Source organism: Mus musculus, chromosome 11 (genome assembly GCF_000001635.26).
Source record: "Mus musculus strain C57BL/6J chromosome 11, GRCm38.p6 C57BL/6J".
NCBI lineage: Eukaryota > Metazoa > Chordata > Mammalia > Rodentia > Muridae > Mus > Mus musculus.
Window position 1 is genome coordinate 21,452,791 of NC_000077.6, and position 576,716 is coordinate 22,029,506.

Genomic DNA, 576,716 nt, shown 5'->3' on the forward strand with positions numbered 1-576,716 from the left:
GAAAAAGGGGGAACAAGATCGGGTATTGGGAGGGGAAATATGAGTGAAGCCCTGAGGATTAGCATTATGAACGGGAACAGGTAACCTTGGGAGGTGTGTGTGTGTGTGTGTGTGTGTGTGTGTGTGTGTGTAGCCTCTAGAATGTGCCAGAGATCTGGGAGATGAGAGACTCTCAGGACTCAAAGGGAGGGACCTTAGATGAAATGCCCAATGGTAGGGAGAGGGAACTTGTAGAGTCCATCTCCAGTAGAAAGACAGGGCATCAAGTAGAGGGATGGGGTTGCCATCCCATGGTCAAAAACTCTGACCCAGAATTGTTCCTGTCTAAAAGAACTGCAGGGACAAAAGTGGAGAAGAGACTGAGGGAACGGAGGTTCAGTGACCAACCCAAATTGGGATCCATCTCAAGGAGAGGTTCCAAGGCCTGACACTATTACTGATGCTATGGTATCTTACAGACAGGAGCCTAACATGACTGCCCTTCAAGAGGCCCAACAGATTGAGACAGATGCAGATACACCCAATAAATGCACTGAAATCAGAGGAAAGCCTGGAAGAAGTTGTGGAGGAGGGTGACCCCATAGGAAGACCAGCAGTCTCAAGTTACCTGGACCCCTGAGAGCTATCAGACACTGAGCCACCAACTAGGTAGCATACACTAGCTGGTACGAGACCCCCAACACATATACAGCAGAGGACTGTCTGGTCTAGCCTCAGTGAGAGAAGATGCACCTAACCCTGGACTTGAGACTCCAGGGCGTGGGGAGACCTGGCAGGGTGGGAGTGGGGATATCCTCTTGGAGATGGGGGTGGTGGTGGTAGTGGTGGGTGCAGGAGAGGAATGGGATGAGGAACTATCAGAGGGTGGACTGGGAGGGGGATAATGACTGAACTGTAAAAAAAAAAAAAAAAGATTAAAGATAATTAAAAAACAAAAATCTTCACACCGAATTTCAAGTGTTTGCTTCTTAGATTTTTATCAGAGTATTTATTCTACATAAACTAATTTAGCAAGTCAACTTTGTCATTTAGTCAATTTAACATGAATATGAAAGTGACTCACAGAATGACAGGAAGGTTTCTAGCATGACAAGTACATCACTCTTTAATAATAGCACATGAGTTTTGTTGCTCTTTGGAGCCATCTTCTGGTCAGTGGTGGATTACAGATAATGTAAGTTTTCCCCATGAATTTTTTTTTCCATTTTTTATTAGGTATTTAGCTCATTTACATTTCCAATGCTATACCAACAGTCCCCCATACCCACCCACCCCCACTCCCCTACCCACCCACTCCCCCTTTTTGGCCCTGGCGTTCCCCTGTTCTGGGGCATATAAAGTTTGCGTGTCCAATGGGCCTCTCTTTCCAGTGATGGCCGACTAGGCCATCTTTTGATACATATGCAGCTAGAGTCAAGAGCTCCGGGGTACTGGTTAGTTCCTAATGTTCCACCTATAGGGTTGCAGATCCCTTTAGCTCCTTGGCTACTTTCTCTAGCTCCTCCATTGGGAGCCCTGTGCTCTTTCCATTAGCTGACTGTGAGCATCCACTTCTGTGTTTGCTAGGCCCCGGCATAGTCTCACAAGAGACAGCTACATCTGGGTCCTTTCGATAAAAACTTGCTAGTGTATGCAATGGTGTCAGCGTTTGGATGCTGATTATGGGGTGGATCCCTGGATATGGCAGTCTCTACATGGACCATCCTTTCATCTCAGCTCCAAACTTTGTCTCTGTAACTCCTCCCAAGGGTGTTTTGTTCCCTCTTCTAAGGAGGGGCATAGTGTCCACACTTCAGTCTTCATTTTTCTTGAGTTTCATGTGTTTAGGAAATTGTATCTTATATCTTGGGTATCCTAGGTTTTGGGCTAATATCCACTTATCAGTGAGTACATATTGTGTGAGTTCCTTTGTGAATGTGTTACCTCACTCAGGATGATGCCCTCCAGGTCCATCCATTTGGCTAGGAATTTCATAAATTCATTCTTTTTAATAGCTGAGTAGTACTCCATTGTGTAGATGTACCACATAAAACCAGAGACACTGAAACTTATAGAGGAGAAAGTGGGGAAAAGCCTTGAAGATATGGGCACAGGGGAAAAATTCCTGAACAGAACAGCAATGGCTTGTGCTGTAAGATCGAGAATTGACAAATGGGACCTAATGAAACTCCAAAGTTTCTGCAAGGCAAAAGACACCGTCAATAAGACAAAAAGACCACCAACAGATTGGGAAAGGATCTTTACCTATCCTAAATCAGATAGGGGACTAATATCCAACATATATAAAGAACTCAAGAAGGTGGACTTCAGAAAATCAAATAACCCCATTAAAAAATGGGGCTCAGAACTGAACAAAGAATTCTCACCTGAGGAATACCGAATGGCAGAGAAGCACCTGAAAAAATGTTCAACATCCTTAATCATCAGGGAAATGCAAATCAAAACAACCCTGAGATTCCACCTCACACCAGTCAGAATGGCTAAGATCAAAAATTCAGGTGACAGCAGATGCTGGCGTGGATGTGGAGAAAGAGGAACACTCCTCCATTGTTGGTGGGATTGCAGGCTTGTACAACCACTCTGGAAATCCGTCTGGCGGTTCCTCAGAAAATTGGACATAGTACTACCGGAGGATCCAGCAATACCTCTCCTGGGCATATATCCAGAAGATGCCCCAACTGGTAAGAAGGACACATGCTCCACTATGTTCATAGCAGCCTTATTTATAATAGCCAGAAGCTGGAAAGAACCCAGATGCCCCTCAACAGAGGAATGGATACAGAAAATGTGGTACATCTACACAATGGAGTACTATTCCCCATGAATTTAAAGTTAAGCTTTTTGAACATCATGCACTCCCCATAAGGGGATAGCTAGAAATCAGTAGCCCAAATAATACCTAGAAGCAGTTTCTTCAAGAACAAAATAATGAGGGTCACTTAGAATGATGAAGAAGAGGGTCCTGGGTAGAAATGAGCATGTCCTCTATACTGCAGAATTATTTTAATTGTCTAACAGGTTTTTGTGTACTTCTTCCGGCTAATAGGATAGAAACACATACACATAAGCACACACATGCACTTTTAATAGCATGTACAAACTTAAGTGTATCTATATAGATCAACACCTTTCTTCTTTCAAACATTCATTACAAAAGAGAACTTCCTATCTGATCTCTTCCTATGGCAGCCTCATTACTATCTCTTTACAATAGCAGTGCTCTATTAGGTCAAGATGAACTCCTAGCTTTAAAGATCTCACCTGTATTCATCCTTATTATAACAACTGCCCTTTCTGTTCAGATGTGCATGTGACCACAGCTTGTCAAGGGACCCCCCCCCACACACACACCATTTTCATACTTTCAGATTTCTATCTTTGGGGCTGGAGAGATGGCTCTGTGGTTGAGAGCACTGACTGCTCTTGCAGAGGACCTGAGTTAAATTACCAACAACCACATATTTAATTATACATACATGTTGACTTTCCCAATATGATACACAGTACTTCAATTAGCCCTCCATACCCACAGGTTCTGCACCTGTGTATTAAGATAACTTTGAGTGGAAAATAACATAGGGAAAGGTGCCCATGTCTGTGTTAAACATGTGTTCTATGTTTGCTGTTCTTCCCTAAACAATGCACTATGGACACTGTCAAGAGTACTTAGAGCATGCTGGGTATTGTTGGTGATCTACTATGGGGACACGTGCAAAAAAATGGAGTCAAATGAAGAGAATTCTGAGTGCTTATGAGAAAACTCCAAGAAAACAAGAGCCATGTGACCTCAGTTTTTCCAAAACAAGTAATTGTTCTTGGAATGTGCGTGCACGTGTCTCCCAGGTGTAGCAGATAAGAGTGAGTTAACTGCAGATTATTCATCACACCTGGCCATTGTCATTTGTTTACATGCCAGGCACACGCTTTCCCTCTGAGTGTGCACTTTGATCATGTGACTCCTCTTAACCCATAGAGTATATATTCTCTGATACTCTGAAGAAAGTTGGTGATTGCATGCGACTGTAATCCTCCTCATGCATCAATTCTACTCTCCAGGTCCCACTGCCAACTGGAGGGGTAAATAGTCTACCGGTTATTTAAGTATAAAGAGGGGTATGCTTTTGATTATACAAACAACAAACATTTTATAGAAAGTATTTGAACACACAGATTTTAATATATGTAGGAATGTGCTGTTAGAGATCAAGAAACGGTTGTATATTTTGTATTATTTTCTTGAATTACATGGATTCCCACTCACCCCACCCCCTATCATTGTGGGATGTCTTTATGGAATTTAGTTTGCTTTTTACAACTCTGCAATGGAATAATCACAGGTAAATTTTACCCATTTTCATAATTATCACCTTACAGCTCTCTACTTGGTGTTTTTAACATAGACTGCCGAAATCCACCAATCCTGTTGATTGAAATAGCCTTGTTTTCCTTGGTGTCCTCCACCCTCTCTGGCTTATGTTAACTGCTTCCTCTTCCACAAGGTTCCTGAGGCCTCAGAGGAGGGATTTGATAGAGATATCCTGTTGACTTGGTGTTCCAAGGTCTCTCTTTCTTTGTATAATGTCTGTCTATGGGTCTCTGTTCCCATCTGCTTCAGGAGGAGGCTTCTCTTAAAGATGTCTGATCAAGGCACTGATCTATGAGTGCAGCACATTACTGTCATTAGGAGTCATTTCATTGCTACATACTCTTAGTAAAACTGTAGTAGTTGGTTATATCCTAGATTCCTGGGCTATCTTGTCTCAGGTTTGGATCTTAGCCCTCTCTTAGATGTGTAGTTGGTAAAAATCCCTTCTGTAGGTTATACTGTGCCACACCCACTCCAGTAGAGTCTGTGTGACAAATCCAAAAGCTTGGCCACAGTCCTGAGGCAAAAAGTTTCATGGAAACTGGTCTCCTGAAAGTTCTTTGGCATCCTGTAACATAGATGTGTTTCAGATTTGTCCCTGTGATAGTCGGTGGAGGGTCTTATGTGCTTTCCTTCAGTATTGTTTTATTATAGGTGCCCTCAAGGAATGATTTGACTTATTCAGACAAAATGCCTCCAGTGTTGAAAGAGACATAGTGAAAGAAATCAAGCATTGCAGTTTACTGGATAAGAGTAGAAATCTCAGGGTAAACATAGAGTTCTCATTATAGTCAGGTATGGTAGACTACATTACATATTAGAAGAAAGTTGGTGGGCTCCTCTAACAAATGGAGGTTCCCCAAGGATACTTAAAATAACAGCTAAGTCACTCCCATGTGTAGCAATTTAAAATGATCTAGGAAGAAGGAGGGTGTGGTTTAAGGATGATTTAGAGTATTTCATTATTCATGAAAAGGTTAGCAAGAGTGGAACCTCCCTGGTGCAAGTTTTCACAAGGCTCAGAGGAATAGCATAATTAGGTGCTTACTAAGGGACCCTTGTGACTAGGGTGACAGGTGAGCCTGGCTCCTAGAATAGCTGACTTTAGATAGGGCTGCTTTTATCTCAGATGTAATCACAGCCTGATTCCTGTCAGTCTTTATGTTCTCTGCTTTGTGCATTATGCATTGGATGACTTCAATGTACCTTGGCTGATGTATCACCTAACTTCCTTGTTTTCTTCTGTAATATAAGTCTGATGCTCGCTTTGAGAAATTACATTCAGATCCAACACTCTCTTGTGTTAGTGTCTATTTGTCACTTGCCGACTCCTTGCCCACCTGAGTACTGGGATCCTGATTTCTCCCCTGGGTTGAGGAACTGACCAAGTACAGTCCATGACAATGCTGTGCAGAAGCTTTTCAGTTTTATTCGTGTTGTGTTTATAAAAAGATAAAGAGAGACGGGATATGTTCTATGGAGGTGTGGTGAGGTGTGGGGGAAGGGGGTGCTTGGCGGGCCTATGCTGAGGCACCCCTTGCCCCTGAGGCACCAGTCACAGGACAGTATAGTACAGAATAAAATAGAGTTTATTAAGGGCATAGGGAGGGGAGTTAAGAGGATAGTAGAGGCAGAGAAAAGCAGAGAGAGAGAGAGAGAGTAGAGGAGTAAAGAAGTAGAGTCTGGCCATGAGTATGTGGAGGGGGGGGAGATAATGGAGGACAGAGAGGGAAAAGGAAGAGCAAGGGAGCAAGAGAACAAGAGAGTGAGGAGGGGGCAAGCAGCCCCTTTTATAGTAAGTAGGCATACCTGGATGTTGCCAGGTAACTGTGGGGCCGAGCTTAGACAGAATGCTAACAATGAGATCTCATAATTCATTGTTGATCTTTGTGCCTGTGCTAATGGGTGTTCTCTTCAGAAAGTCTTTTCCTATGCTAATGAGTTCAAGGCTATTTATCACATTTTCTCTTACCAGACTCAATGTATCTTTTTTCTTTTTATTGAAAATAGATTCTTTTCTCATACAGTATATCCTCTCCCTCTAGTTGTCCAAATTCTTCCCTACTCTTCCTCTTCTCTGGACCCACTCCCTTCCTTCTCTTATTAGAAAAGAACGGGCCTCTAAGAGATAACAACCAAACAAGACAAAATAAAATATAATAAGGTACATTAAAGGAAGACTATCACATCAAGGCTGGACAAGGAAACCCAACAGAAGGAAAATCGCCCCAAGAGCAGTCATAAGATTCAGAGACTGGCTTGTTCACAGACTCAGGAGTTCCATAAAAATACTAAGCTAATAGCTATAATATATGCAGACCCATGTTGGCTCTGTGCTTGCTGCTTCAGTCTCTGTGAGTTCATATGCTTAGTTGATTCAGAGGGCTGTGTTCCTGGTGACCTCCATCCCCTCTGGGTCTTACACTTTTGCTGCCTCCTCTTCCATACGGTTCTCTGAGCTCTGAGAGGAGAGGTTTGATGAAGACATCTCATTTAGAGCCGTGTGTTCCAAAGACTCTCTCTCTGCATAATGTCTGGCTTTTTGTCTCTGAATATGTTCCTATCTGCTGCAGAAGGAAGCCTCTCTGATGATGACTGAATAAGGCACTGATCTGAGTAGAGCAGAGTATCATTAAGAGTCATTTTATTGAATACTTTTTTTTTTCTGACCATGAGTGTTTGGCTTTACCTTAGTTCTCTGAGCTATCTAGTATCTGGTTCTTGGTCAACCAAACAGTGTCTGGTATGGGTTCCATCTCATGAAGTAGGCCTTAACTCAAGTCAGACATGTGTTGGCTACTCCCACAAGTTCTGTGCCACCATTGCCTTAACATACCTTGCAGGCAGGACAGAGTGCAGGTCCAAGGTTTTGTGGGTGGGTTGGTTTGGTAGACTGAAGAATATCTTCCCACCCCAAAGACTAGAATGTATGGGTGATGGCTCCATATAGGTAACAGCTCACTTCTCTATGTTTAATGAGTTGTGTGGGTGTTGTCCTTGGCAATTCTCCAACCTACCACACTCACCCCACCTACCACACCCCACTCACCCACCTACCATACCCCACCACACCCATCCCAACATGTGGGAGATAAAACCATGCCATGAAGTTTGGTAAGGTAGAATAAGCCAAGACCCAGAGGCTCAGTAGGCACACACCTGCAGCTTAAGTGATTCCCAGCTCCCTGCCAGACTCCTGACTTGGAACACATGCCATGCTTCTCACATAAAAGAAATGTGTCCTATGGTCACACAGGCATAAAACTGAGTTCTTTATGCTAATAAGGTACATAGAGGCCCGGAGGGCTTAGCCAATAAGCTTCCCTTCCCAGACATCCCTCCCTGTAAAAGGTATTTAATCTCGGGCCCACCTTGAAAAGTTGGGTATGGTACATTATGCATCCATTTTCTGCCATGAACAACCAATAAACTGTTTGGAACCATGGACTATCTGTTTCATCAAGATCCACCGTGAGGATCTGCAAAGCTAAGGACAATCACCCTGTGAGACAAGTCGGAGCTCCCCTTGTTCCCCACCCTGTGGCCCCCCAACTCCAATTTCCCAGACTCCCAGCAGTGCTTGGATGTCCGAAAGTATGAGAACTCCATGGCCCTGGCCTTGATGCAGGCCTGGGGACCTCCGGACCAGCTCTGGCTTTCCCACATCTCAGACTGCGTTTTTCCACCCCAGGAGCTACGTCTCAGCACTTTCGAACAGCCCAGCACCTGTCCCAGTGGTGGTGGGCCAACACCCACTCCCCCACCCATCCCCACCCACTTTCACCCACCCCTGTCAGTTTTTAGAGAGAAACCCATTGTCTGGTAGCAGCCAAGGTTGTTTATATGTTTTTCATGAGACCCCCTTAGTCAACAACTCAATTGAATGCAACCTAGTCCTGGTACTGGAAGCCTTGTTTGGTGAGAAGAGTTGGTCAGTTGGGACTCTGTCTCTCCTATTATTAGGAGATCCATTAGAATCACCTTCATATATTATAGGAATTTGCACTAGGTTGCCAAACCATTTCCTCCTTCAACCCTTCTTCCCCTCCCCTTTCTGTGGTGGTTTGAATATGCTTGGCCCAGGGAGTGGTACTATTAGGAAGTATTGCCTTGTTAGAGTAGGCATGGCCTTGTTAGAGAAAGTGTGTCACTGTGTGGGTGGGCTTTGAGTCTCTCTTCCTAGTCACAAGGGAGACAGTCTTCTCCTGGTTGCTTCCGACACAAGACATAGAACTTTCAGCTCTTCCAGAACCATGTCTGCCTAGAAGCTGCCATGTTCCCACATTGATGATAATGGACTGAACCTCTGAACCTGTAAACTAGCTCCCATAAAATGTTTCCTTTATAAAAGTTGCCTTCATCATGGTGTCTCTTCTAAGCTATAGAAACTCAAAGACACCCTCTGTTGTGCCAGGAAGTGTTCCTGAGCCCCAAAAGATTACCAAGGAGCCAATTCCAATGTAATCGTACTAGGATCTCTTTTTGTTTGTTTGTTTGCTGTTGTTTTAAAATTTTATTTATTTCTGTGTAGAGGGTAAGGTGGGTATAAGCATGCCACAGTCAACAACTAACTCTTAGAAATCAGTTCTTTCCTTCACCTATGGGTTCCATGGATTACATTCAGTAAGTGCTTTTTTCCACTGAGCCATTTTGTCCCCACCACCCCTTTTGGAACCATGGTCTCATATAGCCCAAGGCTGTCCTGGAATTCACCGCATAGCAGAAAGTGACTTGAACTCCTTATCTTCTTATGCCTCTATCTTCCAGGTACTGGGATTAGAAGCTTTCACCCCACCCCCAAACCCCCAAGACTCAATTCATTTGGTGCCCTTTCAATGTCACACTAGAATATTAGCTTCAAATTCACTTAAAAGGAAGCAAATGTAGGAGTTTCGTTTATGTTTGACTTATATGTCCTAAGTGAACAATTAAGAATTTATGAATTATGTTCATCTAGGACACAAAGCCTTATGAAATAGCATTAAATAAGTTATATGAAATTGACGAGTAGTGACTCATTCCCCTTTAGGGCTGCTATACCATTCTGATGACTCTTGTGAAAATCCAGTACCTTTAAAAATAGTCTCAAGTGCTGTAGGTGTGACTGTGTTTTTTTCTTGTGATTGGGTATTTGATTTATTTACATTTCAAATGTTATTCCCTTTCCCGGTTTCCCCTCTGCAAACCCCCTATCCCATTCCCCTTCCCCTTGCTTCTAACCTCTGGATATGGTGTCAACAGGTTCTCCCTCCCCTTTGTGGGGCATTTCAGCTAATGTCATCCCAATGGGGTCCTGGGAAGATCTTACTTTCCTAGCATCTGAGACTTTCTGGTTGCTACCCCCCAGTTCCCCATGCCCCATTACTACAGACCTATGTACAGAAGGTCAATTTACTGACCCTCTGAACATCTCCTCCATCTCCTCCCATACCGGATTCTTCTCTTTTTGTCCTCCCCCTCTTCTTTTCCTCCCAAGTGCCTCCTACCCTCTACTTCCCTTGATTATTGTGTTTCCCCTTCTAAGTAGTACTGAAGCTTCCACTCTATGGTCTTCCTTCCTTTTGAACTTCATGTAGTCTGTGAGTTGTACCGTGGGTATTCCATGCTCTTTGCCTAATACCCACTTATCAGTGAGTTTATAGCATGTGTGTTCTATTGTGACTGAGTTGCCACACTCAGGATGATATTTTCTAGATCCATCCATTTGCCTGCAAATTTCATGAAGGCATTGTTTTTAATAGCTGAGTAGTACTCCATTGTGTAAATATACCACATTTTCTGTATCCATTCCTCTGTTGAGGGACATCTGGATTCTTTCCAGCTTCTGGCTATTATAAATAAGGCTGCTATGAACATAGTGGAGCATGTGTCCTTGTTACATGTTGGAGCATCTTCTGGGTATATAGCTGGGTCCTCAGGTAGTACTATGTCCAATTTTCTTAGGAACCACCAGACTGATTTTCAGAGTAGTTGTACCAGCTTGCAATCCCACCAGCAATGGAGGAATGTTCCTCTTTCTCCACATCATCACCAACATCTACTGTAATCTGAGTTTTTTATCTTAACCATTCTGACTGGTGTGAGGTGGAATCTCAGGGTTGTTTTGATTTGTATTTCCCTGATGACTAAAGATGTTGAATGTTTCTTTAGGTGCTTCTCAGCCATTCAAGTTTCCTCAGTTGAGAATTCTCCGTTTATCTCTATTCCCCATTTTTAATAGGGTTATTTGGTTCTCTGGAGTCTAACTACTTGAGTTATTAATATATTGGATATTAGTCCTCTATTGGATGTAGGTTTAGTAAAGATCTTTTTCCAATCTGTTGGTTGCCATTTCGTCCTATTGACAGTGTCCTTTGCCTTACAGAAACTTTGCAATTTTATGAGGTCCCATTTGTCAATTTTTGATCTTAGAGCATAAGCTATTGGTGTTCTATTCAGGGAAATTTCCCCCTGTGCCCATATGTTCAAGGCTTTCCCACAATTTCTCTTCTATTAGATTCAGTGTATCTGTTTTTTTGTGGAGGTCCTTGATCCACTTGGACTTGAGCTTTATATACGGATGTAAGAATGGATCAATGTGTATTCTTCTACATGTTGATCACCAGTTGAATCAGCACTGTTGTTGAAAATGCTGTCCTTTTTCCACGGGATAGTTTTAGCTCCTTTGTCAAAGATCAAGTGACCATAGGTGTGTGGATTCATTTCTGGGTCTTCAATTTTATTCCATTGATCTACCTGCCTGTCACTGTACCGGTACCATGCAGGTTTTGTTTTATTTTGTTTTGTTTTGTTTTTTTGTCAAAATTGCTCTGTAGTATAGGCTGAAGTCAGGGATGGTGATTCCCCAAGATGTTCTTCTATTGTGAAGAATAGTTTTTGCTATTCTATTTTTTTTGTTTTGTTTTTGTTATTCCAAATGAATTTAAGAATTGCTCTAACTCTATGAAGAATTGAATTGGAATTTTGATGGGGATCGCATTGAATCTGTAGATTGCTTTCGACAAGATGGCCATTTTTACTATATTAATCCTGCCAATCCATGAACATGGAAGATCTTTCTATCTTCTGAGGTCTTCTTTGATTTCTTTCTTCAGAAACTTGAAGTTCTTGTCATACATCTCTTTTACTTGCTTGGTTAAAGTCACACCAAGATATTTTATGTTATTTGTGACTATTGTGAAGGGTGTCATTTCCCTAATTTCTTTCTCAGCCTATTTATCCTTTGAGTATATAAAGGTTACTGATTTTATTTGAGTTAATTTTATATCCAGTCACTTTGCTAAAATTGTTTATCAACTGTAGGAGTTCTCTGGTGGAATTTTTGGGGTCACTTAGTATACTATCATATCATCTGCAAGTAGTGTTATTTTGACTTCTTTCTTTTCAATTTGTATCCACTTGAACTCCTTTTGTTTTCTAATTGATCTAGCTAGGACTTCAAGTACTATAGTAAATAGATAGGAAAAGAGCGTTCACCCTTGTCTAGTCCCTGATTTTAGTGGGATTGCTTCAAGTACCTCTCCATTTAGTTTGAAGTTGGCTACTGGTTTGCTTTATATTGCTTTTACTATGTTTAGGTATGGGCCTTGAATTCCTTATCTTTCCAAGATGTTTACCATGAAGGGATGTTGACTTTTGTCAAATGCTTTTTCAGCATCTAATGATCATGTGGGTTTTTTCTTTGAATTTGTTTATGTAGCAGTTTATGTTGATGGATTTCTATAGATTGAACCATTCCTGCATCCCTGGAATGAAGCCTACTTGAATCATGGTGAATCATCATTTTGTTATGTTCTTGGATTTGGCTTGCGAGAATTTTATTGAGTATTTTTGCATCAATATTCATAAGGGAAATTAGTCTGAAGTTCTCTTTCTTTGTTGGGTCTTTGTGTGGCTTTGGTATCAGTGTAATTGTGGCTTCATAGAACAAATTGGTCACTGTTCCTTCTCTTTCTATTTTTTGAAATAATTTGAAGAGTATTGGTATTAGGTCTTCTTTGAAGGTCTGATAGAATTCTTCACTAAATCCATCTAGTCCTGGGCTTTTTTTGTTGGGAGATTTTTAATGACTGCTTCTGTTTCTTTAGGGGTTATGGGACTGTAGAGATGGTTTATTTGATCCTGATTTAACTTTGGTACCTGGTATCTGTCTAGAAAATTGTCCATTTCATCCAGATTTTCTAGTTTTACTGAGTATAGGCTTTTGTAATAAGATCTGATTTTAAAAAAATTTCCTCAGTTTCTGTTGTTATATCTTCCTTTTCATTTCTATTAGTTAGTTTGGATGCTGTCTCTGTGCCCTCTGGTTATTCTGGCTAAGGGTTTATCTATCTTGTTGAATTTCTCAAAGAAACAGCTCCTAATTTTGTTGATTCTTTATATAGTTCTTTTTTGTTTCTACTTGGTTGATTTCAGGCATCTACTCCTCTTGAATGAACTTCCTTAGTTTTGTTCTAGAACTTTCAGGTGTGTTGTCAAGCTACTGTGTATGCTTTCTCCAGTTTCTTTTTGGAGGTACTTAGAGCTATGAGTTTTTCTCTTAGCACTGCTTTCATTGTATCTCATAAGTCTGGGTATTTGTGCCTTCATTTTCATTAAATTCTAAAAAATTGTTAATTTCTTTATTTCTTCCTTTAGCAAGTTATTATTGAGTAGAGCATTGTTCAGATTCCATGTATATGTGGGCTTTCTTTTGTTTTTGTTGCTATTGAAGACCAGCCTTCTGATCTGACTAGATGAATGGGATTATTTAAATCTTCTTGTATCTGTTGAGGCCAGTTTTATGACCAATTATATTGTCAGTTTTAGAGAAGGTACCAGGAGGTGCTTAGAAGAAGCTATATTATTTTCTTTTAGGATGATATGTTCTATAGATATCTATTAAATCTATTTGGTTCATAACTTCTGCTAGTTTTGCTGTGTCTCTGTTTAGTTTCTATTTCCATGATCTGTCCATTGATGAGAGTTGGGTATTGAAATCTCCCATTATTACTGAGGGAAGTGCAATGTGTGCTTTGAGCTTTAATAAAGCTTCTTTTATGAATGTGGGTGCCCTTGTATTTTGAGCATAGATGTTCATAATCGAGAGTTCATCTTGGTGGATTTTTCCTTTGACCAGTATGAAGTGTCCTTCCTTATCCTTTTTGATTGCTTTTGGTTGAACATCAATTTATTTGATATTAGAATGGCTACTCCAGCTTGTTTCTTGGGACCATTTGCTTGGAAAACTGTTTTTCAGCCTTTTGCTCTGTGGTAGTGTCTGTCTTTGTTACTGAAGTGTGTTTCCTGAATGCAGCAAATTTCTGGGTCCTGTTTACATAGCTAGTCTGTCAGTCTATGTCTTTTTATTGGGGAATTGAGTCCATTGATGTTAAGAGATATTAAGAAATAATGGTTGTTTCTTTTTCTTTTCTTTTCTTTCTTTCTTTCTTTCTTTCTTTCTTTCTTTCTTTCTTTCTTTCTTTTTGGTTAGAGGTGGAATTATGTTTATGTGGCTATCTTCTTTTGGGTTTGTTGAAAGATTATTATTATTGTTGTTGCTTTTTCTATGGTGTAGTTTCCCTCCTTGTATTGTAATTTTCCATCTATTATCCTTTGTAGGACTGGATTTGCGAAAAGATATTTTGTAAATTTGGTTTTGTCCTGGAATATCTTGGTTTCTCCATTTATGATAATTGAGAGTTTTGTTGGGTATAGTAGCTTGGGCTGGTATTTGTGTTCTCTTAGGATCTGTATGACATCTGTCCAGGATCTTCTAGCTTCCATAGTCTCTGGGGAGAAGTCTGGTGTAATTCTGATAGATCCACCTTTATATGTTACTTGATCTTTTTCCCTCACTGCTTTTAATATTCTTTCTTTGTTTTGTATATTTAGTGTTTTGACTGTTATGTGATGGGAGGAATTTATTTCTCCAATCTATTTGGAGTTCTGTAGGCTTCTTGTATGTTTGTGGGCATCTCTTTCTTTAGGTTAGGGAAGTTTTCTTCTATAGTTTTGTTGGAGATATTTACTGGCCCTTTAAGTTGAGAATCTTCACTCTCTCCAATACCTATTATTCTTAGGTTTGGTCTTCTCATTGTGGCCTAAATTTCCTGGATATTTTGGGTTAGGAGATTTTTGCATTTTACATTTTCTTTGCTTGTTGTGTCAATGTTTTCTATGGTATCTTTTGCCCCTGAGATTCTCTCTTCTATCTCTTGTATTTTGTTGGTGATCTTGTATCTATAACTCCTGATCTCTTTTCTAGGATTTTTATCTCCAGAGTTGTCTCCCTTTGTGATTTCTTTATTGTTTCTATTTCTGTTTTTAGATCCTGGATGGTTTTGTTCAATTCCTTTACCTGTTTGGTTGTGTTTGCCTATAATTCTTTAAGGGATTTTTGTTTTCTCTTTAAGGGCTTCTACTTGTTTACCTGTGTTTTCCTGTATCTCTTTAAGGGAGTTAGTTATGTCCTTCTTAAAGTCCTCTAGCATCATCATGAGATGTGATTTTTAAATCAGTCTTGCTTCTCTGGTGTATTGAGGTATCCAGGGCTTGTTGTGGTGGGAGATCTGGGTTCTGATGATGCCAAGTAGCCTTGGTTTCTGTTGCTTATATTCTTGTCCTTGCCTCTCACCATCTGGTTATCTCTGGTGTTAGTTGGTCTTGCTGTTCCTAACTGTAGCTTCCTCCTCCAGTAAGTCTGTGTGTCAGCACTTCTGGAAAACCAGTACTCTCCTGGAGCAATTTGGGTATGTAGAACTGTGGCACAGGATTAGCTCCAGGGGGCAGACAGAAACCAGAATGATGCTGGCCCAGGCTGTTCCTTGGTTTCTGTGTCCTGATGGCTCTGGGCAGCTCCCTCTTGGGCCAGGTATTTGAACAGTAGTGGTGGTCTTACCTGTGCTCTCAGGTGTGTCAGCATTCCTGGGAGACCAGCTCTCTTCCGGTGGGATTTGGGTAAGGAGAACTGTGGCACAGGGTCAGTTCCAGATGCAGATGGAAACCAGAAGGCTAGGCACTCTTTATTACAAGCTTGAGCTTGGTCTCCCTGCCAATCCTGACATCACAAGACAGAAAGTTGGAGCCCTGAGCCTTGTTTCAGGCAAGGGTTTATAGAGGCAAGCAAACAAGCAAGGTTGTTTCTAGTCTGCCACACATTTTATTGTGTGTTGGGTGGCACTGTGGCTTTTAACCTAATTGTCTTATGTTGGGATCCAAATCATAAACTTAACTTCTGTTTTCTTCCTGATTCCTCTGTCATTAGGAAGTAAAGTGCCAGGGGCAGGTGCAGTTTTGTTGGGGAGTTATCTGGAAACTGGTGCTAGACACTGGCTTGTTGGGGAATAACTTGAAAATTGGTGTTAGGTGCTGGCTTATTAGTTAACTTGAGTTCAACCTTAGGTTAGGTTCTCTAAGATGGAGTTTGAACCCAAAAGATCTGGTCTCTCTTTCCCCACTTTCTCTGGTAACTAGAAGGCACAATCATGGGGCTTCCTGGAGCTACTAGGCTTCATTGTCTGGGTTTTAGAGGGACTGATAGTGACTCCTGGTGGCCATAAGCTGAATAGTCCCAAGTTTCTCTTAGTAAGGCCTTCTCTAACTCTGGCCATTGATTTTCTGACTATCTCTGAATAGTCAATATAGAAACATTTTTTTTTTTTGAGGGCTGTACATAGTCTTCCTTTTTGCATTTAGGTCTCTTCTGTTTTTTATTATCTCTGCCAAGGAGCCTAGAGACTCTTGGAGGTGGGAAATGTTGTCTCATAACATAACCAGTATGACTCAGTTAATTTAGGCCTAGATCACCTGAAAGGACTGGACCATCATATTTTAGAGGGAGGTCAGGGTTGTTATCGCCCAGTCCTTGTGGTGTCCCTGGGGTTTGGGTAGGGGCCATAGCAGTGGGAGTTAGGGGAAAGTCCTGAGGCTGAGTTTCCTCCTGCTGGTCAGGGCTGTCTGTCTTCAGCTGCAAATGGGTATGTGGTAGATCCACAGTGCAATCCCATCAACCTTCAGTGCAGGGGTGTGGTCAAGATGAAAGCATAGGGACATTTTAATGAGGCACTAATGACTCCTGACTAGAGGGGAACCTATTTTATAGAGAACAATAATTTTAGGCCAAATGTGTTCATGAGCCCATTGGACATCTTCGAGATTGTCTAGCAATTAGCAGTTCTCGAACTCAGCAATGACTTTTGCTTGTATGTTAAGAACAGTGTGTGTGTGTGTGTGTGTGTGTGTGTGTGTGTGTGTGTGTGTTGGAGGAACAGTGGTATCCTGAACATGATTTCAAAAGGGATGAGTCCCATCTGTTAAGGGGAGTTTCATATCCAGCAGAGAGTGAAGGGGAAGGAGAGTATTTCAGTCCTCGCCAGTCTCTAGGATCAGTTTAGTTAAGGTTGTTTGTTGTGTTTTGTTCATTCTCTCCACTTTTCCTGAACTCTGGGGTCTATATTCACAATAAAGTTTCCAATTAATCTCTAGAATACTGGCTAGTCCCTGAGCTCCCTGGGACAAAAAAAGCTAGTCTATTGTCTGACCCTATCATCTGAGGAAACCCATACCTTGGCAGTATGTCCTCTAAGAGCTTCTTTGTCACTGTGGATGTACTTTCATGCTTGGTGGGGAAAGTCTCAGTCCAACTTGAAAAGGTATGTATAAACACCAGTAAATATTTATATATCTTTGTGAAGTCTGTCTCTCAGTATATGCTGGGGTTTCTGCCTTTGAACTTATTACCTAGGTTCTTCTTATTAGCCACTGTATTAGTTAGCTGGTAGGCTTTACAGTTCCTGACAATTCCAGCTATCTTCTAGTTGGCATCTCTAATCCTTATATCAAATTCTGCATTCTTCAATACCCATGTGGGAGGAGTGGTTGATCTTCCAAAATATGTGTAGTCACATTTCTTCTGGCACAATGGGTTTTCAATATGCTGTTCTCTACCATCTTTTTATTTCTTTGAAACATGGGCAAATTACTAGGTCAGGTTACGTCATCTTTTGAATCCTTAGGGTGGTCAAGGAGTGTAGGATCAATTGGATCCAGGAAAGTCAGGGGCAAGAGAAGTCTGCTTTCTATGGCAGTGTGTCAGGTTGCTTCATCTGCCCTATTGTTGCCTTCTGAAGCTAGGCCCTCCCCTCTCTAGAGTCTTAAGCAGTGGATGATGGCCAGCTTCTTAGGCCCACATAAAGCTCTCAGTAGGGAGAGGATTTCCTCTTTATTTTTGATAGTCATTCCTTCTGCTGTAAGAAGGCCTCTCTCCCTATAAATAGCCCATAGACATGAGCAGTGACAAAGGCATATAGCTTGTCCTGGCTCCCCCACTTATGATCTCAGTGTTTGAGTCTACTGCTGTCCTAGCATATCTCTGTCCATCCTGAATGAAGCTACCTGAAGATCTGGTCTGGTCCCATGTATGTGAGCCAAAATGTCTGAGCAATCATCAGTTGCCCATCGAGGTAACTGAGGTCTGGGTCAGGCCACAGGGTAGGTGGGCTCAGGAGAGTTGGTGTCCGAAAGGTTATCCTAGGGTGATTTAAGAGGAGAGACTGGAAATAAGTAATTCTGACATTGGTGAGCCATCCCTGGGGGCGGGGTTGTTTGAATACCCCTTTGATAGCTTGAGGCTATGGTTATGGTTAAGCTTTGGCCCAGTGACAGTTTGTCATCATCCTTAGCCAGGAGGGCTGTGACTATGATGATGTGCAAAAAGGGTGGCCAGGCTCTGTAAATCTGGTATAATTTCTTTGACAAGTGGGTCATTGGCCTTTGCCAGGGCCTGAGTCTGAGTCAATACCCCTTTTGCTCTCTCAGATCTCTCATCCACGAAGAGATGAAAGGGCTTAGTCACGTCTGGCAACCCCAAGGCCGGTGCAGAAATTAAAGCCTTCTTTAAGGTGTTGAAGACTTTCTGATGTCCCTCTGTCCAGACAAAGCTTTCAGAAGGTCCTCTGGTGGCTTCATATAGTGGATTAGCTATTTCTTTTTTTTTTTTCTTTTTGCAGTTTTTTTAAATTAGGTATTTATTTCATTTACATTTCCAATGCTATCCCAAAATTCCCCCACACGTTCCCCCACTCACTCCCCCACCCACCCACTCCCACTTCTTGGCACTGGTGCTCCCCTGTACTGAGGCATATAAAGTTTGCACGACCAATGGGCCTCTCTTTCCACTGATGGCCGACTAGGCCATCTTTTGATACATATGCAGCTAGAGACACGAGCTCCAGGGGGTACTGGTTAGTTCATATTGTTGTTCCACCTATAGGGTTGCAGATTCCCCCCAGCTCCTTGGGTACTTTCTCTAGCTCCTCCATTGGGGGCCCTGTGATCCATCCAATAGCTGACTGTGAGCATCCACTTCTGTGTTTGCTAGGCCCTGGCATAGTCTCACAAGAGACAGCTATATCTGGGTCCTTTTCAAAATCTTGCTAGTGTATGCAATGGTGTCAGCATTTGGAAGCTGATTATGGGATGGATCCCTGTATATGGCAGTCCATTTTTTCGTCTCAGCTCCAAACTTTGTCTCTGTAACTCCTTCCATGGGTGATTTGTTCCCAATACTAAGAAGGGGGAAAGTGTCCACACTTTGGTCTTCATTATTCTTGAGTTTCATGTGTTTCAAAAATTGTATCTTATTTCTTGGGTATTCTAAGTTTCTGGGCTAATATGCACTTATCAGTGAGTACATATCATGTTAGTTCTTTTGTGATTGGGTTACCTCACTCAGGATGATGCCCTCCAGGTCCATCCATTTGCCTAGGAATTTCATAAATTCATTCTTTTTAATAGCTGAGTAGTACTCCATTGTGTAAATGTACCACATTTTCTGTATCCATTCCTCTGTTGAGGGGCATCTGGGTTCTTTCAAGCTTCTGGCTATTATAAATAAGGCTGCTATGAACATAGTGGAGCATGTTTCTTTCTTACTAGTTGGAACATCTTCTGGATATACCCAGTATACCCAGGAGAGGTATTGCAGGATCCTCCAGTAGTACTATGCCCAATTTTCTGAGGAATTGCCAGACTGATTTCCAGAGTGGTTGTACAAGCTTGCAATCCCACCAACAATGGAGGAGTGTTCCCCTTTCTCCTTTCGGTATTTCTCAGATGAGAATTCTTTGTTTAGCTCTGAGCCCCATTTTTTAATGGGGTTATTTGATTTTCTGGAGTCCACCTTCTTGAGTTCTTTATATATATTGGATATTAGTCCTCTATCTGATTTAGGATAGGTAAAGTTCCTTTCCCAATCTCTTGGTGGCCTTTTTGTCTTATTGACGGTGTCTTTTGCCTTGCAGAAGCTTTGCAATTTTTGAGGTCCCATTTGTCAATTCTCGATCTTACAGAACAAGCCATTGCTGTTCTATTCAGGAATTTTTCCCCTGTGCCCATATCTTCAAGGCTTTTCCCTACTTTCTCCTCTATAAGTTTCAGTGTCTCTGGTTTTATGTGGAGTTCCTTAATCCACTTAGATTTGACGTTAGTACAAGGAGATAGGAATGGATCCATTCGGATTCTTCTACACGATAACCACCAGTTGTGCCAGCACCATTTGTTGAAAATGCTGTCTTTTTTCTACTGGATGGCTTTTGCTCCCTTGTCAAAGATCAAGTGACCATAGGTGTGTGGGTTCATTTCTGGGTCTTCAATTCTGTTCCATTGGTCTACTTTTCTGTTGCTATACCAGTACCATGCAGTTTTTATCACAATTGCTCTGTAGTAAAGCTTTAGGTCAGGCATGGTGATTCCAGCAGAGGTTTTTTTTATCCTTGAGAAGAGTTTTTGCTATCCTAGGTTTTTTGTTATTCCAGATGAATTTGCAGATTGCCTTTTCTAATTCGTTGAAGAATTGAATTGGAATTTTGATGGGGATTGCATTGAATCTGTAGATTGATTTTGGCAAGATAGCCATTTTTACTATATTGATCCTGCCAATCCATGAGCATGGAAGGTCTTTCTATCTTCTGAGCTCTTCTTTAATTTCTTTCTTCAGAGACTTGAAGTTCTTATCATACAGATCTTTCACTTCCTTAGTTAGAGTCATGCCAAGGTATTTTATATTATTTGTGACTATTGAGAAGGGTGTTGTTTCCCTAATTTCTTTCTCAGCCTGTTTATCCTTTGTGTACAGAAAAGCCATTGACTTGTTTGAGTTAATTTTATATCCAGCTACTTCATTGAAGCTGTTTATCAGGTTTAGGAGTTCTCTGGTGGAATTTTTAGGGTCACTTATATATACTATCATATCATCTGCAATAAGTGATATTTTGACTTCTTCCTTTCCAATTTGTATCCCCTTGATCTCCTTTTGTTGTCACATTGCTCTGGCTAGGACTTCAAGTACAATGTTGAATAGGTAGGGAGAAAGTGGGCAGCCTTATCTAGTCCCTGATTTTAGTGGGATTGCTTCCAGCTTCTCACCATTTACTTTGATGTTAGCTACTGGTTTGCTGTAGATTGCTTTTATCATGGTTAGGTATGGGCCTTGAATTCCTGATCCTTCCAAGACTTTTATCATGAATGGGTGTTGGATCTTGTCAAATGCTTTCTCCGCATCTAACGAGATGATCATGTGGTTTTTGTCTTTGAGTTTGTTTATATAGTGGATTACGTTGATGGATTTCCATATATTAAACCATCCCTGAATCCCTGGAATGAAACCTACTTGGTCAGGATGGATGATTGTTTTGATGTATTCTTGGTATCAGATAGCGAGAATTTTATTGAGTATTTTTGCATTTTATTGAGTATTTTTGCATCAATATTCATAAGGGAAATTGGTCTGAAGTTCTCTATCTTTGTTGGATCTTTCTGTGGTTTAGGCATCAGAGTAATTGTGGCTTCATAGAATGAGTTGGGTAGAGTTCCTTCTACTTCTATTTTGTCGAATAGTTTGTGCAGAACTGGAATTAGATCTTCTTTGAAGGTATGGTAGAACTCTGCACTAAACCCATCTGGTCCTGGGCTTTTTTTGGCTGGGAGACTATTAATGACTGCTTCTATTTCTTTAGGGGATATGGGACTGTTTAGATCGTTAACTTGATCCTGATTTAACTTTGGTACCTGGTATCTGTCTAGAAACTTGTCCATTTCATCCAGGTTCTCCAGTTTTGTTGAGTGTAGCCTTTTGTAGAAGGATCTGATGGTGTTTTGGATTTCTTCAGGATCTGTTGTTATGTCTCCCTTTTCATTTCTGATTTTGTTAATTAGGATGCTGTCCCTGTTCCCTCTAGTGAGTCTGGCTAAGGGTTTATCTATCTTGTTGATTTTCTCAAAGAACCAGCTCCTTGTTTGGTTGATTCTTTGAATAGTTCTTCTTGTTTCCACTTGATTGATTTCACCCCTGAGTTTGATTATTTCCTGCCGTCTACTCCTCTTGGGTGAATTTGCTTCCTTTTTTTCTAGAGCTTTTAGGTGTGTTGTCAAGATGCTAGTGTGTGCTCTCTCTAGTTTCTTTTTGGAGGCACTCAGAGCTATGAGTTTTCCTCTTAGGAATGCTTTCATTGTGTCCCATAAGTTTGAGTATGTTGTGGCTTCATTTTCATTAAACTCCAAAAAGTCCTTAATTTCTTTCTTTATTCCTTCCTTGACCAAGGTATCATTGAGAAGAGTGTTGTTCAGTTTCCACGTGAATGTTGGCTTTCTATTATTTATTTTGTTATTGAAGATCAGCCTTAGTCCATGGTGATCTGATAGGATGCATGGGATAATTTCAATATTTTTGTATATGTTGAGGCTTGTTTTGTGACCAATTATGTGGTCAATTTTGGAGAAGGTACCATGAGGTGCTGAGAAGAAGGTATATCCTTTTGTTTTAAGATAAAATGTTCTGTAGATATCTGTTAAATCCATTTGTTTCATAACTTCTGTTAGTTTCACTGTGTCCCTGTTTAGTTTCTGATTACATGATCTGTCCATTGATGAAAGTTGTGTGTTGAAGTCTCCCACTATTATTGTGTGAGGTGCAATGTGTGCTTTGAGCTTTACTAAAGTTTCTTTAATGAATGTGGCTGCCCTTGTATTTGAAGCATAGCTATTCAGAATTGAGAGTTCCTCTTGGAGGATTTTACCTTTGATGAGTATGAAGTGCCCCTCCTTGTCTTTTTTGATGACTTTGGGTTGGAAGTCGATTTTATTAGCTATTAGAATGGCTACTCCAGCTTTTTTCTTCAGAGCATTTGCTTGAAAAATTGTTTTTCAGCCTTTCATTCTGAGGTAGTGTCTGTCTTTTTCCCTGAGATGGGTTTCCTGTAAGCAGCAAAATGTTCGGTTCTGTTTGTGTAGCCAGTCTGTTAGTCTATGTCTTTTAATTGGGGAATTGAGTCCATTGATATTAAGAGATATTAAGGAAAAGTAATTGTTGTTTCCTATTATTTTTGTTGTTAGAGTTGGCATTCTGTTCTTGTGACTGTCCTCTTTTTGGTTTGTGGAAGGATTACTTTCTTGTTTTTTGTAGGGCATGGTTTCCGTCCTTGTGTTTTTTTTTTGTTTGTTTTTTTTTTTTTGTTTTTTTTTTTTTCTGTTATTATCCTTTGAAGGGCTGGATTCGTGGAAAGATAATGTGTGAATTGGTTTTGTCGTGGAATACTTTGGTTTCTCCATCTATGGTAATTGAGAGTTTGGCTGGGTATAGTAGCCTAGGCTGGAATTTGTGTTCTCTTAGTGTCTGTATAACATCTGTCCAGGCTCTTCTGGCTTTCCTAGTCTCTGGTGAAAAGTCTGGTGTAATTCTGATAGGCCTGCCTTTATATGCCTTACTGTTTTTAATATACTATCTTTATTTAGTACATTTGTTGTTCTGATTATTATGGGAGGAATTTCTTTTCCGGTCCAGTCTATTTGGAGCTCTGTAGGCTTCTTATATGTTCATGGGCATCTCTTTCTTTAGGTTTGGGAAGTTCTCTTCTATTATTTTGTTGAAGATATTTGCTGGCCCTTTAAGTTGAAAATCTTCATCTCATCTACTCCTATTATCCTTAGGTTTGGTCTGCTCATTGTGTCCTGGATTTCCTGGATGTTTTTAGTTAGGATTTTTTTGCATTTTGCATTTTCTTTTTTTTTTTTAAAGATTTATTTATTTATTATATGGAAGTACATTGTAGCTGTCTTCAGACACTCCAGAAGAGGGCGTAAGATCTCGTTACAGATGGTTGTGAGCCACCATGTGGTTGCTGGGATTTGAACTCTGGACCTTCGGAAGAGCAGTCGGGTGCTCTTACCCACTGAGCCATCTCACCAGCCCCTGCATTTTGCATTTTCTTTGATTGTTGTGCCGATGTTCTCTATGGAATCTTCTGCACCTGAGATTCTTTCTTCCATCGCTTGCATTCAGTTGCTGATGCTCTTATCTATGGTTCCAGATTTCTTTCCTAGGGTTTCTATCTCCAGTGTTGCCTCACTTTGGGTTTTCTTTATTGTGTCTATTTCCCTTTTTAGGTCTAGTATGGTTTTGTTCATTTCCATCACCTGTTTGGATGCGTTTTCCTATTTTTCTTTAAGAACTTCTACCTGTTTGGTTGTGTTTTACTGTTTTTCTTTAAGGACTTGTAACTCTTTAGCAGTATTCTCCTGTATTTCTTTAAGTGAATTATTAAAGTCCTTCTTGATTTCCTCTACCATCATCATGAGATATGCTTTTAAATCTGGGTCTAGCTTTTCGGGTGTGGTGGTGTGCCCAGGACTGGGTGATGTGGGACTGCTGCGTTCTGGTGATGGTGAGTGGTCTTGGTTTCTGTTAGTAAGATTCTTATGTTTGCCTTTAACTCTCTGGTAGTCTCTGGCTTTAGTTGTTATAGTTGTCTCTGGTTAGAGCTTGTTCCTCCTGTGATTCTGTTAGCCTCTATCAGCAGACCTGGGAGACTAGCTCTCTCCTGAGTTTCAGTGGTCAGAGCACTTTCTGCAGGCAAGCTCTCTTCTTGCAGGGAAGGTGCTCAGATATTTGGCATTCAGACCTGCCTCCTGGCAGAAGTTGTGTTCCACTCACCAGAGGTCCTAAGATCGTGTCCTAGGGTCCTTGGGGGTGTCTGCTGATTCTGTGCCCAAGGTGACCCAGTGCTGGCCCCGACTGGAAGGGACTTGTGACCCTGGTCAGGCCGGGTTTTCTGCTTCCCTAATTAATGCTGTCTCAGGACCTGCACGATTGGATTGGAACAGAAGTTGTGTTCCACTCAGCAGAGGTCCTAAGATTGCATGGGGAGTCCCCTAGGGACCTTGAGGGTGTCTGCCGACTCCGCGCCCAAGGTGACCCGGTGCTGGTGCTGACCGGAAGGGACACCCAACTTCTATAATACTACGTGTTCTCACGGTTGTAATCAAATGCAGACAAGGATCTACTTTAGGAGGAAGTTTTTGTTTAGCTTCAGATTTACAGGAGGCATAATTCAACATAATGGGAGCTACCCATGGTGTGCACATCAGCATAGCTGTGCAGTTGGTTACCTGACATTATCAATCCCACAATTGCTCTGACAAGTTCCTGTCTTTTCTAAGTAACACCAGTGCAATCTTAAGCGTGTTTCTCTACTCAGCTAGGGTAAACTTCCATTCTAGTTGCCATGAACTTCACAGTCAACCAGGTTGTCTTTCTCTCCCCATGGCCTCTTCTCATTTACGTCTAAAAAGCATGGGATCCATGACTTGAAACTTTCTGTGTTTAATAGTGTTATCTTCCTTTAATTTTCATCCTCATGAATTTAATCGCATATCTGAAAATATGTACATGTTCCCTGTTCCAGGAAGACTTTGCATTCCAAACAGGGCCATTCAATCCCCTTATCTGTTACAATTAGTAAAACCTTTCCCTTGATCTATGCTTATTTGGATTTTGCAGTCACCAGCATGAGAGCCCTTGGTATTCTAACATATTTCTTTCAAAATCACCAGTGTAGCTACACACAGGAGCAACCAGTGATTCTCTTTGGTTATTTGTTAATAGACTGTCATGTTGGAATATGTCTAAACTATTTGTGCCTCTTTCAGGACAGATTAACATGGAAAATGCATAAGAAATTATCTACCTATATGAGGAATGATGGAGTCTATTCTAGAGAAATGAACAAGTTTGTACAAATTCCTGTATTCCCCAGGAAGAAGCCCTCCTGCCTACACAGAGAACAGCAAGTTCAGCTTTGCTGCTCTCCTGAGGCTCAAAATAGGCATATACCAAATGCATCTACTTTCCTGTGTTCATTCAGGAGGTAGACACATGGAGGGTTTCCCCAGTGGCTTCTGTCTGCTGGAACAAGCTTGGCCTGGATAGGCTTGTTGCTGTCCTGCCAATAGTACTGTGAACATATGACTAGAAACAGCTTCCTACCAACAGATTTGGAACAATACCCTGTGCCTCCTACCCCACTTACTTTTTCCCATTTGAGACAAAGTAAGATACTCTGACAATGAGTCACTCAGGGATTAAGTTTTCTATTTCTATCTTCAGAAAATTAAAAGCAAGAAGATCTTCTGAGAGCTAGGGCATTTATCTTGTTCCTCCAGAAAACCCAGCCAGTGGCCACATGATATCATGATGGACCCCAAAGTTTCTGACTCAGAAGTTACACTCTTGGGGAGCAGACAGGAGTGCACAGGGGTAGTAGAGGAGCTTGGACAGTGTCCATCCAGCCTCCATGTGCACCAGCAGTTGGGGCATTTATAAGCCCTCTGTGTACAGGTCCTGCTCAGGGGAGAGCTGGTCTCCCAAGAGTGCTGACCACAGGCTTTCAGGAACACAGGAGGGGCAAGCTCATGCCAGAAACTGCAAGACCAACTAAAACCAGAGATAACCAGATGACCAAAGGCAAGCACAAGAACCTTCCAACAGAAACCAAGGCTACATGGCATCATCAGAACACAGTTCTCCCACAACAGCAATTACTTGATACCCCAAAATACCAGAGAAGCAAGATTAGATTTAAAACCACATCTCATGATGCTGATAGAGGACTTTAAGAAGGACATAAATAACTCCCTTAAAGAAATACAGGAGAACAGAAGTAAACAAGTAGAAGCCATTAAAGAGGAAACATAAAAACCCCTTAAAGAATTACAGGAAGGGCTGGTGAGATGGCTCAGTGGGTAAGAGCACCCGACTGCTCTTCCGAAGGTCCAGAGTTCAAATCCCAGCAACCACATGGTGGCTTACAACCATCCGTAACAAGATCTGACTCCCTCTTCTGGTGTGTCTGAAGACAGCTACAGTGTACTTACATATAATAATAAATAAATCTTTAAAAAAAAAAAAGAATTACAGGAAAACACAACCAAACAGTTGAAGGAATTGAACAAAACCATCCAGGATCTTAAAATGGAAGTAGAAACAATAAAGAGATCAGTTCTGGAGATAGAAAACTAGGAAAGAGATCAGCTGTCATAGATGTGAACATTTACAACAAAATACAAGAGGCAGAACAGAGAATCTCATTGCAGAAGATACCATAGGAAACATTGAAGCAACACTCACAGAAATTTGAAAATGCAAAAAACTCCTAACCCAAAATATCCAAGAAATCTAGGACACAATGAGAAGACCAAACCTAAGGATAAAGGTTAGAAGAAAGCATAGATTACCACATTTAAGGGCCAGTTAATATCTTCAACAAAATTATAGATAAAACTTCAACAACCTAAAGAAAGAGATGCCCATGAACCTGCAAGAAACTGACAGAACTCAAATAGATTGGTCCAGAAAAGAAATTTCTCCTGTCACATAACAAGCAAAACTACAAATGCACAAAATTAAGTAAAATTATTAAAAGCAGTAAGAGAAAAAGGTCAAGAAACATATACAGGCAGACCTATCAGAATTATACCAGATTCTTGCCAGAGACTATGAAAGCTAGAAGATCCTGGGAAGATGTCATACGGACCCTAAGAGAACACAAATGCCAGCCTAGACTACTACACCAGGAAAAACTCTCAATTACCATAGGTGGAGAAACAAAAACATTCCATGACAAAAACAAATTTACCCAATGTCTTTACACAAATCCAGCCATGCAAAAGATAATAAAGGGAAAACTCCAACACAAGTACGGATACTATGCCCTAGAAATCACAAGAAACCATCTTCCTTTAAAAAAAACAAAATTATGTTTATAGCTACATAAACATAATTCCAACTCTAACAACAACAATAGAAAAAACAGGAAGTAACAATCACTTTTCCTTAATATGACTCAATTCCCCCAATAAGAAGACATAGACTAACAAGCTGGCTATGTAAGCTGGATCCAACCTTTTGCTGCATACCGGAAACCCACCTCAGTAACAAAGACAGACAGAATAAACAGCTACAAAACAATTTTCCAGGCAAATGGTCCCAAGAAACAGGCTGTAGTAAGACATTCTAATATTGAATAAAATTGGACTTTCAACCTAAATTTATCAAAAAAGATAAGAAGGGGCACACTTCATGCTCAGCCTCAGCAGCAGCGGTCGCCATCTTGGTTCCGGGACTCAGCAGAACTTAGGAAATTAGTCTGAACAGGTTAGAGGGTGCGCCAGAGAACCGGACAGCTTCTGGGACGGGCAGAAGCACAGAGCCGCTGAGGCAGCACCCTTGGCGGGCCGCAGACAGCCGGCCACCGTCCGGACCAGAGGACAGGTGTCCGCCTGGCTTGGGAGGCGGCCTCAGCCTCAGGAGCAGCGGTCGCCATCTTGGTTCCAGGACTCCCTGGAGCTTAGGAATTTAGTCTGCACAGGTGAGAGTCTGCACCACAGAAGCTGACAGCTTCTGGGAACTGCCAAAACAACACAGCTTCTGAGAAAGGCCCTGTTTTGGGCCTTCTTCTTCGACCAGGAGGAGGTCCAAAAACAAGATATCTGCGCACCTTCCCTGTAAGAGAGCTTGCCAGCAGAGAGTGCTCTGAGCACTGAAACTCAGAGGAGAGAATGTCTCCCAGGTCTGCTGAGAGACGGTAACAGAATCACCAGAAGAACAATCTCCAAACAGAGTCAACTATAACTACTAACTCCAGAGATTACCAGATGGCGAAAGGTAAACGTAGGAATCCTACTAACAGGAAGCAAGACCACTCACCATCATCAGAACCCAGCACTCCCACTTCGCCCAGTCCAGGGCACCCCAACACACCCGAAAACCTAGACCTAGATTTAAAAGCATATCTCATGATGATAGTAGAGGACATCAAGAAGGACTTTAATAAATCACTTAAAGAAATACAGGAGAACACTGCTAAAGAGTTACAAGTCCTTAAAGAAAAACAGGAAAACACAATCAAACAGGTAGAAGTCCTTACAGAAAAAGAGGAAAAAACATACAAACAGGTGATGGAAATGAACAAAACCATACTAGACCTAAAAAGGGAAGTAGACACAATAAAGAAAACTCAAAGTGAGGCAACACTGGAGATAGAAACCCTAGGAAAGAAATCTGGAACCATTGATTTGAGCATCAGCAACAGAATACAAGAGATGGAAGAGAGAATCTCAGGTGCAGACGATTCCATAGAGAACATCGGCACAACAATCAAAGAAAATGGAAAATGCAAAAAGATCCTAACTCAAAATATCCAGGAAATCCAGGACACAATGAGAAGACCAAACCTACGGATAATAGGAGTGGATGAGAATGAAGATTTTCAACTCAAAGGACCAGCAAACATCTTCAACAAAATTATTGAAGAAAACTTCCCAAATATAAAGAAAGAGATACCTATGAACATACAAGAAGCCTACAGAACTCCAAATAGACTGGACCAGAAAAGAAATTCCTCCCGACACATAATAATCAGAACAACAAATGCACTAAATAAAGATAGAATACTAAAAGCAGTAAGGGAAAAAGGTCAAGTAACATACAAAGGCAAGCCTATCAGAATTACACCAGATTTTTCACCAGAGACTATGAAAGTCAGAAGAGCGTGGACAGATGTTATACAGACACTAAGAGAACACAAATGCCAGCCCAGGCTACTATACCCAGCCAAACTCTCAATTACCATAGATGGAGAAACCAAAGTATTCCACAACAAAACCAAATTCACACATTATCTCTCCACGAATCCAGCCCTTCAAAGAATAATAACAGAAAAAAACCAATACAAGAATGGGAACAATGCCCTAGAAAAAACAAGAAGGTAATCCCTCAACAAACCTAAAAGAAGACAGCCACAAGAACAGAATGCCAACTTTGACAACAAAAATAACAGGAAGCAACAATTACTTTTTTTAGAAACGGGAGAGAGCACATACTAGCAGCTTGACAACACATCTAAAAGCTCTAGAAAAAAAGGAAGCAAATTCACCCAAGAGGAGTAGACGGCAGGAAATAATCAAACTCAGGGGTGAAATCAATCAAGTGGAAACAAGAAGAACTATTCAAAGAATTAACCAAACGAGGAGTTGGTTCTTTGAGAAAATCAACAAGATAGATAAACCCTAAGCTAGACTCACTAGAGGGCACAGGGACAACATCCTAATTAACAAAATCAGAAATGAAAAGGGAGACATAACAACAGATCCTGAAGAAATCCAAAACACCATCAGATCCTTCTACAAAAGGCTATACTCAACAAAACTGGAAAACCTGGACGACATGGACAAATTTCTGGACAGATACCAGGTACCAAAGTTGAATCAGGATCAAGTTGACCATCTAAACAGTCCCATATCCCCTAAAGAAATAGACGCAGTTATTAATAGTCTCCCAGCCAAAAGAAGCCCAGGACCAGACAGGTTTAGTGCAGAGTTCTATCAGACCTTCAAAGAAGATCTAATTCCAGTTCTACACAAACTATTTCACAAAATAGAAGTAGAAGGTACTCTACCCAACTCATTTTATGAAGCCACTATTACTCTGATACCTAAACCACAGAAAGATCCAACAAAGATAGAGAACTTCAGACCAATTTCTCTTATGAATATCGATGCAAAAATCCTCAATAAAATTCTCGCTAACCGAATCCAAGAACACATTAAAGCAATCATCCATCCTGACCAAGTAGGTTTTATTCCAGGGATGCAGGGATGGTTTAATATACAAAAATCCATCAATGTAATCCATTATATAAACAAACTCAAAGACAAAAACCACATGATCATCTCGTTAGATGCAGAAAAAGCATTTGACAAGATCCAACACCCATTCACGATAAAAGTCTTGGAAAGATCAGGAATTCAAGGCCCATACCTAAACATGATAAAAGCAATCTACAGCAAACCAGTAGCCAATATCAAAGTAAATGGAGAGAAGCTGGAAGCAATCCCACTAAAATCAGGGACTAGACAAGGCTGCCCACTTTCTCCCTACCTTTTCAACATAGTACTTGAAGTATTAGCCAGAGCAATGTGACAACAAAAGGAGATCAAGGGGATACAAATTGGAAAAGAGGAAGTCAAAGTATCACTTTTTGCAGATGATATGATAGTATATATAAGTGACCCTAAAAATTCCACCAGAGAACTCCTAAACCTGATAAACAGTTTCGGTGAAGTAGTTGGATATAAAATAAACTCAAACAAGTCAATGACCTTTCTGTACACAAAGGATAAACAGGCTGAGAAAGAAATTAGGGAAACAACACCCTTCTCAATAGTCACAAATAATATAAAATATCTCAGAGTGACTCTAACTAAGGAAGTGAAAGATCTGTATGATAAAAACTTCAAGTCTCTGAAGAAAGAAATTAAAGAAGATCTCAGAAGATGGAAAGATCTCCCATGCTCATGGATTGGCAGGATCAACATTGTAAAAATGGCTATCTTGCCAAAAGCAATCTACAGATTCAATGCAATCCCTTTCAAAATTCCAACTCAATTCTTCAACGAATTAGAAGGAGCAATTTGCAAATTCATCTGGAATAACAAAAAACCTAGGATAGCAAAAACTCTTCTCAAGGATAAAAGAACCTCTGGTGGAATCACCATGCCTGACCTAAAGCTTTACTACAGAGCAATTGTGATAAAAATTGCATGGTACTGGTATAGAGACAGACAAGTAGACCAATGGAATAGAATTGAAGACCCAGAAATGAACCCACACACCTATGGTCACTTGATCTTCGACAAGGGAGCTAAAACCATCCAGTGGAAGAAAGACAGCATTTTCAACAATTGGTGCTGGCACAACTGGTTGTTATCATGTAGAAGAATGCGAATTGATCCATACTTATCTCCTTGTACTAAGGTCAAATCTAAATGGATCAAGGAACTTCACATAAAACCAGAGACACTGAAACTTATAGAGGAGAAAGTGGGGAAAAGCCTTGAAGATATGGGCACAGGGGAAAAACTCCTGAACAGAACAGCAATGGCTTGTGCTGTAAGATCGAGAATTGACAAATGGGACCTAATGAAACTCCAAAGTTTCTGCAAGGCAAAAGACACCGTCAATAAGACAAAAAGATCACCAACAGATTGGGAAAGGATCTTTACCTATCCTAAATCAGATAGGGGACTAATATCCAACATATATAAAGAACTCAAGAAGGTGGACTTCAGAAAAGCAAATAACCCCATTAAAAATGGGGCTCAGAAATGAACAAAGAATTCTCACCTGAGGAATACCGAATGGCAGAGAAGCACCTGAAAAAATGTTCAACATCCTTAATCATCAGGGAAATGCAAATCAAAACAACCCTGAGATTCCACCTCACACCAGTCAGAATGGCTAAGATCAAAAATTCAGGTGACAGCAGATGCTGGCGAGGATGTGGAGAAAGAGGAACACTCCTCCATTGTTGGTGGGATTGCAGGCTTGTATAACCACTCTGGAAATCAGTCTGGCGGTTCCTTAGAAAATTGGACATAGTACTACCGGGGGATCCAGCAATACCTCTCCTGGGCATATATCCAGAAGATGCCCCAACTGGTAAGAAGGACACATGCTCCACTATGTTCATAGCAGCCTTATTTATAATAGCCAGAAGCTGGAAAGAACCCAGATGCCCCTCAACAGAGGAATGGATACAGAAAATGTGGTACATCTACACAATGGAGTACTACTCAGCTATTAAAAAGAATGAATTTATAAAATTCCTAGCCAAATGGATGGACCTGGAGGGCATCATCCTGAGTGAGGTTACACATTCACAAAGGAACTCACACAATATGTACTTACTGATAAGTGGATATTAGCCCAAAACCTAGGATACCCAAGATATAAGATACAATTTGCTAAACACATGAAACTCAAGAAAAATAAAGACCAAAGTGTGGACACTATGCCCCTCCTTAGAAGTGGGAACAAAACACCCATGGAAGGAGTTACAGAGACAAAGTTTGGAGCTGAGATGAAAGGATGGACCATGTAGAGACTGCCATATCCAGGGATCCACCCCATAATCAGTATCCAAACGCTGACACCATTGCATACACTAGCAAGATTTTATTGAAAGGACCCAGATGTAGCTGTCTCTTGTGAGACTATGCCGGGGCCTAGCAAACACAGAAGTGGATGCTCACAGTCAGCTAATGGATGGATCACAGGGCTCCCAATGGAGGAGCTAGAGAAAGTACCCAAGGAGCTAAAGGGATCTGCAACCCTATAGGTGGAACAACATTATGAACTAACCAGTACCCCGGAGCTCTTGACTCTAGCTGCATATGTATCAAAAGATGGCCTAGTCGGCCATCACTGGAAAGAGAGGCCCATTGGAAATGCAAACTTTATATGCCCCAGTACAGGGGAACGCCAGGGCCCAAAAGGGGGAGTGGGTGGGTAGGGGAGTGGGGGTGGGTGGGTATGGGGGACTTTTGGTATAGCATTGGAAATGTAAATGAGCTAAATACCTAATAAAAAATGGAAAAAAAAAAGAAATCAGAGATCTGCATGCCTGTCTCCTAAGCACTGGGATTAAAGGTGTGGTCCACCACACCTGGATTTAAACTTTTCTTCACCTAGAATTTGAGGTATTCTAGGCTGGCCTTGAACTCAGAGATATGTTTGTCCTTGCCTCCTGGTCTTAAAGGTTTGTACTACCATGCCTGGACCTAAATTTAGCTGGGTAGTCACTACCACCTTGATTCAATTTAATCCTTGAACAAAGAATTCAGCTCCATTTTACTTCCTGATAACCTTTAATGCCATATATTTTACATTTTTCCTTTCTAAGCTTGTTCCACTTGGTCAAAATGTTCTTTATGAAACTTAACCCCAGAACAAAGTCTCTGCTGGGCATTTTGTGGATTTTCTTTGTCAATATAATTAATATAAATCTCTTTGTATTAGCCCCCGATTCTTCACACAAGGACAAAAGTAGCCATGCTCTTCACCAAAATCCAACAACAACAACAACAAACAGTCTCTAGGCTACACATTGAAATTCTCCGTTGAGGGCTGGAGAGATGGCTTAACAGTTAAGAGCAGTGACTGATCCTCCAGAGGTCCTGAGTTCAATTCCCAGGAACCACATGGTGGCTCACAACCATCTGTAATAGGATCTGATGTCCTCTTCTGGTGTGTGTGAAGACAGCACCAGTGTACTCACACATTAAGAAAAATAAATAAATGAAATTCTCCACTGAAACTTCTTGGGCCAGGTCCACACAGTTCAAATAACTCTCAGTAACAAAGTCTTTTATATTCCTACTAGGAATAGTAGGAATAGGATAGCCCATTAAGCCCCACTTAAAGCAATCCACTGCTTTCCAAATCCGAAGTCCCCAAATGCATTCTTCGAAACAAAGCATGGTCAGGCCTATGACAGCAAAACCCCAGTCCCTGGTACCAACTTCTGTCTTAGTTAGAATTTTACTGCTGTGAACAGACACCATGACCAAGGCAAGTCTTATAAGGACAACATTAAATTGGAGCTGGCTTACAGGTTCAGAGGTTCAGTCCATTATCATCAAGGTAGGAACATGGCAGCATCCAGGCAGGCATGATACAGAAGAAGCTGAGAGTTCTTCAACTTCATCTGAAGGCTGTTAGCAGAATACTAGCTTCCAGACAGCTAGGATAAGGGTCTTAAAACCCACATCCACAGTGACACACTTACTCCAACAAGGCCACATCTACTCCAACAGGGCTACACATTCTAATGGCCCACTCTCTGGGCCAAGCATATATATAAACCATAAATCACAGATACCTAGATTTTTATACAGATGTGAGCATGCTATCATGGCAAACCGTTAGGTCATCCTAGATACAAAGCTCCGTGTACACACAGACATACACAGGCACACACACACACACACACACACACACACACACACACACACACTCATTCAGACTAAGTGTCAGTTACTGCTAAATATTCAACCAATGTTCCACACAGACATCTAGATGCTGGTCTAGGTGTCTCCTCCCCTGTAACCAAAATCCTCATACAGTACATGGCTGTGTCTGGTTCTACATTGTATTTTCTCCCAAAATACCACACAAACGGCCAAAGCCACACATACACATACAGAGTTAGGGTTCAGCTCCTGCTAAGCACCCCTGCCCTACAGCCCAAATCCCAATACAAATACAGACCTCAGTATAGAGTCCTGCTTGATAGCCTCTTCGCTAAAGCCAAAGTTCAAAATACAAGGATAGGTATCAAGTCCTACTAGTTAACACCTCAACTATCACTTTCTTCAGGTTTTGAACTCACATCTAGCAGTTGGGATATAAAGATATAAAGAACTAATGGCATTTGACTATCTAGATCTTGGTTCGCCAACTCAATATAGTATTTTCCTCATCCAGCCATTTCCTCAGAGTCATGGATCACAACAAAGAGGTTTAATGTGTTGAGTGCCTGAAACTGGACTTATGATTTTTCAGTTGTTGGAAGGTTATAGGACCCATTTTCTTGAAATAATGATTTGAGAGATGCCACCATACTGTGGGTGACTCCACCCTTACAAGTTCTGTGTGCATGTGTGGATGTGTATGCATATGTGTGTGCATGTGTGCGTTCTCAGGAGTCACAGAACTTATGGAATGTCTCTGAATATTAAGGGAATTTATTGTAATGACTTAACAGCCTCAATTCAACTAGCTCAATAAAGGGCAGCTGTGAATTGGAAGTTCAAAAATCTAGTAGTTGCTCAGTCCTCAAGGTTATTTGTTTCAGCTGGTTTTCTGTAGAAGTAGGATCGAACAGATGTGCTGGCAAGCAAAGGCAAGCAGGGGAAGAGTGAGTCTTCCTTCTTCCATTGTCCTGAAGTAGGTCTCCAGAAGGTATGGCTCAGATTAAAGGTGTGTCTCACCATAACTGGATCTGGAAATTGCATTTTCCCAGGCTGAATTTGAACTCAGAGATCTGCTTGCCTCAATCTCCTGGGATTAAAGGTTTGTACTATCTTGCCAGAGCCTAATCTTTTCATGTCTGCTATGTCTCAAGATCCCCATGTCAGGATCTGGGTCAGAAGCCTATGTCTTTCAGCCTCAAGATCTGGATCATAGGTGTGCCCTCCATTTCTGGATTGTAATTCATTCCAGATGTAATCAAGATGACAACCAGGAATAGTCATCACAATCCACTCCTTGTCAACTTGACACAAATCATATATGATGTCCAAATGAAACAATAACCAGGGCATAAGTACACCTAATATGCAATGACTATCCCTCATACAATCATATGCAAGTGCATTGTAAATTTAGAATAGATCAATGTCCCTTGGTAACATTCTTTTAGTATCTCAACTTAAATACTGATGGAGATTCTCTTAATTGATGTTAAAAAAATTGGAAGAAAGTACAAATATCTATACAAAATAATGTATTCCTGACAAACTAAAACAGAACCTTTCATACCACTTATAACCTTCAATTCTGCAACTGGCCTTAGATAGTACCTTATCTACCCATTCTGTATTTCCTCTACCCTCTGCAAGCACCTCAGCAGGTCTTGGCTCTTTTCCTGGAGGAGTTACATTCCTCTTCCAGTCCTGATGGGTCTGTGCCCTTTGTCATCCTGTTTGGATTAGGCTACTATAGTTTCCCATTGACTTTAATCACAGGTCATGAAAGTACTCAGAGACACCCTAAAGGGTCTCCTGCATCCAGACATAATCCTCCTTACCTCCACTGTGGAGAAGCAATCCTATTTCACCATGGTAATCTGGATCTTTCACCCCTCCTGACACTGTTATTCCTTTCTTAGCCTGTTGGTTTAAAGGCTTTAGAAGCCCAAAATGACCAGGGGGAAGTTTGAGTTTCAGTTCAATGGAATGTTTGTTGTGACTCCTGGTAGAAGCGCCTCCACAAACCTGATCCCTCCTGTTCCCATTCCTAACCCCACTCCTATCCAGTCCCCTCTCTACATTCACCTGTGATGTCTTTTTGGTTTCCCTTTTTGAGTGAGATTGTCTTGTCCCCCATTGGGTCCCCATGTGTTACTTTTGGGGGTCTGTGGATTCTAGCACGGCTATCCTTTACTGTACAAACAATATCCATTTACAAGTGAGTACATACAACTTTTGTCTTTCTGTGTCTGGGCTACCTCACTCAGGATGATCTTTTCTACTTATATCCTTTTGCTGGCAAACTTCATGATGTTCTTTTTTTGGGGGGGGGGGCAGGCCAAACCCTAGTTTATTTTCAGTGTCAGCAACAGCTTAGCCATCAAAAAAATAAACTCTAGCCAGGGCAACAGAAGTCTCTACAGCGAGGCCAAGAGTTCAGCCACCAGGCGGCAAACATCAAGGATGCATAGCGGGCACTGCCGACAGCCTGATGGTGGCGAGGGCCAGGCTTCACTTCTGGGCCGGCTCTTAACCTCTGAGCCATCTCTCCAGCCCTAAAATCAAATGTTTTAATTAGGGTTTTACTGTGTGAACATACACCATAACCAAGGCAACTCTTAGAAGGACGACATTTAATTGGAGCTGGCTTATAGGTTCAGAGGTTCAGTCCATTATCATCAAGATGGGGGCATGGCAATGTACAGGAAGAGCCAAGAGTTCTACATCTTCACCTGAAGGCAGACAGAAGACTGGCTTCCAGGCAGCTAGGACAAGGGTATTAAAACCCACACCCACAGTGACACACCTACTTTAACAGGGCCACATCCACTCCAACAAGGTCACACCTCTTAATAGTGCCACCCCTGGGACAAACATATACAAACATGACATCAAACCTCAGACAAAAACTAAGCATATAAATATAGACATGGAAGTCAACTTAAACTCCTGGAAGCAAACCAGCACACTAGGGAAAAAGCGCACTATACCAAAGCAAAGGTGATTAGAGATTCCAAGTCTACCAGAGCCAATTTTAAGTCCAACTGCTCCGTAACCATCAAGAGCTACTCCAAAATACAAGAAGAGGAAAATGCAGGCAGTGACTATTATCAACTAGTTAGTAGCATTCTTTATAATGCTTTCTGTGATGTCTTCACAAGCAACCAACCAATCATGGCTTGTCAGAATGAATAGTGTTTTTTCTCAGCTTCTGTACCACACCCAGTGTTCTGGTTATTTTTTTCATGGCTGGCACCAAATCCCAGGCCTGAATCAGCTCTGGAAGGAAGGATTTATTTGTGCTCAGGCTTTCATGAGACACAGAAGCCATGGTGTTGTATTTTGTTCTCTGTAGAGATGGGTATTTGGGTGGCTGCTGAAACACATTAGATGATCTCTTTCCCCTAGTGATAAAGTTCTCCTAGCTAAGCTCTACCTCCTTGTATTCCACAAACTCCCATACTAGAAATCAAATGTTCAATATCTGAGATACCTTCAACAAAACCACTGCAATACATTGAATGAGCAATGTCTCCTACAATCTTGGGCATTTGGACACATGTACACTAGTTGTTGGCACAGTTTGGGGAAGAACATTTTATTGTCTAGGCTTGGTGTCAGAAGTCCATTACTGTGGCTGTCCTTGAGATGAAAAAACCTAGGCTTTATTTGGTCGTTCGTCTTCCTAATGACTTTGAGGATATGATGCTCTCAGGTGTCTACTTGTGCCTTCAAGACTCCAGATGGCTAAGGCAGAGACGCAGCAAGGCAGGGGCAACACGGTGCTCAGAGTCCAGCGCAGGCCAGTGTGAGAAGTAGCCAGCAGGCGACTCCACTGCAGCTGCGGTGCATCTGATTTCCGTGCCAGCATGGCCTTGCTGACAGGAGGGAGGCCCAGAGCTTGCTGTTTGCTGGGCAAGCACTCTTCCCAGCTCCAAAGTCAAATTGTTGAAGGTATTTTCTCCAGAAAGTAAACAAAATCGATGCTGGAAGTTCATTTAGGAATCTGAGATGAGGAACTTCTCTAAAATTTGGACATGGCATATCGAGGCATAAGACCCAACAGGACAAATACTGGAAATAAAATATGCCAGTTCAAACTGGTTCCTTCTAGGAGAGTCTGGTGTTGGCAAATCAAGCCTGGTGCTTTGCTTTGTGAAAGACCAATTTCATGAATTTCAAGAGAATACTGCTGGTGTTGCCTTTCTAACCCAAACTGTGTATCGATGACACAACAGTAAATTTTGAAATATGAGATGCAGACGGCCAAGAACTACCGGTATCATAGCTTAGCACCAATGTACTACTGAGAAGCACAAACAGCCAGAGTTGTGTATGATATTACAAATGAGGAATCCTTTGCGAGAGCAAAAAACTGGGTTAAAGAACTTCAAAGGCAAGCAAGTCCTATTATTGTGTTACTTTTGTCAGGAAACAAAGCTAACTTAGCAAATAAAACAGCCATTGACTTCCAGGAAGCACAGTCCTATGCAGATGACAACAGCTTATTATTTATGGAGACATTAGCTAAATTATAAATTATGGTATGTAATATAAAGGTTCCCAAAGAAGCTTTTATCCTAATCTCCAATAGCAATGGTGGAAGAGGTAGGGTCCCTCAGCATATAGCAATGACTTGCTTGCCACTGGCAGCTCAGAGACAAAGGTGCACAGATGTCAAGGCCTCTAGAAGCTGGGAATGAAGGATTGGCAGCAGGCTCACTTCTTAACATGGAGAAACCTGAAGGTCCTTTAACACACGAAATACATGCAAAAACATATATGGACACACATGTACACACTCACACTGTTACACTCACTCACTCAAACGCACACATTCATACAAAAACACAGTAACACACAGACAGGCCCACAAGGAAACACTCATGCATATACACATGATTTTATGATTGACATACCTACTGACACAGAAAATTACTGCATAGTTGATTCTAGAATTTTATCAAGGTCTAAATTTTAAAAATCTTGAAGAAAATACAAATATATTTTAAAAAGTTAATAATGTGACATCAAGAGCATGACTTGATTCAAATTAAAATATTTTGCTCTTCCAAAGCCATTCACGGTTCAATGAAGAGACAAGCCACGTCGTTGGAGAAAGCCTGTGCAGCCAAGTTCACTTCAAGGGAAGCTCCAATGTTAACAATGTTCTTCTAATGGGATGACTTATAAACACACAAGACAAGGATGAGCAGCCAATTGACCTTTCATAAGTTGCCTCAGATGTGATAGATGATTGAGTTTTGGAAAATAGGTCCTTCCTAGATCCATCTCTAATCTAAGGTTGACAACCTATATTTACTTTTTTCTATTGAAAATATATCCTTTCATCACATACTATACCCTGATTATTATGGTTTCTCCTCTCTCTATTGCTCCCAGTCCTTCTCCCCTTCCCCTCACATCTGGATTCATTCCCCTATTTTGTCTCATTAGCAAAGTACAGGTTTTTAAGCAGTAATAAGAAAATATCACCAGGGGCTGGAGAGTTGGTTCACTGGTTAAGAGCACTGACTGTTCTTCCAGAGGTCCAGAGTTCAATCCCCAGCAACCACATGGCGGCTCACAACCATCTATAATGGTATCTGATGCCCTGTGCTGGTGTGTCTGCAGAAAGCTACAGTGTTCTCACATACATACAATAAATCTTTTTTAAAAAAATCTTAAATACATGCCATTCATTTCAAGAAAACTTCTAATTTCTTTTTTTAAAAATCACCAAAAAATATAATATGATTAAAACAAAACTGTCACATCAGAGTTGGACAACACAAACAGAAATGTCAAGAAACTACACAGGTATCAGAGACCCAGTTGTCCACACACTCAGGAATCCTAGAAGAGCATGAACTGAAAGCCATACTACATATGCAGAGGAACTGATGCAGACATGCACAATTCCCTTGCTTTTGACTCAGTGTCTGTGAGTTCATATGAGTTTTGATACTGTTGATTTAGACAGCTTTGATTTCTCAGTGTCCTACATCCCATCTGCCTCTTCAGCTCTTTCGACCTCCTCTTTCATTCTGGTTCCTGAGACCAATGGGGGCATGGGAATTTAGTGAAGACATTCCTCTTAGGGTGAGTGCTCTAATTTTTTTTTCAACTGCTCACAGGTCTTTATTCACTAATGGGGTGGCACTTTCCCAGGCTGCCTCTCATTGAGGGTTCCACCGAGCTCAGTGTCCTCCTGTCAGGGGAAAGGTCCTCATGGCCATGCACCTGGTTTGGAGAAGGACTTCATCCCTTTCTGGAAATTCTGGTGTTTGATGTCAGGAAGAAGATGGGGAGGGACACAGGCCATCCACACTCAGAGCTCCATGATATCCCAGTTGGAGATGCAGAGTAGTAGGGGCTGGAGGTATCCCCCAGCCTCAGCAACCTGAGGGCATCAGGAATCAGGCTTCAGGATAGTACCAGAGATGCAGCTCTGGGCAAGGGCTCCTAAGAGGTGGCAGGGCTTCAGGAAAAGTCACAGGGGGGCTGCAGTAGGGATGGTCATTATGTAGGCTGAGTCAGGAGAAATGGGTAGCCATGTTCTCCTCAATCAGGAACTGCTTGTGGAAATATTCCCTGATGTCCAGGCCACGAATCACCCCAGTGGTGGCCTGTGGTCCTGACTTGGTAGACCTTGCCACAGGGGCTGTTGCAGGATCATTACCGCTCAGGGTTATGCAGCTAGAGGCGTGGGATTCAAGCAGCAGAGGCGGAGCCCTAATTTCTCAGCCATTCAGATGTGTGTAAGGTAAAATCTCAAAATTCTCTTGATTTGCATGACCCTGATGGATATAGATGTTAAACATTTCTGTAAGTGTTTCTTAGACATTCTCCTTTCCTCCTTGGGAATTTACTGTTTATTTCTGTATTCCATTTTTAAGGGTTTTTTTGTTTGTTTGTTTGTTTGGGTTTTTTTTTCCCTCTTTGGGATCTAGTTTCTTGATTTTTCTTTATATTTTACCTATTAGTCTATTGGATGTGTAGTTGGTAAAAAAAAATATCTTTGCCTAGCCTATTGTTTGCTGCTTTGTCAGCATGATGGTGTCTTTCATCTTACAGTAGCCTTTCCATTTCATGAGGTCCTATTTATTAATTGTTTATCTCGCTGCTGCTATCATTTTTATGTAGAGATAGACATTTGACCTGCCAGAGCATTCTCAGTTAACCAACTTTTAAAATACTTCAGTGATCTTCTAAGACTGAGACAAGCTCAGACTGGAGCAAACAGGCTATTCATTTAACTTTTTTTTCCATATTAGTCTCTCATTGTTACATTTGGGTGTTGTCAACCTCCAACTTAAATATGCCCTGGTAATGAAAACACAACTCACATGAGAATGGAATTAACATCAAGTATAATTAGCCACAGAACATCCCACAGCATCTGGGTATCCAAATATCCACATGAAACATTACAGTGGAGGAGAAATCATTTATATCATACTTTATTATTTCTAAAGTACAAAATTAAGAACTTATTTGTTAAAGATATATAACAAAAACCAAAAAACAAGAAACCAAATCAGAACTAGTAGAATATTGTGAAGTATAGTATCCTGTGTCCAGGCTTGCATCACCTGTTGGATGTTCTGAAGAAAGCTTCTTTACAGTTGTTTCTGAGATGGTAGCATTAAAAACTCTGGACCTTCCTCTTTGAGCAACAGAAACACCACTCCTAAATCCATGCTCCCCTCTCAGTCAGATTCAAAGACATGCTAACTCCTTTCCAGAGGCGCTGAAGAAATTTGTGCATTCTATGTAATGATGTGTGTACAGGTAGTGCTGTTCTTAGTGGCCTCAGCCCCACTTCTTGCTCTTCTGTAGACACATCTAAAGAGGTGAGAGTCATAGTAAGCCAGAGATTTTCAGGAGCATTTCACTAGAATGTCATAGGAAAAACCATGGTTATTAAAGGGTGTAAACTAGATCGCTACACAATGCACGTAGGATCATTTCTGAAAATTGACCAATGACTCTTTTTATTCCATTTTCTTCATATTAACTCCCATGTTTGACCCTGTGTATGTACAGTCATGCTTATATGTGTGTAGTCAAGTGTGTGTGTCTATGTCTATATTCAGGTGTATAAGTTCATGTGTGTTCAAAAGCCATTGGGAGTATTTGCTACTGTGTGAGTAGGAGGTCAGTTAAGTGCCTTCCTGAAATTATTTGCAGTATGTTTTTACACACTCTCACCTGGAATGTGGACTGTCAACTAGATTAGACTGTTTGCACAGAGAGCATGAAGGATCTGCTTCCATCTCCATGAAGTTTAGCTTATAGGCACACTGAAGAGCCATACCAAGGTTTAACATGGTTTCTGGGGGTCTAAGGTCAATTCATTATACTTGTTTATTGACCATTTTGTATAGAGAGTTCTTTTTGGCCATAGACAGGGTGTCACTGTGGGCCTGAGGGTAGGTTTCATGGCTAAATTCTCATCTCCTTACATTTTCCATGAACCTATCTATTCTAGTCCTCAAATGGTTCATTGCTCCTAAGTTATAAATCCTCGGTTGTAACTCTGTACAGTAAACAGGAATAAGTAGAGTCATAAAGTAATTTTTCTTTTGCGGCGGATTCAAGAGAACTTACAAAGTAAGGAAAAAAATTACATGTGTGTGTGTGACTGTGTGTGTTAGTTTGGATTTCCATTGCTGTGAAGAGACACCATGACTAAGGCAAATCTTGTAAAGAAAAATATTTAATTTGGGCTGGTTTACAATTTTAGATATTATTCAGATAATATATAGTTCAATATATTACCATCACTGCAGGAAGTACAGTTGTGTGCAGGTAGAAATAGTGAAACCTAGAGTTCTTCATCTTGATGGACATACAGCAGAGAGACTGTGTCTAACATTTGCTGTACCGTGAGCCTGCCTCCACAGTTACACTCTCCATCCAACATGGCTACACCTACTCCAATAAGGTCACACTTCCTAACAGCACCATTCCCTATGGGCCTATTGGGGCCAATTTCATTCAATTTACCACAGTATATATGTGTGCACATTTATATCCTATATATACATGTACACACAGACACACACACACTCATATATGTATTTTGATATGTGCTAGCATCTAAATAAAGGGTCTGCAGGTTGAAGGAGACATGGAATTATCATGAGCAAAGAACCCATAGCTGATAAAGCCTTGGAGTTATTGAGCAAGGTACCATGTCATATTTGGAAGTCATACCTATTATGTATTAAAGGCTGCAATAGGTATATTTCCAGGAACTGAATTTAAACTTAATGGCTAAGGTTATAAAGCTTTTGTTTTCAGAAGGGATGGGCAAGCTACTTATGTACCTCAGTTTCTCTGCATCTTGGTAATTAGACTAATTCATTCCAAACCAATATCCCACAGACTCAAGAACTAGGCTGTGAGAAGTTTCATTTACTGCTTATACTCTTTCCTACAGTCTAGCAATTCAGAGAGAGATCACAACCTAACGATCATGGTACTCTACAGTAGTGCACTATGAAGGTCCACTTTGACCTACAGAGTATTGGAGAGCCATGGCCTGGAGGTCCTGAACACTGAATGTCTCGTGTGTTTGAGAGAGTTTCCCAGGGGCAGAGGGATGATGAGGTTGACTGGCTGTAAGAGTGGTCAGAGTTCCATTTTTACACATGGACTATCCATTGGTGGTTTTGTGTGTTCTGTCAGAGGAATTCTGATGTGTACTTGTCATGTTGTTCATTTTCTGAGATGAATGGTCACTATGTGACACTGACCTTTTGGGGTAGTTGTGAGTTGTCCAACTTGGAAACTGTCATCTATCGGTGTCATCCACAAGAATGCCACAAAAACCAAATGTCCTTTGGACAAGGAAAGGGAGCTCCTTTCTCGGCATGCTGCACGGATCCTGGAGTGTCAATCATGAACATTTTCAGGGATGTACATGGGATAAAAGACATGGGTAAGCCCTCTGTTTTATGAAAAGGCAAGCAGGAGTGTTTTCAACAGTCAGCACCCTAGGAGATGCTACTCCTAGGTCAAGCCAGAAACCTGACACCTAGATGTCACTGGATCAGTAAGCAAGAGGTCTCCAGGATGTAATGGGGTGGACATTAGCCAAAATACCCGAAAAGGGGAGATAGAACCTGTAGAGACCATCTCCATGGGCATGGCCCCCAGGTGAGGGATGGGGCCACCCACCCATCTCAAACATTTTAACCCAGAATTGTTCCTATATAAAGGAAATGCAGAGACAAAAGATGGAGAAGAGACTGAACGAAATGCCATCAAGCGAATTTCACACCTAGAGATCCATCCCACCTACAAACACCAAACCCAGACTCTATTGCTGGTATCAAGAAGTGCTTGCTGACAGGAGCCTGATATAGCTGTCCCCTGAGAGGCTCTGCCAACACCTGACCAATACAGATGCAGAGCCTCACAGCTAACCCTCAGACTGAACCCAGGGACCCCAGTGGAGGAGTTAGGAGAAGGACTGGAGGAGCTGAAGGAGATTGCAATCCCATCGGAAAAACAATATCAACTAACCAGACCACCCTGAGGTCCCAGGAACTAAACCCCAACCAAAGAGTACACATGGGGGGACCCATGCCCCCAGTTACATATGTAGCAGAGGATTGCTTTATCTGGCACCAATGGGATGGGAGGCCCTTGGTCATGTGGAGGCTTGAAACCCCAGTGTTAAGGGGGATATTAGAGAAGTGAGGTGAGAATGGTGAGTGGGGCGGGGTAATATCCTCATAGAGGCAAAGGAGAGGTGGTATGGGACGAGCAGTTTGTGGAGGGGAAACTAGGAAGGTGGACAACATTTGAAATACAAAGGTTGGAGAGAATGCTCAGTGATTAAGAGCACTGGCTGCTCTTCCAGAGGTCCTGAGTTCAAATCCCAGCAACCACATGGTGGCTCACAACCATCTGTATTGGGATCTGATACCCTCTTCTGGTGTGTCTGAAAACAGCTATAGTATACTCATGTAAATAAAATAAATAAATCCTTAAAACTAAAAACAGAAATGTAAATAAATAAAATAACAAAAACAGATAATGGGGTATATTTATGCAGTGGAGTATTACTCAGCAGTTTAAAAGAAGAATGACATCATGAAATTTTCAGGCAAATGCATACACCTAGAAAAAAATCATCTTGAGTGGCATAACCAAGACCAAAAAGATACATATGATATTTATTCATTTATATGCAGATATTAGCCATAAAGGAAATGATAACCAAGCTGCAATCTTTAGACCCTGAGAGGTTAGATTAGGCAGAGACCTAGAAAGGGAACATATGAAACTTAATGGAGGGGGGAAATAAAATAGATTTTACATGTAAAGCAGGGGCAGGTGGGGATGGGAGCAGATGGGGATGAGAGTTCTTGCGGGGGGGGGGGGTCATGAGAATGACTGGTGAAGTCAGGATGAAAGAGAGAGTGCCAAACCCTGGGAGAGAAGATTGGAATTTGGGGATATTTGTTGTGGAAACGAGGTGCAGTGGAAACTTTCTGGAATTTATAAAGGTGATCCTAATGAGGACTTTTAGAAATGGGGACTATGAAGACTCACCTGGCCATCTCTGGTAGGTAGGCATAGCTTCTAGCAGTGGGACTGCATTGCATTCAATTGAGTTGATGGCTGGAAGATCCCATGGAAATTCTCAAACAACCCAGGCTGCTGCCAAGAAAAAAAAAGGTATCCAAGGGGAGCTCCACCTTCTCTGAGGAGAAGACAATGGGGTAGGAGGAGGAGGAATATGTAAAGCTCTGACCAGGAGCAGAGGAAAGAGGGGGGCTGTGATAGAAGTCTAAAGTGAATAAAATAAATAAACTATTGGAAAAAATTAAAAAGAACTGTGACTGGAACTGCCCACTTTCTTTTTCTCTCAGCCATCTGTCAAAGTGTTCTGAATGCCAATTCAAAGATGATTTTGGAATTCTACTGAAATATTTCAGACTTTTTGTTTGTAAATATTATCTATCCAACATCGCAGAGAGATGGTCCAACAGGGTGCCCTCAATTTCACTATTTTCATGTAAGTGATAGCCTGTGACTTTGGGTCCATGGCCACTGCTCTTCTCAGGAGAACAAGTCTAGAGCCACAAAAGGGATACACATTCACATGGCAAGTCTGTGGTGAGATATATTCTTTATCTGCTCAGGCAGGTTTCATAGCCAAAATGCAAAGTATCTAAGGTGGGCAGTGAATCAGGTTTATCTACCCACTGGGTGGCTTTTACAAAGAGATCCACCTATAGAGTCACCTGATATCATTAGCAATTTGAAGTGGTTGTGTGTTGTTGGATGGTAGAACAGAAACATTTCATTGTCTACCACAGCATGTCCTTCTGATGCTATGTGCAGTCTCTGAGCTCTTCTAGAGCTCAGGCATCATATGATAGTCGTTCATGGGAAGTGTAGGTGAAAGATGCTCACCTCAGTCAGCGTCACGAATGCTGAGTGTGCACATCCTCATGTCAGGAATTATCTGGGTACATGTTTCAAGATGTTGCCAGGCATCTACAAGAGAAGGATTATTTTACAATGAAGCTGCCAGAAAGATTCTTTCACCTGCTCAAGTCCTGTTGCCTTTTAGACAAGAGCAGGTTTATTTTAGGTGGAATTCAGTACCTTGTGAAACAGGTATTCATTTTCTCCTTATGTGACCTACCTGAGAACGAACTCAATGGATCTCTTGAGGAATTGCTGTCTGAAGGGATTCTCTAGCCTGGATGCCTGCTGCTGTCCTGTCCCATGAACAGGCTCTAGGAGTCAGGAGGAGAAGCAGTTTCCCAAACACCTGTCTGGGTTGGACACTGTGCATTCCGTACACCATCTTGTTTAACACTTGCCTAGATGAGTCAGAATGCATAGATGGTGAAAATGATCCTCCACCACAGAACTTGTCTAACAGAGCCTGAAGATTTGAGAGGTGAAAGCAGGGTCAGTGAGAGATCTGGACTCTAGTGTAGACACTAAGACTACAAGGGAATACAGTGTGTTTGTGATCATCATATCTGAGTCATATATTTGAAACAGTGCACCAGCCAATCATGCTCTGTCCAAGAGAGCAAGTTACTGAGCATCTATGTGACTCAGATTCTTCTCTTGGAGATGAATATTACTGGCCAATATTTGGGTCAAGTGTGGCTAGCTTCTGGTAAAAAAGCTAGCGTTGACTGCACCTCTCCGGGTGTCTCCATCAGGCAGGCAATGTGGAAAGGAAGGTGCTGAGTCTGTGAGTGTGGCCCTATTAAGCTGACTTCTCTTTTCTTGGGTAACAGGGTAAAGGCAGAAACATGATCCCTCCAGTGGCTGTAACACAAAATGTTCTCAACATGTTTTACTGTCCTCTTGGGCATCAATTCTGCACTGTGAAATTCACATGGTGTAGCCGAACAATCACTTGTCCTGTCTCTCCTGGGATTCCTTGATATGGCTACATTACTCAAGTCTCCTTTTCCTTGGTCCTGCTTTCAGTGAAGTGTATGAGGAATGAAGACCACCTTAGTGGACACTAACTAAGAAGCAGATCAGTTATGGACCAAGGAAAAAAATGACATATACATCTTGGGTGGCTTCTTCAGCGAGGTTGTGGGATCTCTCATCATCATGACTCTGAAACTTAATACAAATGCAGTGGCTGCAGCCAGTGGCAGAATTAATGTCAGGACATAGTTGTAAGTGAAGATCCCGAGCCTCTTTACTTTAAACCCTTCCTCCTTGAATAATTTAGGACAGAGAATCACTTACACTAAGTTATTTCAGGTTTCCTCTTTGTCCATTCCTTCATGGGATTCCTCTCTCTCTCTCTCTCTCTCTCTCTCTCTCTCCCTCCCTCCCTCCCTCCCCTCTCCCCCCTCTCTCTCCTCTCCCCTCCTTTTTTATACTCTATAATTAGTCAATGACCCTTTCTGTAAGAGGGTGAGAAGCTTTCCTGGGCAGACTCAGGGTTCCTGACCAGTAGACCAGTGTGAAGTTAGGCAAAATTTCAAGAGCTTATCTTCTACAATCACTGTTCTAGGCTAAGTAAGCCCTATGAACCCTCCAAAGTGTGGCAGCATATATGTATTCTGTGCATAGTGGTGCCCATTTCCCTCCAGATTGGAGGTACACTCCTGTTAGGAGACAGATATGGTTCTGAGAAAACTGCACACTGAGGCTCCTTAGCACACAGATTAAACTGAGCCAGAATGCGTGGACTATGACTTCTGTGAAGGGAGGGATACAGGACTAAAGGCAGGCTGCAAACACAACAGCAGGGAGGGGACCTAGAGGAAGGAGGGGATGGAGCTGTTCTGTCCTCATGTAGGATCTGATGAGAATGAGAGAAATGAGTATTGCTGTGGTATTTCTCTACAGACTTGGCCACAGATTTGACACATTCATGGGTAGATTGGACATGTTATTGGCTCAAAGTGTCCCATGAAAATGATACTGTGAGAGGCCAGGCCTGGGCCATGTTTCCTTGTTATCTGTGGTTCCCTGTGGAGAAACCCAGGGTAGATGGTTTAACTCTTCCTGTGATGGATAGAGGCCTCTATGCTGGGTAAACGTGCATACTCTTCTCTGGATTTCTTGCAGGACCTTTCTTCATTATGCTCTCTCAGTCCACAGCAGGCAATCCCATGTTTCAAAATATATAAAGCTTATCCCTTCAAAGAAGAAGAATATGTGAAAGGGACCTTGTAAGACAGCAGTTCTCCACACTCCTAATTCCTCAAAAATTACCACAGTTCCTGCTGCCTCCACAAACTCTGCTTCAAATGCCCTGCTGTCCATCTTGAGCTCAACTACTTCATTTTACACAGAAGCAAGAAATTCTGGGGTACTGGCATTTTGAAATCAGATTTTTAAAATTTCATACCCATCCATGGAAAACATTTAATGTGTCTGTTTCAATGGAATAAGACAATCTCAAAAAGAAAAACTTTGTGAAAAACTTATATGAAGCAGATACAGGGAATCAAACACATGCCCAGCCTCAATTATGAAATTTTGACATTTTCAGAAACAGATCCAGATGAATGGCCTATGTGTCACAAGCCTTTCAACAAAGACACAAATGGTTTCTTTTCACTCATATACAAGTTTGGTGGTTAGGAGCCTGAACATCAATGACAAAGCTGTAAGGGCATGGAATAGGACAGTGGTGTCCTTGAGATGTTAAACAGCATTTAGGGATGCAGACAGTTCACCTCTCACATTGCGGAAACGCGAGAGTGTACTGCACAGTGCTTTGGGTGTTTCAGATCCAAGATTCTTGCATCCCTGGCTCCCCATTACCCAGCCAGGATGAACAAGTTTCTGTGGTTTAAATATCAATCCAAAGTAGTTTGAGAAGCAGAAAAGCACTCTGGGACCCATGAAAGCCAGGCTAGAGTATGGATGTCAGCAGATGGTCAGACCATATCTGGGTGTTGAATCAAGAGAACAGGATGCTCTTCTTTGCCTTCGTGACCATGAAGTGAAAACTGCCTTCAACAATATAATACAGGCACCAGTTGTCTCAGTGACCCATCTTAGGTCCTCATGTGTGACCTCTTGGCTCAGATGGAAAAAACTCCATCAATCAGACTGGCTACCCAGTTTAGATTGTCCTGGGTTTTCATGTTGAGGTCACATGACTTGTGCCTGGACTGCAGGTGAGGGATCCACTGAAAGCAGGCAAGGTTATAGAGTCACACTCTGTGGCTTATATTCGAGGATGTGTCACCTAGGGCACACTGGTATCTTTCCACAGAAGTATTCTAGATGAAATTCCCACCTTAAGCTACCTATTCCCATGAGAACATAGACTTTTTTTCTGAAGGTTAGATTTGAGGTTTGCTCCCAGTTCATAATCCACCCTGGATGGAATGGAGGGCAGTGCCTCCAGTTTAATTCTCTCCATGCCAAATGATAAAAGAACAGAACTGGTATGATTCTACATTGAAAAATTAGAAGAATTTATTATTGCTGCTGTCCCCTACTTAAATCAGGCAAGTACCTGTGTACAATCCTAGCACACAGGATACAATGGTGTGTGGAATCTCTGTGAGTTTTAGAGCCACCTATTTTACATAAAGATTTCCAGAACAGAAAAAGAAAGCTATATAGTATGTTCCTGTCTCAAAAAATATAAAAGTTCAGGACAGGAAATTTTCCTATCTCATTTAGAGAATGCAACAGGACCCCCATTCTTTCAATAGCTCTAGCTTCACTGATATGCAACAGAAACACAAGCTGACCCTGTCTGAAGCCACAGAAGTCAAAATTACTCTTGTCCACTATGGTATGGAAAGAGCTTTTTGTGTTGTGGACACAGGACTCACCAGATGATCTGGATTCTAGAAAGTATTAACAGCCAAGATTCCAGTCATATTGCTGGGAAGAATATTGGGCCAATGCTGTCGATATGCCCAAGTGCTTGATAAAAACCCAGGGACAGGTGGTCAGAATGGAAGCTGGCTGCCAAGTACAAAGGAGCAAATAGTTCCTGCCTTACCACATTTCTGCCAGCTCTCATTTTCCAATTCTTGTCAGTAAACAATCAACACTTTCCCTCTGTGTATGGGATACTAGCATAAACCACTTCATGGGTTCCTTTTTTTCCACTATGCTAAGACCAGGTATCAGAGACTCATGTTCTACAACAAATAGATACTATATTCAGCCCTACTTTCAAGTGCATGGTTCCCACAGATTAGGCCTCAGGATTCTCTGTGGAGCTCAGCTGCCATGTCAACCCAGTGATCTGCTACTTACCTGGAATGTGTCCTGGAAAACACCTCACAAAACACATCACTAGGACTCCATACTCCACCAGTGGATGACATTTCCAACACCGTGATCACCAATGGTTTTTCCTAAGCCTGAATTCTTGGTTGGCAATAGATACAATGTAGTTACCTTGGCTGCTGTCTCCTAGAGACAATACCTGGCATCAGGCCTGGCAAGGTCTTCTTAATTTTCCATAGTGGAGCAGAACAATACTAAATGGATGAAAGAGGCTGTGAGGACAAAGACATGGGTACAATATGAATCAAATGATGGAGATGCCACACCTTCCATTTGTTGCCCAGAACAAGAGAGTGCATTTAATGAGGCATCCTCCCACTTTTCTACCTTGACAGTAACCATCAGAGCAGGGCCTCTACACATGGCTTGCCCTGTCCTGTCTACTCATACTGTCTGCAGGGCACATTTGTTCCTGGTCTTCCTTGTTCAAGACCCCTGCCTCAGTCCACACATTCATCCATTTCTCCTTAATCATTGACAGCAAGTACCTCATCACACACTTGATTTCTCTCTCTACAGGTCCACTCATTTCCTCCTTTCCCTATCCCTTCCTCTTACCTCCATTTGTCTATTTCCCAGCTCCAATAGGTCTTTCAGGGTTTCTGCTCTTTTTCCAAAGGACCTTCATAAGATATCTTGGGTGTAATCAAGTGATTAAAGTGGATCAAAGCCTGAGACCTACAGACATGTCTGTTGTTTCCAGGGTTAGCTGTTTTAGATGCTGTGGAAGCCTTTTCCCACAAACGTGACAAAACTGGGGATCTTAAACTTTTATCGAGCCAATGCTGCACGTGACTACTTAGGGAAGTCCAACAAGCAGTGCAGGTGTTTGAGTGAGCTGAACGACTCTACACATGGTAGCTGAGACTATATTTGGAGGAAGAAGGCTATGACCTGTAGCCCTTATATCTTTTTACACAGCACCTCTTATTTCTGCCTTGCATCCCTCTTGTTGCACAGCACAATACACTTTCCCCTCAAAAGAAGGAGAAAGAATCATGAAGGGCCTCTGTTACAGACACTGAACACAGACTTGATCAGTATTGAGGAGGATGGGACTCAACTGACCAACAGGGCTGCCTCTTTTTCCTGCCTCATGATAGCTCAGGAGCAGAGAACAGGATAATGATGTTTCAAGACAGCATCCTGTTTGTATGCCTTGACCCACGCAAGGAACCATCAGTGCAGGCCCTTTTCTTCTTGTGGCTGGCCATGCTAATCTACCTCTCATTCTGTACTCCACAAGAAGTTTGTGAGTGCTCTTGATTGCCCCAGACTTCTGCCTTAGGCCAACACAAGCATCTCTTTCATGCTGATTTAAGGACAGAATCTATTCCTTACTCTACACCCCTCTCATTTCTTTTTACCCACTCCATCCCATTTGCCAATTGTTCCCACGACCCCCTTTCACCTGTCTCCCTCCTTCCAGGGGACTTACATGTTTCTTGAAGTTCTTCCCAAAAGACAGTCAGGAAATAAGATGGAAGGGATAAAGTGACCAAGATGATGAGGCTCCTTATGTCAGAAGACACATCATTTCTGGTTGTGGAGGCATCTGTTTTAGATGCTGTGGGCACTAGTGCTACAGCACACTCAAAGCTGAGGAAGAAGAGCCTCATCAGGTAGATGTTCCTCGTGCCCACCTTTCTGTCCAGCAAGCAGTGATGGGGCTGGAGTAAGATGAAGGAGATGCACACTGACAATTTAGATCAAAGGGCGAAAGAGACACAGAAGCCTGATGCCCTGTATTGGAGGAACACAGCACCATGGAGTTCTGTCCTGGTTTTCTGCTGTGGAGTCTCTCTTCAATAAGGCTGAAATTCTCCTAGTCCATTTCGGTTTCCCCACTTCAAAGCAAAAAGAAATAAGAGAGTGCATCTTTTAGTGACCTTGACAGAGACAGGACTTATTCAGCACTGACCTGGACCTGATCTGCCAAAGCTCTTACCCTCCTTTCTCCTCTGTGAAATTTCCCTCTTTACCCAAACTGTACTTGGTCTCTTCCAACCCACTCTGCCCCATTCTACACTATCTGCTTGTGACTCAAATCTCCCGACATTTAAATGAGGGCAAAGCTGTGGAATTTTGCCATATAATATGCTAGACACCTTGTGATCTTGCCCTATGAGAGGGTCTATCTTGTCATTTGCAATGGATATTAAATAGCATATCCTAACCACACTGAAATTATAAATCTGGGCAGCCAATCCAGCTTGTTTCCTAAGGGACCTCACTATCCTATCTTTTCTTTGGTGCACCTAACACAGGAATTTAGGCTCACCGTGGGGAGGGCACACAGATGCAGCAGCAGCAGCAGCAACAGCAGCAGCACCATAGTGATTTCAGAGCACGGGAAATTCGCTTCCAAACTGTGAGTGACCTAGATCTAGAAGCTGTGGGGCCAACGTGGGCTGATAGTGGAGAGACATGCTCACCAAGCATGCTGTTCGTGGAATCTCTGTTGACTACAATATCCCCTGTAGCACTGTTAGTGACATCAGCTGTCACAGCATCACTTTCCGGCACTGGGTCATCTGAATAGGGCATCCTCTCTGTGCAGGAGCTTTTGGTGTGTATGGGGTAACTTCTGCAACTCTTGCTTCTTCTTTCCACATTCTCATCCTGAAAGTTACTCTTCCTAGCTTCTATACAGGTTGAAAAGGTAGGTTCACTGGATCTCCTCTTCAAGTGGGGAAGGGGGATAAGGGCACCTGAAGGGCTGCTATTTGCCCAGGGCTTCTCCACCTGTTGATGGCTGTCCCCATAGCTCAGCTGGTATTTTAAAATATTAAATGTTGCCATTACTTCATCTTTGAGTCACCTATTTGTTAAGGATGACACAATCTCTTCACAGGTATAGCCAATGGTGCACATTGTGTTCACGATCCTGGGAAGGATTTCTTTTGTGGCAACCAGTCCATGGTCTTGAATGTGGCCCAGCCACGGTCGTTCCACAAGCTGATGTATTGTCATCCTGTGCCAGGTAGGGACCCCAAGTAACCATGCAATGATGATGTGACACGGAAATGACAAGTGGTAAGGAATGGGACACACTGTAGTAGTGATGACCCTGTGCATATCCTCAATGGTGGCTTCTACATATGGAAAGTGCCCTGTGACCAGAACATAGAGGACGATGCCTAAGCTCCACATGTCAACTGCCAGCCCATCATAGGGTTTCCTTGCCAAGATCTCTGGGGCCCTATAGAGTAAGGAGCCACAGGTTTCCTCCAACATCTGCCCTTCTGTGGTTTTAATTGCCATGCCAAAGTCACAAAGCTTTGCATTTCCTGCTGCATCGACCAGAATGCTTTCTAATTTAATATTGCGATGTGCAATGTGTCTTTGGTGGAGGAAGTGAACTGCTGACACGACCTGCTGAAAAACAGGTCTAGCCTCCTCCTCTTTCAGACAGCCCAGTGCCCTGAGGTACTTCTCAAGGTCCTCTCCTGCCACATTCTCCATGATCACATAAGTTGTTGTCAGTGTGTCAATCATGTGAAAAAATCAAACAATGTTCCTGTGTTCTAAAGATTGAAGGAGTTCCAGCTTCGAAGTGATGTCAGCCATGCTGTTGATGTTTTTCTCAAGGACCTTGACAGCCACCCGTATAAGTGTGGGAAGATGGCAGGCAAGCTTTACCTCCCCGAATGAACCACAACCCAGAGATGACAACATCCTGAAATCCTTTTCAAGGATGTTCTCTTCCATGTGGCTGGCCATGATGTTTCGCTCAAGTTCAACCACCTACTCTCATATAGAACCAGGAATATATGAGGCTAGAAATAAAAATTAATGGAATTTTAGAAGGAATTCTCTATCATGAACTCTGAGATCCCCCAAACAACCCAATGATGCTCCCCAAGGATATAGAAACACCGGAAGATCCCAACCACAAACGAGTAGAGGAGGAATTGTAGTAAAGGTCAGAGATGATTTCAGTGAAGGGGGCATGCAAAGGGAAATACTGAGAGTACAGCAATAATTAGCTGGTTATTTTCAAGACCACCATGCAAACTGTTCACATAACTGATCAAGTGAGACCTGATACCGTTTACAGAACAGAAAACAATAAACTGATGTTCTACACATGCTCTACTATGACTACAATCTAGATGATCTTTCAGAGATGCTTCAATTTTTATGCTTCTAGAAATTAGAAAATATAAAAGGAGATTTTAGATATGTGTAAGTTTTGAAATAAGATGAAATAAAACATGTAAACAAGAATCATAAGCAACACGTATGGGATAGCAAAAACCGTAACTTCCATCAAAGCAGAGTCCAGGCCTCATGGATTCCCCAAATGTATAAAGATGTTAGAGAAAAATATGTACCAGACTTTCAGAAATTAACTCATGAAAGAGAAAACAAAGGACTATATTCAAACTCGTCCTTCTTAGTATTACCCTCATCCTACAACCAAATAATTACAATGAACAGAGAAAGCATAAGCTCTCTTCCTTGGTGAACATATATATATATATGAAAATTGTTCATTAGAAAAAAATTGTTCCTGCTTGATACTTCACATCTATTTTAGGAATAGACTACACAGCCCTTCATTTACAATCAAAATGACCTCATCCAGAACGAAAGGACAATATGTAACAAAGAAAATGAACAACAGCATAGCCTATAAGGGGTCTCTGGAGAAGACTACATATTAAACGCTATGACCAGTGAACTCTTGAGGGATGAGGAAAGTCACTGCTAGTAGACATAGTTTGACTTGAAAGAAAGCAGTTCCACAAGCAGAAATGGGTCACATTTTTGTCTCTTGTGGGTAAGGAGGAAGGAGCCTGAGCTTTTAAAAAAGTCATACTATCAGTACAAACACATGGTGGGCAGAAGGAAATGTTCAGGAGATAATGATCAAAGTCCATGATATGCATGCCTTGGGGTTTCTCAGAGATAGAACCACCAATCAAAGAGAGAATATGGGCTGGACCTGGGTGTCTGCCACTCCCAGTACACATATGTAACAAAGGTACAGCTTGGTCTTCATGTGTGTTCCCAACACCTGGAGCAGAATTGGGAGAAGATATATATGAGGGGGTATTTGGGAGGAAAAGTAGGCAGATTGGGATGTAAAGTAAATGATTAAAGTAAAATGGCTAATGTGTAACATACTTAAGTGCAATATAAATTTAGTGCAGTGTATTATACTTATTTTGTAATTATTATTATTACAATTTCAGCATATAATATACCATAATTTATAATCATAAATAGTATAATTATAGTTTCCAATAATAAATTACTTTACACAATGATATAAGTAATTATCATAAATATCATATTGTATAACACATAATATATTAAGAATACTAATACATATCATGTATACCATACATACTGAGGGTAAATAAGCTAGACAGGATTCTAGTATAGTAGTCCTCTGAGAGGCTCCACCTAGCAGCTGACTCAAACAGATGTAGACATCCACAGCAAAACAGTGGATGGAACTTGGGGACTCTTATGGAAGAATGGGGGACAGGAACTCCAAGGGAGTACCAACAGAATCAAGTAACCTGAACCCTTGGGGCTCTCATAGACTGAACCACCAACCAAAGAGCATATGCAGTTGGACCTAGGCCTCACTCACATATGCAGCAAATGTGCAGTTTGATCTTCATGGGGGTCATGAACAACTTGAGTGGGGCTATTCCAAAAACTGTTGCCTGTACATGAGATATATTCTTCTAGCCTGGGGTGCTTTGTCTGGCCTCAGTGGGAGAGAATATATCTAGGACTGCAGAGACTTGATGTAGCAGGGTGGGTGGAACCCTGGGAGACTACACACTCAAAGGAAAAGGGAAGATAGTGGGAGGCAGGATTGTGGGAGGGGGTAACCAGGAGGGGACAGTGAGCAGGAGGTAAAGTGAATAAGTTAAAAATAAAAATATATATGTTTTATACAAGGGAAAAGTAATGAAGAAAATAAGACTAGTGTTTCAAAATAAAAATTGGCTCATAGCCAGGCAGTGTTTTACACACCATTAATCCCAGCACTTGGGAGACAGAACAAGCGGATTTCTGAGTTCAACACCAGCCTGGTCTACAGGGTGAATTCCAGGACAGCCAGGGCTACACAGAGAAACCCTGTCTTGAAAAAAATAATGGGTCATAATTAATAAAGTGATAATATAGGTACAAATTAACCCTCAGAGAAAATCCAACATTATTAATAAAATCTTCTTTTACCTAGTCTGCCATGTTCGGTCACTATCTCTGGAAGGACTGATCCTTTCTGAAGGAAACAGAGAGAGTAAATTTGGGAGACAGAGGAGGTAACAGCACAACTGGGAGGAGTGAGGGAGGTGAGAATGCTGTTAGGATATATTAAATGAGAGAAGAATAAAAAAAGTAAAAATATAAGTGTGTATAAAACATAAACATGAATGTAAACTGAAATAAGTAAGACCAAACATGAATCTGAAGGGCCAAAATAACAAACTGCAAAACAATATTGCAGTCTTAACAACTAGCAGCAAGAATTGGCAAGAATTTCAGTAGTCTGTAATACTGAGGGAAGACACACTTTCAAATTCTTTTCATCATGAGGCAACATCTGGAGTGGAATACCTGTTTCAGGAAAACACATGGAACTAGGGAAGTGTGATTACAAACATGCCAGATCCACAAACACAAGTGTTACACTTTGTCTTTTAGAGGTCATGAGTGGGACTGGACCCTTGTAAAATGAGAAGTACTTATCACATCCAATGGGTGGGGAAGTGAAATAAGGCAGATAAAGAGTATTCAAAGGCAGTATAAGCAGTTATGTGAAGTCAAGATGATTTCCTCATTGTGTACAGTTAATATATACCACCGAAGGTGTAAAATAGACAAGAACAAAGGCAAACAAGACAAGTAAATGAACTTGATAAAAGAAATAACAGTTGAAATGAAGAAAATGAGCAACAGACATAAGTTAAAACACAAACAAATGATGTAAATAAATAAAAAATAAATGACCACCAAATGCCAAAAGTCTAAACTGAAAACCTAGAAAACAAATATAACTCACTATATCCAGATCCAACAAGTTGGGGAAAAGGCCAAGTTTGTGGGAAACAACAGAGTCCAAATGCTCTCCCACCAACAAACTGCCTCTCTGAAGCACAAGAACAAACCCAGCCTAGGCAGCAGCTTGCTATTGTTTGGTATCTAACATTCCTTGCAAAGTCTCATTATGATGTTACATGCAAGAGAACAATGACAGCTCTGCAAAACCCCACAGTATTTTTAAAGTATATTTCCTTTCACATTCTTGTTCCAAACATCTATAATGCTAAGTATTCTCATGGTTGTGATCAAATGCAGACAAGGATCTACTTGTAGGAGGAAGAGTTTGTTTAGCCTCAGATTTACAGGGGGCATAATTCAACATAATGGGAGATACCAATGCCATGCAGATCAGCATAGCTGTGCAGTTGGTTACCTGGCATTTCCAATTCAACAATTGCTATGACATGTCCCTGTCTTTTCTAAGTAACACTAGTGCAATCTTAAGCATTTTTCTCTACTCAGCCAGGGTAAAGTTCCATTCTAATTGCCATGAACCTCACAGTCAACCAGTTTGTATTTCTTTCCCCATGCCCTCTTCTCATTTAAGTCTAAACAGCATGGGATCCATGACTTGAAACTGTCAGTGTTTAATAGTGTTATCCTCCTTCAGTGATCATACTCATGATATTAATGGCATATCTGAAAATATGTACATGTTCCCTGTTCCAGGAAGACTTTGCATTCCAAACAAGGCCCATTCAATCCTCTTATTTGCCACAGTTACTAAAACTTCTCCTTGTTCTCTGCTTACTTGGATTTTGCTGTCACCAGCCTGAGAGCCATTGGTATTCTAACATATTTTCTTCAAAATCATTAGTGTAGCTACACACAGGAGCAACCAGTGATTCTCTTCTGTGATTTTTTTTAAGTCACTGTGATGTTGGAATATGTCTAAACTATTTGTGCCTCTTTCAGGACACATTAGCAAGGAAGATACATAAGAAATTATCTACCTATGTGAGGAAAGACAGAGTACATTCTAGAGAAATGAACAAGTTCGTACAAATTCCTGTATTCCCCATGAAGAAGCCCTCCTCCCTACACAGAGTACTGGTAGTATTGGGGAGTTGAGTCCATTGATATTAAGAGATATTAAGGAAAAGTAATTGTTGCTTCCTATTATTTTTGTTGTTAAAGTTGGCATTCTGTTCTTGTGGCTATCTTCTTTTAGGTTTGTTGAAGGATTACTTTCTTGCTTTTTCTAGGACATGGTTTCCGTCCTTGTATTGTTTTTTTTTTTTTTTTTTTTCTGTTATTATCCTTTGAAGGGCTGGATTCCTGGAAAGATAATGTGTGAATTTGGTTTTGTCATGGAACACTTTGGTTTCTCCATCTACAGTAATTGAAAGTTTGGCTGGGTATAGTAGCCTGGGCTGGCATTTGTGTTCTCTTAGTGTCTGTATAACATCTGTCCAGGATCTCCTGGCTTTCATAGTCTCTGGTGAAAAATCTGGTGTAATTCTGATAGGCCTGCCTTTATATGTTACTTGACCTTTTTCCCTTACTGCTTTTAATATTCTATCTTTATTTAGTACATTTGTTGTTCTGATTATTATGTTTCAGGAGGAATTTCTTTTCTGGTCCAGTCTATTTGGAGCTCTGTAGGCTTCTTGTATGTTCATGGGCATCTCTTTCTTTAGATTTGAGAAGTTTTCTTCTATAATTTTGTTGAAGATATTTGCTGGCCCTTTAAATTGAAAATCTTCATTCTCATCTACTCCTATTATCTGTAGGTTTGGTCTGCTCATTGTGTCCTGGATTTCCTGGATGTTTTGAGTTAGGATCTTTTTGCATTTTCTTTGATTGTTGTGCCGATGTTCTCTATGAAATCTTCTGCACCTGAGATTCTCTCTTCCATCTCTTGTATTCTGTTGCTGATGCTCACAGCAACAGATTTCTTCCCTAGGGTTTCTATCTCCAGCGTTGCCTCACTTTGGGTTTTCTTTATTGTATCTACTTCCCTTTTTAGGTCTAGTATGGTTTTGTTCATTTCCATCACCTGTTTGGATGTGTTTTCCTGTTTTTCTTTAGGGACTTGGAACTCTTTAGTAGTATTCTCCTGTATTTCTTTAAGTGAGTTACTAAAGTCCTTCTTGATGTTTTCTACCATCATCATGAGATATGCCTTTAAATCCAGGTCTAGGTTTTTGGGTGTGTTGGGGTGCCCAGGACTGGCTGAGGTGGGAGTGCTGGGTTCTGATGATGGTAAGTGGTCTTAGTTTCTGTTAGTAAGATTCTTAGGTCTGCCTTTCACCATCTGGTAATCTCTGGAGTCAGTTGTTATAGTTGTCTCTGGTTAGAGCTTGTTCCTCTCATGATTCTGTTATTCTCTACCAGCAGACCTGGGAGACTAGCTCTCTCCTGAGGTTCAGTGGTCAGAGCACTCTCTGCAGGCAGGCTCTCCTCTTTCAGTGAAGATGCACAGATATCTGGCGTTCAGACTTGCCTCCTGGCAGAAGATGAAGGCCTGAAAAAGGACCTGTCCCAGAAGCTGTTAGCTTCTGTAGTCCACACGCTCACCTGTGCAGACTAGTCTCAGCGGGATCCAGGGACCAAGATGGCTCCCTCAGGTACTCCAGCAACTTCCTCCCAGGCTGGGCGGACACCTCTCCTCTGGCAGGGAAGGTGCCCGGATGTCTGGAGCCCGAAAAAGGGACTGTCTCAGAAGGTCTGTGGCTCCCGCCTGTCCCAGAAGCTGTTAGCTTCTGTAGTCTGCACTCTCACCTGTGCAGACTAGTCTAGGTGGAGTCCGGGAACCAAGATGTCTCCCACAATTGCTCTGGCCAGATTAGCTATTTCTGCAAAGCCCACATATCCACATTCTGCAGAATTCAGCAAATTCCAAGAATTCCCTTAACTGGTGGGGAGTCTTGGGTGTTGAAAGGCACAGGAAAGTTTCCTTCCTGGCCTCAGAGAGTCATCTCTGACCTTTCTTTAATATGTACCCTAGATATGTAGCCTGTGGTTGACAGAGTTGGCTTCCTTAGAAGAGGCTGAGTAGCCCAACTTCCTCAGGGCCTCCAAGAGGTCCTGGGTTCCCTTCAGGCACTCTTGTTTGGTCTCAGCTGTCACCAGGAGGCCATTTACATACTACAAAAGAGTCAGGATAGGGTTCTGGGTTCTGTACTCACTCAGGTCATGGAGAGCCTCATCAAAGATGGTAGGCAAGTTTTTAAATCCTTGGGGCAGACGAGTCCAAGTCATCTGTCTGCTATTCCCGTCCTTTGAATTGTGCCATTCAAAGGCAAAGAAGTCTTGGCTCTTGGGTGCCAAGGGTAAGCTGAAGAGAGCATCCTTTAAATCCAGTACCATATACTATTGATGCTGTGGAGGAACAGTACTCAAGAGGAAGTAGGGATTAGGGTCTGTTGGGTGGATATGCATAACCCATTAGATAACTTTCCAACTTTCTGAGGAGCAAGCCATATGGATTTCTATAGTGGCTGTACAAGTTTGCTTTCTCACCAGCAATGGAGGCGTGTTACCCTTGCTCTACTTCTTTACCAGCATGAGCTGTTGCTTGTTTTATTGATCTTAGCTATTCTGACATGTAGCAGAATTTTAGAAGAGCCATTGTATCTGGCATGAATTCCAGAGTAATGGCACATAGGCTTTGACATAGCCTTTTGTTGGTGATTGTTATCTGAGATTTTGTGATTGGTCTTTTGAAAGATTCTGAGAGTCTTTATATAACTTAGTCCTGAGACATAATGGGCAAACCATGAAGTGTCCTATGGCTGAGAATTGCTGAGGTGATAGTTCCTTCAAAACAACTCCTAGATCAGAGATTTTGATATACAGACATTGACTTACTAAACATGCCTTTTGTATAACAATGAAAAGCACTTCTGGGAAGCTGCTAGGTTCGGCAATTGAGAGGCTGGTCCCACAGCTGCTTGAGAAGCTCATCTCATCTTGCAGTGTCTCTCCTTGTTGGTCAGTCATCCCATGGAACCCAGAATGCTGAAACTGACAGGTATAAGATGAAATCTCAAAGCAGGTTTGATTTGCATTTCTCTGAAAGCTTAGGATGCTGAACATTTCTTTAAGTGTTCCTCAGCTATTTTAGTTTCCTTTTTAGAAAAATTTCAGTTTAGATCTGTGCCCCCATTTTTTGGGGGGGGGGTTGGATTATTTGGTTTGTTGATGTCTAGTTTCTGTTTTTTTTTTTTTTTATATACATTTTGGATATTCACCCTCTGTCAGATGTAGAGTTGGTGAAAATCTTTTCCCATTCTTCAGGCTGCAGCTTTGTCTGAATGATGATCATTTTTGCCTTATAGAAACTTTTCAGTTTCTTGAGGTCCCATTTTTTAATTGTTGATTTTAATGTCTGTGTTATTGTTCTGTTCAGGAAGTTGTCTCCTCTGCTGATTGAGTTGAAAGCTATTCACCACTGTCTCTTCTATCAGGTTCAGTGCATCTGATTTAATATTGATGTTTTTAAATCCAGTTCCAGTTGATTTTATGCAGGGTGATGGGTCTATTTGCATTCTTCTACCTGTAGACAGCCAGTTAGACTAGCACTGTTAGTTAAAGGTGCTGTCTTTTATCTACTGTATATTTCTTGCCTTTATTAAAAGTGTTTATAATTAACACTTTTAATAATTAAAGTGTGTGGATTTATGTCTGGGTCTTCAATTCAATTTCATTGATCAATGTTTCTGTTTTTATGTCAATTTGAAGTTGGGAATAATGATACCTTCAGGAGTTATTTTTATTATTCAAGATTGCTTTTTTGCAATCTTGGGCTGTGTGTATGAGTGTTTCCACATAAAACTGAAAACTGTTCTTTCAAAAATTAGCTTAAATTGGTAGGTGTCGCTAGAGGGAACCCATATATTTTCTCCACAACTTTCTCTACGTTCACTCCACAGAAACTGCACATATTTAAAGTTTATAGTTCATTATGTTTTAACATATTTGTGTATCTCTAATTTCATCACTACAAAGGCTCAAAATTTAAATTGCCACACCACCTCCAGTATGATCTGTGTGACAATTTCCACAGACTGAGGTGATTGACCTCAAAAGGGGGAGGCATCCTGGAACCAGTTGTAGAACTCTTCACTGGAGAAAAAATATTGAGCCGTAGTTCTCATGGCAATCTATCTGTTATGTTTTCTCTTATTCCTTTTCTTATTTACATGTTCCTGATAGCCTAGGCCAAGATCTTAAGCAAGAATAATGGGTAAGAAACCATCCCTAGAGATGAGGCCACTAACATGACCTTATCTCCAGGGAAACCAACGCGTTACTTTCTAAATCATTTACAAAACTAATATGATAAAAACTTTCCCAACAATAAAATTTCATATGGCTACATGTGGGTCATCGGAGGTGGATTTTGGTATATGGTAAAGAAAGCCTTAATTAGAAATAATTAAAATAATTTAAATTTATGCATTGAAGATTTATATAAAATCAGGCACTAGATGTTAAATAATAATTGACCATGGGGCTGGAAAGTTAGTTCAGAGGTTAAGAGCACTAACTGTTAAAGATTTATTAACCTGCTCCTGGAAATATGTCACTAGCCTTGGATGACAGCCTCCAAGGAATACATCCTTTTAGAATTGTTATATTTTGATGATTTTTATAATGATGTTACCTGTTCTGTTTGTGATTCACTGAATACATAGTTTCAGAGTTGTAATGCTTGAATAATTTTTGTGCTTTACTATGCCAAATGATTTTTTTTTGGTATTTGTGATTGTTTCACTGGATATAGTTTCTAAGAGATGTAATGTTTGGTTTTTTAGTGTATAAAATCCCCTGCTTGAGAGCTGCAAAATACACTCAGATTAAAACTGCCTATGTGTTTGTTTCTGTTTGTTACCACCAAATCCTTACCCACCTAGCTTCAAGGACCCTCATTCCAGGGACCCCCATACCCAACTGGGGTGGTCCATGGCATTAAATAAACATTTATGAATGTTTACAGTGTTGCATTTCATCATAAGATGAACATCCTAAGATTTTAACCAAAAGTGTTTACACTGGGCCTATCTAGGCCACATTTTGTGGATTTGTGGACTCTATAGGTAGGAAATATAAGAATATTTTATTGTTGACTTCCTTAACTCTCCAGCAGAGAATGCCTATGGGACTTAGAATGGATGGCTGTATTTGTGTGGGATAGGATTAGTGGTGCAGTTCAGTGTGCTCAGTGTGGTCTCATAGTGTTAAGTAGATGAAAGCTATAGGACAGCAGAAGATAAAAATGCTTGGTAGGAGCAAGCTTTGCCTGTAGCAAGATCAAAAAACACTGGCAGCAAGGTGATTAGGCTCTAGAGACTCAGGTCACATGACTAATCTGTTTCCAGTCTGAAGTACGAATCTATTTCCCGTGGGATCACGTGAGAAACGGATTCACCAAAGCCGTGAGGAAATTTGAGAAAATAGCCTATCTTTCAAATTGTGTGAACTGGAAACTTTGGAAAGTCAGTTCTATTAAAGAGCATTTTCCAGAAGTGGACATAGATGAGAGGATGTTTTGATAAGGCAGGCACATAAAGGAATGTTTTTGCTGAAACAGACACAGGTGAAAGAATGTTTTGCTGAAGCAAGCTCATGAAAGGACACATGAAGGATTCTTCACTAATGACAGGCATGTATTGGTTTGCCTTGCATTGCATTGATGAGTTCAATTTCTTGTGACTCCATAGAGAGAAACTCATGAGGTTCCCAAGGACTCTGACCGATTGGCAGAGATATGTGAGCTGATGCAGACTCACGTGGAGTTTTGCTAAGACAGACTCACATGCCGAGGTAAGACTTGTGGTGAGGCAAGACCCGTGGAGGGCACGTGATGTTTGGAGGGAGTGTAAACAGGACTCAATGGACAGTGACAGGGTCTTCCATCGGTCTATTTGCAATGCTTCTTGGTCTCGAGTCTTCACTGATCTTCACTTTGTTGAGAGAGAGGCATGGCAACGAACTTCTCCTAGCATAGTCACTCCGGCTGACTGGTGCTGATTTGGCTGAGGCCTGGCTATACCTACTGGGTCATGCCACCATTGCTTATTCATGTTTGCCATCTTGACAATACTGAACTGAACTGCTGATGTATTTGTGAAGTGTTTGCAAGTGGGTCAGGCTGCTGCTACTGACCTGTGAACTGAACTGCTGATTTCCTGACAACACAGATTGGATTTGCTCTGAAGAACAATTTCTAAACAGGTTCACTTCTGGTGTCCTAATAATCTTTCTTTTCTACTACCTCTGGTGAATGCTGGGCTAGAAAGAAGGTTAAATCATTTAAGAACCCTTATTAAAGTAGGTTTTGAAAAATTTAAGCTTACACTGACGTTTTAAAACCTACAAAAGAACCCACTTCTATTAGAATGTCTCTTAGAAATATGCAACTGTCCCTAGTAATGTCCACTGAAATTACACAGTAGGCATCAAAGTTGGTCTTCTAAAACCTGACTTCCTTCCCACTATACAGCTCAGAAACTGTTTTTATTTGCAATTAGAAGGGTGTCTCCACGCAGAGGAGAGGTTTTGTTTTCAAAAGCCATTTCATTTGCAAGGATCTTTGAAGCATTCTAGCATTCATTTGAATTGCATTAACATCCAAGAAGGATGTTCCTGAAAGCTGTCAGAGTCTAAAATGATGCCTGTGTTTTGGAACAGAGAAGCTTCAGTGTAAATATCTCAACCGTGATTTTCTTAGGATAGCAATCACTAATGGCAATTCCACAGATATCAGCCCCAAACCAGTTGTTGAATTTAAATTGTATTTCTAATGTCTTGGCTTCAAACAAGGGAAATAACACTCTCAAGACCATAAAGTCTTTATACCATTGTGTATGTTGGTAAAGTCCTTTTTCCTGTATGGGGACATATGGCAGGAAAATTCACTACCACATTCTCAAAGAAGTATAAAACATTTAAATGGATATTTAAATGTTAAGAATGGACAATCAGGAGCTGGGCGTGGTGGCGTACTCCTTTAATCCCAGCACTTGGGAGGCAGAGGCAGGCAGATTTCTGAGTTCGAGGCCAGCCTGGTCTACAGAGTCAGTTCCAGGACAGTCAGGGTTATACAGAAAAACCCTGTTTCGAAAAACAAAACAAAACAAAAAGACAATCAGGAGCCAGTGAAGAGGTTAATTGGGTAGAGGCAATTGCTGCTAAACTTAACAACCTGAGTTTGATCCCTGGGATTCATGTGACAGAAAGAGAGAACCAAATCTCTTCATTGCTCTTTGACTTCCACACATGAGCCACGGTACATAAACACACACACACACACACACACACACACACACACACAAAGACAGAGAAAGAGACAGAGACAGAGTTAAATGAAAACAATGTAGTAAAACTTTTTAAATTAAAAAATGGAAAAACACATTACAGATGAATTAAATCCACGTCAACTATAAAATTTTAAAAATCTACTTCCAGTTTCTCCATAATGGTTCAAGAGTCACAAATACAATACCTAAAATAGAAGTAAACTCCTAATATTCCAACATGAAGGCACTCTATACCTTCCTGTGAATGTCATACAGCCTGCTATTTAGATACCTAAGTCACTCTGCACTCCACCTTCCTATGGCAGAGTATTCACCAATCATTTTCTGTTATTAAATGTTATAAATATCGTCTTCAAAATCTTAAAACCCTCAGAGTTCACCCCCAATTCTGCTGTTATTGTTCAACAACAAGGGATTTGATTTCTGCTTTCTTTCAACTCTTCCACCCGTGTCAAAGTGGGAGTCAATCCACATTTACTTCACAACTGTTCTGCTTTCTAACTTTTCCTTCCAGTTATTCATATCTAACCTAAAGGCAATGAAATTACATTAGAGGGTGGTTTTCATAAACTTGAGTAATTTTCAAAATCATATTTCAACTCTGAACTTTGTTCTTAAAGACCCTGGTATCTTCTTTGTTCTCTTGTTTCTTTATAATAAAACTAAAAGTAACTTATATTCCTACACATATCTTTACACCAAGTTTGGAAGAGGGTACAGGGAACTCACAGTTAATGGCTAAATTACTTTTTTTTTTTTTAGTGTCTGACAGTTTCATATTTATCTAATAAATTCTAGTCATTTTCAACCCTACTCCCTCTTCCACCTACATTTTCTGGTGGAACCCACTCAACAAGGGTTCCATCTCTCTCGCTCTCTCTTTTTTTATTAGATATTTTCTTTATTTACATTTCAAATGTTATCCCCTTTCCTAGTTTCCCCTTCAGAAATCCCCTATCTCCACCCCACTCCACCTGCTTCCCGACCCAGCCACTTCCTCTTCCTGGCCCTGTGATTCCCTTATACTGGGGCATAGAACCTTCACAGGACCAAGGGCCTCTCCTCCCATTGATGGCCAAGTAGACCATCCTCTGCTACATATGCAGCTAGAGCCATGAGTCCTACCATGTGTTTTCTTTAACTTGGTAGTTTAGTCCCAGGGAACTCTGGGGGTACTGGTTAGTTCATATTCTTGTTCCTATTAGGGGGCTGCAAACCCCTTCAGCTCCCTGAGTACTTTCTCTAGTTCCTTCATTGGGGACCCTGTACTCCGTCCAATGGATGACTGTGAGCTTCCAGTTCTATATTTGCCAGGCACTGGCAGAGCATCACAGGAGACAGCTATACTAGGCTCCTGTCAGCAAAATCTTGTTGGCATCTGCAATAGTGTCTGGGTTTGGAGGTTGTTTATGGGATGGATGCCCAGGAGAGAAAGTTTCTGGATGGTCATGCCTTCAGTCTCTGCTCCGAACTATGTCTCTGTAACTCCTTCCATGGGTATATTGTTCTGCCTTCTAAGAAGGATCCAAGTGTCCACACTTTGGTATTCCTTCTTCTTGAGTTTCATGTGTTTTGCAAATTGTATCTTGGGTATTTTGAGTTTCTGGGCTAATATCCAATTATCAGTGAATGCATATCATGTGTATTCTTTTGTGATTGGGTTACCTCACTCAGGATGATATCCTCCAGATCCATCCATTTGCCTACGAATTTCATGAATTCATTGTTTTTAATAGCTGAGTGTAAATGTATCACATTTTCTGTATCCATTCCTCTGTTGAAGGACGTCTGGGTTCTATGCAGCTTCTAGGTATTATAAATAAGGCTGCTATGAACATAGTGCAGCATGTGTCCTTATTACAAGTTGGAGCATCTTCTGGGTATAAGCCCAGGAATGGTATTGCTGGATCTTCCAGTAGTACTATGTCCAACTTTTTGAGGAAACACCAAACTGATTTCCAGATTGGTTGTAAGACCTTGCAATCCCATCAGCAATGGAGAAGTGTTCTTTTTCTCCACAACCTCGTCAGCATCTGCTGTAATCTGGGTTTTTTACCTTAGCCATTCTGACTGCTGTGAGGTGGAATCTCAAGGAGGTTTTGACTTGCATTTCCCTGATGACAAAGGATGTTAAACATTTTTTTAGGTGCTTCTCAGTCATTCAGTATTCCTCAGTTGAGAATTCTTTGTTTAGCTCCGTACCCCATTTTTTAATAGGGTTATTTGATTTTCTGGATTCAAACTTCTTGAGTTCTTTATATATATTGGATATTAACCCCCCATTGGATTTAGGACTGGTAAAGATCTTTTCCCAATCTGTTGGTTGCCGTTTTGTCTTATTGTCATTGTCCTTTGCCTTACAGAAGCTTTGCAATTTTATGAGGTCCCATTTGTTGATTCTTGATCTTACAGCATAAGCCATTGGTGTTCTGTTCAGTAATATTTCCCCTTTGAGGCCCCTCCCCACTTTCTCCTTTATAAGTTTTAGTGTCTCTGGTTTTATGTAGAGTTCTTTGATCCATTTAGACTTGAGATTTGTACAAGGAGATAAGAATGGATCAATTCACATTCTTCTACATGATAACCATCAGTTGAGACAGCACCATTTGTTGAAAATGCTGGGTTTTTTTCCACTGGGTAGTTTTAGCTCCTTTGTCAAAGATCAAGTGTAGATTCATTTCTGGGTCTTCAATTCTATTCCACTGAACTACCTGTCTGTTGATGTACCAGTACCATGCAATTTTTAAAATCACAATTGCTCTGTAGAACAGCTTGAGGTCAAGCATGGTGATTCCACCAGAGGTTCTTTTATTGTTGAGAATAGTTTTCGCTATCCTGGGTTTTTTGTTATTCCAGATAAATTTGTAAATCGCCCTTTCTAACTCAGTGAAAAATTGAGTTGGATTTTTGATGGGGATTGCATTGAGTCTGTAGATTGCTTTCAGCAAGATGGCCATTTTCACTATATTAATCCTGCCAATCAATGAGCATGGGAGAACTTTCCATCTTCTGAGATCTTCTTCGATTTCTTTCTTCAGAGACTTGAAGTTCTTATCATACAGATCTTTCACTTCCTTAGTTAGAGTCACGCCAAGGTATTTTATATTATTTGTGAATATTTTGAAGGGTGTTGTTTCCCTAATTTCTTTCTCAACCTGTTTATCCTTTGTGTAGAGAAAGGCCTCTGATTTGTTTGAGTTAATTTTATATCCAGTTACTTCAATGAAGTTATTTATCAGGTTTGGGAGTTCTCTGGTGGAATTTTTGGGGTCACTTATCTATACTATCATATCATCTGCAAAGAGTGATATTTTGACTTCTTCTTTTCCAATTTGTATCCCTTTGATTTCCTTTTATTGTCTAATTGCTGTGGCTAGGACTTCAAGTACTATATTGATTAGGTAGGGAGAAAGGGGGCAGCCTCGTCTAGTCTCTGATTTTAGTGGGATTGCTTCAAGTTTCTCTACATTTAGTTTGAGGTTGACTACTGGTTTGCTGTATACTTACTTTATTAAGTTTAGGTACGGACCTTGAATTCCTAATCTTTCCAAGACTTTCATCATGAATGGGTGTTGGATTTTTATCAAATGCTTTCTCAGCATTTAATGAGATGATCATGTGGTTATTTTTTTTTGAGTTTGTTTATATAGTGGATTACATTGATGGATTTCTGTATAGTGAACCATCCCTGTATCCCTAGGATAAGGCCTACTTGATCATGATGAATGATCATTTTGATGTGTTTTGGGGATCGGTTTGCAAGAATTTTATTGAGTATATTTTCATCGATATTCATAAGGGGAATTAGTTCTCTTTATATGTTGGGTCTTTATGTGCTTTCGGTATCAGAGTAATTGTGGCTTCATAGACTTAATTGGTAGAGTACCTTCTGTTTCTATTTTGTGGAATAGTTTGAGGAGAATTGGAATTAGGTCTTCTTTGAAGGTCTGATAGAACTCTGCATTAAACCCATCTGGTTCTGGGCTTTTTTTTTTTTTTTTGGTTGTGAGACTATTAATGACTGCTTCTATTTCTTTAGGGGATATGGGACTGTTTAGATCTGACTGTCTGATCCTGATTTAACTTTGGTACCTGGTATCTGTCTGGAAAAGTGTCTATTTCACCCAGGTTTTCCAGTTGTTTTGAGTATAGGCTTTTGTAGTAGGATCTGATAATTTTTTGGATTTCCTCAGATTCTGTTATGTCTCCCTTTTCATTTCTGATTTTTGTTAATTAGGATACTGTCTTTTGCCTTCTAGTTATTCTGGCTAAGGGTTTATTTTTCTTGTTGATTTTCTGAAAGAACCAGCTCCTGATTTGGTTGATTCTTTGTATAGTACTTTTGGTTTCCACTTGGTTGATTATAGCCCTGAGTTTGATTGTTTTCTCCTCTTGGGTGAATTTGCTTCCTTTTGTTCTAGAGCTTTTAGGTGTGCTTTCAAGCTGCTAGTGTATGCTCTCTCCAGATTCTTTTTGGAGGCACTCAGAGCTCTGAGTTTTCCTCTTAGGAATGCTATCATTGTGTCCCATAAGTTTGGGTATGTTGTGGCTTGATTTTCATTGAACTCTAAAATGTCTTTTCTTTCTTTCTTCCTTGACTAAGTTATCATTGAGTAGAGTGTAGTTCAGCTTCCACATGTATGTTGGCTTTCTATTATTTATGTTGTTATTAAAGATCAGCCTTAATTGTAGTGATCTGATAGGCTGCATGGGATTATTTCAATATTTTTGTATCTGTTGAGGCCTGTTTTGTGACCAATTTTGGAGAAAGTACCATGAGGTGGTGAGAAGAAGGTATATCCTTTTGTTTTAGGATAAAATGTTCTATAGATATCTGTTAAATCCAGTTGTTTCATAACTTTTTTAGTTTCACTGTGTCTCTGTTTAATTTCTGTCCATTGATGAGAGTGGGATGTTGAAGTCTCCCACTATTATTATGTGTGGTGCAATGTGTGTTTTGGGCTTTACTATAGTTTCTTAAATGAATGTGGATGCCCTTGCATTTGGAGCACAGGTGTTCAGAATTGAGAATTCATCTTGGTAGATTTTACCTTTGATGAGTATGAAGTGCCCCTCCTTGTCTTTTTTATAAGTTTAGGTTGAAAGTTGATTTTATTTGATATTAGAATTGCTACTACAGCTTGTTTCTTGGGACCTTTTCTTTGGAAAATTGTTTTCCAGCTTTTTATTCTGAGGTAGTGTCTGTCTTTGTCCCCGAGGTGGGTTTCCTGTATGCAGCAAAATGTTGGGTCCTGTTTATATAACTAGTCTGTTAGTCTATATCTTTTTTATGGGGGAATTGAGTCCATTGATATTAAGAGATATCAAGGAAAAGTAATTGTTGCCTCCTGTTATTTCTGTTGTTAGAATTGGAATGTTGTTCATGTGGCTATCTTTTTTTAGGTTTGTTGAAGGATTAATTTCATGCTTTTTTCTAGGGAGTAGTTTCCCTCCTTGTGTTGGAGTTTTCCTTTTATTATTCTTTGAACAGCTAGATTTGTGGAAAGATATTATATGAATTTGGTTTTGTCATGGAATACCTTGGTTTCTCTGTCTATGGTGATTGAGAGTTTTGCTGGGTACAGTAGTCTGGGCTGGCATTTGTGTTCTCTTAGGTTCTGTATGACATCTGTCCAGGATCTTCTGGCTTTCATAGTCAGATGGTGAGATGTCTGGTGTAATTCTAATAGGTCTGCCCTAATATCTTATTTGACCTTTCCCCTTACTGCCTTTAATATTCTATCTTTATATAGTGCATTTGGTGTTTTGATTATTTTGTGACTGGAGAAATTTCTTTTCTGGTCCAATCTATTTGGAGTTCTGTAGGCATCTTGTGTGTTCATGGGCATCTCTTTCTTTAGGTTGGGTAAGTTTTCTTCAATAATTTTTTTGAAGATATTTACTGGCTCTATAAGTTGATAATCTTCCTTCTGGTTTATACCTATTATCCTTAGGTTTGGTCTTCTCATTGTGTCCTGGATTTCCTGGATGTTTTGTGTTAGGATCTTTTTTCATTTTGCATTTTCTTTGATTGTTTTGTTTATGTTTTCTATGGAATCTTCTGACCTGAGATTCTTTCTTCCATCTCTTGTATTCTGTTCATGATGCTTGCATCTATGTTTCCTGATTCCTTTCCTAGGATTTCTATCTCCAGTGTTGTCACCATTTGTATTTTCTTTATTGTTTCTACTTCCATTTTCAGATCTTGGATGGTTTTGTTCAATTCCTGCACCTCTTTGGTTGTGTTTTCTTGTAATTCTTTAAGGGATTTTTGTTTTTCCTCTTTAAGTGCTTCTACCTGTTTATCCTTGTTCTCCTGTATTTCTTTAATGGAGTTATTAACGTCCTTCTTAAAATCCTCTAGCATCATGAGATATGATTTTAAATTCAAATTTTGCTTTTCCAGGGTGTTGGGGTATCCAGGACTCTCTGTGGTGGGAGTACTGGGTTCTGATAATGCCAAGTAGTCTTGGTTTCTGTTGGTAACATTCTTACATTTGCCTTTTGCCATCTGGTAATCTGTGGTGTTAGATGTTCTTGCTGTCTCTGGCTTGAGCTTGTTCCTCCTGTTAGTTTGTTAGCCTGTGTTAGCACTCTTAGGAGACCAGCTCTCTCCTGGTAAGATCAGTGCACAGAGGGATGCAGTACAGCCCCACCTCCTGGCTGCAGATGTAGGCCCATAGGAACCTGTCCTAGAAGCTCTGTTGCCTGTGCTCTCCTGAGTGAACTACCCTCAGAGAGACACTGGAGAGAAAATGGTGATCTCACCTGAGTCCTGGGATCAGAGCACTTCCTGGAGGCAAGCTCTCCTCTGGCAGGGAAGCTGCACAGAGGACTGAGGATCAGACCCACCCCCTGGCTGAGGATGAGGGCCAGTAGGGACCATGTCCAAGAAGCTCTGTTGCTTTTGTGGCCCGTGCTTTCTTGCACAGACCTGCCTCAGAGAGACACCAGAGAGAAAGTCCATTTCTTTCTTTCTTTCTTTTTTTTTTTTTTAATGTGTACCTTACTGAGTATAACTAAAGTTTCTTACCCAAACATGACTGGAAACATATTTTCTGTGGTATGGACAACTTATCAGTGGCTATACCATTGAAAAAAAATGTTTCCCTTTCCCCTAACAACTTGTAATTGCCAATATTTCCACAGGGAGAAGTGGGACCTTATGGACCCCTCTCCTACTCATGATGAAATGTTGTTCATGGCTTGTACAAGTGACAATACAAGTAGTGAATTCATGGGTGTGATGGCTCTGTCATGTCCAGGAGACATCTCTTGGGTACATAGTTCCTGATCCCTCTGTAGTGAAAATTTTGGCATTTTTGGTTTCTTTTAAAAACAGAGAAATATAATAGTGTGTTTTAATCCCAGGTGTGGGATATGGGTCTTCTTCAGATTTTCTAAAGCAGCTGACTGTGTTTTGTGTCATGCTCTAGGAGGTGTGTGATTTTTCCAGCAGCAGATAGTTTTTGCAGTTTTGTGTTGTTTGGAATTCTGGGGACTTTTGAGAGGATATACAAATGCTAGGTCCCCAAGAAGCAGGGTTGTTGTTGGATTGTTGATTATTCGTTATTTCACTGTTGTTCACAGTTTGAAAAGTAGTTGTATGCAAAGAGGAAACAAGAAAAAGTAGAAACTTAGTGCAGCCCTAATCTATGGGTAGTTTGCTCACATCATCATTTAGCAAAGGAATAATAGTAGGTTCCCCAAAGAGACTATGTCTTACCAAGCCTTGATCTCTTGACTAGACTTAGAGAACCAAGCCTGAGTTCCCTCATGTGGAAAAGGCCTCAAATCCAACCAGTGTCATCCAAGCCTCCAAACTGGTTGTGCAGCCATTGTACTAGAGCATTTATTATGGTTTGGAGAACTAATAGGTGCTTGGGGCTGTTGATTGATTTTTCTCTTCCAGCAGCCTGCTTAGCATGTTCTATAACTATGAGGACTAGCCAGTAAGGAAGAAGTTTCTAGAAGTTCAGCCCCAGCTTGATTTATCTGTGTCTGATGACTAAAATGTGTGGTGTCTTCAGCAATGGGAGCTTGCCATCCAGTTCTGGTTGGCAACCAGAGGCAATGGCAATAGGCTGTATTATTTGGAGGCCTCCAGGGCCTGCTTGGACAACAACTCTTATAGGGAATCTCACATCTGACACTGAGATTTTCATTTAATAAACCAATAACAGGGTTTCTTTACATGAATATCCCTGGGCCTCCTGAAACTCACTATGTAGACCAAGCTGACCTTGGACTTAGAGATCTTCCAACCTCTGCCTCCTGAGTACTGTGCACTACCATACCCAGAAAAGGTGTGCACTACCATACCCAGAAAAATAAAAAGATATGCATGTATAAATTTTAAATCAAGTTACTCTGCAGATTCTCTTGTCTGTAGTATTCTATGAATGAAAGAAGTTCCAGAAAGCAGCCAGCAGGTTTCTGAGCTGAACTAAAAGGCAAGAAAAGACCCACTGGAAGCATGTTTGATGATGTGGTCAGAGGAGCTGTTCATCTTGGGATGTTTGGTGGGCAGCAAGACTGTACTCTCAACAACATTGGTACCTCTGGTGTTATTTCCAAAAGTAAGAATCTCACAAGGATAAAGCACCCCCAAGAATGTCTTTAGGTCTGTGCTCTCTGAACAAAAAGCACCAGCAACATGGAGCAACAGACAGTTGATGATAACATGCTTAGGAAGTTAGACATACATACTGCTCTGGAGAGATTTCAACACCTTGCTGGAGTTGTTTGCCTCTTCTGGAGGCACTTGCTTATATGCTAGTTTTCTTTCTCTTCCTGGGGGGATAAAAGCTATGCCAGACACCCTTACATAAGCATCAATCTTTATGCACACACACACACACACACTCACATTTACACACACATACACACACTCACATACACATACACATACATACACATGCATACAATATACGTACATACACACATATACTCACTCACACTCACATTCACATACACACACTACACACATAACACAGGTAGGTATATACACAGCATACACTCACACTTAAACACACATACACAGAACACACATACATATACACACTCATACTTACACACTTGCATTTACACAATGCACACAATCATACACACACATATATACACACACATATACACATGCATACACATACAGACACATATACAAATACACTAACATACACACACATACACATATATCCATGCATACACATGCACATAAATTCACATAGTATACCCACTCATACACACACACACACACATACACACACACACACACACACACACACACACTGAGAGTAAAGTTTTACTATTCAATCTGTTTTTAAAAAACCTCCTGTAGTGTAAACTTTCATTACCATTTTTAAAATGAACAAGCTAAGGAGAGGTTCGCCTAAGGCAAATCTGCTATGTGACAGAGCTGGATTTTAAATTCAGGTCTTTTCCTCCTTCTTCATGGCCTCTTTACAGCTTCCTGTCTCAGTAGACATTCCAGAGTAAACACATATGGCTAAAATTCCAGTGATCCACACACGAAAGAGAACATGTGGTATTTGTTTTTTCTGGCCCTGAATTATCTCACTATAATATTTTCTATGCCACAATTTTCTTCAAATTCTATCATTTTTAATTTTTTTTTACAGTTGAATGACATTTATTTGTGTACATGTGCCACATTTTTAGTACCCATTCATCAGTTGATGGACATCTAGGCTGATTCCATGCCTATCTATAGTGAATAGAACAGCAATGAACATGGGAGTGCAAGAATCTCTGCAGTATGATGGAGAGTCCTTTGGGTATATGCCCAGGAGTGGGAGAGCTCACTCATATGGTAGTTTTATTTTTAGTTTTTTTAAAAGGCATGTCAAGATTTATACTTCCATAATGGCTTCTCAATTTAACATACTCACTAAAAATGAATTAGGGCTTCCCTTTTCCTTCTGACATGAGCAAGATGGAGTCTCAAAGTAGCTTCAATCTATATTTCCCTAATGGCCAAGGATATTGGGCACTTTAAAAATGTTAGTCAGTCATATTTTTGCTTTTGAGAACTCTCTCTTCAGCCTCAGAGGTCATTTCTGAATGGGTTGTTAATTTTCTTGATATTTAACTTCTTAAGATTTTATTAGTTGTTTGAGAGTTTCCCACAATGCCTTGTTTTGATCATATTATCTTACCCTCCCCCAATTTTTCCAGAACCACTCCCACTTCCCCTATTCACTCAACACACATCAAGGCCAATTTGTGATTCCCAAATGTTCTTGGATGTGTGGTTTTCTACTGGAAAGCAGCTGATTGACCAGACATTGTCCTCTTAAAGAAAACCATCCCTTCTTTCCCCAGCAGCTAAAAATGGTCAATAGCTTCATGGCTAGGAGTGGGATTTTGTGCCCAGCTCTCATCTCGATGCTGAGGTTTGGTCTCTCTTGGGCTCACACAGGTATTGTTAGTGCCCTCACAACTGCTGTGAGTTCATATTTGCAGCTGCTTTGCTCTGTCCAGAGGACACTGTGTCCTTATAGACCAAACTTTTGCCTCGTACAGTCTTTCTGTCCACTCTTCCACAATGAACTCTGAGCCTTGGGAAGAAGGGATGCTATGTTCCATTTAGACCTGAGAATTCTGCAACCCCTTATTTTCTATACCTTGGTCAGTTGTAGGACTTTGTATTGATCATCATCTACTACAAATACAAGCTTTTCAGATAAGAGTTGAGATGTATTGATCTGAAGAGGGGGTTCTAGAAGGGGTGCAGATGTGGAGCACATGTACTCCAAGTAAGTTGCAAAGGATATATATATATACATATACATATGCATATACTAGTCCTCTATCAGACGTATAGCTGGCAAGGATTTCTGCGCATTCAATGGGGTGTCTTACCACTCAGCTGACTGTTTGTGTACAGAAGTATTTTGATGTCATGATGTCACATTTGCCTATCATTAGCTTTACTTCTTGAGTAAGCACAACTCTACCCAGAAAGTCCTTACCTTTGGGTAGACGCTAAAGTTTACTCCCGAATGGTTTCTTCCACGGTTTCAGATTGTTTACAGAGGTCTGTGGTCTATTTGGAGTTGATTTCCATACAGAGTGAAAGATAAGGATCTAATTAGATTCTATGTATAGATACCAAGTCTTCATAACACTATAGAAAATACTACCTTTTTCTTATTTTATTTTATATTTTTAATTTTTTTATTAGATATTTTCTTCCTTTACATTTCAAATGCTATCCCAAAAGTCCCCTATACCGCCCTGCACCCCCCCAGGTGCCCCCCTCCCCGCCCTGCTCCCAGACCCACTCAATCCCACTTCTTGGTCCTGGCGTTCCCCTGTACTGGGGCATATAAAGTTTGCAATACCAAGGGGCCTCTCTTCCCAATGATGGCCAACTAGGCTATCTTCTGTTACATATGCAGCTAGAGACACAAGCTCTGGGGGTACTGATTAGTTCATATTGTTGTTCCACCTATAGGGTTGCAGACCCCTTCAGCTCCTTGGGTACTTTCTCTAGCTCCTCCATTGGGGGCCCTGTGTTCCATCCTATAGGTGACTGTGAGCATCTATTTTATTTTTTTAAGAATCATTGATTTTATGTATGTGAATACACTGTCGTTCTCTTCAGCCACACCAGAAGAGGGCATTGGAACCCTTTACAAATGGTTGTGAGCCACCATGTGGTTGCTGGAAATTGAACTCAGTACCTCTGGAATAGCAGTCAGTGCTTTTAACCACTGAGCCATCTCTCCATCCTCTTATATTATTTTTTATATACTTGTCAAAATCCAGTATCTGCAGTTGTGTGGATTTATACATGGGTAATTATTCTATGCCATTGGTCTCGATGTTTGTTTTTGTACCAATGTTACCTGTTTTTTTTTTGTTTTTTTTTTATCTCTATGGCACTTAAAATCAGATGTTACAGTATTCTGTTTGCTCAGGATTATTTAGGCTACATGGAGTAGTTCATAATTCCACATAAATTTTAGATTATTTTCCACTTTGTGAAAAGTAGCATTTGAATTTTTATTGGAGTGCATTGAACTGTAGACAGCTTTTGATAGGATGGCCATTTTAACAATATTGATCATGCTGACCCATGAGCATGGGTGTTATTTCTGTTTTCTAGTATCTTCATCAGCTTCTCCCTTCTTAAAGTACTTAATACTGAGCTGTGTATTGTTTGTTTCTATTACTGCCTTGTAACAGACTTGTGGCACGAGAGGGCAACCCATTTGATCCCTGTCTGCTGTTTTCCCTATGTTTAACATGATAGGGTTAAATAAAAAAACCGATTGCCAGGAAATTCTACTCCAGCATTTTAAGATTATATGCTTCCTTCACTGCAGAGTCTTCCCTGGAGGATCCTTTTATCTTGCCAGGCATTATGTTCGGTATCCTTGCACTTAGTAACACACCTTGCTGTTTTGTTTTTATTAAGATGGTATTTTCTACCTGGAAGCTCTATTATCCAATTGTCACTAATTCATGCGCTGCTTGCATGTCAAAGGGTAGGATTCACAAAGCGAGCCTCGGTTGCTTTTCTCAAAGTGCCCACTATCTGCAACATCTCTAGACCTTGTATCATATCTCCTTTCATAGGTAACTTCAGTATCCACCACCAGTGTATATTTATCTTCACAGTATTTGTCATTTTCATATGTGCTCAGGTTAGCAATAGAAAGTTGTAACAGAAGTTGGGTGTAGTGGTATATACCTTTAATTATAGGATTTAGGAGACAGTGGTAGGTAGATTTCTGTGAGCTGAAGGACAACCTGGTCTACATAGCCAGTTCCAGGCCAGCAAGGGCAAACAAACAAACAAACAAACAAACAAACAAACAAACAAAAGTTGTAACAGAGCAGGGCATGGTGGTGCATGCCTTTAATCCCAGCACTCAGGAGACAGAGACAGGCAGATTTCTGAATTTGAGGCCAGCCTGGTCTACAAAGTGAGTTCCAGGACAGCCAGGGCTATACAGAGAAACCCTGTCTCGAAAAACAACAACAACCAAGCCTCTAGCGTTTTTTTAAAATTATTTTTAATTAGATATTTTCTTTATTTATATTTCAAATGTTATCCCCTTTCCTAGTTTCCCCTCTGAAAATGCCCTATCCTCTCCCTTCTCCCCTTGCTCCCCAACCCAACCACTCCTGCTTTCTGGGCCAGGCATTCCCCTATACTGGGGCATAGAACTTTCACAGGACCAAGGGCCTCTTCTCCCATTGATGACCTACTAGGCCATCCTCATCTACATATGCAACTAGAGCCATGAGTCTCTCTTTGTGTATTCTTTGATTGATAGTTTAGTCCCAGGGAGCTCTAGGGTTACTAGTTCATATTGTTGTTCCTCCTAGGGGCCTGCAAACCCCTTCAGCTCCTTGGGTACTTTCTCTACCTTCTTCATTGGGGACCCTGTGCTCTGTCTAATGGATGACTGTGAGCATCCACTTCTGTATTAGTCAGGCACTGGCAGAGCCTCTCAGGAGAGAGCTATATCAGGCTCCTGTCAGCAAAATCTTGTTGGCATCTGCAATAGTGTCTGGGTTTGGAGGTTGTTTATGGGATGGATGCCCAGGAGGGAAAGTTTCTGGATGGTCATGCCTTCAGTCTCTGCTCCAAACTTTGTCTCTGTAACTCCTTCCATGGGTATATTGTTCTGCCTTCTAAGAAGGATCCAAGTGTCCACGCTTTGGTATTCCTTCTTCTTGAGTTTCATGTGTTTTGCAAATTGTATCTTGGATATTCTGAGTTTCTGGGCTAATATCCACTTACCAGTGAGTGCATATCATTTGTGTTTTTTTGTGATTGGATTACCTCACTCAGGATGATATCCTCCAGATCTATCCATTTGCATTTGAATTCCATGAATTCATTGTTTATAATAGCTGAGTAGTACTCCATTGTGTGAATGTACCACATTTTCTGTATTCATTCCTCTGTTGAATGACACCTGGGTTCTTTCCAGCTTCTGGCTATTGTAAATAAGGCTGCTATGGACACAGTGGAGTATGTGTCTTCATTACATGTTGAAGCATTTTATGGGTATATACCCAGGAGTGGCATTGCTGGATCTTTTGATAAAACTATATCCAATTTTCTGAGGAACCGCCAAACAGATTTCCAGAGTGGTTGTACCAGCTTGCAATCCCACCAACTATGGAGGAGTATTCTTCTTTCTCCACATCCTTGCCAGCATCTGCTGTCACCTGAATTTTTGATCTTAGCCATTCTGACTGGTGTGAGGTGGAATCTCAGGGTGGTTTTGATTTGCATTTCTCTGATGATTAAGGATGTTGAACATTTTTTTTAGGTGCTTTTCAGCCATTCAGTATTCCTCAGTTGAGAATTCTTTGTTTAGCTCCGTACCCCATTTTTTAATAGGGTTATTTGATTTTCTGGATTCAAACTTCTTGAGTTCTTTATATATATTGGATATTAGCCACCTATTGGATTTAGGACTGGTAAAGATCTTTTCCCAATCTGTTGGTTGCCATTTTGTCTTATTGTCAGTGTCCTTTGCCTTAAAGAAGCTTTGCAATTTTATGAGGTCCCATTTGTCGATTCTTAATCTTATAGCACAAGCCATTGTTGTCCTGTTCAGGAATATTTTCCCTGTGTCCATATCTTTGAGGCCCCTCCCCACTTTCTCCTCTATAAGTTTCAGTGTCTCTGGTTTTATATAGAGTTCTTTGGTCCACTTAGACTTGAGATTTGTACAAGGAGATAAGAATGGATCAATTCACATTCTTCTACATGATAACCACTACTTGAGCCAGCACCATTTGTTGAAAATGCTATCTTCTTCCACTGGATGGTTTTAGCTCCTTTATCAAAGATGATAGGAATGTGGGCTCATTTCTGGGTCTTCAATTCTATTCCACTGAACTACCTGTCTGTTGATGTACCAGTACCATGCAGTTTTATTAATCACAATTGCTCTGTAGTATAGCTTGAGTTCAGGCATGGTGATTTCACCAGAGGTTCTTTTATCCTTGAGAATAGTTTTTGCTATCTTAGCTTTATTGTTATTCCAGATGAATTTTAAAATTGCCTTTTCTAACTCTGTGAAGAATTGAGTTGGAATTTTGATGGGGATTGCATTGAGTCTGTAGATTGCTTTTGGCAAGATAGCCATCTTTATTATATTAATCCTGCCAATCCATGAGCATGGGAGATCTTTCCATCTTCTGAGATCTTCCATTTCTTTCTTCAGAGACTTGAAGTTCTTATCGTACAGATCTTTCACTTCCTTAGTTAGAGTTACACCAAGGTATTTTATATTATTTGTGAATATTTTGAAGGGTGTTGTTTCCCTAATTTCTTCCTCAACCTGTTTATCCTTTGTGTAGAGAAAAGCAACTGATTTGTTTGAGTTAATTTTGTTTCCAGCTATTTCACTGAAGTTGTTTATCAGGTTTAGGAGTTCTCTGGTGGGATTTTTTGGGTCACTTATGTATACTATCATATCATCTGAGAATAGTGATAATTTTACTTCTTCCTTTCCAATTTGTATCCCTTTGATCTCCTTTTGTTGTCTAATTGCTGTGGCCAGGACTTCAAGTATTATATTGAATAGTTAGGGAGAAAGGGGGCAGCCTTGTCTAGTCCCTGATTTTAGTGGGATTGTTTCAAGTTTCCATTTAGTTTGATGTTGACTACTGGTTTGCTGTATATTGCCTTTATTATGTTTAGGTATGGGCCTTGAATTCCTGATCTTTCCAAAACTTTCATCATGAACGGGTGTTAGATTTTATCAAATGCTTTCTCAGCATCTTATGAGATGACCATGTGATTTTTGTCTTTGAGTTTGTTTATATAGTGGATTACATTGATGGATTTCTGTATAGTGAACCATCACTGTATCCCTGGGATGAGGCCTACTTGATCATGATGGATGATCATTTTCATGTGTTTTTGGATTCGGTTTGCAAGAATTTTATTGAGTATAATTTCATCGATATTCATGAGGGAAATTAGTCTGAAGTTTTCTTTATATGTTGGGTCTTTATGTGCTTTCGGTATCAGAGTAATTGTGGCTTCATAGACGGAATTGGTAGAGTACCTTCTGTTTCTATTTTGTGGAATAGTTTGAGGAGAATTGGAATTAGGTCTTCTTTGAAGGTCTGATAGAACTCTGCATTAAACCCATCTGGTCCTGGGCTTTTTTTTTTTTTTTGGTTGGGAGACTATTAATGACTGCTTCTATTTCTTTAGGGGATATGGGACTGTTTAGATCTGACTGTCTGATCCTGATTTAACTTTGGTACCTGGTATCTGTCTGGAAAAGTGTCTATTTCACCCAGGTTTTCCAGTTGTTTTGAGTATAGGCTTTTGTAGTAGGATCTGATAATTTTTTGGATTTCCTCAGATTCTGTTATGTCTCCCTTTTCATTTCTGATTTTTGTTAATTAGGATACTGTCTTTTGCCTTCTAGTTATTCTGGCTAAGGGTTTATTTTTCTTGTTGATTTTCTCAAAGAACCAGCTTCTGATTTGGTTGATTCTTTGTATAGTACTTTTGGTTTCCACTTGGTTGATTATAGACCTGAGTTTGATTGTTTTCTCCTCTTTCGTGGATTTGCTTCCTTTTTTTCTAGAGCTTTTAGGTGTGCTTTCAAGCTGCTAGTGTATGCTCTTTCCAGATTCTTTTTGGAGGCACTCAGAGCTCTGAGTTTTCCTCTTAGGACTGCTATCATTGTTATGCTTGCATAAGTTTGGGTATGTTGTGGCTTGATTTTCATTAAACTCTAGAAAGTCTTCTCTCTCTCTCTCTCTCTCTCTCTCTCTCTCTCTCTCTCTCTCTCTTTCTTTCTTCCTTGACCAAATTATCATTGAGTAGAGTTTTGTTCAGCTTCCACATGTATGTTGGCTTTCTATTATTTATGTTGTTATTAAAGATCAGTCTTGGTTTGTAGTTTTCTGATAGGATACATGGGATTGTTTTAATATTTTTGCCTCTGTTGAGGCCTGTTTTGTGACTGATTATATGGTCAGTTTTGGAGAAGGTACCATGAGGTTGTGAGGAAAAGGTATATCTTTTTGTTTTAGGATAAAATGTTCTATAGATATCTGTTTTATCCAGTTGTTTCATAACTTTTGTTAGTTTCACTGTGTCTCTGTTTAGTTTCTGTTTCCAGGATCTGTCCTTTTACCAGAGTGGGATGTTGAAGTCTCCCACTATTATTGTGTGTGGTGCCTTGTGTGTTTTGAGCTTTACTAAAGTGATGAGTGTGGATGCCCTTGCATTTGGAGCATTGATGTTCAGAATTGAGAGTTCATCTTGGTACACTTTACCTTTGATGAGCATGAAGTGCCCTTCCTTTTCTTTTTTGATAAGTTTAGGTTGAAACTTGATTTTATTTGATATTAGAATGGCTACTCCAGCTTGTTTCTTGGGACCTTTTCTTTGGAAAATTGTTTTCCAGCCTTTTATTCTGAGGTAGTGTCTGCCTTTGTCCCTGAGGTGGGTTTCCTGTATGCAGCAAAATGTTGGGTTCTGTTTATGTAACCAGTCTGTTAGTCTATGTCTTTTTATGGGGGAATTGAGTCCATTGATATTAAGAGATATTAAGGAAAAGTAATTGTTGCTTCCTGTTATTTCTGTTGTTAGAATTGGAAATTTGGTCATGTGGCTATCTTCTTTTAGGTTTGTTGAAGGATTATTTTTATGCTTTTTCTAGGGTGTAGTTTCCCTCCTTGTGTTGGAGTTTTCCCTTTATTTTACTTTGCAGGTCTGGATTTATGGAAAGATATTGTGTGAATTTGCTTTGTCATGGAATACCTTGGTTTCTCTGTCTATGGTAATTGAGTTTTGCTGGGGTATAGTAGCCTGGGCTGGCATTTGTGTTCTCTTAGGTTCTGTATGACATCTGTCCAGGATCTTCTGGCTTTCATAGTCAGATGGTGAGATGTCTGGTGTAATTCTAATAGGTCTGCCCTAATATCTTATTTGACCTTTTCCCCTTAATGCCTTTAATATTCTATCTTTATAGTGCATTTGGTGTTTTGATTATTATGTGACTGGAGAAATTTCTTTTCTGGTCCAATCTATTTGGAGTTCTGTAGGCATCTTGTATGTTCATGGGCATCTCTTTCTTTAGGTTGGGTAAGTTTTCTTCAATAATTTTTTGAAGATATTTACTGGCCCTATAAGTTGATAATCTTCCTTCTGGTTTATACCTATTATCCTTAGGTTTGGTCTTCTCATTGTGTCCTGGATTTCCTGGATGTTTTGTGTTAGTATCTTTTTGCATTTTGCATTTTCTTTGATTGTTGTGTCAATGTTTTCTATGGATTCTTCTGACCTGAGATTCTCTCTTCTATGTCTTGTATTCTGTTTGTTATGCTTGCATCTATGGCTCCTGACATCTTTCCTATGTTTTCTATTTCCAGAGTTGTCTCCCTTTCTTATTTCCTTATTGTTTCTACTTCCATTTTTAGAATCTGGAGGATTTTGTTAAATTCCTTCACCTGTTTGGTTGTGTTCTCCTGTATTTCTTTAAGGAAGTTAGTTATTTCCTTCTTAAAGTCCTCCATCATCATCATGAGAAGTGACTTTAGATCCATATCTTGCTTTTCTGGTGTGATGGTATATCCAGGACTTGCTACGGTGGGAGACTTTGGTTCTGATGTTGCCAAGTAACCTTGGTTTCTGTTGCTTCTGTTCTTACAATTGCTTCCTGACATATGATTATCTCAAGTGCTCCCTGACCTCAATATATCTGATTAGAGCCTGTCCTTCCTGTAATCTCAGTAGAGTCAGAACTTCTCAGAGTCCAGCTTTCTTTGTGATCCTGTGATTCTGGGATCCTGTGATGCTGAGATTCTGGGTGTGTCAGAGTTCTTGGCAGTCAAGCTTCCTCTGAGACCCTGAGCTCTTGGTGTGACCAAGCTTCTGGAGTCCTGAGATCAAAAGATCTTGGGGGTGTTAGAGCGCCTGGAAGTGATACCTCCTCTGGGGACCATGGGGCTGTTCACTGAGTTTGAAACCAAGGTAGACCAGGGCTGACTGGAAGGAACCTGAGCCACTGATCGGCTGGTTTCCTGTGTCTGTGCTCCATCTGTCCCCAGGCATCCTTGGTTCTCTTGGAGCAGATGTTGTGTCCCACTCACCAGTGAACGTATGATCCTGTGCATGCTAGGGTGCCTGTGGGGTTGGAGAGTACTCTGGAGACTGTGGGAGTGCCCGCTGAGTTCGGGCCCAAGGTGGCCCAGTGCTGGCACCTACTGGAAGGCAAGTTTTATTTTTTATTTATTTATTTTTGTATATTTTCTTTATTTACATTTCAAATGCTATCCCCTTTCCTGGTTTCCTCTTTGAAAACCCCCTATTGCCTCCCTACTCCCCTGCTCATCAACCCACCCACTTTTGCTTCCTGTCTCTGACATTTCCCTACACTGGGGCATAGAACCTTCATAGGACATAGGGCCTCTCCCCCCATTGATGTTTGACTAGGCCATCCTCTGCTACATATGCAGCTGGAGCCATGAGTCCCACCATGTGTGATCTTTGGTTGGTGATTTAGTCCCCGGGAGCTCTGAGGGTACTGGCTAGTTCATATTGTTGTTCTTCCTCTTTAGCTCCTTGGGTCCTTTCTTTAGCTCCTTCATTGGGGATCCTTTACTCAGTCCAATGGATGGCTCTGAGCATCCACTTCTGTATTTGTCAGGCACTGGCAGAGCCTCTTAGGAGAGAGCTATATCAGGCTCCTGTCAGCAAGCACTTGTTGTCATCCACAACAATGTCTGGGTTTGGTGATTGTATATTGGATGCATCCCCAGGTGAGTCAGTCTCTGGATGGTCATTTCTTTAGTCTCTACTCCACACTTTGTCTCTGTAACTCCTTCCATGGGTGTTTTGTTCCCCATTTCTAAGATGGATCGAAGTATCCACACTATGATCTTTCTTCTTCTTGAGTTTCATGTGGTTTGTGAATTGTATCTTGGGTATTCTGTGCTTCCAGACTTCTGGGCTAATATCCACTTATCAGTGAGTGCATATCATGTGTGTTCTTTTGTGATTGGGTTACCTCACTCAGGATGATATCCTCTGGATCCATCTGTTTACCTAAGAATGTCATAAATTCATTGTTTTTAATAGCTGAGTAGTACTCCATGTGTAAATGTACCACATTTTCTGTATCCATTCGTCTGTTGAGGGACATCTGGGTTCTTTCCAACTTCTGGCTATTATAAATAAAGGCTGCTATGAACATAGTGGAGCATGAGTCCTTATTACATGTTGGAGCATCTCCTGGGTATATGCCCAGGAGTGGTATTTCTGGGTTCTCTCTCTCTCTCTCTCTCTCTCTCTCTCTCTCTCTCACACACACACACACATACACACACACACACACACACACATACACCACACCATACCACACCAAAACAAACAAAAACTCCTAAGATACAAACATAAGTTTTCAGGGGATTTGTTACATGATAGATAACCTATACACAAATGTGTATAAAACTACAAATGATGTGAAAAATTATGGAATAACATGAAAGTTTACAATTTTATTTCCTAAGTTTATATTTAGGCCTCCATCACCATGGTGGATAGTTTTCTGTCAATTTGACACAAGCTAGAATCATTGGAGAGGACGAAGCCTCATTTGAAAAAAAAAAATTCTTCCATAAGATCAGGCTTCAAGCAAGCCCATAGGGTACTTTCTTAGTTAGTGATTGATATTGTAGGGCCCAGTCCATTGTGGGTGTGGCCCACAATGGTCAGTGGTCTCAGGTTCCACAAGAAATCAGACTGAGTGAGCCACGAGAGCAAGCTAGAGAGCAGCTGGTCTCTGCATCAGCTCTTGCCTTCAGGTTCCTCCCATTTAAGTTCCTGCTCTGACTTCCTTTATGATGAATACTGATGTGGAAGTGGAAGCCAAATAAACCCTTTCCTCCCCAGCTGCTTTGATGGCTGTGCTTCATCACAGTGACAGAAACTCTAACTAGAGAGCAATTGGTAGCGGCACTGTGGTCTATTGTTGTGACATCCTGACTGTGTATTTTGGGAGGACTGTGGTAGGATTTTGGAAGCCATTGAGCACTCAAAGCTGGTGAGATGCTCTGAGGGAGCTTGGAAGAAAAGAATGTTGAGAGAAACACAGATGATGGAGGCCTGGCTTATGATGTTCCAGATGAAAGACTGGGGTTTTCTGAAGGACTATCAGGGCTGTTGCATATTTGCTATTTTGAATTAAGATTGTGATTAATTCAAGAGTTCAGCTGGGGCTGAAATCAGCATGATTAACAAGAGACCAGAACTGCTGAAGTGAAACCTTAGCTTTGCTGGAATACTCAATGCTGCTCAGCTAGAGCTGAGAAAGTTGTGGTGAATAAGAAGGGACCAGGGTCACTGAGGTGAAATCTTCTGGGAAGTGTTTCCTCAGAGTCAGCAATTGCAAACTGTGTTCCAGAGGTGGCCAGTGCTGGCAGCTGAACCAGTACTGTAAGGTTCATCCAGGTAGTACTGAGTTTGAAGGTACAACGGAATCATGAGAGCCGCTGGGGCTTGGAAGTATGAGAGGCCAGAAGAGCTATTAATGAAGGTGCAGCCTCAATAACAGGTGAAGCCCTGGGACTGAAGGGGCCATGCAGGGAAGTTGAAGTATGGCATCATAAAGTCCCTGAGGGACTATTAGTGAAAAGTGCATCCCAGTTGCAGCAGAAGATCCCTGAATTTTTGGAGATGCCAGTACCATAGGATGACCACTAAGAACATCAGTAGCAGTGAAGTGGAGCCAGCCAAAGCCTAGAAGACAAGCTGTGTGTACTGCAAAGGGCAGAGCTGGAGAAGCGATCCAAGCCTAGTAGAGGAGCTCAGAAGATGATGAGTGAATCCCAGATCCTGGGTTTTGAGTTGTTCTCACTGTTGGAGTTTGATTTTGCTGTGTTCATATTATGCCTGTGCTCTGGGTCTTCCTTCTTTTTTTTTATTTTTTTATTTATTTTTATTTATTTATTTTTCCATTTTTTATTAGGTATTTAGCTCATTTACATTTCCAATGCTATACCAAAAGTCCCCCATACCCACCCCCCCACTCCCCTACCCACCCACTCCCCCTTTTTGGCCCTGGAGTTCCCCTGTACTGGGGCATATAAAGTTTGCGTGTCCAATGGGCCTCTCTTTCCAGTGATGGCCGACTAGGCCATCTTTTGATATATATGCAGCTAGATTCAAGAGCTCCGGGGTACTGGTTAGTTCATAATGTTGTTCCACCTATAGGGTTGCAGATCCCTTTAGCTCCTTGGGTACTTTCTCTAGCTCCTCCATTGGGAGCCCGGGTCTTCCTTCTTGAAGTAAAAAAATATTTAATTTGTTTTTGATTACACAGCTTATGGTTGAGATTTTTAAAAATCATTAAATTAAAAAATATTTATTTTTAAAAACTTCCATTCCTGACAATTTTACACACGTATACAATGAGCTTGATCCTACCCACTGTCTGCTTCCCATTCCTCTCTGCTCCTCCCCACTCCTCCCTACTCCTCACTACTCCTCCCCACCCCTCTCTACTCCTCCCTACTCCCACACACCATTTCTAGCACACTTGTTCCTTCCTTTCCATTTTCATGTCCTTTCCTCTTCTTAAAAAATAAAAGCAAACAAATTAACTAACAAACAACAACACCCCCCCCCAAAAAAAAACCCAAACCAAACAAAGCCAAACTCACATAGCTCAATTAATAGACATTAAAATTTTAGAAAAGAGATTTTGAAGTTTTACAGAGACTTTTTTCTTTTTAATTTGGATATTTTTATTTAAAGTGTTTAAATTTGTAAGGCTGTGGGAAAGTTTGTAAAGTTATATTGTGGTTTTGGTATTAACGTGTGATCTTGGGGATAAACAAGAAAGAAAATGTTGTGACTTAACAGAACTGTGTTTGTGTGTCAAGGTGACAAGGGGTCAGTTGTGTTGGCTAGTTTTATGTCAACTTGACACAAGCTATAGTTATCTGAGAGGAGTGAGCCTCAGTTGAAAAATTCCTCCAAAATATTGTGCAGTAAGCAGACAAGTCTAGGGCATTTTTTTTAAATTAGTGATTGATGTGGAAGGGTCCATCCTACTGTGGGTGGGCAGAATCCCCCGGCTGGTGGTTCTGGGTTCTATAAGAAAGCAGGCTGAGCAAGCCATGAGGTTAACTGTGAACATTTAACATAAGGCATAGACTAAACATTCCCATTCCCAAACAGAAGAAGCACAGCATAGCAAGGCTCAATTGCACCAAAGCAAAACCAAATTCCAGGGCGAACCTGAACACCTGTAGTTCCATTGCAGCACCTGGGACAATCAACTGGATTGCCAAAAGCTCAGATAGCCTCGCCCCTCTAGCTCTTCTGCCTTCAGTGTGCATAGACTCTCTCCTGGGTTGTCTCAGTTCTATGCTTTTTGCTCTCCTTGGCACATATCCTGGAGTGCTGGCATCTCCATACACTGGACTCTCCACTGCAACTACGGCTTCATTATCACAGTTTTGCACAATGTCCTCTTAGGACCTGTGCTCAGAGATTCTTACGCTGCCACATACAACCTGGCCTCATCTGCTCTTTCCCTCAGTGGTGGGTGGAGCTTTCATGCCCTCAGAACCAGTATGACACGAATGGCATTGCCAATTCCGTTGCCAGCTCAGGATGGAGCCAGCCTTCTTGGTTCACAGCTGTATTAGCTTCTTTGTGCTAACCATGAGGGAGCACTTCTCTGTTGTCCCAGTGAAGAACACCAGCCTTCTTTAGGACTGGTCTTTAAGTAGTCATGACTGCTTTGTTGTTTGCGCTCTCTTGAACCAATTTTTGAGCTTGCCTACACACATTTCCTTTGCAAATAAACTGATTTGTTATGTCTACATTCAGCTCATTCAGGTTCCCAGGATACAGGTAGAATGAAGCCAGAATTTTTGGCCAAAAATCACAAACATCCCCTAACACAGTTCTCGATAGCATCCCTAGCATCCCCGCCACTCCCAGAAACTTCATGAACTAGGCCTCCACCATCTGCATTTTTCTCAGCATTTCTCTCTTGGCTCAATAATCTCTGTAGTATTCGATGGCATGGCTAGCACAAGGTTCTCTTCCACATTCTTCCTACAAAAGAGTTCCAGAGGCATCACAGGCACATGCTCAGATTTATCACAACAATGACTCTACTCAGGACCAATTTCTGTTAGTGTGATCAAATACTCCAACAAAGCAACTTACAGGAGAAAGGCTATTTCAGGCAGCATTCAAGCATTTGCTCATATATGTGGGGGGGGGGAGCTTGCTTGTGAGTGGATTTTTTAAAAATTGAGATCCACTTTCATGGACTGAGCTCTGGACTGAATGGAAAGAAGACAGCGTGCTGAGCACCATTACTGTACTTTTGGTTGTTCATTGACTGCAGATGCAAAGTGTCCAGCTATCCCAGCCTCCTGTCTTGGTGACTTCCCAAACAATGATGAACTGAAACCCATGGGACACACTTCTGTGTGTCTTTGCAAGTAGATTACTGTGGTTCTTTTGTTTTTAGACTTGGATGGTCATACTACTAAGGGCCAAATATTATATTATTTTAAAAAATTGTTTTACTTTGTTCTGTTAATATTTCAGATTATCTTAATCCTTTCTAGGCTTTCTTTTACTTTCTTAAGGCATATCTGGAATAGACTTATGTATGTCTAATTTAGCCCTGTTATTAGGTCTGACCTACCTAAGGTCTACTGAATTCCTCATATATGTAGCAAGGCATTCTGGGTAGTAGGGATCTGATTGAGTTTCAGCCCTGAAACTTCGGGGCTGAAGTAAGCTTTGGTCAGTAATCAGCCTGTCCTCTCTAAGCAGTTGTTCTTCCATGGCTCATTATTCAGCCTCTGACTGGTTGCCAGCCAAGGTCATATCTGTGCAGACTTCTGATCTTTCTCTGTGGAACTCCATCTTAGCTTTGATTTCAATCTCCACTTCCACTGAGGACACTGCTAGGCTTTTTCTGGGCGTCTGTCTTAAACCACTTCCAAAAACTTCCTTCAAGGAAGAAAGCAAGAGCAACTGTATGTATGTAAGGTCTGACTTGTCTTAGACCTTTCTGTTGGACGTTAGCATACTATACTGGCTGTTTTTTCATATCTGATTAATGATGGTTTCATTTTGTCTGTTTACAGGGTTGGGGTTATAGGAGAAATGATAGATTGTAATGACTCTTTTAAGGGCCACAGTCTTACATCAACAACAACAAAATGTTTTCTGGAAAAAAAAAAGTTTTACATCAGTGTGCGTGCACAGACATCATGGCACATGTGGTAGTCAGGAAGTAACTTGAGGTCGTCTATCTCTCCTCCCTCATGGGGGAGTCACTTCAGGTTGCCAGGTTCTGGGGCACGTGCCTTATTATTTGAGCCATCTCATCAGCCCTTTCAGACAAATTCTCCTTCAGGGACTAGATCTGATGTAGATTATATTTTACATTTTGGCTTAAAAACAAATGGAACTAAGATATCCCACAAAGAACTAGACCTGAGTTTTATAGCCAGGGACTAAACTAATATCAGTTTAGCTTGTAGTAAACATAGCAGAGATCATCTTAGTAATCCAAATCCTTCTATCCCCTGGTTAGAGCCAACTGTATTCAAATTGCATTCCTTCTCTCTGTCCTCAGATTTCTGTCATCTTTCTTAGGGCAAAACTTTTTTCCTCAGAAAGTCTAAAATATTTCTTAAATTACCAGCCTTAAAGGAAGGAAATGTGTCTTCAGTGCTGATAGATTTAGCAGATGGTGGAGACTCTAAGGCAGACAGGAGAGCCATCTGGTAGGATCTTTCCATGTAGTTGCCTACTTATAGACACGGAGACAGCACCAGTCTCAAGCAAATTAACTCCTCCCTTCTCTTGTCAAATAAAAGCATACCTTTGCTCAACTTACATCTGCTTCGCCTGAGGCCATTGCCACTTCACATTAGTTTCACAAGCATTTGTGAGTTCCATCAGCCTTGTGACTGATCTGCACCCAGAGATTGTACCATTCAAGTAACTGAACAGTGCATACAGAGCTCTAGACATAACCAGAATAGTGTGTGTGAGTGTGTGTGTGTGTGTGTGTGTGTGTGTGTGTGTGTGTGTGTGTGAGAGAGAGAGAGAGAGAGAGAGAGAGAGAGCACAATTCTATTCTACTGGGTCAATATTCTGTTCTTTCCAGAACAGGACAGAAGGAACTGTGGAGATCTTGCTAGTGTCCATGTAGAAACCATGCTAGTGTTCTCATGGAATGGATTGGGGCACCATTTAGTATTTCACAATCTGAACAGATAGCATCTTAATTGCAGCATTTATTCCACTGACTGAACCAGACTGTGGGTTTAAATTATCTCTTTTCTTCCATATGGAGCCAAGGCTTAAATTAGGCAGTTTATTCTATGAGGAAAGTTATAGCTTCAAGAACACATGGCCTAATAATAAGTGTGTGAAAATCAGTCTGATAGAAGCTACGTGCTTACTGCAATCTTTTCCATTCTTCAGGCTAAGTTAAATACCACTTCTGTGATTGTCAGTTCTATATGTCACCTATGTTAGGTTGTGGTGCTTGACTTTTTAATCAAATACCAAATCCAGATGTTGCTATAGTTATTTTTAGTTGTGGCTAACACATGAAGACTTTACATTTACCCTTGAAAATGCCAGGAACCCTCATCAAATTCAGAGCAAAGATTGAAGTTGTGAGATTTTGCCACAGGCCTGAAGTATTAGCTCCTGCTTGAGTTCCCAGCCTTCTTGCCCAACTTCAGACTTGCCAGCCTCCACACTGCATGAGCCAATTTCTTAAAATAAGTCTTTCTATGTAAACACACATACACACACAAACAGAGAGAGAGAGAGAGAGAGAGAGAGAGAGAGAGAGAGAGAGAGAGAGAGAGAGAGAAAGAGAGAGTCAGAGAGAGAGAGGGGGGGGGAGATTGTTTTTTTGGCAATCTTATTAAAACCTTTTTTGAAATCTCTTTTCTAGGGTAACTTTCTGTCCTCTGCTTGTCAGTTACCACACACTACCTCTATTTTCATGATTTTATGTCTTCTATCCTCAAATATTTATGGCTATATTCTTAACACACACATAAGGACAGACTAAGTTGCTATAATTAAGAGATTTAAAAGTAAGAATTGAATTTGTCTCTGTCAACAGTTAGGAGGACAAACAGTCCAGAATAGCAGGGTGGCTTTGCTCCAGATGGTCAGAAAACAAGCTAGGGTCCATACTGTTGTCCTGTCACCCCAAGTGTGGTTTATGTGTGATGATGGTTGCAACTTTGTCTCTAGATGTTGGAGGGAGACAAACTCTAAAGTCCTGTATGTCCATATCACTGAACTCCTGCCAGGTCCCCATACTGGTCTTTCAGCTCATGTGGTAAAAGGACTGGAAAGCTAATGGGAAAGAACTGATTGCTCCACTTCCTACCAACGATGCAGGACTATTGTTGATCTTTCCATCTTGGACTTTATCAGACCCACAGGACAGTGCCTCTTAGTCTGTGTGACCTATGTTCCTATTCTTCTCTCTCACTCTCCAGCTCTGTGACAGCTCTTAAGAAAAATGACAGTTGTAGGAAAGACTTCTAGGAAGCCCTTAGACCTGCCAAGAAGTGAAAACATCAATCCAGATGGTTTTCTTCCATTTACCTTCCTCCTACATTCACTCAGAGCTTCAGTCACTGAGCCTTCAGTCACTGAGCCTTCAGTCACTGAGCCTTCTCCGCATGTACCCTGTTTTTCTTCCTGTCAGTAGGAGGAGGACCTGATAGTCATTAAGATAAAGATATAGACACTGACTAACTTCAGTATTAAGTTCACTGAGAATAGGAAAGTCTTAAAGGATGACAGAAACCCCTTCATGCAAGAGCACCAGCACATATCTACTAAATCATAAACTCAGCATTTGTGTTTGAGCATGCCTTTCAAGGGCATTGACTCAAGCTGAAGAATGAGTACTATGGCCCTGGGAAGATGGTAGAAACTACACCCCTATAGTAACAAAGATCTGGAAGATAACATACCAACTAGTTGCTGCAACATTTCACTCCAGACCCATAGACGAAGCCACAGTGTCTGGTAGAGTCTTGGCTGTCCATACCCCTGTTTAAGGAAATCTCTCTGGTTCATACCTCCTAGTTTTTATTCTTGTTGCCTTCAGTTCTCATTTTTGACCCCAGTCAGACCCCCTTTGTCTCAAACTTGACTTAGGATTCCTAGCCCCAAACCTTCCTTTATCTATTGCTTTATATGCTCTGTTTTTTTGATTTTTAAACCAACTCATTCCTGAACCCCATTTCTGCTTTTTTTTTTTTTTTTTTTTTTTTTTTTTTGCTTCAAACTCCACAGTTATGGGTCAGCTTAGCTCTATCTCAAACCTCACACTTCCTGGGAAAGAGTTAGAATCACCCTTGTCTTTTAAATAAAGTTATTGGGCTGGTTGATCAGGTGAATAATACTTGATGAACAATGAAAATCACAAATGGTTTATGGTAAGTATATCTCAGAAATGTTTAGAAATTCCTCAAAAAATTAAACATGGAGTTGTTTTATGACCCAACAATTCTCTCTCTCTCTCTCTCTCTCTCTCTCTCTCTCTCTCTCTTTTCTCTCTGTACAATATAGTGGAGAGCATATACTTTATAAAAGCTTGCAGCTAGATCCTCATGACCACACTATTCACAATATAGAAAATATGTAAAAGTCTTAGTCAAGAAACAGAATATGGAATATGCATATACTAGAACATGATTTAGCCACAACAAATGGAGACATACTGTCATATGTTACAACATGTGTGAACCTTGGAAACATGAAAGAAGGCAGGTGAAAAGATCAAATACTGATGTTGATATTGAAATGTAAAATCCAGAATAAGCAAATTTATAGATAAAGAAAATTAGTAAAGGATGGAAAAAAAAGAGACAGAATGTTCTAGAATTAGATAATGGTCATAATTTCACAGCCTTATTAATATACTGAATCAAATACCCTAAAATAGTGAATTTTATGTTTTATGAAGCATAGGTTAAGGACCAAGTACTGTACTCGAATTCCAAACGTCAACTGGACTCTTGCAACTTCCAAGCAGCAATCTGGGAAAATTACTTGGGACTCTTAGCTGACAGTAGAGTGTAAACCTTGTGATCTCAATGCTGAGGAAAGAATTAATTGCAATTAGTGGTATCTTAACTTAAGCAGGGAACACTCCTTCCTGCTGCTGTTCATCAAAATGTTCCATTTCTATGGATTTAGGTTTATTTCTGAGGATTTAAAACAAAATTCAACAATTAAAAATAAATGAAATATTTACATTGCTATGCAATGGATGAACCTCGAGAACATTTTGCTGGTAAAAGGAGCCAGATTCTGAAAGGCAGTATTTTTAATGTCAGCCACACAAAATTCTGGAAAGGACAAACTGTATGGACAGAAATTATGTTGGTGGCTAATGAAATTGATGGAAAAGGCCATGAGATGATGTGTCATGATTGTGGAAATAGCCACACAACCAAATGTTCAACAACTCACTGAAATATACATGTTCCTTAGTGAAAATAAATGCAAATTTCTCAATAAAATACTTGCAAACCCAATTCAGGATAACTTGAAAAAGAGCTTTTACCATGATCAGGTCGGTCTAATTCCAGGAATGTACATGGGTAAAAACTCACATCAATAAATAAATATAACACTTCACATAAATGGGCTCAAGGACAGAAATTTCTACTGTTTTTGTATGATTTCTGACTCTCTGTTGAAATAATTAGTTTTGTATTTTGGCCTAGCAGTTCACAGTGCTCTGTTTTTTTTAGTTAGTTTCCATAGCAACGTTCATACTCCTCCACTAGTGTTGTGCTTGCTCATTTCCTGTGGCCCTGAATGGATATGGGCACTTGGTTGTTGTTAACATTTTAAAAGATTTATTTGTTTCACTTTATGTTTGAGTGTCTTCCTATATGTATGTTTGTGTATCACATGTGTGCCTGGTGCCCATGAGGGTCCGAAGAGGCCATCAGTGTCCTTGAAATTGGAGTTATGGACAGTTGTGAGCTGCCATGTGGGTGCTGGGAATTGATCTAGGGTTCTCTACAAGAACACGTGATCTTAATTCCTAAGCCATCTTTCCAGCCCTGTACTTTATTTTTAAAGAGTTGTTATTTATATATGTGTATGTATTTATGTGTGTCTATATATGTGTATATTATAGCCTAGAACAATGACACCAACTAATCATGGATTGTAAATACTCTGCACCTGTAAGCCAAAATACACTGTTTATACAGTGTATCATCTCAGGTATTTTTTTATAGCAACAGGAGCTAACATATCACGCTAGATTATGATATAATTCTCAATATCACTGTAATCTCTTTTTAAATATAATTATGTGCAATTCTTTTTTGAAAGTTAAAAAGTGGAAATACCATTTTTTTTTTCTTCCTTGGAAAGTAAACATCAGCACTCTTTGTTATGCCATGACTTAGTCGGTCTCTGCCTTACTCAGTGGGCCGAGAAGCTCTTATCAGGGTGTACAGAGTCAGCCACGACCAGTTTCAGTTTCAGTATTTCTTAAAAGTTTGCGTCTTTCTAGCTGAATCACTGGCCAGAAAGTAAAGGTCACTAGTTAAACCTTAACTATCATAACTCCAGGTCATGACAGTCTTGAGAAAAGTTTAAAGATAAATGAGCATTGTACTTTGAACTAAAGGGCATTTGCCTGGACTGCTGTTGAAAACCAAAGAGTTCTAGACTTTGAGATTAGCACTGTAGAAAACAAAATCAGCTCATTAAAGCCAACACAAGGAAGCCTTTCTTTTTGGAAACAGTCAGACAATGTACTATTTGACTATCTCTGGACTTCCATGCTTTTCAAATAAAATCAATATTCTAGAACCTCAGCAGACATAAAGCATTATGTCAGGCATTGAGAGCGCACGAGCTATAGATAGCCCTGACTGCTCTGCTGGTCACAATTGAGTAAGTATGACATAGATCATGTAAGAAATAACACCAGCAGTTAGCTTCAGAGTGGGGGTATTGCTACACAGCAGCATGTGACCAAGGGTAGGTCAATTACATGTGCCAGAAGGTCCCATGCGAGTTTTTCTCCCATTGAGCAGGATTGAGCTTTGTAAAGATGATGGCAGCATAAGGGTGTGACGGATTGCTGAGAAGGAAGGGGAGGAGGAGACCGAGCCTTGAAAGTCCCTCTATTAGGATCTGTTAAGAGGATGCTGATCGAGTAATTTTCTCATATTATCTGGGTTACCCATGATCCAGCATACTGATGCAAGCTTAAGTCTTCTCTAGCCATTATTGTGGGGGGTGCTTTCCTTCTAAAATGGCCTGCTGACTAACATAAGTCGGGGGAAGGGAGCAGTACCACAAAATGAAAGGTTCAGAGAGTAAAGTGATGCATTCTGGGTAACTGGGTAGCGGTTGTGCTTAATTTTACATTTTTAACATGGGTCGGGACAAAATAGGCATATACACCATAAAACTTATAGTCAATTTAAAACAAACGATTATCTCTATTTTAAGTAAAAATTCAAGGGTAACACATTTTGAAAGGGCCACAGTACCCATTCTTCAAAGTGAGCCAAGGGAATATGGAATTGTGCCAACTGGACCTCAAGGGTATTGAATGAAAAAACGGTTTCAGTGTCTCTTGTGATCGCCATCTAAGATATGGAGACAGAATATAATCAACATTTGACAATGGCAGTAAATAGATTCAGAAAGAGGGGAAAAGGCATCTGGGCAGTTAAATTCTTAATAACTTGTAACCATGCTCAATTGCATTGTCTGCATTGGGAGGATACAATAAAACGCATTTATATGAGGTGTAGATTGCATCCTCCTACCCTTAAGCTATTAAGTTCAAAGATACAGTATCCCCAGGAAACAAAGCCTTCACACAAAGCCTTCCTGCATCTCCCCTCCACTCCACGCTGGCTGAGTTTTTATTCTGACCGCTGGCTTCAGCATTTTGAGGAATCTTCCTCTCAACAGGACATTGATATCTGAGCAGAACAGAAAATTGTCCTCATTTCCAACCTAAAGGTGGCATATTTACATAAGCTTCTCTCTCATTTAAACCTGTCTTAATCCCCAAGGATTTAATAGTTGAAATGCAAAGTCCATTTTTAATAAATAAAAAGTCAGGCAAAGCAAACCTCATCTGGAGAATTTTAACAAATCACTTTTCTCCCTTTAAGAAAATGTTGTCTTCTTTAAAAGTTGTATGGTTTCATCTGATATTTCTACTTTCCAGGAAAGATATTCAAATGAGAATGTATATATATATGCATGTGCATATAAAGGTGTTCAGAAGCTGGCCTCAAAACATGCTGCCCAGCATATTGATTATTTAGGGTTAAAAGAAGTTGAGAACCAGCTCTTGCCTCCTGTGCTTCAAGTATGGTGTCCACTTTCTCCTTTGGTAAAGCAAGGTTACATTTCTGAAGATTCCACTAGTCAAGATACCCATACCAGGAAAAAGAAATGTCTGGAGTCAACTTTTGTTAGGATACTCTCTTACTGCAGGACTGGGTAGGGTTAGTCATTGTTCAGTTTCTTCTGACCCTTCTGCTCTCTCTCCTCCACCCCCCTGCAAAAGGCCCCAAATGCTGTCCTTCCTGTAATGCAGGTTGGTTTGTGACAATTGTCAGGTCACTTCCTTGAGTCTGATGTTTTGATGGAACTCCGATACACATGCGTTTAAGAGAAATTGTTTCTCTCCTGTTTATGTTAATTTAGACAGAACTCAATCTACCAGGGTAAAAGGAAGCAGCCTTCCTCTCTTACACACAGGAGATAAGGGAGGACTGAGAGCGTAGGTTCCTGTGACAGTGCAATATAACCATTTTAATCTTACTTCCCATGTGTATCTAAATCAGGGGTGGTTCTGAGGTTTTTATTTTGCATTTGATAGCTGTGTTGAAAGGCAGCTAGTCTGCAGTGCTACTCCAGTGAACATTAAAGCAGGGTTAGTTATTAGCTCTTGAGGTTGCAGTAGTGTTACAGGAACTTAGAGGAAAAAAAAAGATACATCTGTGTTAAAGATTCTGTAAGACTGGACAAACTGACAAGACTGACAAACAGCACTTCCTGATGGTAGAGAGTTGGGATGTAGACATAGAACCAAGTTATCCAAGGCTGTGTTTATCACCATTGATCACTCTTATGACTATCATGTGGGATATAGTAACTTATTAGACTTTATCTCCCATCATCCCTAAAGCTAAATATGTCATCAGATAGCATCTGGAAGCTGTAGTAGACTTCCTGGCTTTGCTATAGCTCACCTACCTGGTGTTTCTACTGCTATGTTGAAAGTGTCTGGATTTATGATTGTCTTTCATTCTCTAAGTATAAAAAGTTCGTGAACCCGTTGCCATATTAGAACACGGTGCTTGGATAACCTGAGTCTGTGTCTATAGGCTATCATCTCTTAATTTGGCTCCAGAATGAATTCTCGTTTCTCAAAAGAAACTTTCTCCAGAAAACCACAGTGGGAGCTACGTGTTTGTACCAGCAAGCCCCTTTATGTGTCTCTCAGTTTGGTCCAGGACCACTGGTCTTTTCTCCAGCCAACAGGATAGAATCCACATCCCAGACCCGAGGATCAGGGATCTTATTTTTCTCTTTTTTCTTTGTTGAGAGCAGAATGAGGCCTGCTCCAAGTTACTACATGTTTGTGTAAGACACTGATTTTTTTTTTCAGGCTATGCTTTATTCTAAGAGACTCCCTTTTACAAACAGCTTTGATTCCAATTTTAAGGTGAAGGACCATTTCTCTAGGGTGAGCTTGTAAACACCACCATCTCTTCTGCCCCACCCACGGAGCACAGACTGATAAATGACCTATTCCTGGGAGTAGAAATGGAACCACCTTATAAATGTATTGGGATAAATTGACACTGTAGGCACACAAATGTATTAAAACCATACCAGAGAAACCAAATAACTTATCAGACACACCAGACCTAGGAAAGAGTGGGACTCCCTCACTTGGACCTCCAAACATTCTAGCACCTTGATGGCAATGACCCCATCCCTGAGCTGTCATTTGATACCTAGTGTGTGTGTAAGTGGGTGTGAGTGTGTGTTCCTGTGAGGCTGTGTGTGTGCGTGCATGTGTGCAAAGAATCCCCAGCTGACCCTGGAACCTCAGTTCCATCCCCTGCTGTTGATTTAGTTTCCTCAGTGGGTATTGGACATCTTCCTGTTAGTCCATCTGGGCATACACCTTGTTGACTGAGTTCTGAACTTCTTTCTGGTTTATTTTCCTTTTACCTATTTTCTTTTTCCTTTCCTTTTTAAAAACATTTTTTGGGGTGCTAGGGGCCGAGCCTCAGGTTTTTCCTCTATTCTAGGTGTTTATTCCTAGGCTATGTTCACAGATGAATTTATAATTATTCCCTCAAGAAAGTGAGGAACTTCTAATTCTTCAGATTTGACCTTAAAAAACCAACTCCTCAGGACACCCCCCCACACCCCCCTCCCAGAGAGAGAGAGAGAGAGAGAGAGAGAGAGAGAGAGAGAGAGAGAGAGAGAGAGTGAACCAGTACTGTCTAAATGGATCCTCACCCCCATTATTTTCTTCAAAGAACTTAGTTGACCACTAGGTTCCCCCAACACAAAGCTAAGCTGTTATCAGACAACATCTGAGGCCCTCAGAAAAGGTTTCCTCACTTCTGAAACCTGCCTACTTGGTGTTTCCAATATATTCAAAGGGCCCAGATTTATGACTTTTTTTGTTTTGTCTTTACGAAAACTTCATGAAATTGTTGCCATTTTAGAACATGGAATTTGGAGTAACCTAAATCTGTATTCCCTTGCAATCGTTACTCTTATTTGGTTCCAAAATAAGTGATCTCATTCCCTTTGAGACGAGAGCTGTTTCTTATATAAATAACCCTAACAGTACCAACTCTATCTGCACATAAAATCATCGCTCATCTAGATCTCATGAGGAATGAGTTTTAACACCCCCATATACTCAGTGAGTGACTATAGTTACTGTTTGAACTTTTGTTCACTATTAACATGTAATACTTGTGTTTCTTTCTGGGGGCTATCCATGCCTGCTAGATACCCTTTGCTGAGGTGGTGGGGGATTCCATTTTCTACTCCTGTGGAACAATTAGGAGTTTGGGAAGATGAGCACCTAGGTTTCTTGCTTCAGGACAGACACTCCTAATTTATAGAAAAATGGAACCATGCAATATAAAAACTGTGTATAAATAGTCCTTGTAAGGTTTATTTACCTTATATGTATGAATGCTTTGCCTGCATGCATGTATGCGTATCACATGCACTATTAGATCCCTTGGACCTGGGGTTATAGATAGTACTGAACCACCTTTAAGGGTGCTGGGAATTGAACCCAGGTCCTCTGCAAGAACAAGTGCTCTTAACTGCTGAGCCATTTCTCTACTATATGTATTATAAATTATTTGTTGTTGAGATCAGGCTATGCCCTAGTCTAAGTCACTCCCTACTATTTAAAGCAGTGATTTCTTAAGCCAGGCACTGCCCCATGAGACTTTCTTTCACAAGTGCTTTTGACACCATATGAAGATGGAAGATAACTCAGTTGGGTGGACACATGAATGGGCACCATCTATCCAGAAACACAGCAGACTGATTCCTGGGAAAGGGGTCCAGCCCATGCATTTATTGGGGTAGATGGGGGCTTGAGATAGCACATGGGGGTGTTAAAACTGTGTCACAGAATCCATGGCCAAGAACAACCATTTCAGACTAAGGAGATGGAGCATCTCTCACCTGAGTCACATGAAGAGCTGATCACCTGTATCACTGTTATCACTGTATCCACTCTAGTCTGTTACTTGAGCACCCTGTACTTAACAGATAGGCAGAGAACTGTCCTGGGGGCTTCAGGTTGTCTCCATCCCTGCTGTTGAAACAGCATGCTGCTAAATTGTTGACTGCTGTCCTGTTTGCTTCTCTGGACCTGCTGTCCATCTGTTTGTCTGTCCCTTCATCTGGACCCACTAAAACCTGGAGAGGTGCTTCATTCACCAAGAGACAGCATAGAAAGGCAGAGATAGAGAGCCATGAAAGAATGACAAGAGATGTGGGGGAAGTCAGTCTTCAAAGAAATCCCATGAACAAACCTGGCTTTTGTACATTTTCAGAGCTGGGAATGATTTAGTTTCAGATAGCATACATGACAAAAATAAACAAATAAATAAAAAAACGGGGGTGAGGGAATCCAGGTATAGAGCTCTTATCTGCAGCATAGACAAATCCCTTAACCCTACCACAGAGAGTTCATGGTAAAGATGAGATGGTCTGATTTCTTCAATTTTTTTTGTTTCTGTTTTTTTGTTTTTGGTTTTTGGTTTTTTGAGAGAGGGTTTCTTTGTGTAGCCCTGGATGTCCTGAAACTCACTTTGTAGACCAGGCTGGCCTTGAACTCAGAAATCTGCCTGACTCTGCCTCCCAAGTGCTGGGATTAAAGGCATGTGCCACCACGCCCAGCTGATTTCTTCAATTTTTAAGATTTGATTTCTGAGTGTGATCACTGTCTTCACGGTGTAAACTGTAATGTAACTATTATTAAGATTAGAGTAAAATACACGTTTTCCTTGGTGGAGGTGGGGGTTGGGGTGGGTGGATCAGGGATAGCTGGGTTATTTGGGCAAATTGCTGTCGATGAAACTGTCATGCTTTCTCAATTTATTGTTCTTCAATAAATGTGACACTGAGGAAAGATCAAGTGTTCATCTGCTTCTGACGCTGCACCTCCCACACCTCTAGTGCCATTTTGTATTTTCAAAACAAGAGATAGTTGGGAAATGAAATGTGAAAGAAATATAGCATGCAGAGTCTTGAGTTCCTGTGTTACAGGAGCAAGGATGTTATGGGGATTGAGAACTTATCTGGCACTCATGCAAAATTTTATTAACTTATATACAATTTTGGCTTTATGCTTCTCACTAATAAAAGTCCTGAAGGTAGCTTTTTTTTTTTTTTTTTTTTTTTTTTTTCCTAATGGTAGTTTTAAACTCTTGCTTTTTTCTTTTCCAGATCCTATCAGAGCTGGTGAAATAGGTCATCTTATTATTAAGAAAAACAATTTTTAAAGACAGGGTTTCACGAATCCTATATTGGCCATGAAGTCACTATGTAGCCTAGGATGACTCTGGCTTTTGCCTTTCCTGAGTGCTGGGATTACAGGCACGCACCACTATGCTTAGTTCTGAGTGGTGTTGAGGATTGAATGCAGGGTTTTGTGAGGTATAGGCAAACACTGTATGCACTTTAATATAGATAATATTTACTAATACAGGTAAACAGCAAATCTAACCAACAAGTATTTGAATATCCACAAAGCAAATTACAGCCAGCTTTGAGATTATGGTTATTTATTGCACTGAGTAATGCACAAAACACACAAAGATGATGCATGTCTTCTCATGGAAAACAGACTGACTCAAAAACAGTTTTATGTTTCTAATAATCTTAGCTTACAAATATTAATAGTGTGGTATTATTGGCTATCAAATATTAATGACTTCATTATTCTGCTATAGAATATAAAGAAGATAGATTATCTGCAACCTTCTTACAGCTAATTTTAAAATCAAATTATGAGCAAAACATGAACCAACCTTTAAGGACTTAAGTAATGGGATCCCTCTGAAATTGATTGGGCTTCCTTGTTTATGTTAGAGACTAATGCTTTACTTCATAATATTTTCCATCTTTATTTCTTTTAGTCAATTAAAAAAGTAAAATTATAATCTATTGGGCAAACTTGTTTTCCTGAAGATACTAAATATAAAGTAGAAACAGAGTCTGAGAGATTTTCACTTGAATATACTTTTATTTAGATTGCAGCACTAACAACATGATAGACTTTCACAAATCATAAAGCACACACTATTTAAAATATTTTGCTGTTCACAATTTGAATGTAGCATTATTACTGTTTGGTACTAGGCTCAAAGACGACATTTTGATTCCTCAGCCTTCGGCTGTCTGCTGATGTCAAAACGAGTGTCTAGTCACGCAGAGGAGAGAAACTCAAAAGCGGTCTCCTTTTCCTCGGTCAGCTCCTTTGCTGTCAGGTCCATCTTTTCACGGGAGAAGTCATTAATGGGGAGGCCTTCAACAAACTTCCAGGTCTTATTCTGTCAGGGGACAAGGGCGAGAGCTTCAGCTGAAGTGACAGTGGCTTTTCAGCGGGGACCAGCAGGGATAGCCTAGCTTAGAATGGTAACTCAAAGCACACCTGTTTTAAAGCCTGACTCTAAATTGGAGTCCACTTTAAAAAAATCATCCTCAGGATGGAATCCAGCCAGGGTCTCCTGCATACTAGGGACGAGCTCTTCCAGAACGCAGGGCCTATACACACTAGCAGCCCTTCCGTGGGGGGAGTGAGTCTGCCCTGGATGAACAGGCACCATGACACCACCATGACACCACCATGTCAAGCAGCCCAGTGCTTCAGACTCACGGGGAGGCAAGGCTTCCCTAGTCCTGGTGTGATACTGACAGTGTGCGCAGTGTCAGCTAGATAAACGGCAGCTTCTCTCCAGAAACCATTAGTGCTCTGCCTCCTGGTCAGCTCTGAGTTTCTAGGATGTTCACAGTGCCTGACCCACCCAGTCCCCGCTTTCTGAATAGGCCTACGACTTCTTCATTCCCTCAGGTCAGTCCCAAACTGACAAATATCATGACACTTGAGTTTGAAATGCATTGAGTTTTCAAAGAAATCCACAGAAAGTTATAATGAACCATACTATGATTACAATAAACAATAATGCTGAGCACTATACGTTTGTGAGGAAATTAAACTCTATTTATGGGTACAATACAGAGTTCTGTACTAACAAAGTATCTAGTACTAGGAGTTAAATCTTGCTTTCCAGAACAGTTTCAGTATTGAATTAAAGACAAAGCATTAGGAAGGAATATCTATATATATTCTAAAAATATTATATACATGTACACTATACATATCCACACATATTTAATATCATATGTGTGTATATGTATGTGTGCCTCTTCCATGTTACCCCACCTTGATCACGACAGGGAATGAGTAGAGCAGGTCATCAGGGACACCATAGGAGTTGCCATCAGAGATAACACCCATCGACACGAACTCTCCCTGAAAAAGTTTACATTATCATAGCTTACAGGGATTGGTTTACACAATCAACTAACAACCTACTACAATGAAAACATGACTTCCTTGACTGTGCATAACTGCTGTTTGTGAGGACTCAGCAGCCACACTGGGTCACAGATATCACTTCATCTACACTTCCAGATCATGAAAAATAGGGCATAGCTTCACACTCACTTTTTTCATGTTTTAAAGATTAAACAATTTATTTCTTTATGTGTCTATGTCTATCTGTGCATGCACATGTATGTACAGGTCTCTTGGAGCTGTGGTTATAGGTGGGTGTGAGCTACCTGACATGGATGCTGGGAATGAACTTGGCCCTTCTGCAAGCAAAGCAACCACTCTTAACTGCTGAGCCATCTCTAGCCCCAAACACTGTCCTTGTTTTATAACTGAGAATATAATGGCCCAATACTGATTTTAAAAAGAATGGCCTTTAACTCCTAAAATCTTCTATGATAAACATCATGGGACAGTTGACAGCACAGCTTAGGAAAGGTTAAGTAACATTTGGGGGCTCCTTGGCTAGCAGGCACGTGAGCTAAGAAATGAACCCAACTGGCTTAATTGCATTTTTTTCAATCCAGAAAGAAAGGCCAGTACAAATGAGAACCCTCACCTCTGGGGTTCCAAACCAGATGTCTCTGATGTGGTCTGCGATGGCTTTCGCAGCAGACATTGCACTGGACAGCTTCCGAGCCTTGATGACAGCAGCACCACGCTGTTGCACAGTCTGGGTGGGACACAGAGAGACAGTGGTACCTGAGCATGCCAGCCAAATCCTCATCACCACTGCAAGCATGGCTGAAAGAGGTCCCTCCAACGTTAATCTTACTATCCTAACTCAGTTAATTCTACCTATAGAACATGTGACACTAAATACAGGGAAGCAGATTTTGGTATAAACAGAAGTAGATGGCTCTGTTTTTCTGACTTGGAGAATCTCAAGTGTCATAGATCAGGTCACATCAGACAATGAAAACCATCTTTTTGCACACTTCAAAAGAATATATTAGAGTAAAACAGCAGCTGTCCTTGAGGGTCCCACAGGGCCCTGGCAGACACTCAGCTCAGCAGTGTGCTGTGTGTCTCCTCTGGCTGCTCAGAGGGTTCACATCCTTCTTACCGTGATGAACTCTCCCTTCAGCCAGCTGTCGTCTTTCAGGGCTTCATACACACCGACTTCCTTTCCTTGCAGTTTCACCTTGGCATGATTGACATCTGGATACTGGGTCGATGAATGATTTCCCCAGATAATGACATTCTTTACATCATCAGCGGTTACACCGAGTTTAAGAGCAATCTAGTTCAATGTAAAACAATCATATCAGTTAGGCAACTGATTTTTATTGCACTTTGTACCTCGTTTGTCAGACGCCCTGAAGTAAAGGCAAAGAGCTTCTGAAACATTAAGCTACACGGACTTGGAAAAGGGCAAATGTTACTGCTCAGCAAGATCCTAAAACACTTAATGACGCCAGCAACTATGAACCAGAAACCTTGCAGATACGCTAGTATCTAAGAGCATCCTGTAATTTACGATTAGATTATTAGCACGGTATGTTTACCAAGTATAAAACACTGACCGACAGGTGAGCAGATGCTAACACATACATATGAGCTTTGTTTTGTTCTTCGTGGGCTGCCGCCTCATCACTGTGGTCAGGCACTTTAGGTGTACTTATCCTAATCTGATGAAATTTGTGTTATTAATTTTTAATTGTAATTAGAGATGTTGCTATTAGAAGGGACTTACATCATCAAACTGTGGCTGCCCCTGTTTTATAGATCTGAGGACTAAGCCTTGTGATGTAACACAATGACAGAATGGTCATTCTGATAAACTCAGCAGAAGCTGAGAATATTCTAGCTGAAATGCATTTAAGACAGAGATCATAATGAACTCAGCATGCTTTAAACACACTCAGGACATTTGCATCAGCCTATAGCTATACAAAGTCTGCTCTCACAGTCTTTTTATAAGAAAATATTTAACACATTTATGTATGAATATTTATACTAATACTTTGGGTAAAAACCAGAGTGTACTAAGAACTTTAGAACTCTTGACCCCTTGAATATTGGCTTTAAGTACTCAAAAATAGTGACGACCAACTGCCTCTAGACGTCTCCTCACTGCAGGCCCCTCCTCACTGCAGGCCCCTCCTCACTGCAGGCCCCTTAGGTTCCCTTCCTTTGTTTATGTTGCTTATGGTCTCTTAGTTCTTTGATCTCTTGAGTTAACAAAGCACAGGTATTCTGTGCCTAGCAGGTGCTGCTTCTGATTGTAAATCATGTCAGAATCAGGGTGAAATTAATACATACAAAGGATAATATTTCTTGCTTCCTTAGGCAAGCTTTCAAGTTTGTCAAATAGATGTGTTAACTTTCTGACTAATTCTCCAGCCCTAATCCCCCCTGCCCCAGCAGCAGCTCAGATCATTCAAATCATCTTGTATGTACATATATATTATGCAAATCATCTTGTATGTACATATAGACCATGCATGCATACATCTAGCATTGGTTTTCACATACACAGAGTTCAGTAGGTGATATATCAGTCACTGGTAATTAAAGCTTTTAAGTTTTTGAACAAATCATGGAGGACTTGTCATGATTCCTGTAAGAAAATTTTATTTTGGGTTTAATTATTTCTCATTTGGATAGCAACTTCTATAAGAGGAAGAAAATGCTTCTTCAAAGACTCTGACAGCTCTCACTGTGCCAGCCTGACACACAGAAACACTGTGCCAGACTGACACACAGAAACACTGAAACTGCCTAGCCAGGCCTGTGCGGAACAGACTGTGCCCAAAGGGATGCACCAGCAAAACTTCGCTCTTGGTTCATTTATGACTTTTGCCCCAACAAGGGAAACCATTTCAAGCACTAGGACAAAGTGCCACTCTGTGAGATTTGGGAAGCAGAACTGTCCAACGTCCGCTGCTACCCAGGCCTTGGGAAGGCCATGGAGCAGCTTGCCAGAGTCCTCTCACCACATTCTCTGCAGGAGTTAAATGAGGACTCACTGGTCAGCCCACATAGACAACTGCTGTCAAGTTTTCTTCGCCTACACTGCCCCTCATGCCTGGCCTGGGTCCCAGTCAAATCTCTTCCTTTCCAGCCACTATGTGACTACTACTAAATATAGCCTAAAGCATCTCACAGATTATTTAATAACTAAGTTCACTGGAGTGTTGAAGAGCTAGTAAAATGTATTTAGTTTACTTAATACTACTGTACAGAGCATACACAAGGCTTTAGTTTATACTCTGTGAATCTAGTAGGTTCCAGCATTATTTACTCTACGACTTTGGGCAGGTTCCCTGATCGCTTAAAGTCTCATGAATCTTTTCTGTAAAACAAGCAAATTAAATGCCTCCTCCAGTCACCACGAGAATTAAAACCCATATAAAGCACAAAACTTGCAGGAAACTTAACAAATTATTTTCTCTCATTGGATATTCCAGAGCTGAAAGAATTAACTCTCAGTCTAGGGCAATGGATTTTTTTTTTTTAAAACTTTAAGTGCATACCTTTTTCTGTTTAAGGTATAGTTTTCTTAAAGCTAACATGGTAGGTAGTGCAGCCCCACAGAACTCTCCAGAAGCAATGGTCTGTGGCTGAAGCAGAGTGGACAAGGACAGAAGCACTGTGCTCGAGAACTCCAGCTTCATCTACCTTAAGAACAGAAGCTGGCCTAGGTGTGTAGCTTAGCTCCCAACATCTTGAAAAGCTACTGCTAACCTCCGAGTCACTGGTTCCTTTGACATCTAAATCTACGCCTCCAAGAAATAAAGAGCGATATGATTTTAGTAGTTATACAAAACATTTTAAAAGATTAAAATTGAATATTAAATACAAAATTCACTGCAGAGAAAAATGAAGCATAAACATACACAACTCAATCTTTTGTTCTACAATCTATGATATCATTAAGCTAAATTATGTTTCATGTGTTATTTCATTTGTAAATAACTTTTAACTACTATAGTGAAACAACATTGGCAACTGTAGTGAATTATAATTGGATATATATATATGAAGCTAAATATATATATAACAATTGGTGAGTTGAAGATAAAACTAAGGAGGAAGGCCAACTCCTTAACCTCCAAAAAAGTTAGACTTCCTAACTTTTAATTAAAAAAAGAAAAACAAAAAACAATAGAATAGCTCCCTGCTCAACAAAACCAACAAATGTACAAACCAAAGTTTAATTATTTTAAAAGTAAAAGAAAAACATTTCAAAGCTGAAAATTTTTAAATCTAAAAGCCATTTTTCTTACTTGAGATTTTGCTCGGTTGTGGTCCAAGCGAGTCAGGCAACTGAAATTCTCCTTGGGGATCGATGGCGCTGACTTGGAGGCTGTCAGGCAGTTCGTATTGGCTGGGTTTCCCACAACAATGACCTAGATGGGTGGGAGGCACAGAGCACACACTGATACCTGTCGTACAACTGGACTAAACATGCCTAACAGGGCCTCTATATCAGATTTCTATGATATACAAGTCAGTTTCCAGCTGGCAATAAAAGGACCTAAGGGAGACATAGCTTTATGTTTCACTATGGAGACGGAGACAGATCATCCATCTATTTGACACAAAAAAGCAAGAAATCTAAACCTTCATCTTAGAGTTTGATTGATAAAAGTTTCCTTTTTTAAAGTGTTGTTTTTTTTTTTTTTTTTAGGAAACCAATTTTTTGGTGAATTAAGTGTTTCTTAAACTGGCTTAATCCTACGAATTACCTGGGCTACTTGGCAAAATACAGATTCTCTTCACAACTGCTCTCCATCTAGTGAATCAAACACACACACACATAACTCTTTTGCCTCTGAGTATCCGTCTGTAAGGATTTTCCTCAGCAGAAGCCCCCCCCCCTTTTCTGTAGAGGTAGAATTATCATGTAAATAGAATCATAAGTCCAGGTAGCCTGAATTTTACATCTGAGCACCTCTGTAATCTCTTAGCAAGAGCCCTGTGCATTCCTGATCATTCTTACTCCTTGTTAATGATTACAGAGGAAAGTTAACTATTTAAAATGAAATGCACAGTAAACAAAAATATAGGCAACAATGAAATATTATATCCAGGTCACTTATGAAGAATGGCTTTGGAACATGAAGACAAACTTAGAATGAATATAAATAGCTACAGAGACAGAAGAGGAAGTCATGAAACAGCCTGTAACAATTCCATGAACGCAGAAGCTGCGTCTGCAGTGACTGACAGAAAGCACTCAGCAGTCACCTTCCAGAACACACAAATGACCCTGAAGGTCTCAACAAGCACTCACAGCAAGCAGTACAAGAAAGCTGTCTTTTCCCTCCATGTCTATCTGTACTTGCTGACCTTGGTATAGAACTATAAACTAATACAAGCAGTTCTGGCATTTAAACATCAAAAGCAGAAGTCTGAAATACAAGTAAGAAAACAACCCCATGAAATCTGCTGTGAGTCACCTTAACTGATTTCTTGGCGTATTTCTCCAAGGCTGTGCCCTGGGATTTGAAGATTTTCACATTGGCTTTCAGTAGGTCCTTCCTCTCCATGCCTTCCCTTCTTGGCATGGAGCCCACTAGGACAGCCACATCCAGGTCTTTGAAGGCAATCTCTTCTTTGTCCGTTGCAATGACATCTATGGACATGGCAAACAACACACAGTGCTACTTAAATGACCAAGTTGAAGTTTCCCCTTTCATATTGAATCTACTTATGTTTTTAAACTGTGCCAAATGTTGATTTTCATAGTTCACATTGATGCACTTTTCAGAGACCTAAAGATAATACACTCACTTAATGACCCCTAAGAACACAGCAGAAAGTCAATAATTATTTTGTATTTTTATATCAATAATTATCTCAATTAAAATAGCTTTATGTTTTTATCACTTACATAATTAGATATGATGCAGCATTTGTTTTTTACATATCTATCTATATATCTATATCTCTATGGAGATATATCTATATCTATGGATATATATATGTATATACATCTATGTGTGTATATATATGTGTGTATACACACACACACACACACACACACACACACACACACACATATATATATATCTCCATGGATAAAACAAAAGAAAAACTGACTCACCTAATCTTTAGATTATAGTTATTCCAAGATTTAAGATACCAATTGAAAAAATAATGTTTACCAGGGCATACTCTAATAGGGATAATGCAAAGGATTGTATTCTATCAAATGTAATCTTCACATTTCACAGATGAAGAAACTAAGGCATAAGGGAATTAGTGCCACTCTGATAAGATAGGGAGGTTGGTCCAGAGTTCAACTGGAACCCAGTGTCAATCTGATAAATATATAACTTGTTTTTTGATCAAGGAACATGCAATGTTGTTTTCCTTTGAACATATTAAAAAGGCCATAGCTGAAAGTCAGCATTTCTATCTGTAACGTTTTAGGCTAATAAACCCATCTCAGTCAGGTTGCTGAGACCCCAAACGGAGGAATGTAAGGAAAAAAAAAACTATCTGTGTCCCTTTTCGGTCACGGTTTCCCTTTGCTGCCACATTTACAGCAGTCTGAGGAAACTCTGGGCCATTAGTGACAGAGGACACAGCAGAAAAAGGGCTGTAAATAGAAATGCCGCAGAGGGACCGCCTCGGAAAGGGCTGTAAGGAAAAGGAGCCACAGAAAGGCTGGCACAAACAGGAGCCACCCAACAAGTGACCTGGAGAGTCGCTCTTCTAGGAAATGTCTGATGGGACACGGAGTTAGTTCATGCTTTCCCTCAAGCTGGGCAGTTTAAGGACAGTTTACCCATCTCAAACCTGTGCTTGGCAAATGGAAGAGGAAATATACAAGGAACAACTAATGCCTAGAGCAGCACCCAACCTGGAGAACACCCCTTGGAATGGAAAGTAGTCTGTTATAGGATCCTACTATTACTTCTAAATGACTTCAAATAACAGCACAATGCAAACAACCTGGATGTAAAATCCTTGAGCATACTATACTTAATTAGTATTATAAATTATATGTAGGCATGAGGGAAAACAAGCCCTTGACTTGCCACCGATTGCTTCTTGCTTTTGTACTTATTTGTTCTTGGTATTTGCGTTAAAAACAGTAGTGTAGTTCAAACAACAACAACAAAACACTTTTGTGAAACAATTTCTGACAATCTTTAATACAAATCTTTAAAACAATCTATCTTTAGTAAGCTATGCAGTGCTATACCATCTGTTTTCTTTGACTTCCCAACTCACCCTGCAGAAGGGGAAGGGCACAGTCTTGCAGTTCCATCAGGACACCGTCCAGAACACCCATCATGGGGGTGATGTCCAACAGCACAAGAATGATGGGCTGCCAAAGAGCAAGGACAGCAGGCAATGCGGTTATGGTGAAGGTCGGGGTGGTTACTGCATTCTCTCTCACACAAAGTCCCACCCTATTTTTGTTTGTATATATTTAGTTCCCACTAATTAGTCATAATTATGGAAGAGAGATGCCATAGCTTGCTTAGTAGCTGCAGGTATGATTTCTCTTTATAAATAGCTAACAATAGATGACTACGATATCTGACATGAAGAGAAAGTTCAATTATCTGTAGGTCGAGAGAAAAAAATTAACAAAGACTTTAGAAAAGGATTTTAGCATACATATTTTAGCATTGTTAGAATTACGGGTGCCTGTTTCCTGTGGTGTAGATTTCACATCTGATTATTTGGGCTCAAAACACCAAGATTAGAAACAAAGGACAGATTCTACAACCTTTTCAAAGGCCCCTCCCCAAGAGTTACTCTCATTAGTGAGTGACACACTGATTGTTGCCTGCTAGCCAGTCACACAAAGCTACAGAAATGCACCAGGTGGAAGACCTGATTGCAGGTGGTTTTCAGTGCCCACAGGGTGGCCTATAAACATCTTCCTAGCCTCTACTTACAGCAAAGGACTCATTGCATTTATGGGGCTGCCTATTCCTCCACTATTTGCAACTAAATACAGAACCTTATTAAGAACATTTTACTACTATAGTGCCAAGGTTTATAGACGTGCCCCTACCTGGTCTTTCCCAAAGACAGATCCATTTCCAATACTGTACAACAGTGAATATGCAATTTGACCAGCTGCTCCAGTCACAAGGACTCTGATTGGTTCAGACTGTAATGAAAAAGACCCACAGTTTATTAACATGTTACCTTAATAAGGCAATGCATGCATTAAAAGTGAACATGACATCGTAAAGTCCCTTCTTGACTTGCTTAGAAAAAGAACAGGGTTGGTTTTAGTAAAGACAGCATGTACAAATGAACTAAGCAACTTATGAAGTGTGTCCTTTGGTGGCATGCTTATGAAGCGATCTTTAACTCTTACTAAATGGGAGCATAGCTAAAAAATGCAGAACTGGATTTATGTATGTAACCGTGTCCATCTTTGGGAGACATTTTGCCACAATGTCGTATCTGTTTTACGTGATATAAACCCTGGCAGGTTCAGGTTGGAAGAGTCTCACAGAACCCTATCATGCAAATCCCTGAGTCCCCACCTCACTGGAGTCCGGCACACCAGGAAGAGAAGTAGCAGTGACTAACAATTTCCTCTCACTGTGAGCCAAAAAGGTGGACTAAAACAATCCTGCTTTGACTTAACTGTGCAAGAGCAAAACAACCCTGTACATAAACTCAGAGATTTACCAGTCTCTGCCCGCTGAGTGCTGACATTAAAGGTGTGCACTGTTATCCCCAGTGTTACGCCTTTATTTTTAAAAAAGATTAATTTATTCATTTTATGTATTTGAGTACATTGTCACTGTCTTCAGACACACCAGAAGAGGGCATCGGATCCCATTATAGATGGCCATGAACCACCATGTGGTTACTAGAAATTCAACTCAGGACCTCTGGAAGAGCAGTCAGTGCTCTTAACCACTGAGTCAGCCTTAAGACTTTATTTTTAAAATTGAATTTATTTAAAGTGTATGGTGTGTGGCATGTGACACAGCTTGTCACAACTTGTGGGAGTTGTTTTTTCCTTCCATAATGTGGGTCTTGGGGATTGAATTCAGGTTGTTAGACTTGGCAGCAAGCTCCTTTTACCCACTGAGCCACATCGTTGGTCTAAGCCTTTAGGTTTTTTTGTCAAGGAGGAAAAAGGTGAGAAAATTACTAATATTTGTAATATAATAAATTTTAGTATTGAATACTGTACTAAATCACAATGGCAATACCTGACAGTCTGATTCCAAGAGAAAACTAACTTTTTAAAAAGGAAGAGGAACTATAAGGGGAAAATGCAATAGTTATATAACAGGAAGAAGCAGCTGTACAGGCTAAGAGACTAAATTAAATAAGACACAGACTAAAATAACAACTGTATTCAAAATGAGCGCTGAGTAATGGAAAAAAAATTTAAATTAAGCCTAGAGAATTAAAAAAAAAAAAAGAACCAAAATAAATTGTTCTCTTCCTTGAGAGTGCTGAGTACTGGTAGGACTCTGGGCTACCCCAGTCCCTCTCTGCATGAAGAAATGGCCCACTAAATGGACTGATGTAGAAACATTTAATCTCTTTTTATTTAGAACTGTCTCTCCTAGTGACTCATCCGGCTGAGATGGAAAGACGAACAGCCTGAAACTGACAAAAGTCAGGAACGTGGTTCCCAGAGGTCAAAACAGAAAATTCACTGAGTATTGCCATAAAATCTGATGATAGGAGATTTTACTTGGATTTCTTCCTCAAAAACATACCCAGGATAGGAGTAGAAAAATATAACCAAAAGATAAAACCTCAGAAATCTATGGAGAAAAATTCTCTTTGATACCTAGATTTCTTTCCTACTTTTTCCTTATCACTAGATACATTAAATTTAATACCTAAATAAGCCAACTTTAATAAAATATGCATCTATATTAATATGTACTTAATAAAACATGTATCTATGTCCAAAATAAACTGCATGAATGAATAGAACACACTATTCTATATGGTTATTTTCTGCTATACATAGCTTTACAAGACTTATATTCTGATATTACCAGGAACTATTACTAACTATTACAGACCAATCTTTAATCCTGTATATGTATTTCATCTTGTTATCTTTCTTTTGAAGTTAAGAAATGAGAAGGGAGAGGCTGTTCCCTATCCTCTGGGTTTTGCCTATTTCTCAATCTTCCTACAATCTGAATTCTAGCCACTGTTACATCCCACCAGGTAGATAAAAACAGGTACACAGCTGGAACTCAAATACTTGCTTAAGAAGTAGCTCCATTGCCTAAGTAAGCTTCCACAAAGACTGAAATGCACACAGCTGGAAGGAGAGTGAATGAATGTGCTTTTTAAAAGTGAAGGTGTTTCAGCCAGGCAGTGGAGTACACACCTTTAACCCCAGCAGTTATATATCTACACATCTGTCATCTAGGCTAGAGTGTGAGGTTCTCCTCAGAGCAGTTTTCCTTTGACTAAAATTTGTGCTCTTCATACAGGTTTCAATGTAAACTGTCATGTAAATGAATAACATAAGGGTGAAGCTAAAAGGTAGTCAAAAAAAAAAAAAAAAAAAAAAGATAAAACAAAAACAAAAGCACACTGCCACCAGGCATGGTGACGTGTGGCGGCAATCCTAGGGCTGATAGGGGAACAGGAAGTTGAGATTTCTAAGAGTAAGGCCGGTGTGGGCTACTGTGAGACTCTAAAACAACAAAAGATCACCACTGCCCAAAGCCCCCAAGTTCAACTTGAACAACGTGAGGGAAGCTGGGTAAGAACGGAGGGGAAAGTGCCAATCTCCTCTTAAAGTTCAACCTAGTCTAGCTGATGGCCAGGACAGTATTATGTAGCCATTTATTAAAAACGTGTTCCCAGTATCACAGCCTGTAGTGAAGAGGCTGTGGCCAAGAATCAACAGTTAATTCTATCCTAGCAGTTTCCTTCTGTGCCTGGTGACTTCCGGCTTAAGGGGTTACCTTAGTATTTGAAGGTCTGATGATGAAGTAGGTAAAGGAGACACCAGTTTGGTTCCTCCTGCTTTCCTGAGATACTGCAGTTGAGAAGCAGGGGGGAGGAGAGCCTCACTGACTTGTCACACACAGTGTAACAGTGCCAGTGTGGGTTACTATTCTCTGCTCAGATATCTGGGCATGTTGCCAACACCCAAAAAGGAATGGCTTCTCTCTTGCGGGGCATTAATGACCTTCCTGCGGTTACAGGCTGCTTTGAGAATGTATTGTTTAGTTGTAAAGCTTTAAGTTTTCCCTCTGTTATTCCCCAGAATAGCATTCTCTTTTTACTTTCTATTTGCACATTTTTCTGCAATATAAAAGACAAACAGTATCATTCAGATTCCTCTAGGTGTCCTTAGCTGATTCCCCTATGGACAATGACAGAGTTCCTTTTAAAAAGGATTTGAATTGTCAAAAAAAAAAAAAAAAGGACAGCTTTTTTTTTCTTTCTTTCTTTTTTTTTTTTTTTTTTTTTTCTTTTCTTTTTTTATGAGACAGGGTCTCCCTGTGCAGCCCTGGCTGGCCTGGAACTTAGTATGTAGTCCAAGCTGGTTTTGAAATCACAGAGCCTCCCAAGAGCTGGGATTTAGGACGTGTACCACCACGGTGACTGGAACTGACAGGTCTTTTCTAAAGCAGCAATTTGCTTGCATCCTCTTCCCAGGAGGCAAGATGGTTATGAATCATGTGAGACTGCAACATCACAGAACTCTTCTACCTGGAACAACTCATGTCTTCTGGCCCAGATGTGACCTTCTAAGGGTGAGGCCAGTTCCATCTAGTGAATAACAAACTCTACACTCTAACTAGGGGCCCTGGATCTCTCTGACCTTGGGAAATCAAGGACCATGACAGGCTGTTTTAAGATTAGATGAAACAATCCTTAAATGCCCCTTTAACTTCAGAATTTCAACACTCTGAATGACATGTAACAAAGCTATCAGATGTTACATGCTGATTCTGTGGACTTATTTCCTAAAGGGGATTATGAAGTGATTTGCCAAACACATAATACAATCCTGGTAAATGGGAAGAACAAGAGACCCTAGGTGCAAGCCTTATGACCTTGAGCAACTCGCATTCTGAGTCTCAACAAATTAAATTTTAGTATTTAAAGTGGGGTTTTGGATAAGATGATTGTAAAAAGGTTTTCATATAGGCCTAACAGCCTAAAGTCTGAAGTTCTTGGATAACTAGTGCCACTTTATTACTAAAATTATTAAGACAGAGACTGCTTAAGCCATAATTTAAATAACTACTTATGTGTCAAAATAACTAGGCAACAATGACTGGAAATTAGTAATTATTCCCTTAGGGTTTCTTATAGAGATTGAGGGAGTTTTTGTCCTTGTTTGAAAACATGTCTCCTTGGGTTCTGTGAAATTTCCAATTCATCCAAAAATTTTCAATTCATCTCACATTTCCCATCTTGATATTAAAGGACAACACGTATTTTTAAAATGTAAATTTCAAAGTACTTAGCAATTTCCAGTCTGGTGGCAAATGTCACCTTCAAACAGCATGAAGATTAGTCCTACGTCAGAGCTCTCTTTCACGTCACCCCCCTCCGCCCGCTGAGGACAAGATAGATCTAGAGCTTCAACAAGATGGTTACGTTACATCTGCAAGGAGGCCTTCAGAATTTATGACAGAGTAGTAAAGAATATCGGCACTGTTTGACTAGCGATGCTAGTCCTGTCATTACAAACGGAGATCAAGAATAGGTTTTCAGTAACATTTGTTTTCTTTTAAATCAAATATGGTGGAAACATGTCTCCTGAAAACTGGGATCATAACCTGGAGCACTACCGGTAAATCAACATCAGAGGCCTATTCTTTCCAAGAGCTTAAGAGGCAAAATAGTGTTAGGACCTAATTCTTCCCCTCCCATAATTCTCATCCCCCACAACAAATCCTTTAAGGTCCTTCGGAGAAAATTTTGTCCCTCCTGCGCAAGGACTGAGACCCGACTTTCCAAGGACAGTGATTTCTCTAGAGTCCTTGCGAACCCCTTTCCAGTATCTGGGTTACTGCGACAGTCGTGAGAATGAGTCAGATTTTGCAAACCGCGCGGAGGACAGCTCCCGGCATTACTGCTTTTTAAAAGCGCATCAAGCGCAGGAGGAGGCCGAGAGGCCGGAGCTGCTGCAGGTTCCAGGAGCCCACACTCACCATTATTGCAAACTGCAAGGCCGATCTCTGCACCTGCAAAAGGCAGTCTCCAGCAGTCAGGTCACCTCTACAGCGGAACAGACTCTGGGAGAGAACGCGGGGCTGGCCCGCAAAGGTTCGGCTGGAGACACGGCCCTTTCTGGGAAGTGTAGTTCTTCCGGCGACCTCTGGCGCCCACCTTCGTGCATTCCTGACAGTGCTAAACTACAATTCCCCCAAACCCCTTCTTCCTACGCGCCTCGCTGCAAAGTAGTCCCGGGGCTGAGCCTCGGTGATTGGAGCGCGTCTGTGAGCAGAGGGTTGGTGCTTTGAGTGAGGCGCCTGCCTGATGGCGCTCAGCAATTGGCAGGAGAGGAGGCGTTAACTCGAGGGAGGAGAAACGACCCCTGAGCGACAGCACACGTCGCTCCACCGAGAATCTATCCTCCCCCAAGACTAAACAAGGGCGGCTAAGAGACCTTCCGTTGCTTAAAGCCCGCTCGACCCGGAAACAAAACCTTTTAAAAACTCTCTCAGAGGCGGGAGGAATTGACGCTTGCGGAAGAACGGGCAGCTTCACCGTTGCTAGGCGACGAGGCAGCCTCACCTGAGCGCTCTCCAGACCAAGAGCTTGTGGAGCTGTGTTCTCACGTCCCAGGCTGGTGAGCTCGGCCCCGAGGGTTTTTATCTGGGGGTCAGAACAGGGTGCGGCACTGATGCGCGTATCCTGAATCCGAAGCCGGTGGTTGTGGGCGACCTCCGGAGTCCCCTGTTAGTGTCAGGAGCGTGTGGATGCCACAGTTTTCAGGAGGGACGAAGAGTGTCTTGCAGTTTGAGTCAGTGTAACTTTTCCAAAGTAAAGTCAGAAAGTTTTGTTTGTGGAGTGAGCCCCTTCCTTGTGTTTACTTGTGGTGTACCGATCTAATTTTCTTTGCCGACTGTGAATATTGACACTTTTTGCTCATTCTCTTTTTGGAAACCTGTTACTTCCAGGGGAAGTTGGGAGACACTGATTGTTTCAGGCGAAATGTTAGCAGCTAAAACATCTCAAGAGGCTTTCATTTAAAATGAAAGTTGTTAAGGGAAATCTGTATTCTCCGTTTGTTGTACGGATATTCGAAAACATGTGCCTTGGAACAGACCAATGAATATGCTCTTGGTCTAACGTCAGAATTTTCTGTCACTATTAAATGGATGGTGGATGGCTTCAGTTTTGTTTTTGGAAGATTTAGTATTTGGAGAGAGAAATATGATGCCTTAGTCAGGGCTTCTATTTCTGCGATGAAACACCATGACCAAAAGCAGGTTAGGGGAAAGGATTTATTTGGCCTACTCTTCCACATTTTGGCCCATCATTCGAGGAACTCAGAATAAGTAGGAATATGGAGGGCATGAGCTGTTGCAGAGACCATGGAGGAGTGCTGCTTATTGGTTTGTTCCTCATGGCTTGCTAAGTCTGCTTCTTTATAGAACCCAGGACCACCAGCCCAGAGATGGCAGCACCCATAAAGGACTGGGCTCTTCCCCATCAATCTGTAATTAAGAAAATGCCCTATGGGCTTGTCTACAGCCCGATCTTTATGGTGGAAGCATTTTTCTTTTCAATTGAGAATTCCTCTTAACTTAAGACTGACTGTAGCTTGTGTCTGGTTGACATAAAACTAGCCACTTCTGGGTCCAATAGCATTTAGGTTTCAATAGACTGTAGGGTACTTGAATGACTCCTAGAATCACTTTATTCATTTGATGCCTTAATTTTGTTCTTGAGCACTGATCTTTTTATAATGGAATGCTTCCTGTGTCTCTGTCCACATTTAGTTCATTTGTGGGTTGCATTTCTAAATGTTACCTCTGTGTCAGGGACTCTCAAATTCCAGGGCATGTCTCTGTAGTTTCTGTTTCTTCTTGGTTTTCTAATAGGCATTAGTTCTGTTACTTTATAGTACTTCCTACTGAACAACCATATGTGCAAATATCACACTCTAGAGATAGCATGACTTGCCTCCAGTTTCACTTGATGGTTGAGGGAGAGATTACAGGATTTTCAAGTGAAGAGAGAAGGGCTGGAGCTGATTTGATAGTGATTGTTCTAATCTGCTCTGGGACTTTAGGATAGCAGTTTTAGTTACTGCCTTTCAGGAACCACTGTAGCATGAAACAAAACTCTGTAATTCCTAATGGTAACATGGTGGTCTGGTGAGTAATTGTTGAAAGATGTGCTCTGTTTTGGTGGGCTGGTTAGTTTTCATCAGTTTAACACAAACTTGAGTCACTGAGAGGGAGAGAATCTCCCGAGTTCTGGGATTAAAGGCGTGTGCCACCACTATTGCTGGCTGTTTTAGGGTTATTATTGCAGTAACTTAGGGAGGAAAGGGTCTTTTTGGCTCATGTGTCCACATTATGTCATTGTTCATCATTGAAGGAATCAAGACAGGAGTTCAAATATATGGTAGCTGAACAAATCAGTAAGCAGAATTTTTCTATGGTCTTTGCTTCAGTTTCTGCCTTGGGTTCCATTAGTGGTAAAGTGTGTCATGGAAGTGTAAGCTGAAGTAAACCCTTTCCTCTCCCTGGTAGGAGAAAGTCATCACCCAGAGCAGAGCTTATCCTCAGAGTTAGATTATCTTCAGGGAACCCCCCCTTTTTTTTTCTATTGGGTTTCCTATGGCATTGTATGACTTCTGAAATGCTGACTGACCAGGAATGGGCCTCACAAAGCCAAGAAGCCCAATTTTTGCCTCAACCATTGCATTTTGAAGGATTCTTTACTAATGACACACATGTATTGGTTAGCCTTACAATGTGTAGCTGAGCTCCATTTGTAGTGACTCCCTAGAGAGAAATGCACCAAAAAAACCCCTTCTGGTGGTGGTCTGACAGAATCCATGCTTCAGTCATGATGTGTTTGTTTATAAAACTGATCAGGTTCAGATTGTACCAGTAATGGAGGTTGGAGACAGATGCCCTTAGCTTTCTTAACTTGCCTAAGCCGGGCTTTTTACTAGCCAACATCCAGTTCTTCTTACAGTTTCCCACTTTGGATTCTTTCTTGACTTAAGTTCATTTCTTCTTTTTCTTCTCCCGTGTATGTGGTATATGTGTGCATATTTGCATATGTGTGAGTGCATGTGTGTCTGGAGACCCCTTGTGTGTGTGTATGGAAGTGTGTGTGAGTAGAGGCCCAAGATTGACTTTAGGAATCTTGAAGTGGAAACTTATGGTTTCTTTGGAAAATCAGTTGTGTCAGATGGTGTTTTGCTTGGGCAAACACATGAAAGAGTGTTTTTTTTTTTTTTAAGCAGACACCGGTGAAAGGATGTTTTGCAAAAGCAAGCATTTTGAAGGATTCTTTACTAATGACACACATGTATTGGTTAGCCTTACAATGTGTAGCTGAGCTCCATTTGTAGTGACTCCCTAGAGAGAAATGCACCAAAAAAAAACCCCTTCTGGTGGTGGTCTGACAGCTTCTTACAGCTTTCATGAACTTGGCCAATTGGCAGAGTGATCTCAGCTGTTGCACACTCACATGCTGACGCAAGACCCGTGGAGGACACATGATGTTTGGAGGGAGTATAAATAGGACTCAGTGGACAGTGATGAGGCTTGCATAGCTAGCTTTGCAATGCTTCTTGGTCTTGTGTCTTCACTAATCTTTCTTTGAACAGTAGAGGAATTCTCCTGGCATCCCTGCTGGCCCTGGTCACTCCCACTGATTTGTGCCAATTCGGCAGAGGCCTAGCTGTTTCTGCTGGGTAGTGCCACCACTGCTGATTTGTGTTTGCTATCCTGACATTATTGAGCTGGACTGCTGGTATGTTTGTGAAGTATTTGCGAGTGGACTGACATGGAACTGGAAAGAAAAAAAAAAACAACCTAGACTTGGAAAAGAATTTATTACCTTTAGATAGTCAGATAATTCAGTAAATTACAGGCAGTTTACTGTAAGTTGCCTAATATTTGCCTTAAACCCTATTGTTTCTTTCTCATTTGGAGTTCCATTGATTAATAGGCTCCAAAAATGTTAGGAAAATATTACAATAATACTTTAGTGCTGTCAGCAATCCGAACCTCTCATTTCCAGCAATTCCTTTGCCCACTATCCCTGCTTCTTCCTATGTCTTTTGTTTTGTTTTTAGAAACACGATGAGTTAGGTATGGGTTGTGAGGGTTGACTTACAGGTGTGAGGTCAATCATTTCCATTTGTGGTTGGTCATTAAATACATTATTTTCCATACCATGACAGGTTGTAAGTCTCTAGCCACCACTGGCCACCACAAAAACAAACTTCTCTGTCAAAGTGGATAGCAGCACTGATCCACGGGCATAAACGTACTTTCAAAGGCAGGTTGATGGGGGTGTGATGCCCTTTGTAAACTGGATTAAGGACTATATTATTACTGATTATGTTAACTTATTGGGTAATATAGTATGTTGCACTAGAGGAATTTTAGTCTAGTGGGGTAAATTGGCAGGTTTGCTATTATCACTGGTTTAGTGGAGTAAATCACGTTTGCTGTTATACTAGGTTTGAGCCTATTTGTGTGCCGTTCCTTCTTGGAGAGCGGTCTTCTGGAGTAGCACAGCCTATCGTCCCAGTTAGTTGTGAATTTTCATGCAAAGGTGGTTTCTGGATCTAAGTAAACATTCTCTTTTGTTAGGCCACAGACAATATACATTCAAACATTGTGCTAGATTTGGAAGTGTAGTTAACTTTTTTGACCCCTGTAGAAATATGAAATACTTCACAAGTTTGTGTGGCATGTTTGTGCCAGAGATGTGCTGACCTCCATAGAGTTTCAATTTTAGGACATGAGCAGCTGAAGTGCATACTTTTTTGGGGGGGGGTGGGGGGATCAGCATTTTTAAATGTTTAATTCAAATTGCTAAAAATATTTGAAATACCATTGTAACAATATCTAGTAGAAATACTAAAGAAGTACTAATTTTGAGATCTTTGATAGACGATGTTGGCTCTTCCTACTCTAGGCATCCTGGGCCTCTCAAGTAGAAACTTTTGGTTTCTTTGGAAAGTTAGTTGTGTCAGATGGTGTTTTGTTTGGGCAAACACGTGAAAGAGTGTTTTTCTGAAGCAGAGACAGGTGAAAGGATGTTTTGCTAAAGCAAGCATTTTGAAGGATTCTTCGATAACGACACACATGTATTGGTTAGCCTTACAATGTGTAGCTGAGCTCCACTTGTAGTGACGCCATAGAGAGAAATGCACCAAAAAAAAAAAACCAAAAAAAAAAAAAAAAACCCTTCTGGTGGTGGTCTGACAGCTTCTTGCAGCTTTCATGAACCTCTTAACAGTTTAAGAGGTTCTGTCCATTGTCGTGGTGGGAAGCATGGCAGAATTAGGTGCTGGGGATGACAGAGCTGAGAGTTCGATGTTTTAATCTGCAGGCAGCAAGGAGAGACAATGTTCTAAACTGGGCATAGTGTAAGCATTTGAAACCTCAAAGTCTGCCCTAACTGTGACATAGGTCCTCCAACAAGGTCACACCTCCTGATAGTGCCACTCCCTGTCACCAAGCATTCTAACACATGAGTCTATGGGGCCATTCCTATCCAGACCACCACGGGTGAATTAGAACTCTTGTAAAAAGCTTTTCGAACCATTTTATTTCCACACTATTTGAATTTATGCAAAGATCAATTACATTGCATAGATGGTAGAATATAATGTTGACATGGTAGTAGTGTACTACATAGTATAGTTTCAAAAAGTGATTCCAACTCATTTACAAAGCACATTTATTGGCCAGCCATTTAAGGGTCAAACATTGTTATTAAGGGTAAAATGTAGAAAGAACAGCAAGCTCACTATTCTTCATGGAAATTGCAATCTAGAGGAAAATGAAGAGAGGTAAGTTTAGTCATTAAAGACAAATACATCATGAGGAATTTCAGATTGTAACATAATGGTATTATAAAATGTCTGCTCATTACAATGCTGCTTTTATGAGTTAATAGCTCTCAGATTTTTTCAGTTATTTTAATGACTTGATCTTGGTGTACACAGAAGGTACAAAACTAGTTATTTAAGCCCCCTCTGATATTTGAAGAATATTTGAACTGACTTTTATTAACAATGGAAAAAATTGTTCAGATAAATTGCTGTGGTGACAAACCTAACCCTTAAATATACAACCCTAAGTGTAGCCCTCCACCACAGTAGAAATTGTGGGTTTCACGATCTCCATGATTTCAACAATTTGGAGTTTAATTTGTTCAGATGTGATTTAGGGAGTTTAGACTTTAAAGATTCTGACCCTTTGGTATTTCAACAGTTGAGACTTTGGCATTTAAATTGTCTCCTGGAATTATGATCTGATCTGCTTCTATACATGGCATGTGGCTGTTATTGTTAGGGTATTTCATAAAGATTTCACCAGACATGGTCACCTAATCTTGGACTTCTTGCCTCAAAAGCTATGAGCTAAATAAAACCTTTAAAAACTGCCTAACCTCAGGTATTGTGTTATACCAACACAGTAAACTAAGGTGTAGCAATTAGTCTTATTCAAGATTTTGTATACATTTTGTAAACTAATAAGGAAGATCAGAAGATGAATTCAGAATTCAGGATGTTGACTGTTGATTAAGTGGAAAAAGTTACTTGGATCTTTAATATATTGTTCATTCATTTCTTTAAGGTGCACTGCATATGAGAATGTGCATACTTAGTATGTATGTTCTAATAACAAGGAACTTTCATACAGTTATAAAATTCAGGAAATTCTGTTTTACTTGCTATGACAAAATATCTGAGGAGAAACAGCTTGAGGGAGGGAGAGCTGGTTTTGGCTACAGTTTGGAGGCCATGGTGGCAGGAAAGACATAGAGGAGAGGTATAGGACAGCTGGTTGTATGGCAACCTCAGGAGGTAGAGAGTGATGGATGCTGATGTCATCTTGCTTTCTCCTGTTAATTCATGGAATAATACCCTTCCTGTCTCAACCCAATCTAGAAGATCTCAGTGTTTGTCTGCTATGTGATTTTAGATTCTATCAGCTTGACAGTCAGTATCATATATGCTCTTCAATGGATTTAGATATAAGATCTCTTTAATTGCCTGTAGTTTGTAACAGACCTTTTTGTCTTTCATGACACTAACACTGACATTTAGGCTAGTTTCATAGGATGTCCTTTAATTTTTTTTTACAATATATTATTTTCTCATACAATATATCTTGATTATAGTTTTTCCTCAAGGAATAGCAAAGAAGAGGTTTCAGGAGACAGAAGATAGGGTAGAGCAGAGTGAGAAGAGAAGATAGTTGGTGACATGTGAGCCAGAAGAAGCTGAACTGAACCAGAGAAGATATTGTGGAAGCAGGAGAAGAACCCACAGAGAACACACAAACAAAACAGTGAATATAAAGAAAAAAATAAATCAATTAAAAGTTACAGTTGGCTCCCAATGTGGTGGGCTATTAATGTGGTGTGGTGGGCTGTTTGAAGGAAAAAAAACATTAAAAGGCTTAAAGGTTTATGTCCGAGTCTTCAATTCAGTTTCATTGATCATGTTTGTTTTTATGCCATTACTATGTTTATTATCATTATTATTATTACTGTGTAATACAACTTGAAATCAGGGATGGTGGTACCTCAAGCACTTCTTTTATTGTTCAGGATCATTTTAGCTATCCTGAGTTTTTTGTTTTCAAAATGAAGTTGAGAATTGTCAATTAAAGGTATGTAAATAATTGTCTTGGAATTTTGATGGACTTTACCTTGAATCTGTAGGTTGCTTTTGGTAGAATGGCCATTTTTTTACTATGTTAATACTACTGATTCATGAACATGGTAGATCTTTCCGTCTTCAATTTCCTTCTTTAAAGACTTGAAGTTTTTAGCATATAGCTCGATCATTTGCTTGGTTAGTAGTTTTTGTTTTTAAAGATATATTTACTTTATATATGTGAGTATATTGTTGCTGTCTTCATACACACCAGAAAAGAGCATTGGATCCTTTATTACAGATGGTTATGAGCTATCATGTGGTTGAATGGAACTCAGTACCTTTGGAAGAGCAGTCAGTACTCTTAACCTCTGAGCCATCTCTCCAGCCCTACTTGGTTAGAGTTACCCCCAAGATATTTTATATTATTCGAGGCTATTGTGAAAGGTGTTGCTTCCTTGATTTCTATCTCAGTCCATATAGGAGGGCTACGGATATTTTTGAGTCAATATTGTTTATAACCACTTCACTGAAAGTGTTTGATCAGATGTAGGAGGTCCCTGATGGCATTTTTAGGGTCACTTATATATACTATCATATCATCTGCAAATAACCTGACTTCTTCCTTTCCAATTGGTATTCCCTTGATCTCCTTCATTTGTTTTACTGCTCTAGCTAAGACTTCAAGTACTATTTGATTAGATGTGAAGAGAGTGGATAGCCTGTTGTTCCTGATTTCAGTAGAATTGCTTTAAGTTTCTTTCCATTTAATTGATGTTGGTTATATGCTTTCTATAAGTTGCTTTTATTAGATTTAGATATGTGCTTTATATCCCCAGTCTCTATGGGATTTTTATTCTAGAGGGTATTGGATTTTGTCAAAGGGCTTTTCTACATCTAATGAAATGATCATTATTTTTTCCTTTCAGTTTTTTTAAATGATAAATTACAATTTTCTGCAGTTTTTCAGGCCTGTGGTTTAGCAGGAGGTTCCTGCTCAGTGGGGGTGGGGGTAGGGGCTGGGATACAGCAACAAGTGGAGGAAGAGAGGTTAGGAAGGGATGGTCTGGGGGATCATCACAGAGAGGGAGGGAGAGAGAGAGAAAGAGAGAGAGAAAGAGAGAGAGACACAGACAGACAGACAGACAGTGGCTATGAGGTGATTTCCAGAGTCCATCTTAGACAGCATTCCACAGTAAGTCTGCTTCCCTTTCTTATCTCCTCCCTTCTCACTGCCTTCCTACCTGCCTCTGTTCCTCCCTACTTCCATATTCACTTCTCTTCCTCTTTCACATCCTGCTAGTGTTTCTTTCATCTGCCAGTCTGTCTGTCTGTTTATCTATCTAGTCTACACTATGTAATTCATAGATCTGATGGATATTTACTTAGTGAATTACATTAATAGATTGTTTAAGGCTTGTTTTCCTCTCTCTCCTTCCCTCCCTTCCTCCCGAGGTGCTGGTAAACCTAGGGCCTATACATGCTAGGAAAGGGCTCACCACTGAGCTATAAATCCTAACCCAGCATTGTCTTTCTTTGAGTGTTTGATACTTTATGATTTGATATGAACTAGGAGGGAGTGAGATAAAAATAACAATAGGAAATCTTGTATTTAGCACTCTTAGGGTTTAGGAACAGAGTCCATCAGACACACTTTGCACTGGGAAGCTGAGCTGCAAGAAGAACAGACAAATCGCAGTCACTTGCCAGGCCTCAGGAGAACCCATGTGATGTGGAAGCTTAAGGGTTCTTTGGAAAGTCAGTTGTGTTGGGTGGTGTTTTGCTGGGACAAGTACATGAAGGAATGTTTCACTGAAGCAGATACAGGTGAAAGGATGTTTTATTAAAGCAAGCATGTGAAAGGACACATGATGAAGAATCCTTTCCTAACATGTATTGGTTTGCCTTACATTGCATAGTTAAGCTCCATTTGTCAGAACTGTATAGAGAGAAATGCACCAAAAAACTTCTGGCGATGTGCTAGCAGCTTTTTGCTGCTTCCTCAGGCTCTGGCTGATTGGTAGAGTGATGTTAGCAGAGACAAACTCCTGTGCTAAGGCAAGAACTGTGGAGGACGCTTGATGTTTGCAGGGTGTGTAAATAGGACTGAGCAGACGGTGGTGGAGACTTGAGCTTGGTTTGCTTGTATAGCTAAATGATTCTTGGTCCTACATCTTTGCTGATCTTCACTTTGCTGAGAGAGACAAGGCAGACGTTTCCTGGTTGTAATCGCTCCTGATGACTCGTGCTGATTCAGCCTAGGCCTAGCTGTCTCTGCTAGGTCATGCCACTGCTGCTGCTATGCCAACTCGACCTAACTGGACAGCTGGTATATCTGTGAAGTGTTTGCAAGTGGAGCGAGCTACTGCTGCTGACCTGGGAACTGAACTGCTGATTTTCTGACAATGCAGATGGGATCTGCTCCAAAGAACCATTTCTAAGCAGGTCCACTTCTGCATCCTTTCTTTCCCACTACCTCTGGTGGGTAATGGGCCAGAAGGGAGGTTAAAGTGCTTAGGCACCAGCATTAAAAGTAGGCCTTGAAAAATTTAAGTTACACCCAGGAGAAGACAAACTGCTGAACAGGAAAATTGATGAATGATAAGCCAGTCTTGAATTTCAGGTAATTATGTCTGGGTCTGGGCTCCCTATCTGAACTACTTTTAGAAGTTCACAGACCTTATTTTAGGGTTCCACCAGTAACTCAGCTTTTTGGGAAATGTTTCTAGTTTTCCTGCTGTTGCTGTGTGGGTGTAGCCACTGCTGCCCGGGAAAGCAGGCGAGAAAGGCCTGGGATGTTGGCCTGATGCTGGCTGAGCCACACTTCCCTTCCAGAGTTCTTGTATTTTGTGTTTCCAGCCTTCTCAGATGTATGTGCAGGACACATCTGAGAGGATTATGATACTGAGAACACGACAGGGTGATGGCGTAGCTCTTAATGCCAGCACTCGGGAGGCCAAGGGGGGCAGATTTCTGTGAGTTCAAGGGCAGCCAGGTATCTACATAACAAGTCCCAGACTGGCCAAGGCTACACAATGAGACTGTGTCTCCAAAAACAACAAAAGAAAACAAATCAGGCAAAAAACAAAAATAAATCCCACAAACTACTTATTTATCATTTTTGTGGATTATCTTTTGGCTTTCAATGTAGTGGGATGTGTGGAGGGCAGTTTCTCCAATTGCTATGTTTATTTAACTTTATTTTAAATGATATGCTAGGACAAGGATTTTTAGGAATTTAATACGTTATTCATTAAAATTATTGTAAAACCATGACAATTAAATCTGTCTTACTAATTTAGTCTGATTAAGAGGTATAAATATATTCTAGTATTTTCTTTTTGTCTTTATGTCAGTCCAGCATTATTATTTACTGTTTTTCTTAAAAGAGCTATTAGTCACTTCATTGGATATTTGTGTAGACTGTAGACTCTTTATAGTTAACATTTTTTTAGAAGCCAATATCAGACTTCCCACAACATAATTTGTCTTTGAAATTTTCCTGCTTTTGATATCATTTGTTTGTGTCCTTACTATTTTAATATGAGTGGAATGTTAATAATGAATTGTTTAAAGTACAGTATTTCAGTTAATTCCATGTATAATTAAAAAATTTAAATACATTGACATTTCACAACAAAGTCTGTGATTGGGATTAGGAATGTTTGTGTTTGCTGTTCAAATACTCACTGTAATATTTGATATTTGGATAAAATGCTGTTTTTATATCAAATATATTTGTTCAAACTTTTAGATATACTAGGGTCTTAGAAAATTTTTATTTAACATAAAAATATTTTTTAAATATTAAAAGTGAGAACTGTTTGGAGGAATCTGTGGTTATATGACTATTAGGTTTTGCATATTTGCCTCCTTTAATGATGTTACTTTTTCTGTCATACATAAAACATTCAATCTCCAAGTTGTACAGGGAGGAGATGAGCTGTCTTTGCAGTTCTGCTGTGGGGAACATGAACCTATCCCATTTCCTTAAGCTGGCTTGCCAGATGAGGGGAGGGAGCACATTTCACAAGAGGAAATACATCTTTATGTTAAAGCACAATACTTTCCTTTCACATTATATGTGAATGGCTAAGGGTGTTGACATTTCAGAAGCTGCTTGACTGAACCAACTATTTACAACAAGCCCAGGCCAGCCAGCCTGCTGAGAAGATAATAGAAACTCACTGAAGTTAAAACCACTATAAGGCGAGATTACTCTAGAGACATGAAGTCTGGGTTTTAGCATCAGGAAATGCCACTGTGGAAATTACTCTCCAGGTAGGATTAAATATAAAAATTCTAAACATGCATCTAAAATGAGTTAAGTTACCAAGATAGTTAGAACTATCTGCATTGGATTTTCAAAAAGCATTTGTTTATCATTATTTGAAAACTAAGAATGGCTAAAATTGTGAGACTAACTTCTAACTTTTGGATACTGAAAGAATATAGTCTTTTTTGGCTGTAAAATTTGACTTTATTATTATAAATTGACTACCAGAAAGCTATTAACTATAGATATTTAATTTATGTGTGATATGTGGCATAATACGAAATGCAAATTTAGTTCATGGTGCATAGGTCCTAAAATTCTTCTTTTTTTAATTTAATTTTATTTGTAATTCATTTTTTTACACTCCATATTCCATTTCCTGCCCGCCCCTCCCCATCCACCCTCCGACTGCTCCACCCACACCTCTAATCTCCAAGATGATGTATTTTTTGCATACTAATAAGAACATGGGGGTGGGTCCTGGATAGCTTCTGGATAGAGGTAATTGGTTGTCAGGTAAATCAGCTTTCTTGAGAGTTAGATTTTCAGTTACATTTGTCCTTATCATAAGGAGAGATAGTTTAAAAGTTGAGTTGCTTTCTCATAGCCAGTGATACAGCCAGCCATGTCTAAAACCCAAAAGAACACAGAGAGCTTTGTGTGGCCGAACACAAAGCTCCTGGAAAGTCACTTACCCAGAGGGAGAATGGCTGCTCCATATCTCTTTCTATATGTTTGACACTGTGCATCTCTTCCATTTGACTGTTTATTGGTGTCCTTTGCAAGATAACTAAAAAGGAAAAGTGTGTGGCAGCCTCACTTTATAGCTGATTAGGCAGAGGTTCTTGTGGGTCTCATAGCCTTAAGACCATGCCAAAAGACTTAACTCTCTCTCCAAACAAGACAAAAAGTCACCTCTCACTCCCTTTCCCTCTCCTTCTCGCTCTCCCCTCCATATTCTCTCTCTCTCTCTCTCTCACTCACTCACTCACTCATATGATTTATGACAGGGAGACATGACCCAGCATTGCTGTCGAAAAGACATCATCTCTTCCTCCCTCCCCCTCCCCTCCCCTTTCCCCCTCCCCTCCCCCTTCCCCTCCCCTCCTCCTTCCCTCTCCCTCTCCCTCTACTCTCCCTTCCTTTCCCCCTTCCCCTTCCCCCTCCCCTACCCCTCCCCCTCTCCTATAATCTATGACAGGGAGATATAGCCCAGCATTGCTGTCAAGTAGCCTGAATAGTTCCTTCCTATGGAACCACCATATACTCAAAGTGGAATTCTTTTTTTTTTTTAATTAATCATCTTATTTGTTTACATTTCAAATGTTATCCCCCTTCCCAGTCTCCCCTCCACAAATTCCCTTTCCCCTCCCCTGTACTTCTATGAGGGTGCTCTTTCACCTACCCACTCACTCCCACCTCACCCCTCTAGTATCCCCCTTCTTTGGAGCAACAAACCTCCACAGGACCAAGTGCCTTCCCTCCCACTGATGCCAGATGGCAGTCCTCCACTACATATAAAGTGGGAGTCATGGACCAGCCCATGTATACTCTTTGGCTGTTGGTTTAGTCCCTGGGAGCTCTGATGGGTCTCCTTAGTTGATTTTGTTATACTTCCTGTGGGGTTGCAATCCCCTTCAGCTCCTTCAGCCCTTCTAACTCTTCCATTGGGATCCCTGGACTCAGTCCCATGGTTGGTTATGAGTATCTGAATCTGTATTAGTCAGGTGCTGGCAGAGCCTTTCAGAGGACAGCCATACCAGGCTCCTGTGTGCAAGCACATCTTCGAATCAGCAATAGTGTCAGGGTTTAATGTCTGTAGATGGAATGGATCCCTGGGTGGGGTGGTCTCTGGATGGCCTTTTTCTTCAGCCTCTGCTCCATTTTTGTCTCTGTATTTCCTTTTGACAGGGACAATTTTAGATGGGTGAGTGCCTCCACTGGGGGCCATGTTTATCTACTGGAGGTGGTCTCCTCACATTCTACCTCCCTGGTGTTAGATATTTAGGCTAATGTCATCCCCATCGGGTCCTGGGAGCCTCTTGAATCTCTGGTGTCTGGGACTTCCTAGTGGTTCCCCACATTCCCCACCCCTCTCTGCTACTTATTTCTATTCATTCTCCTGGCCCTCTGCAATTCTCTCCTGTCTCTTCCCGTACCTGGTCTTGCCCTCCCTTTCCCACTCAGATCCCTCCCTCAGTCTGCATCCCATGATTATTTTGTTCTCCCTTCTAAGTGGATTTGAATCATCCACACACTATGGGCTTCTTCCTTGTTAAGCTTCATATGGTCTTTGAGTTGTGTTGTGGCTATTCTGAGCTAATATTCACTTATCACTGAGTACATACTGTGTATGCCCTTTTGGGTCTGGGTTACCTCACTCAGGATGATTATTTTCTAGTTCCATCTGTATGCCTACAAAGTTAATGAAGTTGTCATTTTTAATAGCGGAGTAGTATTCCATTGTGTAAATATACCACATTTTCTGTATCCATTCTTCAGTTGAGGGACACAGGTGGATTGCTTTCAGCTTCTGGCTATTATAAATAAGGCTTCTATGAACATAGTGGAGCATGTGTCCTTGTTATATATTGGAGCATCTTCTGAGTATATGTCCAGGAGTGTTATACCTGGGACTTTAGGTAGAACTATTTTCAATTTTCTGAGCAACCTCCAGATTGATTTCCAAAGTGGTTGTAACAGAATGCAATCTCACCAGCAATGGAGGAGTGTTCCTCTTTCTCCACATCCTTGCCAGCATTTGCTGTCACCTGAGTTTTTGATCTTAGCCATTCTGACTGGTGTGAGGTGGAATCTCAGGGTTGTTTTGATTTGCATTTCTCTGATGATTAAGGATGTTGAACATTTTTTCAGGTGCTTCTTGGCCATTCAAGATTCCTCAGTTGAGAATTCTCTGTTTAGCTCTTTACCCCATTTCTGAATAGGGTTATTTGGTTCTCGGGAGTCTACCTTCTTGAGTTCTTTGTATAGTTTGGATATTAGCCCTGTATTGGAAGACCAGGGCTTCAGTCTTGCATTGAGGGGGAAACAGGATGATCACAGGAGGTAGAGGGAGGGCAGACCTGGGAGGGAAGAGTACACATGGTATATACTCACTGAAAAGTGGATATTGGCCCAAAAGCTCACAATACCCATGACACAAACCACAGACCAGATGGAACTTAAGAGGAAGGAAGACCAGGGTGTGGATTCTTCAGTCCTGCATTGATGGGGGGGGGGGCAGGATGATGGTGGGAGGTAGGGCGAGGGGGTACCTGGGAGGGAGAGGGGAGGGGGAGGAAACAAGTTGAGGACAATATCAGGTATTAGAGGGGTCCAGAGAGAGGTACAAAGGCTCAGGAAATCGAATAAAAATATGTAGCAGTAGGCAATGAGGAACTGGTGATAGCCATGGGAGGGTACCAGACTCCAGGGAACCAACAGGGGTGACTTTAGCAGAAATAAGTAGAGAAGTGAAGATAAATCCGGTAGAGACCACCTTCAGTAGATAGGCATGGCTCCTGGTTGAGGAATGGGGCCACCCACCCATTTCAAAGTTTTTAACCCAGAAATGTTTCTGTCCAAAGGAAAAACAAAAACTGAAGCAAAAACTGAAGGAAGGGCCATCTGGGGACTGCCCCACCTGGGGATCTATCCTGTCTGCAGACACCAAACCCCAATACTTGCTGTTGCCAAGAGGTGCTTGCTGACAGGAACCTGGTGTAGCTGTTCCTTGGGAGGCTCTGCCAATGCAGATGTGGATGCTTAGAGCCAATAATCAGACAGAGAGCTCAGGGACTCTGGTGGGAGGACTGGAGGAGCAGAGGGGATTGCAACCCATGAAGAACAAAGTTGGCTGGCTGAACCACCCAATACTCCCTAGGGACTAGACTACCAATCAAGGAGTGTACAGGTAGGGATCTATGGCTCCAGATACATATGTAGCAGAGGATGGCCTTGTCTGACATCAGTGGGATGGGAGGATCTTGGTCCTGTGGAGGTTTGATGCATCCAGGGGGATGCTGAGTGGTGGGGCAGGAGAGGGTGGGTGTGTGGGGCAGCACTTCCATAGAGGCAAATGGGAGGGGGAAGAAGGTGGATGTGGGATGGTGGGTTTGTGGAGGGGTAATCATGAAGTGGGATACTATTTGAGATGTAAATGAATGGAATGATTAATAAAAAAAAGAGAAGTGATTCTTCCCACTTCAAATGATTCAATTAAGCAAAAATCCTTCACAGGTACACCCAGACATTTTCAAATTTTAGTTAATTCTAGATATAGTCAAATTGGCAACCATGATTAGCCATCAGTCATGATGTACATATTAATGTGCTTGTGAATTTAGTTTATAAGTATTTTCTGCATTCATTCAGAAAACTGGTCAATAGATTTTTTTTTCCTTGTCAGGTTAACTTTGGCTTCACAGGAGGAGTTTGGAAGCTACCTTTACCTTTATTTTATAGACTAGTCTGAGGAGTCTTGCTATTGGGTCTTCTATAAGATTGATAGGATTCAGCATTAAATGTATGCTTTCCTTTTTGTTTTTCCAGTGACCTCCCCACTGAGGCGTTTTATTTTATATATAAATATGTTTTGCATATTTAGTCACAGAATCCCAGAGCTTTCCTTCCTGGGTGTGATGGACTTGCTTCTTTTTGTTCTATGATGCCAGATGAAGTTGTCAGTACAATGAGACCAACATGACAGAGAGAGGACAGATTATTCTGTCTTTTTGTCTATGACTTTGAGCTGAACCTCATGTCTGGGGCAGAACACTGCACACTTTGTTAGCCTGTATGAAGGTGCCGGACAGTCTTCCCAGCTCCTCCACCATCAGTGATTTCAACCTGGCCAGGGCTAGAACCAGGCAGTGACATTGGCGCATAGTGTGATACAACCTAGTATTTGCTTCTCTTTTCAGTATTGTTGGTGACTTGAGAGACTCAGCCAGGACACTCATGCACACCATTACAGTGTCACTGAGAGCCTGGGAAGAGGCTGATGGGGCTTCCCTACTGTCTCAGTGATTGTTACACATGTAGTTTAAGTTAAAAAAATCCATTTGATTTAATATTGGTAGTTTATATGGGCCTACAAATGTATCCATTTCTTTTAGATTTTTCTAGTTTTCAAAGTATTCTCTAATGGTGATCTATCCTGGTTGGTCTTTGCCAGGATAACTCTTTTCTCTGTTCGTTTATTAATTTGAGTCTTCTCATTCTTTCTTTTAGTTAGTTGGGCTAGTGTTGTCAATATTGTTTATTTCCCAAACACCAACTTCTCATTTACTTGCTTCTTTCTACTGTTCTTTCAGCCTTTGGTTCATTTTTTAATGTCCTTCATTTCTTTCCATCTACTGTGTTTTGAGTAATTTCTTGCCTTCCTAAGACTTTGCAGTATATCTTCAGGTTATTTATTTGAAATCACTTCGTTTTAATTGTAAGCACTCATGGATGGTTATAAAGATTCTTGAAGGTGTTCTCATTTTTTCTTGATTCTAGGAGTTTTTAAAATTCCTCCCTGAATTTTATAGTGATCCACTTATTGTTTAAAAGTGTATTGTGTGAGAGCAAAGCATGTATGAAACCTATTAAGTATACCATAATAAAACATATTTCTATTTTAACTTAAAATAATTTAGAGTATATTGTTAAATCTCCTTGTGTTTATATAGTTTCTCATGCTATTGATTATTAGTTTTATTTTGATATGTTCTGAAGAGGTCTAAGCACTTACTTAGATTCTCTCATACTTACTGAAACTTCTTTGTTCTAAAATGTGATCTACTTTGGAGAAAGTTAATAAAAAGAATGTTGTTTAGCTGTTATATGGACTTAACTTTTTTTTTTGTCTTAACTTCTTTTGTCTGGATGATTGATCTATGCAGAAGCGGATTATATACATCAGTAAGGTCTAGCACTGTCTCTCCAAGTTGCCTTTTGTGGTCCTCTCCCATCTACATACCAACTCCTTCTGCTCCTTGAGTTGTGAGTGTTCTTTACTTTCAAATCCCCAGATAACTGTCTCAAACAATGGGCCACATTTAAGATCGTGCTTGACTGTGTCCTTCTGAGATACAGGGAATGATAAAATGAATTTCTTCTCCAAAGCTGGCTTGCCATGCAGGAGTCATTGTTTCAGCTGTGGCAAGTTGACATTTAAATGGAGCAGTCACATTCCTCTTTTACTATATCAAACTAGGGAACAAGACACCGTGTTCTAGTCTAGGATAACTGAGGGACAAGTTTATGACATAAAGGATAGCAGAATACAGAAAAGGTAGACTGCTGCTTTGAAGAAAGGAACATTAACCTTTATTGATACCAGAGCTTTGAGCGTCAGAATGTTGATCCTGGCACTCCTAACATTGTAGGCTAGGCGACCTTTCCTCAGTAAGCTAATTAAAGACACAACGAGAGCCAGTGAAAATAATGTATGATGATGACAGCAACAACGACGACGATGAGGACAAGAAGGATGACTTATTTAATGTGGCTGCCTCAAGAGGAGGAACAAAGTAGTCCAATAGAACCCCCTTCCCCAAGTCTATTTTCTGAATTCCAGCACTGGGTTTAGGTTTAAATTGGCAAGAGGTGTGTATAACTAAGTAATTCTCATTGAGGTGTGGTCTCCTCATCATTGAGGAGATTTTTTTTATTCAAGTATAACATTCTACCCCTGACTCTCATAGGCTCATGGCCATCTCAAGATGCAAAATGCATTTGGTTTTCAAAAGCCCTCATAGCCTCTTTAACAGCCTCTTTAACAATAAATACTATTCAGAAGTCCAAAATCTCTTTGAGACTCAAGGCAGTCTGTTAACTGTACCTCTCTGTAAAACTTTAAAAATTTTACATTCTTCCAGTATACAGGGACACAGAATACACATTCCCATTCCAAAAGGGAAGAGAAGAGATGTAGACACAGAGATGATTTGACCAAAACAAGACTAAAATGGAATCTGGCACTCTCCAAATCTTGTAGGCTCATGTTCAGTATCTAGACTTTCAGTTTCAAAGGGCATAGACAGTTCTTCCCCTTCAACTTTGCTGTCTGCTACATACATCTCTCTTTTGGGCTGATTCTGCTCCCTGTATTTGGCTCTCAAAGGAAGAGAAGAACAGACAAGGAGGGCATGGTGGCTGGAGTAAGAAGTTAGCTGGTTAAATTTTGATCCACATATAGGAAGCAGAGCAACAAAGCAACAGTTTATATGGGTACATTTTTTTTTTCATTTTTTATTTTTTTTATTTTTATTTTTTGTAATCCCACTGTCACTGGGTTGTGTCTTAGTCAGGGTTTCTATTCCTGCACAAACATCATGACCAAGAAACGAGTTGGGGAGGAAAGGGTTTATTCAGCTTACACTTCCATACTGCTTGCTGTTCATCACCAAGGAAGTCAGGACTGGAACTCAAGCAGGTCAGGAAGCAGGAGCTGATGCAGAGGCCATGGAGGGATATTCTTTACTGGCTTGCTTCTCCTGGCTTTCTCAGCCTGCTTTCTTATAGAAACAAGACTACCAGCCCAGAGATGGTCCCACCCACAACGGGCCTTTCCCCCTTGATCACTAATTGATAAAATGCCTTACAGTTGGATCTCATGAAGGCATTTCCTCAACTGAAGCGCCTTTCTCTGTGATAACTCCAGATGTGTCAAGTTGACACAAAACTAGCCAGTACAATTGACCCCTTGTCAACTTGACACACAAACACATCACTAGTAAGCCTCAACCTTACATTCTTATTCATCCCCAAGATCTAAATAACTTTAAAAGTCCCACAGTCTTTACATATTCTTAAAATTTCAATCTCTTTAAAATAATCCATCTCTTTTAAATTCGAAAGTCTTTCTACAATTAAAAGTCTCTTAGCTGTGGGATCCACTAAAATATTTTCTTCCTTCAAGCGGGAAATATATCAGGGCACAGTCACAATCAAAAGCAAAAATTAAACTCTAACTGTCCAATGTCTGGGATCCAACTCACGATCTTCTGGCTCCTCCAAGGGCTTGGGTCACTTCTCCAGCCATGCCCTTTGTAGCACACGCGTCGTCCTCTAGGCTCCATATGCCTGTACTTCACTGCTGCTGCTCTTGGTGGTCATCTCATGGTACTGGCATCTCCAAAATACTGCATGACCCCTTCAGTCCTGGGCCGTCAATTGCAACTGAGGCTGCACCTTCACCAATGGCCTTCCATGGCCTCTCACAGTGCTGAGCCTCAGCTGCTCTGACCCCTTCATGCCTTCAAAACCAGTACCACCTGGGTGACCCTTACACATTACCAAGTCCTGTTGCAGCAGGAGTACAACCTTGGCTATCTCTGGAACACAGCCTCTTTGTGCTTTCAAAAAACACTTCCCAGAAGATGTCACTTCAATGATGCTGGTCTCTTCTTAATCATCACTAATTTCTTAACTCCAGCTAACCAGCATCAATAGTCCCAGTAATGCAAAGGTTTTGCTTTAGTAGTTCTGGTATCTTGTTAATCACAGCTGATTCTTCAGCCCCAGCTAACCAGAACCACAGAATCTTCACAATCAAAACAGCAATGGCCCTGAAAAGAGTCTTTAATCTTCCCTCTGAAATTTCACAAGCCAGGCCTCCATCTTCTGCACTGTTCTCAACATTATCTTCCAAGCTCCTACACAACATCTCAGAGAGCTCTTAACAATGAATGGATCTTCTAGCTCAAAGTTCCAAAGTCCTTCCACAGTCCTCCCCAAAACATGGTCAGGTTGTCACAGGAATACCCCACTATGCTGGTACCAATTTGTCTTAGTCAGGGTTTCTAGTCCTGCACAAACCTCATGACCAAGAAGCAAGTTGGGGAGGAAAGGGTTTATTCGGCTTACACTTCCATACTGCTGTTCATCACCAAGGAAGTCAGGACTGGAACTCAAGCAGGTCAGGAAGCAGGAGCTGATGCAGAGGCCATGGAGGGATATTCTTTACTGGCTTGCTTCCACTGGCTTGCTCAGCCTGTTCTCTTATAGAACCAAGACTACCAGCCCAGGGATGGCACCATCCACAAGGGGCCCTTCCTCCTTGATCACTAATTGATAAAATGCCTTACAGCTGGATCTCATGGAGGCATTTCCTTAACTGAAGCTCCTTTCTCTGTGATAACTCCAGCTGTGTTAAGTTGACACAAAACTAGCCAGTACACTCATGTATAGAATATTTGCTTTGATGAAAGCAGTCTTTGAAAGTGAATGTTGTAGATGATCATTGTTGCAGATGCTCATTGTGATCTCTGCCTCAGGATCCAGTTATTTCTATTTTTATTTAAACTCACTCGGCATTGAGAAATGTTGAAAATCACCTCTCTATTTGAGTGGTGAGGGAGTCACTCATTCCATTATAGCTCTACCCCTTCCTTGATATATTTTTGATAGTTGAAACACTTAAGGCTTAAGGGATGTAAGGAAGTCTGTGAAGACTTGTTTATGTGTGGTGTTGGTTGATGAAAACAGGAACTACATTCTAAGCTGGCACAGATTGGCTAAGTCTTGCCCTTCACCTTGACCCTGAAAAGTTTTTAAAGGTACCTGTTAGAAGTATTTGTGTTATTACAGTGATAATCATCTCTGAAGAACTTCTAACTAGACTGAAAATATGTTTGCTAGCCCCATATACCAGGATATACCAGACATCATGGAAACAGAGTTTGGGGGATAGTAATTAATTATATGTATGCTGTTATTTATTTATTTATTTATTTATTAAATAGAATTCTGCTTATTCTGTTCTGATCTACTTACTCCTTGCCCATGAAAGTTAAATGTCTGTAGTTAGTTAACTGGGTACAGACTCCCAAGAGTAATGGGCTCAGCTCCACTTAGAGCAGCACTTCCATGTTTGGATCTCTCCATCTATTCTGATATAGAATATTGATTCTCAGGGCTTTCTGTATTCCATTAGGACTTCCTTTTTGTACTGTTGACAGTATAGCTCTATTTAGATATATACAAATAATACATAATTTTAGAAGCTTGAATCTGAGTTCCAGAGCACTCACCCAAATTTTTAGGCTCTTGTGACCAAGGACAAATTGACTAGAGACACATGATTAGAAATAGAAATACAGCTTACTAAAAGAAAAACACTTTCAAGAATGGGAGTAGACAGACAGTAAGCTGAGGGAAAACAGGAAATCAAAAGTTCAAGGCTATGAGGCACATGGCCCTTTTATAGGTCATTTGTGTAGCACTTGCCTCTCCCATATTTGTATGCTGCAGGCTTTTCTTGAATATGCACTGCGTGTAGCCCAGGTGAGAAGGGTTTCCAATCTATCTAAAACTGTGTCTTTTCATATATTAATTTTGATCCATAGATGTCTCTTTGACTATGTTTCTCTCTCTGTCTGTCTTTCTCTCTGTGTCTGTCTGTCTGTCTCTCTCCTTCCCTCTCTTTCTCCCTCTCCCTCCCTCCCTCCCTCCCTCTCTTTCTGACGGCTCTGCTGGCCATCAGGGCTTCAGTCCTTTTCCCTCACCCAATACCAGATCAGGTTCCCGTCTCCTTCCCCATTTTTCGCTCACTTTCCCTCCCTCCCTCCTCCCCACTTGTGATTGTTTTCTTCTCCCTCCAAAGTGGGACTGAGGGGTCCTCACTTGGGAACTTCAACTTGTTGACCTTTTTGAGTTTCATGGACTGTATATTGGGTAGTCTGTACTTTTTTTTTTTTTTTTTTTTTTAGCTAATATCCTCTTATGAGTGAGTACATACCATGCATGTCCTATAAAAGGACAGTTTTAAGTAGGAATCATATGATGAAATAGATTGAAAGGGGAGATGTTATGACATTGTAATCATTGAGTAAGTATTAGCAGTAACAAAAGAAAAATAATGTAGTAAACCAGAGCATAAAGTAAGGTTGCGATTGGAACAGGAAATAGGAACTGGACAGGCAGCTTAGGGACTGGATCCTGAAGGCACCACTTCCAGGAATGGCATTGGCTCTCTGGCTAGGAAAGCCTGAAGGCAGTTCTGGCTTGCTTGCTTATTTATTTATTTATTTATTTATTTATTTATTTATTTATTATATTCTTCTTTCATACAATATATCTTGACTGCAGCCTCCTCTCTCTACAGTCCTCCAAGCTTCACCTTCCCCAGATCTGTGATATAGGACAGGTGTGGGTTAAAGGTTTTGTGGTTGGGCAGGCATCTTGGTTTCACAATTGGAAGCCTTGCCAGCTTATTGATTGTGACCTGTTCAGGCTCTATATCCTCAATAGGTTCGGAAATCAAAAGTTCAAGGCTATGAGGCACATGGCCCTTTTATAGGTCATTTGTGTAGCACCTGCCTCTCCCATATTTGTATGCTGCAGGCTTTTCTTGAATATGTACTGATTATTGTGGGTAGCCCAGGTGAGAAGGGTTTCCAACCTATCTAAAACTGTCTCTTTTCATATATTAATTTTGATCCATAGATGTCTCTCTGACTAGGATCACCCTCATAGGTTCAGGAAGTTTCCATTGCACTAGGTTTTCAGGCTGGCCCCTAAATTCCCCGCTATTCTAGTCGTTGCTTCCTGTATACTCTCCATCCGCCCCTCCCAAATTCCCTGCTATTCTTCCTGTAAACTCTCCATCCGCCCCTCCCAAATCTGATCCCTCCTTCCCCATCCCTGCCTGCCTGTTGTGGGAAATATTAAAAATGAACCCGCCAACTCGCAGCGGGGCCAGGCCCACACTCCCGGCTCTCCGGAGCTTGCCACACACACCAGGAAATCTCACTCAGTCTCTTGGCCCGCCAACTCTCTGGCCCAAAGAGGCCACTCTTGGACGGGGGCTTCGGAGTTCCTCTCACTTCCACACAATGCCCCATGCATCCCTGGTTAGCCATCTCAACACCTAAGTATCTGGTGGAATCAAAACTCTTAATGTTTAATATTTAATCAGATTTATATAACAATAAGATCACAATTTACAAGATGCCAATACAATGACTTTATAATTGATAATGATAAAAGCTTTACCCCAATTATTCTAACCTTGTGAAAATCTTATCTACTTGTGGCTGTTTAAAACCACTTGGGATCAGGATCATCTTCCTATCCGTCTGTCTCCATATTGGCTTCTCCTCTGTCTCCTCCTATGACCTTTCTATTTGTCTTCCCAACTCCTAGCTCTGCCTCCCCTTTTCTGTCCAGTTACAGGCCTGCCACTGCCCTAATGTGATTGGACAGGGAAAATCCTGCAACACCTGCTCCCCAACCCCCACCACCCAAGTCCACCTTTGATATCTATTCTATTTCTCCTTCCCAGAGAGATCCATGTGTCACCTCTAGGACCCTCCTTGTTACTTCTTTCTAAGCTATATTAAACAGATGCGCTGTTAAACTGCAGGCATTCTGTTAATTTGCTAGTGTAGGAACTCTCTTTACGAGGGCAGTAAGTGCTATGAATTTTCCTCTTGGCACTGCTTTCGTTATATACCATTATGTTTGGGTATGCTACATCTTCAATTTCATTTAATTATAGGAAGTCTTTCATTTCTTCATTTCTTCCCTGACCAGGTTATCAATGAGTAGACCATTGTTCAATTTCCATGGATATGTAGGCTTTCTGTTGTTTTTGTTGTTACTGAAATCTAGCCTTAATCTGTGGTGATCTGATAGAATGCATGGAATTATTTCAATCTTCTTGTATCTGTTGAGGATTTTTTTTTGTTACAGACTATATGTCACTTTTGGAGAAGGTTCCATGAGGAGCTGAGAAGAAGGTGTATTCTTTTGTTTTAGAATTAAATGTTCTGTAGATATCTGTTAAATCCATTTGCTTCATAACTTCTATTAGTTTCAGTGTGTCTCTGTTTAATTTCTGTTTCAATGATCTGTCCTTTTTAAGAGTGGGGTGTTGAAGTCTCCTACTATTATTGTGTGAGTTTCAATGTGTGTTTTGAGCTTTAGTAAAGTTTCTTTTATGAATGTGGGTGCCCTTGCATTTGGAGCATTCAGAATTGAGAGTTTATCTTGGTAGATTTTTCCTTTGATGAGTATGAAGTGTCCTTCCCCATCTCTTTTGATTGATAATTTTTGGTTGCAAGTCTCTTTTATTGGATATTATAATGGCTAAGCCAGCTTGTTTCTTGGGACCATTTGCTTGGGAAACATTTTTTTCCAGGCTTTTAGTTTGAGATAGTGTCTGTCTTTGTCACCAAGGTCAGTTTTCTGTATTCAACAAAGTGTTGGATCCTGCTTGCCTATGTTAGCTTATGTCTTTTTTTATTGGGAAATTGAGTCCATTGAAGTTGATATTAAAGACAGGTTGTGGGGAGCCGCCCTCACATTCACTGTTGCAAGATGGCGCTGACATCCTGTGTTCTAAGTGGTAAACAAATAATCTGCGCATGTGCCAAGGGTAGTTTTCCACTACATGTGCTCTGCCTTCCCCGTGACGACAACTCGGCCAATGGGCTGCAGCCAATCAGGGAGTAATACGTCCTAGGCGGAGAATAATTCTCCTTAAAAAGGGACGGGGTTTCGCCATTCTCTCCTTTTGCACTCTTTCTCTTGCTCTCTCTTGCTTTTGCTCTTGCACTCTTGCGCTCTGGCTCTGGCTCCTAAAGATGTAAGCAATAGAGCTCTTGCTCTCTTGCACTCTTGCTCCTGAAGATGTAAGCAATAAAGTTTTGCCGCAGAAGATTCCGGTTTGTTGCGTCTTTCCTGGCCGGTCGAGAATGCGTGTAAGAACAGGTGATTGTTAGTTCTTGTCATGTTTGTTGTTGTAGTTGGTATTATGTGTATGTGTGGTTCTCTCCTATTAGGTTTGTTGTGAGATGATTAATTTCTTGTTTTTTCTTTGGTGTAGGTACCCTCCTTGTGTTGGAGCTTTCCTTCTAGAATCATCTGTAGGGTTGTATTGGTAGATAGATATTATTTAAATTTTGTTTTGTCATGGAATATTTTGGGTTCTCAGTCCATGATAATTGAGAGTTTTGCTGGGTATAGTAGTAGCCTGTGTCAGCATTTGTGTTCTCTTAGGGTCTGTATGACATCTGTCTAGGGTCTTCTGGCTTTTTATTGTCTCTGTTGAGAAGTCTAGTATAATTCTGATAGTTCTGCCTTTATATGTATGCATTTCCCTTATCACTTTTAATATTCTTTCTTTGTTTTGTGAATTTAGCTTTTTGATTATTATGTTTGACAGGATTGTCTTTTCTAGTCCAATCTAGTTGGTGTTCTGTAGGCTTCTTGTATATTTATGGGCCATCCCTTTCTTTAGGTTGGAGAATTTTCTTCTATGATTTTGTTGAAGGTGTTTTCTGGTTCTTTGAGCTATGAATCTTCACTCTGTTCCATTCCTATTATGCTTAGGTTTGGTCTTTTCATTGTGTTCTGGATTTCCTGGATGTTTTTAGGAGCTTTTTATGCTTTATATTTTCTTTGACCATTGTGTGAATATCTTCTATGGCTTCTTCTATGCCTGAGGTTCTCTCTTCTATCTCTTGTATTCTGTTGTTGATGTTTGCATCTGTAGTTCTTGATCTCATTTCTAGGTTTTCCATTTCCAGAGTTGCCTCCATTTGTGATTTCTTTATTGTTCTACTTCCACTTTTAGGTCTTAGTCAGCTTTGTTCAATTCCTTCACCTGTTTGATTGTGTTTCTTTAAGGGACTTATGTGTTTCCTCTTTAAGGGCTTCTACCTGATTGCCTATGTTTTCCTATATTTCCTTAAATGAGGTTTTAAAAAATATCCTCCTTAAGTATCTCTCTTATCTTCATGAGATGGGATTTTATGTCAGCATCATGCTTTTTAGAGTGTGTTGGAGTAGTCAGGGTTTGATGTGGTGGGAGAATTGGGTTCTGTTGCTTATGTTCTTATGCTTACCTCTTACCATCTGGTTATCTCTGGTGTTAACCAGCCTGGTTGTCTCTGTCTGGAGCCTGTCTCCTGAGTCCCTGGTTGTAGCAGATCTCCTGGGAGACCTGTTGCCCTTGTTGCAGCAATCTTCTGGGAGTCCTGCACACTGTGGTGTTGTTAGAGGGGTAGACAGGCTGATCTGCCCTTGCAGAGGTGCAGACTTAAAGGGGTTCTTTGGAGATCTTAAGAATAGAATTAGAAATACCAGTCTTTGAGTCACTGAAGCAGCAGTGGTCCATAGTTGTGCGTCTATGTATGTGTATGTGCATCTAATGTTTCTGATCTCCGATACTCTGAGACTTGGCAGCAATGGCAGTTCAGTAGTATTGAATGTACTAGTGCCAAGATTTGTTTCTAATATGATTGCTCATTATGAAGAGAGTAAGGACTCTCCTTAAAGAAATGGTATTCTGTGCCAAGATAAAGAAGTGTTGAAAGAATGAAAAAAGTAAACTGTTCAAATTCCATGGGATTCAGGGAATCCCACTGGCCAAATTGTTGGTATTTTCAATGCCAAAATAAATAATAAATGTAACTCATTGAATAAATTGAAATTCATGAGTACAGACTGATATAAATATAAGAACAAGAATAAAGAAAGAAAGCTGGACAGAAAGTAAGAATATGGAAGACTTAGTTGTTGAGTATGATTTGAACTGTGCAGACCTGGCCCAAGAGATTTTAGTGGAGAAGAATTTCAGTATGTGGTTAGAGACAGTTTTTGTGGTATTTTGGTGAAGAATGTGGCTACTTTTTGCCCTTGTCCAAAGAGTCTACCTGAGGCTAAAGTAACGATAAATAGTAAAAGATAAATAGATAAAGTATAAATAATACTAATTGCATTGAGAACGGAAGTCTCAAAAAAGCCCAACAGAGACTTTGTTCTCTGGTTTAGTCTTATGAAGAGTGTTTTAATGAAAAGGAGAAAGCCAAAAAAGGAAAAATATAAAATATTTGGTTCAAGTATTAAAGGGCACCAGGAAGTGGAATGGAGCTAAATTCTGTGTCTATGAGATAACAGATTAAGGGAGTGGGACTTTGGTGCAAGATCCCACCCAGCTAAGTTTAGGTCCAGGCATGGTGGTATATGGCTTTAATCCAAGGAGACAAAGCCAAGCTGATCTCTGAGTTTAAGGCTAACCTGTGACAGAGCAAGTTCTAGGTATACAAAAGCTTAAGTCTAGGCATGATGCTACATACCTTTAATCCCAGTAGACAGAGGCAAGCAGATCTTGCCAGTGTGGTACAGAGATAGTTCCAAGTAGAGAAAAGCTTAAATCCAGGCATGGTGGACCACTTAGGAGACAAGCATGCAGATCACTGACAAGTTCCAATATAACCAAGCTTAGGCAGAGAGTAAATTCACTGAAAACAAAAAGCTGGTGATAATGTAGTATAACAAGCAACCAGTCCCAGCAAGCAACTTCAGCCATGTGGTTCTGACTGTAGAGTCCATAATAGAGGGACTATTGGCATAATTGATGCTGGTTAATTGAAGATAAGAGATTAGTGGTGATTAAGAAGAGATTAGCATCATTGAGATGAAATTTGGGAAATGTTTTCTGAGAGCACAAAGAAGCCATGTTCTAGAGATAGTCAAGGTTGTACCTCGTGCTTTAGCTGGACTTACAGTTAATGAGGTGATTACTGTTAAGTGATTGGATGAATCTCAGGTAAGACTTTGAACTTTGGTACTGGTTTTGAAGATATGAAGGGGTCATGGAGAACAGCTGAGGCTTGGCACTATGATAGGCCACAGAAGGCCATTGGTGAAGGTATAGGCAGCTTCAGTTGTAGTTGATGGCCCAGGTCATGCAAAGAAGTTGAGGCTTAGTACCATGAAGAGGGTATATATGAGGCTATTGGTGAAGCCTAGTTGCAGTGGAAGACACCAGCATATTGGAGATGCCAGTACCATGGGATGATCACCAAGAACAGCAGCCGTAGTGAATCAACCTGAGCTTAGAGTGCTACAGAGGGCAGAGCTGGAGAAGTAATGCCAGCCCTTTGGACGAGCCCAGAAGATCCTGTGTGGATACCAGACATTGAAACAAGAAGCTGTAACATTGAAGTTGCCTTAGAGACCCCAAGATTTTCAAGATTCCAGAGCCATGGCCTATCTGCTGAGGAAAGCTGCTAACAGAGAGTGGAAACAGCCCAGGAGAAAGCAGTTTGTTGCAGTCAACAAAGATGAAAAGAGTTGGAGATCTGAAGAGCACTTTGACATCAGGCATGGAGGTCGAGTTTGGAGTTTACCCAGCTGGGTTCCTGTCTTGCTTTGGTGATTACAGTTAATTGATTGGATGATTCTCAGAAGAGACCTTGAACTTTTGACTTTTACAACATGGTTGAGGCTGCTATACACTAAGGGGACTTTGAAAGTTGGACTAAATAAACTTTTTTATTATGCTATGGCTAGGTATGGCCCCCATAAACTTATGTGTCTGAACAAGCCTATGGGGGCCAGAGAGTGGAATGTGATAGTTTGAATATGCTTGTCCCAGGGAGTGGCACTATTAGGAGGTTTGGCTTTGTTAGAGTAGGTGTGTCACTGTGGGTGTGGGCTTTAATATCCTTGTCCTAACTGCCTGTAAGCCAGTCTTCTCCTGTTTGCCTTTGGAACAACATGTTGATACCTTCGCTCCTTGTGCACCATGCCTACCTGGGTTCTGCCATGCTCCTGTCTTGATGACAATGGACTGAACCTCTGAACCTGTAAGCCAGCCCCAATTAAATGTTGTCCTTATAAGAGTTGTCTTGGTCATGGTGTCTGTTTACAGCAGTAAAACCCTAAGACAAGCTGGATCATATAGTAGATTTACTTTTGGCTTTTGGTGGATTCTCCACACTGATTTCCAGAATGGCTAAACTTTGTTTTAGTGCACGAGGGTAGTTCCCTTTCCCTCATATCCTTTCTAGCATTTGCTGTTGGTTGTATTGTTGATCTTTTTCCATTCTGACAGGAGTGAGATGTTTGATTTGCATTTCTCTGATTTCTAAGGACAAAGAATAGTTCTTACCTATTTTTCTTTGTTCTTTTGATAACTTTGTTTAGATTTGGAGCCTGTTGTTTATAAGCCACATCTACTCTCTAATACATATGAGAAAAATCCAAATTAAGAAATCTTCTATAAAGTAATCAGCTTGAATGACTGCTGAGTCAAGTGAGGACAGAATTGTTCCAGATTGAAGAGGCCAAGAAGACATTATAGTGCAATGCTAGATATGACCCTGAACTAGGTTCTGAACTCCATCAGAGTAGGAGTGGGTGGGGGAGCTCAGGTAGGTCTCTGGAATAGTTGTGCTGTTCTATTGATTTTGATTATTGTAGTCTGGATATTAGGATAGAACACTAATAATTTTTAGGAAACATATACAAGTATTAAAAGGCATTAGGTGACAATTTTTATTGGTTTGAAACATATTAGTGTGTGTTTTTATGATTATATAGTGCTTAGTTTAGTGAAGCAAAATGTTAACAATAGGAGAAACTGAAACAAGAGACTACCGGAGTTCTTTGTAGTATTAGTATAACTTGTTAATTCATTAAATTATTTCATAATAAAGTTAGAACAAAATGTTGTCTTTCCCTCAAATGCTCAGAGTACCTATGAAATATTTCATGCTCAAAGCTCTGCTTACCAAGGAAAAAAGTTGTGTAAGGTCTGTCTTTTTTTCAGATTGATGTAAAAGTCACTTTAAATATTAACACAAAATACATAGAATAGAAAATTAATTAATCCTTAAATATAATTATGTAAATATGGGACTTGATAGTTTTTTTTAAAATCTCTGCAAAAACACCCTACAGTCCAAAGTGCATAAATCATTTCTTAACAGAGAAGAATTAGGAAGAAAAGCATCCTGGAGGACGGTCACCCCGGGCGTTCATCCCCTTGCCTAACCAAATGACAGACCTTGAAGCAACTTCAAAGCTTCAAAATAACTGGCTCTGACATGTACCAAGATGGGAGAACTATTCCCACAAGCTTGAAATAAATGCTTCGCCTTTAAAGAGAACAAAAGAAAAGGCAGTATCGTGTTTCATAAGTGGAATTTAACAGTTGAATGGCTTACTTTATTTACCCATGACTTTTCTGCTACTTGGGAAAGTTGAACGGAATCAAGCTCATTCTCACGTTCACCCCTCCCTGCCTTCCCTCACCTCTTGTAGTGCTGAGGGAAGAATGAACTGTTACAACATTAAGACGTGTCCAAAGTCTTAGAGGCTTTTCTCAGAGCTGTTATGGCCAGACAGGCTAAAATTCACTTCATACTCTTTAGTCTGGCATTCAAGATCTTATATAGTTTGGTGGTAGCTTATTTTCTGTGTTGCTTTGTAGAAATTCTCTTTGGGCAGGTTTCTATTTATTTTACACTGAAGAAACTTTTGGTTCTAATCACATAAAATTACCTCTATTTTCTAAATACTTGCTAATATTTCCCTCTCTCCCTTTGTGTGTGTGTGTGTGTGTGTGTGTGTGTGTGCATGTGTATGCATGTTTACATGCTATGCTTATTTCCTCTGGTGCATATATGTAACTCAGATGATAACTTGTTGGAGTTGGTTCTCCTTCTGCTGTGTGACTCCCAGGCATGAATCTCAGGTCCTCTGGTATGGAGGTAAATGTGTTCACTGGATGAGCAATTTAATTGGCCCTAGGAAGCGATTTCTTTTATTTTTTTTAATAATAGATTTAATTTTATTTTAAAAATATCTATGAAAATTCCATAGATGATAAGCCTACCAGTGACCACCCCAGAAAACAAACCAAACCAAAACAAAATGAAACAAACAACCCCCAGTGACTTTTCCTTCCTCAGTAGCCATCATCTATCTACCAGTAGTTCCTAGCTTGGGGTTAGGCCTCAGAAGCCAACCTTCTTTTCAACTTTCATTTTGTATAGTTGGCCATAGCTTCATGTGTGGGATGGCTCTGACAGCATTTCACACATATCTGCTTTATCCTGTAGTTCTTACCTTTTTTTCTGCTCTCGATTGTGCAGTGTTTCCTGAGTCTTGTGTTGGAGGACATTGATAAAGATGGCCCATTTATCACTGAACACTCAGTCATTTATTCTCAGCTCTTTGATTAGTTTTGAATCCTTTTGTTAACATACCACTCCAAAAAGCTTTTCCGATCAAGATTGAGAGTGTAACCAATCGATGTGTCTAGAAGAAGGTAGTTTATCATGACCATTTAGGAAAACAGTAGTTAATGATTTCCTGTAGGCATCTGACCTCCCAGCCATAGGCTTTTGAATAGGTTTACAAAACTGGGCATGTGAAGTGGATCTCAAATCCAATCAATTGGGGTTGATTGCCCTAATAACTATCATGCCAGTGTTTCACCAGTGGGCTCCTCTCACCTGGCTGGTCCTGGAAGGTCAGTATTTTAGCAGAAGGGCCCAGCACTGGATGTGATCATTGTTGTATCTTCCTCAGCAACCTCCATACCACCTTTTGGCACCATGAAAGCTAGCCAGCAGGTAGAGAGTTTCCAGATCAGTTGGAAATTGATTTATCTATATCTTGATAAACAAAGTATGCATTGTCTTCAAAAATAATATGCCAAGTACCAGCTTCAGCTTGGAAAGGGGGCCCTGAGGAATGGGGTATAAGCTGACAGCTCTGTGTTCTGCTCCTGTTGGCTTTCTAGACAGCTCATCAAGACAGTTCAGCTCTTGAAGATTAAAGTCCAGTCTTTCATTTACATATCGGTTCAATTGTCCACCCCTGGTTCCCTTTTGATTATCCTACAAATCAGCATTTAATGACTTTAGTTCCTTGATTCTTAGAAAAGGCAGCACGTACATTTGTTAACATAGCAATTGAAATCAGAGATCTGCCTGCCTTTGTAAGCACAGACAATAAGCTAGCTGGCTGGGATACTGTCCTGAAATTACCATTCCTACCAAGCCTGTGCCTAAACTCACTCTGTCTCAGGCTGACCTTGAACTCAGGAATCAGCCTGCCTTTGTATCTGGCTCATTGTGCAGTTGGCTCTGCTCTTTTAGGTCTGTGAAGCCCCTCATGTAATTCATATTGCATTCTAATATTCTGCATTGTTGAGAAATCCTATTTATATATTTTTAAACTCATGTTCTTAGAGTTCTTTCCACAGCCTTAAGGGCTATCCTGAAGGTCATAGCATTTACCATTTACCATTTTGCTAAGGACACTAGACACACTCTTGCCTCCTGAGCTTTTGCTGCCTCTGATTATTGTGGAATAATTAATTACATTGGCAGAGAGGACATTACCTATAACCTTGGCTGGGAGAATATTTTCCAAAGAAAGAATGTAAAATTATATATATATATATATATATATATATATATATATGTGTGTGTGTGTGTGTGTGTGTGTGTGTGTGTGTGTGTACTCACACACATTTATATATATATACATATACACATACACATATATACATACATATATATTATATACACACACAGACACACACACACACAGACACACACACACACAGACACACACACACACACAAAGGCTTCACACCAGCAACCGTCAACACTTGTGGAGGCCCATGCTTGCTAGCTGTACTTCAGGGGTGGGAACTGTGTCATGTCATCTCTTCTACAGTGGCCATGCAGGATTTGGCAATAAAGTCTTGCTATCCAGTTCTTACCATCTAGTTCTGGTGGGCAACTAAAAGCAGTGGCAATAGCCTGTGCTATTTTGGTGGCTCTTGTTGATTCTCTAACCAGTAACTCAGAGTGAATGATCCTGTATGTGGTATGGAGATTTTCATTTTTGCTAACCCATGTATTCTAAGGGCAATGTTGCCTTCCTGCCAGGGATCCTCTGTTAAAAGTCCTCAAAAAAAAAAAAGGTTTGTTTTATTTTTTTTTTTATTTGAGTGTGTGTGTGTGTGTGTGTGTGTGTGCCTGTAAAACCCCGAAGAGGACATCACATCTCTTAGAGCTTATGAGCCACCCTCCATGGGTATTGGAAATGAATGTTGGGTCCTCTGGAAGAGCAGAAAGTGCCCTAAACTGCTGAATCATCTCTCCAGCCCCCAAAGTAGCCCCTTTAACAGGTATTAGCTTACAAGCTAGTATGTTTCCACTGGGCTTCTTCATACCTCCTTAGTTTTAGTTAGCCCACCTCTTATGCACTCCCCTCTCCCATCCCCTTATTTTCATCCCTGCATAACTCTAGCATACCCTCTATGTTACTTTATGCCACTTTTATTCTACTAAATTCTCTATTTTACTCAAATAGCATAATTGTAGATTTCTATATAGCTTTTACATACACTCTTTACTTTGGCTAACCCTCCTCCTGTCCCCTTATGATCCTCCCCTCCCCAGCACCTGAACCTTTCTGTCTCTAGGAATTAATTTCATTTAGACTTTACTTTTCTTTTGCCAAACTCCAGAATTTACTTCTATTTTGCCAGTATTTTACTACTTCCCATCCTTTATTGTGCCTCTTCTAAATGGTTCTTTTCTAGTTTGCTGCCTTCTGCATATACACACAGTTAAACACATAAAACAAAAGAGTCGAAGCTAAGATGTATATATGAGAGAGAATACATGGCATTCATCTTCCTAGGCATGTGCAACTTTACAAAAAACAGTGCAATTGTTTTCCTTTCCATCCATCTGTGGATTTTATGAATTCATTTTCCCTTACAGCTTGGTATACTAGGAAGCCTTCTCACTCGCTTGCTTGCTTTCTTCCTTCCTTCCTTCCTTTCTTTCTTTCTTTCTTTCTTTCTTTCTTTCTTTCTTTCTTTCTTTCTTTCTTTCTTTCTTTCTTTCTTTCTTTCTTTTTTCTCTCTTCTTTCTCTTTTCTTTCTCTCTTCTTTCTCTCTTCCTCTCTCTCTTTCTCTCTCTTTTTTATTTTATTTTATTATTATTTTTTATTGGATATTTTCTTTTTAAAAATTATTTATTTATTTTTTACACTCCATATTATATTCCCCGCCAGCCCCATCCACCCTCAGACTGCTCGACATCACCCCCCCCCATGTTTCCATGTGGATGCCCCCATTCCCTACCCCCACCTGACCTCTAGACTTCCTGGAGCCTCCAGTCTCTTGAGGGTTAGGTGCATCATCTCTGAATGAACACAGACCCAGAAGTCCTCTACTATATGTGTGTTGGGGGCCTCATATCAGCTGGTGTATGCTGTCTGTTTGAGAGACCTTGGGAGTCCAGATTAATTGAGACTGCTAGTCTTCCTACAGGGCCATCCTCCTCCTCAGCTTCTTTCAGCCTTCCCTAATTCAACAACAGGGGCCAGCTGCTTCTGTCCATTGGTTGGGTGCAATTATCTGCATCTGAATCTTTCAACTGCTTGTAGGGTCTTTCGGAGGGCAGTCATGATAGGTCCCTTTTTGTGAGCGCCCCATAGCCTCAGTAATAGTGTCAGGCCTTGGGACATCCCCTTGAACTGGATCCTACTTTAGGCCTGTTGCTGAACCTTCTTTTCCTCAGGCTTCTCTCCATTTCCATCCCTGTAATTCTTTCAGACAGGAACAATTATGGGTCAGAGTTTGGCTGTGGGATGACACCCCCATCCCTCACTTGATGTCCTGTCTTCCTGCTGGAGGGGGGTTCTATAAGTTCTCTCTCCCTACTGTCTGACATTTCATCTAAGGTCCCTCCCTTTGATTCCTGAGAGTCTCTTACCTTCCAGGTCTCTCGTGCATTCTGGAGGGTCCCCCCAACCTCCTATTTCCTGAGGTTGCCTGTTTCCATTCTTTCTGGTGACCCTCAGGGCTTCAGTCTTTTTCCCTCACCCAATACCAGATCAGGTTCCTTTCTCCCCCTCCCCCAACTCCCTCCCTCCTGGCCACTTTCCCTCTCAGGTCCCTCCCTCTCTCCTCACTTGTGATTGCTTTCTTCTCCCTCCAAAATGGGACTGAGACATCCTCACTTGAGTACTTCAGTTTTGTTGACCTTTTCGAGTTCTGTGGACTGTACTTGGGTATTCTGTACTTTTTTTTGGCTAATATACACTTATTAGTGAGTATATACCATGCACAACCTTTTGGGTCTGAGTCACCTCACTCAGGATGATATTTTCTAGTTCCATCCATTTGCCTGCAAAACTCAGGATGTCCTTATTCTTAATAGCTGAGTAGTATTCCACTGTGTAAATGAACCACATATTCTGTATCCATTCTTCTGTCTTGGGACATCTGGGTTGTTTCCAGCTTCTGGCTATCACAAATAAGGCCGCTATGAACATAGTGGAACATGTGCCCCTGTGGAATGGTGGGGCATCTTTTGGGTATATTCCCAAGAGTGGTATAGCTGGATCTTCAGGTAGATCTATTTCCAATTTTCTGAGGAACCTCCAAATTGATTTCCAGAGTGGTTATACCAGTTTGCAATCCTACCAGCAATGGAGAAATTTTCCTTGTTCTCCATATCCTCTCCAACATGTGTCACCTGAGGTTTTGATCTTAGCCATTCGGATTGGTGTAAGGTGGAATTTCAGGGTTATTTTGATTTGCATTTCTCTGATCACTAAAGACTTTGAACATTTCTTTTGGTGCTTCTTGGGCATTCGAGATTCCTCAGTTGTGAATTCTTGGTTAGGCTCTATGCCCTATTTTTTGATTGGGTTGTGTCTTAGTCAGGGTTTCTATTCCTGCACAAACAGCTTGACCAAGAAGCAAGTTGGGGAAGAAAGGGTTTATTCAGTTTTCACTTCCGTATTGCTGTTCATCACCAAGGAAGTCAGCACTGGAACTCAAGCAGGTCATGAGGCAGGAGCTGATGCAGAAGCCATGGAGGGATGTTCCTTACTGGCTTGCTTCCCCTGGCTTGCTCAGCCTGCTCTCTTATAGAACCCAAGACTGCCAGCCCAGAGATGGTCCCACCCACAAGGGGCCTTTCCCCCTTGATCACTAATTGAGAAAATGCCTTACAGTTGGATCTCATGGAGGCATTTCCTCAACTGAAGCGCCTTTCTCTGTGATAACTCCAGATGTATCAAGTTGACACAAAACTAGCCAGTATAGGTTATTTTGTTTTTTTGGTGATTAACTTCTTGAGTTCTTTATATGTTTTGGATATTAGTCTATCAGATTTGGGGTTAGTGAAGATTTTTTCCCAATCTGTAGGTTGCTGATTTGTCTTATTGACTGTGTCCTTTGCTTTATAGAAGCTTTCCAGTTTCATGAGGTCCCATTTACCAATTCTTGATCTTAGCTTAGAGCATGAACCATTGGAGTTCTGTTTAGGAAATTTCCCCCTGCGCCAATGAGTTCAAGGCTCTTTCCCACTTTGTCTTCTCTTAGATTCAGTGTATCTGGTTTTATGTTGAGGTCCTTGATCCACTTGGACTTGAGCTTTGTACAAGGTGACAAATATGGTTCTATTTTCATTTTTCTACATACAGACAACCAGTTATACCAGCACCATTTATTGAAGATGCTTTCTTTTTTTCCATTGTATATTTTTGACTTTTTTTGTCAAAGATCAAGTGTCTGCAAATGTGTGTTTTTATTTCTGGGTCTTCAATTCTATTCCATTGATCAATGTTTCTGTCTTTGTACCAGTACCATGCAGTTTTTATCACTATTGCTCTGCAGTAAAGCTTGAAGTCAGGGATGGTGATTCCCCCAGCAGTTCTTTTATTATTAGATTTTTTTTTTCATTCTTCTGGTATTTTTGCCTTTCCACATGAATTTGAGAATTGCTCTTTCCATGTCTTTGAAGAATTGTGTTGGGCTTTTGATGGAGATTGCATTGAATCTATAGGTTGCCTTTGGTAGGATGGCCATTTTTATTGTTAATTCTGCCAACCTATGAGCATGGGGGATCTCTCCATTTTTTGAGAGTTTCTTCGATTTCTTTCTTGAGAGACTTGAAGTTATTGTCATACAGGTCTTTCACTTGTTTCGTTAGAGTTACCCCAAGATATTTTATATTGTTTCTGTCTATTGTGAAGGGAGTTGTTTCCCTAATTTCTTTCTCAGCCTGTTTATTCTTTGTATAAAGGAAAGCTACTGATTTATTTCAGATATTTTATATCCAGCTACTTCAATTAAGTTGTTTATCAGCTGGAGAAGTTCTCTGGTAGAATTTTTGGGCTCCCTTATGTATACTATCATATCATCTGCAAATAATGATACCTTTATTTCTTCTTTACCAATTTGTATCCCCTTGATCTCTTTTTTGTTGTCTTATTGTTCTAACTAACACTTCAAGTACTATATTTCATAAATATGGGGAGATGGGCATGCTTGCATTGTTCCTGTTTTCAGTGGGATTGTTTCAAGTATATCTCCATTTAATTGGATATTGACTGTTCATTTGTAGTAGATTGCTTTAATTATGTTTATATATGGGCCTTGAATTCCTGATCTCTCTAATACTTTTAACACGAGTGGGTGTTGTATTTTGTCAAATCCTTTTTCTGCATCTAAGGAGTTGATCATGTGATTTTTTTTCTTTGAGTTTGTTTATATAGTGGATTACGTTAATGGATTTTCATATATTAAACCAACCTTGCTTTGATGAAGCTTAGTTGATTATGGTGAATGATAGTTTTAATGTGTTCTTCGATTCCATTTGCAAGAATTTTATGGAGTATATTTGCATTGATATTCATAAGCCAGATTGGTCTGAAGTTCTCTTTTTTGGTTAGGTCCTTGTGTGGTTTAGGTATCAGAGTAATTGTGACTTCATAGAATGAGTTAGGTAGTGTTCCTTCTGTTTCTATTTTATGGAATAGTTTGAGGAAAGTTGGTATTAGGTCTTCTCTGAAGGTCTGGTAGAATTCTGCACTTATTCTACCTGACCCTGGGCTTTTTCTGGTTGGGAGATTTTTAATGACTTCTTCTATTTCCTTGTGTGATATGGGCCTGTTTAGATAGTTTACCTGCTCTTGATTTAACTTTGGTATGTGACATCTGTCTAGAAAACCACCCATTTCATCTAGATTTTCCAGTTTTGTTGAGTATAGACTTTTATAATAGGATCTGATGATTTTTTTTTTCGTCACAGCTCCAAATTTTGTCTCTGTAACTCCTTCTATGGGTGTTTTGTTCCCATTTCTAAGAAAGGGTAAAGTGTCCACACTTTGGTCTTCGTTCTTCTTGAATTTCATGCGTTTGGCAAGTTGTATCTTATATCTTGGGTATCCTAAGTTTCTGGGCTAATATCCACTTATCAGTGAGTACATATTGTGTGAGTTCCTTTGTGATTGGGTTACTTCACTCAGGATGATACCCTCTAGGTCCATCCATTTGCCTAGGAATTTCATAAATTCATTTTTTAATAGCTGAGTAGTATTCCATTGTGTAAATGTACAACATTTTCTGTATCCATTCCTCTGTTGAGGGGCATCTGGGTTCTTTCCAGCTTCTGGCTATTATAAACAAGGCTGCTATGAACATAGTGGAGCATGTGTTCTTCTTACCGGTTGTGGAGTCTTCAGGGGAGCAGACCAACTAGGAGTCTGCCCCAGCAGCAAGGACTGAATATTTTCTTTATTTACATTTCAAATGTTATCCCCTTTCCCAGTTCCCCTCCTCCCCCCTACCCCCCAGAAACCTCTTATCCCATCCTCCCTTCCCTTGTTTCTATGAGGGTTTTCCTTCACTCACCCACCCACTCCTACTTCCTCACCCTCAATTACCTGCACTGGGATATTTATCGAGCTAGGAAGCTATTTTTAATCATTTACTTCCTCTTTAACATTATGCATTTCTGTTTTACTGTTTCAGTCTGTGTGCTTTTTCTTTCCAACAATCTATAAACTCTGAAATAGGAGCTGCTGTTTATGCCAGAGTCTAGCCATTTAAAGCTGAGCTGTCTTTTAGTATCCTTTGAATATCTGTTACCTAATATATAAAAAACATTTTAAATTTTGTATCATTAATTTCTAAAAGCTAGTGAAAATTGAAATAGTTGTCAGCACATTGGAATGGATGTATTTCTTTTTCTAGGAACAATTGAAAAATATAGAGAGACCATCAGTGTTTGCTGTGTGCATGTGGTGTACATGTGTTTAAATCTCTATTAAAAGGCCAGAAGTTAATGATGGGTGTCTCCTAGTGCACTCCACCTTATATTTTAAGGCAGGATCTATTGCTGAACTGCTCTGTGCTGTGTATGCTGGCTGTTCCTGTGGTTATGCATGTTTACTGCTGTACACATGTACATGTGTTTTACATGTGTGCTAGGAGTCTGAACTCGGGTCCTCATGCTTGTGTGGGAAGTAGTTTACTTACTGAAGCATCTCTCCAAAATGTAAAAAAAAAGTATCTTTAATAAAAAAATTATCAGCACAACATTTTGCTCAACTTAATAATGTCCTTAATGAGATGGAACTCTAACTCAGTGGAAGAACACTTGCCTAATATACCTATGTCCCTGCGTTCAGGCTTTACTACTGTAAACACAGCAAACCAACACACAAAAAGTAAAGGTCAGGCATGATTGGTACACCTGAAACTTGAATGTTCTGGGGTTAACACGGGAAGATTGTGAGTCTCGCCCCTGGTTGGACTACATAGTAAGACCCTATCTCAAGAAAAGAAGGACAACATGGAAAACTGTTTGGGAAGAAGTTGGGGTCAGATAGGAGAGGGTAATGGAGAAAGCAGGGAATGACTATGGTCATGGTCCATTTATACATGTATGAAAATTATATAAGGTATCCAACTAATCTATATAATTAGTATATGTTAGTAAAAAGTGAATGTCCTAATTAAATACTGATACTAGTGAAATAACTTTTGACAATTTTCTTTGGTTAGCTTGGCAATTTTGATTGTCAACTTGACACAATCTGGGATCTCATGGGACGAGAGTCTTAATGCCCTTACAGTCTACATAGGTTGTTCTTGGCTATTTCTGCTTTTATTAGCCCCTCCTCCAGCATCTGGAAAGGGAGTTTAGGTAATATAATAAAACACCTGTCATTTTTAGTAGACTATAGAGTATTAAATAGCATTTCACAGGAAGGAGGTCTTGACTGTTTTGGTCCATGACTGACCCTGTTGCCTTAGGTCTATAGTGAGGAGCATGTCATGGTAAAAGCATGAGACAAACAAAACTCGTCAGACAGTAGGAAAGAGTAGAAAGGTCAGAGACTCCACAGATCTTTCACAGGCCTGAAGACCTCCTTCTAGAGTGCATCTCTTGAAGGGTCTACCACCTTCCAGAAGTACCATGCATGGGAGCAAGCCTTCAGCCACCAGGGGACCGTTGGTCTAAGCTATACCACTGAGCATAGGTCTCTAGGATCATAGTTACTTTCTCTCTGCACATGACTCCTCTTATGCTGTTGTTGAAATCAGCAGCTCAGATCACTGTCCTGTCTTTGAAGCCTTTCTCTCTGCCTGGCTTTTGTCATTGGTCTTCTGCAATTTCACCGAGATATGTCCTGGCATAAATTCATTTTTTCTTTTTAAATTCTGCTTTGGTTTTTTTTTTTGAGCTTCTAGAATATATATTAATTGTGAATAATGTGTAAAATCTTAGTGTCATTTTTGAATTTTGGCTTTATCTCTCACACTTTCCTTTTAAATAGCATTGAATCAGACAGATCATGGAACCTACGAATCCCAAGCTACTTTAAACTGGCTTTTTCTATTTTTCTAGCCTTTTAATTTGTAATTATTTCAAATTATTCATTTGACTCCTAAATTTCAATCTTTATTTTCTCTAAAGTTTATTGTGTCTGCTCTTCAGTAGAGTCATATGTCCCTTAACAATGGGTATATATTCTGAGAAATGGGAGTGATTCTGTCCTTGTGTGAACATCATATAGTGTACCTTTATGAAGACAGCTAGCTAAGCTGTACCTAGGCTATAGAATAGTATTTGGGATCACCATAGTATATGTGGTCCATTATTGACCAGGACATAACTGCAGTACACAATGTACTCTGCTCTTCTAATCAGTGTTTTCCAGCTTAGTTTTCATTTTTTTGATTGAAATGGAGCAGTTTTTTTTAAAGATATTTTCTTCATTTACATTTCAAATGTAAATGAAGCCCCAAAGCCCCCTATACCCTCCCCCCACCCTGCTCCCCAACCCACCCACTCCTGCTTCCTGGCCCTGGCATTCCCCTGTACTAGGGCATATGATCTTCACAAGACCAAGGGCCTCTCTTCCCATTGATGGCCAACTAGGCCATCCTCTGCTACATATGCAACTAGAGACACAGCTCTGGGGGGTACTGGTTAGTTAAAATTGTTGTTTCTCCTATAGGGTTGAAGACCCTTTTAGCTCCTTGGGTACTTTCTCTAGCTCCTTCATTGGGGGCCCTGTGTTCCATCCAATAAATGACTGTGAGCATCCACTTCTATATTTGCCAGGCACTGACAGAGCCTCACAAGAGAGAGCTATATCAGGGTCCTGTCAGCAACATCTTGCTGGCATATGCAATAGTGTCTGTATTTGGTGGTTGTATATGGGATGGATCCCAGGGTGGGGAAGTCTCTGGATGGTCCTTTCTTCCATCCCAGCTCCAAACTTTGTCTCTGTAACTCCTTCCGTGGGTATTTTGTTCCCCATTCTAAGAAGGAGCAAAGTATCCACACATTGGTCTTCCGTCTTCTTGAGTTTCATGTGTTTTGCAAATTGTATCTTGGATATTCTAAGTTTCTGAGCTAATATCTGCTTATCAGTGAGTTCATATCATGTGTGTTCTTTTGTGATTGGGTTACCTCACTCAGGATGATATCCTCCAGATCCATCCATTTGCCTAAGAATTTCATGAATTGATTGTTTTTAATTGCTGAGTAGTACTCCATCGTGTAAATGTACCACATTTTCTGTATTCATTCCTCTGTTGAGGGACATCTGTGTTCTTTCCAGCTTCTGGCTATTATAAATAAGACTGCTATGAACATAGTGGAGCATGTGTCCTTATTACCAGTTGGAACATCTTCTGGGTATATGTCCAGGAGAGGTATTGCTGGATCCTCCGGTAGTACTACGTCCAATTTTCTGAGGAACCGCCAGACTGATTTCCAGAGTGGTTGTACAAGCCTGCAATCCCACCAATAGTGGAGGAGTGTTCCTCTTTCTGAAGTGGAGCAGTTTTTACTCTGTGCCTGATTATTCTAATGTTAAGTCTGAGCTTGCTACTTTATGTTCTTTCCCTTTTTCTTTTAATACTTTGTTTTCAGTAAGGCTTTTTGTTTTTGTTTTCTCAGAAATAGACCCAGTCCAAAAAAGACGTTAGAATACCTGTATCTGCCGTTTAAGTAGTAGGATAGACTAACTATTAATTTGAACTAAAGCACTCTGCTTCATGTTTGTCTCTGTTTCTCTGTCTCCCTCCCCCTTTCTCTACCCCACCCTAACCTACATACACATTAACACTTAGGACTACTGTTCTAAGCCAAATTGGCACTCTTGGCTTTCAGCACTGGATGCTGCTGACAAGTTGAAGAACTGATGTTTATTTATTTATTTATTTACTTATTTATTACATTTTTGCAAGTCCACAACCATGACATACTGCTGCTAGAAAAGAGATGATTGACTTTCTCAAGTGTCAATGGTAGAATATAAAGCCTTTAGGAGGATGTTAGAATACCTTTGTTTAACTGGATTCTCTTTCTTTCCTTCATTTTATGAGTGTTTAGTTTTAGCTAGATAATGGCAACGTTGATTATAGTAACTCATATGAACAATTGATCACTTACACCTGCTAATAACATAGTCATTGTGTATATTATTAAATGAGTGACATGTTAATGTTGCAAATCTAGTATTATGGTGTTTTACCTACCAGTTGTAAATAAACCTTTGAAGAAGTCAGTGCTTAATAGTGTAACAAACATTGATTTTAACACATCTAGCAGTTACTTCCTGAAGAAAGCATAGCAGCACATCTTTCTTTATTGACAGCTGACAGCTCTTAGGATGTGAGTGGAAAACAGGAGAGAGCATTCTCTGCTGCCTCAGATGCCCTAATAGAGAAGAGGAAGCATCCGTGAAGAGGATTCCTACAATCTCTCTCTCTCCCTCTCTCCCTCTCTCTCTCTCTCTCTCTCTCTCTGACAGTCTAAATTATGGGACCATTGGGCTGAGGAGATAGCCCAGTCTATAAAATACTTGCTGTGCAAACATGAAGTCCTAGCCTTTCACACTTAGAATCCCAGCGCTTAGGGGATAGAGACAGGTAGATACCTAGAACTTAATTTATTGGCCTGTCAGCCTAGCTTATATGATGAGCTATGGATTCCAGTGACCCATCCTGTCTTTAAAAAGAGCACAGGTCCTTAGGAATAACATCCAAGGTAGGCCTCTGGCTTTTGGACATATTTCTACACACACAATGTGCCTGCATACACATATACAGCAAATTTGTCTTTTTGAAGTAATATGTAATCAGTTTAGACATATTGGAAATATGCAATACAGCCCAGATCTAGAAATTTAAATAATAAAACAATTAAGTCTTAATAAATCTCAGACAATTAAATTTTTATAAGCAAAACAAGGGGTAACAAATTGAACTTTGGTTAATATATGGTGGTGGTATCAGGGTGATAAAAAGGTTTTAATAGAGAAACTTGTATTTAGTTTGTATGATTATTGCTTTGGAAACACTAGGTGGTGCACTTGTGCAAGGACTATATAATGATTTTTTTTGTTTGTTTGTTTGTGGTGTGTATTTGAGTGCCAGGATTATAGTTTGAAGAAATTTTGGAAATAAGAATTCTCAAAATACCCAAGTAGAATTAGAGAATATTTTTCTTCTACTGATTGGTCAGGGATTCAGGTAGGGACTGTCTTATGATTTAGATAACAGATGTCTCAGGGTATCTGTATATTGTTTATCACACTTGAAGATCTAACTACATCCTTTAAACAACTGGCCTTTCCATAAATAACTATTGTGTGCTCTTTGTCTAAAATCCTATAAACTTACTCAGCTATTCCAAATAATTCTAAAATATCATGATTTGAGTAATTGTTATATTATAATTACTTAATATATAATTATAATATTAAGTTTTATTGTATCTCATCAAGTCAGATTTGCAACCTAGCTTTCCACTTGGTAGATATTGTTGTCTTTCATACATGAAGAAAAGTTTTGCTGGTTAGGCATGGTGGCACATGCCTTTAAACCCAGCACTCAGGAGGCAGAGTTGTGTGGATCTCTGTGAGTTTGAGGCCAGCCTGGTCTCATAGTGAGTTCTAGGACAGCCAGGACTACATAATAGAGAGACCTTGCCTCAACAATAAACAAACAAATGGAAAAAAACTGAACAAAACAAATATAAAAACACTTGCATTCCTATATATAAGTTTAGGACATTAAGTTATTAAATTGAAGAGGCATTTTCTAAAATGAGAAGTAACTTGTTGGTTTATTAATGTGTGGAACTAAGGAGAAATGATGATGTTGCTGCTTACATAATAAAAAGCTTTTAATCCAGGCGGTGGTGGCTCACGCCTTTAATCCCAGCACTCGGGAGGCAGAGGCAGGTGGATTTCTGAGTTCGAGGCCAGCCTGGTCTACAGAGTGAGTTCCAGGACAGCCAGGGCTACACAGAGAAACCCTGTCTCAAAAAACAAACAAACAAACAAAAAACAAAACAAACAAACAAACAAAAAGCTTTTAATCTTAATTCTGGATTTAAAAAAAAATTCCTTTCCATCTTCAAATGTAGTCAGTCCTATTTGTAAATTAAAAAGTTGTGTATGTCTTCCATTGATTTCATAAATGAGGTTGTATTGGTTACATATAGATGTTTTTAATATTTTGGGAGCACAAAATGAGGCCATCTTGCCTCTTGTTGTTTTTGTTGTTATATTTGTCCTTTTATTTCTCTTTTTTTTTCTTTTTTCTTTTTCTTTTTTTAAATAGTTTTACTACCCTGGCTTGGAGCTTAAATGCTGGAATTAGAGGCATGCTCTGTCTTGCTATTTTACGACACTCATTGATAATCACAAAGAATCAGAACCAGTTTAAGTGCTTCAGTCAGCTGTCATAACTGACAGAACACACAAGTGATGTCTATTATCATGTTGTTTTCTGTGAATTCGATGCTATGTCAGATACAGAGTCAATGCTGACTTGATTTGTCTTTCCCTGATGACTTGGGGTGCTAGGCATCAAAGTTATGGTCAAGCTATGCTAGGCATGTATCCTACCTCCAGACCTCACTAATGCAGTAAAACAGCATATAGTTCCATTTCCAGAAGCCACGTGGAAGAGGGAGGGAAACGATTCCTGCACATTATTCTATGACCTTCACCTGTGTCCTATGGCATGGAGAGATACATACAAACGTAATACATATCTTAAAAATATGAACTCAAATTTACTGCAGGCAATGTTCTAGCTTCTTTGAATTATCTCATTAGTATATTATTCCCAGTAATTACTGGAGGAGTTTAAAAGAAAAAAGTTATTCTCCTTCATTCTGTGAAACAAATATGTGTTTGTATAGATTCAGACGCAGTCAGCAGAGACTGCTTAGACGCTTTTGAGTCCCATGCAATTGGGACATGGCTTATTTGGTGGGATTTTAATTATTTAATTTATATAAAGTTATCTTAATTTTATATTTATATCAATCTTTATTGAAACTTTTATGATATACTTATAATTTCATATAGTTACTATTTTAACAGTATTTATTGGTTTGGTATTTGAGTCATGCAAGCCACTTTAGATAAAACATTTCAGAAACAATTGTGGAATTGAAAAATCACTACTATTATAGTAGTTGGCAGCCTTTATAAAATGACTGGATGTTTCTGCAGATATATCCATCATCAAAATTACCACTACTTAATAGCACCCGTGTTAGCTACATTAGCCAGAGGCTGAATAGTCATGAAAATGTGAGTGACCTCTGACCTCAGAAATCATTCTTTTAAAAGAGAATTGAAACATGGTGATAGGAAATTTGAATTGCTTTTCCAGCTGCAGTGTTTGTTCTGTGAATACTTAATTTATTTTAGAGTTATACTTTTGCTTCCAAAGCTGTCAGTCTTGTAGAGCATCAATTTCACTTGAGGAAGTGGAGCAAAACTTCCTTTTCAGGCCTGTATTATTGAATGCAGAATTCAGGCTTCAAATAGTTTCATTTAGGTAGGACATAGAGTCTCAAGAATGGGAATCCTCGTATTTGACACGCTCTGTTAAATCTATAGCTCATTCCACCACCATCCCCAATATTGCTATGCAAACACTTGTTTTGGATAATCCTTTTAATGACTATAACTCAACTTCTTAGCTATATAGAGGCCTGGTAGAATATAGAGGTGTGTGTGTGTGTGTGTGTGTGTGTGTGTGTGTGTGTGTGCATACATGTGTATGTTTTTGATGTAGAGGTATGTGTAGATGTATATATACACATTATTCAAGTTTAGGCTTTGTGAAGAATTTGGGTTTATATTCTATATGTATGAGTTTCTTTAGCTATTTAGAAAATAATCTTTGCAAGCTGCATGTAATAACTCAGTAAGTATGCAGGGAGTTGCACATAGACTACTCATTAAGGTGATAATGGTTGCTGCTGATCTTACATCCTGACTGAAAAGTTAAACCAAAGAGATTAGAGAATAATTTAAAAAGCAAGTTGGTTTGTAGTTTCATTAGTTTGAAGTTATGAGCTAGTCTGTATTTCTTTGTTTTTTTTAAATAGGAACCTTATAGTTTTGTCTTTAACATTTAATAATGACTTAGCTGGAAACAGAGAGGAGAGAGAGAGAGAGAGAGAGAGAGAGAGAGAGAGAGAGAGAGACCTAGACCTTGAAGGTGAGGGGAAATGAAGGCCTTTATTCTGAAGTTTAGTATGTGCTATTCTATTTTTAATAAAGATCAGTATCAGTACATTTTTAAACATTATATAATTAAGAATGTAGAATGAAAATTTGTGATCATAACTTCATTGTATGCTATATTGTGTTATACATATTTATTTTATGCAGTTTTGAAAATCTTAACTATATACCATGTTGTGTTGTTTTATAAATCTTGTTAATAAGAACTTCATGTTTGTATGCCATTACGGAAAAAAAAATCACAAAATATAACTGAAACCTCTTTGAATTAAAATGCCAAAGTCTTAGTAGAACCAATGGAAAACAAATACAGAACTTAATCATGTGTATTTAGGAAAGCATATAATATATGTTGTCCTAGATTGACTCCCTTTTGTATTTTATATGAAACAGATACCTGATTATTAGCATGTAGAATATAAAATATCCTTTTTTTTCCCTTCTGGTCAGCCTGTAGCATCTCTTTATGTGTGAAGGCTTGAAATATGTCTTTTCATCAGCAAGTCTATTTCCTTAGTCAACCATAAGAGGGGTCTTCTACACCAGCAAGATACTTTCTTTGAATAGTACATGTAATTTTTTGCTCTGAAGGTGATCATTTTGCTCTAAGAACTTTCTGATTCCATTCTTTTTCAATTCATTTGAATAATTTTATTTGTACTGGTGGTTAGTACTGTGACCTTATAGAATTTTAACAATGTAGTTACTGAAAAAACAAATATTTTAAAGATTAAGAGAATAAATATTTGGGTCTATTCATTATGTGTAAGTGTAATTAGTAAACTAAATGCTATTTAGTAAACTAAAGAATGTTTCTATTTTATTTCTGTTGTCTTAAATATATACTTCTGTAGACTATTCTTAAGCCACTCAAATTATGCTACAGAAAGTGGTTTCAATGTAATCTATAAAATTTAATCGTGCAGTCTCCATCTGTACCCCAGAGCTAAGGGTGTCCCACAACCCTCCAAACCCAAATCCTGCCAGGAGAGAGCTGGTCTCCCAGGAGTGCGCTCACTCCTAAGCCCAGAGGTGAGATCAGCACTTTTGCTCTAATAACTGTCCAAAGAGGGACCCACCAGGAGCACACAGGGCAGAGGAATATCGGAGCAACTGGGGACATGATCCTTCTTTTTTCCATCTATGCCCTGGAGCTCAGGGTGTCTCACAGTCCTCCATACCCAAATCACGCCCAGGAGAAACCTGGTCTCCCCAGGTATACTGGCACACCTAAAATCACAGGCTCACAGGCCCACAGGAAGGACAAGCTCCAGTCAGAGACAGCAAGACCAATTAACACCAGCAATAACCAGATGGAAAGAGGTAAGAGCAAGAACCTAAGCAACAGAAAACACGGCTACTTGCCATTATCAGATCCCAGTTCTCCTATCACAGTAAGTCCTGGGTACTCCAACACACCAGAAAAGCAAGATTCAGATTTAAAATCACATCTCATGATGATGATAGAGGACTTTAAGAAGGACATAAACAACCCCCTTAAGGAAATAGAGGAGAACACAGGTAAACAGGTAGAAGCCCTTAAATAGGAAACAAAAATCCCTTAAAGAGTTACAGGAAAACACAACCAAACAGGTGAAGGAATTGAACAAAACTATCCCAGATCTAAAAATGGAAATAGCAACAATAAAGAAATCACAAAGGTAAATAATCCTGCAGATAGAAAGACTGGAAAAAGAGATCAGGAGCATAGATGCAAGCATCACCAATAGAATTCAAGAGATAGAAGAGAGAATCTCAGGTGCAGAAGATACCATAGAAAACATTGACACAACAGTCAAAAGAAAATGCAAAATGCAAAAAAGTTCCTAACCCAAAACATCCAGGAAATCAAGAACACAATGAGAAAATCAAACCTATGGATAATAGGTATGGAAGAGAGTGAAGATTCCCAACTTAAAGGGCCAGTAAATATCTTCAACAAAATTATAGAAGAAAACTTCCCTAACCTAAAGAGATGTCTGTAAACATACAAGAAGCCTACAGAACTCCAAATAGACTGGATCAGAAACAGTAAGGGAAAAAGGTAGACACTACCTCAGAGTAAAAGGATGGAAAAAAATATCCAAGCAAATGGTCCCAAGAAATAAGCTAGAGTAGCCATTCTAATATGGAGGAAAATAGACTTTCAACCAAAAGTTATCAAAAAAGATGAGGAAGTGCACTTCATCCTCATCAAAGGGGAAATCTACCAAGATGAACTCTCAATTCTGAATATCTGTGCTCCAAATGCAAGAGCACCCATTCATAAAAGAAACTTTACTAAAACCCAAAGCACACATTGCACCTAACACAATAACACTGGGAGATTTCAATACCCCACTTTCATCAATGGACAGATCATGTCCATTTAGTTTTAACAAAAACTAAACAGAGACACAGTGAACTAGACACATAACTAGCAGAAGTTATGAACCAAATGGATTTAACAGATATATGTAGAACATTTCATCCTAAAACAAAACATATAATACCTTCTCTGCAGTACCTCATGGTACCTTCTCCAAAATTGACCATATAATTGGTCATAAAACAGGCATCAACGAATAGAAGAAGATTGAAATAATCTTATGCATCCTATCAGATCACCATGGACTAAGAATTGTCTTCAATAACAACAAAAACAACAAATCCTACATACACATGAAAGCTAAACAACACTCTACTCAATGATAACTTGGTCAAGGAAGAAAGAAATATATTAAAGACTTTTCAGAATTTAGTGAAAAGGCACAATATACCCAAACTTATGGGACACAGTGAAAGCAGTGCTAAGAGGAAAACTCATAGCTCTGAATTCCTTCAAAAAGAAACTGGAGAGAGTATACACTAACAGCTTGACAGCACATCTGAAAGCTCTAGAACAAAAAGAAGCAGATACACCCAAGAGGAGTAGGTGGCAGAAAATAATCAAACTCAGGGTTGAAATTAGCCAAGTAGAAACAAAAAGACCTATACAAAGAATGAACCAAACTAGGAGCTGGTTCTTTGAGAAAATCAACAAGCTAGGTAAACCCTTGCCAGACTAACCAGATGACACAGAGATGGCATCCAAATTAACAAAATCAGAAATGAAAAAGAAGACATAAAAACAGAAACCAAGGAAATCCAAAAAAATCATCAGATTCTATTACAAAAGCCTATACTTAACAAAACTAGAAAATTTGCATGGAATGGACAATTTTCTAGACAGATACCAGGTACCAAAGTTAAATTAAGAGCAGGTAAACTATCTAAACTGTCACATAACCTCTAAGGAAGTAGAAATAGTCATCAAAGACCTCCCAACTAAAAATTCCCAGGGCCAGATGGTTTTAGTGCAGAATTCTACCAGACCTTCAAAGAAGACCTAATACTAATACTCTTCAAACTACTCCACAAAATACAAACAGAAGGAACACTACCCACTTCATTCTATGAAGCCACAATTAGATTTATATCTAAATCACAGAAGTACCCAACAAAGAAAGAGACTTTAGACCAATTTCCCTTATGAATATCGATGTAAAAATATTCAATAAAAATCTCACAAATGAAATCTAAGAACACATCAAAATGATCGTCCATCATGATCAAGTAGGCTTTATCCCAGGGATGCAGGGATGGTTCAATATATGGAAGTTCATCAATGTAATCCACTACATAAACAAACTCGAAGAAAAGAACCACGTGATCATCTCATTAGATGCTGAGAAAGCATTTGACAAAATTCAACACCCATTCGTGATAAAAGTCTTGGAAAGATCAGGAATTCAAGGCCTGTATCTAAACATAGTAAAAGCAATATATACAGCAAACCAGTAACCAACATCAAACTAAATGGAGAGAAACTTGAAGCAATCTCACTAAAATCAGGGACTAGACAAGGCTGCCCACTCTCTCCCTACCTATTCAATATATTACTTGAAGTCCTAGCCAGAGCAATTAGACAATAAAAGGTCAAAGGGATACAAGTTGGAAAGGAAGAAGTCAAAATATCACTATTTGCAGATTATATGATAGTATACTTAAGTGACCCCCCAGAGAACTCCTAAGCCTGATAAACAACTTCAGCAAAATGGCTAGATATAAAATTAACTCAAGCAAATCAGTAGTCTTCCTCTACTCAAAGGATAAACAGGCTGAGAAAGATTTTAGGGAAATGACACCCTTTGCAATATTCACAAATAATATAAAATACCTTGGTGTGCTTCTAACCAAGCAAGTGAAAGATCTGTATGACAAGAACTTCAAGTCTCTGAAGAAAGAAATTGAAGAAGTTCTCAGCTGATGGAAAGATCGCCCATGCACATGAATTGGCAGGATTAATATAGTATAAATGGCCATCTTGCCAAAAGCAATCTACAGACTTAATGCAGTCCTCATCAAAATTCCAACTCAATTCTTCACAGATTTTGAAAGAACAATTGTCAATTTCATTGGAATAATAAAAAACCCAGGATGGTGAAAACTATTCTCAACAATTAAATAATTTCTGGAGGAATCACCATCCCCGACCTCAAGGTGTACTACAGAGCAATTGTGATAAAAATTGCATGTTTTTAGTACAGAGACAGGCAGGTATATCAATAGAACAGAATTGAAAACCTAGAAATGAACCCACACACACCTATGGTCACTTGATGTTTGACAAAGGAGCTAAAACCATCCAGTGGAAAAAATACAGCCTTTTCAGCAAATGGTACTGGCTTAACTTGTAGATAGTATACGGAAGAATGCAAATTGGTCCATTCTTTTTTCCTTGTACAAAGCTCAAGTCCAAGTGGATCAAGTATCTCTACATAAAACCAGATACACTGAAACTAATAGAAGAGAAAGTAGGGAAGAGCCTTGAACACATGGGCACGGGAAAATCTCCTGAACAGAACACCAATGACTTATGCTCTAAGATCAAGAACTGACAAACGGAGCTGGGCGTGGTGGCGCATGCCTTTAATCCCAGCACTTGGGAGGCTGAGGCAGCCAGATTTCTGAGTTCGAGGCCAGCCTGGTCTACAAAGTGAGTTCCAGGACAGCCAGGGCTACACAAAGAAACCCTCTCTCGAAAAACCAAAAAGAAAAAAAAGAAAAAAAGGAACTGACAAATGAGACCTCATATCATTGCAAAGCTTCTATAAGGCAAAGGACATGGTCAATAGGACAAAATGGCAACCAACAGATTGGGAAAAGATCTTTACCAATCCTCCATCTGATAGAGGGCTGATATCAAATATACATAGAACTCAAGAACTTAGACTCCAGAGAACCATATAACCCTATTTTTAAAATGGGGTATAGAGTTAAACACAGAATTCTCAATTGAGAAATACGGAATAGCTGAGAAGCACCTAAGAAATGTTTAACATCCTTAGTCATCAGGGAAATACAAATCAAAACAACCCTGAGATTCCATCTCACACCAGCCAGAATGGCTAAGATCAAAAATTCATGTGACAGCAGATGCTGGCAAGGATTTGGAGAAAGAGGAACACTTCTCTATTGCTGATGGGATTGCAAGCTTGTACAACCACTCTGGAAATCAGTTTGGCAGTTCCTCAGAAAATTGGACATAATATTATCTGAGGGCCCATCTATGCCACTCCTGTGCATGTACCCAAAAGATGCACCAACTTGTAGCAAGGACACATGCTCCACTATGTTCATTACACCCATATTTAAAATAGCCAGAAGTTGGAAAGAACCCAGATGTCCTTCAACAGATGACTGGATACAGAAATGTGGTACATTTACACAATGGAGTACTACTCAGCTATTAACAGTGAATTCATGAAATTCTTAGGCAAAGGGATGGAATTAGAAAATATCATCCTGAGTGAGGTAACCCAGTCACAAAAGAACACACATGGTTTGCACTCACTGTTAAGTGGATATTAGCTCAAAAGCTCTGAATACCCAAAATACAATTCACAGACCACATGAAGCTCAAGGGGAAGGAAGGCCAAAGTGTGGATGCTTCAGTCCTTGTTAGAAGGGAGAACAAAATACTTGAGGGAGGAAATACAGAGACAAAGTGTGGAGCAGAGACTGAAGGAAAGGCCATTCAGAGACTGCCCCACCTACAGATCCTTCCCATATACAGACACCAAACTCAGACAGTATTGAAGGGGTCAAGAAGTACTTGCTTACAGGAGCCTGAGAGGCTCTGTCAGAACCTGAAAAATACAGAGGGGAATACCATCAGACTGAGTATGGTTCCCCAGTGGAGGAGAAAGGACTGAAGGAGGTGAAGGTGTTTGCAACAGTATAGGAAGAGCAACAGTCTCAACCAATCAGACCCATTCCACCCCACCCGCTTATGAGCTCCCAGGGACTAATCCATTAACCAAAGAGTACACATGGAGGGACCCAGGCTCCAGCTGCATATGTAGTAGAGGGTTTTCTTTTGGGACATCAATGCGAGGAGAGACCCTTGGTCCTGTGAAGGATGGATGCTGCAGTATAGGGAGGAGGGAGGAGGGAGGAGAAAGAAGGGAGGAGGGAGCAGTCTCACTGATGCAAGGGAACGGAGGATGGGATAGGGGGTTTCCAGAGGGGAAACCAGGAAAGGGAGCAACATTTGAAATGTAAATAAAATATCCAATAAAAAAATTAAAACTGGAAAAGAAAAAAAAAAAGAAAAAAATGTAATGGTTAAGCCTAGAGAGATGGCTCAGCCATCTAGAGTACATACTAGCCTTGCAGATGACTAGTTTAGTTCCCAGAACCCATGTGGTGTGGCTCACCACTGCCTGTAACGCCAGCTCCAGGAGATCCTCTGTCCTCTCGGACTTCTCTAGGCAGGGCACTCACATGTACAAACACATACATACAGAGACACATATGTACATAATTTATAATGAAATGAAAATGCTAGTTTTTAAACTTAATTCTTAGTTCTTAGAATATAACCTTTCAATAGGATATTTGTATTTTTAATGCCAATAAAAATGGAGACAGTATTTTACTAATAAAATACAGAGTTCTGGATAGCTCAAACAAGGACTTAACCATTCATTCATGTATCTGTAGATAAATGACGGTGCTTAGTAAAGTTATTTATGTTCTTAACCTGGCTGCAGGCAATAGGTAGTTTTAACTGCTAAGAAGGACTACACTACTAGGTAATACATTTGATGATAATGCAACTTTGGAATAATTAAGATTTTTGTCTGATTTTTTTTTTTTACTTTTTTTGTTTGGTTTTTTTTTTTAGCTATCATTTGTGAGATAGACTTTTCTTAGTACACTCATTTTATGGAAGCGTTGGAAATGCAAAAGAATTATCTCACTTACTACCTCTTAATATCTTTACAGTTTTTTTTTTTCAAAAAAAATAATCTTGCTAGGTAGCCAATAAATTTTTGGTTTTCCTGCCTAATAAGTGCTGGGATTAAAGAGTGAACTTAGTGTTATATATAGAATTTTTACTTTATATTGTAGTGGATGTCTTAGATTAGAGGCCCAGAATCTAGTAATAGTATTAAAGTGATTTTTAAATCAGCGAAAGTTATATGTAGGTCATCATAGCAGAAGAAACAAAAAATTATTTAATTGTTAAATAATTATAAATTATTCAACATTGGGAATTCCGTTTTCATCAAGAGATAATTTTAATAAAATCTTTCCTATAAGTATTTTAGTAGTGGAAATTTAATTAGTATTCTTTAATAATGTCTTACAGTTATGTGAGATTTAGCTTTAAGAACTACAAAAAAAGAATTGAGTAAATCTGAGAAATTACATGAATTCTGGTGACTAGTATTATAATGTTTTGAAACATTTTTGCTCACCATAGAGTTATATAATACTCAGACTATGTGATTTTAATAGTAAAATAAGAGATACTGATTTCTAGGAATAACTTTATTATTAATATTATTATTAATTTATTTATTTTTACTATTCAGCCCCTTCCTATCCCTCATCCCACAGTTCCTCATTCCATTGCTCCTTCCCCACCAAGCCTCCCCTCTCCCTGGGGCCTCAAGTATCTCCAGGATTAGGTATATCATCTCCTACTGAGGGCAGATCAGGCAGTCCTCTGCTCTATGTATGCTAAGGGCCTAGAATCAGTCCACATATGCTGCCTGGTTGGTGGCTCAGTCTCTGGGAGCTCTCTGGAGTCTGGTTTAGTTGACTGTAGGGTTACCCTCTCCTTCAGCTTCTTCAATTCTGCCCCTAATTCTTTAAATGTTATTCTTCATATCTCTCTCTCTCTCTCTCTCTCTCTCGGTTATTTTATTTATTTACATTTCAGATGTTATCCCCGTTCCCAGTTTCCCCTCCACAAACCCCTTTCCTATTCTCCCTCTACCCTGCTTCTATGGGGGTGCTCTAACCCCCACCCACCATAACATTCCCCTATTTTGGAGTATCAAGCCTTCACAGGACCAATGGCTTCCCCTCCTATTGTTACCCAGATAAGACCATCCTCTGCTACATATGCAGCTGGAGCCATGGGTCCCTCTATGTGTACTCTTTGGTTGGTGGTTTAGTCCCTGGGAGCTCTGGGGTGTCTGTTTGGTTGATGGTATTGTTCTTCCTATGGGGTTGCAGACCCAATTCAGCTCCTTCAGTCATTCCCCTAATCCCTCCATTGGGGTCTCTCTTCTCAGTCTGATGGTTGGTTGCAAGCATCCACATCTTTATTGATCAGGCTCTAGCAGAGCCTTTCAGGGGACAGCTCTGCCAGGCTCCTGTTAGCAAGCACTTCTTGGCATCATCATTGGTGCCTGGATTTGGTGTCTGCAGATGGGATGGATCCCTAGGTGGGGTAGTCTCTGGGTGGACTTTCCTTCAGTCTCTGCTCCACTCTTTGTCCCTGTATTTCCTTTAGAAAGGACCAATGCTGGGTTAATATTTTTGAGATGGGTGGGTGGCCCCATTCTTCAATGGGGGAGGGGGCATGCCTAACTTCTGGATATGGTCTCTATATGTTCTCTCTCCCCTTTGTTGGGTATTTCAGCTAATGTCACCCCCATTGGGTCCTGGGAGCCTCTTGCTTTCCTGGCATCTGGGACTTTCTAGTGCCTACAATCAGTTCCCTATCCCTCACTGCTACACACCTCAGGGGTCCTTGGCTTCAGTCTAATGGTTTGGTGTAAGTATCTGTTTCAGTCAGCTGCTTGTTGGACCTCTCAGAGGACAGACATGCTAGACATCATAGAATCAGTAATAGTGTCAGGTAGGAATAACTTTTTAAAGGTTTCTTCATTGGAACTGTTAGGGTCCTGGCTATCACAACTACTGGATGGTGAAACTGTATCAGACTAGTTTCATCTCTTTGGATGCCGTATTATTTTAGAAAATGTAAACTCATGACTGTGAGTTCTTGTCAGTTTGAAAATACATGTCAACATAATGTATGCTTTAAAATGTTTTCCTTCAATGATATATGAATTTTTAAAGGAGGTGTTGACATTTGATGGTCATATTAAGGTATAAAGAAAATATACAGTGTGGTAGACTTAAAGCATATTTATGTCAGTAATAGATGCTAAAAGCGTTAAATGGTTAATGGTTAAAAGCTATGGTCTTCATAGCTATGTAATTTTGCATGTATGGATTTCTCTTCCTTAGAGTGCCCTAAGCATTTTATTAAGTACAATTTTAAAATTATGGTATAGTTTAAAATATTTTAAAACTATAAAAGCTCTACCTCAGGCTATAAAATTTTGTTTCTACAGGGCATCACATTTCCAGTATGTTTTAAAAATATATATGAGTATATTAATAAATTCCTATCTAATTACCTTTTTAGCATCTTGTATGTGTTGTGCATGCACATATGTATATAGGTGCAATTGACTGCTCACGTGGGGAGATGCGTATGGAGGCAAAAGGTTGTCTTTGTGATTATTCCTAGGTTGCCTCTCCACCTTCTCTTGTTAAAAGGGTCTCTAACTGAACCTGAAGCTTGCTGTATTTGCTAGATTGGAAGATCAGAAAGTTCTGGGGATCACCTGTACTTGACCCAGCACTGAGATTATAGACACTCACATCTGTGCCTAGTTTTTGAGTGTATTATGGGTAGCCAAACTCAGGGACTGAGCTTGTCCAGAAAGCATTTTACTCGGTGAGCCATCTTTTTGGCTTGTTTTAATATTTTATTTGAGATCCTATGATTTTAAGTTTTTAGTATTACATGCTATTTTAATATTAATGGCAGTAATTTAGAAATACTTGGTTTTATATACTTGGAATAATACACACACACACACACACACACACACACACACACACACACATATATCTGTGCCTGAGTATCATGTATAAAATGAACTAACAAGATAGCTGCAGGTTTCGGGAACTGCTGTTAAACTGACAAAGTTACAGTCAGCCTAGTCATCAGTGCCCTCAGAGATCTGAGAAGGATAAATACAGTGAGAGTATAAGTCAAATGGCCTGTATTTCTTAAAATGACAGAGACTTAGCTACTGTGTAGATAGTTACCCCAGGCCTCCATGGTCGTGGTGGCTTAGTTGGGGGCAGAGCTCTCAGGGCAAGGTCAGTCTTCACCTGCTAGGCCCCAAAAGATTTGAGAAATAGGAACTTGGGGGACCAGACTACATGTCTAGACAAAGTGGGACAACCATCTCTCCAGTGTCCTGGTTGTCTGAAGTTTGGGCAGGGTCCTGGTGGTGGGCAAGGTGGTGCAGTTTTCCCAGTGGTTAGTGTCACAATAATCCAGGTCTGCACCCCACTTGTCTTCTGTGGAAACCTTAGGGTTGCTTCTAGGAGCTGGCGTTTCTCTCCATCACAGGGAGCTTTATCTGTTAAACATTTACATGCCATACATATTGTCCAGGAGCCATGGATGAACTGAAAGGGGGGCTGGAAATGAAAAGGACGGGGTGCGAGAGCAGGATGAAGCCAAGACAAAAGTTTTTGATCAAGGCTCAAAGTTTAATAGTCACCACTGCGTTTATATAGGGAAAGCCCACAGACCTATCCTTTGTTTCAGCTGGATTGAGTTGGTAAGCAAGTTCAGCAGGCAGTCTACTCCTGTAGGAAATTGACTCCACCTGGGTTGTTAAGATCCAACCATGCCAAGCACTTAAAATTTATTTAGCCTGCTAAAGGCTGGGGGAAGGGCACAATTCCCCCCCCCCTTTGTTTTTAAAAGATGAGCAGTTAGTTATCAGTAGCTAGATGAGGCCACAAAATTTACTTGTTTTCCATAATCCTGTCTAGGGTATAGAGTGGCTAGACGACCGTGCCTGTCTTAGATCCCTGTCTATATTGCTCCTTCTTACCCATCATGGTCTGCATACATAGCTTTTTGATGTATGTGCATGGCTTAGGTCAGTAGGTGCTCAAGATCGCAGTTACCAGTCTCTGGCCACCGGCCTTCAAAAGCACACTCTTTTCCATTCAGACCAAAGCCACGGAAGACATATTAATATGCACTCAATGCATTTCTTCATAGCAATGAATAACTGTCATGGCGAATAGCTGACCTTTCTGAAAGCGATCCTGTGTGAAGGCAACCAATCTGTTTAAGATACAAAGTCCAAAAGTTAAAAGCATCAGTATTATAGTTAGAAATTAAAGTTGTCTGTAGGGATGTCCCAGGTATTCAATTCAGCTGCTAATTGACAAAGATCAAACTCAAAGTCTGGCCACCAGGTATATAGGGGTGGCTACACACATCTTATATATTTAGACCAAACAAAATTTTCTTATACTTTCTAGCTGTTTCTATTTCAAGAGAAAAAGCACCTGTCACTTGCTGAACCCAATAAACACAATTGCATAGATTTTTCTAGGGAAAAACAGCTATCAGCTTACTTGCCATAGAACTTGAGAAGCTGCTGGCCCCTTTAAGAGCAGCTTTTCAGCTCCTGGCAGGGATTCTTAGCTATGCTTAACTCTCAGCTACAGTGCAGGGTAACTTATCAGTTTCTGCTGTGCAAATTGAGACTACCTTTTAAACAAGTTACACTAAATCAAGGGGTGAATAGCCAGCAGATAAAGTCTTAACCATTTTTTTCTTTTTAACATGGACCATACAACAACAATCATTCAAACAACAAAACAAAAACATACATAGATTGACATATGTAGATAGACTGGTGTACCAAGGACAGACAATAGACAGGGAAGAGAACTTGAACCTAAACTAAGAATATCACCAGTAGGAGCCAGAGAGGAAGCAGGACATCTTCAAATTTCCTCTTGTCCCTAGCAGAGCTCTGAAATAGCTTATATCTATTTTCCTTTTCTTTTGATAAAATGTCCTGGACAGGGGACAACTGTTTTTCTGAGATTTATTTTCTCTCTCTCTCTCTTTCTCATGTTTACCATTCCTACTTCTGGAAACCATGCACAGCATACGTATACTTGAGCTAAGAATTATTCTAACATTTATTTTATTTTATTTTATTTTATTTTATTTTAAACCCTGCTCCTCTCACCTGATGTAGCTCTTGGCTGCAGACAAATGCCTACTTAGAATTCCTCTGACCCTTTTGTTGCCACCCCTAGGTGAATTCAGCATCGGGTCAACACCTCTTCAACCTAGCCTGCATCCCCTTATTGCACCTCCTGCAACAACAGCCTCTAAAAAATAAAATTTAGCACTAGCATTAATGCTGTTTGTTGCTTATCATCATGCAGGATATTGTTATTTTTCTTCCGTTTTTTTTTTTTTTTTGTTTTTGTTTTTTTTTTGTGGAGCTCCACCAAAAATGCTCCACTGAGCGTTTCTCAGTGGATCTCCCACTTTCAGGCCCCATGTTGGACACCACCTGTACCTGTCCAGCAGCCATGAATTAACTGGGTTACCTGAAAAGGGGGCTGGAAATGAAAAGGGTGGGGCACAAGAGCAGGATGAAGTGATCAAGGCTCAAAGTTTAATAGTCACCACTGTGTTTATATAGGGAGAGGCCACAGACCATCCTTTGTTTCAGCTGGATTTCAACCATGGCAAGCACTTAATGTTTATCAAGCCTGCTCAAGGCTTGGGGAAGGGCATACCATTTTCAGTAGTTCTCTGAAGAGTTCGAGAACCACATTAAATATACCTGATTTTAGGCTTACCCTTGAAAACACATACAAACTAAATAAAGCTTGTCATTGTAAATTAATTACATTTAAATTTAGCCTGTCCACAGGCATAGTTCTGAGAACATTAAATAATTTTATTCTTTATGAGGTGACCATTAACGTGCATGTCTTAATCATCCTTAACAGTTTATAATAAACTAATAACTTTGATAAGCTTAGGATTTGCATTTTTATCTCTGATAGATTTAGCCTTAAAAAAAACCAACAATTTTTTAATTGAAGCTCTCTTAGTGTAAGAATAAAACTCTAAGTCATAACTACAGTCCATAGGGGGACTGACATCTTTACTTTTCTGGCCTTTTCATAGTGCATCATTGCAGAATGTCACAATTTCTTGTATGACTCAGTTTATTAAAATAGTTAAAGTTAACAAAGTTAGCAAAGCCACGGTGGCTAAACATACTGCTTAAGTCAGTCTCTGTTAATTTGAATAGACCTCTGTTAGGAGAGGCTCTATAGGCTTTGCCAGAATGTTTAGGTCTTGCTGCACACAAGATATGAATATCCCAGTTTATGGTGTTTAGTATTTGGTGCTCAGAACTGTGGCCCTAACTCTTTAGCTCTTTATTTATTTTTTTAGATTATATATTAATTTTCATAAACTTAAAATGTCTCACATCCTTATAAATTTAAATATTTTAAAAGCTGTTCCTTTAAAAAAATCTAGTTTAAAGTTTCTGTAAAAATTCAAATTTTCCTCTTAAAAATGTTTAAAATCTCTCAATAGTGGGTGGGCATCAAAAATATTAAAAAATAAATTAAGTACTGTCTCTTACTTTAGGAGGGAAGAAACAGGGCACAACCATTGTGGGAACTAAAAGGGATCAGTGGAAGAGGGGTGAAGGGAGGATAGCCTGCATCCAGACAGAGCTCCTGTGCTCTGGGCAGGTGGATGTGCGACGGCTGCTGGACGTTTTCTACTCAGCCCCGGGTGGGCATCTGAGCCACTGACCCCACTTGATGGGGGGTGGACAAGGGGCAGTCCCCGAAACCAAGGGGCCCCAGGGCGACACCCTGTAGCCTCAGGGTTACAGGAGAGAGGGCTTAAGGGAGAGAGGTTCCCACACAGGTGAGAACAGCGGGCCTTGATGAACAGAGACAGTCTATGATTTTAGAGCTTTATTATAGAAAGGCAGGGGGGAAGAGAAAAGGTAAAAGAGGGAGAGACCAGCCATGGCCAAGAGGAAGGGAGGGGGAGAGAGAAAGAGAGAAGAAAGGCTAGAGAGTAAGAGGAAGAGAGAGGAGAAAGGTGAGGAGAGAAGAGAGGAGAGTAAGGGGAGTAAGAACAAGAGAGTAAGAGAGAGCAAGAGATTGTACAATCAATGAATTGCTCCATGTGTAGTACAATTTGAGGGTAGTAACATCAGTTTTGAACAGCAATTATTTAATCTAGATAGACATTACGTTTTCCTCACTATCGTGTAACTTTCCCCAAGTTCATCAGCTACTTGGCTTTGGCAAGAGAGTTCATCTGTAGCTGGAAGGTCCCAAGACTGTATGTCTCGGGAGTCTTCAGTCAGATGAGGTTTTTGGAGGAAGGCAGCTTTGTTGTCTGTAGGTCTCAGGAGATGGCGCTGGCTCAGGTGGATCTGTGGCAGTAGGTAGTATGTGGAGACAGACCTGTAGAGTAATTGTAACAACGGAGCAAAACACCAGTAGAGTATGTCTGCATAGGGTGGATAGCAAAAGTTATGCCTGCAATGGTTTGCTTAGAAGCACATCATGGTCCGTTTTGGATGGCTGAGGAAGAAAATATCATGTTAATTGTGTATCTGGGGTAGGCAGATAACAGTTTGTCTTTAAAAGGAAACTGGTTGGTAAGGATTGGATGAGTTTTGAACCTTAAAGGAAATTTTAAATATGTTGAAAAAAATTTTGGACATATATCATGAATACTAGAGAGAAAATAAGCACTTAAATAAAGAAGCAAGAAATTTTGGGTTGAAAAGCACGATTCAGGTGTTCCTGTAGGGGGAGCACAGCTTCTGGTGCAGTTTTCACAGGCTTAGCTGGATGGAGGGGGGAGTTGGGAGTGGGGTACGTTGTACCCTGCAGTTAACTTCCCCCTTTGTTTTTTTCTAGGAAAGCAGAAGGTGAAAGTTTAACATATAGGGTTAAGTGAGAGGCTTTTTAGCTAAGGTGGCTGTCTGGCCCGGTGGCACATTACCTCCACCCGCCCACGTAGCGCTTCTGCAGGCAGCCATGTTTGCTGGCCCACCACCTCATTTGCTGGCCCACCCGCCAACCTTTCTTTGTCTCCTGTGCTCCTGTCAGGGCCTGGGTCCATTGGTCGCTCACATGCAGGACTATGGCAGGGAGGGAGGGACAGAGCTCAGGGCACCACTGCCATTTGAGGAGGCAGAGAGTTTAGAGCAGGTGCTGCCTCTGTGCTGCTGGGCAGAGTCATTAGCATATTCACCGATCAAAGGCAAGGGGCTGCAGAGCCTGAGAGAGAGAGAGACAGGGAGATCTGGGAGGAAGCTGGCCAGGAACACTGGGGGGGTGGGGGGGGGTGGGGGGGTGGGGGGGGGTGGGGGGGTGGGGGGGGAGAGAGAGAGAGAGAGAGAGAGGCCTAGCTTTGAACTAGATCACTCATGGTCTTGGGAAACTTGGAGATCTCATGTAGGTCTCTGTGTTCTTTAGCTGGTTCTGTCTCGCATGGATGGTGTAACCATTATCTGCTACCATCTGTGGGAACTAAAAATTTGTTACAATAAAAGTGAAAATTTAATGTAACAGGACAAATAATTGTCAACAAAAATGAACAATAAAGAATTCTGTTCTATTCCTATTTTATTTATGTTTGAATTGGGAACCAATGTTAGCGTTCACTAAATACTCATCTATGCCTATTCAAATGCTATGATTTGCTATATAATAAAGTATATTTGTGGAAAAAATATATCCTGATTACACATTCTCCTTCCTCTTCTCCTCCCACTGCCCCCATCCTCTACCCCCCCCCCCCCAATCTGGTCTCCTTCCTTTCGGTCTCTCATTAGAAAACAAACAGGCTTCTATAGGATGAGATAAACCAAAGAGGAGGAAAAGAGACCAAGAGAAGGCACAAAAAAATGACTTATTCATATGCCCAGGAATCCCATAACAACATTAAACTGGAAGCCATAAAATCTGTTCAGAGGACCTAGTAAGTGCCGAGCCATGCAGTCCTTGTGCATGATGCTCCAGTCTCTGTGAGTTCATATGAGTTTTGGTCATGTTGATTCAGAGGGCCTTTATTCTTGGTGTCCTCCATCCCCTCTGGTTTTCTTTCTGTCTCCCTTTCTGCAGTGTTATCTGAGCTCCAAGGAGGGATTTGATAGAGATATCTCATTTAGGGTTGAGTGTTCTAAGGTCTTCAGCAATGATATCTTCTGTCTGTCTGTCTGTCTGTCTGTCTGTCTGTCTATTTAATCTGAGCTTCTACTGTACTAGGTTCCCATACTATTCCTCAAATGCCCCATAATTTTAGCTATCTATCTCTGTACTCTCCCTTTACCCTATCTCTTGATCCCTTCCAGTGCCCCCACTTAATAACTATTCTATTTCCCTTTCCTGACAGTATTTGCCTCAGTTTGTGTTTTATTTATATATTTCCACTTTGAATTCTTGGGGTGTTTTATTTATTTCTTCCACTGTTTGTATTTTTATAGAGGGTTTCCCTCTTAATTGATTGTTTATTGTCATTTTCATGTGAGTTTGGATATATATCAAAGTATCTGCATGCCCTCTCCCTATCTTCATTTGGATATGTTGCCAAGTCACTTAGAGCTAGTTTTTCTACCAAAGGAAACCAAGCATATGACATTTCTTTAATTCTGATTTACCATTAGCAGTAAGGTATTGTTGAGTTAATAGCAAGTTCTGGTTAAAACCTTCACTATAATAAACATACACATTATTGTAAGATATGTACATTTTTAAAAAACTGTCAAATGTAAACAGTAGTCACAAGAACTTGGGAGATATAATGAATTTATATACATTTTATGGTTTGTTTTCTTTGAAGAAATTGCAGGTTCTGAAAATGGGAATCTGTTTCTTTAGTGACTGAGATCATGTTACCATCCAGGAGTAACTTTCTGCCTACGTCTCCCCTCCTGGACATGGCTGTTTTGTTTGCTATACTGTGATGGAATTGCATGTTGTTCTCCTTACACCCTCCTTCACTAAGGTAGGTCTTCTTCAAGGACAGGTACCTGAGAGTTTTCATATCTTGAGTTAGGTTCCTACCAAGGTGGCTTAGCTGTTGGTATTTAGTAGACTATGCAACTATGTGTTAGACTAAACTGCAAATAATTAAAAGATGAAGCGATACCCAAGAAACTGATAACTTTTTGTTTCTCCTTACCTGCTACTGAAGTCAGACTCATAACTTTATGGCCATTGAATACTAACAGAGGGAAACTGACATGCACTGAGTGGTTGTCAGCTGCCACAGAATTCCAAAGATGTTCGCTGTTTACGCTTTGGAAATGGTATGGTGTATAGGTTCTAAGGCATAGGATGTTTTTATTGATCATTGTTGGGGTTTTAGGTCAAAACATGATCATAATAGTTTCCTAACTTCATTAGGAAATTCTTAGCATTTGTAAGCCCTGATGATGTATGCCTGTGTTAAATCTGTTAAGGTGAAATTGATCTCTTCTAGGGAACATTGTGGTTATTCATAGGCATTCATCTCAGTAAGAAAAGACTGTTCTTTTCTAAGTTATCTAATTTAGTTCCCTATTCAACTCATGAAACAAAATACTAAAAGTTTTATTTAAGTAAGAATTCTGTGACAAACCATTAGTAAAAACAAAAATCAACCAATCAGGGAAGAAACAGAAGAAAGATCCAGTCATAATATTAAAAGATTCACTGCAGAATTCTTAAGAGAATTTAGGGTTTGTTTGCATTTCCTTAAGAAATCGTCACAGAGACTGATGGGCCAGCAAGTTAATGAGAGCTGCTACCAAACAAGGGTAGTTAAAGATAAGAAAACTTTTTTGATGTAATAATTTAATCTACCAGTTAGCTGCGAAATAATTATAATTTACATTGGAGCTTTTAAGAAATATTTTGACTCTTTGAGAATTTCATATCATATATTTTGATCATATTCACCATCCCTCAACTTCTCCCAGATTCATCTCCACCTTCTGTCTCAACTAATAGAGCCCAAATTGTGTTATGCAAATGTTCTTGAGTAGGGGGGTGCCCTTGGAGAGTGCCATCCATGTTCTTAAGGAGAACTGATCAGTCTTTCTCTCTTAGCAACTGTCACATGCCAATTGTACCTTATTTGTAGTCCATCTGTGATATTTGCTGTACAAATAATAGTGAAAATTCTTAGTGCCTAAAAATACCAGTTCTAATCACATAATTCAATTACATTATTTATAAACAAGCTAATTAAAACCGTCTGTAAATAGAGACATACTTTACTTTCTCCAGGCGCTTTCTAAGAAAAATAAAAGTAGGTAGAGAATCCTGTTTTCCATTTCCTATATATTTTAAATTTAATTCTTTGAGAATTTCATACATGTACATACAATGTATTTTGGTTATATCCACCTTTCTACATACCACCTTTAACTGCTCTCTGATCACCTTCACATCCCCTCCCGACTCCATGTTTCTTATTATTATTGCTATGCAAAGTTAGTGCATAACATTCAGAGGGAGTTGGAGTAGAAGGAATACCACACAGGGAGCTGTGGAGAGGACTTCCGGTCTGATGGCTCCTAGCAAGCTGATGGATCTTTGCTCCCTCCTCTACTGTTTTTGTTTGTGCATTAAGGGGTTTAGGGCATAATTACATATATAAGAGGACTCTTGGGAAAAAGTCCCATTCCATGGAAAAATGTTTTCATACACACATGCACGCACACACACTCACACATGCCCACACAGCAAGTAGTTTCAGAGGTTTAGCTCCTGTGAGGGTTAAATAAAATAATGGTTATAAAGTGCACTCAGCAGTATCTGCAAATGCTATCCACCCTTGGCCCCAGTGTATTAGCAGAGTTCTTTATCTTCCAAGTCTGACGGGAGCCACAGGAAAAAAAGTTTTAAAGTGTGTGTGTGTGTGTGTGTGTGTGTGTGTGTGTGTGTGTGTGAAGCGAACGATTTCAAAGTATACAACTATCATGTTGCATGAGCTACCCCCCTTTTTATAAGAAGCGCATCTTTCAACAGCTACTAAGGTTTGTTTTTTAGAGGAGGGGGTGGCAATCTGTCATCGAAGTGTTGACAAGTGAAACTGACAAGGCTGAGTTGGTGCAGCTGCAGGGCACTTCAGTACTTTCCAGTGTCTCTCCTATTTGTAGAGAAAGGCTTTCTGTATTTCTTTCATTTTTTTTCTCACTTTGATTTATATACTTTTTAAAACAGTAATTCTGAATTGACAAATTACTTCAGTATTAAAGCGTTGGTTTAGATAAGAGCTTTCAGTGTTCTCTTGTCTTTAACTGAGCCTTAAGAACTATTTCTGAATTTTAATTTATTTTCTCTTCAAAGCCACACTCTCTCTATGTATTCAAGTATAACGTAAAATTATATTTATAGTTATAATTTAGAATGAATTACCATTATCATATAACAAACATTTCTATTTTGTCTTTTTATTGTTGTGATTAAAGTACAGCCTTGAAAACCACTAGTAAGTCCATACTTTTGAAGTTGAGAAAGGTGGGTACCAGAGTCGGCTGCTGATGGGAGGTTATTGTTCTTCCCATGCTGCCATTTGCTTATGCAAGCATCCTTTTTGTCTTCCAAACATGCCCAAAGTAAACTTTACTGATAATTTTGCAAGGTCATGGAAAAGAAGCACTTGAGCTAGAATAATAGAAAACTGTGTGTAGCAAAATATTTAAAATGAGCACCAGCAAACAAGATGTTTGTATTAATAGGAGCCCAGAAAATGGCTGTGCAAAGGTCAGCACTGATCTTTAAATATTAGTGAAATTTAATTTGTTGCATGTAATGAGTAGAAAGAAGAGAAGGCAGGCTTCAGCGAAGAAGCCATTGATAAATTGTCTAAATGTCAAAACTGCTTACCATGTGGAAAATGTTAAATTGACAAGATATATTTAACTAAGTGAATTAAACAGTTTGAAGAATGCTCTAGAGAAATATTTTCCAAATTTAAGTACAACAGGAGACTTAGAAAGTTTTTTGTTTTTTTTTTAATTTGGCCACAGTTTATTTCATGGAAGTAAATGGAGTCCTTCTTTTCCTTCAAGGAATAGAGTTTCCTTTGCTCTCGTTTAGTAAGACTGATGTACAGATTTCTGAGGACTTAGAAAGAGATCACTGTTTGCTTCATCCAGAAATAGCAAATGACCTGCTCTTGCAGCAGTAAAGAAACCATCCCTGGCTGGGCGCCTTATCTTTTTGGCACTTTGGAGGCTGTTAGCTGAATGGAGTTCAGAGAGCTGGGTCATGACCAATTCTTTAAAAGAGAAACTGTAGTTTCTCATTGTCTTCATGTGTAAGGCTTATAAAACCTAAGTGATAATCATCTCCAATGTTTGTAGTGTCATTAGTACACTATGGGAAAAAGAAAGTTGGGCATAAGATAGGAATGTGCAATTCTTGGAGGAAACAGAGTATTTTGAAATATGTGAAACCATGTTTGATCATATTAATGAATAAGAAAATAAAACCTACAAGTAAAAGAATATATTTTTTTTCACTTATCAGATTGAAACAGTGTAAAACTTTGACAGTGCTTCAAAGTGTTAAGGATGGGGGTGGGGAGAGGAAGTCCTGAGTTGAGTGACAGTTTTATATGATACAATCATTATGGATGCTACCACAGCATAAAGTTTTAGTATGTCTTTTCATGGTACTATTATTTGCAAGGCACATGTTAGAAACGTGTTGCTGTTTAGTAAGGGAATGGTTAAGTCAGTTATGATCACGTTCAATGGAACATGAGTATCCTTTCTGGGCTGATCAGTGAAAAGCAGCAAAATATATGTACAGTAAAACATTGGTTTACAAAGCCCTAAAACAAGTTAGGCACGAGTGTGCACATGTGAGTGCACCAAGGGATTCTGAAAGGACACACGGCACTGCACACTATGCTCAGACTCCTTTCAGAGTGGGAGGAGCTTCATGTTTATATGCGTTGTTTGCTTTTAGAACACAAGGAATACTGGAGGTGGTCGTTTCAGGTTCCATCTCCCCACTGTTGGGCATTTCTGCTAATGTCATCTCCATTGGCTTCTGGGAGCCTCCCACATTTCTGGGTCTTTCTAGTGGCTAACACCTACCCCCCTTTTTTCCTTCCCCCCCTTTCACGGCTGCATATTTCTATTCGTTTTTCCTGGCCCTCTAGGCTTCTCACCTGTCTCTTCTCATACCTGATCCTACCCCTCCTTTCTCCCTCCCCCTCCCCTCCCCCACCCAGGTCCCTCCCTTTTTTTGCTTCCTGTGATTATTTTGTTCCCCTTCTAAGTGGGATTGAAGCATCTACACTTGGGCTTTCCTTCTTGTTAAGCTTCATATGGTCTGTGAGCTGTATCATGGGTATTCTGAACTTTTTGGCTAATATCCATTTATCAGTGAGTTCATATCATGCATGTTCTTTTGGATCTGAGTTACCTCACTCGGGATGATATTTTCTTTTCTTTTATTCTTTTTTCTTTTTCTTTTTCTTTTTCTCTTTCCTCTCTCTCTCTCTCTCTCTCTCTCTCTCTCTCTCTCTCTCTCTCTCTCTCTAAGTGATTTTATTGCTTGTGCACACAATAGCATTTATGCCACTAGAACAGAGGCTGTGGTCTTCAGGTAGAACTGTTTCCAATTATCTGAAGAGCCTCCAGATTGATTTCCAGAGTGGTTGTACAATCCCACCAGCAATGGAGGAGTGTTCCTCTTTTTCCACATCCTTGCCAGCATGTGCTGTTTGATCTTGAGTTTTGTTTTGTTTTTTAATCTTAGCTATTCTGATTAGTGTTAGGTGGAATCTCAGAATTGTTCCTGTCTAAAGGAAATGCAGGGACAAACAATGCAGCAGAGACTGAATGAAAGGCCCTCCAGAGGCCACCCCACCTTGAGATGCATCCCATCCACAGACACCGAACCCCAATTCGATTGCTGATGCCAAGATGTGCTTGCAGACAGGAGTCTGCATGGCTGTCCTCCAAGAGGCTCTACTAGCCCCTGACTCAAACAGATGCAGATACTCATAGCCAACCATTGGACTCATAGCCTGGGAACACCATGGAAGAGTTAGGGGAAAGACTGAAGGAGCTGAAGGGGTGACAATCCCATAGGAAGAACAACAGCATCAACTAACCATTCTCCTCAGAGCTCCCAGGGACTAAGCCACCAACCAAAGAGCTTGTATGGGCTGATCCAAGGTTCCCTGCTACATGTGTAGCAGAGGACTGCCTTGTCTCTGCCTTGTCAGTGGGAGGGGATGCACTTGGTCCTGTGGAGGCTTGTTGCCCCAGAGAAGGGGGATTCTAGAAGGGTAAACTGGGAATGTGTAGGTGTGTGAGAGAGCACACTCTTAGAGGCAAAGGGGAGGAGATATAGGGTAAGGAGCTCATGAAGGGGGGTACCTTGGAAGGGGGACAACATTTGAAGTGTAAATAAATAAAATAATTAATTTTAAAAAGAAGAAAGAGGAAAGAAAATTATTTTCCTTTCAATATTTTGTGAGCCAGAGAAAGGAATTTTGAAGGATACTTAAACTCAGAAAATACTACATTGGCCTTTTTGGTCACTTGTACACCTATATCAGCCTTGCTTTAAGACAATTTCTCATGTAAAATTATGTGCATTTATTGGATAGAAGTTGGAGGAAAAATGCTTAACAATAGAATATAAAGAGCCATTATTCAGAGCTGTTTTGAGCTACGATACCAGGCAGTTTAAGAAAAAGCTCACAGTGTAACATGCATCAAATAATTGGTACTGTTTACTTTAATGATCTGTGAAGTTACATGTTTATGTAAACACAATATAGGAGTTAAGATGATGACATTGTTGACAGAGTCTGACCATGAGGAATCAATGATATCAAAATAAGAGAATGGCACTGAGTTTTCTATTTCTTATCACACGTGTACACACACACACACACACACACACACACACACACACACACACACATTCACAGTTGTGAGCTGCCATGTGGGCTCTGGGTCCTTTGGAAGAGCATTCTCTTGGCCATTGCGCCAGCTCTCCAGCCCCTCCCAAGACAGGACTTACTCAGATAATGTTGGCTGTGTCAGTTGACAGTGAAACTAATTAGGTAAGAAGTGTTTCTAGTGCTGTTTGATCTACTTTTATATTGCCTCTACCATTCAACTACTTAATAATGTGTACTAAATCTAAAGTTTCAGAGATAAAAGCATTGGTGATTTTGCACCTCTGTGCATCCATGGGGAGGCCAGAAGACAACCTTAAGAGCTGTCCATCTTGTTTTATGAGACAAGGTTGACCTGGGGCACAGCAATTACAATGGAGTGTTTGGTCAGGAAGCCTCAGAGATCTGCCTGTCTTTCCTTCCCCAGTTCTGGGATTATAATCAAGTGTCAGCATGTCAGAAGTTTTACATAGGTTCTGGGGATTGAACTCAAATTCTCATGCTTGTAGGGTAAACATTTCACTAATTGAGCTTTCATCTCCTTAGCCCCAAGTATTTATTACCTTTTGACCCTTTTGGGATACTTGGAGTAGGAGCTCATTATTAAGCAAATGTGCCTTTGCCATTTAAGTCTAAAATGAGTCTTCCAAAAAGATCTGGAACTTTATATGCTATACTGATTTTATGTAACTTTGACAGAGCACTGGTTGAAATAGCTTGAAGGAGGAAGGATTTATTTGGCTTACAGCTTCAGGAGATATAAGCCCACTGTGCCAGGAAAAGCATGGTAGTGAGGCAGCCCCATCCATAACTCGGGGAACTCGGAGTACAGGTTGTTCACATTCTGGTAGATTAGGAAGTAAAGAGCTCCTGACAAGAATTGGAGGCAGGTACAACTTTAAAGTTCAACTACTGTGGTCTGTCCACGAGCTAGGCCTCAAAGCTTCGTAACTTCCTTTAAAAAGGTCCACTTTCTGAGGAACATCTGTTTTATAGCACACGAGTCTGTGAGAGATAGTCTGCATTCAGTGCATGCTATAGGACACCAGTTTTAATACAGGAACTATCTAGATACACCTTAAATAATAATTTGAAACATTAGAGGGGAATATCACTAAGGCAGGTAGTTCATCATTTGATAACTGCTGCTTGAATAAAATTAAAGGATAAAATCCTCACATTATAGGTAGTTGGCTATGTAATGCTCATTTATAATGCTCAGCCCTTCTCATCTTCAAAGCATTGTACAACATTAATTAATGCTTACAACATCCTTGAAAATGTAGGTCAATATCATTATCCCTGTTTGTGCATGTGGGGAAATTGAGGCAGAGAGGCTAAATGATTTGGGTGAATTTATCATAGCAGGATTAGAATAAAGGCATTTTTGGCTCAGAGCCCAGAAATCAGAACAGTGGAACCACACCCTTTTGTAGAAGGCTTAATTCTGTGCCCTTGATAAAACATGATTTCTTATTAAATCATATTGAGATCATCTCTACATTCAAATTCATAGCTAGCAAGTTTGATCACAATATAACTCTCCCCACATGCCTTACTTTCATAGCATTCCTGACTCACTATTAATTAAATTATTTTTTTCCATAATTATCTTGTAAAATAATCCCAATATTTATCTCCATGTTTTTCATCTGGAATTTCACTCAGTGACCTTCACTTTGCAGTTTGTAAATTTTAAGTGGTGCTTATAATTCTGTTTTTTTGTTTTTTTGTTTTTTTGTTTTTTTTCTAGCTGGTCAGGCATACTATGTAGATGGTTCTCTCTCAATCTCCCATTGTTTCCAGAATCCCACTTTTTTTTTTAAAACATGGGCAAATCTCACTCCTCTTAGACTCCCCTTTGCTGTGGTATTTTAGTCCAGCTCTTTCTTGTGAGATAAGGTAAGCCAATAGGAACTGGTCTGGGTAAGGGGTTTCTGGGAAGCGAGTGTGGCTAAGAATAGTATGCATGAGTCCTTTGCTGTGGTAAACCGTGTGGTCACAACCTAAGTTCATGCTGACACGAGAGCTAAAGGGTAACAAGACACCAAGTAGCAAGGTCAGTGGTTAGGAACACTAAGTGTGTGGACTTAGTTAGTGGTTGAACCAGTTACCACAGTGGTCGGTGATGGTTCTGGGCCCACTTACAGAGCTTGAGATGAGGAGGCAAGCCTGCTCCCCTGGGCTTTGTGGAAGCATAAACATCTTGGCAGCCATCTGCTTTTTGTCACTTCCATAATTATGAGTGCTCAGGGCCTGTTGTCTTTCTGTAAGATCCATCCATCCTTCCTTCTTCCTTCCTTCCTTCCTTCCTTCCTTCCTTCCTTCCTTCCTTCCTTCCTTCCTTCCTTCCTTCCTTCCTCCCTCCCTCCCTCCCTCCCTCCTTCCCTTCTTCCCTCCTTCCCCTCCCTCCCTCCCTCCTTCCTTCATCCCCTCCTTCCTTCCTTTCCTCCTTCCCTCTCTCCATCTCTCTCTCTTACATTCCAACTACTACCACCCCAATTCAAGTGCTTGCTGCCTGCTACTTCAGCTGTCTTTCTAACAGGCCCCTCATGTATCCACACTTCCTCCTCTCTTCTTGTTTGCCATCTTTCCAGGTAATATTGCAATAATTATAACCTGAAACATTTCATTATTTTACTATTTAGCCACTGTTTAGTAAGCATAAGTCCAAATTCTGAAATTTGACATTCAAAGACATCCTTTGTTTAGCCTGATTTATCTGTGCTACCTGCTCACTAAATCAAGAGTGTAAGAATAAATGTAATTAAGCTTGCATTTTTCTAATTCTTTATGTGTTCTGCTCCTTCATTATTTTCAACCTGTATTTCCCTCATGCACCAGTCCTCTATCAGTCCTCAAATACTTTATATGATTATTTCTTTAGCTGGGTCTGATGGTGTATACTTTTGATCCCAGCACTCAGGAGGCAGAAGCAGGTAGACTATTGTGAGTTTGAGCTCAGTCTGTCTGCATAGAGAGTTCAAGGACCAGGGCAGGATGGCTACATAGTGAAACCTAGTTTCTAAAATAATTAATAATAATAATAATAATAATAATAATAATAAAGAACAATAATAACTTCTTTACCAAATGATTCCATCTACTTGGCATCTGGATCATTTTGTTTATTTTGCTAAAGTGGCATATATTGCAGATTTAATATTCCACAGTGGTTTTGTGTGCTATGGCAGATTAAATACTGTTTGATAATTGAGACCCTGTATCTGAGATAAGTGCTCTTTATGGTCAGTTATTTAGATGTAATTAGTCTCTGTGATCACAAATGAGCAGTGGTCCCTAGTAGTCCAGTACACTAAATTAGCCCAAGTTTGAGGTCTTGTTATTTTGAGACTCCTTTGCCCCCTTTTGCATAAACTTTGCTTGTTTTGTTCAGTGTTGAAAGTTTTTGGAAAAAAAATTGTGGTAATATGTCTATGATCAGATACGTTCATGAATACACTTAACAAGTATTTAATGATACTCTGTGCTAGTAATATTAGAGAAGTAATTATATGGTAACACACTGAATTTTATGTAATTGATGAATAATTATGATTGTAACAATGCAGTGAACCAGTGGTTTATGTAAATTTCTGCCATTTAGTTATCGTTCTTTTTAAATATTTTCAATTAGATACCTTAAGGAAATATATGATAAGTAGCAAGTATATGTTCCTAAGAAAGATCCCCTCAGGCCCCTGAAGTATTCAGCTACTATACATCCATTTTAAATGTCTCCTTGGCGCCATGGTGTCCTAGCACTGTTTTTTTCTTGCTTCATTATTTTTCTGCTATCATGTTTTACATTAGAGTTTGATTTGCCCTGAAGCTTTCTTTCCTCCTCAGAGCAGTCAAACTAGCTGGCTTCAGAAGACAGGTAACTGCAGAACCGCTTTGGCAGGAGACAGGTATTTTGCAATTGAGTAAGTGTAAGTAATCTCTCCTTCTCAACTATATATTTATTTTCCAAGAGAACATTCCTGGAAGCATGCTGCTAAGAGATTTCTATTCTGAATGTTATTGTGGATAGTAATCATTCTAATGTACCGAGATGGAGGCAAGTGATGGGAAGCCTGCCTGCAGACACAGGAGCCTTGGAGGATGGAGTCGGAATTTAAGAGGATTTTCTTACCTGCCTGTCCTCATGTACTCATTGTCCGTGCTCCCACCAGCTCTTCCTCAGACAGAGCACCACCTTAAAGTTAAATCACACTGTTTATCTAGTCATGAAGACTAAATGTTCGAGTTACAAAATGGTCTTCTGCGACAACAGAAACGGACTGCATTGTATAATTGAAATAAACAGAGTACAATGTTAAAGATATTTAAAAATGAGTGAAAATTTAAATTATGGTTGTCATTTCTTCTGTTATTTTTGAGTCATTATTTTCAAGATCCTGTCTTTTTTGCTTGACACAGCTATTTTTGTTCTGGTCCTGGGTCCCCCTGAGAAACACACAAGGACACTAAGTGGACTAGAGTTTCTCAGCTTGGGGCCCCCTGTTTGACTGTTCTTTCAATTCCTCCAAAATACGGAGTGCTTCTGAAATTCTTTTCTTTCCTACTTCAAAACAGCTATTTATGTACTAATATAATATTTGGATGGAACAAGCTCAGTCTAGATTACTTCCTCCAGGCAGGTTTTTCATACCAGGAAATTACCAGCATTCTTTTTTCACTGGTGGCATTCCTGAGTCAGATGCAAGATGTTTTAAACGTGTTTAAAAAACCTGTATGGGTTTAAGATGCCAAGGCTCTCGGAGGTTAAAGGAAGGTACTAATTTGGTCTCTTTCTTCCCTTCCCATCTAGTTACATTGTAGATTTTATTGAAGTCATTTTATTTATTTCATTTATTTACTCTTCAATTTTTTACAGTTTTCCTGGCATATCATTGAATTTCAAGAAAAAAATAAAAAAGGATGAATACCCACACATGGCTGTTTCTCTCCCTCTCTCCTTTGATGCAAAGTCCCACTTAAGTGGGGGATTCACAGGATTGTGCCGTGTGTTTACGAGGGAGTCTAATTGTGGCCTCCCTGATCGTTTTCTCTTTATCTGCTTCACTTGTATGTACTTCAGCTTCTTGCTGCATCCTTTCCCAAATGCTGCGGATCTCTCCTTGACCCATATCTGCTTTTTACTGGGCACAGATCCTCTTCTGTCTTGCATGGCGTACTTTCTCTGAGTAAGGAGCCCTGTGGCTCCTTGCTGCTTGCTTAGCCTGGACACCACATCTGCAGCAGCACAGTGTAGTCCATTAACCCTCACTACAGCCTGATATGATCCTGGGTGCTGAACTGGTGCTGTGGCCAGAGGTTGTACTGACTCTGCAAGTTGCCCTGTGGGAAATGCAAAGAATGAGCTGCTTTGCCCTTGACATCTTTGCTCTCTACAAAGCTCATGTTGTCTTTTCTCCCAATTCCATAATATTATTTTATGACTTCCAAATTAAAAAATATGTAACATATAGCATACATATGTTTATATATGCATATGTATGTATATATAAACACACACACATATATACATGTATATGTATACACATATATATGTAATGCTCCAATGTGTACTGCTACTAAGAATGTCTTCTACCCTCCATTTTGTTATCAGGAGAAAGCTGTGGCATGTTTATTTCTACTGAATTGACTTAAAACAGAATTCCAGGTATTGTTTCCTTTTAGTATGTAAGTAAAACTATAGTCTTTAATCTGTAAACTTTTGCCTTGTAATAGCTTATAGTCTTTATGCAACTAGGCAGATTCGTCAGCCTTGCCTTTGCCCACATTTCTATAAATTATTGTTATTGGCATTTGAATAAACTCTAAAGTGAGGAAAAGGGTTTTTATTTTGTAATATAGTTTACAAGTTGGTGACAACTAATACTCAGTGTCAGAGGGAGTATGTACCTGCTTCATCACATCCTTGTTCAACACAATGAAATGCCAGTCTGTCTGTGTGTGGTAATTCAAATGTCCTCTCTTGTGTATGGTCTTCTTTATATAAGGATGCTTTTCCTTCATAAACCACCTTTTCTGTTTAGTACTTACTCATTAAGTCATCAGTATGCAGGAGACTTCAGCATCTGGTTACCACAGGGCAGATACTGAGATAAAGATATTGAGGGGTCCTTTGCTTCATTAACTGCCTTTGAAGATATTTTGATGCAAGAAGAAAAATTTAGGATCATTTCAAAAATTACTACAGCCTGCTTTCCTTCTTATCCCTTCTTTGCTTGTTTGCCTCCTCCCTCCCGCCCTCCCTGCCTGCCTGCCTCCCTCTCTGTGTGTATTGTGCATGGTGCTTGCATGCAAGTGTGTAGGTGTGGAGGCCTGTGCATAAGCCCAGGCAGGACCAAGAGGGCTCTTCTTTTCTCCTCTGATCTGGGACAGGGCTCTCAGTGAAGGGGAAGCTCACCAGTTGGCCAGTGAGCTCTTGGGACCTGCCTATCTCCATTCCAATGCTAGGAGCACAGGCATGGACAACCATACTTGTTTTGTTTGGGTGCTGGGCATTCATACTTATGTTTTCATGCTTGCAGCACTACATCAAGCTGCCAATGGAGCCACCTTCCTAGCTCTCTTTCCTACTCATTTCAACTTTATCATTGCGTACCTTTCCACCTATATCTACCACTGACTTTTGGAGCATGCCATCCTTTTCATCAAACTACCATATACACTTCTGTGCTTCTTTTTTTTTCTTCAATTTTTTTTATTAGATATTTTTTTCATTTACATTTCAAATGCTATCTCGAAAGTCCCCTATACCCTTCCTATGCCCAGCTCCCCTACCCACCCACTCCCACTTCCTGGCCCTGGTGTTCCCCTGTACTGGGGCATATAAAGTTTGCAAGACCAAGGGGCCTCTCTTCCCAATGATGGCCGACTAGGCCATCTTCTGCTACATATGCAGCTAGAGACATGAGCTCTGGGGGTACTGGTTAGTTCATATTGTTGTTCCACCTATAGGGTTGCAGACCCCTTCAGCTCCTTGGGTACTTTCTCTAGCTCCTCCATTGGGGGCCCTGTGTTCCATCCAATAGATGACTGTGAACATCCACTTCTGTATTTGCCAGGTACTGGCCTGGCCTCACACAAGACAGCTATATCAGGGTCCTTTCAGCAAAATCTTGCTGGCATATGCAATAGTGTCTGGGTTTGGTGGCTGATTATGGGATGGATCCCTGAGTGGGGCAGTCTCTGGATGGTCCATCCTTTCATTTTAGCTCCAAACTTTGTCTCTGTAACTCCTTCCATGGGTATTTTGTTCCCTATTCTAAGGAGGAATGAAGTATGCACACGTTGGTCTTCGTTCTTCTTGATTTTTTTTTGTTTTGCAAATTGTATCTTGGGTATTCTAGGTTTCTGTGCTAATATCCACTTATCAATGAGTGCATATCAAGTGACTTCTTTTGTGATTGGGTTTCATCACTCAGGATGAGATCCTCCAGACACATCCATTTGCCCAAGAATTTCTTAAATTCATTGTTTTTAATAGCTGAGTAGTACTCCATTGTGTAAAAGTACCACATTTTCTGTATCCATTCCTCTGTTGAGGGACATCTGGGTTCTTTCCAGCTTCTGGCTATTATAAATAAGGCTGCTATGAACATAGTGGAGCATGTGTCCTTCTTACCAGTTGGAACATCTTCTGAGTATATGCCCATGAGAGGTATTGCTGGATCTTCCGGTAGTACTATGTCCAATTTTCTGAGGAACCGCCAGACTGATTTCCAGAGTGGTTGTACAAGCTTGCAAACCCACCAACAATGGAGGAGTGTTCCTCTTTCTTTACATCCTCGCTAGCATCTGCTGTCACCTGAATTTTTGATCTTAGCCATTCTGACTGGTGTGAGGCTTCACTGAGTTAGAAAGGGCAATTTGCAAATTCATCTGGAATAACAAAAAACCTAGGATAGCAAAAACTATTCTCAACAATAAAAGAACCTGTGGTGGAATCACCATGCCTGACCTCAAGCTGTACTACAGAGCAATTGTGATAAAAACTGTATGCTACTGGTACAGCGACAGACAGGTAGATCAATGGAATAGAATTGAAGACCCAGAAATGAACCCACACACCTATGGTCACTTGATGTTTGACAAGGGAGCTAAAACCATCCAATGGAAAAAAGACAGCATTTTCAACAAATGGTGCTGGCTCAACTGGTGGTTACCTTGTAGAAGAATGCGAATTGATCCATTCTTATCTCCCTGTACAAAACTCCTGTGCTTCTGTACACACCAGTACTCCTACAGAACACTGGTTGAGCCTGTGAGGGAGCCTGAGCAGGTTTCAAGTTTGCCTTCACCAGCAGATGGCTGTGTGACCTCAGTTCCACATTGTAGTACTGTGATTGCCACAAATAACTAGGAGGATAAAATGAGTTGGGATATGCATGTTTAGAACAAATATTTAGTGTTATCCACCACTACCACTATCTCCTCCTCCTCTTCTTCCTCCTCGATTCCTTCTCCTTCTCTTTCTCATCCTTCTCTTCCTCCTCGTCCATCGTCATCATCATGAAACTATTGAGATCCTGTGCTTCTCTTGAAGACCCATGGGAAAATTTCAAACTCTGAGGTTTCTTACAGTTCTGCTGTTGAGGCAGAATTGGGTCCCACTTTTAAGTTATCACATTTTTCATTTTTTCCTCTTTAGTCCATGGAACATAGTGTCTGTTTGCAGAACACATGTTTCTTGATGGTTGTGATTATATCCTCGTTCTGTGGAGGTGAGCTTAGGGCAAGGGAAGTTTCTGTTAAGTCTAAAATTACTTTGGTTATTACCCATATGAATAATGCGGGAAATGTTTTAGTCACTCCTAATGTTAAAGGAGCTGAAGAGTCCTTTCATCTGTTAAAAGTAGTCTTAAAATTGTTTCACATTTGTTTTCTAGAGGTTTATTGAAATGAAAACTTCTTTTGCAGTTTCTAAAATGTGCCTAGTTTAAATTGATATATATTTCTAATATATATCACATGCTATATGAATTTCTAATCAAATATTGGAAAGTTATATAAATTTATTTTAATACTTTTAAAATGTGAACTTTTTCCAGAGTCTCACTTTCTTTCTCCTAATCAGTCCAAATTGATAAGGTTTTATAAGATTATTTTTAGAGCATCAATAGTGTATGTTACTTGTCCCTGCTCCTAAACTTAGGAAGAAATTCAGGATGTATACTTTAACTATTCTGAGTTTTAAAATATGCTTGGATTGTCTATCATAATATGCATCTTACTGTATGAATAGTAATGAAGTTTTATACAGTTTACTTTTAAGTAACTGTACCTCATATGAGAGTAACTATACTCCATTTACCTTGCATATTCCATTGTAGTCTGTTTATGTGTAGGGTATCTAAAATATTTACAACATATATTAAAACGTATGCGCCTGTACTCAGTAACCACATAGCAGACCTACTTCTCCTAAAACTTATGTCTTAGAAGATGTTCATACACTAAATAATTCTAAGTATGTGCAGAGCTGTAATCAAACATATGATATTGAACACACAAATATAGATAGTCTCTTTATCACATTCCTCAATGTGATGACATAGTAAATTCAGGAAAAGAAGTCTATTTTTCTTTTTCTAGAGCTTATTTCTGTATGGTTAACTGATAAATGAAGATGTGTTTAATCTAATGGACCATATCCCAAATATTATTTTTAAAAGGGGTTTAGATTATATATAAATATATATGACTATATAAAATAGTTAATTGGTACTCCTTTCCTCCCTAATTACTTTGAACAGGACAGAGATTTCCTCTGCTGTCAGATGTCTTTCTGCTTGACTGAACTACACCTGTGGTCTCTGAAAAGCACCTTACACATTGCGGGTAAGTGAGCTCTGGTTAGGCCTCTTTAGTCTCTTATGCTCTGTCACAGAACTGGCAAGGCTGGGGCCTGGGCTTGCCATATAGACTTGGAGTCTCTTTTTTCATCCTCAGTGAAAACCTGGGTAATGAAAGAGCTCCCTTTAAATACCCCTATTAACTTATTTTTTGGCCTGAGTTATGAGATAAATCTTACTAGTCTAATAGCTCATCCTAAAGATACATACCTTCATTTTTTAAATTGGCCTTGTTCAACTGGTATATGGTCATACAATTTTGCAGGCTAGCTCATAAAAATACATTTCTGTTTGATATTAAAAACATTTTAAATATGTACCTGAGATGTAGGTCTTTGTTCTTTGTGTTTTGTATGTGTTTCTTGAGTGGAAATAATATAATTATGTTTTAACAATGTTTATTAATACTATAGGCTAAGATATATTTTATTAGAAAACAACTTATAAAAATACTCTTCTATTTCAATTATCCAGAGTAATTTTTTTAGAAATACATTTTTACTTACATTACTTTTATATCTTGTGAAGTACCGTTTATTTTAATATTGAATGTACAATAACATGAATATAATGTTTCAGTTTTTCCTTAAGGTATATAGAGATGGAATTTCTAGTTTAAAATTTGATACATATTTTCTTCTTCCCAAAACCCTTTTAAAATAAGATTAACTGAATTAAAATAAAGATTCATAAATGCACTATACCTGAGATTAGGAAAAGGACACCTGCAATCAGACACCTTTTGCCTGGAGAAGAGAATTCCAGTGACAGCCATTATAGACGAGAACTTTGGAAGGGTGCAGAAACTTGAGGAGTATGCATTGCAGAAGATGAGGATGTGGCACCAGGCTGACAGCCAAGGGGATGCACGCCTGCAGAAAGGAATGAGACACCTCCATGATGTGGAAATACTTAATTAAGGAGGCTCCAAACCCTAGACACCAAAGCCACTGGAGGAAGACCTGCTGAACGGAAAGCAGAGGAATTGAAGCTGATGTGTTGATGATTGAGGTCTTCTTCATCACCCTCGATTCCGAGGATGCTTTCTGACCTGTTTATTTGCCAAGAAAGAAGGAGCTTGGAAATAGAATCCTTTCCTGCGGTTACTGCCCGACCTCCCAGAAGAAAACATCTACACGGATGTTTTAGTGGTCTTGTGCAAATCACTCTGGCCCCTGGCTGGTCAGTGAAGCCTACTGAGTGAAACCTGTTCCGGGTTGGAAGGCGTCAGGAGATGTCCAGAGCATCGCTTCTGAGAGAGCTGGGGAATCATCAGACACCTGAACGTTTCTACGGGAAAGAGGACAAGTAATAAAAAGAAAACAGGTGAAAGGGGTTCTGGAAAAACAAAGATGAAGTAGGAAAGGGAAAGAAAATAAAACTAAGGAAAGGGCTGGATTCACGAAGCAAAATCCAAATACAGATTCTAAGAAATGCTGAACTGATCTCCTAAAATTGAATGCATATCACAAGAAACAAAACTTTAACATTAGAAGTGAAAAACTGTCTCAGAAAATACTTTTCTTGTGTTTCATATGCAGATGCTTCTTCTCGTTGCTTCTACAACTGTAGTTACCCAGTCAGTCCTTCTTAGATACTCTCTGTGAGTTCCTGTGTCCACTCTCCCTATGAGGGCACCCTCACGCCATGTGATCCTAGCACGAGTTAGATGACCTCCTTGTCTTGCTCTTCTCCACACCAGGCTGTTATTCCCAGTGTGTGTGCTTTGTGCCTGAAGAGGCTCTAACAGATTGCATCATCTGATTACTGCATGGGCATCTTCCTCATCCAGCCCTGGTCCTTCTCAAACAGGTCTTCCTGTGTGGATTCCCTTGTCTCACTTACGTTCAGTCTCACTTAGCCAGGCCACTAAGCCCGGATTTGTGTATGGAATTCAAGGTCCCTTAATTAAGGTCTTCCTAGTCCTATGTTAGAGTCGTAAATATATTGATGTAGGAAACGGTATTGTAATTATAACTGTGGTTTTTTAATAGGAAATATTGCTTGCATATATAATGTCTGCAGCTCTTAGCTCATAGCTTTAAATAACAAGAAACTTTTAAGATTGAAGTGTAACATATGTACTGAAAAGTGTACAGTTTGTAAGAGTATGCTGTGAACTATCAAAAGGTGAGCACACTCCTGAAACCACTGCTCAGCCTAACAAATTATTCTAAGTACTCAAGGGGCCTCAGTCTTAGTCAGTGTTTGGTAGATGTTTTCCATCTGACATCCAATTGCACTCTTTAACATTATGTCTTAATTTCTTTTTTTTTTTTTTTATACATTGGTTTATTCTTAATGCATAATATAATTATTGTAGCAATTTTGTACAACATCACATGTTTATTTTTATTGAATACTATTTAAACATTAGTTTTTCTTTTTTTTTTTTTTTTTTTTTTTTTTTTTTTCCATTTTTTATTAGGTATTTCGCTCATTTACATTTGCAGTGCTATACCAAAAGTCCCCCATAGCCACCCACCCCCTCTCCCCTACCCACCCACTCCCCTTTTATGGCCCTGGCGTTCCCCTGTACTGGGGCATATAAAGTTTGCGTGTCCAATGGGCCTCTCTTTCCAGTGATGGCCGACTAGGCCATCTTTTGATGCATATGCAGCTAGAGTCAAGAGCTCCGGGGTACTGGTTAGTTCATAATGTTGTTCCACCTATAGGGTTGCAGATCCCTTTAGCTTCTTTGGTACTTTCTCTAGCTCCTTCATTGGGGGCCATGTGATCCATCCAATAGCCGACTGTGAGCATCCACTTCTATGTTTGCTAGGCCCAGGCATACTCTGACAAGAGACAGCTATATCAGGGTCCTTTCAGCATAATCTTGCTAGTGTATGCAATGGTGTCAGCATTTGGAAGCTGATTATGGGATGGATCCCCGGATATGGTAGTGTCTACATGGTCCATCCTTTTATCTCAACTCCAAACTTTGTCTCTGTAACTCCTTCCAAGGGTGTTTTGCTCCCACTTCTAAGGAGGGGCATAGTGTTCACACTTCAGTCTTCATTTTTCTTGAGTTTCATGTGTTTAGGAAATTGTATCTTATATCTTGGGTATCTTAGGTTTTGGGCTAATATCCACTTATCAGTGAGTACATATTGTGTGAGTTCCTTTGTGAATGTGTTACCTCACTCAGGATGATGCCCTCCAGGTCCATCCATTTGGCCAGGAATTTCATAAATTCATTCTTTTTAATAGCTGAGTAGTACTCCATTGTGTAGATGTACCACATTTTCTGTATCCATTCCTCTGTTGAGGGGCATCTGGGTTCCTTCCAGCTTCTGGCTATTATAAATAAGGCTGCTATGAACATAGTGGAGCATGTGTCCTTCTTACCAGTTGGGGCATCTTCTGGATATATGCCCAGGAGAGGTATTGCTGGATCCTCCGGTAGTACTATATCCAGTTTTCTGAGGAACCGCCAGACTGATCTCCAGAGTGGTTGTACAAGCCTGCAATCCCACCAACAATGGAGGAGTGTTCCTCTTTCTCCACATCCACGCCAGCATCTGCTGTCACCTGAATTTTTGATCTTAGCCATTCTGACTGGTGTGAGGTGGAATCTCAGGGTTGTTTTGATTTGCATTTCCCTGATGATTAAGGATGTTGAGCATTTTTTCAGGTGCTTCTCTGCCATTCGGTATTCCTCAGGTGAGAATTCTTTGTTCAGTTCTGAGCCCCATTTTTTAATGGGGTGATTTGATTTTCTGAAGTCCACCTTCTTGAGTTCTTTATATATGTTGGATATTAGTCCCCTATCTGATTTAGGATAGGTAAAGATCCTTTCCCAATCTGTTGGTGGTCTTTTTGTCCTATTGACGGTGTCTTTTGCCTTGCAGAAACTTTGGAGTTTCATTAGGTCCCATTTGTCAATTCTCGATCTTACAGAGCAAGCCATTGCTGTTCTGTTCAGGAATCTTTCCCCTGTACCCATATCTTCAAGGCTTTTCCCCACTTTCTCCTCTATAAGTTTCAGTGTCTCTGGTTTTATGTGAAGTTCCTTGATCCACTTAGATTTGACCTTAGTACAAGGAGATAAGTATGGATCGATTCGCATTCTTCTACATGATAACAACCAGTTGTGCCAGCACCAATTGTTGAAAATGCTGTCTTTCTTCCACTGGATGGTTTTAGCTCCCTTGTCGAAGATCAAGTGACCATAGGTGTGTGGGTTCATTTCTGGGTCTTCAATTCTATTCCATTGGTCTACTTGTCTGTCTCTATACCAGTACCATGCAGTTTTTATCACAATTGCCCTGTAGTAAAGCTTTAGGTCAGGCATGGTGATTCCACCAGAGGTTCTTTTATCCTTGAGAAGAGTTTTTGCTATCCTAGGTTTTTTGTTATTCCAGATGAATTTGCAAATTGCTCCTTCTAATTCGTTGAAGAATTGAGTTGGAATTTTGATGGGGATTGCATTGAATCTGTAGATTGCTTTTGGCAAGATAGCCATTTTTACAATGTTGATCCTGCCAATCCATGAGCATGGGAGATCTTTCCATCTTCTGAGATCTTCTTTAATTTCTTTCTTCAGAGACTTGAAGTTTTTATCATACAGATCTTTTACTTCCTTAGTTAGAGTCACGCCGAGATATTTTATATTATTTGTGACTATTGAGAACGGTGTTGTTTCCCTAATTTCTTTCTCAGCCTGTTTATTCTTTGTGTAGAGAAAGGCCATTGACTTGTTTGAGTTAATTTTATATCCAGCTACTTCACCAAAGCTGTTTATCAGGTTTAGGAGTTCTCTGGTGGAATTTTTAGGGTCACTTATATATACTATCATATCATCTGCAAAAAGTGATATTTTGACTTCCTCTTTTCCAATTTGTATCCCCTTGATCTCCTTTTGTTGTCGAATTGCTCTGGCTAATACTTCAAGTACTATGTTGAAAAGGTAGGGAGAAAGTGGGCAGCCTTGTCTAGTCCCTGATTTTAGTGGGATTGCTTCCAGCTTCTCTCCGTTTACTTTGATGTTGGCTACTGGTTTGCTGTAGATTGCTTTTATTATGTTTAGGTATGGGCCTTGAATTCCTGATCTTTCCAAAACTTTTATCATGAATGGGTGTTGGATCTTGTCAAATGCTTTTTCTGCATCTAACGAGATGATCATGTGGTTTTTGTCTTTGAGTTTGTTTATATAATGGATTACATTGATGGATTTTCGTATATTAAACCATCCCTGCATCCCTGGAATAAAACCTACTTGGTCAGGATGGATGATTTCTTTAATGTGTTCTTGGATTCGGTTAGCGAGAATTTTATTAAGGATTTTTGCATCGATATTCATAAGAGAAATTGGTCTGAAGTTCTCTATCTTTGTTGGATCTTTCTGTGGTTTAGGTATCAGAGTAATAGTGGCTTCATAAAATGAGTTGGGTAGAGTACCTTCTACTTCTATCTTGTGAAATAGTTTGTGCAGAACTGGAATTAGATCTTCTTTGAAGGTCTGATAGAACTCTGCACTAAACCCATCTGGTCCTGGGCTTTTTTTGGTTGGGAGACTATTAATAACTGCTTCTATTTCTTTAGGGGATATGGGACTGTTTAGAAGGTCAACTTGATCCTGATTCAACTTTGGTACCTGGTATCTGTCCAGAAATTTATCCATTTCATCCAGGTTTTCCAGTTTTGTTGAGTATAAGCTTTTGTAGAAGGATCTGATGGTGTTTTGGATTTCTTCAGGATCTGTTGTTATGTCTCCCTTTTCATTTCTGATTTTGTTGATTAGGATTTTGTCCCTTTGCCCTCTAGTGAGTCTAGCTAAGGGTTTATCTATCTTGTTGATTTTCTCAAAGAACCAACTCCTCGTTTGGTTAATTCTTTGAATAGTTCTTCTTGTTTCCACTTGGTTAATTTCACCCCTGAGTTTGATTATTTCCTGCCGTCTACTCCTCTTGGGTGAATTTGCTTCCTTTTTTTCTAGAGCTTTTAGATGTGTTGTCAAGCTGCTAGTATGTGCTCTCTCCCGTTTCTTCTTGGAGGTACTCAGAGCTATGAGTTTCCCTCTTAGAAATGCTTTCATTGTGTCCCAAAGGTTTGGGTACGTTGTGGCTTCATTTTCATTAAACTCTAAAAAGTCTTTAATTTCTTTCTTTATTCCTTCCTTGACCAAGGTATCATTGAGAAGAGTGTTGTTCAGTTTCCACGTGAATGTTGGCTTTCCATTCTTAATGTTGTTATTGAAGATCAGTCTTAGGCCATGGTGGTCTGATAGGATACATGGGACAATTTCAATATTTTTGTATCTGTTGAGGCTTATTTTGTGACCAATTATATGGTCAATTTTGGAGCAGGTCCCGTGAGGTGCTGAGAAGAAGGTATATCCTTTTGTTTTAGGATTAAATATTCTGTAGATATCTGTCAGGTCCATTTGTTTCATAACTTCTGTTAGTTTCACTGTGTCCCTGTTTAGTTTCTGTTTCCACGATCTGTCCATTGATGAAAGTGGTGTGTTGAGGTCTCCCACTATTATTGTGTGAGGTGCAATGTGTGCTTTGAGCTTTACTAAAGTGTCTTTAATGAATGTGGCTGCCCTTGCATTTGGAGCGTAGATATTCAGAATTGAGAGTTCCTCTTGGAGGATTTTACCTTTGATGAGTATGAAGTGTCCCTCCTTGTCTTTTTTGATAACTTTGGGTTGGAAGTCGATTTTATCCAATGTCTTAATTTCACAATCAATAAAAAATATAGCTTTAGTATATGAGTATTGAGTACCGAGTATATCAAGTACACATGACTGTTACTTATTTGCTGACTTAATTATAGCAGTTTTACTTAATGTTTTTCTTTTGGTTTTGTCACTCAGTTTGAAGAAGTTTGGAGACAATCAGTCACTAGGGGGCAGCCTGTACTGCTTCACTTCATAAGAGACAGTTGTAGCCTCCTTATGTTAGTAACTGAGAATTATTTTTGCATGGAAGAAAATAAGTGTTACTTCAATAAAGGAGATATTTTATTATTCATAGACACAGGAAAATTATTCTGTTCTCTTGTTTAAATTGCAAGAACAGAATCCCTTGGTTAAACCAATCTCAACATCTGCGGAGTCTCACTTGTGTCTTACCTAGCCCAGCAGAGCGTCTGAATTTGAATAGGTTTGGAAGCCTTTTGACTCTAAACAAGTTTCGGATAAAAAATTATCCACAGCTCCCAGTAATCCCTCCTTTCTTCTTGCAGATTTCCTCCCAAATGCTATAGGATAGGAACTAGATTTCTGAGCTAAATTGGAGAAAAGCAAGCCACAGCTCGGAATCCAACAGCTAGGGCATTTTCTTCCATCCACTGACTTCATTTGGCATTGCTTAGTGGCAGTTCCTTTTGGTAGCGCCCTGTGAAAAATATCAGAGGAAGTGTGAAAGAGAAAACTTGGTCTTCCTTGATTTCAGTTCTTTACTAATCCCCCCCATGCCATTCTAGTTCTGTGTGGTTCCTTCTGCCATTCTGAGTTTCTCATTAGATCGATAAAGTTTCCAGTTTCTGCATATCCCTAGAATAGATGAACCCGTGTCCAGATGCTTTTGAGCTATTTTATTTCTAGTAACATAAGGAGACTGTTTCTGCTCCTCTCCCCACAAGCCCCTCTGATATAGTATGATTTGGCTTCTTACTCTCCAGAACTTTTACCATAATTTAATGTTCTTTCTTTCTCTCTATAGATAGAGACATCGGCGTCTACCAGTACTATGACAAGAAAGATCCATCAGGTAAAGTACTTACCTATTCTACTTAACTTGTTTTATAAATGAGATGTTCCTAGAAATGGAGTAGAACATTAAAAACTCTGTGTTTACGAGCTTTAGATAAATTCTAAACTTTTAAGAGCAGTACTTCAGGTTTTTTAAAGAGAAAAATGCTAAGATTAATATCTGATCAATCAAAAATAAAGCAGTACTGAGAAAATGTTGTAGAAGAACGTGGACATTTTCATTTTGTTGCCGATCAGGCTGATAACAGGACAGTCTATTCACATTTATTTATTGGTGCCCCAGCAGAGGGCATTGTTAATGCATTGGTCTCGTGATGCTGGCCTCCCGGATCCTCACCTGATATCTGAAATAGACATTTCTGAGTGAATGATCAATTTTCTTTATCTGATTAATCCTGTTAATCCCAGAAGTTTTATGATGGGCCAAAAGGTCTCCCTAGCTAGAGTTACTTCCTGTTCTGTTCTTCGTTGAAGTGGAGGCTATGTGAGCACCCTGTGTGCTTAGCATGGCAGTTAATAGGCTGACTTCAGAGCTCTGATGACAGATGCTTCGGCTTCTCTTCTGGGCTCCGTTGCAGTTCCCTTTCCTGTTTGATGAGATTGGAAGCTCAGAATATTGGCCCACCTGTTGTGCTGTATAAGCCTTTTCACTGCACAGTAAGGAAATGGCTTCTATGGCATGCAAGCACACATTGTGACATTCTCTCTCAACTGTCCTTTTTAAAGCTTAGCATCCTGTATTAATCTCAGTGTCTGCAACAATCTATTGTCTGTGCACCCATTACAAATACAAGATACTGTAATAAAAACAAATCCCACCTCTTTTGTCTTTCCTTTGCTACAGTATCAGCAACAGAGCATGGTAACTTAGAAGAAAAACAAAGGCTGGCAGAATGTAAGTTTACCTTATCAATATATTTAAATTATTAGAAAAATAGAGAGTTGTGTTACCATTGAACTGTTTTCTGTATAAATTGTAAATGCTATTCTGTCCACGTTTCTTATAATTACTAATTTTCATTGTTTCTATATTGAACTCAATCACATAATAATTGTATGTGTTAGGTTTTTCTAATTTAAGTCACTAAAATATTTACCATGTAAAATTTTGGTAGGATATATGCTTGTGTAAACACAAACTTAAAATTACGTGTATTTTCACTTAATATTTTTAAATAAACGATTTTATCTGAAATATTTAACTGGCTAATAAAAGTATAAATGTTCAAGGTGTTTACAATGACCTGATTTATCAATCATACAAGTTCTGTAGTAAAATTTATATATCTGTCACCTAATTTTTGTGTGAGAAAATGATCATAAATCATGCTCAAATTCTGATATCACTTAAGTATTCATATTTTGCCTAAGGTATTAGCATATTTTACTATTTTTAACATTGTTATTTTATGATTGTGTGTGTTATGTATGTATATGCATGACTGTGTGTCCTGGTGTGCACTATAGCATGTGTGTGAAAATCAGAGAACTGGTCCTCTCCTTCCACCATGTTGGTCCCAGAACCTGACCTCAGGCTGTCAGTCTGTGCAGTGGGCACTTGCACCTTCTGGGCCATCTTGCCAATGCTGTTGTGCTTATTTTTAATAAAGTCAGATTTGTTATATCAGCATTTTCTTTAGTTGTTGTTAGTCTCAAAGATACAAGTATATTGTATGTATAACTATATCACTATATAGGTTTAATGATTTAAAGCTAATGTAATTTAAAGTTTTATTTAAAATATGGCTAAATCTGAAAAGCCTTCCCTCTTTCCTTATTTTAAGTGATTAAACTGACATTTAATTTTTAGAATACTGCATTGCTATCTGTAACACATATCTTAAAATTTGTACATATGTTCTACACATCAAAATTATGTTTATAGAGCCAAATTAATTTGCTGAAATAAGATACATAGCAATTTTTACTCTCAAATTTAAATATCTATATATGCTATATATTATTTGTATATGCACACATGACATGTACATTTATATATACACTTCTTTTTCATAATTATTAAATATGAGACTATAAAGATCAATTTGTATTTTAATGGGTTTAATATGCTATTAGAATTATTTGTGTAGCATGTATTCATGTGTATGTGGTAGGTGCTAGAGATGGAACCCAGGGCTTCACATATACTAGGCAAGTGCCTTACCCCTGAGTTAGACCTCTGCCCCAATTTTATTAATTTTTAAAAGATATTTAGTTTTAGGCTCACTTTGTACCTTCCCTAAATAACCTTTCAATTGAAATTATTTAAAACAAACTAAAGGTATATTGTTATTGAATTCTAGCATAGATTTTAAATTATCTTATTATTCATTTTATTGAAAATAGATTTTTTTCACATGATATATCCTGATTACTGCTTCCTGTCTCTCTGCCCCTTCCAGCCCCTCCCATATGGATCCATTCCCTTTCTATCTCTCATTAGAAAACAAGCAGGCTCCTAAGGGATAATAATAAAATAAAACATAATAAAATAACATGTAATAAGATAAAACAAAAGCTAACACATTGGAAATTGGACAAACCAAACAGAAGGAAAAGAGCCCAAGAGAAGTCACAAGAATCAGAGACCCATTCATTCCCATACCTAGGAAGCCCATAAACACACTAAATTAGAAGTCATAAAATATTCTCAGAGGACCTAGAGCAGAGCAGAGCTGTGAGACCCTGTGCATGCGTGTTGTCTTGCTATCTTAGTCTCTGTGAGTTCATGCCAGCTTTGATTATGTTGATTTAGAGAGCCTTGTTTTCTTGGTGTCCTGCATTCCCTATGGCTCTTAGCCTTTTTCCACCTTCTCTTCTGCTGGGTTTCTGAGCCCTGAGGAGGGATTTGGTGGAGACATCCCCATTTAAGGCTGAGTGTTTCAAGGTCTCTCAGTCTCTGCATAATGTCTAGCTGTGGCTCTCTGTATCTGTTCCTGTCTACTGTAGGAGGAAGATGCTTTGATGATGACTGAACAAGGCACCGATTTCTAAGTTTAGCAGAATGACATTGGGAGTGCTTTGTTTTTTCATTTTTTGTAAGAACAGTAGTATTTAGTTCTCTACTTGTTCCTTAAGATGTCTGGTCTCAGAATCTCCGTCATCCAATCATTGGCAGGAATGGGTATTATCTCATGGAGTGGGCCTTATGTCAGATGAGGTTACTCTTTGGTTACCCCACAAGACTTGTGCCTCTCTTGAGCACTAGCATATCGTTCAGGCAGGGCACCCTCGTAGATTTGTAGGGTACACTTTGTAGGTTTGTAGCTGAGTTGGTGTTTATGTTTGAGAGAATTATTTCAAAGAGCATCTCTAACACCCATTTTTGGTTTTGCTGGTTACTGTTTTTTCGAAACAGTGTTTCTCTGTGTAGCTTTCTCATAGAGATCCACCTGCCTCTGCCTACCAAGTGCCAGGATTAAAGGCATGTACCACCACTGCCTGACATAATACCTATTTCTTAAAAATTGGATCTCCAGAATTGAAGTATTTAATGATTTGGTCACATTTAAAATAATTTTCTACATATTGCTTTTATGTTCAGCTTCTTTTCTCACCACAGTTAGGTTTCAGGTCTGAGTTGGCCACTTGCATGAGCTGAAATTTCTTTTGGGTCGAATTTTTACTATTTTCACAAAAAATTACTTGAATTATAAAGATGAGGCCATTTGCTCTATATAATGCTAGACCCTTAGCCTACCAAAGTGTCTCAAGGGTCTCTCAGTCTTGTTGGTTGTCATCACAGAATTATAATCAGGGAGATTAGTTTGTGGGAAAAAATCCTGTTTCTGTAACAAAGCCTTTTTGAAGACTGTCATTTAGTGATAGAACTGAAGTCCACTTCCTCTCAATTACAGGGTGTCTTATTTTAATCCTCCAAACCACACTGCTAAGCAGAGGTTCCTTATTTAAATCATCTTTAACTAACTGTTGTACATGTTTTATTTGCCAGCACGAGATTATCCTTGGACACTCAAAAATAGACGCCCAGAAAAACTTCGAGATTCACTGAAGGAGTTGGAGGTATCTTTCAAAAGGTTTCAAAAATGGGAGCAAACAAATCTGTTTTAGAACGTCTTTCAACAGATGTAATTTTCATAGAGGACTGGCTCTCGCGGCGATGATGGCTGTGCTTTTGTCTAGAGAGAGCTTGCCACACACTTGGGGCTTTGTGTGGCTTGTTGATTGCCTTCTTTTTCTTTCCTTGCAGATCAGAAGCACTTTAACTGATAATGACAACACGTGTAACCAACTGTGCTCTCCTTTTCTGTTGTCTTTCAGGAACTGATGCAAAGCAGTCCGTGTGTGCTGAGCAAATGGAAGAGCAAATACATCTGCCAGGTAAAATGGTTGACAAGCAGTGGAGCCCAAAGAAAGCCATGTGATGATGGGTAGCCTTGGGTTACGATAGATCATGGGAAAAAATTGTCACAAGTGGATATTTTAGAGTTTGAATTTTAGTCATTCTAAAGTGCACATTAGACAGACTGACACAGCCACCAAGCTACCTCATTAACAAGTGTGGTAGTATTGACATCCACAAACACTGATCCGAGTCTTTGCAGGCAGTGTTCTTCACTTGCGGTTATCTGGGTGTAATATTAGATATTCACTGGCATGTTTTTCTAAATGACAATGACACTATAGGACAAAAAATTTCAGTGTAGTGTTCTTATAAACATTGATGAATAGCATGTTTATGGAGATGGGTAAGTAAATAAGAGTGAAACCTAATTTAACAGAGTTAGTCTCGAATTTTGACCATCTAAGCTATATGTTTTAATGTGGTAGACACTCGTCATATGTGGCTATTTTAAAATAAAATTAAAATTTCAATTTCTCAGTTATAGCTCTCCCCAGTTTAAGTTCCTGGCAGTCAAGGATGCAGATATAGACCATTTCCACGGCAACAAGTTCTATTGGACTGCCTTGTGCTCAGCAAGCCTAGATTTAGAACATTATCAGGACATCATAATTAACACACATTGATTATAAAATAAGGGACAAATGTCTTCTTAGCCTTGCTGATGTACATAAAAATACTACTTGCTTGGGAAAATTTCCTGGCTTTTGAAAAAGAAGGATAATTAAGTCATCTGTATGCGTACATTGTATCATCACTACCAATAATATTATAACTTAGTTTTAGAATCAAATATACTGTTTCAATTTTATTTTTTGTCCTTTCCATTACAATTTTTTAAATGTGTGAACATTCTTGTTTATAGGTTTCGCCCATTGTTCTATCCATAAACCTTCTAACATCAAATTCACAGTAATTACAAACATAACATAGACTATTATTTTAGTTATTTTTAATTTTCTTCAGAACATTTCATTGTTTGTCTAAACTGTTCTCTCTTTAGTAATGGAGGTTAACTGTTACCTTGTCATCTGGCGTGAATTCCTACTTTCTAGACTATTTACAAGGCTGAGTGAATATTTTCAGAACTATAACACCTGTTAAATTCTCCTTAGAATACTCTTCAAAAGGATGCCATTGTTTAATGTCATTTGCATAGAAATATGTGATGAGATCTTCAAGCTTGAATATCAGATGTGCTCCAATAAGTTTCAGACTCAGTTCGGCTTAAACTTGGAGTTCCTAATGCCATTGCTCACTGCAAAAAACAGGCTCAAAATTATTTGACTGGAGGGCAAGCCTCCCACCTACATTAAGAGGTGTGCCTCATGGCCTCCACCCTTACCATCACCTGGTGAGTTGGAACATGTCAGGTCTTTTAAAAAATGCAGTGGAGCATCCCAGGGAGATGATCATGTTTAGATAGATTTCATTGCTTTTTAATTTAATGTCAACGTTTTTGTGTTGCTCACATGTTACAGAAAGGAAATCTTTCATTACTGAATTCATTCAACTCGGAAAATTCTTTTAAATGACAGAATGTTTGCAAAAATTGTTTTTGTAATTTATAATAGACAGCCTTAGTGGCTCTGACTGGTATACCAGAGGGTCTACTTTTGGCAGTCCTAGTGGGATTTACTGAATCTTGTGTTCTGTTTTATTTTTATTTTTATGATGGATAAAATTTTTCTAAAATAGACCTTTACTCTTAGCACATTCTTGATATATTTTTGAGAGATAACTTTCTCTGTGCCCACAGATCCAAGCCAATCCTTATATCTTTAGGGCCTTTGGGAGACTTCCTAACATTATCTGTCAGGCAAGAGTTTCACTAGATCTTTAAAAAAAATGTACATGAGTTCCATTTCTCAAGATCTCTGATATCATAGCAAGTTAAAAATAATTTGGTCTTCAAGCTAGAATTTCAGTTTAAGGAAAGGGTCTGTTAGCCCTTTTTGTTAAATTTTCATTAGGGTTTATCAAATTACACTTGGTCATAATGTAATTTAAACTCTTTCATCAGCCTCTCTGAGTTCCAAAACAGTTCCTCAAACATGACGTGCTTAAATTCTATTAGTGCTTTCCCTGTATGTTCAATCCTAACATGGCAGCAGTTGACCATGCAGATTTTATTACTCTTAGAAAACATGTTTCTGGAGTGTGTGCACATGTGTGAGTGCATGTGTGCATGTGTGTGTGATGTGTTGTGTTGTGTTGTGTTGTGTTGTGAGAGATGTAGACAGACTTAGGTGCAGGTGCACAGCATGTGGATGCCAGGAAGACTTTGGATGCCTTCCTCTTACACCTTCCTCATTTTTGAGGCAGTGTCTCTCACTGAATCATAATCTCACTGTGTGGCTCTGTTGCCTTTCCCATTAGCTTCAGGGATCTGCCTGCCACCCTTCTCCCTAACTCCCATTCCACACACACTCATGTTGAACTTCCAATCATACATAGCCATACTTGGCTTTGAAGCTATAAATACAATTTAGAATTTTGATTTCAGCAACTAGCAAATATACTCTTGTTTTTTGTCTTCTTAAACAATCGATGGAACAATTTAACAATTTCATGTATGACTTTCTTAAACCACTCATATAAACTTTTTTAAAAGGAGAAAAATAGTTTTAAGAGAGCAAAGCTGTAGTCTGATTCTCTTTCTTTCACAGCAAGCAGTCCTAAACAATGAGCCATATCCCCAGCCCCAGCCCTGGACACCCTTGATGCTATAACATTTGGATTCTCAGTCTTTGAATGAGGCCATTTCTCTTCTGTGAATGTTTTTTAAAGAAGTGATAAAATTGGATTTATGGAATTCAATTTAGTTGAAATCTCCTTTAAAAATCTTTAAAAGGTCCACTTGTTTAGAAATCTTTGAAGAGGCTACTGCAGTATAAAGGATTAACAAGGATGTAATCTGAACTTGGATCTTTATGTCAAATAAGGAGAATTTACAAGTTGTCATTACCAAAGCTTAGTTTATATTATTGATCCAATGACCTATAAATTGTTACATATAAAATACTTTTCTCCACTTACAAACTCAGAACATTTTACAAGTCAAGGGTTACTTAGTATAAAAAAATTGTCTTTGGAGCTTTTGTATTCAAAACTATCCCTATTCGTAGGGATTATTGAAATCTATACAATACAATTAGAATTTTGATTTCAGCAACTAGTCAATATACTCAGTTTTGTTTTCTTAATCAACAGAATTTTTTAATAGTTTGCTGTTTTGACTTTCTTAAACCACTTATATAAACTTTTTTAATGAAAAAAATAGTTTCAGTTAAATACTGTTAAATAGTTTATCTCTCTTATGGAATGTGCTATGGGCATATCAATAGGTTACTTTGTAATAAGTTAAAAATGTTTTCATTAAGCATAGATATAACCTAATATACTGATTTTTAGATTAAAATGTTTGACACACACATATAATCTGTGTACACAAGTGTACAAATACAACTTTCTGAGTCCATTGTTGTTAATGTGCATATGGTTTGAGGGTTGACAACTCTATATTGGATAACCAATATGAGGGCTCATCTGTACAAAGGCTAATTTCCCTTTTACCAGCAGTCATTCATTGCCTAAGGGGGGTCTCCTGTGAAAATTTCTCCTTTCTCTCTATATTAACATGTCCATTGATACAACATGTCCTTCCAGTCTTGTTTTTTTTTTTTTTTTTTTTAGATTTATTTATTATTATATGTAAGTACACTGTAGCTATCTTCAGACACACCAGAAGAGGGAGTCAGATCTTGTTACCGATGGTTGTGAGCCACCATGTGGTTGCTGGGATTTGAACTCCGGACCTTCGGAAGAGCAGTCGGGTGCTCTTACTCACTGAGCCATCTCACCAGCCCCCAGTCTTGTTTTTATGCAGCTATTTTTGAAAGTGTTTACAAGTGGACTTCCTAGTATTCTATGTTTTAGAATCTTTTCATTTCCTTTTCTTCAGTGTCCTCTGAGTCACAGATACAGGTGTTGTGATGTAGATATATCTATTGGGGCTGTGCTGCTGCGATCTGTTGATCTTTGTGTTGTGTCCACTTGTGGTTTTCTGGGATGGTCTCCGTCTCCATTTGCTTTGATGAGAGGCTTCTTTGATGGGGTGGCAGCTACATTTATATGTGTGTAAGCTTAATCCTTCTTTTTATTGTACATAAAGTCAACTTGATTTCTTCATAAAATAGTAAACTATAATCCATGATGTTATCAGTATCAGCAACAGCATTTTATGTGCAGCCCATCATACCATATTCATTGTCTGCCACCTTGGTAAGAGGTGCTATACTTTAGGTGGAAAGGAAGAAGTCACATTAATCCAAGGAAACTAATGAGTGCTGCGTTGTAAACATCAGGAGAAGCCAGAGAAGTTAGGAACATCAGTATATAATCTAAAATGTTAACAGTTTACAGAGAAGTTCTAATTTTACTAGACTTATATAGGAGTATAAACTCTGGGAAGCCTGAAAAACAAGAAGAGGATAAGTGGGAATGTCTAAATAGTAATGGGGCAGATTTGTTTGGGGAAAGCAATTGTAAGAATAGAAAATAGAGTGATTGCTTCGAAAGACAGCTTGGTGCTTCCTCAGAGACATTGACATGTTGTCCTGTAACACTGTAAGTGCTTTATATCAGAGAAGTGCCCATGTTAAATCTAGTCTTACAGAAGGGTTAGCCTGGCAGTGAGATGTAAAATAAAACGTGAGCCAGGAGGACTGGCATGATCTCAAAGGGTGTGCACAGCAATGTGTAAGGACAGAGCTGAAAGCCAATAGGGGCATTTTGATTGAGGTGTAAAACGTTTAGTTTGCCCATTTTTGTTGTTGTTGTTGTTGTTTGTTTGTTTTGTTTTGTTTTGTTTTGTTTAGTTTTTTGTTTTTTGTTTTTTTTTAAATGACCAGAGGTCATCTAATCATGCTATCACTTGGAAATGGGGAACTAGAGTAGCTGGTTGGGTTTTAATATTTTGGAGCAGACAGCAGAAGGCCTGAGTTAAAACCATTCAATTGTACTTACATAAGGGATGGAGGATATCTTGGGAGAAAATCTGAGAACCAAGTAGCATCTATTTAGTGAATAAGGATAAAAACCCCAGCAGAAAAATAGGAAGAAACAGCAGTCAGGATAATGAGGAACTGTGGAAAGTGCTTTTTTGTAGAAATCAAAGGGGAGAGGCAAGAGGGTCTGAAGAACAGCTGAAGGGACCGTTTCTTGTTTAGTTGTTGCTGATCTAAAGCTCAGGTTGTTGTTAAGTGTCTAGGGGATGTTTGTGAGTAGTCAACAGTGAGCTCGACTTTCACTATTAGCGGCTACTGAAGACACTACATGATTTTTTCATTGTTTTAGAATTTCATACATGCAAAAATAATGTTTTAGGCAAACCTGTCAGTTTATCTCCTGTCTCCTTTACTACTTTCCCTTCCAAATTCATGTGCCCTATGTTTTTAAATCCCACTGTGTTCACTTAGTGCTGCCAGTATGTGCATCAGTGTTAGGTTGTCCACTGCAGCATGGTGTCCTCTTAGGGACCATACCCCAGAAGAAGCCCACTCTCCTCCTCCATCTCCTCCTCCTCCATCTCCTCCTCCTCCTCCATCTCCTCCTCCTCCATGTCCTCCTCCTCCATCTCCTCCTCCATCTCCTCCTCCTCCATGTCCTTCTCCTCCATCTCCTCCTCCATCTCCTCCTCCTCCATCTCCTCCTCCTCCTCCATCTCCTCCTCCTCCATCTCCTCCTCCTCCATCTCCTCCTCCATCTCCTCCTCCTCCATCTCCTCCTACTCCATCTCCTCCATCTCCTCCTCCATCTCCTCCTCCTCCATCTCCTCCTCCTCCATCTCCTCCATCTCCTCCTCCATCTCCTCCTCCTCCTCCTCCATCTCTTTCTCCATCTCCTCCTCCTCCATCTCCTCCTCCATCTCCTCCTCCTCCATCTCCTCCATCTCCTCCTCCATCTCCTCCATCTCCTCCTCCATCTCCTCCTCCTCCATCTCCTCCTCCACCTCCTCCATCTCTTTCTCCATCTCCTCCTCATCCTCATCCTCATCCTCATCCTCATCCTCATCCTCCTCCTCCTCCTCCACTAGCCTGTCATTGCTAAGAGCTCTTTAACTGGGTTGAGGATTTGTGGCCTCTTTCTCATTCAGATTGGGGTTTTGTCTGGCTTGATATTTCACAGATCTGCTTGAAGTCATAGGCATCATGCACTCATGTGTACGGAGCCTCTGTAATGTCCACAAAACACTGATTCATGGCAGTCATCTCTTGCCTCTGGCTCTTCCACAGAGACTCCTGAACCATTAAGAGAGGAGTATAGCTCTTCATTTATAGCTGAGCATTTACAGTGGCTTAGTCTTTGAACCTAGACTTGTTATTGGTCCCAAGAATATATCTATATTTGAAAAATAAAACTAATGATTAAAACATGGGAAAATTAAGGAATAATGTGACATTGGTTGTTACTTTTTTAAATATAATATCTAAATGATTGAAACTATTGGCTAAGACTTCATAAAGGATTCTGATTTCACCTGGCTTTGAAGGAAGGACCCAACTTAGGCGAGGAAAAGGAAGACCTTTGCCAAGGGAAGTATGCCAGCAGAGATATGCTGTCTTTAGATACTTCAGATGGTTTAGAATGCCTTTCTGGAAAGATTTCTCCAGAGATGTTTGTCTTCTATTCGAATGCTTCTTTAAAAAAATTCTGTGTGGTATATGTGTGATTATATATTTGTATGATTATTGATTTCTTTTAAACCACACTAAGATTATTTGTTTGTTGTAGGGTTGGTCTCATTTCCTATTATGATAAACAAGAGAATATTACAGTCTAGGGCCCTTTTGGGGCCAGTGGGACTTAGCCAGTATGCATCAGCTTGGTACTATTACCATTTTCTCACTTACAAAATAATATGTAGTATGGTTTAATTAGAAAAAAAACCAGACATGTTTAAGTTGGATTATTTGTAAAACATAGAAAACCAAGTGGACATAAACCATCTAATCCAATGAATTGGTACTGCCAATTATTTGTTGTTTGATGTTTTCCTTTGGTTATATGTACATACATAATTAATTCATTTAATATTATGCATAGCACATATAAATATTTAAGATTATACTAATAGATTCTATATATACCTATACATTCCTGTTTATAACATAAAGTAAGTACATGAACCACATAATGAAACAGTGAATTAGCATTATTTCCAGAATCGTGCCTGCCTATGTCATCTTTTTCCATTCTACTTTCTTAGTTTCTTCCCAGATAAAAGATAGATCTTTAATTTTGTAATGGGTCTTACTATGTAGTCTAGCTGGTCTTGAGTCTGTGTGGTAAGGTGGGAGTCTTGCCTCCACCTCCTCATTGGCTGGACTGCAGGCATGTGCCACTGATCTTATTATCTCCATTTTACAATGAGGAAACAGATATACAGTAATTATACAATTAGTGGATTGCTGGCATTTAAACTAAGGCCTTGTAGATTTAAGCTTGTGTCTTTAATTGCTATATGCACAATAGTCCTTTTCAGACAGCAGAAATATCCATGTAAACATACCCTCAATCACTGTGAAATATGGAACACACATTGGCCTTCCAGTTAAACATAGTCAACTAACATCGTGTCCTTATTTTCACTCTTTCTTATACTTTCACAGTTTCTAAAGCTGTAACTTATGAGGACAGAGAAAAGAAAATAGCCCTGATGTTGAAAGATATCCATTAGCTCTAAAAACTAAGTGGCTATATGAGACATGAGTGCAAGTTGGAGACTTTGTTGAAATCAGTGGCTGAACCAGAATATGTCATTAGGAGATAAACATTTTGAGTTTTAGAAACTAAAAGTGTATAGATTTTTAAAGCATTGAGGATACAACAGTATAAAACAGAAAATAGATTATGTTGAATGCTGTGTAAAGAGCCAAGGAGATAAATGAATTTTCTGTAGACAGGAAACCAACTGCTTTTCTGGACGTTAAGGCTTTGGACATAATAAATGTGAGGGGTACCTTATTTGCTTACTGATTGCTGGGACAAAACACCCTGACCAAAATAACTTACAAAATAAATCATTTAACTGGGGGTGGGGGTGGGGGTGGGGGTGGAATGCATCATGGTTCCAGAGGGTAGTTGAATCCCTGGCCCTCATGGAGGGAAACATGGCAGCAGGCCTGGCACTGGAGCTGTAGCTGAGAACTTACATGTTGAGACAACAACCCCAAGTCAGGGAGACAGGAAGAGAATTGAGAATAGCATGGGCACTTGAAACCTCAAAGCCCATCCTTAGTGACCACAACCTCCTCCAACAAGGCCACACTTCCTCCAACAAGTCCACACCTTCTCCTCCTCCTTCCCAAACAGTTCTACCACCTGTAGACAAAGTGCTCAAACATGTGAGCCTCTATGGAGCAGTTCCCTTCCAGCCACCACAGAGGGCTTGACTAAAAGGAAGAGAACAGAGAAAGGATCCAGAGAGTGAGACTGCCTTACCTTCCTCCCCATGTCTAGTAGCTGAAGTTCACTTGCATCTTATTTGTTTATAGGCCCGTTGTCGTGTGTGTGTGTGTGTGTGTGTGTGTGTGTGTGTGTGTGTGTGTGTGTTTAATGGATTGCATTTCCCAAAGCCAAATGTACCAATACTGATATCTGGTAGTTTTCTCTGAAAATGTGATATATTAAGCAATATTTTTTATAGTAAAGCTTAATTGAGTAAGGAGCCATCACTTATAAATGTAACCAGAGAAAGATCACTATACAACTGACAAGTACTTGCCTGTAAATATGAGGACTGTAAGTCTGAGACTAAAACATAGTAACAGAAGGAATTTGAGGCATGCAATTAGTAGAACTAAATTTACAAAATTAAAATTAATACCTACAGAAATAAGAGAAGGGATTCCACTCTGCTTTAAAAACAAAAACAAAACCAATAAAGGATAATTAGAGGCTGGAGAGATGGCTCAGTGCTTAAGAACACTTGCTGCTCTTTCAGAGGACCTGAGTTTGGTTCCTAGAATCCAAGTCAGGTGGCTCACAACTACCTGTATCTCCAGCTCCAAAGGATCCAATGCTGTCTTCTGGCCTACATGAGTACTTACACACATTTGACAGATACTCACATAGACACACACAATTACACACTAATAAAAATAAAAATAAATCTAAATAAAGATAATCAGGAGAAAAAGCATTTCATTACAAATGAAGACTGAAAGCATAGGGCTGGGAGCATGGTTTGGTGGGATCGCTTACCCAGCACTTAAAAGACCTTAGGTTTAATCCCCAATATAAAACATGCAGGCTCAAACACTTTATAAAGAGTATCACAACGTAAGTAGATAATTTAATACTGTATCAAAAGGTAAAGTTAAAATATCATTATGCTGTAGGACAGAGGAAAAAAGGTTTTAATTATGAACTACAGCTACAAAGGAATAAAAGTTAACCAAAAAGGTCTACTACCTAACATAATCAAAACTGGGTAAAAAAGAAAATCTCCAAGAACTGGAAGATGCACATTTCTAATCTTTTAATGGAAATTTACATGTTTATGCACTGAGAGTAAACTGCAGGGACTGAGACAGAATCACTCCCATCCACCCCACTGTACCTGTTCTACTCAACACACATGTGAGAGTTAAGGTGTCATCAGCCACGAGACAAGGTCTGTGGCCCTGAGGTTTTGGTTCCTGTGAGCCTGTTCTTTATAACTTTAGTTTTAAAATAACGTATAAGAATGCATGGTGTTGCCATGCATACTCTTAGTTGCCCCCCACCCCACAACTGCTCCGTCACTGGGCTCACATGCTGGGTCTCCCCTTCCACTTGATACCACACGGGCTCCATTACCTCCTGTACCTGCTTCCTTAGGTTCTCTTTTTGAAAATCCAAAATCCGTCTTATGAACAGCTTTCTAATTTTCTGTCATCTGCCTGCACTTGCTTTAACATGAGCACTTCTGTGTGTCAGGATAATGGATTGAATTCTGTCTGATCCTGTGATCCACGTAGCTCCTCCTGCCAGTCATGGCCCATGTGGTGTTGAGAATCTCTCAACACACTATGCCTTCTCCAGGAGCTTTGATGGCCATAGCAGGAGTAAGGATTTGATGCCTTCTGATCTGATCCTTCCTCTTACCCCTCTTCTGTAGCTGTGCCCATGAGGTGCAGAAGGGCTATTCTCTGTTCACCTCTTCTTGATTTTTTGTTGTTCTGTGGGGGTGTGGGTGGGTTATCAGTATTGGAAAAATCTTTCGGTTTCAGAATTCCCACCCTTTTCCAGCATGTGTCTTCTGTCTGTTGTGGCTGTTGAGTTCAACTGCTGATTTAGGCTCCCAGTAGCATTGTGGAAGGCCCTTGTGATAGCTCAGGGAATAGGGGGACTTGCTACCAAACCTAATGACATCAGTTCAATTCCCAAGTCCCACCTAATATACAATTTCAGTCCAGAGTTTGATGAACTTTGATAATCAATGGATACACTTATTATTACTTAAACTTATGAATATAGTAAAATATGAGTCAAGAAATAGATGACACCTAGGTGTCTCTTACTCTCAGGAGAATCCTAGGTTGAATAGTAAAACTACTATTTACAATGTGTGTCAATTATCTCCTTTTTAAAAATAGATGCTTAGTAATCCATTTCTTGGTTATACTTTTGTTAGTAGGGGTCTTCTTAGTAAATAAGGCAATTAGGCATAGATGAATAATCAAGGTACTCATGTGGGAAATAGATTGTGTGAAGAGCTATTAAGCTAGGTAGAAGAAAACAACTCATTCTCTGTTCTATTTGATCCTTTTACTGAAGAAAGGGTCTGAGGATTTTCAATATTTTGATTCTTCAGAAACATATTTCTGCTAATTCTTTACAACCACAACATAGGAAACATATTTGTGAGAATATATTTTAGGAGCTTCATGTTTATTTTAGGAAATTTTTATAGAAAAATAACACTCCCAAGTATTTTAAAAATCATTTTAAATTTAGCATATCTGGTTTTATTCTTTTTTTCCCTTTTTTTATTGGATATTTTCTTTATTTACATTTCAAATGTTATCCCCTTTCCTGGTTTCCCCTCCAAAAAACATCCTCTCCATATCGCCTCCCCTCTCCCCCTGCTCACCAACCCACCCACTCCCACTTCCTGGCCCTGCCATTCCACCACACTGGGGCATAGAGCCTTCATAGGACAAAGGGCCTCTCCTCTCATTGATGTCCTACTAGGCCATTCTCTGCTGCAGCATATCTGGTTTTATATGGAGGTCCTTAATCCACTTGGACTTGAGCTTTGTACAAGGAGATTAGAATGGATCAATTTGCATTCTTGTACATGCTGACCATCAGTTGAACCAGCACCGTTGGTTGAAAATGCTGTCTCCCTCCCCCCCCCCCCCGACTTCTTTGTCAAAAATCAAGTGACCATAGGTGTGTGGGTTCATTTCTGGGTCTTCAGTTCTATTCAGTTGATCTACCTGCCTGTCTCTGTACCAATACCGTGCAGTTTTTATCACTATTACTCTGTATTACAGTTTGGGGTCAGCGATGGTATTTCCCCCAGAAGTTCTTTTATTGTTAATAGTTTTCACTGTCCTGGGTTTTTTGTTATTCCAAGTGAATTTGAGAACTTTTCTTTCTAACTTGAATACATGGACACAGGGGAAAATGTCCTGAACAGAACACCAATGGCTTATGCTCTAAGACCAACAATCAACAAATGGGACCTCATAAAATTGAAAAGCTTCTGTAAGGCAAAGGACACTGTCAATACAACAAAATGGCAAGCCACAGATTGGGAAAAGATCTTTACCAACCCTATATCTGATAGAGGGCTAATATTCAAAATATACACAGAGCTCAAAAAGTTAGACTCTAGAGAACCAAATAACACTATTTTAAAAATGGAGTACAGAGCTAAACAGAAAATTCTCAACTGAGGAATCTCAAATGGCTGAGAAGCACTTAAATAAATGTTCAACATCCCTAGTCATCAGAGAAATGGAAATCAAAACAACCCTGAGATTCCACCTTACACCAATCAGAATGGCTAAGATAAAAAGCTCAAACAATAGCACATGCTGGCAGGGCTGTGGATAAAGAGGAACACTCCTCAATTGCTGGTGGGATTGCAAGCTGGTAAAACCACTTTGGAAATCAATATGGCGGTTCCTGATAAAATTGGTTTTACCTGAAGACCCAGCTATACTACTCCTGGTCATGTACCCAAAAGATGCTCCAACATGTAATAAGGACACATGCTCTATTATGTTCATAGCAGCATTATTTATAATAGCCAGAAGGTGGAAAGAATCTAGATGTTCCTCAACAGAGGAATGGATACAGAAAGTGTGGTACATTTACACAATAGAGTACTATTTAGCTATTAAAAACAATGACTTCATGAAATTTTCTGGCAAATGGATAGAACTAGAAAGTATCATCTTGCATGAGGTAACCCATACACAAGAGTACACATGGTATGTACTCACTGATAAATGTATATTAGCACAAAAGCTCACAGTGCCCATGACACAACCCACAGACCAGATGGAACTTAAGAGGAAGGAAGATCAGGGTGTGAATTCTTCAGTCGTGCATTGATGGGGGTGGAGGGGTGCGGGGGTGGAAGGGTGGGGGCAGGATGATGGTGGAAGGTAGGGGGAGGGGGGCCCTGGGAGGGAGAGAGGAGAGGGAAGAAACAAGTGGGGTGCAGTATCAGGTACTGGAGGGGTCTGGAGAGGGGAACAAAGGGTGAGGAAATTGAATAAAAATATGTAGCAGTAAGGGATGAGGAACCAGTAATAGCCACTGGAGGGTACCAGACTCCAGGGAACTGAGAGTCTCCCAGGACCTAACAGGGACGACTTTAGCCTAAATGTGCAAAGAAGGGGAGATAGACCTTGTAGACACCACCTCCAGCAGATAGGCTGGTAGAGGGATGGGGTCACCCACCTATCTCCAAGTTTTTAACACAGAAATGTTCCTGTCCAAAGGAAGAACAGGGACAAAAAATGGGGCAGAGACTGAAGGAAGGGCCATCTAGAGACTGCCCTACTTGGGCAATCCATCCTGTCTGCAGACACCAAACCCTGATACTGTTGTTGTTGCCAAGAGGTGCTTGCTGACAGGAACCTGGTGTGGCTGTTCCTTGGGAGGTTCGGCTAGCAACCAATGAAAGCAGATGTGAATGCTTGGAGCCAATAATCAGACTGAGCTCAGGGACCCCGGTGGGTGGGGGAACTGGCAAAAGGACTGGAGGAGCAAAGGGGGATTGCAAACCCATAGAAAGAACAACATCAGCTGGCCAGATCACCCAGTGCTCCCCGGGACTAGACCACCAACCAAGGAGTGTACAGGGAGGGAGCCATGGCTCCAGATACATATGTAACAGAGGATGGCCTTGCCTGACAGCAATGGGAGGGGAGGCCCTTGTCCTGTGGAGGTTTGATACCCTAGGACAAGAGAGGGGGTGGAGCACCCTCATAGAGGCAAAGGTGAGGGAGGAGAGCGAGGGTGTGGGATAGGGGTTTTGTGGAGGGGTAAACTCGAAGTGGGATATCATTTGAGATGTAAACGAATGGAATGATTAATTTTAATAAAAAGTAAAAGAAAATGATCATTTTAAAAATCCCTAAAGCAAGACTTAAATTTATTTCCTGCCATCCAGTTTCATCTCTCACTTCTCCTACTAACAGTTTTGGGTCTTCTTTCTGACATGCTCTCATATTTATCCTACTTGAATGTGCTATATGTATACCTATCCCACTTGTTTTTCTTCGTATTAAAGTGAAATGGTACTTCTTGTATAGATCTATAACTTTAGGAATTTTATCCCCACTTCTACAGTGTATCCTGAACGTGGGCAGAAAATTTCTGATTAATTAAACTTATCTATCTCTTATGTTATCTCTATTTATTTTCTTGTACTAACAACATTCACAATAGCCAAACTCAGAAGCAAGTGATTTATTATGAATTTGCAATGGCAGTTTATCAGTTTACAGCTGGAGAAGTATCTGGCATCATAGACATTGCTCATTTGCTTGAGGCATTCCCACCTGATGAATTACTCAAGAGGCTAAATTATAGATAAGAAGGCTGATTGTTGTGCAAAGAGCCAGAGTGCAGCAAAGAGATGTCCCGACAGGATCTTTCCATCCCGTGCTACAGCAACTCTATGATTTGCCTTGGGGTTCTTTCTGTCTTAAGAGCTGGCATTAGTCATCATAGCCCTGAGCCTGGTGAGGGACACACGAAGCAGGCTTCCTGCAGGCTCTAGGTCTGCACTGCTCACTGCCTCCAGCTCTACTGGACGCATCTGGTTAGGTCCTTGTTCACGACAGAGGGCAGCTTGTCATCTTCATGTGAGAAAAATGTTGACTAGTATTTAAACAGCTGCCAAATCTACTTCATGGTGACACAGAAAAACCTTGGCTCCCACAGCACCTCATCTTACAGGTACTCTTTGCAGGTAAGGCTTTATGACTAGTATATAGAGAGGTAATGTACTGGCTGTAATGTAATAACTTGACACAAGCTAGTCATCAGAGAGGAGAGAGCCTTACTGAGAAAATGCCTATATAGGATCAGACTGTAGACAAGCCTGTAGGACTTTTTTTTTTTTTTTTAAATCATTATTGCTTGATGGTGGCGGGCCCAGCACATTGTGGATGGTACCATCCCTGAGCTGGTGTTCCAGGGTTCTACAAGAAATCAGACTGAGCAGGCCATGACGAGTAAGGCAGAAAGCACCACTGTTGCATGACCACTACATCAGCATGTGTCTCCAGGCCCCTTCCCCACTTGAGTACCTGTCCTGACTTCATTTAATGATAAATTATGATGTGAGACCATAAGCTGAATAAACCCTTTTCTCCCCAATTTTCTTTGGCTGTGATGTTTTACCACATAAATAGTAACTCCAAGTAAGGCAGGGGATCACAGTGTCACCAGACATTGCTGGCTCGTGGCCCAAATCACCCCTAGTTGAAAACCATTGGTATAGAGAGAAGAAAACCAGACCACATGAGGTATGGCATAGAGATTAACCATATTCTATTTTTCTTAAGTTGCATGCTTATTCTGAGCAGGAGATACACAAGCATTTATCAATCTTCATAATGTGTGCAAAGGATTCTGTAAATGATAAAATACTATGCCAAAGTGCTGCATGTCTTACTATTCCTTTTCAGTCATGGATTTTTATCCCTTTAGGTTTTAAAACAACCAGGGATATAAAAACTACCTTATTTTATTCTTTTGTGAACTCGACCGGCTTTGAAATATGCTCCAGAAGTGATTAGTTTTCTTTCTTGTAAACACTCTTTAACATAGAGTTAAAGTGTAGTTATTTTTTGTTTATAGTAAGAATAGCTAAAAGGAGATTTCTTAAGTTTAAGTAGATGAAATAAAAAGATACATCTATAGACATGAATTTGTTCCATATGTTGGGCAATATTCACGGTAAACTTAATGGCAACACTTTTTTTGGTATGCACTAATATTGCATAAATACGTTTTGTTTTTATTAGATATTTTCTTCATTTACATTTCAAATGCTATCCCAAAAGTCCTCTATACCCTCCCCCTGGCCTGCTCCCCAACCCACCCTCTCCCGCTGCCTGGCCATGGCATTCCCCTGTACTGGGGCATAAGATCTTCACAAGACCAGGGCCTCTCCTACCGTTGATGGCCAACTGGGCCATCCTCTGCTACATATGTAACTAGATATATAGTTCTGGGGGGTTATTGGTTAGTTCATATTTTTGATCCTCCTATAGGGTTGTAGACCCCTTTAGCTCCTTGGGTACTTTCTCTAGCTTCTTCATTAGGGGCCCTTTGTTCCATCCAATAGATGACTGTGAGCATCCACTTCTGTATTTGCTAGGCACTGGCATAGCCTCACAAGAGACAGTTATATCAGGATTCTGTCAGCAAAATCTTGCTGGCATATGCAATAGTGTCTGGGTTTGGTGGCTGTTTATGGGATGGATCTCTGGGTGGGGCAGTCTCTGGATGGTCCTTTCTTCCGTCTCAGCTCCGAACTTTGTCTCTGTAACTCCTTCTATGAGTATTTTGTTCCCCATTCTAAGAAGGAACAAAGTACCCACTCGTTGGTCTTCCTTCTTCTTGGGTTTCATGTGTTTTGCAAATTGTATCTTGGGCAGTCTAAGCTTCTGGGCTAATATCCGCTTATCAGTGAGTGCATATCTTGAGTGTTCTTTTGTGATTGGGTTACCTCACTCATGATGATATATTCCGGATCCATCCATTTGCCTACGAATTTCATAAATTCATTGTTTTTAATTGCTGAGTAGTACTCCATTGTGTAAATGTACCACATTTTCTGTATCCATTCCTCTGTTGAGGGACATCTGGGTTCTTTCCAGCTTCTGGCTATTATAAATAAGGCTGCTATGAACATAGTGGAGCATATTACAAGTCGGGACATCTTCTGGGTATAAGCCCAGGAGAGGTATTGCTGGATCTTCTGGTAGTACTATGTCCAATTTTCTGAGCAACTGCCAGACTGATTTCCAGAGTGGTTGTGCCAGCTTGCAATCCCACCAGCAATGGAGGAGTGTTCCTCTTTCTCCACATCCTTGCCAGCATCTGCTGTCACCTGAGTTTTTGATCTTAGCCATTCTGACTGGTGTGAGGTGGAATCTCAGGGTTGTTTTGATTAATGGCAACATTTTTCTATCTAGAAGACTTATTTTCTATTATTTGTTGTCCTGAAATAATTCTTTATGACTCAACTATTCTGTTACCTTAGCCCAGGAGTTTTCAACCTTTGGGGGGCAAATTTCAGATACCCTGCTTACCTGATATTTTCCTTACAATTCCTGACAGTAGCAAAATTATGGTTATGAAGCACAATGAAATAATTTTATGGTTGGAGTCACCACAGCATAACATAAGGGCAGCAGCATTAGGAGGCTTGAGAACCAGTCTGAGCCAATTGTTGTCTTTGTACTTCAGTGGATTGGTCAGACATGATTTCTCTCTGTATTTACTGTTTGCTGAATGAAGGAATGGATTACAGAAAACACTTCCTACAGGGTATCTGATAAATTATCAGTCTCTAGTCTTCATTGTAGATCTCAATTGATGTAAAAAGTTGTCATTCTCCGAGTGAGCTTCATTAGGCACCATCAAGATGATGATGAATTTCCGTAGAGTTTTGCCCCATGGGCTGTAGTGGGGCTCTTATTCTCATGGGGTCTGTTTTGGATTCCTGACTATCATAGAAGACCCTTCAATGATTGTTGATTTTTCATATCAATCCTGCCTACCGCCTCTTTTCATATTTACTCAGATGTGATAGAAATCACATGGATTTAGGGCAGTGTGCTTTACCCAGTAAGAATACTGAATTCAGTGGAATGGCTTGGGGTTACGAGTATAAAGTAGCCCACAAACAGTTACTTAAACTATTTACTTAATACTTGACTCCAGGTGCACTGGCATGCCTGATTTCCATGTGGGTGCTGGGAATCTGAACGCAGACCTTCATGCTCAAATAATGAGAACATTTGCTGCCTCAGCCATCTCTCCAGCCATGCATTTGTTCTCGTTATGGGTTGTAATCCACCTCTTCTAGTCAGTTACCTATTGTATCTAAAGCCTCCATTTTTCTCTACAATAAGACATATATTCTATCCATAGCTAATCAATTTATGTTAACTTGTCTACCATTCAGTCTTCATCTGTATATCTCTGTATTTATCTGTATCTCTACATCTGTATACAGGAGGCACTCATATGGATTTTGACCTATTGAATAAATTAAACTCAGTGCTTTGTTATTTATATTTTGTTTTGATTAATGCTACCATCAGATAATATTTCCTCCTTAAGTGCTATTTAACTTTCAGCTAACTATTCAGTCTAGACACCAAGGTTAATGAAGAGCCACCTGAACAACTTTAGAATCATTTCTGAGTTTCTTTTTTTTTTTTTTTTTTTAATGGCACATCACTCCTTTATTATACTGATCTGGAAAGAGACTTAGTTGTTACGCCCAAACGAGCTCTGAACCCACACGGTAGGGTCAAGCAGCTGGAACATGATTCAGACAGTGAAAGACAAAAACTCGGACATGATCCAGGGGTACTTCACCTCTACAAAACAAGGCCAAGGGATCCAAACACAGCAAGAGGTACAAGGAGTTTATCCCACTGATACGAGGAATGGCTTATTTTCTGGTGACCACACAGGACTGTTTCAACTGTCACTAGCAACCTCAGAGTTGCTTTTGTGTGCTGATTATATATATATATATATATATATATATATATATATATATATATATATATATATATATACTTTTTTTTTGTAAAAGTAAATGTAATATAGACTTGACAAGATTGATCCCAACCTTCTAGGGCCAGCAGCTCCTTTAGGGTCAGAGAGAAAGTACGGTTAAATCACCATGAGGTTACTTCCACTCTCCACTGGAATGACTGTGCCCCCAGTTACCTAATTGCAGGAAGAGTGCAGGACAGGTTCCAGGGACAAAACTGGACTGCAGCTTCTCATTGGTCATACCATACAGCACAGTTCCTCCCTGACTTCTTCCTAAGCAGACCCTTAGTAAACAAAGACCTAAGAAAAACTGTAGTTACTATCTCTCAACTCTCCTGGTACAGGGAGCTGTCCCTTGATGTGGTCCGAGAACCTGCACCCCCAGAGGCGTTATTCTGACTAGATTCTATGAAGGGAGTGGGTGCAGGGGATAAAATACTACAATGAAAACGGGAGCAACAGGCCCCCATCTGCAGCTACAACTTAAAATCCTAAAGACATAGTCAGTGTGGCAGGTGCTGGGGAGGGTGCAGGAGGCAGGAACAGGCAGGGAGGGTGTCTGCCTCTTCGCCTTCACTTCTTCACCTTGCCCTGAGCAGCCACAGCTTCCATGGCTTTGCGCACGGTCTCCTCATCTCCCAGGAACTGCATGGGCTTGATGGGCTTCAAGTTCTTGTCCAGTTCATAGACGATAGGGATGCCCGTGGGCAGGTTCAGCTCCATGATGGCCTCTTCTGAGAGACCCTCCAGATGCTTAACGATGCCCCGAAGGCTGTTGCCATGGGCGGCAATCAAGACCCTTTTCCCCTCTTTGATCTGGGGGACAATTTCTTCATTCCAGAAGGGCAGTGCTCTGGCAATAGTATCCTTCAGGCTCTCACAGGAGGGGAGCTGGTCCTCAGTAAGGTCTGCGTACCTGCGATCCTTGCTGATGTTGCTGTAGAAGGGGTGATCAGGCTCCATGGGAGGCAGTGGGACATCGTAATAGTAATATCGTCTCCAGATCTTTACCTAGGCCTCACCATGCTTACCAGCAGTTTCTGCTTTGTTGAGACCTGTTACACGGCCATAGTGTCGCTCATTGAGGCGCCAAGTCCTGACCACTGGCAACCACATCTGGTCAATGGCATCCAGGACTATCCAGAGGGTCCGGATTGCTCTCTTCTGCACAGAGGTGAAGCAGATGTCAAATTCATAGCCAGTATCTCGCAACGCCTGCCCGCTTCACCTCCTCATGGCCCGCCGGGCTCAGGTTGGGGTCGTACCAGCCGCTCCAGGTTCCAGGCGCTCCCATCATGCCGGATCAGCACCAGCTTGTAGGCAGCCATGGCGACGGGCAGAGGATACAGCAGCAACTGAGGATCGCCGAGATTCCCATTTCTGAGTTTCTTAAAGAAAAGCCCTGAGCTTATGGAAGACAACAAGAGAAATGGTAAAGGCAGTAGAGATGGTGGCAGAGCAGGTTGAGAAGATGTGTCCTGTCTGAGGAAGAAAGAAACATCTCTTGCTGGGAGGGACGTTCAGATTGGGCCAGGGCTGGAGGTCAGTCTCTCTCTCTCTCATCTGCTGAGAAACCCCTGTTGCTTGGAACTGCTGTTTCTCATTCTTTTGAGCTTCCAGAATACTCTCACCCCTTCCACTGGACAGAACCTTAGCAGGCTTCTTCCTTCTTTCTTGTCCTACCAAATTATACGAAGGCTTTCCCATTTTGGAAGACATAAATGCAGCCATTTTGGTGAAACAGGCAGAGTTGTGGCACTTTGATCTGGGCTGCAATAATCTTTGCCTGAGTTTCAGACTGTATTTTACTAACTCTTGCTATCTCCTCTACCACATCTAGGACTTTATTTGGCACTAGTACTTGTAAAATGTGCCTCCCAACAAGCTTTTATAAAATTCACTAGTTAGCTTATTCATTCATGTGTGTCTACATATTCCAAAAGCTGATATCAGGAGTGGCTCTAGTCACAAGACACTTACTTAAAAGTTCAAAAACGGTAGTTACACCTTGATTCTAACTGGTACCCACACTTCTTTTCACTAAGAGGCTTAACTCAATCTTTAAGAAAAAAAATATTGTTTAATTCTTTTCCTATGGAATATACAGTATTGTTTCTTTTTCCAGCGGAGGCTATGAAACAGCAGAAAAGGCCCTCCTTTGGTGCCACACATCTCACCCACTGAACACTGAGAATCCTGAGCTCAGACTTCGAACCTCTTCCTCTTTCCATTACATTTTAAGGAGTGTTTATCTGTTTCTGTGTTTCAATGTGATCGTGATATTGTTGATGGCCCCATCTCTACTTTTTACAAGGTTATCTTTACTTATAATTCCATAGCTGACTCAATTTGTCTAAAACCAGACTCTTGTCTTATTTTATAGACAGTATTTAGTCTAGATTTTGCCTCTGATGTTCCTTACCTTAGTAAATAAAACATGGTGCTTAGGCCAAGTGGGCACTCTAACAAGCATATCCAACCTTTGACATTGAGACAGTATGTTGTTGTCTACAAATTCATGTTCAAGTACCATAAAGTTGGGTTTACAAAAATAATGAAGAAATCCCATTATGTTTAAGTAAGTTTGCCACATAGGGTTGGGCCATACTCCTAGCTGTCCTTGGCTACATGAGACCCACAGGCTTTCACTGAGGTTGGACAATGGGCTATCTTAAGCCTGCCCCCACCATTTTCTCCAGCATGGCTGTTCTGGTTCAAGTCCTAGCTTCTCTTGGGGTGGATAGAAGGATTTCCCAGGGGATTACATGCTTTTGCCCCTCCTCTCAGTTACTGTAGATTCCTGCTAAAATGCAATGCCTTCTCACTAACAGACTCCAGTGTAAGCTGGCTCTTGAGCCCATCGTGCCACTGTGTGTGTGTGAGGACCCTGTCTCTTGTTTCCATCCATGTATACAGGCCCACTTTCCCTACTCATCCAAGGCATAGTTTGCCTCAGAGCTTTTGTCCTGATGCTCCTCTGCCTTAGATTCCACTTCTCCAGGTACACAGATGGGTTCTCTGGATCGGGATCACATGGCATTTCTTCTTGAAGGCTTTTTCATTTTAGTCACCATGTGCTTACAGTAGCATCCTAGAATCCCCATCTTAGTATGCTTTTTTTCTCTTATAGATCTGATCACTAATTGCTATTATATTAGAACTATTTGTTCTTATCAATATCCACATTCAAATGCCAGCCCCGTGAGGATATGGTACACCAAGGCATTGCCTGTTTTGTACACTGATGTAGTTTCAGTACTCAGAACAGTGCCTGGCTCATTTAATATATTGAACATATATATGTGGAAAGAGTGACTGTATGAATAAAGGTGTCAGGGCCTAATGGAATACTCAAGTGGATAAATCACTGCTCCTATCTCCAAGCCCAGATCACATGACACATGAACACTTCTGCTCTGGGACACTCTGGCCTTTGAATCTTTTCCAGTATCAACTGCTTCTTGCATAGACTTCTCTGGGATTTATGTTTCTTCTCCAGCTCCACAAAATTTGGGCATTTGGAGTGAATTTTATAGCACAGCACAAGTTCATGTACTGTAGTGCAGCTTCTCTCAGGAGAGGGGGGCTCTTTCATGTTAATGACGATGATAACAGAAAATACAGAGAAAGAAATGAGAAAGTTAGATAAATTTAGTTCCAATTCTGATGGATCCTGTAGTTAGCTTGAAGGTAAATATGTTTCTGAAATCATTGCAAATTGGAAGACTAACAAGAGCTGGTCCCTTTTCGGGCGAGAGCACATCTGGATGCCAATGAGCTGCCTCAGCGGGTCAAAGCACTTGCCACAAAACTTGTTGACTTCTGTTGGATTCTTGGAACCTGAGGAAAATACAAGGAACCCCTCCTAAGAGTTGTCCTCTTGTGTTCATGCCTGTGCTATGGGATGCTCACCATGGGACATGAACACATGCACACACATTGTATACACACAACATTAGTAAATTAAAGTTACAGCTTAATCACCCAGAGTCCAAGGTTTCATATCCAATTCTGAGGCTGGACTTTTATTTCAGACAAAAAAATAACTTCAGAGATGGCAAGCACTGCAGTGAGAACTCGTCATGGGAACGACAGAATAGCAGTGATCATTGTAAGCCCTGTGCCAGGCATTAGCACAAATTCTGTTGGTAGAGTTACTTAACGCTCACCCTGTGAAGAAGATGTGTCATGTCTTCTTTCAGATGAAGAGATGAATAAAGGTGCAGAGAGATTAAGTGACTTGGTGTCACACACATAGGCGCCACTGATTTCAGAGCACGTGCCCTTAACCACTGGGCTTTATCTTTGGATATGTGCAGAGGCAACTGAAGAAAAACTGAGGTAGAAGCAGCTTTAATTTTAATCAAGTTTTAGATTCACCCCGTAACCAGTTGCCTACATATATTCAGACAGGATAATGGATTTGCTAACACTATTTTATTACACTTACTCATGTCTCTTCTCTCTATTAGCCTGTATAACAACCTTTAAGGAATATATTTGATTCACTTTTGAGCTATTAAATTTATTTACATGCATGACATATAGCCAACAGTCAGCTTTTGTTAAATAAGAGAATGCCCCGCCCATGTTTTTTTAATCAGTTGGAGCTGTCCCAGTTAAGGTAGCTGTCAGGTGTAGTGAGCCTCTGGTCACTGGTGGTATTCAACAATATGGTGCATGTATTTTGCTTCATTTTTGGTTTTTTTAGAGATATGGTCAGGTATCAGGTAGTCCAAGATACCTGGCCGTCAACTAGCTGCATAATCAAGGATGTCCTTGAACTTCGGATTCGCTTGTTTCTACCTCCCACATGCTGCAATTGCAAGCACACATCACTATAACCAGGCTTATTCAGTGTTGGATACAGAGCTCAGAACTTGGGGCTGGTGAGATGGCTTAGCTAGTGAGGTGTCTCCTAAGACCTGCAACCTGTGTGTCTCTGTGACACACATGGTGAGGGAACACAGAACTCAGTCTTTCAAGTTACTCCTTACTCTCCACATGCATGCTGTGCCACATGCACATAACTAGCATGGGAATACACATATGCAAACCAAAACTAATTAATTAAAAAGAACTCAAAGTACTTAGATCTTCCTGCATGCTAGGAAAGTATACTACCAACTGAGCTTCCTCCCCAGCTAAAGCACATGATTGACAAATTGCTGCAAATGAACATGCAGATCAAAGCTTAGGTTAAGTTTTCCTCTAACTATGGTTACCTAATATGATACTGAGTTAGTTATGGGTCTTTCTCCACATATTTCCAGAGTGTCTCCTATGTGCCTAGCACTGCAAAGATAAATGTGGTCAAGCCAGTGTCATAAGAATCCGGCCATCACTGACAAATCAAGGGAAGACATACTTAAGAGAATAGTATTCATTTTTGTTAAGAAAAATAAGTAGAAAAGGACAGGTTTTAGTGATGTGATTAGCAGACTTGGAAGAACCAGGTAGGAAGGTTGAGCCTTATGTCTTTCTGAATGTCTAAGAAGGGACAATTTGGGAGATTGAAGTACACACGTTATGAAAGTCCCATAAGAATAGTGAATCATTTGCTATCAAGATATGTCATAAGGCTAAATTAATTCAATCGAGAGTAATTATTTTCTGAAGTATTTTGCAACTCTTGGAACAACTGTGCCTTCTTTTATTTCCAAAAACTCGTAAAGGTGGTTAACTTTCCCATCCCCCACTGCACCTCTGCAGAGACGAGAGCATGAGATAGAACAGTCTGTAAGTAGGATACAAGTGAGACTTCTGTTGCCTGGACAGTGGTTCTAAGAGCAGGGCAACTGAGGCCTTTACTCCCCTGGATGCCTCATGCGGCTCATCTCTCACACATGTCCCAATTCGTCTCCACAGATAGTCATAGTTACTAGCTGGGACATGATGTCTAGGTGGGCGGGGGATTCCCCGTGGTGTTTCAGTCATAGTTGCCTCTGCGTTTGGCTGGCATGCTCCTGATTAGTTTACTAACAATTGCTTTTTTTCTTCTTATGCCATATGCTATTCCATGATTCATCAGCTTTGAGTCTGTTGCCTTGAAGGTGAAACAATTTCTTCCAATGTTGATATTTCAAAATCTCATAGATAACAAGCACACACATATGCAGAGTCCTTTCAGAAGTTTTAAACATTTGGAGATGAATGAATTAAGCTGCTACAAATGGAAAGGAGTGTTGTAAAATTATAACGGTTCTATCCAGCCATCTTTTGTGAACGGCTGCTGGACACTAAAAGGCCACTTTTTTCCCCTAGTTTTGTTTTTCTTTGTGAAATTATTGATGGCATGCATTACATATGATTTAAAAAATTTTAACATTTTATCTAAGTGACTTGCTTTATATTATTTTAATGTTTTGGGTTATAAAATCTTTACCTGGTTAACTGAATAAAGTTTGACTTTCAAATTAGCTGTTTACATTGTAATCATGGGTTCTTCATGTATTCAGTGAGCAGCAGTGACTATCCAAACTTCAAGAAATAGCCTGTAAGTTCCTGATATAAATAATAACCTTTTCAGAGTTTGAATACAAACGAAGCAGCTCTTTCTGCATGGACACTTTTTAAACATTTAGAGATTAGGCATCTGATTGGTGTGGACCACACTAACTTTCTGTGGACAGTTTTCATCAGTGCTCTGAGTGCATTGAAATGTTCTAGCTACCTGTCTCATTCTCAGAATGCTGGTGACTGTGTTTTAGGACTGTGTTTTAATTTCATGGTCTGAATGCATGTGAAAAGATCCATGGGAGTTGTATGATTGGAAAGAAAAATTTAAATGATCCTAATTTTCAGCATTTTTTTTTTGTCTCCTTCTTACCCGGTTTTAGCTCCTGTTTGGTTCAGGTGTGCTGGTGTCCCTAAGTCTTTCTGGGCCTCAGCTGGAGAAAGTGGTGATTGACAGAAGCCTGGTGGGGAAGCTCATCTCAGACACCATCAGTGATGGTAATTATACCCGTGTGCAAATCAATTGCCCATATTAACAGTGGGGCAGGAGAAATACTTTGTCAACAGGTAGACTAATTATTACCACTGGGGACTTGCAAACACAACAAGTAATTGCTTGTAATAGCAGACTTACAACCCCTGGGACTGACACAGGTTTCAACTAATATTTAATGTCTGTGCACTTCACTTCTCATTAAGTGTTAAGCTCAGAATCTAAGCACTTTTTGATCTTTCCTTTACAGTTTGGAATGTAGTTTTAAAATAAACTTTTTCATCCATTAAAAATGATTTATCTGTTATTGACAATTAAAATTTTTCCAAATAAATTATGTTTAACTAGTATAAATATGCTGAGACAGACAGCCATGGAGTACTCTGAGAAGCCAGTGCCAGATACACTAGGGAAGTCCAGTTCTGTTAAATGACAGCACCATGTGTGGTTGCTATAAAGCATATTAAAAAGATTTTTAAACCATTTATTGAGTAGGAAGTTTAATGATATTTTTTTGAGCCATAAAGGTTCCGTGCTGGGTGCCATTCTATTTAACTCAAGAAAGGGACTATATAAGATATGATCATTTTTATTCTAGTAGGTAACAAAAGTGAAACTGAGCCACTCAGGATAATGGTCAGGCTTGTGTAGGTAGTAAGTGACTTTGTCAAGATCTGAACACTAGTTCTGACCTACTTTTTTTCTGCTAACTATGATAACTATAGATTTTAATATTCTTTTTATTTGGGATAAAAATATTCTCAAAGCAGGTTATATTATCATGAAAGATTAAAAACAATATCTTAGTTTGAATAAGAAAGGGAGATGTGGTGTTGCAGAAAGGACAGAGGTGAGAATGGAAACCTTTCTTTCCACTGTACGCATCCCTAAGCACTCTGAGTACAGTAAGGCATAATCACACAGCTTTAAGAAAGAAGTCTGCAGGACAGCTATCATTAGCAACAGTGCTGATAGTAACAGGTGGGGGGATCACTGTGGGCATGTTATTTCCTCCACCATGTAGGCGTGTGATGCCAAGGGAACTCTGGGAGAGAGTTGTGGTTTCATAGCTCATCACGGAACCCTTCATTGACTTTGCATGTAGCAGTGGCTGTGATGGGTTCTCCTATTGATGTTGTTCTGTTAGATTGAACAGGAAATGTTCAACACCCTTCTGTCTGAGTTGTCTTTCTTCATGTGCTTCTTTTATATGTACCCAAACAATGCACTCTCAAGGGACCTGGGAGTGATGCAGTTCTTGGCAGCTCTCCAGCTCCTCCACTGTTGGGCGCTGCATGTGCATCCAGAGGTGGAGTGAAAAAAGTATACAAGATATTAAGTAATTTCTTTTTTCTTTTTCCTTTGTTCCCCTAGGAACAATTCACATAACAATGGCTCTTATTATAGCTTAGGATATTTTCTACCTACTTAAATTCTTTAGTAATCAAACTGCAGAAGTATTTTTGTGGCTATTAATTATTAATTTATATAGTATGCACATTTGCATATTTATTTCATCCAGTTTGTAAGTCTTCAAAAGAGGGATTACAGATAAAAAAATTTAAATAAAAAAATTAATTTGGTAGAGAGCACTGATTAGTATCAATCCAGTTTCTTCTCAAATGGCTTCCATGAATGTTGAAACAGTACATAGATACACATAAAAGTCTCTTTCTGCCTTCCTTGTGCTCTTTCTTATGGAGACAGGCTCATAGTATGTATCCCTAGCTAGCCTCAAACTTTGACTGCCTCTGCCTTCTACTTGATGGGGTTAAATATGTGCCACAATGCCCAGCCTCTCTTATATGTTTTGAGCTCTGGTTCCCAAATATTTCCTTTGGTGGTGTCCTCAAGCATTAGTTTATGTGGAAATAGTCACTGAAAAGGGGGGAAATACCATATCATCATTTGTCAGGTTGGTGGTTATTGTTTATTTCTAATATCTTTACCATCATTCAAATATACTTGGGAGATGTTAGTAACTTCTATTAATATTTATTTTCTGACAGCATCTTTTAATAATAATTCGGCAGAAGTGTATTAACTTGTTATAACTTTGTTCTAACTTGGATTCATTCAATCTTCGTTTTAGCTCTCCTTACAGACAGTTTCATCATCTTATCATTTCTGGCACAAAACAAACTATGTTTTATTCAGTTTACAAAGAAAATGGATTCTCTTGATGGAAACAAGAGGCTGGAGAAACTCTCAGCCTTGGACCTTAAGGTAGAAATTTCAGTATATATAGTCATATTACCCCTCACTAAGGTACTCTAGAGGACTGCATAAGTTCACGTCACTGGTTTTATTCTTGAGCATATGTGGGTGTTGGGAAGTCTGAGTGTGCCTTTATACCTCGCCTGTGGTGAAGGTCTAACAATGGCATATTTAAGCTCATGGAGGTTAAAGTTGGCTTGTTTGCTAATGTTCCTATATATTGCACTTCTCATTCCCCTAAGTATCCATATACATGCACTGCGTTTCATGATGAGAAAGGGAAGAAGGGTCTTTCAAAGACTAATAGAGAATATGATAAGTAATGGTAAGACCCTCACATCCCACCTCCAGCTATGACTGGAGGAAACGCAAAAAGAAATTTCCATGAGGTATGTCAGTCTTTCTCCTCTGCTAACGCTAGGTAATTTGTTCCCTGTATCACGGACTTCACATCGACTAAGACAGGATTTTTATTTCAAGTGATGTACTTAAATTTTCCACATAACATTTTGACTGCTGGTTAGGCACCCTCTCTGCAAGGGTGAGCATCCCATGCATTTCCCAGGCTGTTTCAGTTCAAGGCTTCTTTTCAGCACTGATCTCTGTCTGCAAGATTGATCCAGCCTCTGTGACGTGGATTTGAGACAGTTCACTGTTCAGTGGGAATAGAGCTGATACACAGCTTTCTTAAAGGCCGGGCACATGGACACCACCCTCATGTGTCTACAGTAAAGGCAAGGCGAGCCCTGCGCCTTGGAGTTGGTCTGTGTGCTTGGATGCTGATTTTTGTACCTTTCTGTACTTTGGAATTGTTATTCATTATGATTGGGCTGATAGTGGCATAGGAAAGATTTAATTTGTTTAATAAAAGTATCTATTCTTATAGGAAAGAGTTTTAGCATGGAAGAACTTACCTGAAATAAGTTTTTCACTGTGGCAATAAAATACAATCTGGCTTATATGCCAGATTTGTGGAGCTTCTATAAAATTTGCATAATAATAATTTTCTCTAGCTGACAATTTATGGTATTCATGTGTACATTTAGTCAAAAATTAAAGATTCTCTTTTAACATTTTATAGCACTGTTTTTCCCAAATAGTTAACTTAGATAGATTTTAAAATGCTGTTTTTTTCCTAATATTAATCTTTAAAATATATCACTATTAATTAGCTGATATCATTTACAGTGTTATTTACCTTTTTATTTAAAATTCCATAGGACAGTTCCTTTTTTTAGAGGTGATGAGTAGTGTGGTGTCTTCTTGACTGAAGGGTGGTGGTAATGTGAGCCAAGGGAAATTGCAAGGGCAGCAGCTTGTTTTAAAAAAATATAAAGACAGGCTAGTCTTTGGGCCTATATTGCTTAAGTCGGGGAATTAATACATTATTTTTGCCTTTGGACTTGAGGAGGAATTATTGGCAGTGTGCATCATTACTACACAGTCGATAGAATATGACCGTGTTTCCTTGAGGAAACACCATGAATTTCCTTTCTTGCTTCAGTGTTTGAAACATGTGATAATTAGTAAACACCAAATAACAACTGATATGCATTGTACAAAAACTAAATATGCCAACCACCTATTTTTTAACTTGATTTTATCATCTAGAAATTTGTAACACGCCTTAATGGCAAGATAGATACCAAATATAATGTGTACTTGTCTTTATGTATTTAATTAACAATTATAGTTTTTCTCAAAAAAGGAGAAAATTACAATAATCACATTGAAAACATAACTATAAGTGTTTAAACTTAAAACATACAGTGTGTCTGTGTTTTATCATTGCCCGTTTGTATTTTAAAGCAAGAATGTGTACTGAGTATTTATAATTTTGATTTTTCTTCCCAGCTATATCATAATTTAATTATTCATATTGAAATAATTTTGACAAAAAGAATTTCAGGGTAAATATCCTGAAAGTGTTGACCTTTTACAAGCAAGCTTTTCTGTCCACATTTTAAAAATCTAATTCAGTTTAACAGATGAGGGATAGTGCAAGGAGTTAAATGTTTACCATGATAGAACAACACTGGTAATTACTTTGATTTTAGTTCTTTTTGATGTGTATTCAGAGGATGAAGAGGTCAATAATATTATGGCCATGCAAATAGAAAAGAGTTTCTTTTGACCATGTTGGAAAAAAAATAGCAGAGGATTATTAAAGCATTAACCTTGATTTTAATGGCCTTGGTTGAGTGGTGAGATCACAATTTGGATGAGCCTGATTATTTACTAAATACAATACATAAATGCAACGGGTTCTTAACACCCATTGCACTCTGGCATTATCGCATTACTGCCATCCTTTGTTGCCTTGCAGACAGGAATATGAAAGCAATCTGTCATGTAGTGAGGCTGGCTCCAGAAGCATTTCTCTGATAAGAAGACCCCCTGCCCTTTGCTAGTGTCTGGTCCAGTAGGCTTAGCCATGCGCTTAATCCCCAGAAAGTGGTTCGATTATTGCTGACCAGCAATGGCAAGATAGTTTTTTTTTCCTTCCAAGCTATCAACCTTCCATTAATTCCTTAAGCAGAAATACGGTGCAATCTATATTTCCTTGGCATGTGTCACCCAGATGGTGCCGTGCTTATGTTTTCAAATAACCATGTTCCAAAATAACATAGTTTGAATAATAAATTCGACAAATCCTTCCTAAGAAAGAGAAGTGTAATTCTCAGAAGCTGCATAAACTTTCATGCACAACGCCATGGCTTATCCCTTTATGCAGAATATGTGTGTAGACGTCTCATATTCTCTTAAGAGATATTTGCCTCGTGTTGCTTTTCCTTTTATTGTTGTCAGTCATTGTTAACATCTTATGTCTTAAATAGTAGTCAGACAGTCTTGGTCAGCAGTCCTGAACGTGTCATTTAATACAGCTGATCCTAAGCCATGTGTGTAGGTGGATGCTGTCAAGCAACCATGACTGTACATTTCAGTATTGATTGGAATTGCTACATCTAGTTCCACCCAGCTCACATTTCTCTTTTTCTTTTCCTCTGCTAAAAATTGGGAGCATTTGAACATATGTCTTTTTTATATATCTGTCAAAAGAATTTGGTAAATTCTGACACCCTTGTAAGCACATGTTGAAGATGCATATTTACTTGAGTGTATTACATTTACAGATGCTTGGATTTTCTTTTCAAATAAATGATTTTGCATCCTTTTAAAGAAACATTTTCATATGTTTTGTTTGTCTTTAACCATTAGATTTCCTATTATGACATACCTGGCCCAGCCAACAGGACAATAGATCGTCACTTAGCTGTCAACTCCACTCAGGATCTAGTTGTTTGTTGGTGGCCGCTGGTCAGTGATGATGTTTGGCCTTGGACTCCAGTTTCTTCTGAGAAGGACAGAGCCAATATGCTGTTGCTGGGCTTTACTCAAGGAGGATTGGAGGTAAATCTAAAGCAAATGTAAACGTTTTAATGAAGGGAAAAATCAAAGAGTATTACTGGTTTTTCTATTCTGAAATATATGTGAATTCATTTTAAACCTATATTTTATATTTTCAAATATTCAAAAAGGAAATTGAATATAAAATGAGATCCTAAATGTATCATAACTCGAGTGTAAGCAGACAACTCTATGGCTGAAGTAATGCAGTGATTGAGAGCATAGGCTTGTGGGCTCAAGTGCCGGCCCTGGCGCTGCCATGCTCTCCATTTGAGTGAGCTACTAACTTACTCAAGTTATAGTTTATTTATAAAGTAGAGTTAAGCTGATGAAAAAAGTGTATACATTATAGCAACACTTACAGACAACAAACTTCGACTGACACTGTTTGTCAAAGATTTTGTGCATGGAAAAACTATGCTAGCATTCACCCTTAACCATGAGTCAGATGCCTATTGTGTGAACGCCCCCGTGCAGCCATACTGTCAGGAAGCAAGAAGCTGCAAGGAGGCTGGCTGCAGCACAGCCTCTCATCCAGGGTCTTACCTCCCATGGGAGCCCTGGAAGGACGGTGTCTGAGTCCATGTCCGTGGTCTCACTCTGTCTGTCCCTCGTATCACATAGATGAATGAACCTGTGTGTGTTTTCATTTTGTATCCATATAGACACAAACTTCTGGGGGTTTTTTAAATTAAAAAAGTTCCCTCCCTTTAAAAATTTAGTTTTACCTGGGTGAAACAACTCTATTCCAATATTTTCCTCTAACCTTTCAGACTTTAAGAAGTATTTCTCAAAATCAGTGTTCTAGGATAAAATGAGTAGGTCTCTGCTTTCTCTTCTTTCCACTTACAGTGTAGACTTTTAATCTTTGAGTTTCATTTACTTTGGAGATGGGTTGTTTTGTTTGTTTGGTTGGTTGGTTGGTTGGTTTTTAGGTGTAGGCAACAGATAGTAAGAAGATAGCAACAAGCTCCTGATCCTCCTGCCTCAGCTTCTTGAGTGTTGAGATTGAAGGCATGTATTACCATGTCCAGCTCTAGGCTGCCTTTTAATATTGAAGGGTCCTAATCCATATCTGATATGTATGTATGTCTTCTTTGAGAACTGGACCTTTCCCAATTCTTCTGCAGTAAGCTTTCCCATTTCTGTGTTCTGGCTTTGGATAGGTAACTTAATTTAACTGGCTTTAGTTTTCTTATTTTTAAGATAGTAAATTTGAACCAGATAAGTTCACCCCAGGCTGCTGGTGGCTCTGATGTGCACAGGTATGGGTGCTAAAATGCAGATCTCTTTTGACCATTTTTACTCCGTTCTTGTTCTTTAGTATCTGTTGAACAAAACTCAGCTTTATCTAAACTAGTCTTGACCAGCCTTTCCAGTGTTGCTTTCTTATATAAGTGTATGCTCTGGCCCAATAAATTTACTCTCTGACTCAGTTTTCCCAGTCTAATTACTGTGGTGTTTCTGCCTGAAGTAGCCAGCTGACTTTAAGCATGATCTTGCATAAGCTCCGTGTTTCATCCCAGATGATAGGAATAAAAAACAGTCTTGCCTGTAAGGGACCTTAGGTTTTTACCAAGAAGAGACAAACATGAAACTAAGTACAGGAGAGTGTCAGCTTGCTCTAGGTAGAACGTGTGTAAACTATAGCAGGAGCCACAGGGAGTGACTGACTCTACTTACAGAGAGTAAGGCTAAAGTGTCCACTTTATAAAAGCATCTGTATTGGTTTTTACAAATTTGCATATAATTTGTGAATATGACTTTTGGTGCTACCTGGAATCATCTAGTCTAGAGCCTCTTTCATGCTGGGTGAAAACATTCTATCACTGAGCCATGGCCTAAGCCCACACATGGGTTTGAACCACTTATTGCTTCACATACTCTCTTTCACTTCCAATATTTCATTATATGCAATTTATTTTCCTGGCAAGGCTTTTGTTTTAGGGTTTGGTCCTTTAAATTGTCTATCAAAATTCATCTGTTTGAAAACAATTTTTTTGTAAATTTTTCCAGAAACTCTTGGAAATTTCACTATGCAAAAGCTTAATTTTTTTTAGGGGAAAATAATTGTTTTCCTTCATATGAAGACATAACCTTTAACTGAAACATTTTTAGCATGTCATGAACTAAAGCTACCAGTGGCTAAAGTTGTAGTAGTCAGGACTTTTTCTTCAGTGTCCTTCCACTGGCAGCAACAGACTTTAACTCTGATTATAACCAGAATAATAAGACAATATGCTTTTAATCCCTAAAGGTATAACCCAAAAGAAAAAAGAATCTTCATAGAGAATAAATTAAATAATTTTTTAATCTGTTAAACTATAGATTTCTTTAAAAATGTGTTTTCCACATAGACCTCATCACAAAAGATAATAAGCTTCTATTTTGACATTGGCAAAATCCTAGAACAGTAGTTCATATCCTGGTAACACATTACAGTCGCCTGCAGAGCTTTTGAGACTGGGCCACCAGAAGCCTTCCATCAGACTCTGGTCAGGAGGGGGCATCAGTAATTTGTTCTGGGTTCCCTAGGTGATCTCGCATACATCCAAGTTGAGACCCACTGCTTTACAGCAAACTTTAAAAAAATGAAAGCGGAAGCCATCTTTTTGCATAACAGACCATGGAAAGGATAAAGCCCACATACTGCAGCCAATGAGAGTTGTAACAGAGAGTCTAAGTAGAAAATTGGCTTACCAAGCTGCTCAAAAATAAGAAAACAAAGGAAGCAGAAATCAACTCTCTGTGACCAAATTATCTGTCTTCTGAGGGAAAACATTTTAAAATTTATTTTATGGATATTAGAAAATGCCTGGTCCAATTTCACACCACAGAGTTCTAAACAAATATTGTTTATCTTAATTAGAAGCACAGAGCAAGAGGAATTATGTAATCTAAGAAAATGATTCTTTTGAAAAAAATATATGATAAGTAATGTAGAAAAGTGAATTTTTATCAGCAAATTCATTAAGAGCCCATTTTCCGGGCTTGGAGATGGTTCAGTTGCAGTTCAGCCCGAGGACTTCAGTTTGATTTATAAGGCCAAATAAAAAGCCAGGTGTGAATCTCACACTGGGGAGCTGGAGACACAGGGTCCCCAAGGCTCTCTGAGCAGCCAGCCTGCCCTAAACTGTCAAACACCAGGTCCTCATTAGCAATCCAGGGTAACACCCAGCAGATAGGTCTAACACCTACCCTGACACACCCACAGGCACACACCTGCACATAAACATGTTTTAGCAGTTTATGTATGACTTATCATGTGTTATATGGAAACATCTTCATTTACATTTCTTTTTACTCCTTTTACTTTGTTTTGAGAAGTTTTTACCATTTTCTTAGCGTTCACGTTGACAAGAATGTCACAACAGCTCATCCTCCCCTTTTATTTTTCTGCCGCTGTCGTAGCTTTTGTGCTGTGTGAATCTCATACTTCATTTTGCATGTGGTGCTCACATCAAAGTATCTGTTGAGAGGCCGCATGACCTTGCTCACCAGACTAACCACGGACACATATACAGAGCTATGCAATCGAGGATTTGTTAGGTCTAAGTAAATAAAACCTCACAAACACATTTGTCTTCTTGTACGATGTTTTGTGGTTGGTGTTGTTTGGTTGAAACTACTCGTGTAGTCCAGGCTATCCTCCAAGCTCCCAGTTGCCTCGCCTCTGCCTTTACCGTGCTGGGATTCAGGCATCACTGCCGTATCCACTGTCTTGTATGAACGAAGCATTGTTCTGGACTCTTTTTTTAAAAGACTAAGTGATGGGAAAGGTTGTATGTTTCCAATTATTAGTACAGTACAGAAGGAATCCAGAGTATACTACACATATTTTCAGTGAAAAAGCCAGAATATTTATGAACACCATAGACAACAGGGTGCACCTGTGTTAGCTTTTAGCTAGGTATATTCTGTTTTACAGAATGTGAGCTTTGTATGTTTTTTTTTTTAAATACTGGCTTAATATATATTTATCACAAAATATAATGCATGTAAAGCAAACCACAATATTATTACATAACTTAGAGAGCTATTATAAGCAAAACACCCTTGGAGTCAGCAGCCCCGTGAAGCACCTCCCTGTGCTGTATCAATCTTAGCTGCAATTCTGTTCCCCAAGGTGACAGTTGCCATCAGCTCCAGCCCCTTTCTTACTTACCTATAAGGTCTTTTCTACCTGTGTGTACATTCCCAGAAGACAAAGCATTATATCCAGTTGGAGCATTCCAGGGTGTACCTTAGTCTACAGGTTTCCACTAGTCTGTTTCTTTCCCTAAAAGATTCCTGCTGCAGCTCTCATATCCGTGGCCTGGGTCTTGTTTGTATATGCATGGCACCCTTCAACATGTTTCTGTGCCCTCACACAGTTCTCCGAGTTTATAGCTTTGGTGGGAATCTCTGGAGTAGTTGTTCTTTCAGCATCAGGCACGTCATTTCAGGTTCATTTACTTTCTTAGCTGTTTTTTGATGTTAGCTATTGGTGTTCAGTTCCAAGGTTCATGGATTCATTTACAAAAATAGTAATTTTATAATTAGATAATTCCATTTTCATTTATTATCTGGACTTTTTTGTAAAATAACATCTCTTTCAGCCATATATAATAACCTGAATAAATGTCTATTTTCTTACCATTTGTTGAGATAATAAACTGATCTATAATGAAGGTGTTTGATTTTAATTTTTAGAATTGCATTATTAATTCATAGATTCAAACATTCTATTTTATGTTCATAAATTATAACTGTATCTTTTAGAAGATTAGGTTACCCCATTTTTTTTCTAGCAAAAGCATCTTCAAATTGCTCTCTCCTGTTATGATCTCTGCAATCTTGGTGGAGTCCCTGCTGTTTGGTGTGTGGGTGGGTCACACCCATCTTGTACATTACCTGTCCTGGGCTAGACTCAGCCATTTCTCCAATACACTACTTTTTTTTTTTAAGTAAAATGATATTTTTGAGTCTAATTCATGATATGAGGGACATTAGCTTGTTTCTGGGTTGGTCATTGTCTAAATTTCTCCAGTAGCAGTATTTGTATTTGTATACATAGTCATAGTATGTCCGTATTGGTACTGCTAGCTCAATACGACAGAGTTCTTAAGTTTAATTCTTCTATATTACTGCTGTATTTCCTATTTTTTATGCCAAAACTCACAGTTTCCAGGAATGTGGGGAATGAGTTAGATCACATAATTTCTTATTTTCTATGTTCTATCTCATATACACCTTGTCAGGATAATCATGCTAACATCAACACTAGATTTTTTTTAATAGTTAAGGTGTTTTGTTAATTTCTCTCATTTTAAATCATCTAAATTATTATGATATATTTTATTGCATATAATTTTTTAAAATCTTAATCTACTGTTCATGGATATTTTGCTCTGCTATTTCAAAGAATTGTCTGTAGTATGTGGAGATTTAAAGAGATTAAAAAATTAAGGTACCACTGCTGCTACTTTCAAAATTAGGTATGTATGATAAAACTTTTGACTATAACCTGAACTCTGTGTTAAGTTCTGTGTTTGGATCCATGTGTTTTTATTTGTATGTATAGTTATTGGGAACTGTTTGTTGAAAAGACTGCTTTCTTCATTGGCTTGCCTTTGCTCTTTGTTGAAAATCATTGGGTTTCTATTCTGTTCCATTAAGTATTTGCCTATTCTTTGATGAAGTAAGTCTTTGATATATTGTATTGACTACTATTAAGAGCGGTTTTGTAGATTGGAAGATTATATTAATACAAACATCTAAGGTTACAGCTTACCCATACCAAGAAATGTAGATGCCAAAATGTTCATGCTTCTAAACCTTTTTAATGCTATTAGCATTTATACATTCATCTATGTACAAATGTCAGAATTAGAAAATGTTAACAATATGAAATACAGCTACTTAAAACCAAATGCTACTATATCTTTCAAGAGATATTTTTTTTTACTTTTATTTTTTTATGTATGGTGTGTGTGTGTATGTGCATGCCTGTGTGTGTGTGCAGGTACCTGTGTGTCTGTGTATGCCTGTGTGTGTGCGCGCGCGCGCGCACGTGTGTGTGTGTGTGTGTGTGTGTGTGTGTGTGTGTGCACTCGCGCTTGTGTGTGTGTGCCACAGTATGCATGTGGCGTTCAGAGGAAAACTTGAGTTCTTTCTTTTATCATGTGGCTTCAGGGGGTCAGACTTAGGTCATCATGCTTGCTGGAAAGTGCCTTTACCCACTGAGGTGTGCTACTGGCCCAGATCTCACTTTTTTTTAGATGCTATATTTGATAGGATATCTGGAGCAATGCGGAACTCTCATTTGCTACTTCTTGTAGAAGTTAGTAGACTGTGATACAGAACAACATGGCAACAACTAAAACAATTAGAGGTGAGTCCATTACACATGGAAAACTATTCCATGTGTGTATGGAGCCACACCCAGATAGGATTTAGAATAGCATCGTTTTCAGTAGTAAGAAAGAACTAGAAACAACTGAAGTATCTGCTGCTCTTTCAAGTTTAGCAATAAGGAAGCACAGGAGAAATAGTGATAGAATTCAACATATACTAAATACACTACATATGAAAGCAAATACTATATTTTGTTTCAATATATAGTTGATGAATTAAGTGTTGAAACAAGTAGATGTTTTTCATCATGTTCCGGGTATCTCATCATGTACCTCAGTATTATAGCCAATAGCTATATGTAAAAGAGACATGTTTCTCCCCAAGCCTGTGTGCTGGTTTTGGTCAATTTGACTTAAGCCTAGACATAGCTTGGAAGAAAGAATCTTATCTGAGAAAATGCTTTCATAAGATTAACCTGAAAGCAAGTCTGTAGGACATTTTCTTAGTTAGTGGCTGACATGGGAGGGTCCAGCTAGTTGTGGGTAATATGGACCTGGGGTATATGAGGAAGCAGGCTGAGCAAGCCAGTAAGCAACACTCCTTCATAGCCCCTGCATCAGTGTCTGACTTCAGGTATCTGCCCTGGTTTTCTGTCCTGACTCATAAGCTTTAGATGAAATAAACCGTTTCTTCCCCAAGACACTTCTGGTCCTGGTGTTCATCCCAGCTATAGAAACTCTAACTAAAATAGTCTGTGTTGTATTTTGTTATATAGTAAGATTGTTGTAAATATGCTTGCTTCCTGTGGAAATATTTTTTTCTGTTCCAGAGAGAGACAGAGACAGAGAGACAGAGAGACAGAGAGAGACAGAGATGAATACAGACCCAGGGCTGCCTGTAATTTCAACTTAATTTCAACTAGTCTAGTGACTAAGGAAGGGGGAACACAAGTTCAATACATGCTGAACAACTGAATGAGACCCTAGGTAAAAATTTAAATAACAGGCTGTAAACACAACTCAGTGGTAGCGTACTTGCTAAACAAGTGGGATACCCTGTGTTCTCTCCCTGACACACACACACACACACACACACACACACACACACACACACCCCAGCTTAAATCAGGCAAATAAAAACATATTTTAGGGTGGAATGCTATATAGAAGACTAAACTATATTTGTGTGACTTTCTTAAATTTGAGAAGGATAAATTGAGCAAAATGAAATTATAATATGAGATAGTTTAATAACATTCATGCAAACCTATAAAACTGAATGATTCAATGCTCTACATGGCTATTCTAGACTGATGAATAATAATATATATAGGGATAAATACCAAATTCATAACAATGTTGCCTCTGGGGTGGGATAGAAGGAAATGGGGCCTGGCAGGCTTCAACTTATATGTGATATTTTATTTTTAAAATTGAGGCAAAAAGATAGTATTTCCTAAAGCTGTTTTTCACATATTTTTCTCTCCACTTTTATGTGTGTGTTGAATGTTTCATAAAAAGAAGTAAAAATAAAATGTACTTTTTATCTTCTGTTCCTAAAAATTCTGCAAAGTGATGGAGAGAATGTAGATTTCAGAATAAATCCTAGTGATAAGCTAAGAACTTCTGGCTGCTGCATAATCTTTTAAGTAACCTGTTTACCTACTGGTGAAGACTTCAGTGCCAGAAGAGGCCTCTCTTTAAATAATTTTCCTGATTTGCATATTGGGTGACTTTTAAAAGATTCATGAGAGATACCCTCTCTAGCTGAACATGAAATGTAAAGATTTGAGCTAGCCCCTAATTCACTATGATTTATTTTCTGCTTTTTGTTCTCTCTGAGTTTGAAGCTATCTTTTTTGAATGGTCATCAGTAATAACTGGCTGATATGGCTTTCTTTTCCTATACTGTTCCTGGGTGAATTTATCTAATTATTTTCCGATTGTGTGTGTGTGTGTGTGTGTGTGTATGTGTATGTGTGTATGTGTGTGTATGTGTATATGTGTGTGTATGTGTGTGTGCGTGTGTGTGAGTGTGTATGTATGTGTGTGAGTGTGTGTGAGAGTGTGAGTGTGTATATGTGTGTGTGTATTTGTGTGTATGTGTGTGTGATTCAATTCAACCTTCAACTCCTGACTTTGCTGCTTCTCCCTACAGAATCTGGGATTGTGTGTGTGCCACCATTCCCTGACAAAATTAGCTTTCTTTAAAGAATGAAAATGAAGGTTCACCATAATGAACCTTCCTCTGGTTTAACTGAAGCAGACTGATTTCAATGTGGCTAAAACCATTTTCTTTAGGAAATGTTAGAAAACCACCTGGTTGTTTCTTCTGTTATTTCTAAGCCCGAATTTTTACTTTTTTTAAATTTTTATTTATTTATTTATTTTGCTTTTTTTGAGACAGGGTTTCTCTGTAGCCCTGGCTGTCCTGGAACTCACTTTGTAGACCGGGCTGGCCTCGAACTCAGAAATCCGCCTGCCTCTGCCTCCCAAGTGCTGGGATTAAAGCCGTGTGTCACCACGCCCGGCTCCTGAATTTTTACATTTTTAACATTTTCTACTACATAGTTTTAATGTACACACATGCACAAACATGCACATAAATACTGGGCCATGATCAATCCTGTTTTGGAATGAAAATCTCCCCTACTTGGCTACCTCTGATGTCAGATACCCCTCGTTGGCACTGACCATTTAAAATAAACCAAATAAAACTGCCCCCTCAAAAGAAAAAGTACAGATTTTTTCCTCTCTTTCTTCATGTTACTTTGTTGTGGGGTTTTTGTCTTCATCTGAAGACAGAGAACATTGCCTTGGATTTTCAGACTTTCTTCTGACTTATCAAATTTTGAGTCTTTTCTTTTTTTATCCCTCAGTAATTTTATTTTCTTTAAAATGTATTCAGTGACTTATTGAGCCATTGTCATATACCAAGTACAGTGATAAGTCTCATAAATAGATAAAGTGCACTGAGTATAAGCTTCCCATCCATGTCTTCTCTGCGTGTAACTGTTCTTCCACGTGTAGATAAGCATCAACTATAAGTCCTAGTGAGAAATACAGATCTTACTCAGTGATCAGTGCCTTTCTTTCATTCGTTGTGCTGTCTGCAGACCTTGCTAAGGAACCAGGCTTGCTTTTCAGGACCGACAGCAAAGTGACTATTGAGGTGCTTTTGTCCCTTGCATATTACTTGTTATTTTTAATTCTGCAGCAATCCTACAGTGCATGTGAATGCAACTTTTTCAGAAGAAAAACTAAAGATGTAGGAGGTGAGCTTGCCCAGGGCTTTAGGACTCGAACTGAGGCCCAAGTGCTGCTGCTTCTCCCCGATGTTGACCTTGGAGGGACAGTTGGGTTCAATTAGGATTAAATGCTACAGCCAAGTAGATAAAATACTTTTAACAGACATGTATTTTGGCTATTCATGTTAACAGATCATTCTGAGAGCTATAAACACAGCTCCATCCGTTCTTTACATAATTCTGTCAAAAGAGTCCAAAGTCCTATAGTAGCGAATAGTGCTAGATGGCAGTATTAGCTTTATTTGTATAGCTTTTGTTTTGAGGAGATAGTTTTATTTGTTTTATTTTAAAGATAATTTACCATTCACATTTCAAGAGTATACTATTTTCAGAACAATTTAACTGACCTAAGAATAAAGCATCCTTAAGGACAAACATCTACCAGGACTTCTTCCAAATTTCTGGAGTCATACTATGCACAATGGCCCTTAGAATGCAGGGCTGGCAGAACAACTCAGCATATGCATCCCTCATCACCTCTTTCTTCTTCCCTTTCTGGGGACTCCTTCCCCATATGTAAGGTTATTGATGCTGTGAATCTCATTCTCTTCCTCTGATCACAGGGTATCCTGCTGAGACATTGATAGGTTATCAATATCCCACCTCTCTGACCATTATAGTTCTTACCCCCAGAATATAAACTTATGGCACCCATTTTGTAGTACTGAAATGATTAAGATGTGTATGAAGTGTAGCATGGTCCAGGGTTGGAGAGTTAGCTAAGTCATTGAAAGCGGGGCCTGCTCAAACAGAGGGCTGCAGTCCAGGTCCAGGCCTGTGTTGGGAGGCTCACAGGTTACCTGGGACTTGAACTCCACACATGTACACAGCCCCACCCCAACTCAACACATGAAAGTTAGAAAGAAAATAGATCTTAAATGTAGCACAATACTTTGAAACCAAAAGTTATGTATCTCAAGTAGTGTTTTTATTTGTTTGTGTTTTTTTTTGTTTTATCTTTAAACTTTAGTGGGGCTTCTGTTTCTGTTTTGTTTTGTTTTATAGTGTGGGATCAAACCTGGGCTCTCATTGATTTCAGGGCAGTCCTTCACTGTCAAACCTCACCCAAGCCAGTGGTATTCTTAGTTATACTATGCAAAATATCTTTTCTTCTTAAGTGGATATCAACAATAGCAGTGAAGCATGGCCTGAGTCCTGTCAGAGAGCGTCTCACGAGCTCGTAGAGACAAAAACAAAAACTAAAACAAAAAACAAAATCCCAGTACCAACCACCACCAACAACAAACAAACCAAATCAACCAAACAAAAATTTGGAAACCTGATCCCTGAACCCTGAACCCTTAGTCTACCTTGTAACTTGGAGACTGCTGCCATCCCTACTGGTCCCTTTTATTAAAGAGGCTGTCTTGCTGTGAGTTCATACTTTCCTCAGTATCTCATAGCCCTCAGCATCTCCAGTCTCCTTCAGTTTAAATATCCAGTATGCCTGAAGGGTTCCATTCGAAAGCTGCCAGCACTCTAGAGGTATACCTCTACCAGCACTACTTGCATTCCATTTCTAGCTTTCAAATGGTTACAGTGAACTTAACATTAGTACAGTTTTTGCTCCTTCACAGGTATAGGACAATGTGAAAACCACAACATATTTGTATTTTAAGCTTATAGTGAAAATGAGGACATATGACTAAATACCTAAAACAGAAGACTAAATGTCATAGCATACCCACTGGTTGAGGATGGAAAACATTTATGGAGGTAGGGTTAGAATATGGCCTGGTGAATGAGACAGATGCACATACTTGCAACCAACTGCTGGACTGAGCACTGGACTCCTATGGAAGAACTGAAGGAGCTGAAGGGGTTTGCAACCCCATAGGAGGTATCAACTGACTGCACCCCTCAGAGCTCCCAGAGACTAAGCCACCAACCAAAGAGCATACAAGGGCTGGTCCATGGCCCCCCCTACATATGTAGCAGAGGACTGCCTTGTCTGGCTTCAGTGGGAAGGGATGCACTTAGTCCTATGGAGGTTTGATGCCCCAGAGAAGGGGATGCTAGAGGGGTGAGATGGGAGTGGGTGGGTGGGTGGGGGAGTGGGGGAACACCATCTTAGAGGCTCAGGGGAGGGGGGCTCATGGAGGGTGAGACCTGGAAGGGGGACAACATTTGAAATGTAAATAAATAAAATAATAATAATAAAGAATATAACCTGGCTGGAAGGGACTTAGAAAACTAGGATAATTTTGGTCTACTTGTATATTCATTCTGTCCTGTTGACATGATAAAATATCTGACAAAGACAGTTTAAGGAAGCAAGGGTTGATTTCGGCTCACAGTCACGGATACATTCATCATGGAGAAGGCCTGGCAGCAGGAGGAGTCCCAGGCTGTTTCTCTTTTTCCTCAGTTCAGGACTCCAGACCATGGAATAGCAGCGCCTCCAGTTAAGGAGGGTCTTCCCTCTTCAATTAATCCAATCTGGGCAGGCAGTCACAGCAGCTTAGTTTCCTTTCTTCTTGCGATTAAAACATCCTGGCCAAAGCAGCAAAGTGTTTATTCTAGCTCACAGTTTAAGGCCTAGTCCATCATGGTGGGCAGTTGAGGCAGCAGTCACAGGGGTCACAGTCAGAAGAGAACAGTGGAGACACTTGGACTTGTGCTCAGCTCAACCTCTCTCTTAAAACAGTGCTGGATCCTTTGTTCAGGGAAATGGTGCCACCCACAGTGGGCAAATCCTCCCATATCTACCAGTGCAGTCAAGCCAGTTGCTTACAGGAGACACATGCAACCGGTAATTCCAAGTTCTGTCATGTTGAAAGTACTGTCACAAGTGCTGCCTCCTAAACAGTTGTTAATGCTGTCTTGAATTTTCCTCTGCCAACAAAATAGGCCATTGTTTTTTAATTTGCCCTCATTCAGGTTTTCAGGACATGATCAATTGTTTTTTGAAATAGACTCTTGTCTGGTTGTTGATGAAGCCCTTGTTCTTGTCTGAAGAGTCTCACAGGTGAGGACAGTCTGTAGTGCCAGTGTTGTTTTGACATGCTGATCTCCTGATGCTCTGACAGCATTCTCTAACTGAGCTCCTTCCAGGAGTGGTTTCAAAGCCTTGAAGATCACATGACTGGCAACCCTGCTTGTCTTGGAACCAACTTCCTGCATGACGTTTCTTGTTGCTGTGACAGAATACTGGACAGAGCATCATTTTATAGAGTTTAGCCTACTCTAAAGGGCATGGCATGGTAGGTAGGCAGCCCTGTCTACGGGGCCAGTAGTGTGAGGCAGCTGTCCACATATGGCAGGCAGGAAATAGAAAAGCCAGGCACAATCTTCAAAGACCTACTCCTAGTGACTTATTTCTGCTATGTAGGCCCCTCCCCCCAAAGTATCTACTGCCTACAAAATAGTTCCACAAGGAAAACATGCGCCTCTGTGAGAGGATTTTTTTTTTTAATGCTGTGTTTCTAGGACCAGTGCCTAGTATATAGTTAATACAAAAATATTTACTAAACAAAAAAGAAAATGGAAGGAGGAAGGGTACTAAGGAAGGAAGGAATTTGGTGTGACCTAGTATGGCATTTTGTGTCCTAGGCATGAGATAAAATTTAAATAATTAGTCAGTGTGTTGCCATTAAAATATTTGAGCAGGAAAGTGAAAGCAAAAGCATGCAGTTTAAAGATTGAATTAGGGGGCTGGAGAAATGGCTCAGAGGATAAGAGCACTGGCTGTTCTTGCAGGGGACCTGGGTTCACTTCCCAGCACCCACGAGGCAGCTCACAACTGTCTGTAACTCCAATTCCAGGGGATCCATGGCACCAGGCATGCATGTGGTACACACATCTGTGCATGCAGGGAAAAACCCATAAACATAAAATAAAATAAAGTCTCAATTAGTACTGATGTGTTAGGTTAATTCTTAAAACATCAAGAGCTGGGGGAGAGCTCAAGAGCTTGGGAAGTGCCTGGCACCTAGGTATGGAGGCCTAAGATCAGATCTCCAGCACCTTGCACTTGTAATCCCAGTGCTAGGGAAGCAGAAACGGGAGGATTCCTGGCTTTTCTGGCCAGCTACTCTAAGTGAATATGGAGAGTTCCAGGTTCAGAGACACTGTTTCCAAAACTAAATCGGAGAATGACTGAGGAGGAGGAGGACACCCAGCATCTCTCTATCACAGGCTTTTGTGTGTGTACGACAGATGCACAAACAATGCTTATTCCTGTCCCTGATCAGAATTTCATAACACTGCCACAGGTGCCATTCAGAAATAAGTTTGGCTCACAAGGAACTGTTAAAATAACTAAATGAGTCGCAACAATAACCCCTTCAGATGCAGAGACCCATGCTTCATGGGTCTAGGGCAGAGCTAGGGGAATCCCGAGGAAGAGGCAGAGGAAGGTTTGTTGAAGCCAGAGGTGTTGAGGTCACCAGGAGAATGGAGCTCACAGAATCAACTAAGCAGGGCTCATAGGGGCTCACACAGACTGAAGTGACAGTCATGGAGCCTGTATGGGTCTGACCTAGGTCCTCTGTATATACATCATGGTTGTGTAGCTTCGTGCTCTTGTGGGACTCCTAACAGTGGCAATGGGGTGTCTCTGACTGTTTTGTCTGCTCTTGGGGCCTTGTTCCTCCTACTGGGTTGCCTCATTCAGCCTTGATATGAGAGTATTGCCTATTATTAATGATTTTGTTATACCAGACTCAGTGGCTATCTCTGGGAGGCCTGCTCTTTTCTGAAGGGAAATGGAGGAGGCATGGATCCAGGAGAGAGGGAGGTAGATGAGGGACTGGGGGGAATGGAGGGATAGAAAACTGCAGTGGGGATGTAATATATGAGAGAAAAATACGACTAAATAAATAACTTTAGTACAGTTTCACCTATAGGAAAATGGCTTCAGTAGTGTTGTATTGCCAACCCAGAGACAGATCTTGGTCAAATATAGTCAGCTTCTGCATGGGTGCGTGTCCTTTTTTCCTTTTTTCCTTTTCCTTCTTTCTTTCTTTCTTTCTTTCTTTCTTTCTTTCTTTCTTTCTTTCTCTCTTTCTCTCTTTCTCTCTTTCTCTCTTTCTTTCTTTCTCTCTTTCTCTCTTTCTCTCTTTCTCTCTTTCTCTCTTTCTCTCTTTCTCTCTTTCTCTCTTTCTCTCTTTCTCTCTTTCTCTCTTTCTCTCTTTCTCTCTTTCTCTCTCTCTTTCTCTCTTTCTCTATCTGTCTGTCTGTCTATCTATCTATCTATCTATCTATCTATCTATCTATCTATCTATCTATCTATCTATCTATCTAGTGTGTGGTCTGGAGACTGACATACAGTGACAATAGGTTAAGTTTTGAATGAGTTAATTCACTAAGTGTGTGCCCAGCTAGAGTAAATGAATAAATAGCAAGAGCGAGTGAGAGGAGAGTCACCAAATCAGCAGTGCTCAGAATACCAATTGGAAAACCTGAAAACCTGAGCTTTCCTCTCAGGCTGAACCAGATGTGGTGGGGCTCCTCCATCCCACTGCAGGCCTGTGAGACCACGAACAACAGTGGTTCACCTTCCCGCCCGCCCGCCCACCCGCGAGGACACGTGTACAATGCCACTTCCTAAGCCTATTTCTCAGTGCGCTTAAATTTCTGTCAAAAATGTTACTCAACATTTCTCCATCATTTCTTGGTTTACGTTTTGAACAAAGTATTTAATGCCACTCCTGACTGCTCACTCCTGACTAGCTGCCCACTCCTGACTGCCCACTCCTGACTGACTGCCCAATCCTGACTGCCCACTCCTGACTGCCCACTCCTGACTGACTGACTGCCCACTCCTGACTGCCCACTCCTGACTGACTGACTGCCCACTCCTGACTGCCCACCATTTGCACATGAGTAAGTGAGTAGCCTGTTTTCTTGTGTCTCCTGCTTTGATGTTTGTGTGGGCAAATAAAACAATTTTTTTCTTTTCTATACTAATGATGCCTTTTAAAAGCTTTAAAATATATCATTTGTTAATTTTTAGTTTCTTATCCCATTTTAAAGCTAACATATTACATTATTTCTATTGACAGTTTGTTTATACAGCAATTTGTCATACTTTGTTTTTATGATAGCAAAATAATTTTGTAAGACTTAATAGAGTGCTAATGTTTTTTACCTTTGTCTACCTAGGCAATAATTTATTACTAATCACTTCAAAATTGGTAAGGCTAGTGGGTATAAAAGAGATTATTACTTAATCCTTTAAGGTTTTTCTAACTTCTAAACATATTCTGCTAGTCTTATCATTTTAATAAAATTTCACTTTACTAGTTTTTATATAACATTAGACATATACAGCGTTAAGTGATTTTTCAGAATTATTTTAAACTAAGTGTTAAATTTAAAATCATATAGTTCAATTCCTTCAGCTGTGCTGAAATCTATATGAGCTCTGTGTACTATTGTCTCCAGCTATTGCTGGTATCTAAGGTGCAGTTTCAGGTCTTAAGTGGATTCTGAACTAAAAACCTGTCCTGTGCTTGACAGCTGAAGCAAAGCTAAGGTCTGTCTGTCTTAATGTACTTGGCACAATTCTTACAGGTTCTAAGTTTTGTTCGCACAGAATGGAGTCCCCTGGATGTTCACTTCGGCACCAAACAACCTTATCAGGTGTTCACAGTGGAGTGCTCCGTCAGTGTAGACAAGGAGCCCATGGCTGACAGCTGTATTTATGAATCTGTCCGGAACAAACTCCACTGCGTGTCAGTTACCAGAATACCACTAAGATCGAAGGCCATCAGCTGCTGCAGGAACTCTACGGAAGACAAACTGATCGTGGGCTGTGAAGACTCTTCAGTAATTCTCTATGAAGCTCACCGTGGTGTGACTCTCCTGGCCCAGGCTGAACTTAGGCCTTCATTGATAAGCTGCCACCCAAGTGGCGCCATTCTTCTGGTTGGCAGCAACCAAGGGGAGCTACAAATTTTTGATATTGCTCTGTCCCCTATCAACATCCAGCTCTTGGCAGAAGATTACTCACCGAAGGAGACTCTGCAATTCAAGAAGTTCTTTGATGTTTCAAGCAGTCTTGTTCAAATGCAGTGGATGGCTCCTCCTGTTGTTTTCCAGAAGCCTAAAAGAGGAGAAATCTGTGATCTTCTCTTCCTCAGGTTCAACAAAGGACCTTTGGGTGTGCTACTGTTTAAACTTGGTAAGTCAAGTAGCCTGGTAGGTACCTTGTTTATGTTGTGACATAACTAAGGCGTCAATCTTCACATGTAGGTTTTCTGCTTGTAATCCCATAAGAATATCTGTCTGCCTTTCAATGATTGCCTAGAGGTTCATTGAAAACTCTTGGGAGCAGTTTCTAGCTAGCAAAGAATTAAATATTGAAGGCTTTTGAAATTGTGTTAATTGTACATAATGATGATTAAAAAGTGTAAGCTTTTAGAGCTGGAACGATGGCTCAGGGGTTGAGAATGTTTGTTGCCCTTTCAGAGGACCTGGGTTCAGTCCCAGCACCAATATGGTGCCTCACAACTGCCTGTAACTCCAGTTTCAGGGGATCTGATGCCCTCTTCTGGATTCTCTAGGCACTGCACACATGTTGTATACATAAACTCATGTAGACAAACACACAGCATTTTTTAAAATCAGAACATTTACTTCTAATGTTTTCTGAAATAAATTGTCTAAAATATTCCATAAGAAACAGGTAGATCAGAATTTTAAAATTGACTTCTGTGTTCATCATGAAAGCCTGTGTTATAGAATATAATACCTTTCTATAAAAATTATTTTAGATTATCCATGTCTGTTGATGAGAAGGGTGGAATTGGGTAGAGCAAATGTTTAAAAAGAAATAAGTCAGATATTACTTAAAATTTACTAAAGACCTTTGTGTAACTTTTTCATCCTGTCTTTTGTTTGTTTGTTTCTTTGTTTGTTTCCTTTTAGATAAAAGTAGCTAAAGAGCTTTCTTGATGTTTATAAATTATAAAGCAATCAAGCTCATTTCCAGTAGGGGTCCTTAAAGTGAAATATTCTGATGCTCACTAGCCTTTCATAGCTCTGGCTTGCCAGGCTCGTACTGAAAGAACAAGAACCACTATAGGTAGTTTTGTATACTTTAACATTCTTTGAGGGATTTAGGTTGACAAAAACATTTTTTTTAATTAAAACACATTATGTACCTGAAAAGATAGATAAATACATTTGAAAACCTTTCAGGATTTGCTGTGGGTGATTTTAAAGACATCAAGGTGTTTGTCAAGCAGCGATCACTTCTGTTTTCACACTGGTCTACTTGCCCCCAAGTTGAATGGAAAAAGTAAGTCTAGTGGAAGTGACCTGACTGATCTGAGGGACGGAGTGCTTATAAAGACAGTTATGTTTCTAGTCATAGGAGAAATGCTGCTGACTCTGCTCGTAACCTTAAAATTGTTCAAGAATGTTTGGAATCTGTTATTATGAGATAATCCAGTTAGCTTTACCCAGCTACATTTTAACAGCTGTATGTCTCCATACACAACACTAATTAAAGTGGATGTTTGATATTCTCCATGTCTGTTAAAACATACACAATCTCTCTCTCTCTCTCTCTCTCTCTCTCTCTCTCTCTCTCTCTCTCTCTCTCTCTCTCATTCTCTCTCTCTCTCTCTCTCCCCACCCCCTTTCAGTGACTCAGTTACCTGTCAGCAGGATGCTATCTGTCCATGCATACCCAGCATCCCTTCCACCCTCCCTTGTCTGCCTCCTCACAACAGCTTTGCAAAAAGCACAGTTTTGTCTTCCTATCTCTAGCACATTTGCCTTCTTACTAAAGTAAACAGGCTCTCAGTGTAGGGATTTAGAGGGCTTCCTGCTAATTGCCAGCTTGTAAACTTAATTGGACTGTTTCCCTGGGCACTGTTCCTAAATCAATTAGGCAATGAGTTGGCTGTCACCTCTTTTTCCCAAGAAGGTCTCTTGGAATAAAATTATCCAATAGAAGTCAAGCACTCAGATAGAAAGGTGATAACTTCTGCAACTGACATTTATCATTTAAATTTTATTTTCATTTAAGTTTACAGGACAGGGAAACTGCACAGTCTTCCAATTTAGCTCTTTGGAAGAGCTAAATGTGGAATATCTAAGAATTTTTTTTTTTAAAAAAACTTTGTGTCCCATTTTTAATGTATTATGAAATTAATATTTATATAAAATTTTCTTTCCTGGGAGTAGTAGATTACTTGAAATAGTAGATTCCAACTAGCAATTTTTTAAAAAACAGAAAACCTAGTTTTAAAGAACAGATTTTTCTTATGATCTGCTACTAAATACATCCAAAAATTAATATACTTCTTGAATTAACACAGAGCTGATTCTGGGCATCCATGTGGCATTTTCATGTATAATTCAAGTGACTGCATATGTAAACAGGTAGTTCATGTGCAGCTCTCCCAAGAGAGCTTTATGCGGCTCTTTTTTTTTTTTTTTCAGATGCTTGTTATACAAGCCTTTGGAAAATTTGACATGAAAGGTGTAGTTTACAATTTAAAATTGTAGAGACAAATCATAGATCTTAGTCTAAAATAGGATGTTATCAATGTAAACATGGCAGTGGCAGATGCCAGGTCAGTCAGCATAACGCTGTAGGAAATTCTTAAGGTTGGGTGCTCCGTCGTAGCCTTTTTCATTGGTCACACAACATGGTGGGTATAAAAAGGACATCTTCTCTGTTACAAGAGACTTGTAGATGCATGTTTTCCTTGGGAAGCAACTAGAAATGCCATTCTCCTAATGAGAATTCCAGTAAGTACTGATTGATGTTGATAATAGGTGCTGAAGTAGAAAGAGAAGCTCACCAAGATGCTAAGCTTTCATTTCCTAAAGAGCACAGGAGGGGTTCAGCCTTCTTGGGAAAGACTGACACCCAGCTAGCTCACTCCAGTTACTTTATTCAAACATTATACAAGGTTAGCTGGGGCTGGGAAAGGTTCCAGCTGCCAAGGGTTCTTGCCCTTGCTGCCCGTGAGAACAGACAACAAATCTCAGTCCCGTTTGATCATGGCCAGCCATAATCGAAACAACTAAGAGCTCCCGGTTAAGAGGAGTGTCTTAGAACCAAGGTTGGTGCTGCTGCAAGTTCCCAAGGTAGCACCCAGTGCAGACTTTTGAGGGAGACAACATTTCTTCAAGGTTCAAATAGTCTCAGAACAATTTCTCAGCCTCCACTGATCGACCCAAGCATGGCAAAGTGTTGCTGAAACATTTCACTCAAGGCCACACACAAAGGCTTTACTATTCATCTCACTACAGGTAAGTATTGCATTCTGTAAAGAATACGTATACTATTGAGAATGCCTGTGGTATGCTCATCCCAAGTTTCCACACACACATCCTGAGGTTAGTTTTGAGAGGCACTTGGTTATTCTACTGAGGTTGTAAAGCTCACCCAGTCTAACTGCAGCCATTTCTAGTCCTCTCTGCTTTTTAATTTCTTTAATCTAACACCACCAGCTCCGCTCTTAACCCAGGATCTCGCCTGGTAATTTATTAGCACTGCATTGAATTTACCTGTTTATTACCCCTCCTCCTCCCTGCCACTTCTTACCTGTGTGCCATGCAGGGCTAGGACACCTATTTTCTTGTCTTGTCACTGCTATTACAATGGCGCCAGTGCGTTATCCTTCCCACCTATCAGGCATCTTGGTACACAGTGGATAAACAGGCCCAGGCTACTTCATAAGAAACAAATCTTCTTCGGCAGTCTTTTCCTTTTGCTTCTGATGGACTTTCTTCCATCGTCAAAGTTGCTGATGTGGCAGGGAACTACGAGTTTCTGGCCTTGCTTCTCATTGCCCCAGCAGCACCATAACTGTGGTTTGTGTCTGCAGCACATTTTGGAACTACTGTGGAAAGGTCTCTAGTGATTTCCCTATGTGATAACCTTTGATCCTTGATGATTCTCCAGTAATTGATGTTAGCTGACTTCCTCTGTGATCAAAGAACATTTTTTTTCTGTCTCTAAACACAGCTTTTTAACACTTGTCTTCTGCCTACTCATGAAATGGAGTTCTTCAGGGGCATACTTTAAATTCTTATTATATTTTATTCAGGTTGAAAGTTTCTTTGTAATTCAGCTTTGCACTGTGGTTTGAATTTTATCTGCAAAAGCCACAGTGAAGTTCAGTTGCCACTGTAACAGTGTAAAGAGGCAGGGTCTTTAAGAACAAATTGGGGCACAAGGACTCTGCCCTCATAAATGGATTAATGTACTTACTGGGTAGGGGTGTTTGCTGTATGTTCAATCTCTGCTTGTCCTGCCACTTTGTACACTAAATAAACTTGCACATTTATAATCTATTCACCCAGTTATAGTAGCAGAACATGGGCTCAGACACTATCCCATCTCTGACTCTATCCAAGATTGCTCCTGATTCCACATGTATACATTTCCTTGATTTGCTTGATTCCACCTCATATAAAGTACAGACATGCAACCATCATTTTAACCAAACCCATTTTTCTTCTTACATTCTCCATTCTAGTAGATGAAATGATTGTTTAGTGCAACCTCCAAATCAAAAGCATTTTACCTTTGAGAGTCCTTGTTCACCTCTAAAACTGGGGAGTAAGCTAAATTAAAGCTAATATCCTTTCTCTTAGTGACATGGTAAATTCCCAGTCTCTCTCTGTGTGTGTGTGTGTGTGTGTGTGTGTGTGTGTGTCGGTCTGTCTATCTGTCTGTATCTATCTATCTGCCTGTCTCCGTGTCTATTTATTTCTGTTTTCTTTAATAAGAAGTATATGAGGTTTTTTTTTGAGAAATGTTGTAATATTTTATATAAATGTCATTTTTACTAATCGGGTTTAGTAATCTTTTTAAATAGCTGAGTAACATTGAGTTATTTCTGTATTATAACTTACTCAACACATGATGAGTAGTGTCAAATAGTTTATGTTTTCTATATCTTTTAGTGAATATTCAAAGAATAGAAGAGGAACAGCTTAAAAATAGGGAGACAATTGGAAAGGAAGGCATCAAAAGGAAGAAGAGAGAGGGCAGTGTAGGCAAAGACAGACTATGGCATGTTTTCCTCATTTATACGATATGAAAGGACAAGGGGTTATTTAGGAGAAAGGGAATCAGCACGGCTGGATGTAGAAAAATATATTTTAAAAGTTTGGGTGTGGGGTGTCTGCCCACCTTAAACCATTTATGTTCCTGGATGAAACACATACACACATATATTTTAATATGCCTTAAGCAGCACAATAGCTGGACAACTGCCTAACCTCCATGCTGTTAGAATCCACTTTCTACCATTAACCCAAGTTATCACTTACTATGCTTCATCTGGGCTGCTCTTAGCTACAATTGGCCAGCCGACATGGCCACATTTTTACGTCACTGCTAACCTATGGCTGCTCTCCTTTGTCCTCTCCTGTACATTTCATTCTTCTATTTTTCTTCTCTTCTTCCCTGCTCCTTTCTCTAAACCCACCAAAGTTCAACCCCACCTATTTCTCTTCTCCCCAGCTATTGGCTGTTGGCATCTTTATTCACCAATCACAATCAACTGGGGGTAGAGGCACCTAGTGTCTTACCTGAGGACTCTCTCCTTTGGGGCAAACAGCCTTGGGGGCCTCAAATCAGCATTAGAATACAAGCAACATTAGCCAAACCCACTACTACTGGCAGTATGGGAGGACTATGGGTTGCAAAGACAACCAAAGTACAGAAAGTAAGTATGTAAGGAAATGTCATAATGAAATCCATTAATTCTGAAAAGGAAAGAAAAGAAATGTAGGGATTATATTGGATGCCCCATCAGCTTTCATGGCTCTCATCATCTCCAAGATCATTTGGAATGAACGTTTAGTTTATTCCATACAGCATCTTCTTCCTTCACTTTAGAAGTAATGGTTTTAGTATCAGGTTTACTGAAGTATAATCTACATAAATAAACTGTACACATTTAAAAGGCTCATCAGTGAGTTTAATCTATACATTCCCATGATTGCCACCACAGTTAAGAAATAGAACATTTTCATCTCACTAAAGCATTCTCCTAAAGTCCTTTGTACTTGGCCCCACCTTCCTTACAACTGATAATCACTGCTTTGATTTCTCTTGTTACAGATTAAGATTTGCTTTTTATAGAATTCCATAGAAATGCAGCTATAGAGTGAATTCTTTTGTGCCCACGTGTTTTCACACTCTGTGTTAGCCTGTGAGAATCTTCCATATTACCTGTAAATCACTTTCCATTCATAGTCAGCTATTATGTACCTACACACCACAATGCTTTGTTTTTCTTTCACATGTTGGTGGACATTTGGTTTATCTCAAGGTTTAAGCTAAAGCACTAAAAATGCTCTGTACTTTTATGGCCAAGCCTTTATATAGACATATATTTCATTTCTGTTAGAAAAAAACCTACAAATGGACATGCCAGGGCCATGTGCTTCTTTAAAAGTGATTATAAAAATTAGTATCAATGAGCAATGAAAGCAGCAGTTGAGCCAGGCAGTGGTGGCACACGCCTTTAATGCCAGCTCTTGGGAGGCAGAGGCAGGTGGATTTCTGAGTTCGAGGCCAGCCTGGTCTGCAGAGTGAGTTCCAGGACAGAACTACACAGAGAAACCCTGTCTTGAAAAAACCAAACCAAACCAAACCAAACCAAAACCAAAACCAAAACCAAAGCCAAAAACAAACAGCAATTGTTCCACATCTTCACTAAGACTTGGTATAAATGGTCTTCTCAACTTTAGCCTTTATAATCCATGTATAGTATTGTTAATTTTATTTCCCTGGTGGCTTTTGGAGTTGAACATTTTTATGTTTAGTGCCATATATATTTTTCCTTTCTTTTTGTTTATTTAGTCACATTGTTTATTTTAAAAAAATCAACAACTACTTCTATCAGACTTTGAGGATTTGTTTTATTTTTAAGTATGTCTGTGTCGGGGTCGAGGTGGGGCGTGTGTGTGGATATAAGACTGTAAGTACTTAAAGAGTCCAGAAGAGGGCATTTGATCCCCTGGAGCTGGCGTTCATTAGTAGTTGTAAATTGTGTGTCATAGGTACTGGAAAGGGAACTTAGTTCCTCTGAAAGAGAGCAGTATGCACTCTACCACTGAGCCATCGCTTCAGTCACTCAGCATTTACTCTCCAGTGATGATCTCACTTAGTGACATTTTTTTCAATATTTGGAGGTTTCTCTCTGCTTTTTGTATCTAATTTCCTTGATGTTAGAGAATCTAATCTATCTAATGTAGTCATATGATTTAAAACTTTTGAAATGTACTATAGGACGTGTCATTACTCTGCAATGCTTTAGCCTGGTTCCTTTCCATGTGTAGTCAGAGAGAATATATGATGCACTGTTGTTGGGTGAAATGCTTTACAAATGCTGGGTTAGGGAGTAAGCTTATTTGGGATGGGCTTGGTTGTGCACACCTGTAACCCCAGCACAGCCAGAGAGGATCAAGGTTATCTGCTGCTACAAGAGGAGCCTGAAGCTAGCCTGGACTCTATATGACCTGTCATAGAAAAGAGGAAAACAGACAGACAGACAGAGAAAGAAACAAAGAAAGGCAAGAAAATACATCTAGATGTTTTCACTGATTCCAGATTTTCTGTTTATATAGCCTCTTGATTCATCTTGACATCTTGAGATCACTGGAATCTCAGCTGTAATCGTCTATTGAGGACTTCCCAGCCTATTTAGTTCTGTCCATTCCTGTTGCATTATTCAGAACTCTATTATTAGATGTATTTAGAGACTTTTTTCTCTTCATGAATTTTGAATCCTCTATTATAAGAGTTTAAAAATTTAGGTTATTTTTATTTTTATCTTAAGCCCTTTAAAACTGTCTTCCTGTTTTTTAGTTTGCATAATTTCAGATGCAAAGCCTATTATCATTCATTTCTTGTTTCTCTGTATGTCCTGTGTCTCCTCTACCACCATTAAAAATAATTTCTTTATTTTTGAACTATTTGACTGTGATCGTCCACAGCTTTGTTCAGAACAGCTTACTTCTTTCTCTTGCTAGTAGAAGACTTGTGCTTCTGATGGAGTTGAGAAGAGCGACTCCAGCTATTCTCAGCTGCTGCTGCACACTGTCCCCTCCTGTCAGGAGCTGCCTGATTTATGATGAGGTCTTGCAGTGTTTGACACAGGCTCGTGAGGGCTTTGGGTAGAATCATCTGTTGATCTACCAACTCAAAAGGCATAGTAAAGTTTTACTGCTTGAATGACTTAGGGCGATTCTCCAGATTCCCTGTCAAGTTGAGTCTTGTTAAATACGGCACAAATAGGCTGTTGGGTTGTTGGGGTTTTTTTGTTTTGTTTTGTTTTGTTTTTTTCTAATGTAACTTGGAGTTAGCAAGAAGAATTTCAGAATCTTTCTCATGAACTAGTATATTTTAAAAACCATGAAACCTATAAATATCCCAGTTAAATTCTGATGACAGTAATAAAAAGAAATTACAGTAATATTTTGTAATATTTTACGGCTTATAAAATTATTTCATGGGCATTTTCTCATTTAACGTTATGATTATTTGTACTGAGTTTTTATAGACTTATCAGAATCAATAAAATACTTACTGAAGGGGAAAAAAGCATTCAAACTTTTTCCTTTTGTGTATATGTATATTTATGTATTCATGTATATGGTCAGATGCATGTGGGGGCCAGAGGCCAGTTCTGAGTCTTTTTCAATTGCCTCTCATCTTTTTGGTCTCTTTCTCAACTTGAATATCTCCTTTTCAACTAGATGGATGGACTGGCTGGCAAGCCCCCATCATCCTCCTGGGCTCATTTCCTCTGCACTGGGACTCCAGGGATGCACTGCTGGGCCTAATTTTTTAATGTGGCTTCTGGGGGCTTGAACTTGGGTCCTTGTGCTTACCCACCAAGCTTGTCACCAGCAGGGCCATCTTCCCAGACCTATTAAAAATGGAAACAGAACAGAAAGGTGCTTAAAAGCCACAGTGCTTGCCATTTTATGTGTAAGAATTGTTAGTTTCAAGTGCCATCAGCCTTTTATAAATAAAACTGAGCATTTATTTATTTATTTATTTATTTATTTATTTTAATGTTCCTGATCTGTCAAGATTGGAAGTGGATTCTTTTTCTGTTGAAAGGGTAAACCAATGTGCCCCTGATGTCCCAGTTTATTTTTTCCTTTGTGTAAAGAGTACCCTTGTTTCTGTTACTTGACCTTGTATTTCACTTATTTTGTGACAGGCATCCTCACACGAGGACAACTGGGCCTGGTAGACCTCATCTTACAGTACATTCACTACAGTGAGGTATATGAGGCCATCAGCATCCTGCGCAGCATGGACTGGGACACCCTGGGCCAGCAGTGTTTGATCGGCATGGGCACCATCGTGAACCATCTTCTTAGACAGAGGCTCACACCAGAGAGAGAAGGTCAGACCTGAGTATATTGCATCAGTGGTTTTGTATATACATGAAATACATTTGGAGTCACTTTTAAGGATGTTTGGGGTTATGTCATTGGAGACTGAGAAATGAGTGTTGTATTAAAACTGAAACAATATCAAAGAATTATTCCCAAATGGTACTACTTCCTGTATGGCACTTGTCAACACAGAGGACTTCTTTTCTGCCTGGGCTTGTGTTGAAACTCAAAGTGTCATTGTTCCAAAATTGAGTCAAACTCAGATTTCAAGCTTTGATCAGAAGTTTCATTTATTCTCTGTCGGCAGACAAAGGACACCAAGCCAAGGCCTTATTCCTCTCTCACATTAAACAGCAGCATTTCTCTCACATGGTCACATAGCAGTTCTTACAATCTGCTTTGTGTGTGTCAGAATGGTCTGTTGCCTAGGCATCCCCCTTGTTACCATGCTTTGGAGTTGTTCTCTTGATTTGCTCCTCCCTCTGCCTGCTTGAATTGCCTCATCTTTCCTCAGTAATTTTGCCCATAGAAATCCAAGGTGTTTATTGTTGAGGTGGTGAACACTGAGAAAAAATTAGCACACAAATGGGCATTATCAGATTCTTGCCCTATAAAGGGTTGTTCTTTCCAAAGAATCATATTGGAAGATAGGGAAATAAAAAGCTTTTATGATATTGGGCTATTAAAACACGATATGAACAAATTTCTGTATCTCCCAGTTCTCTAGCATGTATTTATGAGTTCTTTTTCTTTTATATGCTGTGAAATATTCCAAAACAACTGGGATTTATACATTTATTTCATATCTGTTTTTGCTGTTAATTTTAGGAAATTATGACTAGAAGGTATTCCTAAATTATACAGGGTAACAAAATTAGGACAGCTCTATTAGTGGAGAACATTTTCTCTTAGTATTTTCACTGGGTTTTAATAGACTTTCTTCATTTTTATTACATTTCCAAAATAAATAATAAGATTTTGGATAAAATTTTGTAGTTGACCAGTAAGCTCATGAATCTCTAGGAAGTTTGTATTACGGACCTTGGCCTAGCTCCCGGAATTCCTTTCTAATATGTATTTAAGAATTAAATGAACTTTTTGGAAGTAGTCCAAACTCATCTGTGGAAATGGCAGTGTTTGTACATAAAGAAAGTGCCTACCACAGTATATGGCCTACTGTGGTACTTTTCAGAATACAAAGTATAACTCTTAAGATTTTAGGCAATAGAAAAAATTACTGTAATTTTGCCTACAGAGTTATCCCATATACCTATTTCTTAATAGTGATAAACTTCTCAAGATTGAGTATGTACTTAAAAGTAACAACAAAAAACTAAAGATCAGAGCCTCCAAAGACAGTCTGTAGTGATATGTGCTCTATGGAACAAGTCCCAAGTGTACAGTTAAAGAAGAAATATGGGAAGATAAAATATTGAGTTTCACTCAGGACACTGTGTTGTTAGCCCCTTCGTGAATTTATGATATTAAGTTGCTAGCTTGTAAGAAAGAGTATAAAGAAATACACAAATGGGCATTATCAGAGTCTTGCCCTATAAAGGGTTGTTCTTCCCAAAGAATCATATTGGAAGATAGGGAAATAAAAAGCTTTTATGATATTGGGCTATTAAAACAAACTCTATACATATCCTGGGTTATCCAAATGTGTCTATGCTAAGCAGATATGTGCATTTGCATCAAGTAACTACAAAACACATTTCTAAAGCACTCAGAATTCCCTGTTGAGATTTATTTTATCTGAATCTAACAAATTTGACATGGTAATTCGTTGTCCTTTTATTAGTGAAACCTAGTGTGCTGTTATTTCTAACCGTGTTGGGTCTGTCTTTGAGATCTTCATTTCTGCCTTCAGCATCAAGCTGGGCAGTCTAATGAGTCCGGAGCTGTGCTGGGAGGTCCGAGTGCTCTGTGTACGCTTGAACATTTCAGATGTACGAAACATGCTGTCAGGAAAACAAGCAATGGCGGGAGAATTGGGCTTGTTTTCACAATAACAGTGCTATGTTCAATTTTAATCTAAATTGACTGCTGCTTTGAAAGAAAATACCTCCAAAATGCATCCTATTTTACTGTGTAGATTTGAGATTGAAAAATAAAAAAGAAATTACTAAAGCTTAGCCAAGCCTGCAGCAATTATTCTGACAAGGTGTTTAATACTTACAAATCTAAATAGGCCTACAACTAAAGGAGTTTCACTAAATAATGAATTGTTTATTCAGGCCAGTGTTGGAAGCAAAATATTAGAGGAATCTAGCTGTGAACTGCAGTACATTCATACATACTCATGCTCACACCATATGGTAAATCGCTGCCAGGTATTTCTGGGCGGAAGGAAGCACAGCCCCACTGGCACATCTTGGTAAAATTGTGAAGTAGACAGAACACACCTTGTTTCCTAATCTCTTATCTCCTGGCCTCCCCCCTTTATCAAAAGCCTCTCCAATCTTCTATCCCAAAGTGTTTGCTTTCATGAAAGGACAAAGCTCAGGACCTTGTTTATGGCAAGATTCAGGCCAAGATAGAAGTTTCTATTGTTCTTCTAAAGTTGCACCACACACAGGTCTTATGCCAGTGTGCAAATTTTTGTTTCTATTCTTTAATTTTTAAAATTACGTGTGTGTGTGTGTGTGTGTGTGTGTGTGTGTAGGCCATAGTGAATGTGTTGGGAGTCAAAGGACAACTTGTCAGAGTCAGATCTGCCTTCTACCATGTGGGTCCTGGGGATGAAACTCAGCTCATGCGGCTTGGCAGCAAATGTCCTTACCTGCTGGCCCTTACTGATATTTTAAGAAAACATTTCTACTGTGTTGATTTTATTTCCCTATTCAGGCAGTTAGTTTTCCTTTCTGCTAAAGAGAACATTTAATGTTGAGCACACTGCAAATTTATTTTACTGGAAATACTAGTTGAAACCTTGCTACTTTGCTGAGTCACTGTTTTAATTACCCATTGGTGGTGAGAGGTTGGTTCATTATTGATTTCTTTGGTTGTGACAGCTTTTTGTTCTCAGAGTCATTGTCAGCTTTATCTCGCTGAAAGTTTACACACAGGTTTGTTTTTGTACCAGCTGCCATATTTTAATTTCATCTTTCCTCCAACAAGCTCACATTTGATCCAAGTTTGCAGAACATGACTGACTGCAGACAGGAGGATTCTGCTGTAATTGAAGGAGTGTCTCTTGTCTTAGTGCTGCTGTGTTTGAATTCCACAGCACAGCTTGAGGCGAGCCTTGGAACCTTCTATGCTCCAACAAGACCACTTCTGGATACAACTATTTTGGAATATAGAGAGCCAGTCAGCAAGTATGCCAGGAGGCTCTTCCACCACCTGCTCAGGTGAGTGACGCCTCTGCATTTCCTGCTGACAGAGGACACATTTAAAGAGCCATCTTTCATGAGACTCCTTCATAATATGGCTGTTTCCTGATAATTTTTGTCTTTAAAAGAAAAGCAAATTTTATTAGTCTTCATTTAATCTGTTGTTTTCCTTTTAAGGTAATATTGGATATTATCCAGGACCACTTCATCAGCAGCAATACACTCTACCCTTTAATGTGATAGTAAAAACTATCTGTATAAAAAAGTGAATATGAAAATGTTAATGAATTTTGTTCCTAGCTCTAAACAAATACTTTTGTCTAAGCTGACTGTGAGCTCGCTGTATGCATGTATTCTGAGGCTGGGAAGCAGAGGTTGACTCGCTTTCCTTCCACATGACTACAGGAGACCTCTCCACTGCCCTTGCACACGATGTGGTAGGCGCTAACTTCACTGTAACTCATTTTCCTACTTATGTATATATAAATGTTCTTTCATCCATAGGGATTATTTGACAGGGTTGATAAAAATGTCAAATATGGCTCTGAGAAACATATATTAGAAGTTGAAGAGAAAGAACTTCTATTCACAGAGGAGGATGGAAGGAAGATGAAAATCTAGATAGAAAGATTAGGGACACACAGATGCTGTGAAAGCTAGTGTTAAAATCTGGTCAATGGTTGGTATGAAAGGGTGTTCTGGAATGAGAAGAAATGTGACCTGCAAGTGACCTGGCCACCCAGTGCACCAGTTTTGTTTCTTAAGATGAGTGGTATATACTAGGGTCTGTCAAAACTATTCCTCTTTCAGTTTATATATATATATATATATATATATATGTATATATATATATATATATATATAATATTTTATAATGGAATTTTGAATTCTGTTTACAAAAAAGGAAGAATTTCATGAAGGAATTGATTTTAGTTTTAATTTCACTAAAAATGTACTTTGCTATAGTATTGTGCAAGTCTTTTTCAAAGACTTTAATATATATTCTTTTATTTTTATCAGAACAACTTTGTAAAGGTAGTATTATGTCATGAAGTAATAAACTCAGGCTTCGGTGATCAGCAGCTTACTTAGAGGAATAACAAGTGATCATGGGCTGGTTCCTGCAGCTCTTTACTCCTTCCTAAAGATCACTTACTGAAACTGGTTGTATAATTTTCAGATGCTACTTTCCAAAATAACTGTGAATTGTCTTTAATATATGAATAGGCTGATGATAGATGTTCAACTGTCCCAAAATGTAGGGAGGTGCCAAGATTGGTCAAAACTTGAGGAGGTATCCTGTTATACAGATATTTGTGCCCCATAATTACTTTTATCTCTATATAAGGTGGTACTTTGAACTCTACACAGCAGTGAGGCCTTTAGAAAAATCATATTTTTGGAAACCAGGAAATGTTAATATATTGCAAGAGTTATTATCTGTAATTGAATCTTGCCTTTTTATCTGAATGGCGTTAGCATATTTCAAGAGAGCCATTCCTCATCTTAAATGTAGCCGTCTCCTTGCATGAGCATATCCTGAAAATACTAGGGTTAAAGTTCTCTGTGCTTGAACATAGGGCTGTGGTCTTTAATTCCTGTTTTGTTTTTCTTATTTCTAGGGAAAATTGATGAGTTAATATCTTGCCTAAAGAGCTCAAAAAGCTCAACATGAATAAGAACTTTGAAAGTGTTCTGTGTTGTAGCCTCACTATAGTTTTGGCCTCTGACTTTAATGCAATTACTTGTTTTTTCACAACCTCTACCCTAGGAAGCTATCTTGTATGTATGTGAATTTTTCCTCAGTGTTGTTTTAAATTCCGTGTTCTGTGATAGGTGATTCTTATTGCTGTCATCAGCATTTCATTCAGACTTTTCTGTTTGGTCATGTGACATGTCCCTTGGGGAATGCTGACTGATGTTTCCATTTTGGATGCTTTCAGTTACAATGACTTTACTAGTTTCTCTTTCAGTAGTAGCTGCACAGGGCATTGTGAAAGAGAATGTATGTTAGTGGAAACCAATGAGATCACCTAAATTGTAAACATCCTTTTGTTTAATCTGCTACTGAGAAATTTTATCAAGGGGAGATGAAATTGGTCAAATGTCTTAAGAAAGGAAGGAAGGAAGGAAGGAAGGAAGGAAGGAAGGAAGGAAGGAAGGAAGGAAGGAAAGAAGGAAGGAAAGAAGGAAGAGAGGGAGGGAGGGAAGGAGGGAGGGAAGGAGGGAGGGAGGGAGGGAAGGAGGGAGGTGCTAGGATTGCATTAAGTCTTCTGCTTTAGCTATTCATTATTTTCATACTCTCTGAAAACTTCCTACAGAATTAAGGCCACATTGGGGCATTTTTTAATTTGAGGAAGAAGAAAGGAGCCTCCTGAAATTAGAGTTAGCCGAGTTAGTCACTGGGGTGGACTCAGGTGGGCGGTGAGGGGAGAACGCTGTGCTGTCTTTGCTGTGATCCAGTACACAGGGTCTGAGGTCACAGACTGACATTGTGCTAGCAGGTGAGTGTCTGGGTTAAAACAAATATTTGTGTACAATTCCAGTTTTGTTCTTGTTGGAGAGCAGTTCTCCAGCCATCTTTCTGTGTCTCTTGACCTTTCTCCAAGTTTAAACATAGCTAAACTGTAAGGTTTATTTCTCATATCTTTCTTGAGAACTCTTTGTATGTATTCAAAATTACTGAGTTTTAAGAAGAAACGTCTGGCCAGGCAGTGGTGGCACACGCCTTTAATCCCAGCACTTGGGAGGCAGAGGCAGGCAGATTTCTGAGTTTGAGGTCAGCCTGGTCTACAGAGTGAGTTCCAGGACAGCCAGGGCTACACAGAGATACCCTGTCGTGGGAAAAAACAAACAAACAAACAATGAAATAAATAAATAAATAAAAATAATAATAAATAAATAAATATCCATTGATAGTATAAATCATTTAATAAAGTATTTTAATAAAATTAAAGATATAATAGTCTGATTTATAAAAACTGTTAAGCAGCAGGACACCTACAAACAGCGAACGCAGCTTTGCCTGAATTATGCTTAGAAAGTAGTTATCACCTTTCACCTCTGTGAGATTGAACAGTCTCCAGAGCACTTAGCAGGGAGCCATTACCAAACAAGAGCTTTTCATCATAACCAAGTAGAACCTGGGAGAGGAGCAAGGGAGTGCTGATGAAAGCGAGTGTTGCACCTGTGCGTGTGCCACACGAAGCTAGTTCATTAGTGTGGAAGCAGAATGATTTAGAGAAGTGATGATTTTCTCTTCAAATACAAGGCCACTGTTCTGATATGGTGGTATTAATGTGTGGCAGCATAAAGGCAGGTGCCTTTGAAATGCTTGTAAATAGTAGGCTAAGTTTTGAAAGAGAGGACTTTATTGCCTAGAAATAGAGATATAATATTTGTGACGTTTTGTAGAGGATTGTAAGAATATGTTTGTTTTCCTTTACCATTCCACATGAAAAATTAAAATAAATTGATGTAACTAGGAAGAGATATGTGTGTAGATGTGTGATCCCAGGTATAATGTGGTGTTAGAGCTGGATGGCCCGGGTCTATTCTGCCAACCTTGCTGTTTACGTTTGTAGTAGAATGTGGGCATCTTTCTGGTGGTGGAGGCAGCACCCGGGCAAGAAAGTTAAGGAAGAAGAAAGAGCCAACCATGCATTTTGAATCTAAATAAATCTTATTTCCTTTTGTTCCTCTTTTGGTATTTTTCAAAGCAGTGGCAACAACAAACAAAAACAGCACACGGGCCAGGACAGACAGCACACGGGGCAGGACAGACAGCATATGGGGCAGGGCAGACAGCACAGGGGTGAAGAACATACAGGTCTCAGCACCCACGTCAGGTGGCCCATGGCCACCTTTAACCCATGGGATCTGATGCCTTCTTCTGGCCTCCATGGGCACAGCATACATGCAGACAGAAGCATATGCACAAAAATACGATTATTTGTTTTATAAAACCTTAGCAGTGCTACTGGAGTGAAGCCTGAGATTCCTGCCCACCCGTGCTGCTCATCCGCTCAGTGTGATGTTTGAAAATGACAGTGTCCAAATGAAAGCAGACACACAACTAAACAGACATGGCTTGCTGCTTAAGAGTACTTGGGTGTTTTTACAGAAGGCCCAGGTTCCATGCCTAGCACCTACTGATAATTCCAGTTCCAAAGAATTCAGTGTCTTCTGACCTGTGCAGGAATCAAGTATGCATGTGCTATATAGACATGCAGGCAGGAAAAACAGGCAGAAAATGAATAAATCTAATTAAAAATTTAAAATCTTTAGTCTATTCAACTATTAATAGGAAAACAATTGGAAGTTGAAATTTCTTTTTATTTTGAGGCTCCTCTGGCTTCACAGTCTTTTTGCTTCAGGCTCATTTGAATCTGTAATGTCAAACATAAGTTCTCTAAGATAAGCTTTTCCTATTTACTGAGGTCTAGGTTTCCCAAGTCCAAGTGGACAGTTATGGAAATGTCAGTAATAAGTTAGGAAGCGAGTACGCAGTCAGTGTGACTTCGGACACAGGCAGAGCAGTGCTAGTTCTAACATTCAGAACCGCAGTCATCCTGCACACTAAGTATAAACTTGTCATGATGAAACTTATTTATGGCAGTGTTAGGCAATTGAGGATCTTAGGTCATTCAAGGGTACTCCTCGGAATTAAGCCATTGCTGAACAAATGTTGCCTAATGTCTGCCTGAGGCCATTTTCTCTCTGTAGACTTACATTCAGAACTTCTTAAAGACATAAAGATGTTGATCTGTGTTTACTCTTTCCTTTAGGAAGAAATAATTGTTACCCACAGGAAGGCAGTCCTAAGAGGTGAAAAGGAAGGCAGTCCTAAGAGGTGAAAAGGAAGGCAGTCCTAAGAGGTGAAAAGGAAGGCAGTCCTAAGAGGTGAAAAGGAAGGCAGTCCTAAGAGGTGAAAAGGAAGGCAGTCCTAAGAGGTGAAAAGGAAGGCAGTCCTAAGAGGTGAAAAGGAAGGCAGTCCTAAGAGGTGATAAGGTAGGCAGTCCTAAGAGGTGAAAAGGAAGGCAGTCCTAAGAGGTGAAAAGATTATGATTTTAGGCCTAGTGGATTCTTCATGTGTTACAGGAGTTTTGTTTTTTTGAAACGTTTGACATTTATTTTAATTCTCTTCTGTATGCTTATAGAGAACAGTGTGAATTAAATAAGTTAATTAGCATGTCTGTCATTTCATCAATTTATTATTTTCTATAGAGAGAATGTTTATATTTTAGAAAATTAGATATAATACATTGTTGGCAACTGTGCTTGCCACATGGCACAACAGATCGTGAAAATTCATGATCAACATCTTCCCTTGCCCTCTGACCTCTCCCGAGACTCAGCACTTGGCTCTGAGTAGACTGTCCGTGCCATGGAGACCTCAGTAGGTTCCCCCAGAAAATCATTCCCCACAGTCCCCATGAGGTTCTGAATTCAAATGTGTGCTAGGTGGCTGTTTGGCAATGCTTTCAACAGCCCAGTTTAGATAGGTGTTTCCCCATTTCAAGTCACTGCGCGTCCTTGACTATAGAAGCCAAGGCTGATTATATAAAGCAGGAGGCGGCTAACCATGACTTGCCTCTTGGTTTTGTAAATATAATTCCGCTGGAATGCAGCCAAGCCCACTTGTTTCCATAACATCTATGCCTGCTTTCAAGTTGTAGTTGTGACAGGGTTGTGTACCCCTCAATGTGTATTTACTTTCTGACCCTTTACAGAGAAAGTTTGCAAACCCTTGTTACAAATGGACAAACAGAAGCAGAGACCTACAGTTGTTGGGGGTGTGTCTTCTGAGTGTCTCAAGAAGACAAGACAAATGTTATTTGTAATACGCAGTTAATCACTTCAGAACTAAAAGTCAGTGGAATTGATGCTAGGTCTAAGAAGTTGGGGGTACCTATAGGAATGGGAGGATAATTAGTTTTTAAAGATTTATTTTATTTGATATAAATGAGCCTTTTCCCTGCATGTATATCTGTGTATCACTTGTGTGCCTCATGCCTGTGGAGGTCAGAAGAGGGTATCAGATTCCCTGAATCTGAAGTTGCAGATAGTTGTGAGCCACCTTGTAGGTGCTTGGAATTGAACCCAGGTCCTCCGGAGAGGCACAAGGTGCTTCTGATCACTGAGCCATCTCTCCAGCCCCCAAGAGGTGATTTGGCCATACCAAACACAGCAGAGATGAGCCCAGCCTAGGCGTGCTATCACAAGGCAGGGAGTTTGAGCCCACATATAGTCATGCTGATCTTCTGTAGCAGCAGGGGAGGAATGTGACAGGCAGGAAATAAAAAACCTCTAATACCATAAGAAAATTCCCAAAGATTCTTAGTGTACCTGGCTAGAAGTTAAATTTTATATAGTGGCAACCCTCAAAGTTACAACAGAGCCAGTGTTTATAATTTAAACTTTATATTTAAGGAAATCATGGACCCAAATTTAGATATAAGAAAAAAATACAGAGAAATTCTTGTGCCCCTTGCCCTATTCACCCCAGTGAATAATATTCCAAAATATTCCAAAAATATAGCCGCATCTGACACATGCCGTACTAGTGTTAACGCAGTACAGACACAGCTAGGATGTGCCGCCTACTGTTTTACTTTTAAAAACTGCATTGGGAGTTCATTCTCTCCTTGTACTCTGGGTCCTTGGGACTGAACCCATTGAGCGTGGTGTCTGGTCAGTGCTTTTATCTACTGGTCCTTCCTGCGTCCTTTTATGACCACACATACTTTCTGACAGAGTGCTACACAAATGGGATTATATAGTACATGACCTTTGGAGAAAGATTCTTCCAGGTTCTGTTCTTTTCATCTCGAATATCTTCAGACTTTTGCTAACAGATGCTATTGCAGTTCTTATTCTTTAACCAGTTTTTCTCAGAAAGTGCCATTTTTCCTTTCCAGTATTTATTTAAAACATATATCATCACAAACCAGTAAATGAAATTTATGTTTTCATCCATCAGAAAGGTCTTTGATAAGCAACATTGGTTATCATCAAATGACAAATGCTACACCTAGCAGGAAAGACAGCCTTCAGTTTATGCCCATGGTAGTTCTAGATCCCACAAAACAGCACATATAGTTGTAGCATCTGTGAGTGAGCTAGCTGATAAGCTAAGTGTTTAGAAACTTATGTATATTTTTATGTTTAATCATTTAAAGCAATTCTAAGTATATTTTGATCTTATTCTTCCCCTTTCCCAAGTCCTTCCAGATCCTTCCCCTAAGTACCTACTAAACTTTATGTTCTTTCTCAACAAACAAAAGTCCAATACAATGACAAAACTCCCCCAAAGAAGCAAAACGAAACCCAACAAACTGTAACCAAATAAAAACACACAAAAAACTGTGGAGGCCAATATATGTTGGGTCTACTATTCCTGAGCATAAGGCCTGCCTTGGAGTAGTTGATACACCCAATGTTATTCCATGGGAGAAAATGGATTTTCTCTCTCTAAGCAGATATAAATGACAGTTCAATTCTTAACCCTTAACCTGGTGGATAGGCATCATTCATTCATTCATTTTTTTTAAAGCAGGAGTGGAGTATAAAGAAATTATAGCAAAATCATCATCGTTATAAGGAAAATGAGTAGCCACAAGGAGGAAGACTGTGAGCTAGACGTAAGAAGGGCATGCTAGTACAGGCTCCAAAATGTGTAATGGGTGCTTGTGCTATTGAGGGAGCATGGAGGAGGCCAGGTGATATGCTGATAGGCACCACAGCTGCATAGGCCCCTTCTGCCAGAGGAAAAGGACATGGCTCCTTTTGGTAGAGGGGAACCAGCTTCCCAAGTTCCTGAGGAATGTTAACTTTTGTCTAGCTACCAGAAATCCTCCTGGAGTTCAGGTTGAGCTCATCGACAAAGACGTGCAGGGATATGGCATTCCCTCACTCATCTCTCATATCTTCTTGGTTTGGGCTATTACTTAAAATGTTGCTATGATCATCTTATTCTTGTTCATGTTTTTAGTGCAAATGTGTAGATCGTGTGTAAACTCATTGATCATACTTGCTTGTTTTGTGAATTCTCTGATCACTCTACTAGAATATTTATTTCTTTTGTTTGGTTTTACATTTTTGCTTTTATAGTATATAAAAAGGAAGTAATCAAATCCTCTGCTAATTTCCTCCCCTCAAGCCCCTTCCTCATCCCCACTCCTGCTATGGAATCTTTATTATTTTCTTAGTTTTTATATCTTTCATACATTGCAAATATTTTTAAAACCTACTTGATACTTATTTATTTCAATTCAATGCACATTTTGTTTGCTCTTTCAATAGACATTTTCAATGATCAATGTGTGACTGTTTTGTCATCTCTTGTTTGCCACATACATCATCCTAGAACTTCTCTGTATAATCAAAAATCTGTTTATTTCAGTTATCTCTATGACTTTATGCCTCACATTTTATTCTAACAGTCCTCTGAAAATACCTTAACATAATAAATAACATGGTTAAACAATAAACAAATAAACAAGGCTAAACTCATCTGGTAGATCTGTGAACTCATGTGTGTGCATGCCCACAGACTTGACATATCATAGATAATCCAAATTTCTAGTTTTCTTAACAAAACAATAGTAAATCCTAAGTCATTTACTGTTTTTGAGGCTGTGTTTTTATGTATGAGTAAGTATGTGTGTGTAGTGTGTGTGTGTGTGTGCGCGCGCGTGCATATGTATACAGACGTGTATGTATGCAGATGGAAGTCTAAGAATGACATCACAAGACCTTCTCACTCAGTCTCCACCTTATATCCTGGGGCAGAGTCACTTTCTGAATCTGGAGCTTGCTGTTGTAGCTACTCTGGCTAGCCAGCTTGTCCTAGGGATCACTGTCTCATGGAAACTGGGGTGAAAGGCAGGCCACAAAGGCCATGTGACTTTCATATGGATTCTGAGCATAGAAATACTTTAACATGTGGTATTAAAAGTCATCTCTCTATCCTTTCTTACCTTGTTAAATATATTTGCTTTGGCTTATTCCTATCTACTTGTACTTATTTTGGATAATTGTTTCTGTGCCAATACAGTTAGCTGTTTCATTTATTAGAAATAGTGTCCTGGTTAGTTCTTGTCAACTTTACATAACTGGAGACACCTGGGAAGAGGGACCCTCATAGGATGACTTCCTCCATCAGATTGGCCTGGAGGTATGTCCATGGAGTATTTTCCCGATTAATGATTGATAGGGGAGGCCCCAGCCCACTGTGGGTAGTTCAGCTCTGAGTAGGTAGTCCTAGGTTCTATAAGAAAGCAAACTCAGCAAGCCATGGGGAACAAGCCAGTAAGCAGCATTTCTCCATGGTCTCTACCTTAGTATCTGTCTCCAAGTTCTTCCCTTGAGGGCTCACCCTGGCCTGCCTTAATTTTGGACTATTAAGTACAAGCTGAAATAAACCCTTTTCTCCCCTGAGTTGTTTTTGGGTGGTGTTTTATCACAGCAACAGAGAGGTGAAATAATACACATGGGGACTTGCCATGCTGCCCAGGCTAGTCTTAGAACCAGGCTCAGCTATCTGAATGACAGGGCTGTCCTCTGGGCCTGGCTTCATCTCTAAGTTTAGATATGATCCAAAGAGTTTAAAGTTTTCATGTGAACTCTAGTGTTGTTTTGTTTTGTTTGGTTTGGTTTGGTTTTTTTGGAGGTTTGTTTGTTTGTTTTTTGTTTTGTTTTGTTTTGTTTTTTTGTTTGTTTTTTTTCCGGCTTTTTAGTTTTGGTTTGTCTTTTGAGACAAGGTTACAAGGTTTCTTTCCATGGCCCTGACTGTCCTGGAACTCATTATGTAGACCAGGCTGCCATTAAACTTAGAGATCCACCTGTCTTTGCTTTTATTTTTTTTTAAGGTTTATTTATTTTATGTATATAAGTACACTATAACTGTCTTCAGACACACCAGAAGAGAGCATCAGATCCCATTACAGATGGTTGTGAGCCACCATGTGGTTGCTGGGAATTGAACTCAGGACCTCTGGAAGAGCAGTCAGTGCTCTTAACCACTGAACCATCTCTCCAGCCCCCTCTAGTGTTGTTTTAAACAAGATTTTGATTAGAATATTGTGAATATGTATGCTGATTTTGTAAAAAACTGGTATGCTTGTAATGTGTCACTCTTCTGTTAAGAAAAACAAGTCCTCTTCATTTATTCCATTTCTACTGTGTAGGTTTTTGCAGATATATGTCTTGTTTAGTTTCCTTCTAAACATGGTATTTGGTTGTTTTTTTTTTTCCTTACCATTACTGCTACTTTTTTTTCTTCTAATCAAATTTCATAACAGTCATTCTTGGTATGTAAGGAACTATTGACAAATTGTGTTAGTTTTATAGTGTAGGACTCTTGAAAATTTAAAATGTATTTCTAATAATTTTGCAGTTGATTTTGTCTTCCAAGGTGGATATTGAAATGTCTATGGATAATCGTTCCACTCCCCACATCATGCATTCAAACTGTGATTCTTGTGTAGTGAGTCGTTACGTTAAGGGTCCTTCGTTGTATTTGTTACTTCAGTGAGAAAATGCTACTCTCCCGTAGTTCTGTGTGCTGCTGCTGTACACGCTGCTGTGTTTTATGCATTTCTGTCTCCCTGGAATGCCAGTCATAATTCCTCTTTCACTGAATGTTTTCTAAGTCTTTAAATCTATAAATTTTAATCTTCCAGTGCCCCTGTTCTGTAAGGATAGTTCATTTTATCGACAGGTTTTCTAATAATATGCCTCCTTTACATTCTTGGAAGGTACCGCTGTGATGGTTAATCTTCATTGTCGACTTGACTGGATTTAGAGTCACCTAGGAAACGTGCCTCTGGGCATGCTGTGATGGCCTTTTCCAGAGAGGTTTAACTGAGGAGGAAAGACCCATCCTGAATGTGGACAGCACTATTCCACGCTGGCTGCTAGCATGCCTCTCGCTGCTTCCAGACTGTGAACCTCCCTTCCCAACCATAATGGTCTAGGTCCCTTTAAAACTGAGCCTGAGTAAACCCTCTGTCCTCAGGTGTTGCCAGGTACTTTGTCACAGCACTAAGAAAAGTAACTAAGAAAGATATCTTATTGGAAATGGAACAGTTGGTTTAAAAAAAAAAAATCAGAGAAACATAAAGAACAATTTATTTATGAGTTACCATGTGAACCATTTTTTTTATTTTTACAAATTAAACCATTTTTGTTAAAAACTGTGGTCCAGTGACTCAAAAACGAGGCTTCTTCTAGGTATATCTTCCAATTTGGTTTCCTAATTACATGAAAACTGCTAAGATTATGGTTAGTTTGAAATTTTAGTGTTGTTTTTCATTTTTAGAACTGTAAAATTTAAAAAGTATGTGAAAATAATTACTATCAACATCTGGATGTGAATATGTCTAGTTATTTAGATGGCTTTTGACATGGACAAAGTAATCGACACTTTGTGAATGTGATTTGTATTCATAAAACAGAAACCAGAAATCAAACAATTCAAAGCCTCAAACATGGAAGTAATCTATTTCCCCACAAGGAAATATTTAGAAATAAAGAGAGAAAAACTAGGATTAGAAAAGAAATTATCTTGTTAATGTAAGAACACAACATGTAATTTATATTAAAAATTATAGGAACGAGAAATAAAGAAAATAAAGTCAGCACCTGAGAACTAGGCGCGGAGAGCGCTGCTCAGGAGTGACGTCATTAGAAGCTGCTCATGCTGCCTTTGTGGCTGTGACCCAGGGCTTGGGAAGCTGAAATAGGCATTGCCATGACTTCAGTGCTAACTACCTCAAGTCCCTGTCTTTTACAAAGTAATATAATTACTTAAAAATTGAATATTTTTTAATAATGTCTTCAGAAGGATCTTGTAGAAAATAATGTGGTCAGGTAGGTGTTTGGAAAGAACATGTATTAAAGGTTAATTCTATAAAATATTTTAAAGTAAAATTAAGTGTTCTTTGATTTCTTCTCTTTTTGTAAATACTACTCATGACTAGTGGTGGTGCACACCTTTCATCTCAGCACTAGTCAGACGGAAGCAGGTGCCACTCTGTAAGTTTGATGCTGGCCTGGGCTTCGTAGAGAGTTCCAGGCCAGCTGGGTTATATCGTGGGCTTTCAAGGTTATGCATGAGGTATTCAGTAGCTATGTTGACTGCAGAAATATTGTTTCTTAGTCCACTGTATAGAAGTTTTTCTGACTTAATCTCATCTATTTTTGCCCATCTATTAATTTTATGCATTTTGTTTTATTTTCTGTAACTCATGTATATTTACCCTTGAAAAACTTTTTTATGGCTACATGTCTAGGTGATTAAAGTTACTTTGAATTTTAACCTAAATTATAATTTTCCTTCCCCCCATCTTGTCCTGTCATAGAAACACTTCACTAAGACCTACAGGATGGCTTTATATTTAATTAATTGACTATGTTCTGTGACATCTGGATGAATGATGTCTATCCTTTGAAGGTAGTTCAGATGTTTTTAGTAAGAGCCACATCTGAGCCGACTGCATTGATTAGTCAGCCTGGCTGGTTCTGCACAGTAGAACGAGGCTTTCACGTAACTTAAATGATCACCTTAGTGAAAGACCAACTGCTGAGAGGGAAGAAAAGCTGCAGAGAATTATTGAAAAATGATGGGACTTTTGCTCTAACTGAGATTGGAGCAAAGGAAGTGAGAGACAAGTGCCATGAGCTGCTATCAGCATTTTAAAATAAACATCTGCTTTAGCCTGAAGTACTTTGCTGAGCACAGGCCATCTCTGTGTCTGCAGAGATAAACAAAGCTATTGAGAAGCAGCTGAGGAGAAGAGGTGAAGACCCAGGAACCTTGCCTTGTGAGGGAATGAAGAAGGACAGTCTTTCTGGGTGTCTGAGGGAATCCATTGTAAAAACTGTTTGGAATAAGCTATGGTGGTGATTTAAGTAATTTTTATGTTGGAAAAGTTGAGAGAGTTCTGGGAATTAAAGAAAAAAGTCAGCAGAGTTTTTGGAAGGGATAAAAAGTAATTTTCTTGACTAGCTTTTGTTGAACATGAAAACACACTGGCTGGTCTCCCCTAACAGTCTAGACTGACCGTGTGCTTCACGTTCTGTGACTAGATAGTGATGTCACCCTAGGATCGTCTTCCATTATTTGTCTTGTAGTCTCATTCAGAACTGAATAATAATTTCCTATAATTTGAGGAAAGACTTGATTTTTAAGTGTTTTATTGAATATTGTTTTTCCCCCACAAAACCTCCCGGTTTTCCTCTCAAAGAAATGCTTTTAAATGTGTAGGGAATTTTTTTTCTTTTTTTTTCTTTTTCTTTTTTTGGATATTTTCTTTATTTACATTTCAAGTGTTATCCTTTTTTCTGGTTTCCCCTCCAGAAACCCCCTATGCCATCCCCCGACCCCTGCTTCTATAAGGGTGCTCCCCCACCCACCCACTCCTGCCTCCCCACTCTGGCATTCCCCTGTACTGGCGCATTGAGCCTTCACAGGACCAAGGGCCTCTCCTCCCATTGATGTTCAACAAGGCCACCATGTGCTACATATGTGGTTGCAGCCATGGGTTGCTCCATTTGTACTCTTTGGTTGGTGGTTTAGTCCTTGGGAGCTCTGTGGGGTCTGGTTGGTTGGTGTTCTTCTTCCTATGGGGTTGCAAACCCATTTAGCTCGTTCAGTCCTTTCTCTAATTCCTCCATTGGGGACCCTGTGTTCAGTCCAATGTTTGGCTGGGAACATCCACCTCTGTATTTGTCAGGCTCTGGCAGAGCCTCTCAGGAGACAGCTATATCAGGCTTCGGTCAGAAAGCACTTCTTGGCATCTGCAATAATGTCTGGGTTTGGTGACTGTATATGGGATGGATCCCCAGGTGGGGCAGTCTCTGAATGGCCTTTCCTTCAGTCTCTACTCCACACTTCTCCGAATTTCCTCCCATGAATATTTTGTTCCTCCTTCTAAGAAGAACTGAAGCATCCACACTTTGGTCTTCCTCCTCCTCCTCTTCCTCCTCCTCCTCCTTCTTCTTTTAAGATTTATTTATTTATTTTATATTTGTGGATATATCGTTGCTGTCTTCAGGCATACCAGAAGAGGGCATCAGATCCCCATTACAGATGGTTGTGAGCCACCATGTGTTTGCTGGGAATTGAAGTCAGGACCTCTGGAAGAACAGTCAGTGCTCTTAACCACTGTGCCATCTCTCCTGCCCCTTTGGTCTTTCTTCTTCTTGAGGGTCATGTGATCGGTGAATTGTATCTTGGGTATTCCAAGCTTTTGGGCTAATATCCACTTACCAGTGAGTGCATACCATGTGTGTTCTTTTGTGTCTGGGTTACCTCGCTCAGGATGATATTTTCTAGTTCCATCCATTTGCCTAAGAATTTCATGAAGTAATTGTTTTTAATAGCTGAGTAGTACTCCATTGTGTAAATGTACCACATTTTCTGTATCCATTCCTCTGTTGAAGGACATCTGGGTCCAATCAGGAAATTTTCTATCAAGAGACATATTGTTTGTTTCCAGCTTGAGGCTCTTAAAAAGCAGAGCCTCCTGGTTTGATGAAGAGTCTCACTGGTATAGGCCAGCCCTCTGCCATGCTGTTTTCACAGTGAAACCAGCTGTGTTGCTTTGCACTTCTGCAGCAGAGCTAGAGATCTGCTTTCCCACAATTGTTTTCCATTTTAGCTGTAGTAATAGTTATGGGCTTGTAGCTCATTGAGACTTTTGTTTGCATTTTCCTTGTGGCTAAATGATATTGACGGAGCCCGTTTCTTTCTTTCTTTTTTTTCCCCCATGTGTTTGTTTTCTGTCTGTATACTCTGGATTGAATGTCTCTTGAATGTTTTTATCTATCTCCTAATTGGATTGTTTAAACATTACTTTTTAAATATTTGTGAAGTTTCCTTGGAAATGCAAGTGAGACAAAGAAACTATTTCATAAGCAAGAGAAATTTGGAAGGCCATTTATTGACACTGTAGATGTTTAAATATAGATGTAGGAGCCAAATTGATGTGTTTTGGGTTTTTCTAAGATTCAGACACATGGAAGTAGTGCTGAGATGTTAAACATAAGAGAGGGAGGGGAAGTGAAGAAGTGGTTCAGGGCAAGGAGGAAGAGATGGTTAGAGGCATAGATGGAACAAAGAGGAGGAGTTCTGAAGAGCTCCAGGTGTCAGCTTTACACAGCCTGGAGTCCTTAGAGGAGAAGCCTTCATCGAGGAGATGCTGAGGTCATCTTGGACCATGGGCCTGTCTGTGAGGGGTTCTCTTACTGATTGATGCAGAAGGGCCCAGGCTGCTCTGCATAGCATCATTCCCCAGTCAGGTGCTTCTCAACCATATATATATATATATATAAACAGAGGCTAGTCAGCAGCATTTCTCCATGGTTTCTACCTTCATACTTCTCCTTTGAGTTTCTCTCCTAACCGTTGTCTGTGATGGTCAGTGACCTGGGGACATGAGCCAAATAAAACTCTCTCTCCCTCACATTGCTTTTGGTCAGAATGTTTCATCACAGCAACAGAATGAAACCAGAACAGGAGAATAAGAGATGCGTGGGCTTAGGATGAAAATGCAGAACATCGGGTCTGAGGATACTGTAGAAGCACAGTTGTTTTTTTGGGTTCTGTAACACAACTTCAGAGCTAGTGAGTGGTGGGGCTGGGTGTTCATGTGAAAGTTAAGACTGTTTTAGATGAGTTGTAACTTGCTGACGGAAGAATCTGACCTCATTTAAATTACATTTAATCCATTAGTGATGAAGTTTAAAGAGCATTGGAACTGGTTATGGTAGTGTAGGCCCACAATCTAGAAATAAATAACTTTATTAGAAGAGCAATGGAGCCTAGAGTTGTCAATTTTGAGTCATTGACATAATTATCGAGACTGGAGTAAGGATAGAAATAAATGTTACAGGGGAATCACCCTACACACAGTGGGCAGTGCAGTGCAGAAGGGCAGGCATGGACAAGCACTTCTGGCCCAACCCCTGACAAGCAATACCTTCTCTTCTCCATATATACTTACTGAGACAATATGCTTACTATTAGTAAAAAAAACCCTTTCCACAAAACAAACTAAGTTACCCCAGGACCTATAGCCTACATTTATCTTGCAGATGAATTTTATACTATCAATCTTTGTACTTATTTTTTAAACTTAAAATGTCATGATGGTTTCTCCCACTGCATTTTGCAATATGAAATTTAGAGTAGGGAACAGTTTACAAGCTGATTTGAGGATCAGGAAAACTGATGACTTCTGTCAATACAGTTTGCATTCAGACAAAACAAAGAAGTTTTGGTGCCCAAAACCTGTTTGAAGTGTGTTTACAATGAAGTTTTCTCCTGAACACTTAAACTTTTGTAGTTTTGTAACAAACTTAAACTCGTTTGTTCTCTTATGTCTTAGCCTACAATAAAACTTTACTAAAGAATATTCTAGCCAGGTGATGGTGGCACACACCTTTAACCCCAGCTCCTGGGAGGTAGAGGCAGGCAGATCTCTGAGTCCCATGCCAGTCTGGTTTACAGAAAGAGTTCCAGGACAGCCATGGATACACAGAGAAAAATAAAGATAGAAACTGAAAAGAAATATGGTCTTGGAAAGGAGTACAAAGTAATATTTTTTTTTTAAAATTAGAAATAGTCCTTCTGGTTCACGCCAACACCAGGCCACCTTGAGCCGGAACTCTGCGGGCAGACCCACAGTCTCCAGAGGACTCTCCACCCTAAAGGCGCCCTAGCACACCCAGGATTTTAGGATTACTGGTGAGTGGAATACAACATCTGCTCCAACAGAACCAGGGGTGCCTGGGAACAGTTGGAGCACGAACACAGGAACCCTGATCAACCAGTGGCTCAAGGTCCTTCCGGTCTGCGCCGGTCTACTTTCGATTAGAACTCAGCTGACAGCCCCATGGTCCCCAGAGGAGGTGCCACTTCCAGGCACTCTAACTCGCCCAGGATATTACAATCTCAGGATCCCAGGAGCTTGGTCACACCAGAATCTCAGGTCTCAGAGGAAGCTTGAGTACCAAGAACTCTGACACACCCAGAATCTCAGCATCACGGGATCCCAGAATCACAGGATCACAAAGAAAGCTGGGCTCTGAGAAGTTCTGACTCTACTGGGATTACAGGAAGGACAGGCTCCAATCAGATATATTGACAGAAGGGAGCACTTGAGATAATCAGACAGCAGGAGGCAAGCATAAGAACGGAAGCAACAGAAACTAAGGTTACTTGGCATCATCAGAACCAAACTCTCCCACCATACAAAGTCCTGGATACACCATCACACCAGAAAAGCAAGACATGGATCTAAAGTCACTTTTCATGATGATGATGATGGAAGACTATAAGAAGGACATAAATAACTCCCTAAAAGAAATACAGGAGAACACATCCAATCAGGTGAAAGAATTGAACAAAACCATCCAGGATCTAAAAGTGAAAATAGAAACAATAAATAAATCAAAAAGGGAGACAACCCTGAAAATAGGTAACTTAGGAAAGAAGTCAGGAGCCATAGATGCATGCACAATGAACAGAATACAAGAGATAGGAGAGAGAATCTCAGATGCAGAAGATACCATCGAAAACATTGACAAAACAAAGAAAATGTGAAATGCAAAAGATCCTGGCCAAAACGTCCAGGAAATCAAGGACACAATGAGAAGACCAAACCTAAGGATAATAGGTATAGATGAGAAAGAAGATTTCCAATGTAAAGGGTCAGTAAATATCTTCAAAAAAATTATAGAAGAAAACTTCCCCAGCCTAAAGAAAGAGATGCCCATGAATATACAAGAAGCCTACAGAACTCAAACTAGTTTGGACCAGAAAAGAAATTCCTTCCATCACATAATAAAAACACGAAATGCACAAAACAAAGAAAGAATATTAAAAGCAGTAAGGGAAAAAGGTCAAGTAACATATAAAGGCAGATCAGAATTACACCTGACTTCTCCCCAGAGAATAGGAAACCCAAAAGATCCTAGACAGATGTCATACAAACCCTAAGAGAGCACAAATGCTAGGCCAGGCTACTCTACCCAGCTAACCTCTCAATTACCATAGACCTTGGTGAAACCAAGGTATTCCATGACAAAACCAAATTTACACAATATCTTTCCACAAATCCAGCCCTTCAAAGGATAATGAAGGGAAAACTCTAACACAAGGAGGGAAACTACGCTCAAGAAAAAGCAAGAAAGTGATCTTTCAAGAAACCTAAAAGAAGATAGCCAAATGAAAAAAAAAAGTTCCAACTCTAACAACAAAAATAACAGGAAACAACACTTACTTTTCCTTAATATCTCTTAATATCAATGGACTCAATTCCCCAATAAAAAGACATAGGCTAACAGACTGGCTATGTAAACAGGAACCAACATTTAGCTGCATACAGGAAACACACCTCAGTGACAAAGAAAGACACTACCTCAGAGTATATGGCTGGAAAACAATTTTCCAAGCAAATGGTCCCAAGAAATAAGCTGTAGTAGCCATTCTAATATCAAATAAAATCAACTTTCAACCTAAAATTATCAAAAAAGATAAGGGACACTTCATACTCATCAAAGGTAAAATTTACCAAAATGAATTCTTAATTCTGAACATCTGTGCTCCAAATGCAAGGGCAACCACATTCATTAAAGAAACTTTAATAAAGATCAAAGTGCACATTGCACCTCACACAATAATAGTGGAAGACTTCAACACCCTACTCTCATCAATGGACAGATCCTGGAAACAGAAATAAACAGAGGCACAGTGAAACTAACAGAAGTTATGGAAAGAATAGCTTTAACTGATATCTACAGAACATTATATCCTAAAACAAAAGGATATACCTTTTCAGCACCTCATGGTACCTTCTCCAAAATTGACCATATAATCAGTCACAAAACAGGCTTCAAGAGATACAAAAATATTGAAATAGTCCCATGAATCCTATCAGATCACCACAGACTAAGGCTGACCTTCAAAAACAAAATAAATAGAAAACCCACATACAGATGGAAGCTGAACAACACTCTACTCAATGATAACTCATTGAGCAAAGAAATAATGAAAGAAATTAAAGACTTAGTAGAGTTTAATGAAAATTAAGCCACTACATATCCAAACATATGGGACACAATGAAATCAGTCCTAAGAGAAAAGCTCATAGCTCTGAGTACCTCATAAAAGAAACTAGAGAGAGCATACACCAGCAGCTTGACAGTACACCTAAAAAGTCTAGAACAAAAGGAAGCAAATTCATCCCAGAGGAGTAGACGGCAAGAAATGATCAAACTCAGGTCTGAAATCAACCAAGTTGAAACAAAAAGAACTATACAAAGAATTAATCAAACCAGCACCTGGTTCTTTGAGAAAATCAACAAGATAGATAAACCCTTAGTCAGACTAACTAGACAGCACAGGGACAGTATCCTAATTAACGAAATCAGAAATAAAAAGGGAGACATAACAGAATCTGAGGAAATCCAAAAAATCATCAGATCCTACTACAAATGCCTATACCCAACACAACTGGAAAACCTGGATGAAATGGACAATTTTCTAGACAGATACCAGGGACCAAAGTTAAATCAGGATCAGATTATTGATCTAAAAAGTCCTATATCCTCTAAAGAAATAGAAACAGTCATTAATAGTCTCCAAACCAAAAAAGCCCAGGACCTGATGGGTTTTGTGCAGAGATCTATCAGACCTTCAAAGAGGACCTAATTCCAATTCTCCTCAAACTAGTCCACAAAATAGAAACAGAAGGTACTCTACGTAATTTGTTCTATGAAGCCATAATTACTCTGATACCTAAACCACACAAAGACACAACAAAGAAAGAGAACTTCAGACCAATTTTCCCTATGAATATCAATGCAAAAATACTTGATAAAATTCTCGATAACCAAATCCAAGAACACATCAAAATGATAATCCATCCTGACCAAGTAGGTTTCATCCCAGGGATGCAGGGATGTTCAATACATGAAAATCCACCAACATAATCCACTATATAAACAAACTCAAAGACAAAAACAACTCAATCATCTCATTAGATGCTGAGAAAGCATCTGACAAAATCCAACACCCATTCATGATAGAAGTCTTGGAAAGATCAGGAATTCAAGGCCCATACCTAAACATAACAAAGGCAGTATACAGCAAACCAGTGGCCAACATCAAACTAAATAGAGAGAAACTTGAAGCAATTCCACTAAAATCAGGGACTAGACAAGGCTGCCCACTCTCTCCCTACCTATTCAATATAGTATTTGAAGTCCAAGCCAGAGCAATAGACAATAAAAGGAGATTGAAGGAATTCAAATTAGAGAGGAAAGAGTCAAAATATCACTATTTGCTGATGATATGATAGTATACATTTGTGACCGCCAAAATTCCACCAGAGAACTCCTAAACCTGATAAACAGTTTCAGTGAAGTAGCTGGATATAAAATTAACTCATACAAATCAGTGGCCTTTCTCTACACAAAGGATAAACAGGCTGAGAAAGAAATTAGAGAAACAACACCCTTCACAATAGTCACAAATAATATAAAAATACCTTGGCGTGACTCTAACTAAGGAAGTGAAAGATTTGTATGATAAGAACTTCAAGTCTCTGAAGAAAGAAATCGACGAAGATCTCAGAAGATGGAAAGATCTCCCATGCTCATGGATTGGCAGGATTAGTATAGTAAAAATGGATATCTTGCCAAAAGCAATCTACAGATTCAATGCAATCACCATCAAAATTCCAACTCAATTCTTCACAGCGTTAAAAAGAGCAATTTGCAAGTTCATCTGAAATAACAAAAAAACCTAGGATAGCAAAAACTTTTCTCAATAAAAGAACCTCTGGTGGAATCATCATCCCTGACCTCAAGCCATACCACAGAGCAAAAGCGATTTAAAAAAAAAAAAAAGCATGGTATCGATATAGTGACAGACAGATTGATCAAAGACCCATAAATGAACCTGAACACCTGTGGTCACTTGATCTTTGACAAAGGAGCTAAAACTATCCAGTGGAAAGAAGACAGAATTTTCATATGGACAGATAGATAGATAGATAGATAGATAGATAGATAGATAGATAGATAGATACTTTCTTTTTTTTTAACCTTTCAAATGTTATCCTTTTTCCTAGTTTCCCTTCTGAAAATCCCCTATCCCGTCCCCCCAACCTGCTCCCTAACCCCCCCACTCCCATTCCCAGTCCTGGCATTCCCCTATACTGGAGCACAAAACCTTCACAGGACCTAGGGCCTCTACTCTCATTGATGTCCGACTAGGCCATCCTCAGCTACATACACAGGTAGAGCCATGAGTTCTACCATGTGTTTTCTTTGATTGGTGGTTTAGTTCCAAGAAGCTCTGGAGGGTACTGGTTAGTTTATATTGAGGTTCTTCCTATGAGCCTCAGACCTCTTCAGCTTCTTGGGTATTTTCTCTAGCTCCTTCATTGGGGACCTTGTGCTCTGTTCAATGGATGATTGTGAGCATCCACTTCTGTATTTGCCAGGCACTGGCAGAGGCCCTCAAGAGACAGCTATATCAGGCTCCTGTCAGCAGATATCTGCCATTGTGTCTGGGTTTGGTGGTTGTTTATGGGATGGATCCCCACGTGGGGCAGTCTCTGTATGGTCATTCCTTCAATCTCTGTTCTGAACTTTGTCTCTGTAACTCCTTCCATAGGCATTTTGTTCCCCCATCTAAGAGGGATTCTGAGCTTTTGGGCTAATAATGACTTATCAATGAGTGCATATCATGTGTGTTCTTTTGTGATTGGATTACCCCACTCAAGATGATATCCTCCAGATCCATTGTCTAAGAATTTCATAAATTCATTGTTTTTAATAACTGAGACATTGTGTAAATGTACCACATTTTCTGTATCCATTACTCTGTTGTGGGGCATCTGGGTTCTTTCCAGCTTCTGGTTATTATAAATAAGGCTGCTATGAACATAGTGGAGCATGTGTCCTTATTCCATGTTGGAGCAACTTCTGGGTATATTCCCATCAGTGGTATTGCTGGATAGAAGACAGGATTTTCAACAAATGGTATTGGCTCAACTGGTGGTTAGTATGTGGAAAAATGCAAATTGATCCATTCTTATCTCCTTGTACAAAGCTCAAGTCTAAGTGGATCATGGAACGCCACATAAAACCAGAGACACTGAAACGTATACAGGAGAAAGTGGGGAAGAGCCTGGAAGATATGGGCACAGGGGAAAGATTCCTGAACAGAACAGCAGTGGCTTGTGCTGTAAGATCAAAAATGGACAAATGGGACTTCATAAAATTGCAAAGCTTCTGTAAGGCAAAGGACAGTGTCAATAAGACAAAATGGCAACCAACAGATTGGAAAAAGATCTTTACCCATCCTAAATCTGATAGGGGGCTAATATCCAATATATATAACTCAAGATGTTCTAATTACCCTATTAAAAAATGTAACCTAATTACCCCATTAAAAATGGGGTACAGAGCTAAAGAATTTTCAACTGAGGAACACCGAATGGCTGAGAAGCACCTGAAAAAATGTTCAACATCTTTAATCATCAGAGAAATGCAAATCAAAAACAACCCTGAGATTCCACCTAACACCAGTCAGAATGGCTAAGATCAAAAACTCAGGTGACAGCAGATGCTGGCGAGGATGTGGAGAAAGGAACACTCTTCCATTGCTGGTGGGATTGCAATCTGGTACAACCACTCTGGAAATCAGCCTGGTGGTTCCTCAGAAAATTATACATAGTTCTACTGGAAGATCCAGCAATACCACTCCTGGGCATATACCCAGAAGCTGTCACAACTTGTAATAAGGCCACAAGCTCCAATATGTTCATAGCAACCTTATTTATAATAGCAAGAACCTGGAAAGAACCCAGAGGGATGGATACAGAAAATGTGGTACATTTACACAATGGAGTACTACTCAACTATTAAAAGCAATGAATTCATGAAATTCTTAGGCAAATGGATGGATCTGGAGGGTATCGTCTTGAGTGAGGTAATCCAATCACAAAAGAATACACGTGGTATGTACTCACTGATAAGTGGATATTAGCCCAGAAGCCTAGAATACCTAAGATACAATTTGCAGAACCCATGAAACTCAAGAAGAAGGAAGACCACAGTGTGGACACTTTGATCCTTCTTAGAAGGGGGAACAAAATACCCATAGAAGGAGTTACAGAGACAAAGTTCAGAGCAGAGCCTGAAGCATGACCATCCAAAGAGTGCCCCACTTGGAGATCCATCCCATAAACAACTGCCAAGCCAGACACTATTGCAGATGCCAATAAGATCTTAATGACAGACTTATATAACTGTCTCCTGAGAGGCTCTGCCCTTGCCTGAATAATATAGAAGTGGATGCTCACAGTCATCCATTAGTCAGAGCACGGGGGCCCCCAATGGAGGAGCTAGAGAAAGAACCCAAGGAGCGAAAGGGATTTGCAGCCCCCTAGGAGGAACAACTATACGAACTAACCAGTAACTCCAGACCTCCCTGGGACTAAACCATCAATCAAAGAAAACACATGGAGAGACTCATGGCTCTAGCTGCACGTGTTGCTTAGGATGATCATCAATGGGAGTAGAGGTCCTGTGAAAGTTCTGTGTCCCAGTATTGGAGAGTGACTGGGCTAGAAGCAGGAGTTGGTGTGTTGGTGAGCAGGGCAATGGGGGAGAGGATAGGGGATTTTTGGATGGGAAACTAGGAAAGGAGATAACATTTGAAATATAAATAAAGATAATATCTAATAAAAAAATAGAAATGATTTATATTGTTATTTTAAGTTAGCTGAGAATATTTAAAACTTACAAATATGAGAATTTATAATGTGATATTTAATTTCTTTTTTCTAATATGCATAGAGGTGCAGTTATATAATGTATCAAATATTCTTATCCTGTTACATTCTTTGTACCCCATAAGTCTCTCTTTAAAAACCCCAATAAAGTGTAAATTAGGAGAATTTCTAAGTTTATATGTTCTCAGATTTGCTGATACCTCCTTTGTGTTCCACTTATCTGTAAGTCACACTCATGGTCCCCAAGACCTCTGTGCTTAACTCCTCCACAGTGTAAGATCATGTCATGTGCTGGAGGATCTTAGTGGGCCAGACCTTCTCTTTTGGGAAATATTTTCCCCATCAGACAAATGTAAACAATACTATATAAATATACAAAATGAAGCACTTTGCCCTTTTATATAGCTTTGTTCATAACTAATATTCTTCTCCCTCCAATACAGGTACAAGAGATTTGAAAAGGCCTTTCTTCTAGCTGTTGACATTGGAGCTCGTGACCTGTTCATGGTAAGTTATTCCTAGGGTTATTTTTTGTGCCTTCAGTTCTAAGGCTGAGTAAGTTGTCAGCTTTTGTGACCATTAAAAAGGATTAGTGTCATTTGCAGCCTTAGACACATGGAGTGAGGGTATTATTGCCCCCTGGCTTGCAGCATTGCCTTCAGGAAGGTGGTCAATAGCTATCTAGTATCTTTTGACTTGTTGATATTTTCCTTGCCAGGGCCAAAGGATCTTTTATGTTTTCAAAGAATTTTATGATTCTTGAACTTTTCTCCTCAAGAGCCTTGATGTACAAGATTGACACCTTCCCATCTATTAAGTTTAAAAGTCTTTCTTATCCATGTTCTGAGCAAGTCTGCAGCTACAGAAGCCAGAAAATGGGGATGTGTGTTCCCGAGATATGACCACATTGTTGGACTGTCAGGTTTCAGTCAGAAGTAAGAGATTATGGATGCTCTACAGCTACTTTGACATAATTAGAGAGTCTAGTGAATGTGCAGGCTCAGTGGGTCCACCACAAGCTTGCTCTGCTGTTTGTCACTTGCCCGATTGGAGATTACTGAGCTGCTTACAGACCCTGCCTGTGCTGACTGTCGGGTTCCTGGCTATTTCTTTTCGAGACTGTAATTTAATTACAATGCATCTATCTTCCTCCCTTCAACCCCCCAATCAGCTCCTCCCCACTCTGGGCTCTTATGAGAACTTTCACCCCATGAGATCTGAACAAAGCAGCAATTCCATTGTTATCAAGGAAACAGGAAGACAGAAGTCTTTACTGGTTGTGTGCACTGTGAAGATACTGCCATGAACTGTTGCTTTCCCTGTGTATGGAGTTCACATTTTGTCATTTGTGTTTCTATTAAGTTTGGTATTGAAATTCTAAATTTCAGGTCACAAAATTTAAATTGAATATTCTCAAATCAATTGCGCACGCATTTATCATGAAAAAATAGTAGTTGATTTCAAGAGAATAAACATTGTATTTGCCATCTTCATTTTGCTCTCTACTTAGATTTCCATGTTAGTATCGTGAGGAAGGCTTGCTATTGTCATCCCACCGTGTCCTGCAGACATCACAGTGCCAGAGCTTTAGCTATGATCTTGCTGACCTTTCTTTCTCCCTCTTGTTATTGCAGTAGAGATATGTGGCCTTGCTCTTTCTCTTTCCTTTCCCGCTTCCCCACCATTTCCCACTCTTCCCCCTCTTCCTCCAGCAGGATCTTAGTATGTAGCCCTGACTGACCTGAAAGTCACTCTGTAGATCTACCCAAGTACTGGGATTAAAGGCATTAGTCCATATTTCTTATTTTATGCTTTTAGTCCATCTACTCTTTATTGTTGTTGTTATTTGGCCATGTAAGAATATGATTAAAATTGCAATATTTTTTGCTAGGCAAAATTTCTCTCTAAGAATATTATATTCTGTAATTTACTGCTTTTTTAATTAGTAAATATTATTATCAAAACACCTTCTAAAGTATTTTCATATTTGTTTAAGCATTTAATCTGTTTAACCCAGTACCAATTTAGAGAAAGCTTTTCTGTTTGTTCAAATCTCCTTAATCCACAAAGATTTTCTACTGATGGATTAAAATAAGAGAAGATGACTAGACTTTCTGATTTGGAAAAGTACAGACATTATTCAGAGTGCCGAACCTTCGCTCCTCCTCTAAGACACTGCCTTTAGCCAAGGCCTATTTTAAGAGATCTCAAAATAAAGAGTGTTGAGGCCTCAGAGCTCTGTTTAAGTTTATGAAAGTACTATGTACTTTTGAGACTTGATGTTGAAATTATCTAAAAGAATTTATCATGTTTTCTTATAGATTGATTCCTACTGTTTAAATTTCATCTGGCCGGAGGTTCATAGACTATATTCTAAGAAATATTACCTCTTTTGAAAAATGAAAGTTTATAAAGTAAGCAGGATTATCTCTACTTGCAAAGGATTTATTATCTTTAAGCCATCTCTTCCGTAAGATTAAAAATAATACCAAAGAGTCCACAAAAAAAAAAAAAAAAAAAAAGAAGAAGAAGAAGACGAAGTATCTCTGGGGAGGGATATAGCTCGGTTGGTAAAGTGTTTGTCAGGCATGCGCAGGGTCCTGAGTTAGATGTCCACCACTCATAAACTAGGTGTGGTGGCATACTCCTGCCATGCTAGCGCCTGTGAGCTGGAGGCAAGAGGACCAGACGTGAAATTTATCCTTGGTTTGTATAGCAATTTGGAGGCCAATCTGGGCTACATGAGACTGTCTGAAAACACAAAAGCAAAAGGATCAGGTAACTTCAAAACGGTGCTTTTTCTGTGCAATCTGTTGGTGGTAAGCAAAGATGTACAGCCTGATATAACGGTGGTGATGGAAAACAGACGACTGAAACTAGAGAGGCCTCAAGTGTAAGCTGGAGGTCAACTAGTGTTCATAGCCATGCAAGCCTGTTTTGGAGAGCACTCGGTAGTATTTCTCTTTGCAAGCCTTATAAGTTATCTTTCAGGGAGTCGACACTGCCACCATAGAGTGAGGGCAGCCACATGTACAATGAGTGTCAAAGTGTTTCTGTAAAGGTTCATTTACAACAATTTTAATGTAATAACATTTTCAAGTGTCACATTAAAAAGTAAAACCTGTGATTTCCCCCATACTGCTTTAAACTAGAAGAAAAAGCTTCTTGTCCTTAGTGACATTTGGCTGCCTGCCATTATTTGCCTACGCCTCACTTAGAAGGGGATCTGAGGCTGCAGTGGGCAAAGTAGGGTGTAAACCAGCTTTCAGGATAAAGGTTAAAGTGGCAGAGGTGGGTCATCAGGTCTGTTTTCTCACACCACTGCCCTCATATTGACCTTTTAAAAATAATATCCAGGCCTTTTGGTTCAGTTCCAAACTCAGCTATTGGCAGTGTGGGTTTGCATAGTTTGCCTATCCCTGTTTGCTTCTACTTTATTGTCTGCAACTCGGCAACAATGCATGAATTGCCTAAGTATCAAAAAGGTGAACATATGTGAAGTGTCTGGCATACTGTACTGACTTGAAAACTCAAGTTTCTAGTCTGTTTTTCTTACTACTCACTTCTCAAATCTTTGTGTAGTATTTAATTATAAGGGGTGTGTGTGTGTGTGTGTGTGTGTGTGTGTGTGTAAGATTAGTAATGCTGGGTTTCAGACAACCATTGAAATTTTTATGTTTGTAAATTGTTTCTACTTGATAGCTTAGAATCACTCAAGACATCCTTGTTTTATAATCTGTTCTATTAAGTTAGAAAAAAGCAGATTTCTTATACTTGAATTAATCTACAATAATGGTAGCATTTGGAACAACTGCAGAAAATTTCAGTAAGTCATGTTGATGGTCCAGCATTCTTCATAGCAAAGAGTTAATATGCTGTTTTGTAAATAAATAACCAGTAAATTGCAAAATACCAGAGTTAAAGACTAGGATAAATCACAACAAGACATTTATAAATGATCCATAAACACAGAAAATGCTCAAGGTCATTAGTAGTGTCTTAGTCAGGGTACCTATTCCTGCACAAACATCATGACCAAGAAGCAAGTTGGGGAGGAAAGGGTTTATTCGGCTTACACATCCATACTGCTGTTCATCACCAAGGAAGTCAGGACTAGAACTCAAGCAGATCAGAAAGCAGGAGCCAATGCAGAGGCCATGGAGGGATGTTCATTACTGACTTGCTTTTCCTGGCTTGCTCAGCCTGCTCTCTTATAGAACCAAGACTACCAGCCCAGAGATGGTCCCACCCGCAAGGAACCTTTCCCCTTTGATTACTAATTGAGAAAATGCCTTACAGTTGGATCTCATGGAGGCATTTCCTCAACTGAAGCTCCTTTTTCTGTGATAACTCCAGCTGTGTTAAGTTGACACAAAACTAGCCAGCACAAGTAGTGAAACCATGGACTCTCTCTTTTTTTAATATTTTATTAGGTATTTTCCTCATTTACATTTCCAATGCTATCCCAAAAGTCCCCCATACACTCCCCCCCCCACTCCCCTACCCACCCACTCCCACTTTTTGGCCCTGGCATTCCCCTGTACTGGGGCATATAAAGTTTGCAAGTCCAATGGGCCTCTCTTTCCAGTGATGGCCGACTAGGCCATCTTTTGATACATATGCAGCTAGAGTCAAGAGCTCCGGGGTACTGGTTAGTTCATAATGTTGTTCCACCTATAGGGTTGCAGATCCCTTTAGCTCCTTGGGTACTTTCTCTAGCTCCTCCATTGGGGGCCCTGTGATCCATCCAATAGCTGACTATGAGCATCCACTTCTGTGTTTGCTAGGCCCCGGCATAGTCTCACAAGAGAGAGCTATATCTGGGTCCTTTCAGCAAAATCTTGCTAGTGTATGCAATGGTGTCAGCGTTTGGAAGCTGATTGTGGGATGGATCACCGGATATGGCAGTCTCTGAATGGTCCGTCCTTTCATCACAGCTCCAAATTTTGTCTCTGTAACTCCTTCCATGGGTGTTTTGTTCCCAATTCTAGGAAGGGGCAAAGTGTCCACACTTTGGTCTTCGTTCTTCTTGAGTTTCATGCATTTAGCAAATTGTATCCTATATCTTGGGTATCCTAAGTTTCTGGGCTAATATCCACTTATCAGTGAGTATATATTGTGCGGGTTCCTTTGTGATTGGGTTACCTCACTCGGGTTGATGCCCTCCAGGTCCATCCGTTTGCCTAGGAATTTCATAAATTCATTCTTTTTAATAGCTGAGTAGTACTCCATTGTGTAAATGTACCACATTTTCTGTATCCATTCCTCTGTTGAGGGACATCTGGGTTCTTTCCAGCTTCTGGCTATTATAAATAAGGCTGCTATGAACATAGTGGAGCATGTGTCCTTCTTACCGGTTGGGACATCTTCTGGATATATGCCCAGGAGAGGTATTGTGGGATCCTCCGGTAGTACTATGTCCAATCACCAGACTGATTTCCAGAGTGGTTGTACAAGCTTGCAATCCCACCAGCAATGGAGGACTGTTCCTCTTTCTCCACATCCTCGCCAGCATCTGCTGTCACCTGAATTTTTGATCTTAGCCATTCTGACTGGTGTGAGGTGGAATCTCAGGGTTGTTTTGATTTGCATTTCCCTGATGATTAAGGATGTTGAACATTTTTTCAGGTGCTTCTCTGCCATTCGGTATTCCTCAGGTGAGAATTCTTTGTTCAGCTCTGAGCCCCATTTTTAAATGGGGTTGTTTGAACTCTTCTCAAGGATAAAAGAACCTCTGGTGAAATCACCATGCCTGACCTAAAGCTGTACTACAGAGCAATTGTGATAAAAAAAAAAAAAAAAAAACTGCATGGTACTGGTATAGCGACAGACAAGTAGACCACTGGAACAAAATTGAAGACCCAGAGATGAACCCACATACCTATGGTCACTTGATCTTTGACAAGGGAGCTAAAACCATCCAGTGGAAAAAAGACAGCATTTTTAACCAATGGTGCTGGCACAACTGGTGGTTATCATGTAGAAGAATACGAATTGATCCATTCCTTTCTCCTTGTACTAAGGTCAAATCTAAGTGAATCAAGGAACTCCACATAAAACCAGAGACACTGAAACTTATAGAGGAGAAAGTAGGGAAACGCCTCGAAGATATGGGTACAGGGGGAAAGTTCCTGAATAGAACAGCAATGGCTTGTGCTGTAAGATAGAGAATTGATAAGTGGGACCTCATAAAGTTGCAAAGCTTCTGCAAGGCAAAAGACACCATCAACAAAACAAAAAGACCACCAACAGATTGGGAAATGATCTTTACCTATCTTAAATCAGATAGGGCACTAATATCTAATATATATAAAGAACCATGGACTCTCTAATCACTTCATGGGAGTAAGCACCAATAAGCTTTGCTTTCCTTTCCTTTCCTTTTTCCTTTCCTTTCCTTTCCTTTCCTTTCCTTTCCTTTCCTTTCCTTTCCTTTCCTTTCCTTTCCTTTCCTTTCCTTTCCCTTTCTTTCTTTTCTTTTCTCTTCTTTTCTTTTTCTTTTCTTTTTTTGAATTTTCATCAGAAAAATTTAGACTATACATGGACAAATATTTTTTTGTGGACTTTCTTTTGTGTTCTATAGTTCCATAGTTCTGCCTCTGTGCCAGGATCATGCAGCTTTCTTTGTGTAGTATATTTATAGTTAGTTTTGGAATTGGGTTGTTTCAGCTATCTGGGATTCTTTGGGATTGCACATGAATTTTAGGATGCAAATTTCTGTTTTTGCACAGACACATTATTGAAGCTTGGATAGAAGTGCATCAATTACTTTAGGTACAACTGACATCTTTAGTTATTTTTTTATTGATTTCTAAATGGTAATCTTAAATCATGCACTCCAATAGTGCTCACCTCCCGGTCTTCCCATGTCTGCCCCTCTTCCTTGTGATCTCTATGTGCCCCCAAAGGGAAAAGAAAAAAACGTCCATTTTGTGTTGTCCATATACTCACTAGTACATAGTCAAACTGCTAGTGGCCAGCCCCCAAGGGAAAGGTAAGTCTTCTCCCTTGCCCATGCCACCACTGCACTACTATGCATGGGCCAATGAAGAATGGGGCCAGCTCTTCTGTGCCCAAGCCACTGCTGGAGCCACTGTGCTGTCAGTTGGAGGGTCAGGGTCAGCTCTCCTGCATCTATACTATGCAAGCAAGAGTCAAGGCCAGCTCTCCAGTGCCCATGGATATCAACATGGCTTCAGTTGTAGCCCAGACCACAGTCTTCTTGTCCTGTAGTTCTATCATGGGCTACAGACATCAACACAGCTCCTGCTGTATCAGGACCACTGATCCACTCATGGCCCCCAGCTGTTGCATGGATCACAGGCTTCAATGTGGCTTCAGATAGCCATACATTCCACTCACATCCAGATGGCTTTTTGTGCCAGCAAAGCCTGAGGATGGTACTAGGGCAGCAGGTAGCAGGCCACACTGCATATGCCCATATAGATCTCGGGCTTCATTCTCAGCCTGGAACAGCAGCATGAGCCACTGACACCAAAATGTCCGGCATCACTGATGAGGACCATAGTGCTCATTTGAGGATGTCCAATCCAGAAAGTAAACCTTTCCTCTCATCTTGGGCCTCCCTTATTGCTCAGAGCCAGGATGGTTCTGTGGCTGTGTGGTGTGTTCAATGGCTGAGTCTGTGATTGTATAAACTCCAGGATGCTGTACACCAGCACCCTACACTCTGATTTTCTGTTTTTTCCATCTCTCCATCACATATTTGTTCATCATATCAGGTTCACAAAGGTGGGCAGTCTAGTTGGCTTCTGCCAACTGCATCCACCTGTAGTGGTTTTCTAAGTTTCTCTACATGTGTACGCTGCATGTTGAGCCCATTTCTCCTCACATTCTATTCCCTCCTCATACCTTTTCCATTGCTTCTTTAAATCTCCATAGTTTTAGTTCTACTTTCATATCATATATGCAAAACTTTATTATCTGTATAATATCTAGGAACTGCAAATGAGGGAAAACTTAATTTGTTTTTTCATAATTTTTTCTTTTTAATTGGCATAATTCACTTGATGTAATTATCCTTACTTATATCCATTTTCCTACAAACAAATGTCCTTCTTCTACTTGGTCTTGATGCCTAATGATGCTTTCTACTATGTGTATTTTTGTTTTGGTTTGGTTTTTTGTTTGTTTTGATTGGTTGATTCTTTCATTTCCAGAATTTCTGTGTGGCTCTTTTACAGGGTCTGAATTTCTTTACTGATTTTTTTCCTTGATGTTTTCTGCAAGTTAATGTTTATTTCATCTTGTGTAGTAATTTTCTTATCTAGATCCCTAATTAACTTTATAACTTTCTTCTTTAGGCTTCAGATTATTTCCCTACATTTCAGTTCTCTTTGTGGCCATTGATCCCTTTTCACTGCATAGGACTGGCATCTTTGGCAATTCATCTATCTAACCACTGTTCTCCATTATTGAGAAGTTGTCAGCTTAGAAGGGATCTCAGTAGAATGTTGCTTAAGGTTTTCTGGTTGTTGTTGTTAGGTCTTGCATATCTGATGGAATATATGTCTCCTCCAAATCGTAGACCACCCCCCACAACCACACACATACACTGCTTTTCTCACAAGTAGAACAAATATTTGTTGTATTTCACATACATCCTGATGGGTTGTCTTTGCTTGGATATATATTCACAGGGAAGCCAATTATGGTAACACTGCAACGAGTGCTTCAGTTTCACAGCAACCTCAAGACTTTAAAAAAGTGACAAACAAAATGTTTGGGTGGGTTTCTTACTAAAAACAGGAGCTATCTGCAAAAGAGGAGGCAGAAGAGTGGGGAGACAAGGGGGATGAAGGACACCAGGAGAGCAAGGTCCCTTAAGTCAACTGAGGGAAGTTCCTGGGAACTCAGGTGGCCAACACAGACCTCTGTATATATACTGGTTTTCAACCTAGTACTTTTATGGGACTTCTGAATGTCTGAATGAAAGGGTCTGATTCTTGTGCCTGTTCCTGGAGCTCTTTTATTTTTCTGTTGGTTTGGCTTCTCCAACTTTGTTATGATGGGTTTTAGTTTATCTTATATTTTATTTTGCTACATTTTGTTAATATCTCTTAGTTATTGTTATCATCTCTTAGTAATCTTTGTTATTATCCTGTTTGTTTCTAATGAAAGACAGAAAGCACGTGGATCTGATTAGGAGAGGAATTAGAGAGGAACTGGGAAGAGTAGAGGGAGGGGAACCTGTATTCAGATTATATTGTGTGGGAAAAGATTCTACGTTTAATAAAAGGTGGAGAGAGATAGGAACTATAATTTAAAAATACAAGCTTGGACAGAGCAATTGTGATAAAAACTGCATGGTACTGGTATAGTGACAGACAAGTAGACCAATGGAACAGAATTGAAGACCCAGAGATGAACCCACACACCTATGGTCTCTTGATCTTTGACAAGGGAGCTAAAACCATCCAGTGAAAAAAAGACAGCATTTTCAACAAATGGTGCTGGCACAACTGGCGGTTATCATGTAGAAGAATGAGAATTGATCCATTCCTATCTCCTTGTACTAAGGTCAAATCTAAGTGGATCAAGGAACTCCACATAAAACCAGAGACACTGAAACTTATAGAGGAGAAAGTAGGGAAAAGCCTCGAAGATATGGGTACAGGGGAAAAGTTCCTGAATAGAAAGCAATGGCTTGTGCTGTAAGATTGAGAATCGATAAATGGGACCTCATAAAATTGCAAAGCTTCTACAAGGCCAAAGACACCGTCAACAAGACAAAAAGACCACCAACAGATTGGGAAAGGATCTTTACCTATCCCAAATCGGATAGGGGACTAATATCCAATATATATAAAGAACTCAAGAAGGTGGGCTCCAGAAAATCGAATAACCCCATTTAAAAATGGGGCTCAGAGCTGAACAAAGAATTCTCACCTGAGGAATACCGAATGGCAGAGAAGCACCTGAAAAAATGTTCAACATCCTTAATCATCAGGGAAATGCAAATCAAAACAACCCTGAGATTCCACTTCACTCCAGTCAGAATGGCTAAGATCAAAAATTCAGGTGACAGCAGATGCTGGCGTGGATGTGGAGAAAGAGGAACACTCCTCCATTGTTGGTGGGATTGCAAGCTTGTACAACTACTCTGGAAATCAGTCTGGTGGTTCCTCAGAAAATTGGACATAGTACTACCGGAGGATCCCACAATACCTCTCCTGGGCATATATCCAGAAGATGTCCCAACCGGTAAGAAGGACACATGCTCCACTATGTTCATAGCAGCCTTATTTATAATAGCTAGAAGCTGGAAAGAACCCAGATGCCCCTTAATAGAGGAATGGATACAGAAAATGTGGTACATGTACACAATGGAGTACTACTCAGCTATTAAAAAGAATGAATTTATGAAATTCCTAGGCAAATGGATGGACCTGGAGGGCATCATCCTGAGTGAGGTAACCCAATCACAAAGGAACTCGCACAATATGTACTCACTGATAAGTGGATATTAGCCCAGAAACTTAGGATACCCAAGATATAAGATACAATTTGCTAAACGCATGAAACTCAAGAAGAACGAAGACCAAAGTGTGGACACTTTGCCCCTTCCTAGAAATGGGAACAAAACACCCATGGAAGGAGTTACAGAGACAAAATTTGGAGCTGTGATGAAAGGATGGACCATTCAGAGACTGCCATATCCGGGGATCCATCCCATAATCAGCTTCCAAATGCTGACACCATTGCATACACTAGCAAGATTTTGCTGAAAGGACCCAGATATAGCTGTCTCTTGTGAGACTATGCCGGGGCCTAGCAAACAAAGAACTGGATGCTCACAGTCAGCTATTGGATGGGTCACAGGGCCCCCAATGGAGGAGCTAGAGAAAGTACCCAAGGAGCTAAAGGGAACTGCAACCCTATATGTGGAACAACAATATGAACTAACCAGTACCCCGGAGCTCTTGTCTCTAGCTGCATATGTATCAAAAGATGTCCTAGTCAGCCATCACTGGAAAGAGAGGCCCTTAGGACTTGCAAACTTTATATGCCCCAGTACAGGGAAACGCCAGGGCCAAAAAGTGGGAGTGGGTGGGTAGGGGATTGGGGGTGGGTGGGTATGGGGGACTTTTGGGATAGCATTGGAAATGTAAACAATGAAAATACCTAATAAAAAATAACATAACAAAAAAATACAAGCTTGGAAAGTTTAAAAATTTTGAAATTAAAAAAAATTAAGATTATAAAAATTATACTAGAAAATTACCCATTAGGCTTACAAGAAAATCAGACTGATTTAGGAAAGGTCAATTAAGTTAAAGACAGATGAATAGAAATCATCAAATCTCAAAAATAACAAAACAAACAACAAAATGAGCACTGTAAATGACTTGCAGAATTGGAGCCATGTCTTTAGTAGCAGCTTCATGAAAGCATGGCCTATGGTTTCAAAGACCCCAATGAGCTCAAATACAAGAAGCTCAAATACAGGCATTTCCTATCAACATTGCATACCTAAATAGAAAAGCTGTTATGCAGAAATTCAGAATTACTGCAAAAAATCCCAGTAACTATTGTGAATTACAGTTGCTGTTAACTAGAAAGTATATGCCAAGAGTTAATGGGGCATCTTTTACTGTGTTGAAAAGCATTAAAGCTCTGAACACAAAATGTATCCAGTGAGAGTATCCATAGGTGAGAGTAAAGTGAAGATAATTTTAAATAAACCAGAGACAGTAAGTACAGCAAAAATAAATAAAGATGTGGATAAAACATTAAATTGGAACTTGGAAACACCAAAGCTTTGTAAATGAGAAGCATGAGAATTAATAGTCTTTTCTCTTCATTTTACTGTTCTTCAAAGCATACTTGACACATTAATTGAAATTTAAATGTTTGAGTTGTGTAGCATGTAATTATTAAAAATCAGTGCACACTATTACCAGCTTGACACAGGCTGGCGGTCTCCAGCTCATTACATAGCCCAAGACTGAGTCCTGTATGTTCCCCCTAACCAACACCTTTCACACCTAATGCTGGAAATTTTTAGGCAAATGGATGGATCTGGAGGATATCATCCTGAGTGAGGTAACCCAGTCACAAAAGAACTCACATGATATGCACTCACTGATAAGTGGATATTAGGCCAGAAGCTCAGAAAACCCAAGATACAATTTGCAAAACACATGAAACTCAAGAAAAAGGAAAATGAAAGTGTGAATACTTTGATCCTTCTTAGAAGGGGGAACAAAATACCCATGTAAGGAGTTACAGAGACAAAGTATGAAGCAGAGACTGAAGGCATGACCAGAGACTGCCCTACTTGGGAATCCATCCCTTAAACAACCTCTAAAACCAGGCACTATTGTAGATGCCAACAAGAGCTTGCTGACAAGACTCTGATATAGCTGTCTCCTGAGAGGCTCTGCTAGTGCCTGACAAATACAGAAGTGGATGTTCACAGCCATCCATTGGACAGAGCACAGGGTCCCCAATGAAGGAACTAGAGAAAGGACCCAAGGAGCTGAAGAGGTTTGCAGCCCCCTAGGAGGAACAACAATATGAACTAACCAGTAACCCCAGACCTCCCTGGGAGTAAACCACCAACCAAAGAAAACACATGGTGGGACTCATGGCTCCTGCTGCATATGTAGCAGAGGGTAGCCTAGTCGGTAATCAATGGGAGGAGAGGCCCTTGGTCCTGTGAAGGTTCTATGCCCCAGTATAGGGGAATGCCAGGGCCGGGAAGCTGGAATGGGTGGGTTGGTGAGCAAAGGCAGGGGGAGGGAATAGGGGAAAAAATAAAGTTGCAGAAAAAAGGAAAAATATTCTATCTAAAAACAGAAAATGATAAATAAAACAGGCAGCAAGATTTTAATTTTAAGCCCAAACATATACATTCATTTGATTAAAAAAAAGTTCATGCCTTCCTGCTAAAATGTAAACCTTGGCTCTTTTTAAAGGTCACAAGTTATCAGACTGGACCCAAGGCAAGTTGTAGCTATGCTCGATGTGCAATTCTTTACTTGTATCCAGGATAAACTTAATTATTGTAATATAAATAAATTCAAAGTAAAGATGTAGAAAAATGTTAATAGACAAAGACTCCTACAAAGTCATTGTGAGCACAGATATTAGATACTAGAGATAAGGGTTTATAGCATCCACAAGTTTTAAAGAAAAGATTAACAAAATGTCCAGAGGGGTGTTCTCATTAGAAAAAAATACAAATTTAGATTATCAACCATTTGGAAAAATTTATAAAGTTGGAATTTATAACTCTGTAATTCCAGAAAATTACAGAAATGCTTACTTGATAAATATTTATAGTGGTAAACATTTATCAAAAAAATAACAATAAACAGTTGTGTACAAGATAGCTGAGCTTCAAATACTTGAAATAAAAGTTGAGAAACTGAAAAAAGTAGATCTAATAGTTCATAGAAAAAGGAGGCATAGATATATAAATATTTAAAATATGTGAAACTATTTTTGATGTTTAGAAAGCTATATAATCCAACATTATTTTTAACATCTGCAGAATTCACATTATTTTCATTTATTCATCAAAGTAACTGTATATTGAGCCATATGATAAGGCATGAAACATTTTTAAAATTTATACATGAAACCAAAGGGATTGTTATAAATTAGTAACATTCTATACCTCTGAGTTATATGAGTATTTGCAAATTAAATCACAGTTGCTAAAAAAAAACTGAATTTCAGAAGAAATCACAAAAGAAATTTAAAAATTATTTCAAATGAATTTTATGAGAACCACAACATAACAATATGTGGGGTGATGATTAATCCATATAGGTACATGTGTAAGAAAGTAGATAAATCTAATTGAAAATCTAAATGTAATACTTGAATTAGAAAGTCACAGTTTGGCAAATATTGGTTATAATGGAGTAAGGTGAAAGTTACTAATGGATTCTATAACTGGTGAAAGGTTTAGCAAAAACAAGTTATTTAAAAGTTATCCAAGTATTTCTAAAATATTATAATTTGTGTGTGTTACTTACAAAGGGAACATAAGTAACTGCAATCAAGAACATTGGCAATCAGTATGTAAATCAATCATAACTCATCAATAACAGAACAAACAGCTCAGTGTACTGGTGATGCATTCCTTTTATCCCAGGCCTTGGGAGGTAGAGACAAGAGAAACAAGTTTGAGACCATCCTGGACTACAAATGCCAAAGTAATAATGTAATTATAACAATAAAACAAACATGGAACAAATAAGCATAGTTTGCCACCATGTATATTAAGCAAGAACACAGTATCCTGTGACTTGCCTGCCAAAAGGTAAAACTGAATTCCAAAGTGAGGGTCATTCTTCTAAGTAGCCTTTACTCTGAAAAACATGATGGTCACCTAAAGGGACCAAAGGAGACTAACAGTCATCACTAAATGCATCCAAAGTTTGTCAGTTGGGTATAAGGAACAGCCAAGAAGGAAACTTCACTGTTGTATGGGTGCAAGTTATCAATGCTAGTTTCATTATTTTGGTGTTTTGGTTTTGTAGTAAATTAAAAGTAACCTCTGAGCTGTATTTGAAACTTTGTGGAAGCTAGAGATTATTTTTAAAATATACATCTTCATTTACTGAAGCAGCCCTAGATTCTTCACTGTCCATATTTTCTCTGGGTGGAATCTGTGTGGCTTGAAAGTCTTGCTCTGGTCACAAAGTGCTGCTTCTAGCTTCTTGTCTTTGGAACATTAAGTTTGAAAATTCAGGTAGCCCCTCCAAAGCAATTATTATCATGACATAAGAGATAATCATTTTGCTATGCTCATTGTGGCATAAAAGCCACCCAAGTTTGCTTCTCTGGCCCCATCTTGGATGGCATGATGATGAGTGTGCCTTCCGAGCATCCTCATGTTGGCATCTCTAACTACCTTGGCCACTGGCACAAGGCCAGTTGGAATGTCAAATGTACCATCTGATAATGCTATAAAAAGACCTATAACTGCCGCTCTCCAGCCATCTGTGCCTTCCCTTGGCATAATGCTATTGGGTAGTTTGTCTTCCATTGGCATGGTTTTGTAGGCGGCTTACATCTGCTATTCCTAGGCACTTGCTTGGTGATCAAGTTGACATAGAATTGCTTCTTTGGCACTCTTTTCACACAGAGGAGGTTTATACCTGCTTAGTTCTGAAATAAGACATGGCGTTTGTTTAACCCATTATAATTGCAATTTTCAATGTTATGAATCCATGTGCCTTTCTGGACTCTAGTGACTCAAACTGAGCTTAAACTTTCAAATTTTAGTTCTAGTCAGAAGTCTTGACTCAGAACAGTTACTAATACATGAAGAGCACTTTCTGTAAGATAGTCAATTGAGTAAACAAAGTAAATCTCTCCTCCTGTGCCAAATCTCTGGAAATTGGAGAAGTGTGTGTGTGTGTGTGTGTGTGTGTGTGTGTGTGTGTGTGTGTGTGTGTGTGTGTGTTAAGTTTTATAAATTGAATCAATATAAGAATTTTTGATGAACCAAAAGTTGTGAGAATCCACTGAACCGTATGATGAACAAAGTGAGATTAGAAAGGTGGTAGCAAGTGTTAAGAAGAGAAGACCGCTGCTGATGATGAAGGAGCATCCAGAGCTCCATCCCCTGGAAAGAGGACACTATGAATGGGAAAGTATTCATCCACAAGCAAAGATGGATCCTTGGGATGCTTCAATACTAACAGGAAGGTAAGTAAATAAGAAAAATCACAGGGGAAACTGGGTCAGACCCAGTTCTATTTAAGGAAATAGGATTATGAGTGTTAAGAATTTAAGGATATTCAGCAGAAGACTAGAACTTCATGGTGTTGTGGACTAAATTGTGTGAAAAAATTCACATGTGAAACTTCTAAACACAACCATTAAGGTGGGTAAGGTTTAGGGCCAGTAGCTATCATCCAATATGCTGTCTTTATAAGAAGAGACATCAGAGAGATAGGTGCAGATAGAAAAATCATTGCCATCCATAACCTACAGGCAGGTTCTTTTTTTTATTTTTAAGGTTTATGTGTGAGTGTTTTGCCTGTACATATGTATGTACACTATGTATGTGCCTGGTACCCATGGAGTCTTAAAGAGTCATGGATAGTTGGAGTTATTGATGGTTGTGAGCCACTATGTGGGTGCTGGGAACTGAAGCCAAATCCTTTGCAAGAGGATCAAATACTCTGAGCCATCTCCCCAGATCATACCAACAGATTCTTAATTTCCAGCTTTCAGCTGACTTCATTAGTGGAAAATACCTTGAATATAATATGCTCTTTAGATTATGAGTCATGGTCACAAAGCCAAGGGTTACTGACCTTCAGAAACTGAAATAATGTTCTAGGTTGCTTTATTTTCATTTACCAAATTTGGGTAATCTGTTAGTTGTGGCAGACAAAACTGAGATACTTCAGTATAGAATAGCTGATAATAGAAGTAATTCAACAAATAGACATAATACTCTGTGTGTGTGTGAGAGAGAGAGAGACAGAGAGGATGAGAGAGAGAGAGAATAAATGAAAGAATGAAAAGAGAATGTGAGAGAGTATGTGTGAGTGAGTGATTCACTCTGTAATACTGGCTGGCCTAGAACTTGCTATGTAGAATAGGTGGCCATGTCCAGAGGGCATGATATCTTCAGGAATAGAGACTTACATTCAAACTGTAGGAGGTAACAGCAAGACCAACCCAGAAATAGCTCATATTGTTTGGGGAATCTCTTAGACTACCCTGAACAACTCAAAATGGGGATTCTCATACCTGGTATTGGCATATTTATTAGTATATGTCTCTTGGGGACAGCTTTATTACCCCAAGTGGCATAACTTCATTAAAAATACATATGTGTATACATATACGTATATGGATAATATACAATTTAGGTAAGCAAAAATAATATGATTATGGCTTTTTCAGACATTCTTGGAGTTTTTCTCTTTTTCCCCTCTGCTTCTTTATTGACTTCCTTTCCCCTGCTTCCCTGTTTCAGGCTTATATTTTTCAAAACATACTTTAATAAAGGTTCTTTTTTTTTGTTATATTACACGTTATTTCAGAATCTGGTAACCCGTATATAATTATATTCTATCTTAGAATTTGGCTCTGCTCTTCCAAGGGTGTTCACATTTCTTCTTTTCTTCTTCTTCTTCTTCTTCTTCTTCTTCTTCTTCTTCTTCTTCTTCTTCTTCTTCTTCTTCTTCTTCTTCTTCTTCTTTTCTTCTTCTTCTTCTTCTTCTTCTTCTTCTTCTTCTTCTTCTTCTTCTTCTTCTTCTTCTTCTTCTTCTTCTTCTTCTTCTTCTCCTTCTCCTTCTCCTTCTCCTTCTCCTTCTCCTTCTCCTTCTCCTTCTCCTTCTCCTTCTCCTTCTCCTTCTTCTTTTTTTTTCCATTTTTTATTAGGTATTTAGCTCATTTACATTTCCAATGCTATACCAAAAGTCCCCCATAGCCACCCACCCCCACTCCCCTACCCACCCACTCCCCTTTTTTGGCCCTGGCCTTCCCCTGTACTGGGGCATATAAAGTTTGCATGACCAATGGGCCTCTCTTTCCAGTGATGGCCGCCTAGGATGCAGCTAGAGTCAAGACTCTATGCAGCTAGAGTCAAGAGCTCCGGGGTACTGGTTAGTTCATAATGTTGTTCCACCTATAGGGTTGCAGATCCCTTTAGCTTCTTGGGTACTTTCTCTAGCTCCTTCATTGGGGGCCATGTGATCCTTCCAATAGCCGACTGTGAGCATCCACTTCTATGTTTGCTAGGCCCAGGCATACTCTGACAAGAGACAGCTATATCAGGGTCCTTTCAGCATAATCTTGCTAGTGTATGCAATGGTGTCAGCATTTGGAAGCTGATTATGGGATGGATCCCCGGATATGGCAGTCTCTACATGGTCCATCTTTTTATCTCAGCTCCAAACTTTGTCTCTGTACCTCCTTCCAAGGGTGTTTTGTTCCCACTTCTAAGGAGGGGCATAGTGTCCACACTTCAGTCTTCATTTTTCTTGAGTTTCATGTGTTTAGGAAATTGTATCTTATATCTTGGATATCCTAGGTTTTGGGCTAATATCCACTTATCAGTGAGTACATATTGTGTGAGTTCTTTTGTGAATGTGTTACCTCACTCAGGATGATGCCCTCCAGGTCCATCCATTTGCCTAGGAATTTCATAAATTCATTCTTTTTAATAGCTGAGTAGTACTCCATTGTGTAGATGTACCACATTTTCTGTATCCATTCCTCTGTTGAGGGGCATCTGGGTTCCTTCCAGCTTCTGGCTATTATAAATAAGGCTGCTATGAACATAGTGGAGCATGTGTCCTTCTTACCAGTTGGGGCATCTTCTGGATATATGCCCAGGAGAGGTATTGCTGGATCCTCCGGTAGTACTATATCCAGTTTTCTGAGGAACCGCCAGACTGATTTCCAGAGTGGTTGTACAAGCCTGCAATCCCACCAACAATGGAGGAGTGTTCCTCTTTCTCCACATCCACGCCAGCATCTGCTGTCACCTGAATTTTTGATCTTAACCATTCTGACTGGTGTGAGGTGTAATCTCAGGGTTGTTTTGATTTGCATTTCCCTGATGATTAAGGATGTTGAACATTTTTTCAGGTGCTTCTCTGCCATTCGGTATTCCTCAGGTGAGAATTCTTTGTTCAGTTCTGAGCCCCATTTTTTAATGGGGTTTTAATAAAGGTTCTTAAATGCTTTAACCTCCCTCCAGCCCACCAGCCATCAGAGATAGTGGAAAGGAAAGGTTAATAGGGCAAGGATGATATGGACCTGTCTAGAAATAGTTCTTAGGAGCAAATCTAATCTGTATTGTCAGGGTATTAGCAGTTCAATTCACACAAATCAGCAGTGGAAGCTCAATCCACTCAAAAACATCATTCACAAATCAGGAACTGCAGTTCAATCCAGAAGAAACTGTGAGGCTCTGCCCATTGGCCTGAGTCTGTAGAAGCTGAAACACCACCAGAAGTTCTTTAGTGTGTTCTTTCTCTATGAAGTCATGGCAAATGATGACCAGAAAAAAGTGGCAAGGCGTACCAATACCACACAGCATCGTCCACCATATGTTGGGTTATATTTATGCCCTTTCCAAACATCATGTGTTCTCTCAAGCATCCGCTCTAGCAAAACATCACATGCCCTTTCCCCAGGAAGCTTCCAGAAAGGCACCATGTGTTTGTTCTTAACAAAACATCCTCCCATGTATCTGCTTAAGCAAAAACATCATCTCACAAGACAGTTTCCAGAAAAATATCACATGACACAACTGCCTTTCCAAAGAAACCAGAAATTTTCACTCCACCCTATGCCTATTTACCAGTTCTCCTGTCCTATCACTTGTATCCTGCTATTCCTCTAACATTCTCCCCAACCCCCCTGCATGGCCAATTTTCATTCCCCTTGTTTCTTCTTATACTAAAGGTTACATACTCATATCTGAAGATTTGGAGTTAGGAACCATAGATGAGAGAGAACACACAGTGTTTCTCTTTCTGGCTTACATCAGTTAATATTTTCTTGTCCCACTTACTTATTTGCACATTTTTTTATTTCATTCTTTTTTACAAATGAATACAATTCCATGGTATGTAAGTACCACATTTTCATGGTCTTCTCTCTTTTGAAGGACACTTGGACAGTTGGCTTTCATTTCTTAACAATGTAGCTAGCTGGGTAATGGAGTTGGATATAAAGTCATTTGCTCAGTTGCTAAGGAGTTTATGTTTAGCATTTTGAGAGTTCTCCATTGTGACTTTGATGGTAGCTGCACCAATCGGCAGATGCTCCCACCAACAGTGAGTGGGGCTCTCCTTTCACCACACCCCCTCCAGCATTTGCTGCCACTTTTTCTCTTGATCCTAGTCATTTTTACTGGGGTGATGAAATCTCAGATTTATTTTGTTTTACATTTCCTTAATTGCTAAAGACGATGAACATTTATGTGATATTTCTTAGCTAGTTTTTTTTTGAGAACTCTCTGCTCATTTTCTTCTTTAAATTTTAATTGAAAAGAGTTTTATTCATACAGTAATATTCTAATCACAGTTTTTCTTCTTCCAATACCTCCCATATCTTCCCTATCGCATTCCCATCCATACCCTTCCTCTCTCCTTCCCTCTTTCTCTCCTACCCTCCATCCCTCTTTCCCTCCCTTTCCTTCTCATTAGAAAACAAAAGGGCAGCTAAAACAGACAATCACACCAGAATAAGATAAAATAAACTAATGGGGCTGGGGGAAGAAACAGAGAAAACGCACAAGAAATGCATATGGATACAGATACGCACATTCACTTACACAAAAAGCTCATGAAAATGCGAAATTGGAAGCCATAGTACATAAGCAAAAAAAAAAAAAAAAATTGTAAGGTAGAAAATGCCCAGATGTTAGGGAACAAAATGCCTGCCAAAACACCATTGATTTAGTTTTGTGTTTTCCACCAACTGCTGGGCATGGGATTCTCACTCAAGTATGATTTATATCTCCTCTATGACTCTGTTGGAGAGGACAATTTTTTTTCCATTGCAAGTAGTTGTTAACTGGAGATACCTTCTAGATTAGGGATGTGGCCTTGTGTCCACTTCTCCCACTGGAACCCCATCTTGGTTAGGCATGTGCAGGCCTGTGCATCCTGCAACTGTCTATGACTTCTTATGTGTGTCAAGCCTAGTGTGTCTGGAAGGTCTGATTACTTTGCATTTTCCATCCTCACTGGCTCTACAGTCTTTCCTTTTATTCTACAGAATTCCCTGAGCTGTGATGGGGACATCTAATAAAGACATCTCTTTAGTACTGAACATTCACTCTCTGCACATTATACAGTTGTGGGTCTCTATATTTGTTCCCATCTACCAAAGGAGGAAGCATCTGTGATGATGGCTGATTAAAGCACTGATCTATCAGTATAGCAGAATGTTATTAGAAGTAATATATTTGTTATGTTCCATTATCACAATTGTTCTTCATCTGTTTCACAGGGGTCACCTAAGACCATTGGAAAACACAGATAAATTTTGCATCATGACTCAGAACAGTAACAAAATTACAGTGATGAAGTATCAACAAAAATAATTTTATGGCTGGGGATAACATGAGGAACAACATGAGGAACTATATTAAAGAATCATAGCATTAAGAAAATCAAGAAACACTGCTTTAACATACCAGTAATATTTGGTTTTTCCCTAGGCCTATGGCCTATGTAGTCTCAGATTCTTGGCCACCTGAGCAGAGTCAGGCATGAGTTCCATCTCATGGAGTGGCCTTAAACCCAGTCAGATAGTGATTGGTTCCCACAACTTTCATGCCACTGTTGTATCAGCCTGTCATGCAAACAGGTCACTATTGAGAGGAGCGTTTGTGGGTGCGGTTGGTGTTTACTCTGGTAGTATACAGAGTATCTTCCAGATACTCTGGAAGTATCAGTATCATGAACTCTGCACAGTAGGAGTGAAGTCTGGCCTATTTTCCTTAATGGGTCATTTGGATTTTTAAGTATTTCCTTTTGGATTCTTTACATATCCTGGATATTAGATAAACGGGCTGGAATAAATTCTCCCATTCTGTGGATTTCTTCATGTGCTTTATAGTTTATTTAACCATACAGAAGCTTTTTTAGTTTTATGTGGCCCAACTTGTCAGCTATTCACCTTAATGAAGTCCTATTCAGAACATTCTCTTTTATATTAGATCACTGTTTCACTTTCACATTGAGGTCATTGATCCATTTGGAGTTAGTTTTGTGCAAGGAATGGATATGCATTTTGTGATCTTGCTTCACCAGTACCATTGGCTTAAGGCACTATCTATTCTCCAGTGTGTATTTTTAGCATCCTTGTCAGATATCAGATGGCTGTATTGATATATACTAATGATGAGTTAATCTCTTTTGTTTCGGGACTTTACCTGGCAGTCTTTTTTTTTTTTTATGTTCTTTATTATTATTAGATATCTTCTTCATTTACATTTCAAATGATATCCCAAAAGCCCCCTATATACTTCCCCTGCCCTGCTCCCCAACCTACCCATTCCTGCTTCCTGGCCCTGGCATTCCCCTGTACTGAGGCATATACTCTTCACAAGACAAAGGGCCTCTCCTCCCAGTGATGGCTGACTAGGTCATCCTCTGCTACACCTGCGGCTAGAGATACAAGATCTGGGGGTACTGGTTAGTTCATATTGTTGTTCCACCTATAGGGTTGCAGACCCCTTCAGCTCCTTGTTTGCTTTCTCTAGCTTCTCCATTGGGGGCCCTGTGTTCCATCTTATAGATGACTGTGAGCATTCGCTTCTGTGTTTGCCAGGCACTGACATAGACTCAGAAGAGACAGCTATATCAGGGTCCTGTCAGCAAAATCTTGTTGGCATCTGCAATAGTGTTTGGGATTGGTGGCTGTTTATGGGGAGGATACCCGGGTGGGGCAGTGTCTGAGTGGTCCTTCCTTCCATCCCACCTCCAAATGTTGTATCTGTAACTCCCTCCATAGGTATTTTGTTCCCCATTCTAAGGAGGAATGAAGTATCCACACTTTGGTCTTCCTTCTTCTTGAGTTTCATGTGTTTTGCTAATTGTATCTTGGATATTCTAAGTTTCTGGGCTAATATCCACTTATCGGTGAGGGCATATCATATGTGTTCTTTAGTGATTGGTTTACCTCACTCAGGATGATATCCTCCAGATTCATCCATTTGCCTGTGAATTTCGCGAAGTCATTGTTTTTAATAGCCGAATAGTACTCCATTGTGTAAATGTACCACATCTTCTGTATCCATTCTTCTGTTGAGGGACATCTAGGTTCTTTCCAGCATCTGGTTATTATAAATAAGGCTTCTATGACCATAGTGGGGCATGTATCCTTGTTACAAGTTGGAACATCTTCTGGGTATATGCCCAGGAGAGGTATTGCTGGATCCTCCAGTAGTACAATGTCCAATTTTCTGAAGAACCACCAGACTGTTTTCCAGAGTGGTTGTACAAGCCTGCAATCCCACCAGCAATGGAGGACTGTTCCTCTTTCACCATATCCTCACCAGCATCTGCTGTCACGTGAATTTTTGATTTTAGCCATTCTAACTGGTATGAGGTGGAATCACAGGGTTGTTTTGATTTGTATTTCCCTGATGATTAAGGATGTTGAATGCCAGGGCCAGGAAGTGGGAGTAGGAGGGTTGGGGAGCGGGGGGGGGGGGGCATAGGGGACTTTCAGAATGGCATTTGAAATGTAAATGAAGAAAATATCTAATTAAAAAAAAAGGATGGTGAACATTTTTTTTTTCAGGTGCTTCTCAGCCATTCAGTATTCCTCAGTTGAAAATTCTTTGTTTAGCTGTGTACCCCATTTTTAATGAGGCTATTTGATTGCCTGGAGTCCAGCTTCTTGAGTTCTTTGTATATATTGGATATTAGTCCCGTATCAGATTTAGGATGGGTAAAGATCCTTTTCCAGTCTGTTGGTGGTCTCTTTGTCTTATTGACACTGTCTTTTGCCTTACAGAAGCTTTGCAATTTTATGAGGTCCCATTTGTCAATTCTTGATCTTACAACACAAGCCATTGGTGTTCTCTTCAGGAATCTTTCCTCTGTGCCCATATCTTCGAGGCTCTTCCCCACTTTCTCCTCTATAAGTTTTAGTGTCTCTGATTTTATATGGAATTCCGTGATCCACTTAGAATTGAGCTTTGTACAAGGAGATAAGAATGGATGAATACACAATCTTCTACATGATAACAGCCAGTTGAGCCAATACCATTTGTTGAAAATGCTGTCTTTTTTCCACTGGATGGTTTTAGCTCCTTTGTCAAAGGTCAAGTGACTATAGGTGTGTAGGTTCATTTCTGGGTCTTCAATTCTGTCTGTCATTGTACCAGTACCATGCAGTTTTTATCACAATTGCTCTGTAGTACAGCTTTAGGTCAGGCATGGTGATTCCACCAGAGGTTCTTTTATTGTTGAGAATAGTTTTTGCTATCCTAGGCTTTTTGTTATTCCAGATGAATTTCCAAATTGCCCTTTCTAACTTGGTGAAGAATTGAGTTGGAATTTTGATGGTGATTACATTGAATCTGTAGATTGCTTTCAGCAAGATAGCCATTTTTACTATACTAATCCTGCCAATCCATGACCATGGGAGACCTTTCCATCTTCTGAGATCTTCATTGATTTCTTTCTTCAGAGACTTGAAGTTTCTGTCATACAAATCTTTCACTTCCTTAGCTAGAGTCACACTAAGATATTTTATATTATTTGTGACTATTGTGAAGGGTGTTGTTTCCCTAATTTCTTTCTCAGCCTATTCATCTTTTGTGTAGAGAAAGGCCACTGATTTGTATGATTTAATTTTATATCCAGCTACTGCACTGAAGGTGTTTATCATGTTAAGGAGTTCTGTGGTGGAATTTTTAGGGTCACTTATATGTACTATCATATCATCTGCAAAAAGTGATATTTTGACTTCTTCCTTTCCAATGTGTATCCCCTTGCTCTCCTTTTGTTGTCTAATTGCTTTGGCTAGGAATTCAAGGACTATATTGAATAGGTAGGAAGAAAGTGGGCAGCCTTGTCTGTCCCTGATTTTAGTGGGATTGCTTCAAGTTTCTCTCCATTTAGATTGATGTTAGCTACTGGTTTGTCATATATTTCTTTTTCTGTGTTTAGGTATGGACCTTGAATTTCTGATCTTTCCAAGACTTTTATCATGAATGGGTATTGGATTTTGTCAAATGTTTTCTCAGCATATAAGGAGATGATTATGTGTTTTTTGTCTTTGAGTTTGTTTATATAGTGGTTTACATTGATGGATTTCCATATATTAAACCATCCCTGCATCCCTCGGATGAAGCATACTTGTTCATGATACATGATCTTTTTGATGTGTTCTTGGATCAGTTTGTGAGAATTTTATTGAGTATTTTTGCATCGATACTCATAAAGGAAATTGGTCTGAAGTCCTCTTTCTTTGTTGTGTCTTTGTGTGGTGTAGGTATCCTCATAATTATGGCTTCATTGAATGAATTGGGTAGAGTACCTTCTGTTTCTATTTTGTGGAATAGTTTGAGGAGTGTTGGAATTAGGTCTTCTTTGAAGGTCTGATAGAACTCTGCACTAAACCCATCTGGTCCTGGGCTGTTTTTGGTTGGCAGACTATTAATGACTGCTTCTATTTCTTTAGGGGTATCGGGACTGTTTAGATAATTAATCTGATCATGATTTAACTTTGGTACCTGGTATCTGTCTAGAAAATTGTCCATTTTATTCAGGTTTTCCAGTTTTAGCCAGTATAGCGTTTTGTAGTAGAATCTGATGATACTTTGGATTCTTCAGATTCTGTTATGTCTCCCTTTTCATTTCTGATTTTGTTAATTAGGATACTGTCCCTGTGTCCTCTAGTTAGTCTGGCTAAGGGTTTATCTTTCTTGTTGATTTTCTCAAAGAACCAGCTCTTGTTTGGTTGATTCTTTGAACAGTTCTTTTTATTTCAACTTGGTTGATTTCAGCTCTGATTATGATTATTTCCTGCTGTCTACTCCTTTTGTTTGAGTTTGCTTCCTTTTGTTCTATACCTTTTAGGTGTGCTGTCAAGCTCCTAGTGTGTGCTCAATCTAGTTTCTTTTTAGCAGCACTTAGAGCCATAAGTTTTCTTCTTTGGACTGTTTTCATTGTGTCTCACGAGTTTGAGTATGTTGTGTCTTCATTTTCATTAAAATCTAAAAAAGTCTTTAATTTCTTTTTATATTTCTTCCTTGACCAAGTTATCATTGAGTAGAGTGTTGTTCGCTTCCACGTCAATGTTGGCTTTCTATTATTTGTGTTGTTATTGAAGTTCAGCCTTAGTCCATGGTGATCTGATAGGATGCATGGGGCACTCTCAATATTTTTATATCTGTTGAGGGCTGTTTTGTGACCAATTATATGGTCAATTTTGGAGAAGTAACCACAAGATACTGAAAAGATATGTCCTTTTGTTTTAGGGAAAAAAATGTTCTGTAGATGTCTGTAAAATCCATTTGTTTCATAACTTCGTTTAGTGGCCTTGTGTCTCTGTTTATGTTTCCAGGAACTGTCCATTGGTGAGAGTGGGTTGTTGAAGTCTCCCACTATTATTGTGTGAGGTGCAGTGTGTGCTTTGAGCTTTACTAAAGTTTCCTTAATAAATGTGGATGCCCTTGCATTTGGAGCATAGATATTCAGAATTGAAAGTTTATCTTGGAAGATTTTACCTTTTATGAGTATGAAATGCCCCCCCTTGTCTTTTTTGATAACTTTGGGTTGGATTCGATTTTAATCGATATTAGAATGGCTACTCCAGGTTTTTTCTTCAGACCACTTGGAAAATTGTTTTCCAGCCTTTTACTCTGAGGTAGTGTCTGTCTTTGTCCATGAGTGGGTTTCCTGTATGCAGCAAAATGTTGGTTCCTGTTTATGTAGCCAGTCTATGTCTTTTTGGGGGGGGGGGGAATTGAGTCCATTGATATTAAGAGATACTATGGAAAAGTAATTGTTGCTTCCTGTTATTTTTGTTGTTAGAATTGTGATTCTATTCTTGTGGCTATCTTCTTTTGGGTTTGTTGAAGGATTATTTTCTTGCTTTTTCTAGGGTGTAATTTCCCTCCTTGTGTTGGAGTTTTCCCTTTATTATCCTTTGAAGTGTTGGATTCATGGAAAGATATTTGTGAATTTGGTTTTTTCATAGAATCCTTTGGTTTCTCCGTCTATGGTAATTGAGAGTTTTGCTGAGTATAGTAGCCTGGGCTGGCACTTGTGCTCTCTTAGGTTCTGTATAATATCTGTCCAGGATCTTCTTGCTTTCATAGTCCCTGGTGAGAAGAAGTCTGGTGTGATTCTAATAGGTCTGCCTTTATATGTTACTTTTCCTTTTTCCCTTACTGCTTTTAATATTTGTCTTAGGGTTTTACTGCTGTGAACAGACACCATGAACAAGGCAAGTCTTATAAGAAAAACAACATTTACTTGGGGCTAGCTTACAGGCTCAGAGGTTCAGTCCATTATCACCAAGGTGGGAGCATGGCAGCATCCAGGCAGGCATGGTGCAGGCAGAGCTGAGAGTTCTATGTCTTCATCCAAAGGCTGCTAGTAGAAAACTGACTTCCAGGCAACTAGGGTGAGGATGCCCCCACCCACAGTGACTTACTCCAACCAGGTCACACCTATTCCAACAAGGCACACCTCCAAATGGTGCCACTACCTGGTCCAAGAATATACAAACCATCACAATATTCTATCTTTATTTAGTGCATTTGTTGTTCTGATTATTATGTGTCAGGAGGATTTCTGTTCTGGCCCAGTGTATTTGGAGTTCTGTTGGCTTCTTTTATGTTCATGTGCATCTCTTTCTTTAGGTTATGGAAGTTTTCTATAAAATTATTGAATATATTTACTGGTCCTTTATGTTGAAAATCTTCATTGTCATCTATACCTATTATCCTAAGGTTTGGTCTTCTCATTGTATCCTGGATTTCCTGGATGTTTTGACTTAGGATCTTTTTGCATTTTCTTTGATTGTTGTGTCCAATCTTCTGCACCTGATATTCTTTCTTCCATCTCTTGTATTCTGTTGCTGATACTCTTATCTATGGTTCCTGATTTCTTTCCTAGGATTTCTACTTCCAGAGTTTTCTTCTTTTGGGTATTCTTTATTGTTTCTACTTCCATTTTTAGTTCTTGGATGGTTTTGTTCAATTCCATCACCTGTTTGGTTGTATTTTCCTGTAATTCTTTAAGAGATTTTTGTGTTTCCTCTTTAAGGACTTCTTTCTATGTGTTTAGCAGTGCTTTGCTATAATTCTTTGAGGGATTTTTGTGCTTCCTCTTTAAGGTCTTCTACCTTTTTTAGCAGTGTTCTCCAGTATATTTCTTTAAGTGAATTATTAATGCCCTTCTTAAAATCCTCTACCAGCATCATGAGATATAATTTTAAATCTGAATCTTGCTTTTCGGGTGTGTTGGGGTATGCACGACTCTTTGTGGTAGGCGTACTGGATTCTGATGCTGCTGAGTGGTCTTGGTTTCTGTTAGTAAGATTCTTACGTTTGCTTTCGCCATCTGGAAATCTCTGGTGTTAGATGTTCTAGCTGTCTCTGGCTGGATCTTGTTCCTCCTGTGATTCTGTTAGCTTCTGTCAGCACCCCTGGGAGTCCAACTCTCTCTGGAGTCCCAGTGTTCAGAGCTCTTTCTGCAGGCAAGCTCTCCTGTTGCAGGGAAGGTGCCCAGAGGTCTGGGTCTCAGCTCTGCCTCCTGGCTGAGTATGAAGGCCCAAAGGGATCCTATCCAAGAAGCTCTGTTGCTTCTGCAGCCTACGTGCCCTCCTGCTGGGACTGGTCTCTGAGAGACCTGGGATACAAGATGGTGCCCTCACCTGAGACCTGGGGTCCGACCCTCTCTGGAGGCTGACTTTCCTCAGTGATCCTTAGATCCTGGGTGTGCTAGGGTTCCTGCAGTGTGGAGAGTCTTCTGGGGAGTATGGGATCATCCACTGAGTTGGCGCCCAAGGTGGCACATGGCTGTTGCAGACTGGAATGCTACCTGCCAGTGTTTATGCCAATACTACTCTGTTTTTTTTTTTTAATTAGGTATTTCATTTACATTTCCAATGCTATCCCAAAAGTCCCTCACTCACTCCCCCACCCACCTACTCCCACTTCTTGGCCCTGGCGTTCCCCTGTACAGAGGCAGATAAAGTTTGCACGACCAATGGGCCTCTCTTTCCACTGATGACCGACTAGGCCATCTTTCTATGTCTCTGTAATATATCTTGAAATCTAGAATGGTGACACTTCTAATATTGTTCTTTTGTGTGGGAATTAATTATTTTGGCTTTCTGGGATTGTTTGTGCTTCCAAATTGATTTAAGGGTTGTTGTTTTCCCTATTTCTATGAGAATGTGATGGGTGTTTGATGATAATTGCATTGAGTCGGTAAGTAATTTTTGATAGAATCATTGTTTTTATATTATTTCTAGCAATCTAAGGGTATGGGAATTCTTTCTGTCTTCTAGTGACTTCCTCTGTCTTATCTCTTTTGCTCTCCCTTCACCCATAATTTAATTTTTTTGGCATCACCATTCTTTATTTTTAAATTATTATTGGTTAATTGACTATTTTATTTGTTTACATTTCAAGTGTTATCCCCTTCCCCAGTTTCCCCCTCTGCAAACCCTCTATCACATCCCCCCTTACCCTGCTTCTATGATGGTGCTCCCCCACCCACCCACCCACTCCCACCTCTATGCCCTAACATTCCTCTACACTGGGGCATTAAGCCTTCACAGGAACAAGGGTCTCCCCTCTCATTGATGCCAGATAAAACCCCTTCAGCTCCTTCAGTCCTTCCCCTAACTCCTCCATTGGGAGTACCTGTGCTTAGTCCAATGGTTGGCTACGAGAATCCACATCTGTATTGGTTAGCATATGGCAGAACTTCTCAGGAGGCAGCTGTATCAGGCTCCTGTCATCTAGCACTTCTTGGCATCAGCAATAGTGTCTAGGTTTGGTGTCTGCATGTGGGATGGATCCCCAGGTAGGGCAGTCTCTAGATGGCCTTTCCTTCAGTCTCTATTTCACTCGTTGTCCCTGTATTTCCTTTAGACAGGACCAATTCTGGGTTAAAGTTTTAGAGATGGGTGAATGGCCACATCCCTCAAGTAGGCCATCCATAATCTCTGGATATGGTCTCAACAGGTTCTCCCTCCCCTTTGTGGGATATTTCAGCTAATGTCATCCTCTTATGGTCCTGGGAGGCTCTTGCTTTCCTGGCATCTGGGACTTTCTGGTTGCTACCCCTAGTTCCCCATCCCTCATTGCCACACACCTCTCTTCAATTTCCTGACCCTTTGTACATCTCCTCTAATACCTGATTCTGCCCCCAAACCACCTCCCTCTCCTCTCTTCCTCCAAAATTCCTTCCACCCTCTACTTTCCTTGATTATATTGTTCCCCTTCTAAGTGGGGCGGAATCATCCACTCTTTGGCCTTCCTTCTTCTGGGCTTCATGTGGTCAGTGAGTTGTATCTTGGGTATTCCACACTTTTTGCCTAATATCCACTTATCAGTGAGTACATACCATATGTGTTCTTTTGTGACTGAGTTACATCACTCAGGATGATATTTTCTAGATCCATCCATTTGCCTGTGAATTTCATGAAGTCATTGTTTTTAATAGCTGAGTAGTACGCTATTGTGTAAATGTACCACATTTTCTGTATCCATTCCTCTGTTGGATTCTTTCCAGCTTCTGGCTATTAAATATATAACTATGCTATGAACATAGTGGAACATGTGTCCTTATTACATGTTAGAGCATCTTCTGGGATGTCCAGGAGTGGTATAGCTGGGTCCTCGGGTATTCTATGTCCAATTTTCTGAGGATCTGCCAGACTGATTTCCAGAGTGGTTATACCAGCTTGCAATCCCACCAGTACTCTCCACATTCTCGACAGCATCTGCTGTCACCTGAGATTTTGATCTTTGCCATTCTGACTGGTGTGAGGTGGAATCTCAGGGTTGTTTTGATTTGCATTTCCCTGATGACTAAGGATGTTGAACAGTTGTTTAGGTGCTTCTATGCCTTTAGAGTTTTCTCGGTTGAAAATTCTCTGTTGATAGGGTTATTTAGTTCTCTGGAGTCTGACTTATAGTGTGAGGTGCAATGTGTTCTTTGAGCTTATGAATGTTGGTGCCCTTGCATTTGGAGCACAAATGGTCAGAATTGAGAGTTCATCTTGGCAGAGTATTCCATTGATGAGTATGAAGTGTCCTTCCTTACCTTTTCTGATGACTTTTGGTTGAAAGTCGATTTTATTTGACATTTGAATGGCTACTCCAGCTTATTTCTTGGGACCATTTGCTTGGGAAATTGTTTTCTAGCTCTTTACTCTGAGGTAGTGTTTGTCTTTGACACTGAAGTATGTTTCCTGTATGCAGCAAATGCTGGGTCCTTTTTATGTATCCTGTTTGTTAGTCTATGTCTTTTTATTGGGGAACTGAGTCCATTGATGTTAAGAGATATTAAGGAATAGTGATTGCTGCTGCCTGTTTGTGGGGAGCTGCCCTCACATTCGCCGTTGCAAGATGGCGCTGACATCCTGTGTTCTAAGTGGTAAACAAATAATCTGCGCATGTGCCAAGGGTAGTTCTCCACTCCATGTGCTCTGCCTTCCCCGTGACGACAACTCGGCCGATGGGCTGCAGCCAGTCAGGGAGTGACACGTCCTAGGCGGAGGATAATTCTCCTTAAAAAGGGACGGGGTTTCGCCATTCTCTCTCTTGCTCTTGCTCTCTTGCTCCTGAAGATGTAAGCAATAAAGCTCTTGCTCTCTTGCTCTCTTGCTCTTGCTCTCTTGCTCCTGAAGATGTAAGCAATAAAGCTTTTGCCGCAGAAGATTCCGGTTTGTTGCGTCTTTCCTGGCCAGTCGCGAGAACGCGTGTAAGACCTGTTATTATTTTTAGGTTTGTGTGATTATCTTCCATTGGCTTTGTTGAAAGATTACTTTCTTGCTTTTTCTATAGTGTAGTTTCCCTCCTTGTGTTGGAGTTTTCCATCTTTGTAGGGCTGGATTTGTGGAAAGATATTGTGTGATTTTTTTTTCCCACGGAATATTTTGGTTTCTTCATCTATGTTAAGAGTTTTGCTGGGTATAGTAGCCTGGGCTGGCCTTTGTGTTCTTTTAGGGTCCATGTGACATCATTTTTGCATTATGTCTAGCAATCTATGGGTATGGGAAATCTTTCTGTCTTCTAGTGGCTTCCTCTGTCTATCTCTTTTTCCTTTCCCCTCACACATTATTTAAAATTTTTATTGTATAGATTGTTCACCTTGTTGGTTAGGCTGATTCCTAGATATTTTATTTTCCTTGAGGTTACGTGAATAGAAATATATCTATTATTTCTTTCTTTGTGTGTTTGTTGGTGGTATATAGAAAAGCTAGTGATATTTATAAGTTAGCACTGTATCTTATCACTTTGCTGAAGTTGTTAATCAGTTCTAAAAGTTTTCTGGTATAATTATTGGGGTTTCTTTATATCATCTGAAAGTAGGGATATTTTCACTTATTTTCCTTTTGTATTTTTTAATTTCTTTTTCTTGCCTTATTTATCCAGCCAGTGCTTTGAGCACAATATTAAAAAGGCATAGGTATAGTGGACAGCCTTGTGCTTTTCCTAATTTCCATGGATTGTTTCAAGTTTTTCTGAAAGTTATGATTCTGGGGGTGTGTTTGTTAGAGATAGCCCTCATTATGTTGAGGTATGCTCCCTCCAGTCCTGTTCTTGTTGGATTTTGTTAAAGACTTCTCCTGTATCTTTTGAGACAATCATATGATTTTTATCTAAATCTAATTAGGGGATTTATTATATGTGTTGAATTTTGTAGTGAGGAATTTGTTTTTTTTTTTTTTTTGTTTTTTGTTTTTTTTTTCTCTTTTAAAACAGGGCTGCATTCTTTTTTTTTTTTCCATTTTTTATTAGGTATTTAACTCATTTACATTTCCAATGCTATACCAAAAGTCCCCCATATCCACCCACCCCCACTCCCCTGCCCACCCACTCCCCCTTTTTGGCCCTGGTATTCCCCTGTACTGGGGCATATAAAGTTTGCAAGTCCAATGGGCCTCTCTTTCCAGTGATGGCCGACTAGGCCATCTTTTGATATATATGCAGCTAGAGTCAAGAGCTCCGGGGTACTGGTTAGCTCATAATGTTGTTCCACCTATAGGGTTGCAGATCCCTTTAGCTCCTTGGCTACTGTTTTTTTTTTTTTTTTTTTTTTTTAACCACAGAAATATTATAGGAATACGCTTTCTTAATTCTGGGAGTGGGATGTGGAACTGTTTCAGTTTGTCCAGGTGGCTGAACAAGGAAGAAGGAATTTTCCTGCTCGAGGAAAGAGAGAAGCAAACTGTGGCAGAGGGCAGTTCGGTCAAAGAAAAACTGAAAAGGCCAGAGGACAATCTGATGAAACAGCCCATTTCAAGAGAAGTGGTTAATCTCAAACCAACCACATGGCCAGAGTGGAAGGAGTGGTGACCCTGAGTTACAAAGAGACCACCATTAGCTTTCCCAGTATTCGAAGAACATATGCCTGCTAACAGTGGGGAACAAAGGTTATGAGGAGGTAGAATGTTGTGCTATAAAAATGTTAGACATAAGGCATTAACAGGATTCTATGATTTCTTATGTGTTGCACTTGCCTTATATGAAACAAATTCTAAATAACTGGGATACTCACAATCGAATAATTCCTCAATACTGGAAGCGATTGGTGACACCTATACTAGAGCCTGATCTACAGTGCATTGCTTAACATGGTGGAAGAAAGAAGCCATGAATATTGAACAGCAAAATGTGGGGGAATGAGTATAGTCAAAGATCAGTTGCTGGGTGAAAGGCAGTATTCTGATATACAAGAACAGACTTAATCTGAGGATGCTACTATAGAGCAATGTTGATTGGTAGCTTTAAGAACTTGGGAAAGGTGAATAGCCCAAGAAAAGGTCCATCTCATTTACAAACATTACACAATGCTCTGGAGAAGCCACCATAGATGCTTTTGTACAAAGATTAGTTTCAGGTATGAATAAAGCCAAAACCAACTGTGATGCAAGACAGGTGTTGATAGAGACCTTGGCATATGAAAATGCAAATCTGGTAAAACTGTTATTAAGCCATGAAAGGTGTGTATACAACCTATAGATGAATACTTAAGGGATATAACTGATTTTGGTTCTAACATATACCATGCTAATATTATAGATCAAGCTATAGCTAGAGGTCTCTGACATCAAAAATGCCAAGTGCTTCAATTGCAGGAAATGTGGCAACTTGTACAGAAACTGTGACCAAACCACTAAAGGTATCAGATCTCAAAATGCTTGGTGTGTTAATTTCGAGAAATATGGTACTTGCCTCCAGAAAGGTAAACAAGGAATCCTTAAGGGTAATGTTTTTTGTTTTTGTTTTATGTATAAACCAGAAAAAATAAAAGGCCTGGGCTTCTAGGTGTGTGCAGGTGATGTGGCCAGGTTGCTAGAGGACCAATGAATGTAGGTCCAAGAGAGAGAGAGAGAGATCTAAGGTAATTTCTTGAGTTGGGAAACAGCCTTAGGGGCCTGGCTCAGGCCACAGCAAAAATGACAAGCCATTTCAGCTCAAGGAACAACAGCAACCAAGAGTCACTGGGTTATAGGAAAAACTGGAATCGTCTGCCTATATAATACAAAAATGTATTGGAGTTTGCTTATATTTCCACAGGAAATGAAAAGCAGTGGATACCATCAAAATTTATAAAGATTAGAATCGCACAAGAGAGGTATCCTGAAAACATTTGGCCACTAACCAAATGTAAAGCATTTTGTTCATTGAAAATGTCTCTCTTTATAATTTCTCACTACACATAGTACAATTAATGGCTTAAAACAGAAGAGGGGAAGTATAGTGATAATTTTGGCATTTTATCTTTTAAAAAAACACAGAAATATTATAAGAATATGTTTTCATTTTAATCCCAGTTATGGGATATGTGTCTGCTTCAGATTGTTCACAGCAGCAGACTACCATTTGCCTCATGCAGGGATGTGATTTTGCAAGCAGCAGATAGTTTCTGCAATCGTGTGATGTTTGGAATTCTGGGGACTTTTCAGAAGATATATAAATGCTAGGACCCTGAGAGGTGGGGTGGGTTGTTGTTTGTTGGTTGGTTGTTCTTGGTCGTGATTTATTAAGTAGTCATGCACAAAGAAACAAGAAATTAGATATCCTGACTGTGAAGATTAAACCTGTCTCAAGTACCTTGATATCCCTAGCCAGGAAGAGATAGTCTAAGGATAATGTTGCTCCCTTTCCCCTCTATCATTTTTTCTCTATTATCTAGTGTTAGGGGTTGAAATGGTAGAAAGGAGTGGAGAAGGGTGGACAAAAGAAGATCCTGTGAAGTAGGATATAAACTTGCATTTGTTGACCCATGCCTACATCTCCATGATAATGTCAACTTACAGACAATTTTTTAGACCTGTGCATGTATTTATTGTACAAGTATTTTATTGGGGATTTTTAATCTATGTTCATCAGACCTGTGATTCTCTTTGTTTTTATTCTATCTTTACATAAACTTGCAAAGAGTTTTGATGGCACCTTCTGTTACTGTTCTTTAATATTTTAAAAAGAATTGGCTATAGATGTCTTTTAAGAGTCTGGTAGAAATCTTGGCCTGGGCATTTTTAAGTCAGAAGGTTTTATTGTTGTTGTTGCTGTTGTTATTTCAGTCTCTTCGTTTTTATGGGTCTTTTTATGTTGTTTATCTCTTCTTGGCTTAGTTTTGGTAGTTTAGATGAATCTAGAAATTCATCCATTACAAATTAATGGAATGTAGCTTTTTAACTATTCACTTATAATTTTCTGAACTTTTTGGTGTATTTTGTAATGATTTCTGACTATTAATGTGGGTCATCTTTCTTTTGGTTAGATAGACTGAGGGTCTGCCATTATTGTTTTTCTTTTCAGAGAATCTTCTCTTAGATTATTGATTCTTTACACTGTTTTCTATTTCATTTATTTCAGCTCTGGTTTTACTATGTATTGCCATACACTTGGTTTAAACTTTGCTTTTAGCTTTCCAAATTTTTGAGCTATATCATTAAGTCATTTGTGTTCGTCCTGATTTTTTTTTTTTGAGCATAGGTGCTTAACAATTTAAATTCTTTTTTCTCGTAGGTCTGCATTTAATATTTCCCAAAAGTTGTGTTGTATTGTGTTTTCATGTTCATTTCGTTCCAGGATTTTGTTGTTGTTTCTTTGTTTCTTACTTTTGTCCTTGGCCCATTCAGGACTGAGTTGTTTAAACTCCATTAGTTTGTGTATTTATTAGAGATTAGTTTGTTGTCAATCTTGAGTTGTTTCATTATGGTCGGATATAAATTTTTCAACTCTCATGTACTGGAATGTGGATTGCATTATAGAAGCTTCAATGTGCAGCTTTCATGTTTGGGTGGCATATTCTATAGTTACGTTAGGTCCATTTGAAATTTGGAAAGCTAAAAGCAAAGTTTAAACATACATGGGACAATTTCAATATTTTTGTATCTGTTGAGGCCTGTTTTATGACCAATTATATGGTCAATTTTGGAGAAGGTCCCGTGAGGTGCTGAGAAGAAGGTATATCCTTTTGTTTTAGGATAAAATGTTCTGTAGATATCTGTTAAGTCCATTTGTTTCATAACTTCTGTTAGTTTCACTGTGTCCCTGTTTAGTTTCTGTTTCCACGATCTGTCTATTGATGAAAGTGGGGTGTTGAAGTTTCCCACTATTATTGTATGAGGTGCAATGTGTGCTTTGAGCTTTACTAAAGTGTCTTTAATGAATGTGGCTGCCCTTGTATTTGGAGCATAGATATTCAGAATTGATACTTCCTCTTGGAGGATTTTACCTTTGATGAGTATGAAGTGTCCCTCCTTGTCCTTTTTGATAACTTTGGGTTGGAAGTCGATTTTATTCGATATTAGAATGGCTACTCCAGCTTGTTTCTTCAGACCATTTGCTTGGAAAATTGTTTTCCAGCCTTTCACTTTGAGGTAGTGTCTGTCTTTTTCTCTGAGATGGGTTTCCTATAAGCAGCAAAATGTTGGGTCCTGTTTGTGTAGCCAGTCTGTTAGTCTATATCTTTTTATTGGGGAATTGAGTCCATTGATATTAAGAGATATTAAGGAAAAGTAATTGTTGTTTCCTATTATTTTGTTGTTAGAGTTGGCATTCTGTTCTTGTGGCTGTCTTCTTTTTGGTTTGTTGAAGGATTACTTTCTTGCTTTTTCTAGGGCGTGGTTTCTGTCCTTGTATTGGTTTTTTTCTGTTATTATCCTTTGAAGGGCTGGGTTTGTGGGAAGATAATGTGTGAATTAGGTTTTGCCGTGAAATCCTTTGTTTTCTCCATGTATGGTAATTGAGAGTTTGGCTGGGTATAGTAGCCTGGGCTGGAATTTCTGTTCTCTTAGTGTCTGTATAACATCTGTCCAGGCTCTTCTGGCTTTCATATTCCCTGGTGAAAAGTATAGTGTAATTCTGATAGGCCTGCCTTTATATGTTACTTGACCTTTTTCCCTTACTGCTTTTAATATTCTATCTTTATTTAGTGCATTTCTTTTTCTGATTATTATGTGTCGGTAGGAATTTCTTTTCTGGTCCAGTCTATTTGGAGCTCTGTAGGCTTCTTGTATGTTCATGGGCATCTCTTTCTTTAGATTTGAGAAGTTTTCTTCTATAATTTTGTTGAAGATATTTGCTGGCCCTTTAAATTGAAAATCTTCATTCTCATCTACTCCTATTATCCGTAGGTTTGGTCTTCTCATTGTGTCCTGGATTTCCTGGATGTTTTGAGTTAGGATCTTTTTGCATTTTGTATTTTCTTTGATTGTTGTGCTGATGTTCTCTATAAAATCTTCTGCACCTGAGATTCTCTCTTCCATCTCTTGTATTCTGTTGCTGATGCTTGCATCTATGGTTCCAGATTTCTTTCCTAGGGTTTCTGTCTCCAGCATTGCCTCACTTTGAGTTTTCTTTATTGTGTCTACTTCCCTTTTTAGGTCTTGGATGGTTTCATTCAATTCCATCACCTGTTTGGTTGTGTTTTCCTGCAGTTCTTTAAGGGATTTTTGTGCTTCCTCTTTAAGGTCTTCTACCTGTTTAGCAGTGTTCTGTATTACTTTAAGTGAGTTATTAAAGTCCTTCTTGATGTCCTCTACCATCATCATGAGATATGCTTTTAAATACGGGTCTATCTTTTCAGGTGTGTTGGGGTGCCCAGGACTGGGTGGGGTGGGAGTGCTGCATTCTGATGATGGTGCGTGGTTTTGGTTTCTGTTATTAAGATTCTTACATTTGCCTGTCGTCATCTGGTAATCTCTGGAGTTAGTTGTTATAGTTGTCTCTGGTTAGAGCTTGTTCCTCAGGTGATTATGTTAGCTTCTATCAGCAGACCTGGGAGTCTAGATATCTCCTGAGTTTCAGTGGTCAGAGCACTCTCTGCAGGCAAACTCTCCTCTTGCAGGGAAGGTGCCCAGATATCTGGTGTTTGAACCTGCCTCCTGGCAGAAGTTGTGTTCTACTCACCAGAGGTCCTAAGATCCCATGGAGAGTCCTCTGGGGACCTTGGGGGTGTCCGCCGACTCCGCGCCCAAGGTGCGTTGGTGCTGGCACCAACTGGAAGGGACTTGTGCCCCTTCATCTCTTCTAATTAGTTTAGTTCAAAGTCTGTAGTGTTAACTTTTAGATCTAACAATGCTGCTGTGCCTAAAACTCATCCTCTGCCACAGGGCTCCATACCCAAGTGGCGCTGGGACACAGCTAGCATCCCAGGAGTGCAGACAGGCTTGTGAGCACAGGTAGGTCCACCACTGCTACTCGGAGGAACTGGCCTGGAACCCTTAGGACACAGGAACCTAGGAGCTGCCTGGGACAGGAGCTGGGACAGACAGTTTCCGTCTGTGCCCAGAGCTGATCCTGTGCCAAAGAGATATAGACACAAATACCGCCAAGAGAGAGCTGGTCTCCCAGGAGTGCCTACATACCTGTGAGTACAGGTAAGACCACCCCCTCTCTTCAAATTCCAGACTCAAGAGGGACACTCCCAAAATCATCAGAACACAGGAACCAAGCATCAGCTGGTGACAGGGTCTTTCTGATTTCTGTCTACACCCCTGAACTCACCCTGTACCACAGCTCTCCATACCTAAATTCCTTCCTGAGAGAACACTCCCAGGAGTCCTGATACATAGGCTCACAGTACAGACAGGCTACAGTCAGAGACAGCAAGTCCAACTAACACTAGAGAAAAACAGATGACAAAAGGCAAGAACAAGAACATAAGCAACAGAAACCAAGGCTACTTGGCATCATCAGAACCCAGTTCTCCCACCAAAGTGAGCCCTGGTTACTGAACACACCAGAAAAGCAAGAATCTGATTTTAAATCACATCTCATGATGATGAGGAGGTCTTTTTAAAGGACACAAATAACTTCCTTAAAGAAATACAAGAGACCACGGGTAAATAGGTTGAAGACCTTAAAGAGGAAACACAAAAATCCCTTAAAGAATTATAGAAAAACACAACCAAACAGGTGAAGGAATTGAACAAAACCACCCAGGATCTAAATATTAGAAACAGAAACAATAAAGAAATCACAAAAAGAGACAATCCTGGACATAGAAAGCCTAGGAAAGAGATCAGTAGTCATAGATGCAACACCAACAAAATTCAAGAGATAGAAGAGAGAATCTCAGGTGGAGAACATACCATAGAAAACACTGACACAACAGTCAAATAAAATGCAAAATGCAAAAAGCTCCTAACCCAAAACATCCAGGAAATCCAGGACACAATAAGAAAACCAAACCTAAGGATAATAGGTATTAAAGAGAGTGAAGATTCCCAACTTAAAGGGCCAGTAAATATCTTCAACAAAATTATAGAAGAAAACTTCCCTAACATAAAGAAAGAAATAACATAAACATAAAAGAAAGCCTACAGAACTTAAAATAGATTGGCCCAGTAAAGAAATTCTTCCCATCATATAATAATCAAAACATCAAATGCACTAAACAAAGAAAGAATATTAAAAGCAGTAAGGGAAATAGGTCTAGTAACATATAAAGGCAGACCTATCAGAATTACACCAGAGACTATGAAAGCCAAAAGATCCTGGGCAGATGTCATACAGACCTTAAGAGAACACAAATGCCAGCCCAGACTACAATACCCATCTAAATTCTGGACCATATATATCGAAACCAAGATATTCCATTATAAAACCAAATTTACACAATATTTCCCGCAAATCCAGCCCTAGATACTAGATGGAAAAAACAACACAAGCAGGGAAACTACATCCTAGAAAGAGCAAGAAAGCAATCTTCTCTCATCAAACCGAAAAGAAGATAACCACACAAACATAAAAATAGCATCAAAATTAGCAGGAAGCAACAATCACTATTCCTTAATATCTCTTAACATCAATGGATTCAATTCCCCAATAAAAACATACAGAGTAACAGACTGGATACATAAGCAGGGCCCAGCATTTTGGTGCATACAGGAAACACACCTCAGTGTCAAAGACAAGCACTACCTCAGAGTAGAGGGCTGGAAAATAATTTTCCAAGCAAATGGTCCCAAGAAACAAGCTGGATTAGCCATTCAAATATCAAATAAAATCGACTTTCAACCAAAAGTCATCAAAAAAAGATAAGGAAGGACACTTCATACTCATCAAAGGAAAAATCTACCAAAATGAACTCTCAATTCTGACCATTTGTGCTCCAAATGCAAGGGCACCTGTCCCGACCCGTGAGACCCAGTCATTGGGGGGGGGGTGTTTAAGGGGGACCATGCCTGAAAGAGAAATGGGCGGGAAAGAAGGAGGAGACCAAGTAGAAGATCCTATCAAGGTCTGTTTATTGTGAGCAAGGTTACAGAATATATGTGGTAAGAAGGAGGAAGGAAATAAAGAGGGAGAAACTTGCCCGTACCTCAGCCTGAGGACAGAAGTGGTTCTGCATAACTGCCCAGGAGCACCATATCTAGGTATCTATTCTTAGCTCAGAGAACATCCTGTGATTCTTTCCGGAAGTTTGCAGTTACTATTATCTGATCTTGATGTTCTGTCAGCTGTCATTTCAAAAGGTTGGAAGTCTCTCCAGAAGAGAGGGGAACTTTGGCTTATGACTCAGTATCACTTTCTAACATCTCTCAAAAGGTCAGAAGTTTCTCAAGAAGAGAGGGGAACTTTGGCTTATGGCTCAATGTCGGTCTTCAACAAATGGTCCTAAGAAACAAGCTGGAGTAGCCATTCAAATATCAAATAAAATCAACTTTCAACCAAAAGTCATCAAAAAAGATAAGGAAGGATACTTCATACTCATCAAAGGAATAATCTACCAAGATGAACTCTCAATTCTACGCTTTGTGCTCCAAATGCAAGGGCACCCACATTCATAAAAGAAATTTACTAAAGCTCAAAGAACACAATGCACCTCACACAATAATTATGGGGGACTTCAAAAATCTGACTCTTATCAATGGACAGAACAGGAAAACCCAAACAAAACAGAAACACAGTAAAACTAACAGGAGTTATGGACCAAATGGACTTAACAGATATTTATACAGCATTTCATCCTAAATCAAAAGAATATACCTTCTTCTCAGCACCTCATGGTACCTTCTCCAAAATTGAACATATGATCTGTCACAAATCAGATGTCAACTGATATAAGAAAATTGAAATAATCCCATGCCTCCTATCTTATCACTATGGATTAAGGCTGGTCTTCAATAGCAACAAAAACAACCCTCATACACATAGAAGCTGATCAGTGCTTTAGTCAATGATAACTTGGTCAAGGAAAAATAAAGAAATTAAAGAATTTATAGAATTTAATGGAAATAAAGGTACAGCATACCCATGAAATCAGTACAAAACTCATGGCTCTGAGTGCCTCCAAAAAGAAACTGGAGAGAGCAACAACTAGCAGCTTGACAGCATACCTGAAAGCTCTAGAACAAAAAGACACAAATACACCCAAGAGGAATAGACAGCAGGAAATAATCAAACTCAGGGCTGAAATCAACCAAGTAGAAACAACAAGAATCATATAAAGAATCAACAAAACTAAGAGCTGGTTCTTTGAGAAAATCAACAAGGTAGTTATCCAGACAAACCAGTGGGCACAGAGACAGTATCCAAATTAACAAAATCAAAAATGAAAAGGGAGATATGACAACAGAAACTGAGGAAATTTTAAAAATCATCAGATCCTACTACAAAAGCCTATGCTCAACACAACTGGAAAATCTGAATGAAATGGACAATTTTCTAGACAGATAACAAATACCAAATTTAACTCAGGATCAGATAAATCATCTAAACAGTCCCATAACCCCTAAAGAAATAGAAACAGTCATTAAAAGTCTCCCAACCAAAAAAAAAAAAAAAAAAAAAAAAAAAAAAAAAAAGCCCAGGACCAGATAGTTTTAGTGCAGAACTCTATCAGACCTTCAAGAAAGACCTAATACCAATACTCTTCAAACTATTTTAAAAAATAGAAACAGAAGGAACACTACCCAGTTCTTTCTATGAAGCTACGATTACGCTGATACCAAAACCACACAAAGATATAACAAAGAAAAAGAACTTTAGACCAATTTTTCTTATGAATATTGATGCAAAAATACTCAATAAAATTCTTGCCAACTGAATCCAAGGACACATTAAAACTGTCATTCACCACGATCAAGTAGGCTTCATCCCAGAAATGCAGAAATGGTTTAATATATGGAAATTAATTTTTTTCTGGTTTTTTATTTTAATTAGGTATTTTCTTCATTTACATTTCCAATGCTACCTCAAAAGTCCCCCATACCCAACCCCCCCCCACTCCCCTACTGCTCACTCCCACTTCTTGGCCCTGGTGTTCCCGTGTACTGAGGCATATAAAGTTTGCAAGACCAATGGGCCGCTCTTTCCACTGATGGCCAACTAGGCAGTCTTCTGATATATATGCAGCTAGAGACAAGAGCTCCAGGGGGTACTGGTTGTTTCATATTGTTGTTCCACCTATAGGGTTGCAGACCCCTTTAGCTCCTTTATTAATGTAAACAAACTCAAAGAAAAGAACCACATGATCATTTCATTAGATGCTGAAAAATCATTTGACAAAATTCAGCATTCCTTCTTGTTAGAAGTCTTAGAAAGATCAGGAATTCAAGACCCATTCCTAAACATAGTAAAAGCAATATACAGCAAGACAGTAGCCAACATCAAACTAAACGAAAAGAAACATGAAGCCATCCCACTAAAATCAGGGACTAGACAAGGCTGTCCTTTCCCCCTATCTCCTCAATATAGTACTTGAAGATCTAGCTAGAGCAATTAGACAACAAAAGGATAACAAATGGATATAATTTGGAAAGGAAAAGTCAAACTATCACTATTTGCATATGATATGATAGTATACTTATGTGATCCAAAACCTCCAACAGAGAACTCCTACAGCTGATAAACAACTCCAGCAAAGTGGCTGGATATAAAATTAACTCAAACAAATCAGTAGCCTTCCTATACTCAAAGGATAAACAGGCTGATAAAGAAATTAGGGAAATGACACCCCTCACAATAGTCACAAACAATATAAAATATCTTGGTGTGACTCTAACCAAACAAGTGAAAGATCTGTATGACAAGAACTTTAAGTCTCTGAAGATAGAAATAGAAGAAAACCTCTGAAGATGGGAAGATCTCCCATGCTTGTAGAATGGCAGGATTAATATAGTAAAAATGGCCATCTTACCGAAAGCAATATACAGATTCAATGCAATCCCCATCAAAATTCCAAATCAATTCTTCATAGAAAGAGCAATTCTCAAATTCATCTGGAATAACAAAAGCCCAGGATAGCAAAAACTATTCTCAACAATAAAAGAACTTCTTGTGGAATCACCATCCCCTACCTCAAGCTGTACTACAGAGCAATTATGATAAAAACTCCATGGTACTGGTACAGAGACAGGCAGGGAGATCAATGTAACAGAATTGAAGACCCAGAAATGAACCCCCACACCTATGGTCACTTGATCTTTGACAAGGGAGCTAAAACCATCCAGTGGAAAGAAGACAGAATTTTCAATAAATGGTGCTGGTTTAACTGGTAGTTAGTATGCAAAAAAATGCATATTGATCCATTCTCATCTTTTTGTACAAAGCTCAAGTCCAAGTGAATCAAGGAACTCCACATAAAACCAGATACATTGAAACTAACAGAAAAGAAAGTGGGGAAGAGCCTTGATCACATGGGCACAAGGGAAATTTTCCTTAACAGCATACCAATAGCTTATGCTCTAAGATCAAGAATTGACAAATGGGATCTTATAAAATTACAAAGGTTCTATAGGGCAAAGGACACTGTCAATAGGACAAAATGGCAACCAACAAGTTGTGAAAGTACTTTTTACCAACCCTACATCAGATAGAGAGCTAATATCCAATATATATAAAGAACTCAAGAAGGTACTCTAAAGAACCAAATGACCCTATTAAAAAATGGGTACAAGAGGCAGGTGGATTTCTGAGTTCGAGGCCAGCCTGGTCTACAGAGTGAGTTCCAGGACAGCCAGGGCTACTCAGAGAAACCCTGTCTCGAAAAAAAAAAAATGGGTACAGAGCTAAACAAAGAATTCTCAACTGAGGAATACTGAATGGCTAAGAAGCACCTAAAGAAATGTTCAACATCATTAGTCATTAGGGAAATGCAAATCAAAAGAACCCTGAGATTCCACCTCACACCAGTCAGAATGGCTAAGATTGAACACTCAGGTGACAGCAGATAATGGTGAAAATGTGGAGAAAGAAGAACACACCTCCACTGCTCATGGGATTTCAAGCTGGTGCAACCACTCTGGAAATCAGTTTGGTGGTTCCTCAGAAAATTGGACAGAGTTCTACTGGAAGATCCAGCAATACCACTCCTGGGCATATACCCAGAACATGCTCCAATTTGTAATAAGGGCACATGCTCCACTATGTTCATAGCAACCTTATTTATAATAGCAAGAAGCTGTAAGGAACCCAGATGTCTCTCAACAGAGGAATGGATACAGAAATTGTGGTACATTTACACAATAGAGTACTATGCATCTATTAAAAACAATGAATTCATGAAATTCTTAGACAAATGAATGGATCTGGAGGATATCATCCTAAGTTAGGTAACCCAATCACAAAAGAACACATATGATATGCACTCACTGATAATTAGATATTATCCCAGAAACTCAGAATACCCAAGAGAGAATTCACAAAACACATGAAACTCAATAGGAAGGAAGATCCAAGTGTGGACACTTTGATCCTTCTTAGAAAGGGGAATAAAATACCCATTGAAATGAGTTACAGAGAGAAAGTTCAGAGCAGAGACTGAAGAAATGAGTCTCCAGAGACTGCCCTACTTGGGGATCCATCCCATATATAATCACCAAACCCAGACACGTTTTTGGATGTCAACAAGTGCTTGCTGATAGGACCCTGATATAGCTGTACCCTGAGAGGCTCTGCCAGTGATTGACAAATACAGAGGTGGGTCCTCTCCGCCAACCATTGGACTGAGCATAAGGTCCCCAATGAAGGAGCTAGAGAAAGGACAGAAGGAGCTAAAAGAAAAGAGCTTACAACGCCGTAAGAGGAAGAACAATATGAACCAACCAGTACCCCTGAAGCTTCCAGGTAACAAATCACCAACCAAAGAGTACACATGGAGGGACCCATGGCTCCAGCTGCATATGTAGGTAGCAGAGTAGGTCATCAATGGGAGGAGAGGCCCTTAGTCCTGAGAAGGCTCAATGCCCCAGTGTAGGGGAATGCCAGGAAAGAGAAGCAGGAGTGGGTTGGTTGGTGAGCAGGATGGGGGGGGGGGCGGGGTTGGAGGTTAAACCAGGAAAGGGGATAACATTTAAAATGTAAATAAAGAAAATATCTAATAATAATAAAAAAAGAAGAATGTCTTCTTGATTCCCAATCCTATTTGGTTGAAGTACTTTTTTCCATCCTTTTAAGGTAGTATATGTCTTTGAAAGTAAAATGAGGTTTTTATAGACAATAAATAGATAGATTTTTCTTAATGAATTCATCTAACCTTTTTCTTTTGATTGGAATTTGAAGCAATTGATACTTAATGTTATTTTAAAGTGTATGTTGCTGAAATATGGATGTTTTCCTTCTTTTGATTTTAGATACACTTTGTGTTTCTATAATTACAGCTTCATTTTTTTGTTTTGTTTTGTTTTGTTTTTGTACGGCCTCCTGGGTATGCTTATCCTCTTTTCAGTCTAAAGTGTTGTTTCAAGTATTCTTTTTATGGTCATTCTCCTGGATATGAATACTTTTAGCCTGTTTGTATAATGGAGAAGTTTTACTTCTTCAACTATGGCATGTCACTTTGCTGAGTAGAGCAGTCTAGGTTAACATCCACAGTCTATTATGAATTCGAGTGCACTGCTCCATGCTATTGTAACTTCACTGCTTCCATTTGAGAAGTCATCTATTATTCCAATGAGTTTTCTTTTATGTGAACTGTGTTTTTTCTCTTACAGCTTTCAGTACTCCGTGTTTTTTATTGTCAGTGCTTTAACTGAGAGGCCATTGGGGCATTTCTTTTCTGTTCTTATCTTATCTTTCTATGCTTTCTTGTATCTGAGTGGATATGTCTTTTCTTATTTTGGAGAAGTTTTCTTCTATAAACTTGTTGAAGATCTAGTCTGTGTAATTAACTTGGGATCCTCTCTCTTCTCATCTTTGTATAAAACTTAAATGTGTAGTCTTCTCACATTATCCCACAATTTCTGCATATTCATTTCCTATACTTTTTAGTTTTTCATGTTCATTGATTGTGTGGTCTTAATTTTCTACTTTACCTCTAGGTCCTCATTGTCTATCTTCTTGATGCATTTTTATTGTATGGATTTCCCTTCTGTATTCTTGTTGCGTTATTTAGTTTTTAATTCTATCTGTCTTTCATTTGATATATCTTAAATATTTCTACTTCTTTATTGAATTTGGTTGTCGAATACTGGATTTTTCTCATCATTTCATGCAGCCTTATCTTCTAATTCCATCTTTCTTCTGTTTGAACTGTCTTAAATATTTCTACTTCTATATTGAATTTGATTGTCAAATGCTGGATTTTCCTTATCATTTTATTCAACCTTATCATTGTGTTCTGTTGAGCATTACTCAGGCATGTATTCTCTTTGACTACATTCTCTTTAAGCTCATTGAGCTATTTTTGTCTTCTTTAAACTCCTTGAATTCCTTGAAGTTTATGATTTTTTTAATTATATATCCTGGGGTTCATCTAATAATTCTCTTAAAAATAAAATGTGCCTTAAAATTTAAAAACATGTGTTCTATTTTGTTTTAAAGTTCAGGGGATAGAATCTAGAACTGATTACATTTGAAGTAAACACTTGTACTGGCTGGTTTTATGTGTCAACTTGACACAGGCTGGGGTTATCACTGAGAAAGGAGCTTTAGCTGTGGAAGTGCCTCCATGAGATCCAACTGTGGGGCATTTTCTCAATTAGTGATCAAGAGGGGAGGGTCCCTTGTGGGTGGTATCATCTCTGGGATGGTAGTGTTGGGTTCTATAAGAAAGCAAGCTGAGCAAGCCAGTGGAAGCAAGCCAGTAAGGAACATTCCTCCATGGCCTCTGCATCAGCTCCTGTTTCCTGACCTGCTTGAGTTCCAGTCCTGACTTCCTTGGTGATGAACAGCAGTGTGGAAGTGTAAGCCAAATAAACTCTTTCCTCCCCAACTTGCTTCTTGGTCATGATGTTTGTGCAGGAATAGAAACCCTGACTAAGACAGCACTCTACATTTATTCATACCCTCAATCCTTAAAATGTACTTTTAATAGCTGTTTTGGTTAGCATTTATTGTCAACTTGACTCAATACAGAGTCACCTTGAAGAGGAAACCTCAATTGAAGAATTGTCTCAGTTAAACTGCTCTATAGCCATGTCTGTGAGGAATTATTTTGATTGATTCTTAATGTGAGAAGGACCAGCCCACTGTTGGCAGCACCATTCCTAGGCAAGTAGGTCTAGGTTGTACAAGAAAGCTGGCACTGAAGAAGCCAGTAAGCAGAATTCCTCCATGGTTTCTACTTCACGTTCCTTCCTAGTTTTAATTCCTCCCCAAGTCCTTTCAATGATGAGCAGACATGGAAATGTAGGCTGAAATAAACCCTTTTCTCCCTAAGTTACTTTTGTTTATGGTGTTTATGGCAGCAACAGAAAAGCAACTAGAATAGCTATTGGCTAAAAGTGCTATCAAGTTGGAAATTACCACTATTTACATTTAGTGACAATGTCAATACTACCTATCAAAATAGATGGCTTGGCAACTCTTGCTTTCAGACTGACACCCATGATCTCAGGATTGTTTTGCTTTGTTCCTGATCCCTCTTCCTTTCTTTCCTTTCTCATGCTTATGAATGCTTTTTATGCAAGTACTCTTCCAGTGGAACAGTGCCCCCAGCTCTAGAGGTTTCTTTGGATTTTGTTGTTGTTCTTTGTTTTGTTTTTGCCACCCTTCATTATTTAAAAAAAAAAGATGATATGTAAATAAAATATAAACACTTATCCTGATAAATTTCCTATCCTGATATTTTTTAAAGACCAAAAATAAGTTACTTGTGAGAATGTTTTTACTCTTGATGAACATAGTGCTCAGCATAACATTTGGTTTCTACTTCTCATGTGTCTTTCTTAAAATCTTAGTTCCACTTAACCATCTTCCAACCCCTATGTTCCTTTTTTTGAAGCAAGGCCTCACTGAACTTGTGATGATCCCTTTGCCTCAACTTCTGAAGTGATGGGATTACACGAATGCCCTTCCAAAACCAGCTTATTGCCCATTTGGTATTTCTGGAATGTGTTAAGTTACTTTTCTCATTTTATGACTAAAAACAACTTATGAAAGGGAGGGTTTGCCCTGGCTCATGGCTTGGGAGGGTATAATACATTGTGGTGAAGAGGTTATGGCAGTGGAGTCATTAGGAAGCTGCTCACATTGAGTCTTCAGTCAGGAAGCATAGAGAATGAAGGCTGATGCTCAGCTCTCCTTTCCCCCATCTTTACGTAGTCCATGTGCCCACCACATGCAAAAGTGCTGCTTATATTCATGTTGGGTCTTTCCTCTGAAGTTACACCTCTCTGGAAATGGCCTTACAGGCATGTCCAAAGCTGTGTTTTGTACACATTCCTGGTCTTCTCTGATACATGTCTGTAAGTTACGACCATCTTTTTAAAATGGTATTTCTTATATTTAATGTATGAATGTAATAATGGCATGTATTCATTCCTCCTATAACCCACATTTTATTATTTAATCTTATTTTTACAAGTAATAATTACTGGAAAGAAGGAAAAACTGAACATTAACCAAACCAGAAAACAAGCAAGAATTAACAGTTCTTTTTGAATAAATGTAAATAACATCAACTTATCAATTAAAACATGCAACTAGGTAACTAGATTTTAAAAGAAGTTTCAATTATTTCTTGTCTTCAAGAAACTCATTTCACTGGTAAAGGCTGTTACAGACTGAAAGTGAAAACAGGGAAGCAAATTTATCAGGCAAACAGTACCTGAAACAGCTGTGGCAGTTATTCTGACCCTGGCTAGGCTTCAAACCAAATTAGAAGTGAAAAGATGTCCAGTACATGTGAATAAAGAGAAAAAAACAAACAGCAAGAAGATATAACAGTTCTAAATATGTATGCCCCAAATGCTGGCACTCACCATTTCCTTAACAAACACTAATGGATATAAAATGTCACGTAAGTATTGCTATTATAATAATAATTTCTTTGACATATAGGTAAGCCTTTCAATCTAAAAACAAACAATTTTACTTAAATTACACCTTTAGATGAACATAATATTTGCAGAGTATTCCATGTCATGCAGCATATAGAGAATCTGTATCATCTCAGCAACCTAGAAGGCCTTCTCTAAAAGACAGCACTGTCTGGACCAGAAGCAAATCTTAGCAAGTACACAGCATCAAATAACCTTTTATGTTTCGTCACATAATAGTGGAAGAAAAGTAGAATTTAGTAACAAGAAAAAGTATAAAAACTGTCAGAAATGGGAGACCCATAGTACATTATCTTCGAATAATTTAATTTTCCCCAAATATTTCTTTTATATCATGTATATGAGTGTTTATCCTGTGTTTGAATAGTGTGTGTACAGTACTCATAGACAAGAGGGTGTTAGGTCACCTCAAACTGGAATTACAAATGGTTTTGAGCAACTATGTGGGTGCTGGGAACCAAAGTTGTGTCATCTTTTAGAGCATAATGACAGCACATTACTGAGTGATTCATGATTCATTGAAGAAATGAGGGAGGAAATTAAAATACTCCTCGAATCAAGTGAAAATTTGTTGTGTCTGGCCAGTAGATCACAACCTGGGTTCTAGCCTGGAAAGGCATTTTGGAAACCTGGAAGAGAAGAGGGGCTGGGCTGCGCGAGATAAGGAAGGAACCAAGACAAAGCTCTCTGCTCAAGGTTCAATTTTTACTATTTCGGCACTCAGTTATAAAGGAAGGGGGAGGGGCCCAATTCCCACCAAATAATCTTGGAGTCCAGTAGCAAGGTGACCATGTGTGTGGCTCCAAACAGCAAAGCAGCACGTTCCAGCAGTGGGCGTGGCAGAACGATTGAGCGGGAAGCTCCACCCCTGAGCAAGCAGGTTTCAGGCTGGGGGAGGGGAGACTACAAAAATTAAAGTAAATTGTATCAGAGTCTTTGGGATACAACAAAGTAGTTATATCAAGAAAATTTTAGTTAGCAATGCTCTTACATTGAAAACTCAGAGATATTTCAAATAAACTAATGGTGTATCCTAACATCTCATCAAGAGCTAGCCAAACCCAAAGACATTGAGTTGTAAGTAATGATAACATGGCATAAATTAATGAAATGGAAACTGAAAGAACAATACATAGACTTAATCAAAGAGTTCTTTGAGAAAAATAAACAAGTTTGACAAAATTTTATTCAAGGTGACCAAAACAAAGAGATAATACCCAAACTAATAAAATTAGAGATCGAAAAATAGACACTACAACAGATTCCATTGAAATCCAGGGGAATAATTAGAAAATGCTATGACAATTTTTATTTCAAAAAACAATCTGGGAGTTAAGAGGGATGGCTCACTGGTTAAAAGCACTGGCTTCTCTTCCAGAGGACCCAGGTTCAGTTCCCAGCAACCACACATCCCAACCCAACACATCCCAACAATTACAACCATCTGTAACTTTCTGGGCACCTGATGGCCTCTTCTGGCCTCTGTGGCATCAGGCACACATAGTTTACCCTTAAATTTATGCAAGCAAAAACCACACATACACAGAAAATAATAATAAATTTTAAATTAAATACAGACAAATGCCTGGGAATCTAGAAGAAGTAGATAAGTATAGAAGACTTGCCAAAATAAATAACAAATACATAAACAGTTAAATATCTATAATGAGCAATGAGATTGAAGTTTTAGTAGTCTCCTAGAATAAGGCATGATGCCTCACACTTCCAGTCTTATACTTGGGAGGAGGAGACAGAAAAATTGCCATGAATTAGTGCTCAGCCTGAAATACAGTATTAGATCCAATCTATTGCTGTGATGAGAAAACCATGACCAAGTTATAGAAGAAAATATTTAATTGGGGACTTGCTTATAGATTCAGATAATTAGCCCATTATCATTATGTTGGACAGCATGGCAGTAGACAGTCAGGTATGATGTTGGGGAAGTAGCTGAGAGCTACATCCTGATCTCAAGGCAGCAGGCAGAGAGGGAGAGACAGAGACAGAGACAGACAGAAACAGAGACAGAAACACACAGAAAAGGGCAGGGAGAGACAGAGACAGACACTGGGCTAGGTGTGTAATTTTGAAACCTCAAAGACCACTCCCAGTGACGCACTTTCTCCAACAATGCCACACATTCCAGTCCTTCTCAAACAGTTCCACTACTTGTGACTAGCATTCTAGTATATGAGCCTGTGAGGCCTATTCTCATTAGTACCACCAGACTATTTCAGAAAACGTTTCCCAACAAAGAAAGTCCATGGCAACTCTATTGTGTTCCTCAAATTGCTCAAGAAAATAAGAGTGGATGGTACATTAACTGACTCCTGCTAACCAGTGTTATCATGACACTGGAATTGGATATGGGTATATCAGAACAAAATAAGCCTTAAGTTCAATATTCCTAGTGACCATTCTTCTAATTTTGTTTTTATTCTTGTGATAAATAATATGATCAGAAGTAACTTAGGGAGGAAAATGCTTATTTCCTCTTATTCATGTATTTATTGTGAAGGAAAGGCAGGGCAGGAATTCAAGGCAGAAGCTCAAGCTGAGACCAGGTAAGAATGGTGCTGACTGGCTTCCATGTTTTTGTTTTTTTATTTTTGTTTCTTTTTTGTTTTGTTTTAAAATATACACATTATTTTGAAGTAAGTGACAGGACAACTTTGGTCTCAGGGATTTAATGTAGTGCCCTGTGTTCACATGGGATCTCTTCTTTTGCTTTTATGTTTTATTCAGCTTGTTTTCTTAAATCACTCCATAGCACCTATCCAGTGTGAGTAGCACCACTCACAGTGGGCTCAGCCCTCCCATATCAACCATAAGTCAAAAACAAAACAAAACAAGAACACCACACACACAAAACCGACAGAGATGCTCATAGGCACCAGGCAAAGACAGTCCTGCTCTTGAGATTACCTCTTTCTGTGTATGTCTTGGTTTGTATCAACTTGACAAAACCAACCAGCATAAACATAAATGTAAAATTCTTAATAAAATAATTGTCGACAGAACTAAAGAACACAGAAAATTATACACCAAGAACTATTATTTCATTTGAGGAATACAAGGGTGGTTCATCAAGGAAAATCAATGAAATGGGTGTATTAGAATGCATAAGTAGACTCCAGGGAAGAAATCACAAGATTATCCCAATAGCTACATGTATAGCCTTTGAAAATATTATACCTGCATGCTACAGGGCTGGAGAAAAAAATATATGGAATTTTATTAGCTCTAAGAATAATGATACTATCCCATTTCCAGGAAAATGGATGGAATGATAGTTCACCATATTAAGGAAAATAAGTCAGGCTCTGACCCCGGGACTCAGGTGAGATCGCCATTTTCTCTCCAGTGTCTCTCTAAGGTGGGTCCACTCAGGAGAGCACAGGCTGCTGAAGCAGCAGAGCTTCTGGGACAGGGTCCTACAGGCCTACATCTGCAGCCAGAATATGGGGCTGTTCTGCAGCCCTCTGTGCACTGTTCTTGCCAGGACAGAACAGGTCTCCCAGGAGTGCTGACACAGGCTTACAGACTCACAGGAGGAACAACCTCCAGCCAGAAACAGCTAGAACATCTAACACCAGAGATCACCAGATCGTGAGAGGCAAACATAAGAATTTTACCAACAGAAACCAAGACTACGTGGCATATCAGAACCCAGGACTACCACCACAGCGAGTCCTGGATACCCCAACACACTGGAAAAGCAAGATTCGGATTTAAAATCATATATCATGATGCTGGCAGAGGATTTTAAGAAGAACATAAATAAATCCCTTAAATAAATACATCAGAACACAGCTAAACAGGTAGAAGTCCTTAAAGAGGAAACACTAAAATCCCTTAAAGAATTACAGGAAGTATGGATCTAAAATCACTTCTCATGATGATGATGGAGGACTATAAGAAGGACATAAATAACTCCCTTAAAAAAATATAGGAGAAAACAATCAAACAGATGAAGAATTGAACAAAAACATCCAGGATCTAAAAATGGAAATAGAAACAATAAACAAATCACAAAGGGAGTCAACTCTGGAAAGATAAAAACTAGGAAAGAAGTCAGGAGCATAATGAGCATAATACTAGAGATAGAAGAGAGAATATCAGGTGCAGAAGATTCCATAGAAAACATGGACATTACAATCAAAGAAAATGCAAAATGCAAAAAGATCCTAACCCAAAACATCCAGGAAATCCAGGACACAATGAGAAGACCAAAATTAAGAATAATAGGTATTGAAGAGAGTAAAAATTTCCAACTTAAAGGGCCAATAAATATTTTTTAAAAAATTATAGAAGAAAACTTCCCAAACCTAAAGAAAGAGGTGCCCATGAATATACAAGAAGCCTACGGAACTCTAACTAGTTTGGACTAGAAAAGAAGTTCCTCCTGTCACATAATAATCAAAACACCAAATGGACAAAACAAAGCGAGAATATTAAAAGCAGTAAGGGAAAAAGGTCAAGTAAAATATAAAAGCAGACATATCAGAATTATACCTGACTTCTCTCCAGAGATTACTAAAGCCAAAAGATCCTGGACAGGTGTCATCCAGACCCTAAGAGAACACAAATGCCAGCCCAGACTACTATACCCAGCAAAACACTCATCTACCATAGATGAAGAAATCAAGGTGACAAAACCAAATATACACAATATCTTTCCACAAATCAAGCCCTTCAAAGGATAATAAAGGGAAAACTCCAACACAAGGAGGAAAACTACCCTCTAGAAAAAGGGAAAAAAAAGGTAATCTTTCAACAAAGCTAAAGGAATATAGCCACATGAACAAAATTGCAACTCTTAAGAACAAAAAACCAGGAAGCAATAGCAACTTTTCCTTACTATTTCTTAATATCAATGAACTCAATTCCTCCAATAAAAAGACATAGACTAACAGACTGGTTATGTAAACAGGACCCAACATTTTGCTGCATACAGGAAGTCCACCATAAGGAACAAAGACAGACACTACCTCAGAGTAAAAGGCTAGAAAACAGTTCTCCAAGCAAATGGTCCCAAGAAACAAGCTGGAGTAGCCGTTCTTATATAAAATAAAATCAAGTTACAACCTAAACTTATCAAAAAAGACAAGGAGGGGCACTTCATACTCATCAAAGGTAAAATCTACCAAGATGAACTCTGAACATCTATGCTCCAAATACAAGGGCATCCACATTCATTAAGGAAGCTTTAGTAAAGCTCATACCCAAATTTATGGGACACAATGAAAGCAGTCCCAAGAGGAAAACTCATAGCTTTGTGTGCCTCAAAAAAGAAGCTGGAGAGAGCATACACTAGCAGCTTGACAGCACACCTAAAAGCTCTAGAAGAAAAGGAAGCAAATTCATCCAAGAAGAGTAGACAGCAGGAAATAATCAAACTCAGGGCTGAAATCAACCAAATGGAAACAAAAAGAACTATTCAAAGAATCAACCAAACCAGGATCTGGTTCTTTGAGAAAATCAACAAGAAAGATAAACCCTTAGCCAGATTAACTAGAGGGAACAGGGGCAGTATCCTAATTAACAAAATCAGAAATTGAAAAGGGAGACATAACAACAAAATCTGAGGAAATCCAAAAAATTATCAGATCCTATTACAAAAGGCTATACTCAACAAAACTGGAGAACCTGAATGAAATGGACAATTTTCTAGACAGATACCAGGTACCAAAGTTAAGTGAGGATCAGATTATCAATCTAAACAGGCCCATAGCCCCTAAAGAAATATAAACAGTTATTTAATGTCTCCCAACCAAAAAAAGCCCAGGAAGAGATGGGTTTAGTGCAGAGTTCTATCAGAGCTTCAAAGAGGACCTAATTCCAATACTCCTCAAACTATTCTACAAAATAGAAACAGAAGGTACTCTAACAGTTCATTCTATGAAGCCACAATTACTCTGATACCTAAACCACACAAAGACCCAAAAAAAGAAAGAGAACTTCAGACCAATTTCCCTTATGAATAACAATGCAAAAATACTCAATAAAGTTCTCGCAAACTGAATCCAAGAACACATCAAAATGATTATCCATCACGATCAAGTAGGCCTCATCTCAGGGATGCAAGGATGGTTCAATACATTGAAATCCACCAACATAATCCACTATATAAACAAACTCAAAAACAAAAATTACATGATCATCTCATTAGATTCTGAGAAAGCATTCAACAATGTCCAACACCCCTTCATGATAAAAGGCTCAGAAAAATCAGGAATTCAAGGCCCATATCTAAACATAATAAAGGCAATATACAGCAAACCAGTAGCCAACATCAAACTAATTGGTGAGAAACTGGAAGGAATCCCACTAAAATTAGGGACTAGACAAGGCTGCCTACTATCTCCTATTCAATATAGTACCTATTCAATATAGTACTTGAAGTCCTATCCAGAACAATTAGACAACAAAAGGAGAACAAAGGAATACAAATTGGAAAGGAAGAAGTAAAACTATCATTCTTTGCAGATGATATGATAGTATATATAAGTGACCCCAAAAATTCCACCAGAGAACTCCTAAACCTGATAAACAACTTCAGTGAGGTAGCTGGATATAAAGTTAACTCAAACATATCAGTGGCCTGTCTCTACACAAAGGATAAACAGGCTGAGAAAGAAATCAGGGAAATAACACCCTTCAAAATAATCACAAATATTTTAAAATACCTTGGTGTGACTAAGGAAGTGAAAGATGTGTATGAGAAGAACTTCAAGTCTCAGAAGAAAGAAACCAATGAAGATCTCAGAAGATGGAAAGATCTCCCATGCTCATGGATTGGCAGGATTAGTATAGTCAAAATGGCTGTCTTGCTCAAAGCAATCTACAGATTCAATGCAATCCCCATCAAAATTCCAACTCAATTCTTCACTGAGTTAGAAAGGGCAATTTGCAAATTCATCTGGAATAATAAAAACCCTAGGATAGCAAAAACTATTCTCAACAATAAAAGAACCTCTGGTGGAATCACCATGCCTGACCTCAAGCTGTAATACTGAGCAATTGTGATAACTGCATGGTATTGATAAAGTGACAGACAGGTAGATCAATGCAATAGAATTGAAGACCCAGAAATGAATCCACACACCTATAGTCACTTGATCTTTGACAAAGGAGCTAATACCATCCAGTGGAAAGAAGACAGCATCTTCAACAAATGGTGCTGGCACAACTGGCAGTTGCATGTAGAAGAATGTGAATTGATACATTCTTATCTCCTTGTAAAAACTGAAATCTCAGTGGATCAAAGATCTCCACATAAAAACCAGAGACACTGAAACTAATAGAGGAGAAAGTGGGGAAAAGCCTTGAAGATATGGGCACAGGGGAAAGATTCCTGAACAGAACACCAATGGCTTCTGCTATGAGCACAAGAATCGACAAATGGGACCTCATAAAATTGCAAAGCTTCTATAAGACAAACGACACTGTCAATAAGACCAAAATGCAACCAACAGATTTGGAAAAGATCTTTACCAATCCTAAATCCAATAGGGGGCTAAAATCCAATGTATGTAAAGAGCTCAAGAAGTTGGACTCCAGAATATTAAACAACCCTATTAACAAGTGGGGTACAGAGCTAAACAAGAATTCTCAACTGAGGAATACCAAATGGCTGAGAAGCACCTGAAAAAATGTTCAACATCCTTAATCATCATGGAAATGCAAATCAAAACAACCCCGAGATTCCACCTCACGATAGTCAGTATAGCTAAGGTAAAAAACTCAGGTGACAGCAGATGCTGGGAAGGATATGGAGAAAGAACACTCTTCTATTGCTGGTGGGATTGCAAGCTGGTACAACCACACTGAAAATCAGTTTGGCGATTCCTCAGAAAATTGGACATAGTCCTACTGGAATATCCAGCAATACCACTCCTGGACATATGCCCAGAACATGCTCCAACATGTAATAAGGACAATTGCTACATTATGTTCATAGCAGCCTTTTTTATAATAGCCAGAAGCTGGGAAGTACCCAGATGTCCCTCAACAGAGGAATAGATACAGAAAATGTGGTATATTTGCACAATGGAGTACTACACAGCTATTAAAAACAGTGAATTCATGAATTTCTTATACAAATGAATGGATCTGGTAGATATCATCCTAAGTTAGGTAACCCAGTCACAAAAGAACACACATGATATGCACTCACTGATAAGTGGATATTAGCCCAGAAGCCCATAATCCTTTTTATTAGTGGGTACAAACTACCCATGGAAGCAGTTACAGAGACAAAGTTTAGAGCACAGCCTGAAGGAACATCCAGTGACTGCCCCACTTGGGGATCCATCCCTTAAACAATCACCAAACCCAGACAACTAGGCAAATGTCAATAAGAGCTTACTGACAGGAGCCTGATATAGCCGTCTCCTGTGAGGTTCTCCCAGTGCCTCGCAAATACAAAAGTGTATGCTCACAGTCATCCATTGGACGGAGGGCAAGGTCCCCAATGAAGGAGCTAGAGAAAGTACCCAGGGAGCTGAATGGGTCTGAAGCCCCATAGGAGGCACATCCATATAAACTAACCAGTAACCCCAGTACTCCTTGGAACTATACCACCAATCAAAGAAAACACATGGTGGAACTTGTGGCTCTAGCTATATATGTAGCATAGGATGATAGGTCAGTCATAAATGGGAAGAGAGGCCCTTGGTCCTGTGAAGGCTCTATGCCCCCGTGCCAAGACCAGGAATGGGAGTGGGTGGGTTGGGGAGCAGGAGGAGGGGCAAGGGGATAACGGATTTTCGGAGGGGAATCTAGGAAAGAGAATAACATTTGAAATGTAAAGAAAATATCCAATAAAAACATTTTTATAAAGGAAAATAAACCATGCTTACATGAATATTTGGTCTCATATGTATACTCTAGGCTTATATAATCTAGACATATACATACATAGACGTATATGGTAGGAAGTAGAAGAGAGATGTGAAGGGGAGCTAAAGGTCTAAAGTGTCAGATAAATAGTCAGATCAAGGTAATGTTTTGGATGTTAGCCTCTATCAAGAGTGTGGTTTTCAGATATTTGGTCCCAATCCATGTTTGTCTTCAGTGTGTCAGGGGATTCCTTTGCTACAAGGAAATCTTTAGTGTGATGGTGTCCTCCTTTCCTGTGGTTGATCTTATCTGTTCTGTTCTCTTTAGACCTGTGTCCTGGAACTCTTCTCATAGGTGTTTCCTTATCATAGCTTTTCAGTTTAAGAACTAACTCATTTTGAGCTGGTATGTGGTGTGTGGTAAAAGACAGATCTTGTTTACTCTTCTGTATGCCCAGCTTTCCCTGTCTTATTGAAAAGACCACTTTTCCCGTTTATTCTGAGCACTTCTTTCTAAATTATTTGCCTGAAACTGGGGCAGTAGTGGTAGAGCATTTGCTTAGCATTTAGGGTATCCTGGCTCTGATCCTAGCACTGTACCATGAGCATAGCCATAGAAAAGGAAGAAAGGTGTATAAATGTGTTTTATTTGCATCTAATATTTCATGCCCTTATTAGGCTCTATCCATTATTTGTAGCATGTTTTGAAGTCAGGTAGTACGATTCCCCTGTCTTTGTTTTGGGGGGATTGTTGTTGGGGGGGGTATTTTTGCTGAAGTTTTGTTTTTCAAATTTTTTGTTTTGTTTTAATTTGATTTGGGCTATTTGAGATAGGTTTTTTTGTATACCAATTTAAGAATTTTTTTATTTCTGTGAAAAATTATGTTGAAAATTTCCTAGGAATTGTAGTGAATTTGTAGATCATTTTATTTTATATAATATGAATGTTTTATATTAATGGTTCTAGTCCTGAACATGAGACATTTTTCAATTTATTTGCATCTTTTCAAGTTTTTTCTTCTGTGATTTATACTGTATGTATTTTTACCTCCTGGCTAAACTTCTAAGTATTTTAAGGTTGTATAAACTGGGTTGTTTTCTTAATTTTTCTTTTTCATGGTTGTTGTTGGTATATAGAAATGTTACTGATTTTATGTATTTAAACCTTACTGGATTTATTTTTTAATAGCCCCTTGATGGAATCTTGGATTTGCTGTGTATAAAATCATGTCATCTGTCAATTGAGACTATTTCATGTTTTCCTTTCCAGAACTAACTTACTTTATTTCCTTCTCTTGCCTAATGACCTGGTGAGGACTTTAGTGAGTCAAAGATTCGACAGTGCCATATTCCTTACCTCAGATGACAAAGTTTTCTGGCTGGTGGTTTGTCTAAAGTGGCATTTGTTGTATTGAGAAACATTTCTACTGCATTCTCTTTACTGCCTCTTTTTTTTTTTTTTAATAATGAAGACATGTTGAATTTTCTGCATCTATTAGCATGTTGGTTTTGTCCTTCATTTTGCTAATGAAATGTTTCACATTTATTGGCATGCATATACTGAACAAGCCTGACTTGGAAAATGGAGCAGAACATTCTAAACTTTTTGGTGTGCCATTGAACTAGGTTTACTGATGTTTCATTGAAGATTTTGTGAGGTGTTCAGTGTGGATATTGGTCTGCTGTTGTTGGGTAGTAGTCTTCTCTGCCTTTTTTATCATGCGATGTTGACTTTATAAAACGAGTCTGCCAGGTTTCTTTTTAACTATTTGTAATAGTATGAGAAGGGTTGGCACTACTGCTTCAGTTATTATAAAGTTCAATTTCTGGCCTTTTTAATGAAATGTTTTTGTATTACTGATACAGGTTCTTTTATTGATATTCAGATTTTCTATTCTTAAACAGTTTTCTAGGAATTTGTAAATTTCTCCTCAAATATCAAAACTGTATTTGAAATTCTCAAAGAATTGTGGTGTAGAGTTGCCCATATTATCGTCCAAACCTTTGCATTTCTTGCTCTCAGTTGTAATTTTTCTGTTTCTTATCCCGTCCCGCGGGATTCAGTTATTCGTGGGTGCGAGGGGGACCGCAAACCTGGAAGGAAATGGGAGGAAGGGAAGGAGAGGCAGGAGACCAAGAAGAGTACCTATCAAGGTCTCGTTTATTAGGCTGAGGTGCCTTCTTTTTAAAGCATACATCGCGGGGAATAGGGGAGGGGTCGAGGGGGAATTTTACAAAGAACAAAGAAGCGGGCATCTGCTGACATGGGGGTCGAAGTCAGGTGCCAGGCAGCGGGCACTCTGCATCTTATCTCTGGAACATAGATTCTCCTTGACAGTCTTGGGTGTCAGGTTGGGCTCAGGCGTAACTCATGTCCTTAGATGGCATGGGAGTTCAGGAAGAGATAGGTAAGAGGGGACTATAATTCAGCTTTTACAGCTTCAGGTGCCAGCAAGGGAATAGGGAGGAGGGAGTGATAACCAGCTCCTAGCACGAGGCTATTTGGCCTGTTAGGGAGATTGTGAAGGGGCTCGCTTTCTCACGTGATGGTCTCTGACAGTTTCTTATTAAAGTCAAATATTCTTTTTATTGTCTAGCAATAGGTTAATCAACTTTTGTCTTTTCAGAATAACCAGCTTTCAGCACGTTTGTTCTACTGACTTCCTCCTATGTTTAATTTATTTCTGCTCTTATATTTGTTACTTTCTCCTACAGAATTTAGACTTAAGTTGTTCTTATATTGTTCAATTGTTCATACTGAATATTGTGTTTATAGGCATATGCCACTGTGCCTGACTAGGGAATAGTTTTTTAGAAAAGAATTTATGTTTTCTGACGGAAGGTGTGTACAGGGAGGACTGAGACAAGTAGAAGGGACAAAGTTTAAACTTCATTAAGGTTTTAAGCCAATTTACCTCAGCATTTGAGACATAGTAAATGTTCTACAACAAATTCATAGATATGTACATATGGTACACTGTCAACACACTAACCAAACCCTCCCTCCTGTGTCCTCTCCCTCCCTACAGGCCCAGCCCCTCCTATGCATAAATGCAGCTCCTACGCTCATATCTTGGTTCACTTTTAAAACAGTGTTTTATTAATTCTTTGAGAAATTTATACAATGTATTTTCACATATTTGCCCCTGAATCCTTCTTCCTGTTTCACTTTTGTGGCCCATTGAGTTTAAGCATCACCACCACCACCCAACCCCCCCCCCCCCCAGTGCAAAGGCCATGTCATGCCCCAGGACAGTGTTTCCTGCCCACTCCCCCAGTATCCAGCTCTTTCTGCCTTTTCCCTTAATGTTCTGTGAACCTTGGAAGGCGTTATATTAATGTCCTGTTTAGGGTTGAGTAATCAACAGTCACTTAGTATCTTTCGTGATGTCTTCCCTTTCATCTCTAAATTTATTGTTTGGATCTTCTTGCTTTTGGTTAATTTAGGTAGGGGTTGTTTCTGTTTCATTAACCATTGCCTTTGTCTTAATTATTTCTCCATGACTACTACTTTTATGTTTTCCTGGTTTTCTCAACGGCCTTAAAAAGTGTGGCATTAAGTTATTGATTTGAATTTTTGTGTTTCTGGTTTTTTGTTTCTTTTTCTTGTGTATGTTTTTGTTGTTGGTTTTTTTGTGTATGTGGTTCTTGTTGATGGTTTTAGTTTGGACACTTATAGTTATAAACCTTTGTATTAGGATTGGTTTTTGTATCCCAAAGATTTTGGTATGCTGTGTTTTCATTTTCATTCAAATCTAGAAATTTTAAATTTCCTTCTTGAATTCTTCTATGGCCCATTTGTTATTCAGCACTACATTGTGTAATCTCAGTGAGTTTCTGTACTTTTTCTTGCTGTTTATCTCCAACATTCCATGTAGTAAAATAGAATACTGGAGCTACTGAAACTTTCTTTGTATCCTGATATTTGAATTAGTGTACGTCCATCGCATTGAGAAGGAAGTGTATTCTTTTGTTTGTACAGAATGTTCTGTGGGTATCTATTAGATTCAGTTGATTTGTGATATTATTAAACTTCATTGTTTCTCCGGTTTTTATCGAGATGACCTATCTGTGAGAGTGGAATATTGAAGTCACCCACTATTGCTGCTTTGCCATTAATATATTACCTCATATCTAGTTATATTTGTTCAATGAAATTGGCTTTACTGTGTTTGGTGCCTATATGTTTAGAGTTGAAATGTGCTTTTTATATATTGTTCCCTTAATATGAAGTGACTTTCTTTATCACTTCTGTCTTGCTTTGGTTTCAAGTCTACTTTGTTCAGTATTAGAATTAGCTATGACTTCATGTTTTCCTAGTTCAACTTGCTAGAATACCTTTTCCCATCTCCTTACTCCAAGGTAGCACCATCTTTGATAATGAAATGTGTTTCTTGGAGGTAACATAATGTAGTTTTTGTGTGTCCTTTCTCTTTAAGCTTGTGTAGCAAGTGTTTTACTCACTTAGCTATCTCCCAAACCCCTCCATAAACCTTTTATCGGTGAAATTTACCCAAGGGAGCTGAAGGGGTATGCAGCCCCATAGGAGGAACAACAATATGAATGAACTAGTACCCCAGAGCTCCCAGGGACTAAACCACCAACCAAAGAGTACATATGGAGGGACTCAAGGCTCCAGCCACATGTGTAGCAGAGGTTGGCCTTGTGGGGCATCAATGAAAGAAGAGACCCTTGGCCTTGTGAAGGCCCCAGTGTAGAGGAATGCCAGGACAGGGAATCAGGAGTGGGTGGCTTAGTGAGCAGGGGTACAGGGAATAGGATAGGGGGATTTTTGGAGGGGAAATGGGAGAAAGGGATAAAATTTGAAATGGAAATAAAGAAAACATCTAATAAAAATATCATAAATTATGTATACTGAATACAATTTTTTTAGTAATCTAGGTTTACAAATATGAAAAATGGGGCTTTTCAGAAATATAACAGTAGTGTTCCCAACCCCCCGATTTATCATAAAGGTTGATCTGTTGGTACTGGCCTATGATGAGACTTCCATATTTTGAAAACCTTTGCAAATATCTTTCCACGTATATTTACCAGTACTGTCAAATGCTAGCATATATCCATGAGACATGGCTTTCATTGAGTACATTCTCAGTTTGGAAGCACTTTTAGAATACTATTAACTGAAAGGCTAGAATGTCTTTAGCATGTCATTACATTGCAAATCATTTCCAGTAGAAGCTCCTTAATTGTGCACCAAATGGATTTTTGGAACATGAAAATTTTTTCTACACATGCATATAAACCTGAAAAACATTGCTCTAGTTTGAAATTAGAATATATTTTTGGGAAATTGTATAGGAATGAAGATATCACTTTGAAAAACACATCTTTTGACAGTGTAGTCCTGACATGACTTGCAATTCAAACAACCTTAGTTCTCATCCGAATGATCTTATCACAGTGTGTTTCACAGAAGCAATTTCCCCTTGTAATTTTAGTTTAAAAAATTTTCAAGTCTGCAGCTCACGCTAATTCCACAGCCCTTCAAAGTTCATGACCGGTGTTTGAACACAGATCTTTCAACCATTTAAAAGTTTAGAAGCCATTCTTACATTGAAGAATGTGCCAACACTGGCTAGTCTGACATGTTGGGCACAGTTTGCTAACCCCTGATCTCTAGTCTTTAGTAACTGTGCTATGAGTAAATGTGCTTGTTTCCCAAAGCTTTGCAACCAATCGTTAACTTTTAGAAACTTAGCCAATATGAATGTTAACTCCCTGATGTGATGATTCATTGCATACTGTGCATATATCAAAGTATGACATTTTATTTCCTATAAATTCATATAATTCAAAAATTCAAAAATTAGTTTTTTCGATTTACATTTATTTGAATAATATGAAATATCTTTACATAATTATAGGGCATTTATATTTATTCACTATAGACTGCCTGTTTATATCCTTTTTCCATTTTTATTGCAGTAGAATTTTCATTCCTGTGACCATTCTGCATACTCTAGAGCTCTTTTCAGCCTGTGCCTCCTGTGCTTATCCCGTGTAATCTCCACTACTTTCCCCTGCACATCCAGCATGTCTCCTGTGTGACACACCTGCATCCCTTCACAGAGTCGGTCAAGCATTTCACATATCTGCACCCGCTGCCCTTCACACTGCTGCTTTCTGCTAATAGAATTCTCACAGATCCTTCAATGTTGAGATCAAAGATCAGCTCCTTCCTCTTTAGCTCCAGTATGTACAAACAACTGCCATTGAGCTCTGTCAGATTTTATAATTAACAATTCACTTATAAGGATTTGCATCTCTACTAGATTCAAAAACATTTGAGACTGAAATTATATATGTAGTAATTATGTGTAACCTGAGTTTTAAAAAGTAGTTTCAACCTTAACACACAGTACACACACAGGCACAACTACAGTTTTAACTTTTCATAAAACTAAGTATCAGTGTCAATTTATTAGAAACATGCTTTTTACCTTATGGCTTGAAAATAATTATTTGCAACCATGTTCTCAAAGAAAAATTACCCTTTTCTGGTAACGAGTACCAATAAATTTAAAACAGAAAAAAGGATTGTCTATATCTGTTTTGTTATCTGAAGTTTTTTTTCCTCTTGGACTCACTTTATAACTTTATCAAGATGACGTTTTAGCCAATCCTTTCTCTTTATTTTCAAAGGACATTCATTACCTTGCTCTAGATATGGGTGAACTGGCACTGGCTGAAGTGGCAAGAAGAAGGGCGCATGATATTGATGTTGAGTCAGTATCCTCTGGAGTCGGTAAGGACTAATCCACTCTGTTAAAAGTACTTTGGTTCAGGGGCTAGAGAGATGGTTAAGTGGTTAAGAGGACTTGCTGCTCTTCCAGAGGACCCGGGTCCAAATCCCAGCACCTACATGACAGCTCACACCTGTCCGTAATTCCAGTTCTAGGTAATCCAACCTGGCACAGATGTACATACAGGCAAAATGACAATGCGTGTAAAATAAAATTTAAAAATTTTTAAAAGTACTTAAGTTCTAGGAGATTCTTAGTGTCATTTCTATTGTGTCTGTAGGGCATAATTGCTTTGTTTGAATTACTCTTTATAACACACTATATTTAAAAGCATGAATTATTAAGACTTCTAAAATTATACAATATTTATGAATAAGCTTGAATTTTAAAATAAATTGATAAGTAGTAATGGCTAAGGTCGTTGTTTACTAGAATGTAAAGACATATTACTCTTTTATATTACATTATTATTATTATTATTCCACCAAAACACATGTGTTGAGGATAGAAAGCCTGTGGGAGTTGATTCTGTCCTTCCTCTATGTGGATCCCAGGAACTGACCTCAGGTCACCAGGCTTCGAGCGAGTGCCTTTACCCACTAAGCCGTCTCGCTGGCCCCACTTGGTCTTTTCATGAGATCTGGGGAGAAAGAGACTTATCATCAGTGCTGATGTGAACCAACACTTTGCTGATACATAGCTATGGCACATATTAAAATAACTCTCTCCTTTATCATGGTGTTTCAGGTTCTGTTGTCGCCTGTGTGTGTGTGTGTGTGTGTGTGTGTGTGTGTGTGTGTGTGTGTGTGTGTATGTGCGCGTGTATATATGGGGTGAGGTGGAATTTCTCACAAGCTGCTAAATTGGAGAGAAAGAGTCATTTTTGACACGATGTAACAGCCATGTGGCTAAGGCCTATAAAACAAAATTACCTTAATAAGCATTTGATGGTAGCAGTAACATTTAAATTGTTTGTCTCTTATATTTCTTCTTGCTTTTTGGTACTATATGATACATTTATATTGCTTATTCATTTGACTAAAATAAAGAAATGTATAGGATGAAATTCTGTACTTAAAATTATTTTGGAAAACACAAATCCTATAAGCCAAAACCCAATAACTCTATTATAATAATAAATAATAAAGGTAATTATTATAATAATGTGTATATTATATATATTCTATATAATATATAATCTATATAATAGTATATGCTATGTATAATGTGTACAATAATGTATAATAACTATATAATAATGTAAATTGAGGCAGTTGCAAATTTTGTTGACCTAAATAGAGGATTTGTTCATTTTTATGCTACTCAATTATTTCAGGTATTGTTTTAGGAATTAATGTATCCTATTGTGTTAAATACAAGATTAAACCTGGGAAGATTTATTAGAGTAGCTGATTGAGAATGCAATATGGTGACAGAGCTGACCTTTGGCACTCAGATCTTTGCTACCAAGACCTTCTCTATGCCTAGTTGTCCTGTCTATAACAAATGTTTAGTTCCTATGCTGTCGATTATTAGGAGATTGGAGGTAATTAATTCATGCTTTGAACAGTGACTGGCAAAGAGTAAGCTTAGCAATGGCTAGCTATTAATAGTGCCTTAAAACATGGCATGCGTTTGCAGTAATTTCTTATGATAAGCTACAATGCCTATAAAATCTAGATGATAGTGATTCTTTTTGATTATACACTAATTTCTACCTGGTTAAGGTTTCACATTATTAAATAGGGAGTAATTGCTTGTGTTGGGTGAGAAGTAAGTGTGAGCATCCCCTTAAGATTTTCTTTTAAAGACTTTATTTTGTGATTGTGATGTTTGCAGTATAAGACTAAGTCAGATTGACATCAGCCTGCCGTACAATGTAAAGTATGTGGTGAATCTGTTCTTACATGTTGATTTTTAACCCAGGACAAATGTGTGTTGTCGTCTCTGATTTGATCCTAGGAATATTCCCTACTAGGAATGATATTAGGTGAGGTATTTGCTTTGCAGTATTTAGCAGTGGGAGAAGTGCCTCTCCCACTGAAGACAGACAAAGCAGCCCAACTAGAAGAATATCCCATGAGCAACTGCTTTTGGGATAGCCCCTGTCCAGTTGTTTGGGACCAATATGAAGGCCAAAATATATATCTACTACATATGAGTAGATATATACATACACGTGCACACACACACGCACATACTCACATAGACAAACACACATACATATAAAAACACACACGTACAGGCAAGCATACATACATATAAAATAAGGTAAATCACCTTTAAAAGTACGGTAGAGAGCAGTTGAGGAAGATATCTGACATCAACCTCTGGCTACCACATATATTGCAAATATGTGGACCCAAGTTCCGATTCTCCTGAGACCACCTAAAAAGACAGGTTTATGGGGCCATTGAGATAGTTGGTTGAGAGAGCACAGGCCTGAGTTCACTTCTCAGCACCCACATAGAGGCTCACAACAGTCCCAGAGGATCTAATACCCTCTTCTAGCCTCTGATAGCACTAGGCACACACATGCTGTCTCATCTCTAAACTGCCATCAGAGTATAACACCACTAATTACAAGTATTAATTTTCAAAGTACTCATCTGTGTTGTTTTGTCTACACAACTCAAGAGATGACCAGGGCTGCTAAGTCTACTTTTTCAACAAAATGCAGTGAAGTTGAATCACTTAACCACGTGAACCCAATTGTCATTAAGAAAACACTCATAACATGAGTCTTGTAATCTTAGCCACTGCTTACCAATGTATGCTGGAGTATATGGTGGACTATGTGTTACCTCATGTGATGGTTTCAACTTCACACCTGTTTGATAGATATTGAAAAAGTATGGTGCAGAAATATCATTTGTTCCCAAACAGAAATATTGTCTACACTATGTTGAATCTAAAGCTAGAATATTATCAATATAAGAGTTTAAAAGAGTGGTTTTCAACCTTCCTAATGCTGTGACCCTTTAATACAGTTCTTCATGTTGTGGTAACCTCCAACCATAAAATTATTTCATTGCTACTTCATAACTGTAATTTTGCTGTTGTTATTAATTGTAATGTAAATATCTGAAATATAGGATATTTAATATATGACCCCCAAGAAGGTCATGACTCACAGGTTGAGTTTTCTGGGTTTTGTTTTGGTTTGGTTTGGTTTGGTTTTTGGTTTTTCAAGACAGGGTTTCTTTGTATAACCCTGGATGTCCTGGAACTCACTTTGTAGACCAGGCTGGCCTCGAACTCAAAAATCCGCCTGCCTCTGCCTCCCAAATGCTGGGATTAAAGGCGTGAGCCAACTCACAGGTTGAGAACTGCTGGTATAAAGAAATCTGTTTTCCTGGAAAAATAATTACTATATGTTAGCACATGTTATTCACTAGGCACAGTTATAACCATGTTTTGCATATACAGTAACCATGGGAGTTAAGTATTAATTTTCCACTTTAGATGAGGATCCAGACTCAGAATTCCAGAGCGGAAATGAAGACCATGCCATTTGGCTGCATACTGCACATTCAGAGTCACTGACCACCCTGATTTTAGAAGGTCATTGATATTCCTGTTTGTCTTGCTGCAACTGCTGTAACAATGATACTAATTTACTACTGTGATTTAAGAATTTTGGGACACACACATGGGGTGGGGGGAGGATAAGATGGGGGAGGGGTAAGAGTAGTGGGGAGAGGGAGAAGAAGAGGTTCTTTGTCCTCTTAGTTTTCTACATATGTCAAACAATACCAGCAAGGCTGCCTCTGATGTGTGGGCAGCATACTGCCAGAAGGTGGCTCTGAGTCCATCTCAGGTTCCTCAGAGCTGTTGTGTGGCAAGCAGATACATTCTACTAAGAAATGTTTGTTCTGCTGACCTTGAGTGTCTCTGCCCTCATGAGTGGGAAGCAATTTCTGAAATTAAACAGAACTGAATTATTTTTAGTAGGTATTTTGACTGACAGCTATGCTTATAATATAATATCTATATTATTAATATAATATAATACAATATAATAGTCCACTTTAATGGAGATGTGTGTGAGTTACTTTTCTTCAGTTGGAGAAATTCTTTCTCCTACATCTCCTAGATATCATAGCTTCTGATTTCAGTTGCCTCCGGAACCACAAATGAAAGCATTTAGAGCTAGTTGAGTTTATTTAAATTTTCATGGTGGTTTCCTTAGTGAGTACATACCTCAAATACTGAATCCATTTTCTACTGATTTTAATTTCGTTTGTGTTGTTCTTTGCTGTTCATAGCAGCCAGCTGCCATGTTCTCTCTGAACTGCTCCTAAGGAGGAAGCAGACAGGTCTGTGCTCAGAGTCACAGCCAAAGGCAGAAGACAGACAAAATGGGAAAGAGAAAAATACCGGTTCTGTTAAAAAAAAAAAAAAAACTCCAATCTTTTTCAGAATTAAATTTATTCATAAGTATTTTACTTCTGAATATTACTGCAATCATATGTAGAGAATCTTGTTTCATTATTTTATGAAACTTACAGTTTTTTTTTCAAGATGGCAGTCTAGCTATTTGAAATGGATTCACTTAAGCAGAAGAAATAGCTGGCAAATGTTCTCATGCCGGGTGGTGTGCATGCTAAGTTTTCATAACCTTTCTTCTGTTTATTCAAAGTAATGTGACTGGATAGAACATAACACCAAGACTCATGTCTGGAATTTTAAGAAATCTACAAAACAACCTTTAAAAGGGATTTTTATTGTCACTTGGAACTTACTGTTTAGATCAATTGTCTCTAGACTCAGACTGCCTGCTTGCCTATGCTTCCTTAGGCATCACCACAGCTGGCTACACCACCACAGCAGGCTACACCACCACAGCAGGCTACACCACCACAGCAGACTAAAGGGTTTTCAATAATAATTTACTTTAAGATTTTCTCAGAAAAGAAGGGAATGCTTGGTTAATTGAGATAAAGGTTGAAGCTTAAAAATCCGTTAAGTTCAGAGTGTTTTCCAGGAGATACAAGTAATTACTTTCCATATTTCTTTGTTGACCATCAGTTGAAGTGACAAAATTGTTTCCTTTAACTATTAAAACTACTTTCTTGCCTTTCTTTGTGTATGTGTGCACACACACAGTTTCAGGGGTTTTCTCCTGTGGCCCTCCACATTTTTGTTTGAGACAAGATCTCTTCACTGAACCTAGAGCTCACCAGTGTAGCTAGCCTGGATGACCAGGAAACCATAGTGGATTACCTTCCCCTACCTTCTTCTGCCCAGCATAGGATCATAGACAGGTTGCTGGGCCCTGTGTTTACAAGGGTACTGCTAAGCAAACTCATGTCTGTGCAGTAGTCACTTATACTGATCCATTTCACTAACTGCTCAGTCTCCTGAAACTTCTCCTGGATTCTACCATCAGAAACTCTTTTCTCAGCATGGGCTTTCAACAAAAGGTAGATGGTAGACCAGTTGGCATGTCTAAGGAAAGTAATCCTGCTAAAGTGCTGTCCCCTTAATTTTAAGCAGCTGTTCACAGGAGCATGGCTACTTTACCAGTGGCTACCATGGAAGAAAATCTCTCTCTCTCTCTCTCTCTCTCTCTCTCTCTCTCTCTCTCTCTCTCTCTCTCTCTCTCTCTCTCTCTCTCTCTCTCTCCAGTGATCATTAACTGCATTTATACTTCAAGGAGGATGGGGCCTCATAATCCATTCCTCTGTCTGTGATAGGATGTTGATGGGACCAATCTTATACAGGTCTGTTGCTATAATCACAGCTGTTTATGACTCAGCCTTCAACACTCAGTTATTATTCCCAGGAATTGGACTAGTTCTGAGTCTCTGCAGTAAACCCAACCACTACAAAAGAAATCTCTGACTAAAGCTGATAGCAGCATTCATCTATGGACATTAGCAAAAAATATTTAGAAGGCAGTGTAATAGGAACATCAATAATGTAGTAGACACATCAAAATATTCAGAAGGTAGTATAATTGACAAATTGGATTTACTTAGCAAAACCTTCCTCCAGGTAAGGTTCATAAACTCTCCAGCCATGGGCTTTTTACTTATTTTTAGTACTAGATATGAGTACCTTCCTTTGAAGCAGGCCTCAAATTCAATCAGAAAAAAATGGTTGGTTGCCCGTTGCATGTAGCTCTGCACTACCCCGCTTATGCTCTGGGAATAGGCACACTACTAGCCCCCCACCCAAATTCCCTTGAATCAACCGATAAAAGACACACACACAAAGTTGTTCATTTTCAACTTGCCTTCCTGGCACAATTGCTGGGTACTACTATGTCCCACCTGGAAAATGTTCCCTTATCATAACTCTTAGAGCTCTGTCCTAAACTCCTACCTGTCCTAAACTTTAGTGGCTAGTCCCATCTAGCCCCTGCTAAACACCCCTGACCATATGCCTGTAGGAGTGGCCTGTGTGGCCACTCTGTTTTGAGATCTTACATGGCTTTTCAACCCTTCTCCATCAGAAGCATGGTGAAACTCTGTCTCTCCTTCCTTGTGTCTCCCTTTTTCCTCCAGGGTCCCAGAAGTCTCACCTACACCTTCTGCGTAGCAATTGGCCTATGGCTTTCTTTAATGACAGATCAAGAGCCAATTGGGGAACAGGACCTTAGCATCAACACTGCCCTTATAGTTGCCAATATGACAAACTTGCTACCATTGCACCAATGGTGTTGTCTTGCCTGGCCAGCTGGTAGTAGCACCGAGGGTCCAAGCTGAGCAAAGTTGTTGATGGCAGTTCTTCCTTCGCAGCCTGCACAGCACTTCCTGGCAATCAGGGCTGTCCAGCAGGGAAGACACTTCCAGCTTAGTTCTAGATATATTTTTATGTATCTTATGGCCAAAGCATCTATACCATTCTTGCATTCCATCATTATGCAACAAGACTGTACAAATTCATTTACTTTTTATATGTCAAGACTGCCAATTTGGAGGTTAAAAAGTAACTGAAATATAAGGTTCTTGGGTAAGATGACTAGATGAAAAGCTGGTTTCATGTGATTATAAATGCAAAAAAAATCAGGGTAACTGTAGAATTTACCTCAAGGAAGAAAAAAGAATAAAGAGGAAAGAGATAGAGAAAAAACTCAGGAATCACAAAAGAAGACAGGACAACTGGAAGGTGTAGAGAAACAGAAAGGTTTTGTAGCAAAATGTAGGAGACAAGCAGTCCTAACCTTAAATGAGCCCACAGTTTTCACAGCCCTTAAGTCCAGTGGGTGATGCATTTTGTAGTAGAGCAGCATTAGAGAAAAAACAAATAATGACAAACCCACATCCCTTTTTTTGCTTCCAGTGTCTTAAAATGCTATATACCAGGTTCCATCTTGCTTGAAGGGGTAATCTACCATTTAAGGCTAAGCTACACTAGGTAACATCATAGACCCAAGAATTCCCGCCACCTGTGTGTGAGAAGGAGGCCAAGAAAGTCAATCATGGAGAGGGGCATTGAGTATGGACATTAAAAAAAAATTACATGCAGGAGATTCAGGCTATGAAGGGCCGATGATTAGTGGCCCTACTCTATGGGAAGAAGTAACCTTATCATCTGAGAACTGCTCATCCACGACAGTTAGACTGCCTAGCTCACTTCTCTGCTTCCCTGCAGTTTCTGTACATGGGACTGAGGCTGATAACACTCAAGGCCTGCTGATCACCTGAATCCAACAGCCTTCTCTTCTCAGTGCTTCTTCACCGCTGGGCAGGGTAGAAAGCCAGAAGTCCAAGACCCAGTGCACAGCTCAGTGCTCTGGCAGGAATGGGTTCCCATTCTCTAGCATACTCAGGGAAACCCATACCCACATATTACTTGGACATTAGCCACCCCTGGGTATACAACACTTAAAAATACAGGCATAGGCCAGGGATTTCTGAAAACGGCTCAATGGCAGCATAATTACATAAGCTGAAAAATAGGATTGCATGAATAACAAACCTGGACCAGCTGAACTAATGTACATCTATTCAGGGATTAATATCTAGAATCTTTAACAAACTTGAAAAACCTTAATATCCCAAATTCTACATGATCCAGTTGACAAATAGGCAAATGAACTCAACAGACATTTCTCAAAAGAGGAAGCACAGCAAGTAGATACATGGAGGAAAAAATTCATGGGGAAACAGAACTCTTATACAATCTGAGGATAATGTACAGTAGGTCAGCTTGTATAGAAATCAGTATGGAGGTAGTTCAAAGGAAAAAAACCTAAACTATTATACTGATCTAGTTATATATTGCAGTCCTGGATATATAGCTGAAGGAGGTGGAGTCACAGGCAGTAGAGGTGCTGCTCATGAATATTTACAGTGCCACTCACTGTTCATGGTTGGCAAGCTGAGGAATCAGCGTGGATGGCCACCAGCAAATGAGTCAGTAAAGAAAATGTGCACATGCACACAATGGAATTTTATTTGGCCATAAAGCATTCTGTCACTTACAGAATGGACCATCATTCAGTGAAATAAGCTGGACTCAGAAAAACAATAACTTCATTTTCTCTTATATGTAAACTATAGTTTAAAAATAACAAGAATAACGTGAAAATGGGAAAACAGTTTATGGGGAGGAAGGAGTTTTGTAGAACTGGGGATGAATAGACAAGAGAAAGTGATGGAGGCAGTGGCTATCTGAGCAAAGTACAAGGAACATGCATGAAAGCATCATCGTGATTGAGTCTGACTGGGATGATGGCTCAGTGACATCAGGGACAACCTCACCTCAACCCCTGAACCCACAATGGAAGGAAAGACTTCCATATGCCCTACACACATGCACCATTCAAACTCAAAACTTAAAGTCATAATGGAACACATCATTTGTATAGTTGATATAGGCTAACTAAAACAGCAAATGTAAAGCCAAGAATTACAGAGTATACATTACTTTAAAACTGGTTTGATGTTCAGATTGAGCCAATTTATAGATGGATAGAATTGAACACTAATCCTCATCTTCCCTCTACTAATAAGCAGGCAGGAACCTGACACACACACTAGACACCCACCCATCACTGTCACAGGAATTTAACTCTAGCATCTTTCCAGATCTGCATTGTTCATGATTTCATTTATATTTTTACTTGAGATAAAATTTGTTAGGTGTATATTAAAGTCTATACTGGACTTCACAAATATCTAGCTCTTCTATCTTTTCTGGACATGTTAGAGTCTCTAGTAAACAATGTTGCAGCTACATTGGGACATCAGAAGCAAAACTTGCCAGTCTTTTCCCTATCTGCAGATGCTGCCAGAGGAGATGCTTAAGAAGGCAGGGCCATCTTATCTTGATTAGCTAATGAGAACAGGACAATGTCCTGTCCTCCTCAGTTAACTGAAGCAGGATGTGTCCTGAGAGAGCAATGACTTGTGTGACTGTTACAAAAGTATAGCAGTCCCGAGTAATTCAATGGGAAATTTTTAAGACGAGTGCATTGTAATGCTGAGTAACGTTAAGAATCCATAGAGGAAGACTCTTCTCTGTTGTATGTTTCCCTTTACTTATGAGCACATGCGCATGCACACCCCCAACACACACACCCTGCTTGGGCTTTTCCTGGGACTGTGCCACTGTAGGTGAGCTGTTGTGTTGAGATGTGCTGTCTTACTTCCCCTTCCACTCACTGTTGTAATTACCATAGGCCTGTTCTGCTGCAGTCAGCTTATGGTGTCTTTTCTTGGCTGCTTGGAATTCCTTCTTGTTTTCCTTCTTTCTTGTAGTGGCCAGTCCACTACAGTCACTGCTGCATATCACGTTCACATTATTTTTCATTTCTTGATGTTACTTACTACCTATTAAGTCACAACAGCATCAGACAGTAATCCAGTTACTGACTTAGCTACATTTTCCAATCTGTGATAAAATGTCCCGACGAAAGCACCTCGGGAAAAGGTTTATTTTGCCTCAGGGCTTGAGACAGTGGTCTGAGGTGGTGGCAGGAAGGGAAGGCAGCTAGTCTTACTTTCCATGCAGAAAGGAAGACTGTGATGACCATTTTTATTTAATCTGGTAGTTAAGGTGGGTCTACTTAACTCATTTACCTAATCTAAAAATTCCATACCTGATTGCACAGAACTTTGTCTTCAGAGTGATTCTTGATCCCTTCAACTTGACAATCAAATAGAAACCAGCTCCCTTGCCGAACCCAATACTCAATACACTGTTCTTTAGAAGAAAATGCTTCTGAATCTATAAGTCACACACAATGTCATCCAAGGATAATTATAACTAATACAAAATGTCACTGACCCATATACAACAAATATTAAATTGTTCATTTCTTAATGGGTTGAGATAATTTTATATTATATGAATTTTATCTCTACAAAAAGTCCCTGACACTATTTTAAACAGTTATGCATCCCTAACTCAAATTTGAAATGCTCTAAAATGTTGTTATGATCCCACTAGTAGGAAATGGTATAAGTCAGGCTGGCTGTTGTTCCATCAGTAATGCCTCTTATAGGAGAAACTGGGATGGCCATGAATTCCAGTTCTCACCATGCAACATAGTGAGACCCCCATCTTTAAAACAATATTAGCTAGGTGGGTGTGGTAATGCACTAGGAAGACAGAGACATGTGGCTCACTTATGAGCTTAGGGTCAGCCTTGTCTTTATGGTAAGTTCCCAGACAGCCAGAGATATACATAGAGGCCTATTTAAAACAAACAAATAAACAAAAATACAAAAAAAAACCACCAAACCAAACCCCAAAACTTGTTCATACCCAAATTATAAGGTATATGTAAAATATAAAAGTAAAACTTTTGTTTAGATTTCAGTCTCAATATCTAAATATCTTGTGTCTAAATATCTTCTATACATCTGACTATTCCAAACCCCCAAAGCATCCAAAAATCCCAAACACACATGCGTTCCAAGTAATTAGAATAAGGTAAGGTCAACTTACACAAGTACCTTTTTTTAAGTCATGGAAAGATAGAGGCCAAAATGGCCACATAGAAGTGCCCTGTGAATGACTGCTACAGAAAATAAATGGACTAAGAGGAAAGAGCCAGGAGAGACTACAGGACAATTTTGTCACCACGGAAGTAACAGGAAGTCTAAATGCAGAAGCTGGAAAGGTGATCCAGAGAAAAGAAGAAAGCAGCCTGTAAACTCAGTCCAGGCTCTCTGGATGGAAGTGGTGAGTCTACACAAAGGAAGAAAGACAGGGCGGCACGTACAAGTAACCACAACTTAGCAGTTGACTGGCGTGCCTGAAGGCAGAATTCCAGTGTGCTCACAGACCTTTAAATGCAGCCCGTCTGTTTCAGAGAAAGAGCACACATGGCACTATCCAAGCAGCTTCAACAGCCACTGACAAGGCCCTTCCTGCCTTTATGGCCCAGCATCTAGCCCTTGGATGCCACCAGAAGTCTTGGGCCTGCCAGCAGAACAGGGCGGAGGGCAGCCCCTTGTTCTTATGAAGCTTTAGGGTTACTACCTTCCAGAATATGAGACAGCTCTCAGCTTTACCTGTCCTATAGTAAGCAGTATTCATGGACTCACAGCCTACGGTTTCTGGTTCAAAGTTCTGACATCACATATGCTCCGCTGGAGCTGAGAAAGATTCCAGCCAAGTCCTTCAGCTCCAGAAACAAAGGCAGTCAGTGCTCTAAACCCTGATACTGTCCTCTGCTCTTCCTTGGGGACCTAGCCTGCTGCCTGAGACTGTGACTATTGGCATAAAAAGGAAAAGCCAGAATTGCCAACAACTGTCCCTTTGGGGACAAGGGGAAGGTCCTGTCTGTTGCCCTGCCTCTCTAGACATATGGTTAAATGCTAGAGAATTCAGTATTCCTATTGCTTATCCTGGAGAAGGTCTTCTCTATACCCACAGCCTTGTACAAAAGCTGTTTTGATACGTAAGCCCAGACATCACCAGATCTTGTCTAAGTTAGGTCCAGGAAAGGGATGACCAGTGCTCAAAACACAGATTATCCATAATTATCCTGGAGGTCCTGGGGAGATTCCTCCCATGGCTCTGCAACTCTAGCGCCCAAGGCCCAGGGATCTCCTGACCCAGAAGGAAGTCTTTTCCAACTCTTACGGCTTTAGAACTGTGGCTTCTGGTGCCACAAGACTTTCTGACCTGGGCCAGCTGCTCTTTTGCAAGCCAGCCTTTATTTCTCTCCCACTGGTACATCTGTCTTTCCAGCTTTATTCTCCTTTCTACTTTGTTACTGCATCCAAAAGCCATACACAAAATTTTATTTCTATACATACTATATATAGAAAACAAACTACAAGATATACCATTCAGAACATTCATACATGCCTTCGATACCTACAAACTAAGGAAAAGGTATTCAGGACCTCTATGCTATTATGAAACACTACAAAGAAAATCTTTTAATGTTCCAACTAGTAGACAACAGTCACAGAAAACACAATCTAAGCTGGAGACACCATTTTCCAACACACTGTTCATTTGAACTAAAAACTCCCTTCAGTCTCTTGAGGTTACAGATGTAGTTGTCATTCCTATCCAGCCTGGAGCTGTGTTCAGTCAGATTCTCCGCCTTCTGAGGTTCCCTGTTTCTCTGCTTTCTTTTTCACCCCATATTCCAATACCAAAATGTGTACAAGAAGTGAAATCTCAACAGCCCTATTGTCTCCTTTTGAAATTTAGTACAATGGAAATCACTTTTCTAAAATCAGAAAGTATTAAAAATATGCAAACTTTTAGTGTCTGTAAGCCTGCTTCTACCATTCAAATCTATACTTTAAAGTTAAAGCATTGTATAGAATTACCACACACACAAAGAACATACACAGGTAACATGCAGATTATAAGAAAAAATAACTAAAGACAATTCAAAACCACATGCTGAAGAGAGTCCCCAGCAGAGGCTAAGTTTTTGTTGTTTGTTTTCCTAATGTATGATATGCATAAATATCACTAAGCTTCAGAAAATTTTATTTTTAGTCATTCATATTAACATTGTTTAGAAGTATAGAAAATGTTGGAAATGACACAACAATTTAAAACCCAAACCCTAACAATTTTGTTGTTATAATTTTATCATTCTTGATACAATATATCAATTACTTTAAGAAAATACAAACTTGTTTTACTATTTTAGATGAAATAAAAGCCTGGGCTTGAAGTCTTGAGCTTTAATCTGGGATTTCCAAGCACTGATTTGGTTGTATAGCCTTTTAAAAGCCTTTGGGCACAAAAACAGGTAAAATGCGGTTTTAGTTATTGGCATGTCTGTGCAACAAAGCATGTGGGAGGTGTGACTGACAGGCCAGGAGTGTATAAGGGGAAAACCTATGCTTGTGTCTGCTTCAGTGACTTTATTAACCACACCCTACTTGTAAATTATAAGCTGTCATTCAGAGTAGCATAGTGATGTTTAAAACAAGGCAGGTTATAATACCCATACTTCTTTTCCTTAATGCCTAGAGGTGAATTCAGAAAATGTTCTTAATGTTTTGACTCATAAAAGCACCCATCTGGAAAAAAGAAAACACAAAAAAACCTCAACAAGCCCTTATAGTAAAGAGTAATGCAAAGAGGATTTATGAGCCCGTTCATATGTATGTACATATGTGCATACATACTGCAGAGTTAAGCATCACAATTAGGTAACTCACTCTCAAATATAATTCAGATCAGATGTTCAACAACTATTTCAGATTGCAGATAAAGAAAATAATTCCACTAACTTTTGTGGCAGATTTTAAATCATTTTAAAACATACAGTGTATTTTATTAAAATTAGTACTAATGCCAAAAACCTCACTAAAGGCCTGTATTATTTTCTACAGAATTATAGAACAATCTGTGTCTTAAAGCAGATATTGAGAATAACCAATTATTTTATGGTATTTAGAAACAAATACATATTCCTGCCACACTGCCAGTAACCATGTAACTTCTCCCATAGCTTGATCTTTAGCAGTTTTAAAAACTGCTAGCATATATTGTGACTCCATTTTTAAAAACATATAAAATCATAAAAATTCAAACCACACAGAGATATGGTAGTCAATCAAAATATTCTATAACCCTTCCTCTTTTCCATGAACAAAAACCAAACTTGCAAAGAATATTTCCCCAGATTTCAATAAGGCACTTAATTCATGTGTCAGCATTTAGATGATAAAGGTTTTAGCCTTTTTACTATGCAGGAACAAATTGCTCGGTCCTCACTTTCTGTAGCGTGTTCTGTGTGGACATGCAATGACTGCATGTGTTCACAGTACCACTTCTGGTTTTTAATTTTGGAAGGAAGTACTCATTGAGGCTCCTCAAAGAATACAGGGTAGTCTCACCTTTTTATAGGTTTAATCATGTGGGTCTGGGGATTTATTTTTGAGGTGGACCAAATCACAAAACGTTGTCTTAAGAAAAGTCTTTATCTGACAAATAAGAAAAGACAAACACCTGTAAGTTGATGTTTAAAGCCCAAACTAGTTTTGAAGTAACAAGAAAGGGAAAGCTAGCGGTTCAAATTTCAGTCGCTTTTCATCTAAACCCATCAATGTGTGCACTGGTCCATTAATTATGTGGTCCAGCACAAAATGATATGTTAGTCTTCCCTTTTACTCCAAGGTGACAGCTGTGAGATTTAGTTCAAGAGAAAGAAAGCTATTTCAAATATTTTATTGTTGGTCTCAAGAATTTACCTGTTATAAATGAAAAGGTTGACGAATTGAGGAGCAAACCAATCATTTCTTTGTTAGAACTGAAGTAAAATTGGGGAAGATTTAGAGGTAGACGGCCATGGAGCGACCTAGTCGGGGTGAAGAGAGAACAGTTTTTCTGCCCCCCCTCTGCCCTTGTGCGTAACCACACACATGTACGTGGAAACGCCAAGGCTGAGTTTCCTTAAAACTTTATGGATATAAATATTACAATTCATATAATTTTGACATGGCACTAAATATTCTTCCTTTGATATTTTCTAACCATTAAAAACCTAAAGTTTTTGCTCACAAGTTACGAAAAAACAAACAGCCTGACCACAGTTTGGCCTCTTCACCCCCCCACCCCCCACCCCATTCTTACACATTATTTTGTTTTTTTCTGTTTTATAGACCTGCGCTTCATAGGAAAATGTTACTACAGTACTGATTTTTGTTGTTGATGTTGTTGTTGTTTTTGTTGTTTTTAAAATGTTTGCTTAAAGTATTTTGTAAGTCCAAAAATGGCTACCCATTGCAGGACTAGGTGAAAGTAATGCTGTTAAGTACTGCCTACGTGAACTCAACCCAATGCCCTCGCCCCCTGTGCTTTTACAGCACTCCTCATAGGAAGTATTGGTATTCAGTATAAAAATACCTGGTTTCATGTACTCATCTACACTTTGCTTATCCACCTGGACATGGCACTCTAACATAATTCTAGCACCTGAGAGGTGTCAGCTTAAGATTATCCATACAGAAAAAGTGGCCAAGGCCAAAGTGAGTGCAGTAGATTCCACCTCTCACACTTCATCTTTGCAAATACATTTTCACAAAAAATGTTTGACCATCTTTTTGTTGTTGTTTTATTTTTATTGACACAGGCCCTCATCATATCCCAGACAAATCTGGAACTTTTGATCTTCCAGTCTCTGCTGTTCATGCTCAAATTCCAGACTTTCAACACTATGCTTAGCTACATTTGTACATTTTCTAAATTAGCCATTGTAAACGATCTTTAATTTTCTATTAAGTTAATTCTGCATGATTTTTAATTTTTGAAAAGCTATTCTCTGAGAATGCATACCATATAGTGAATTGTGATTACATCCACTCCCCATTCCCGCCTCTGCTCCCCCAGGCCTGAGAACGTCTTCCTTCCAACTCTGTCTCTTTCTCTTTAATCCCGTTGTTTCCAAGTAGTGTGGTTCATGTGTGCATGTGTGGAGCCATCCACTGTGGTACCTACCAGTGGACCTACCACTCCCAAAGAAGAGTGGCTGTCCATCCCTCAGCTACTGTCAACTTCCAGAAGCCCCTCTCCATCCCTGATGGAAGTTTTACCCACTTGATCTTGTACAAGTCTTATGTAAATAAGAACAGCTTCTGTCGGTTCATGAGTAATATCTATGTCGTATCCCAAAGGCACCCTCTTACAGCCCTCCTCCCCATCCTTCAGCTCTTGCATCCCTTCTGCCCCATATTCTATGGCTCCCTGCACCCCTGGCATGGGGGTGGGTACCAACACACCTGTCCCACTTAGGGCCGTATACTCACACTTAGTCTTATCACTGACCAGTTATGAGTCTCTGCATTAACTATCCCCACTGCAAAAGGAAGCTTCTCTGACTAGTGTTGAGAGCAGCCCAAGTCTAAAGAATAAATATTACTATTTAAAAGGCAGTCTGACAACATGATTGTCTAGCAAATAATAGAAGTAGGTGAAACCTCCCTATTCCAAAGCCCTTTGTTTAATACAGTTGTAATGTTTAATACAGTTGTTAATGTCTAATGTTGTAACGACCCCTCAACTATAACATTATTTTTGTTATTACTTCATAACTGGAGTTTGCTACTGTTATTTATCACAGTGATTTCCATAACGAATCTGTTTTCTGATAGTTTTAGGCAATCCCTGTGAGAACTTCTAAGGCCTATGTCCTCTCCAGCTGAGGAATTTTGGCCAGGCCTACAATGCCACATATGAATTTCTTTCAGTGGAAAAGCCCTCAAATCCAATCAGAAGCTGGTTGGTTAATCCATAATAATCATGCCACTACAGTACCAGTGGACACATCTTCCCTCGTATGACGGTCTTGCAGCATGCAGGGTTCAGAGATGGTTAAGGCAGTGGCCTGTATACAACTTCCAGCACTGTGAAAGGCAGCAAGTAAGGAGGACGTTCCCTGGTCAGTTCAAAGTTGATATACCTATGTCCTTCCTGTCTAGTTTATGGTGGGCAGCAAAGGCCAGTGGCAATAACCTGTTTTGCAGATCTGATCTGTGCCTGTAAGTAAAAGTGTGCTGCCTAGAATACTGCAGTTTTAGGGTATCAACGTCATTGATTTTTTTTTTTTTTATGTCAAAGTCACTGGTCAATTTGGAGAGATAGGGATCTTGTTCCCCTTTTCTGCATGTTGAGATCCAGGTTTCTCATGACATCGATTGCATGTAGTGTGTTTTCTCACATGACTGCTTTGCTGTCTTTGTCACAAATCTGTGTTCTCCTTAGATGTCCATTGCTGAAACAAAACATCAGGATCTAAAGCAGCCTGAGGAGGAAAGGGTTTGTTCCCTGTGGTGGTTTGTGTATGCTTGGCCCAGGGAATGGCACTATTAGAAGGTTTGGCCTTGTCAGAGTTGGAATGTCACTGTGGATGTGAGCGATAAGACCCTCATCCTAGCTGCCTAGTATCCAGTTTTCTCTTAGCTGCCTTCTGAACAAGTTGGAACTCTTGGCTCCTCGAGCACCATGGCTGCCTGGATGCTGTCATGTTCCTTCTTTGATGATAATGGACTGAACATCTGCACCCTGTAAGCCAGCCCCAATTAAACATTGTTCTTAATAAGACTTGCCTTGGTCATGGTGTTTGTTCACCACAGTAACCCTAACTAATATATTCTCCTTTACAGTGTGTATTCCACCATAAAATGAAGTCAGGGCAGGTGCCTGGATGCAGGAACTGACACAGAGATCACTGTGGAGTGCTGCTCTGGCTTGCTGCCTATAGGTTGCTTACTCTGCTTCACTGTGCCACGCAGGACCACAATCCAAGAAATGCTGCTGCCTACAGTGGGCTGGCACCTCCCACATCGATCCTTAAACAAGAAACTGTTCTACAAATTTTCCTGTGGGAAATATAATGGAGGCATGTTCTGTAATTGAAACTTGTGTGTTGAGTCAGCAGCAGCAACAATAACAACAACAATAAATGCACCCAGAACACATTGCATTGAAACTAAATAGCTCTTATTAGAATGGTCATTTTTTCAGTATTAATTCTAACAATCCATTAGCATGGGATTCTTTCCATTTGTAGTGTCTTCATTAATACATTTCTTCAGAAATTTAAACTTTCCATTTACCTATTTGGTTCTGATCATTCCTACGTAATTTATTTTCTTTGAGGGTATTTTGAATAGGAGTGTGCCATAGTTCTTTCTCAGCATGTTTGTTGTTGGTTTAGAAAAGCCACTGATTTTTCTAACTTGAGTCTATATCTTGACACTTTGCTGAAGTTGTTGATTGGCTCTAGATGTTTTCTGGTGGAACTGTAGCGATCTCTTAGGGATAACATCACATCATCTGCAAATGGGTCATTTGACATCTTTTCCTATTTGTATTTAGTTTCTTTATGTTACTGCTATAGCTTATGTGCTTTTTTTTTTAGTTTTAAATCTTTTATTAAACAGGAGTAAGGGCAGTAGATTTATAAAAAGTGTTGCATACTTCATCATCAAGTCATGCAGATATTTGTGAATATTCTGCAAGAAATATTCACTTTCCTTTCTTTTTTTCCCTTTTTATTATTGGATATTTTCTTTATTTACATTTCAAATGTTATCCCCTTTCCTGGTTTTCCCTCCAAAAAACACCCCCTCCCTATCTCCTCCACCCTGCCCCTGCTCACCAAACCACCCACTCCTACTTCTGGCCCTGGCAGTCCCCCACACTGGGGCATACAGCTCTCATAGGACAAAGGGCATCAACTCCCATTAATGTCCAACTAGGCCATTCTCTGCTGCATATGTAGCTGGAGCCATGAGTCCCACCATGTGTGCTCTTTGATTGCTGGTTTAGTCCCTGGGAGCTCTGGGGGGTACTGGCCAGTTCATATTGTTGTTCCTCCTATGGGGCTGCAAACCCCTTCAGCTCCTCGGGTCCTTTCTCTAGCTCCTTCATTGGGGATCCTATGCTCAGTCCAATGGATGGCTGTGAGCATCCACTTCTGTATTTGTGAGGCACTGGCAGAGCCTCTCAGGAGAGAGCTATTATCAGGCTCCTGTCATCATGCACTTGTTGGCATCCACACAATGCCTGTTTTTGGTGATTGTAAATGGGATGGATCCCCAGGTGAGTCAGTCTCTAGATGGCCATTTCTTCAGTCTCTACTCCGTACTTTGTCTCTGTAACTCCTTCCATGGATGTTTTCTTCCCCCCTTCTAAAAATGATCGAAGTATCCACACTATGGTCTCCCTTCTTCTTGAGTTTCACGTGGTTTATGAATTGTATCTTTGGTATTCCAAGCTTCTGGGCTAATATCCACTTATCAGTGAGTGCATATCATGTGTGATCCTCTATGATTGGATTACCTCATTCAGGATGATATACTCCAGATCCATCCATTTGCCTAAGGATTTCATAAATTCGATGTTTTAAATAGCTGAGTAGTATTCCATTGTACAAATGTACCACATTTTTTGTATCCATTCCTTTCTGTTGAGGGACATCTGGGTTCTTTCCAGCTTCTGGCTATTATAAATAAGGCTGCTATGAACATAGTGGAGCATGTGACCTTATTGCATGTTGGAGCATCTTCTGGGTATATACCAAGGAGTGGTATTGCTGGGTCCTGAGGTAGTAGTATGTCCAATTTTCTAAGGAACTGCCAAACTGATTTCCAGAGAGCTTGTACCAGCTTCCAATCTCACCAGCAATGGAGGAATATTCCTCTTTCTCCACATCCTCGCCACCATCTGCTGTCACCTGAGTTTTTTATCTTAGGCATTCTAACTGGTGTGAGGTGGAATCTCGGGGTTGTTTTGATTTGCATTTCCCTGATAACTAACGATGTTGAACATTATTTTAGGTGCTTCTCAACCATTCAGTATTCCTCAGTTGAGAACTCTTTATTTAGCTCTGTACCCCATTTTTAATAGGGTGATTTGTTTCTCTAGAGTCTAACTTCTTGATTCTTTGTATGTATTGAATATTAGCCCTCTATCTGATGTAGGATTAGTGAAGATCTTATCCCAATCTGTTGGTGGCCTTTTTGTCTTATTGACAGTGTCCTTTGCTTTACAGAAGATTTGCAATTTTGTGAGGTCCCATTTCTTGATCTTACAGAACAAGGCAGTGGTGTTCTATTCAGAAATTTTTCAGCTATGCCCATATGTTCAAGGCTCTTCCCCACTTTCTCTTCTATAAGTTTCAGTGTATCTGGTTTTATGTGAAGGTACTTGATCCACTAGGACTTGGGCTTCGTACGAGGAGATAAGAATAGGTCAATTTGCCTTCTTCTACATGTTAACTGTCAGCTGACCCTGCACCACTTCTTGAAAATGCTGTCTTTTTTCCACTGGATGGTTTTAGCTCCTTTGTCAAAGATCAAGTGACCATAGGTGTGTGGCTTCATTTCTGGAACTTCAGTTCTATTCCATTGATCTACCTATCTGTTGCTCTACCAGTACCATGCAGTTTTTTATCACAATTGCTCGGTAGTACAGCTTGAGGTCAAGTATGGTGATTCGCCCAGAAGTTCTTTTACTGTTGAGAATAGTTTTTGCTATCCTGGATTTTTTGTTATTCCAGATGAATTTGGAAATTGCCCTTTCTAACTCTGTGAAGAATTGAGTTGAAAATTTGATGAGGATTGCATTGAATAGGTAGATAAGCACCTAAAGAAATGTTCAACATCCTTAGTCATCAGTGAAATGCAAATCAAAACAACCCTGAGATTCCACCTCACACCAGTCAGAATGTCTAAGATCTGTTTCTATTTTTGTGGAATAGTTTGAGGAGTATTGGAATTAGGTCTTCTTTGAAGGTCTCATACAACTCTACGCTAAATCAATCTGGTCCTGGGATTTTTTTGGTTGGGAGAATATTAATGACTGTTTTATTTCTCTAGGGAATATGGGACTGTTTAGATGATTGATCTGATCCTGATTTAACTTTCATATCTAGTATCTGTGTAGAAAATTTTCCATTTCGTCCAGGTTTTCCTGTTTTGTTGAGTAAAGGCTTTTGTAGTAGGGTCTGATGATTTTTTGGATTTCCTCAGATTCTGTTGTTATGTCTCCTTTTTCATTTCTGATTTTGTTATTTAGGATGCTGACTGTGTGCCCTCTAGCTAGTCTAGCTAAGGTTTATCTATTTTGTTGATTTTCTCAAAGAACCAGCTTCTGGTTTGGTTGATTCCTTGTTCTTTTTGTTTCCACTTGGTTGATTTTAGCCCTGAGTTAGATTATTTCCTGCTGTCTACTCCTCTTGGGTGAATTTGCTTCTTTTTGTTCTAGAGCTTTCAGGTGTGCTCTGAAATACAATTCACTAGTGTATACACTCTCCAGTTTCTTTTTGGAGGCACTCAAAGTTATGAGTTTTCCTCTTAGGACTGTTTTCATTGAGTCCCATAAGTTTGGGTATGTTGTGCCTTCATTTTCTTTAAAAAGTCTTTAATTTATTTATTTATTTCTTCCTTGACCAAGTTATCATTGAGTAGAGATTTGTTCAGTTCCACATGTATTATTTATGTTGTTATTGAAGATCACCCTTAGTCCGTGGTAATCTGATAGAATGCATAGGATTATTTCAATCTTCTCTTATCTGTTGAGGCCTGTTTTGTGACAGATTATATGGTCAGTTTTGGAGAAGGTACCATGAGGTGCTGAGAAGAAAGTATATCCTTTTGTTTTAGAATATAATGTTCTATAGATATCTATTAAATCCATTTGTTTCATAACTTCTGTTAGTTTCAATGTGTCTCTGTTTAGTTTCTGTTTTCAGGATCTGTCTATTGATGAGAGTAGGACCATTTGTTTGGAAAATTGTTTTCCAGCCTTTTACTCTGAGGTAGTGTCTGTCTTTGTCCCTGAGGTGGGTTTCCTGTATATAGCAAAATGTTGGGCCATGTTTATGTAGGCAGTCTGTTAGTCTATGTCTTTTTATTGGGGAATTGAATCCTTTGACATTAAGAGATACTAAGGAAAAGTAATTGTTGCTTCCTGTGATTTTTGTTTTTAGAGTTGGAATTCTGTTCATGTGGCTATCTTCTTTTAGGTTTGTTGAAAGATTACTTTCTTGCGTTTTCTAGAGTGAAGTTTCCCTCCTTGTGTTGGAGTTTCCCTTTATTTTATTTTTTTTGAAGGGTTGGGTTTGTGGGAAGATATTGTATAAATTTTGTTTTGTAGTGGACTACCTTGTTTTCTCCATCTATGGTAATTGAGCGTTTTGCAGGGTATAATAGCCTAGGCTGGCATTTGTGCTCTCTTAGGGGCTGTATGACATCTGTCCAGGATTTTCTGGATTTCATAGTCTCTGGGGAGAAGTCAGGTGTAATTCTAATAGGTCTGCCTTTATATGTTACTTGACCTTTTTCCCTTAATGCTTTTAATATACTTCTTCCTCTTCCTTCCTTCCTTCCTTCCTTCCTTCCTTCCTTCCTTCCTTCCTTTCTCTCTCTCTCTCTCTCTCTCTCTCTCTCTCTCTCTCTCTCTCTCTTTCTTTTTTCTTTTGTTTTGTTCTTGTTTTTTTGCATTTGGTGTTTTGATTATTATGTGACAGGAGAAATTTCTTTTCTGGTCTGACCTATTTGGTGTTATGTAGGCTTCTTGTATATTCATGGGCATTTCTTTCTTTAGGTTGGGGAAGTTATCATCTATAATTTTGTTGAAGATATTTACTGACCCTTTAAGTAGGGAATCTTCCTTTTCATCTATACCTATTATCCGTAGGTTTGGTTCTTCTCGTTGTGTCCTGGACTTCCTGGATGTTTTGAGTTAGGATCTTTTTGCATTTCTCATTTTCTTTGATTGTCGTGTCCATGTTTTGTTTTCTATGGTATCTTCTGCACCTGAGATTCTGTCTTCTATATCTTGTATTCTGTTGGTGATATTTGCGTCTATGGCTCCTGACTTCTTTCCAGGGTTTTCTATCTCCAGAGTTGTCTCTTTTTGTGAGTTCTATATTATTTCTACTTCCATTATTAGATCCGGGATGGTTTTGTTTAATTCACCTGTTTGGATGTATTTTCCTGTAATTCTTTAAGGTATTTTTTGTTGTTGTTGTTGTTTGTTTCCTCTTTATGGGCTTTTATCTGTTTACATGTATTCTCCTGTATTTTTTAAGGAGTTATTTATGTCCTTCTTATAGTTGTTCATCATCATCATGAGAAGTGACCTTAGATCCATATCCTGCTTTCCTAGTGTGATGGTGTATCCAGCACATGCTATGGTGGGAGAGTTGGATTCAGATGGTGCCCAGTAACCTAGATTTCTGTTGCTTCTGTTCTTATGCTTGTCTCCCACCATCTGATTATGTCAAGTGCTCCCTGTCCTCACCATATCTTATTGGAGCCTGTCCTTCCTGTAATCCCAGTTGAGTCAGATCTCCTCTGAGTCTAGCTTTCTCTGGGACCATGTGATTCTGGGATCCTGGGATCCTGGCATTATGGGTATGTTCTTTGCAGTCAAGCTTCCTCTAAAACCCTGATATCCTGGTGTGACCAACTCTTATGATCCTGGGATCCTAAGATCCAGTGTGTGTTAGAGCACCTAGAAGTGATACCTTCTCTGGGGGCCGTGGGGCTGCCAACTGAGTTTGAAATGAAGGAACCCGAGGTTCCTGTGTTCCTGATCCTGCTGGACCAAGGCACTCCCCAGTTTTGTTGGAACAGATGTGTTCTACTCACCAGTGATCTTAAGATCCTGGATGTGCTAGGACACCTAGGTATTGGAGAGTCCTCTGGGGACAATGGAACTGTCTGCCAAGTCTGTGACCAAGCTAGCTTATGCTTTAAGTACTACATTGAAAAGAAAGTAATCAGATGTCCTGCAACAGAGGAATGCATACAGAAAATGTACATTTACACAATGGAATACTACTTAGCTATTAAAAACAATGAATTTATTAAATTCTTAGGCAAATGGATGTATCTGGAGGATATCATCCTGAGTGAGGTAACCCAATCACAAAAGAAGTCACTTGATATGCACTCACTGTTAAGTGGATATTATCCCAGAAACGTAGAATACCCAAGATACAATTTGCAAACCACAAGAAAATCAAAAAGAAGGAAAACCAACGTGTGGATACTTCATTCCTCCTTAGAATAGGGAACAAGATACCCATGGAAGGAGTTACAGAGACAAAGTTTGGAGCCAAGTAAAGGATGAACCATCCAGAGACTACCCCACACAGGGATCCATCCCATAATTAGCCACCAAACTCAGACACTATTGAATATACCAGCAAGATTTTGCTGAAAGGACCTGATATTGCTGTCTTGTGTGAGACTATGCCAGTACCTGGCAAATACAGAAGTGGATGCTCATATTCATCTATTGGATGGAACACAGAGCCCCCAAAGGAGGAGCTAGAGAAAGCACCCAAGGAGCTGAAGGGGTCTGCAATCTTATAGGTGGAACAACAATATGAACTAACCAGTACCCCCCAGAGCTCCTGTCTCTAGCTGCATATGTATCAGAAGATGGCCTAGTCGGCCATCATTGGAAAGAGAAGCCCCTTGGTCTTGCAAACTTTATATGCCCCACTACAGAGGAATGCAAGGGCCAAGGAGTAGGGTTGGGTGGGTAGGGGAGCAGGGTGGGGGGAGGTTATAGGGGACTTTTGAGATAGCATTAGAAATGTAAATGAAGAAAATATCTAATAAAAAATTGAAAAAAAAAAGAAAAAGAAATGAGGATTGTAGTGGCTGCCCCTGAGGACCGTCAAACCCCAGGCTTCACCCTACAGATTAAAATTCAGGCTAGCCTTCTGGTCAGTGCCAGCACTGGGTCACATTGGGCGCTGAGTTGGCGGACAACCCCAAGGTCCCCAGAGGACTCTCCAAGCGATCTTAGGACCTCTGGTAAGTGGAACACAACTTCTGTTCCAACCCAATCGCGCAGAACCTGAGACAGCATTAATTAGGGAAGCAGAAAACCTGGCCTGGCCAGGATCACAAGTCCCTTCCGGTCGGCACCAGCACTGGGTCACCTTGGGTGCGGAGTCAGGAGACACCCCCAAGGTCCCTAGAGGACTCTCCACACGATCTTAGGACCGCTGGTGAGTGGAACACAACGTCTGCCAGGAGGCAGGTCCGAAAGCCAGATATCTAGGCACCTTCCCTGCAAGAGGAGAGTTTGCCTGCAGAGAGTGTTCTGACCACTGAAACTCAGGAGAGAGCTAGTCTCCCAGGTCTGCTGATAGAGGCTAACAGAATCACAAGAGGAACAAGCTCTAACCAGAGAGAACTATAACAACTAACTCCAGAGATTACCAGATGGCGAAAGGCAAACATAAGAATCTTACTATCAGAAACCAAGACCACTCACCATCATCAGAATGCAGCATTCCCACCTCACCCAGTCCTGGGCACCTCAACACACCCGAAAACCTAGACACGGATTTAAAAGCATAACTCATGATGATGGTAGAGGACATCAAGAAGGACTTTAATAACTCACTTAAAGAAATACAGGAGAACACTGCTAAAGAGTTACAAGTCCTTAAAGAAAAACACGAAAACACAACCAAACAGGTAGAAGTCCTTAAAGAAAAACAGGAAAACACATCCAAACAGGTGATGGAAATGAACAAAACCATACTAGATCTAAAAAGGGAAGTAGAAACAATAAAGAAAACTCAAAGTGAGGCAATGCTGGAGATAGAAAACCTAGGAAAGAAATCAGGAACCATAAATGCAAGCATCAGCAACAGAATACAAGAGATGGAAGAAAGAATCTCAGGTGCATAGATTCCATAGAGAACATCGGCACAACAATCAAAGAAAATGCAAAATGCAAAAAGATCCTAACTCAAAACATCCAGGAAATCCAGGACACAATGAGAAGACCAAACCTACAGATAATAGGAGTAGATGAGAATGAAGATTTTCAACTTTAAGGGCCAGCAAATATCTTCAACAAAATAATAGAAGAAAACTTCCCAAACCTAAAGAAAGAGATGCCCATGAACATACAAGAAGCCTAGAGAACTCCAAAAAGACTGGACCAGGAAAGAAATTCCTCCCGACACATAATAATCAAAACAACAAATGCACTAAATAAAGATAGAATATTAAAAGCAGTAAGGTAAAAAGGTCAAGTAACATAAAAAGGCAGGCCTATCAGAATTACACCAGACTTTTCACAAGAGACTATGAAAGCCAGAAGATCCTGGACAGGTGTTATACAGACACGAAGAGAACACAAATGCTAGCCCAGGCTACTATACCCAGCCAAATTCTCAATTACCATAGATGGAAAAACCAAAGTATTCCATGAGAAAACCAAATTCACACATTATCTTTCCATGAAGCCAGCCCTTCAAAGGATAATAACAGAAAAAAAAAAAAAAAAAAAAAAAAAACAAGGACAGAAATCATGCCCTAGAAAAATCGAGAAAGTGATCCTTCAACAAACCAAAAAGAAGACAGCCACAAGAACAGAATGCCAACTCTAACAACAAAAATAATAGGAAGCAGCAATTACTTTTCCTTACTATCTCTTAATATCAATGGACTCAATTCCCCCATAAAAAAGACATAGACTAACAGACTGGCTGCACAAAGAGGACCCAACATTCTGCTGCTTACAGGAAACCCATCTCAGGGAAAAAGACAGACACTACCTCAGAATGAAAGGCTGGAAACTATTTTCCAAGCAAATGGTCTGAAGAAGCAAGCTGGAGTAGCCATTCTAATATCGAATAAAATTAACTTCCAACCAAAAGTTATCAAAAAAGACAAGGGGGGACACTTCATACTCATCAAAGATAAAATCTTTCAAGAGGAACTCTCAATTCTGAATATCTATGCTCCAAATGCAAGGGCAGCCACATTCATTAAAGAAACTGTAGTAAATCTCAAAGCACACATTGCACCTTACACAATAATGGTGGGAGACTTCAACACACCACTTTCATCAATGGACAGATCGTGGAAACAGAAACTAAACAGGGACACAGTGAAACTAACAGAAGTTATGAAACAAATGGATTTAACAAATATCTACAGAACATTTTATCCTAAAACAAAAGGACATACCTTGTTCTCAGCACCTCATGGTACCTTCTCCAAAATTAACCATATAATTGATCACAAAACAGGCCTCAAGAGATACAAAAATATTGAAATTGTCCCATGCATCCTATCAGATCACCATGGACTAATGGTGATCTTCAATAACAACATGAATAATAGAACGACAACATTCATGTTGAAACTGAACAACACTCGTCTCAATGGTACCTTGGTCAAGGAAGGAATAAAGAAAGAAATTAAAGACTTTTTAGAATTTAATGGAAATGAAACCACAGCACACCCTAACTTATGGCACACAATGAAAGCATTTCTAAGATTGAAACTCATATCTCTGAGTGCCTCCAAAAAGAAACTAGAGAGAGCACACACTAGCAGCTTGACAACAAACCTAAAATCTCTAGAGCAAAAAGAAGCAAATTCACACAAGAGGATTAGACAGCAGGAAATAATCAAACTCAGGAGTGAAATCAACCAAGTGGAAACAAGAAGAACTATTCAAAGAATCAACCAAACGAGGAGCTGGTTCTTTGAGAAAATCAACAAGTTAGATAAACCCTTAGCCATACTCACTAGAGGGCATAGGGACAGAATCCTAATTAACAAAATCAGAAATGAAAAGAGACATAACAACAGATCCTGAAGAAATCCAAAACACTGTCAGATCCTTCTACAAAAGTCTATACTCAACAAAACTGGAAAACCTGGATGAAATGGATGAATTTCTAGACAGATAACAGGTAATAAAGTTAAATCAGGATCAGGTTAATGATCTAAACAGTCCTATATTCCCTAAAGAAATAGAAGCAGTCATTAATTGTCTCCCAACCAAAAAAAGCCCAGGACCAGACGGGTTTAGTGCAGAGTTCTATCAGACCTTCAAAGAAGGTCTAATTCCAGTTCTTCACAAACTATTCCACAAAATAGAAGCAGAAGGTACTCTACCCAATTCATTCTATGAAGCCACAATTACTCTGATATCTAAACCACAGAAAGATCCAACAAAGAGAGAACTTCAGACCAATTTCCTTTATGAATATCGATGCAAAAATACTCAATAAAATTCTTGCTAACCGAATCCAAGAACACATCAAAACAATCATCCATCCTGACCAAGTAGGTTTTATTCCAGGGATGCAGGAATGGTTTAATATACGGAAATCCATCAACATAATCCATTATATAAACAAAATCAGTGACAAAAACCACATGATCACCTCGTTAGACGCAGAGAAATCATTTGACAAAATCCAACACCCATTCATAATAAAAGTCTTGGAAAGACCAGGAATTCAAGGCCCACACCTAAAAATGATAAAAGCAATCTACAGCAAACCAGTAGCCAACATCAAAGTAAATGGTGAGAAGCTGGAAGCAATCCCACTAAAATCAGGGACTAGACAAGGCTCCCCACTTTCTCCCTACCTATTCAACATTGTACTTGAAATCCTAGCCAGAGAAATTCGACAACAAAAAGAGATACAAATTGGAAAGGAAGAAGTCAAAATATCACTTTTTGCAGATGATATGAAAGTATATATAAGTGACCCTAAAAATTCCACCAGAGAACTCCTAAACCTGATAAACAGCTTCAGTGAAGTAGCTGGATATAAAATTAACTCAAACAAGTCAATGGCCTTTCTCTACACAAAGAATAAACAGACTATGAAAGAAATTAGGGAAACAACACCCCTCTCATTAGTCACAAATAATATAAAATACGTTGGCATGACTGTAACTAAGGAAGTGAAAAATCTGTATGATAAGAACTTCAAGTCTCTGAAGAAAGAAATTAAAGAAGATCTCAAAAGATGGAAAGATCTCCCATGCTCATGAATTGGCAGGATCAATATAGTAAAAATGGCTATCTTGCCAAAAGCAATCTACAGACTCAATGCAATCCCCATCAAAATTCCTACTCAATTCTTCAATGAATTAGAAAGAGCAATCTGCAAAATCATCTGGAATAACAAAAAACCTAGGATAGCAAAAATTCTTCTTAATTATAAAAGAACCTCTGGTGGAATCACCATGACTGTGGTAAAGCTGTACTACAGAGCAATTGTGATAAAAACTACATGGTACTGGTATAGCAACAAACAAGTAGTCCAATGGAATAGAATTGAAGACCCAGAAATGAACCCACACACCTATGTTCACTTGATCTTTGACAAGGGATTAAAACCATCCAGTGCAATAAAGATAGCTTTTTCAACAAATGGTGCTGGCACAACTGGTGGTTATCATGTAGAAGAATGGGAATTGATCCATTCCTATCTCCTTATACTGAGGTCAAATCTAAGTGGATCAAGGAACTCCACATAAAACCAGAGATAGTGAAACTTATAGAGGAGAAAGTGGGGAAAAGCCTCAAAGATATGGGCACAGGGGAAAAATTCCTAAATAGAACAGCAATGGCTTGTGTTGTAAGATCAAGAATTGACAAATGGAACCTCATAAAATTGCAAAGCTTCTGTAAGGCAAAAGACACCGTCAATAAGTCAAAAAGACCACCAACAGATTGGAAAAGGATCTTTAAGTATCCTAAATCTGATAGGGGACTAATATCCAATATATATATAAAGAACTCAAGATGGTAGACTCCAGAAAATCAAATAACCCCATTAAAAAATGGGGCTCAGAGCTAAACAAAGGATTCTCACCTGAGGAATACCGAATGGCTGAGAAGCACCTGAAAAAATGTTCAACATCCTTAATCATCAGGGAAAGGCAACTCAAACAACTCTGAGATTTCATCTCACACCAGTCAGAATGGCTAAGATCAAAAATTCAGGTGACAGCAGAGGCTGGTGAGGATGTGGAGAAAGAGGAACACTCCTCCATTGTTGATGGGATTGCAAGCTTGTACAACCACTCTGGAAATCAGTCTGGTGGTTCCTCAGAAAATTGGAAATGATACTACCGGAGGATCCTGTGGGGAGCGGGTGTGGCGGCAGTCCCAAAGGCGCCAGGGACTGCAGCTAAGTCATATGACTTGCACCTGACTTCCTCATATAAGACACAAACATCTTGAGTGCTGTGCAGGTGTACCAGGATACAGGTGAATCCAATTTGGTGGAGATTTGCCCCTGCTGCCCTGATTAGCTGAAGCCTCGTGACTGGCGAGGGGGCGTGGCCTGCGGTGCGTGGATGAGAGAGAGTATAAAAGGAGTGAGAGGCCCAGGGTTCGGGGGAGATATAAACAAGAAGAATCAGGACTGAATAAACTGCTGTTAGAAGGACTGGTGGTCGCGTCGTTCTTGCTGGTCGAGAGTGGGCGCGACAGGATCCCACAATACCTCTCCTGGGCATATATCCAGAAGATGTTCCAACTGGTAAGAAAGACACATGTTCCACTATGTTCATAGCAGCTAATTTATAATAGTCAGAAGCTGGAAAGAACCCAGATGCCCCTCAACAGAGGAATGGATACAGAAAATGTAGTACATTTACACAATGGAGTACTACTCAGCTATTAAAAACAATGAATTTATGAAATTCCTAGGCAAATGGATGGACCTGGAGGGCATCATCCTGAGTGATGTAACCGAATCACAAAAGAACTCACACGATATGTATTCACTGATAAGTGGATATCAGCCCATAAACTTAGAATACCCAAGATACAAGATATAATTTGCAAAACACATGAAACTGAAGAAGAACGAAGACCAAAGTGCGGACACTTTGCCCCTTCTTAGAATTGGGAACAAAACACCCATGGAAGGAGTTACAGAGACAAAGTTTGGAGCTGAGACAAAAGGATGGACCATCTAGAGACTGCCATACCCGGGGATCCATCCCATGATCAGCTTCCAAATGCTGACACCATTGCATACACTAGCAAGATTTTGCTGAAAGGACCCAGATATAGCTGTCTCTTGTAAGACTATGCCGGGGCCTAGCAAACACAGAAGTGGATGCTCACAGTCAGCTATTGGATGGATCACAGGGCCCCCAATGGAGGAGCTAGAGAAAGTACCCAAGGAGCTAAAGGGATCTGCAACCCTATAGGTGGAACAACAATATAAACTAACCAGTACTCCCTAGAGCTCGTGTCTCTAGCTGCATATGTATCAGAAATGGCCTAGTGGGCCATCAGTGGAAAGAGAGGCCCATTAGTCTTGCAAACTTTAGATACTTCAGTACAGGGGTACGCCAGGGCCAAGAAGTGGGAGTGGCTGGGTAAGGGATTGGGGGAGGAGGGTATGGGGGATAGCTTTGGAACTGTAAATGAGTAAAATACCTAATAAAAAAAATTTTTTTTAAATCAGGCTAAAAACCTCACCAATCCCATACCGCCATGGAAAGCTACACACACACACACACACCAAAACAAAAATATATAAAACCTGCTTCCTACTCTGTTTTTTGCTGCTTCTCTTCCATGCAGAGCAGCCACCTTGCTTTCTTTCTCAGTAAATCTTAGGTGATGTTTGTGTGACATTGTGGTAGACCTTTGCTCTCAATTGCCAGGATATTTTTTCCCTTAGAGCTGTAACACTTAACAGGGATACTGGACAGTCCTATCTCATCTCTGACTGTAATAGGATTGCTTCATGCTTTTCTCCACTTAGGATAATGCTAGCTGTGCATTTGTCATATGTCATTCACAAGCTTTATTATGTTGGAGTGTGTTCCCTCCAGCCCTTCTTTAGGACTTTTATCATGAAGGTATATTGTATTTTGTTAAATGCCTTTTTCAAATCTATTGAGATGGTCATGTGATTTTTGTCTTTAAATCTATTTATTAAGTTTTTATAATTATTAACTTGTGTATGTTAAACTACCTCTACATCTCCTGGCGATGGAGTGTGTGTGTGTGTGTGTGTGTGTGTGTGTGTGTGTATGTGTGTGTTTGAAATGCTAAAGTGCATGTGTATTTGTGGAGGCCAGAGGTCCATACTAGGTGTCTTCCTTAGTCTTTTCTTCATTTCATTTTTTGAGCTAATATCTCACTGAACCCAGAGCTTGCTGGGCAACCAGTGAGTTCCAAGGACTTTTCTGTCTTTGCCTCCCAGGGTTGGAATTGTAGACACATCCTGCTGTGCCTGGGTCCTGGGGATTGGAACTTAGGTGCTCATGATTGACCAAGTACTTTCCTAGCCCCGTTTTCATTTTATGTAAATTTATTTTACACAAAAGGGGTTAAAGTTTGTGCTTAGTGTAATAAATATTTAAAGTCATATCATTTATAGGAAAATGTTTAGAAATATCAACATTACAAGCAAAATAACCTAGACTCAGAAAGGCAACTATTATGTTTGTGTTCATATACACATTTGAAATCAGAAAGAAATGCAACTAGAAAGAACCATTAAGGAAGAGATAGACTGAGCGGGCAGAGTGATGGTAGGGAGGAGAGAGACGGTCATGGCATTTACACTTGCTAAAAATACTAGCAGTAAGACTTTAAATTATAATATTTATATTATTACACTTTAAACAAATGAACCTTGTAACAAAAACACAGCATGGTTTCATTCATAGAATTGTATAAGTAGCCCAAATCATGAAAACAAAACATAGAGAGACTGTTGTCAAGGCCCTTCAAGGGGGATAGTGAGAGAACCTGTTCTCATTAGTTAGTTGGTTTTGCAGAATAAAAGAGCCCTGGGGATGTGCTTCCTTCAACAGATAAAATGACAGACACAACATTGTAAAGCTGTTAACATGACAAAATGAAAGAACACTTCTTGCCTTACAGGCGCTAGCTGGAAGTATAAATGTCTACTATTATTTAAAATATAACATTGACAAACCATAAAGCTGAGAGTAGTTGTGGACTAGTTTGAGTTCTGATCGATCACATTAGAAAACCAGTACACAGTGTGGTCCTAGCAATGACAGGTACCTAAGGCATTATAAGAAGGTGTGGATATAAATGTTAACTATGAAATAAAGACCACAGACTTTCTTAAGTATTACAGATTGCATAGCCACATGATATACTTTTATACATAAGAGTATAGCTGGGAGTTTTTTTGAAAGAGTATAATTGAGGAAAACTATTTATACTGAAAATGCATTTTTTTAAAAAAAATCGTTTTCTTAAACAATATAGAAGTAATTATTTGCACCATTTACTCTGTACTAGGTATTTAAAGGATATGAGAAAATATGTATGTGTCATATATAAATACCATGGTATTTTATATAATGAACTTGAGTTTCTACAGATGTGGATCCATGAGGAACCCTGTAGTAGGCCATCCATGGATACTAAAAGGCTATAAATAAATCAAAATGACAAATCTGAGGAAATAACAGTGATGATCTGGGGCTCAGAGCTGGCACAGCCAGAAACACTTGCCATGTAAACATGAGGAGATGAGCTCAGATCCTCTGCATGTGCATAAAACCCAGGCATGGTGCAACACCCAGTGCTATCAGGCAGAGCAGCAGAGGTAGGACAGCCCTTGGGGCTTGCTGGCTAGTCTGGCTAGCTGAAGAGGTGAACTTCACATTCAGTAAGAAATAGTCCGAGAAAATAAATAAGGTAGAAAAACAATTTAGGAAGACAACTGGTGTTGACCTCTGGCCTCTATACATCATGAAGAAGTGTGCACCCATACATGTTTGCACACACACATACATTTACCACAAACAAGATAAAATAAATGAGCTAAACTTTTTCATCAAAAGAAAACATGACAAAGCAAAGTCTAACGGTGTGTTGAATATAGAACATGCAGATAGACAGATGGTTTGGGGAAAATACATAGAAAAAAGAAGAAATATTGATTCAGAAATGTTAAAAATAAGAGAATGTTTCAGACACACACTGGAAACTTACTGTACATGCACAACTATGTGCAATCTAGTAGAACCTGAATGGAGGGAATGTTTCTGAAAATGAGTAGGAGGCTAGTTCTGCCATATGGTTATATCTTCATCTTTAGAGTCTGTGAATGTGTAGCTACTTGGCAAAGTAGACCTAGAAAATTACCTACATCATCCAAATGGACCTAAAATAATCAAATGATCCACAGCCAGACATGGCTACAGCATAGCAGACACAATAGAACAGGAGAGAGAGGCCTGGCCTGCTGACACTGTCACGATCCATATTCGCAGTCTGAAAGGAAGGACTCAAAGCAAAAACTCTCTGGTGATGGCTAGAAAAGGGAAGGAGCCTCACTTCTGAAGCCCTAAGAATTGTAAGAGATGAACTCTAAAATACTTGAAATAATGATCTGTCTCTGACTTAGTCACCAATGATCCAGACGTCTCAGCATGTAGAGCAAGCTGGCTGAGCAGGACTGGACATAGCTGCTAACTTGAAGGCAGATGGCAGACAGCTAACTGCTGTCATTCCCTGTGTTTTTGATATTGAATTTTAATAATGAATACATTTGTGTCTATACATTCACAAATCTTCAGTCTAATAGTGCTAGTACATGTCTGCAATCCTGGCACTTGAGAGCTGAGTAGAATTGTGAGTTCAAGCCCAGCCTGGACTACACTATTTTAAAATGGTCCTGATGAAAGAAAGACAGGCAGGTAGACAGACAGATTCAGATATTAGTATTTTACATGGCCCTCAAGAATGAGTGATTATTGTTTTCTTTCCATTTAGGCCCATCCACTTATCAAATATCTCAGATAATAAGGAGAAAATTTGATGTTAAAGACGTTAAAAAATATTAAAACACAGGAGGCATGGTGGTGCATGCTTGTGAATCAAAACACGGGAGCCTGGAGCAGAAGAATCCGTTACAGTCAGCCGTGGCTACACACTGTCTCAGACCTAAAAAAAAGTCTCCCTCCAAAGAAATATAATATGTGTGGTTTGTTTAAAATATATAAACAAACCTATCAGTTGACTATATGTCATTTCTGTACTGGAGGATGTGCTGTTTATATAGATCACTGTGAAGTAGCTGAGGCCAGCACTATACAATCTTAAAGTTTCCCCTAAGACGTAGTTGCCCTTGCATACCCTTCCCCTAAAAACACCACTCCTCCCTTTTCCTCTTCTTTTAAGTTGCTGACACTTTCTGAGCATCCTCTTGCTTCCATCACCATCACCACCACCACCACTACCATGTGCCGTCTGACCTTTCCCACTTCTAAATATATTTTCCTTATCAATAGCATGGAAAATACTATATTTGAAAACTGTGGAAAAATAGGTGGGGCATAGTGTTGAACACCTGTAAACACTGTCTGGGCAACATAGTAATCGCACACCTAGAACCCAGTGAGTGGGTTTATGGAGATTGTTCCATCTTCACAGATCTGGAGTGGCATGTAAGACCAGCACACCAGGAAGAAATCCTCTAGAGGCGGTCAGCTTCTGGCCATGCCTATGGAGGAACATCTTGACTGGTTGACTTGACAGTGGTGATCACCATCCCTGGGTTTTGTAGGGAGCAGGCTAGCTGAACAGTGGTGTTCATTGCTCTGTCTCCCTGAGCAGATGTGATGTGAACAGTTGCTTCCAGCTCCTGCTGCCGTGACTTCCTGTGTGATGAGCCGGACCTTGAAATGTGAGCCAGAGCAAAGCTGCCTTCTTTCAAGTAGCTTTGCTCAGCTATTTAATCCCAGCAATGGTAGAGACACTAACGCAGGAGAGAAGCTAGAAGCAGAGAAGACTGACAATGATGCCAAAATATTGTCAAAGATTTGGGATAATCCTAGCCTTTTCACAAAAATCCACTAATGAAAGTGTGGAATTCTTCCCAAGCTCTTAGTATACAATAGTTAAAAATAAACTACTGAAAGATTTTTTCTTTCAAATAATATCCTTCTAATAAGCAAGATTTTTTACTCAGTAAAATTAGCAGGCTCATACTATCTTATCCCAGGAGCTTGACAAATACCTCTTTTCTCTCCAGTGATCCAGACCTTCCTCTTTCTGATGCCAAGGGGTAAAAGTGCACACTGCTGTGATCTATAATTTTCAGTGATCAATGTTGAATTCTATAAAACTTTTGAAAATCCAAATCTTTGTGATATATATATGTATGTATATGTGTGTGTGTGTGTGTGTGTGTGTGTGTGTGTGTGTGTGTGTGTGTGTGTGTGTGTATAGAGAGAGAGAGAGGGGAATTAAGTATTAGTAGATTAAGGTATAGAATACTTGTAATTCATTTTTCCTAAGTGTCCTGGCTGAAGTTCTGGGACAGCACAGAACCCAACTGATATCTTCATTCACTTACAACTATGTTTTAAGTACAAAAATAACACATACCAACAGGCCAACACTTCTTAAAAGATTATGTTAGGGATTTCCTAAATTGTTTAAAAGATCACTATGAAGAATTCTTGTGAACAGCTCAGCTCTTACTGACTCTATGTTCTTTTGACTTGAGAATTTACAATGTGATTGCTGTGTAAACATCAGAGTTTTCTAAATATTGTTCAGTGTATGCACAGATCTGGTCATGGCTTATCTTGCACTTATCAGCTTGTTTATTTTGATTCCCCTGTACCTGTATATCTAACAAGAGCAGCTGCTACTTTGTAAATACTTTAATGGCTTCTGTTAGGTAGAGCTGTCAGTTTCACAATTTTATAAAAGATTTTCATTCTTCCATGTGATTACACACCTTGAAATGTGTCCTACCCTGAAAATCCTCTGGAGACTGGGTGGTATCTTCTTTGAAGGCACAGAGCCAACAAAATAGAAAGATTTAAGAATAATGTGGAAGATCATGTCAAATAACAAATGTGATCTGCACTGAATTGTCTTGAGTCAAACCATTGTTGAAATGGACAACTCAGACTTTATGCCCAACATTTCAGGAACGTACTATCATGATGCAAGAATCTGTTCTGCAGCCCAAGCTAGCCTTGAACTGCTAATCCTCCTGCCTCTCCCTTCCAATGCTGATATGACAGATGTGTGCCACTGTTCAAGACTAATCTATCACTTTTGTTGAACAAGTGAGGAAAAAGAAGCTCAAAGAGATGAGATAGTTTGTCTTAGGTGACTGTTAAAGCAGAGATCATATCCAGTCTCTTGAATTTTTCACTGCTGCCTTTCTGTCCTGTGAGCATGTGTACGATAAGAGAGAGTAAAAACACTGCAAGAGACAAAAGAAACAAGAAGAAGCAAGGGAATGAAATATTTTGAGCCACAGCAGGGTTCAAGGACTTCCTCACGAATCAAGAAATATGTTGAGTTTTGTAGGTCACAGAATCTCAGTTTAAACTACTCAAGTTAAACAACAGTGGCTATGCTCCAGTCAGACTTCATTTAGCCACTGAAGTCTAAATATCATATCCTTTTCACATGCAAGAATGTATCATCTTTTTAATAATGTGAAATTTTAAAGAAAAAAAAGTTTACCAATTTTCAGTGTTGGTAAGTAACTAAAAATAACTTTTAAACACTGTAGGTTAAACATCTGTCAATTGAATTTGGTACATGGACCACAAACTTTGTCCTAGAAAAAAAGACTAAAGCAAAATTCTAAGTAATTCATGGTTTCTTTTGTTTTCAAGAGTGAATAGAGAATTCAGTAATGCTGTATACAAACTAGACTTAACAAATATATACAGGATAGAATGCACATAAATGTCAAATTCTCCCAGAACATTCTCTAAGACTAACCCAAGTTAGGCAATAAAATAGGTCTATTTTCTTTTTCAACTTTGCTGTGATGGGACTCAAACAAAACCAGGATCTCTACACCTCCAGCCCTAAAGTAAGTCTTTATCATATAAAGTATCTTCTGATCACAGTGGAATTAAGCCAAAAATCAGTAGCAGAAGTAAAGCATGAAAATCCATAAATATTTAAAAATAAAGCAACACACATACAATGAGCCCAAAAAAAGAGAATCACAAAATTCTAAAACTTTTTAAGAAAAGGGAAAATATGTGAATTTATGATATATATTACGAAAGAAGAAAGTTTCAAACCAATAGCTTAAACTTTATATCTGAGAAATGTATAAAAGAACACATTAAAACAAAAGGAAACAGAAGAGATAATAAGATTAGAACAGACAACAGCACAGGGTAGAAAATGGCAAAAGACAAAGCTAATGATACCTAAGATACAGCTCTCCAACAACCCTCAGATCTGACAGGACAACCAAAGCAGCCCTGCTAACATCAGAAGCGCCTCCAGGAATCATAACCAACACATCAGATAAGGGGCTTAGCCAGCATCATGTAAGTGCACGCCACCCTCCTGAGATAGATCAGAAATAGAAACAGGCATACAATTAGTAAGTGAACTGAATTAGTGACCAAAGCCTCCCAACAGAGAGAAGCCCAGGACCTGTTGGCCTCACTGGAGACATTTACTAAAGGTTTAAAGGCAAATTCCCAACATCCCCATTCAAGCTCTTCCCAAAAAATGAGGAGGGGATTTCCCAGAACTGTTTTTAAAAGGTAATGGTCTAATACCAAAGTCATACAAAGGCAAGGAAATATATTGACCAAAAATTCTGATTATACTGATGGAAAAGTCCCAAGCAAAACACTAGCAAAACAGATTTGAAAATATAAACAAGACTTAGACACTAAGATCAAGTAGGACTTACTTCTGGAAAGCTTGAATGGTTCCACAAGTGAAAGCCAGGGTAGTCTGTCCCACTGACTGATTGAGGGCCAGAAGTTTAAGGATCTTCCCAGTGCTAGTGTAACATGTGCAGAGTCAACACTTTTGCATGATAGAGAACACTCAACAAAGCATAGTAAAGAAAATTATCTTAACATAAAAAGGCTACATATGACAAACAGCTTACAACAAACTGAGTAATAAGACTAGCAGCCGGAGCTGCCAAGATGGTTCAGCATGTAAAAGCATGTGTCACCAAGCCTCATTTCTGTCCCCAGAGCCACATGGTAAAAAGACATAATTGACCTTTGTGTGTGCACAATGGTTCATGCACACCTAAAATATAATAAGTAAATACAATTTTTAAAGGACTGAAAGCTATTTCTATAGGGCAAAGAGAAATCAAGATGTCTGTTATTTACATTTATATTATTTATTTATATCTAATGAGGTACTGGAATTTGCTAGCCAGGTTAACTTTGTAAAAATGTTTTAAAAGAAAAAAAAGCATTTACAAATTACATGGTCATATTATATATAGAAAACTCTTAAATTTAAAATTCCATTGAAAAATTGAATGACCAAATCCAATAAAGTGTCAGAAGATATATCAGCATGTCAACATGCTCAAAGGGAGTGATCTAAAACAGTGATGATAGAAACCACTCTGTCTACAGTGGTTTCAAAAGAGCAAACTAACCCTTACCAAGGAGGTGAGAGATTTTTACACTGAAAACAGTTGTTGAAAGAAAGTAGAGAGCCAGGTATGGTGACACATACCTGTAGTTCCAAGAGTTTGAAGACTGAAATGGAAAGATCCTTTGAGTCCAGTAGTTCAAATCCAGCCTACACATGTATAAACTGTCTCAAGAAAAAAAAATAAAGACAAAACCAGAAAATACATCTCATATCTATGAACTACAAGACAGTTATTGACAAATGGCAACTCTACTCAAGGCAACTGATTAGTCAGTGGAACTGCTATCCCAGTGCAATGACAGCTTTACAAACAGCAGAGACGGGCCTTAATTTCCTTATGGATTTATCCATTTACACCTGTGTACATGTAGCATGCTATGCATGTGGAACTCAGAGGATACCTGCAGGACTAAGGCTTCTTCTTCCATTACCTGGGCTCTGGGGATCAGACTCAGGTCTTCAGGCTCAGTGGTGAGCAATGCATACCTACTAAGCCATCTTGATAGCCCTCTATTAAACAATTCTTGTGGAATTGCAAAGGATGCTGAATAGTCAGGGAAAACCTGAGGAAAATGTCAGATATGTCATACTTTCAGGTTTCGATGGTAGGGTAATCAAAACATTGTGATACTTAACTAAAGATAAACCTATAGACCCATGAAATAAAACACAGTGAAGACCCCATACATAAACTTTCAGGTAGGTGGTTAAACAGTTTTCAACACTTACACATACACACACACACAAACATTTTAAAACAACTTGAAAGTTTTGAAATAGTACTAATCTAAATAAAATGTTTTTAAAAGATATCTTGGAGGCTTGGGGAGATATATGAGCAATTAACAGTGTGTCCTTGCTCTTGTGTAGGACTTAGGTGGGCTGGCATTTGGCTGTAACTCTAGTTCTAGGGAACCTGACATCGTCTTACCTTCTCTGCATATGGTGCACAAAAGCACATATACATACACATAAAATACCTTAAAGTGATTCAACTTTATGTACTATATATTAAAGTAGAGTGGTTTCTTACAATTGTCCAAAGTAATGAAATAGTATGGCAATTGAATAGCATTAAGAAAATGTAGGGTGCTGGGAGCTGATCCTGTGCCACAGTGCTCCATACCCAAATACCATCGGGAGACAGCTGGCCTCCCAGGAGTGCTGACACAACTGTGAGCACAGGTAAGACCACCACCACTTCTGTTCAAATTCCTGGTCCAAGAGGGACTCCCCCCGCAGAGCCATCAAGACACAGGAACCAATGAACAGCCAGGGACAGGATCCTTCCAGTTTCCATCTGCATCCTGGAGCCAACCCTGTGCCACAGCTTTCCATACCCAAATTCCTTCAAGGGAAAATGGGTCTCCCAGGAATATAGACACACAGGCTTGCAGAAGGCAAAAGCCACAGTCAGAGACAGCAAGACCAGCTAACACCAGAGATAATCAGATGGCAAGAGGCAAGGACAAGAACATAAGCAACAGAAACCAAGGCTACTTGGCATCATCAGAACCCAGTTCTTCCACCACAGTGAGCCCTGGTTGCTCCCAACACACCAGAAAAGCAAGACTCTGATTTTAAATCACATCTCATGATGATGATAGAGGACATTAAGAAGGACATAAGTAACTCCCTTAAAGAAATACAAGAGAACACAGGTAAACAGCTAGAAGTCCTTAAAGAAGAAACACAAAAATCCCTTAAAGAATTACAAACAGGTGAAGGAATTGACCAAAATCACCCAGGATCTAAAAATGGAAATAGAAAAACTAAAGAAATCACAAAGGGAGACAATTCTGGAGATAGAAAACCTAAGAAAAAGATCAGGGGTCATAGAAGCAAGCATCATCAACAGAATACAAAAGATAGAAGAGAGAATCTCAGGAGAAGAAGATACCATAGAAATCATTGACACAACAGTCAAAGAAAATGTGAAATGCAAAAAGATGCTGACCCAAAACATCCAGAAAATTTAGGGCACAATGAAAAGACTAAACCTAAGGATAATCGGTATAGAAGAAAGCAAAGAGTTCCAACTTAAAGGACCAGTAAATATCTTCAACAAAATTATAGAAGAAAACTTCCCTAACCTAAAGAAAGAGATGCACATAAAAACATAAAAGAAGCCTACAGAACTCCAAATAGATTGGACCAGAAAAGAAATTCCTCCCATTACATAATAGTCAAAACACCAAATGCACAGAACAAAGAAAGAGTATTAAAAGGAGTAAGGGGGAAAGAAGCATATAAAGGCAGACCTAGTAGAATTACACCAAACTTCTCACCAGACATTATGAAAGCCAAAAGATCCTGGACAGGTGATATACAGACCTTAAGATAACACAAATGCCAGCCCAAGCTACTATACCCAGCAAAACTCTCAATTACCATAGATGGAGAATCCAAGATATTCTATGACAAAGCCAAATTTACACAATATTTTTCCACAAATTCAGCCCTACAAAGGATAATGGATTGAAAATGCCAACACAAACAGGGAAACTACACCATAGAAAAAGCAATAAACTAATCTTTCAACAAACCGAAAAGAAGATAACCACACAAACAGAAAAATATCAAAAATAACAGGAAGCAACAATCACTATTCCTTAATATCTCTTAACATCAATGGACGCAATTCCCCAATAAAAAGACATAGGCTAATAGACTGGATGTACAAACAGGACTCAGCATTTTGCTGCTCATAGGAAATGCACCTCAGTGTCAAAGACAGACACTACCTCAGAGTAAAGGACTGGAAAAACAATTTTCCAAGCAAATGGTTCCAAGAAATAAGCTGGAGTAACCATTCTAATATCCAATAAAATCAACTTTCAACCAAAAGTTATCAAAAAGTATAAGGAAGGACACTTCTTACTCATCAAATGAAAAAAGAATCTATGAAGAAGGACTCTCAGTTCTGAACATCTAAGCTCCAAATGCAAGGGCACTCACATTCATAAAAGAAACTTGACTAAAGCTCAAAGCACACATTGTACCTCACACAGTAATAGTGGGAGACTTCAACACCCCACTCTCATCAATGGACAGATGATGGAAACAGAAACTAAACAGAGACATATTAAAACTAACAGAAATTATGGACCAAATGGATTTAACAGATAACTCTAGAATATTTCATCCTATATCAAAAGAATATACCTTCTTCTCAGCACCTCATGGTAGCTTCTCCAAAACTGACCATATAATCGGTCACAAAATGGCCCTCAACAGATATAAAAAGATTGAAATAATCCCATGCATCCTATCAGATTACCACAGACTAAGACTGGTCTTCAATAGCAACAAAAACAACAGAAAGCCCACATACACATGGAAGCTGAACAATGCCCTACTTGATGATAACTTGGTCAAGGAAGAAAGAAAGAAATTAATGACTTTTTAGAATTTTTAATGAAAATGAAGGTACAGCATACCTAAATTTATGGGACATGATGAAAGCAGTGCTAAGAGAAAACTCATAGCTCTGAGTGCCTCCAAAATGAAACTAGAGAGAGCATACACTAGCAGCTTAACAGCACATCTGAAAGCTCTAGAACACAAAGAAAAGGCAATACACCCAAGAGGAGTAGACAGTAGGAAATAATAAAAGTGAGGGCTGAAACTACCAAGTAGAAACAAAAAGAGCTATACAAAGAATCAACAAAACCAGGAGCTGGTTCTTTGAGAAACTCAAGATAGATAAACCCTTATCCAGACTAACCAGAAGGCACAGAGACAGTATCCAAATTAACAAGATCAGAAATGAAAAGGGAGATATAACAACAGAAACTGAAGAAATCCAAAAAAAATCATCAGATCCTACTACCAAAACTTTTTCAACCAAACTGGAAAATCTGGGTGAAATTGACAATTTTTTTCTAGACAAATATCAAGTACCAAAGTTAAATCGGGATCAGAAAAATCATCTAAACAGTCCCAAAACCCTTAAAGAAATAGAAACAGTCATTAAAATTCTCCCAACCAAAAAAAGCCCAGGACTAGATGAATTTAGTGCAGGATTCTATCAAACCTTCAAAGAAGACCTAACACCAATACTCTTCAAACTATTCCACAGAATAGAATCAGAAGGAACACTACCCAACTCATTCCAGGAAGCTACAGTTACACTGTGTATTCTCCCTTGGAGATGGAACAGTTTCTGTCTAATCAGGAACTTGTCACAATTTCCTTTCATAGAGAACTTCATAAGAGGTTTTTTTTCTACTTCTATCATGTTTAATGTTTCAAATAGATTTTAAAAACTGGTTAAGTGCATACTACTTTTGGCTACAGAAGATATCATGTATATTTAAGAGGCATTTAACTATTATAAATTATTTTTGTTGACTTAAAAAATGTCAATACTTAGTTGTATATTTTAAAATACGTTTTATTAGTTTAATAAATAAAATAAAACTAACTCCAGTTGGGAAGGTACTTTTCTATGTTAAAGCATCCGTCAGTCGGATCCTTAATCCTTAAGGCAAAGAAAACTTATTTCCTTTGTTTGTACTGTCTACTGGCATTTTCCACAACCAAAAACTGCAGAATTAAATTGTTATACTAAACTCTTTAGTATGCAAAAAAAGGTGATTAAAGTGTTGACAAATCAACGTGAATAGGTAAAGTACGAAAGAATTTTCAAATTTGATTTTGAGAACACTCATGTTGTTAACCCCGTAGGTAAACAGAACGACAGCACTTATCAGAGACAGGGTCTGTCGGGGTTCCCACCCCCTGCTACCAAGTGCTACTTAGCAGATGGCAAAGGAGAGGGCTGCACTAGGCACAAGAAAATTGTTAGCCATGAGCTAGTTAGCAGAAACTGTCTTTCCATTCTCTCATATCTCATCCATCTCATACACACAGAGCTCCTGGGGCCCTTGGACAGAAGAGACATGCTGAATGAAGGTTTTGCCAGCTCAGCTCTCATGCCTGAAGGAGAAAACAAGTTTCCAGGCCTTCTTCCTTCCATTGGTTCAACACACATGCAAACTCTTCAACAGAAAATACCAAATGGCCCTTCAAGCAGGTAAGATATAGTAAGTTAGGAGCTTACTGCATAAGGAAGTACTTCACATTCAACAGATGTGACCTTGCAGCTGATTTCTCTATGTTGAGTTTGTATCCTGCCACTTTGCTGAATGTGTTTTAGTAGATCCAAGAGTCAAATGATTCAACTGGATCGATTCTGAATTGCGTCACCTACAAGCGGAGATAACTGTCTCATTTTCTCACTTATATCCCTGTATGTATTTCTGTTATCTTATTGCTATTTCCAAGACTCCAATCTCAGAATTGAATAAGAGTAGAGAGAGTGAAAAACCTTGTCTCATTCTAACCTATGGAGGAAGTGGACTAGATATCTTTTCATTTAGCATGATTTTGTCTACGGATTTAATACATACAGCCTTTGTTCTGTTAGATGTGTTCCCTCTATACATAGTTTCTTCAGGACCTTCATGAAAGTATGTTAAATTGTCAACTGCCTATCCTGGACCTACTGAAATAATTATGTAATTTGTATTGGTATATTCTGAAATGATGCATTAAATTTTTTGATTAGCATATTTTGAGTCAACCTTACATTTTGGGGATAAAAACAACTTAGTCATGAAGTATATAATCTTATTAATATATTCATTGAATTTACTTTTCAAGGTGTGTGTGTGTGTGTGTGTGTGTGTGTGTGTGTGTGTGTGTGAACCAAGTGAGTATAATTAGTATTAATTACAAAAATAAGGGTAAGGAGTCATTTAGAGGATTGTAAGCAACTTCCAAAGTGGCTATAGCATAAAAAAAAGTCTCTCCCTTTCCAGAAATTATTTAATTGCTTGTAAGTCTGTCTTCCTCTGGTACCTGGATACATGTGGTACACATAAACTCATCCAGGCATGTGTGTGTACACACACACATACACACACACACATTAAAAATCTTTTATTTCCTTTTAAGTTGTTTGTTTTTTGTTTTGGTTTTTCAAGACAGGGTTTCTCTGTATAGCCCTGGCTGTCATGGAACTCACTCTGTAGACCAGGCTGGCCTCAAACTCAAAAATCCACCTGCCTCTGCCTCCCAAGTGCTAGGATTAAAGGTGTGCGCCACCACCGCCTGGTTTAAGATTTATTTTATGTATATGAGTATGAGTATGCTGTAGCTGTCTTCAGACACACCAGAAGAGGGCACTGGATCCCATTACAAATGGCTGTGAGCCACCATGTGGTTGCTAGGAATTGAACTCAGGACCTCTGGAAGAGCAGTGAGTGCTCCTAACCACTGAGCCATCTCTCCAGCCCATATTAAAAATCCTCTTAAAAGATTTTTATTTTTAATTCAGGAAGGGGCAAGACCTCATGAGTCTCTCTTCTTCCGTGACAGTGTTGGCTTGCCCAGTCCTATGCCAGCCTTGCACAGGTGACCACACTGCTGAGAGTTCAAGTGCAACAGCATCCAGAAGTCAGCATTCCACAGCTTTTCACCCTTCCCTCTCACACCTACATGTATTCACTCTTGCATGGTGTTCCCTGATCCGTAAGGAGGTGATGGAGATATTCCATCTACGACTGAGAATTCAGCAACTGCACTTTCGGCACTTGGACATCCATTATGAGTCTGTGCAATAACCACTGCCCACTACAAAAAGAAGCTTCTCTGACCACAGATTGCAGCAGGACGATTCTGATAACTTAAATTTCAGTATGTAGAAGGTAGTTGAACAGACACATCCTGTCAGTTATCAAAACAGCATTAGCATCTTCCTCACTAAGGTTTATAGAATTGCTGGCCATGAGTTATTGGCAAGGTTTATAGATCTACACTCAAATTCCCTCATGTGAGCATTCCTGAAGTCTGATAAAAAGCCATTGGTTGCCTGTCTGAAAGCCATGCCACCCTTGTGCCAGTGAGTCTTGTCTAGCAAGCCATTAGATTAGCACAGAGGGTTGTTGGTCCGTAACCCAGAAAAGATTTGACCAGAGCCATCTCATGCCAGCCCACATAGCTCTGCTGGCACTTTAAGGGCGGTCCTTCAGGAGGGACCCTCCCGCTCAGTGTCAGTTTCATTCCTCTGTGTTTTAAGCCCACAATAGTATGCTGTCTTTATCAAGAGTCTTCCAGTCTAGTTCTGCTGACAACCAGCAGGAATAACCATGTCCTTTGTTCTGGGGATCTCAGGAGCCTGCTGCTGAGGTTTTAGTTAATAACCTTATGTTTTCTGGGAGTGGGGTTATCTACTTGCACAGGGTACCTCTGTCCACACTTTTATCTTTAATTAGCCAATAAAATACTGGGTCATGTTTTCCAGTCTTACAGCTTCTTCACACATACTTAGCTCTGATCAGCCCTCCTCCCATCCATCCTCCATGTTGCTCCTCCATATCCCTGCTGAAGCATTCTGTGTTCAGTGTTTACCTTCTACTCACAAGAAAAGTCTCCAACTCCTCTGTTCTCTTAAAGCCTCTTCCCCTTCTTGTTGGACCCTTCCTAGTTTCCTGGTTTCTATACACACTTCCACATAAATCCACATATATAAAAATTAAATTATAGCATCTACATCTAAGAATGGGTTTGTTTTCTTTGAGCCAGAGTTACCGCACTTAATGTGTTTTGGCTGCATCAACTTTTCTGCATTTGAACAAAACTGCACTTAATTTATCTCTCATACTTTCATTGTTAGGCTGTTGGTTGATGGCCATTCAGCTTACTGCATTTTCTTGCTATTGAGAACAGAGCAACAAACATGAACATGGAAGTATGTCTTAGAAGGCACAAACTGCTTTGAATATCTGTCACATTTATAGAGGCCTCCTCAGTGGTTTCCAGTGTGCACACCACACACTCGCACATCAGAGAGCAATTCCTCTCCTCCTGCCAGTATTTGTTGTTGTTTTCATGATGGTAGCTATTCTATGCTGAGATGAAATATGAAAGATACAATTCACAGACATGAAGTTCAAGAAGAAGGAAGACCAAAGTGTGGGTGCTTCAGTTCTTCTTAGAAGAGGGAACAAAATACTCACAGGAGCAAATACAGACACAAAGTGTGGAACAGAGACTTAAGGAAAGGCCATCCAAAGACTGTCCCACCTGGGGATCCATTTCATATACAGTCACCAAACCCAGACAGTATTGCAGATGCCAAGAAGTGCTTGCTGACAGGAGCCTGATATGGCTGTCTCCTGAGAGGCACTGCCAGAGCCTGACATATACAGAAGGCACTGCCAGAGCCTGACATGTACAGAAGGCTACATATAGCCAAGCATTGAACTGATCACAGGGTCCCCAATAGAGGAGTTAGAGAAAGGACTGAAGGAGCTGAAGGGATCTGCAGCCCCATAGGAAGAACAACTGTATCAACCAACCAGAGCTCCCAGGATCTAAACCACCAACCAAGGAGTACACATGGAGGGACCCGTGGCTCCAGACGTATATATAGCAGAGAATGGCCTTGTTGGGAATCAATGGGAGAAGAGGCCCTTGGTCCTGTGAAGGCTCAATGCTCCAGTATAGGGGAATGCAAAGGTGGGGAGGTGGGAGTGGGTGAATGGGTGGAGGCACACCGAGAGGAGGGGGATATGATAGGGGGTATCTAGAGTGGAAATCAGGAAAGGGGATAACATTTGAAATGTAAATAAATAAAATATCCAATAAAAATTACTAAGCATAAAAAAGAAAAAACATAAAAAAAAATAAAAAAAGAAATATCAAAGTACTTTTAACTTGAATCTTCCTGCTACCTAAAGATGTTGAACACTTTAAAAATATTTATTGCTCATTAGATTTGTTCTTTATAGAACTTTCTGTGCAGTCCATTAACCCATTTGAAATTTTTCTATTTTTCATTAAATTTTTGACATATTTATGCAAGATGCATTCTAATCACTCTCATCTCCCACCTGCCAGTCCTCCTATCTCCAAAGAAAGTGTGTAATTGGGTTACAGCACAAGTTACATATGGCTCTTCATATACGCTATATAATTATTAACCCTTCCACTTCTCTACCCACACCTCTATTCCCCTTCCTTACTTTCTCCCTCAGTATTCCCCGTCTCTCCTTGTTTTACCCATTGCCCCTCCCTTATGGGAGCCTTCCCTCCTCCTTTGCCCCTTTCTCATTCCCTAGCCTCCACAGTACTCCATGTTAAACACACAAAGCTGAAGATTCAAGGCTAGGACTCACATGTGAAAAGGAGCATAAACTGTTTTTCTTTTGAGGTCTGGTCACCTTCCCAAGTTTTATCCATTTGTCATTGGATTCTGTGCATGAATCTAGTTTCATCTTCTGTATAGAGATATCCAGCTTTCTTAACACCATTTGTTTATATGTAATAACATGGCTGTAGCTATGTGAGCCTATATCTGTGTCTTCTGATCCATTCCATGTACCAGTACCATAACACCATGTATATGTATGGGTGGCTTACACATGTGTGTGGCTATGTGGATGTGCTTCTGGAGGCAAGTGGTCCATCACATGTCAGCCCTTGCAAGATACCCACATTGTTTTGTTGAGACATATGTATCTCTCATCACAAGTCTTATTAAGATAGGCTGGCCAACCAACAGTCTATCTGGATCAGCTTGTCTCCACCAATTGCAAACATGTGCCACCATACCTGGCTTTTCTACATGATTCTGGAGATTTAACTCAGGTCCTTATACTTACACAGAAAGAACTTCACCCATTAAGCTATCTCTCCCGCCCCATGTTGATATTGTAACATAACTTCAAATAAGATGTGATGTTATCTCCAGGATTGTACTTTGGTTTTTTTGGTTTGTTTGTAGTTTGAGTTTTTTGTTTGTTTGTTTGTTTGTTTTTCCTTTGTTTTCCCACTCAAGATTGCTTTGACTATCAAAGGTCTTTTGCACTTCCAAATGAATTTTAAGATTTTTTTTTATTTCTATGAAATTTTGAAGAAGGCTGAATGAAATTTGTTTGCATTTTTAAAAAGATAGCCATTTTTACAATATTTTAACAATATATAAGCACAAGAGATTTTTTTCATCTGCTAATGTATTCTTCAATTCCTCTCAAATGGTTTAACATTTTCATTACAGTGGTCTTTCACTATTTTGATTAAGTTTAGTGTGTGTGTGTGTGTGTGTGTGTGTGTGTGTGTGTGTGTGTGTGTGTGGTGAATTGTGAATTGGATTGTTTTCCTGATTTCCTCATCATCGTGTTTGTTATGGTGCATAAGAAGGCTACTTAATTCTCTTTGTTACATTTTTTTATCTTGTTTCTTTGTTGAAAGTGTTTATCATCCAGCCTCCTGAATTTTTTTAGTTCCTGTTGAGAAATTCGCTGTTAAATATGACTTGGTGTTTTTCTCTCCTTCCTTTGTTCTGTATATTTAAATACTTAATTAAGTGCTTTACTATACTGTGAGGTTCTCTGATCGCATCTGTTTGGCGTTCTATGTTTTCCCTTGTAAGTCTGGGAAGTCTCTGCTATGACTTTTGTGAGAGTAACTTTGACTTGCCTGATGGACTTGTCATCTCTGAGGCTTTACTATCTCAGTCTGCTAGCTGAGGCCTAGGCCTAGAAGCATCTAGCCTCCCTACAGTTATCTAGGCCTAGAGTGTTTTCAGCCTTTGAGATTTACTGCTGAATAGCTCACCCTTTCTTCTGTCTGTACCCTAGCTTGCTGATTCAACTCAGCTCTTCTGGCTCAAACTCCTTTCCAACCTGATTCAATCTGGCTTCTCTAGGCTTCTGACTGAATCACTCTGCTTGGCCTCAAACTAACTCTGGCAATCTGTTTTAATTTTTGGCTCTTTCTCATTCTCTGGCTCATTTTGTATTCTCCTGTGTCTAGCTTGTTCTCTCTTCAACCTATCTCTGTAAGATTCTCTCAGTGAAACTGCCTCTTTCCTCTCTCCCTGTCTGTCTATACTATTCTCTTCAGTGGTTCCCCTTTGCTCTCTTTTCTCGTGAGAGCTGGGCATATCCCATTCTGTTAAATATTTCTCTGATTCATCACTTTGTCTGCCATTCAATTAGACATCACTTTCAAACATAGTGCTTCCTTCTACAAACTGACTTACTTCCATGGTTTGAGTTAAAGATGTGTACTAAGAGTATGTCTGTATTCTAGCCAGAAGGATTAAAGGTGTATGCTAAGGACTAAACCACACCATAACTAGAAACTTTTTTTCCAGTAAATAACACAGTCTTGTGGTTCACAGGGTGATCAAATATCTTGCAACAATTGTTTTTTAAGTGGATAAGGCAGCAGAGCTGGCCTGGCAAATGGACATGAATATTAAATAAAGGCTGTATGAATTTAGACTACAAAGAGTGAATGTGGTAGGTGGAGAGCCAGTGGAGTCTGAAAGCAGTCCAGTCTGTCTGTTTGCCACTTTGCTGGATTCCTCTCAGTATCTGGGAGACCCATCTCTGGATCTCAGTGGTCCATTTGTCCGCAGGGCTGTCCTGTTCCTACTTCCAGGCCTTCCTTTGATAGACTGGGTTACACGTGTGACCCGGCAAGTAGGCAGAACTACAAAGATGACGTCTCCCTCAGATGCTGATCACACCTCTGGCCTGTCCTTCGGGTTGTATTTTCTGGTGAGCTGCCTGGATCCCTGTTTAAGATTCCCTGCAGCTCTTGGCTCAGCTCCAGCTGCCACCTCTGTCAGTGCAGACACAAAGACCTTTCTCATAATGGCTGGCAGAGTTCTATTGGTCCAGATTCAGTGTGTGCTCAGCCCAGTGCCCTCTTCCTTGAGTTTCATCTTACAGTTCACAGAAGGTCACAGGCTGCAGGACAACCACTTCAGCAGGATCGTTTAGAAATGGTGTTCCACAGCTAGGCCAGGCCCACTAAAAAATAGTCTCCATTTGCTAAACTTGCTCTCTGCTCGTCCCTGACCTGAATTCCTTTCTCTGCTCTTTAAATGCCTGTTACAAAGGGACCAGGAAGATTTCCAGTACTCCCCATAATGAGCCAGGTCCACAGGATGGACCCAGCCTGCGGAGTTAAGTTTTCTGCTTTTGCTGCAGACAGAAATCATCCACCTCTGGTATCCTTTAACCACCTTTCCCCAGTTTCTCCCAGAAGACCCACAGACTGTACTTAGGGACCAGCCGCCATCTTGCTTTGTAACTACAGTTTTATTGGACCCTAGCCACATCTGGTCATTGTAGTGACACCTTTTGTGCTACAACACCGAGCTGATTAGTTGCAGTAGTGAGCATATGTTCCGCAAACGACCGTATCCATTTGGAAACAGGTTGGATGCTGGCTCTCCCATTAACTGCTTTAACCTTTGTTCTTTGCTGCTGTTTATTTTAGCTTGATTTCACACTTTGTTTCTCAGTCAGGAGTACTTCATTTATTCTTTTTATCAATAAAAATGATTCATTCAAATTCATTCTTTTTAAACATCTGATGTATTTGAATATGGAGTATTTTGTTATAATTACTTTTAGAAATTCTGTATTGGATTTCTTCTCTCAAGAACTATATAAAGTTTTTGAAGTTTCTTGGAAGAAGACGCTATGTGGTACACAGTCTACAAAAATTTCCTGGGAATAAACTGGGGAAAGCTAAATAATAGCTATCAGAAAAGATGGTTGATGGCTGAAAAAAATCTTAATTTAATAGAAATAATTTAAAAGAAAGATAATAATTTTTACAATCCAGAAAAGGAATCTGAGGATCTAGAAGGACTAGGGAGTGTTCCCCTTCATTGATAGAGGGACACCAGAGCCAGGATGTAAGAGAGAGCCTCAGAAAATCTGCATTGTACACTATACTCTCAGTAGTAATTACTTTAAAAGGAGGTTACTGTGGTGTGGGCCAGAGGGAGACAAATACTGTACCACAGTGGCAGAGGAATGAGGGCTGATGGGGAAAATTCCTGATTTTTTTAATCCTCCTGCCTCGCCTTCCTAACCTCTGAAATTGGAGCTTGGGAGTGAGCCCAGGGGACTAGGATTAAACTAACTGCTATTACTTTAACTGTATCCTCAGTTCACAGCCATTTAGATTTGTATTTGTCTGGTGTATATGAGTGTTTTGCCTTAATGTATATAAATGCACCATGTATGTGCGTGGTGCCCACAGAGACCAGAAGGATATGGTAAGATGTTGGAACTGGAGTTGCAGAGGTTGTAAGCCACCTTGTAGATGCTGGGAAACAAAAACTGAGACAAGAGCAGCTTGTGGTCTTAAGGACACAAGCTTTCGGTCCCCTGGAGACCACTAGAAAAAAGAAAAAGAAAAAAAAAAGACTCCTGCAGCTAGGTGGCCCCACACTCTGTGGCAGTCTATTGTGATAAGACTGGGTGCTAAAACCTGGCTGGTGGAATTCCTCTAGAGTATGGAGAAGTTTTACATCAGAACTGCATGAAGTGGCCAGTGAAGAGAAACCTGGTTGGAGCCACAGATAAATACGAATATGCAGTGGACATAGGAAAGAAGAGAGCCAACATTTCCATGAAAAAACGACCCGCATCTGTGATGAGACCCAAGGAAAAGTGCCATTGTCAGGACCAGCATCTGTGCCACAGCCTTTCAACTCCCAGGGTTCTCCTGGCATCCAGGAGCAAGGGAAGAAACTAGGTGTCAGCTCTGGAAGGAAGCAGCATGCAGCAGAGAGCCCATGCACACTGCGCGCCTTCCAGCTCTCTCCATATTTATTCTTCCTTCACTGGATACCCAGTATCAGTACTTCAGGCCAGATCTGTCCTGCTCTGTCCTCATGCCCCACCCCTTACCTTTTCTTTATTTCTCTATGGTTTCCTTTATAATTTTCCATTTGATAGACTTCCCCAGAGAACATCTCTGACCTGGTGTGTGGTATCTCTGGATCTCAGCCTGCTAAGAGCTTGGGTGGCTTTAAGTTATCTGAATGCATTCCGTTTCCTCTCTATTTCATTCGGTATTGTTCATAGCTACCCTACCTCGACCTCCTCCTCTCTATTGTTGCCTCTATCAGTGCAGTATTAATCAGCAGCCTTAGTTTGCCTTCTCCTTTCCACATAGAATAGCTAATACATGAATATAGTATTGTAAGTGTCCTCTTACTTTCTTAAGTAACTAGAAGGCCAAGGCTGGTCTTTTTGTATTGACCTATTATATTTTCACACTGTGCCTACACTTTGAATATTACTGGTATAAATTCCCTCAATAAAAAGGCACAAGCTAGCAGATAGGATCAAAAAGCAGAATCATCCGGCCATGGTGATACACACCTCTAATCTCAGCAAAGCGAAGCATATCAGGGAGTTTGAGGCAGCCTGGTCTACATAGTTCCAGGCTAGCCAAGGCTACACAGTAAAAATCCTGTCTGAAAAAAAAGACATGGATTCTGTTGTTTTGCTTTTTTCTATTTGCTGCCTCCAAGAAATGTACCTTATTACCAGAGACAGACACAATCTTAGAGTGAAAATATGGAGAGAGGAATTCCAAGCAAGAAGAATGAGGAAACAGACAGGAATTGCTATTCTAATAACTAAAAAGATAAACTTCAAACCAAAAGAAGTTGGAATATTATAAATAAAGTGACTTCAAACTGATTAAGGGCATGATCCATCAAGAGAACATTATGACCCTAAACAGACATGCATAGTTATACCCAATTCCTAAACAGACTCTTAGATACAAGGACATAAGTTAACTCAACACGGTAAATGTGTTATACTCTCATCAAAACACAGCCAACCTGATAACAAGGAAAAACATCTGCCCTGAGGACATCATATCAAACAGGTTTAGATGCTATGGGAAGTCCAAACACTGCAGAATGCACGTTCCTCTCAGCAGCCCATGGAACATTATGTAAAATAGATCCTATAGTTGAGTACAAAACAAGCACTAACAACATAATATTTTCTTATATTCTATATGACCACAGTGAAATAAAATAGAAATAAAAAACAGGAAAACTACCGACAGAGCATACACACAAATTCATGGAAACTCAGAAACACTGTGAATGATGGGTTTCATAGTAAAAAGGAAATCAGAATATTCCTAAAATCTAATGAAAGTTAAAACATATGCAAATTCCCTTAGATGCAATGAAAGGAGTCCTGAGAAATGAGTAGCTATACCTATTTACATAAAAGTGAGCCCCAGGGGTGCTGGCTCATGACTTTAATTCCAGAACTCAGGAAGCAGAGATAAGCAGATCTGAGTTTGAGGCCAGCCTGGTCTACAGATGACTTCCAGGAAGGCCAGGTCTACACAGAGAAGCCCTGTCATGAAAACAAAACAAAACAAAAACAACCAAACAAAAAAGAGGAGGAAAAGGAGGAAGAAGAGGAGGAGGAGGAGAAAAAGAAAAAAACCTCAAATCAATCTTAAGTAAAGAACCAAAGGAAAAACAGAAACAGGTGAAGTGATGGAAGGAAATAAGATCTGAACAGAAATGGACACAAAAACAAAATCAAATTCAGAAAAAAAAAAATCAATAAAACAAAGAGTTGATTCTTTGAAAAAAAATAAACAATTTAATAAACTTTTGGCTCAAGTACCCAAGAGAAATATGATCCAAATTAAGAAAATTAGAGATGAAAACAGAGACTTTTCAACAGATATCAATAAAATTCAGAAAACAAGATAAAGTGGAAGATTGTAAAGGAATGGATGAATTTGTAGAGACATAGGACTTATATGGACTTATATTAAAAAAAACCAACCTGAAATATCATAGTCAGATTCATTACAAGCAATGAGGTTGAACCAATCATATGAAATCTTCCACCGAAACATTCAGGCAAAGACAGGTTTACTCTGGAATTCCAGCAGACCACTGACGAAACATCAGTGTTTTCCCCAAATGATTCTGGGGAAATACAGAGGGAAGAATGTGCTCAGACTCTATAGACCAGTATTAGACCAATAGCAAATACAGACAAAGACTCAATAAAGTAAGGAAACTATAGACCCATCTCCCCTGTAAAGATGGGTGCAAAACTTCTTAATAAAATGCATGCACCAGAAGGCTGGCTCAGTGTTGAAGGACAATTGCTACTTGGAGAGGACCCAGGTTCAATTCCCATTACCCTGTCTAAGTCTGTGGCCATGCAGTAGCAGGGTTCTCTGTAGATGTCCATGATCCTATTACCATCCAAGGCCACACAGACATCCCTGATCTGGGCTTCTGCCTGGGACACATTGCTGTGCAGAGCCGCCTCTACCCCTCACGGGCTGCAGCACTCTGGAAAGCTGACTCCACTTCTTGCTCACTGCAGCACACTGGAGAAAGGGTCCTGTGGCTCTCCTGGGTGGCATAGTAAAGCTGACCCTAGTTGTGAGAGTTCGTGTGGGCCAGCCCCAAGGGTGTGAGCAGCATGGGTATGGGTTTGACCAGAGATTCCCCACCCCACCCCCACCCCAGTCACCTGAGGCAGTTGGGAGGAGAACTGACCCCAGGGTCATGAGAGCAGGAGAGCTCCCAATCCAGAGAGCTGGCCTGTCCCTTGCCTGCTGCAGCACTGGTGAGCTAGCTGAGGCATTGCTAGAGAGCTTGACCTGGTGGGTCAGGTACAGGAAAGCTTGGGGGGGGGGGGGGTGCTGACCAGCACAGATTATACCCAGACCCAGATCCAGAGCTTTGAATTGGCTCATCCCAAGATCTACCTCATCTATGAACTGCTAGAGCTTGTAAAAGGGCTGGCTCTGCAGGTCCAGAGCTACAGGATCTCCATGACATAGGGCAACAACAGGGTATCTGAGAGAGCGCCTGGTGAAGAGCCAGTACTGGTGATATAGCAGAAGCCAGAGGCCTCGAACCAAACTAATGAGTCATTGTAATGACTATTTGTAAAGATGTGTGGACAAAAGGGCATGCTGTGGGACACACTGTGACATGCTACAGCTTCCATGACACAATGGTTTCTGTGTTTTGTTTGGTTTGGTTTTGCTTTGTTTTGGTTTTGCTGAGGAGGTTACAAGGGCAGAGCGGTACTAAGGGGATGAGGAGATGAGCAGAACTGGGGTGCATGATGTGAAACTCACAAAGTATCAATTAAAAAGTTGAAAGGAAGAAAGGGAGAGAGGAAGGAAGGGAGGGAGGGAGGGAGGGAGGGAGGGAGGGAGGGAGGGAGGAAGGAAGGAAGGAAGGAAGGAAGGAAGGAAGGAAGGAAGGAAGGAAGGAAGGAAGGAAGGAAGGAAGGAAGGGTGGGTTTCTTTGGTTTCTAGTGCCTGATCACAGTCCATCTTTGTGGAAAAGTCAAGGCAAGAACCTGAAGCACCTATCTCGTGCAGTCAAAGGCAGAGAGAGTGCATGGTTGCATACTGACCAGCTCATACTCTCTATTCACAGTTTTGGACTTAAACCCTGGGAATGGTACCACCCACATCAATCAATGTAATGAAGAAAGCCCCCCATAAATATCCCCCAGGCCAGCCTCATCTGTAAATTCATCATTTGAGACAGTCCCTAGGGGATTCCTGGCGTGCCAAGTTAGCAATTAAAACTAGCCACACAACAGGCTATCTAGGATAATACTGTCAAGTAAGCCTCAGTCATACAACAGAGTGAGAAGCTTCCAAATGAAAGCAGTTTTTTTTAAATTAACCATTATGTGAATTGACAGCACTTTTGTGAGACTTTTATGCATTTTCTTTTTTGAGACAGGGTCTCTTTATGTATTCCTGGCTGCCCCTGAACTCACCTTGTAGGCCAAGCTTGGGCTCAAACTCACATAGACCCAGTAACCTCTAGGATTAAAGTTGCATGCCAACTAGCCTTTATTTTTTTATTTGTACGGATGTTTTGCCTGCATGTATGTCTGTGTACTATGTGTGCAGTGCCCGCAGAATTCAGAATATATTATTGGATCACTGAGACTGGAGTTATAGACAGTTTTAGAAGATCAACTGCCATGTGGGTGCTGGAAATAAAACCCCGCTCCTGTGGAATAGCAGCCAGTTCTCTTAACTGTAGAGCCATCTCTAGAACCCCAAGAGTTTTATACATTTAACAATAGTATTCAAATAGTTATTTTTCTGATCTGGCTGAGATCTATATGTCATTATTCAAAAAATAAGTTTTCCATAATTGCAACTTGGCCACTAACACATAATTACATAACTCAAGGGACAGTTCAGAAGGGAAGCATTCGGGGGCAGGTGAGAAGGGCAATATGTAATGGTACTGGGACTAACTGGAAATAATCGCCCTAGCTGTGGTGCCACCTCTGTTAGAGTTGAATCAAGCCAGCTTCTCTGGTTCCCTCACCAAATGCATCCATGCTGGCCTTATTGGTTTTTATTGACTCGTCGATGTGAGTTTCCTTACATTTGGAACAAACGAAAATACTCATTTACTTAGGATCTGCTGTGTGCCTGGAAACAATATAACTGAGGGAAATTTTCAGTGTTTACAAAACAAAGAAATTGTCAACAGAATGTCTGCCAATAGACTTAGCAGGAAAAAAATTACAGCCTATAATTCATGAAGATTGGCTCAAAACAAAATGTCCCTGCCAACAGAAAACCTGACAATTATTCTGTTGTCTAATTTGGCTCAGCCTAAGGTGACCTTGCTTATTCCTGTCAGTCTTAATTCCCGCTAACTTGGCATGGAAGGAGAGCATATGGTATATGTCTACAAAGTCCATTTTTTGCATCTTAAACCAAAATAAGTGTAGAATATATTCAGCATTTCCTATAACTGAGCTTGTAAATATATTAGACAGACATGGCTATGTTCACAGTCTGCCCACTTAGGTACTTTATAGGTGCTACCTATAAACTAGAGATTCTCTGAAGATATCTTTTTCTAAGTTTGGTTTATGACTAAAGCTAGCCAATTTTAAACATGTTTCCAAAAAATATAGTCAATCTTAAGCCCTCTTTAAAAAGAAAAACTGAAAGTATGTCATCAATTCAGTGCAACCAAAAGATATTTGCAGAGTTTGAATAAGTCTAAGGCAGTGATTTTTAAAGCCCAGTGTGGTGACAGGCACCTTAAACCCAGGACCTGAGAGGCAGAGGCAGAGGGTAACTGGAGATCCAGGCCAGGGAGATGGCAGAGGGTAGGACTCTTGCCACTGGATGACAAGTGAGTTCAGTTCCCCAGACCCACATGCTGAAAAGAGAGAACGGACTCCACAGAGAGATCTGTGGTTCCCCATCTATACCTTAATCTAAACCTTGAAGTGATGCTCAAGTACACAGACACACACACAAAGAATGAATAATTAATATTTTTAAAGAAAAAAAAACAGTGTAAGAAAGATAGTGGAAGTTGGAGGACAAAAATGAGAATATTTTTGTTTCTCTTCCCAGTCTTATCTGGCATTTTCTTAATCCTATTATGACCCACTAACGTTCGTTATGAAAGGGAAGTTACTGTCACTTTAATATCTCTCAGGAAGCACTGACAAATTAGCCTCTTTATTTCCACTGAAGCTTAAGAAGTTAGACTTCTGGCCAGGCGTGGTGGCACATGACTTTAATCCCAGCACTCAGGAGGCAGAGGCAGGTGGATTTTTGAGTTCGAGGCCAGCCTGGTCTACAAAGTGAGTTTCAGGACAGCCAGGGATGTACAGAGAACCTTGTCTTGAAAAAAAAAAAAGAAGAAGAAGAAGGGGGGAGGGGAGGAGGAGGAAGAGAGGGGAAGAGGATGAAGAAGAAGAAGAAGAAGAAGAAGAAGAAGAAGAAGAAGAAGAAGAAGAAGAAGAAGAAGAAGAAGAAGAAGAAGAAGAAGAAGAAGAAGAAGAAGAAGAAGAAGAAGAAGAGGAGGAGAAGTTAGACTTCTGGAGAGAGATTATAGAAAGTAGAAAACAACCAAAGAAAGAGAGTTTTTGTTTGTTTACATACATAAAAGTTTAAACTAAAGAAGAGTGTGTGGTTTTGTTTTGTTTTGTTTTGTTTTTTAATGTACAACTGACAACTGAACAAGACTGAAATAGCACACTATGTATGAGCATGTGTATTTTATTTGTTTATACTGTATATATGGAGCCAGACGTAGTTTGTCACTGTCATGGAATACTCTCTTCTTTACAGACCTTACCTGTTACCTATTGATCTTGTGTGTGTGTGTGTGTGTGTGTGTGTGTGTGTGTGTGTGTGTGTGTGTGCATGTGTATGTTTCCATTAATTCATTTTACATCCCAACCACTACCCTCATTTCTATTGCCCCCTTCACATAGTCCCTCCCCATCCTTCATCCCCTTCTCTTCTGAGAGAGTGCCATCCCCTATGTGCCCCAACCCTGTGGAATCAAGTCTCTGCAGGACTAGGTATATCCTCTCCCACTGATTCTAGACAAGAGAGCCAGGTTAGAGAATGGATTCTACAAACAAGCAACAACTTTAGGGGCAGGCCTGGCTTTAGTTGTTGGGGGACCTACATAGACACTGAGCTGCACATCTGCTACATATGTGCCAGGCATCTTACTTACTCCAGACCATGTATATTCTTGGTTGATGGCTCAGTCTCTGAGATCCCCAAGGGTTCAGGTTAGTTGGCCAGTAGACTGCAGGTCCTGCCTGGCTACAGGAAGTGGCCTCTTTAGGTTCCATATCCCTATGGCTATTCATCACAGCTAAGGTCACCTGCATTGACTTCTGGGAGCCTCCCCCATCTCAAGTCTCTGGCACTTTCTCATGATTCACACACACACACACACACACACACACACACACACACACACACACACACCTATCCTGACAGTTCCATTCATTCTCATGGCCATCTTGCCATGGCCTGATACTAAAACATCCTCATCCCTTCTTCCCTCCCTCCCTCCCTCCATCTGTCTCCTAAGACTTTTTCATCCTCACTCAGGCCTTCCTTCTTGTTTAGATCCTTTGAGTATGTAGAGCATATTGTGGGTATCCTGTACTAAATGGCTAATATCCACTTATCAGTGAATACATATCATATATGTCCTTTTGGGTGTGGACTACCTCACTCAGGATGATATTTCTAGTTCCATACATTTCCCTGCAAAGTTCATGATGTCCTGGTTTTTAGTAGCTGAATAGTATTCCATTGTGTAAATGAACCACATTTTCTTTACCAATCTTCAGTTGAAGAACATTTGGGTTGTTTTCAGCTTCTGGCTATTTCAAATAAGGCTGCTATGAACATAATGGAACATGTGTCCTTGTGGTATGGTGGAGCATCTTTTGGGTATATGACCAGGAGTGGTATAGCTGGATCTTCAGATAGAACTATTTCCAGTTTTCTGAGGAACCACCAGATTGATTTCCAGAGTGGTTGTACCAGTTTGCAATCCCACCAGCAGTGGAGGAGTGTTCCCATTTTTCCACATCCTCACCAGCATCTGTTGTCACTTGAGTTTTGGATCTTACCTATGCTGATGGGTGTAAGAGTACATCTCAGGGTTGTTTTGATTTGCATTTCTCTGATAATTGAAGAACATTGAAGATGTCTTTAAGTGCTTCTCAACCACTCAAGATTCCTCTGTTGAAAATTTTTCTGTTTAGTTCTGCACACCATTTTTTAATTTAGTTTTTTATATACTTTGGATATTAGCCCTCTGTCAGATGTAAGGTTAATGGAGATCTTTCCCATTCTGTAAGATACTGTCCTATTGATGATATCTTTTGCCTTACAGAAGCTTTTCAGTTTTATGAGGGCCCATTTATCAATTGTTGATCTTAGAGCCTGAGCCATTGGTGTTCTGCTCAGAAAATTGTTTCCTATACCAATGCATTCAAGGCTCTTTCCCACTCTCTCTTCTATTAGATTTACTGTAGTCAATTTTATGTGGAGGTCCTTGATCCACTTAGACTTGAGCTTTGTGCACTGTGATAAATATGTGTAACTGTAAGCCGCCCGTGGCTTACATGAACCGGGTACTCCTGAAAGGCAGACTGGGGCTGAAAGAGACTAGACAGTGAGAAAAGAATGAGGCCAAGACAAATTTTTCTCTGATCATGGCCCTCGAGTTTACCAAGAGACTGTGCTTATAAAGTGGGGAGGCCCATCCCCCGCCAATTCATTCTTGGTGCCTGGAGCCAACCTGTAAGGGACTTGCAGGATAGGGTGCATCTCCCGAATGTCTCAAGGATCTCTCAGCAGGTAGATCTCTCTTCTCAGAGAAGAGCAGCGGTAGTTGACATAACAATATAGCCATCTAAGTTGGAAAGCTACACCCCAGATGATCTTATATTCAGTGGCAGCAAAGTCTGAATCAGCCTGCTTCAAGGCTGAGGGAGGCTACAATTCCTACCTAAATATATACTAAAAATTAGCTGGACTGTGGCATAAAAAAATTTTTATGCTCCATAGTCCTGCCTGGGAGTTATGGTGGCTGGCAGCTGCGCCTAGCTTGGGAAATTTCAGATTTTCCCAAACTATTCTTATCCATCAAGGAGAATATATCCCGCTTGTTTGTGTTTATTTTGCACAAACATGGCTCTGTGGTGTATTATTAATAAACCATGGCCTCTTGGCCTATACCTCTGTCTTAGATTGATATAGTTCCAAAATCTGGTTGCCCGTCATTGACTGACCGGCCCTCATAGCACACCTTATTCCCAAATCAGACCAAAGTCACAATATATACTCAATATGCTTCTTCATATCAATGAATTTCTGCCACCAGTGCTTGCTACAGGCAAAGCTGCATGCTTGCTGAAAATAGGCTGTAAGGTGTTGACTGACCAGCTTGAAAAGCAAAGTAGAGACAGTTGAAAAACAACAGGATAAAAGCTTCTTTGGGGAAGTCCAGGTACTCTATTCAGTTGCAAATTAGCAACGATCAAGCTCAAACTCTGACCTTCTGGTGTGAGGGAGGTGGTATTGAGAACTAACAGAAAGGCTGTAAATTCTCTGGAAGTGGAGTCTGTATTCCAGATTAACTCTTCCAGCTAAAAAAAGATTTTTAGCCATCATAAAGGTTGGAATCATTCTTACTAGAAGATTCAGGGTCCACTTGACGACCCAGTCTTTCAGGCAGCCATCGTGTTCCATCTTCTTTTTGTGATAAAACACAGACTGAACCTCTTCCCCAGATTAAAACAGGGTCTGGGCCATTCCATGTATTAGTTAATGGGTCCCGCCATTTAACCATGGCATAAGAACTAGAAGTAACTGGATGCCTGTGGCAATCTGCTGCAGACTGACCTTTAACATCAGTTTGCAAAAAATTTAAAACAAATAAGACAAAAGCAAGATGTGCTTTTGGTGACCTTGGGGGATATAACTGCCCCTGTTTTGTTCTTAAAAGCCAAATTTTCAGAGTTCGATGAGCACATTCAACAATTCCTTGTCCCATGAGGTTATAAGGAATTCCAGTTTTATGTTTGATACCAAATTCCTTACAAAATGAAGTAAAATTGTTGCCAGTATAGGATGGCCCATTATCTGTCTTAATGACTTTAGGCAATCCTATAGCATTAAAGGTTTGTAAACAATGATCATTTGCATTTCTAGAGGCCTCTCCTATATGTAGAGAAGCAAAAAGAAATCCTGAACAAGTGTCAATACAAACATTTATATATTTTAATTTTCCAAATTCCGCATAATGAGTTACATCCATTTGCCAAATATGATTAGGCATAAGATCTTGTGGATTAACTTCTAAATATCTTCCTCAATTTCTTTCTTCAGGGACTTAAAGTTCTTGTAATATAGGTTTTCACTTGCTTGGTTAGAGTTACACCAAGATATTGTATATTAGTTGTGGATATTGTGAAGGGTGTTGTTTCCCTAATTTCTCTCTTGGCCCATTTATCATTTGTATGAAGGAGGGCCACTAATTTCATTGAGTTAATTTTGTATTCAGCCACTTTGCTCCAGGTGTTTATCAGCTGTAGGAGTTCTCTGGTAGAAACTTGGATAGAGCTTATATAATAATACTATCATATCATCCTAGAATTGTGATACCTTGACTTCTTCCTTTCCAATTTGTATCCCTTTGGATCTCCTTTTGTTGTCTTATTGCTCTAGCTAGAACTTCAAGTACTATATTGAATCAATAGAGAGTGGGCCACCTTTCTTGTCCCTGATTTTAGTGGAATTGCTTTAACATTCTCTCCATTTAATTTGATAGTGGCTATTAGCTTGCTATATATTGATTTCTTATTTATTTTTTTATTGTAAAAAAAAACTTTATTCCTAAGTTTTAATTGTTACAAAGTATTTTTGCAGCCAATGATGCTCTTTAAAGGAGTTATTTCTTCCAAAGAACCAAGTCAAGCCAGGTTAATGACATAATTCTATATGGCAGATGTACTGGAGTTGTGCCTTTTCTACAACACTGGATTAAATAAACTTGTCTGAAGTATCACTTCATCAGAGTCTGAGATGCCTAATAATTTCCTGTTTTCGATTCATGCCCATGAGGACATGAACCAGCTTCTTCTCCCTGCTCTTCTAGGTAACTACACCTCCACCCACAGTACTAACCAGAGCACCAAGTCCTCTCCCCACTCATTGAAAGTATGTGTGGAGAAAGTAACAAGCAATTCTCTGCATAAAAGCACTTGAGTACTTGAATTAAAGACTCTGTCCAGATAGACAGTGACAGGTTCTCCTTTTCTTCATCTGTGTGAAGTTTCAGGTCCTTAACACGAATTGGTGACCTGCACCAAATTGGCTTCAGAGCATCCACATGTGATAAAGGGAAGCGAAGTTTGTAAATCTCTGATTCCACCTCTTCTCCTATCATGTGCATCTGTCTCACATTCTTTAGGGAATGATAGATGCAAACCATCTTTTGTTGAGCTTCATCAGATTGATGCTGATCTGGCCCTACTGTGAGGACAATGTGATCTTTGGACTGCAGTCTTGTTGCCAACCTTGGCAACTTTTCACCTGGGTCCGTCGTCTCTGTTCCATTTCCCTTATAGAAAGGGAGTCTGTGCTTGACTGAGTCCTTCTTCATATCTGATGACAGCAGCTCTTTTCTGCCCTCGAGCTGGTCTGCAAGAGTCCTCAGAAAGCCACTCAACTTCCTTGTTACTTTAGCTGGGGTTTCCGCATTCATGAGCATCCTCCATTTATGTGCATCCTCCGGGGCATTCCACTCCTTAATGCCACATCTTCCTTTATAGTGTCAAATACAAGCCCTGAAATACAATCCAACAGTCTTCCCATGAATTGTTCTGGTAGGTGTTAATAGTCAGGTGAATAGAGTGATCCAGGCCTGAAGGAGTTTCTGCCTGATGAATGGTCCCTCTGGGGAAGTAGAACAAATCACCAGGCATCAGCAGGAAGTCATGTGTCGGTGTGCTGATCCAGTCCTCAGGCTCCACACTGTACTCGTGCGCCAGGGACACAGTTGGGGAGTACAGGCTCCAGTGTTTTGTTCCCTCCAACTGCAGGATAAAAACCTCAACATCATGATAATGTGGAGGGAGGCCCTGAGATCTTGGAGGAGTCATGTACACATTCGAGCCTACCAAGGACCCAAAGCAACATTACAGCTTTTCCTCTAATTGATTGATTTCAGCCCTGAGTTTGATTATTTCCTACCATCTACTTCTCTTGGGTGTGTTTGCTTCTTTCTGTTCTAGAGCTTTCAGGTGTGCTGTTAAGTTGCTACTATAGGATATCTCCAATTTCTTTATGAAGGCACTCAGAGCTCTTAGCACTGCTTTCATGTGTCCCATAAGTTTGGGTATGCTGTGCCTTCCTTTTCATTAAATTCTAGAATGTCTTTAATTTCTTTATTTCTTCTCTGATCAAGTTATCATTGATTAGAGACTTATTCAGTTTCCATGAGTATGTGGGCTTTCTGTTGTTTTGGTTCTTATTGAAAACAGCCTTAGTCCATGGTGATCTGATAGAATGCATAGCATTATTTCAATCTTCTTGTATCTGTTCAGGCTTGTTTTGTGTTTGATTATTTGGTCAGTTTTGGAGAAGGTACCATGAGGTGCTGAGAAGAAGGTATATTCTTTTGTTTTAGAGTGAAATGTTCTGTAGATACCTGTTAAATCCATTTGGTTCATAATGGATTTATTTTAGTTTCTGTTAATTTCACAGTGTCTCTGTTTAGTTTCTGTTTCCATGATCTGTCCATTGGCGAGAATGGGGTGTTGAAGTCTCCCAGTGTTATTCTGTGAGGTACAATGTGTGTTTTGAGCCTTAGTAAAGTTTTATGAATGTGGGTGCTTTGCATTTAGAGCATAGATGTTCAGGATGGAGAGTTCATCTTGGTAGATTTTTTTTCCCTTTGATGAATATGAAGTGTCCTTCCTCATCTCTTTTGACAGCTTTTGTTTGAAAGTCTATTTTATTGGATATTAGAATGGCTACTCCACCTTGTTTCTTGGGACTATTTGTTTGAAAAACTTTTTTTCACCCTTTTAATCTGAGGTAGTGTCTGCCTTTGTCACTGAGGTGTGTTTCCTGTATGGAGCAAAATGCTGGATCCTGTTTATGTATCCAGTCTGTTACCCCGTGTCTGTTTAATAGTGAATTGAGTACATTGATATTCAGAGATATTAAAGACCAATGATTTTTGGTTTCTGTTGTTTTTGTTGTTAGAGGTGGTATTATGTTTGTGTTGTTCTCTTCTTTTGGGCTTGTTGTGAGATGATTAATTTCTTGTGTTTTCTTGGGTGTCGTTACTCGCCTTGTATTGGAGTTTTTCTTCTAATATTCTCTCTAGGGATGAATTGGTAGAAAGATATTGTTTAAATTTGTTTTTTTCATGGAATATCTTGGGTTTTTTCCATCTATTGTGATTGGAAGTTTTGCTGGCTATCGTTGTCTGGGCTGACATCTGTGGTCTATTATGGTCTGCAAGACATCTACCCAGTACATTCTGACTTTTAGAGTCTCTTATGAGAACTCAGGTGTAATTCTGATAGGTCTGCCTCTATGTGTTACTTGGCCTTTGCAACTTTTAATATGCCTTGTATGTTTCTTGTCAGACAAACTGCACATGAGGCAAGGAGAAAACACTTGTTTTCTCATTACTCTCCACAGGTGTTTATAGCAGGTAATGTTTTGTGTTTTGAACTAAGATTGACCCATGGATTTCTCCATATAAAGTTCCTATCAACTTATTTTAATTTCATGTTTTGAAATCATTGGTCATTTTTCTTAGGTATTATTTTGTTGGAGATTGTGAAATGGTGATATTCTAATTGTTACTCCTCTTACATTTGGACCCAGATAGGCTACCTATGCCCTCCTCTCCCTCCTCCAACTGTGGTCTCCATAGGTTCCACCTAGACCTGCCGTGCTGCTCACCTCATACACGCACGCACACACACACACACACACACACACACACACACACACACACACACGCAAACCTGAATCACCCACAGTTCTACCTCCTCCCCCTCTCTGCCAATCCCTCCCTACCACAGACCCTACATCCATCACACATTGCAGGGACCCAGATTCCCCTGAGTTCTAAGGACATTGAAATCCCTCTTCAGAGCCCATTCCCATGTTTTTAGGAACTGACCCCAGACCAACTGTCCCCCATCTTTGTCTAGTCTGAGGCCACGTAATTCTTATATTGAACACATAACTAGAAAAGCAGTCTACATGACTGGGACTCAACATAAAGGCACAAACATGAAAACAGTAAGTTTCCTCTGATGCCCAAGATCCACCAACCCCATATAAGTTTTGTCCTGTGAGAAGTACCTAGACGAAGCCCAGAACAGACCTCCAAAAACAATCAAAGAATTTAAGAAATTTAAAGGAGATGCAATCAAATGATTCCATTAACTTAAAATGAATAGCAAATGCCTGAGTGAAGAGATCTACAGCTGAATTTTAATTATTTAATGAGCAAGAAAAGCCAAAGTTTTAAAACCAGATTCAATAAAGAGATATAAGCTTACTGAGGAGAAGTTAAGATGGAATTGAAAAATCCAATGTTACAGTTTCAGGATGCTCAGGGGAAGCCTTACAAGTAGACTGGATCAAATAGAAGACAGTACCTGAAGATAAAGTGGAAGATTAGACCACAGATGCAAAAAAATATGAAAAATTTAAAGGCACGAAAACAGCATGCAGGAATGTGGTGACAGCATGAAAAGATGAATTATTGGCATAGATGTTTGAGAAGAATCCAAGGTCAATCACATGGGTGATATCTTCAATAAAATAATAGAAGAAAACTGCTGCCAACTAAGGATAGACACACCCCTACAGATAAAAGAAGCACACAAAACATTAAATAGAAAAAAAAAAAACAGAAAGTAACTCCCCAAAGCATATAATACTAAAAATATGGAGCAAAGAAAGAGTATTGAAAGCTGCAAGACAGAAAAGTATAAGTTACACATAAAGAAAAACCTGTCAGAGTAACACCTGGATTTCTCACTGGAAAGACACAAAAATGAGGAACAAAGCACTCCAAGTTATAAAGACCATATCTGCCAATCTAGACTACTATACTAGCAAGTCTGCCGTCGTTAATAGAGAAAAGCTTTCTAAGATGCAATCTTTGTGATGTATTAAGAGAAGTCCTATGTGGGAAACTTATAACTCTAAGTGCCTTCATTAAAGAATAGGAATGAACACAAATAAATCTTTTTTAAACACAACTCAAAAATTTAGAAAAACAAGAAGAAACCAAATCAAAACCCAGTAAGCAGTAGAAGATACTAAAAATAAGAGGAGAAATTGATGAAACAGAAATGAAGAAACAATTCAAATAATCCACAAATATAAGAGATGGCTCTTTGAGAAAACAAAAAATGACAATCCTTGACTCAACTAATCAAAAGAGAGAAACTATCCAAATTAATAGAATCATAGATAAATAAACACTAGAATGGACCCCAAAGAAATTCAGGAAATAATAAGTGAATTCTCTAAAACCTGTAATCCATTTAAGTTGGCAAATGCAAAAGAAATGGAGAGATTTCTAGATTCATCCTAACCAACGAAGTTAAACCAAAAAGAGATCAACAACCTAAAAAGACCTAAGAAGACAAATGAGGAGACTGAAACAGTAATAAGAAGCCACAGGACTAAAGCAGTCCAGGTCTATAGACATTCACAGCAGAATTCACCAGGCTTTCAGAGAAAAGGTGCAACCAGTGCCTCTTAAGTTATTACAGAAGTTTAAACAGAAGGCGCTCTTCTAAACTCCATATACAAAGCCAGCATTAATCTACTACAAAAACCTAGTAAAGACATAACCAAAGCCACTACACCAATGAATTGGGGGGGGGGGCTAATTTTTATGTCAGTTGATGCGGGCCAAGGCATTTGGAAGGAGAGAAGCTCAGTTAAGAAGATACCCCCACCTGATTGGCCTGTGGACAAAGCCTGTTTTTGATTGATGATCGATTTGGAGGGCCCAGCTTACTGTGACAAGGCCATCCCTCGTTCCATGTTTATGGTGCTTTAAGAAATGGGGCTGAGCAAGTCAGTAAGCAGCACTCCTCCAGGGCCTCTGTATCAGCTTCTATCTTTATGTTTCTTCCCTGACTCCTTTAGATGATGGACTGTGATTTGGAAATATAGCAAAATAAACCCTTTCCTCCCCAAGTTGATTTATGTCATGGTGCTTTATCACAGCAAAAATAATAGTATTTAAGACAATATAGATGTAAAATATCCACAATTAAATAATTCTAAACCATGTACAGGTAATATTAAAAAATCATCTACCATGATCAAGTGGGCTTTATTCCAAAGATTCAAGGATGGTTCAAAATAAGTAAATCAATAAATGTTTAAAAAAATACAAATGGACTTAATGGATACGGACAAAGCATTTGACAAAATCCAATAACCCTTGATGATAAAAACTCTAAAGAGAGTAGGGCTAGAGGGAACACACTCCAACATACTATAAAGCCTGTGTGTGATGTATGACAAACACATGGCCAACATTATCCTAAGTAGAAGAAACATAAAACGATCCTATTGAAGTCAGAGATGAGACAGGGCTGTCCAGTATCCCATTTTGTTCAACATAGTGCTTAAAGCACAAGTTCTAGTGATAACACAGGGAAGTTAAATACAAAAAGAAGTCAAACTACCCCTGTTTGCAGATGATGTGATGTTATCCCTAAGAGATCTCCACAGTTTCACCAGAAAACGTCTAGAAAAACATCAACAATTTCAGCAAAATTTCAAGATACAGGCTCAACTTAGAAAAATCAATAGCTTTTTTGTACAACACCAACAGAATTACTGAGAAAGAGCTCTTGTGCACACTCCTATTCACAATAGCGTCAAAGAAACCAAATTATGTAGGAATCAACCCACCCAAGAAGGTGAAAGACCTCTACAATGAAAATTTTAAATCTCTAAAGAAACAGATTGAATAAGACACTAGAAGATGGAAAGACCTGAGATCATGGGTTAGCAGAATTAGTATTGTGAAAATGAACATTCTACCAAAAGTTATTTATAGTTTCAATGTAAGCACAATCACAATCTCTCTCATTCTCACAAAAATAGAAAAGTTTGAAAAATTTGAAAAATAGAAAAAAATCAAAAATTTACTTGGAACCACAAAGGACCCAAGAGCCAAAGCAGTCTTGAGAAAAAAATGCAGGACAGATTATCATTCCAGATTTCAAGATAAATTACAGCAACATAGTAATAAAAACATAGTCCCTGCACAGCAGGCATTTAAACCAATGAAATAAAACAGAAGACTCAAACTGAGTATGTAACTTCAGAGGTCCCAAAAGCACACACTGCAGAAAGGCAGCACTTGGAACAAACGGTGCTGGGAAATCTAGATGTCCACATGGAAAAGAATGAAGTTAGCCATCATTGATGGCTTGCACAAAACTATCTCCAACAGACTCAAAGGCCTCAGTGTGGAACCCGAAACCCTGGGACTACTAGAAGAAAGTACAGACAGCAGCCTATCAAAAGCAGGAAAGGCTTTCTGAATAGGGCTCTATTTGTCCATAAGTCATTGCCAACAATAAGTGGGGCCTCGCCAAACTAAAAGGCTTCTTCACAGCTAAGAAAACAAGTGTTTGAGAATGGGAGGGAATCTTTTCTGGCCACTCATCTGAGAGAGGATTAATATTCAGAGTACAGTAAGAACTTAAAGGTCAGAGGCAAAACAAACCACCCACTCAAGTAGTGGGCTGTAGATCTAACCAGAGAGTGCTCAGACACAAATGTCGTGGACATACCTCAAATAGTGTTCATCCTTAGCAATTAGGGAAAGGTGACTAAATCACTGAGATTTCATCTTATCCCAGCCAGAATGTCTAAGATCAGCAAAACAACTGAAAACAAATGCTGGAAGAATGGGTCATGGAAACAGAACCCTCATCCACTGCTGATGGAAATGCAAACTGGTGCAGCCACTCTGGAAATCAATATGGAGATTCCACAAAAACAAAAAAATAAGTGTACCATATGACACAGAACCAGTGCTCCTTGGACCTCAACACTCAGAGGACCTGGCATCCTGCTACAGAGATACTTGCTCAGCCATATTCACTGCTGTTCTGTTCACAATAGCTAGAGAATGGAGACAACCCAACTGTCCTTCAGTTAGTATATGGATAGTGAAAATGTGGTACATATACACAATGGAATACTATTCAGTTGTAAAGAAAAATGAAATCATGAAAATTGCAGGTAAATAGATGGAACTAGGAAAGATCATACTGAGTGACATAGCCCAGACTCAAAAAGACAAACAGCACATGTTCTGTTATCTGTGGTTCCTAGCCTCAAAGCTTCAGCTATGAGCACATGAGCAGTTAGCAGAGAGCAAGAAAGTAGAGAAGAACCAAGGTGGGTGACCCCTAGAGAGGGGACTAGTGGAATACAATTGACATAAATATTTAATTGCAGAATAACTAAACTTGGTTTATCCATAGAGGATAAAATTATGTCATACAAGAACCTGGCATCATAGTCTTTAATGAATAACCAACTCAGAAAGGCAAATGCTTCATTTTTCTTCTCATATGTGGAAAACAAACCATGACGTGGAAGGGGACTATTTGTAAAGACTGAAGGTCCTGTAAGAGGAAGGAGGCACAAGAGAATGTAACAGAGGTTGGATATTTCCAGTATACATTATACATATAAAAGAATCATAGCTAGGGATGTCCCCCGTGTTAGAATGACCTGTAAAGCACAAGTTCCTAGCCTGCATTCCTAGAGCTGTGAGAACAGTCCAATAAAAACAAGATTTGGCTGGGTGTGGTGGCACACACATTTAATCCCAACAGAGGCAGGTGGATCTCTGTGTTCAAGCCAGGTCTGGTCTACAAAGTGAGTTGTAGGCCAGTCAGGGCCACATGGTAAGATCTTATTAAAACAATAATAGTATTTCAGAAAAGAAAGGTACTTTCTTTTTAACATGATAATATTAAAGTGATTATAGTATTGAAAGGTATCAAGGAAATGTAAATTTATATTTTTAAAATATTCAGAGCCTTGAAAATATTTAATATACTCACTATACTAAGCATTAGAATGTAAAGTCCTTTCTGTGACATGCCTACCTTGATGTTTTTTCTTAATTCCATTTAATAACCTCCCACCTGACAGATGGGCAATTGAGAGAAGGACTGAGGAAGAAGAGGAGGAGGAGGAGGAGGAAGAGGAGGAGTTATGCACTGACTCTTCAGGGGCCACCACCTGGAATGCAGAAGGTAACAGAGCTCAAGCCCCACAGAGGATGATGGAGAACAGGTCATTCAGGAGTTTCTGGAAATTAGTGATGAGAAACCTCAGCATTTCTTGTGTGTGAGACTGTTAGTGGCTGATAAATTATCTGGTAAAAACAAAGGCAGCCATTGGTGATTTTATGAATGAATACATTTGAGGAGCCTGTTAAATGTTGATTCTAATTCAGTAGGTCTGGAATGGACCTTGAGTCCATGTCTCTAGCAAGCTCTCATGTGACACATATATGGCAAGCTGAGCAGGCTCGATCTGAGAATCTCTGGGAAAGTGGCTTGGCTCTTGTCCAATATAGCAGGGAAACAGTGTATGCAAATATATAGTAAATACATACAAAAGCAACCATGTAAAAGTGGTTCCAGAAAAGATTGTGTCAAAGTGATGGCTATCACTGGCAGCCAGCATGGCCAGCTGGACAGACCTAGAAAGCAGACGCATTTTAACATGCGGAATCAATGGTGTAAGTGGGGGTGGAGAGCATGTCTTCTCGCCACTTCCCATGAAGATGACTCATTCTGTCTCTCAGTCCGCTCGCTCTACACTGCAATAGTAAGGTGTGTGGGACTGGGTACCTTCTAAGGAAGGAAAGGGATCTATGCAGATCACAGGTCAGGAGGACAGCATTAGAGGTGGAAGCTACAGGAGCAGCAGTGTGCCTACAAAGGAGCCTCTGTGCATGGACTTTCACTAACCAGTCTGAGCTCTGGCGTGTAGCTGAACTGTACCTGCCATGCTGTGAAGACATCACTGTAAGACAACAAGCTCCAAAGCACTAGAGAGGGAGGCAGGCAGATTTCTGTGAACTCAGGCTAGCCTTATCTACGTAACGACTTCCAGCATAGTCAGGGCTATACGGTGAGACCAGCTCTTAAAAAACAATTATTTTTAGACAGGAACAATACAGGCAACCTCTAATTACTTGAATGCATATATTGAGAGTCTTGAGAGTCCAGAGAGCTAAGTATTCCCTCATAATCGACACTTGTATTGGTTAAAATCTGATTATATTATTTCCTCTAACATTTTCAACATTTTAATTTATTATTTATAGTGTTAATTATTATATCAATTATTATATTATATACCTCATTTGTTATTATATTATTAGATTATTAGTATTCATGTTTTCATCTCATTTTAGGAGAACTGAAAGAAGACCAAAGGAAACAGGTAAAGTGTTCTGTGAGAAAAGTATACAACTGACTGAACTCTACGAAAATGCTGTCTGTTGGTTGGCACCTATATTAACCAGACTATAGCCATTTAACTTTTTATTTTTAGTAAAACTCCCTCTAAAGCCATCAACAGTTGAAAATTAATAGGCTGGGAGCCAAGTAATATAGCAGCAATCTATATCTGTTTGTATCTATGTATGTCTAAGTATCTGTGCATATTACTCTCTCACTAGTGAATGCTTGAAATTATTCAGAAGACATAAAAAGACTTAGCATAGGAAACTTATCTAATGCTATTCATTTTATATAATTTTATAAGATGTGCATATGGAATACCATTTCTGACAGGTGGTCCTAAGCCCCTCTCTTTATTCTGTCTCTGACAATCTATCTAAGTTCATCAATTAAAAATAAAAGTCATGTAAGAAAAAAAACCTCATAGTATATAAGTAACAGTATATGAATATAAATGATCATGTGAAATGACTTATATAGGGCATCATTACTTAAATCTACATTTCTTTTTTATTAAGTTCACTCTGTAGCCCAGGCTTAGTAGAGCTCACTGGGGGATACTGGTTAGTTCATATTGTTGTTCTACCTATAGGGTTGCAGACCCCTTCAGCTCCTTGGGTACCTTCTCTAGCTCCTCCATTGGGGGCCCTGTATTCCATCCAATAGATGACTGTGAGCATCCACTTCTGTATTTGCAAGGCACTGGCATAGTCTCACAGGAGACAGCTATATCAGGATCCTGTCAGCAAAATCTTGGCATAAGCAATAGTGCCTGGGTTTAGTGGTTGTTTATGAGATGGGTCCTCGAGTGGGGCAGTATCTGGATGGTCCTTCCTTCAGTCTCAGCTCTAAACATTGTCTCTGTAGCTCATTCCATGGGTATTTTGCTCCCCATTCTAAGAAGGAGCAAAGTATCCACACTTTGATCTTCCTTCTTGAGTTTCATGTGTTTTGCAAATTGTATCTTGGATATTCTAAGTTTCTGGGCTAATATCCTCTTATCAGTGAGTGCATATCATGTGTGTTCTTTTGTGATTGGGTTACCTCACTGAGCATGATATCCTCCAGATCCATCCATTTGCCTAAGAATTTCATGAATTCATTGTTTTTAATAGCTGAGTAGTACTCCATTGTGTAAATTTACCACATTTTCTGTATTCATTCGTCTGTTGAGGGACATCTGGGTTCTTTCCAGCTTCTGGCTATTATAAATAAGACCACTATGAACATAGTGGAGCATGTGTCCTTATTACAAGTTATGGCACCTTCTGGGTATTTGCCAATGAGTGGTGTTACTGGATCTTCTGGTAGTACTATGTCCAATTTTCTGAGGAACCACCAGACTGATTTCCAGAGTAGTTGTACAAGCTTGCAATCCCACCAGCAATGGAGGAGTGTTCATCCTTCTCCACATCCTTGCCAGCATCTGCTGTCACCTGAATTTTTTATCTTAGCTATTCTGACTAGTATGAGGTGGAATCTCAGGGTTGTTTTGATTAGCATTTCCCTAATGATTAAGGATGTTGAACATTTTTTTCAGGTGCTTCTCAGCCATTCGGTATTCCTCAGTTGAGAATTCTTTGTTTAGTGCTATACCCCATTTTTCAATAGAGTTATTTCTTTTCTGTAGTCAAACTTCTTGAGTTCTTTATATATATTGGATATTAGTCCCTTATCAAATGTAGGACTGGTAATGAACTTTTCCCAATCAGTTGGTGACCTTTTTGTCTTATTGACAGTGTCTTTTGCCTTATAGAAGCTTTGCAATTTTTTGAGGTCCCATTTGTCGATTCTTGACCTTATAGCATGAGCCATTGCTGTTCTGTACAGGAATTTTTCCCATGTACCAATATCTTCGAGGCTTTTCCCCACTTTCTCCTCTATAAGTGTCAGTGTCTCTGGTTTTATGTGGAGTCCTTGATCCACTTAGATTTGACCTTTGTACAAGGAGATAAAAATGGAGCAATTCGAATTCTTAAATGCTGTCTTTTTTTCCCACTGGAAGGTTTTAGCTCCTTTGTCAAAGATCAACTGATCATATATGTGTGGGTTCATTTCTGGGTCTTCAGTTCTGTTCCATTGATCTACCTGTCTGTCGCTGTACCAGTACTGTGCAGTTTTTATCACAATTGCTCTGTAGTATGGCTTGAGGTCAGGCATGGTGATTCTACCAGAGGTTCTTTTATTGTTGAGAATAGTTTTTGCTATTCTAGGTTTTTTGTTATTCCAGATGAATGTGCAGATTGCCCTTTATAATTAGGTGAAGAATTGAGTTGGAATTTTGATGGGGATTGCATTGAATCTGTAGATTGATTACAGCAAAATAGCCATTTTTACTATGTTAACCCTGCCAATCCATGAGTGTGGAAGATCTTCCTATTTTCTGAGATCTTCTTCGATTTCTTTCTTCAGAGACTTGAAGTTATTATCATACTGATCTTTCACTTCCTTAGTTAGAGTCACAACAATGTCTTATAAATTATTTGTGACTATGGTGAAGGGTGTTATTTCCCTAATTTCTTTCTCAGCCTGTTTTCCTTTGTGTAGAAAAAGGCCACTGATTTGTTTGACTTAATTTTATATTCAGTTACTTTGCTGAAGTTGTTTGTCAGGTTTAGAAGTCCTCTGGTGGGATTTTTAGGGTCACTTATATATACTATCATATCATCTGCAAATGGTGGTAATTTTGACTTCCTCCTGTCTAATATGTATCCCCTTGATCTCCTTTTGTTGTCGAGTTGCTCTGGCTAGGACTTCAAGTACTATTGACAAGGTAGGGAGAATGTGGGCAGCCTTGTCTAGTCCTTGATTTTAGTGTAATTCCTTCAAGTTTCTCTCCATTTAGTTTGATGTTAGCTACTGGTTTGCCATATATTTTTTTTTTTCTGTGTTTAGGTATGGACCTTGAATTTCTGATCTTTCCAAGACTTTTATCATGAATGGGTGTTGGATTTTGTCAAATGCTTTCTCAGCATCTAAGGAGATGATCATGTGTTTTTTGTCTTTGAGTTTGTTTATATAGTGGTTTACATTGATGGATTCCGTGTATTAAACCATCCCTGCATCCCTCGGATGAAGCATACTTGTTCATGATACATGATCTTTTTGATGTGTTCTTGGATTCAGTTTGCAAGAATTTTATTGAGTATTTTTATATTGATATTCATAAGGGAAATTGGTCTGAAGTTCTCTTTCTTTGTTGGGTCTTTGTGTGGCTTAGGTATCAGAGTAATTGTGGCTTCATGGAATGAATTGGGTAGCATACCTTCTGTTTCTATTTTGTGGAATAGTTTGAGGAGAATTGGAATTAGGTCTTTGAAGGTCGGATAGAACTCTGCACTAAACCCATTTGGTCCTAGGTATTTTTTGGTTGGGAGACTATTAATGAGTGCTTCTATTCCTTTAGGGGATATGGGACTGTTTAGGTCATTAATCTGATCCCAATTTAACTGTGATACCTGGTATCTGTCTAGGAAATTGTCAGTTTCATCCAGGTTTTCCAGTTTTGTTGATAGCCTTTTGTAATAGGATCTGACGGTGTTTTGGATTTCCTCAGGTTCTGTTGTCATGTCTCCCTTTTTATTTCTGATTCTGTTAATTAGGATGCTGTCGCTGTGCCCTCTAGTTAGTCTTGGTAAGGGTTTATCTATGTTGTTGATTTTCTCAAAGAACCAGTTCCTGGTTTGGTTGATTCTTTGAATAGTTCTTTTTGTTTCCACTTGGTTGATTTCAGCCCCGAGTTTGATTATTTCCTGCTGTCTATTCCTCTTGGGTGAATTTGCTTCCTTTTGTTCTAGAGCTTTTAGGTGTGCTGTCAAGCTGCTAGTGTATCCTCTCTCCAGTTTCTTTTTGGGGGCACTCAGAGCTGTGAGTTTTCCTCTTAGGACTTCTTTCATTGTGTCCCATAAGTTTGGGTATGTTGTGGCTTCATTTTCATTAAACTCTAAAAAGTCTTTAATTTCTTTCTGTATTTCTTCCTTGACCAATTTATCAATGAGTGGAATGTTGTTCAGCTTCCACATGTATGTGGGTGTTCTATTGTTTATGTTATTATTGAAGATCAGCCTTAATCCACAGTGATCTGACAGGGTGCATGGGATTATTTCAAACTTCTTGTACCTGTTGAGGCCTGTTTTATTATTGATTATATGGTCAGTTTTGGAGAAGGTACCATGAGGTGCTGAGAATATGGTATATCCTTTTGTTTTAGGATATAACGTTCTATAGATATCTGCTAAATCCTTTTGTTGAATAACTTCTGTTAGTTTCACTGTGTCTCTGTTCAGTTTCTGTTTCCAGGATCTGTCCATTGGTGACAGTGGGGTGTTGAAGTCTCCCACTATTATTGTGCAGTGCAATGTGTACTTTGAGCTTTACTAAAGTTTCCTTAATAAGCATGGATGCCCTTGCATTTGGGGCATAGATGTTCAGAATGAAGAGTTCATTTTGGAAGATTTTAACTTTGATGAGTATGAAGTGCCCCTCCTTGTCTTTTTTGATAACTCTTGGCTGGAAGCTGATTTTATTTGATATTAGAATGGCTACTCCAGCTTGTTTCTTCATACCATTTGCTTGGAAAAGTGTTTTCCAGCCTTTTACTCTGAGTTAGTGTCTGTCTTTGTCCCTGAGATGGGTTTCCTGTATGCAGTAAAATGTTAGGTCCTGTTTATGTAGCCAGTCTGTTAGCCTATGTCTTTTTATTTTGGAATTGAGTCCATTGATATTAAGAGATATTAAAGAAAAGTAATTGTTGCTTCCTGTTATTTTTGTTGTTAGAGTTGTCATTCTGTTCTTGTGGCTATCTTCTTTTAGTTTTGTTGAAGGATTACTTTCTTGCTTTTTCTAGGGCATAGCTTCCCTCCTTGTGTTGGCGTCTTCCCTTTATTATCCTTTGAATTGTTGGATTTGTGGAAAGATACTGTGTTAATTTGGTTTTGTCATGGAATATCTTGTTTTCTCCATCTGTGGTAATTGAGAGTTTTGCAGGGTGTGGTAGCCTGGGCTGGTATTTGTGTTCTTTTAAGGTCTGTATATCATCTGTCCAGGATCTTCTGGCTTTCATAATCTCTGTTGAGAAGTGTGGTGTAATTCTAATAGGTCTGCCTTTATATGTTACTTGACCTTTTTCCCTTACTGCTTTTAATATTCTATCTTTATTTAGTACATTTGTTGTTTTGATTATTATGTGTCAGGAGGAATTTCTTTTCTGGTCCAGTCTATTTGGAGTTGTGTAGGCTTCTTGTATGTTCATGGGCATCTCTTTCTTTAGGTTAGTGAAATTTTCTTCTATAATTTTTTTGAAGATATTTACTGTCCCTTTAAGTTGAAAATCTTCATTCTCATCTATACCTATTATCCTTAGGTTTAGTTTTCTCATTGTGTCCTGGATTTCCTGGATGTTTTGGGTTAGAATCTTTTTGCATTTCGCATTTTCTTTGATTGTTGTGCCCATGTTCTCTATGGAGTCTTCTGCACCTGAGATTCTGTCTTCCATCTCTTGTATTCTGTTGGTGATGCTTGCATCTATGGCTCCTGATTTCTTTCCTAGGATTTCTATCTCCAGAGTTGTCTCCCTTTGGGTTTTCTTCATTGTTTCTACTTCCAGTTTTAGATCTTGGATGGTTTTATTTTATTCCTTCACCGGTTTGGCAGTGTTTTCCTGTAATTCTTTAAGGGACTTTTGTTCTTCCTCTTTAAGGACTTCTACCTGTTCAACAGTGTTTTCCTGTAATTCTTTGAGGGATTTTTGTACTTCCTCTTTAAGGTCTTCTACCTGTTTAGCAGTGTTCTCCTGTATTTCTTTTATTTATTTATTTATTTATTTATTTATTTATTTATTTATTATATGTAAGTACACTGTAGCTGTCTTCAGACACTCCAGAAGAGGGCGTTGGATCTTGTTACAGATGGTTGTGAGCCACCATGTGGTTGCTGGGATTTGAACACCGGACCTTCGGAAGAGCAGTCGGGTGCTCTTACCCACTGAGCCATCTCACCAGCCCCCTGTATTTCTTTAAGTGAGTTATTAATGCCCTTTTTAAAATCCTCTACCAGCATCATGAGGTATGATTTTAAATCAGAATCTTGTTTTTCCAATTTGTTGGGGTATCCAGGACTTGCTGTGGTGGGAGTACTGAGTTCTGATGATGCTGATTAATCTTGGTTTCTGTTAGTAAAATTTTTAAATTTGCCTTTCACAACCTGGTAGTCTCTGGTGTTAGATGCTCTAGCTGTCTCTGACTGTGAGTCTGTTAGCCTCTGTCAGCACTCCTGGGAGACTAGCTCTCTCTTGAGTTGGGGGATGGGGAGGGCCCTGGACACTTGCTGTAGCTAATCTCTCTTCTGGTGGGGAAGGTGCTCAGAGGTCTGAGGATCAGCTCTGCCTCCTGGCTGAGGTTGATGACCTGCTGGAAGGGACCCTGTCCAAGAAGCTCTGTTGTGTCTGTGGCCTGCATGTACTTGCCTGCATGGACCTGCCTCAGAGAGACCCTAGATAGAAAATGGGGATCTCACCTGAGTCCAGGTGTCAGAGCACTCCCTGTAGGCAAGCTCTTCTCTGTCAGGGAAAGTGCACAGAAGACTGAGGGTCATCTCTGCCTCCTGGCTAAGGATCAACCAAATTCTTCATAGTCATACCTATACTGACATTATTTTTAAATCTGGATTTACTTAAAAGGAAAACAGACTATATTCCAATGGATATGCATGAATAAACTGCAGCAATCAGTTTGCTAAAAATAAAAGAAACTGGAGCCAGGCGTGGTGGCACATGCCTTTAATGGGCATATATCCAGAAGATGTCCCAACCGGTAAGAAGGACACATGCTCCACTATGTTCATAGCAGCCTTATTTATAATAGCCAGAAGCTGGAAAGAACCCAGATGTCCCTCAACAGAGGAATGGATACAAAAAATGTGGTACATTTACACAATGGAGTACTACTCAGCTATTAAAAAGAATGAATTCACGAAATTCCTAGGCAAATGGTTGGACCTGGAGGGCATCATCCTGAGTGAGGTAACCCAATTACAAAAGAACTAAAATGAAATGTACTCACTGATAAGTGGATATTAACCCAGAAACTTAGTATAGCGAGATATAAGGTACAATATGTAAAACATATGAAACTGAAGAAGAACGAAGACCAAAGTGTGGACACTTTGCTCATTCTTAGAATTGGAAACAATCACCCATGGAAGGAGTTACAGAGACAAAGTTTGGAGCTGAGACAAAAGGATGGTCCATCTAGAGACTGCCATATCCAGGGATCAATCCCATAATTAGCCTCCAAGCGATGACACCATTGCATACACTAGCAAGCCTTTGTTGCAAGGACGGTGATATAGCTGCCCCTTGTGAGACTAGGCCGGGGCCTAGCAAACACAGAAGTGGATGCTCACAGTCAACTATTGGATGGATCACAGGGCCCCCAATGGAGAAGCTAGAGAAAGTACCCAAGGAGCTAAAGAGATCTGCAACCCTATCGGAGGAACAACATTATGAACTAACCAGTACCCCAGAGCTCTTGACTCTAGCTGCATATGTATCCAAAGATGACCTAGTCGGCCATCACTGGAAAGAGAGGCCCATTGGTCAGGCAAATGTTATATGCCCCAGTACAGGGGAATGCCAGGGCCAAAAAATGGGAATGGGTGGGTAGGGGAGTGAGAGGGGGGACTTTTGGGATAGCATTGGAAATGTAATTGAAGAAAATACGTAATAAAAAAAAAAAAGAAAGTTAAAAAAAAAAAGGCAGCTAGAACTTTGTTTTCATGCATGCACATCTTGCAGTGAGGTCCATTTGTTATGTAATTGAGATGTATTACTAATTATACTCTTTCAAAAGGTAGACATTTTGAGTGGTTTTCTTCCTCAACAAGTTCCTCAACAAGTTGGTTTCTATGACACGAAGCTTATAAACAGCAGGAAAAAAGTTGATTCTTTCATCAATATTTAGAGCAAGGATCTGCAAACATTTTCTATAAAGTGCATGATAGAAAATATTTAGGCTTTGTAGACTATGATGATGTTATAGCTGTGTTACTCTGACGTTATACCAAAAAAAAATCCTAAATAAATTCTTAATTGAAGGTCCTTATGTTCCTAAAAAAAATGTAATTATCATAAAAACATGAATTTCATACAGTGTTGTAAAATATGCTTTGATTTATTTATTTTTTTTTTTTTTGCAAAGTGCAAAAAGTCTTTTGTGGGGAGACTTTGGCTACCTAGCTTTTCCTTTTTACTCGAAAGCCTTACAGTGTTGGAGGGTAAATTGGATATGCACCTTTAGCCATACATATTCTGACCTCAGATTCAGAGTAATGAGGCAGGAGGGTTGCTTTGAGTTTAAAGGTAGCCTGGAAAGGTCTCAAAATAAAGTGAATCCTTACTAGCGCTGGTAAGACGGCTTCTGGGGTTAAGATACCTGCTACCACGCCTGAGTTCAACCCCTCTGATCTACATGGTGAAGGGAGGGAGCTGGCTCCCCCAAGCTGTCCTCTTGGCCCAGAAAGTGCATTACTTGTTATAACTCTGGCTCATGTCAGGTGTGGTAGTGTGCACTGTAATTCTGGCACTTGGAAGTTGGAGGCAGGAGAGGCAGATGGTCCAGACCACCCATGGCTACACAGTGATTGAGTTTCAGGCCAGCATGGACTACAGCACATTTACTGCTGTACAGGCTGTAAACTTTCTTAAGATCCTGTGGCTAGTTTGCATACTGTCTTGCTGTTAAGAACAGAAATTGCATATTGTTTCCCAAATAACTAATGTAGGTACAAGGAAGAGAATACATAATTCTTTTTTTATTTTAGATATTTTCTTCATTTACAATCAAATGCTATCCCAAAAGTTTCATATACCTTCTCTCACCCTGCTCTCCAACTCACCCACTCTCACTACCTGGCCCTGGTATTCCCCTGTATTGAGGGATATAATCTTTGCACAACCAAGGGCCTCTCCTCCCAATGATAGCCAATTAGGCCATCTTCTAATACATATGCAGCTAGAGACATGAGCTCAGGGGGTACTGGTTAGTTCATATTGCTGTCCCTCCTATAGGTTTACAGACCTCTTCAGCTCCTTGGGTACTTTCTCTAGCTCCTCCATTGGGGACCATGTGTTCCATCCAATAGATAACTCTGAGCATCCACTTCTGTATTTGCCAGGCCTCCCAAGAGTCAGCTATATCAGGGTCCTGTTGGCAAAATCTTGCTGGCATATGCAATTGTGCCTGCATTTTGTGGTTGCTTATGGTATGGATCCCTGGAAGAGGTAGTCTCTGCATGGTCCTTCCTTCCATCTCATCTCCAAACTTTGTCTCTGTAACTCCTTCCATGGGTATTTTGTTCCCCCTTCTAAGGAGGGATGAAGTAGCCACACTTTGGTATTCCTTCTTCTTGAGTTTCATGTGTTTTGCAAATTGTATCTTGGATATTCTAAGTTTCTGGGCTAATATCCACTTATCAGTGAGTACATATTATGTGAGGTCTTTTGTGATTGGGTTACCTCACTCAGGATGATACCCTCCAGGTCCATCCATTTGCCTAAGAATTTCATGAATTCATTGTTTTTAATAGCTGAGTAGTACTCCATTGTGTAAATGTACCACATTTTCTGTATCCATTCCTCTGTTGAGGAATATAATTCTGACTAGATAATAATATCCCAGATGTAACATGTTACATGTTAAACAAAGCGTGGTTTTGTGTCCAAAGGTTCTAACCTTGTTCCTCTTGGAAATTAGTGCTTGTTAAATCAGAAGCAGGTGACACCATTAGTAACAGTATTAGTAACATGGAGGAAATCTGTCATAAAATGTCACAAAGAAGACAACAGCATTAAGTGACAGTAGCCCAAATCCAGCTGTAACAAACTAGCCCTTAACATTGGCAAGTCTGCATGCACAAAGAGAAAGTGACCTGGTCCGAGCCAGCACTGGGTGGCAATCATAGTACATGACATATGTTGAAATCATATGTGGAAATCAGCTGAGAAAGTCAGAATGCCATTTTGTTGCTATAAATTACTTCAAAAATTAACATGCACTTTAAATTCAGTCAAGAATTAGCAAGGTGTCAGCATACAGCAAAGTTGAGGACAGCTTTGCTTTGACTGTAACTCCTATACCGAGCAGAGAAAGCCGAACTGCACAGTCCCCAGTGCTTATCATCGACTAAAGCCTCACCAGACTCAGTCCAGTAGTCCTCCTTTGACTACTAAACACTACTTTGAAGTGTTTCTAGAATTAGTAAACATAGGAAGAGTCCATGCCTAAGAACATTCATCATAGGGTTATTTATAAAAAGAGGAAATTATAAACTGTATAAAATTAATTTAAAAGGAATGGTTAATATATAATGTGTAATGGAACAAAGTTCAGACATTAAAATTAGACACTATTTATCCAAATGCCAGTTGAGAATATGGCTTACTGGTAGAGTGTTTCCCTAGCATGCACAAGACCCTGGGCTCAATCCCCAACATGACCTAGATGTGTGTTTACATTTTTTAAAATAATTTCATTTATTAAAATACATATGGAAAAATAATGAAAGCAAATATTTAACCATATATTTACATTTTCTAAATTGTATTTAATGAATATCTTTACTTTTTATAATATTAAATTATCACATCTAAAATACTTTATTGTGTTAATCTTAATATGTCTGCTTAAGATAAAAAGGATACTAGTCAATGTCTGAAGGCAATTTCTCAACTTGTGTGTTGTGACCCTCTAAGGATTGAATGACCCTTTCACAGGGGGTACATATCAGATATCCTACATATCAGATATTACATTACGATTCATAACAGTAGCAAAATTACAGTTACGAAGTAACAATGAAAATAATTGTATGGTTGGGGTCACCAGAGCTTAAAGGGTCTTAGCATTTGGAAGGCTGAAAACCACTGCTGTAAAGTAAAGATTTTAAGAATCACAGGTTTTTTTTTTTTTGGTTTTTTTTTTTTTTTTTTTTTTTTTTGGTTTTTCGGGACAGGGTTTCTCTGTGTAGCCCTGGCTGTCCTGGAACTCACTTTGTAGACCAGGCTGGCCTTGAACTCAGAGATCCACCTGCCTCTGTCTCCCAAGTGCTGGGATCAAAGGCGTGCGCCACCACGCCCGGCGAATCACAGGTTTTTAAAATGAGAATTTCAGGAATAAATATTTTTTAAAGAAAACTCTGGCATCACTGGAAGGAAAAGATGAAGACAGGGATGAGGGTGGGGAGCAGGGGTGGAAGGAAGGAAAAAGGAAGAAGGGCAAAAGCTAGCTGGGGGACTTTAAGTTCAGATCCTCAGAATGCACGTGAAATCTAGGCAGGCATGATGGTCACAAGTAATCTCAGCACTTGGGAGGTAATGGGAGGCAAATAGGATAGCTACTTGCCAGACATGGCAAGCTTGAGACCAGAGAGGCCCTGCCTCAATAAGAAGAGTGGAGAGAATCAGCTGTCAACCTCAAACCTCCACATGCACATGCGCCCATGTTTGCACACCCACACACACCCCATACACATACACCAAAAATAAAAGAGAGAAAGAACTGCATGTTCTAGGAGTCTCTAGCCACACTGAGGTGGAGTCACAGTGACTCCACAGCCTTGCCCTGTTTCTTCTGCTCTGCCTTTTGATACCTCATGCATTAGTTCTGAATTGACTTTATAAATAGCTATCAGAATTGTAACCACTGAGTAAGGTAAACAGGCAAGTCTGTTTAAGAAGCATGGTGAACTTTTGGTATAGCATTGGAAATGTAAATGAGCTAAATACCTAATAAAAAATGGAAAAAAAAAAGAGTAGATATGGAAGAAATAATAAAACCCAGTGCTGCTGGGCGTGGTGGTAAAAAAAAAAAAAAAGATGATCAATCATATAACTCCAAAAGTCTGCAGTGAGTGTCTGTGCATGTCACTAGCAATCCAAAGATAACTCCATTTTTCATTGTAATGTTAACACATTTATATTTCCTTATATACTCTCCCCGTTAAAATTGTATTATATTAAAAATATATTGGCATTGAAAAAAAAAGAAGCATAGTGAATTTTTATTTCTTTTCACTGTTTTGAAATACTTAAGAATAATAAAGACATGAATGTTAGGTTGGTGTGTTACTCTGTTTGAACATGGTTTTAATTGTTTTTATCTTTTTACTTGCAGGACATTGGAGATGTTGGTTCTCTCAGAATGGTTCACTTTGGTTTGGTGTAAATCATCCGAAACACCAAAAAGAAAGCTGCCCTTTTCATTTCTTTTCTATTGACCTGATCAATAAAAATCTTCACGTGTGGATTTTAATAGAAGGAAAGATAGTAGTACATGTAGCATTGCATAAGTGACCCTCAATAAAAGTTCCGAAACAATTGTTTTCATAATGTGTATGCTTTTCAAATTCTGGAACTATACATTTGAATCATCAAAGGTAGGATATTTAAACTTGTTCTGCCACATCTTTTAAAATTTTCCTTCCCTGGGGACTGGATGATTCAGTAGTTACAAAGACTTGTTCTTACAGAGGACCCAGGTTCAATTCCCACCACCCACATGGTGGCTTATGACTGTCCTTAATTCCAGATCCAAGGGAGCCAGTGCCCTCTTCTGACCTCCTCAGGCACCAAGCACAGACATGTGGTGTGAGCAAAACACTTATACATATATAATAAAACAAATCCTTACAAATTTCTTCTCCTGCTTTTATTCACATTACTAATGAGATGTTTATTAAGCAAATGTTTCTGTCCAGACCTCCTAAAACAAAAAGTTCTCCATTGTAGATTTTTGCAATGAGGAACTGGCACCCCTTGCCACAGCCAGCATGTAATAGGAAATTTGAGCTCCTTTAGCTCAGGCTTCCTCTCTCAACATTCTTTCCACTGTGCTGTATGGAAATGTAGAAATGTGAAATACATGGGGTGGGTGGTGCTAATGTTCTGTCTCCTATGTAACATACTGTCCTTTGTCTCTGACCCCAAGTCCCATCCATCTTCTCCCAGCACCTATAAAGTTCTGTTTCCCCAGATCCAGTCCCCTCGTCTAGTTCCCAACTCTGTAGGAGAACTCACTTGGCAGCCTCCCCAGCCCTGCCCCCTCCTATCTCCTGTGGATTCCACAGATCTTCCCCTTTTAACTTCCCTCTGCCCACTTGCTGCTTCTTCCCAGATGCCAACCTCAGAAGGGACCCCCTGCTGCTCCTCTCAGGGCAAGGAGTCTGCTGAAGGCCAGGCATTCTTGCACCTCTCCTACTGCTCTTGAGATCAATTCCCAGTCTTTGTTTTTTTTAATTTTTTCCCACATTTTTATTAGATATTTTCTTCATTTACATTTCAAATGCTATCCCAAAAGTCCCCTATACCCCCCCCCCGCCCTGCTCCTCTACCCACTCACTCCCACTCCTTGGCTCAGGTGTTCCCCTGTACTGGGGCATATAAAGTTTGTAGACCAAAGGGCCTGTCTTCCCAATGATGGCCAACTACATATGCAGCTAGAGACACAGCTCTGTGGATACTGGTTAGTTCATATTGTTGTTCCACCTATAGGGTTGCAGACTCCTTCAGCTCTTGGGTATTTTCTCTACCTCCTATATTGGGGGACCTGTGTTGCATCCAATAGATGACTGTGAGCATCCACTTCTATATTTTCCAGGCACTGGCAAAGCCTCGCAGGAGACAGAATACCCAAGATACAACTTCCAAAACACAAGAAAATCAAGAAGGAAGACTAACGCTTCAATACTTCATTCCTCCCTAGAATACGGAATAAAATATCCATGGAAGGAGTTGCAGAGACAAAGTTTGGAGCTAAGACGAAAGGACAGACCATCCAGAGACTGCCCCAGTCGGGGGTCCACCCCATAATCAGCCACCAAACCCAGACACTATTGCATACGCCAGCAAAATTTTGCTGAATTCCCTCAGTCTTATCCCCAACTCTGTAGAAGGAAACCTGCTTTGGTCTCTCTTTCCTCTCTGACCCATCCCCAAGGGATGACACAGATCTTCTTCAACCTTTCCTCTCCCAGCTCATCTCAGTATCCCAACCTCTAACACCAGCAGGTATTCACTGTGAACACACCAGCTGAGCAGACCAGGAAAACAGGTGGCACACAGGCATTACACTGAAAATCCAGAAAGAAATCAGAAACCAAGGAACAAAACACTCACCCAATAAAGGCAAACCCAGAAATTAGCACCTAGACATAATCACCCAAACGCAGATTCCTAGATGCCAGAATAAAAACACAATAACAACAAGGGCAAAATGTTGTCAATAGAGCCCAGCTATCCTTCCAGAACTGACCCTGAGTATTCCAGCACAGCTGAAGCACAAGAAAAAGACCTTAAAACCAACTATAAGAAGATGATAGAAGTCCTCAAATAGGAAATGGATACATCCTCTAATGAAATCCAGGACAAAAACAAACAAAAAAAATTGGAAGAAATAAACCCCTTAAATCCAAGAAAATACAAGCAACCAGTTGAAGGAATTAAATAAGACTGTTTAAGGCATAAACATGGACCTAGAGTTAATAAAGAATGCAAACTGAGGGATTGTGGATATGAAAAAATTTAGGAATTTGAACGGGGACTATAGAGGAAAGCTTTACCAACAGAATACAGGAAATAGAAGAGAGACTCTCAGGCATCAAAGACACAATAGAAGAAATGGATACATCAGTGAAAGAAAATGTTAATTCTATATAAAAAAAAATCCTGACACAAAGCATCCAGGAAATCTATGACACTATGTAAATACCAAATCTAATAATAAGACTAGAGGAAGAAGAATCCCAGCTAGAAGGCCCAGAAAATATTTTCAACAAAATCATAGAAGAAAATTTTCTTAACCAAAAGAAGATACAAGAAGCCATACAGAACATCAAATAGACTAGACAAGAAAATAGCCTCTCCATATAATAATCAAAACAGTAAACATACAGAAACATTGAAAGACTATTAAAAGCTTCAAGGGTAAAAGACCAAGTAACATATAAAAGTGGACCTATTATAATTACCTGACTTCTCAGCGGAAACTAAAAAGCCAGAAGAACCTGTACAGATGTGGTGCAGACTCTAAGAAACTGCAAATGCCCTCCCAAACTACCATGCCCAGATCACCATAGATGGAGAAAATAAGATATTTCATGATAAAGTCAATAACGATCTACAAATCCAACACTATAGAAAGTGCTAGAAGGAAAACTCCAAGTTAAGGAGGTTAATTAAATCCATTAAAAAAATAACAGGAAATAATTTCACACCAGCAAAATCAAAAAAGGGAAACACATACCACCACCACCACCACCAACAACAACAACAACAATAAAATAACAGGAATCAACAATCATTGGTCATTAATATCTCTCACTATAAATGGTCCCAATTCCCCAATAAAACACAGAGGAACAAAATGGGTGTGAAAACAGGATCCATCCTTCTGCTGATCCAAGAAACACACCTCAACATCAAGTATAGATATTGCCTCAGGGTATAGGTTAGGAAAAAAGTATTCCAAGCAAATGTACCTAAGAAGAAAGCTGGTGTAGCCACGTTAATATCTAACAAAATAGACCAAACCAAAACTAGGCAAAAGAGATAATAGGGAAGAACACACATACTCATCAAAGAAAAACTCCACCAAGATGACATTTCAATTCTTAACATCTATGCCCCAAACACAAGAACACCCACATTTGTAAAAGAAGCAACTTAAATTACATATTATCTCTCACACACTCATAGTGGGAGACTTCAATACCCCACTTTCACCAATGGACAGGTCGTCTAGACAAAGACCAAACTGAGATAATGTTACAAACCAAATGAACCTAACATATTTACAGTACATTTTACCCAAACACAAAAGAATATCACTTCTTCTCTGCACTTTCTGTAACTTTCTCCAAAATCAACTAAATAGTCAGACATAAAGCAGGTCTCAACAAATGCAAGAAAATTGAAGTAACTCCCTGTATCCTATCAGGCCACTATAGATTAAAGCTAGATAACATCAGAAACAACAGAAACCTTATAAACTCATGGAAACTAAAAGGGTTTCTACTAAATAACAGATCAAGGCAGAAATAAAGAAATTAAATATTTTCTAGAATTCAATGAAAATGAATGCACAACATACCCAAACTTATAGGACATGATGAAAGCTGTGCTAAGAGAAAATTTCATAGCACTAAATGGCTACATTAAAAAAAATAAAATAAAAAGTGATAACATAGTAGAAATATTGTAGCACAACTGAAAATGCTAGAGCAGTGTTTCTCAACATGTGGGTTGCAAGCCATTGGGAGGTCAAAAGACCCTTTCTCAAGGGCTGCCCAAGACCATCGGAAAACACACTTACATGACCAATTCATAACAGTACAAATACTAATACAAATACATCAAACAAAGAATTGGCTCTTTGAGAAAATGAACAAGATAGATAAACCCTTATCCAAACTATTTAGTCAGGCAGAGAGAATATCCAAATTAACACAATCAGAAATGAAGAGGGAGACATAAAACAGACAACTAAGGAAATCTAAAGAATCCAGAGGACATACTTTAAAATCTGTACTTCGCTCAATTGGAAAATCTAAGAAAGGAATAATTTTCTCAATAGGTACCACTTACAAAAGTTAAATCAAGATCAGATAAACAATTTAAATAGCACTATAATCCCTAAGGAAATAGAAGCAGTCATGAAAAAAATCTCCCAACTGCCCCCGCCCAAAACATCCAAGACTAGATCCATACAATTTGGTTTTAGTGAAGAATTATACCAGACTTTCAAGGAGTTAATGCCAATATTCCTCAAATTATTTCAATAAATAGAAACAGAAAGAATATTGCCACATTCTTTTTCTAAGGCCAAGGTTACCCTAACATCCAAACCACATAAAGAGCCAAGAAAGAAAGAAAATTTCATACAATTTTCCTCATAAGCATTGATAACAAAATTACTCAATAAAATACTTGCAAACCTAATCCAAGAACACATCAAAAAGAACATCCACCATTATCAAGTAGGCTTCATCCCAGAGAGACAGGGATGGTTTAACATATAAAAATCAGAAAATAAATAAACTGAAAGAAACCCACACCATCATCTCGTTAGATGCAATTAAATAGAAACTCAAAGCATTTCCACTAAAATCAGTCACAAGACAAAGTTTTTCACTGTCTCTGTATCTCCAATATAGTACCTGAAGTTGTTTTATTGCAAGCAATAAAAAAAACACTAAAAGAGATCAAGGGTATGCAAATTGAAAAGAAGTCAAAGTATCATTATTTAAAGATGATATAATAGTAAGTAAGTGAACCAAAAAATTCTACCCCAGAACTCCTACAGCTGATAAACACTTTTAAGTGAAGTGCCTGGATACAAGATTAATTCAAGAAAAAAAAATCAGTAGTTCTACTATGTACAAATGACAAATGGACTGAAAAAAAAATCAGGGAAACACATTTATAATAGTCTCAAATAATCTAAACTATTTTTACAAAATAAAATGTAAAAAGGGCCAGTCTACCAAAAGCAATCTCCAAGTTCAATGCCATCCCCATCAAAATTCCAACACATCTCAGGTAGTTAAACAATCCTGGACAATATAAGAACCATTAAAAGTCTCACCATTCCTGATTTCAAGTAGTACTACAGAGCTATAGTAATGAAAACCTCATAGAATTTGGTAGAGTTGGCATAAAAACTGATAGGTTGATCAATAGAATCAAATTGAAGACCTAGACATAAATCTACACACATATAAACACATGATTTTTTGAAGCCAGAAATACATACTAGAAAGAAGGCGGCATCTTCAACAAATGCTACTGGTCACATTGTATGTCTGCATGTAGAAGTATACAAATAGATCCATACTTATCAACCTGCACAAAACTTAAGTTTAGGTGAATTAAAAACCTCCAAATAAAACCAGATACACTGAACCTTATAGAAGAGAAAGTGGGGAATAGAAAAGACTTTCTGAACAGAACATTGATAGCATAGGCTCAAAGACTGACAATAAATGAAACCTCATGAAACTTAAAAGCTTCTGAAGGGCAAAGGACACTGTCAGTTGGACAAAGCAGCACTCTAGAATGGGAAACGACTTTTGGCAACTCCACATCTGATAGATGACTAATATCCAATACATAGATGAGAGAGAGAGAGAGAGAGAGAGAGATATCAAAAATCTAATAACCCAATTTAAAAATTGTACAGATCTAAACAGAATTCTCAATAGAAAAAAGTCGAATGGCTGACAAACTAGTGTTCAACATTCTTAGCCATCTGGGAAATAAAAATTAAAACTACTTTGGGATTCCATCTTATTGTGAGAATGGCTAAGATCAATAACACAAGCAACAACTCATGCTGACGAAGATGTAAAGCTAGGGTTACACTCCTCCATTGCTGTGGAAGTGCAAACTTGTACAGTCACTATGGAAATCAACATAGCAGCTCCTCAGAAGGTTGGGATTGATCTCCCTCAGGGCCCAACTATTCCATTCTTGGGCATACTCAGGGCCCAACTATTCCATTCTTGGGCATATACCCAAATCACACCCCATCCCACCACAAAGACACTTGCACATATTTATTGAGGCTTTATTCATAATAGCCAGAAACTGACAACAATCTAGCTGTCCCTCAACAGAATAATGGATAAGGAAAATGTGGTATGATTACATAATGAAGTATTATTCAGCTGCTTTAAAAAATGATATCATGAAATTTGCAAGCAAATTGATAAGACTAGGAAAAATCATCCTAAGGGAGATAACCCAGATCCAGAAAGACAAATATTGTATGTATTCACTTATAAGTGAATAATCACAGTTAAATAGATAATAACCAAGCTATAATCCATAGATCCCAAGAGGTTAGGTAAAAAGGAGGGTCTGGTGGGTAGCATATGCATCTTTCTACAGGGGGCAAATAGGATAGACTTGATGGATAAACTGTGGGTGGTTGGGGATGAGAGGAAGGAGTCTGGTGGCAGATGGAGAATGAGAGTATGGGGAGAGATGGCTAGAATCAGGGGACTTTTGAGGGGTGGTGTGGAAACCTAGGACAGTGGAAACTTCCTAGAATGATCCTAATGAGGACTCCTAGAAACAAAGAATATGGAGTCTCAACAAACCATTTCTTGTCACCAGCTGAGATTTCTAGTGGCAGGATTGGTTTGCAGTCAATTGAGTTGTTGGCCAATGAGGTCCAATGGAAATCTCCAAACCACCCAGGCTGTTGCTAAGACAAAAGGCTACTCTCCACAAACTGACAGCAGGGACTCCATTGCTGAGGACAACACCCACAAAACTAATTGAGCATGGAGAAGTTGAGCTAGTACCTACATGAAGGTTTTACCCCTACATTCTAGTCTCTTTGTTGAGGTAAGATACTCTGCAGGGTTCTGAAAGAGAAATAGGAAATCAACTCAGCCACAAAACCTTTGACCTACAATCTGTCCTTTGATGGTGGCATAGAACTTATGGGGGTAGCCAACCAATGCCTGATTTGACTTAAATCCCACTCCATAAGAAGGAACCCATAACCAACACTGCTTGGATAAACAAGAACGGGAGACTAGATAGCCCAGAGACATAGACTACTGTTTTGTTTTGTGTTTTTTTAAGTATTAATAAAATGGGTTTTTGAACCTGTTTATTAATCATTTTATTTGTTTATATTTCAAATGATATCCCCCTTCCTGGTTACCCCTCCACAACCCCCCATCTCATCCTCCTCTCCCCCTTTCCCTTTGCCTCTATAAGGGTGCTCCTCCACCCACTCACCCACTCGCACCCCACCTTCTAGCATCCCCTTATGGGGCATCAAGCCTCCCTCCCCTCCCGTTGATGTCAGATAAGGCCGTCCTCTGCTACATATGTGACTGGAGTCATGGCTCCATCCATGTATACTCAATAAAATGGTTTTTAATGATATTTTGCTATATTCATAGATCAGTGCCTTATCCAGTCATCATCAGAGAGGCTTCCTCTAGGAGCAAATGGGAACAGATGCAGAGACTCACAACTAGACATTATATAGAGAGTCTAAATGGGAGGTCTCCATTAAATCAGGCAATCTCACAAAAGAAGAAACGGAACAATTGTAAAAACAAACAAACAAACAAAAAAACAGGGTCTATGGAGGATACCAGGAGAACAAAGCCCTCTGAATAAGCTAAATAAGACACATATGAGCTCATAGAGACCAAAGTAGCAAGCCTAGGCCTACATGGGTCTGTACCATGTTTTCTGTGCATATTTTATAGCTATTAGCTCTGTATTCTTATGGAGCGTCTTAGTTGTGTGTCTCTGACTCTTACACCTGCTTTTGGGGACTCTTTTCTTCCCGTTGGACTACTATGTCCAACTTTTATATGATAGTTTTTGCTTTGTCTTATTTATTTTTTGTCATGTTTGGCTATTGTCTCTCGGAAGCCTCTTATTTTCTAATGAGAAAGAGAAAAGGAATGGATCTGGAGGGGAGGTGAGGTAGGGAGGAGTTGAGAGGAGTGGATGGAGGGAAAACTATAATCAGGATATATTGATTAAGAAAGAATCTATTTTTAATAATAAGAAATGAAATTATTTTCATATCTGTCTATTTTTTTGAAATTTTCATTTCTTTACAGTGAATAAAATCTATTTTTAAAAATAAGAACAAGGCAGCAGCGGTCGCCATCTTGGTCCGGGACCCGCCGAACTTAGGAAATTAGTCTGAACAGGTGAGAGGGTGCGCCAGAGAAACTGACAGCCTCTGGAACAGGCAGAAGCACAGAGGCGCTGAGGCAGCACCCTGCGTGGGCCGGGGACAGCCGGCCACCTTCCGGACCAGAGGACAGGTGCCCACCCGGCTGGGGAGGCGGCCTAAGCCACAGCAGCAGCGGTCGCCATCTTGGTCCGGGACCCGCCGAACTTAGGAAATTAGTCTGAACAGGTGAGAGGGTGCGCCAGAGAACCTGACAGCTTCTGGAACAGGCAGAAGCACAGAGGCGCTGAGGCAGCACCCTGCGTGGGCCGGGGACAGCCGGCCACCTTCCGGACCAGAGGACAGGTGCCCGCCCGGCTGGGGAGGCGACCTAAGCCACAGCAGCAGCGGTCGCCATCTTGGTCCCGGGACTCCAAGGAACTTAGGAATTTAGTCTGCTTAGGTGAGAGTCTGTACCACCTGGGAACTGCCAAAGCAACACAGTGTCTGAGAAAGGTCCTGTTTTGGGCCTTCTTCTTCGGCCAGGAGGTGGTCCAAATACAAGATATCTGCGCACCTTCCCTGTAAGAGAGCTTGCCAGCAGAGAGTGCTCTGAGCACTGAAACTCAGAGGAGAGAATCTGTCTCCCAGGTCTGCTGATAGACGGTAACAGAATCACCAGAAGAACAATCTCTAAACAGAGTCAACTATAACTACTAACTCCAGAGATTACCAGATGGCGAAAGGTAAACGGAGGAATCTTACTAACAGGAACCAAGACCACTCACCATCACCAGAACCCAGCACACCCACTTGGCCCAGTCCAGGGAACCCCAACACACCTGAGAACCTAGACCTAGATTTAAAAGCATATCTCATGATGATGGTAGAGGACATCAAGAAGGACTTTAATAAATCACTTAAAGAAATACAGGAGAACACTGCTAAAGAGTTACAAGTCCTTAAAGAAAAACAGGAAAACACAATCAAACAGGTAGAAGTCCTTACAGAAAAAGAGGAAAAAACATACAAACAGGTGATGGAAATGAACAAAACCATACTAGACCTAAAAAGGGAAGTAGACACAATAAAGAAAACTCAAAGCGAGGCAACACTAGAGATAGAAACCCTAGGAAAGAAATCTGGAACCATAGATTTGAGCATCAGCAACAGAATACAAGAGATGGAAGAGAGAATCTCAGGTGCAGAAGATTCCATAGAGAACATCGGCACAACAATCAAAGAAAATGGAAAATGCAAAAAGATCCTAACTCAAAATATCCAGGAAATCCAGGACACAATAAGAAGACCAAACGTACGGATAATAGGAGTGGATGAGAATGAAGATTTTCAACTCAAAGGTCCAGCAAACATCTTCAACAAAATTATTGAAGAAAACTTCCCAAATCTAAAGAATGAGATGCATATGAACATACAAGAAGCCTACAGAACTCCAAATAGACTGGACCAGAAAAGAAATTCCTCCCGACACATAATAATCAGAACATCAAATGCATTAAATAAAGATAGAATACTAAAAGCAGTAAGGGAAAAAGGTCAAGTAACATATAAAGGCAAGCCTATCAGAATTACACCAGATTTTTCACCAGAGACTATGAAAGCCAGAAGAGCCTGGACAGATGTTATACAGACACTAAGAGAACACAAACTGCAGCCCAGGCTACTATACCCAGCCAAACTCTCAATTATCATAGAGGGAGAAACCAAAGTATTCCACGACAAAACCAAATTCACGCATTATCTCTCCACGAATCCAGCCCTTCAAAGGATAATAACAGAAAAAAACCAATACAAGAACGGGAACAACGCCCTAGAAAAAACAAGAAGGTAATCCCTCAACAAACCTAAAAGAAGACAGCCACAAGAACAGAATGCCACCTTTAACAACTAAAATAACAGGAAGCAACAATTACTTTTCCTTAATATCTCTTAACATCAATGGTCTCAACTCGCCAATAAAAAGACATAGACTAACAAACTGGCTACACAAACAAGACCCAACATTTTGCTGCTTACAGGAAACTCATCTCAGAGAAAAAGATAGACACTACCTCAGAATGAAAGGCTGGAAAACAATTTTCCAAGCAAATGGTATGAAGAAACAAGCAGGAGTAGCCATCCTAATATCTGATAAGATTGACTTCCAACCCAAAGTCATCAAAAAAGACAAGGAGGGACACTTCATTCTCATCAAAGGTAAAATCCTCCAAGAGGAACTCTCAATTCTGAATATCTATGCTCCAAATACAAGAGCAGCCACATTCACTAAAGAAACTTTAGTAAAGCTCAAAGCACACATTGCGCCTCACACAATAATAGTGGGAGACTTCAACACACCACTTTCACCAATGGACAGATCATGGAAACAGAAACTAAACAGGGACACACTGAAACTAACAGAAGTGATGAAACAAATGGATCTGACAGATATCTACAGAACATTTTTCCCTAAAACAAAAGGATATACCTTCTTTTCAGCACCTCATGGTACCTTCTCCAAAATTGACCACATAATAGGTCACAAATCAGGCCTCAACAGATTCAAAAATATTGAAATTGTCCCATGTATCCTATCAGATCACCATGCACTAAGGCTGATCTTCAATAACAAAATAAATAACAGAAAGCCAACATTCACATGGAAACTGAACAACACTCTTCTCAATGATACCTTGGTCAAGGAAGGAATAAAGAAAGAAATTAAAGACTTTTTAGAGTTTAATGAAAATGAAGCCACAACGTACCCAAACCTTTGGGACACAATGAAAGCATTTCTAAGAGGGAAACTCATAGCTATGAGTGCCTTCAAGAAAAAACGGGAGAGAGCACATACTAGCAGCTTGACAACACATCTAAAAGCTCTAGAAAAAAAGGAAGCAAATTCACCCAAGAGGAGTAGACGGCAGGAAATAATCAAACTCAGGGGTGAAATCAACCAAGTGGAAACAAGAAGAACTATTCAAAGAATTAACCAAACGAGGAGTTGGTTCTTTGAGAAAATCAACAAGATAGATAAACCCTTAGCTAGACTCACTAAAGGGCACAGGGACAAAATCCTAATTAACAAAATCAGAAATGAAAAGGGAGACATAACAACAGATCCTGAAGAAATCCAAAACACCATCAGATCCTTCTACAAAAGGCTATACTCAACAAAACTGGAAAACCTGGACGAAATGGACAAATTTCTGGACAGATACCAGGTACCAAAGTTGAATCAGGATCAAGTTGACCTTCTAAACAGTCCCATATCCCCTAAAGAAATAGAAGCAGTTATTAATAGTCTCCCAGCCAAAAAAAGCCCAGGACCAGACGGGTTTAGTGCAGAGTTCTATCAGACCTTCAAAGAAGATCTAACTCCAGTTCTGCACAAACTTTTTCACAAGATAGAAGTAGAAGGTATTCTACCCAACTCATTTTATGAAGCCACTATTACTCTGATACCTAAACCACAGAAAGATCCAACAAAGATAGAGAACTTCAGACCAATTTCTCTTATGAACATCGATGCAAAAATCCTTAATAAAATTCTCGCTAACCGAATCCAAGAACACATTAAAGCAATCATCCATCCTGACCAAGTAGGTTTTATTCCAGGGATGCAGGGATGGTTTAATATACGAAAATCCATCAATGTAATCCATTATATAAACAAACTCAAAGACAAAAACCACATGATCATCTCGTTAGATGCAGAAAAAGCATTTGACAAGATCCAACACCCATTCATGATAAAAGTTCTGGAAAGATCAGGAATTCAAGGCCAATACCTAAACATGATAAAAGCAATCTACAGCAAACCAGTAGCCAACATCAAAGTAAATGGAGAGAAGCTGGAAGCAATCCCACTAAAATCAGGGACTAGACAAGGCTGCCCACTTTCTCCCTACCTTTTCAACATAGTACTTGAAGTATTAGCCAGAGCAATTCGACAACAAAAGGAGATCAAGGGGATACAAATTGGAAAAGAGGAAGTCAAAATATCACTTTTTGCAGATGATATGATAGTATATATAAGTGACCCTAAAAATTCCAACAGAGAACTCCTAAACCTGATAAACAGCTTCGGTGAAGTAGCTGGATATAAAATTAACTCAAACAAGTCAATGGCCTTTCTCTACACAAAGAATAAACAGGCTGAGAAAGAAATTAGGGAAACAACACCCTTCTCAATAGCCACAAATAATATAAAATATCTCGGCGTGACTCTAACGAAGGAAGTGAAAGATCTGTATGATAAAAACTTCAAGTCCCTGAAGAAAGAAATTAAAGAAGATCTCAGAAGATGGAAAGATCTCCCATGCTCATGGATTGGCAGGACCAACATTGTAAAAATGGCTATCTTGCCAAAAGCAATCTACAGATTCAATGCAATCCCCATTAAAATTCCAACTCAATTCTTCAACGAATTAGAAGGAGCAATTTGCAAATTCATCTGGAATAACAAAAAACCGAGGATAGCAAAAACTCTTCTCAAGGATAAAAGAACCTCTGGTGGAATCACCATGCCTGACCTAAAGCTTTACTACAGAGCAATTGTGATAAAAACTGCATGGTACTGGTATAGAGACAGACAAGTGGACCAATGGAATAGAATTGAAGACCCAGAAATGAACCCACACACCTATGGTCACTTGATCTTCGACAAGGGAGCCAAAACCATCCAGTGGAAGAAAGACAGCATTTTCAACAATTGGTGCTGGCACAACTGGTTGTTATCATGTAGAAGAATGCGAATCGATCCATACTTATCTCCTTGTACTAAGGTCAAATCTAAGTGGATCAAGGAACTTCACATAAAACCAGAGACACTGAAACTTATAGAGGAGAAAGTGGGGAAAAGCCTTGAAGATATGGGCACAGGGGAAAAATTCCTGAACAGAACAGCAATGGCTTGTGCTGTAAGATCGAGAATTGACAAATGGGACCTAATGAAACTCCAAAGTTTCTGCAAGGCAAAAGACACTGTCTATAAGACAAAAAGACCACCAACAGACTGGGAAAGGATCTTTACCTATCCTAAATCAGATAGGGGACTAATATCCAACATATATAAAGAACTCAAGAAGGTGGACCTCAGAAAATCAAATAACCCCCTTAAAAAATGGGGCTCAGAACTGAACAAAGAATTCTCACCTGAGGAATACCGAATGGCAGAGAAGCACCTGAAAAAATGTTCAACATCCTTAATCATCAGGGAAATGCAAATCAAAACAACCCTGAGATTCCACCTCACACCAGTGAGAATGGCTAAGATCAAAAATTCAGGTGACAGCAGATGCTGGCGAGGATGTGGAGAAAGAGGAACACTCCTCCATTGTTGGTGGAATTGCAGGCTTGTACAACCACTCTGGAAATCAGTCTGGCGGTTCCTCAGAAAATTGGACATAGTACTACCGGAGGATCCAGCAATACCTCTCCTGGGCATATATCCAGAAGAAGTCCCAACTGGTAAGAAGGACACATGCTCCACTATGTTCATAGCAGCCTTATTTATAATAGCCAGAAACTGGAAAGAACCCAGATGCCCCTCAACAGAGGAATGGATACAGAAAATGTGGTACATCTACACAATGGAGTACTACTCAGCTATTAAAAAGAATGAATTTATGAAATTCCTAGCCAAATGGATGGACCTGGAGAGCATCATCCTGAGTGAGGTAACACAATCACAAAGGAACTCACACAATATGTACTCACTGATAAGTGGATACTAGCCCAAAACCTAGGATACCCACGATATAAGATACAATTTCCTAAACACATGAAACTCAAGAAAAATGAAGACTGAAGTGTGGACACTATGCCCCTCCTTAGAAGTGGGAACAAAACACCCATGGAAGGAGTTACAGAAACAAAGTTTGGAGCTGAGATGAAAGGATGGACCATGTAGAGACTGCCATATCCAGGGATCCACCCCATAATCAGCATCCAAACGCTGACACCATTGCATATACTAGCAAGATTTTATCGAAAGGACCCAGATGTAGCTGTCTCTTGTGAGACTATGCCGGGGCCTAGCAAACACAGAAGTGGATGCTCACAGTCAGCTAATGGATGGATCACAGGGCTCCCAATGGAGGAGCTAGAGAAAGTACCCAAGGAGCTAAAGGGATCTTCAACCCTATAGGTGGAACAACACTATGAACTAACCAGTACCCCTGAGCTCTTGACTCTAGCTGCATATGTATCAAAAGATGGCCTAGTCGGCCATCACTGGAAAGAGAGGCCCATTGGACACGCAGACTTTGTGTGCCCCGGTACAGGGGAACGCCAGGGCCAAAGGGGGGGAGTGGGTGGGTAGGGGAGTGGGGGTGGGTGGGTAAGGGGGACTTTTGGTATAGCATTGGAAATGTAAATGAGCTAAATACCTAATAAAAAATGGAAAAAAAAAAATAAGAACAAAACAATGTTGGCAAGATATATGGGGACCATTGCCCACTATCCTAGAAGTGGACATGGTAAATAGATGGTTATGGTGCAGCCATTTGTAAACAGCATGATAGTTCCTAAAACAACTTCAAATAGAATTACTGTATGATCTATCATTACCACTTTCCACACATGCCCAAGCAAACTCAAAGGAAGAACTCCAACAAGTATCTACACTTCCATACCAAGAGCAGTATTATTTGAACTGTGAAAAGGTAGAAAAGCCCAAATGTCCACCAACAGATGAATGGATAAACAAAATGTGGTGTATATACATATGTATTGGGATATTCAGCCTTTTAAAAAAAGGCAGTTCTGACATATGCTACAACACAGATGGATTGACGTTGAAGACATGGTGCTAAGAGAAATATACCAGTCACAAAAAGACAAGAGTATCATTCCACTGAATAGAGGTATCAAGAGGAATCAAATTCATAGACATGGAAAGTAGATCTGTGGTTGTCATGGTGGAAGGGAGAACTAGTACCTACTTAAGTGCACATAGAGATTAGATGTTCATGATTAAAATATTCTAGAGATTAATTTCATGACAAAGTCCATATACTTAACCTACTGAGCCACCCACTTAGAATGACTGAACACAGAAAATTATATGTTGTATTTAATTTATCATAATTTTAAAATATATAATTTTGATGATGAAATAAATTCATTGAGATCTACTTTCTTGAAATAACTCAAAATAAATAAGGAACGAACAAAAGAAGAGAGAGAGGAAGGAAGGAAGGAAGGAAGGAAGAAGGAAGGAAGGAAGGAAGGAAGGGAGGAAGGAAGAACATTTTGCTAAGACTACTCTTACATTTTAACAATTTAGAGGTATAACCTTAGTTATATAATTATCCATTAGCATTTTTAAATTCATGGAAGAATTCCAGAAAGAATTGTTTTGTATGTTATTTCTTTTTTTGTTGAATATTTTCTTTATTTACATTTCAAATATTATCACCTTTCCTGATTCAGTCAGTGCTCTTAACCACTGAGCCATCTCTCTAGCTCCCTTCCAGAAAGAACAAGAAAATATCTGTAGCTTAAAATCAACTATAGCAAGATTGCAAGATGCAAAGTTAATGAAAGTCAATCAGTTTCCTGTATTACAACACAAAGCAAATAGAGTATGAAGTTAAAAACACATCCTTAATGTTGGGGATATTGTTCAATGGTGATGCTTGCATAGCATGCACAAGGTCTTCGTCAATCCTCAACAATACACACATACATGCACACAAACAAAAACAATATGTGCACACTCCCAAAAATAAAATGCTTAAGTATAGACCTAACAAAGTTGTAAGAATACAATGAAAAGTATAAGACTCTGATCAAGAACCAAGTAAATATAAAAACACCACATATTTGTGGTTAAGGAGACTTACAACTCTCCAGAGATAAGTTCTTCCCAACTTAAACCGCAGAGTCAATTCCCATCACAACTTCAGTTTATTTACAGGGATTACCAAATGATTCTAATGCTTACACGGTGTCTTAGTTAGGGTTTTACTGCTGTGAACAGACACCATGACCAAGGCAACTCATATTTTTGGTTGTGAGCCTACCCTTTAACAGGTAAGCCATCTCTCCAGCCAAGACAACAATTATAAAGGACAACATTTAACTGGGGCAGGCTTCCAGGTTCAGAGATTCAGTCCATTCTCACACATGACAGCCTCCAGGCAGGCACAGCATTGGAGGAGCTGAGTACTACATCTTCATCCAAAGGAAACCAGAAGTAAACTGGATCCCATATGGCTAGGAAGAGGGTCTCAAGCCCACCTCCACAGTGACACACTTCCTTCAACAAAGCTACACCTTCCAATAGTGCCACTCCCTGGGGTAGGCATAGTCAAACCACAACAGGCAAAAGAGCCTACCTGTCTATGCAACACTGAAGAGAAGCTGAAATGATCACTACTCAAATTCGGGACCGAACATAAAGCCCCTACAATGAGAACATCCTGGTATTAGTGATGGAAGAAGCAAATAAATTAATGGAGCACAAATAGATTATTTTTTTAGGTTGATAGCTATGTAGATATTCTTCTTTCTATTTTAGATATTTTCTTTATTAATATTTCAGATGTTATCCCCTTTCCTGGTTTCACAGTCAAAAACCCCCTCCCTCTATGCCCTTCCCCCTCTCCCTGCTCACCAATCCACCCACTTCTGCTTCCTGGCCCTGGCATTCCCATACACTGGGGCATAGAGCCTTCACAGGACCAAGGACCTCTCTTCCCATCCATAACTGACTAGGCCATCCTCTGCTACATATGCAGCTGGAGCAATGAGTCCCACCGTGTATACTTTTTGGTTGGTGGTTTAGTCTCAGGGAGCTCTGAGAGTACCGGTTAGTTCATATTGTTGTTCCTCCTATGAGAATACAAACCCCTTCAACTCCTTGGGTCCTTTCTCTAGCTCCTTCATTGGAGACTCTGTGCTACATCCAATGGATGACTGTGAGCATCCACCTCTATATTTGTCAGGCACTGGCAGAGCCTCTCAGGAGACAGCTATATCAGGCTGCAGTCAGCAAGCACTTGTTGACATCCACAATAGAGTCTGGGTTTGGTGATGGAACCTCAGGTGGGACAGTCTCTGGATGGCCATTTTTTTCAGTTTCTGCTCCACACTTTGTTGCTGTAACTCCTTCCATGGGTATTTTGTTCCCTTTTCTAAGAAAGATCAAAGTATCCACAATTTGGTCTTCCTTCTTCTTGAGTTCCATGTGGTTTGTGAATTGTATCTTAGGTATTCAAAGCTTCTGAGCTAATATCCACTTATCAGTGAGTGCATATCATGTGTGTTCTTTTGTGATTAGATTACCTAACTTAGGATGATACCCTCCAGATCCATCCATTTGCCTAAGAATTTCATAAATCCATTGTTTTTAATAGATGAGTAGTACTCCACTGTGTTAATGTACCACATTTTCTGTATCCACTCCTCTGTTGAGGGACATCTGGGTTGTTTCCAGCTTCTGTCTATTATAAATAAGGCTGCTATGAACATAGTGGAGCACGTGTCCTTAATACATGTTGGAGCATGTTCTGGGTATATGCCCAGGAGTGGTATTGCTGGGTCCTCAAGTAGTGCTATGTGCAGTTTTCTGAGGAACTGCCAAACTGATTTCCAGAGTGGTTGTACAAGCTTGCAATCCCACCAGCAATGGAGGAGTGTTTCTCTTTCTCCACATCCTCACCAGCATCTGTTGTCACCTGAGTTTTTGATCTTAGCCATTCTGACTGATGTGAGCTGGAATCTCAGGGTTGTTTTTATTTGTATTTCCCTGATGACTAAGGATGTTGAACATTTCTTTAGGTGCTTCGTAGCCATTCAGTATTCCTCAGTTGAAAATTCTTTCTTTAGCTCTGTACCCCATTTTTAATAGGGTTATTTGGTTCTCTGGAGTCTAACTTCTTGATTTCTTTGTATATATTGGATAGTAGCCCTCTATCAGATGTAGGATTGGTAAAAATTTTTCCCAATATGTTGGTGGCCTTTTTGTCTTCTTGACAGTGCCCTTTGCCTTACAGAAGCTTTGCAATTTTATGAGGTCCCAAATGTCGATTCTTGAGCTTACAGCACAAGCCATTGTGTTCTGTTCAGGAATTTTTCCCCTATGCCCATGTGCTTGAGGCTCTTCCCCACTTTCTCCTCTATAAGTTTCAGTGTATCTGGTTTTATGTGGAGGCCCTTGATCCACCTGGACTTGAGCTTTGGTCAAGGAGAAAAGAATGGATCGATTTGCACTCTTCTAGATGCTGACTGCCAGTTGAGCCAGTATTATTTGTTGAAAATGCTGTCTTTTTTCCACTGGATGGTTTTAGCTCCATTGTCAAATATCAAGTGACCATAGGTGTGTGGGTTCATTTCTGGGTCTTCAATTCTGTTCCATTTATCTACCTGCCTGTCACTGTACCAATACCATACAGCTTTTTTTTTTTTTTAATCACAATTGCTGTATAGTACAGCTTAAGGTCAGGCATGGTGCATTCCACCAGAAGTTCTTTTATTGTTGAGAATAGTTTTCACTTTCCTAGGTTTTTTTGTTATCCCAGATGAATTTGCAAATTGCTCTTTTTTAATTCTGTGAAGAATTGAGTTAGAATATTGATGGGGATTGCATTGAATCTGTAGATTACCTTCAGCAAGATGGCTATTTTTACTATATTAATCCTTCCAATCTATGAGCATGGGAGATCTTTCCATCTTCTGAGATCTTTGTTTTCTTTCTTCAGAGACTTGAACCTCTTATCATACAGATCTTTCACTTCCTTAGTTAGAATCACACCAAGGTATTTATTATTATTTGTGACTATTGTGAAGGGTGTTGTTTTCCTAATTTGTTTCTCAGCCTGGTTATCCTTTGTGTAGAGGAAGGCCACTGATTTGAGTTAATTTTATATCCAGTTACTTTGCTGAAGTTGTTTATCAGGTTTAGGAGTCCTCTGGTGGAATTTGGGGGGTCATTTAAGTATACTAACATATTATTTACAAATAGGGATATTTTGACTTCTTCCTTCCCAATTTGTTTCCCTTTGACCTCCTTTTGTTGTCTAATTGCTCTGCCTAGGACTATACAGTATTCAAGTACTATATTGACTAGGTAGGGAGAAAGTGGGCAGCCTTGTCTAGTCCCTGATTTTAGTGGGATTGCTTCAAGTTTCTCTCCATTTAGTTTGATGTTGGCTGCTGGTTTGCTGTATATTGCTTTTACTGTGTTTAGATATGGGCCTTGAATTCCTTATCTCTCCAAGATTTTTATAATGAAGGGGTGTTGGATTTTTCAAATGTTTTCTCAGCATCTAATGAGATGATCATGTCATTTTTTCTTTGAGATTTTTTTTTTATTTAGTGGATTACATTGGTGGATTTCCGTATATAAAACCATCCCTGCATGCCTAGGATGAAGCCTACTTGATCATGATAGATGACCATTTTAATGTGTTCTTGGATTTGGTTTGAGAGAATTTTATGGAGTATTTTTGCATCGATATTCATAAGGAAAATTGGTCTGAAGTTCTCTCTTTCTTTTTTGGGTCTTTGTGTAGTTTAGGTATCAAAGTAATTGTGGCTTCATAGAATGAATTGGGTAGAGTGCTTTCTGTTTCTATTTTGTGGAATAGTTTGAGGAGTGTTGGTATTAGGTCTTCTTTGAAAGTCTGATAGAACTCTGCACTAAACCTGGGCTTATTTTGGTTGGGAGACTATTAATGACTGTTTCTATTTCTTTAAGGGATATGAAACTGTTTAGATCATTAATCTGATCCTGATGTAACTGGTATTATGTGACATGAAGAATTTCTTTTCTGGTCCAAACTATTTGGAGTTCTGTAGGCTTCTTGTATGTTCATGGGCATCTCTTTCTTTCTGTTAGGGAAGTTGTTTTTTTTTTTCTATAATTTTGCGGAAGATATTTACTGGCACTTTAAGTTGAAAATCTTGACTCTCTTCTATACCTATTATCCTTAGGTTTGGTCTTCTTGTGTCCTGGATTTCTTAGATGTTTTTGGTTAGGATCTTTTTGCATTTTGCATTTTCTTTGATTGTTTTGTCAATGTTCTCTATGGTATCTTTTGCACCTGAGATTCTCTCTTCTATGTCTTGTATTCTGTTGCTGATACTTGTATATATGATTCCTGACTTCTTTCCTAGGTTTTCTATCTCAACAGGGTTGTCTCCCTTTGTGATTTCTTTGTTTCAATTTCCATTTTTATATCCTGAATAGTTTTGTTTAATTTCTTCACCTGTTTGTCTTTTCCTGTAATTCTTTAAGGGATTTTTGTGTTTCTGCCTGTTTACCTGTGTTCTCCTGCATTTCTTTAAGGGAATTATTTATGTCCTTCTTGGTCTCTGCTGCTTCTGTTCTTATGCTTGCCTCTTGCCATCTGATTGTCTCAAGTGTTCCCTGCCCTCAATATATCTGATTAGAACTCTTCCTTCATATAATCCTGGTTAAGTCAGAACTCCTCAGAGTCCAGCTTTCTCTGTGATCCTGAGATTCTGGGTGTGTCAGATATCCTGGGAGTCAAGCTTCCTCTGAGACCCTGAGATCCTGGTATGACCAAACTCCTAGGATCCTGGGATCCTAAGATCCTGGGCATGCTAGAGTGCCTGGGAATGGAAACTCCTCTGGGGACTGTGGGACTGTCCACAGCATCTATACCCAAGGTAGACCAGCGCTGATTGGAAGGAACCTGAGCCACTGGTCAAGCAGGGTTCCTGCATCCCTGGATCCTGATGGTCCCAGTTACTCCCAGTGGTTTTGGAACAGATGTTGTGTTCTACTCACCGATGAGCCTAAGATCCTGGGCATGCTAGAGCACCTGGGAGTGGAGACTCCTGTGGGGACTGTGGGACTGTCCCTAGATTCATCTTATAAAGTCAATAATTCTTTGACAAAGGACCAAAAGTAATACAATAAACAAAACAAACAACACCTTAAAAGTGGTTTGAAACAAACAGATATTCACATGGAAAAAAAAGACAATGAGTCTCTAGACACAGACATTATAACCTTTACAAAAATTTACTGTAAAATGCAGAACTATGAAGTTCCTAAAACAGGCATTGAAGTGGCTGGCTCAGTTGGTAATATGCTGCACAAGTTTGAAGACCTTAGTTGCCAGAGCCCACACAAAAGTCACACCCAGTGGCTCACAATTAACTGAGGGTGTAGAAACAGAAGGATACCTGGGGTTTGCTAGCCAACCAGTCCAGATGAATCAATAAGCTCCAGGCTCAGTGAGAGACTGAACTCTCAGTACACTGTCACAAGAAAAAGGACACAGATCATATGAGAAAGAGCCAAAACTGATCACTGTTTTTCGTGTGTGTGTGTGTGTGTGTGTGTGTGTGTGTGTGTGTGTCCCCGTCCAAGTGTGATCGCACACATGCACATGTGAGTGCATTCTTGCAAACTTAAATGGCCTTGAGTTTAGTAATCATGCTTTAGGTATGATACCAAGAACTGATAAGCTTTATTTTATGAAAATTAAATTAGTATATTCTGAAGCAGACACTATAAAAACATGAACATACAAGCCAGGCTTCCAGAAGATGGTGGATGACAGCCACTCACAGACTGCTGGTCTCAGGAGTAATCTGAGGTATCTGGAGTACAGATGTCCTAGGAGGTGGGTGATGGTGGAGACATGCTAGTTTCTGTAACAAAGTAAAATAGGAAACTTCATAATGAAACAGAAGGAGAGAGAGTTCCTTAGAGTAGTTAGCTCTTTGGGAATGCTCTCCTCCCAGCAAAAGCAGTCCAACTGGAGAGTGTGACAACCACAGCTTAAAACAAGAAGACTGAGAAACTTTGCACTGTCATTCAATTAACAGGATGGGGAGAGAGGAGACAAAAGCTGCCCAAGGCAAGTGCACCTACAGAGGGAGATGAAGGTTAGGGAAATCTTCTCTCCCCTGCATTTACTATCCTAACAGAGCAATGGCAAAAGGCCTTTTAAAAAAGACCCCTGTGGAGTTCATGGCTTGTCAACCCTAGAGGCAAAACTTCATACATTCTAGAAAGTCATAGGTCAAGGGAATTTACTCTAAACAGCCTGCAGACCTTCAGTGAAGCAGAGCAATTTTGACTCTGACCCATGTAATATTCAGACTATCTGGTCCAAGCTGTAGTCTAGATAGATGGGCCCACAATACACCACCCAGAGGGACCTATTGACCCTGCAGAGAACTGCCAAGACAGAGCCAGGCAAACAGACTGCCACAGAGCCTGAACCCAGGGGAGCTATTCACTTTGACACTACTTTGATTGAATATTTAATGTCAGTTTATTGGACAATCTCTCTCTCTCTCTCTCTCTCTCTCTCTCTCTCTCTCTCTCTCCCTCCCTCCCTCTCTCTCTCTCTCTCTCTCTCTCTCCCTCCCTCCCTCCCTCCCCCCCCCCTCTCTCTCTCTCTCTCTCTCTCTCTCTCTCTCTCTCGCTCGCTCTCACTCTCCTTTACCACTCCCTCTTTGCTCAGCTTATGTCCTCTCCTTGTTTCACAGTTCTTCCCTTGTATTTACTTTTCCCTCCCGTTTTTTTCTTAGTGCCTAATCCTAAGCACAAGCATTGCTCTTTCTTCATATCTGTACCTTTAACAGCAAGTCTCTCAGTGTACACAGCACTATATATGTGCCTTTCTTTCACAAATGGAATTGAAAAAGCAATTACTTTAAAATGAGCACTATAGTGTTTTCATAATGGACTTAAGCATCAGTCATGGCTGCTTCTGCAGTTGGTACTCTAGCACTGGAAGTACATGGGGCTGAACCCGATGTGCTGAGCATGTGAGCTCACCCCAAACCAGAGAATGAAAAGGTGCCGCAACCATATTATCACTTATCATCATTTGATCATTAAAAATATTTTCATTCAAAAATATTGAATTTTTAATAAACATAACCCATGATCAAATCCTAGAGATACAAGGCCTAATGCAGAAAGACAAGAAATATGAGAAGCCAGAGCAACCAAAGTCCTCCTAAAATTACCAATTCTATAGTACCAGCTTCCAATTAGTTGAAGTCCCAGACAAATAACCATTATATAAAATAAGCAGTTGTAGTTGTTCTTAAAAGTTATATTCTTTTATAAAAAAAACCTTGTGTTGATTCTTCATTTCACATCTTGCACCTTGGTCCCACTCACCTCCCCATCCCTTCATATCTGTTCTCTTCCCTTGCAAACTCCCTCACAAAAGAAAATAAAAAACAAAAATAATAAAAAAATAAAATAAGGCATAGAAAACATCTCACTATGAAAGCTGTATTATGTCACAGTGTGTTCCACAGTATACCCTTCTGTTAACACATCGTTGCTTACAAATGTTCATTGGTCTGGTAAGGGGCCTCTGGCTTCTGCAACACTATCAATACTGGATCCTCACCAGGCCTCCTCTTGGACATCCTGTTGTTGCCCTGTGCCATGGAGATCCTGAAACTTTGGATCTATAGTACCAACCCTTTCACACGCTCCAACAGTTCATAGATGGGGTAGATGTTGGGCTGTTCCTCTCACCCTCACATCTCCAATTCCACCTCTCTTCATAGTGCTCCAACTGTTATTAGTCTCTTTCTCTCCCATCTGTCCACCACATACTTGCATATTAGAATGGCTCTTGTTGCAGATGGGCCACACAGCTGGCAGGCCTCCTCTGCATAGCCTGATGGCAGGCGGGCCTTTGGGTGTCCTCTGCCTGTCTGCACCTTGTGGTATGGCTTAAGGCAGGCTTCTGTGTGCTGAAAGCCCACCCGTGACTGTGGCAATGGGCCAGCCTCTGGGTGTCCTCCACTTACCCAAGCTACCATTTGGCATGGAGGCAGGTCTCTGGGCCAATTTCCCTATCGGTGCCATACAATTAATATTCTACTTAGAAAATAATATAGAGTTCATGCCAGTCACCCTGAGCCCTTAGACTAAGAAACTACATTTTAAAATACTCCCTCAACTCTACCACATCCAACCACCACTTGACGACTACTACTGTTTTGACTGAAAGAATACAACTGATTTCTTTAAAATTCAAATTAACAACAACAAAAAATGATGAAAAAATACCAAAATAGTAATATGCAAAACACAAGTTAACATAACTCCTCAAATATTACTAACCTACTATAATACCACATAAAAGGGTTAGATGAAATCAAAGAACTATTTAAATATGTTTCAAGAAATCAAAGAAAAAAAAACAATCTGATTGAGAATACAAAAAGCTGGATGAAGTAAGAAAGGTGATAGAGGACATGACAGGGCAATTCAACAAAGAGAAGTACTGAAGGAAAATAGTGAAATGTGAAGATAAAAACATGAATAAATTCAAAGCTCTGTGAACAGTCTCACCAATAACATGGCTCAAGGAGAGGCCAGCATATCTGAGCTTGAGAACAGGTGAAATAACTGAATGATATATAATAACAAAAACAAGACCACTTGGCATCATCAGAACTCAGTACACCCACCACAGAGAGTCCTGGATACCCAAAACACACCCGAAAAGCAAGATTCAGATTTAAAATCATATGTCATGATGCTGGTAGGGGATTTTAATAAGGGCATTAATAATTCACTTAAAGAGATACAGGAGAACACTGCTAAACAGGTAGAAGCCCTTAAAGGGGAAACACAAAATCCCACAAGGAATACCAAGAAAACACTGCCAAACAGGTAGAAGTCCTTAAAGAGGAAACACACACACACACACACAAATTCCTTAAGGAATTACAGGAAAACACAAACAAACACGTTATGGAACTAAACAAAACCATCCAGGATCTAAAAATGGAAGTAGAAACAATGAAGAAAAAAAAAAGCCCAAAGGGAGACAAATCTGAGATAGAAAACCTAGGTAAGAAATCAGGAACCATAGATGCGAGCATCAGCAACAGAATACAAAAGATGGAAAAGAGAATCTCAGGTGCAGAAGATACCACCCAAAACATTGACAAAACAATCAAATAAAATTCAAAATGCAAAAATTACCCTAGCCCAAAACATCCAGGAAATCCAGGACACAATGAGAAGAACAAACCTAAGGATAATAGGTATAGATGAGAATGAAGATTTTAAACTTAAAGGGACAGTAAATATCTTCAACAAAATTATAGAAGAAAATTTCACTAACCTAAAGAAAGAGATGCCCATGAACATACAAGAAGCCTACAGAACTCCAAATAGATTAGACCAGAAAAGAAATTCCTCCGGACACATAATAATCAAAACAACAAATGCACTAAATAAAGATAGAATACTAAAAGCAGTAAGGGAAAAAGGTCAAATAACATATAAAGGCAGACCTATTAGAATTACACCAGACTTCTCACTAGAGATTATAAAATCTAGAAGATCCTGGGCAGATGTCATACAGACCCTAAGAGCCAGCCCAAACTACTATTCCCAGCAAAACTCCCAAATTCCATAGATGGAGAAACCAAAGTATTCCGTGACAAAACCAAATTCACACAATATCTTTCTGTGAATCCAGAACTTCAAAGGATAATAAAGGGAAAAACCAACACAAGGACAGAAATTACAACCTAGAAAAAGCAAGCAAGTAATCCTTCAACAAACCTAAAAGAAGACAGCTGCAAGAACAGAATCCCAACTCTAACAACAAAAATAACAGGAAGCAACAATTACTTTACCTTAATATATCTTAATGTCAATGGACTCAATTCCCCCAATAAAAAGACATAGACTAACAGACTGGCTACATAAATAGGACCCAACTTTTTGCTGCTTATAAGAAAACCACCTCAAGGAAAAAGACACTACCTCAGAGTAAAAGGCTGGAAAAAATTTTTTCCAAGCAAATGGTTCAAAGAAACAAGCTGGAGTAGCCATTCTAATATCAAATAAAATCAACTTCCAGCCCAAAGTTATCAAAAAAGACAAGGAGGGGCACTTCATACTTATCAAAGGCAAAATCTTCCAAGATGTACTCTCAATTCTGAATATCTATGCTCCAAATGCAAGGATATCCACATTCATTAAAGAAACTATAGTATAGCTCAAAGCACATATTGCACCTCACACAATAATAGTGGGAGATTTCAACACTCCTCTCTCATCAATGGACAGATCCTGGAAACAGAAACTAAACAGAGACACATTGAAACTAACAGAAGTGATGAAACAAATACATTTCACAGATATCTACAGAACATTTTATCCTAAAAAAAGGATATACCTTATCTCAGAACCTCATGGCACCTTCTCCAAAACTGACCTTATAATGGTCACAAAACAGGCCTCAACAGATACAAAAATATTGAAATTATCCCATGCATCCTATCAGATCAACACTGATTAAGGCTGATCCTCAATAACAACATAAATAATAGAAAGCCAACATTCATGTGGAACCCGAAGAGCACTCTACTCAATGATACCTTGGTCAAGGAAGAAATTAAGAAAAAAATTAAAGACTTTTTAGAGTTTAATGAAAATGAAGCCACAACATACTCACACTTATGGGACACAATAAAAGCATTCCTAAGAGGAAAATTCATAGATCTGAGTGCCTCCAAAAAGAAACTGGAGAGAGCATATACTAGCAACTTGACAGCATACCTAAAAGCTCAGAAACAAAAGGAAGCATATTCACCCAAGAGGAGTAAACAGCAGGAAATAAACTCAGGACTGAAATCAACCAAGAGGAAACAAAAAGAACTATTCAAAGAATCAACCAAACCAGGAGCTGGTTCTTTTAGAAAATCAACAAGATAGAGAAACCCTTAGCCAGACTCACTAGAGGGCACAGGGACAGTATCCTAATTAACAAAATCAGAAATTTAAAGGGAGACATAACAACAGGACTTGAGGAAATCCAAAACATCATCAGATCCTACTACAAAAGGCTATACTCAACAAACTGGATAACTTGGATGAAATGGACAAATTTCTTTTCAGATATCAGGTACCAAAGTTAAATCAGGATCAGATTGATGACCTAAACAGTTCCAATAGAAGCAGTCATCAATAGTCTCCCAACCAAAAAAAGCCCAGGACCAGATGGGTTTAGTGCAGAGTTCCATCAGACCTTCAAAGAATACCTAAATCCAACTCTTCTCAAACTATTCCACAAAATAGAAACAGAAGCCACTCTACACAATTCATTCTATGAAGCCACAATTACTCTGATACCTAAACCACACAAAGACCCAACAAAGAAAGAGAACTTTAGACCAATTTTCCCTATGAATATTGATGCAAAAATACTCGATAAAATTCTTGCTAACCAAATCCAAGAACACATCAAAATGATCATACATCATGATCAAGTAGGCTTCATTTCAAGGATGCAGGGATGGTTTGATATATGGAAATCCATCAATGTAATCCACATGTAAACAAACTCAAAAACAAAAACCACATGATCATCTCATTAGATGCTGAGAAAGCATTTGACAAAATCCAACACCCATTCATGATAAAAGAATTGGAAAGATCAGAAGTTCAAGGCCCATACCTAAACATAATAAAAGCAATATACAGCAAACCAATAGCCAACAACAAACTAAATGAAGAGAAGCTGGAAGCAATCCCACTAAAATCAGGGACTAGACAAGGCTGCCCACTTTCTCCCTACCTAGTCAATATAGTACTCGAAGTCCAAGCCAGAGTAATTCGACAACAAAAGGAGGTCAAGGGGATACAAAATGGAAAGAAAGAAATCAAAATATCGCTATTTTCAGATGATATAGTAGTATATATGTGACCCTAAAAATTCCACCAGAGAACACCTAAACCTGATAAACAGTTTCAGTGAAGTAGCTGAATATAAAATTAACTCAAACAAATCAGTGGCCTTTCTCTACACAAAGGATAAACAGGCTGAGAAAGAAATTAGGGAAACAACACCCTTCTCAATAGTCACAAATGATATAAAATATCTTGGTGTGACTCTAACTAAGGAGGTGAAAGATCTGTATGATAAGAACTTCAAGTCTCTGAAGAAAGAAATCAAAGAAGATCTCAGAAGATAGAAAAATCTCCCATGGTCATGGATTGGCAGGATCAATATAGTTAAAATGGCTATCTTGCCAAAAGCAATCTACAAATTCAATGCAATTCCCATCAAAATTCCAACTCAATTCTTCACCTAATTATAAAGGGCAATTTGCAAATTCATCTGGAATAACAAAAAAAACAAGGATAGCAAAAACTCTTCTCAATGATAAAAGAACCGCTGGTGGAATAACCATACCTGACCTCAAGCTGTACTACAGAGAAATTGTGATAAAACAAAACAAAACAAAAAACAAAAACAAAAACAAAAAAACTGCAAGGTACTGGTACAGCAACAGACAGGTAGATCAATGGAATAGAATTGAAGACCCAAAAATGAACCCACACACCCATGGTCACTTGATCTTTGACAAGGGAGCTAAAACCATCCAGTGGAAAAAAGACAACATTTTCAACAAATGGTGCTGGCACAACTGGCAGTTATCATGTAGAAGAATGCAAATTGATCCATTCTTATCTCCTTGTACTAAGAGCAAATAAGTGGATCAAGGAACCCACATAAAACCAGAGACACTGAAACTTATAGAGGAGAAAGGGGGGAAAAGCCTCAAGCACATGGGCAAAGGGGGAAATTTCCTGAACAGAACAGCAATGGCTTGTGCTGTAAGATCAAGAATTGGCAAATGGGACCTCATAAAATTGCAAAGCTTCTGTAAGTCAAAAGACATTGTCAATAAGACAAAAAGGCCACCAACAGATTGGGAAAGGATCTTTACCAATTCTAAATCAGATAGGGGACTAATATCCAATATATATATAAAGAACTCAAGAAGATGGACTCCAGAAAATCAAATAACTATTTAAAAATGGGGTACAGAGCCAAACAAAAAATTCTCAACTGAGGAATACTGAATATCTGAGAAACACTTAAAAAAATGTTAAACATCTTTAATCATCAGGGAAATGCAAATCAAAACAACCCTGAGATTCCACCTCACACCAGTCAGAATAGCTAAGATCAAAAATTCAGCTGACAGCAGATGCTGGCGAGGATGTGGAGAAAGAGGAACACTCCTTCATTGTTGGTGGGATTGCAAGCTGGTATAACCACTCTGGAAATCAGTCTGGCAGTTCCTCAGAAATTTTGAAATAGTACTACAGGAAGATCCACCAATTCCTCTCCTGGGCATATACCCAGAATATGTTCCAACTTGTAATAAGGACACATGTTCCACTATGTTCATAGCAGCCTTATTTATAAAAGCCAGAAGCTGGAAAGAACCCAGGTGTCCCTCAACAGAGAAACGGATACAGAAAATATCATACACACAATGGAGTACTACTCTGCAATTAAAAACAATGAATTCATGAAATTCTTAGGCAAATGGATGAATCTGGAGGATATCATCCTGACCAGGTAACCCAATCACAAAAGAACACACATGATATGCACTCACTGATAAGCAGATATTAGCCCAGAAACTTAGAATATCCAAGATACAATTTTCAAACCATATGAAACTCAAGAAGAAGGAAGACCAAAGTGTGGATACTTCGCTCCTTCTTAGAATGGTGAACAAAACACCCATGAAAGGAGTTACAGGGACAAAATTTGGTGCTAAGACAGAAGGAAAGACCATCCAGAGACTGCCCCACCGGGGGATCCATCCCATATACAACCAAACCCAGACACTATTGCATATGCCAGCAAGATTTTGCAGACAGGACCCTGACATAGCTCTCTCTCTCTCTCTCTCTCTCTCTCTCTCTCTCTCTCTCTCTCTCTCTCTCTCATGAGGCCATGCCAATGACTGGCAAATACAGAAGAGGATGCTCACAGCCATCTATTGGATGCAATACAGGACCCCTAATAAAGAAGCTAGAGAAAGTACCCAAGGAGCTAAAGGGGTCCACAACCCTATAGGTGGAACAACAATATGAACTAACCAGTACTAGTTGCATATGTAGCAAAGGATGGCCTAGTCAGCCATCAGTGGGAAGAGAGGCCCTTGGTCTTGTGAAGACCATATGCCCCAGTACAGGGGCATGCCAGGGCCAGGGAGCAGGAGTGGGTGGGTAGGAGAGCAGGGTGGACGGAGGGTATAGGGCGCTTTGGGGATAGAATTTGAAATGTAAATTTTTTATCTAATAAAAAAAATCTAATAACAAAAGGGATACAAACAGGGGAAGAGTCAAAGTACTTCCATTTGTAGACGATGCACAGATGATACACTGTGCACCTAACAGCCCCTGAAGTCTCAGCCAGAAAACACTTGAAGTAAAATGGCAAGAAATCATCAACATACAGAACTGGTAGCCTGGGCTCAAGAGGTGGCTCATCCATCAGTCATGACCTGTTCTGACATGGGATTCAGAGTTCAGTTCCCAGCCCCCATGCGGTGGCTCACAACCATTCACAACTCCAGTTCTAGGGAGTCTGATGCTTACTTGTGACCTCTATGGGTACCAGGCATGAACTGGTGCACATGCATACATGCAAACAAAACAACCATATAAATAAAGTAAAATAAATATAAAAATTTAAAAACTAGTAACCTTCCTTCCTATATACCAATGACAAAGGTATTGAGAATGAAATTTAAAAAAAAAAAAGCAATCCCATTCATGATATCCTCAAAAACACACCTTGGAATAAATATAATGTGAATGATCACTACAGTGAAAACTTTACAACACTAAATAAGGAAGATTTGTTAGCCTTTGCTTTATAACGAGATGGAAATATGCTAAACAAAGAATGATGGCTATTCTTGGCTGTCAACTTGACAAACTCTGACTTAACTAAAACCCAAGAGACTGGATACACCATGAAGAATTTTTCTTTTTTTTTTTTTCTTTTTTTTTTATTAGGTATTTTCCTCATTTACATTTCCAATGCTATCCCAAAAGTCCCCCATACACTCCCCCCCCCCCCGCACTCCCCTACTCACCCACTCCCACATCTTGGGCCTGGAGTTCCCCTGTACTGAGCATCTAAAGCTTGCAAAACCAATGGGCATCTCTTTCCAATGATGGCCGACTAGGCCATCTTCTGATAATTACGCAGCGAGAGACACAAGCTCTGGGGGGTTGGGGGGGGAGAACTGGTTAGTTCATATTGTCATTCCACCTATAAGGTTGCAGATCCCCCCAGCTCCTTGGGTACTTTCTCTAGCTCCTCCATTGGGGGCCCTGTGATCCATCCAATAGCTGACTGTGAGCATCTACTTCTGTGTTTGCTAGGCCCTGGCATAGTCTCACAAGAGACAGCTATATCTGGGTCCTTTCAGCAAAATCTTGCTAATGTATGCAATGGTGTCAGCGTTTGGAGGCTGATTATGGAATGGATCCCCGGGTATGGCAGTCTCTAGATGGTCCATCCTTTCATCTCAACTCCAAACTTTGTTTCTGTAACTCCTTCCATGGCTGTTTTGTTCTCAATTCTAAGAAGGGGCAAAGTGTCCACACTTTGGTCTTCATTCTTCTTCAGTCTCATGCGTTTTGAAAATTGTATCTTGTATCTTGGATATTCTAAGTTTATGGGCTAATATCCACTTATCATGAGTACATATCATGTTAGTTCTTTTGTGATTGGGTTACCTCACTCATGATGATGCCCTCCATGTCCATCCATTTGCCTAGGAATTTCATAAATTCATTCTTTTTAATAGCTGAGTAGTACTCCATTGTGTAAATGTATGACATTTTCTGTATCCATTCCTCTGTTGGGGGACACCTGGATTCTTTCCAGCTTCTGGCTATTATAAATAAGCTGCTATGAACATAGTGGAGCATGTGTCTTTCTTACCAGTTGGAACATCTTCTGGATATATGCCCAGGAGAGGTATTGCGGGATCCTCTGGTAGTACTATGTCCAATTTTCTGAGGAACCACCAGACTGATTTAGAGAGTGGTTGTACAAGCTTGCAATCCCATCAACAATGGAGAAGTGTTCCTCTTTCTCCACATCCTCGCCAGCATCTACTGTCACCTGAATTTTTGATCTTAGCCATTCTGATTGGTGTGAGATGGAATCTCAGGGTTGTTTTGATTTGCATTTCCCTGATGATTAAGGATGCTGAACATTTTTCCAGGTGATTCTCAGCCATTCGGTATTCCTCAGGTGAGAATTCTTTGTTTAGCTATGTACCCCAGTTTTAATGGGGTTATTTGATTTTCTGGAGTCCACCTTCTTGAGTTATATATATTGGATATTAGTCCCCTATCTGGTTTAGGATAGGTAAAGATCCTTTCCCAATCTGTTGGTGCCTTTTGTCTTATTGACAGTGTCTTTTGCCTTACAGAAGCTTTGCAATTTTATGAGGTCCCATTTGCCAATTCTTGATCTTACAGCACAAGCCACTGCTGTTCTATTCAGGAATTTTCCCCCTGTGCCCATGTACTTGAGGCTTTTCCCCACTTTCTCCTCTATAAGTTTCAGTGTCTCTGGATTTATGTGGAGTTCCTTGATCCACTTAGACTTGACTTTAATACAAATAGATAGGGATGGATCAATTTGCATTCTTCTACATGATAACTGCCAGTTGTGCCAGCACCATTTGTTGAAAATGTTGTCTTTTTTCCACTGGATAGTTTTAGCTCCCTTGTCAAAGATCAAGTGACCATGGGTATGTGGTTCATTTCTGGGTCTTCAATTCTATTCCATTGGTCTACTTGTCTGTTGCTATACCAGTACCATGCAGTTTTTATCACAATTGCTCTGTAGTACAGCATTATGACAGTCATGATGATTCCACAAGAGGTTCTTTTATCCTTGAGAAGAGTTTTTGCTATCCTAGGTTTTTTGTTATTCCAGATGAATTTGCAGATTGCTCTTTCTAATTCGTTGAAGAATTGAGTTGGAATTTTGATGGGAATTGCATTGAATCTGTAGATTGCTTTTGGCAAGATAGCCATTTTTACAATGTTGATCCTGCCAATCCATGAGCATGGGAGATCTTTCCATCTTCTGAGATCTTCTTTAATTTATTTCTTCAGAGACTTGAAGTTCTTATCATACATATCTTTCCCTTCCTTAGTTAGAGTCACACCAAGATATTTTATATTATTTGTGACTATTGAGAAGGGTGTTGTTTCCCTAATTTTTTTCTCAGCCTGTTTATTCTTTGTGTAGAGAAAGGCCATTGACTTGTTTGAGTTAATTTTATCATTAAATCATTTGAAGTGGGAAGACTCACTTTCAATCTTGCTGTTCTGAAATGGGAAGATCTAAGTCTAATCTGTCCCACACCTCCTTATGGCAACCTATATAAAGTACTGGGAGAAAGAAGCTTGTTCTCTTTGCCTGCTTGCTTTCACCCTAGCTGACAATCCAGTCCTTCACTGGCATTGAAGCCTACTTCTCCAGTTTCCTGGGTTTTCCTGAAGACCATCTGAGACATCCAGCCTAATGGACTGAACAACTACTAGATTTTTGGACCTGTCATTGTTGCACAAGCAGGACCACAGCCCTCTAAGAAATTTCATATATATATTCTATAAATATATGAATATTTATACATATTATATATGTATTTTTTTCTATAAATTCTGTTCCTATATAGAACCATGACTAAAACAGATATTGGTACCAGAAGTGATTCTAGATGATTCTAGAACAACAGAAGTATAAGCATAAATTTTTTAAATATCTGGAATAGGCTTTGCATTTTGTCAAAACCTTGAGTTGCTGAACATCTCCTAAAACTGGAAGAATAGTGAAAGCCCATGGTGTAAACCACTTTACAAACAAGGAAACAAATGTAGTGAATATCTTTGTCTATCAGTTGTGAGAGGTAAAAGATTTGGTGGCTCTGTATATAAAACTTTTGACAATTTTTTGGAAAAGTAAGGAAAATGATTATGGTTGGTTGCTCCTAGAATCCTTGGATAAACTGACCAGGGAAAATGATTAGTTCAATGGCAAAATTAACCAAATTCTAGGATACACTGAAGGATACCAATGAACTCTGTGCCAAAACTAACCTGATCCAAGTGTGTATAAACAGTCTAACTCAGTGATTCTCAACTTCTCTGATGCTTTGATACAGTTCCTCATGTTGTGGTGATCTCCAACCATAAAATTATTACATTGCTACTTCAAAAGTTTAATTTTGCTAGTATTATGAATTGTAACATAGATATCTGATATGCAAGATATTTGATATATAACCCCTAAAGTGGTAGCAAGCAACCCACTGCTTAAGAACCACTGGTCTAAAGGTTTCTAAGTGTGCCCTGGAAGAGAATCTTCTCTCCACAGAGCTCAAGTTTCAGAAAATCAAACCAAAGCCCTCATTATAAGGCTGGTTGAATCACAGCAAAAATCCAAGTCCCAGCCTCAGAAGGTGTCTGTCAGTGGTTAAAATAAGGGCGCTAATTGGTAAGAAATGGGATCCTGTAATTTGGGATATGGGTATGTGGGAGGACCCTATTGAAGCTGAGAACTTTGAGCTTTTAGATTCCCAAGGGTTTATCTCACCTGAGGAAGTAGTGTCTCCACCCTTAGCAGAAGACGTACTCAAACCCTACTCCCTGAAACATTACCTTTTCTGCCTTTGACAGAGGAAATTAACTCTTCATCTGCTAAACTAGCAGTGGCTTTCTCTGAAGAAAATGCCAGGCAAGACAATACTGATGTCCCTTGTAGCCCATGAACACTTACCCCTAGGCCTATTACCAGCCTTAAGGTTAAGGAGGCTCCTAGAAGAGAGATAGAGAGTGTCATCCACAAGGAGATGTGCAACACTACTAAAGAGCTTAATGAGTTTGCTAACCCATTCACATAGAAGTCTGGGGAATATGTGTAGAAATGGATTTTAAGGGTGTGGGATAATGGTGAAAGTTTTATAACTGGATCAGACTGAGTTTATTGCTATGGGCCCTCTGAGTGGAGATTCTAGATTTAACATGAAAACTCACAAAGTTAAAGGTGTCAAAAGTTTGAATGGTTGGCTGAAGCATTTGTCAAAAGATGGCTTACTGAAAAACAGTTGGAGATACACAGTATCCCTTGGCCTAGTGTTGATTTTAAGGGCCTAGTGGAGGATCTTAAGGCTCAGGGAATCTGCAATGCTCGAGTGGGTATGTTATGTAAAAACCTAATTCTCCATAATGGGAAGGTCCAGAAGACATCCTTCACTAGTCCTATAAGACACAAAATGGAAAGAGGGGCACCAGCATACTTTTTCTTGTGTTAGACCTTAGGATTGCAAGCACTGTTACTCAGTTGGATGGATTGAATGCAGTGGATTTAATTGGGCCTGAGGTCACAGGGGCCAGTTGGCAGCACAGGATCGCCAAAGGCAAGATGATCCTAGTTATAATGAGCAGCATAAAGAAAGCTATGTCCATAATGACCTAACCCATAATAGTCAGCACAGGCAAAGTGAATTTGATGGTGGCATGGCTCGTGTGGACCTATGGTACTGGCTAATCAATTATGGTGTTTCCATGTGAGCAGGGTTCAGAAGGCTGCAGAGTATGCCGAGAAGAACTTCCAGGAATCAGCTTCAGAGAGACAGTTCATTTTATTGTTCTAAGAGTAAGGTATACAAAGGTTCTTAGGGGTAGGAGGAAAAAGGGCTGATTGTTTATAACACAGTACCTAATTATCATATGGGAAGGAAGTGTTGATTGGTCATAACATAGTACCTAATTACCATATAGGCAGGAGGAAAAACCCATTGCTGATTCATGCAGCACTTGCAGGAAGCTCTGTGCAGGGTCATCCTCCAAATAAAGTCAGGCAGTGACATTCACCAATTATGGCTAGGTAGAGAAGAGGAAACCCCACTGAGAAAGGCAATCCTCCATTTTGCACCAAGCTCAGAGAGCTATCCAGACATGGTGGACTGTGATCTTGATAGCAAGTTCCTCCAACAGACCTACAGCCTTTTACCAGGATAACTGTATACTGGGGAAAGGAAAAATCAGTTTCTGGATCTATTAGATACTGGTTCTGAATTGACACTGATTCTGTGAATCTCCAAGTAACACTGTGGCCCTCCAGTTAGTAAAGGCTTATGGAGGTCAAGTAATTAATGGAGTTTTAGCTTAAGTCTGACTCACAACAGATCCAGTCAGTCCCTGAACTCATCCTGTGGTCATTTCCCCAGCTTCAGGATGTATAATTGGGATAGATATACTTAAAAGTTGGCAGAATTCTCACATAGGTTCCCTGACCTGTGGGGTGGAGAGATATCATGGTTGGAAAGGCTAAACTGAAGCCTTTAGAATTGCCTCTGACAGAGAAAATAGTGAATCAAAAACAGAAACGGATCCCTGGAGAAGCTGCCGAAATTACTGCCACCATCAGAAACTTGAAAGATGCAGAAGTGGTAACTCCCACCACATCTCTCCTATCTGGGCAGTACAGAAGACAGATGGATCATGAAGAATGACAGTTGACTATTGAAAACTCAGTCAGGTAGTGATTTGGATTGCACCTGCCATACCAGATGTGGTGTTCTTACTTGAGCAGATTAACACATCTCCTGGTACATGGTATGCAGGTATTGATCTAGCAAATGTCTTTTTTTTTTTTTTTTTTTTTGGTACCTGTCCATAAGGACCACTAGAAGTAATTTACTCTCAGTTGTCAATGTCAACAGTATACCTTTACAGTTTTACTTCAGGGTTATATTAATTCTTCATCCTTGAATCATAACTTAGTTTGAAGGGATCATCTGTCTCTTCCACAAAATATCACATTGGTGCACTATATTGATGATATTATGCTGGCTGAACCAAGTGCACAGGAAGTAGGAACCACTTTGGATTCATTAGTAACACATATGAACATCAGAAATGGAAAATAAATCCAACCAAAATTCAAGGGTCTTCTACTGCAGAGAAATTCTTAGAAGCACAGTCCTGTAGGACATGCAGAAATATTCTTTCCAAGGTGAAGGATAAATTATTGCATCTGGCCCCTCCCACGACCAACAATGTTTAGTGGGCCTATTTGAATTCTAGAGACAGCACATTCATCAATTGGGTGGGTTTCTCAGGCCCATATGCCATGTGACTCAGAAAGTGGCTCTACTATCATCTGCACAACTATTCCCACTTTGAGAGACTGCTCTTGGCATGCTGTTGGGTCTTAGTGACAACTGAATATTTGACAATGGACCACCAAGTTACCATGCTACCTGAGCTGCTTGTCATGAGCTGAGTGATTTCTGATCCAACAAGTCATAAAGTAGGACATGTACAGCATCAATCTATTATCGAATCGGAGTGGTGTATATGTGAATGGACCCAAGCAGGTCCTGAAAGCAAAAGCAAGCTACATGAAGAAGTTGCTCGAATGCCTATGCTATCTACTCCTGTTAAAATGCCATCTTCTGCCAAGCATACACCTCTAGCCTCATGGAGTGTGCCCTATAATTGGTTGTCTCAGGAAAAGAAGACTAGATCCTGTTTTATTGATGTTTTATGCATGTTATGTAGGCACCACCCTGAAGTGGGCAGCTGCAACATTACAACCCCTTTCTCGGATAACCCTGGAAGACACTGGCTAAGATAAATTTTCACAGCAGACAGAACATAAGGCAACATACATCATGCATTTTGTTTGAAAGGAAAAATGGCCAGATGTGTGATTGTACACTGGTTCCTGGGCCATAGCCAGTGGTTTGGCTGGGTGTTCAGAGACTGGTAAAATTAGTGAGAAAGACATCTGTGGAAGAAGTATGTATATAGATCTCTCCAAATATGTAGAGGATGTAAAGATACTGTATCCCATGTAAATGATTGTCAAAAAGTGACTTCAGCCGAGGAGGAGTTCAATAATCAAGTAGATAGTCTGCGGACAACCAACCTCTTTCCCTGGCCTTCCTGTTAATGCCCAGTGGGCCCATGAACAAAGTAGCAATGGTGGCAGAGATGGGGGTGACAACATAGACTTCCACCCACAAATGCTGACTTGGCTATAGCTGCTGCTGAGTGCCAGATCTTTCAAAGGCAGAAACCAACACCGAGCCCCAGACATTACCTAGAGTAAGGAGATAGCACCCTGGTGGCAGGTTGACTACCCTGGATCACTTCCTCCATGGAAAAAAAACAATTCTTTGTCATTAATGGTGGATACTTATTACTAGTAATGAATTTTCTTTTCTTTCACATAATGATTCTGCCAAAACCATCATCATGGACTTGCAGAATGTCTTAACCACCATCATGGTATTCCACATAATATTGCTTCTGTCTGAGGAACTCACATGATCATGGAATCCACTGGTCTTACCATATTCTCCACCATCCTGAAGCAGCTGGCTTGATAGAAAGATAGGGTGGCCTTTTGAAGACATGAGTACAGTGCCAATTATGGGGCCGCAGCCTGGATGGTTGGGGCAGGATTCTTCAGAAGGTGGCACATGCTTTGAATCAATGTCCAATATATGGTAGCCATGCTCCACTGAAATCAAGGAGTGTAAAATGGAATAGTTCCATTCATTAATACCTCTAGTGATCCACTAAAAAAGTTTTTGCTTCCTGTTACCATGACCTTACATTCTGCTGGTCTAGAAATTTTGATAAAGAAGAAAGAACACTCTTGCCAAGAGCCACAACAAGCATGCCATTGAACTGGAAGCTCAGACTTTTCCCCCTGGCCACTTTGGGCTTCTGATGCCCTTAAGCCAATAGGCTAAGAAAGGAATAAAAGTGTTAGGAGAGGTAATTGATCCAGATTATCCAGGGGAAAATGGATTGCTTCTCCACTGATTATGTCTGGAGTACAGGAGATCCTTTAGTGTATCTCTAGCTGCTGCTAGGTTCTGTGATTAAAGTCAATGGAAAACTATAGCAGTCTAATCTAGGCAGAATGACAAAGTGCTTAAATCCATCAGGAATGAAGTCCACTCCTCCAAGAAAGGAGGTAAGACCTGCTGAGGTGCTTGCTGGGAGTGGAGGAAATACATAGTGGGTGGTAGAAGGAGGTAGTCATAAATAGCAGCTGAGGCCACATGGTCACATGCATAAATGAGGGTTATAATTGACATGAATATTTCTGCTGTATTTTGTTAAGAATGTGTTTGTAAAGATATTTGTATTTTCTTTCCTCAATTTCCTTATCATGTGATGTAATGTCAATTAAGAGACTATCAATGGTTATCATACTCAAGTTTGAGATACTAAAAGAACGTTCCTCAGGGGTCATAGCAACCTAAATTTATAATATGTTTGCAGTTGTATGAGGGGTATAGTTATATCATGTTAGACCTAATTGTGACCTGGTTATCATTTTCATTTTGAAATTAATCATGACATAAAGAGATATGACTGTGTGTTATGTTGACAAGGGGTGGAGTTGTGACTCGATTCTTGGTTGGTTGTTAACTCTACTACATCTGGAATTAACACCCCCTCCTCAATGGAATGGCTCCTTGTGAGGAATTTTTGCTTAATGTGAAGTAGAAAGATCTAATTCTAATCTGGATCTTTGAGATAGGAAGACACTTTCAATCCACATCTTTAGTCCTGGAAAAACTCACCTCTACACTGGGCCAGGCCTTCTGCTAGAAGCCTATATAAGGTTATAGAAGAAGGAAGAAGGTCTCTGTCTCTCTCTGTCTCTCTCTGTCTCTCTCTCTGTCTCTCTCTCTCTGTCTCTCTCTCTCTGTCTCTCTGTCTCTCTCTCTCTCTCTCTCTCTCTCTCTCTCTCTCTCTCTCTCTCTCTCTCTCCCCATCTCTCTCTCTGCTTAATCTCCTGTCAACATTTTCTCCCACTGGCATTAGAGCCTACATCTTCAGGATTCCAGTGTATACTGAAGACCAGCTGAGATATTTTGCCTTGTGGCCCTAACAACTACTAAATCGGAAAAAGAACAATAAGAGCAACAATAAGAGCAAACAAGTCCAAATCCAGTAGGTGGCAAGAAATAATAAAATTAAGCGCAGAAATTAATGAAATAGGATAAAGAAATTAGCACAAGGATTGATGAATCTAAGAGCTGGTTGTTTGGGAAGACTAACAAGAATGATAGATCCTTGGCCCAGCCAACCAAAAGAAAGGAAAAGATGACCCAAATTGAAAGAATCAGAAGTGAGCAGGGAAATATTACAAGAGACACCAAAAAAATTTCAGAACATTTTTAAGAAATATTTTAAAAACCCGTACTTCATCAAGTTAGAAAACCTAATTTCTGGGTTCATCCAAACCACCAAAATTAAGCCAAGAAGAGAGCAACAACTTAAACAGACCAGTAACAAATAAGGGGAATGAAACACTGTTAAAAAGCTTTCCAACTAAAAATGCTCAGACCCAGATGGATTCACAGTAGAATTCTACCAGATTTTCAAAGAAGATCTGCAGCCAATATTTTTTAAATTATTCAAAAAATTAGAAACAGAAGGAATGCTTTCAAACTCCGTCTATGAAGCCAACATTAATCTAATACCAAAAGCAGATAAAGACACAACAAAAAGATAATAATAGATCAATATCCCTGATGAACACAGATTGAAAAATTCTCAATAAAACATTTGCAAGCCAAATATAAAAAAAATTATTTTAAGCCAAATACAAACAAAATATTTTTTAAAAAATCATCTACCATGATCAGGTTGGCTTTATCCCAGAGATTCAGGGATGGTTTAACATATATAAGCTAATAAATATGAGTGGAGTTTTAAAAGAAATCATATAATCTCATTAAGTACAGAGTCTTTGACAAAATCCAACATTCCTCATTATAAAAGTGTTAGAGTAAGTAGGACTGGAGGCAACACACATGAACATAATAAAGGCCATATATGGTAAACCCCAGGCAATGTTACCCTGAGTAGAGAAAAACTCAAAGCAATCCAATTAAAATTAGGAACATAACAAAACTAGCTACCAAACCCATTTTTTTTTTCAATATAAAACTTGAAGCACTAGCTAGATCAATGACAGAAGAAATTAAAAGGTAAATAGGAAAAGTCAAATTATGCAAATTTTCAAATGACATGATATTATATAAAAGATATTCCAAAAACTCCATCAGACAACTTCTAGAAATGATCAATGACTTCAGCTTCCAGGAACAAAATCGGCTTAACTCAGCAGCCTTTCAACAAACAGGCTGAGAAAGAGATCAAACATTTGCACTCACAACAGCCTCAAATCAATAAGTAAGTAAAATATCTAGGAATTAATGTAGCCAAGAATGTGAAATACCTCTTTGGGGAGCAGTGGTAGTGCCCACCTTTAATCCCAGCACTTGGAGGCAGAGGCAAAGGCAGAGGTAGGAGGATCTCTTAAGTTTGAGACCAGCCTAGTCGACAGAGTGAGTTCCAGAACAGTCAGAGCTACACAGAGAAACCCTGTCCTGAAAAAAATAGTAAGTAGATAAATACATACATGCATACATACATACATACATACATACATACATAAGAAACTTTTAATTTCTGAGAAAGACTATGGAAGACATTATAACAGTAATTCCCAACCATTGATATAGTTCCTTGTGTTATGGTGACCTCCCAACCATAAAACTATTTTTGTTGTTACTTTATAACTGGAAATTTGCTACCATTGTGAATTGTAATGTTTTTCTAGTGTTTTATAATGGTCTTAAATGACATCTATGACTTGACCCCCAAATTGCCATGATCCACATATTGAGGAACATTCTGTTAGAAGATGTTAGGATCTCATATGTTCATGAATTAGTAAACAACTGTTCTATCAAAAGGAGAGTCAATGCAATCCCAATTAAATTTCCACAATATACTCTGCAAAAATAGAAAAAAAAAAAAACCTAAAATTTATATGGAACAACCAAAATCCAGGACACCAATGGTGGTTTGAGTGATATATCATCTACCCCACCTGCACCCTTGCTCCAAGTCTCATGAGCTGTTTGAAGGGACTTGAGAGGTTTTTCTTGTTGGAGGAAATACTTCACTAGAAGTGGGTTTTGAGAGTATAAAGATCCATGCCATGCCCAGGTTCCTCTCTTGCTGTTTAAGATGTAAACTCTCAGCTTGCTGCTCCAGCTACCATACCTGCCAGGGACCATCCTTCCCAACTATGATGATCATGAACTCTTATCCCTCTGGAACTGTAGGTCCAAATACACTTTCTTTGTTCTATGAGCTGTCTCAGTCATGGTATTTTATCACAGCAATCGCCGGGCTGTGGTGTTGCACGCCTTTAATCCCAGCACTCGGGAGGCAGAGGCAGGTGGATTTCCGAGTTTGAGGCCAGCCTGGCCTACAAAGTGAGTTCCAGGACAGCCAGGGCTACACAGAGAAACCCTGTCTTGAAAAACAAACAAACAAAAAAGAAAGAAAGAAAAGAAAGAAAGAAAAGTAATGTTTAACCAATGGAATCCTGGGGGAAAAGAACATTATTGGATAGATTACCATTCCAAATATCAGGATATATTACAGAGCTATAGTGATAAAAATAATATAGCACAGGCACAGAAATAGACACATACACCAATTATGAGCACAAGTAATGGTGGTCATCTAATATTTGACAATGATGTAAAAAATATACACTGGAGAAAAGATAACATCCCCAACAAATGGTGCAGGAGAAATAGGATGTCCACATGTAGAAGAATGAAATCAAACCCATATTCTCTACAAAACTGTCTCCATATCTAGACCTCAATGTGAAACCTGGATCCTGAAACATGGACACTGCTAGAAGTAAACATAGGCAGTACCTTACAAAATGTAAGTTTGGGAAAGGATGTTCTGAATAGAACTCCATTCACCCATGGACTAATGCCAACAACAGACAGATGGGACCTCAGAAAGCTAAACAAATGGAAGTAGTCAATGGAGTAAGGGGAAAGCTCACATAGTGGCAAAGAATCTTTACCAGATGTATATCTGACATAGAATTAATATCTAGAATATATAAAGAACTTAAAGAGTCAGAAAAACAAGTAACCCAATATGGACTACAGATGTTAGCAGAGAGTTCCCAAAAGAATAAATAAATGGCTAATAAATATCTTTTAAAAAAAAAAAGTTCATTATCCTTCCTTGTTGGGGAACTGAAAATCAAAGCAAGTGAGATTTCATCTTGTCCCAGACAGAATGGCTAAGATTTAGAAAACAACTGATGGCAAATGTTGACATGGATATGGGGAAAGCCAATCTCTAATTCACTGTTGAAATTGCAAACTAGGGTGGCCATTCTGGAAATCAGTATGGAGAATTTAAAAAAAAAAAAAGAAAAAAAAAAAGCTAAACAAACAAACCTACCATGTGACGCAGGTATCCTACTGCTGTCTTAGTTAGGGGTTTTACTGCTGTGAACAGACACCATGACCAAGGCAAGTCTTATAAAAAATAGCATTTAATTGGGGCTAGCTTACAGGCTCAGAGGTTCAGTCCATTATCATCAAGGTGAGAGCATGATAGTATCCAGTCAGGCATGGCACAGGCAGAGCTGAGAGTTCTATGTCTTCATCCAAAGGCTGCTAGTGGAAGACTGACTTCCAGGCAACTAGGGTGAGGATCTTAAGCCCACACCCACAGTGACACACCTACTCCAACCAGGTCACACCTATTCCAACAAGGCCACACCTATTCCAACAAGGTCACACCTATTCCAACAAGGCCACACCTATTCCAACAAGGCCACACGTCCAAATGGTGGCACTCCCTGGTCTGAGAATATACAAACCATCACAACTACTTAGCATATAACAGAGCAGTCAGCATCCTGCCCTGCAGATACTGGCTCAGCTTTGCCCATTCTCACTGTGCTCATGATAACTATGGAATGGAAACAATATAAATGTCCTTCAACTGACTTGTGGATGAGGAAAATGTGGTACTTGTACATAATAGAATACTAGTAAGTGTAAAGAAAATTGAAAATTTTAATTTGAAGGTAAATGCATAAAACAATAACAACAAAAATACTATACTGAACGAGTAGCTCAGACTCAGAAAGATAAACAGTGCATGTTTGGAGTTTAGCTCCAAATCTTTAGATCTAGAATATAACCCAAAGTAGTTGCTGATGCCCTGAAAGTAAAAAGGGACAGTGGGAGAAGACAGTCAGGAGCCCTGGATGGAGTATGTTTGCTATGAAGGGGGAAATGAACAAGAGTAACTTAGCTGGGGAAGGGGAGAGAGGGCCACACAGAGCAAGCAGGAAGAAGGAGGGAGTACACTAAAGATGTTTAAAATGACATAGCAAATGATGCTATTTTGTGTTTATTATATATTAAACATAATATTTGTGCAAATATCTAAAGTTAAGATTCTTGGGGTGATAATGTTTCCTTCAAAACTACAGATTAATAATGCCAGGCATGAGCATCCTCCTTTTGAGTTGTTGGTTAAGGGAAGTCTAAGAGAGAACCCCAAATGATATAGGTTGTTCCTGTTGTCTTTGCTGCTTTCCAGAAAAAGAAAATAAACCCTTAATGATGAAGACAACACACAGTTCAGACACAGGACTCAGGGGAATTGATTTAGACCTGACCTAGACATTTCCCTGAGGCCTAGCTCTCATGGTATTGAAAGACGCTATTCACAACGCTGAAGGAGAAAAGCAATGGATATTTCTATCAAGTTGGAGTGCCTTTGAATTTAACAATGACCACAATAACAATATACCCCAAAAGATCCAATAGAGACACTCATGACTTGGGGGTACCCAGTAACTATCTCATTGGACTTAAGACCTCAGGAAGAGACATTTGAGTCTAATGCTGTAAATAAACTAGTCAACTACCCGTGACTGCTAAGGCCATGGAACCTGCTGCCACTTCCCTGAATCAATATAATTTCTAACTTTATCTTAAATACATATCCTTATGCCCACAGATAAGTTTGGCTCTCATGCATCACCAAAGAAGCTTCTTTTTGCAGCAAATGGATGTCATTACAGAAAGCTACAGCTGATCAAAATAGAGAGATAACAGACCAGTAGATGATACTGCCCACGATTAATAGCTTTACTACACAACTCCTATACATAAGGCTCAGGTAACATTGCAGAAAATGGTGGGGGGGGGGGAGACTGTAAGAGCTTGAAGCCCAGGACATCAGCTGTGAGATAGTCTCTTCTTAATAAACAAGAAAAGCAGAGAAACAGAGACAGAGGAGAAATAAAATGAAGTAGGGAAGAGGGGTGGACTTGGGAAGAGTTGAGGTGAATATAATTAAGATACATTGCTTGGCATAGCAATAAAATGTCTCCTAATGACACATTACTACACCCACATATAAGTGCACCCCTCAATCAGAGGGACGCTTCCTCTTGCAGTAGATGGTAGTTGTACTGGCTGGTTTTGTGTGTCAACTTGACACAGGCTGGAGTTATCACAGAGAAAGGAGCTTCAGTTGGGGAAAAGCCTCCATGAGATCCAACTGTAAGGCATTTTCTCAATTAGTGATCAAGGGGGAAAGGCCCCTTGTGGGTGGGACCATCTCTGGGCTGGTAATCTTGGTTCTATAAGAGAGCAGGCTGAGCAAGCCAGGAGAGGCAAGCCAGTTAAGAACATCCCTCCATGGCCTCTGCATCGGCTCCTGCTTCCTGACCTGTTTGAGTTCCAGTCCTGACTTCCTTTGGTGATGAACAGCAGTTTGGAAGTGTAAGCCACATAAACCCTTTCCTCCCCAACTTGCTTCTTGGTCATGATGTTTGTGCAGGAATAGAAACCCTGACTAAGACAGTAATTAACACAAAGCTTCACAATGTGAAGAGAAGAGTGTTTGGAATTCTCAGTTTTAAATGAGATGTCTATGAAGAAAGGGTGGAAAGACTGTAAGGGTCAGAAATACACATTTTTCAATGGTGTTTTTCAAACACAACAAGGAAGATACATGTATTATCTCATGGATCTGAACAAGCTCGAGACAGGCAAAAATTCCCAGCATGGGGAGGGAGAGTGGGTATGAATTTTCATCCCTAATCAAGGAGCTGTGTGCTACTGATAGCTACTGGGAACTGTTTTGTTGGTTTGACCAAGAATGGCCCCCATAGGCTCATGTTTTTGAGTTCTTAGTCACCATGGATTTGCACTATTTAAAAGGATTAAGAGGATTAGAAGATGTGGTCTTGTTATAGGAAGTGTGTCACTGGGAGGTGAGGGATTTGAAGTTTCAAGAGTCCATGCCAGGTTCAAAGGCTCTCTCTCTCTCTCTCTCTCTCTCTCTCTCTCTCTCTCTCTCTCTTTCTCTCTCTCCCTCTCTCTCCCTCTCTCTCTCTCTCTCTCTCTCTCTCTCTCTCTCTCTCTCTCTCTCTCTCTCGGCTATTTCTCCAGCACTTTGCCTATTATATCTGCTGCTATGCTTCCCACCATGTAATTATTGACTAAACCTGAAGTTGTAAGCAAGTTCCCAATCACATGCTTTCTTTTATAGGAGTTGCCTTGGTCATGGTGTCTTTTCATAGCAATGAGATAGTAAATAAGACATCAGTTTTCTTCAATGCGTTGACACTGGGTATATTACCCCTCTCCAGGACAGACCTGATACTAAGAAGTAGTTGGCCAACACAAATGTACTCCATGGGTTATTGTTATTGTTATTGAGACATTTTTAAAATAGAAAGAACAAGAAGTTGGGTTGAGGGCTGGAGAGATTGCTCAGCAGTTAAGAGCGATGTCTGCTCTTCCAGCGGTCCTGAGTTCAATTCCCAGCAACCACATGGTGGCTCACAACCATCTGTAATGAGATCTGATTCCCTCTTCTGGTGTGTCTGAAGACAGTGACAGTGTACTCACATATATAAAATAATGAAATACATATTAAAAAAAAGAAGTTGGGTTGAAGTAGAAACTTGAGAAAATTGGAAAGTCAATTGTGTTGGAAGGTGTTTTGCTGGGGAGAACACGTGAAGGAGTGTTTTGCTGAAGTTGGCACAGGTGAAAGGCTAAGGCAGACTCGTGAAGGAACGTTTCACTGAAGCAGACATAGGGATGTTCTGCTAAAACAAGCAGTGAAAGGACATGTGATGAAGGATTCTTTGTGTATTGTTCTACCTCACATTGGGTAGCTGAGCTCCTTTTGTTGAGACTCCATAGAGAAATGCACACAAAGAATTCTGGTGGTGATCCTTGGCTTCTTGCTACTTCCTGGGACTCCGGCTGATTGGCAGAGTGGTGTCAGCTGAAACAGTCACTTGTGCTGAGGAAGACACGTGATGTATGGAAGGTGTATAAAAGGACTGGATGGACAGTGACTGAAGCTGACCTTGGCTTGCTTATAGAGCTAGCTGTGCAACACTTGTGGGTCTTGAGTCTTCACTGATCTTTGCTTCCCTGAGAGAGGCACAGCTGAGAACTTTTCCTGTTCTTCCTTGTCCCTCCTGCTGAATTGTGCCAAGGCTAAGGCCTGGCTATCTCTGCTAGGCAGTGCCACTGCTGCTGATTCAAGTTTGCTATCCTTACTCTACCTAACTGGACTGCTGGTGTATCTGTGAAGTGTTTGTGAGTGGATCGAGCTGTGGCTGCTGCTGACAACAGATGGGAGTTGCTCCAAAGAACCTTTCTAAACAGGTCCACTTCCCCTGTATCCTTTCTTTCTCACTATCTCTGGTGGGTAATGGGATGAAAGAGAAGTCAAAGTGCTTAAGAACCATCATTTAAAAAAGGTTTTGAAAAAAATTAAAGTTACATTGGGTGCATTAGGAAGTAGAAGAGGATCTGGGAAGAGTTGGGGGAAGGGAAGTGAGTATGATCAAAAGATATTGTATGAAATTCTCAAAGAAAAAATAAAAGCATTACAGAAAAATGTGCTTTATAATATTTCCAAAAAATTAAACATATTTAAAACTAACAAAGAAAAGAGAAAATGACTATATAACATAATATATTAATCAAAATAAAGAACCACATAAAATATGCCCCTCAGGAACTTGTCCTTCCTTCTCTTAGACTCCAGAAAAACTCCTAAGCACTTCTGCTCACGTGACCTGTTGTCAGTCCTGACAGTGTAGTTCTATAGCCTTCACTATTGCTTTGCTTTATTGTTATTATTATTATTATTATTAAATTTTATTTATTTATTTATTTATTTATTTTACACTCCAGATTTTATTCCCCTCCTGGTCCACCCTCCAACTCTCCTACATCCCATACCTCTATATCTCCTCCCTGTCCCCATCCCTATCTCCATGAGGATGTCCCCATCCCCCAACCCCTACCCCACCAGACCTCTAAACTCCCGGGGGCCTCCAGTCTCTTGAGGGTTAGATGCATCTTCTCTGACTGAACCAAGACCCGGCAGTCCTCTGCTGAATATGTGTTGGGGGCCTCATATCAGCTGGTGTATGCTGCCTGGTCCAGTGTTTGAGAGATCTCGGGGGTCCAGGTTAATTGAGACTGCTTGTCCTCCTACAGGGTCACCCTCCTCCTCAGCTTCTTCCAGCTTTCCCCTAATTCAACCTCAGGGGTCAGCAGCTTCTGTTTATTGGCTGGATGTAAATATCTGCATCTGACTCTTTCAGCTGCTTGTAAGGTCTTTCCCACCTCAAGCAGAAAGACAGGGCATCAAGTTTTGCCATCCCACAGTCAAAACTCTGACCCATAATTGTTCCTGTCTGAAAGAACTGCTTTGCTTCTTTGTAAATTTTTATAAGCCCTTATAGTCAATTATTTGGATAAGAGACCAAGAATCTTAAAACACCCACCACAGATTCTGGAAATTGATAATACTACTGCTAAAGATACAATACATAGAGAAGTCAAAGCTAGAACTGGTCTGGAAACTCTCTCCTTTCTGGCTACATTGCATCGTGCCAACAAGTATAATCTGGGTAGGGGTAGGGGTAGGGTGTCATCAATTGAAATATTTTTAATCAGTAGATCCTAAGTGTTGTATTACAGACCTTCAAGTAAAATGAACCCACTGGTACAAAAATGGTATCCCTGCTATGTGTGTATCCAATCACTTTCTGATTTTATTTGAGGTTTAAGTGACAGGGGAAAATGCATGTCTGATACTATAAATCTGATCAAAATCCCATGAATGGAGAGATTCCTACTAGTGATTTTTTTTTCCTCTTGGCCAAACAGGTAGAAAGAATTTAAGAGCTGAAGGTGGGGAGGAGTGCTACAAAATCCTGTCTTCTAGACATGACGTGAACACTGCTCACAGCTGCTGTGCTCACATACACAACAGTGTACAAGATCCAGCTAGTCAATAGTCACAGTTATGGGAAAGGGAATCATATTTCTTTGGGATGTGGCTGTTGGAAGATCAACCTCAGGAAGAAAGCACTAATAATAATTGGACTTGTTGGGTTAAAAAAAGAGAAAAGAAACAGAAGACATTGGAGTAAGAGAGACAAGTATTGGACGGTGTCAGGGAAGTGGAATGGAAAGTTGAGGTAGATATGATCAAGATATATATAATTGTCAATAATAAATTTAATTTTTTTAATTTAGTGAAAGGCTCAGACAATAGCTCATTTTAGAATAGCCTATTACACATGAAGCCCTGGATTATAACCTCAGCTCTGTATAAAACTGTGTGTAGTGGATCACACTTGAAACTTAGTACTTAGAAGTAGGGGTATGAGATTTCAAAATTTCAATCTCTTCTTCAGATATATAATGAAGTTAAGGCTAACCTAGCTTATAAGAGACCCTAAAGGCACAGAAGTGAACCATCTTAGTAGGAAACTTCACAATAGAATGGCTTAAATAAAAGACTACCAGAGATTAATAAAAGGTAGAAGAATTTAGAACATTCAGACAACAACAAAAAATAAACAAGAAATACAAAGAGAACTTGAGCATTTGCTAGGTCAGAAAGCCATCACTCACATACACAATAGGCAACAGTGTTTTTATTCCTTGGAAGCAAGAAGCCTGCATGCAGGGGTCTACCATTCACCAGAATAGAAATCAGGGATGTAAATTTCATATGCTCAATTTAAAGCCTATTAGGGGAATTCCAGGAAGGAGTAGGTGACCCTTACCCTGATTGGTTGGCCCTATCCCCAGGGGTATGAGAATCTCTGGGATTGACTATGGCTCTAGAGACTTTCCGGGGGAAGCCTAGAAACTGTTGTTGACTCATCCTGTTTGGTTTTGCCTCAGGCCAGATGGTGAGGTAGTTCCTGATTGGCTGCCCATGAAGTGTGGCATTTCCAGTAACCAATTTGTCCAGTTAGGAAACAAACTTTGGCCTAATCTACCAAACTGCTAGTTGGGAGCAGATCATGGAGTCTGTCTGGCATAGTCCTCTCACGTTCTATGGGACACCATTAAAAGATCAATCTATGAATCATGAGCACAGAATAACAATATCAAGGTAAAAGCATATCAAATCATACTAGAAAATTCCCCATGTGTGAGGAGACTGATGGTATATAAATGCAGGAGGCACTTGGGTGAAACAACTGACAATATCAGAAAAGAACATGATATCCTAATCAAAACACTAAATATAGAGCACACACACAAAACAAACAAACAAGAACAAATGTACATTGAAATAAGCTAGAGAAAAGTACCACGTCCTGGATAGTTTTATGTCAACTTAATACAGGCTAGAGTCTTCAGAGGGGCGGGAGTTTCAAAAACACCTCCATAAGAGTAGACAGTAGACAAGCCTGTCCTGTGGCATTTTCTTAATTGGTGATTGATGGATAAGAGCTCAGCTCATTGTGTGTAGGGCTACCCTTGAGCTGGCAGTCCTGGGGTCTAAGAAAGCATCTAAGCAGCCTCTGCCCTGTTTGAGTTCCTGTCCTGACTTCCTTCAATGATGAGCAATGATACAGAAGCCAAATCAACCTTTTCTTCTCCAACGTGCACCGTGCATCGGTCACGGTGTTTTATCACAGCAACAGAAACCTACCTAAGACAATGCATATAAAGGTAAATTCATCAGAATAAAGAACATGTGTTGAAAGAAACTCTAAAATTCAGGATGGGATGGACTATGTATTTCAAGCTTCAAAAGACAAACATTCAACCCACATTATTATTCCCAGAAAAGATGTCCTTTATAATTAAAGCAGAAAGAGAAACTTGCCATGACAGGTACTCAAACTAAAAGACTTGGTAACCATTAAGCAGCCCTGTACGGCATCCTATACACAGAAGAGAAAGATATTGAGGCTGCAGGAAGAAAAACTCGCTGAAACAGCAAGTAAGTAAATGAGGAATGCAGAAGCATCAAATCATAAAAAATAAAAAATGAATGACAGGAGTACATATGCATCTTTCACTGACAACTCTGAATTGAAGTTATTAAACTTTAGTTCCCCAATCAAAAGACCATCACTGGATTTAAATGCAGGAGCTGAATTACACTTTAAGGAAATGCCTTAAAGGACTCTAAGGACCTAGTCTATCAAGAACCATGAAAAGTGGGCTGGAGAGATGACTCAGCAGTTAAGAGCATTTGCTCTTCTTGCATTGGACCCAAGTTGGGTTCTCAGCACCCATATTAGCTTAGCTCCAGTTCCAGAGGAACTGGTGCCCTCTGCTGGCCTCTGAGGGCACCCACAGACATGCAGTGGGGCATAAGTGTATGCACACACATACACAAATAAAATTACAATTAAAAAAGGAACCATGGAGAGACACTTTGTCTTACCAGAAACCCAAGTTGAAATCTGAACTCAACAGCCATAGCAAATGGCAAATACACAGTACAACGGGGGTCAGAAAATCTGAAATAAAAACATTTCCAAGCCCACAATTACCTTTTCCACCACTACCTAGGAGTAGAAGCAATGAGGCTGTGGGATGTGGGACCATGAGAAGACCCGCACAAAAAATTCATCCAGCGCCTTGAACTCACTGTCAGAGGGCAATATTTCAGCAGCCCACAGACACAGAACCAGGAGATGTAATAAGTCCCAAATTTTGAGAAATCTAAAATATATATTATTCCCACACCCCACTACTGGGACCCCAGAAGCAGGATAGCAGAACTTGGAAGATTCACAGGATCCAGACAGGTACAACAGACCACAGGCTGCACAGACTGTGGGAGACAGCAACAGTTTGGTGAAGGAGTCTGAACTTACCAAACTTGGTCTATAGATAGGAGGAAGCAAAGGGATTAAGAAGTTTGTGATAGACCTGATGCAGTATCCTGGGGTCAGCAGGATGGCTCAGAGGGTAAAACTACCATGCTTGACAAACAGCCACACACATGGTTTATAGACATACATACAGGCAAAACACCCACATGTATGTTTTTTTTTTATCTAAATTACAGTGTAAAGATTGGACATAGGTGGTTCAGTGGTTAAGAGCTCTTCTCCTGCAAAAGACTTGGGTTTAGTTCCCAGCGTCTACATGGAGTGGTTCATGACCATCTGAAAATTCAGTTTCAGAGGATCTGATACCCTGTGGGCTCTACCAATACCTGCAAACATGAAGTACATAAATTCACACAGGCATATACACATTTACATAAACTTAAGAAATTAAATGTTCTTTGTTTTATTCCAGCATAGGTTGAGGATGGGCTTTCACAGCCCCTCCCTTAGCTAAGCAGCTACAAGTGTTTGATAGCTTCTTGGGGAGGGGGAGTCACTTTTGATACAGATCTGGCCACCTATAGGCTTCACTTGTCTAAGTAGTTGACCCCACACGCCCGTTAGCATGTAGTCAGCACTAATTGGATTCAGTGGGTTAGAGAGGAGAGGAGAGAAAAAGAGTGAGAGAGAGAGTGAGAGAGAGAGAGAGAGAGAGAGAGAGAGAGAGAGAGAGAGAGAGAGAGAGTTTAGATGAGACCATCCTACATAAGAGCAACAGTGAGCAGTGTTAGAGCAATAGCTACATCAGAGCAGCACCAGACTAACATGTAAAAATACCACCATGGAAAGGGTTTTTTCTTTTGGACTTGTTGGCCAGTGATATCCCACAGCCCTGTAAACATCACAGGCTATTGCCAATGCTCTTGGTTGCCTTCCAGAACTGATTTAGTGAAGATGCCACACACATGAGTCATAGAACACAGAGAAATCAAGCAGGTCCTCACTTGGGAGCCTCCTCCCTACTAGCTGGCTTTCACAGAGCTGGAAGGTACTGTGCATGTACTAAAGAGGAAAAGTATCATCTTACCCAGCTATGAACCGTGCGAGCTACAACTGGCCTGGCAAGACATGCCCACTGATGCAATAGTGGGATGGCTGTCATGGGTGTAACTAACCACCTTCTGATTGGATTCAAAGTCCATCCAACAAGTAGAAACACATCTAGCCCTGTTATCAGGGCCAAGAACCTGTGGCTAGACAGGTCATAGGTCTCAGAGGAGAATGCAGCACTATTATTTTGCTAAATAGGCATAGTATCAAACTGACTCCTAATGACTTATTGTGCCCATATATTACTGCATCTCTCTCCCCTCATCAGAGAAGTTTCTTTTCGCAGTGCATGGCAATTTATACGATTAATCAAAGTAAAGTGAATGAAAGCTGCAGACTACTCTTCCTTAAGTGGAATATCACAACCTCTGCTCCCAAGGGGTCATTGTGATACAGGGGACTCAACATTTTATGAGCTAGAGGTAGATAATGAGTTAATTAGATCGTGTGCTGGAGCAAGGTATGGTGACATAGGCCTTTAATTCTAGCATTCAGAAGACAGAGGCAGGCAGGTCTGTATGAGTTTATGACAGCCTGATCCACCTAGAAAGTTTCAGGCCAACCAGGGTTACACAGCGAGATCTTGTCTAAACAAAACAAAACAAAAACCCAAAACCAACAAACAAAAATAAAGCAAATGTTTATGAGAATGTGAGGCAAACAGAAAATCAGTTTGGTATTCCCCAAAAATTAAAATTTGAACTATCACGTGAACCAGCTATATACTACTTTGGGACAAACCCCAAAATAACTGTAATCAACATGCCATAAAGATACCTGTGCATCCATGTTTATCATAGAAATTTCCACACTAGACAATTTCTGGAATCAGCCTAGGTATTCATCAACAGATGACTGAATAAAGAAAATGTGCTACATCTGGGCATGGTGGCACACACCTTTGATCCCAGCACTCAGGAGGCAGAGGCAGGCGGATTTCTGAGTTTGAGGCCAGCCTGGTCTACAAAGTGAGTTCCAGAACAGACAGGGCTATACAGAGAAACTCTGCCTCGAAACAAACAAACAAACAAACAAACAAACAACAACAAAAAGAAACTGTGCTACATCTATATATATACAATAACATTTTATTCAGCCATGGAGAATAAAATAATGTCATATCCCTTTCCTCTGGTGGTAGCCATCAGTGAGCCAAGATGGGTGCATTCAAATACATCCAGGAGCTATGGAGGAAGAAGCAGTCCAACATGATGAGCTTTCTTCTGAGGGTCCACTGCTGGCAATACCGCCAGCTCTCTGCGCTGCACAGGGCTCCCCGCCCCACCCGGCCTGACAAAGCTCGAAGACTAGGGTACAAGGCTAAGCAAGGCTATGTCATTTACAGGATTTGTGCAACTTATGGCAAGCCTGTCCACCATAGAGTTAAACAGCTGAAATTTGCCCAAAGCCTTCAGTCTGTTGCTGAGAAGAGAGCTGGGTGCCATTGTGGGGCTTTGAGAGTCCTGAATTCCTACTGGGTTGGTGAAGATTACACATACAGTTTTTGAGGTTATCCTCATTGATCCATTCCATAAAGCTATCAGAAGAAATCCTGACACCCAGTGGATCACCAAACCAGTCCACAAGAACAGAGAGATGCGTGGGTTGACAGAAAGAGCGGTGACCTTGGAAAGGGCCACAAATTCCACCACACTATTGGTGGTTCCCGCCGTGCGACCTGGAGAAGGCACAATACTCTCCAGCTCCACCGTTACCGCTAATACACGTGATATTTGTAAAATTCATATCCAAGAAACAATTTAGGACAGTCAAAAATAATAATAATGTCATATGCTGAAAAATGGACACACCTGAAGATCATCATATTAAGTAAAAGCAAGCAAGCAAACAAACAAAAACCACACCGAGAGAGACAAAAATCACATTTCCTATTATTTGTGGGCTCTAGAACTCTTCATAGATACATACTGTGCTGAATAGTTTTATGTCACTACTTGACAAAAGCTAAAGTCATCTGAGAGAAGGGAAGGTCAGTTGAGAAGATGCCTCCATAAGACTGGGCTATATATGAGCCTGTAGGACATTTTTTAAATTAGTGATTGATGGGTAGGGCCCAGTGCATTGTGGGTGGGACCACCCCTGGGCAGATGGTACTGGGTTCTATAAGGAAGCAGGTTGAGCAAGCCATGTGGAGAAAGCCAGTATGCAGCACTCCTTCGTGACCTCTGCATCAGCTCCTGCCTCTAGGTTCCTGCCCAGGTCAAGTTCCTGTCTTGGCTTCCCTCAGTGACCTGTGATCAGGGTATGTAAGTCAAATATTAGCCTTTTCCTCCCCAAATTGCTTTATGTCATGGTAGCTTATTACAGCAATAATAACCCTAACTAAGATGTGTGTGTGTGTGTGTGTGTGTGTGTGTGTCTGTGTGTGTGTGTCTGTGTGTGTGTATGCGTGCGTGCGTGCGTGCGTGCGTGCGTGCATGCGTGTGCGTGTGCGTGTGCATGTGCGTGTGTGTGTGTGTGTGTGATGAAAGCAGAGGAAAGAGCAGATGAAGCAAGGATATTATCAGCAGGGGAAAGAACGAACAGAACAGAGTAAATACAGCCAAAGCACAGGATGTAACTCTGTGAAATCTTTACCCCACTCCACCCCTGCCAAAAAAAAAAAAAAAAAAAAGAGAGATAGCTCAACACTTACCATGTATGCCAGGACCTGCATGATGGAAGAAAGTAGCCTACCCCCACAGATTTATTCTCTGATTCCCATACATATACCATGCATGTGCACACCACAAATGCAGATGCACACACAATAAAAATTAAAAGTCACAAACAGCAAAGTCTTAAAACCGTGTGAAACATTAACTAAAATATATAACAAGTTGCTATAACTCAATAAGTAAACATATAACTAGATTAAAACGCAGGCCACAGACATAAAGATGTACAGGTGGTGAACATGTGAAAAACCATTCCTCCTAGAATTTTTTAAATGCCTCAAAGGAGTAGCATGACAGCTGGTGAAGGGAAAGGAGACAGGGCAGAGGGCTGTGTGAGGGCCGAGGAAGAGGAGGGTGGGATGACCTGGCACATGCACATTAGAAATGACAGCGAGTGCCATGTATATGTATAATTAATATGCATTAATGATTATACTTTCTTAAAAAGAAACGAATCTCTTTTCTACATATGTCATTGGGATATGCAAAATAAGATGATAGCATTGCGTACGCATCAGAATGTCTGAAGTCCAGAACAGTTTTAACACCAAATGCTGGCAAGAACGTGGAACAGGAACTCATTTCCTACAGAGAGTAATACAATGCAGTACAGCCATTTGAAAAGAGGGTTTGGCACTTTCTTACCAAACTAAACAGTCTTACAAAATAGTCTAGCAATTGCACTTCTTGCTATTGACCCAAAGAAACTGAAAGGAGATCCACGTAAAACCCGGGAGTTTCTTCATACCTGCCCGGAGCTGTAAGCCATCTAGATGAGTGGGTGAGCTGCTACATAAAATTCAGGGAATTATGTTCAGCACTAATAGTAAATAAGCAATCGAGTTAATCAGAGGAAGCTACCTACAATTAAACAATTTCAACCACATGATATTCTAAAAAAGGTAAAACTAAGGTGAGTGGGTACTAGGGATTATGAGAATAAGAGATACACAGGCAGGTACAGAAGACTCTTAGGGCAGTGAAACTATTCTGTATGATGTGACAGTAGATAAATATCATTGTACATTGTCAAAATTCAAAGAACATAAACCAGCGAGAGGAAAATCTAGGATAAACTTTGCATCTGAGGTAGTCACGTTTCCATGCAGGGTCATCACCTGCAGCCCACATATCCTGCCAGGAGGAAATGTGGACATCAGCGACAGGGGAATCTTTGTACTGCTTTTGATTTTGAACATGCTCTAAGGAAAACAAAAATGGGATAGGTAGGGGGTCCTGGAGAAATGGCTCAGTAGTTAAGAACACTGACTACTCTTCCAAAAGTCTTGAGTTCAATTCTCAACAACCACATGGTGGTTCACAACCATCTGTAATTGGATCTGATGCCCTCTTCTGGTGTGGCTGAAGACAGCTATAGTACTCATATACATAAAATAAATAAATCTAAAAATATATATAAATGGGATGGGTCTCCATTTGGGGCACTCATAGATTGGTCATTGCCTCAAACTCTGCTCTTTCTTTGTCCCTGCACATCTTGTAGACGGGACACATTTTAGATCAAAGGTTATGTGGGTGGGTTGCTGTCCTTATCCTTCCACTGGGAGTCTTCTGCCTGACTAAAGGAGGTGGCCCCCACTGCTAGGAATCTCAGCTACAGTCACTCCCTTAGACCCTCTAGAGTCTCCTCCTATTCAAAGTCTCTGGTAGCGAGATTGCTGCCCCGTCCTCTCCCAAGCTGATCTCTCTTTGGGATACACAGTGAAAGCTTTTCTTAACTACACAAAGGGCAAATGAACTTTTAAACCAGGCATGGTAGCTCATGCCTGTAATTTAAATACTCAGGAAGCTGAGGCAAAAGGATTGCTTGGCATTCACAGTAAGCGGGAGCTATGCAGTGACTTCTAGGCCAGCATAGCCTAGAGTGTGAGACCCTGACCCTAAAAGCAAATGAGCAAAAAAAAGACTTTTATTTCTTTTTATTAAAACACTAAAGTCACTATTTCCCCCCAGTTACTAAACAGTCTATCTAAAATGATAATTTAAGTCCTTCCATACAACTTTCTTTGAGAAAGATAAGAAACAAATCTGTGGCTTATTTAAATTTCCTTTGCCTATTTGTACATTTTAGAATGTACATTAATCCCCACTGTAGCAGCCATCTCTGATTCCCAGGATGCACTTCAACATTTGTCCATATGCATGCAACTTTACCTAGTTTATTTGAAAACATGAGCAAGTTCTTAAACAGAAACACTAAGTTTTATAAGAAAATTAAAGTTTAAACCAATGTTATAACTTTCACATGAAAATAGAAAAGGACAGTCTATATGGACAGGGTTCCTTCAGTATAAAGAGCGGGCAGGACACATTCAATTTACCTTTTTACCACCTAACAGAGACACCTCTTTCATGGCTCCCTATAATAGCCTGAAATGTGTTCATGAAGGGTTTTTTTTTTATATAATTTTACTTGAAGAATTGCATTAATACCTCTCAAAAGGCACAGGATTCATCTGACACAAAATAATGAAATTGCTACTTATCCACCGAGGTTTTTTCTCCTGAATTGCAGCCATCTTTCTGTCAGGTCAAGTGATGATCTATACGTGAAGGATTAACCTGACACAAGAACAGTGAGGCTTGATCCCCCAGCATATTATAATGTATTTACTCAGCATACCAGGAAGAAATCAGGTTTTAAAATTAAACAGGACACATGCTAGGAAGGCTCATAAGAAACGAGTGGTGTTCTGAAAATATAGGGTTTTTAAATCTACACAGCACAAATGAATATACGTTAAAGTATGAGATACAACACTTGTTTAATTTTAAGGGTTAAAATTAAAGTCATTGTTTTGTTCAATTTTACCTAAAAATGAAACTTTACAAAGAGAGGTCCATCTGAAAGCTCTATCTAGACACCAGTGTGTCCTCTGTTTGAGAGATCGGCTTGCATAATTCACAAGTACAGAGAAGACTAAAAAATTCCCTGCTTTTCTCTTCTCAGTAAGAAAATATACAAGAGCTGGGTGGTGGTGGCACACGCCTTTAATCCCAGCACTTGGGAGGCAGAGGCAGGCGGATTTCTAAATTGGAGGCCAGCCTGGTCTACAAAGTGAGTTCCAGGACAGCCAGGGCTATACAGAGAAAACTTGTCTTGGAAAAAGAAGAGGAGGAAGAGGAAGAGGAAGAAAGAGGAAGAGGAGGAGGAGGAAGAGCAGGAGGAGGAGGAAGAGGAAGAAGAAGAAGATGAAGAAGAAGAAGAAGAAGAAGAAGAAGAAGAAGAAGAAGAAGAAGAAGAAGAAGAAGAAGAAGAAGAAGAAGAAGGAAAGATAAGAAAAGAAAAAAGAAAAGAAAAGAAAAGAAAATATACAAGAAATAAAAGTTATAATGTATACCAATGGTACCAAGATTTCTACTTTGGGAACAGCTGACTCTTTGCCCTGTAACCCCTAGTGCCAAATGACCCAACATCCTTCTCATCAGATCACAGAGTGATCAAGAATCTCCTCATAGCACTTTGGTCTTCCTTCTTCTTGAGCTTCATGTGGTCTGTGAATTGAATCTTGGATATTCTGAACTTTTGAGCTAATATTTACTTATCAGTGAGTATATATCATGTGTGTTCTTTTGTGACTGGGTTACCTCATTCAGGATGATATTTTCTAGTTCCATTTATTTACCTAAGAATTTCATGGAGTCATTGTTTTTAATAGCTGAGTAGTACTCCATTGTGTAAATGTACCACATTTTCTGTATCCATTCCTCTGTGGAAGGACATCTGGGTTGTTTCCAACTTCTGGCTATCATAAATAAGGCTGCTATGAACATAGTGGAGCATTGTTATATGTTGGAGCATCTTTTGGGTATGTGCCCAGGCTGCTATAAACATAGTGGAGTATGTGTCCTTGTTATATGTTGGAGCATTTTTGGGTATATGCCCAGGAGTAGTATAGCTGGGTCCTCAGGTAATACTATGTCCAATTTTCTGAGGAACTGCCAAACTGATTTCCAGAGTGGTTGTACCAGCTTGCAACCCACCAACAATGGAGGAGTGTTTCTCTTTCTCCATATCCTCTCCAGCATCTGCTGTCACCTGAGTTCTTTATCTTAGCCATTCTGACTGGTGTGAGGTGTAATCTCTGTGTTGTTTTGATTTGCATTTCTCTGATGACTAAGGATGTTGAACATTTCCTTAGGTGCTTCTCAGCCCTTTGGTATTCCTCAATTGAGAATTATTTGTTTAGCTCTGTACCCCATTTTTAATAGGGTTACTTGGTTCTCTGAAGTCTAACTTCTGGAGTTTTTTTTATATGTTGGATATTAGCCCTCTGTCAGATATAGGATTGGTCTTTCCCAATCTGTTGATTACAGCTTTTTCCTATTGACAGTGTCCTTTGCCTTACAGAAGCTTTGCAATTTTATGAGGTCCCATTTGTTTATTGTTGATCTTAGAGCATAAGCCATTGGTCTTCTCTTCAAAATATGAAGAAAAAGTGTAGAGCAGAGACTGAAGGAAAAACCATCTAGTGACTGCCCCACCTGGGGATCCATCCCATATACAGTCACTAAACCCAGACACTATGGTGGATGCCAATAAGTGCTTGCTCACAGGAGCCTGACATAGCTGTCTCCTGAGAGGCTCTGCCAGAGCCTGACAAGTACAGAGGCAGATGCTTGCAGCCAACCATTGGACTGAGTGTGGAGTCCCCAATGGAGGAGTTAGAGAAAGGACTAAAGGAGCTGAAAGGGTTTGCAACCCACAGGAGGAACAACAATATGAACCAACCAGACCCCCCAGAGCTATCAGGAACTAAACCACCAACCAAAGAATACACATGGAGGGACCCATGGTCTCAGCTGCACATGTCGCAGAGGATGGTCTTGTTGGGCATCAATGGGAGGAGAGGCCCTTGGTCCTGTGAAGGTTCGATGCTCCAGTGTAGGGGAATGCCAGGGTGGGGAGGCAGGAGTAGGTGGGTGGGTAGGGGAACACCCTCACAGAAGCAAGGGTAGGGGGGATGAGATAGTGAGTTTTCAGAGGGGGGCGAACCAGGAAAGGGGATACATTTTATTTACATTTGAAATGTAAATTAAAAAATAACCAATATGTACTGGCTGGTTTTGTGTGTGAACTTGACACAGCTGGAGTTATCACAGAGACAGGAGCTTCAGTTGAGGAAATGCCTCCATGAGATCCAACTGTAAGGCATTTTCTCAATTAGTGATCAAGGGGGAAAGGCCCCTTGTGAGTGGGACCATCTCTGGGCTGGTAGTCTTGGGTTCTATAAGAGAGCAGGCTGAGCAAGCCAGGGGAAGCAAGCCAGTAAGGAACATCCCTCCATGGCTTCTGCATCAGCTCCTGCTTCCTGACCTGCTTGAGTTCCAGTCCTGACTTCCTTGGTGATGAACAGCAGTATGGGATTGTAAGCCGAATAAACCCTTTCCTCCCCAACTTGCTTCTTGGTCATGATGTTTGTGCAGGAATAGAAACCTTGACTAAGGACACCCTCACAGAAGCAGGGGTAGGGGGGATGAGAGAGGGGGTTTTTGGAGGGGGCTGAACCAGGAAAGGGGATGCATTTTATTTACATTTGAAATGTAAATAAAAAATAACCAATAAAATTTTTAAAAAAGAAAAACAAAGGAAAATAGTTGAAAAACTGTAGATACTCTGCTATCCTTACCACAATGTGCTATCCTTACCACATTGCTTTTACAACCCAATATTTCAGAATTCACAAACTAAACCAGGGACTCATGAGAAAAAAAAAAATCACAGAAGAAAATAACTGGAGACTATCAAAATCCCTTAAGAGTATGTAAAACTGCTGTGTTTATCCAACATAAGGAGCAGAAAATGACAAAATGGATCAGCAGATGTGCCTCCACCCCTCACAGTCTACAGCGAGGCACTCGGAATGGAATATCCCTCACAAGAAAGCACTCATGCTCTTACTTCATACGGGACCGTAACTTTCATAGCTAAGTATCTAGTTTGCCTACTTTTTCCAGATTAGAGCAATTATATTTTAAAATTCATCATCTTCAGTTATTTTATTATCTGTGTCATTTGAGGGAAATTTATTGTCTAATCTTTATTATTTAAGATATATATTACTTAATCTTTTACCTCTGGTTTAGACTGGTTTACACTGATTGTTAATGTATAGTATTTTCTTATTTTGGCCATTTTACCATTTTAAATATTTCATCACCTTAAATATTTATTATTTTAAAAATGTTACATTTAAAGATACTATTTATTTCACCTAGAATAGATGACCTTTTATGGACTTTATTCTTCTTCTAAATGAATTGGCTTTCATTATATAATATTTGAAAGACCATGTTGGTATTATTTAAACATGCCTTTCCTTCCCTTCTCCTTTTTATTCTTCTCACTGTGTTACCACTATGGTGTATTGCTTTGTGCCCAGGTTGGCCTGGAACCTTTGACCCTCTGGCCTCATCTTCAGACTGCTGGGATCACAGGCCCACACCACCACATGCAGTTTGCATTTTCATTTCCAGCCAGTCCATTCTGGGTTATGGTTTCTCTTGAAATTTATTCCACAGAGAGGGTTTAGAACTGTGAGGTCAAATTTCCAAACATATGTCTGTTTCCCGGGTTTCTTTTTGAAATTTTCTAGTTTTCCCACATCTCCAGAGAAGAGGCTCTGTGATTTAAATTTATAAAACTGCATTTTTACAGCCCTGGAATGGTTTGTGCTATTCGATCAAGCATCTCTTCACCTACGTCTCACCCGAGAAGCAATTAGAAACTAGATCCTGCAGATTGGCACTAGAGCAGAGACATGTTTATCTCCGCCTGTGTACCAGACCCATGGACTGATGGTCTTTCTCTCATTATTTGCCACTCTATGCAGAGAGCAGAAGTCTCTAGGATAGTTGGTTTTCCCCAGTTCTATTTTCAGTTCTATCGGTTTCTGTGCCATGTATTTTAAAGCTCAGTTCTTAGATGCATAGACATTTAGCATTGGTTTCTTCCTTGTGCATTTTAGAGTCTAACTTTTTATGTATGTGACTCTGTGGGAATAGAGGTGGGAAACAGACACCATGAAACTAGAATGGAGACCCATGGGGGGAGATTACTCCAGCAAGACTTTATTCTATAATTAAGTCTCAGTAACAATTACCAACAAAAAGTCATGATTGATTGGACTAGCATCTAGCCATTTAAAAGAAAAGAGAATCTTAAATTCTTACTGTGTTCTGTGTGAACTCCTGTTTAAATTTACTTCCAGATGTGGGAGCTGGCAAGATGACTCTGTTGGTAAAGGCAAGTTATTTGCCCCAAACCCTGGCAACTGAATTTGATCCCCAGGATTCAGTCACACAAACTGTTCTCTGACTGCCATGACTCCTATACACAGTTGTGCGTGCACACACACACACATACAACTGCACACCGACACACAAGCATATGCACTCTCACACACACATGCAATAAGTAAATGCATGTCATTTTTTTAAAAGTTAATTCCTGATACATGTTTTCTTCTGATTAGCAACATTGCTGAATACATTGTGGCACTCTGGTTTGGGACATTTCTACACAGTTAACTACTCATATCATTTTTACTTTGATCTTAATGTCTTTCAATAATTACCATTATATAAAAATGTAAAAAAAATAAAATCAATATCTTCTAGATGAACAGAGCTTATAGTTATTATATATTGTCTCCTGGTAGATTTTCTTTTTTTTTTTTTTTTTTTTAAAGATTTATTTATTTATTATATGTAAGTACACTGTAGCTGTCTTCAGACGCACCAGAAGAAGGCATCAGATCTCATTACGGATGGTTGTGAGCCACCATGTGGTTGCTGGGATTTGAACTTCGGACCTTTGGAAGAGCAGTCGGGTGCTCTTACCCACTGAGCCATCTCACCAGCCCTAGATTTTCTGTTCCTTGAAGCCTATTTTTGCTTTTTTTCCCCAAGGTCTTCCTATATAGCCCTGACAGGTCTGGAACTTGATATATAGAACAGACCTGCCTGAAACTCACAGAGTTCTGCATCCTTTGACTCCTGAGTGCTGAGATTTAAAACATGTGCCACCACACCTGGACTAATTTTGCTTTTAATGTAGTTATTCCAAACATTTTAATTACCATTTTAGTTAGTGTTCTGTTGCTGTGAAGAGACGCCATTGCCAAGGCAACGTATAAAAGGATTATAATTGGGGCTTACAGTTTCAGAGGGTGAATTCATGTCTGTCATGGCAGGGAGCGTGGCAGCAGGCAGGGTGGCCCTGGAGCAGCAGCTGAAAGTTCACATCCTAGTCCACAAACAGGAGGCAGGCACGGAGGTAGAGCTGGTCGGTCCTGGCATAAGCTTTTGAAAATTCCTGTGACAACCCCCCTGCAACAAACCTATGCCTACTAATCCTTCCCAAGTTGTTCCATAAACTGCGGATGAAACATTCAAATATATGAGCATATGTGACCATTTTCATTCAAACTATCATAATTACTATTTGCATAATATGTTCCTCCCACTTCCTTTTAAACTGCATATATCATTATATTTGAAGTGCATTTCTGACAGTGAGGCCATTATTAAATTTGATAATGGCTATATTTAATGATTATATTTAAGGCATTTATATTTGATATAAATACTAATATATCTAGGTTCAGAATTACTGCTTTATTGTTTCTGTTTTTCAAAGATTTCACTCTTATTTTCCAATTTCTTAATTGTGTGGTTATCCTTTAGTGTTCCATCTTGTCTAGTGTATTAATATCTTTTATGTTCTTTTAGTTGTTGATATAGGAGGTGGAATAAATACTTCACTTTTATACTCTTCTTATAAATCTACTATAAAAATTCAAATGAAATACAGAAACATTCGTTGCGGGTCCTTCCATATTTCCTCTATGTCGTAGTTATTGCTTATATAAAGTAAACATCCACGTGCTGAAACCCAAAAATAAGACGCTTCTGCTAGCCACACACTAAAGAACCAGAGAAAGAAAGTCTACATTTACCTGAGTCCTTACCATTCCAGCTGTTCACAGAATCCAGAAGAAGGCTAGTGCCTGCAGTGTACATCGGGGAGTTCCCTGTGTGCATGTGTGTGTGTGCACAATTCAACAATGCCTGTTCTCCTCAATTGCTCTCTACATTTTTTAGAGACATGTTCTCATTGAATCTGGAGCTCTCCAATATGGATATTTAGCATGTAAGTATGTGTGACACAGTACCAAACTCTTAAAAACAGGAAGAAGGGGTAGAGATTAAGGTTTGAAAGACTGCTAATACAAGGGGAGATTAAAAGGCTCCACAAGATACACAAGACCTATTGGATAATAGGGAGTCAGGCTCACAGAGACTTAGGGACTACTAGGGGGATGCATGGCAGAGGACACAACCAGCATTTGAGGGCCAAGGCAGGGCAACAAGCCTAGGATTTGGGGAAAAACAAAGGAAAAGAGAAAGAAAAATAACAAAGCAACCCTGTGGCTGAACTGAACATGGAAATAAATTGTAAACAGCTATTTAGCTATACAAAGGCAGGAGAAGCCAAAATCATGTGTGGGCTAACAACTCAACCCTTACTGAGTGTGAACAGGCAACTCCATTTAATTCTAAGTGACAACATGACCTTTAATGCATATGTGATAAAATGCTAAGCAAGGGGCATTCATGACTACAGCAAATCTTGTATTAGAAACATAAAGAGGAATGCATTCTTTTCTGAGGAATTTTTCCTATGCTAAATGAGTGCTGAAGAAACATTTGAAGACATTGCTCAGGCTTTCCTCTCTGTTTTAATATTTTCATTATAGAATAGGCATCACTTTTGACCTTGGCTCACCAGAGGTCCAAGCGTCTTCAAAGCTGTGGTGTATAAGAAAGATTTTCCAGATAGGAACATGTTCTCTGCAGCAGGACCCAAGCTTAGGGAGTCTCCAAGACTTCAGCCCCTCCTTACCCAGTACCTTACACACTATCACTATTAAATGACCTTGCCACCAGCCAGGCATAATGGCACATGCCTTTAATCTAGCATTTGAAAGGTCAACACAGGCAGATCTTGCGAGTTTGAGGCCAGCCTGGTCTACATAGCAAGTTCCAGGCTAGCCAAGGTTACATGGTGAGATCCTTTCTTAAAAATAAACAAAAATAAATGAAATGAAACAAATCTATAATAATAATTAATAATAATAATAATAATAATAATAATAATAATAATAATATGCTCTTGCTGGCCACCTCATCAGAAACTTTAGCTCATCAGCATGGTCTTTTCTCCTGTAACTTCTAATACTTTTTATGGGTAAAACATGAAGACATCAGAAACTGTCAACAAGTCTGCTTTCCTGCACTGAGCTCTGCTCTTTCTGTTTGTTATCTACTGCTCAAACCTGACAGAACTTCCAGGCTTTGAATGTTTCATTAACTTGAAACTTGTAACAGTTCAGAGTCTTGTCTCTTTATTAGAAGCACTCAGATTTATTAGGGTAGTTTTCGCACCACGTATACACCTAGTTAGTTATTTGTGATATACACTCTACTTCCTGTAAATGTGAGCTATATCACAGTTTGAGAATGAATTTTTGGATCATCTCTAACTCCAGCTACCATATATCTCAGTCTTGGCATTACAGCAAATTATCTTGCCAAAAATAATGATGCAAAATTGGCAGAGATGCTGATTTGTCTGTCAAAAACTCTTTAAAAATAATGTTTTCAAATTTCCTAGTCAGCACTTAAAACTTTTGCATTTTCTAAGCAGAATAGGTACCTGAAAATGAGCTTAGTGACCTACACTGAATCTGGAGGCTCCCTGGAGTCCCACCTGGTCAACATAAGAAGACCATGTCTCAAGAGAAAAACAACAAACCAAAACACCAGAAAGGACTTTTTAATATGGGTAATAATAGCAAATGGCAAACTTATTGTACCTTCACACTAGCGAGTGATGAAATTAATTGAGAATTTCGCAGTCACTGGGTGGTGGTGATGCTTGCCTTTAATTCCAGCACTTGTGAGGCAGAGACAGATAGATGTACATGAATTTGAGGACAGCCTGATCTACAGAGTGATTTCTAGAACAGCCAAGGCTACACAGTGAAACCCTGTCTTGGTGGGTGGGGGGAGATTTCACAGACTTACGATGAAAATTTACATATAAGGTACATTCTCTTGTTTGAGATATTTTAATTTTTTTTACTGCATTTTAAAGATTTATTGTGTGGGGGCATGCACACGGCATGACAGGGGCATGCACATGCTGTGATACACGTGTAGAGGTTACAGGGCGACTCTCCGGATTTTCTCCTGACATCATTTGGGATTTGGGGATTGAGTCCAGCCCATGAGCCTGGTGCCTTACCTGTGGAGCCATCTCTAAGGCCATTTAGGATGTTTTGTTTCAAATTCTAATTAACTTTTATGTGTATGAATGTTTTACCTTGCATGTGTGTTCATGCACCATGTGCAAGCCTGGTGCCTGTAGGAGGTAAGAGGACAACAGATCCCTTAAAACTAGAGCTAAGATGGCTGGGGGTGTGGGAATTAAACCTGGGAATTAAACAAGTGCTCTAAACTGCTGAACCATCTCTTTAACCTTAGGATGTTTTCATTTAAGAACAATTTCTATTAACAATGCATGAATTATGATAGTTATACAAATTACTGGCTCCCCCTTTCAAATAAAAATAAGATATCACATGTTATAGACATCTGTAACAATTTTCGGCAAATTAAGCACTTTCACACTGATCATGCTTTTGGACTGACTGAAACAACTCCATAGAGAGTTCAGGCTTCAAAAGAAATCTATAACTTAAATTGGGAAGACAGAGAGTTTGAGGGCAGTCTGATATAAATTAAGCAAGTTCAAGACCAGGATAGGTTATAGATCACAGCCCCATCTTCAAAGATGTAAAAGAACAAGCTATTCCCTTTCAGATTAAAAATCTCATTTGTTTTTATTAAACTACTTCATGTGGCTCTTCCTCAGCCATTCTTACAAAATTGATCCTTCTCATCACTAACTGACTGGGCCACCTCACATTCCATAGTTGACAAAGGTACCTACCATACATTACAAAAATTTTTTTTTCATATAAGAATAATTTACAGAGACAAAATTTGGAGCTGTGATGAAAGGATGGACCATCTAGTGATTGCCATATCCAGGGATCCATCCCATAATCAGCTTCCAAACGCTGACACCATTGCATACACTAGCAAGATTTTGCTGAAAGGACCCTGATACAGCTGTCTCTTGTGAGACTGTGCCGGGGCCTAGCAAACACAGAAGTGGATGCTCACAGTCAGCTATTGGATGGATCACAGGGCCCCCAATGGAGGAGCTAGAGAAATTACCCAAGGAGCTAAAGGGATCTGCAACCCTATAGGTGGAACAACATTATGAACTAACCAGTACCCCAGAGCTCTTGACTCTAGCTGCATATGTATCAAAAGATGGCCTAGTTGGCCATCTCTAGAAAGAGAGGCCCATTGGACACACAAACTTTATATGCCCCAGTACAGGGGAACACCAGGGCCAAAAAAATGGGAATGGGTGGGTAGGGAAGTGGGGGGAGAGGGTATGGGGGACTTTTGGTATAACATTGGAAATGTAATTGAGGAAAATATGTAATAAAAAAATTAAAAAATTAAAAAAAAAGAGTTGTCACATAGATTGGCATTGGATCTTCAAGTTCTTTTCTCCTCACATTATTAAAAAGGAAGAGGAAAAGAGAGAGAGAAAGAAGGAAGGAAACCAGAAATCCTCCCTGGGGAAGAGGAGAGATCCAGAAATCTGTTTTTATTGTTTTGAAGGCTAGGAAATCCAAGATTGAAAGATCCACCTGTCCTGTTCTTTTTAATGGTTTAATGTTTGTTTGTAATGATGTGTGTGTGTGTGTGTGTGTGTGTGTGTGTGTGTGTGTGTGTGTGTGTGTCTGTGTGGGTGTGTGCATGGAAGTGTGGGTGTATACATGGAGGCCAGAAGAGGGTGTCAGATCCCCTGGAGCTGTAGTCACAGGTAACTACCTAACATGGGCCATAGGAAGCAAACTCAGGTTCTCTGCAAAATCAGCAAGTGTTCTTAACTTCTGAGCTCTACCCAGCCAAGATCTTCATATCTCAAGGGGTTCATAATTATGCTACTTCATGGAGGAACATGGAACACAGAGTACAAGCAAGAAAGAGCAAAAGAATGTGGGCTAGACACAGTTTTATAACTTACTCAGGCAATAGCCTACTCCTAGGACAGTACCAGCACTGCAAGCCCTTCAGCCTGTGTCAGCAGCAGGTCCAACTCCACTAGAACTAGGATTAGACGGTTATGAGCTGCCCTCCAGATCATGTCAGCAGCAGGTCCAACTTCACTTGGACTGGGATTAGACAGTTGTGAACTGCCCTCAAGCCTATGTCAGCAGCAGGTCCAACTCCACTGGAACTGGGATTAGACAGCTGTGAACTGCCCTCCAGACTCTGTCAGCAGCAGGTTCAACTCCACTGCAACTTTGGTTAGACAGTTGTGAACTGCCATATGGGTGCTGGGAACTTAAGTCAGGACTTCTGGAAGGGCAGGCAGGGCTTTTAATCACCAAGTGCTCTCTCCGTCACACCTACATGAAATTTTGAAACAGCATTCACATCAGATTTAAGTCAAAGAAGACCCCATGTTGAGCCACTTGCAGGCTGACAACAAATGCAATTATGAAGTAACAATGTTTCATTTTTTCATAACTTTCTTTATTAAATTCCAAAGCTTAGTAACTGAATTGTTGTATGACATTCTGGTAGAATGGAAGAATCTGTGGCTTATATGTAACAAGGTGCATGACTTACATGCACCTTGAAATGGAGATGACCAAGGCCTACCTAAATCTTACCATAAACTCGGCATGTTACAGGTACTGCTATGGTTATCTTCAAAGTACAACCCACTGACTCTAATACACTTAATGAAACTGTAGTGGAATGTAGTGATCTTCAAAGGACTTCATGATAGAATAATCTAGAAAAATTCTGCATACTTTTTAAGTAGGTTGACAAAAGCCATTGACATGTTAAAAGATTATAAAAACATACACAGTCAAAGGAAGAATAATTTTACTTTGATGTTAGAGTATGTTTCTCCCTCCACTTACAGATGTTCAGCTAACATGTCCAAAACTGGGAAATGTTTTTATTTGGAAAAAAATTTTTGAAATAAATCTCACTATGTAGTACTGGAACTTGCTATATAGACCAGGCTGGTTTTGAACTCACAGAGATCTATCTGCATCTGGCTCCCAACTGCTGGGATAAAATGTATGTGATACCATGGCCAGCAGCAAAATAAATTTTAACACCTTCTAAGTTAAAAAATGAATTTATACATATTTTTTAATTTTTAAATTGTTCTAAAAATTTGGTGGAGGGATTTATAGTTAATTACTAGGTATTTAGTGGGCAGGAAAAAGTAGACAGGAAATGGAACAAAGAATCATCTCAGTCATTTTCAGTTCCTCATACACAGCCACCTGAGGGGCAACCTTGTGCATAACTACACATTCCTACATTATAGTTCCACATCATATCCAAGTACAGCATCACCCTGCAGAGCTGCAATGGGATCTGAGCTCTGGAGGAAGGCTGTACCACCGAGAAAGACCTGGCGCTTCTCACACCTTTTGTACTACTCGCTCACTCATCAGCCTGGGTGTGCATGCAAACATACATACACAGAGTCATAATACCAACATATATGTGCAAAATCCATCCAATGTTGTGTTTCCTAAGCCAGTTTCCTTTATCAATAAGAGTCTGCGTTCTCACCTATATCTGCCTTGATTGGCTTTGGAAGCATCTAGGTTATTAGCAAGACAACTCTGGGCTTTTCTATGAAGATGTTTCCAGACCTACCCTAACCTTGGACAGTATCACCCCATGAGCCTTTAACTCATAAATCTTCCTTTGAGCCAGGTATGGTGATCTCAGCATGCCTTAGATCTCAGCACCAGAGAGGCAGGTCCTGGATCTCTATGAGTTCAAGGCCAGCCTGGTCTTCCTATAATGAGATCCAGGACAGCCAGAGCTACATAGTGAGACCCTGTCTCAAAATAAATAAATATAAAGAAAAATAAAGAAATAAAACAAAACAGAAATCTCCTTTGAGGTTTTTGTCAGGTGTTTCTGGTGACAGAGATGAAAAGTAACATCACACAGCATTATATCATTTTTATATTAGATATGTAAATAAGTTACATTTTCAGAAAATAAATGCTACAAAGTGTTTATTTTAAAAAGTGAGTTTGATTAAAAAAAAAAAAGCCAGAAATACACACCAGAAAAAAAAGACAGTATCTTCAGCAAATGTTGCTGGTTAAATTGGATGTCTGCATGTAGGGAAATGGAAATAGACCTATATTTGTCACCTTGCACAAAACTCAATTTTAATGCATCAAAGACCTCAACGCTAAACCAGATAAACCCTGGATCTAAGAGAAGGGAAACTGGGGAATAGCCTTGAACTCATAGGTTCAAGAAAACTCTCTGAACAGGGTTTTGATAGCACAGCCACTAAGAACAACAGTTAGTAATTGAGACTTTGTGAAACTGAAAAGTTCCCACAAAGGACACTGACATTTGAACAAACCAGCAGCTACAGAATAGGAAAAGATATTTACCAATTATACATCCAATAAAGGACTAATGCAAAGACACGCACCCGGGAAACACTCATCCATTGCTGGTAGGAAAGTAACTTATACAACCACGACATAAATCAGTGTGGCCATTCCCCAGGAAGCTGGAAATAGATCAACCTCCAGATCTAGCTGTACCACTCTTGGGCATGTACCCAAAGGGCTCTACAGCCTACTGTAGAAACTCTTGTTCATCTATGTTCATTGTTGCTCTATTTATAACGGCCAGAAATTGGAAACAGCCTAGATGTCTGTCAACAGATGAATGGATAATAAAAATCTGGTACTTTTACACAGTGGGATATTACTCAGCTTTAAAAAAAAAAATGAAATTCACAGGTAAACGGAGTTAGAAAAAAATCATCTTGAGTGAAGTAACTCAGAACCCTCAAAAAACAAACATGATATTATTTGCTTATAAGTACATGTTAGTTAGCTTTTAAACCTTCAATAGGCACATTCCATAATCACATAGGGTAAGGCACTAGTGGGAAGGGATGACTCTCTCTGGGAAAGGAAAATCGAATAGTTAGTTATAAAGAAACATGGGGTGCTAGAACAGGAAGATTTAAAAAGAGGGGGAGGGAAAGGGGGATAAGAGAGGGTACATGAGGATGGGATAAATAAGACTAAGGGCCATATGAAGGGCCATATAAAAACCTACTACAGTATAAGTTTCTTTATAGATATATACATAGATGGAATTACAAAAAAATGGGACACAAAGTCCCAACTAGGTATTTCTTGTCACTAAATGAAATCTCCTGTGCTGGGAATGGGTTACATATAATTGAATTGTTGGCCAAAGGGGTCACATAGAATTCCCCCGAACAACTCAGGCTATTGCTAAGGCTATTTAGGTTGCTTTCACAAACTGATGTTAAAGCCCTATTGCGGAAGACAGCACCTATATATCTTGTTGAACACGGAGAAGTCAAGCTTGTACCTACCTAGAGCCATCGCCCCTACTGATTAGTGCTCATGATAATAGAAGGTTCTATGTCTGTTACCAGAAGAGAAAGGTAAGCACCAACCCGGATATAGCACCTTTCAATCTACAATGGTGACCTGCCTACATGATATACAATAGTGGTACAGAGGTTGTGGGAATAACCACCCACTATCTGATTAAATTTAAGATCTATTCCATGAGATTTGAGTACATGAATATATTTATATATTCAATGCTTTTGAGACAGGGTCTCTTTATTATGCAGCTGTGGCTGTCCTGGAACTTGCTATGAAGACTGGGCTGGCCTTGAATTCATAAAGATCTACCTGTCTCTGCCTTCGTAGTGCTGAGAGTAAAGGTGTGCATCTTTTGCACAACCAGCCTTTTACATATATATTATGGTTTCTTATTTTGTGAGTTTTCTGTGTGAATGTGCTCTTTGTTTCTTTTTTTTTTTTTTCTTGTGTCTATTTCGATTATGTTTTTGGTTTTTTGGTTTATTTTCTAAAGAGAAAGAAGGTATGGTTTGAAAGACAATGGCCCCATAGGCTCATAGGGAGTGGCACTATTAGGAGGTGTGGCCTTGTTGGAGGAAGTGTGTCACTAGGGGTGAGCTTTGAGATTTCAGATGCTTAAACCAGGCCTACTGTGGCTTTATCTTCTAGCTGCCTATTGATCCCAGTTTAGAACTTGTAGCAGTAAATAGCTAATCTGCTCTGAGCTCCTGGTAGATCATCACACTTTTTGCCACCCACCAGAGTTTTCTGGATTCTCAAATGAAAAGACACACACCCTTTATATTTAAATAGCCTTAATTTGCTTAATGACTAGGCACTTCCAAACCTCCCCGAGGCTTGCACACACTCCCCTCTGATATTCTTGAATTAACACTTTGTAAATCTATATTTAATCCTTGCCACCCTGTTTCCTTCTGGGCAGCACTCCCATGGGGCCACTTTCCTTAGTACCTAATTTCAGTTGTCTCACCCTCCTGCTCCTTCACAGCGAGACACCCCTCTCATGGTGGAAACCCCTCTTCGTGTGTGTGTGTGTGTGTGTGTGTGTGTGTGTGTGTCTGTGTGTGTGTCTGTGTGTGTGTCTGTGTGTGTGTCTGTGTGTGTGTGTGTGTGTGTGTGTGTGTGTGTGTGTCTTTTCATTCTGTCTTTTCATGTGTCTGTCTTTTCATTCTTGAATCCAGAGAACTCTAGCTGGTGGCAAGAAATTTGATCACCCACCGGGAGCTCAAAGTGAATAACAATTCACACTACAAAGAACTCTAAGCTCCTCCCCCAGCACCATTTGCCTGCATACCACCACCTTGATGATAAAGAACTAAACCTCTGAACCTTTAAGCCAGCCCCTATTTAAATGTTTTCTTTTATAAGAGTAGCCTTGGTGATGGTGTTTCTTCACAGCAATAAAATCCTGACTAAGACAGAAGGTAGAGAGTTGGATGAGTTGGGAGATGAAAGTGGGGAAACCCTACTTTTATATGATCAGAATATATCATATAAAAAATTTATTTTCAATTCAAAGAAAAGTGAGGTCTTGAGCTCCATGAGAAGAAAAGCCACTGTGCTACCAATGCTGGTTCCCTAAAAAGAAGGATGGGCATAGGGTAATGTGACTGATCAAAGCCATAATTAAATGAGAACATTTTTAAGGGCATAGTTGGGCTGGAATGGTAGCTCAGTGACTAAGAGTGCTTGCTACACTTTCAGAGAATACAACTGTGGCTTCAGCACCCATTGTCCCAGCTCCAAGTAGATCTGATGCTTCTGGCTACTGTGGGCACCAGTTCTCATACCTACACTCACACACATACTGAGAGGAATAAAAGTTGTTTCTTTAATATCTTAAAAAACAGTATAGTTACAGTAAATATTGGAAAACACAGCATGACTAGAATAAAGAAACTTAGGACTAGAGAGAAGGATGAGTGCTTAAAAGCAGTTAGTTCTTGCAGAGAACCTGGATTAGGTCCCCAGCACCCACACTGGGTGGCTTACAACTGACTATAATTCAAGTTCAAGGTAATCCAATGCTCTCTGGCCTCTATGGATACCTTCACACTCATGGTACACATAAAATATCTCTCTCTCTCTCTCTCTCTCTCTCACACACACACACACACACACACACACACACATACACACACACACACACAGAGGATTTAAAAAATAAAAATTTAAAAAATAAAATAATTTGTCAGCTTTTATTATTTTAATTTTTAATTATTTGATTTATTTTATCATTTAATTATGATAAAGCATAAAAAAGTATAATCTATGTCTGTCTCTGAGAGAATTTGCAGAGCAGTAAAGAAAACAAATCCACTGTAAAAACAACCGAAGAAGTATGCAAAATGGTTATCTTCCACTACTTGTGGGGGGGGCGGGAACAAAAAAAATCTTCATAATTAGGCAAAAATTCTTGTATCCTTGGGTGGTAAGGCAAGGAGACTAATCCAGCTGAATGGTCACAGCAGCTGCTAGGAAGATTCCAAAATGTCGGGAAGCAGCAGCAGCTGTGAGGTCATCAATCATCAGAGCATTGCATCACTTTAAGAATTACTCTGACTCAACCTAACAAACTGCCTAAAGGCCAGTCTAGTGTATTGCAGAGATTTAGTTGTGTGCAATAGATAAACAAACCATAAATTTTAAAAAATACAGTTATGTTCACCTGTCTGAGGACTGTTATAGCATTCTACTCTTTGGAGAGATTAACCAAGATGCCACTGTGACTAAATATTCTCAACTGAAAATGAAAAGTACACTTGCCATCTGTGAATGTGAAGGGTTCGAGGAGAAGGGCACGTCCCAGTCCACTCTTTAGGGAGGATCATGGGTAGCTTTCTCTTTCATTCTTAACATGTGAATGGTGAGTCACATGGACCCATATCAATGAAGCCAAGCACCACAGAAACTTACAAACTTAACCTATGCAGTTTTCCTTCACACTGATTCCTAAATTGCAAAAGTTCCCATTGCGTTTCTTACAGTTATTAGTATGTGTAGTTCAGCTCAGACCTTCATGTTAGCCCTACGACAGCAGGGGACTGCCTCCTAGTGGTGGGGTGCCACTAACCACACCTTTGTTTAGATGTCCTGTCTGAGAAAGTTCTCCTTTTCTCTGTGCCTCACCCCCTGCTTTCAGCCCCATATGATCTCAGCTCTCATTCGCTAAGCTTCTGAGCTTCACACTGGAACCAAATTAGTGCATCCTCACATGAAAGGCTACACTCCATACAAAAAATAGTTTGTATCATAGTCAAACTAAAACTAAATTAAACAACAAATGTGCCTGATTTTCTTTGTTCAGAGAGTCATACATGCCCACTTCTGCCTCCTTGTCTAGTTAGACTGCACTAGAGTTCTTAGCAGAGCAATTAGAGAGAAAATGAAAGGTATTCAAGACGGAATGAAGAAGTAAAATCATCTCTAGTTATGGAGGCGTGTCTTCCATGCAGAATAATCCATGTAAAATCTGCTAGGATGAATAAACATTCAGCAATGTTGGGGGACATAGAATGGGGCACATTGTGTGCCTACAATGGCAGGACTCTGGAGACTGAGACTCATACAAGATTAGTGTGAGACCACATTGAGGCTACACAGCCCACCCATGGCTACACAACTCCATCTGAAGAGCAGGCGTTATAGTTGTGTTCTATGTGAGGAGCTGGTGGCATGGGGAGGAATGCTTACAGGCAAGCGTTAGGACATGAGCATGGAACCTGGCCTCGTGGAGAAGCTGGCCATGGCCTTGTAATCCCATAACCCAGCATCTGTGTGGAAGCAGCGATGGAAGAACTGTTGGGGAGTGCTAGCTCTGCAGCCTCCCTGATCAGTCAGAGACCCTGTCTCAGGGAACAAGGCAGCATGATACAACAGGACACCTGACATACTCTTCTGGCTTCTGTGCAGATACAGGTGTGCCAATAACTACATACACGTGCACAAACAAGTTTATTTCTGTACAATAACAGTGAACAATCTGAAAAAGAAATTAAAAAGCAATTTCATTTACAATAGCATCAAAAAGAACAAATTACATCTACTAGAGTAGCTGTTATTAAAGAAAATCGGAAATACATGTTGCAGGCAAGCAAGGTTGCTCATAAGGTAAAGTCACTGCTAAATAAGCCACAAAACCTTAGTTCCCTCCCAAGAACCTGCAGGATATATATACATATTCAAATAAAAAATACTTACTGGAGAGAATATAGAGAAATGGCAATGCTTGCATACCATTCATGGTAATATAAAACAATATCACACAATATCATAGTGGACCCTTCAAAAGACCCTTAAAAAGTCTTAAATCAAATCACCAGTTGACCCAGTGATTCCATTCTGTTTATGTACACAAAAGAATCAGAATCTAGGTTGCAGACAGATATCTGTCTTTATAGATGGGAGCCTGACATGCTTGCCCCCCAGTTTCCTACATGGAAATCCTAACTCACGGAGTAAGTCAATGCTGGTGATGGCCTTCCATGACTATTTTTCTGTTTAATCTTCCTCTTTCCGTCCCATACTTTCCCCTACGTTTTTAGAGTCTGTTTCTTTGAGATGATACATGAAATGGGGAAGGAAGAGAGAGCTGGGAAATGAAGGTCAGCTGGCTGAATGCTTAGCTAGTATACGTGAAGCCTTGATATTTATCTCCAGAACCAAATAAAGCCAGTGTGGCCAAGCACGGTGGTATACTGCTTTAATCTCAGCACTGGACAGACAAAGGCAGACAGATCTTGTGAGTTCAAGGCTAGCCTAATCTACACAGGTATTGGGGTACCAATGGAGGCAAGAAGAGGGCATTGGAACCCCTAGAACTGGAGTTACAAACAGTCATGAGGCACTCAACATGACTGCTGATAACCAAACATGGATGCTTTTAACTGCTGAGCTATCTCTTCAGTTCCCTCTCCCACCCCAAAGAACAATTTTTTACAGAAATAGGAAAACCTGGAACTGGAATCCAGGTTTTCATTGGGGAGAATGAGGCAGCAATCACATTAGAATTTGCAGGCAGCCTAGGCAACATTTTAAGACCCTATTTCAAAAAGGAAGAAAGAAGCAGGCATAGAAAATGGTTTAATCCTAGTACTTACACTGCAAGGTCCAGGCCAGCCAGAGTTACAGACTGAGATCTTGTCTCAAAAGTAAGAAGAGGGGGAGAGGGAGAAAAATTATATGAAATTTGAAGAGACAGCCAAGGAGTGGTCCTGAATTGGACCAGTAGAGTCAGGAAGATGGTGAATTCAAGGCTAGTCTGGGCTACACAGCAAGATCCAGTAGGAAAGAAAGGGCAGTGCCTTGGAGGTCCCATGAGTCTGTGTCTTGCTTCAACAAGTCTGTGTTTGGATGGGACTCCCTCTCTGTTAGCTTCCAGCTACCTTCTAGTCTCTCCAGCTGCGGGCAGCCTCAGAGAGCATCTCCTAACCTCCTTTAGCTCCTAGGATAAGCCAGCACCATCTCTTCCTGCTTAGTTTCATACTCCCGATCAGCCATGACCTCTCAGATTCCTCATTATTAGGAGGCTGCTGTGAACTGCCAGGTCAACTTACACCTGTGAGCCTCCTACACCTTACCTTTCTCTGGGCTACGATTTTGGTCAAGACGACATGACTCTGGAAGATATAGGCCACTTCTTCCATGAATTGGCCGAGGAGAATCAGGAGGGCGCCCAGTGTCTCTTCAAGTTGCAGAATGAACCCTGGGCCAGAGTACGATTTCAGGATGTGCAGAAGCCATCTCAAGATGAGTGGAGCAAAACCCTGGAAGCATGGACGCTGCCTCGGCCCTGGAGAATAACCTGAACCAGGCATTCTTGGATCTCCATTCCCTGGGTGCTGCCCGCACAGACCCTCATCTTTGTCACTTCTTGGAAAACCACTTCCTGGATAAGGATGTGAAGCTCATCAAGAAGATGGACAACGACCTGACCAAGCTGCATAGGCAGTGCCATAGCCAGAGCAGACTGGTGTGCTCCAGCCATCTCTGGATGTACCTCTTTAAGTAGCTCACTCTTCAAGCATGACCAGGAGGCGGTCTTACCTTCCAAGGGACTCCCTCCTCTGCTCTTCACCAGCCAGCCTCAAGACCTCTACTTGAATCTCTTAAGCCACTAGGCAGCTTTGTAACTGCCCTGGAGCCTCTCCCAAGTCTTGGACCAAGTAAAAATGAAGCTGTTTGAAACGGAAGGATGGGAGGAAGGAAGGAAGGAAGGAAGGAAGGAAGGAAGGAAGGAAGGAAGGAAGGAAGGAAGGAAGGAAGGAAAATAAATCAAGAGACCCAGGAGAGCAAACCATTGATCTTGAATAAGCCCAGTTTGAGATTTTACTACAAAAGTCACAAACACACCTTAATATATAAAATAAAGTTTATCTGTAAAAGAAGTCAGGCATGGTGGTGTATGTTTTTAATCCCAGCACTGGGGAATCAGTGGATTTCTATGAGTTTGAAGCCAACATGGTCTACATAGCAAATTCTAGGCCTGTCAATGCTACATAGAGAGATCCTGCCTCAAAGAAAAGCAAATAAATAATTTGAAAAGTTATAGGAACTAAAAGAGGAATCTGGATGCTCCCAACAGACAGAAATGATAAATGTTTAAGAGAGGAAAAACTTACCATGATAAGGTTCTTACATACTGGCCACATAAAATTGTCATATTGAACCCATATGCACAATTAAGCATCAACTAAAATTCTTCAAGAAAATTGACTTGTGTAAAAAGCAAGAACGTACTAAAGTAGAGCAATCGAAAAGGAAATGATAGAAGCAATCACCGTGTACAGTGTATTTTGACTTTAAATTTCCAGAGATAAATAATAAAAGATAGTGATTTGAGAACTAGAGAAAGAGGCTCAGAAATAGTAAAGTTAGTTCAAGGAAAATGTGCTTTTAAGGCATTCCGAAGAAATCAGCATAAAAAATAAGTATATGGGGGTGGGTAAATATCATTCCACAGTATACACACATACACACAAAATATGCTCCATGCCAGAAAATATATAGATATTTATTGGTCAATGTGTGCATACATTTGCACTTCAAGTGCCAGTACACATCTGTGTGCAGGTGTTCATGTGTATGGGTATGCATATAGAGGCTAGAAGATAACCTCGGTGTCACTCATCAGGTGCCTACCTTTTTGGGGAGAGGGTCACTTAATGGCCTGGAATGTGGTCAAGTAGTCTAGACTAGCTGGCCAGCAGTCTTCCAAAGACCCACTCATCAGTACCTCCCCATACACAGCCCTGGGATTTTATATGGGTTATGGGCATCTTCATCTCTGGAAGGCAAGAACTTACTGACAGAGCCCATCCTGACCTATTCCAAAACAAAACAAGTGAAATATTTTTAAAAGAAAAGTAAAATCTACAAGTAAAAAACAAAAACACTATAGTGGTGGCATAAGAACAGATCAGACTGGCCACAGGGAACCCAGAAACACAATGTGATCAGGTGACTTTTAGCAAGGGCAAGCAAACTCTTCTCTGTAAAGGGTGGTTTATAGCTACTGCTGGTGGGAAAGCTGTGCCTACAGAGCAATGGAGTTACATGGGCTGAAATATAAACATTAAAACTACAAACATGAAAGGGGAAAGAAGAAACCTTTATGTTATTGAGTCTTGACAATGATTTCTGGAATATGATACAAAAACAGGCAACCAAACACATACACAGAGACACATACACACTGGGATCCATCGAATTAAGAACTTTTGTATACCAAAAAACAATGTCACCAAGATGTAATGGCAATCACTGGAGTGGAAAAAATATGGATTTAATGTCTAGGATGTATAAATAATTCATATAATTCGACGGCAAAAGAAAAGGAAAAGACAGATTTTTTAAATGGGTACAGACAGGGTGGTGGTGGCTCATGCCTTTGGTCTCAGAACTTAGGATGCAAAGCCAGGAGGATCTCTGTGAGTTCAAGGCCAGCCTGGACTACAGAGTGAGTTCTGGGATAGCCAGGACTGTTACACAGAGAAACGCTGCCCTGAAAATAAAATGGGCACAGAACTTAAACATAAATTTCAATAAAGAAGAAATATCAAGGGGCAGCAGGCATGTTCATGTATGGATGATTGATGATGACTGAACATGGAACTAAGCATTAAGGAGATATGAAAGGAAACTTAAAAAAAAAAGTTTAAAAAGTTTAAAAGTCTAAAGCAGGCAAACTTACACAAAAGTAGTTTAGTGGTGATCTGACTGCAAAAAGGAGGAGATGAACATTCCTTGTTCAATGGACCAGCCCTGAACTGTGGACAAGCTTGGAAATTGTGCTGAGAGTTGCACAACATTGTGGATGCAATCAGTGATGATGCGTTCTACAGAAAAAATGGTGACCATGGGAAGCTTGTGCACACGCATGCACACACAGACAGATGCACATAGACACACACGTGCACACACACACACACAGACAGACACACACACACGCACACATGCTCTCTCAATAAAAATTAGGTTTAAAGTTATGTCTTCATTTAGATCAGTATAAACCAAACTGCTCTGAATTTATTCAGTCATTTTCTATCAGCACTTTGGAATTCAAACAAACAGAGATGAAGCATGATAAGTATGAAGAACATTTATAATAGCCAGTATACTTTGATTAGTCTTACATGCTCCCAACACTCTTATAAGGCAATTAGTATTATTATTTACTCTTCACAGAGGAACAAGCTGTCACTGATACAGCTCTATGTTCTTGACATTGGTGTCTGCCATTACTGAAGGACAGTGATGCCATTAACTTACCCAGGTTTAGTCATGTCTAAGCAAAGACGCAAAGGTTGACTAGGAATACAGTAGTAATAGTGGCTGTAGTTTAAAAACTGAAATGTTTCTAACAACTTGGGGGGAAACACAGAAAAGAAACAGCAGAATACATTCTGGGACTTCTACAGCCCTGGGGAGAAACTCATCGGCCAAAGGCCATGTGGCAAGAAGAGAGACGGTGGCAGTAAGGGAATAGAGGGAGGTTTTTGTTTCGGTTATCTGTTGTGAAATATACCACCACATGCTGTTCTGAATCCCGAGTCTTCCCTTGGGGTGTTCAGACAGTGCTGCTGTACGGCTGGAAAGAATGAAGCTGAACTGAAGGGCAGAGCTTCTCCAAGATGGGTTACAGTTACAGCTCTTCTTTATTGGAAAAAAGAAATAGCCCTTTTAGATGCTATTCAGTGAAACAGCTCTTGTAGATGATATTCAACAAAACAGTTCTCCTTTATTTGGGGGGCGTAGCAAGGGCTATACAAACCTTGGGGAGTGGGTAGGGGTCTTTAGGGAAAGTGTTCATTATTGGCTGGGGCTGAGGTGCTGGGAATGCTTTATTTGCATGAAGAGGAGTTCCAGGTATTTAAACGTATAATTTGGCCAGGGCTATGTGACTAACTCAGTGGTGGTGGTGGTGGTGGTGGTGGTGGTGGTGATGGTGGTGGTGGTGGTGGTGGTGGTGGTGGTGGTGGTGGTGGTGATGGTGGTGGTGGTGGTGGTGGTGGTGGTGGTGATGGTGGTGGTGGTGGTGGTGGTGGTGGTGGTGGTGATGGTGGTGGTGGTGGTGGTGGTGGTGGTGGTGGTGGTGATGGTATGCCCATTTGTGTGTTGGGAGTGGGGTGGGGCTGTGTCACAGGGCTATGTGCCTCAGGGCATGCAGGCCCAGAACAGGGAGGAAGTGCTCTTTTCTCCTGCTGATCTCAAGATGAGATTTGGGGGTTTGGACATGTCTACACCTCACTCTTGCTCCAGACCCGTTCTCCCCAGTCTTGACCCACAAACACAAAGTTTTGCAACTTCAGACAAGCAGCACTTGTTATCTCAAATTAGTCTGTAAGTTGATCTGGTTCAGCTGGCACTTGATACTGCCCACAACTGAAATCATGGAGGAGGCTCAGTTTTGGAGTGCCTAGCAGTCAAGTCACACAGGTATGGCATCTTCATGGAAGGTAAAGGATGGGTTTGCTAGAGATCGTAGAATGCCTAGGTCTTTCTTTCCAAATGGTCCTCCAGCAGGTGTGTCTGTCAATGTGCAAAACTGAGGCAGCTTGGCATTTGGTAGGCAAGGCCTGGAATCAACTGTCCCATTTCAAAAATCCTTAGAGTAGCTGGCAGGGTCAGCTCAGGTTCACTATGGGAGGGGATTATACAAAAGTATGAATCCTGGAAGAGGACATTCATTGGAGGCCATCTTTGCAGACTACCTATCACAGGAACAGGACTTGGGCGGGGGTGTTAGGCTATAGGAATGGATGAAGCCAGTGCTATGGTAACATTAGATATTCTTCTAAAGTCCAAATGAAGAACCACTAAGTGACTGTGTAGACTGGACTTGGTAACTAGAAAAGAGAAGAGGACTGTAATTACTCTCATTCCTTTCTTGAGATTAAAGATGCAACTGCTGTTCACACAGAGAATATATATGTATAGCAGGCAGGTGACAATTGGGTCTAGACATCAGGGAAGATGCAGAGGCAGAGTGCCTGAAAATATGGGCATAAATTAATTAAGGAAGATGATCTAGATTTTAAAGAATGGTTTTCAGATGGTAATACAAGTTAAAATCAACAAAATTCTGGCACAGAATTGTAAAATCTTTAAGTTAGAATAAATGATAAAGTAGTTTGTTTAGATTGCCAAATTTACATAATATAGTTATGTTCAACATATATTTTGAGAGAAAATAAAAAGCCTTTTTAAATGGACAAAAATGGGGAAATGTGGGTTTGTTCTAATGCTGTTTATATTAAGTTAACCTGGTCCCCAAAACTGCACAAGAATTTGCACCTCCATACGTAAGACACTGAGGGAGCCTGTCCCAAGTTGGTTTGGATAGGTAAATCAAGTTGCCAGTGGCCAGTGGCTGGACAGAGAGCCAGATGTGGGACTTTTAGGATTCCAGGCAAGGGGCCAAGGAAGGAGGAAGGAAGGAAGGAGAAACCCACCATGTCGGGAGGAGAATCAAGATGTCACACCAGAGAGGTGCAGGACAGGCAACATAGTCACCATGTAGGAGCTGGGGGAACACAGCTCAAGAGGGCTGCATGACTGGGCCTAGGGCAGCAGAGATGGAATATAGAGTTTAGTAAGTAATAACTCGGGAATATAAGAACAGGGTGGATTATTCATGTGGAGGCTAGGCAGTGGCCCAGCCATTGAGCTGCTTAGGGCATATAAAAATGTAAAGGCTGTGTGTGTGTCTTTCATTCAGGAACCCAGAGCATGGGGCAGGTAGCAAGGAACACCACCACCACCAGGATCAACTGAGTACCTTTAATTTGGTGCAGTTAAAATTAATCATCAAGGGCATATCAAATTAGGGGAAAAAAAGTCGTCAACAGGAGTCTCAATCCAAAGCTTGGTGTGGAAAGAGAAAAATAGCAGTCACAGGGGAAACTAAGAGTAAAGCCTGGTGTCAGATGCAGAGGTTCCCTGGACTTGTTAGGATCTGGGTTCACTTCTATCACACACACAACAGGTGTCTCATAGAGGGCGAAGTGGCTACTTAGACCAAATGCTCTAAAGAGATTAAAGATTATTAAGACTGAATAGTGCCGCTTAGGATGATAGGCAAGTTGTTGGTGACTTGGCCCAAGCAGTGCTAGGAGTGTAGGTGTTATTGCAGTGGATGAAGAAATAGACAAAGGCGGTGATGAGGAAATAATGACCAGGCCAGTTCTGAAGGTTCAAGAAGAATCTATAAAAAAGGATCTTTGAAAATACGAAAAAAGTATGGAGATTGCTACAAAGCTTGAGACCTCATGGCCAGCTTGGTGACTGATTCTGTGGTACATTCAGTGTCTTGGCTATGTATGTTTCTCTCCCTTATCAGTCATGTAGACAAGAGTTCACACATTTGGGTGATGTGTTTGCTGAAGGGACATGCAGAAAGAAGAAATCTACAGACTTTATGACCTGGTAAGGTAATGCATGCATACTCCCAGCATTCTGGAGGCAGAGGCATGTGGGTCCCTTGTGAGTTCAAGGCCAACCTAGACTATATAGCAAACTCCAAGCCAACCTGTCACAAAAGGGCTGGTGTTAGAAAATGACAAATTTTATCAGGAAGCTTGATATTATTAGACAGCTCATCCTGCTGTTAGTTTTATACTTTACCAAAGGAACATATTAGGTGCAGCTTAAAGGGCCGTCAGGGTATGCGGGCATCTCCATCAAGAATTCCTGCTTTCTAAATAGGCTGTATAAGATGTGGAAGAGTTCCTATGAAGGCTCGATAGATGCCCCAGTGTAGGGGAATGGAGGGCAGGGCGTGGGAGTGGGTGGGTGGGTGAAGGAACACCCTCATAGAAGCAGGGGGAGGGAGTATGTGATGGGTGTTTCTGGGATGGAGGGAAACCGAGAAAGGGGATAATGTAAATAAAGAAAATAGCCAATAAAAAATAAAATAAAATAAAACCTGATAAAATTTTGAAAATAAATAAATTTATAATACACACACACACACACACACACACACACACACACACACACACGAATGAATGATGTGGAAGAGTAAACCAGTCCACACATCCCCAGGATATACTATAATGGAGACAACTGACCACTTCAACTTAAGACGTAGCTCTCGCTCTCTCCTGAGAGCGTGCTGACTGCACTGGGAGCCAACACTAACTGTACAGTAACTGCCCACATTCCTGTCACAGCTAGCCAGGTATGGCAGGATGGAGGCTGCTTAAGGGCTGGTGTTCAGCTTGTCTAATTTACTACCCATCCATCAGTATTACAGCTTCCAAAACCTTGTTCTCTTTGTTCTTACAGAGTCTGTGCTTTCCCTTCTTTAATGTTCATTTTAGTTCATTTCAAAATAGAGTTAGAATAAGCACACAGTCTTTAACTGTTTTTCTACAAGTTGCCTTTAATTATGGGCTGGTTTATTAAAAATCTGCAGACTTCTCAGATGGTAATTTATCTGTGATACAGGAGGCATATTTTTCAAGCTTCTTTAGAGACTTAGTTACACTTTCGTATGTAAACAACATAAGCTGTGCTTGCCTAGCTTGTGTCTTTAATCTCATTGCACAGGAGGAGGCCGAGGCAGGAACATCACAAGTTCCAGGTGGACCTGAAAATCTGTAAAACAAAAAACTCTGTCAGTGTGCATCTTAATGAAGAGTGTTTCCTCTCTCTCTCTCTCTCTCTCTCTCTCTCTCTCTCTCTCTCTCTCTCTCTCTCTCTCTCTGTGTGTGTGTGTGTGTGTATAAAATCAGTAATATGAACACAATAGAAACATCATCATATCCTCAGCACCACCCCAGCGTCCTCCAGAGGATGCGACCGAGCTGCTAGCACCCAGGCGTGGAGTCTTATGCTGCTTGAGCTCCTGAGAAAGATCTGCTGACCACCACAAGTGGTGTTTCTTCTTGGAGTCTACAAACCAATGCAGCCAAAAACTGGTGAACATCACTGTATTGCTTAACAAAGATCTTCACACTGCAAGTTAATACATTTTATAATACTGTCAGACCAGTATTGTAAAAAGTGCAACAAAGTAGAATATGCTTTCTATATTCTCTGAAAAAGAAGTCTTCAGCAATACTAAGAATTTATTTGAATAAATTTAACTTTGTTGTCTAAATCTGTTCAAAACAAATCACCCTTTTAAAAATGAGGAGAGTACGGCTGAGTTTATTTGTGCAAACTACATTTGTTTTTAATCATAAGTTTTTAATTAATGCAAATATTTCCTTTCTGCCCTACTAAAGTCAGCACAATTCTTAAACTTAAGTATTCTGGAAAATTATTATAAATCATGCCCTCCTGGGAGCTGAGAATAAAAATACTGAAGAACATTTTGTGTCTTTAAAGTCTTTGCTAGTTCACTGTACAGCCATAGCAAATGCTCTGAACTGAAGGGTGAAAGAAGAAGCTGGGGATGGAAATGGTTAAATCTGTGTGGGAACAGGAAGGAGGAGAAGAATTCCCCCATGAGTATAGAGAAGGAAGGCCATGCCAGGCAGAGGGAACAACACAGAGAGAAGCACAATGAGCTACACAGCCTCCTCAGGAAACAATAAGTTGCATGTGTGGTGCACAGTGAGACTCCTGCAGGCTGGTGGTGAAGTCCTGTAAAAGATCTACACTTTCTGTTACAGTGGAGGCAATGAAAGGCTATAAAAGCAGGAAAGAGATACAATTGCTGCTTAGAAAGGAAACTCTGTGGTAGTGTGAAAAACTGAGCAAACCGCAGAAAAAGGAAAACCAATTAGAAAGCTGTGGTACTAGACGAGGCTGAACTCAGTGGTAAGTGTCGGGTAGAGAGAAGGAAATGAATGGATTTGAAATGCATTTTAGAAGTAAAATCATCTGGACACAACGACTATTTAGCTAAAGACGAAAAGAGAGGAGTCAAAGATTCCACCAGGTAGTCGGCTTACATGATGACTTAATCTATCGCAAATATAACAGGCTAAAAATGACTTCAGTAGCCTGACAACCTGAGCTCCACTTATATGGTGTGTGTGTGTGTGTGTGTGTGTGTGTGTGTGTGTGTGTGTGCACGCGCACACACACACAGACAGAAAGACAAAATAGAGACAGATGGACAGACAGACAGAGACAGAATAGACAGATCGGTAGAGAGCAACAACAATAATAATTATTTTTGAATAGCAAATGTTTTCAAGACATTCAGATGGAGAGATTCATAAGACAACTAAATATGAGGGTCTTAGCTAAGAAGTTACAGACAACATCAAAATTAAAGACTTCTGGATTCAGCACCTAAAGGCGGTATTTGCATTGATGTGAGTAGTTTAAGTCTCAGGAAGGAAAAGCAGGATTGTCAGATATTACACACAAGAAATCAGAGAAAGGACAGGGAAGCAGAGCGACAGCAGAGGACTTGTTCAGCATGTGCAAAGTCCTGGGTGCAATCCAGGAAGCAGGGACCAAATGATGATCCCTTTAAGGCAAAAATTGTAAGAAATGTTTCATAAGAAAATGTAAAAGGATAATCCTGTGACCAAGAAGAAGAAAGAATTTTCATAAGACATACAAAAAGCACATACTCTATTAACTCAGCTGCTTAAAAAATATCTCCAAGGGTCTGGTGAGATGGCTCAGCTGGTAGAGGTGATTGCTACTAAGCCTGACAAACTGAGTTCAAACTCTGGAGCCCATATAGTAGAAGAAGATGAATGGAAAGTTGTCCTCTGACTTCCAAGTCTGTGCTATGTTCCTGCACACATCCACCACCCTACCACAACCACCTCATACGCACAAAATAAAAGTAGGAGCTAGAGAGATGGCTTAGCAGTTAAAAAGCACTTGATTTTCTTGCAGAGGACTGAGTTCAGTTTCCAGCACACACACCAGGAAGCTCATAACCACCTGTAACTCTAGGGGACGCCTTCTTCCAGCCTCTGGGAGCATCTGTGTTCATGTAAATGAATACACAACGCACAGAATTGTAAATAACACACAAAATAGAAAACACATCCAACACATACAGCCGACAAAGAACTTATATGGAGCATATAAAATGAGTGCTCACAAATCAGAGGTGAGGTAGACGATCTAATGAGAGGGGGAGTACCTAAAGAAAAGAAAACCAGACACAAAAAAAATAAGAAAAAAAATCAATCTTTTAAATAATCAAGAAAATATAATAATTTCACAATGAAATTGTACTATACACCCAATCTGTCAAAGTCTGAAATTTTCAATAACTAGAATTTTCATTTACTACTTGGGTATGTAAATTGATCCAGAAAATTTGGATGCTTTTGCCAGCATCTTGCTAAAGTAAACACATACAATTCCCTATGGCTCAGAAATGTTACTCCTAAAATATATCTTACAAATGTGCATCTTTATAGGTACCATTATATATACAGAGAGGTATTTAGTGTGACACTGTCACAATTTTCCCAAAGAGGGAACATCTCAACCAACAGAATAATAGATAAACTGTGGTATATTCATACAGAGGGATACCACACAACATGCAACAGTGAACCTATTGATATATAATTATAAACCAAATGCAAAGGGAAAGGCTAACAAAATAACAATTCTATTCACACCATTCTGAACATGGAAGATGAACCTACATGGTCTAGGAGTGGTTAAATAGAGAAGAAAAAAAGAAAGCCATGGCTTGAGCACAAGGTCACAGCTACCTCTGGGGAGGCAGAGATTATGACCATCAAGTGACACCCAGGCGAAATTCTCAGTCATCATATGTTATTTCTTAGCCTGAATAGCATTGATCCCATTGATTTCATGTACACACAACCTTATGAGATTTTAAATAAATGCATACTAATACCTTAATAGTCCAAATTTTGGAAAGCTTTTGAATTTTGCAAAAGATGTGATAGTCACCAAAAAGTCTTAATTTTATAGACGAAGATCAAAGACTAAGAAGGGTGGGCAAGCAGATCCAACCAAACAAAACTTAGCTTTTAATGTAGAAAGTTCAAATAAAAGATATTCAGAAATGATCAGGTTCTGCCTGAGCATATGCTGAAATGCCTGACTCAACTGAGAAAATGCAAGGAACAAGACCTTGGCTGTTCACTCTCCAAACAGAACACAAGAACAGACAAATTTTTTATTTTGGTCTTAAACATACATAAAAGAAAGACTGAGGAATTCAGTAGCAAGAATAGAATCTTGAGGGTTTTAAAAAGCTGAAGAAGGAAAACTATCCCCTAAGACCTCTGCTGTTTGCTTATCAAGAAAGGAAACATGGTGACGCAGTCGCTCTTACCAACTGCTTAAAACATCTTTAAAATTTCAGACTTAGTTATGCAAGATAAAATTCATCTAAAAAGACAAGAATTTGTCATGGCTGAGATAAAAACAAAACAACAAGGAATGAGCTGCAAACTTCAAAACTCAAAAAGAACTTACATTGGTCAGTTAGAACAAACTCCTGAATGTTTCTTTACAAGCAAATTAAGCCTTGTATACAGGATCATTAAATAGTTCTCGGCTTCCTATCTGTTTTACACAACCTTCCCTGGATCAGGAGTCCTATAATTGCAGCAAAGCACTGTCATAAAGAGTGAAAAAAGTCTCAGCCAAGAACAGAAAACACTACTCATAAACATGAATCAACCAGTATGGAATTTTTAAATTACTTAGAAGTTAAAATTAGTAAGGAATTAAAGGGGGAAAATAGGAAGAGACCCAATGTCACTCTAGTCTCCCCACTTAATGCTCTAGTATGAGCTCTCTGAAAACCATTAAAACAAGAAGTGATACCCAGAAATAACAAAAGGTTAAGAACTTCCTACACAATGATTTCAATTGCCCAAACTCAAACTTTACAGCTTTGGGCTGGAGGTATTTGCTCAGTGATAGACTTAAAGCCCTGGCTTTAACCTCCAGCATAGAACATAAGAAGCAAACTTTCTAGTTTGCTTTCTATTGACAAAGGGCAATTTGGAAAAGAAAAGCATCCACCTGACCTACATGAATGCTAATGCTGCCCATTATGAAGGGGAAGCCAGTGCAGGACTTCAGGGCAGGAATCCGGAGGCAGGAACTAAAGCAGAAACTGTGGAGGAAGGCTGCTTACTGGCTTGTTCATTCCAGTTTCCTCCTCTACTTTTATACAGCCCAGCTACCACCTGCCCAAAGATGGAACTGCCCAAGGAGGCTGAGCCTTCTACATCAATTAAGAAAATGCCTCTCAGACCAGTATGGTGGTCTTTAATCCAGGAGACAAAGTCAGGTGGATCCGTGAGTTGGAGGCCAGCCTGGTCTACAAAGTGAGTTCCAGAACAACCAGGGCTACGCAGGAAAACCCTGTCTCAAAAAGAAAGAAAGAAAGAAAGAAAGAAAGAAAGAAAGAAAGAAAGAAAGAAAGAAAGAAAGAAAGAAAGAAAGAAAGAAAGGCAGGCAGGCAGAAAAAGGAAAAAGGAAAAGAAAAAAGAGAGTAAAAGAAAGCAGCTCTCAGATTTGCCCACAGGCTAATCTGATGGAGGCAATTTCTCCAATGAGGTTCCCTCATTACATGTGAGTTCTGGTTGTGTCCAGTTTGATAAAACAAGCATAGTAAAGAGACAAACAGCTCAAATTAATCTGATAATCTATTCTCACATTATCCAATGTGCCTTCTTTGAATGAGTTTTTGCTGCAATGCTGTAAAATAAAGTAGCAGCCTCGAGAGCGAAGGCTCTGACACTGACTTCGGTCCTGCTGGTTACACATCAGCATTTAGCCTTGCTTAAGTCTCCAAGTTACTGAGTCTTGCCTATCATCAACCTCTCAAGCTTTAACAGATCCAACAAAGCAATCTATGTGAATAATGGTGTGTAGACCAACGCATGGGAAGCTCTAGTTCTTCAGCTCACTGAAAGGACTATTTCCTGCAACCAAGTAAAAGCTTCTAAATACTCCCCCCCCCACCCCGTGCTGAGGATGAACTCAGAGGTTTATAGGTATTTACCATTGAGCTACCCTCCCAGCCCTTTATTTATGGTATCAAGAAAACAACCAAAGATGTACAAAAGTAAAAAGAATTGCATGAAAGCTCCCTCAGCCTTATACAGCTGAGACTTAATGCAGACCCTGCCTACTTGTCCTCAGCCCCCATCCCCAACTCAGATGCAGTGGCTTGCTATGTAGCCCAGGCTGGCCTCAACCTCACAGCAATCCTCCTGCTCCAGTCTCTCAAGTGCTGTGATTACAGGCTTTTATCACCAAGCCCATTTACCATCTCCCTCTCTTCCCCAACTGTTTTAAAGCAAAATCCTTCATGTGCAGTGTTAGAAGAAGGAGAGATTACAGCGTTAACATGCTAAGTTCTAAAGTCCACTGGTCTCCCTGGAAGATGTAGAAGTATATAGAATCAAAAAGAATAGGCTAGATTTGAAACATGGAGACACTAGCACTAAAATCAGACTCCAAAGCCATCACTTGAATGGCACCAAATATAAACTCTGGGGAAACAGCATCTTCTCTTGGTGCCCTCTCATTAGGAACACAGCCAGACAAAGCGCCATCCAGAGATCCTATGAATTTATAAAGGCCTGTATAATTTTTATATCTCTTTCAAATATTCCTCTCTCTTAAAAGGTAGCCAGTTACTAATGGATTTAGCAAAATACCTAAAACATAGATTATTTTATTTAACATCAAGTTTAAATGCTGACACTGTAACCAACTGTAAGTCTACTTTTCAAAGCATTTGTTAAAAACTTGTAACACCATGTATATTTCATTATTTTTTAAAGTGTAAAAAATCTGTTTTATAATTTCTTTCATATGTATATTTCACAGGAAAAAAATTTTAAATAAATTTTAAAAAGAAAATACGATGATCCCTATTTGAAATAGCTGTGACAGATGATGGTGTATCTTAGAAGCATTCAGAGCTTTACACATACAGAAGAATATTTGTACACTAAAAATATTTTATAAGCTCTTCAGACACTATGCTGGTGAATCAGAGACCGTTTACTCTTACATTTAGTTTTTACCCCAAAGCATCAAAATTAGTTATGATTTATTTATATTCCACTTCAATCCCTCCAAAATTTTGGACTCAAATTCCTTAAATCATAATTTTACAATCTAAACGAATTTCTAAAAATTCCAAAGTTTTCATAAGCAGCTCAATAAAGATTAACCTTTAAAAAAAGGTTTTGTGACCTGGAAATGTAATGCAATTTTGTCTCCGAATACTGGCCACCAAAAAGAGGTACAATTCTTTAGAAGCAATAGATTTTCAATGTTTCTATCATCGATTTATCATCAATTTCTATCATTGGCTTTATCATCGATTAAACAGAGTCCAAATCCTATTTGAACTAAAAGGCTTCTTGAAACAATTCTAACAGTAATCAGGACTTTCCATCTCTCAACAAGAGTCTAGAAACAGGTGTGCCGTTTTGTATATTACAGCACCACTCAACTCAGTTGAGAGCAACATGCACGTATTTTTTTTCTCTCTTTCTCCAAGAAACAAACATAGATGTGTTTAAAAAGCAATTTGGGCTCTCCTGTTTGACTGCCATTTAACTAAAATGGTTAAAGGACTTCCAGACAGTGTTCTGCTCCTTAAGGCTTCTGAAGAACTGCCTAGAAATTGTTTTAAGTAAAATGCAACTCAGTTTTAAAAATACAACTAAAGAAAAACAGACTCAAAATGGAATGTGCTTCCCCCCTTCCCCCCCCCCCCCACACACAACACAGCGTTTCTTTTCAGATAGCAGTACACATCAGCATAATAATTAAAAGGCAGAATTGCTTTCTGGAGAATGATATATTAATAACAGGCAGGGAAACTCTGGCTTTCAAAAAGTATAATTTAGATATCCCCAACACTTATCTAAACATCTTATTTATTTAAGATAACTGAGGTAACTTCCTGTGGTCAAATAAGACATTCATTATTATACAATATTATTTAAGTTATTGATTTTCATTATTGTTGATCTTGAGACTTTTCCATTTCCATGAGATTCTGAACTTTAAGAAAGAGGGAGGCATAGTGTGGAAAACAAAGTCACATGTAACTTTTCTGCCTTTAAGTTTTTTCTTTCTTTTGGGGTCCATGGGGGAGCAGATAGGGAGTTGTTTGGTTTTGCTTTTTGAGATAGGGTCTCCTGTAGCCCAGGCAGGTTTTTTTAACTTACTATGTAGGTGAGGTTGGCTCTGAACTCCTGATCCTCCTGTGTCCTGCCCTCGAGAGCTGGGATTATAGGCTTATGTCACCAAACCCCACTAATTGGGGAACTTTATAAAAATATCTTATTGCTATTCTTAAATTGATTCTACATCAAAAGCCAAGTCATTTTCTGGTCATGAATAATAATCATGCAAATTCTCTTTACCAATAATGTATGTATTGGCTACAGTTGTATATCAGATATATTCATTTCTTCACCTTTAAACACAACCTTGACATCAGACATCTTTGACATCATTAACATTATAATTGAGTCTTCCAGTTAGTAATGAATTTATCTCTTATTTTTTAAATAAAAAAAATCACAATAGCCATGGAGAGTGCTATTTTCACAAATTACAAGGTGTGTGTGTGTTGGTGGTGGTAATTTTCTTTTTAAACTAAAACTTGATGTTTTGGTTTGGTTCAGTTTTGGTCTCTGGACTACAGCAGGTGTGAATCTGCTGACACTAATTAAGGTTTTTCATCTTTTTTATTCCCAAATTCCCGCCACCACCATCACCACCACCCCCCGCCCCCCGCCCCTCGATCCTTTAAGGCTTTTCTAAGAAAGAAAGAAAGAAAGAAAGAAAGAAAGAAAGAAAGAAAGAAAGAAAGAGAGAGAGAGAAAGAGAGAGAGGAAGAAAGAGAAGAAAGAGAGAGAGAGAGAGAAAGAGAGAGAGAGAGAGAGGAAGGAAGGAAGGAAGGAAGGAAGGAAGGAAGGAAGGAAGGAAGGAAGGAAGAAGGATTTGCACACACATTCACAATTGAAATATCACCTTCTTCCCAACCCTCTGTAGCCAATATCAAAGCCAGACAAGCCCTCCAACAAGCCATCTTATTCCCGCGACTCTCCTCAGAGTTTCAGTGGGCCAAGAACTCACTGAGGTAGCCCAACTGTCGTGCCCAGAGCCCTTACCCATGTCCGCCAAGAGCAGGCCTTTCGGCCCTCCGGGGCGAGCGGACAGACACGGGCTGCACTCGGGACGCGTGGAGATTTCGTTGAGCTCCCAGGCCCTGTCCGTGCTGCTCCGTGCTCCAGAGTTCGGGCTCCAGAGACCGCGTAGTTCTACCTGGCGTCTGCGGGCTCCAGCCCCTGACGCGCTTTCGGCTTTGAGAGAGGTGTGACCCAAGGACGCTCCCAGGCCCCCAAAACTCCACACGGGCGACCGCGGCCCGCTGCCCCGACGGCCCGCGCGCGTTCCCGCGGCCGGAGCCTGCGCCCCGGCGCGCCCTCGGCCCTGCGCCCCGACCCAGGCCCAGGCCCAGGGGGAAGCACGTGCCCGCTCCTCCTCGAAGCCTCCTGTTGCAGGCGTGCTCGGCGGCGCGTCTGAGCGGGGACAGCCGAGGCGTCGCCGACGCTCCCACCCACACCGGCCGGCTCTACCAGGAAAGTTCGCGAACCACCGGGGCCAGTCGGGCAAACTGACAACCGCGACGAACCCGAGGCCCGCCCACAGGGTTCGTCCGAGCCGCGGCTAGGCCCAGCCTGGCGGGTCAGGGCCTCGGGGCCTCCAGACCCCGTGGAAGCGGCTGCTGCTCAGCCCCGGGACGCCTAGGGCGGGACCTGTGGGGAGGACCCGGCGGCCTCCTGAGGCCTCCGCCCGGACCTCCAGCCCCGCTTCACGCGAACGCCCGGGGCCCGCGGGCCAGGGGCCACGGCGCACGCGGCAGGGAGCAGGCCCAGAGCAGCCTTCGCGGGGGCGGCTGGCCCTGCAGGGATCCCGCGCGCCCAGGCGGCTCTCCCTCCGCCCCGGGGACTCAGTTAGGAAGCTTGGGCCGGAGCTGGGAGGCCGAACCCTAGGCCGGACACGGCGGGGACGGCTTCCCCGTGGCCAAGGCTCCAGTGCCCTGCCGACCTCCAGCCCCGCGCCAATCTCACGGACTAGAAGCAGGGGCTACCGCTGCCTCCGCGGGCAAGTTTTCGTTGTCTCCTGATTTCCTCCGGCCCGTGGGCAAAGCGCGGCTTCTGGGCTCACCTCCACAGGAGCCGTCAGAACAATCTGGACAGTTCTGGACCCCGAATTTTCTCGGGCAGCAGACGTTATTAATACACTTTCCCTCCACTTTAGTCTCCCAAGTCCCGTCCCAGTGGCCGAGCTAGGAAGAGTAGTACCTACAAGCCCTTCTGTCCCCCCAGACGGAAGGCGAGCTGCCCTCTCCATTCATGGCTGCAGGCCGGGCATCTTCTCCTCTGAGGAAGTGAAACTCGCACTGGTCAATTCGCCTTTGTCTGCTTTAACGAAACTTTACGAAAGATAGATAAATAACTGGACCATTTCTTGTGCGAACTAATGGTTTAGAAAGACTCCTTAGCACGAGGTTGGGACTTAGGATCCCACAGTCACCGTGAAGCCACCGGGAGACGCTTCTCCACTGTAGGACACAGATTTTTTTTTTTTTTTTGATCGTTTTGTTTTCCTTCTTGGCTCAGCTCAGAGAGCATTACACCCGCATCCTTTCCCGCCTCCCGACCCTCTTCCCCTCCCCCTTCTCCCCCTCTTCATTCTGGTGCTGGCAATTAGGGTGAAGAAATCAGTGCCAGGCTCCTGCCTCCGAAGAGAAAGGAGCTGTTTCTGGAATTGAGTCCTGACACCTGTCTCTGTCCTAGAAGGCAAGAAGGCGCGGGGTCAAAACATTGAAGAGGGAGAGGCCGGGCCGATGAGGGGGCACTCCCTAAAAGAACGTTTTGGGGAACTCCCCTTGCCATGACTTCCCGCCTTATTCTTCAGCCTCCAGCTTCGCGCAGATCATTAACACGCGGGTTATTAACACAGATTTCCTCCCTTTTAATCCCCTGAGACCGAGACCCGAAGCTGGAATTAGAAGAGCAACGCTGACAAGCCACTCATTAATTTGCTTTTATTTTCGGGAAATAATGTAGATAAAGAGGAAGAGGAGACGGACTGCCTTACATCTCAACAAGTAATTTGTGATCTTCACATCGGACAAATCAAATTTACAAATTACTTTCCCACCTACTGAACCAAGCGGCCAAAACCAAAACCGATAGGTACACAGGTACTCTCCGCAGATTTCGGAGAAGGAAGGTTCACTAAAAACTCACAGAACAGACAGGGTGTTTGAGAGAGAGAGAGAGAGAGAGAGAGAGAGAGAGAGAGAGAGAGAGAGAAACATTGGACCTGGAACTCGGGCTTGGTTTTCTTTCCACAATGCTGTAATTTCACCTTGTTTGTTTGTCTGTTTGTTTCTAAGCGGAAGCTTTGATACTGTGCTTAGACTGGCGAAGGGTCAGTCGTGCGCCCTGACCAGCCTAGCCCCGACCCCTGTATCCTGACTTAGCTGTTTCCTTCACTTCCGATCCTCTAGCGCCCAGCTTCCTGGAACCAAGCGGGTTTCTTTAATAAATACACAAAGGGAGGTGTGAAGAGGGCAGGACAGCTTTGTAATAACTGAAAAATAAGAACCACCATCGTTTGAGGAAGAGAGGAACGGGAACAAAGGGGAAATAATTTTTTTGCTTCTGTTATATATATATGTGTGTGTGTGCGTGTGTATATATATATATATATATGTGATGTATATATTTTAAAGTTCTGTTTCTTGGACGCTAAAACAAGAGAGATGCTCAGTTCAACCAACAGCAACTAAAAACTTTAAGTGGTCCCTGGAACGGACCTGACTATGTACAGCATTCCCGCTGAGGCGGAAGCTTGAATCAGTCCAGCGCAGGGTAGGAAAGGAGGCTGGGGCACACTCCTGCCGCGAGCCTGGCCCAACGCTCACCACTGGTGAGACAGAAATGCTGGAAGCTCGGGCCTGCGGGTGGGGAGCTAGATCAAGGGCAGCTGAAGGGGCGACAGTCTGCTAGGAGAAACAGTGGAGGGTTTGATTAGGAGTGTGTATGTATGGACACACTCCAAACGGTTGATATACGCCAGTTAGTGACTTCAGTGTCCAGAAAGAATAAATAAAACGGTTGAGCTCAAAACAGAGGGTCAGAGCGAAGAGCCCCAGAAGGCTCCAGGTGCATAAAAGCTGTCCAGAAAGACTTGAAGGGGTGACGCACGAGCTGAGAGCGAGAGCGTACTGCTATTCCGGGAAGAAACGGAGGGCCAAGTGGGAGCACCGGGCCCCACCTCCAAGGGGGAGAAGGGCTGCATCCTCCACCCCCAACCAAGTGGCACACAGATGGGAGCGGCAGTGCAGGCAATGAATATCTTTTGGGGGACTGAAAATTAAGTTTTGGAAAAGCCAAGGCAAAGGCGGGTGGTGCAGCAGCAGCAACAGGATGGGGACCATGGAGGGTATAGGTAGTTGCGTTTCTTCTCCACTTCCTTTCCCTCCTGGGCTCACAAGACCTGGAACCGCCACGAGGCTTGGTCCTTATAGTCCAGACAGTCGGGAGAGTTGAAATTGAGTTTCCAGGCAGAGGAAGCAGCGGCGGCGGCGGGCTCCTTGTAATCCAAGCAATCGGCAGAATTGAAGGCGAGCCCAGAGCCTCCATAACCTTGGTGGTGGTGGTGGTGGTGATGGTGGTGGTGGTGGCCTGAAGATTGGCTCAGTGGGTGGTGCGCATGAGGGTGATGGTGATGATGGCCAGCCATGGAGGAGGGTGCCATGGGGCTAAGCTGGTGCGGGTGGTGATGAGAGTGCATGGGCGCTAGGTAGGAGCTGCAGTCTACACCGCCAAAGTAAGAAGAGGAGGGCGCGGGGTATCCCTGACCATAGCTTCCGCCCTGGCCATAGGACATAGGGTAGGAGGCTGCGGCAGTGGCCGCACCTGCGGCTACCGAGCGCTGCATGCACGAGGCGTTGCTCGGAGCGGCCAGTGGCTCTGGCACCGATACGGATGTCGGCGCTGAGCCCGGCGAGATGGAGGCCGGGCTCCAGATGGACGAAGCAGTAGGCGTGCTCAGAGAGGACGCTGCTGCCACTGGGTTCCCACCCAGGCCCGCGGCCGCAGCAGCCGCGGGGTTGGCGGAGGCACTGGACGCTGAGCTAGACGAAGAAGCAGAGCTAGATACGGCGGGCGGCGTGAACTGGCCGCTGCTCTCTGAACCCGAGCTCTCGCGTACTGGAGACGACTTCTTCTTGACCGGCCGGGTTTTCGTTCCATTCCCGCTCTGCTGCTGCTGGCGGCACTTGGCGCGGCGGTTCTTGAACCAAACCTACAGTGAGCAGGGTGAAGGAGAGGGGATCAGGGGGCTGGCTAGTGGAGCTACTCCTCCGCCCCTCGGACTCATACCCCGCCCAGGATCTCGGGAAGCTCTCAATCCCAGCCTCTACCCCTCCCAGTCCCCGGCCCTGCCAGACCCTGTCCCCTCCCCCGCACGTGCTAGGTCCCCAGCTCTGGCTCCCTCCCCCATCCTTCTGCGCAAACCCCTAGTAAGCCTCCTCTGCTGGAGGGATGCGCACCTCCCCAAGCCCAGCGCAACTCTGCCCGAGGGCGGAACATTTGTGTCTGTCCAGCCAGAAGTTCAGCCATCTCTAAGCTGTTGCGGTTGGCTGCTTCCCCGCAGCCCCGTTTTACTTTGGAGGCCCTGTTTTCCTTGAACAGAGCTCAGGAAACAGCAGAGAGATACAGAACATCGAAGTGTAGGTCAGCCACCAAGCCTGGGGCCCGAGGGGTTTCACCGAGTCGGCTCCTGGAGACTGGAGTTGGTCAGGGCGAATATTTGGGTGGGAACAGAAGCAAAGCTAGAGGCTGGACGGAAACAGCACTCCAGTATTGGGGCTTTTCGAGAAGGAAAAGGTGAGATTTCCTTGGGCCTTTTGGCTCCAGGTGGGATACCAAATGGAATGGCAAGTCATAAACTCGCATTCCTAGGAGAAAGTCCGGGCACAGTGCATTGCATTCCCAGACCCTTCTCGAGCCTTCGGGAAAGAAGTTTAAACGAAAGACCGTAAAGAAAGAATTAAACTAAGTCAGAACTCGATTTTTCTGAACGTTTCATCTCAGAAATAGAAAAGCAAGCATCTGGATTTTGCACTCGACGTCCATTCGGCTGCAGAAAACTCCCTAACCAGACAGAAACTGCCGGCGGAACGCATTCCCAGGCAGAGAGCACTAGGCTGTGGCCAAGTTCCATCTTGCACTTTTAGAATCCCCGGGACGAATGGCAAGGGTGTGAAAGAAAGGCCTCAGAGCTAAGGCCTCAGTTCTGTAGTAGCCAAAGAAGCAGACCCTTATCGAACTTTCAGAGAAAGTTACATCCGGGGAACATGGCTGGCCTCCCCCAAACCAAAAACAAAACGACTTTCAATATTGAAAGCGCCCAGGCGATAAGGAATAGATACTGGGCTCTAAGCCATTCCTTTTAATGTTACCCCTTTTATCAGACTTACGCCCAGCGCTAGGGGGAGTTGGAGAGGGGCTGTGCAGTCAGTGAGAGGGCCCCAACATCAGACAGCCTAGGCCAGATCTTTCCAGACCGGTTCCTGCGTCCCTACCCTACCCCTAGAGCCCCAGGAGCGCGCACCTGGACTCTGGACTCTGGCAGGTTGATCTTGAGTGCCACCTCCTCGCGCATGAAGATGTCTGGGTAGCGAGTCTTTGCGAACAGCGCCTCGAGCACGTCCAGCTGTGAGCGCGTGAAGGTGGTGCGCTCCCGTCGCTGCTTCCGCGGGGTGGCTGAGGGGACATGCGAGAGCGCCTGGAGTCAGCGGTGGACCACAAGGACTGGTGCTAGAGGCCACAAGTAAGTCTTCTGGTAGGTTCAGAACCCCCGCCATAGAAAGAAAGGGCCGAGCTCCGAGCAAACGAAAACTCCCCTGGCCACAGGTGGAACAAAGTGTACTTATTCTACTAAAGGCCCCAGTCTAGAACCTTAGGGCCTTCACCCTCTGTACCTCTCATGCGGTTAAAAACAAAGCCACCCTTTCCTTCTCATCTCCCTAAACCCACACGCTCCCTAACTGAGAGGCAGTTAATAGAGCAGAGGTGGACAGAAACAGGACCAGGGGTCACTTTTTCCAAGAGAATAAACTCATGTTAAATAAGTAGGATCTAGAAAAGAAACCCAGGGCTCAGCTGGAGTCCCCCATCATGCCAGAAGAGTTGGGACAAATCACTGGTCTTGAGGTTTCTCTATGGAGAAAAAAAAAAAACCCTACTTCTCAGGGAAGCTAGACATAAGAAAAATTTGGCTATGTTAGGGCCTAGTGAGTGTCCAGATTCCTCATGAAATGTTGGACCAGGGAAAGGTTTTATTTTTTATATTTTTAAAAAAAGCAACTGAGGGAAATAAATCCGGGGGCAGGGGGAGGGATAAACCTGCCCTCCCTAGCAAGTGGGACACAAGAGGAGCCAGGTTGCAGGCACCACAAGCTCAAAAGTTGTAGGCTGCACTTTCTACAGAGCAAGGCAACAGGCGGCGAGCTAATCACCTTCCTGGGTCTGTTTAGGGACTGTGTGGGCTCAAACTGTAGAGGATGGAATCCCCCAATATTTACAGAGGTTTGAGGGTAGGGGCAGAGGGCCACTGCTCACCAGGGTAGCCCACGGAGGGGTGCAGGAGGTCCATGGCAGGGCCAGCTAGGCCCAGCCCGTTCATGCCGTATGGGGGTTGTTTGAGGTAAGACATCATGCTAACAGCCGGGTGGAGGTGCCCCGACGGATCCAGGGGGCCTGAGGCCAGGAGCAGTTCAGGGCTCCCACTGCGAAGTCCTTCAAGCTGTTGCTTCTGGGGGCCTGGCCTAGGGAGACAGCAGACACATGGAAACCTTCACCCGCAGTCAGTTTGGCTTTCAGCTCCTCTAATCCTTGAATGGGGAGGGGGCGCGTGCTAGGAACTGCACAGCAGGCAATCCGAGAAACGTCTTCTCCTTTAGCTCGGCAGCTACACAGCTTCTCAGGAAAGTAAACTTTTCCCACATCGTTCCTTCCTCTTTTAGGGCTTGACAAGGGCCAAAGACACTCCTCGAGTGTCAACAGGAAGGAAAAGTTAAAGCGTGATCAGGCTGAGGAGGTGAGAGCCGGGACCGCGGAGGGTGCAAAATCCCAAGTGAAGTCAATTTTTTTTTTAGTGTGGCGGAAGCAATTTGCTCAAGCAAATGTTCATTTGGCGCCGGGAGGGCAGGCCGCACAGAGATACCGGGTTATTTCGTTTAGTTTGAAATATTTTTGAAAGAGGGACAAAATGGCAAGTAATACAGAGGCCCAAGGTGAATACACCTTGGGTCGCCAAGGCTCACTGGCCACATCATTTCTTCAAAGATCTCCAGCGCTGCCTCCTACCCCAGAGCCTGCAATCACCTTTCTAGTTGACCTCTCTGGGCCCCTAGCACTAAGAGATAGCTGAACAGGAATCCCACCGCACCTCCAGGGTAGATGCGGCCCAGGCCAGGCTAAGGCGGCAAGAAGACGCCAAAGGCACCACAGTAGAAGTGGCAGTTTCAGGATGCCGCCCAAGGTCAGGGGTACCTCCGAGGCGGTCACCCCTCTTCCTTTGCTCGCACAGGCGGGCCTTCTTTCTACCAAGTCTGCTAAGCACACCGAGTCCCACCAGAATTTGATGGCCAACCCAGCGCCCCAAACATTCTAGGGATTTTGGAAGGCCTAGCGTGCCAGGTCGCGTCGCATCGGCCGTCCTATATGAACCCGATGGAGAGCAAGGAACTAGGCCTCAGGTTGTAAAGCTCACGCACAGCCGACCGGGAGGGCGAGGCTCGGCGCAGACACTCTGAGCCCACGCAGCTCTGCTCCAGCAAAAGAAGGGGTTCTGGGAGTATGACTGGGACCGGCGGGGGGCTTGAAGCTACATCCCAGGACCCAAGGGTAGGAGATTCCGGGGAGAAAGGGAGGTAAAACTAAAGCAGCTCCCCCATCCCAACTCCTTTCCCCGCCTCAGCCCTGGGGGACCCTCAGCCTAGACTAAGGGGGTGGGGGGAGGTCAGCGAGCACATAAGGCGGAAAGGAAGGATTCAAAGAGCTTGGGCCGAAGGGCCACAGGCCTGCAGCCTCCGCGGCTAAGCCCGGCTGCGGTGTGAGTTTTCGAGTACTTTCGTCTAACTTAGCAGCCCAGTTCCGCAGCTTCGGAGGAGGCGGGGGAGGGGGCGGCCGGCTCCCGAGCGGCCTGGGGTCCCCAGGGCAGCCAAGGGGCGCCCGGCCTCTCACTCCAACCCCGCCCACCTGCCCCGGACAGAGGTAGCGGGGGTCGATTAGAGGACGGGGAGACGAGAGGGGCCACCATCGTCCCGGGGTGGCGCGCGGCCCGGCGACTCCCTCCTTACCTGCCCTCCGCAGTCGCGGCTTTTCACCATCTACCTCTCGCCTTCACCGAGACTCGCCGGCAGCCAACCTGCAAAACGGAGGCGCACAGGTATTACCCCGGAGACGGCGGGACCCTAGGCTTTCCTCTTCCCTCAACTTCCCTCTTCCCGTCTCCTGCATTTTTTCTAGGAGCTCTGTGCGTGTACCTCCAGGTTTCACTTTATTGCTCAAACACTTTGTTGCAAAGTCCCACATGCTTTTCCTCTCAAGACCTGGCCTCGCCCGGGACCCGGGGGGTGGGGTGGGTGAGTAGGGGGTGTTCGAGGGACAGAGTTAGGAGGTGGCTTGCGCTGGCAGCTGCACTCTCTCGGAGCAAGCCGGAGGCGGTAGGGACTGGAGAAATCCTGCATAGTCACTTGGCAAACTAAATAAATCAAGCAATTTACCTTGTCGGAGTGGCTTGTCTTGCTCGGTTGTTTAGGTGATTGGAAATGTAGCCTGATGAAGATTGATCACCTTTCTACTGCCCTCCCCGGGTATGTGAACGCGAGGCGAGTGCGTAACGGGGCTCGGCCTCCAATAGGGGGCCTAGAGCGGACTGAGTGACAGGGAGCTGGGCAATGGCGAGCCCGGGTTACCTCCGCGCGCCCCCGCCCTCCCTCGCCCCCACCTCCTCCCTCCCCGCGCGCCGGCCCCGCCCCGGTCGCGCGCTAACTCTGGGTCTAGGTTGGCAAATTCCGCTCAGAACGAGTTGAGGAGGGCGAAGGCTGCGCCGGAGTTGCTGGCACAGAGGGGGCCCCGGGTCCCAAGGCTCGCCCGAGGGCCCCCGCCCTCCCCTTGCCCGGGCCGCGCTCCGGAGGAGTGGCGTCAAGCTGCTGGATAACCGGTTCCTGCTCGCGCGCGCGCGCCGCCAGGCTCTGCCGCACTGTGGGAGCCAGGCTTCCCAGGCCGAGGACTCGGGGCGTGCTGGCCCCTGGCACTCCTTGATGCTCCCTGGGGCCCCAGCAACTCCTCCTCCGCTCCCCCACAACCAGCGGTCGCCGCCGGCGCGGGCTGCTGAGCGGAGCCGGGAGTGGGGGTGCAGCTCTCGGCGCGCAGGGCGCCCTGCGGCGACCCGGGACTCTTGCGCCCAGAAAGAGCACCGGCAGGGGAGGCGCCGCCAATTCCCAGCTGCACAGCGTTTCCAGGGGCTCCCAGGCAGTCTCACCAAAGGTGTTCGCAAGTCCTAAAAGCTTCTTCGGAACCGTTGGAACTCAAATCTCCTTACATTCTCTCTCTCTCTCTCTCTCTCTCTCTCTCTCTCTCTCTCTCTCTCTCTCTCTCTCTCATGGATTTGATAGAAAACTTTCTTTTTCACAATCTGTCAGTCTTTCCAGATCTCCACCTACAACGAACAGTCTGGTGGAAAATGTGGCTACACACCCCGATCCCTCTCACTTCATTTTCTACACCTTACTGGAGGAGCCTCCTCGAAACAATTTCCCCGGATTGTTCTTACTGGCAGACCCCAGTTTCCAGCCGAATAAACTTGCTGAGATCGTCTTCTTGTGTGTACTTTTCAAAGCGAGAGGGAAGAGTATTTTCGGCCCAACCCCGAACAAGGCAATATTTTTACATGGCATCTCCTACTGAATACTAGGGACCACACTTACACTCTTTCCTAGTTCTTTTTCCTCATCTTCTGCCGTTCTCACCCCAACAGGCGGGCGAAAAGTTTGAACCACAGTATGTGCGTGGGTGAGTTCGGCAGCCGCCGAGAGCAAGGTAGAGCGGAGCACCGCGATGCCCAGGCCGCGCGGTCCGCTGTGGTCGCTGACCGGGTGCGGGGCGACCAGAAGGAAGGGGGGAGCCCGCTGAGTGAAAAGGGCCGCGACTGCCGCTCATCAAAGTGCTTCTCCCCTCCCCCACGCGACACTTTTCTTTGGAGTCCGAATAAAATACGGTAACAGAATATGACGGAGGGCACACTGTTTCCTTAACTGCTTCTCAAAGGACCGAGAGATCTTCTTAGGACCTTTAATAAGGCTTTGGTCGGTTCTTTTGTTGGTCTCTCAAAATCAACTCCTTCTAATTGAAGTTGGAGCTGAAAGCGAGCTAATGTTCAAAGAAAGTGGCCGCCAGACTAACGAAATTACATTTTTTTTTTTGAACGATGAGGGAACATCTAATCAAAGGGGCAGGGAAGGAGGGGTGTGAGAGGGGACTACGGAGGAGAAAAGGAGGTTTTACAAGATCCTTCTCTGGTTCACAAAAGTCAGCGACACGGGCGCTTCTCTCCAGAACAAAGACACCGCGGCCCATTCACAAAAGCGAGAGAAAGAGAAAGCAGAATAAAAGAACGCGGGGAAAGGGGGGAAATGAGAGTGAGAGAGATAAACCTGCAGGCAGAAAAGAAACAGCGCAGAGCACAGCGCTGGCCGGAGTGAGCACACACCTTAGGCTCTCAGGTCCCTACCAGAAGTAGACCCCAAGGCAGACAGACGATCAGTCTCAGCCACCGGGACTTTCCTGAGTTTAAAGAAAGAAACGAAATATACTCCTGCCCCCTTTTCCAGGGAAAGGCGCAGGCTAGGGTGCACTAGTTTGGCGGGCACGAAAATGTTGACGTCCTGGGGAGTGAACTGAAGGCATCCCTGTCTGGGTCTCCAGGCTGTGAGCCTGGGTTGGCCCTCTGAGGCCCGGGGCGCCCGTCCTGGCTAGAAAACTCTGCTACTCTGGCCTCTTTGGGGCGGGTTCGTTGGCAGTCTTAGAACTTCGCCTGGGTCAGGCTTGAAGAAGTGGGGCGGCTGTACGCATAGGAATGTGCCGGCGAGGTCCCTAAGGCCCACTGCGAGGGAGTCGGTCGCTGTGGCTTCTTGATGCTGTCTCCCTTCATTTTCAGGGAAATGGGAGGAATCGAGTGGCAAGGACCCTACCGCCACCACCCCCCGCCCCGCCCCGCTGCGCCACGAGAGTATTTATCTAATCCCAAATTGGAGGCGAATTTTCTTAATGCTCATCCTGTAAAACCTTGGGATTAAGGAGAAAGAAGCAGCAGAGGGGGTGGGGGGAGGGGAGGAGAGAGAGAGAGAGAGAGAGAGAGAGAGAGAGAGAGAGAGAGAGAGAGAGAGAGAGAGAGAGAGAGAGAAGTTTCTTGAATTCAGCTCAGAAGACTGAGGCAGCCTTTGCTAGGCAAAGGTACGGGTCGGGGGTACTGGTCCAGAAGCTTCGACAGTTCTCTCAAAGGATACTTGTGCATCCAGGGCACAGTAGGGCCAGTGTTGGAGAAGTGGGTGGTGGTGGCTCAGTTTAAGGCCCATCGGCCAGCTGGGTGCAGCATCTAAGTAATCTCACACACACTGTAGAGGCATGACTCTAGAAACACTTGGGACTGGAAGGGGCTTGGACCCCTGGCCAGGAGAAAGTTCTGCACCCGCCCTCCACAAACTCCTCCATCCTCCCCCCACCCCCACACCCGGCGGCCCTGATCCTTTGTCTCTCCACACTGAGTGGGCTTTCTAGGTTTCTGTCCGCTGGCCGGCTGGGTTCTTGCTTGCCCTAAGGAGCGGGACTCCAGGCACTGTGCTGAGCTGCAGTAACGCGACTCCTAGGCTGCGGCCCAAACCCGGGCCACGCTCCACCGCCGCTGAGGGGCGTTCGGGCGCTGCAGAGGGAAACCCCACGAGGCTGGGAACCAAGCAGGAGGGGCCCCCAATCACTAGCAAAGCTAGGGGAGTTTGGCCACCTGGAAGGTCTGGGGCGGGCCTGGGAGAAAGGGAAAGCGCCTTTCTGAGAGGCCCCTGGAAAAGGGAAGGTTTCTCCAATCCACCCTAAACCGATCCCCAGGGTGCTCCGGGGCCAGGCGGTGAATTTCCTACCTGGGATGGGTTGGATTCTTAATTTTCCCCAGAGAGTAGCAACTTGCTGATCTGCTCTCATAAAGAGGACAAAGACTCGATTTCATTTAGTTCCAATAGCTTTTCATCAGAAAGAAAAAGAAAATTCTTTGCTATTAGGGAATTGTAGTAAGTTTTTACTATTTTGAAATACGAGTAAGTGGAAATGGCAGTATACTTTTCGAGTAAAGTGTGTGTGTGTGTGTGTGTGTGTGTGTGTGTGTGTGTGTGTGTGTGTGAGAGAGAGAGAGAGAGAGAGAGAGAGAGAGAGAGAGAGAGAGAGAGAGAGAGAGAGTGAATAAACAGAGAGATGTGGCTAAAGAAGATGCCAGTGTTTCCCGTAAGTAAGTTTCCGGACTTGTTGAAGGAGCTTTCTTTGTTCGGACTCCCAATATAGAAGAGCCCATTTTTACCGGTGGCATAGAAATTGCTACAATTCTCTTTCTTCCATCTCAAATGCACATATCCGCACAACCCCTCCCCCAACCGTAGCCCACTCCCTTTCTTTTCAGTACCTACAGACTTGCTGGTTATGGTGGGAAGAAATTCTCCTACATAGGACCCGGAAAATTCATCACGATGCATTCCCCCCCAGTGGTGTGGAGCTATACATTTCCTGGACTCTTTCAGAGAGATGACTCTTTCCAGAGGACAGTTTACACTCCTTAAGAATGTGACTAATGACTTTGCAATTTGCATTCTGTGAGAGCAGAGCTCCTCTGGATCAGTGTCAGCTCCAAATACAGTCCGGTGTCCTGGGCTGGATTCCACATGGAAAGTCTTCACAATGGAAAGACACACAAACTTCCACTCAAGTTTTCATTGCAAGGAAATAAATTGCAGCAGGGTTTAAGGTAAGAAAGTTTCTGCTTTTATTGAAAATTTATATATGACTCAGTATTGTAATAAATAAACATAACCATTTTCACAAAACACACAGTGCTATGCTAGAGAAGATGTAATGGGATATTTACTTGTAGTGCCAAGACAGACTTTTATCAATACAGAATAAATATTAACAGCATTCTTGAGCCAATGTTGAGCCCCAACAAAAAGTAGGAACCAAGCAAGATGTAATAAATAATTATTCAGAGTATAAGATGGTGCATCATCAGCTGATGAGCTGTCTTTGTAAACTGCTGCACATTGAACAGAGCTGTTCTCCCAGGTCACCTTTCAAACCCCAGGTTTGTCTCAGGCTACCTTACAGGGCCATCCTCTGAGGAGAGCAGAGAGGAACTTTATTATCTTTATGTGAATTGTAAACAACTGCAGAAAATCCCACTGGCAAATGGAACACAGCTTCGTCAATACACAGACTAAGATCTAACTATGAGATTTAAGTAACAGTGTCACATACATACTGCGGGATTGGAAAAAAAAATCATGACATTTTCTTACTCCCCTTTGCCCCCCCACCCACTGTCATTTCGCTATTACCAACAATACTACAACAAACATGTTTCAGATTCTCATCCCATCCAAAACAGAAGGGGCGATAACCAGGGAGTCTCCCTCCTTTTTGGACAGTTTCTTGAGCATCTTCAGTACCAGTCATTCACGGGGTGTCTGCGCAAATCTACTTCACAGGATTTCAAGAATGATTTCATGATTAACTCAAAGAGTCTTTAAAGCTATCTGGAGCTCTGTGTATTATCTGGAGAAGAGGAAATGGGGGAGGGGTGGGTCCAGAAGTACAATCCAGGCAAACAAAATGTTAAAAAGTTTTAAGTCAACCAGTCTGCTTCTGGCCTGGGGACCTAAGACTCAAGTAGTGGGGGAGAGGTCTGGTCCAAGGCTACTACTACTGAAGAGCACACTTCTCCTCCTTCTTGGCCATCTTGCCTTTGTTTTGCTCCAGAGTTCGCTCCAAATGCTCGTCTTCTTCTTCGGCCCTGGATGTTAGACAAACAGGAAAGACAGAATTATTTTTCCTCCTGAAGGGGAGCGCGGCACATCGTTCTCACACAAACTATCTGGATTCCTTGCGGCAAGGGGGGGCACAAAGGCACCGGACCTCTCAGATTCCCGAAATGAACTTTCTATAAACTTCTTGTCCCCTTGGTCTGTGGTTTCCCCTAGACCACACCCCACAGCCCCACTCACTGCTTCTCCTGGGCGTCCAGGTCCCTGACAAGGGCGTCTCGCTTGTCCACCAGGGCTACTAGTTCATCCAGCAGGAGCTGTTCCCGTCGCTTCTGGGCCTCGGTCTTCTGCCAGTCTGCATGGGGCAGGAGGCCAGTAAACACCCGGAGGGGCTCAGAGCACTTGCAACCTGCCCTCCCCTTCCCGCCTAATCCAGTTTCCTAAAATCCCAGCAAACCGCGTTAACCGGACCACTAGGTACTGTTCGCTGGGGGAGTTTGGCTGAGGAGGTGAGGGTTTCATGCCCCAAACCCTACTTTGTAAACACTTCTAGAAGATTGGAGCTGCAGGTTAGCAGCCTGCTGGAAACCAGGTGTGAGTCAGTGGCCAGGCGGAAGGCAGGCACCTGAATTCAGGCAGAGTGGGGGAGGGGAGCTGAGTCCTGAAGAGGTTGGCCCAGGGTTTGGGGCTGGGGGAGTGGGTAAACGAGGAGGCGGGGAAGCAAAGAAGGCTGGTAAAAATCCTTCTGAAAAGGCTGGGGAATCTGCCTGAGAACCTACTCTCCTCCCCGCCCCCACTCTCACCCCAAACAGCCCATTCTTCGCTAATTTCCTCCCCGCTCTATTTTAGCAGTTGGATGTATCTCACACTGGGCGCCATATGCTTCACAATAACTTTAAAAGTAGTGAATCGGCTAATTAGCATTTTTCTTTGAAGTAAAAAAATAAATGTGCTCTGCAGTATTACACTGCAGCTCTCGACCGCATCACAGCCAGCTTTCTTTTGGAGACATTTGCTGGGTGGTTTCAAATCGAAGCACTCTTGCAAAGGGGGGAAAAACCCTCCATATACTTCTTTTTCCAAACCCCCATGTTAAAAGGTCGGAAAATGCGCTGGGCAGTGCCTTTTCTATGGGTGGGTGGCCATTTTTATGCCCGTTTTAGTACCCAGTGATATACATAACCTAACCTTTTCAGCTTTGATATTTTCCTTAAGATGAGCAGCAGTTTCACTTGATAAAAACAGGACCACAATCTAACATTTAAAACACTTTTGAAACCAAAGCCAACTGCTCTCTGGCCAGACTGTAAGGGCTTGTAGCTGTCAATCAAGCCCCAGTCTACCCCGCCTCCCTCATTAGGAAGGTAAACAATGAAAAGAAGAAGTAGATGGTGGGGAGATAGCAGAACGCAAGAGGGCCTGGAGGGAAACGGGACACCAGCTTTAAGGGTGTGTGTGGGGGCGGCACTCTGGCCACTGACTCTTATAGTTCCCCTTCCCCAGCAAACACACTTCCAAAATCCAGACAAGTGCAATCCTTCGGGGTTCTCTCTTCTCTCTCCATTGCTCTGGGCAATCACGTTAAAACTCACACGGCTGGTGCTTATTCAGATAAACCTAACAATGCTTATGCTGGTTACCATGTGAATCTTCACAAACCACACAAGAATGTGCTACTTCAAATCCCTCCCCCCTCCAAAGCAAAATTTATTCAAGACCGCAAACTGCTCAACAGCTCTATGAAAGCGATCGGTGCCACACGGAACGCTATCTTGTGTTTACGAATTAAAAATTAGATGCATCATCATGCAGTAAAGGTTAGCGGAGCTGGAGAAAGGCAGCTAGGCGTTAACTCAGTTTATCACTGCTCCTTTTACAAGCTCAAACACAAAAATACACATATTAAACTCACCATGCTAATCGCAAACCGCGATCATTTGATCATTTTTAAATGATCCACATTCCAAACAAAACACCACAAATACAAAGATATTCAGTGACTGACTATGATTATGCTCTCATTTAAAGGGCAAAATATTTTATAGTATGGAGAGGAAGAAGGAAACTTATGGAAAACTATGTCTGAATTTTAACAATAAGCGAAGTGCAGGGAAGCCAAAACCTTTACTCTCTGGACCCAAGTGACTAAGGACACAGGAATGTTGGAAATATTTCTAATCTGTTCATGTTCTTAAGTAGGTTTTACTCTCCAGAGCAAGTGACGTTACAGGCTTTGTGACTGGAAGGATTCTTAAGACAGGCAGTTTTAGTTTAATTTTAGGTCACTGTAGTTCTTGAATTTAGAAAAGATCCTAAAATTATGACTGAATTTTGCAATTGTTAAATTAGTAGTTTTAATGAATAAAAAATTCTGATTACAGGTATAAGATTTACAACTCTTTCTTTGCTTTAAGATATTTTGGTAAGTTTACAACCAGGAAGCACATTTTTTTTCCACCATACACAAAAATGTAAATTAAAACTCTAAACTGAGAAAAAAAATAATAACAAATACATAATTCTTATTGAATCACTCATCTGAACTTGACTACTCAAAAAGGCTTTATTATTATTTAATTATTTAAAATGCCAGGATTTCATTAACATTGGAAAATTAAAATTTAACAATATGAACAAATGAAAGTTCTGTAATCCCTGAAAATTTGAATATTTTTATATTTCATGTCTCCTATCTCAATAACATTTCCCATAATTGAAAAAAACATTTAAAACTGAAAAATATTTAGGTAGTTTAAAAAAATATTTTAGAGTCAAAGTTAAATGACATCAGAATTTAAAATACTGTAACATAAAATTGGTGGATTTTTGCTGTTAACTGTCATTTATGTAGATACCTATGTGCAATAAATAGATTTTTATCTTAGCAAATCTATACTTTTGTTTGCTGTTTTGTTTCTTGTGGTAGGAAGGAATTATATTATACATGCATATATTCACTTATATACTAAAATTATATATAGCTGAATGCCAATTGAGAAATTAGTAAACTATTTTGATCATTTAAAAATATTTCATTCTAAATTGATCAAGATTAACAGGTATGTTCAAGCTTAAGTTTTGAAGATCCTTTTAAATAGCTGGATATGTCACATGTATTTGATGAGTTACCTCGTTATGACCTGACTGCTCAGCTGCAGCTCCAGTCACAGCTAACCGGCTAGCTGAACTGACTTTAGCTTGGACAAACTACAGTGTGGGTTCTGATACATTTAAAGACTCCAGTGTACTTTTGGTACAGAAGCCATATCTTCTCACAACAAATAGGATTAAGTTTTGACGTAGCATTTGAGCCACAGTGTTGAAATAAAGAGATTCTGTTTATGTCCATTTCAACTGAGCTGTTTGTTAATTTGAAAAAAACTCTTTTTCATATATAGGGCTGATTGTTCATGCCCTGATTCAGTTTATTTGCTGAAGTTGATAATTACTGGGAAGGGGGTGGGGGGCGCAAGAGAAATATGTATAAACACTTGAACAGAAAGACCTAAAGTTCTGGTAAAACCTTCAGCCTTGCTACTATGAATAAGCCTGGCACTTTGATGAAAATTAACACTAGTTTTGTAAAGAGCACATTGGGGGATTGCAGTCAAGCCTTATCTTTAGTTCCAGTCAACTAGCAATCCTGAAAGAGTTTGCCTCATCATCAGAACAGGCCATTGATAGGATTCTACTGTGGAGCCTAATCAATCCAGGGAAGACTGTGGCTGTGCTGTGTAACAAAGCTAAAATAGATTTACAAATGGGGTTTTAGGGGATAAGCTCCTCCACAGGATTACATATTGATTTTAAATATAAAAAGCTTATCATATAAACCATAACTACAAAAATAGTGAACCTATGCATAAATCCCTTTAGAAGAGCACCCACTTCAAACTCTAAGCCAAGAATAAATCAAGATGTACAAATCCTAGAGAAGATCCATTTCTTGTGCAGAAAATGAACATGCCCCTCTCTAAAAAGCCCGCCCCAATGTGCGCAGAACTGACTTTGTCTTTCCTGAGGGAGCACTAAATACTCTGGAACAACAACTACAAAAAACAATAGAAAAGTATCAGCAAGGTGTTTGTTAGCTTGAGCTCAGGAGAGTGGCAACCAGGAGGACACCTCAGGGAACAGGGAGAGTGATAATGGGTTCTCAGAAGAAAGGATGAACAATATTGAATATTATTATCATATCATAATTGTTTGCTCTCACCCTGTAAATGTTCCTTTCAGTGTGCTATGACTATTGCTATCTCTGCTGGCACATGCTTTGCCACATGCCGAAGTGCATTGGGAAGGCTTTGGTTTATAACTATAGCTAAGGAGAAGACGCTGGGAGAAGACAGTGCATTTTAAACACAGCAAAACAACATGGGGCTATTGCTGTCTCTTCCCATGTTTTGCTCTGGGGTCTGAAAGGCTGCTGCAGCTCACATGTCCATGCTGAGGGCAGCCCTGCAGCTGTCCTCCTGCTCAGCCTACTGAGACAGGCATCTATCTCTCTAAGGCCTCTGTCTGCAATCAACAGGCTGTTCTCTTCCTCAAGACTCCCTCTTTTCTCTTAATGAGAAACTGACACAGATTTGAGGCACAGTCTCATACAGACCAGTGCAATTTAAAATGCTTGTGTGCTGGAGAGGAAAGGGTGAGCAGGGGAAGCAAAAGACGAATAGTTACATTTAGTTTTTAAAAATATGGCTTTTACTGCTCCTCTCTAAATGTAAGAACCTCAAGCAGAACAAAGAAATGGTAGGTTCTACGCCTACACATACAGATGGCCAATGAAACTGGGATATTTTCCATGTGTAAGGGTGGTATAAAATGCATACTTAGCAATAATACTGGTTTGGGGAATAAAAACAGTATATCATCTCTGCCCTAAAAGCCAATTATACTGTATAAGGTTGTATTTTAGAGACAATTTATCTTTCTGTACAGAAGATGGATATAAAAACAAATTAAGATTACTTTATATTGAGTGTAATATATAATGAATATATATATATTATATACTGTATAATGAGTTATATATTATATACAGATACAGTCTACATATATCCTACTTATATAGTAACTGCTGTATCTACTTTTCAACTATTTAGCTTTCTGATCTCTTTTTAAAAAAACATACTATAACTAGAAAAATTATATCTAAAGGAAAAATACCATTTGGTGTACTTGTGCATTTTATTGCAGTGGCAAATTTCATAAAAATTCTGAAATAATTTTGAAAAATTTAATAGTTATCAATGGTATTTGACAGATTTAGCCATTTGAAGGAAATTAGCTAAATGAAGCTTTTAAAAGCAAAATAAATTGAGTTTTAAACTGAAGATATACAAATGTTATCAGTGATATTATCAAATGAGATAATAGCTATAAACATAATTAAAGTAAGGCTTCTACAACATACAAGGTCACTGAAAAACAGGCCATATTTTAAGGCACTATATTCTGAAATGTTTTAAGAATGTAAGTCTTCACTTGGCTTTCTCTTACAAACTTAAATTTCTAGTTTCTGGACCAATTAGAACTGACTTATGGATCAGGCACCTTATCAGGTGAAAACGAAATTACCACGGACAGTCAATGGGTTACGAGGTCAATATAGAACAGGAAAATCAATTTGCATTGATTAGACAAAAGATCTATTTTACAGAGCCCAAAGGATTAGCTTTTAAGCAAAAATCTTTGAACTATAAGGCATTTTTAACAAGAGATATAAGAAGAGCATTATAAAACACTTCAGAACTTAGGAAAATATAGTAAATGCTAAACTTGAACTAGCGGATGCTCACACAAACCCTGACTTACAAAAAGTGTGCATGTATTTCATTTTCTCTTATGTCAATTATTGCCCAAATATTTACTTAACAGGTGTGCAGCCTTAAGAAGCGAAACAGGGCTGGGTGTGATGGCTCATTCCTGGAACCCTAGCCCATGGGACGCTAAGCCTGGGGGACTTCCATGAGATGGCAGTCACTCTGGGCTATAATACTGAGTTCTGTGCCAAACAGATAAAGATAGAGAGGGAGACCCTGCCTAAAAACAAAGCAAAGAAAAATAGAAAAGAACAACAGTATCCTAATGATAAATAATCAAAACAATAAATCTTTATTGAAACTCCCCAAAGGAAACAACAACTTTAAAATGCATATAAAATCAATTAGCTCATTCATTTTATGTTTTATGGAAATTTATTCTTACTAACTCAAAAGTTAAGTACTATTAGTAGTAAACATAGTGATTAGCTATCTAAATTAACTCTATGAGTTTGTTTTTGGATACAGTTTTCTGTCTTCAAGGTACATATGCAATTCCTATAGTTACCGACTAGAACTGACCTTGTTAAACCAACTATGTATAGCACTCTTTAAACCCCATTGACAGTTGGCACCTCACAGAACCCCCCCCCCCTTCTTACCTTCACTGGCTAGCATGGCTCCCCTCACCACAGATCTTTCTTACTTTCAATGGCTAGCATGGCCCTCCTCACCCCAGCACTTTCTTACCTTCAATGGCTAGCATGGCCCTCCTCACCCCAGCGCTTTCTTACCTTCAATGGCTAGCATGGCTCCCTTACCCCAGCTTTTACCTTCAATGGCTAGCATGGCTCCCTCACCCCAGCTCTTTCTTACCTTCAATGGCTAGCATGGCCCGTAGCTCCCGGTTCAGCAGCTCATACCTTCGTTCTAAGTCATGCTCTTTTTCCCTAGGCAAGTGGTAAAAAGTTCATCAATATGCTAATTACTAAATCATTAAACCCTTATAAAAACCTCCTGAGTTTCCATTGATTTTAGGAGTCATAACTGACTTGCTATTTAACTTTAAGCCACTCTAAACAAATGATATACAGACCCCAAACCTGCGTTAGTTGAACGCTTAGTAGTGTTCCTTCCTTCCTTCAATTCTGAATGGCACAGAGGTACACTTTAAAGGTACTCTTAAATGCTGCTTGTTTTAAGTGCCAGGTACAAGGCTCTGTTGTAAAATGCTATCAGAGTCCACAATAAATACTCTTTTACTGAAAACCTCATGTGAAAAGAAGAAACACAAATGAGTGTTCTCAGTGAAAACTGAAAACACAGACAGTCCTATGTTTTAATCAGTCTTAAGCAAGGAAGAAATGATAAAATTAGGGTTTTACATTCAAATAAAGATGTGGTAAGCTGGCCCACAATATTGGTATTCTAAGGGAACGTTAACTGATGAGTAGATAGGGGTGAACAAGTAACCCCTCCAAGCCAACTAAATGTTAAAGGCTCAGATGCTTGTAAGTGGCCTTGTCTTCATAGCACTTTACTCTCTACACTCACAGTAGGGCCACCGTTAGGTAATTAAGTTCTTATCCCAAAATTTATATTAACACCACCTATATATAATAAATGTACTTTGTCCTTAAAAGACTTATTTTTTAGCTTAGACTCTTAAAAACAAACTTCAGTTTTACTTTTCTGGAGGGTTCCTCTAACCCCAAGTGAAAGCTAATCCTCTTCTGCACAAGGGATTTATTTCTCAAACACAACTGGGCGCTGGTGAAATGGTGCTGCGGGGCCCTTGCCTTGAGCCTGACGACCCCAATTTGTCTCCCAGAACTCACATATAAAGTGAGGAAGAGAATTAACTCCACAGAGCCTGCCTCCTGGACTCCACACTCCCACTGCAGTGTGGGAACTCATGTACATGTACATGTATGCACACACGCACACATGCCCACACCACACATGCACACATATATACATGCACACACATATACACACACACATACAATAGTAAATAAAAATTTAAAAATACTTTATACTCAAAAATTGTTCTGTAATTTGTCACTTTAAAAACCACTTTTCCCCAGTGTCTATCAGTCCATCTGCAAATTCTTACTGTTCAGATGAATATTATTATATACTAGCTTTCTAAGGAAAGGAAAATAATTAAGCTTAGTAAAAACTAAACCCCAAAGAAGGCCCTGAGAGCGCGCGCCCCAGGCTGGCAACGTAAGGCTGGGTACTCACAGGAGGGAAAGCTGGTTCATCCTCCTTATTAAGGCATTTTTCTTATTAACCAGCATGAACCATTCCTGCATCATCGCCTCCTCTTCTTCCGTGTTCCTTCCTGCAGATCACAAAGAGCAGTGTTATGTGACACCCTGCAAGCCAAAAACCAGTTCAGCACAACTTTTTCACTTGGAAAATATTTGAGGTGCTTCAAATGTGCACAGTGCACTGCTTACAAGACTCGGGTCCAGGCCTGAAACAGAGCAGTATTTAAGAACACAGAAGCCAGTCTTTCAGAGCTGAAACTTATGCAGCCGGAGTTCTCGTCCTCTGAACATACCTGTGGAGCATACTAACACCAACTACTATAAACAGAATGCTCACCTTCTAAACCCTCCCAGAGGCTGACTTGCTATTGTGTTTCAGGGAGGAATGTAGGGTGCTGACAGGCATATGGTCATGATTTAATAAACGTTATTTTGAGCATTGTTCAGTATAGCAGGGAGATCAGAGAAGCCCAGGGATACTGTGAAAGTTTTTACTTTTAACAACTTCTTGTTTTCCTCCTGGAATGTAAAATACATTATGTGTGTGTACCACGAGGACTCATTGACTCTAAAAGATAAACTAATCACACGTCATTAAGTATACAGTAACAACAAGCCTACAGAAGACACACAGCTCTCTGGAAAGCACCATCACAATGATTAGACTATTTCATTACAGACACTCTAACATTTGGCCTGTGAGGGACTCCAGCCTAGGGGCACTTTATAGTCACCTCTGCCTTGGCTTCCCACCAGAGTACATACACCCTCGACACTGGTCATGCACAGCGACGTGCAGGTCACACTGTAGTGAAGAAAAATACCTTTCAAATTATATGAGGCCAGATTAGCAATCTTTTCACCTTTTTTTTTCTCTCCCAAGTTTCATCTATGGTTGTTTTATTGCTTTACTAACCCATTATTTAATATCAACAGTCCAATTTCTCCACAATATTCATAGGATAAACTTAAAAGTTTAATTGAATATCCCTGAAAAGATCATTCTGTTGTACACTTTCTTAAGTGTGATAGTTCCATTTAAAAATTGAAGACATTGAGTTTTTTTTTTAATTCAAACAATGCAGAGGTATCACCATATTTAAAGAGTCTAATTTTAGCATCTCCAGCTTCCTCACTTTAGAACTCCTCCGGAAGTAGGCCCTGTCATAGACACGCGCTCTTCTCAGGCACAGACTGCCCTGTGCATCAATATGTGCATCCCCTCTGTTTACAGACAGACTTCTTTTCACTTCAGTGAGATGATATGATATAATAACTATTGTGTATTTTGTCGTGTTGCCTAGATATTTACTTTATAAATTATGGAAATGTCATAATTAAGCTATATCTATACTAATACAAATCTAAAGAATGCTTTAGACTATTCCAAGCAGGTCTGTGTGCAGAAGGCTGTGGATGAACTTCAGGTGCTGCCGTCTTCAGGAAGAACAGCGACCAGGTACTGGTTATTTCACATTGTTAGAACTTAATGTGTGAGGACCTAAGATAGACTCTTTCAGAGACTCAACAAAAGTCTTTATTGTTTTACAGTACTTTTAATCTTTCCTTTAGGGTAGCTGGTTTTGTATTCAGTTTGGACCATGTGATGTCTTGACACTGGTCATGTGACACAGGCTGCGATAGGCACAAATCCCTGGGAAGCAACAAAAGAAGAAAGAGTAAAAAGAAAAAGCTGAGAAAAAGCTTGCAGTTTGGAAAAAGGCCAAAGTACCCCGGTGGAAGCGTTTTGATCAGTGAACTGACACATGTGTGCAATATTAATAGGCAATCTTTTAGATTCAAGATATCTAATTTCTGATTAAAGATCCAATTCTTGTGTTCATAACTCAAGTGGCTTCTAAAGATACAGATATATTAAAACTCTGTTTTGAGTTTAACTTAACCTATAATTGAAACTTTCAGGCAACACTAAAAGCGGCCAGCCTACTTTTACATTAACATCATTTTCTTCAATGGAACCCTGCTTCTTAGGTTTGACAATATTGATGTGGAACTGTGTGGTTTCCTTGCTAACTCATGTCTGTATTTCTAGATAAGAATCAAAGATACCCCTGTAATTGTTACAAAATAAATAATAATAGAAAACCCTCATGTTTCAAAAGGAAATAAACCTAACAATACTTAAAGATACATTACTATACAGCTTACTTCTATTCACTGAAGGAAAAAAAAACCCACTCTGTATCATTAATCCTTATCTGAGGTGGTATACAGTGATAGAAATCTATACTCAGCCTAATAATAAAAAAATTAAAGTTTCTTCTAACATATCAGTACACTATTGTTTATAGGGATTTAAAATTTTTTAAATTTAAAAGCTTTTAAAAGCCAGTAAGTTGAACCATTACAAATTAATCCTGACTTTAATAACTGGTTAAAGACCCCTTTAGCTTTATAAGCAACAAAAAATATTAAAGCCTCTGATCACAGTGAGCGTTTCTCATTTCTCCTCTAACCATTTGTTATTTAATCCAATACTAGTAATCCAATTTGTCCATCAGACTTTTAAAGGGCAGAATGCAACTTCCTCCGCTTAGACACTTTTCAAAGTACAATATATTTTTCAAATGAATGCTGGATGTTTCATTTTTCCCAACTGTTCCTAGCTCTAATGCAGGAGGAAAAAAAGAACAAGATGAACATTGTTCATACTGATTAAGTAAGAGCTCATTAAAGAGCTGTCAGCGCGCTACTTTGAATATGCATGAAGCATATAATCAGATCTAGTACCGTCACTAGAGGAGAATACGGTAAGTACAAAGGATTGATTTAATTACTTAGAGTGGGCTGCGGTGGCGAAGCAGTCTTGTTAGTGCAGAAAGAAAAAGAGGTTGTATTCTGGCACTGCGATAGAAAAGGCAGTTTTAGCTTCTGCCACAATACCTAATCTCAGAGTAAAGCACTTTACACTGTAGCTTAAAATGAAGACTGCCGTTATAAAACGCCCATAAATCATTTAATCTTACTTAACTTACCTTGGAACTACCTCTTCTTTCAAAATTATTTTAAATTTATAATTACAACTACATTTTCATCACTGCAGAGCCAATACTGTTTCTTCTGTAAATGCTAAATTCTTCTTAGTTTCATAACCTGAAAAATGCACTATTGAAGGCTACTGTGGGGTAAGGTATGGCAAGAAGATCTGAGCTAAAGGCTCAGTGTACATTTGCTGAAATGGAATATTCACCAATAAGGACATCACAAAGAACAAGGAGTTCTTACCTTAAAATTATTATAATCTCTAGCAACAAACATATAAACAGTTTGTCTCCTTAAGGAGGTCTGCATTATTCTTCCTGTAGGAATGAGACATCTTTTTGGATATCAAATGTCGTAAACGTTAGTTTAGTTTAGTTTTTGTTTTTTTTTTAAATCAGATACTGTAGCTGGAGCATGAGCTGCAAAAACACTAAGTAACCAGGGACAAGAGCTGGAAAAATAATTGTGTAAATGAGACTTCATGCCCTTCTCCTGCTTCTGGAGGGAGCAGGAGTCACTCCACAGAGAGCTGCTTGTGCACGCCAGCAGAAGGAACGGAGTAAATGTCTCATAGTCAAGGAGAGCCACCACTTTTACATTCCAACTCACAAGAGACTGATCATCAAGATATGACTTCTTTCAGGAACTCATTCATCCAATAATTTATTTGTGGTTTTCATTTATTCTTTTCAGAAGCAGGGTTTTCACGGTTTAAAAATAAAGAAGAGTGAGGTTCCAGATCTGGAATTCTTCTGTTTTATACTGCAGTGATGGGATTCAGACCCTGGACTTCATTCATGGTATGTGAGCACTCCTCCACTTACCCACGCCCAGCCCACACTGCTGAGAGATCTTAAACACATTTCAGGTTGTGTAGTTGCCCAAACCACAGACAGGTAGGCATTTGGGAAAGTTAACCAATTTTAAGAGACACTAAACACATTTCACAAACGGGAAGAAACACAGTGAGTTACTCTTCTAGAAACCATTTACAGAGCAGATCACTGTCTACTTGGAAATCAATTAGGCTCTTCAGAATAAGGCCACTTGAATGGTGAGCTGCCTCTACAGATGGAGAGCACCCTGCCAGCTTGCCCCTATTTTCTGGTTTGTGCTGGATAGTCTCTCTGTCTTAAAGCTCTCTTAGAGTCCTATCATGGAAATGACTCAAAAGTGACTATAGACATGGCAGATAATAATGTGAAGGACATGAAGAGTTGAAGAAAATTACACACACACACACACACACACACTGACATACATTTTTGTGTATTTAGGAATATCAAAATTTCTGGAGGTATATTTTCATAAGGATTCAACATTTGAAAATTATTACATTTATTTGTGTGTGTGTGCTGTGTGTGTGCTGTGTGTGTGCTTGTGTGTGTTTGTAGATGCACTCAGGAGTCAGTTCTCTCCTTCCTCCGTGTGGGTTCTGGGTTCAACTCCGGCTATCAGGCTTGGTGTCTTTACTTGCTTAGCCATTTTTTCTAGTTCAATTCATTTTAATATAAAATATTTTTCATATTTTAATGATGTTTCTCTCTCTCAACTCCTCTCAGAACCCACTCCCCAACTCCTTACCTACCCAACTCTATTCTCTCTCTCATTTTTAAAAAAGATCATTTAGGTAAGACTTCAACGGCAACAGAACCAAACCATACCTTAAAGTATTGTTCAGGAATCTTCCCATTCATAAGCTTTACAGACATCTTGTAGAGCAGTGTATTTTATTAGGACTTTCTTGCATTAATTTTGAGAATCCTGTGGCTAAGGCCAGAGAGATGGCTCAGGTGCTAAGGGCACTTGCGGATGTGCCCAAATACCTTAGTTCAATCCCTGGGATGTACATGGTGGAAATGTATCCTCTCATCTTCCCATGTCTTTATTCAATTCCGTTTTTAGAGTATTCTTTTTTAATTGAGCCCCTTGGCCATCTCTAATGGTTGAACCTTTTGAGCCTCTCTCCTTTTTATAGTGCTGAGGATTGAACTCAGAGCCTTGTCACCGTGGCCTTGGTAGGACAGAACATGGAGACCTGTGCAGAGCCCTCAGTATAGCATGCAGGACACAATGCAAGCCAAGCTGTGCTAGTGGTACTAAGAGGGCCCTGGCAGTAGGCATGGTATGGAGTTAGGAAGTGGAGACACTGCCAAAAGGGCTCAGAGACTTGAGCTAGGGTTTCTTTAGTTAGAATGCCATTGGTCAGAAGCAGAAAAGGTGAAAAAATGCAGGTAACAATAGAACAATACATCTGTGCAACTGAAAAAGTGTCAGTGTTACCTTCAGAAGACAGCCCATAGCTATAGCCACCAGGAATGAGCAGCCACTTACATCTAGTGAGTTTGGAAAATGCAAGAATAAAGCAGATCCTGGAAGAGATATACTAAGACTGAAAAATCACAGGTATTTAATAGAATACATATCCAAGTTTCTTTTCTGGCTATTTAAAGAAGGTAAAAACATGAAATCATAATTTGAAGTACAAATTGATGTAATATGAAGGAAAAAGTCTCCAACAAGAGAAATAAAATCTAACAGAAAAAAGCTTCTTGAGAAAAACCCACTGGGAAACTGGGTTTTCAGCATTAAAATATTTTTAAATTGTATTTTATTTGTGTGGTCATGTGCCCATGTAGGTGTCAAAGGACAACTCGCTGGAGTCAGTTCTTTCTTTCCATCATTGGGTCCTGGAGACAGAACTTAATCAGGCCTGGGAAGAGGCTCCTTCTCCTACGGAGAAATCTTTTTTCTAGTTCAATTCACCCCATTTTTACTATTTTTAAAGCACGTACCTTGGGTACTTCCTGGTTTTGTGTTCTCTGTATGAAGCTCTGGCTAGTATGGAACTCACTATGTAAAGCATGCTGGCCTCAGACATGGGCAGCCTTCCTGCCCCTGCCTGCCAAGTGCTAGGCAACATGCAGGGCCTCTCCCATGCCAGGATGCACTCTATCACTGAGCTACAACTCAGCCTGGACTGGAAGGTTTTAAGTCTGTAAATAGATGGCTAGGAAGTCTTTGGTTCCCAGTTAAAAAAACCAAAAACCAAACCAAAACAAAACAAAAACCCAAATAAACCAAAAAAAACCCCCAAAAAACCAAATCAAACCAAAACCAAAACCAAAAAAACAAAAACAACAACAACAACAAACAAACAAACAAAAAAACCCAATCAAACAAAAAACCAAAAAGCCAAACCAAAACCACAAAAAAGAGAGAGTTCAACCCCTCAATGCAATACCTACGCAGGCACTTCCCATTCGGTAGCTGCTCTGAGCAAGCCTGAGTCAAGCTGATATGAGTGAACATTTCAACACATGCTTCCTGGGCTGTATAAGAAAGTTAGCTGAACAATGACCCAGGGAGCAATCCATGAAGAAACATTCTCTGCTTTGATTCCTGCCTCCAGGTTCCTGCCTAGGGTTCCTGCTCTGGATTCCTTCAACCATGGAATGTAAACTCTATGTTGAAATAAACCCTTTGCTCATCAAGTGTTTTCTCATAGCAATAGAAACCAAAGCAGGACACCAACACACCTCTGGTAAAAATCATTTACTTTCTTCTTGGATGAGTTTGACTTTTTATGTTTTATTTGGTTATATTTTTAACTTTGTGTTTGTCTGTGTACACACATGGGTGTTCATGTGGTGGTACACACATATGCCTGTTAAGACTAGAGGTAGATGTTGGATGTATTAATAGTGTGGCCTTCTCAGTGTAGTTATTTATTCTCTTCAGTAGAACACACAAGTGAGTATCAAAGACTTGAGAATAACAATGTCAAAAAGATACTGCCATAGATAGAAATAATAATAATAATGGAAATGATTATGATACTCAACTATTTAATAGGGTTGTGTAACAGTTAAATTCACAACTAACTTGTGGTAGAACCAGGCTTCAGACCCAGGGAGCTGTATGAACCACCAGTCTAAGTCACTCACCTCCCCAGTACAGGCTCACAGATAACTAGCTAACAAGGACAGGCTCTTCATTTAGAATCAAGACCTTCGGAGTGACTCTCATAAACAACAACACACCCCCAAAACTATCTCTGAGACTGGGGTGCAGGTCAGAAACAGGACTTTGGTGAGACTGTCACAGTGCACACACCTGTAGTCTCAGAAGTCAGAAGGCTGAGGCAAGAAGACCAGAAGATCAAGACAAGTGTGCACAAGGCAGAAAATCCTGTCTATAAAAACAGCCTGGCAGTGAACTCTAGCTCTGCTTTTTAACAGCTACGTGAACTTGGTTAAGCTAGTTGATTTAGGCTTCTTTACCCTGAATGTGGAGAACATTGCATTACTTTAAGGGTTGGGGGCCATGGTTCAAGTGGATAAAACAGCTGAATTGGAATTCCCAGAACCCACACAAAGCAGGGCAGTGTAGCAGTGTAGCTCACATCTGTCATCCTGTGGTCTTACTGCAAGATGGGAAGCAGAGACAGGAATCCCGGATTCAGAACCAGCTAGGTTGGCATACACAGCATCAAGCAAAACCAGAAAGAACAAGGTAGAAGGCAGGGTTGACATGTGCCTGTCATATGGTTGTGGACATGTGCCTGAATTCACACATACACATTACATACTTGCACATGCACACTACACTACTTCATAGAATTCTGTGAAGATCAGATCAATATCTTCAAAGCACTGTGAAAGTCTGACCTACAGTATTATAATTTTTTTGCCTCCTACATAGAGACCCACAGTCTTTACTCAAGCTTCAGTATCTTTCCTGGATTTCTAACATTAAATATAACAGAATAATTAATAATTATAATTACTAACAGAAGGTATGATGATTTCGCTTGGAATATGAAGTTTTTCTGACTCTCAATGCAAATATCAGCAAGACCTAACCATATAAATAAGTATGCTAGTAATATGCTAAAGTCTGAAAATGTTAGTTCTACAGTTTTTTCTTTCGTCCCATACATGCTAAGCAGGCACTCTACTAGCCTTGAGCAGGCATTGTATTTCTTTACACATATGGTTGTGAGACACCATGTGGGTACTGAGAGTTGAAAACGGGTCCCCTGTAAGAGCAACAAGTGCTCTTAACTGCCGAGCCATTTCTCTAGTCCAGAACATGGATTTTTGTTTGTTTGTTTTATTTTTTGAGACAGGGTTTCTCTGTGTAGCCCTGGTTCTCACTCTATAGACCAGGCTGAGCCCAAACTCAAGAGATCCACCTGCCTCTGCTTCCTGAGTGCTGGGATTAGGGCGTGCATGGCCACACCTGGATGAACATGCAATTTTTAATGTCTTTCCATTACATATGTACTTTCTGGATCAATCTGTGTAAAAGAATCTTTCTTATCATTTTTTCAAGCTTCCCCACTCGTGAAAGCACTACAAGTTCCCAATACATTGTTTTCTTCTTTGCATGAGCTTTAACTTCATATGGGATTTATTTTATATTTACTTGTTGCATAGGCCATGACAACTTGCAGGAGTTGCTTCTCTCCTACCATGTAGGTCCCGGGAAGTGAACTCAGGTTCTCAGGCTTGGCAGCAAGTGCTTTTATTCACTCAGTCACAAACTGTTTCTCCTTCCTTCAATTTCCTCCTCCTCTTCTCTTGTTGGACAGGTCTTAAATAATTCAGGCTCGCCTCAAACTCACAAGGTAGCCTGGGACTATCTAGAACTTCTGACTCTCTTTCCTCTACCTTTTAAGTGCTAAGATCATAGGCGGGAGTCACCATACTTGGTGTGAATGGTGCTAGGACCAGCACCAGTCTGATAAGTAGAAAAGGCTGATCTTAACTCACAGACTGGCAGTACAGGTTCACACTGCACACCTGCAGCTCCTTTCCAAGGTTGTGCATGTTCTCTTTAACAGGTCTGACGGTCCTCTTGCTACCAGTAGTTCCTTCACACAGAAGTCCATGGAGAAGTCATACTTCCAGAATCTCTAGACTTCCCAACAGATATCCTTAACTCTCTTCCAGCCCTCAGGTTAAAAGTTTATCTTTCTTAATTTGACGAATGTCATGATGTTCCAAGAGTCCACTTTGGATTCTGGCCTAAATCTCATGAGGCAATCTCTAACATTCTAGGCATGTGGCCTAATGCTGTTTCTTCACAGCTACAGCCTCCTCAAAAAGGATCAGAGCCATTATCCCCACAGGTGATTGGTTCTTTATAGCTTATCACTTTACAATCATTATCATCAAGTTTAGCAAAATAGCTACCTAGTTTACACTAATAACTTTCAGGATAATTCAAAAGCATTTGGGAAAGCCAACATATAGCTCAGCCATACTTAGCATGCTCAAAGCCCTGGATTTGAACCCTACCTAGTGTCATACAAAACAAAACAAAACAACAACAAACAAAACAGTGCCTACTATGAGAAGAAATACTTTAATAAAATTTATTATCTGAAACCAAGCTCTGTTGGCTTTATGGATATTTGGCAGTTTTTTCAAGAGTAGAATTCTACTTTTGAACTTTGATATTTAATACACTTTTACTGATCCTTAACTCTTTGCTCTGATGTAAAGTGAGCACTGAGTGAGCCAAGTGGAAGGGTGCATAGCTTGCCTGTCGGTGGGGGAACCGTCCCAGTAGGGACTATGCCTGTTCCTCAGTGAGAGAAAGCTGGTTGAGGACATGAATTTTAAGACATTCTAAGCAACATAGCTAGACCCTGTTGCAAAAATAGAATAAAAGTACAGTAAAATAAGCACCTGATTCAGAATAAATGCCATTGCAATGTTAAGTTTTGGCTTTCTTTAGTTTTATTCTCATGAAAAGTTAATGTTAAAATGTTTATTGGTAGTTTAATAATTAGTTTCTCATCTGGAGATGTAGCTCTAGGTTTGAGTCCCAGTAATGGCTGCGCGCACGCGTGTATGTGTGTGTGTGTGTGTGTGTGTGTGTGTGTGTGTGTGTGTGTAGGGATTTATTTCTCAAAACATTATGCTTGAAATACAATTTTTATTTTAAAAAATAATGTAAATATATTTACATAAATCCATATTACACAAAATCTTAATTTTTAGGGCTTAAAACTAAATTCATTAAATAAAAAAATTTATCAGTCTAAATCTCTCTCTTGTTTTACCTCTTTAACCTTCCTACAAAATTAGATCCTTCAATGAATATGACCATAAACTGACCATCCAATGCTTCCTCTCATGAGGGGACCAGATATTGGTAGGAGGAAGCTTAGCTTTGGCCATTAAGTGACACTTTTAATGCAGAGTTAAAGGGCATGGTGGTTGGTGCTATAGCTTTGGGAGGGTCAAAGGTGGAGAGATACAACCATATACAACCATATACAACCAGGCAGGCAATGCAATAGACACTCACAGGCAAGGTGCTGGTAACTGTCAGCACTGTGAACTTACACATCACCCTCAACCAGGGCTAACTCTTAAAACAAAGGGAAACTTTACATATCCCCTTTTTGATGGTGTGGATACTTAGGAAAGTGACATTCTTTCTTTTTCCATTTCTCTTTGCATTTCATTTTTGATGGGGTATTGTTATGTCCCCCAGTTTGATCTAGAATTTCTGACCTCAAGTGCTTGTGTCCTTCTGCTTCTGTCTCTCTAATTTCTAGGACAGGAGGCAACATGAGACTGTCATAGCTTGGAAAATAACTGAGTGAATACATGTGTGTGTGTTACCAAACGTGTATGTGTGTGTGTTTATTTATATTTATACCAAACTCTAGGCTATTGACTAATATTTATTTTTCTACAAATTTCTAGAAAAACAGAACTAAAAAAACATTAAAAATTAATTTGTAGATCAGCAGCCTGGCCTATACCTGTCCAAATGATACAGCCTGTGTGCTTCCCAGGAGGTCCACAGTGACCAAGAACACAGGTAAGATTTTCACTCAAATACCCACACCAGCTGCCACACACACATAGCCCAGCTGACTCAGGACTTACCTGTTCTTCCTCCCCATCCCAAGCTCCACCTTCCTTTTTGTTCCCCGTCCCCACTCGGGCCAGACCAGTGGCCTGATAACCCATCCAAACACTACAGCCTGCAAGCCTCCCAAGAGGTCCACAGTAACCAAAGGCACAGAAGATCTACTCTAACCAGAGACATAGGAGGCCTGCTCTAACTAGAGACATAGGAGGCCCACACTAGCCAGAGTCAACACTGCCTGCTTCCAAGGATACCAGCTCTAACTCAGGTCACAGAGCTCTACCTGCTTCCAAGGAGGCTGGCTCCAGTCAGAGACACCCAGGCCAGTTAACACCAGAGAGAACCAGATGGCCAGAGGCAAGCACAAGATCATAATCAACAGAACCCAATACAATCCGGCCCCATCAGAACCACAGCAAACACACATGGAAAGCAAGATAATAACCTAAAGTCCCATCTCATGAAGATGATAGAGGTCTTTAAGGAGGATATAAAGAACTCCCATAAAGAAATACAGGAAAACGCAGGCAAACAGTAGAATTCCTTAAGGAGGAAATGAATAAAGCCCTTAAAGATACAGGAAAATACAATCAAACAGTGAAGGAATTAAACAAAATGATCCAAGAAGTAAAAATGGAAATACAAACAATAAAGAAAACACAAAGAGAGGCAATCTGGAGATGGACAACTTAGGAAGAGATCAGGGGCTACAGATGCAAGCATCACCAACAGAATACAAGAGATAGAAGAGGAAATCTCAGGTGTAGAAGATACAATAGAAAATATTGACACAGTGGTCAAAGAAAATAAAAAGTGTAAAAAGTTCCTAACCCAAAATAACCAGGAAATTCAGGACACACTGAAAAGATCAAACCTAAGAATGATAGGAATAGAAGAGGGTGAAGAATCCCAGCTCAGAGGGCCAGAAAACACCAACAACAAAATCACAGAAGAAAACTTCCCTAACCTAAAGAAAGAGATGGCCATAAATGTACAAGAAGCCTACAGAACACCAAATAGATTGGACTAGGAAAGAAAATCACCTCATCACATAATAATCAAAACACTAAATGCACAGAACAAAGAAAGGCTATTTTTAATCGTCTGTTAGGGGAAAAGGTCAAGTAACATATAAAGGCAGACCTATCAGAACTACACCAGATTCTCAACAGAGACCACATGATCATCTCATTAGGTGCTGAAAAAGCTTTTGACAAAATATAACACCCTTTCATGTTAAAACTTCTGGAGAGATCAGGAATTCATGGCATATATCTAAACATAATAAAAGCAATATATATAGTAAACCAACAGCCAATATCAAATTAAATGGAGAGAAAACTAGAAGCAATCCCACTAAAATCTGGGACAAGGCAAGGTTGCCCACTCTCTCCTTATCTATTCAATGTAGTACCCGAAGTTCTAGACAGAGCAATTAGACAACAGAAGGATATCAAAGGGATACAAATTGGAAAGGAAGAAATCAAAGTATCACTATTTGCAGATGATATAATAGTATACACGAGGGACCACCAAAATTCCACCAGAGATATACCTAAAGACCCAGCTATACTGCTCTTGGGCATATACCCAAAAGACACCCCACCATACCACAAGGACATGTGTTCTACCACATTCATAGCAGCCTGATTTGTAATAGCCAGAAGCTGGAAACAACCCTAGATGTCCCTCAACCAAAGAATGGATACAGAATATGTGGTTTATTTACACCATGAAATACCATTCAGCTATTAAAAATGAGAAGGACATCATGAATTTTGCAGGCAAATGGATGGACCTAGAAAATATCATTCTGAGTGAGGTAACTCAGACCCAAAAGGACATGCATGACATGTACTCAATGATAAGTAGATATTAGCCAAAAAGTACAGAATACCTAGGATACAACCTACAGACTGTAAGACATATAACAAGCAGAAATACCCAAGTGAGGAAGCTTCAATCCCACTTAGAAGGGAGAAGGAAATAATCATGGGAGGCGGAGGGAGGGAGGGGCCTGGGTAGGAGAGGGGAGGGGGAGGGTAAAAGAGGAACAGGATCAGATTTGCAAGGGGAGGGGTCAGGAGAGAAACCCAGAGGGCCAAGAGAATGAATGGAAATAACCAGTCTTGGGTAGGGGGAGGTGGGAAGGACCCTCTAGAAAATACCAGAGACCTGGGAAGTGAGACACTCTCAGGACTTAATGGGGGTGACCTTAGCCAAAATGCCCAACAATGGGGAGAGGAAACTCGAAGAGTCCACTTCCCAGTAGATGGTCAGTGCCTCAAGTGGAGGGAGTGGGGTTAATAACCCATAGTCAAAATTCCTGACTCAGAATTGTTCCTGTCTTAAAGAGCTGCAGGGACAAAAATGGAGAAGAGATTGAAGGAAAGGCTGTCCATGACTAGCCCAACTTGGGATCCATCTCATGGGGAAGCAACAAACCCTGACACTGTTACTGATGCTATGATGTGCTTACAGACAGGAGCCTGGCATGGCTGTCCTCTGTGAGAGCCCCTACCAGCAGCTGACCGAGGCAGAAGCAGATACTTAAACCCAAGCATTGAACTGAAGTCTGGGACCCCTATGGTTGAATTAGGAGAAGGATTGAAGAAGCTGAAGGGGAGGGCAACCCCATAGGAAGACCAACAGTCTCAACTAACCCAGACCCCAGGGAGTTCCCAGAGGCTGAGTCACCAACCAGAAGCATACAGGCTGGTCTGAGGCCCCTGACACACATATAGCAGAGGTCTTCCTGGTCAGGACTCAGTGGGAGAAGAAGATATACTTAATCCTAGAAAGACTTGAGGCCCCAGGGAAGGGGGAGCCTTGGGAGCGGGGAAGCATGTTCTCAGAGGCAAGTGGGGAGAAGGAATGGGATGGGGAACTGTGGGAGGGAGGAATGATGGGGGGGGGGATGACTGGAATTTAAATAAATAAAATAATTTAAAAAATTAATTTGCAACAGAAGCATTTAAAGTACATAAAAAAATTCTTAGGGGGGTGGGGGCTGGTGAGATGGCTCAGTGGTTAAGAGCACCGACTGCTCTTCCAGAGGTCCTGAGTTCAAATCCCAGCAACCACATGGTGGCTCACAACCATCTGTAATGAGATCTGATGCCCTCTTCTGGTGTGTCTGAAGACAGCTACAGTGTACTTACATATAATAAATAAATAAATCTTAAAAAAATTCTTAGGGATGAGAAGATAGCTCCCTTTATAAAGCACATATACACATACACATGAGGACCTATGTTGGATCCTCATGTAGAAAGCCAGGTGTGGTGGCCTGTACTACTTAAAATCCCAGTGATGGAGAGGTGTAGATAGACTTCTACACCCCAGTGGCCAGACTGCTGAGTGTAGTTGACAAGTCCCAGGTCCTAGTGAGAGATGTTATCTCAAATGAGTGAATGGTGCCTGAGGAATCACCATGGCCTACATGCACATGTGTGTGTGTGTGCGTGACACACACACACACACACACACACACACACACAAACTTTCCTGAGGCAGTAGCTCCTTTCCGTGTATGAATGCCTTTAATATTCCAGCTCAGAAGTGACATGAAAAAGACTATATATGTCTAATTTTCATGTGTAAAGTATTAAAAACCTAACTAGCAACTAAAAGAAAGACTAATTTAATGTCTATTAGAAAAAAAAAAACAGTCTCCATAAGAGAACAGTGCTCAGGAGAATTCTGGAAGCCTGGAAAACAAATA

General features: G+C 40.1%; 4 protein-coding genes, 3 long non-coding RNA genes and 6 pseudogenes across 52 annotated transcripts in view; 6 read left to right on the plus strand and 7 right to left on the minus strand.

Annotated features, from left to right (window-relative positions):
• Gm12045 (predicted gene 12045) lies at nt 38,524-39,027 on the plus strand (annotated as a pseudogene).
• On the minus strand, nt 40,748-41,165 carry Gm12046 (annotated as a pseudogene).
• Nucleotides 41,166-41,939: 774 nt separating this feature from the next.
• On the minus strand, nt 41,940-58,390 carry 4932414J04Rik (RIKEN cDNA 4932414J04 gene). Its single transcript, NR_028259.1, has 9 exons — nt 58,302-58,390; nt 53,550-55,047; nt 52,707-53,115; nt 51,380-51,480; nt 47,160-47,405; nt 46,925-47,008; nt 46,058-46,165; nt 44,251-44,381; nt 41,940-42,334 (listed from the first exon to the last, which is right to left on the minus strand). It is a non-coding gene; the product is annotated as an RIKEN cDNA 4932414J04 gene (long non-coding RNA).
• Nucleotides 58,391-103,901: 45,511 nt separating this feature from the next.
• On the minus strand, nt 103,902-119,144 carry Mdh1 (malate dehydrogenase 1, NAD (soluble)). 2 transcript variants are annotated; one of them, NM_008618.3, is made up of 9 exons: nt 118,940-119,144; nt 113,830-113,928; nt 113,034-113,130; nt 111,251-111,426; nt 110,075-110,197; nt 106,909-107,085; nt 106,402-106,515; nt 105,672-105,761; nt 103,902-104,778 (listed from the first exon to the last, which is right to left on the minus strand). In NM_008618.3, exons 1-9 carry the CDS (start codon nt 118,940-118,942, stop codon nt 104,653-104,655), a joined length of 1,005 nt encoding a protein of 334 aa, NP_032644.3. In that variant the 5' UTR covers nt 118,943-119,144; the 3' UTR covers nt 103,902-104,652. Both variants share the same exon structure in this region, with proteins under 2 accessions (NP_032644.3, NP_001303604.1).
• Nucleotides 119,145-119,178: 34 nt separating this feature from the next.
• Nucleotides 119,179-445,897, plus strand: Wdpcp (WD repeat containing planar cell polarity effector). 17 transcript variants are annotated; one of them, XM_011243680.3, is made up of 23 exons: nt 119,401-119,580; nt 183,588-183,752; nt 186,205-186,253; nt 193,515-193,591; nt 195,280-195,333; nt 199,436-199,520; nt 207,205-207,252; nt 208,099-208,149; nt 211,207-211,277; nt 211,536-211,595; nt 236,778-236,892; nt 238,980-239,113; nt 242,324-242,515; nt 258,672-259,281; nt 268,313-268,501; nt 271,723-271,846; nt 296,088-296,151; nt 360,570-360,672; nt 364,136-364,234; nt 404,657-404,819; nt 432,194-432,297; nt 433,470-433,498; nt 445,686-445,897. In XM_011243680.3, exons 6-23 carry the CDS (start codon nt 199,460-199,462, stop codon nt 445,734-445,736), a joined length of 2,268 nt encoding a protein of 755 aa, XP_011241982.1. In that variant the 5' UTR covers nt 119,401-119,580; nt 183,588-183,752; nt 186,205-186,253; nt 193,515-193,591; nt 195,280-195,333; nt 199,436-199,459; the 3' UTR covers nt 445,737-445,897. The 17 variants fall into 17 exon arrangements, with proteins under 17 accessions (XP_006514699.1, XP_030101646.1, XP_011241982.1 ...); XM_017314434.2 differs by lacking the exon at nt 186,205-186,253; XM_006514635.4 differs by lacking the exons at nt 186,205-186,253; nt 193,515-193,591.
• Nucleotides 229,601-231,312, minus strand: Pgam1-ps1 (phosphoglycerate mutase 1, pseudogene 1; annotated as a pseudogene).
• Nucleotides 424,018-425,162, minus strand: Gm12047 (predicted gene 12047; annotated as a pseudogene).
• On the plus strand, nt 500,316-500,964 carry Rpl15-ps1 (ribosomal protein L15, pseudogene 1; annotated as a pseudogene).
• On the plus strand, nt 523,780-524,673 carry Gm7906 (predicted gene 7906; annotated as a pseudogene).
• Nucleotides 541,974-548,861, minus strand: Otx1 (orthodenticle homeobox 1). 2 transcript variants are annotated; one of them, NM_011023.3, is made up of 5 exons: nt 548,758-548,861; nt 548,332-548,399; nt 546,590-546,795; nt 545,580-545,731; nt 541,974-544,268 (listed from the first exon to the last, which is right to left on the minus strand). In NM_011023.3, the coding sequence occupies exons 3-5, from the start codon at nt 546,684-546,686 to the stop codon at nt 543,450-543,452; spliced, it is 1,068 nt and encodes a 355-aa protein (NP_035153.1). In that variant the 5' UTR covers nt 546,687-546,795; nt 548,332-548,399; nt 548,758-548,861; the 3' UTR covers nt 541,974-543,449. The 2 variants fall into 2 exon arrangements, with proteins under 2 accessions (NP_035153.1, XP_030101514.1); XM_030245654.1 differs by having other exon boundaries at nt 541,980-544,268; nt 546,590-547,018; nt 548,758-548,777.
• On the plus strand, nt 545,709-547,794 carry Gm32517. Its single transcript, XR_003949861.1, has 3 exons — nt 545,709-545,798; nt 546,994-547,067; nt 547,644-547,794. It is a non-coding gene; the product is annotated as a predicted gene, 32517 (long non-coding RNA).
• A 4,173-nt stretch (nt 548,862-553,034) lies between the features above and the next one.
• Nucleotides 553,035-576,716, minus strand: part of Ehbp1 (EH domain binding protein 1) — a 281,259-nt gene continuing 257,577 nt past the window's right edge. For 25 of the 28 annotated variants that reach the window (XM_011243682.3, XM_030245788.1, XM_017314437.2 and 22 more), the window contains 4 exons: nt 562,065-562,164; nt 560,694-560,767; nt 554,293-554,407; nt 553,042-554,081 (listed from right to left, as the gene is read on the minus strand). In XM_011243682.3, the coding sequence (XP_011241984.1) occupies nt 553,991-554,081; nt 554,293-554,407; nt 560,694-560,767; nt 562,065-562,164 (380 nt within the window). In that variant the 3' untranslated portion in view covers nt 553,042-553,990. Of the gene's footprint in view, nt 554,082-554,292; nt 554,408-560,693; nt 560,768-562,064; nt 562,165-576,716 lie in introns of all 28 variants that reach the window. The other 3 variants (NM_153078.4, NM_001252515.1, XM_011243681.3) reach the window with 1 other exon arrangement.
• Nucleotides 562,163-575,587, plus strand: Gm51938. The gene is made up of 3 exons (XR_003949862.1): nt 562,163-565,896; nt 572,863-572,941; nt 575,474-575,587. It is a non-coding gene; the product is annotated as a predicted gene, 51938 (long non-coding RNA).

Coding starts and splice junctions, on each gene's coding strand:
- Mdh1 (NM_008618.3), bottom strand. Junction 110,198..111,250: donor ACGCCAAGAAATCAGTTAAG/GTGACTCACAGC, acceptor CCACCCATCTAG/GTCATTGTTGTGGGAAACCC. Junction 107,086..110,074: donor ACAACCGAGCAAAATCTCAA/GTAAGAAAAATG, acceptor ACATTGAACTAG/ATTGCTCTTAAACTCGGTGT.
- Wdpcp (XM_006514631.4), top strand. CDS start 183,711: ATGGAATTGCATGTTGTTCTCCTTACACCCTCCTTCACTAAG. Junction 211,278..211,535: donor ATTCACTGAAGGAGTTGGAG/GTATCTTTCAAA, acceptor GTTGTCTTTCAG/GAACTGATGCAAAGCAGTCC. Junction 268,502..271,722: donor GCTCACACCAGAGAGAGAAG/GTCAGACCTGAG, acceptor TGAATTCCACAG/CACAGCTTGAGGCGAGCCTT.
- Otx1 (NM_011023.3), bottom strand. CDS start 546,686: ATGATGTCTTACCTCAAACAACCCCCATACGGCATGAACGGGCTGGGC. Junction 545,732..546,589: donor CCCCTCCGTGGGCTACCCTG/GTGAGCAGTGGC, acceptor ATGTCCCCTCAG/CCACCCCGCGGAAGCAGCGA. Junction 544,269..545,579: donor TGCCAGAGTCCAGAGTCCAG/GTGCGCGCTCCT, acceptor TGCTCACTGTAG/GTTTGGTTCAAGAACCGCCG.